We start from the raw sequence: 505557 nt of genomic DNA, 5'->3' as shown, positions 1-505557 counted from the left end.
ATGTTGCGCTTGGCTTCTCTATCTGTTCTTGACATCGGTTTATCTCTCTCATCATTATTTCTTGCGCAATCAAAGAAAAACGATTAAAATCGCGTATATCTGTCTTTTGCGCTATAAAGGAGCCATTTGAAGCATGTTTTACATTTGCAAATATCTTTCTTAAAGGATACCCATGGACTTCTAGAGGTACATTATGTTGCGCTTGAGCTTCTCTATCTGTTCTTGACATCGGTTTATCTCTCTCATCATTATTTCTTGCGCAATCAAAGAAAACGATTAAATCGCGTATATACTGTCATTTTGCGCTATAAAGGAGCCATTTGAAGCATGTTTTACATTTGCAATATCTTTCTTAAAAAGGATACCATGGACTTCTAAGAGGTATCATTATGTTGCGCTTGAGCTTCTCTATCTGTTCTTGACATCGGTTTATCTCTCTCTCTTATTTTTCTTGCGCAATCGAAGAAAACGATTAAATCGCGTATATACTGTCATTTTGCGCTATAAAAGGAGCCATTTGAAGCATGTTTTTACATTTGCAAATATCTTTCTTAAAAGGATACCATGGACTTCTAAGAGGTATCATTATGTTGCGCTTGAGCTTCTCTATCTGTTCTTGACATCGGTTTTATCTCTCTCATCATTATTTCTTGCGCAATCAAAAGAAAACGATTAAATCGCGTATATACTGTCATTTTGCGCTATAAAAGGAGCCATTTGAAGCATGTTTTACATTTGCAAATATCTTTCTTAAAAGGATACCATGGACTTCTAAGAGGTATCATTATGTTGCGCTTGAGCTTCTCTATCTGTTCTTGACATCGGTTTATCTCTCTCATCATTATTTCTTGCGCAATCAAAAGAAAACGATTAAATCGCGTATATACTGTCATTTTGCGCTATAAAAGGAGCCATTTGAAGCATGTTTTACATTTGCAAATATCTTTCTTAAAAAGAAACCATGGACTTCTAAGAGGTATCATTATGTTGCGCTTGAGCTTCTCTATCTGTTCTTGACATCGTTTTCTCTCTCATCATTATTTCTTGCGCATCGAAAGAAAACGATTAAATCGCGTATATACTGTCATTTTGCGCTATAAAGGAGCCATTTGAAGCATGTTTTACATTTGCAATATCTTTCTTAAAAAGAATACCATGGACTTCTAAGAGGTATCATTATGTTGCGCTTGAGCTTCTCTATCTGTTCTTGACATCGGTTTATCTCTCTCATCATTATTTCTTGCGCAATCAAAAGAAACGATTAAATCGCGTATATACTGTCATTTTGCGCTATAAAAGGAGCCATTTGAAGCATGTTTTACATTTGCAAATATCTTTCTTAAAAAGGATACCATGGACTTCTAAGAGGTATCATTATGTTGCGCTTGAGCTTCTCTATCTGTTCTTGACATCGGTTTATCTCTCTCATCATTATTTCTTGCGCAATCAAAAGAAACGATTAAATCGCGTATATACTGTCATTTTGCGCTATAAAAGGAGCCATTTGAAGCATGTTTTACATTTGCAAATATCTTTCTTAAAAAGGATACCATGGACTTCTAAGAGGTATCATTATGTTGCGCTTGAGCTTCTCTATCTGTTCTTGACATCGTTTATCTCTCTCATCATTATTTCTTGCGCAATCAAAAGAAAACGATTAAATCGCGTATATACTGTCATTTTGCGCTATAAAAGGAGCCTTTGAAGCATGTTTTACATTTGCAAATATCTTTCTTAAAAAGGATACCATGGACTTCTAAGAGGTATCATTATGTTGCGCTTGAGCTTCTCTATCTGTTCTTGACATCGGTTTATCTCTCTCATCATTATTTTCTTGCGCAATCAAAAGAAAACGATTAAATCGCGTATATACTGTCATTTTGCGTTGCGAAAGGAGCCCTTTGAAGCATGTTTTACATTTGCAAATATCTTTCTTAAAAAGGATACCATGGACTTCTAAGAGGTATCATTATGTTGCGCTTGAGCTTCTCTATCTGTTCTTGACATCGGTTTATCTCTCTCATCATTATTTCTTGCGCAATCAAAAGAAAACGATTAAATCGCGTATATACTGTCATTTTGCGCTATAAAAGGAGCCATTTGAAGCATGTTTTACATTTGCAAATATCTTTCTTAAAAAGGATACCATGGACTTCTAAGAGGTATCATTATGTTGCGCTTGAGCTTCTCTATCTGTTCTTGACATCGTTTTATCTCTCTCATCATTATTTCTTGCGCAATCAAAAGAAAACGATTAAATCGCGTATATACTGTCATTTTGCGCTATAAAAGGAGCCATTTGAAGCATGTTTTACATTTGCAAATATCTTTCTTAAAAAGGATACCATGGACTTCTAAGAGGTATCATTATGTTGCGCTTGAGCTTCTCTATCTGTTCTTGACATCGGTTTATCTCTCTCATCATTATTTCTTGCGCAATCAAAGAAAACGATTAAATCGCGTATATACTGTCATTTTGCGCTATAAAAGGAGCCATTTGAAGCATGTTAACATTTGGAATATTTTTTTAAGAGGAAAGGAGGATTTCTTGGGAGTTGAAGCAGGTTTGGTCTCACTTTTCAAATCGGTCTGGGCTTAAAAAGGATACCATGGACTTCTAAGGAGTATCATTATGTTGCGCTTGAGCTTCTCTATCTGTTCTTGACATCGGTTTATCTCTCTCATCATTATTTCTTGCGCAATCAAAGAAAACGATTAAATCGCGTATATACTGTCATTTTGCGCTTAAAAAGGAGCCATTTGAAGCATGTTTTACATTTGCAAATATCTTTCTTAAAAAGGATACCATGGACTTCTAGAGGTATCATTATGTTGCGCTTGAGCTTCTCTATCTGTTCTTGACATCGGTTTATCTCTCTCATCATTATTTCTTGCGCAATCGAAAGAAAAACGATTAAATCGCGTATATACTGTCATTTTGCGCTATAAAGAGCCATTTGAAGCATGTTTTACATTTGCAAATATCTTTCTTAAAAAGGTACCATGGACTTCTAAGAGGTATCATTATGTTTGCGCTTGAGCTTCTCTATCTGTTCTTGACATCGGTTTTCTCTCTCATCATTATTTCTTGCGCAATCAAAGAAAACGATTAAATCGCGTATATACTGTCATTTTGCGCTATAAAAGGAGCCATTTGAAGCATGTTTTACATTTGCAAATATCTTTCTTAAAAAGAAACCATGGACTTCTAAGAGGTATCATTATGTTGCGCTTGAAGCTTCTCTATCTGTTCTTGACATCGGTTTATCTCTCTCATCATTATTTCTTGCGCAATCAAAAGAAAACGATTAAATCGCGTATATACTGTCATTTTGCGCTATAAAAGGAGCCATTTGAAGCATGTTTTACATTTGCAAATATCTTTTCTTAAAAAGGATACCATGGACTTCTAAGAGGTATCATTATGTTGCGCTTGAGCTTCTCTATCTGTTCTTGACATCGGTTTATCTCTCTCATCATTATTTCTTGCGCAATCAAAGAAAACGATTAAATCGCGTATATACTGTCATTTTGCGCTATAAAGGAGCCATTTGAAGCATGTTTTACATTTGCAAATATCTTTCTTAAAAGGATACCATGGACTTCTAAGAGGTATCATTATGTTGCGCTTGAGCTTCTCTATCTGTTCTTGACATCGGTTTATCTCTCTCATCATTATTTCTTGCGCAATCAAAGAAAACGATTAAATCGCGTATATACTGTCATTTTGCGCTATAAAAGGAGCCATTTGAAGCATGTTTTACATTTGCAAATATCTTTCTTAAAAAGATACCATGGACTTCTAAGAGGTATCATTATGTTGCGCTTGAGCTTCTCTATCTGTTCTTGACATCGGTTTATCTCTCTCATCATTATTTCTTGCGCAATCAAAAGAAAACGATTAAATCGCGTATATACTGTCATTTTGCGCTATAAAAGGAGCCATTTGAAGCATGTTTTACATTTGCAAATATCTTTCTTAAAAGGATACCATGGACTTCTAAGAGGTATCATTATGTTGCGCTTGAGCTTCTCTATCTGTTCTTGACATCGGTTTATCTCTCTCATCATTATTTCTTGCGCAATCAAAGAAACGATTAAATCGCGTATATACTGTCATTTTGCGCTATAAAAGGAGCCATTTGAAGCATGTTTTACATTTGCAAATATCTTTCTTAAAAGGATACCATGGACTTCTAAGAGGTATCATTATGTTGCGCTTGAGCTTCTCTATCTGTTCTTGACATCGGTTTATCTCTCTCATCATTATTTCTTGCGCAATCAAAGAAAACGATTAAATCGCGTATATACTGTCATTTTGCGCTATAAAAGGAGCCATTTGAAGCATGTTTTACATTTGCAAATATCTTTCTTAAAAAGGATACCATGGACTTCTAAGAGGTATCATTATGTTGCGCTTGAGCTTCTCTATCTGTTCTTGACATCGGTTTATCTCTCTCATCATTATTTCTTGCGCAATCAAAAGAAAACGATTAAATCGCGTATATACTGTCATTTTGCGCTATAAAAGGAGCCATTTGAAGCATGTTTTACATTTGCAAATATCTTTCTTAAAAAGGATACCATGGACTTCTAAGAGGTATCATTATGTTGCGCTTGAGCTTCTCTATCTGTTCTTGACATCGGTTGATCTCTCTCATCATTATTTCTTGCGCAATCAAAAGAAAACGATTAAATCGCGTATATACTGTCATTTTGAGCTATAAAAGGAGCCATTTGAAGCATGTTTTACATTTGCAAATATCTTTCTTAAAAAGGATACCTGACTTCTAAGAGGTATCATTATGTTGCGCTTGAGCTTCTCTATCTGTTCTTGACATCGGTTTATCTCTCTCATCATTATTTCTTGCGCAATCGAAAGAAAACGATTAAATCGCGTATATACTGTCATTTTGCGCTATAAAAGGAGCCATTTGAAGCATGTTTTACATTTGCAAATATCTTTCTTAAAAAGGATACCATGGACTTCTAAGAGGTATCATTATGTTGCGCTTGAGCTTCTCTATCTGTTCTTGACATCGGTTTATCTCTCTCATCATTATTTCTTGCGCAATCAAAAGAACGATTAAATCGCGTATATACTGTCATTTTGCGCTATAAAAGGAGCCATTTGAAGCATGTTTTACATTTGCAAATATCTTTCTTAAAAAGGATACCATGGACTTCTAAGAGGTATCATTATGTTGCGCTTGAGCTTCTCTATCTGTTCTTGACATCGGTTTATCTCTCTCATCATTATTTCTTGCGCAATCAAAAGAAAACGATTAAATCGCGTATATACTGTCATTTTGCGCTATAAAAGGAGCCATTTGAAGCATGTTTTACATTTGCAAATATCTTTCTTAAAAAGGATACCATGGACTTCTAAGAGGTATCATTATGTTGCGCTTGAGCTTCTCTATCTGTTCTTGACATCGGTTGATCTCTCTCATCATTATTTCTTGCGCAATCAAAAGAAAAACGATTAAATCGCGTATATACTGTCATTTTGCGCTATAAAAGGAGCCATTTGAAGCATGTTTTACATTTGCAAATATCTTTCTTAAAAGAAAGCCATGGACTTCTAAGAGGTATCATTATGTTGCGCTTGAGCTTCTCTATCTGTTCTTGACATCGGTTTTATCTCTCTCATCATTATTTCTTGCGCAATCGAAAGAAAACGATTAAATCGCGTATATACTGTCATTTTGCGCTATAAAAGGAGCCATTTGAAGCATGTTTTACATTTGCAAATATCTTTCTTAAAAAGGATACCATGGACTTCTAAGAGGTATCATTATGTTGCGCTTGAGCTTCTCTATCTGTTCTTGACATCGGTTGATCTCTCTCATCATTATTTCTTGCGCAATCAAAAGAAAACGATTAAATCGCGTATATACTGTCATTTTGCGCTATAAAAGGAGCCATTTGAAGCATGTTTTACATTTGCAAATATCTTTCTTAAAAGGATACCATGGACTTCTAAGAGGTATCATTATGTTGCGCTTGAGCTTCTCTATCTGTTCTTGACATCGGTTTATCTCTCTCATCATTATTTCTTGCGCAATCAAAGAAAACGATTAAATCGCGTATATACTGTCATTTTGCGCTATAAAAGGAGCCATTTGAAGCATGTTTTACATTTGCAAATATCTTTCTTAAAAAGGATACCATGGACTTCTAAGAGGTATCATTATGTTGCGCTTGAGCTTCTCTATCTGTTCTTGACATCGGTTTATCTCTCTCATCATTATTTCTTGCGCAATCAAAAGAAAACGATTAAATCGCGTATATACTGTCATTTTGCGCTATAAAAGGAGCCATTTGAAGCATGTTTTACATTTGCAAATATCTTTCTTAAAAGGATACCATGGACTTCTAAGAGGTATCATTATGTTGCGCTTGAGCTTCTCTATCTGTTCTTGACATCGGTTTATCTCTCTCATCATTATTTCTTGCGCAATCAAAAGAAAACGATTAAATCGCGTATATACTGTCATTTTTGCGCTATAAAAGAGCCATTTGAAGCATGTTTTACATTTGCAAATATCTTTCTTAAAAAGGATACCATGGACTTCTAAGAGGTATCATTATGTTGCGCTTGAGCTTCTCTATCTGTTCTTGACATCGGTTTATCTCTCTCATCATTATTTCTTGCGCAATCAAAGAAAACGATTAAATCGCGTATATACTGTCATTTTGCGCTATAAAAGGAGCCATTTGAAGCATGTTTTACATTTGCAAATATCTTTCTTAAAAAGGATACCATGGACTTCTAAGAGGTATCATTATGTTGCGCTTGAGCTTCTCTATCTGTTCTTGACATCGTTTATCTCTCTCATCATTATTTCTTGCGCAATCAAAGAAAACGATTAAATCGCGTATATACTGTCATTTTGCGCTATAAAAGGAGCCATTTGAAGCATGTTTTACATTTGCAAATATCTTTCTTAAAAAGGATACCATGGACTTCTAAGAGGTATCATTATGTTGCGCTTGAGCTTCTCTATCTGTTCTTGACATCGGTTTCTCTCTCATCATTATTTCTTGCGCAATCAAAAGAAAACGATTAAATCGCGTATATACTGTCATTTTGCGCTATAAAAGGAGCCATTTGAAGCATGTTTTACATTTGCAAATATCTTTCTTAAAAAGGATACCATGGACTTCTAAGAGGTATCATTATGTTGCGCTTGAGCTTCTCTATCTGTTCTTGACATCGGTTTATCTCTCTCATCATTATTTCTTGCGCAATCAAAAGAAAACGATTAAATCGCGTATATACTGTCATTTTGCGCTATAAAAGGAGCCATTTGAAGCATGTTTTACATTTGCAAATATCTTTCTTAAAAAGGATACCATGGACTTCTAAGAGGTATCATTATGTTGCGCTTGAGCTTCTCTATCTGTTCTTGACATCGGTTTATCTCTCTCATCATTATTTCTTGCGCAATCAAAAGAAAACGATTAAATCGCGTATATACTGTCATTTTGCGCTATAAAAGGAGCCATTTGAAGCATGTTTTACATTTGCAAATATCTTTCTTAAAAAGGATACCATGGACTTCTAAGAGGTATCATTATGTTGCGCTTGAGCTTCTCTATCTGTTCTTGACATCGGTTTATCTCTCTCTCATCATTATTTCTTGCGCAATCAAAAGAAAACGATTAAATCGCGTATATACTGTCATTTTGCGCTATAAAAGGAGCCATTTGAAGCATGTTTTACATTTGCAAATATCTTTCTTAAAAAGGATACCATGGACTTCTAAGAGGTATCATTATGTTGCGCTTGAGCTTCTCTATCTGTTCTTGACATCGGTTTATCTCTCTCATCATTATTTCTTGCGCAATCAAAAAAAACGATTAAATCGCGTATATACTGTCATTTTGCGCTATAAAGGAGCCATTTGAAGCATGTTTTACATTTGCAAATATCTTTCTTAAAAAGGATACCATGGACTTCTAAGAGGTATCATTATGTTGCGCTTGAGCTTCTCTATCTGTTCTTGACATCGGTTTATCTCTCTCATCATTATTTCTTGCGCAATCAAAGAAAACGATTAAATCGCGTATATACTGTCATTTTGCGCTATAAAAGGAGCCATTTGAAGCATGTTTTACATTTGCAAATATCTTTCTTAAAAAGGATACCATGGACTTCTAAGAGGTATCATTATGTTGCGCTTGAGCTTCTCTATCTGTTCTTGACATCGGTTTATCTCTCTCATCATTATTTCTTGCGCAATCAAAGAAACGATTAAATCGCGTATAACTGTCATTTTGCGCTATAAAAGGAGCCATTTGAAGCATGTTTTACATTTGCAAATATCTTTCTTAAAAGGATACCATGGACTTCTAAGAGGTATCATTATGTTGCGCTTGAGCTTCTCTATCTGTTCTTGACATCGGTTATCTCTCTCATCATTATTTCTTGCGCAATCGAAAGAAACGATTAAATCGCGTATATACTGTCATTTTGCGCTATAAAAGGAGCCATTTGAAGCATGTTTTACATTTGCAAATATCTTTCTTAACAAGAAATCCTGGACTTCTAAGAGGTATCATTATGTTGCGCTTGAGCTTCTCTATCTGTTCTTGACATCGGTTTATCTCTCTCATCATTATTTCTTGCGCAATCAAAAGAAAACGATTAAATCGCGTATATACTGTCATTTTGCGCTATAAAAGGAGCCATTTGAAGCATGTTTTACATTTGCAAATATCTTTCTTAAAAAGGATACCATGGACTTCTAAGAGGTATCATTATGTTGCGCTTGAGCTTCTCTATCTGTTCTTGACATCGGTTTATCTCTCTCATCATTATTTCTTGCGCAATCGAAAGAAAACGATTAAATCGCGTATATACTGTCATTTTGCGCTATAAAAGGAGCCATTTGAAGCATGTTTTACATTTGCAAATATCTTTCTTAAAAAGGATACCATGGACTTCTAAGAGGTATCATTATGTTGCGCTTGAGCTTCTCTATCTGTTCTTGACATCGGTTTATCTCTCTCATCATTATTTCTTGCGCAATCAAAAGAAAACGATTAAATCGCGTATATACTGTCATTTTGCGCTATAAAAGGAGCCATTTGAAGCATGTTTTACATTTGCAAATATCTTTCTTAAAAAGAAAAAGCCATGGACTTCCTAAGAGGTATCATTATGTTGCGCTTGAAGCTTCTCTATCTGTTCTTGACATCGGTTTATCTCTCTCATCATTATTTCTTGCGCAATCAAAAGAAAACGATTAAATCGCGTATATACTGTCATTTTGCGCTATAAAAGGAGCCATTTGAAGCATGTTTTACATTTGCAAATATCTTTCTTAAAAAGGATACCATGGACTTCTAAGAGGTATCATTATGTTGCGCTTGAGCTTCTCTATCTGTTCTTGACATCGGTTTATCTCTCTCATCATTATTTCTTGCGCAATCAAAAGAAAACGATTAAATCGCGTATATACTGTCATTTTGCGCTATAAAAGGAGCCATTTGAAGCATGTTTTACATTTGCAAATATCTTTCTTAAAAAGGATACCATGGACTTCTAAGAGGTATCATTATGTTGCGCTTGAGCTTCTCTATCTGTTCTTGACATCGGTTTATCTCTCTCATCATTATTTCTTGCGCAATCAAAAGAAAACGATTAAATCGCGTATATACTGTCATTTTGCGCTATAAAAGGAGCCATTTGAAGCATGTTTTACATTTGCAAATATCTTGCAAATATCTTTCTTAAAAAGGATACCATGGACTTCTAAGAGGTATCATTATGTTGCGCTTGAGCTTCTCTATCTGTTCTTGACATCGGTTTATCTCTCTCATCATTATTTCTTGCGCAATCAAAAGAAAACGATTAAATCGCGTATATACTGTCATTTTGCGCTATAAAAGGAGCCATTTGAAGCATGTTTTACATTTGCAAATATCTTTCTTAAAAAGGATACCATGGACTTCTAAGAGGTATCATTATGATGCGCTTGAGCTTCTCTATCTGTTCTTGACATCGGTTTATCTCTCTCATCATTATTTCTTGCGCAATCAAAGAAAACGATTAAATCGCGTATATACTGTCATTTTGCGCTATAAAAGGAGCCATTTGAAGCATGTTTTACATTTGCAAATATCTTTCTTAAAAAGGATACCATGGACTTCTAAGAGGTATCATTATGTTGCGCTTGAGCTTCTCTATCTGTTCTTGACATCGGTTTATCTCTCTCATCATTATTTCTTGCGCAATCAAAAGAAAACGATTAAATCGCGTATATACTGTCATTTTGCGCTATAAAAGGAGCCATTTGAAGCATGTTTTACATTTGCAAATATCTTGCAAATATCTTTCTTAAAAAGGATACCATGGACTTCTAAGAGGTATCATTATGTTGCGCTTGAGCTTCTCTATCTGTTCTTGACATCGGTTTATCTCTCTCATCATTATTTCTTGCGCAATCAAAAGAAAACGATTAAATCGCGTATATACTGTCATTTTGCGCTATAAAAGGAGCCATTTGAAGCATGTTTTACATTTGCAAATATCTTTCTTAAAAAGAAAGCCATGGACTTCTAAGAGGTATCATTATGTTGCGCTTGAGCTTCTCTATCTGTTCTTGACATCGGTTTATCTCTCTCATCATTATTTCTTGCGCAATCGAAAGAAAACGATTAAATCGCGTATATACTGTCATTTTGCGCTATAAAAGGAGCCATTTGAAGCATGTTTTACATTTGCAAATATCTTTCTTAAAAAGGATACCATGGACTTCTAAGAGGTATCATTATGTTGCGCTTGAAGCTTCTCTATCTGTTCTTGACATCGGTTTATCTCTCTCATCATTATTTCTTGCGCAATCGAAAGAAACGATTAAATCGCGTATATACTGTCATTTTGCGCTATAAAAGGAGCCATTTGAAGCATGTTTTACATTTGCAAATATCTTTCTTAAAAAGGATACCATGGACTTCTAAGAGGTATCATTATGTTGCGCTTGAGCTTCTCTATCTGTTCTTGACATCGGTTTATCTCTCTCATCATTATTTCTTGCGCAATCGAAAGAAAACGATTAAATCGCGTATATACTGTCATTTTGCGCTATAAAAGGAGCCATTTGAAGCATGTTTTACATTTGCAAATATCTTTCTTAAAAAGAAAGCCATGGACTTCTAAGAGGTATCATTATGTTGCGCTTGAGCTTCTCTATCTGTTCTTGACATCGGTTTATCTCTCTCATCATTATTTCTTGCGCAATCAAAAGAAAACGATTAAATCGCGTATATACTGTCATTTTGCGCTATAAAAGGAGCCATTTGAAGCATGTTTTACATTTGCAAATATCTTTCTTAAAAAGGATACCATGGACTTCTAAGAGGTATCATTATGTTGCGCTTGAGCTTCTCTATCTGTTCTTGACATCGGTTTATCTCTCTCATCATTATTTCTTGCGCAATCGAAAGAAAACGATTAAATCGCGTATATACTGTCATTTTGCGCTATAAAAGGAGCCATTTGAAGCATGTTTTACATTTGCAAATATCTTTCTTAAAAAGGATACCATGGACTTCTAAGAGGTATCATTATGTTGCGCTTGAGCTTCTCTATCTGTTCTTGACATCGGTTTATCTCTCTCATCATTATTTGTTTGCGCAATCAAAAGAAAACGATTAAATCGCGTATATACTGTCATTTTGCGCTATAAAAGGAGCCATTTGAAGCATGTTTTACATTTGCAAATATCTTTCTTAAAAAGAAAAGCCACGGACTCCTAAGAGGTATCATTATGTTGCGCTTGAAACTTCTCTATCTGTTCTTGACATCGGTTTATCTCTCTCATCATTATTTCTTGCGCAATCAAAAGAAAACGATTAAATCGCGTATATACTGTCATTTTGCGCTATAAAAGGAGCCATTTGAAGCATGTTTTACATTTGCAAATATCTTTCTTAAAAAGGATACCATGGACTTCTAAGAGGTATCATTATGATGCGCTTGAGCTTCTCTATCTGTTCTTGACATCGGTTTATCTCTCTCATCATTATTTCTTGCGCAATCAAAAGAAAACGATTAAATCGCGTATATACTGTCATTTTGCGCTATAAAAGGAGCCATTTGAAGCATGTTTTACATTTGCAAATATCTTTCTTAAAAAGGATACCATGGACTTCTAAGAGGTATCATTATGTTGCGCTTGAGCTTCTCTATCTGTTCTTGACATCGGTTTATCTCTCTCATCATTATTTCTTGCGCAATCAAAGAAAACGATTAAATCGCGTATATACTGTCATTTTGCGCTATAAAAGGAGCCATTTGAAGCATGTTTTACATTTGCAAATATCTTTCTTAAAAAGGATACCATGGACTTCTAAGAGGTATCATTATGTTGCGCTTGAGCTTCTCTATCTGTTCTTGACATCGGTTTATCTCTCTCATCATTATTTCTTGCGCAATCAAAAGAAAACGATTAAATCGCGTATATACTGTCATTTTGCGCTATAAAAGGAGCCATTTGAAGCATGTTTTACATTTGCAAATATCTTTCTTAAAAAGGATACCATGGACTTCTAAGAGGTATCATTATGATGCGCTTGAGCTTCTCTATCTGTTCTTGACATCGGTTTATCTCTCTCATCATTATTGTTGCGCAATCAAAAGAAAACGATTAAATCGCGTATATACTGTCATTTTGCGCTATAAAAGGAGCCATTTGAAGCATGTTTTACATTTGCAAATATCTTTCTTAAAAAGGATACCATGGACTTCTAAGAGGTATCATTATGTTGCGCTTGAGCTTCTCTATCTGTTCTTGACATCGGTTTATCTCTCTCATCATTATTTCTTGCGCAATCAAAAGAAAACGATTAAATCGCGTATATACTGTCATTTTGCGCTATAAAAGGAGCCATTTGAAGCATGTTTTACATTTGCAAATATCTTTCTTAAAAAGAAAGCCATGGACTTCTAAGAGGTATCATTATGTTGCGCTTGAGCTTCTCTATCTGTTCTTGACATCGGTTTATCTCTCTCATCATTATTTCTTGCGCAATCGAAAGAAAACGATTAAATCGCGTATATACTGTCATTTTGCGCTATAAAAGGAGCCATTTGAAGCATGTTTTACATTTGCAAATATCTTTCTTAAAAAGAAAGCCATGGACTTCTAAGAGGTATCATTATGTTGCGCTTGAGCTTCTCTATCTGTTCTTGACATCGGTTTATCTCTCTCATCATTATTTCTTGCGCAATCGAAAGAAAACGATTAAATCGCGTATATACTGTCATTTTGCGCTATAAAAGGAGCCATTTGAAGCATGTTTTACATTTGCAAATATCTTTCTTAAAAAGAAAGCCATGGACTTCTAAGAGGTATCATTATGTTGCGCTTGAGCTTCTCTATCTGTTCTTGACATCGGTTTATCTCTCTCATCATTATTTGTTGCGCAATCAAAAGAAAACGATTAAATCGCGTATATACTGTCATTTTGCGCTATAAAAGGAGCCATTTGAAGCATGTTTTACATTTGCAAATATCTTTCTTAAAAAGGATACCATGGACTTCTAAGAGGTATCATTATGTTGCGCTTGAGCTTCTCTATCTGTTCTTGACATCGGTTTATCTCTCTCATCATTATTTCTTGCGCAATCAAAAGAAAACGATTAAATCGCGTATATACTGTCATTTTGCGCTATAAAAGGAGCCATTTGAAGCATGTTTTACATTTGCAAATATCTTTCTTAAAAAGGATACCATGGACTTCTAAGAGGTATCATTATGATGCGCTTGAGCTTCTCTATCTGTTCTTGACATCGGTTTATCTCTCTCATCATTATTTCTTGCGCAATCAAAAGAAAACGATTAAATCGCGTATATACTGTCATTTTGCGCTATAAAAGGAGCCATTTGAAGCATGTTTTACATTTGCAAATATCTTTCTTAAAAAGGATACCATGGACTTCTAAGAGGTATCATTATGTTGCGCTTGAGCTTCTCTATCTGTTCTTGACATCGGTTTATCTCTCTCATCATTATTTCTTGCGCAATCAAAAGAAAACGATTAAATCGCGTATATACTGTCATTTTGCGCTATAAAAGGAGCCATTTGAAGCATGTTTTACATTTGCAAATATCTTGCAAATATCTTTCTTAAAAAGATACCATGGACTTCTAAGAGGTATCATTATGTTGCGCTTGAGCTTCTCTATCTGTTCTTGACATCGGTTTATCTCTCTCATCATTATTTCTTGCGCAATCAAAAGAAAACGATTAAATCGCGTATATACTGTCATTTTGCGCTATAAAAGGAGCCATTTGAAGCATGTTTTACATTTGCAAATATCTTTCTTAAAAAGGATACCATGGACTTCTAAGAGGTATCATTATGTTGCGCTTGAAGCTTCTCTATCTGTTCTTGACATCGGTTTATCTCTCTCATCATTATTTCTTGCGCAATCGAAAGAAAACGATTAAATCGCGTATATACTGTCATTTTGCGCTATAAAAGGAGCCATTTGAAGCATGTTTTACATTTGCAAATATCTTTCTTAAAAAGAAAGCCATGGACTTCTAAGAGGTATCATTATGTTGCGCTTGAGCTTCTCTATCTGTTCTTGACATCGGTTTATCTCTCTCATCATTATTTCTTGCGCAATCAAAAGAAAACGATTAAATCGCGTATATACTGTCATTTTGCGCTATAAAAGGAGCCATTTGAAGCATGTTTTACATTTGCAAATATCTTTCTTAAAAAGGATACCATGGACTTCTAAGAGGTATCATTATGTTGCGCTTGAGCTTCTCTATCTGTTCTTGACATCGGTTTATCTCTCTCATCATTATTTCTTGCGCAATCAAAAGAAAACGATTAAATCGCGTATATACTGTCATTTTGCGCTATAAAAGGAGCCATTTGAAGCATGTTTTACATTTGCAAATATCTTTCTTAAAAAGGAAGCCATGGACTTCTAAGAGGTATCATTATGTTGCGCTTGAGCTTCTCTATCTGTTCTTGACATCGGTTTATCTCTCTCATCATTATTTCTTGCGCAATCAAAAGAAAACGATTAAATCGCGTATATACTGTCATTTTGCGCTATAAAAGGAGCCATTTGAAGCATGTTTTACATTTGCAAATATCTTTCTTAAAAAGGATACCATGGACTTCTAAGAGGTATCATTATGTTGCGCTTGAGCTTCTCTATCTGTTCTTGACATCGGTTTATCTCTCTCATCATTATTTCTTGCGCAATCAAAAGAAAACGATTAAATCGCGTATATACTGTCATTTTGCGCTATAAAAGGAGCCATTTGAAGCATGTTTTACATTTGCAAATATCTTTCTTAAAAAGAAAGCCATGGACTTCTAAGAGGTATCATTATGTTGCGCTTGAGCTTCTCTATCTGTTCTTGACATCGGTTTATCTCTCTCATCATTATTTCTTGCGCAATCGAAAGAAAACGATTAAATCGCGTATATACTGTCATTTTGCGCTATAAAAGGAGCCATTTGAAGCATGTTTTACATTTGCAAATATCTTTCTTAAAAAGAAAGCCATGGACTTCTAAGAGGTATCATTATGTTGCGCTTGAGCTTCTCTATCTGTTCTTGACATCGGTTTATCTCTCTCATCATTATTTCTTGCGCAATCGAAAGAAAACGATTAAATCGCGTATATACTGTCATTTTGCGCTATAAAAGGAGCCATTTGAAGCATGTTTTACATTTGCAAATATCTTTCTTAAAAAGAAAGCCATGGACTTCTAAGAGGTATCATTATGTTGCGCTTGAGCTTCTCTATCTGTTCTTGACATCGGTTTATCTCTCTCATCATTATTTCTTGCGCAATCAAAAGAAAACGATTAAATCGCGTATATACTGTCATTTTGCGCTATAAAAGGAGCCATTTGAAGCATGTTTTACATTTGCAAATATCTTTCTTAAAAAGAAAAAGCCACGGACTTCTAAGAGGTATCATTATGTTGCGCTTGAAGCTTCTCTATCTGTTCTTGACATCGGTTTATCTCTCTCATCATTATTTCTTGCGCAATCAAAAGAAAACGATTAAATCGCGTATATACTGTCATTTTGCGCTATAAAAGGAGCCATTTGAAGCATGTTTTACATTTGCAAATATCTTTCTTAAAAAGGATACCATGGACTTCTAAGAGGTATCATTATGTTGCGCTTGAGCTTCTCTATCTGTTCTTGACATCGGTTTATCTCTCTCATCATTATTTCTTGCGCAATCAAAAGAAAACGATTAAATCGCGTATATACTGTCATTTTGCGCTATAAAAGGAGCCATTTGAAGCATGTTTTACATTTGCAAATATCTTTCTTAAAAAGGATACCATGGACTTCTAAGAGGTATCATTATGTTGCGCTTGAGCTTCTCTATCTGTTCTTGACATCGGTTTATCTCTCTCATCATTATTTCTTGCGCAATCAAAAGAAAACGATTAAATCGCGTATATACTGTCATTTTGCGCTATAAAAGGAGCCATTTGAAGCATGTTTTACATTTGCAAATATCTTTCTTAAAAAGGATACCATGGACTTCTAAGAGGTATCATTATGTTGCGCTTGAGCTTCTCTATCTGTTCTTGACATCGGTTTATCTCTCTCATCATTATTTCTTGCGCAATCAAAAGAAAACGATTAAATCGCGTATATACTGTCATTTTGCGCTATAAAAGGAGCCATTTGAAGCATGTTTTACATTTGCAAATATCTTTCTTAAAAAGGATACCATGGACTTCTAAGAGGTATCATTATGTTGCGCTTGAGCTTCTCTATCTGTTCTTGACATCGGTTTATCTCTCTCATCATTATTTCTTGCGCAATCGAAAGAAAACGATTAAATCGCGTATATACTGTCATTTTGCGCTATAAAAGGAGCCATTTGAAGCATGTTTTACATTTGCAAATATCTTTCTTAAAAAGAAAGCCATGGACTTCTAAGAGGTATCATTATGTTGCGCTTGAGCTTCTCTATCTGTTCTTGACATCGGTTTATCTCTCTCATCATTATTTCTTGCGCAATCGAAAGAAAACGATTAAATCGCGTATATACTGTCATTTTGCGCTATAAAAGGAGCCATTTGAAGCATGTTTTACATTTGCAAATATCTTTCTTAAAAAGAAAGCCATGGACTTCTAAGAGGTATCATTATGTTGCGCTTGAGCTTCTCTATCTGTTCTTGACATCGGTTTATCTCTCTCATCATTATTTCTTGCGCAATCGAAAGAAAACGATTAAATCGCGTATATACTGTCATTTTGAGCTATAAAAGGAGCCATTTGAAGCATGTTTTACATTTGCAAATATCTTTCTTAAAAAGAAAGCCATGGACTTCTAAGAGGTATCATTATGTTGCGCTTGAGCTTCTCTATCTGTTCTTGACATCGGTTTATCTCTCTCATCATTATTTCTTGCGCAATCAAAGAAAACGATTAAATCGCGTATATACTGTCATTTTGCGCTATAAAAGGAGCCATTTGAAGCATGTTTTACATTTGCAAATATCTTTCTTAAAAGGATACCATGGACTTCTAAGAGGTATCATTATGTTGCGCTTGAGCTTCTCTATCTGTTCTTGACATCGGTTTATCTCTCTCATCATTATTTCTTGCGCAATCAAAAGAAAACGATTAAATCGCGTATATACTGTCATTTTGCGCTATAAAAGGAGCCATTTGAAGCATGTTTTACATTTGCAAATATCTTTCTTAAAAAGAAAGCCATGGACTTCTAAGAGGTATCATTATGTTGCGCTTGAGCTTCTCTATCTGTTCTTGACATCGGTTTATCTCTCTCATCATTATTTCTTGCGCAATCGAAAGAAAACGATTAAATCGTTTTCACTATTGCGCAAAAAATAGAGATGAGAAACATAAACCGATGACGCTAACTGGTAGAGAAGCTCGAGTGCAACATAATGATACCACTCACGAGACCTCAGCGTTCTTTTAAAGAAAGATATTTGCAAATGTGATGAAAAACTAACAAATACGCCTCAAATGGTTCTTTTAGTGCAATTGGACAGTTTATGCAAGGTTTTAGAGCTCTACACATCGTTTTAAACATTGCGCAAAATAATGATGATAATAACAATATTGATAATGATAATAATATTAATTAAAACGATAATTAATGAAGACATTAATGGAAGCAATTGAAAAAGAAATTTACTGGCACCAGTAAATTGATATCTGAATTAATGAATTACTGAAAATATTCTTGATATCAATTTAATAAATTGACAAAAGAGACATAGAGTTAATATTGAACTCATAACATGTTTTTGCACATACTTAAATTAATGAAAACGAAGCATTATTTTTCGACAGAATTTTACTAAGTTTAAACGTTTGTACATTATTGAGTTTAAAAAAAGCTGACCCATTTTCAGTGTATTCGGTCTTTCAATGAAATATTTATCAATGAACAATTTTCTGTCTGAACGAAAGGTAGGGCATACAAACAAATAATGAAACTCATCCCCAAGCGATTGCAAATTGCACAGCGTACATAGCCTTATTTCCCTTGGAGTATTTGAATATTTACCAGCTATAATCGGCAGGTAATGATTGCCTGAGCGAAAAAGACTTAATATTGTCCGATCTCTTTTAATGTGATCGATTAAGTATCTTTCTAAACATAAAGAATGTTTGAAGATTCGATAGTTAACACAATGCGAATTATCCAAGTAGACCAATACTGAGCATGAGAATCTCTCAATCGACGTTCCACAGTTTGTTTGACCCACTCATAGCTAGTATTTTCACATATTTCCCATAAATTAGACATCCTCATATTGTCCAGTCAGCTTGATTTTTTTAAGGTGCCTGATATATATTCTTCTCAAAGAGTAATTTTAAGATAATATACACCTTACCAGAAAATTTATCCTGTCCACTATGTACAATCCTACACCAGAAGTTTATCATTCTGCTTTCGATATATTTCTCAAGTTTAAGCCTCCCCCAATTCACCAAGTACCATACAATTTGCAGTTGTTTTGTTGACAGAAAGGGCTTGCTTACAAAATTTCATGTGGAAAATTTCAAGATCATGTAGCACTTCAAATCCCCATATCTCACTTCCATAGAGCAGAATAGGCAACACAAGTTGATTAAATAATTCCAAGAGGATATCAATAGGTAAGTGCAGTTGATAAGTTTTAGATAATAGACTATACATTGCTCGTCTAGCTTGATTAAGTTGCATAATTTGTGCTTTACGAAATTTGTTGTTGTAGTTAAAAGTAGTTCCAAGAATATAGGAATTTTTCAAACTTTACCACGAGAGAATACAACTTTGGTTTTAGCTGTGGTAACTTGAAGAAACGATTTTTTACAGTAATCAGATACTGCATCAAGAGCAAGCTGAAGATCACTGAAGATCACTTTATGCGCGCATAGCTTTCCTTTAAGCGCAACCTTAAAGTATAAATAGGCCGCGCGTATGTTATACTGGACCCCCAGCTGTTGTAGGTCAAATTCCCCGCATTGTGACGTCATTGTGATCCGTCTCGAGGGTTGAGGCCGCCTTTTTTCCCAACTGTAGCCTGTTGTTGTTCTGGATTAAAGCAGAGCAACAGGATTGGTGAGATTTGATGATCATAACATCGATGTATGGTATCACTAAATACAACAATATTGCATATTGAATTTGTCTCAAATGAACAACAACTAAAGTAATTAAAATACAACATTCCAAAACTTCAATTTGTCAAATAATACTTTTTTTTTTTTTTAATCCAATATCTAAAATATCACAAGAACCTTAACAAAAAAAATGATATGTAAACCAAACCCCTTGGGACCAAAGAATTACCTTCGAATCTTGTAGTGTAATACAAAAAAGTGAGAGCAGCAAATTAATGAGTGACATTTTATAACAGTATTCTATAAATACTGAGCTGATAAAAGTAGGGGCCTCGCAATTAGGGGCCTAGTTTGGATAGCTCCCATCCCCTTTGCACCAGGAACATACGATATAAAAATTAAAATTAAAATAATTTCCTACAATGTATAGCCATAATCCCTACCAACATTTTGGTCTGAAATCATATCTACACTTCATATCTATCAGAATAAGACATTTAAAAAATGAGAGTAACTAGGCATTTCGAAGAGATATTTATCCTTGATTCAAAGTGAACAACCTTTCCTGCAGGTGATTCTTACAAATTTAGGATAGAATCCAGCCATGGGTTTAAAGAAGAAGAAAATGTGCAATAACTACCACTAAGGAACTTTGGGGGGGGGGGGTGCTGCCCCACGCCCCCCCCCCCCCTCGAGATTTTTAAACCAAACCTACCTAAAGTTGGTGGAGTGTGGCAAATGTAGATTAAGGTTTTGCCAAAGGACATTAGTACTGCTGCTATACATGTAGGTTCTTTATTCAAAAGGTGATACCTTTCAGTCCCGCAGCGGCACCCAGGTGTTAAATAGGTACCGGTACGAAGGAATTCCTTAAAATGTTGGGGCGCCTTGAGGACCTTGCAAGGTCGATACGTGCGCTATATAAGAATCCAATATTATTATTACCTATACATGAATGTTGAAATCAATTATACTGTAGTCACGTTATATCCTGAAAAAATAGGGTGCATTGTCTGACACTACAGCTAAGAGAAATAACTCATTTGTCATAGGTACTCAACTTCCCATGTGGACAGTTTGCAAAATTAATTAATTCACAAATTGTTAAAGATTTTTAATTATTCAACAATTGTTTAAACCTTTTGTCCAGTCTGTTTCTGCAACATTTCTGCTTCCCTTCAGAGGGCTGGATTATTTCCCTTTAAAAGTTATTGAGGCTCTATGTCTATAATTTAACCACATTATACAGCATGTCCACACACAAAATTGTTTATCCCAAAACTCTATTAAAAAAACGTTGTATAGGTTTTACTACTGCGGTCATGAGATGGAAGCGGAACTGAGAGGTCAGGTCACGTTCTAGTTCGACCAGTTATACTAGTTACGTCCACACATAGCACATGCCGTGATTCTTAATCGAGTTCCAGTTCGAAACGATGCCCAGACTGGCGTTTCGTTATACAACATTTCGTTAGTAAGCGTACACACACACACACAACTACATCATATCGCGATAGTTATACAATGAATTTGTTGTGTGTGGACACGGGGTGAGACAAGCCACCCAACAGCTATAAATTACTAGAGGATTTAATCATTCTGATATCAGATAATATGAAAAAATGACGAGTGCTTGGGTTGTAATTTAGAAATACTACTGACATACTGACATACACCAATGTAGTAGGTAGTATCATGTGAATCTTGCTCCAGTGATCTATATGCTGTGATTTCATTCTTCTTAAGAAGAATTCTTGAATTTAGGTACATTCCTGCTCTTCACATTTCTCTAATTTTACAATACCAAATCATATTTAGAAAATCGTAAACTGTAATGCAGAACACCAAACGATGAGAGTAAAATTATCATATTTTTGCATTTTCAAACATAAACAGAAAAGAATGTAAATGTTAGTAGTACAGTATAATATCACCTTTTCGTTCTGTAATCGACTTTGTCAAAGTTAAATGGTTCTGTCTCGGTGACACCATCCTGTGAAAGCTCAAAATCACTGTCAGAGTCAATATCGTCATCAGTATCTTCATCATAATGACTGTCTTCATCAGTGAATTCATCAAGAATTGCTCTACATGAATGTTGATCTTTGTTGGTCTTTTCAACCTCAATCTCCTCTAGGAGCATCTTGGTAAAAGTTACATACTCTTCCATGCTGATCTTAGCCACCTTCTCTGTGAACCTTCTTTCGGAGCTATCAATGAGCCTTGACAAACTAGGATTCTTCATGGCAAAGTGCCCTCTGTTGTTGGGTGCAGCATACAGACCAAGCCTCTCCAGGATAAGATGCCTGCATCGTAGGTGATCAAGGGAGTATTTGAAGATCTTGGCTTGAGTCATGTCCGAGTTGTTCTGGATACCCATCCTGAAGTAGCTATACTGGAAACGAAGCTCTGGGGATAAATAAATGTAATTTGTAAATGAATATTGATTGATGTGTAGTTCAATTAAACAAGGGAAACGCTCTCGGCGGTCTCGACTGTATTACGCAATTCGATATGATGAAAAATTGAAGTTGGAACATTATTTATAGGCAGGGTGTCCCATTAGCAGGCCCCCCAAAATGAAATCCTCTGATAAAATCAGCACTTTGAAGTGAATATTGATTAAGAATCATGAGCAAATAACAAAAATTGATTCATTTATTTTCATATTAAAGGGACTTTGTAACATTGTTCAGATGAGAGATAGTGGTGCTAAGGTAGTGACTTCAATGCTAGATGTACAATTAAAGATAATCTGAAAATTTGAGCGAAAACTGACCATTATTCATGGTACAAATTGGGAAAAACTGATCCGATCGATTCCTTAATTCTCCCAACTATATTATTACAATTTAATTACATTTTAGGTGAATGGAAATCTCACAAATCAATAAAATGGCTCTACATTCCATTCCAGACATTTAAGTGTTGACAGATTTTTATGTCTTTTTTTCATGGAAAAACAGTTGGGGAAAATTCAAAAATGGTTGGGAGAATTTAGATTCAGAAGCGCTGCACATCGACGCCCGTTCGAAAACCTGTTGAACTTTGTTAAAAATCTTCATATTGCGCGAATTAATTTCGGATTTGGGGCATCGTAGCCAACTACGTTGCCCCAAATCCGAAATTAATTCGCGCAATAATCCATAATAATCTATACATACAAACATAATTTTACGTGTTTCATGGAATTTGAACAAACACTTTTGAAAATATTTAAAAAAATCAAAATCTTGATGTTGATCATACCACAAAAAAGTCTAAGTTTGTTGACCTAAAATGACCTTTGACCTTAACTTAGTGACCTGAATTCTACTCACATGATTGGGGATACTTGATTACCCTATAGTCCAATTTTCATTGACTAAGGACTACTTTCAAAATTATATAAAAAAATCAAAAACTTAAAGGTACTATGTCCCTTTTGCAGCCAACCTCAAATTCTGTAGAACTTTGCAGGAATTATGAATATGTCATGTATGTCCTATCTCTGAAATTTAAATGTTAGCAGTGTCCTCATATTCAAATTATGCAAGGAAACCCGTTTACTTGCTAGACTTCACTGTCAGACACTATTGAGTGACTGACTGGCTTTTTTTCTTCTTTGGTAATAACATACATGAAAAGAGTTGTAACGGGTACATGAGCACTTGTCTACATCAATAACCCACTTCTTGTGATGGCCAAGATTAAACTGATTGAATCTTCGCGCAGCATAAAACGTATGACCATTCGGTACAATTGTCTGAAAATCAAGACTATTACTTTTGGGCTCTATAGCCCTAAAGTCGATTCGACAACTATTAGTCGTTAATTTCCCACTTGAAGACATTTTCAAGCCCCACCTTTTTTAGGGAAGTTCTAAATTAGTATTAGGGGCTTTTCGTTTGTGTGGACGAGGACGGCGTTCACGTCCTCTAACGATGCAAATTGACGTCAGACACCCGTCCTGTCCACTACCTTATAACCCTTTTCGTTTTAAGTTGACACACGTTCTCTACACGATGACGTAATGGCCCCGGACGCGCTTATTCATTTTCTCCTTCTTTCACTTCTTATTTTGTTCTTCGTTTATTATTCTATTATACTCTCTCTATTTTTCTTATGATATTCTTTGTTTTTTCCTTCTTCCATCTTCTCTTCTATCTTTCCATTGTCTATTCTTTATCATTTTCTCTTTCTGTCTTTCCTAATGTTATTGTTGTTGTTATCATTCTATCATTTTTCTTTCTATCTTTCCTCGTATTATTCTTTGTTTCTTCCTTCTATCATCTTCTCTTAAGTTATTCTTTGTTTTTATCATTCTATCACTTTCTCTTTTTGTATTTACTTACGTTATTCTTTGATTTTTCCTTCTTTCACCTTCTCTTTCCTTATGTTATTCTTTGTTTTTTCCTTCTTTCACTTTCGCTTCAGTCTTTCCTTATGTTATTCTTTATTTTTTCCTTCTTTCACCTTCTCTTTCTGTCTTTCCTTATGTTATTCTTTGTTTTTTTCCTTCTTTCACCTTCTCTTTCTGTCTTTCCTTATGTTATTCTTTGTTTTTGCCTTCTTTCACTTTCTCTTCAGTCTTTCCTTATGTTATTCTTTGTTTTTTCCCTTCTTTCACCTTCTCTTTCTGTCTTTCCTTATGTTATTCTTTGTTTTTTTTCCTTCTTTCACCTTCTCTTTCTGTCTTTCCTTATGTTATTCTTTGTTTTTTTTCCTTCTTTCACCTTCTCTTTCTGTCTTTCCTTATGTTATTCTTTGTTTTTTCCTTCTTTCACCTTCTCTTTCTGTCTTTCCTTATGTTATTCTTTGTTTTTTTCTTCTTTCACTTTCTCTTCAGTCTTTCCTTATGTTATTCTTTGTTTTTTCCCTTCTTTCACCTTCTCTTTCTGTCTTTCCTTATGTTATTCTTTGTTTTTTCCTTCTTTCACCTTCTCTTTCTGTCTTTCCTTATGTTATTCTTTGGTTTTCCCTTCTTTCATCTTCTCTTTCTGTCTTTCCTTATGTTATTTTTCGTTTCTTCCTTCTTTCATCTTCTCTAATGTTATTCTTTGTTTTTCCTTCTGTCACCTTCTCTTTCTGTCTTTCCTTATGTTATTCTTTGTTTTTTCCTTCTTTCACCTTTTCTTTCTGTCTTTCCTTATGTTATTCTTTGTTTTTTCCTTCTATCATCTTCTCTTATGTTATTCTTTGTTTTTATCATTCTATCACACTTTTTTTTCTGTCTTTCCTTATGTTATTCTTTGTTTTTTAATCATTCTATCAATTTCTCTTTCTGTTTTTACTTTCTGATTTACGCTGCGATGTAGCAAGATGACGTCATTCTGACGACGGGTCACTAGTTTTCTGACGAACCTCAAATCATCGATGAACGGGTTCGCAAATGTGGCCTGACGACGCCAGACGACCCGACGCATGCGCAGATCGCGGAAATGACGTCACATATTAGACGTTGACTATGTCAACGTGACAACGAAAACCCCCTATTATCTTTCAAATACAGTTGGAATTTAACTTTTTCATTTTTTTTGGCCTGCAAATGGGACATAGTACCTTTAACCTTAGGTTCAGTTTTTGATGTTGACGCCGTCGCCGAGGTCACCGGAAAAGCGGCGCCTATTTTTTTTTTTTTTTTTTTTGCTACGCAGGTGAGACAAAAATTGTATTTTACTGCTATTAAAGTGTCATAAATTGTCACTAAAGTACCAAATTTTAGTGAAATCAATTGAGTTTTGAACAGTAATGTTTGAAATGTTGAGAATCAATAGAAAACTTTTTAGCCAGTTTTCAAATTAAATAACCCATAAAAAGAAACCAGTTCAAACCAAGTACAGGTTGGGTAATGTCACCCTGGAAGAAGTGCAACACCACCCCTACCTGAATTTAAAGGGACTCGGTTGGGCCACACATATTGACCAAACTTTATTAAATTACATGTACCGGTAGGCCCAAATAGAGTTCTATGCAGCTACATGTACAGTATATGGGACCCACAGCATAAGTCAGACCAGGACAAACTAGACATTCACAACGAGGGACTATGACAGGGAATCGAGTGTTACAAAGATGCTGGAAAATCTAAAATGGGAAACTTTGAAAGTCCGCAGAACCGAAGTCAGACTAGAAGGTGTACTTTTTGCATGAAAACGATTCACTGCCCAAAGTTTGAGATTGTTCTATAGAAACAATCCAGAAGGGAACCCAGTAGTTCTTGGAGGTGATTTTAATGTTATTAGAGACAAGAACTTAGTTTATTTTGGACAAGTTTCAAAGAAGCAATCAAAATTCAGTAGCAAATTAGAAGAATTCATGGATGAATTTAAATTAAGAGATGTATGGAGAAATAAAGATAAACAACAATATACATGTACATATAGACAAGGGAATCCATTTATGCAAAGCTGTTTGGATTATTTCATTATATCAGAGAATTTAGAACAGAAATGTGCCATTATTCCCTCCTTAGCACCTGACCATTCAGCTGTTAATTTGGTTCTGCATGATAAAACGTCTGGAAAATTTCAGGGTAAAAGAGGTTATTGGAAGTTCAATAATAGCTTGGTAAATGATAGAGACTATGTTTTAAAGATGAAGGAAGAAATACAGACTTTAAAGAACAAAATGTTATCTGAGATAAAAGACAAAGAGTATTATGGGACTATATCAAAATGGAAATACACAGGTTTACAACTAAATTTTCAAAGAAAATGGCAAGGGAAAGGAAGGAAAAAAATAGAAAAGTTAGAAAAAGAAATTGAAGACTTGAAAGAGAATTTACTATCAATCAATAATGTACGTTATAAAGATATCCTTGAACCATGGGTGTCGATCCGGGGGGGGGGGGATATATCCCCCCAATATGTCAGGTGGGGGGATGGCCTGTACAATCATCCCCCCCCCCCATATTTCACCATCACAACAACAAAAAATGAAGAGAAAAATTAATGATGAGAGCCAGATGAGAGTATTTAATGGTTAATTACTCGCAAGATGACCATCGATATACACATTTTGCTATCTCATTTTCTTAATACATTTAAATAGAAAACGAAGTAAATGAGACAACCGTATATGATACAAGAATAAATTGAATTCTCGCTCATACGGTTTCATCAGGAATTGATGGATTTATTCAAAATTCTGTGTGCCCATGCCTTGAGCCATAATGCATGGCCGTCCAGAGGATTTGTTTATGTTGGGGACCGGGGTAAAATGCAATAAATTATTGAAAATTTATTGCATTTTCTGTTTTTTAGTTTATTTATGGAAACTGCCCCCTACCCTAGCCCCCGCTGCATACCGCTCATGGTTCAGTGACAAAAACAATGGCCTCGTAACTGTGAGGCCCCAGGATCAAAACCGTGTCGATGTGCTATATTAGTGCCTTTTTGTGGGGCATTAATCCTCATTACTGTCATTTATGACTTGAGAGCGTAGGTCCCCTAGTTAATAAGCATAGTAGCATACACATGCTTTAGCAGTTCCGCAAAACACACATTGGCAAGTTATTATTCAATAAAATCTGAGAATGTATACTATTATCTATATCTATTATTTTAAAATAATTTTTAAAATAATTCCATAAATTGGGGTAAAACTAAAATATTCCACCTTTATGAGCGACAGTGTAGTTCAAACAAACTCGGCAGGCGGCAATTTAATGACACTTTACAATATTCCAAGAAAAGAAGTAGAAAAGATATATGTTCAACCAAGGATGTGTACCTTAAGTAGTAAACTGCGTGAATTTCAGTTCAAACTATTGCATAATATTTTATATACAAACCATCATTTACATAGATTGAGGTTCCATGAAAATGGGTTGTGCTCATTTTGCAACAATTTTGAAGAAACTTATCAACATGTATTCTTTGAATGAAATACAATAAAGGAAGTCTGGGGAAAATGTGGAGATAGACTTAATTTACCAATTCTAAAGAAATTATCCTGGAAAGAAATTCATATACATGTAGGAATAGATGACACTACTTTTAAAACAGAGCAATTATTGAACCACATTTTGATTTTGATTAAATATATGATTTTCCACAGTAGAGAGAAGGGAAACCCTCCAAAAGCAAAAGAAATAGAATATAGATTGTTGGAAAATAGAAATGAAGAGAAAAAACTTTCATTTGAAAGAGACACACTGTCGATTCATTTAAGGAAATGGGAAGCTTTGGAAAGTTTAGAATAAATGTTTTCAGTTTTTAATTTTTTCAATATACAACTTCCAGACCCTCCTCTCTTCTCTACTTTTTTTTTTTTTCTTCTTCTTCTTTTTCTTTTGTTTGTTTGTTCTATGTTGGTGTGTGTTTTGTATACTTTTGTACTTGTTATGTGTTTAAATGTTGTGTAGGGCAGGGGGGGGGTAGTAGGTGTTTTCTAGCTCTTTCTCTTTTTATATATACAGTATATATATAATTTAAGAGGAATACAGGTTAACAGAATATTGTGGAAAAGAAAAAATTTGAAATTTATAATCAAACTGGTCGAGAAAATAGTAAAAACTGTATTTGCGATTTTTTTTTTTTTTTTTTTTTTTTTGGGTGAAAATATATTTGTTTATGTGAATACTTTTCATCTGTAAATGTGTAACTTTTGTATGTAAATGTAAAAGTTTGTTGGCAAATTTTTTAAGACCTATGTTAAAATTATTTTGTATACAATGTTATAAATAGTGTTCAATTTTTCTTTATGAGAGAAATGAATAAAAACCTATGAAAACAAAAAAAATCATCTAATGTTACCTTCCGTGATGCACTAAATAAGTCCTTTGTTCTTATCACCCCACATATTTCTTCTTTCAAATCCATCATTTTATGCAGTGGTTTCCATATTCGTAACTCGGTTCCATTTGAATTGGACTGTAGTCGTGTGCCACAGTTGCTTCCTAAGGTTTTTCCATCAATTTCACAAAGCAGATAGCGTAGATTTACAGAAAATGATTGAATGTATTCCATGGAATCTATTTATTGATGAAGAGAGCATTGATAGGAAATAGTTAGAATGTCCAGAAGAAAGAGAAGAGCTTACAGGAAAGTAAAGAAAGCAAATAATCACATACTGTACATGTAAAGAGGATTTCCATAACAATGAAACACCTTGCTCTATTGTGTACACTACAAGACATTTAAATGCCATTACCAAATCATGCATGCCCAAGTCTTGCCAGTATCATTCTTTGAGTATTTAAATAGAGGAACAGCTGAAAGGTCTTTTATCTATTCACACATTGAAAAGTGATTGTTATAACTTTCACTGATTGAGCATATATTAAGATGCATGGTGGGAAATCAATTGTTCAGGCAATGATTATTCATCAGCTCATCATGTTTATGCATAAGTCACAAGAAATGTTGGTGAGGAGGGGATAAGTTGTACTAACTGTCCTAAAATTCTCTATCAACAGGTAAGGTATATATGGAGGAGACTGCACTTGGACTGGATGTGACGCCATGTTCACATGCAGGGCCAGATCATCAGTTGGGGGGAAAATGGGGTTAAAATTATGGGGTAAGTATATGCTGTATATCTGGCCCTGTTGTCACAGTTCCATGTTAGTAGTTTTCTGCTGGCATGGATCTCCCCTGATCCTCCCCTGATGGCAATTTTTGAATATGATAAATCAAAATATATCAAGGCTCTCGACATATCTTGAGCATTTCTCACTCTGTTTAACCATTATTTTTGTGCATTTGTTAGATGGGTATTTTTGAGACTTTGAGACGGTTTTAGTAATGTAGCGAGGAAAACATGCTGATGCGTGTTGACCTCTAGCGCGGTATACTTGCTGAGAGGCAGCACGATTTGAATTTTCAAAGTATTCTTTCTAACATCGGTAAGTTGAAACAAGGAAATGCTCTCGCCTGCATTATGCAATTCGATATGATGAAAAATTGAGGTTGGAACATTATTTATAGGCAGGGTGGCCCATTAGCAGGCCCCAAAAAATGAAATCCTCTGATAAAATCCTCTGATAAAATCAGCACTTTGAAGTGAATAATTGATTAAGAATCATGAACAAATAACAAAAATTGATTGACTAAGGACTTATGCTTTCAAAATTATATCAAAAATTCAAAAACGTAACCTAATTTTTTTTTTTTTTGACGCCGCCGTCACCGTCACTGGAAAAGCGGTGCCTATGTCTCGCTTTTTTCCACGCAGGCGAGACAAAAACTAGATGGTTGTTCGACTGCGCGCAGTCGAAAATGATGCCTCCGCCATAGAGCAATTTTTCAAATTCAAGTTTAATTGTAATCCATTAACAGCTTCACATAATATCATTATTACAAGCTATTTTTTATATACATGTATGACCCTTTGGTCTTTGATCTTATGACCCTAAAATCTAATCTGTTCGATGGCTCTGCAAGATACATACATGTCCCAAGATTGATAGTAATCCATTCTTCCAGTAATAGGAAGGCATTCATGAGCCTCATGACCCCAAAATCTACTCAGTTCATCCTCTGAATATAATCAGCATTTTGAAGTGAATATTGATTAAGAATCATGAACAAATAACAAAAATTGATTGACTAAGGATTTATGCTTTCAAAATTATATCAAAAATTCAAAAACTTAAAGGTATTACAAAGTGTTGGTAAAAATATTTAATTCATCTGAAACTCTTTGATGTTATAACAAGGAATATCTTTAACCAATCTTCCCTGCTGAAATACTTTTTTTTTTTTTAGTGAATTAAACAGTGATTAATAAATCAATTATTAGTTCCAAGCTGCCTGTATTTAAACCAGCTCATGTTGTTGTATACTAGCGCCATCTATTGTTGTAAATGGTTCATGGTATAATCGATAATGAAAATGTGTTACGTTCGCCCCGCTCGGCGCAAGCCGCATGGACAAAAGACAACTGCAATTTCGACACCGCGCTGACCCCGCTCAACAGCGGGAAAGCGTCTGCATTCGCATGGCTAAGGTCCATGGTCTCTTTTACAGCTCAATGGTACCAGCATCTGTGTGCGTTTGTGTGAGAGCAAGTACCGTTCACGATTGTATCGCACAAATCAAGGGAGTTGTAATCTCCTTGCAGAGTGAGTTTGACCATAAACCTATGGTTTGACGTACCCTTAAACCCTCCTTCGCAACCGTCTCAATCTAGTCTCAGCTTCGACTGATCAGTCTTTTTGATATACATTAACAAACACTTTCAAGTACGCCTACGGGATACATGAAGTCTTATCATTTTTTCCAACTATTATGTCCGTGAAATGCATTCAGAAAAGAATATCAGAAAGAAAGCAATTTGAAAATGAATGACCACATAATCGTTCAGATAAACATGAAAGAAATACAATAATACAGTATGTCTATCCAGATACCGCTCTCTCTCTCTCTGTCCCCCCCCCCCCCTCTCTCTCTCTCTCTCTCTCTCTTTCATACAGAAGTTTGTTGTAATGTTCATCATACCCTTGAAAGTTTCGAAAATAATCATTTTCACCACATGGACCCTCTCTCTCTCCGAAATACAGACCCAGGCTCTCTCTGTCACTCTCTCTCTCTCTTGTTCCCTCTTTCCCTTCCTCTCGCACCCTCTCGATCTCCCTCTCTTCGCCTGTGCTAACCTCTGCACTGAATGTTTGACTTGTTTTTATGATTATTATTTTCTTTCATCCTCATCTACATTATAACCCCATCAAAAAACTATGGTCCTATCACGTGAATGAAAACGTCTATCGTCTTTGTGATTATTATTATCTTTGTCATAAATTTATATCATCCTCATTTACATACACCCCAACAATGGTCCAGGGAATAATTTTCCTCAAATTTTTTGATTAGCAATTTCAGCTGATGGATAAATATTTCAAATGAAATTCTGTACATTTCTATGGAAGAAAACTGCTACACAAAAGATATTTTGTATAGCAGTCATGCAAAAATGCATAGCAAATTGCGATGCGATACCAGGAAAATTATTCCCTGATGGTCCTATCGCGTGAATGAGAACTTCTATCGTTTTTACGATTATTATTATCCTTGCCAAACATATATCATCATACTCATTTACATGAACCGCAACCAAAAAATATGGTCCTATCACGCGAATGAGAACTTCTATAGAAGTTGTCTTCATGATTATTATTATTCTTGTCATAAACTCCAACCAAAAACTACTATCCTATCGAGTGAATGAGAACTTCTCTTGCTTTTGTGATAATTATTATTTTTGTCATAATTATATCACCATCATTTACATAACCCCGACAAAAGAAATATGGTCCTATCACGCGAACGAGGACTTCTATCGTTTTTGTGATTATTATTATTGTTGTCATATATTTATATCACCCTCATTTACATAACCCCGACAAAAGAAATATGGTTCTATCACGCGAATAGGGACTTCTATCGTTTTTGTGATTATTATTATTCTTGTCATAAACTCCAACCAAAAACTACTATCCTATCGAGTGAATGAGAACTTCTCTCTCTCCCGGGAGTTGGTGCATGGTTATGAGACGGAGGCGAAGGATATAATTCAATTGTACGGAAAAGGAGAGATTAGCCCAAACACGTGTAGCAATTACTGACCTCTACCAGAGGTCATTTGGCTAAATAAACAAGCGTACCGTACCCGTAAACTTACAAAGGGATGATCTCAAAATAAGAATGTGCAGTATACACATGATCGACTGTTCGGGAAAACGTCAAGTCAACCTTATTATTGATTAATCTTTGTTTATAAGATTAAACGTATCTTCTTTATTTTTAATAAAGAAATGCAAAATAAACAATGTTACGTTCTGTCTATAAGTGATTACCCAAACTGTCCCTGTACAACGACTTTGGGGAGTATTTTGAGATCATCCCTAAAAAAAATGTGCTCGGAAATTCTTCGGGCCAATCCCGCCCAACGCACTTAGACTAATACACGTACACACGTAACATGTACTATACGTAGGCCTAAGTACATGCACTGGGATCAATGCCAGATCATTGCAGTTCATCACGACCACTTGACTTGACAAAAATACAGGCAATATGTGCGTTCGTTCACAGAGCTGGCGAACAACAATATTATCAAAGTCGAGCAATAACAAATGCATTTCACAGTTGAAAACACAGAAACGATTAAGAGAGGGATATGGAAAAATGAGTTGAAGAGAACAACACAGGATATTCCGGCCAGCGAAGGAAATACATAGATTAATGTACGTAAGTACAGTAAAGATGGCGGCGGTCTGATCGATTATAAAATTATATATTGCGATTACAGTGTACAGACAAGTGTTTTTTTTCTTCAAATTTAAGAGACAGTATAAAAATCTTACACTAAGGCAACTCGACTTTAAAATAATTATCTTCATGATTATATATATTGTTTAAGTCTGGTAATATGATTTGGTGTCAAAACATGTTAATTATTACACTTTGACAATAGTGCTATATATGTGTTATGCTGTTCAGATTACATGTAAATTTTTTAACTGAGAGGGAACTATACCAAATTTACCGGGAGTACCGGTAAATTTTTTTATTTTTTAAAATTTTAATTACTCCAAATCAAAAGCTTTTTAGAGCCCAATTTTTTTAGAGTTAGGTGTTCTAATACTATGCTTCACAATAGTAATGCAAATTTTAAATTTCATGATCCAATCCTGATGAAATATTCCGAAAACTTTGTATTACCTTTAACCTAACCTAACTAACTAGCCCGATCGCCGCGAAAATTTGCATACATGCCAAGTGAAGTGTATAGAATACTATGGTGATTTCGATTTTTTGAAAAATTCACTCATTTGCATATTTATGGTAATTTATGCAAATAGGGTCATAAAATTTTGCCCATAAATCAGACATTATTCATATTTAAGCATTCTTTCTCACTACATATATTTGTTAGACCATTTGGAATAATAATAAAACACAAAAAATTGAAAAACCAGGGTTATTCCTTATGTTATCTATTGTTTTGATAATTTCTTTGTTTTTTTAACTTATGTATTTTATTGTTTTTGTTGTTTTACTTCATTTCCAACTATAATTCAACTATTTTGACCCCAAAATAAACACCTAAACTATAAACAAGACCAAATAACCAATGTTTTATCTCTTTATTTGAAAAATGAGATTTCCATATGTTTTGTACACGAAACACAAAAAAGAGCGATTTTCGGGCTGACATGCAAAGACAAAAGGACACGTGACCTTGTAATGGTAGGTCCGATTTTCGAAAAATTTCTTTCAAAAGATGCGCAAGACTCAAAAGAAAAAAGTCACAAAATTTCAGTGCAAGATTATCTTGCGTTAAAAAATTATCACGAAAAATGTCGAGGGGCCCCCCCCCCCCCCTGGGCTAGATAGGGTTAAGTTTGGCAGGAATCCATTCATCGGTTCTTGAGATAACGCGTTCACGAGAACAGGACGTACAGACGGACGGACAACCCAAAAACATAATGCCTCCGGCTACTTCGTAATGGAGGCATAAAAAAACAATTATAAATAAATTTACAAGGCGATGCGCTAATGCCCTTTGGTAAGGAATAAATGCTCATTACCAGGTCCCTTGGAGAGGACCTAAAGCCATCAGCCGTCTGGTTGCTTACTTACAAGCATTTATGCTTCCTTAGCAGTCAGGTAAAATAAGCACCACCATTCCTTTAAATTCAAATTCACTGAACTTACTTTTTCCATTTTCCCACATTCAATATAAATTTAGTTTGGAACTCTATGCCTTTCTTCATTCTGTTGCAGATGGGGCTCGGTAACAGACAGTTTGTGCCATTTGTTAGATGTTCTTGCTGACAGAGAGGGGGAGGAGAAGGACAATGTGTAGTCTCATTAAATAAGTGGGCCTTTGCCTAAGCTGGTAATGCATATAAGATAGGTTTGGATTCAACTACATTGCAATGAAACCTGAGAATTTGTATATTGATATACATACCGATACTCTCCAGGTCTTCTTTCAGGATTGCTGGACTGTCAGATAATATGGTCAAGACTTCTGCTCTGGGGAATCTGCACTTCTCCATCAGCAACTTAACAACTGCATTCAACTGAGCACTACATATAGTCAGTATCTGTGGCCAATCTGCAATCAACTTCTGCAGTTGTCCTTCCACAAAGCCTAGCTTCCTCAGCTGCTTGACCCTGCTCTGTAGCTGCTGAAGTGATGCCTTCCACAGAGATGCATTTCCATCAAGGGCCTTCATCAACCGTCTCCAGTTCAATCCCAACAAGTGAAGGTGGTCGATGTTACTAAGTAGTTTGTCCATCTTCACAGACAGGATACCAGGATTAGCTACTAGCATTGCAAGAATGCTTCTACAATCACAATCCAGATGGACCAGCTTTTGAACAAGGGGTCTGAGATTCTGCACGGACAATACATATGTTTTTGAAGGTTCTGCTAAGTTCAGTACAGACCTAACTTGGCTGAGAAATGTTTCCAAGTCATCTTCAGTTTCTATCAAAGTAATAACTGCAGGTTCAGTGTCACTGTAGCTTGCACTGGTGCTACTGAAATGTGAGGCAAAAGGTGCTGGTTGTGCAATAGCCCGTCCACATTTTAGTTTCCCAACTTTGTGGAACATGGATAAAATTCTTCTGTCCATAAAAAGTGGATAACTTGTACTACATGTGGCAAACATCCTACTTTTTCTTAACACGCATGTGATCTCTAAAATATTATCAGCAGTGTGTAGTTTTCCCTTTGTAGAATGATGAAAGTGACTTGCAGAAACAGCTGTGCGGTAATTTGATGACCAAGAAGAGAGGACACATCTCTGCAGCTTCCCAAAGAAAGGCATCTGTCTTGAAAGGACACGCAAGGTCAAATAGCTACTGGCCATGATGGTTGTCTTACAATCTTCTAGCTCTCCCTGAATTAATAAAAGGAAAATGCAAAAAAATAGACATTAGGCTAATTCATTTGGGCTCCAGTCTTCTGCACATGATGTGAAACTAATAAACAAATTATTCTGGATAGTCAAGTATTATGATATATATAGTGAAATTCAAATGTATAATGGGTTTTGAATGTTTATATAAAGTAACAATGTGAAACAAATTGGCATTATACAACAATTAAAGTATTAACCTAATAATATAATAACAATGTAATATAGCTGCATAGTGCACACAGTATCAATAATCTCAGTGTGGATTATGACATGTTGCTTAAAATTTACACATGACTGATATCTACTTAAATGGTCCCTTAAAACATTTAAAGAAAAAACTTCCCTAATCTATGCTAAAATATCCCTTCTGCGCCTAGTACTGGTTAGTTTGGTAATACGCTATTCGCTATTCATAATACGAAATGAGGTTCGCTATTCATAATAGGAGTATAGGTTTGTTATTCATAATAGGAGTAGAGGTTCGCTATTCATAAAACGGAACGAGGGTTGCTATTCATAATAGGAGTAGAGGGTCGCTATTCATAATACGGAATAAGGGTTGCTATTCATAATAGGAATAGAGGGTCGCTATTCATAATACGAAATGAGGGTCGCTATTCATAACATGAAATGAGGGTCACTATTCATAATGAGGAATGAGGGTCTCTAAAATATTCATAAGGTTCATTACCTGTATTCATAAGGGTCACTATTCATGATAAGAGTATAGGTTCGCTATTCATAACAGGAGTATAGGTTTGTTATTCATAATAGGAGTAGAGGTTCGCTATTCATAAAACGGAATGAGGGTTGCTATTCATAATAGGAGTAGAGGGTCGCTATTCATAATACGGAATAAGGGTTGCTATTCATAATACGAAAATGAGGGTCGCTATTCATAATACGAAAATGAGGGTCGCTATTCATAATAGGAATAGAGGGTCGCTATTCATAATACGAAATGAGGGTCGCTATTCATAACATGAAATGAGGGTCACTATTCATAATGAGGAATGAGGGTCTCTATTCATAAGGTTCATTACCTGTATTCATAAGGGTCACTATTCATGATAAGAGTATAGGTTCGCTATTCATAACAGGAGTATAGGGTCGCTATTCATAATACGAGAAGAGGTTTGCTATTTATAATACAAAATGAGGGTCGCTATTCATGATACAAAATGAGGGTCGCTATTCATAACTAGAAATATCGCAATCTGTATTGCCGCTAAGGCTGCGACGGGTAGTCGAATGCTCGAGTACCCGCACGGTTGACAACTACTCGGGTACGATTTCTTGTACCCGAATATTCGGCCGCAAAAAAAAAAAATTAAAAAAAAAAAAAAAAAAAAAAAAAAAAATGTCCAGGCCCACGCTTACCCGTGCCAGGGAGAGCGGCGTCCGCTGGCATGGTACAGTCGGTAAAAATGTTTCCCAACTCAAGCACTGTCAAACTCACTTTTCAGAAACTGGGACCAAATGTCCAGATTTCTGTTTGGACTTGGAGGAAAATGGATTTTTCTGCAATCTTTGGTTTTTAAAACAGCATTGTTTACTGTTATTATTCTTATTAAATCGGCACCTTCAACTGCAACTCAAAGTAAAGTTGCATGCGTTTTCAGCGAGGGACCTGAGAAACTGCTGAGTGGTATGGTAGTGGCAAAAAAATCAAAAAAATCCAAAAATCCAAAAATTCAAAAAAAAATCAAAAAAATTCAAAAAAATTCAAAAAAATTATAAAAAAACATGGCGTCCGAATATTCGAGTATTCGCCTGTGAACCTGGGAGTGTACTTGGGTACCTCATTACACTGTTTTGCACAGCCCTAATTGCCGCACAATGCAAATGTATCCCCCGGCAGTGGCAGCGATTTTGTGTCATCCTTATGTTTGAAGGAGGGATAAAGATCCCCTCTCTCCCCTCCCTGAAACAAAAGGATGACGTAGAGATCGCTACTAGTGGCTCAGACTATTGTCAAGACTAGGAGCAGCATCACCAAAACAAAATGTGTGTAGATTAGAGTATAATGCATCTCTGTAGAAAATTTGAAAGAAATCTGTCAAGAAATGTGGCAGTTAGAGCGCACAAAAGACAGCCACCAAAATATGACCTTTGACCCTATAACAGAAGGAACACAGGTGGCAGCATCACCAAACACTAAAAAGGTGTAGATGATTGTACTAAGACACACCTCCATACAACATTTGAAAGAAATCCATCAAGAAATGTGGCAGTTAGAGCGCATTAAAGACATATTTGACCTTTGACCATATAAAAGACGGAACAATGAGGGCAGCTTCACCTAAAGTGTCGATTGGTAACAAGATACATTTCTAATTCTCTATACAAAATTTGAAAGAAATCCATCATGAAATATGATCTGCAGAGCGCAAACTAAACACCCACCTAAAAATATGAACTCTTGACCCTATACAAGACGGAAAACTGGGGGCAGCATCACCAAAAGTTGTAGATCTGTAGATTATACAAAGATATACCTTCACACAAAATTTGAAAGAAATTTGTTAAGGAATGATGCAGTTAGACCGCAAACTAGAGTGCCACAAAGACATCTATCAAAATATGACCTTTGACCCTGTAAAAGACGGAACAATAGAGGCAGCATCACCAAAATCTATATGCTTTTAGATTATACCAAGATACATCTTTGTTAAAAATTTGAACAAAATCCCTTCAAAAATGTGGCCTATAGAGCACACACAAACCATCCAAAAACTAGATGGAATTTTGACTGCGCGAAAATGTAATTGATAAATGATTATCATCTTTATGATAATGATGATCATGATCATGAGCGTGATCCTGATATCTAATTGAAAAAATGAGGAATGATTTAGATAGCATGTAGTCCCAGCTTCAACATAGTCAAAAATCAACTAAATCCAAGCAGAAATAACGGCGATATTGCTCGCAAAAGACAGGAATGTAGAATTCAGATTTGAAAAAAAGTCATCTTCCATTGGGTTTATTACATTATTTGCGAATCTACGTGTTTTAATAATCAAAGAAGATGGTACAGTGAAAGGTCAACAACAAAAAAATGAAGAAAACTAGATGGAATTTTGACTGCGCGCAGTCGAAAATGATGCCTCCGCCATAGAGCAATTTAAACAAGTTTGGAGTTTAAATCTCCAGTGGTTCTTGAGATATCATGATAACAATCTCAATGTATGGAATTTCATAAGTTGACCTCTGTGACCCTTGACCTTTGACCTACGTGCTCCAAAATCTAATCAGATTGTCTTCCTATGGTGATACACACTATCATTAAGTTTGAAGTTTAAATCTCCTGTGGTTCTTGAGATATTATGATATGGTGATACATACTATCATTAAGTTTGAAGTGAAAATTCTCCAGTGGTTCTTGAGATATCGCGATAACGATCTCAATGTATGGAATTTCATAAGTTGACCTCTGTGACCCTTGACCTTTGACCTACGTGCTCCAAAATCTAATCAGATTGTCTTCCTATGGTGATACACACTATCATTAAATTTGAAGTTTAAATCTCCAGTGGTTGTTGAGATATTATGATAACAATCTCAATGTATGGAATTTCATAAGTTGACCTCTGTGACCTGTGACCTTTGACCTACGTACTCCAAAATCTAATCAGATCGTCTTCCTATGGTAATAAATACTATTCCCGAGTCTTAATTTTAAATCTTAAATGGTTCTTGAGATATTGTGATAACGGTCAAACGGGACGGACGTACGGACGGACAACCCGAAAACATGATGCCTCCGGCACCACCTTCGGTGGCGGAGGCATAAAAAAAAGGCCTTTTAACCTATAGAAAACGGAACGCTGGGGGCAGCATCACCAAAAGTTATAGGTGTGTAGATTATACCAAGATACACCTCCATACAAAATTTAAAAGAAATCTGTCAAGAAATGTGGCAGTTAGAGCGCACACAAGAATAAAATATGGCCTTTTGCCCTATAGAAGACGGAACACTGGGGGCAGCATCACCAAAAGTCATAGGTGTTGAGATTATACCATGCTACACCTCCATACAAAATTTGAAAGAAATCCGTCAAGAAATGTGGCAGTTAGAGAGCACACAAGAATAAAATAATATGACGCGGCGGCGGCGTAACGCTGCTGAATCCAAAGTACCCCACCGACAAACTGCCGGGGGATACAATAAGAGTAGAGGGTCGCTACCGTATTTGCTGGCGATAAGGCCGCACCGCCGCATAGGCCGCACCCCAACTTTGACATTTCAAAGAGGAAAAAAAGAAAGAAAAAAAAGGAAAAAACAAAAAACAAACGGACAAGACAAAATAATCGTAATTTTTTTTTACAAACTGATACCAAATTATCCATATTCTTATAATTTACCGGAAGTTTAGCTAAAAAAGTGATCGCAGGCAGATTTGGTGTCCGATATATACCCCTACCACAATCTACGGTGTAATGTGAAACTGCATGAAATGGAAAATCAAAATGGCGACTTCGGATGGATGTTGGTGGCAGCTCCGTTAGACGGTCCCTTCCTTTACTTTTGCAATGCATTGGCACGATCTTAGATCAAGATCTATCGGCAAATGTTGTGTTAGGACGTTTATTTTCGTCTTCATGTCAACAATGCAAGATAAAATTGTCGGTAAGATGTTTGGAAATGTCCTGTACCATAGTGGTATTGTTATTTTAAGGTTTCTAGTCCCACACGTTCAAATTAGTGCTGGTTTTGACTTTCGTTTTTTTTTTTTTTAAATTTTTAATCTTTCGTCGTAAAGGCCGCACCCCGACTTTTTCATATTTTCTCTTCTAAAAATACTGCAGCCTTTACGCCGGCAAATACGGTATTTATAATAGGAGTAGAGATTCGCTATTCATAATAGTAGTAGAGGTTTGCTATTCAAAATAGGGTCACTACTCATAATACGAAAAGAGATTTCATATTCATAATAGGAGTAGAGGTTCGCTATTCATAATACAAAATAAGTGTCGCTATTCATAATACTAAAGGAAGGTGGCTATTCATAACAGGAATAGAGGGTCGCTGTTCAGTGTTCATAATAGGAGTAAAGGTTCGTTATTCATAATACAAAATGACGGTCGCTATTCATAATAGGAGTAGAGATTCGCTATTCATAATAAGAGTAGAGGTTCGCTATTCATAATATGAAATGAGGGTCGCTAGTACATCAGAGATGCCAACCCTATATGGCTGTCAGTAACATGATTTACCATATTTGTCTGTAACAAATGGGGGTCTTCCCGTAACGCAAGACACCGCAGCATAATAACGTACACAAACACCCAATCACTCTTACTGCATTTCGAACCTACCATTTTTAAGTCCAAAATAAAGATGTGCACAAAAACATAATACAAAATAAGTGTCGCTATTCATAATACTAAAGGAAGGTGGCTATTCATAACAGGAATAGAGGGTCGCTGTTCAGTGTTCATAATAGGAGTAAAGGTTCGTTATTCATAATACAAAATGACGGTCGCTATTCATAATAGGAGTAGAGATTCGCTATTCATAATAAGAGTAGAGGTTCGCTATTCATAATATGAAATGAGGGTCGCTAGTACATCAGAGATGCCAACCCTATATGGCTGTCAGTAACATGATTTACCATATTTGTCTGTAACAAATGGGGGTCTTCCCGTAACGCAAGACACCGCAGCATAATAACGTACACAAACACCCAATCACTCTTACTGCATTTCGAACCTACCATTTTTAAGTCCAAAATAAAGATGTGCACAAAAACATTTTTTTAAAATCTATTTCCAGTCAAACGATCTCCTCCTTGGGTACTTGCCCTTTTGAGTGAATCCATGATAATATTCAGGAAGAAAACACCTCGTTCAAGCGTCAAATAGCAAATTCGAATCCACAGTCAAATGGCAGAACTCGTATCCTACACACGCACACGTACACTCACCAGTACCACAGACACACCAGCCCAGGGCGCTAGGCCTGGCGGTTGTGAACAACAACACACTGTATACCGCACTTGCAATGCGCCCGCTGAATCACCTAAGTCTTCGCTACTGCACTATGAATGGGTATTGCGGGCACCGCGCGCACGATCATCTACCCCCATGCTCCCCCCAAAAGGCACGACTGCACGTAGCATATGTAGCGGCCGTGTTGTTTCTGAATTAAACAAGATGGCGGCGGACGGACCATGTGCGCGAAAGTGCCTATCCAGTGTAGTCAAACTCAGTGAGCTTATGAGTTTGTATATAATTGCGTGCGACATGCAGCGCTGTGTACGGAGGCTATGTATAAGGCGGCATTCGCTATAATGTACTTTTGTTTATCGTTTCCCCGTAACCGTTTGATTGTTTACCGTAACGCCGTAACAAGAGCATTACAACCGTAACAAATACGGCAAAATCGTAACGGTTGGCATCTCTGCAATGATAAAACTAATCTCCATGTTCACATATTTCACAGATAACAAGTCGATCTAGTCAAAACTGAGCACTTAAATTAGATTAATGACGCTGAAGGATAGAGTTACTTCATTTGTAAAACTATTAATAAATAAATCTATCATAGTAAAAGGGACTGAAAATCTCTTTTAATGTTTGAACCTTTTCCAAAGTCGTGGCCTATGAAAGAAACTAGGGCTGTGCACAACAGTGTAATGAGGTACCCGAGTACACTCCCAGGCTCACAGGCAAATATTCGAATATTCGGACGCCATGTTTTTTTATAATTTTTTTGAATTTTTTTGAATTTTTTTGAATTTTTTTGAATTTTTTGGATTTTTTTTGGATTTTTGGATTTTTGGATTTTTTCCCTTTTTTTTCTTTTTTTGCCACTACCATACCACTCGGCAGTTTCTCAGGTCCCTCGCTGAAAACGCATGCAACTTTACTTTGAGGTGCAGGTGAAGGCGCCGATTTAATAAGAATAATAACAGTAAACAATGCTGTTTTAAAAACCAAAGATGGCAGAAAAATCCATTTTCCTTCAAGTCCAAACAGAAATCTGGACATTTGGTCCCAGTTTCTGAAAGGTGAGTTTGACAGTGCTTGAGTTGGAAAACATTTTTACCGACGGTACCATGCCAGCGGACGCCGCTCTCCCTGGCACGGGTAAGCGTGGGCCTGGACATTTTTAAAATTTCAATTTTTTTTTTTTTTGCGGCTGAATATTCGGATACAAGATATCGTACCCGAGTAGTTGTCAACCGTGCGGGTACTCGAGCAATCGACTACCCATCGCAGCCTTAAAAGAAACTAATTTCTTGAAAAAATATCATTAACTCATCAATATTAATGGGCACCTGACCGATGAAAAAGATCAGAAAGCAAGTGATTTTTCAATTTCCGCGGAAACCAATGTGATAATGGATACAAGATTACATATACAAGATATGCGTCTCAATACACCGTAGCGCCAAGAGTGGATTCGCTACCATCTCAATGAAATATGTCAGTCTAAACGTATCCTAAAACAGTTCTTTATTAATAGAGATCGCTGTACTTTCACGTCTGGTGACTCTCAAGTAAGAGAAACATCAACAATTCCCTTGACAGTCACTAGAAATTTCTTTCTTTATGTTTCCTTGTTTGCTCTGTATCTAAAATTTCTCGATGAGCAACGAGTAAGAATTTCATTGGATTTTGTTTTACATCATCAGTGCATACATGTAGGTATGTAATCTGTTTAGAATTTAAAGCTTACTTGTTTCACAGGTAGTCCCTTCGTAGCCAACATCACATTCGCTCGCACTAAAGGTGTTCACTCCATCAATACAAGTTCCTGTACTTGCGCAAGAATCGGTAGTACAATCGTCGATATCTGCGAAAATCGAGTTCAAAAGACAAGGAGTCGTATTAAAACAATGATAAAACTAATCTCCATGTTCACATATTTATATGATTCCATGACATTTGCTCCGGCGACAATTGCTCCGCTGTAAATTTCATACACTAATCGAATGGCTAACTTCAACCCTGGATTCAACACTATACCCTACCCTAAACCTAACCCTAAACCTAACATAAAACCCTATTGAAACCCTAACCCTAACCCTACATCTTAGACGAAATAAAGCCCGGAGCAATTGTCGCAGGAGCAAATGTCGTGTCACCATTTATATTTATTTCACAGATAACAGGTCGATCTAGTCAAAACTGTGCACTTAAATTAGATTAATGACAATGAAGGAAAGAGTTACTTCATTTGTAAAACTATTAATAAATAAATCTATCGAAGTAAAAGGGACTGAAAATCTCTTTTAATGTTTGAATCTTTTCCAAAGTCGTGGCCTATGAAAGAAACTAATTACTTGAAAAATATCATTAACTCATTAATATTAATGGGCACCTGACCGATGAAAAAGATCAGAAAACAAGTGATTTTTCAATTTCTGCTGAAACCAATGTGATAATGGATGCGAGATGACATATACATGGTATGTGTCTTAATACACCTTAGCGCCAAGAGTGGATTCGCTACCATCTCAATGAAATATGTCAGTCTAAACGTATCCTAAAACAGTTCTTTTTTAATAGAGATCGCTGTACTTTCACGTCTGGTGACTCAAGAGAAACATCAACAATTCCCTTGACAGTCACTAGAAATTTCTTTATGTTTCCTTGTTTGCTCTGTATCTAAAATTTCTCAATGAGTAACGAGTAAGAATTTCATTGGAGTTTGTTTTACATCATCAGTGCATATATGTAGGTATGTGTTGACGCCGCCGTCGCCGTCACCGGAAAAGCGGCGCCTATGTCTCGCTTTTTGCCACGCAGGCGAGACAAAAATGAGGAATATCGTGTTAAAAAAAATCTAAAAGGAATTATTTAGCGTTCGGCCGTGACAAACGAAAACACGCGCAATTTTGTATTAAATGCTATTGATGATAATGGCGTACGTGCGTGTTTTGGAACCTGAAATTGACCGGACTGATATTGACCTTGATCATGATAAATATGAATGAGAAAAATCTTTCTGTTATGAAGATATGATCATGAGTTGATTTCCATGGCGCCTAGATTACGTTATCAGTCAAGGTCAAGGTTGTGCTCTTTCCATATGCCTATACACTGTACATATATGTGTGCCAAATTTCAAGGCATTTGATTGAGCCATTTTCAAGTTATCATGCACACAAAAAAGGGGTTAGAAATAAGAATAATTTTTTAATGAAAACGTAAGGTAGTCAGTATTATATACAGCCCACCTGATAAAGCAAGGTACACGCAACAGTAAAATTAATCGAAAATACACCAAACGCCTGGGAATACCAGGCTTGCGCGAATACTTAGCATAGACTACTCGGTCGGTGCTGCTAGGTTGGTGCACGTGGCTGTCTGTCTGTTGCTTGTTGCAAATTTTTGGATATTTATCGGATTTTCACAGGACTTTCCATACTTTCGACTCTGGTTTCGGATAGGAAATGAGTTGCTAAAGGTAAGCGAACATATTTTGGGCTCATTTTACACATAATTCTGCACCATAAATAACTTCACAAATCAAAGTAGATTTAAATCTCCCGCTGCACGCGGCGCGGACCATGAACTCCGACGACTCCTTACTTTCAACGCTATGGCAGATATTAATTCAGGCAACAAAGCCAAAGATTAAGGAACAGAACTAAAGGACGGATTCCAGACAGTCACGTCTGCAAGTGTTCGAAGGAAAAAAAGAAAGGTACGTGAAGGAAGTATCAATGTTGAGAACCTATCACTAAAAGAGGATTCGTCCTCAGATAACATGGAATCACAAAACTCAGGATTTCGTAACCAAAATCCAGTAATACTAATAGCAACTGACCAAGATCTAAAGCTTTTCATTACCCCTATTGACAGGGAAAATCCTTAAGAAACAGTAGCATGATAAAGATCGCAAAATCTATCCAAAACTGTATCGGCTCATCCCCAGAATTTATAAAGCCTACCCGGAACAGAATCCTCGTCAAATGCAAGGATACGAAACAACATAAGGCCAAAAAAAAAAAATTGTTTGATTGTCCTCGATTGCTTTTCTGGAGTAGGGGCGGGCGGGCGGATTTTTTTTCTGTTTTTTTTTAATTTTATTTTGTTAACTTCATTTTTTGTGTGTCTTTTTTTTTTTTTTTTTTTTTTTCCATAAAAAAAAAAATCATTGGGATTGTCAAGCATTTAAACAAACACAGTCTATAAAACACTTTAATATGGTAAAAGACTAGTTTAATGTACAATGAATATCAAGACCAACACAGAAAGTATTTTGGGCTTTGAAATACAGCACCTTTTAAATCTCCATTGTACTACTTATAGCTACTTGCGCCCTCTATGTAGCAAACAATGCCTCTTCGGTCCCTCATGATCCTCTTTATCTTATATTAACTGAGAGCTGATTTGATGAGATAACCACCTGTCCAGTGACCTTGAAGGGTGGTCTAATCCCTCCTGTAAACTAGTACAGATGGGCTTTTAAATGAGTTTAAGAATGCTCAGAACCTGATTTGAATGAACAGCATTTTGACATAGAAAAATGAAAATGGCAGTTTAATAAATACCTAATTGCGTACTGAAAAGACAAAACTGGCAACGGGACGCATTTTGATCCTTGCAAATGCATAAAATGGTGTGTTTGGCATTTAAGATTGCTCCCCCAAAACAATTAAATAAAAAAAATAAAAAAAATAAATAAAAAAAATTGAATTAAAAAATATATTAAAAAAAAAAAATGCAAGCGGCCCGAAAATGACGGGCGGCCCGAAAATGACGAGCGGGCGGTCGGGAACAACCAAATGATTTTTTTTTTTGGCCTAAGAAATTGTCTGATATACAAATCATTGATAACGTACCAGTGTAAGGTCAATTTGAAACTTGATTTGAAGAAAGGTGTCATATCAGATATACCGACCGAGATGTCAGAAAAAGAAATAGAAACAGAACTGAAGAGTCAAAAGGTAGTTAACATGAAAAGAATAGTAAGGAAAAAGGAAAGAGGGAAGAACCTCAAGATGGGAATGTACTTGTATATTTAGTTCCAACTCGGAGTGCAATTGTTTCATTTGAAGCTACAGTACTTCCCCAAGACATCATTCTTTGTTTCCAAAAAATAAAGGTCAAACCCTATATTACCTTCAAGCCCCAGGTGTTTTAAAGATAAACTTGAGTTCTGGTAATGCGATTGCATCGTGAAAGAAAAGGTGTGGAATGGGTCAGAAAAGTTGATCATATAGCATGTAAGTAATGGTGTGTAATGCAAGGTTCTGGAGTCATCAAAATCATCATAAATTTGGCAGAGTCTTGGTAAAGTAACAATCACTTACACAGAAAGATGTATATGGGACAACACACATGGTGTCGGGGCTAGTACTACCCTGATTTCCTTATCTTTCTATGCTCATTACTCAGCCAGTATACATTTTCTTCCCAAATTGTTTGGCACATGACATTTATTTGTAATCTTGAACATTCAGTATAAGTTTCGTTAGATTCTGTGAGAATTCATTTTCTTTTTTTACCAGAACTTTAAATGCCAAAGATATGGCCACACCATAGCCGTTTGCAAACAGAACTTATGTGGAGAGGAGCATAGTTTCGACGATTGCATAAAAAAGGACACTCCCAAATGTGTAAATTGTGGAGGCGAACATTCCGCTGCATATAATGGATGCGAACAAAGACAAAAAGCGCAAGAAGTACAAAAGATAAAAGTGCTGAATAATCTCAGCTATGCTCAAGCTGCTCGCCAATTGAAAGAAGAAAAAGATAATATGCAAGCTCCAATACCATTGGAGTGTAAACTAGCTCCTCCCCAACAACATCTAAACACCGCAAATAATCCTCAATCATCTGTTGATCTAGGTCTAAATACAGTAAAGCAAAACCACCCCACCCCCAAAGTCGATAACTCTCATTCGTTTCCGGATCACACCCCAAAGGCAGATCCTCCCTTGCCACAACGCCAAGATAGACAAACAAGCGAAAAGACAGGGCGACTATCTTCACAAATCAAGGAAAATTTTATAACTAAAGCAAATGAGGAATTGATAACCTTTTTTCTTCACCTAATGATCCAAATTATGAAAGATAAGTCAGAAGGAGAGGTGTTGTCTTTAATTAAGAAAGCTTAAGTTAAAATTTAGATAGTTTAAATTATGATTACCCAATCATAGAAACTGACATTGAAATGCAACAGATTATTTTATATTTTGACAACACATCCATAACCGGATAAGTTACTATAATCCATGTGAAGACATAATTATGAATAAACTAGATTTCTTGATAAAGCAAATAAAGAACAAACGTAGAATGTTAATATTGGGAGACTTTAACTCTCATAATGTTCAATGGGGCAGTAAAAATAGAGATAAAAATGGAAAAGTTATTGAGGAATATTTACTGAAACACAATTTAGTCTTCCTAAATGGTGGCTCGGGTACTCGCCTAAACCCAACTACTGGCGAAACCTCATGTTTAGACTTATCATTAGCAACTCCCGCTTTAGCCAGCTCCATTAGCTGGAAAGTGCTGTCAAACAAATTCGGAAGTGACCATTTTCCAATATATATTGAAATAAAAAAAAAAAAATCCTAAATCAGATTGTACGAAAGATGACCTAACTCTAAAACGGTCATTCACGAAGATAGATTGGCATGAATTCAATAAACTGTGCGATCAACGAATGGACACTGACTCGCTGCTAGACGCAGATGTCAAGACCTTTTACGGAAACTTCATGGAATCTCTAAATAATATCTTAAATGAATTACACACTGTACCCAAAAGAAATAAAAACAAGAATTCGAGATTCAACCCCGTCCCATGGTGGACAGAAAAATGCAAAATAAAGATTAAGGAACGGAACGAATACAAAAATAGGTTATTGAGAGTATGGAATGATGAAAATCTAAAATTATACAGGCAAAAGAAGGCCGAAGCCCAAAGGATTATTATTAGAGAGACAAAACGAAGGTTTTGGCTGGATTACACTTCAAAACTGAACAGGTTCACTTCAATCTCAGAACTATGGAATTTGATTTGTTGTCTGAAGGGTAATCCAAATAAAACTCATTCTAAGATATCAGCACTAAAAGTAGAATCTAAAGTAAGGCCAAAAAAAAAAAAAAAACATGTTTAGCGTTCTGTTTTTTCGAAAAATAGAAAGGAGGAGGCCCTTTATTTATTTTTTTTTCTTTCAAAAATGGCCGCTCAAAATGGCCGCTCAAAATGGCCGCTCGGTACATTTTCCCTGACAGTCGGGCTATTTTTCAAGATGGCCGCCGATATTTTTTTTTTTTTTTTTTAAAATCAGAAATAGATCCATTTTAGCAGTATTTTTGATGTTTTTTTTCTTTAAAAAAAAAATAATAATAATACAAACTAGACTTTAATTCGTCACTTAGACGAATTAGGTGATACGTATGATAATGGTTTAAATAACGAATAATGCAATACACGATATATTATTTTATAAAATGCTTTTCCCATTATGATCTATCTATATGTCAAGATTAAATTGTGTCCCCTTGATCACCATGGATCTAGGGAAGATAGATTGAGACAATATATGACCATTGACCCTGTACAGTAACCAGTTACACCTTTGACTCTAATTTACATCATGAAGAACACATTTTTACGATGTTATCTTATTTAAAGAAATGAAAATGTAATTGATAAATGATTATCATCTTTATGATAATGATGATCATGATCATGAGCGTGATCCTGATATCTAATTGAAAAAATGAGGAATGATTTAGATAGCATGTAGTCCCAAGCTTCAACATAGTCAAAAATCAACTAAATCCAAGCAGAAATAACGGCGATATTGCTCGCAAAAGACAGGAATGTAGAATTCAGATTTTCATCTTCCATTGGGTTTATTACATTATTTGCGAATCTACATGTTTTAATAATCAAAGAAGATGGTACAGTGAAAGGTCAACAACAAAAAAATGAAGAAAACTAGATGGAATTTTGACTGCGCGCAGTCGAAAATGATGCCTCCGCCATAGAGCAATTTAAACAAGTTTGGAGTTTAAATCTCCAGTGGTTCTTGAGATATCATGATAACAATCTCAATGTATGGAATTTCATAAGTTGACCTCTGTGACCCTTGACCTTTGACCTACGTGCTCCAAAATCTAATCAGATTGTCTTCCTATGGTGATACACACTATCATTAAGTTTGAAGTTTAAATCTCCTGTGGTTCTTGAGATATTATGATATGGTGATACATACTATCATTAAGTTTGAAGTGAAAATTCTCCAGTGGTTCTTGAGATATCGCGATAACGATCTCAATGTATGGAATTTCATAAGTTGACCTCTATGACCCTTGACCTTTGACCTACGTGCTCCAAAATCTAATCAGATTGTTTTCCTATAGTGATACACACTATCACTAAGTTTGAAGTTTAAATCTCCAGTGGTTCTTGAGATATCATGATAACAATCTCAATGTATGGAATTTCATAAGTTGACCTCTGTGACCCTTGACCTTTGACATACGTGCTCCAAAATCTAATCAGATCGTCTTCCTATGGTGATACATACTATCCTTAAGTTTGAAGTTTAAATCTCAAATGGTTCTTGAGATATCGCGCTAACAAACTCAATACAAGGAATTTCATAAGTTGACCTCTGTGACCTGTGACCTTTGACCTACGTACTCCAAAATCTAATCAGATCGTCTTCCTATGGTGATAAATACTATTCCCGAGTCTTAAGTTTAAATCTTAAATGGTTCTTGAGATATTGTGATAACGGTCAAACGGGACGGACGTACGGACGGACAACCCGAAAACATGATGCCTCCGGCACCACCTTCGGTGGCGGAGGCATAAAAATTGTTGGAGGGATTTCGAGCTTTGAAGTCAAGTGCGTTACCGATAAACCAAAACATTTCCCATGGCGATTACATGTAAACGGAAATGGAATTCTCAAATCCTACTTTGCAAGTGAAATATAAGCATGATCCCAGCATCTGATTGAAAAATAAAAATCACATTAGTGATAGCTGATTGTCCCAGTTACAACATACTCGAAGCTCAGCGAAAAAAAAATTTAAACAACGGGGATATTGCTCACGAAAGACAGGAATGTAGAATCCAGTTTTGAGAAAAAGTCATGTCCCATAGAGAATACACTCAAAATGTGAAAAATTTACATGCCTCATTTAATCGAAAAAATACGCCATGATGCCTTTGTCTAAATGACCAATTATGAAGACGGCGTTTGTAGAAAATTGACTCAGCTAGAACATATATAAATGTGGAAGAAAAACGATTAATATCTACAGAGATATACAATCAATTTTCCAAAAATATGCTGACGTCATAAAATGCAAATTTAAATTTTGAGTTTGGAGGTCATGACGTCATGAGTTAATTAAGGGTCGAATGAGACATGAAATCATATCTCCAACTCATATTCGTTCCAAATATGAAAGAATATAGGGAGTTTCTATCTATTCTGAAGAGTTACAATGAATTTTGTATAGGCATGTTTTTGCCCATGTATTGTGCGTAAAGATAACGCAGGCCCGCGCGCGCTGTCAATTTGGTCGGACGCTCCTTGCGTTATTAAAAGGTGAACAAGTTATCAAAATGTGCCAAATATGAAAACAGAGAAAATTTGGCGATTCTACGTTTGTCAATTGCTCCAAATGGCCTGAAACATATGCAAAAATATTTGGGATGATTTGGAGCATTTCAAATTTTTGCGCGCACGTAAACGCTCGGACAAACACGTACGCGCGCATTTGTGTACGTTTATTGACCCGAAATTGACCGGACGGATATTGATCTTAATCATGATAATTATGAATGAGAAATAACTTTCCGTTATGAAGATATGATCATAAGTTGATTTTCACAAAATGGCGCCTGGATGACGTTGAGTCCATGAAAAGTCACGCAGTTCGAAGTTAGACTAAGATCTATCATCATGGCAAGTTTCATGACAATGTCTTTAGCCATTCTTGAGATATCCTGCGAACAAAATTGAGGAAGAATAATAATAATTTCTTCTATACAGACACAAAATAAATACTAGACTTTAATTCGTCACTTAGACGAATTAGGTGATACGTATGCTCATGTGACGATATTAGAATGATGACCATGATTGAAAGTGGCACAGCGCCCCCTTCAGGTTTTCGATAGAGGATAAAACTGTTTACCTATACTAAACAAGCTCAAAACACTTCTTTTTATTAATATTACAAAATGTACATAGCGATTTATTTAGTTCTGATTTAATATAAAATATGAGTAAGATATTAATATTTTACCCATCCATAACCCATCCATTTGCCCAAACAATGTTGCAATAACTAAGAAACGGTAATATAAGTGTATTTTTTAACATAAGGAGAACAGATTGAGGCAAAGTATGGCGGAGTTTGGTGATGGCACCAGTATTCCTAGACCCTGTCTTATTAATATGAGATATGTGTTTTCCAGGATAAGTTTTCGTCAATAAGAATAGACAAGAACTTGGTATTGGCAACACGATTATCCAGTCATTACGTAACAAATCCTTTTTGAAAACATTAAGAGATACATCATTGATAATACAAGTGTTATAAATAGGAAACTGTTTTTGTGTTATTTGAAATATTGGGAAATTACCAAATATATCATTATAAAACAAACCAGAAGAATCATACAGATCAAAATTATTGTAAATATATTATCAATGAGGGATGTTGATCTGTCAGTCTTTCTCGAAGGCTTATATCAATTAAAGGAATAATTTTTGTTGAATGTATTGCGCTCAAGAACTTACATACAGCATTGCCAGAAAATTTTACGAGATCAATGTTAAAATTTTCCCATTATATAAACCTGTTTATGTTCAGTATAAGTTTTTTGTAAAACATTTTCAAAGACAGGGATTAAATCATTGATATTTGATTGAGGTTTCCTATATATGACACCTACATTAATATTCTTATGTCTCGGCAAGTTGCTTTCAATAAACAGTGATTCATAATTGTATGATGGGTATAATATAAATATATAATTTCGTATTTCATATTCAAAATTGTCAGCGACCAATAGACCAACACCTCCACCCTATCCTACTTGGCGATTAGAATGTATAAATGAATAACCAGACACATTGAATAATAGTTGCGTAATGTCATTAATCCAAGATTCAGAGAAATCTGTACATAAAGTACAGATGAAATTGGATATAGCATTACAATTTATGTTTAAACTACGGGAATTAAAATGTAAAATACTAAAATGAGAGTCAATGTTACTGAATTCAGTCGTAAAATCCTCATCAATATAATATTTACAGTTCAGAAACCTACTGAAATAAAACTCATCTTCTTTTTCGGATAAATAGTTCAAATCATTGATATCAGTATGAGTATCTGAAGTATTACTACCAAATATTGAATGACGTTCGTCATTATTCAAGTCATGAAAAGGAAATGAAGAATGATTACAAAGTGGGTTATTAATGTAGAAAAATGCTCATGTTCCCTATAACGCTCATTGTATGCATTCTAAGTCTAGAAAGTAAAAAGGTTTCCTTACATAAATTGAATACGAGGACACTGCTAACGTTTAAGTTTCACAATTAGGACATACGTGACATATTCATCATTTAAACATTCAACTGAAAATTGTTACATGATCTCATCATCTGATCAAAAAACTAAAAGCACCGTTTTTATAGCCCATGGTCTCAGCTATAACATACCCAAATTTGGGAGAAAACAGAGCACACATAAGATAGATAGTGCTCATACATGTAGGTGAATGCCATGTAGATTCATGATGTGAACGAAATTCACCTTCCATAGACATAACACGCAAATGACGAAAATTCTGACATGTGGCCTTTAATTGAATTTTGTACTATGATGACCTAATTAAAATGAAACTTAGTGAGAAGTGATCTTGTAGAGAATTGCCTTATTTACAACATATCGACATTTCAAAGAAAATCGATGAATATTGAGAGAAATACACTACATTTTCCATAAATATAATGACATCATAATATGCAACTTTGTATTTTGACTTCCAAGGCCATTATGATGACGTCAAGATGCATTTAATGGCCAAATGAGATATGAAATCATATCTCCAACTCATACTAGGCTTGAGTCGGTACGGTCGATCACACCGGGACCCGACCGTTGCCGTCGGGTCCCGGTTTCGTTTTTTGAGAACCGACGCTCCGAAAAAAATAATGAAATATGTAAGAAATTGCAGTTTTGCACACCACTAAAATCAATCCACCTTGAAACTTAAGTATTTAATTGTTACCAATCATATTCTAGCTCATCCTGAATCAATCCGAACTGCTGATATAAATATGGGTTGCAAAGCAGTTCGCCCAGTGGGGTTGTTGTCGCCAGCTGCTAGCTAGCTACTGTACTGGCCGGGTCTCTCGACAGAATTAATAAATCAGGTTGAAAGAAAAATTAATGTTTGAATAATAAAACGACTTTCTAAAAAGTACTTCTTTACAACATACCGATCGAATAATTTTTAAAAGACAAAGTAGATATTTTATCTTTGCTTTTGAACACCGCATGCTTCTTTTAAAAGCTGAAAATTACTTGGTAATCACAAGGAGTTTCGATACGGATAGCTGTTGCAAGGCAAGTTCAGACTAGTCTCGGAAAAATGCGCTGTGCTCCTCGTTAGCTGTAATGCGTGCCAGAACGAACCCAAACAAAGACGTGATCGTAACGAGAAAAAAATCATTAAAAACTACGAGAGCACAATTGGAAAGAGAACTACTCAAAATTATCGTAAGCAGATACATAACTTGGAGGAAGAATACAATAGTTGTCCAAGCAAAGCCACACAAATAGTGATATTTAAGGAGTTACTATAGGTACAATCATTATCGGAAGGGCCTGCTGCGATATATCCGAATTATACACGTGTTTGAATTGAACATGAGGCAAATACCGCCCTCTACGGTAAAAAGCAGTATAACACAGGATTCGAGTATTTGCAGCAGGCACCTTGCGATAAAAATGTACCCAGTTACTCCTTAATTATAACAATTTCTGTGGCAATTCTTGGGCGATTATTGAATTCTTTGTCCAAGTTATGTATCTGATTATGGTAATTTTGAGCAGTAGTTGTCTTTCCAATTGTGCTCTCGTAGTTTTTAATGATTTTTTTCTCGTTACGATCATGTCTTTGTTTGGGTTCGTTCTAGCACGCATTACAGCTAACGAGGAGCACTGCGCATTTTTCCGAGACTAGTCTGAACTTGCCTTGCAACAGCTATTCGTATCGAAACTTCTTGTGATTACCAAGTAATTTTCAGCTTTTAAAAAAAAGCATGCTATGTTTAAAATAAGAGATAAATATTTATTTTTGTCTTTTAAATATTATATGATCGGTATATTGTACAGAAGAATTTTTTAGAAAGCCGTTTTATTATTCTAACATTAATATTTTTTGACCAGATTTATTCAACCTACATAAATCAAAATGGCGGCTCGAATGTTGTCTTTCTATTTCTGCCCCAGTTTTTTTACTTTTAGAGGCACGATAATGGCACTAAACATCGCCAATCATGGACGAAAATAATGTCAAATGGAAGAATATACCGATCTCAGCCGAGGTATGCATGTGTTGATATATTTGATTGATAAAAAAGGTCACTTTTAAGGGACATACTGATGATATGCGCTTTTTATAGAGGCAAGTGACAAATCCTGCGAGCTGATTTCGGGACACCGGGTCCCGATCGGTGCAAGGCCGTCGGGACCCGGTTTATGAAAATACCGACATGACTCAGGCCTAACTCATACTCTATTTAAATATGAAAAAAACTTGACAGTCCTTATTCATCCCAATGGCATGTTTTTGCCCATATATGCTATGTAATACATGAGCTCGCGCGCACGGATATTTATCTTGAACGGACGCTCATTCCGTTATTAATAGTGATAAAGAGCTAAACATGGTATCAAATTTTCCAGAAAAATATGAGGAATATTCGGTCAAAAGCTTTTGTGGAGGAATTATTTTTCGTTCGGCCGTGACGAACGAAAACGTGCAAAAATGCGTGTTTTGCGTGATTTTTTATGAAATGCTTATAATGGCCTGAAACGTATGCAAAAAAAATTTGGGATGATTTAGAGCATTTTTAATTTTTGCGCGCGTAAACGCGCGGACAAACGCGTACGCGCGCATCTTTGCATGTTTATTGACCTGAAATTGACCTGACGGATATTGATCTTATTCATGATAAATATGAATGAAAAATTACTTTCCGTTATGAAGATATGATCATAAGTTGATTTTCACAAAATGGCGCCTGGATGACGTCACGATGATTTCGAGTCTTTGAAAAGTCACGCAGTTCTAAGTTAGACTAAGATCTATCATCATTAAAAGTTTCATGACAATGGCTTTATTCAATCTTGAGATATCCTGCGAACAAATTTGAGGAAGAATAATAAATTTTAAAAAAATAAATAAAAATCTTGACGAAATCAATAGTTGATACGTAGACTTCGTACGTATCACCTAAAAATAAAATTAAAAATTAAAAATTAAAATTTTCAACAAAAAGAACAAAAAACAAAAGGGAGGCGGCCCCCAAAAAGGAAGCGGGCGGGGACGCTAAACATGTATATTTTTTTTACATGGCCTAATTATAGATGATCAAGAAAAAGCTAACAAATTTGGAAAGCATTTTCTGAAGACCAGTAGTAAAACAAAAAAGGGAAATAAAGATTTGCTAGATGAATATAAATCTATTGATTATAAAGGAGAACATGATTCAGTTATCAATAAACCTTTTACCATGATGGAACTCGAAAAAGTACTTAATATAAAAAAAGACTTCAGCCCCTGGTGAAGATGGCTTGATATACTGTGTTTCAAAACCTTCCAACCAGGGCTAGGAAAACATTACTCTGTCTTTATAACAGAATATGGTCTTCTAGGACGATTCCGGAACAATGCAAACACGCAATGTTGATACCCATATTAAAACCAATTAAGGACTCCTCCCAACTAACATCCTACCGACCTATCTCATTATTACCTTGCTTTATCAAGATATTTGAAAGTATGGTAAAGGAGAGATTAGAATGGTTCATAACGAAAAACGAAATTTTGAGTAGTATACAACATGGTTTTAGAAAAAAGAGAAGCTCAGTAGATAACTTAGTACATTTAGAAAATGAAATTCAGAAATATCTATTTGTGGGTATGAAAACCATAGTCGTATTTAATGATCTGGCCAAAGCCTAGGATACTCACTGGACGACAGTAAGGATTAATTGTCAAGTTACATAGTAGGGCTGTGCTCAACAGTGTAATGAGGTACCCGAGTACACTCCCAGGCTCACAGGCGAATACTCGAATATTAGGACGCCATGTTTTTTTATAATTTTTTTGAATTATTTTTGAATTTTTTTGATTTTTTTTTAATTTTTTGATTTTTTGATTTTTTTTGATTTTTTTGCCACTACCATACCACTCGGCAGTTTCTCAGGTCCCTCGCTGAAAACGCATGCAACTTTACTTTGAGTTGCAGTATAAGAATAATAACAGTAAACAATGCTGTTTTAAAAACCAAAGATGGCAGAATAATCCATTTTCCTCCAAGTCCAAACAGAAATCTGGACATTTGGTCCCAGTTTCTGAAAGGTGAGTTTGACAGTGCTTGAGTTGGGAAACATTTTTACCGACGGTACCATGCCAGCGGACGCCGCTCTCCCTGGCACAGGTAAGCATGGGCCTGGACATTTTTTTTTTTTTTTTTTTTTTTTTTTTTGCGGCCGAATATTCGGGTACGAGAAATCGTACCCGAGTAGTTGTCAACCGTGCGGGTATTCGAGCATTCGACTACCCGTCACAGCCTTATTACGTAGAATTGGTCTCCAAGGAAACATTGACTTTTTTGAGAAACTACTTGTTGAACCGTACCTTTCAAGTGCAAATACATGTAGGTAATGCCAAATCGGCAATTACACATCCTGAAAACGGTTACCCCAGGGTAGCATTTTGAGCTCCCTCCTTTTTAATATAATGATAAGTGACATACCTTTGAGACCAGATATACATAGCTTGATTTATGCAGACGACATCGTAATTTGGGAATCGGGCCATGATGTAAAACAAAATATCCAGAACATACAACAATATCTAAACTCTTTGAACTCCTGGGTCAATCCATTTGGACTTATTATGTCGGTAGAGAAAATGACCCCTATCTTATTTTCAAACAGTTCAAATGATGATAACTACGAGTTATATAAGAGGTCAAAAGTTGACACCACATAAAGAGCACAAGTATCTCAGCGTCACATTTGACAAACGGATGACTTGGAGGCCACATTTATTAGATATTAGTGAAAGATGTAAAGGTAGAATTAATGTCATCAAAAGTCTAGCATACGCCAAGTGGTCTGGAGATGCTAAAGAACTAGTGATCATATATAAAGCATAAATACTATCAATTATCGACTATGGTTGCGAAGCATACAACTCGGCTACCACAAGCGCAAAAAAATATGTTGAACACAGTACCAATCGTTATTTGTTTGTGCAGGCACTCGGAAAGGTACATTCCTTAAAACGCTGCAAGTCGAACTAGGCGAAATGCCTTTTGATTTAAGGCGAGAAATGTTATCAATTAAACTAAGAAAAAGAATCGAGAGTATGCTCAAACACCCCCTGAACGAAGATGTGAAAGATTGTTGGCAATTTAATATTCTTGGAGGTACTAACTCTAGATTAGCCTTTGGACGTAGAACCAAGGATTGTGCATTAAAATTCAGTTACATGTACATACTAGAAGATCCAATGAAGTATTTTTTCAACACACCCTTTTGGAAAATGCTCTCTCCCCATGTGTCATCTGAGCTAAAAGAGGTAATAACGAAAACAGATATCTGTTTTGCCCAAAAACAAGCAGCCCTAGAAGTGATAAATTTGAAATGGAAAAATTATTTACACATATATACTAGTGCTGTAACATCACGGATATCTCCAATTCCGTTTAACCGCCAGTCAAAAAGTAAAAAAAAAAAAAAAAAAAAAAAAAAAAAATTATAAAAAAAAAAAAAAAAAAAATATTAAAAAAAAAAAAAAAAAAAAAAAAAAAAATCGGGAAAACGAAACCGTCCAATTGAAAACGGAATCCGCCATGGGCGGTCGGATACCGGACGGTTAAACGTTTGACTACAGCACTAATATATACAGATGGATCAAGATCGCCAGATAAAGACTCTGCTGCTGCTGCATTTTATGTACCTTATTATGATGTTTCTCAATCTAATTAAGACACTGGCTAATTACACATCTTCTTTATAGAGCAGAGATGGCCGCAATTATACTTGCCCTAACATGGTTATTACAACTCCCAGGACTCTAGACTGGGGCAGTCATCTTTTCTAATTCTTTGAGTTCACTCCAGGCCATACAATCTCGTAAAGACGAATTTTTCATTCTTGAAATTTTGACCATGTGTAGTCAACTAAAATACAAGGGCACCCAGGTCAATTTCGAATGGATTCCCAGTCACTGTGGTCTACAACACAATGATATAACAGATACTGTAAGTTTGCTAAAGCAGGACTAAATAAAAAAATATAGAAATCAACAATGCTCTTACCAGAGCAGAATCAAATTATGTTATAAAGAAATACTACATAGAGATATGGCAAAAAAGATGGAATGAAACATGATCCCCCCCCCCCCCTACGGGAAACGCAAACTCTACTATCAAAAATATTTGTATGTTACTTGAACGACAGATTATCATGAAACTATTCTTCATCGCCTAAGAATGGGGAACTTAGGTTTAAATGAAAATCTATTTGAGTTAAATCAACATGAGATCGGTCATTGCTCAAACTGAGCACGAAAAAGAAACCGTTAAACATTTTTTATGCAAATGCCCACTCTTTCTTATAGAAAGAACCATGCTTATAACAGAATCTGGCATAGAAAACAAAAAAGTAATCCCAATAACTCCTGAAATCAACAGACATTAATCACCAACAGGCTCTGGTCAACTTCGTAATTAGAACTAAAAGGGTACACCTATACCCCTACTAACCAATTGCACCGCACATAATTATTTGAGCCCAATATGTTTCGCTTTTTATAGTGAGTAATACATAATCTCTGTGGCATCAAAATAAAATGAAACGTTTCTCACATTATACTTTAGCACAAAATAGTTATCTAGAGTAATAGAAAGAATGAAACTTTTTCTAAATAGCTCCTGACCGCTGCGCTAGCATACTGCCTTTGTACGTAGGGGGCGACTGTGTATAGGGGGCGACTGTGTATAGGCACTCCAGCAAAGCATAGAGAGTCAAAGCCAATGCGTATTGACCTCTAGCACTGCATGCTTGCTGTGAGGCGGGTATTTTTAGACCCCATACACAAATACACACACCACACAATATTGCATAGACTGTACACAATCATGTCGATGCAGCTGTAAGCAAAGTTTGACACTAGACTTACAATTTGAATTTTTAAATTATTCTTTTTAACATCAGTAAGTTAAAAAAAATGTATTTTACTGCTATTTAGGTGTCATCAATTGTCACTAAAGTACCGATTTTTAGTGAAATCAGTTGAGTTTTGTACAGTGGTGTTTGAAATGTTGAGAATCAAAAGCACAGCTTATACTACACAGTCAGGATAGTGATGCTCCTATGTGTGTGTATAGGAGGCGACTCGACCACATAATTTGGGGACGACTACGTTAGGAGGCGACTGCGTATAGGAGGCGACTGCGTATAGGAGGCGACCTGACCAAACACCGTCACAACGCACCGTGTCCGAGCTGGTCCTTGGGCCTGGGTGTCCTAGAGTCTAGGCTATAGCCAATAAGCCTTCTAAGTTTTGCTCGCCAGCCACTGAATTCTTCAACATTAAACAAAATTTTAGCTTTTAAAAATCCAATTTATCCAAATCTAACTGTTAGAATAGACCTAGATCTAGACTCAAGTCTAGCCTAGATCTATATAAAAAAAAAAGTAAATCTAATTTTAAAGGAATAAAAATCCTAAGAGAAGAGGCGTAAATATTCACTTCTGAATGACAAACGCCTTTAAACTAAAACAACAACAACAAGAACTCGCATGAAAACGTAAACACAATACACCGCTACACCCGGCGAACCAATAATGTATTAAAAACAAAATGGCTGCCCACGCTTCAAAAATGTGACACGTGCGACGGAAAATTCCGTAAAATCACGAATTACCGCACAGCAATGAAATACACAACGAAAAATACAAGACAATATAGATCTAGACCTATATAGATCTAGAACGTAAAAATATAGCCACGCGCAAATTCGAAAGAAAATCGCAACGGCAATGAAGTAAAATTAGGTGGTGAGTTAGAACAGAATAGTCTAGGTCTACTGATTGATAGATATCTAGATCTAGATCTAGATCTAACTTGTTAGACCCTAGATCTATGTGAATGATGGCGGAGACAACCGTTTCACTAAATGAAATGAAATGGGTGAAATGAAGAGGGAAACACGAGACACTGACTAAACATAGACTAAACAAACCTTATATTATCTCTAGTCTACTGCCTACTGGTGCTTCAGCTAAGCTCAGCATAGCCATGATAGCTGTAACTTGTTAGGTGCTCAGCTCAACTCCCGGGTATGTGGAACTCCACCTGCTGTCGTCGATTGCACCTCTTTGGAACTTTTCAAGCAGAAGGCCAGGTGCAACACATCAAGCTCCGTTGAGCTTCAGACTGTTTTTTAGCTGCACATAGAATTCTTGTAGAGCCTTTTTACTTGCACTGTACACTCGGCACTTGACAAGCACAAGGCCAAGGTACCATAATACGCCAACAGCGGACTGTACTATACTGCAAGAAGAAGAGTACCGAGAGCAAAGAGAGTGGCTGTGTCATGCATGTCGTCAGCAGCAAAATTCTAGAATGAGGATCTAGAGACGGCCCGTGCGCGCGGGACGCGCATTTTTTACACAACTGTTTACCACTTCAGTCAAATATACTGTGCAAACGACTAAAGACAGAGTCTAGCATTCACTATGAATATGACTGACAGAGAAAGCGGACAAAATATACAGTTCCTCAGGTAGACAAAGGAACATCCCTTCACTGCTATTATGTACAAATGTTTAGAACAGGTGTCACATGCATATTCACCTTTTTACATAATAGCAGTGAAGGGATGTTCCTTTGTCTACCTGAGGAACTGTATATTTTGTCCGCTTTCTAATTACCCTTAGCAGTGTTCAGAAGCGGATCTAGAGGGGGGGGGGGGGGGGGGGGGGGGGGGCAACCCCCCCCCCCCCCCCCCCCCCAAAAAAAAAAAAAAAATCCGGGGACCATTTTTTTTAATTTTTTTTTTTTTTTAACTTGTAATTTTATTTTATTCTATTTCTATGTATTTATTTCATTTATTATTATTATTATTATTATTATTATTATTATTATTATTATTTCTTTTTGGGGGAGGGGGGGGGGTTGGGCGAACAAATGTCACAGAGTCCCTTGCCAGGCGCGGATCTACGGGGGGTTTAGGGGGTTTAAACCCCCCCTTGGGCGGCCCAAAAAAACAAACAAAAAAAAGGGGGAAAAAAAAGAAAAAAAAGAAAAGAAAAAAGAACGCACGCTGGAGAGAAACCCTTTCAAGTGCAAATATTGTGAGAAGATATTCAACTCATCTGGTAACTTAACCAAACACATGATAACTCTGGATATAACTGTGTATTTAACTGTTACTTGATTTAAAAAGACGTTATCATGCACTGCTTTTTATGGTCTCCATTGTGTTAATAGATGCCAGGAAAACATCACTTACGGGGTTCAAATAAACCACCCAAAAAAATCGGCTAGCCGCTTCGCGGCTCGTGGACGATGCTCCGCATCGTCATTATTTTGGTCAACCCCCCCCCCCCCCCCTTAGCAAAAAGCTAGATCCGCCCCTGGTGTTACACAGTACTGTACATACTCGTTATTTGTTTCGGGTTAAATCTATCCTCTCTTCTCTTTCATTATGTATTTCTGTGTACTCCTTCAATCTATCCTCTTCTCTTTTGTCATGTATTTCTTTAGTTTATCTTCAATCTAGTTTTTTTGTTTTTCCACAATCTATCCTCCAGTTCTCCTTCGTTATTATTTTATTTTTTTGTTCTCCTTCATTCTAACCTCTTCTCTTTTGTTTTATGTATTTCTTTGTTTCTCCTTCAATCTATCCTTTTCTCTTTCGTCATCTATTCCTTTGTTTAAAACTGATAGATTTCCTTTCTCCTTCTTTATGTATTTCCCTGTTTTTCCTTAGCCTATGATCCTCTTAGCTCTTCAACTATGTATTTCTATGTTCTCCCTTTGACTTATCCTCTTCTCTTTCCTTATGTATTTCCTTGTTTTTCCTTCTCCATATCCTCTCCACTATCCTTGTTTTTCCCTTCCCTGGGTGTACGTGCTTGTACATATTGCGCTGACGACTTAGACTCTTTCACCAGAGCACTTCTTGGAACTTTTTCGCCAAAATGGCTAAACAGTTGTGTAAAAGAAATATGCGCTACCCTGACATAGCATAATGAATAGAACACGGATCTATTCAATTCAGTATATGCTACGAATTCTATAACAGGGCACCAATGAATAGGGAAGCTTTGCTATTCGATTCTGTTTTCGATAGCTTGCACCTGCACTTGTTACGTAACAAACTACTCGGCTCTGGTCTTTCTGACATGGCATCAACAAAAAAAACCGACCCTCCCTTTATTCATCGAGCGATTAGTTTTACCAGAGGTAGTAGCCTAATAGCATTCCTGACATTGCCACAATGACCGCATTATTTGGATGTATTGTTCCTGAAGGTACTGATGAGCTTCTTTCTCCTCGTCTGGGCACTTTCAATATCCCCATAGGAGAAGAATAGACTGGGGCTGTAGTCTCACTAGGAAACAATTTAGGGACAGTTCAAAATAATGCTGGGAAATGAAATTCAAATGATACCGTTTTAAAAACCAGTAAGATATGGTTTTAGGACAAGAAGCAGGAGATAATTTATTGCTCGGCAGTCTTGACTGTATTTGAAACGGAGCATCCAATATACCTGATATCTAATAGTACACTGTCAATTAAAACAAATAACTAAATTTTTTTTTTAAAATGGACCTCTTTAACCAAGACTGTGGTTCTTTATTGTCGAGCACTATATGATAATAGGGACTTTTAGATTTGCACGTTGACAGCTTTGACTGCAACATGTGACGTCATTTTAAGGCACTGCGCGTGCGTCACGTCGTCTCAGTCGGCGATCGAGAATGCTTCAACCTTGATTTTCCTATAAATCTAGTACGGTACTAGTATATGCCGCGTGCGCATAAAATATACAGTTCCTCAGGTAGACAAAGGAATATCCCTTCCCTGCTATTATGTAGAATTGTGTAAAACAGGTGTCACATGCATTTTTATTTATTTATTTTTTATTTTTACATTTTTACATTTTACATTTTTACATTTTACATTTTACATTTTACATTTTACATTTTACATTTTACATTTTACATTTTTACATAATAGCAATAGGCCATTTTTCGAAGCGGCGAGCCGATTTTTTGGGGTGTTTATTCGAACCCCGTAAGTGATGTTTTCCTGGCATCTATTAACACAATGGAGACCATAAAAAGCAGTGCATGATAACGTCTTTTTAAATCAAGTAACAGTTAAATACACAGTTATATCCAGAGTTATCATGTGTTTGGTTAAGTTACCAGATGAGTTGAATATCTTCTCACAATATATGCACTTGAAAGGGTTTCTCTCCAGCGTGCGTTCTTTTTTCTTTCTTTTTTTTTTTTTTTTTTTAATGTGGGGATTTTGGGGATGAGAATCGGCAACGCTGGCCTAGCTTGTCACTTCGGCGGTGGCCCGTGTCCTCAAAAAAGCTGATGGGGGGGGGGGGGCAAGGGACTCTGTGACATTTGTTCGCCCAACCCCCCCCCCCCTCCCCCCAAAAAGAAATAATAATAATACTAATAATAATAATAATAATAATAATAATAATAATAAATGAAATAAATACATAGAAATAGAATAAAATAAAATTACAAGTTTTAAAAAAAAGATAAGATTTAAAAAAATGGTCCCCGGATTTTTTTTTTTTGGGGGGGGGGTTGCAACCCCCCCAACCCCCCCTCTAGATCCGCTTCTGAAACCTTGGTCTGAGCTCAAACCTTGCTTTGTGAATTCGGGCCTATGGCTTGACCTACCAAGCAACACTTAATATAATAGCTGCATTCTGACTATTGAAATACTATTATTCCTATCAGGTGAATGAAATAATTTGTATTGAGGCACTTCACAAAGACCTGTGCATTAAATTTGGTTACATTACGAAAATGGCCTATCTTTCTTTGTCTGTCATGTTCTTAGTGCTACTTCCTGCATGCATGTATATCGGCGAGTGCAATCTAAAAGATTTCTAATTGAAGTCAACATGGGCAGTTGAGTACGTTGACACAGTGGCGGATCCAGGGGGGGGGAGGCCAGGGCCCCACCCCCTCCCCCTTGAGAAAAAAATCATGTAAAATCATGTGATTTTTACCTTTTTAGGGGTTGGGCCCTCCCCCCCCCCCCTGACGCTCAAGGAGGGGGGGGTGCAAATATTAAAATTTTGGAGATCCCCCCAAAAAATCTGCTTACTACCTTACTAAAATGACAGACCTCCCCCCTCCCCCCCCCCCCCAAATACCGATGGACAAAATTTTCAAATTATTCGACACACACAAACAAAAATGCCCTCTTCCCCTCCCCCCCCCCCCCCCCCCCCGCTTATTCAGCGGCTGGCTGAGTCGTTGCGAAAAAAAATTCGCAGTATATATATATATATCTCAGCGGCCCCGGTGAAAAAATCGTTCCCAGGGCCCTGCATATAATTTATGACGCGTTTTTTCGCGTTGAATCTAAGATAATAATAAGACACAGACATGTTATTTTGGCATGTGACATATATGAGAGTAAAGAATAAGATCTCACCTTGAAAATGGTGTAGGTCATTATTTAATTAAAATGTCGAAACAGGGGCGGCCGAGCGACTTCCAAAGTGGGGGGGGCACCAACAAAAAAGGGCACTTTCTGGAAAAAAAAGGGCACCTACAGTGGGAAATCTCAAAGCGAAAATATACAATTTTTTAGACATTGGTATATACCCCTACATTGTGATTACATTATCAGGGATGATTTCAATATTTGTTTCTCTTCATACATCATACAAGATATCGCTTAAGCATCATACTTTACAGTTGGGTGTGATGTCTCAATATGCATTTACGAGCGAGCGAAGCAAGCGAGAAAAATTTTAGAGATCTGTGAGGTCGCAGTGCGAAAAATTACATCTTATAAAGAGGAAAAAAGCCAATCGTGATGGGGTTATAAGCACATTCTCATAACGGAAGACTGAAAAGACCTTTGATAAGTAACATAATTATATCATCTTTAAATGCGAGCGAGCGCAGCGAGTGAACTTTGGGGGAAATTGCTCTTAGTCGCTTTAAATAAGGGGCACGTTTAATGATTACATGAAAAGGGGACAATTATCGAAAGGGATATTAGACACTTATTAGAAAAGAAAAGGAGCACATGTCAAAGTACAAAGGATAATTATAAGAGGTGAGAATGAGGCATTTTTTCACCTGAAAAGAGGCACTCACCAGTGATGTAAAAGAGGCGTTTATGAAAATGGGAAAAAGTCATTTGTTGACGGAAAAGGGGCACCCATCAGATTTTGATAGGGGCATTTCTAAGAGGTGAAAAGTGGATAGGTCCCTTATCACTGGCGTACCTGAGGGGGGGGGGAAGGGGGGCAGAGTGCCCCCCCCCCCCTGACGGGCTCCAGGGGGGAAAAAAAGGAAAAGGGGGGAAGGAGAAAGAAAAAAAAAGGAGAAAATGAAAAAAAGGGGAAAGAAAAGAAAAGAAAGGCAAGGAAAGAAAAAGAAAAAAGGTAAAGGGGAGAGAAAAAAAAGAAAAAAAGAGAAAAAAGGAAAAGGAAAAAAAAGGAAGAAAAAGAGAAAAGGAAGAAAGAGGGGGGAAAAAAAGGAAAGAAAAAAAACTGGGGAAATTATTTATTAAAACACCATGGCCGTACGCACCGGGGGGGGGGGGGGCAGTTGACCCCAGATATTTTGAAAACGTACAGTTTTTTCCTGAAAATGTTAACAAAGCTCACAATTAGTGAAGGCCTATACAAAATCCTTCAATTCTACTTTTGAAAAATGCAAAAGTACCCTCTTGACCAGTTTGGTCGCTCGAACTCCCTTCACTCCTTTTGCTTTTGAGTTTCTTCAAAAACTTTTTATGCATCTTTCCCCCTCCCCCATCAGAAAAATATTCCGCATACGGCAAAGAAAAAGACAAATGAAAATAGGAAAATATAAGTGATATAACAAATTCGACACTCTTCGCTGGCGCGAGCTGCTTGCTATAGCCTATTTTGTATTAAATGTTTTCACTTGCTCGTCCCCCTGAAAAAAAGAAAAGGATTAGCATTGCCTAGAATACAATTGTGTCTGCTCCGACTGGCCCCGACCTGCAACCATGGCAACCATAACACCCAGTTTATGTACCAAATGTTACTAAAAGAGACTAATTCATTTTTTCTCGCTCGCTACGCTCGCTCGCGAATAAATGAAATAGACATTGCTTTGAAAACAATTGTGCCCACCCTTGACCTGCAACAATATCATCAAAAATGGCAGTGTTTTTTCGCCCTCTCGCCAAAAAGGAATTGATATCGTGTTAAACGCGATTGCGCCCATCCCGACCTGCACCAATAAAAACAAGTTTATGTATTAATTTCTATTAAAAGAGAATTGATTTTTTTTTGCATCGCTATGATCGCTCACCAAAATGGAATTGACATTCTTAACAAAATATCTACGCTCCCTTGCCTGCAACGAAAATCCCAGTAAATAAGTATCGAACGTTATTTTGAGAGATATTGTTTCCTCGCTCGCCAGAATTGATGAATTGATTGATTTTAGTTATTGATATTTGTTTTACCCTCTCTTGCTACGCTGTCTTTACAATTAACATCGCTAACAAGCATGCTCACCCCAACCTACAACAAATTACCAGTTGTTAATTATGTACCAGACGTTAATCAAAGAAAATTTGGCTTGCTCGCTAGCTACGCTTCCTCGCCAATATGGAATTAACATCACCTTAAACATGATTGTGTAAGCCCCGACCTGCAACAAAAAACCTGAAAATTATGCACCAACCATCATTAATTTTGTTTTGCCTGCCCACCAAAATGGGATTGACATTGGCTTAAACACGATTGTACCCACCCCGACCTGCAACAATGACACAAAGTTTATGTACCAATTCATTGAGGACAATTGTACCAAGTTTAATTGGCAATATTATTATTAAAAAAGAAGCGATTTTATATTCTTGCTCGCTACGCTCGCTCGCCAAAATGAAATTAACATCGCTGACGTGCCCGCCCTAACCTGCAACAACATTACTAGTTAATAATTATGTACCAAACATTATTCAAAGAAGTTTTGGTGTGCTCGCTCGCCAAAACGGAATTAACATCACCTTAGACATGATTGTGTAAGCCCTGACCTGCAACAAAAAAACCTGAAATTTATGAACCAATTATCATTTCAAAAATTTTGCTCGCTCGCTACGCTCGCTCGCCAAAATAGAAATAACACCGCTTTAAATAATCATGTCTTAGTTGACATGGATCAATGAAATCAAGTTTATGTACCATGTTCTCACCGTAGAGAAGTGATTTTTCGCTCGCTACCTCGTGGAATTATGTGCCCATCACTGACCTGCTACAATATCATTAAAAAGATAAATGTAGGGGGGTTGCCTGCCCGCCAAAATGGGATTGAAATTGTCTTACACACGATTGTGCCCGCGCCGACCTGCAACAATGAAACAAGTTTTATATAGCAATTCATTAAGAGAAAGGTGTATTTTCACTCGCTAGCTAAAATGGGTATAAAATCACCCTAAACACAATATTGTTCCCGCACCCGGCATGGGACAATTGGACCAAGTTTAAGTAGCAAATATTAAAAAAGAAGGGATTTTTTTCTTGCTCGCTACGCTCGCTTGCAAAAATGAAATTAACGTGGCTAACAAATGAATGTGCCCACTCCCGACTTGCAACAATACCGGTTAATATACCAAACGTTACTTAAATATATTTTTTTGCCCGCTCGCTCGCCAGAAGTGAAAATTAGCATCGCCTTTTTTGTTTTGTTTCGATCGCTTGCCCCCTCTGACGAAGTAACCCAGGTACGCCACTGTCCCTTATTAGAAAGGAAAAGGGCACTTATCATTATTAAAAGGGGAATTATCAGAGTTGAAAAGGGGCACTGACCAGATATGAAAAGGGGCACTTATGCAAATGTAAAAGGGGCACTTATAATAAAGGAAAATGTGCATTTGTTGAATGAAAAGGGGACACCGTTCAGATTTTTAAAAGGGGCAGTTATGAGAAGGGGAAGGAGCTCTTTCTTTTTAATGGGGGCACTTATCATAAGGAAAAGGGGCACTTATTAGAAAGGGAAAGGGGTAGTTATGAGAAGGGGAAGGAGCTCTCTCTTTTTAATGGGGGCACTTATCATAAGGAAAAGGGGCACTTATTAGAAAATAAGGGGGCACATGTTAAAATGAAAGGTGTGCTCATCCGAGTTTAAAAAAGGGGTATAGTTATTAAAAGGAGAAGGGGCATTTCTTACAAAGGAAAAAAGGGGAAGTTGTCAAAGTAAAAGGAGCACCTCTCAGTTTTGAATAGGGCAATTATCAGAGGTGAAGGGGGCACTTATTAAAAGTGAAAAGGGGCACTTCTCGTACCTGAAAAGAGGCACTTACTAGAGAATAAAAAGGGCACTTATTCAAGATAATTTCAAGATTTATGAGAATGGAACATGGACACTTATTGCAAAGGAAAATGGGAACATGTCGTAGGAAAATGGGCACGTGTCAAAAATAAAAAGGGTACTCGTCAGAGGTGAAAAGGGGGAAGGGGCACTTTTACTAAGTAATAGGGGCACTTGTCAAAGTAAAAGGGGCACTTCTTACAAAATAAAAGGGGCACTTTTCCTATGTAAAAAGGGGCACTTTTGGGGTATCTGAAAAAGTGGGGGGGGGGCACTGTGCCCCCCCCTGCCCCCCCCCCCCCCGGGAGGGCCGCCTCTGTGTCGAAAGATAGTTTAATAAAAATCCAAATCTATTAATCTCTCCGTTACCGTCAGCCGAAATGTGCAAATTTTTCTTTTTCCTTTTCGATTGTACGACTTAGAGACACTACAGGTAGTACATGCCCCATTCTTGATGGCTAGCCCCCCCCCCCCCCGGGAGGGCCGCCTCTGTGTCGAAAGATAGTTTAATAAAAATCCAAATCTATTAATCTCTCCGTTACCGTCAGCCGAAACGTGCAAATTTTTTTTTTTCCTTTTCGATTGTACGACTTAGAGACACTACAGGTAGTACATGCCCCATTCTTGATGGCTAGCCTCCTCCGTATTACGTTGGTCGCCAGTGCAGTTTCAACGAGCGGATTCTGTGTGTGCAGTTCAGTTCGACTTACGTTACGGCTCGATATATCCTGGATAGGTAAAAAAAAACCTTTTTATTCTGAACTACATGTATTTCAAGAAGTTTAATGCTATTTAGAGGCGACAGTATTAATTGTAGTCCTACTCCTAGGTCTAGTATTTTTTGACACGTACATGTAGACTATAGACCCTATCTAGATCTATAATCTAATACTAAGTAATAGTAGACCTCTACTACCACCAGTAGAGACTACTCTACTCTAGACCGAAAGCTTCAGTCTCTATAGGCCTACGCAGCTACGTCTTGCAAGATTTTTGGCTTAATTGCAGAATACCCTACCATATCGGTAGTCTTCATATATTAGCCATAGATATAGATTTTGATTTTATTATTTGCAATAACGGTGATACAGGTATTGAAGATTGTATAATGCAAGTGTTTGAATTCATTTGGTGGATGAAAAGTTGAATTCTACACCGTTTTGTGCGTCATTGCAGCGCTGAATTTGGTGTGTTTGTTGCTAATTTGTGACAAATTTAGATGGCTTTCCTGATGGTATTTCATGCAAAATGTCTGTTATATTAATAAGCACAGATTCTTGTCCTTACCTTTGTCTTGTTTAGTGTCTGTTATAGATATTTAATAGATGAATTACTTGAATTCTAAGCACATTTCAGTAATACAAAATGTCCAGCCCGTTCACAGTCCCACACACTTATTTGTTTGTACCCTGTGCCCTCTCTTATACTGCTAGTCTGCATTCACCGTGGTAGCAGTGACTACCTCTTCAGGAAATGTGTTCCAGTCGTTGATGACACGTTGGCTGAATGCATCCTGTCTAATCTTCGTTGAGCATCTTTGTTTTACGATCTTTAGACTGTTGCCTCTTGTGTTGCTAGTCAAGTGTTCAAAGAAGGTATCAACTGGGATGCATTCAAGTCCATGGATGATTTTGAAAACCTGAATCATGTCGCCTCGCCGTCTGCGATATTCGAGGGAGGGAAGGTTGAGCGCCCGAAGTCTCTCTATGTAAGGACGGTTGCGGATGTCATTAATCATTTTGGTAGCTCTCTTCTGCACCCTCTCTATGGTTTTGGAGTCTGTCTTGAAGCGAGGGTACCATATGGAATCTCCGTAATCTATGAGAGGTCTGACAAGGCCTTTGTACAGCTTTGGAATTGTGGACCTGTCTCTGCACTCAAAGCTGCGACGGATGCAGGAGAGTACTCCGTTGGCTTTCTTGACAGCATATGCCACATGGTTATGGAACTTTAGCTCGTCATCAATGAGGATGCCGAGATCTTTCTCCTCTGATGTAGCTTCAAGGACATCATCTCCAAGGGCATAGATGTGTTTGACGTTTCCTGGGCCTATGTGTAGTACTTTGCACTTTTGTGTGTTGAAGTGCATTTGCCATGTATTGCTCCATTCCATTAGTGCATCAAGGTCAGATTGGATTGAGCACAGATCATCTTTTGTGGATGCTTTGCCATACAGTTTAGTGTCGTCAGCATAGATCTTGACAGACCCTTGAAGTCCATCTGGTAGGTCATTGATGCACAAGACAAACATTGTTGGGCCGAGAACACTACCCTGCGGCACTCCGCTCCTTACTTTTGTCCAGTCAGATAATTTATCATTGACTCTAACTCTCTGGCATCTACCTTGGAGGAAGTCTGCTATCCATTCCTTAATTTGGCCACATATACCGTATGTCTCAAGTTTTGATAGAAGGCGAAGGTGAGGTACACTATCGAAAGCTTTCTTGAAGTCTAAGTATACCACATCAATAGGGGTTCCTTTATCCAGCATCTCAGTCCATGCCTCCATGACAGTCAGAAGCTGTGTCACACAAGAGCGTCCTGGAACAAAGCCATGCTGTTCATCACACAGTAGGTCATTTTCCATCAGGTGGGCAACTATCTCATCTCGAATGAGTGACTCCAGAATTTTGCATGGTACTGATGTCAAGCTGATTGGTCTGTAGTTCTTAACATCCATCTTACTGGCTTTTTTGTGGACAGGTACCACATGACTGACCTTCCATGCACTTGGTAGTTTGCCTTCCTTCAATGATGCATTGTAGATTATGGAGAGGGGCTCTGAAACTGAGGCGGCTGTTTCTTTTAGAACGCAAGGGTGAATGCCATCAGGTCCTCCACATTTGTACTTTGACAGGTGGACAAGCTTCTTATAAACATCATCTTCAGAGATTGAGATAGATGTCAATGTCTCTCCTTTGTGTCTTGGTGGGAGTTTTGGAATGTGCCCTTTATCCTCATCAGTGAATGTAGTGGCGAAAAAGGTGTTCAATGCATTCGCTTTTCCTTTATCAGTTGATATTCGTTCACCGTCCGGAGTTCTGAGTTCGCCTAGTCTGCAAGAGGTTTTGAGTTTGCTATTTGTATACCTCCAGAATGCCTTGGGATTTGATTTCACATTCATAGCCAGGTCTTTCTCAAAATTCCTACATAACTGCTTGGTCAGAGTTTGCAGCTGCTTGGCTAATCTCCTTGCTCTCATAATGTCCACAGGATGTTTGGTCCTCTGTGCCTCTTTCCAAGCTCGATGTTTCTGGCTTTGTTTCCTCAGTGCCTCTCTAGTCATCCATCTCTGTTTCTTTCTGCGGTGTTTGGGTTTTGACTTCGGTATGAACTTCTCCATTTTTTCAGTCAGGGTGACTAAAAAGAACTCCCAAGCATCCTCTACACTTTTATTCTCCAATTCAGATTCCCACTCGATTTGGTCTAGCTCTTTACACATATCATCATACTGCCCTCTGTAAAACTGGAGGTGAGGAGTTGGGGTGTGGGTGTCTGGTGTGTATACTTTAAGGCCAAAGAGGATTCCAATATGATCACTTCTTCCAATTCCAGGTACATAGTCTATGTGGTTGATCATGCCGTCCTAGGGTAGAGTGCCCAGTATTCGGTCACTTAAGAGGAAATCACTAATATTTTGAATTCTTACTTCTTTTATTTGGCAATCTACCCATCAAAAAGAAGAAAATTATTCCTCTAACAGGATTTTATAGTCACTTAAAATAAAGAATGATGATAAAAAAAATATTTTCAAAAGAAGACGGAGCATTTTTCTGCCCTGAATTTGGTCGCGCCGATTAGAATTCGGTCACGCCGTTTGTGCGTGGTGTCTTCGTTGCCAAGGAGCGAAGCGTATTTGCGCACTTTTTTCACACAATTGTGCGATAAAGCACTGATTGTCAGTCGTAGGGTAGAGTGCCCAGTATTCGGTCACTTAAGGGAAAATCACTAATATTTTGAATTCTTACCTCTTTTATTTGGCAATCTAGAGTAAGACCGCCAAACTTTGGATGTTGCCAAGCTTCGGACAAAAATTAAGTTTTTATTTTAGGCCTTACACGCATATCCCTATACAGTCTAGATCTATGTGCATTGCGCCACCATGTAAAATTGGTCAAAGTTTTTATTAACAAATCGAGCTTCAACCCTTGGCTTTATTTCTTGTGATCCTGAAGGTGATACTCAATAAATGAGGTGTCATATGAAAGAGCAGATTAATCTCCATAGGGTCTAGACCTATTTCTAGGGTGTCTGAACGATTTTTCAATTTTCAATATTGGGATCTTTTTTCACCATTTTTGTTTGATATTTGAATTAAAAATGTAATCAGAACAATACATTTCAAATTTCAAGTCTCACCGATGTTTCTATCAAAAGATACAGCCTAGTGCTGTAAGTCAGACGCTATGTTCATGTTCGATTCGGTTCGGCAGAGTTCGGCAATTTTTCACCCGAACTTGGTTCGGTTCGGGGTTCGGTAATATAATAGCATGCAGCGTTATAGCCACGGCAGTCGGCACTGGGCGGGCCCGACCAGCACGGAGGACTTCTGCAGACTGCCACCGACCAGGACGAATTTCACATTAAAAAACTGCTCTAAACGTAATTATTTGTGAAGAAAAATACTACTTACATTCGTATTTCCGTCTTGAATCATGATATATTTTCAATTTTAAAAGAATCATGTTTTCAATTTGTCAATAAATGATATTTTTTAAAGATATTCCGAGACGGTTGTTGTCTAATGTTAGAGTCATGAAAGCTGCCATCTTGAATACAGAATTCAGGCTCGTCAATAACTGTTTTTTGTAAGTTTTTATTTTCAATAGGAAAAATATAAAATCCATATTTTCCTGAATGAATAAATACCATACTATAATAAATATTTATTTCATTATTTATATTGTTAAATTTGTCCGATATTGTTACAATATTAATTTTTTGTTGAATGGGTTTGAGCTGAACTTGTTTTGATCATGCACATGTATTCTTGTTTATGGCTTGCGATCGCGACGTAGCGTGGTCAGGATTTGGGATTTAAATGGCGTCAGTGAAGTCGCGCCCACCACTGGATAGGCATTAATCACAAAGGCGGAAAATGGGGAAAAAGTAAATATAAAATGAGCAATCATGACATGAAAATTAGGTACAAAATGACAAGTTTATTAGCTTGCAAAAATGTTAACATTTTTCTGCCGAACATCCGAACCAGGCCTTTGCGTTCGGTTCGGTTTGGTTCGGAAGTGCCATGTTCGGCGAACTTCCGTTCAGTTCGGCGGTTCGGCTACAGCGACAAAAAAGACGTACACGCAGAGTTAGATCTATGTTGTTTTGCTAAATATGCAAGCGTAAATATGCAAGCTGTATCGCGCGATATGCAAGCGTATGCATAGCGTACGCATGTCATGTGCAACTTGCAGCTTGAGCCACGCTGTCTCCGTGACATGTGCCATTGACTAGTATGGCTAGCCGTTAGCACAATAACCCGGAAGTGAATACACGTTATAATCAATGGCAGTAGGGACTTTTTGATTCGCATGAAGACAATGGGGATTGCTATGATCGACGTCCTTTTAATGCACTGCCTTGAATGGACGTCACACGTATCAGTCCACGCAAATCTAAACGTCCCTAATATCGAGGAGACAACGTGCAAGTTGTCTACGCGATATTGCCATTGACTATAACGTGTATTCACTTCCGGGTTTATTGTGCGAACGGCTATCCATACTTTCATTCACTATACGCGCAGATGTTACGCGATGTAACTAGTGCTGTAGTCAAACGGTTAACCGTCCGGTATCCGACCGCCGATGGCGGATTCCGTTTTCAATTGGACGGTTTCGTTTTCCCGTTTTTTTTTTTTTTTTTTTTTTTTTTAAATAATTTTTTTTTTTTTTTAAATATTTTTTTTTATTTATTTATTTATTTTTTTAAAAGTTTCGATTTATGCCCCTCCACCTGGCACTATGCCTGGCAATGTCTCCCAGCTCAGTAATCGGTGTGATGACTTACCACTTGGAAACTAGAACAACACTCCAATTTGTCTGTCATCTTGGTTTGAAAGTAATCTTTGTAATAGATCTCAATATATATTCATCCAAGTTTAACACATGGTGTACCACAAGGTTCTATCCTAGGTCCTCTACTGTTTTTAATTTACTTTAATGATCTTACACATTATTCTAAACGACATTGTTACTATTATTTGTGACTAGTTCACAAGCACAAATCGGCGCCTTTAGTTAAATCACCTTCCTGCTTTTAAAAAATTTTTTTTTAATAAATCGTTTAACCGAAAACCGTCCGGTTTTGACAGGCGGTTAAACGGAATTGGAGATATCCGTGATGTTACAGCACTAGATGTAACCATGGTTTGGACTGAGCGGAGCTCATGCCTCCCTAATTAGCTGATCCGAAAAATGTGGAGAAGGGTATTTTCAAACTGTAATCAGTTGTGATCCCTGGGGGCTAGCGAAAAAATAAGCGCATAGATATATTCCTTAGGACTGGGACTACTTATCGATCGTCATATCTCAAAAGTGACAAACCTCGGAGTTAGCCAGGACACAATGTTTAAATTGCTGTTTTGACCAAGATATTAGGAATTTTAGATTGAGTGGACGAGAACACGACGAACGCCGACTGATCATGCGTGTCAACGTACTCAACTGACATATTGACTACAATTAGAAATCTTGGATTGCACTCGACGTTAAACATGCATGCAGGAAGTAACACTATGAACATGACGGACAAAAGAACATCCCTTCACTGCTATTATGTAAAAATGTGTAGAACAGGTGAATATGTATGTGACACCTGTTCTACACATTTTTACATAATAGCAGGGAAGGGATCGATGTCCCTTTGTCTACCTGAGGAACTGTATATTTTATGCGCACGCGGCATACTAGTACCGTACCAGATTTAGGAAAATCAAGGTTGACGCAATATCGATCGCCGACTGAAACGACGTGACACATGCCTTAACACATGCCTTAACATGACGTCACACGTTGCAGTCGAAGCTGTCGACGTGCAAATCTAAAAGTCCCTAATTACTCTCAACTACAACGTAGCAGAATTTGGGAGAAAAAATAGGCCATGAAAAACGGCGATATGGTCTGATGAACATCAACAAATATATAAAAAGCACAGTCAAATACAATGTATTGGTTGAAATCTTGAATTCTGACTTTGAAGGGCCAAATAATGAAGTTGATGGACTCATTAAAGGTAAAGACCAGTATTGGTAACGCCCCAATTTCAAAAAATGAAATGGAAGCTCTCATTACCATTCATGTGAAAGAATATGTTTTGACTAATACATGATGATAAAAAATTTGCCGGGAAACCGCCTACTAATTCATATATTTGGTAAATTTATCTCTCTCATGGTCGTGTGAGAGAGATAGGGTAGTCCCATATACATCTTTCTGTGTATAGTGCTTGTAACTTTACGAAGAATGGGCCAAATTTCTTATCATTTTGATGATTCCAGAACCTTGCAGATGCTAGATGCTAGATGATCAACCTTTTCTGATCGATTCCACAACGTTTCTTTCACAATGCAATCGCATGACCATTACTGGTCTTTACCTTTAAATTTCAAGAGCTATAATGAATTAAACATTAGCATATTTTTGACTATTTTTATATTTTCTGCAAAATTTGGGGCACGCAGATTTTTATCTTTAATGCACACATACGTACCGGTAATTTGAGTTTAAGAATGGACTGAAATTTGGGAAAGTTGGAAAGGGAAGTATCAGAACTCTGATCCATGCAAAAATAGGGAATTTTTACACATTCCATACATGAGCTGTGGCAATAACAAACTTGCGGGCATGCACGCGTCTGTGCGTAAAAATATTCACATGCAAAATGGCCTGAAACAGACTAATTGATGAGGAAGTAATTTGGATTAGTTTTAATTTGAGGCATGCGTATGCACACACATGATGCGTGCACTGGGATAGTGATGAGCCTCCATGTTAAGCCTTGCCTGAAGTTCTCGTGTACCAAATCTGGTTAATCATTTGGAGTTGTTGTAGACCCATGTTTGTTGATATAAAAGGTCTTTTAATGACTTTGAACTTGATGTCTAAGGAGAAGAGGTAAAACCTGCGAGTCCCCTTTTTTTTCTCCATAGTCATTCCAATTCGATCACAGCCCCATCTTACAGGGTTAGCTAGTTATGAAGATATGATTGATAATGGATGTTTTACAGGATGGGGCCTAGACACGGTAGTGTGATCACAGTTGTAAAAGACTTGCTATCTATTCCTGAACATTGAGAATTAATAATGAAAATCTGATGGTGATTGGACCTTGTGTTTTTAAGAAAAACTGGTGACATAAAACGTACAGGAAGAAATAATGAATAAAGATTCGGATGAAATCAAGAGGTGATCTGATCACCTAAAAACAAAAAAGTTCCATACGTACATGTACACACATGTTCTATTTGTAGAAACATCATCATGTAGGCAATGGGTTTTATGAAATCAAACTTTGTATGAAAGAATTTTTAAATATTTTTTAATGATTGGCCCCGGTCTTCTAAATTTCCATGCCAGGAAAATGGCAATTTTGGGAAATTAGTGAAAGTTTCTGATTATGCAGTAAAGTTGGGTTGAGTACTTTTAAGTCTGAAAATACTGTACGTGCTACTCCCAGAATATTTTTTAAAACTATAAAAAATTACACAAATAGGAGGATATCAAGACCAAATTACTGGAAAGAAATAATTTACTTGGATAAACAGTTACAGTTCCCCATTAAATTATTCATACCCATTATGAAATTTTATGATATTTGTGTTAATGGTAACTAAAGAATGAAAGGTGGACTGGTTGAATTACAGCCTTTGTTGAATACTTTTAGATGTGAGCTTGGATATGTCACATTCTCAAGAAACATAAATTGGGAAAAATTGTAAAGTTTGGTAAGGGTATGAATAATTTAGTTGTTAACTGTATCCCCCACAAAGCCACACAAGTAATGAAATGCAAACAAATTACTAGTGAAATGAACAGTGTTCAAAAGTTAAATTTGTATGATTTGATCCATGATTAATTGTTAGCAGTAGAGGGCAGCACAGCAGCTCAATTTACTGATCACATATGCATAGCTTATAAACACCTCCCAACTACATACATGTTCTGGCTCATTTCTACAACGTTCCTACTCTGTAGTAACTTGTCAAAGGTACATGTACATGTACATTGTAGTCAAATAGTATTTCCGTCTCATTTCTTGACACACTATCAAGTTGCTAGCGCAAGGAAAATATCTCTTGAGTCATACAATAATTTTGTTTTTTGGTCTCTTTCGTGGTATTACTTCTGTTAACGGTGTTAATGGTCCCTAGACGCGATTTAAAGTCTAGGTAACAACAATAATGTATTTGGAGTTCAAGATAACTGAGTCCTCCTAGAGTAGATCCCAGAAATGAATACATGTAGAAATAGTATACAAATGATGCATGCGCATGAGTTCATTATACGATCTATCCACACTCGAGTTGAGGCTGTGTGTATCTATTGCACGAAGCCGTTAGGCTGTATGTATCTATTGCACTCAGCCGTTAGATACACAGCATCAACGAGAGCCGATAGATCGTATAATAAACAAATGAAAACATGCATCATTTGTTTTATACAACAAAACTCCTAGACCCCTGTTACAGTGAGCAAAAGGCCTGACCTAGCACTGTAAACGCGCAAAAGGCCAAGTGCGAGGCCAAACTGGCCGCGCATTTGGCCCAGCTTTGGAGGAAGTCTCGGCCGCGGCCTGGTCCGGCCTTTTCTCACTGTTAACGCACTCAGGGCCAGGCCGCGGCCCAACTGTTACCCGGGAAGTGAAAGTTTGCCGTGTATAGGAAATTGGGGAAAGGATTCACTGCAAATCGCGCGCGACCGTTCCCTTGGCTGTGGCTGAGTAGGCCTGGCCAGGCCCTGGCCCTTTTCTCACTGTAAACGGGGTCCTCCATCCTTATTTGATGTAAAAAGAATTTATTCAAGATTGTTTTTTGACAGTATGACTAGGCTGACAAATAAATCTCAAGTTTTATAAGGCTTAATTTGGTGCGCACATATAGATATAGTAAGCGCACTTATCACTCACGTATAGTGCTGCACAAGAATAGGCCTATGCACACACATTATTAAGCGCTCTAACCACTATGCGCACTACCGTGCACTGAAAAAGCGTGCAATAGGACTGGAAATTATTGCACGCCGTTTCATGAAAAAACATGCAATAGGCTCAATAAATGAATCACACTTGATCGCGCATGACCAATCATTTGATTAGGATCTGGGAGTGAGTTGTATAATATAAACTAATATGTACATATGCAAATAACAAATATATATATTGTACATGTACATTTGGGCATGCCTGGTTGTTACTTCAAGGGAAATCCAACCTTGATAGCAAACTACTCTAGAGGAAAGCAGAAAACATAAGAAGGTGAGAAATTGTAATCACTATAGGTATGGGCTCATCAAATTGGCTAAATCTGTAATGTCTGTGTGATGTAGTGGTGGACACCTTTTCCATTTCTTACAACACACATTTTGTTTCTTATTTTTCTGGTGTAATAAAAATTAAGCATTACAAGGGTTGGATGGCCATTAACTTCACAACACTTCAAGTCCGTCATTATGTGTTGAAAACCCTCTTTTAATATGTATTTTCTAAATATATCCTACCCAACATTTGTAGTACTTGATCTATATTGTATGACTTGAATTATCTTCTTTCAAGCAATATTAAGCAAACTGAAATACCAAATATAAAATTACCATTTTTATTGTGTAACACTTTTAAAAATACATATAACTTTTAATGTATTAACCATTTTTATACATGTCCTCTGCCTGTTATTATTTATTAACTACAGAATGTGCAAATTGTTTTGCTAAAATATTAGAAAGGTGTAGATTCATTTTTATTTCATGAAAATGCCAAGGGCTCAAAATCAGTCAAAGTTACTTCAATTGGTTAAAAGGAAAACGGGAAAATTAAAAGGTCTATATTTACTTTTCAAAACGAGTATAACAAAAATAAATTGTCCCCTCTTATAGAGATAAAACTAATGTAAACCTGTCAAAAAAAATGTGTGTGTAACTGTGTACATTGTAGGTAGAATACACTTGTACATCAATTACATTTTCTTTATATAAATGTATGAAGATTTTTTATAGAATCCATATTGAGGTCGACTCTCACACTGAAGATGAATTTCTAGTCCTGTGAAATCCCCCAAACTTTGTGGAAACTTGATCTTCTTCTTTCGTATGAGGTAGCAATATCACATATCAGGTTATTTCTTGAAGCTGGGTAAGCCAGTTGACTTGTGCTTCATTTGGGCTTGACAGATCCGTCATCCCGTCAGGAGGTTTGAGAATAAGGCAGTTGTAGATGACATGGTCTGCCGTCTGCTCATCTGCAACACAAATGCATGCCGGTGATTCCCGAAGTCCTCAACGGTACATATTGGCGTTGAATCTTCCTACCCCAGTTCGCAGTCTATTGAGTGTTAGCCAGCCAGAGCTTTAGTGCCAGGGGGAACAGTGAACTGCTGTGGGCGAACCGTCCCTTCCAAGCTCTTTTCCCACTCTTTGATTACGCTCAAATCTGATCTGCTGAGGAAACTTGATAGACATTGCTTGGGGAAAAACCTATATGTCGTCATGATTGTAGTATTTCTTACCTAATTCTCAGATTGTTCTTGCATAAAAACTGATAAATACAGGCCAGTTCTTATAATACAAAGTATAGGAGTTCAGAGTTCTGTTTGTGTTATGTAAAATATGTGGTAGTGAGGCTAATTTCTGTGAGCAGTGTCAAGGGTCATGTAATGCTAGATGTGGCTCTCTATCTGCCTGCCATGCCACATTGTCAAGCTTTGTCAGATATATTGATGTTTGACATAAGTCAGAAATTGCAGACCCTGACAGTTATTAAAGAGAGCTGGATGCCCAGGTGCAACCCAGAACACATTAGCCACATTTTACACAAGTACATGTACATGTATCTTAGGGCGCGTTCATGCTTGATTTTGACGACCAGAATCAGGCATCTGTTACGCGTTTAGTTTAAAACACGGTTGCGTCTTAGCTCACTTTTGTAGAATCACCGAAAAACGGCGATCACGATCGCCGATCGTAAACTCACAAAAAGATGCGTTTACAATTTGTAAACGCGTTTAAATGGGGTCAACGCACTGACCTCTAGTGGGTCTACGTAGCATGCACAGTGAAGGTTTGCGAATCCAGCTGGAAGACCAATTAAGGCCACACACTGAGAATTGCCTGGGGGAGCCAGAGAAGTAAGCATGAACACTACATCGTGGAACTGCGATCACGATGAGCGTTTACGATGAGCGTTTCAGATCGCTCATTCTGCCTTCAAAATTTAAGCATGAACGCAGCCTAACCTTTTCAGGCTGCCATTTTCACAACTTTATTGTCAGTCTTTAAAATATGCCGGAGCTACAGTATGGAATCTATTACCCAATAACTTTCAAAATGCTCAGACTTTAGAAATTTTCAAATTATTGTACAAAAAAAAAAAAATCAAAATCAAAATCAAATTCATTGAAATGACCTCAACATCTAAGCTGAAACCTTTCATTTGCATATTCTTACATGACTATTTTATGTTGATATTGTTATATGTAGCCTTCATTTATATTTAGAATCATTTTTGTTAAGGCCTTGAATTATTATGCTACCATATTTTGTATTACAGTACTATGATGTATTATGTATTTTACTTTGTTATACTTTGTTATTTTTACTCCTTTTTATATGATGTTTTTAATACCAGGTCCAAGATGCAAAACAGATTTATTTCTGTGTACCTGTATAAATATGTATGAATAAATAAATAAATGAATAACAGTGTTTCTATAATTTAATTTCATGAAGATGAAGAAAACAAAAAAGATGATGAAGAAGGAGGAAAAAAGAGAAGATTGAGAAGGTGAAGAAGAAGAAGAGGAAGATGGAAGAAGGAGAAAAAGAAGCAGTATAAGGAGAAGAAGAACAAAAATAAGAAAAAGAATGAAAAGAAGAAGAAAGAGGGAGAAAATAGGAAGTGAGAAGAGGTAGAAAAAGAAGAAGGAAGGAGAAGGAGATTAAGTAAGAAATAGTTCTGCAGTTTAATTTACTCATAAGGCTGTGCAGGCATTTTAATTAGGTAGTCATGTACACGTCCAGGCATATGGTCGGATACATGTGTACACGGCCACCATGTTTTTTTTTTCTCCCGTTCCGCAGCAACATACCGTTAATCTCTGTGTATAAGACGCACCCCTTATTTTTATGCACAGTCAAGAAAAAAAAATACCTAGCCTTTTTGGGGGGTGATTTTACTCACACAAAGTTGTTAATATTGATTTTCGAGTCATCACAACACATCAGTTTCCCATGAAAAATTGGCTTCACTAGATACTTTTCCTTCTTTTTTAGCGAGTGTTGGATGGCTGCCATACTGCACAGCACTCGCTACGATAAATCATATTTACGCCAAGAGATGGCGCTGCTCAGACTTTTTTTTTTGTTGTTTTTTTGCCAGCTCCGTAGGCATCAAGCCAGGTCCGAGAACCCACGCTGGGAAGGACCTTTAAGGACCGTGTACATGTGTACTTGTGCAACATATGCGAAACCGAAGCATGAGGAGAACTTCAATCTGTTTCGTGAACGCTGACCATGTAGAGATTAAAGTTGCTGTCTACCGTTATTCAAGTCCATTCGTTTACATGCAGTTGTTCAAAGGGAGACATAGATGGCGTTCCCCTGTATTTGTCAGTTTACACCCCCTTTAATAACTGGGTGGACACAGTTTAGATCCGTAGTCACATTAATCTTGTGTCTTTATTTTAGTTATTTTTATTTTTATGTTTTGTTATCAACTTATCAAACAAGACTGTTTTCAGCTAAACAAGGAAATCAATTTTCTTGGAAATCACTGAATTCATGCAGTTTAGTTTGTTTGTCTAAACTTTCCTGTACTGTTGTTGTTGTAATGCATGCAGCCAGGTGAAGTAATGTACAACTCTATTCACACTTACAAATAAGAGCAATCAAAAGAGTATGATAAAAACTGTACTATAAGATTGGTAGAAGATTCCCTGCAATCTGATTGGTCAATTACCATGTAATTATTTTTACTGGATGCATGCGATATCGGCGATCGATACCACCAATATCCCTTTTTTAAAATAATTTTTAAAATAATTTTGTTTAATGATTTTTTTTTATAATTTTGTTTAATGAATTTTTAAAAATAATTTTGTTTAATGTTTTTTTTATAATTTTTTTTGGGGTGACAATTATTTGTTTTTTGTGTTTTTTAATAATCAGAATCTGTTTAAAAAAAAAAAAAATTCTATAATTTTTTAAAAATATTTTTTAAAAAGTTTACAGTTTCATGTGCACTGACAATTTTTTAATTGAAAAAAAAAATGTCATGATAAGTTAAAAATCATGCGTTCGGTAAAAAAAAATCATGCGGACGGTAATTACCGGACGCATGATTTTGCCATGCATCCGGTAAATCTGTAAAATAACAACATTATGTATTTTTGACCATTTTTGGGGCCCCATCTTATAAAACAGATGATGCACAGGTTTAATTCATGGGTCAGTGGAATTGTGTGCACGCGGTACCTTTGAATTTGGTCTAAAACCATTCAAAGGTACCTTGTGCACACAATCCCTGATCTTTCGGAGCTCTGCAGTTTATTGTATACCCCGGCAGTATGCCTGTGGGGTACTTTGGATTCAGCAACATTACGCTGCCGCGTCATATTCTTGTGTGCCCTCTAACTGCCACATTCCTTGATGGATTTCTTTCAAATTTTGTATGGGGGCGTATTGTGGTATAATCTCAACACTTTTGGTGATGCTGCCCCCAGTGTTCCGTCTTCTATAGGGTAAAAGGCCATATTTTTGTGGATGGTTTGTGTGCGCTCTATAGGCCACATTTCTCAAGTGATTTCGTTCAAATTTTAAACAAAGGTGTATCTTGGTATAATCTACAAGCCTATAGATTTTGGTGATGCTGCCTCTAGTGTTCCATCTTTTATAGGGTCAAAGGTCATATTCTGATAGGTGACTTGTGTGCACTCTAGTGTGCAGTCTGACTGCATAATTCCTTGACAGATTTCTTTCAAATTTTGTATGGAGGTGTATCTTGATATAATCTACACACCTATAACTTTTGGTGATTCTGCCCCCAGTGTTCCGTCTTCTATAGGTTAAAAGCCCATATTATTTGGGATGGCTTTTGTGTGCTCTACAGGTCATATTTCATGACTGATATTTTTAAAATTTTGTATAGAGAATTAAAAATATATCTTGGTACAATCTACACTTTGTGGCGATGCTGCCCTCTCATTGTTCCGTCTTTTACTTGGTCAAAGGTCATAAATGTATTTTATGCGCTCTAACTGCCACATTTCTTGGCGGATTTCTTTCAAATGTTGTAGTGTTTAGTGTTTGGTGATACTGCCACCTGTGTTCTGTCTGTTATAGGGTTAAAGGTCATATGTGAATCATGGCTTTTTTTCTGTGCGCTTTAACTGCCACATATCTTGACAGATTTCTTTCAAATTTTCTACAGATATGCATTACTGTATACTCTAATCTACACACATATTGTTTTGGTGATGCTGCTCCTAGTCTTGACAATAGTCTGAGCCAGAAGTACTAGCGATCTCTACATCATCCTTTTGTTTGAGGGAGGGGAGAGGGGATCTTTGTCCCTCCCTCCTTTGACACAAAATCGCTGCCACTGCCAGGGGATACATTCGCATTGGGCTGCAATATAGATTGCGATATTTCTAGTTATTATAAACAAATTTTCTCACTACATATGTATGTGTATCTTTTTCTTTTTATTCAATATCAGAGATACTCAGCTACATGTAGATCACTCTCAGCCCTCATGTATATATATAATTTGTTGTTCCTTTATAATATTGCACTTTAGACCACGTGTGCAATTTGAAACAAGTGTGGACTTCACTGTTCATGACCAGTGTCATGGGCTGCTTTTTAGCACACTCAGTCTTGTGGGTACTCTCGCAGGAGGGCTAGTATTGGAAGTGTGATAGAGTTGTTCATTATCTTGACTATTCAATCAAGGGTTTGAATCTCTGCCTATTGTCTTTAATTAACTCTTTCCATTTATCAACAGTTGTCATGCTTGACTTCAGTGTTGGATGGGTACATGTACCTGGAAGTATTTATTATAAGAAATGCACGGTGCATAAATGATTGTACCGGTAGTCAGAAAATAATGTAAATATTAACAAATAATATCTCATATTGTGTGGTTTAAAAACAAAAGCAAAATACTATACTTGAAGTTACATTTATTTTGCTTGTGAGCATGGTGTTTGTGTGACCAAAGTGTTGTTTCCTGCTACTATCCTTACCTTCAAAGAGGAAATGAAAGCAATTTTACTGAAGGATCTTTCCTTTTTTTAAACTGAGGGCTTTTAAAGATGTTTTGATTTATTTGAGGAAATGGGTGGTGTTAGAAGTTCAATCCTGTCCGAGATAAATGTACAGGCCTGAACAGGCGCGGATTCAGGATTTCTTGGGGGGGGGGGGCGTGGGGGGTAGTGAGCACTATTGTTTTCCCACTTTAGTTCACTTAAGTTTTATCCACATAAAAACATTAAACATATGATACATGATTTTATGTGATTATATTGTCAAAAGATTAATGCTGTCATGTTTAAAATATACAATAGGACACATAAATGTAATTAAACATTAAACATCAAAGTCATGAATACAAAGTACATGTACATGTAGATGCACCAGATTGTAAAATACAATGTTTGTTTGATAATAACACTGACAGGAGCAGAAGAAGGGGAATGCAGTTTTAAGAAAAGAAAATAAGGAGAGAAGAGTTTCTGAAGTGGTGAAAAATACATCCAAGTCATTTATTTTTAATCAAAGTTTAGTGGAATAATTTGTAACATCACACCTCCTTTGCGGAACCAAGTTCTTGCATAATATCAGTTTGAGGGTTACATCCTTTTTTGAGGAGAGTGAAATTCTGTACTTGAGCTCACACTTCTAATTTCCATACCAGTGCTTTCCATCCATACATTGGTGTTTTGTTTCAGTATTATGTTCTGGGATTTTATATGGTCAGACTAAGAGAACTCTCTTTTCTTCAAAAATGTGTTTCTTTATACAATATTGTTTTCTAGTATGTGTGCTCCTTTGCCATACAATGATTCTATATATACAATGGTTCTTATACGAGAATCGGAGTCCGGCTGTAGTCTGAACATTGTATCATACCAAAATTGACATTGGCCAGCTGTTCTCTCCAAAATGTATTTCTTTATATGATGTTGTTTTCTAGTGTGTATGATCCTTCGCCATACAATGATTCTTCATGTGTTCAAAGTAGAGTTTAGATCAGTCTTTTAATCTGAACAGGCTAATGGTAATAATTGCATACAGTTTATTTCAAAGTAGAGTTTAGATCAGTCTTTTAATCTGAAAAGGCTAATAGTAATACACTGTAGATGCATACAGTGTATTTCAAGGTAAAGTTTAGATTAGTCTTTTAATCTGAACAGGATAATAGTAAAAGATGCATACAGTGTATTTCAAGGTAGAGTTTAGTTTAGTCTTTTGATCTGAACAGGCTAATAGTAATATACTAGCAGGACCCGTGGAAAATCCACGGGATTCTAGGGGAGGGGGCCAAATAGATAGATAGATAGAGGCCTATGTGCTATCCAAAAAAAAAAATTAGATTATCTTTATATAGAGAATTTTTATAATATATGCTGTTTGACCATGAATGGCGCATCGTAAAACAAACTATGTCAGATAGGATCTCGATAATTACGATTTATTTGCATTATTATTGTTGTGATTTCAATGTAGTTTCATGAAAAGACTACATTATGCAGAGGCTTGGATTATGATTATGTTGGCATTGCATGTTCACAAAATGTGTATAATTATTTTCAAAGTAAAGATTTTACGCGAAAAATCGGATGGTTTGTGCACAAATTGACTCGACTGTGTGTGGGACTGTGAGCGTAGAATCCAGTGAAAGATTTTTTTTTTTCGGGGACTCGATCTATATCAAATTTTGGGAAAATTATTGGGGGCTACTTTTTTCAGTGTCACAAATAAGGTATTAAAAATATGCTCATCTGACCGTAATTAAATGCCTAAAACCCCTGAGCTTTCGGGGGTTCAGCCCTTTGTACCCGTGGACACCACGCCTGCACTCAAATCGCTTTGAGTTACCTGACCCCCCCCCCCCCCCATACTTTAAAAAATTGATTTGATGCAAGAACTGTATCATACTAAAAGTATTATCATGTTTTTAAACGACCATGACGACCGTCTGATTTTCTTGTGAAAACTTTACTTTGAAAAATGATTATCGAAATTCAGTATACAACTATACATGGCCAGAATAATCACAATCTAAGCCCAGGTTTCATACATCTATTCACGAAACTATATTGAAATCGGGGCAATAATAGCAATTTCAAAGTGTTGTTTAGACTCTCCTCACACCACGGACAGGCCTGGCTACTCCGGTCACCGCTCACACACTCAGGCGCTCCGACAGCACCGCCGACAGCAGCGCTCAGCTGCGGTGGCAATACACTGTGTGGACTCAGGCAGTTTGCAACTAACTGTCAGTCACGTGAAGGCGTACTATCACAGATCTATTTGCGCTATTCTTGTTGTGATTTCGATGTAGTTTTCATGAAAAGGCCAATAAAACAGAAGCTTGGACTATGATTATGTTGGCATAGATCACAGAATTTGTATAATTATTTTCAGAGTAAAGATTTTACGTGAAAATAGGTCCATGGTTTGCGCCAGTTGTAGCAATCGCCTCGACTCGAATCGACTGTACTGTGTACGTGTGCATGTGTTTGACCTGAGACAGCCTGTTATACACGTACACTATGGGCGCCCGGTCTACAAAGGATATCTTATTGTAAGATGCCTTACTCAGGGAACGTCGCACCCGTTGCAATTAGATTTGCTACACCCGTTGACGCGAGTTGATTCACCTCCATCGTGTGTCTCTTTGTCTCTCTTTGATTAGACATGCAGAGGGCGGGTGCACGCCTTGCCGACTCGCTCTCGCAGGTTCGTCGCCTACTTGCTACCCACGACGCCCGCCGTGCTCTCGTCCGCCCGTCCTCCCCGGCACCCCGAAACCGCGTTTAACGGCATGGACGTCGATCGCGGGGTCGAGGTGGCACGCGGGTTACGGGAGACAGGCCTCGTGGAATTGCGCCACCGTTCCCGCGCCACGGCGGAGGCGGGCGGGGTCGGGGAAAGACGTTTTTGAGGAACCGTTTTGTACCCGTTTGGACCCCCCGCGGCGATTTTGCGTATTAGTAATATAGATGCATACAGTGTATTTCGAGGTAGAGTTTAGATTAGTCTTTTAATCTGAACAGGCTAATAGTAATATATGCATACAGTGTATTTCAAGGTAGAGTTTAGATTAGTCTTTTAATCTGAACAGGCTAATAGTAATAGATGCATACAGTGTATTTCAAAGTAGAGTTTAGATTAGTCTACCTATCACAGACGCAATTCTAATTGTTTACCCGTTGCCAATAGAAACTGTATAAAGCTGTGGTCACAACCGGCCGTGCATCTAGCACTCGCTACGTCTGCTCTGTGACGGATTTCATACAAAATGCTTGGGTCTATAGCACTGTCTGCACATTTCTGGGGGAGGCACACAGAACAGTGAATAAAATACTTTGCAGGAGTTCTTTTAGGATTTGGCATTGTGTTCATAAGTGAGATTTATTTCACAGTGATATTTATGTATGTACCCCATTCTTTTTACAAGAGCTGATTTTTGATATACTGGGCCAAAATAAGAGCTCTCATTGTTGTTTTTGAATATAGCTTACCGCCGATCGGCACTGGGATACACTTTATCCACTATTCAAATATATACTCCCAACAATGAATAGCGATCTTGATATTCGAGTACAGTATCTAAAACTTCATGATGACACTGGTATTTAAAACATCAATAAAGTACTTTCTTTTTCTTTTGTCAATAAGTGCTTGGTGATGACATATTCAAGACATTATGCCTGCTAATTTTCCTTATATGAGCAGAAAAAAGATATCATCATGATGAACATGCTGAAAGATAATTACTCATGTGCCCTTGAATCAAGGTCATGATTTGCACAGCCGAATTTAACGCAACAAAATGGAGAAGTAGCCATGCTGTATTAATAATAATGTTTACGGAATAGCTTGCACCTCCACGTTTAATTTTTTTAGTAAAATGTTAGGAATAATCAAATCTTGTTGATGTGAAAAAGACTTAATTATCCCCTCGCCGTTCGTCCATCCTTCCGTTCATAAAAAATCTGGTTTCCAATCGATAACTTTAGTAATGTTTGACAGATTTTAATGAAATTTGATATGAAGGTACATGGTATCAAAACACAGCCTAAGTTTGATTCCGGAGTATGTAGTCACAGAGTCTAATTGAGGCTGAGCAATTCTTACATGCTTGTATTGCTGGATATGTTGATATCCTCTCCATACGATCTTTTTGGAAGAAAGATCAGATCGCAAAAGTCTTGATCAGTATAGTCGTTCAGACTATTCTATTGATAGGCCAACATAGATGCTGGTTTCGTCTTTGAAATTGAAAAGGCACACAACAATTTAAAGAACAAGAGCTAACCTCTGTAGACTTGTACAAGTGTAATGTACTAGAATTTAACATTTTGGTTGTTGGTACTCCAATTAACTATCAAATTTCTGTTTTTCCACGTAAAAATATTGACAATGTTTGTGCTATGATAAATTATTTACTGGATCAAAATGGTGACAGAGTTTTCACATTTTAACCCTTGCTAAGATTTTTAAAAGACGCATTTGTTACAAACAGAGATTATACCTTTGCTCGCGATTGCACCTATACTGTACGTGCATGCCGGTACATCTGTGAAATCTCGCCCTAAAGAAGTCATAGATACTCATATACATGTATGTATATGTAAACAAAAATGTATGGGCCCACTTTGTAAATTATAGGGGATCCGGGATCATTTGTGTACACAAAGGTATTAAAGATGGTCTGTTTCTCATAGTGAACGCCTTCACTTACCCAATGTGTACCAGTACATATATATGTCACATTTCCAACAAATTTATTCTACCGGTAAATGCTCAAGATTGCTAGTCAATGATGCATCTGGGGAGAAAGAAAAAAAAAATTAAAAGAAAAATAAGATTTGAAATACCACGGTCTAAAAAAAAAAAGATCTTCAAAAATAGATATCATATCATCTACAAGGAGAGTTTGTTGACTGTATGCCTTCATGCATGTGCTGTAATTTGTGTTTATAGTTTGTCACCACAAAGCACAGGCGTGGTGCAGTGGTGCAGTGGTGCAATTAGCGAGTGAATTTCACAACTTCAGCATTTTTGTATGATCTATGTATTTGATAATACATGTATATTCAAGCTGAAAATTACTATACATGTATGTATTGTACACATTATTTGGAATCATAAGTTTCCCCAAATCATGAACATAGATGTATCATTCACCACACTTATGCACAAAATCACTAGTTAATCACTGGAAAATGTGAGATGTGAGATCTTACTTTGGTTGCAAACTGATGATTTTTACTGCAAAATTGTCTCAGAATTCCTCTTTTTGGTGAAATTCACATTAAAATCGGTATCACAACTCAGTGAATTGTACATTTTTATTCAAATACCCGGTATTTATTTGAGCTGCATTTTCTGCAAAGAGTTGTGTCAGAAAAAAGAAAAAAATTGGTGCGACATTGTCATGGCTGCCTTGAACGTAAATACTATATAGCACAACATTTTCCCAACCATTGGAATCTACATACACGTGTGAGCTATACTGCTTCACGGCTTGGTGGATGCACAATCTCTAAATGGCTGATGACATCATAATACTATGTACAGATCGTTTATTTGGCATCACTGTACACAATGCGCTGCTCGAAATTTGTGCAAGATATGTGAACAAGGGTTCTAGGACACATACATGTACCCCCTGGACTTCCACCCCCCCCCCCCCCCCCCCCGGATAACCACCCTCTAGGACGACTATCTCCGGACAACTACCCCCCCAGACAACTACCCCCCCCCCTCCCCGGACAACTACCCCCTACGACAACCATCCTCTAGGACAACTATCCTAGGGGGTAGTTGTCCTTGGGGGGGTTGCACAGATTTTAATACACATGCACACTCCCATTCAATATGTCATTTTACTTGCACACACTGTTTGAATGTGTAAAACATACATTAACTCTTGAAGAACCTATATTTACACATATGTATATTACATGATGTGCATAATACAATAATGGCAGCATATTAATAATTGAGGTTGATTGTGTACACCCAATATACATGTACATACATGTATATGTGGGTAGATGTGTGGACAGTGTGGACAGACTACTACCAGCTGTTTGTATTATTCTAATACACACAGCAACATTAATATGTGTGTGTGTGCGCGCTCACTCCATGTCAGTGAGATAGGGTTGATATATTAGCTCCACTATCATGCCAGGTTCATGGTTAGACCTCACTATAGTTGTGTTCAGAGTAGGAAGCTATCCTTGCTGCTCTAGTCTCATGCAATCCTGGCACAGCACAACTTGTTGTGAATGTACTCCTGCTGACTACTGGTATGGCAGTTTGCTAAGCTGCATTGTCTGCAGTGTAGTGCTTGTTTACAATCATGTTCTTGGGTTATTTATCAGGAGAGGATCTGTGTCTTTGTTGTAGTAGAGTGAACATGTAAGTACAGTGTAAGCTACTCAGTGCTTTTTATGTCTAGGCACTAAGGCAGGTCATTTTGGTTTTTTGCCTGTAATGCTCTCACCTAGTTCTGAATGTGTGATTGTTTGCACAGTGTGTTTTCAATATAAAGGGACAGCTGTCTGTGTGTTATCTAATTATTGAGGCAATCATAAAGGAGATTAGAGAGTGGATGTTCATTATTGAATGTGGCGTATGAACTTGTTATTTCACTGAAGAATGGAAGGCCTGGTTTCAAGTCAGTCTCTGTTCTCTACTGTATAGGCTTATGCCAATAATAACTAACATGTTGTATCAAAATGTTCAAGATAAATTTGAGTTCTGGTAAAAAAAAAGAAAATGAATTCTCACAGAATCAAACAAAACTTACACTGAATGTTCAAGATTACAAATAAATGTCATGTGCCAAACAATTTTGGAAGAAAATGTATACTGGCTGAGTAATGAGCATAGAAAAATAAGGAAATCAAGGTAGCCCAACACCATTTGTGTAGTCCCATATACATTTTTCTGTGTACAGTGCCTGTTAGTTTACCAAGACTGGGCCAAATTTATTACGATTTTGCTGACTCCAGAACCTTGCAGTGCACACCAATACTTACATGCTACATGGATCAACTTTTTCTGATCCATTCCACACCTTTTCTTTCAAAATGCAATCGCATAATTACCAGAACTCACCTTTATCTTTAACTGCAACAATAAGAACTTCAACAAATAAGGCATGAAATGAAATTGCGAAATCACTTTCATGATGATGATTTTTGTTTATTACAAGCTGGGGTTAGGGAATTACTGTAATCTGTACAGATTGAAGAGGTTGCCATTTGGCTCTCCATAAATGGACGCACTAACTAGATATTCCAAGCATGCAGTTTGCCTAAGTCTGCATGGAAGAATAATGGATAGGAATATAGTGTACAGTGCTTCTAAACCATTTATCATGTGTGATGATTATGATACATTGATGATTTGTCTCGTAATTAACAGTTGAATGCATTTTTTTTTTTACTGCTAAAGCCAATGAAATTGATTCCTAGATTTTTTCCCTGCCCACTATCTATTTTTTGTTTCTATAGGATGGGCAAAAACAATAGCTTTATAAGAACAATACTTGCTAATAGCAGTTGAACCAATCTTGAAAAATATACACCCAATCAAAATCCTGCTCTTATTGTCAATATAGAACCCAAAAAACATGGAAGAGAAATATTTTCATGTTGCTTTAGGGAATTGGTCACCTAAATAAAGGAAATAGAAAGTGGTTTCTTTCCTACCTTGTCTTGTAGCAACACATGTTGAAACCGGTATCAATTAGTGAGCCACTTATTGTTGGGACTAATTATCTAGCAAGGTGAATTATAGGTAGTCTTTCAAATATTGCACAGTACCTGTAGAAAGAATATATATATTTACAAAGTAATGTTGCTTCTTTGTGGATGAAGTAAGGGAGAAGAAACTTGTAATCTCAATAAAGTTATAAGGCCTTAGAACCGAGTAGAGAATCGAGCGAAAAAATAAGACATGAATTATGATGAAGCTGAATTAGCCTCGGTGTCGACTCTCTCTAAAAGACGTGTGCTCTATAAGAACAGCTTAGGAGGAGTGATTAAAATAGGTGTGACAAGCAAGTGTAATATGCATGTATCTATACCAGTACATTAGGTGGTTGCACATCCCAACACATAGGGTGTGGAATGTGCTTGCCAGAGAAAGTATGTGTGGCACTCTAGTAATGTTACAGGTGTCACTATAGAAATGGGTGACTATTGAATAAAAGGCCAGACTTATAGCAAGGAAATTTTTTTAGGCAGTAGACTTCAATTTAGTAGAAAGAGCTCAGTGATTAAAGTATTTTTTCCCTGAAATAGAGTAAATCACTGCATAGCATCATGTACATCTACAGGGCTGTCAACCCTTCCGCATTTGGGGGGAGTCTCACGCCACCATGCTCATCCTCCCGCCGTCCCAATAACTTGTAGCGGGAGACTCCCGCCAGCACGCCTTTTCTCCCGCTCTCCCGCTTCGAGGTAGAATCTCCCGGCTTATTAAAAAACCTCCCGCCAAAACCCGGACGATAAAAAAATGTGCTCTTACACCCCCCCCCGCAGCGGCTGGCTGAGTCGTTGCGAAATCTTTGGCGCGATTTTTCAAATTTTAAAACACCGCCCCCCCCCCCCCCCTTGAAAAAATCTTGCGTACGCCACTACCATTCAGCAGAACAAAAATTTGCATATCACCTCCCTCGAAGCAGTTCCCCAAATTTGACAGCCCTGACATCTACTCATCGGTCAAAGCCAGTGGTAAAGAAAAGAAAGAAGGAGAAGGAAAAAGAGAAGTTTAAATTTAATCTAATGGTAAGGTAATCTCAAGTTCATGTTCATGTACATTTGACCCATTGTCACATTTGACCTACATGTAGGTGAGGCTAATGGGTACCTGGCAGGAATTAAGTCCATGAAATGCTTGAGCGCCATAATTGTAGCCATACTACATGTAAAGCCATGGTAATAATTATGGAGCGCCAGGAATGTCCAATATGACAGACAGTGCTATATATATACAAGAATCCACTATTATTATTTGACCCATAAATCAAATCACACATTTACATGTACATTACAAAATGTGATTATTTAAACATTGACATTTCAGGGTAATAATCGGGGCAGCGCCAGAAGCGTCACAACGTGACAGACATGTGCGCTATATAAAAAGCCACCATTATTATTATTATTATTATTATAACATTTTAACTGATTATAATTTGGTTAGGACTAAATGGCAATCTAAACTTTGTAGTGAGTTCATTTAATACGAAAGCAGAAAAAAGATACACAGAATGGCAAATGTTTGAACCAAATCGGACCAATAATAAGAAAGATACAAATATTTGAAATATACATCGCTAAAATTTCGCATTGGAAATTAGGTTAGTGGATTGTGATTTAGACAAGGACTCATGGACACCTCTCCCGTTTGCCATGTACAAAAACGTAATTAATTTTTTTTCTAAGCACCTTCTTCCTTTGTGCACTTCTCAAATATATATCATGAATAGCATCTGATGATTGGTTCTCCCAAAAGATAAAACACTTTTGAGTAATTTTGTGTGTTGTAAGAAGTTGGAAAGTTGTTTTGCAATACAAGGATCATAACTTCCACAAACAAATAAATTTCATTTTTTGTGTCTCCATTCATTCAAGTTTTTACCAGTCTGCTCCTCTGACTTTTCTGCTTTGTTTAAAGTAGCTGAGCGAAGGTTTCAAAAGGCTTTTAACCTTAATGATGTTGGTATCATTGCAAAGTTAATGTTACAATCTTTCTATTGGTTCATATTTAGTTTTCAAAAATTGTTACAGAATTGACTTATCTGCTATTAAAAGTGGTGAAATTACTACCCGATTATTCCGCCCTTGATTGGCCCTCTATTGTGACGTACGATTTGTGACGTATGAGGTTGGGCACATGAGCGCGAGCTCTCACACAACTCTCGCCTGCATGCATTATACGTATACAAACGCCACTCGAACGCTAAATATCTGATCAAAATGTCAGAGCTCGAAGAAGAGGTTTTACATGATTTAGAAATTTTTGAAGTTAATGAGCACAGCTCCACAACTAATGATAGTGATATTGACGATGATGATGATGGGGATGTAGGAGAGATGTAAGAAAGAGAACAATTTGGAGAAGACGGCGTCGATGCTGGTGCAGGTCAAGTGATAGCATATCAGCACGAGCTGGCTGAGCTGCCAGCTAGCTGCCGCTCAGCTCCCCCGGCCCCGCTCCACTGGCGATCGATCTGTCGTGCACCCTGTCACTGGGATGACTAGGCGAGACATTTTCTAATTTTTCGGGATGTGTAGGGCTTTTTGGCAAATTTCACGGTTAACAAAACAAAGACGATTAGATGTGAGATTATATTTGGCGAAAATCAATTACAAATATGCACCATTCATAAATAGAACTGCAGCTGCAGGACATCATAAAAATGCAAAGGGACGCTCGCGATTCACTCATCGTGGTCTCCGTATATCATCAACAGCAATCACTATCATGCCAAGGCCGCCAAGGCATGATGATCGAACAAATCCAAATACAAAACATCTCAGCAAATTGCACAGAACGGAAGGGTATTTGGACTAATCGAATTACAGGATTCACCCTTTGTATTATATTACATAAATTTGCTTAATATTATATGTAATAACATGATTTCTAAAGATTGTTATTCCACTTTCTGGTCAGGATATGAAGCATGCAAAGTCTGGATAATGTGTACGTATAGGCCTATGCAAAATACCGCACGCGAGCTGTACGAGAGGCGAGCTTGAGGCCTAGAATTGCGATCGTGCCCAACCAGTGACGTCATAATCGGCCTACTGCGTGAACAAAATATTCAAGCCAGGAATAGAAGTTCTGAAAAGGTTCTTGGAAAAAGCTTCTCACTGCGTTTCATTCATATTTACAAGACTTAGGAGCAGAATGGGTGTGTTCAAATTGGTCTACGCTATCTGGACATGTATAATTTGCCCATTTTTAGTGATTATGTGATATTTCTTCGCCAAGCTACTTTGATAGTAATTATTAAATAGGAAACCTCTCCCCAAAGGATAAGTGTAGGTAATCTGAAAGATGAGCATATTCCTAATATTCCTAACAAAAATGTGCAAGAGATATATAAATGAAGATATTCTTGGCATTATGTGATGCCTTTTAACCTGACATGTGGGCGCAGCAAAAGGCAAATATATGTAAAAACATAAAAAATTAGGGTTGGATGTCCCGTCTAGCGTGCTGAAAATTATCGTTAATACATTTACATGTACATGTACACGTACATGTATTCTTCTTTTGAAACATCGGAGCAAAGGAAGCATGTAGTACAGTGTAATCGGAAAGTTTCATTCTAATTTTTGTTTTGTTACCTGAAGTGATCTGTTGATTGTGATTTACAAAATACTGCATGGAAATTGGTCAACATTGGAATAATTATATAATATGGACTGGCCTTGAGGGAGATACCACATATATTTCCCAAACTAGACTCATATTGCCCCGAGTCAAAGACGAGGGCAATATAGGTCTTGTGAGGGCAATATGTGGTATCTCTCGAAAGTTAAGCCAGTCAATATTGTTATTATTATCCAAATCAGGCATCTACAGCAAATAAATACATGACAATCTCATAGAACTGAAACAACTTTGTCAAACCAGCACTGTGCATCCAGGCTGCTTGACAAAATTTTTGATACATTGCAAACAGTGTACCCAATTTGGTGTGATTATTACATCACAATAGAGTGCGTGAAGTGTGCAGGTTCTCGTATGCATAATAAGTGTGCATTGAGACACAATACGGCGCGGTCTTTATTTCCTGCTTTTTTAACACGTAAAGTCCTTAGGCTTTTTCATGAGATGGTAATATGGTCTCATATTTACTGATTATCTCTTTTAGGATTACAACAAGTGTAATATGATTTTGCAAAACCACTGCTCAGATGTCTGATACAGGTAATAATAGATTATAATAATAAATCTGGATTTATATTGCGCTTAAATACAGAATATCATCTCTAAGCGCTTTACCGATATGGGGGCATGCTACAAGAGTCCTATCTTGCACCCCGGGGCAACGTGTCCGACATGGCTGGTTGTAGCAACTACTCCGAAGATCAAGATTAATCTTGATCTAAGGAGACACGAAGGAACGAACGACCGATATTATTTGTACTCTTCTACCAAAGGAAAAAACAAAAAACCATGCATGTTTGCATGATATTTATTTTGTATGTAAAGTGTACTTGTACATGTACCGGTAAGTATGATGTCGCCTTACTTTTAATATGACTGATATTACTTGTCAACCACATTAGGGGATTACTGTTCACAAGGAACTATCAAACTAAACCATGATCCATCAACAACACTGGGGTTCACACAAGACCAAAACAACAATTATTCAATGTTTTAAGCTACAAGCCGGCTGCTGGCGAAACCTTAATTGCGTCCACACAACACATAACTTTGAATGAGGACATTCTGCTGCCCGTAGTTATTTAGCTAATACTTGTGGTTTTATAATTTCCAGTACTCGGTAAAGTACATGTTTCTTAACCACGAATGTGTCCGCAAGGACCCTGACTACAAGATAACTACGATCTATTAAAACGTAAAGTTAATGGACTGCCGTGTGAACCTAACATGTGTTTCACAGAAATGTCAGGCATTCATTGTTAAATGTGCTGGCAAAACTGGTCAAGCATTAGCATGAATTTCAAATTGCAAATATTGGTCAGAATTGACTGCATTTGGTTCAGTTTCCTGTGCATCATTGCTCTATTGTTTGCTTTACAATTTTATACATCTTTTTAAGTGGAAACAAATTAATTTGCAATCTTTTTTTTTAATTCAGGAGAAATGTCATTGTAACTCACACATGGGAATCATATACAACAAGGAGTCCTGCATGACATTAACATGAATAATTTTGGTTTGGTAATTAGTAATGTTGCAGTCATATTGTTTTGTATCTGGCGATTCCACAGTAACTGAATTACAAGTCAGATTTTTTTTTGCTCACCTACCAAAAGACGTTAAAAGATGGGAGCTGCTGCTACCTTGTTTTGCGTTCAACAATAAGGGATAGAGCAACGTTGATCTGGCGCTGCTCAGTGGCTGCCGGGCTCATGATCAATTGGGCAAAAAGAATTTCCGTTTCGGTTTAATACAATTTGCAGTGGACTTTAAAAAAAAGATTATTATTATAACAATCTGCAAAGGGAGGCGCGATGGTACAGTGGTAGAGCAGTGGTCTCGTTACCGGGGGGGTCCCAGGTTCGAAACCAAGTCGATGTGCCAGTGCCCTTTGGTTAGGCATTAATCCTCATTACCAAGTCCCTTGGAGAGGACTTAAAGCCGTCGGTCCCCTGGTTGCTTACTTACAAGCATACATTTGCTTTCTAAAAGCAGTCAGGTAAAACAAAACAAACAAACAAGCAAACAAATTTACTTATTCTTTCCCTTGAACTCTTTCATTCCAGAAATGTTTCACTTACATTAATTATATTGTGGTATATACATGTACATTGGTAACCGAATTACCAGAAAATGGTGGTGTTTTGATTGAAATCTTTGTCCACACAATATCTTCTGAAATTTTAAAAACAACTATTTAAGATTCATGTTTAATTCGCTTTTCTGTATATTCAACTGAACTGTGATAAAAAGAAATTTAAGCAAAATATGACAAATACAGTATGTTATAAATGTTTTTTTTCATAGGCACATCGGTAAAAGAATTATAGATATGTATAGTATGGAATTACATCCTATGAAATTGCAGGTTCTTTCATTATCCGTCAACTGGAATGTTAATTGTTTTTCTTATTAGCAATCTGAAGTGAAATAAATATAATGAAATGAGTACCATCACGCCTTAAAATTTGAATGGGTTCCTATGAATATATTTTTAAATGGGTAAGATGACAAAATATTATTTTTTTATTTTTTATTTTTTAAGTAGAAATGGGTAAGATGACAAAATATCAAAAACAGTTCCATTTATAAAAATCTTTCAATGTTGAAGATACTGCCAGATTATACTTTGTAAGAAATTCTAACAATGTGCAAGTTATTATTATTATCTCTTCCATACATTTCTTTTCTTTATCTGTAGTTCCTACTTTGATGGCGTGGATGTCACAGGATTTAGCCAAGATTGAACATGAAGATACATGTAGCCTCAGCCAAACATCCTTCTACTCGCTCAGATTTTATAGTTTGGGATGGAAATGTTTGGTAGAGTGTGTTCAGATGATGATACAGAAAATGAGAGTGATACAGACTGTGCAGTGATTCCTTGATCTAAACTTTAACTGCAGTGGAATTTTAAACTTTTAATGTGCAATATCATGATCCAAATAAAGGTTTGTCTGGTCGACACTCATCATTTTCAAATTTGGGATAAGCTTGATTGATGACACAGAAAGTGAGCATTAGACACATGGTCAACATGCTGCGCCTACCCTCTATCCGCAGTTCACGGGAATCTCCGGGCTTGCCTAACGGAATGGAGCCAGACATTGTGGAAGTCCGTACTTACATGTGCGGAAATCTGGTGCTCCCATGGCGTGAACGGCTCACTGTGGAGCAGGTATGCATAAAGGCAGCCAAGTTGTGTGGCATTCCCCGTCTAACAAGCAATCTCTTTGCACTCTATGATAAGACCAACAAGAAGTGGTTGTGCCCAAAGGCTCAAGTGTTTTCCAGGAGACAGAGAAAGTCAGAGCAGCTGGAGTACCGGGTGAGGTTTCATACGGCCACCATGTGTCCTTCAGGTGATGCACAGGGGTTCATGCTCTTGGAAGAGAATGTTGTCAACTATATGTTTTGCCAGTACAGAGAGAGTTTCCTGAATGACGAGTTCATGGGGCTAAGCACTGAGGAATCATTAGGTCTTATGGTACTGGACTTCATGCAACATGTCAAAGAGGACGGGACCTCGTTGACCAACCTGAACGGGAGATTGCGCTTTGGGCGCTTCTTGCCAAAGTCCCTAAATGAGGGGCTCTCATGGTGGGACAAGAGAAAGTTGAGACGAAAAGTACGGACTGCTCTCACAGATTTCCGCGATGATCCAAGAGAAACATTTGCTTTCAGAGTGATGTTTCTTGTGTCTCTTAGTGAAGAGATGAAACAAGAGTGGGGAACTGAACAATTTACGATGGCAAATGGAGATATCTATGAAGTCAGTGGAGTCAAAGGAGTCACTAAGAAGAAGCTAACATATGGGGTGAGTATGGCAGCTGGCATTGAAATTGAAAATATGGAAGAAAAAAAATATATATATATTTTCGCAGTGATAATTTTTTTTTTTTTTGTGTGTGTGTGTTTGTGTACCCATTCTCTCCTGATGAATCGTGCATATTCAACCATTGGTCGGATTTGGTCCATTACAAAATTTCTTCCTGTATGTAGGAACTCTTGATAAATGTATTAAAGATGTTAAAGGTAAAGACCAGTTATGGTCATGCGATTGTATTGTGAAAGAAACGTTGTGGAATCGATCAGAAAAGGTTGATCATCTAGCATCTAGCATCTGCAAGGTTCCGGAATCATCAAAATGATAAGAAATTTGGCCCATTCTTCGTAAAGTTACAAGCACTATACACAGAAAGATGTATATGGGTCTACCCTATATCTCTCACAGACCATGAGAGAAACAAATTTACCAAATATATGAATTAGTAGGCGGTTTCCCGGCAAATTTTTTATCATCATGTATTAGTCAAAACATATTCTTTGACATGATTGGTAATAAGAGCTTCCATTTCATTTTTTGAAATTGGGGCGTTTCCATTACTTGTCTTTACCTTTAAGATATTGTAAAATGTATGGTGAAAAGGAAATCTTCCCTTAATAGGAAAAATACAAATTTTTAAAAACTTTTGCATTGTCAAAATTCGTTTTTTTGTGCATCAGTTTTACCTGTCCCTGAATGTGTGGTGGAAGAATTAGAAAAACTATACATGTATTTTATGGAACGGAAAAAGGAATTTTTAAAAAAAAATCGTCATTGATTGCTCCGTATTCTAAAAGGGGTCTGAATATGATAGACATTCATTCAATGTTTAAGGCACTCAGAATAAAATTGTAGTAAGACTTTTTCATTGAAAATATTTTTGAATCACTTTACAAGAAAATATGGTGGACAATTTTTACTTTCTTGCAACTTTGACAAAAAAGATTGTTCAAAATTAAGACATCTACCTTCTTTATAACTTAGGTTATATGCATATTTTGACTTTAGAGAACTGTGTAACAATAATCAACTTTCCCAAGAAAGTAATATGAAACAATAGACAAATAAGAATAGCTGGTTTGTAAAAGACTTACCGGTATTTGATATTGGTATATGGTATACAGTATGTAGAAGATTTGTTTGATGCAAATGGAAAATTAATTGTTTTTGCCAAGTACTGTAGCAACAGATTGGTTTTGAGAATTATCTTCTGTGGTGCTCAGTCGTTTCTGCCATTCCACAGAGGTTGAAAGCTCAGTGTATTGAAAGTACAATGTAGGCATTTATCAAAATAGCTGGATACTTGTATTATATTTCGTAATAGACAAATTTATATACACCCATAGATGATCAATATGATAATAAAAGAAAACAAATATCAAAAGCCTACTTCAGAAACCTACTGGAGATCAAAATATGAAATAAATAAAGAAGATTGTGATTTTATATATGAATTACCTTTTAGAATTATTCCTGATACAAGAACTAGGTTATTCCAATATAAAATAAATACATGATGCTTACTGGTAAATGCAAAGCTGAAAAAATGAAAGTGATAGATGATGAAATGTGTTCTTTCTGTAAACAAGAGCCAGAAACGATTGAGCACCTGTTTGTAGAATGTTTATATACATGAGATTACTTGAACGAATTTTTAAGATGGTGGTATACAAGATTTAATAAAGAAAGGTTACAATTGACAGATGAGGAGATCTTGTTTGGAATACAAGACAAACAGCATGCTCTATTGAATCATTGTATTATCATTGCAAAGAAAACATTATATTTATGTAGATTTCTTGAGATACTCCCTTCTTTTAATTAATTTTTTTATCAAATTAAACCAAACATACCTTACAGTAAAATATATTTGTTATAAGGATATCCATGCATAGATTTCGCAAAAAATGGAATGTGCTAGAATTAGGATGATATAGTAACCTGTTCATGTTGTTTTTGTCTTTTTGTCTTTGTTTGGTTTTTATGCCTCCATTACGAACCCCCCCCCCCCCCAAACAAAAACAAAAAAATTTGCAGTGAGAAATAAGTAAAGAGGAGACAACAAAACAGGCACTGAAAATGTGTGCATTGTAATATGGAAAATTATCTGCTTTAAGCTAATTTGGTCCCTTGAGCGACGTCACAAATCTCGGCCATGTTCAGCTAGCTCTTCAAGTGCAGATGTGGGGCGGTATTTTACCGTTTTGAATGATAATAATTGTTACTTTGCATACATGTTTCCAAACTTTCCACCAAGGGAATTTTGATTGTTCGATCTAATTCTCCCTAATATGCAATGATACAAATTACATATTAAAAAATCAATGCACCTCTACTCTAAACTTGCTCACCCATCAACTATTAAACTGGTCTACTCTTTGAACCCAACTTTAAAATAGATTGAAAGTCCAACCTTAGATTGCTACTACATGATGTACAGTCAAACCAGTCTATAGCGACCGCCCAAGGGAAACACAAAAAGGGGTCTTTGTACAGGTTCCTTTAGTACATGTTTCAATGAGAAACCATTTTCAAGGGAAACAAAATATGTGGTCTTTATAGACAGGTAGTCACTAAAGCAGGTTTGACTGTACATGTATTTACCCCCTGATCAGATATGTGTAAAAATGCTGTGGGGCAGAGGGGGGGGGGGGGGGGGGGGGGGGGGGAAAACTCCACAGCACAGCAAGTTTGTATGTAAACAAATTTTTGCTGATTGCAAAAAAATGTCCTGTGTGAATGGGCTTTAAAACCTAATGGGAAACAATCCAGTAAAAAGAAGAAAAGTTGTGCTGTATTTATAGACCCGGCTATCGTTTGAACATTTATTGATCACCAACTGACCCTATCAATGACAAATCATCACTGAAAGAATAAAGGGACATCCAAATAATGTAATGGCATTCAGGTGAATACTCCAACCACCGAAGCAGAAGAAGAGGACATGGAGGAATTGTCTGAACAACATCAATAAGTTGTAGTTTCCACAGCACCTCAGGTACCTGGAATTGTTTGAAAGTATAGGCTTGGAGAGCCCAACAAAGCAGGAGAGAGATTACTTGTGCTGGACACAATCTGAATATTATATATGTAGCCAACACTAATTCTTATCAACACGGTGTTTTTTTGTTGTAGCACACTATCTTCATCACTTAGCACACCTTACTTCCCTTGTGAAAGTTGCTTGTTTACATCCTTTGCTTGTTTACCTTTCCATGATATAAGGGCTGTTTGTGAGTCATAGGAAAACAGCTTCTATTTTTGACCTGCCACTGTCTTGGTGCTTGGCATTCACTTATAGCTGCAAAGCTATTGTTAGACTAGGTCAGGGAAATGCCTGTGAAGGATATCCAATTATTGGGGGAGAAAAAACTTTTTATTTTGAGTGCTTGTACATGGATATCTTCTGTATTAAGTTAAAGGGAAGTACAACTTGATGATAAGTTTGGTGTAATGAACAGAATATAGGAGGAGAAGTTTTCTGAAAATTAGAGAAAAATGTATTGTGGAATTTATGAATTTTTAAAATCTAATGTTTTGCCAAATTGAGAACAAATTGGCGTTTGCATAATTACCCTGGTGAGTAGGTCTCCCTTTGTTCCATACTGAAATATAGGTTCAAATTTAGCCACGTTCATAGCCATAGTTCCTACATGTAGTTCTTAGCCCTTCATAGCCAAATCATGTGAACAAAATTACACTGAAATGTATCACACATAGATGCCAACCGGTATGATTTTATCGTATTAGGTACAATAAAAAAAAAGTGAAATACGATATCGCCTCTTGAAAATATGACTTTTCATCTTTAAAAAAAAACATATAAACCGCGGATTTGCATAGAAACATGTATACATGTAAGTACATGTACATGTAAATCCCTGCAACCCAAACAAAAACTTTGCTTTACAATTTCTCATTAAATGTTAATAAAAGAGTGAACATTTTACTTACCCGTTCTTACCAGCAAAACATTTGTCTGGCCGTTAGCCACGGGCCAGTAGTACTGTAGTGTCGAGTTTTCATCATTTCAGATTTTTTAGGATATTCAGTCTGTTTTTTTTGTGTCAAGAGGTTGGCATCTCTGTATCACATGTATTTAATGATTTTATTTTTGCAGTTTGAACATGGGCAACAATTTCTAAAACCATTGAAAAATTGGGTTACCTAACAATTTTTTTTAAGGGCTCCCCCTCACAAAAAGTCTTCTGGTTACATTTTTCACTTCTCAAAAATGCAATGCCAGATTTTAACCAAACTTGGTAGGGAGGATCCTTAGGTGAGGCCAAAGAGATACTTGGTGAGGCTGATCTTAATATGTTGAATAAAATATATACCCCTAGGGTGGGGGGGGGGGGCTGAGGGCAGTGCCCTTATAGTACCCCTGTGGCAGTTATTAGGTTATCTACTGTGTAGCATAAGATAACCTGTTGATTTCATCAGAATCTTTAGTATTATTTCTTTCTTACCTTTTTATGGTTGGGCTATCTTCTAAATAATAAACGCCAAAATCTACAAAAGTTTCTAGGATGATTCCCTATCTTCTGGAATAGTGGATCCCCTCTTTTGTATGTGATTGTCCCTGTGTAATGTCATAGGGTTCAATATTTTCTGAACGGATCAATTTCTGCATCAAACTTGGTATGCATAAAATTAAGGTATGTCATCCATTAGTTTGTAATACATGACTGCCTTAAACGTATGGCTATGTAACTATGTATGCATCAAAGTTTTAAAATGCTCCAATTGCTCAAAATTTGAAGTTTTCTACATGTTTCGGGTCATTTCAAGCATTTGATAATTTTGCATGTGCTGCTTCAATGAATGCTGAAAATGCGGGCAAACTTAAAAATGCTCGCATGTGTGAACCTTGAAAAATGTAAAAAATTGTTCCATTATCAGGGAATAATTTTCCTGGTATCGCATCGCAATTTGCTATGCATTTTTGCATGACTGCTATACAAAATATCTTTTGTGTAGCAGTTTTCTTCCATAGAAATGTACAGAATTTCATTTGAAATATTTATCCATCGGCTGAAATTGCTAATCAAAAAATTTGAAGAAAATTATTCCCTGATTATATCTCTTTGAAATGCCTGGTTACTCTCATTTTTGTGTCGCCTGCATAGCAAAAGTGAGACAAAGGCGCCGCTTATCGGGTGATGGCGGCGGCAACATCAAAAACTTAACCAATGTTAAGTTTTTGAATTTTTAATATAATTTTGACAGTATAAGTTCTTATTCAATGAATCTTGGACTAAAGGGTTATCAAGTATCTCCAATCAATCATGTGAGTAGAATTTCAGGTCACTAAGTGAAGGTCAAAGGTCATTTCTGGTCAACAAACTTAGTCTATGTTGTGGCATCAACACCAAAAACTTAACCAAAGGTTAAGTTTTTGAATTTTTATCATAGTTTTAAAAGTATCCTATTCCATGAAACTTGAACATAGGGGTTATCAAGTATCATCAATCATGTGATTAGTCTTTTTAGGTGACAAAGTCAAGGTCAAATGTCATTTCAGGTCTGCAGACTTAGACTTTGTTGTGGCATCAACATCAAGTTTTCGAATTTTTAGCATAATTTCAAATAATAATTTCTATGAAACTTGTACCCAAGGGCTATCAAGTATCACAAATCCAAGGTCAAATGTCATTTTAGCATTTTTAGGTCAGTAGACTTGGATTGTTTTCACAACTTAATATGAGAATTAATAAGTCAATAAATTAGTTCATATATTTCATTAAAGTTATCAATCTTGGTACAAATAATAGTAAATAATTCTTCTGATGATTCTTAGTCAATAGTCACTTCAAAATGCTGATTATTCAGAGGGTTTTCTTTTTTTAGGGCCTGCTAATGGGCCACCCTGCCTGTATATAATGTCCCAACCTCAATTTTTCATCATATCGAATTGTGTACTGCAGACGAGACCGCCAAGAGCGTTTCCCTTGTTTATTTCATGTTCTGATAGATCATGAACGTGCACCAAAATGTTAGTATGGATGCTGGCTAAACATTGTTCTTCTTTCGTGTCTATCATCTGAGTTCAAATGTTGTGCCAGGCTCTTGCACACTGAAGAGCCTACTCATTCGCTGCCACCAGGTCTTCCAGGCAGCATTGGTCATCTACATCGAGGAGTGGGCATGTCATGCATTATAATACTTCCAACATTTCTGAAATAAATTTGTCACAACCTTTTCTGACAAATGTTTTTATATCTTTATATGTTTTTAACTTTAGGATGAAGCTGTGCAGGACTCGTTTCCATTTCAAGATATCATTGACATTACCATCTACCCCTCTACTGCTGAGAGGGCACATACGTTGTTACAAATCAACCGCAGATCCACCCCTCCTTTGGTAAGTACCATTCATGGCTATGTGCATTCATTTCAGACATGTACCGTAAATCTCTGTGTATAAGGCGCACTTTTTGTTTTTTGTTTTGATTTATGGCGCTATGCCTGGCAATGTCTCCCAGCTCAGACTTAGACTATGTTGTGGCATCATTATCGAAAACTTAACCTCAGGTTAAGTTTTTGAATTCTTAATATAATTTTGAAAGTATAAGTTCTTATTCAATGAAACTTGCACTTAAGGGGTATCAAGTATTCCCAATCATGTGAGCAGAATTTCAGGTCACTAAATTAAGGTTAAAGGTCATTTCAGGTCAACAAACTTAGACTCTTTTGTGGCATCAACATCAAGATTTCGAAATGTTAGCATAATTTTAAAAGTGTTTGTTCAAATTCCATAAAACTTGTACACAAGGGTTATCAAGTATCACAAATCTTATGACGCAAATTCCAGGTCACAAAGTCAAGGTCAAAGGTCATTTTAGGTCAGTATGTGAGGATTAAAAATAAAAATAAAATTTGTTATTTCTTCATGTTCCATGAAAGTTATTAATCTTGGTACAAATTATAGTAAATAATGTTTCTGATGACTCTTGGTCAATATTCACTCCAAAATGCTGATTATATTTAGAGGATTTCATTGGGGGGAGGGGGGGGGGGGCTGCCTATGAATAATGTCCCAACCTCAATTTTTCATCATATTGAATTGCGTAATGCAGGCGAGACCGCCTAGAGCGTTTCCCTTGTTTACAGTTTTTACAGAACTGCATTCAACTTTGCTAATATTTTTGGAATTTTCTTAATTTCTCAATAATGAACACAAAAATTAGAGCCTCTTTTTATTTTTCATTATTGAGGCTTTATTTGACTGCTCCTTACTATTTCCACCTACATTACAACCTGTCTTTACTAAATTTTGTTTAACTGTTGACTTAAAAGTTTAATGTGTTTTCCAAACTTCAGAAAAGTTCATGTGATATGTGAAGAGGCTTTATCAGAAAATACATAGTACCTATCACTACTATCATAGAGACTGAGTAATTACGAATGAATGCTTGCTGGGTGATGCTTAGTTCAGAATCTGGCAGGTTCTTTATACCTCTTTATATTCCCTACACTTGATTCAAGCTGCCGAAGATGGCGTTATCAACAAACTCATAATTATAATAATAATAATAATAATTATGCTCACCAGCCCAGCCTAATAATTTTTCCACCGGGCATCTTAATTTAAGGATCACAACATCTTAGGCTGGCAGCAAGTAAGTAGGGGGAGGTCGCATTACGTTGGTGTGGTGAAGACCAACTTAAATGGGCCAGATTCGGGACTAGGTGATGCTTAGCCTTGTGGCTTTTGTTGTTGTTTGTTGTTGTTGTTTTTTTTTTTTTGGGGGGGGGGGGTTATTATTTCCTTGTTTTGTAAGCTGCATATACTTCGCTAATTCAAGATTCAAGATTTATTGAAACATGTCTTCGCAGCTGGATGGCTGGATTGTGGGAATGTTTCCTAGTAATATTAAACAAAAGACAAAATGTACAATATACAAAAGCAGAATTATAATATATGTATATAGACCTATACAGAATCAGGAAATATAAATTCAGTTGTAACTTTGGCAAATTTTGAGATAAAAGCTGGTTCCACCTTTCCTGTTTACTCTTTGAATATGTGTGTGCGGGTGTGTGTGAACACCTATGACTGGACATACTTCAGCAGCACAGTTAGGACAGAGTTACTTATACCGTTGGTACTACTGTCTGAGTGCACACAGAAGGAAGTAGCTTCAAATGTGTATCCACTTTGGACATACTTCCTCCTCTAAATTGGCATACAAAGGAATGGACCAATGTCCTTGGGTACCCTGGAGTTCCAGGGTTTGACTGTGTATTTGTTTTCCTCTCTGCATTGCTCCACCCATTTGTCTGCATGGCTCCACCCATTTGTACTGAACTGGCCCAGAATGAGCTCCACATACATTTGTATTCATAATAAATATTCAGGTGGCTGAGGTGGGCTGTTTATAATACAGAACACCTTATGTTTTTGTTAAAATTGCTTTCATTATGATTATTTATTTATTTCTATTTCTAACCACTTTTTTGTTAGCAAGATAACTTAAAAATAGCTTAATCAAATGCTTTGAAATTTGGCACACATACATATATGTACAAAACTGTATAGGCATATGGACAGAGCACAGTAAGGTTTTCAATCTTGACCTTGGCTGATGACGTCATCTAGGCGCCATTTTGTGAAATTTTCTGAAGATCAACTCTGATCATATCTTCAAAACCAAGTCATTTCTCATTCATATTTATCATGACCAATTTCAGGTCAAAAAACGTGCGCAAAATTTCAAAATGCTCAAAATCGTCTCAAATTCATTTGCATACGTTAAAGGCCATTTTGAGCATTTCATTAAAAAACGTGCATGTGTGCGCGTTTGTGCGCGTAACACCATTACATATCATAGAATCGCTTTTTTTTTTTCTCTCATGATATTTCCCATATTTTTTTGGACAATTTGATACCATGATTATATCTTTATGACCATTAATAACGAGATGAGCGTCCATTGAAGATAAATATCCATGTGTGCGAGCTCTTGTAATACATAGCATATACCGGTATTTTTAAAAAAAACATGCCTACCGTATTAGCCGGCGTAAAGGCCGCAGTATTTTTGGAAGAGAAAATATCAAAAAGTCGGGGTGCGGCCTTTACGGCGAAAGAGTAAAAAAAAAAATTTAAAAAACGAAAGTCAAAACCAGCACGAATTTGCACATATGGGACTACAAACGGTAAAATAACTATACCACTTTGGTACAGGACATTTCCACACATCTTACCGAAAATTTTATCTTGCATTGTTGACATGAAGACGAAAATAAACGTCCTAACACAACATTTGCCGATAGATCTTGATCTAAGTTTGTGCCAATGCATTGCAAAAGTAAAGGAAGGGACCGTTTAACGGAGCTGCCGCGAACATCCATCCAAAGTCGCCATTATGTTTTCCATTTCATGCAGTTTCGCATTACACCATACATTGTGGTAGGGGTATATATCGGACACCAAATCTGCCTGCGACCACTTTTTTAGCTAAACTTCCGGTAAATTATAAGAATATTGATGAATTTGGTATCAGTTTGTAAAAAAAAAAAAGTGTTTTTGAGAAAATTATTGTTTGTTTGTTTGTTTTGTCCGTTCGTTTTTTTTTCTCCTTTTGTTTTCTTCTTCTCTCTTTGAAATGTCAAAGTTGGGGTGCGGCCTATGCGGTGGTGCGGCCTTATCGCCGGCAAATATGGTATACAAAATCCATTATAGCTCTTTGGGATGCACAGGGATCCCTGATTTTTTCCATATTTGGATAGAGTATGAGTCGGAGATATGATTTTATGTCTCATTTGGCCATTAAGTGTATAGTGAGATCATCATAATGGCCTCGGAACTCAAAATACAAATTTGAATATTATGACATCAGCATATTTATGAAAAATTGATTGTATCTCTGTAAATATTAATCAATTTTCTTCCAAAATTCGATATGTTCAGCTTTTACAATTCTCTACAAGCTTTAATAGTCATCACCATTTTTCTCACCATTTTTCATTTTGATGACATCATCATAGTGAAAATTTCGATTAAAGGCCACATTTCAGAAGTTTCTTAATTTGCGTGTTATGCCTATGGAAGGTGAATTTCGTTCACATCATGAATCTACATGACATTTGTTTTTTTTACTAGTATCTCGCTTATTTTTGCTTTATTTTGTCTCAAATTATAGTTGGAACAGCCCACTTATACTTGTTCCAAACAAGTATTACAAATCTAGTTATATATTTTTTTTAATGTGAGTCTGTTGTCTGTATGTAGGCCTTGGTATTTTTAACATTGATTGAAGAGCCATTACAAGGCTTACTCACCACATGTACATAGAAAGTCTATACCGGTAAGTAGTTCCTGGGCAAACACTCAGTTACCTGGTGTTTTGGGGGAAAAGAGAGTGATGTACACTTGCCCTATTCATATTATGAAAATGTAGGCCAATATTTTTCTGATATTAAACAAATTATGTTCAGACTCATAGAGATAGCCTACATGTTAGGGCTAGGAATATCAACTATCTTTTTAATTTAGGTACCTGCCCGAAATTGATACAACAGAAAACATCTGTTAGATCTAGTACTGTTGTTACCATTAGTTCTAAATGTTCCTTTAAAGATGCTTAAATTTGACCACTTATAGCTGCCAAACATATACATGCATATATCTTACATGAAGCTATGTTCATCCATGCTTAGCAATGTTAAGTGCTATCCTCATGCCTCTCAAAGTCAAATATCGAGGCAAAAATAGAAAGAAAACTTGCAAGCCGCCATTTTGATCCATGCAGCATAAAAGAATCAGGCTACAAAACAAATCGCTGATAATATCAGAAAAATTAAACAGCTTTAAAAAAAAATTCTTCTTCACAATATATTGGTCGAATAGTTTTTACAAAAAATAGTGTCTATTATTCTTAATACCGTGTGCTTCTTTTAAAAGCTGATTAGTAATCACAACATGGTGCACCCGCACGCCTACTGTATTATCACAACAAGTTTCGATACTCATTGCTGTTGCAAGACAAATTTGGAATTGGTACACTTTATGGGCCTGGGCCTACTGCGAGGTACTTTCAAATGTACTGTTTATGTTGATCACTATGCTAGAATACACTCTGCTGCCCTCTATGGTAAAAAGTATAGCAGTGGATTCGAGCATAGTGATTAGCACAAACAATAGATGTGCTGCAGGCCCATTTCGATAGAATTGTAACCCGTAACTCCTAGAATATCACTAATTACAAGAAAACATGCAAAATAAGAGCATTCGTAGGCAAATACTTTTCCTGAAAACTGAAACTGATTACAGGTACACTCGAGAATGATTTGCTTCTCAGCTGATTTTCAATTCCATTCATCATTCGGTGACATACATGTACTTGCTCTTCACTAATATTGACATGTACACTACATGTTCATGTACATATATACACCTGTATGCTGGTAGTTTGGTTTACTTGACATCATATCATTGTGACAAGCAGGGTATCTTGTGACCCAGATGAAGTATACCATGCTACAATGAAGTATCAGAAAGTGTTGTCTTTTGATCAAGCACTATTATGTACACTAACATGCTGGCACATACACTCTTGATTTTGTTGCAGGCTTTGAATGTCTTCACTTTTAAGGGCAGGCTACTTTATCTAATAATAAGAGCACATGACTAAAGGGACTTCAATGCTCATCTTGATGTCTTGAATAACGAAACTGCAATCATAAGAGAAACTTGCTTGAAGTAATTTACAATTAGGCAGTATTTGGATTGAGCAAAATGTGAAGGAAATAAAAGAAAACGTGCTGGAATTAAATTATCAGCAGATGTGCATTGCATACCTGCCAACCCTTACAAATTTTTCCAGAATATTCTGTTTTTCTGGATTTTTAGGACCCCAAAATCAGGAATATTCTGTTTTTTCAAAATTTTGATTTTGTTTTTGTTTTTGTTTTTTCGTTTTTGTTGTTTTTGTTGTTGCTTAAGCCAAATTAAGCTTGTTTTATCATATGCCGCGATGTGAGAGTTCACGTATTGCGTGCGTTGAAGGGCTGCATGATTGAGCAGCGAATTTGTATTCGCTGTTTGGCACAGATTTACTGCGTATTGCCAGTTACACTGCCGCTGCATGTGCAAACGCCTGTTGAGGGTACAGATTTCTTATTTTCAAAGACATACCGTGCTAAAAATTCCTAATTTAATTTTCAAACGTTGGCAGATATGACATTGTATGTACACGCCAGGTTTGGCACGTTTAAAACACTGTTTTTAAAAGTGTTAAACAATGAGTTTTAAATCGCCTATTTTTTTAAACTTAAAAAACAAGATTTAAAACACACCTACATGTATAGACATGTGTGATGTGCGTTATAAAGTTATTAATTACTTGGTTTTGCATTTATTTTGGCATCATACACGATTCCACAGTTGTGTATTGAAATACCAGTTGAGTAAAATCTTTCTCCACCTTGTTTCTCTCCTCTTGGGTCTTCTGAATAGTTATCAGAGAGTTCTAGCTATAGACAGTATATGCTTTCATCGGCCCAAGAAGATAAAGCCCCAGAGACCGATATGTTGGTCTGAATCGCGTTGTGCACATCTTTCCTATAATTTGTGCTAAAGAGACATTGTCAAGTTTATGTATTAAATCTCAAAGTCTTCAAACCTTGTACCTATGATTTTCCCACATATACATGTGTGTATGACTGTATGTAAAAAAAAAAACATTTCTGCAATGTGAATATATTAAGAATTTTGATTTCATTATGTTTCATCATTTGTTCAAGATGATCCAAAAGGAATATTTATGACATAAAAGTTCCATAACAATTGTCTTACTCAGTGGCGTATCTATGGTGGTAGAGGGGGCATGTGCCCTTGGCAGCACTTGAAGGGTCACAATTTTTTTTATTTAAAAAAAAAGAAGCAAAAAGGGATTAAAGGAAGAAATCAAGATCCTAAATTAATTATATGAACTGTGGTTTAAGAAAGAAGTCGATCAAAAACTACATGTATTTCCCCTGCATGATTGTGTTCAAAATCTAACTCTACTGTCGATAACAGTCCAATTCCAAAGTTCCAATATTTGGGCAGCGAGGTTGCCAGATTGAATTCATTTTAATGAATGTTGTTTTTATTTTGTGCTCGCTCTCTTCCCTAGCTCATGAAATTTCTAAATAGGATGGTTGATATTCAACCACCATGCCTCAGTCCCCCTTGTGGGCTGGGTATGACTTAGCTAGCAGCTTGAATATGGGGATTCCGGGCATGACATATTTATCTGATGACGGAAATTATTGGTGGAGGTGTGAGTTGAGTGATTAAAAATCAAAGTCGAAATGCTAGAATTACCAAACTTTTCCTTGTGTATTTCAATGTTAATATTATGATTATTTTGCAAGGTAACAAATTATTGAATTTGTGAAACAGATAGCAGCTCGCCATTCGTTTAAACGATTTTACAGCACGAGTAGGGCTGGGTTTTTTTTCCCCCTGATGTTACATACATTATTACACACATACCGTATGTATGTACAACGTTCGGTCATTGTGTCTGGTACTGGACTAAGGGTTTAATTGAAGAAAAGAAAAGATAAATAGTCATATATTTCTAACCAGGCTGCTATTACAATAGTGCAGGGGCTTTGAGGGGCTCTTGGTATTCACTCATTATTATCTAAAACCCCGTCTTAACAGGAAAATAAAGTCACGGTGTCGTCCGGACGACATTTACCCCCTTCCTATTAAGACGCGTCAATCAGGGTAACAGCCGGACAATATCGAGGTGACATCAAGGTAAATCTCACCCTAGTCAGGCCAGGGTGATATCAAGGTGACGTCTGGACGTTGTCTGGATGACATCATGATAAACGGCCTATTAAGACGCGCGCGGAACTCTACTCGGGTAGATGACGTCATCGCCATGAAAAAATGTATACATGTACACAGCGCGCGCCAGCTGATCGCGATGAAACAGGTGCGGTTGTTATGGTAACCTACCCGGGTGAGGTTTTTGCGAAAGACCCCCCACTGTTTCTCTTCCACGTGTCGCGTGGTGAGATAAAAATAATTCTATTAAGACGGGGCTTAAGCTCTAGGGGTGAGTCTTATGGTGTGGTTTAATATATGATGTTGTTAAGCTCTAGGGGTGAGTCTTATGGTGTGGTTTAGTATATGATGTTGTGGATTTGTGGTACTTGTTTTTAACAGCCATGATATATGTCTCAAGAAATATACGATTGGTAAATTTATTTCTGATCTGTGTGTCTTGCGTTCACATTCATGTTTTGCTTTTTAGTTTCAAACTGTCTACCGAGAGATAGAAGGCATTACATTCAACTCTATGGAAACAAATATTGCCTTTTTACCTTTCAGCAGACGATACTATGATTTTGTTCCATTGGTTTCGAAACTATCAGTGAGCAGCTAGCAGTTTACTCATTGACCTAATTACTCATTCCCTGCTTTCTTGCTTCAAGTGGGCTACATGTACACTGTATATGTGCATTATCATACTGATTTGCTAAAAAAAAGTTTACTTTATATTTAAAAATGTCATGTTCACCTTAAACTTTAGAATTTCAACATTTTCTTAGTTATTTTTTGTTACACATACATACATACCCACACTATAGGACTTTTGTACAGGGAATATGTTGTTGACACTTACACTTTCTTGGGGGGAAAATGTGTATAGTCTATGACCCCTGTTACACATACGTCTGAAAGTGGACTGAGGCCGGCCCCGGAGTCGGCTCGACGTATGTGTAACACCAACTTTTTTCGAAAAGCCGGACTGAGGCCAGGTGGACTCAGTCCACCTCTTGATGTGGTTTGAGGCCGGCCTCAGTCCCGCAATCGGTATGTGTAACACCAAAGTGGACTCGGGGCCGGCTTATAAGCGGAAGTGACGTAACCTGTCATCATTATCAACATAATACATTGGGCGCGCTTGCCACCTTCTCTTATGTTATTCTTTGTTTTTATCATTCTATCACTCTCTCTTTATGTCTTTCCTTATGTTATTCTTTGTTTTTATCATTCTATCACTCCCTCTTTCTGTCTTTCCTTATGTTATTCTTTATTTCTTCCTTCTATAACCTTCTCTTTCTGTCTTTCCTTATGTTATTCTTTGTTTTTATCATTCTATCACTCCCTCTTTCTGTCTTTCCTTATGCTATTCTTTGTTTTTATCATTCTATCACTTTCTCTTTCTGTCTTTCCTTATGTGAAATGTTTTTATCATTCTATCCTTTTCTCTTTCTGTCTTTCCTTATGTTATTCTTTGTTTTTATCATTCTATCCTTTTCTCTTTCTGTCTTTCCTTATGTTATTCGTTGTTTTTATCATTCTATCGCTTTCTCTTTCTGTCTTTCCTTATGTTATTCTTTGTTTCTTCCTTCTATAACCTTCTCTTTCTGTCTTTCCTTATGTTATTCTTTGTTTTTATCATTCTATCACTCCCTCTTTCTGTCTTTCCTTATGTTATTCTTTGTTTTTATCATTCTATCACTTTTTCTTACTGTCTTTCCTTATGTGAAATGTTTTTATCATTCTATCCTTTTCTCTTTCTGTCTTTCCTTATGTTATTTTTTGTTTTTATCATTCTATCGCTTTCTCTTTCTGTCTTTCTTTGTTTCTTCCTTCTATAACCTTTTCTTTCAGTCTTTCCTTATGTTATTCTTTGTTTCTTCCTTCTATAACCTTCTCTTTCTGTCTTTCCTTATGTTATTCTTTGTTTCTTCCTTCTTTCATCTTCTCTTATGTTATTCTTTGTTTTTATCACACTTTCTCTTTCTGTCTTTCCTTATGTTATTCTTTGTTTCTTCCTTCTTTCATCTTCTCTTATGTTATTCTTTGTTTTTATCACACTTTCTCTTTCTGTCTTTCCTTATGTTATTCTTTGTTTCTTCCTTCTTTTCATCTTCTCTTATGTTATTCTTTGTTTTTATCATTCTATCACTCTCTTTTTCTGTCTTTCCTTATGTTATTCTTTGTTTTTATCATTCTATCACTTTTTCTTTCTGTCTTTCCTTAATGTTATTCTTTGTTTCTTCCTTCTTTCATCTTCACTTATGTTATTCATTGTTTTTATCATTATATCACTCTCTTTTTCTGTCTTTCCTTATGTTATTCTTTGTTTTTATCATTCTATCACTTTCTCTTTCCGTCTTTCCTTATGTTATTCTTTGTTTCTTCCTTCTATTACCTTCTCTTATGTTATTCTTTGTTTTTATTTTTCTGTCACTTTCTCTTTCTGTCTTTCCTTATGTTGTTCTTTGTTTCTTCCTTCTATTACCTTCTATTATGTTATTCTTTGTTTTTATCCTTCTATCACCTTCTCTTTCTGTCTTTCTGGAGTCCGCCCCAACATGAGCTCGTGAAAAGGCTACGTGAGGCCGGCCTATGTGTAGACTCAAAATTGCGGGCCCGAGATCATGTGTAACAGGGGTTTGATGATCTCGAGGCGGCTTCAAATTGCAGGTGTGAGGCCGCCTCCGGGGCCCGCTTTAAAAGCCGATGCATGTGTAACAGGGGTCTATGTCACATTGTATGCACTTTATTGTGAATTTCCTTGCGTAACAGGAAACTTTGTATGTGTGACAATTCTTTAATGACTTTGGGATTACCATTTCCAGTGGTAAAAATACTTCCAAGCATAGAGTGATGAACCCCCTTGAAAACTCCACAAGAGCTCTGTCTTTTAAAAATAGAAATGAGAGTAGGCCTTCATCCAAACTTGTTTATAAATGCAAGGGACTCTCACTGCAGAAGGATATTCAAACAGAGCTCCAATAAACTAAACATTTTAACTGAAAAATTGCCAATCTGCTCAGTAATTTCAGAAACTTTCTCTTTGGAAAACAATGAGTGTAATACTGGCTTTTGACAGTCCATTGGGCAGGCGTATATGTATGACGCTAGTTTGTTGTTTTGTGTGCACAATGTCACATAGCTTTCTGTTATGATGTATGTTATGCAACTAGAAATCTCCCACTCTGCATTCCTTTGTTTTTGATTTTGAGATGTTTTCTCTTTCGTCCATGACAAAACAATAGAGCGAGCTCTGAAACTTATCACTGGGGCAGACAGTTCAATTTAGAATGTGACAGCTTCACGCTGAGTATAACTTTCATTGCCAGTAGGTCGATCAACCCTAGAGGCGCTTACGGACAAGTCTTCACCATTTCACAACCTTTTTACAGATCGATGGGACATACATGTGTTGTACCTGTATCTTATACATGTAGATAAGGATTGCCTTGAGGCAGTCTGCACATGATATCCCGGCAGGCTCCAATTTTTGAATTTTTATGGCATCTTAACAGAAAAAATAGATAAAATGCAGAACGTTCCAGCTCTCCGACTTCACCTTAGAAACCCATCTTCCTTGTGCATGTTAGAAATCTATACCTGCAGCTTTTATGACAGTGTTTACAATTCTGGAAAAATATTGATTATTCCCACACACTGATTTCAGTTTATAAAATCAATTACTTGTCTGTTAAACATTGACGCAATTCCCCACATTTGTTATTATTTTTTACATTTACCGGTATTATTATTATATTGAGTATTCTACCCTCGGATTTCAGCTAAGGGGATGATTTCTCAGCTCAAATTGACCTGAGAGATGATATGCTATCCACAATATATTTTGAGGCGTGCCCCAAAGGAGAAGGTGCTCAGGAGAAAAACAGAAATTTGGTACAAATATGATATTTTGGTATATGACAAATAGGAGAGTTGTCCATGAATACGTCACAATCCACCGACCAAATTGTCAATTTGGTGATGCACATAGATTTAGTGATTTTGTATTTCAAACATTCACTTTCTTATTATTGGTCCGATTTATTTCAAACTTTCGCCATCCTGTTTCTCCCATTTTTCCCACTACCATACATATGAAATTATTAGAAAGGTTGGATTTGCCTTTAATGTTACAAAATTTCAATCTAGAATTTTGAACGCAATAGCTGAAATTCCAATGTTAAAAGGTCATAAAAACCCCAGTGGGTGTATAATAACCTGAGATCCCAGCAAGGTATGTGATTCCTTTGGGCTTGTGTCACACTGATGACTTCAAAGCTAAAAGGTCATATACCCACAAGGTACATCGGTAATGCAGGATTGTCAAGTCAGTCATAGGTGACTGAAAACAGTCATGGAAAATAGTGCATGGTAAAGGGTGACATGTCACAAGACTGACATTCTTAGTGCAAGGAGGTAACTATAACTGATTGCATGTCCCAAAGCCTGCATTGCAGGTCACAGCCAAGTTCTAGTATCTGGAATAAAGAATGAAATCATAAACTCTTAACCCAGTTTCAGTTTATAGACCTGTCTAAACCAATCAAGTTTGGAAAATATGATTTTTAATCCATTTTTTAGTTACCTGAAAATATGAATTGCGCAAAAATACATAAGTATTTCTCCATGTCTAAAATATTATAATCATATAATGACTTAAAACTTCTAGGTAAATGCCCACAAATATGATTTACATGTATATCATATTGAACTCGCAATGCTAAATGCTGCCTTCTCCTTTATAGCAGAGGTAATATAGTGTGATGAAAAATAAATTGTATTACTAGTAGATGCTACCATCAAGCAGATGATTATTTTGATGGGAAATGAGATGTCCGATGATGTAGTGTCATCATATATGTAAATCTCTCTTAGTTCCCATTGCTATGGTAATAATATGCATTTCAACCGATGATACATGAATGTACTCACAAACCAAATTAGGCTACATGTATTGGCCGAATGATACATACAATAAGACTATAACAGACACATGATTTGCAGTCTGAAACATGTACAGTAGATAGTGCATGGTGTGATTCAGAACTTCCATCTCACCTCCTCCCCTGCCCATGACAATCATGACTTTTTTTTTTGGGGGGGGGGGGTGGGCAAACCATCACCAAGCCTGTTGAATGCGGTATCATCTTGTATAAAATTGAATTCTATTTCACACATGGTAAAATGACGCTCTATAAAAGAGTAATCTTCAAAATCGTTCAACATTAGTTTATACATGGCAGCCATTTTTTTCTAGCCGCATATTTTCAAGGTACATGTATGATGTACAGTAGTCCACCTAGAAATTGTGCAGGGAGGTCCCCTGAACATGTTGATACCAAACAATATTTTACAACATTCCATGTCTCATAAACCCCAAAATTGGGATTTTGCCCCTTGGGTACATATCATTTTCATATTTACTGCCGAAGAAAATAGATTCCGGACTTTGTCCAAAACAAATAGCTACCCATTTGATCTGCACTTGAAATGATGCTACCTTAAGAGCAGCTGATAGTGCATCACATCTGCTATGCACATTCATTTCCTGGCTTGTGCACATGCCATGCCTCCTTGATGTACAACAAGCCCATGAAGATATCTTGATCAGCGTAGAGTAGCGTGATTCATGTTCATATTATGGAGAATCCTCTTCCAGTCAGGAATAAATACTAGTCTCAAAGCAGATCAAGAAGTGTGCATCAAATGCATTGAGATATGATGATAGCATTCAAATTACTGGTAGCTTTTGGTTCTGGACAATCACTCACAAAAAAAACCCAAAAAATTCGAGTCTGTTTAATAGGGGTTGCAAATTACTCTACTATAGTCAAAATATGAGCTTCAAATATTACTTGCATAAAGAGATATATAAAGAGATAAAATAGGGCCCGCACAGAACCCAAGTCTGACATAGGTTCTGTACATTGGGCTTTATGTTTATTCTTTATTTTTTTCATACTCCTTATACATGTTGTAAATCTGTAGCTAATATAATTTTGTTTAGAGGATGACTATATATATATATATATATATATATATATATGTGCTAGCCAAACTCAAAATATATTTTTAGGTGATTGGTAAGCCTACAGACTCTTCTACCCCTAATATGAAAAGGGTTCCATACAGGCATGTTTGTCTCTTAGATTTCACCTCCTTGATTTCTCTACTAAAAAGCCAATGAGTTATTCATGAATTGTTAGTGGTATAATTGCTTTCAAGATAAATACTTTGGGATTTCAGGTCCTAAATCTATGGCTACATTTTTCAAAACTACATTAGGGTAATTGACTTTAGTGTATAATTTTTTTTTTTTTTTTTTTTTTTTTTTTTTTGGGGGGGGGGGGGGGGGGCAGTCGGATCATTTGCTAGTTCAACCATAGTTCAAGGATTATAGTATGATCATCATGATGTAAGCTTGCCAATGCCATTTAGCCATAATGGGTAAAGATTGGGAGGATGTTCGGTAGAGAGGGAGGGAGAGAGAGTGAGGTAGGGAAAAATAATGGGAGACCAACAAAAAATGGGGACTTCAACATTGGAGGTCTTCTCCTCAAGGTTTGTTTAGTGGTCAATTTCTATCCAAATTGGGTATTAGAGAAAGGTTGTCCAGTGGTCAACTACATTATTCTCCAATTAGGGATCAGTGTCGCATGCACTCATCATATGCTTACAATGTTGGGCACTACAAGTTTAGTATTGATGCCTAAATTCGTTTGGATGCATACCAAAACTTTCATGGGGATACTGTAGAGCATATGATCTACTGGAACTCTGCCAATAATCTACATGTGTAGCAGATTAAAAGAAAAGTGTGTTTTTATGTTTTCAATCATTTGATACCACTGAAAAGATGTTGAAGTCACAATAAAAGCAATGACAAAGAATAATGTCATCATCGGGCATGGAATCCCATTCATGCATTAGGGCATCAATGCACAAAGTCGTTTTTTTAATGTAAACATTAAATTCCTGAATTTTCACTTCAATGAACAGCGTTGTATTGAATTTTGTCTCATGGATGGTTCTAACAGGCATCTACAGTGGAAAGACAAATTAAACCTGTCTAAATTTCATTTATCAAAAGCAAGTTTAGACCAGTCATTGGGCTTACATGTAACTGGATCTGAAGAATACTGGCCAAGGTGTCAAAATATTCATTTTTTGCCCCAAAAGCACATTTTTGAGGGGGGGGGGGGAATTGATTTTATGTTTTTACTATGTTTTGTAAAACAAAAATGGAACTGTTATCCACTACCGATATACATTATCGGTCAATAAAATTGAATATTGAGTTACTGTTTTATTCCCATTTGAATCATCGATTTACAGGTGTACAAATAATTGTATAAGACACTGTATTTCATTTACAGTAATTTTGCTCTAGCTTTTTACATGTAAAAATGACTGATGAAAGCCCCAAAAGCTCATTTTTGAGGGGGGGGGGGGAATTGATTTTATGTTTTTACTATGTTTTGTAAAACAAAAGGGAACTGTTATCCACTACCGGTATACATTATCGGTCAATAAAATTGAATATTGAGTTACTGTTTTATTCCCATTTGAATCATCGATTTACAGGTGTACAAATAATTGTATAAGACACTGTATTTCATTTACAGTAATTTTGCTCTAGCTTTTTACATGTAAAAATGACTGATGAAAGCCCACTTTTAGCCCCTAAAGCAATTTGTCAAATTTCTTTGATTGTGGTTGATATCAAGGGGAGCATAATATTGCCCAAATTTCATATTCCAAAGTGGAAAAATAGAGGAATCTAAGTTTGGGCAGTGATTACGATCCAAAGGCTAGAATTTTATCTCATAATGTATATTCTGTATTGTCAAATATGTCCATGGAAGATTCTGAGTTTTTTTAATATTCTGAAAGGGCTATAAGTGTACATGTTAATATAGATGTAGTTTTATGCATCATTTTGTCTTATTAAACAGAGGCTTTGACGTCATCATAATGCAATTTAAAGTAAGACTTTATATTTTTTAATAAATGATGTCATATTCTCAATTTTTCTTTTGACAGCATGATCAGCGTCTCTCTCGTTTCTTCTCCATTGTCTTCTAAATTTTAATATGCTTGAGCTGAGAGTTTGCACTACGAGAGGTGTTTCATTTAGACAATGGGATCATATAGTCAAATTTTAGAATATTTGCCTTAGAGCTATTTTGGCCCCTTTTTACCTTTGATCTAGAGTTGTGTTCTTAAATATTCTATGGAACAAACATTGATGTGCTACAGTACATGTACTTGTATATATTGTTATGACATGACAGTTTACATAATGGCACATACATGTATGACAGCACATCATTATAATTTTCAAATGAGTACATACCACCTATCCTTGTACAGTCAATATATTAGTATATATTATGAGTATAATCTTCACTTTTTGTTAACATAACTTTTTTTAAAGGTTTTTGAAAGCTAAAAGCTTTTTAGAGCTCAATCACTTATCCTCTTCCTCCGTTAGTTTTCTTTGTTTTGTTTTTAGCTACCGTGATAAAGCAGTTTTTCTGGATTCTCTATTAATTTGCCTCCAATGGATATGGTGGAGTTTCAAATCGATGCATTTAAAAATCTTCCATAGAGCAGAAAAAATTGGATATAATCAAAATCAGACTTACTCAGATCATGGCCAACCAGCCATCAAAGACAATTCAGTTTGGTTCAGGAGAATAATAAATTGTGAGACTTTCCCCACTTGAGTGGATGTTCTCAAGTCACCATGTAATATGCACATTACAGTACACAAAACTTGTAATGAGTAACACCAAACTTAGAGAGTGATTTCCGGTTGAATAATCTGTAGATACTAGATATTATAATTCTCCCTACATAATAATTTTAATATTGTATTCGTATCCTGGTCTATCTTTAACCATGCAATATTTCTCTTCATTTTTGTTTTTGCTACAGATTCTTGAGATGGAAAGTCGTGACGATGCAGAGTCCTTTGCTTGCCTTCTGGATGGCTACTACCGTCTTCTTGTAGATTACTATCATTACCTCAGTGAAACAATTGCACCGCCCTCTCTTGTCAGACTAGTCAAGAATAGATGCCATGGACCAATTCCGTATGTTCCTTTTACTACTTTATCAATTAATTGATTATTAATTAATTTATTTGCTTATTTATGTACTTGATTTTGTTAAGTTCATATTTATTTATCAACAATATTACTGCTAGTCCCTTGTGTTTCATTACATTTGGTTATTTTCAGTCTGCTTAAATAAGTTGTTGCCTATTCTTATCTTTAGTGCTTGTCTACACATGGTAATCTCTGAATGCTTTTGGTACCATATATGTGATTGGGTCCCAATAACAGATCATCTTGGGGGCGCAATAACAGATCATCTTGGGGGTTGTGCAAGTTACATATCATGTAGTATATTGACTTTACATGTTTGTAATGTGTGCTTCCATATTCAAAGGTTTGACAAAGAGTACTCATAGATTTTTAGTGTTTAGAGATGGTTTTATGACAGAACTTCTGACAGATACCCTATTGAAATTTAGTTTGAATACTGGTTTAAAAGTGCCAATTGACAACCTTTCGTAATGTCAAATATAAAGACAAATAATTCTTGAAATTGTTGTATTTATGATCATACATTTTCTTCAATGTAGGCTCTCCAAAGCAAAGCAAAAGATTGAAGAAACTGGTCGTCAAGAAGGTGTGTACCTAATCCGTCAGAACCCTGAGGATCATTACAGCTACTGTTTGACTGTCAGGATACATGCTAATCAAGAGCTTAAGAACTTCAAGATTAACTGTTATGAAGGTATGTTCATTACTGATCTTGATTTCATTTGATTTTGGTCAATTCTTGTTATCACAAATATATTAAAAACACCCGTATGTTAAAGTTCAGGCCCCATTTTAAATGCACCCTGGGATAGTTTGGTGACCAAGTTGCTTCTGAGCTATTTCACGCTGCTGCGCTATATATGCCAGGATTGATTGTGAGTGTGTGTGCACTTTATTTTCTGATGGTAATCATAGTGATTTATCACAATTTCCAAGCAATTTCAAGAGTGGATCATTACGAAAAAGATATGAAAATGTTGTTAAACATACTTAAGTAAGATATTTGGATGTGTGATGGGCAAGAGCAAGTAGAAGCATAGAATAATAACATCAACTTTTTTTGGTTGTGTTCGTTGGCAAGTGCGAAAACTTGTCTCATATACTATCGGATGGTAATGCAATAAAGGGTTTGTTGGCCTGTTGGACGAGCAACGGACATGCTACGTTTTGATGGGGTATTCTGAAGTAAAGGGCCCTCCATTGTTTCAATTTGGTCGTTGATATGGTTTGGACTCTTATCTTTTTCTTGTTTTTCATTGCTGCCTTCACAGAAATTTAGGAACCTAGAAATAGCATTCGGACACGGACGTACGTACATAACACATATGCATAATATGTGTACTGCGCTTGCGCCGCTGCCGTACACAGGAATTGTGGAAATCCTGGAAGTGGCTCAAAATTACATCCAAGAGGCCACATCCGGGCATTTGGGGCGTATTGGTGATAGCAAGAATTGCTGAGCTGAGTGAATTGACAAATGAGTAAAAGTTGAAAGATATGGTAACACAGATAGGAACATTCTTGAAATTGATTCCATTTGATTTCATTTACCAGCTGTAATGATTCAACAAATGAAAAGAAGCTGAGGAAATATGGTTTTGTACAAAACTATTTTATTTCTCTACTCTTTCTTTATTTGTAATCTGCATCTGCGTCCCTCTGTATGTCTCTCTCTTTCTTTCTCTCTCTCTCTCTCTCTCTCTCTCTCTCTCCTTTCTTCTTCTTTCATTCTTGCAATCCTTGTCTCTCTATCTCTGCTTGACACCACAAATCTTTTTTCAATGGCATGCTTCTTTTTTATATTTTGTGATATTGTCATGTTTAAGCAACGATTCTTCATCTGTAGAAGGGGAATAAAGGGAATTCCCTTTTCAAAATTTCAGTCTATGATATTTGAAGTGGAATCATCATCCATGAGGTACTTGTCAAGGGCTCTTGGTTTGAGATCAAAATTGATTTTAACATGTGTTTTCTCAATGGACCTCTTGCTTTGTTGTACATGTATACTGGTCTGATCATTAAATGTTGTAATGTTGGCCTACTGTACATACACATTATTTTACCATAATCCAATCAACACAACATCCATCCAATAACAGAGTTTAAAATGAACATTTCTGCCTTCAGTTTTAAACTTCATGTAACATACATGTATAAATCATGTAAGGAATTTAGAAAAAATAAATCTTGTTCCTATGAAAAAAATCCTTTTGTCTGGAAAAGATCTTCTTCCCATGCTCCTGTTACATTTGATTACCGGTAAGGTCATTTCCAAGTGTAGCAGAATGACATCTTTTTCTAGAGAAGTTTCAAATTTGAATACCGGGGGTAAAGAATATTATAGACATTTTGATAAAGATATTTTAATTAATGCAGAGCTGCCAACCAGTACAATTTTAACTTTTTTGGTACGACAGTATGATTTTTCCTCAATAAAATACAATTTTCAACAAACAAAAAACATGATTTCTTGAAAACTTGAATGTGCCTGTGTATTTTGTGTGTGCCATTTTTAATGGCAAATAGCCCATTCTCTCCTGCAAAGTATCCTACAGGCATCTCACATCGGCAATTTGGGGATGTTCATTGGTCCATTGAACACACCAGTCATGACAAACTCTTGCATATTCAACAAAATGTTTGTAAAATGTACTCATGCATAATTCTTCAAAATGTCAACGAACACAGTCTAACAAAAAGAAAGTACTTATTGATCAGTTTTTTTTATTGAAAATAGGATTTTTGTTCAGTTGGGATTGGCAGCTCTGTTAATGATATGTTATACATATATTAATTAAATATGAGGTTCATTGAAAATATTTGGGCATCCTATCGACCGTTCATCAAATTTATAACATATTGAATATTTTGTAGGTTTGTTTTTTGGGTCACTCTTAAAGGTAATACAAAGTTTTTGGTATGGGGTCATGAATTTGGTTCAAATGAACATATTGGAAGCATATGCGACCCTACAATATTCAGTGATTGTTGTCGCGGTTGAAATCGAGTCTAACATTTTGAAATTGTTGATAATAAACTCTGTATGTTGTATAGCTCCCTCTCAAGGTCAAGATATTAATTAAGCTATACAACAATGTTTCTTGACTAAAATCGACCTATTAGCTATTCCCGTTTGGAAATTATATATCACAACTACATATTCTGAGATTTTCACGGTCGCAGCTACCCGCATGTACATCCGTAGGCGCTATTTGAAATATATTAAAATTTACCGGGAGCACTGGTAAATTTGTATATTTTATTTTTCTCAAAAGCCGAAGTGTTTTAGGGGCTTAATTTTCTAGTGCTTATAATACATCCACAGGGTCATCCAAATATATCAAAATTGTAAAGAATCACTATCCACTAAATTTTCAAGATTTCCCAAAACTTTGTATTAGGCCTACTTTTAACAAAGCTATTTAAAATCTCATGAATTTGATGAATGTTTGATTGGAAAGTAACTCAACTGTTGTGAAAGTACAGTACCTGATATTCGTTATTTGATATGTTATATCTAGTATAATTTGTTATTTTTCATTAAAATGTCCACAACCTTATTTTTATCAAAATTGGAAATTCTCTGGAAATGAAATTCCATAATGCTTTGAATATCCTTGTAATGAAGACCCATCTGTATTGAATTTCTCAATTAATGTAAGTCCCTGAAAGGAGAACTAGTGAAAATGTAGCAGTTCAACAGTTTCAAGGCTGAAGATAGTGGAGATGAAAGAAATAGTTGATGCAGTGTTATCTAAGACTTTATGGTACTTTCAATCAGAAGAAAAATATGAGTAACAGACAACTGATATTCAAAGATCCTGATTGATTGAAACTAATCTTTCTGATGATACAGAATTATCAATCATGAATTGTATTCCACCAGTGGAAGTTTTGGAGTGATTTAGAGTGCGTTTATGCTCAATTTTGAAGGCAGAATGAGCGATTTGAAATGCTCATCGTAAATGCAGTTCCACGGTGTACTGTTTATGCTAACTTCTCTGGCTCCTCCAGGCATGATTCTGGCTCTGCAGCTGGATTCACAAACCTGCACTGCGCATGCTACGTTGACCCCATTTAAACGTGTTTACAAATGATTGTGCGTTTATGCTTCTCCAGAATCGCCGATCCAAAACGCACCTTGTTGTGAGTTAACGATCGGCGATTATGATCGCCGTTTTTCAGTGATTCTACAAAAATGAGAAAGGACTCAACCGTGTTTTGAACTAAACGGTAACAAATGCCTCATTCTGGCCTGAAAAAGTTGAGCATAAATGTACCCATATACATTGTATGCCCAAAATATCTTAAATTTCCTCAAGACACAATACCCATGTGACTGAAAGGCTGTCCATATCATTTTATTTTTGCCCCAAAATGACTGCCACTGTATAGAGTGACTTGACTAAAAATCAGTGAATTTGTTTCTTAACAAAGTAAGTGCATATTTAGTACTGTAGAAAGGGTTCAACCTAGTTAACTGTTGAATACATGGTGGTGCCAGGATATGTGTCAAATATATAAAGCAATTTTGTTTTGCTTTTTACATGTCCATTTACAATGTACATCTGTATAAGAGTTTCAGAGCTCCCATCCATTCTCACATGATGACATGAACATTTGTTTAATTATAAGACATGGAGACTTGATTGTCCTGTCAGAACACTGCAGTTCAGATTTTGTCAATAGGATGTTCATGACAGCTATAGCTGCATGTCATTCTGGCTCAATCCGGTTTTAAAAGCTGTATGAACGCACCTTTAGAAAAAGCACAATAGACTATGTTTTTTATGTCTTACAAGTTTGTTGACGACAGGAATGTAACATAATCATGTAGCAAAAAAAGATAAATGTACATTATCAGTTTTCCCTGACCAGGATGTGTCTTCAGTAATATGCAAAGATCAACAGGGGTCAGATGAAACTTGATTTATACTTCTTTTTTTCTTAATTAATTTGTTAGGCTGAATCAGGTAGACAGGAAATGTCAATATCTTTTACTTTCTCTTAAATGTGATTGAGTGGTTGTGGTCTTCTGAAGATCTGTAATCAATACACCAATCATGCCTCTGCTTTCATCCTCTATGCTGACTCCATCTTTGTGCTCAGTAATTCAAGCAGCATGTATACTCTAGTCCAAATTTGATTTTAAAGGCAGCGAGCGCTATCGATGTGAAGACATAGTGACAAGAAAGCTTATCCAAAGGTTTGTGGTAAGGGACTTTCTTGCAACTGGTCAACTCAACATGAGCTAATGAGGCTACTTACCTCATTTACTATACTGAAGCAGCATACATGTAGTTGAAATATGATAGAGAGCAGGCAAGTGAAGATAAATTCCCTTAAAGCTTTAATTAATGAAACATTTCTTGTATGTATGATGAAACAGTACAGAAGCGCCATACATGGCAAATTTAGGATACCTAAAGATGTCTTTGCTAAATATGCAGTTTATAACATGGGAATGATGTGGTTCAAAGTATGACATAGCTCAATTACAGCATTAGATTGCTGTTGTGGTTGATACACAGACATGGTACATGTAGGTATCTCAATACATTTAGGAGCTTTCACTCCATCCTGATTATACAGAAAATTGCTCTCTTTCCCCATTCAGACTACCAGAATTATATCACTATACATGTACATGAACATGGTATACACCTGTAGCTGTACAATACGTCATTACCTTTTCTCTAGTCTGAATGTCTCTTAAAGAAACACCATTTAATAAAACACTGCATAGCAACATGCATGTTTGAGCATCGTTTCAAATGAAAATTTGATAAAGAATCACATTCCCATTGTTGTCTCATATGAAAACTGTATACTGGGCAGGACTTTTCTTCAACTTGCACTGACTATTGGCCAGCTGTTTAATATCTATTGTGTACTCTCCTTTGGTTATACGATGATGGTTCTTTATACTTTTGTTAGTGCAAGTTTTGTATAAATGTCCTGTAGTCTGAACAGGTCCTCCATATCAGGAAGTGCCTGGTATTTTTGATTAACAAGAAAAGAATTTTGGATGGAAGTAAGTTTAAAACTCACTGGGACTGATTATCTTTTCTTGTCTTTAAAGATTTGCTGCGTGCGTTTAAACAAAATATTTTCTATAGGAATATCATTATTGAACATTATATATGTACTATTCAACTGTATTTCTTCCATGGCCCAGAAGGGGCCGTTAAAGAAATACAAAATCATTGTCATCGTCAAAAACAAACAAAAAACAACAACAAAAAAGGTACTTTCTCCAAGTTTGGGACTAATTATAAGGAGTATAGATTTATAGAGTGAAAGCACAATTCTGATTGTAGTAAATAACATTTTTAATGACAATTTAATACACAATATTACTGCTACTACTACTACTACCAGGTAATCATGATGATGATGATAATAACAACAATTATTGATAATAATGAAAATCCAAATAATAAAGATGATAAGAAAAAGAAAGAATAATGAAGGAGGAAGAAGAAAAAAAAGAGAAAGAAGACGAGAGGAAATGTGAGGATCCCTGAAAACAGGGAATTCCCTGTAGACAACAAGCTCTCTTGTTGTTGAGTACTGGATTAGGAACATGATTCGTCCTGCACAAATTGTTGATGCAAAGGGACATTTCGTTGCCTGAAAAAAGATCTATAGATTGTGCCATTAATGCTGGGGATTTTCTTGTTGTCCTGTTGCATCACCCAAATGCTAATGTGTTCCATTTCTTTGACTGACACAGGAGAAAGTTAGTCTTGGAACTAGGCAGTAATAATAGATATTGTCAGGAGTGTGGAGTAAGTAGACTATATCCCAGCTCACTGCCTCTCTCTCTTATTCTTCAAGAGGCACTAAAAGGTAGGACATGTAGTCTACATAATACAGACTCTGTTGGCTATACCTTTTTTTAAAGGCAAAACAAAAATCATTGAGCCTTTAAGTCAGGCTAAAGGGGGGGGGGGGTGTTGTATGGAAGATAGTGAAATGTTAGCACCCCCTCAATTTGGTTATAAAAGCAAGAACTGGCTTCAGGTGTTTCTTCTCCTCCGAATGAGACGCATCGTTTACATGGGAGAGGAAGCGCCAAATATGAAAGAAAAACAAGCGTGGACATCAAGCGCGTATTAAGTATCTCTCAAGTTTTGTCCGCAGGGATGGTATTGGCTTACAGGATCCAATCGAAGGCGCTCATCCGATACCTGCGACATCTCATGGATGTAAAGAAGACGATTCATCCTAGATCCCATGGGGATATCTTGATGACTTTAACGCTTTCTCTTACATCTTTAAATCACGAGATAGCTCTCCTTTTTGCCTGAGAACTGCTTCTTTCCCCTCACACCTAAGGGCAAGGATAGAGCCTCGGGTAAAAAAAATTCTTAATTAAAAATCCTGATGGGAGAAATATGATCTCTTTTCAAAATAACGTTTTTGTAAACAATTTTTCTTCTGTATTTGTATGTTCTGTAGGGGTGGAGGGGGGACAGTGTAGAAATTTGAAACTTGTTCACAAAGAGGCACTCTTCATATTTGTGGTAAAAAGTTAAGAATTCTTGGAGATTCTTTTTTTGGCTCAAAATATTTCCATAGCTAGTTTGCTTGTAGCTCCCCTATCTCTTTTTACTGCAAGATATAATGAAGATATTTGATTTTTTGTTGTTGTATTTTTCATAGCTTTTCTTACTAAACATAAAGAAACATAGTTGGTCAACCAGATATAATATTTTCTTGCCGATGGCAAAAAAGTATCAACTTAAAAATCATGAAGTAACTGAGTCTCCATGACATATCTAGTTTTAGCTCAATGCATATAATGATATAATGAAATATGTTTTTGTCTTTATGTTATCAGAAATATACACTTGTATTTCTGGTTTATTATGTACAAAGCAATAAATAGAAGTTCAAGATAAACACACTTTATTTCTCCGGTGATGTGTTTTCAGAAGCCTGAGATTTCCATATGTGGCCTGCTCATTCTGATCCAGAGAAATAATCCAGGTACTTGAGCTATTTCACTTCTGCATTTAGTAAACTACTAGCTCAAGCTACTATCCTAAGAACTGTATCTTGGTCTACTCTTGATTGTAAAATGCCCTGCTATTTGACAAAGTAGCAGGCTTATCCTCAAAGAGATGTCGCATGGACTTATTTGTGATCCCGCCATGCGTTCCTTGTATTTTTTAGCACACATTTGAAAAATTATGTTTTCAGTAGAAGGCATACTCTTGTGAGTTTAAATCATTTCATAACCACCTTTCTGAACTTTTCCAGGTACCTGCTTCTGTATAGTAATGCATTAGGCTGTAATCAATTATAATGCTAACACTAACGGAATAGCATCATTTTTAGCTCAAAATCCATGTGATGAAACAGCTCACAAGCATCAATTTTAAGCTAAAACTGATATGGTCTTATTTTTAAGATTAAAATCAATTTCAGTTGATGAAACGACCCCAAAGTGCTTGTGGCTCGGTGAGACAAGATATGTTCAAATTTTGTTCAGATTGCAGGTAAGGTTTCAGGTAACATGTATGTCAGAACTATTTCACTTAATGATGGCTGATGTTCTACTTCCCGCACCATTATTTTGTTAATATATATATTTTTTATTTTATTTTTATTTATTTTTTAATTAAAAAAAAAAAAAAATGGGGGGAGGGGGGAGTTGTACATCATTGGCACTGCCCTTATGGTTCCCAATCTTAGCAACGAAACAACATTCTCTATCCCTTACAATACCTTGGTTAGCTTGTAGGTCAGGTTTGGTTACTTTCTGGTCAACCGCCTCTGAAATGATAACTTATTCATGATTGTTTAGTTTTATTAGCTTTATAAGGCAAGGGAGTGAACTCATAAAACTTTCTGGTGTCTAAGCAAACCATACATTAAAAATCATCTGGATTTTTTCTTCTTGCTTTTACCGAAGTCATTATCAAAATTTTAAGCACAAAAAAGACATAAGACTTGATGCATGGCTGAACGTCAACGAAAAGGAGTTAAGTCTTTTGTCAACTCTGTTTGTTGCTACGACAGGCAGCCAGTGAAAACAAATTTGTTTAATCGAATTATGGAATTACAAGCATTACTTTAAACAAACTTTTTTATTCCTTTCTCATTTTTCCTGATTGAGGTGTCATATGAAAGGGCCGAAATTGAACTTTCTAGAAATATGATTTTTGTCTCGCCTGCGTAGAAAGAAGCGAGACATAGGCACCTGAGGTTCAGTTTTTGAAATGTTAGTATAATTTTGAAAGTACAAGTTCTTCTTCAATGAAACTTGGACCAAAGGGTTATCAAGTATTCCCAATCATGTGAGTAGAATTTCAGGTCACAAAGTCAAGGTCAAAGGTCATTTCAGGTCAACAGACTTGGACTATGTTGTGGCATCATCATCGAAAACTTAACAAAAGGTTACGATTTTGAATTTTTATCATAATTTTGAAAGTATACATTCCTATTCCATGAAACTTGAACATAGGGGTTATCAAGTATCACCAATCAGTCTTTTAGGTGACAAAGTCATGGTCAAATGTAATTTAAGGTCTGGAATCAAAGACCTTCTTGTTGTATCAACATCAAGATTTTGAATTGTTTGTTTGAAAAGTGTTTGTTCAAATTCCATGAAACTTGTACCCAAGGGTTATCAAGTATCACAAATCATATGATGCTAATTCCAGGTCACAATTTTTTAATTATTTTCTTCTTTTTTTTGAGGGGGGGGGGGGCCTGCTAATGGGCCACCCTGCCTATGAATAATGTTCCGACCTCAATTTTTCATCATATCGAATTGCGTAATGCAGGCGAGACCGCCAAGAGCATTTCCCTTGTTCTCTTTGAAATTCAGATACCGCCTGCCAAATGACTTTTTGGTACCCTCTCTTCAAATTGTTTTTAATCACTCGTGCATGAAATATGCATCATATGAGTTGCATCAAATGAAAGAGGAGGATCTAAGCCTCACCAATATGTGTCATTTATTGATTATAATTGTGAATATAGTTATGATAAAACATCAATACTACTCGGTTTCATTTTTTTATTGGACGCACTGTAGTGTGTCCACTGTCTTCTTTTGCCAAATGTAGATTATATGAGACTGATTGATAAACTGACTGATATATATGCTTTAAATCAGGAGAAAATTGTTTTCCTCCTCTACACGTACTCTAGAGAATAAAGTACCTCCGGTAGTAGTAATTTTCTCCATTAAGTATTGTGTGTCCAAGCTGTCGGGCTGAACTTCATAAGGTATGTTGCTGCCTAACTGGCACATATCTGCCTGTCATACTCAATAATAATGTAAACAAATGCCTCAGAATTACAGTCTTTCAAAAACAGAGCTGTAAATTACTGCTTAATCAATGCTAATGAAATGGTGAGATAGGACCAGCCTTGTGAAGAAAAATGACCAATTACCCTAGATTTGTCAAGACCTGAGGGAAACTAAATGCATTGTAAGATGCAATTCAGGGAATCTGGATGGAATCTATGCCTTGTGAAACTCTGTTTCAATGTAAGTGATATCTTAATGGAATGGTAATGCGGCCTGCCTGGCTGGAAACACTTTGTTCTGATGGGTGAGAAATGCAAGCAAAAAGAAGACAAATTTGGGCAAATTGCATGAGATAATCTGGGCATGGTAGGGCTGTGACTGATAAGCAAAAACAGATGAAACTGTGGGAGTATTATGTGTCTACTTTAATTGACACTGCCCTCTGTTTTTCACTGTTTTTCACACTACATTGAGTCATTTTATATTATGACAATTCGTCGCTGTTTTCACGAAGTGACGGTAGTGAAAAAAAATTGCATTCACTTTGCGTTACGATTTTCCTCACTACCGTCACTTCGTGAAAACAAGGACGAATTAAAGCTTATGAAGCTGTTTGTATGCCTTGGTCATTGAACCTACTATTAATAGAGTTTGAGAAAGTCAGAATGCTCAATTGTATGATAGAGAAAGACAAGGGCAGGGTAAATGGAAGCAGAGAAATGAAATAATGTGGATGAGAAAGTGGTACATATCTGAAACTTGATTTTGTTTTTTTATTGTTAAAATGTACATTAAAAAAAAGTCAAGTAAGTCAAATGAAATTAATCCTTAATTCCTACCTCCGTTCCCAAATATAATTAAGGGGAAAATTCAGTAACATTTTCTTCAATTTATGTGTACATATTCATATTACCACATGGCAGACTCTTTTATTTTGATCAGTTCAGAGTAGATCTTATTGAGTAGTGAAACTAAACTTGCATTATGAAGAATGATGTTTACCGTATTTGCCGGCGATAAGGCCGCAGTGCTGCATAGGCCGCACCCCCAACAATATGGTCGTAATTTTCTTGTAGAACACTCTTTTTTTTTTACAAACTGATACCAAATTCATCAATATTCTTATAAATTTACAAGAAGTTTACCTAAAAAATGATCGTAATTTAGCAGATCTTCATCAACTTTTAAGCTAGTACTGTATCGCACGCAGATTTGGTACCCTACAATACCCCTACCTCGATGTGCGGTGTAATCCGGAATCCAGTTGCGTTGCGCGGCAGCTAGCTCCGTAAGTAACGGCCTGCCTGTCCCTTTTTTTACTTTTTGGGGATACAATGTTACGGACTTAGATCTAGATCTATTGGCAGATTTTATTAGAAAAATAAGTTATGCCTTTTTTTTTTCGTCTTCATGTCAACTATGCAACATAAAATTGTCGGTAAGTTGTGTGGAGTTCTTCTAGAATTGTCCTGTACCGTTGTCTAGTCATGCTACCGTTCATAGTCCCTTATGTGCAAATGGACGTGATGTTTTGACCGCTGAATTTTGTTGTTGTAGCGTAAAGGCCGCACCCCGACTTTTGGATATTTTTTCTTCCAAAAACACTGCGGCCTTATCGCCGGCAAATACGGTACTTGTTCAGTCATACCTGTCTTAGCGACTACCTGTCTTAGAGGCTGTTCACACCGGCAGAGATAGCGCGCGCTAGACCGTGCTATCTCTGCGATGTGGAAGGTACAACGTCGTTTCGGTCCGCCCAACAGCGAGCCACGGCGAGCCAAAACGGCGTGCCACTGGAGCACCTCTTGGGGGTGGTCCACGAGAGAGAGCGCGGTCTAGCGCGCGCTAGAAAAAAGGGGGGTGCTACGATAGACCGCGCTATCTCATTGCGGTGTGAACAGCCTCTTAGTGACCACCTGTCTGTAACAACGACTACTTAAAATCCTCCTCATGAGATTTCATGTAGTTAAGAACCTGTATACAACGACTGCCGTGTAAGGACCAACAACAGCAGCGCTTGAGCAATTTTGTTTACAGCTAGGTGATCAGCGACACAGTGGCTTTCAAATAAATAAAATTATGTTAAATAATTTTGTATTTGATATTGACTAAAAACCGTACCACTCTTTGTTAATTTAATTTTTATACACCAAAAAAATAAACTTGTGTTGTTAGATTTATTGATCGATTCTCTGCCTTGTTTTCGCTCGACTGAGCCCTTATTAAAGCCACAAGAATTTTTGTGCACTGGCGGGTCTGCGAGAGGCCATGCGAGTGGCCAGAGCGATGTCAATCAATTATTCAAATTCGAAATGGCCGCCAATTATGCCAACCTGTCTACAATGGCTACACAATCGCATCTTGCAGTTCCCAAGATACTTTGTTGCTGCAGATCCTATCTATCAAAACAAAAATAACGCTAGGTGATCGAGCATTTGCTTGTGCAGCCCCAATACTCTGGAATAACTTACCATTTGAAGTTAGGAAATCACCATCTGTGAATATCTTTAAATCAAAACTGAAAGCACATCTTTTCAATTTACTGTAAATCTAAGCATATAAGGATCTCTTGTAGCGCAGTAGAATATATACTTAAAGGGGAAGTCCACCCTGAAATTAAGTTAGTTTTAATAGGAGTAGAAAAATGAGAGAAACAAGTCAGTGAAAGTTTGAGCAAATTCCGATTAAAAATAAGGAAGTTAGGATTTTTGAAGTTGTGATCAATCAAACACAAATTGGCAACTCTATGACGTATCATGCGAGCTCAACTTCCATTTGCTCAGTACTAAAAAAATCTAAAATTTTCATTTTCCCTCAAGAAAAATTTCAACCATACATGCACCCTAAATATAATAATTGCAAATATGTTTCTATACTCCCCCTGCAAGGAACAAATATATATTCCGTCATCAATAACGAAGAAAACATGATTTTATGGAATGTTATGCACAAAGCAAATGAAGGAGAGCTCGTATAATAAGTCACAGAGTTGCCAATTTGTATTTGATTGATCACAACTTCAATAATTCATAACTTTCTTATTTTCATTCAGAATTTGCTCAAACTTTCACTCACCTGATTTTCTTATTATTCTGCCTCTATCGAAACAAACTTATTTTGGGGGTGGACTTTCCCTTTAATGTAGAATAGTTTCTGCAGTCTATAAATTTATTACTACTATGATTATTACTATTTGTGTTTCCTTTGGATGGTTGCTATAGACAGGTTTGACAGTATTTGTGTTTCATTCTCATGACCTATTCATGCAAACTTGTGTGCACTTATTACTATGGCAACACAGGTCTAAGCAGTCAATCATTTCTTGTTTGCATCTCTATTATTTGACATACATGTATGAAGCTTAGGTTGCTAGGGTAAAAGGCTGTCCCGTGATATCATCAATGGAAAGCTGAATGAATGTAGAATGCACAAATATAGGAATATGAAATATTTTCTTTTTCATTATAGCACAAAAACAGTCATTTTCCACACCCTCCAAATTAACAGGGGTCAAACTTGCAGCAGCAATGACAACATAACGTGAGGACCCTATCAGCCGATGAGCCGTGCTTCATGCAAAGTCATTATGACTATGCGTGCATACGCCGCATACGATGATGTCATCAAGTCAATACCTAGCTTTTAGGTCGACAACCTCTGATTTTCTAGGCTTTATATTTCAAGTTTTCAGAGAGCTGTTACCATTCCAAATCTTTTCTTTATCTCATGAATACTTTTCCCATTTGAAGCTATAATAACAATAGGTCCATTTATACTCTACTGCACTTAAAGGACAAGTCCAATAAAAAAATAACTTACTTTCAATAAAAAGCAGAAAAATCAGAAAAACCAATCAAAAAAGTTTGAGCAAAATCGGGTAACTAATAAGAAAGTTATGAATTTTTGAAAAAGTATGTAAACCTTGGGAATTAATGGGATTAAACCATATAGAGCAATTGATAAATAGTGTGGACATGACGTCACAAACTGATAACCATCTTGGCAATTTGTGTTGGGATTCTCATTGTTCCATAATGTACTTTTTAAAAAATTCATAACTTTCTTATTAGTTATCCGATTTTGCTCAAACTTTTTTGATTGGTTTGTCTGATTTTTCTGCTTTTATTAAAAGTACAAAAGTTATTTTTAAGTGGACTTGTCCTTTAAATGTGTGGGTTTGCTTTATTGTTACACCTTAAATTTTTATTTTATAAGGGTGTCTCAATCTTTCTTGTTTATAATTATTATTATCATCCACTCTGTTTTCTTGTTGTTTAAATCCAAGCCTGTATTCATACTCTATTTTAAATTAACTGCAGCTCTTTTTGGGATTCTGCTGCTGCATTAAACGGTACCATCTGCATACCGAAGGTTGTTTATATTCTGACATCTAACCATAACACCATTGTGATCATTGATCGATTTCATGATCATTTCACTGTAAATTCTAAAAAGATCTGGCGACAACACACAACCTTATCTCACACCTCTCATTATTGGTAAGAACTGACTGATATATCTCCATCAATTCTGATAGCTGCAGATTGTCCCCAGTACTAGTTTAGCTGCAAGTCTTGTTCATCAATGTCTAATTGCATCTAATATTAAAAAGCTCTTCATGTTTAACACGATCAAAGGCTTTTGCATAGTCAATGAAACAGAAATACAGGTCTTTTGCATTTCAATGCTTCTTTCAGCCATCATTGATAGATTAGCTAAAAACTGTGTTTCATGTACCATTGTCAGTAACAAATCCAAAGTGTGTGTTGGAGATCTCGTCTTATTTTGCGTTTCATTCTTGCCATGAGGGCTCTTGAGCAGCAGCGGCTTTGCCATGTGCAGGACCTTCAATATTTCTCTTTAGTTAGGGGTTTTCACCTCTCTCTACGGAACAGATTTTCTACATATTCAGCCTATCTTTTTAATATTTATTACTTTGAGTGACTTTTTTTGTACCAACTAATTTGGTTTTTGTTAATTGTTAATTGATCCATTTGTCTTTTGTTTTATTGCATTTGTTTTATTTATTTCTTTATTCAAGTCGTATTTTTCTTCAGTGTTTTTTTAAATATTTTTCTTGTAAGATTTTGTAGTATTTCAAATTTATTCTTCATTGAAAAAGCAAACTTATTTTTTGACCTTTTTTTATTTCTTAATATGTCTGTTTAAAACTTTTGTTGTTTCTTTGACTTTTTCAATTTCGAATATATTGTAATTGTACAGGTATGTGGCCGCTGCCACAATCTGCGCTTGGCATTGATCTAGCAGACAGGATAGAGTTCCACAATCTACTTTGTACTAGAACATAATCAATTTAATTGCGAGCTATTTCTTCAGGACTTTTCCAATTACACCTTCTCCTTGGATGGTTTTGAAACCATGTGTTAGAAACTCATGCTCTCTGCATCATTCATATAACTCACCTACATGTATGTAGACCATACAGACTAACAACTGAGTCAACTGAGTCTGATGTTGGTTCATCAACCTGCACAATGCCAAAATCAATAGGCTTTCCATTGAGTTTAATTACAATTATTCTGTCTGACACTTTCCAGAAACTTTGATCACATCATATCACATATTCTACAAGCTGTAAGAAAAATAGTGAGAGGGCAATATGCATGGAATTTTGGAATACATACAATTTAGATATCCCTTTTATTAAATAATTGATATAGATCTCATATATCATAACTCCAAATTTTGAGTTAGCTGATGGCCATTACGCAGGCAGAATGGCTGACATGGAGAGAATGTTGAGCATTAATTCTGACAAATGACAATTGGGGATGAGTGGAGGTGAGCATACAACTATGCATACTGTGTGTTATAAAGATACAAAATAGTACAGTATGGCAGTATGCTTATGAATTGATGAAGATATCAAAACATACATTGCAGATATGGCACAAGCTTGGCTGTCAAGTGTATAACATTCTTTCTTTTTGTACAGGACAGTTTCTAAGCCAAGTTTGGTTCAGAAATAATAGTTAATTATTTTAGATAAAACAATATTTTCAAACAAGCAGTTTTCTGCATGCTCTTTGAGTATGGTAGTCTTATTTGCCCTCATTTTTCTTTTCGATGGGATGTTAATATGGCTGCATTTGTTGTTCTTCTTCAGATGATGATCAAGTAGGTCTTGACAATCAGCGTAGGTTCAACTGTCTGAGGTCTTTTGTGGAGTTCTACCGTAGCAGAGAAAATAGCTGGTGCTTGGAGGGACAACTAAGGAAAGGCGTTCCAATAGAACCCAAAGGTAAGACAGTGGAGAGATGGGAGGAAGTGTTCGTAAACTGAGAGCCAGAAAGCTGTAAAATCAACATAATAAACAGAGTTAACACCCTTCTAGCTCTCAACCAGAGACTGCAACACGAATGAAAGGTTTACCCATGGATCTGACCTGAAGACAACGTTTTGAAGTGATAGAGAGAAGAGAGGGAGGTTGTTGTTGTTTGATTGGGTTCAGTTAAATTTGACTACTTATGCCTACTTAGGGAGTGGAGAGTGAACACTGCAAAGTGCAGTATTCTAACAGAATCCATTGACTGGGGTGAAAAATACTGTATAAGCACTTTGGTCAGTTACGCTGTAACTGGTAAAGCACTTTATAAGAAACAGTTCTTCTCACTATTATTATAATAGACCATCAAGTCATAGATCTACTGGATGTTTGTACAAAAAAGTACATGTACCTCCTTTCTTAAGCAGTCAGGTAATCATTGAGCTGTTTGATCATAGATATGTGAACTACTCTCTTGCAGCTTGTTAAAAAAAAAGGTTTTGTTCCTCAACATCCTATGCTTTACATTCCACATCAGATCCAGCATTGCGTATCTTAGACCGATCAGCCTTGAATGTAGACCTGCCATCTCAACCTGAGACAGGTCCAATCCGCTGGATCCAGGAAAACAATCTCTCGTCCAGGACTAACTGGAGACATCTTGATGATGGTGACTTCACTGAGGTGTGGGCAGCAGATCTACGTAAGAAGGTTGGCAATAGGCCTCGCAAGATGAGGGTAGCTATCAAGTGCCCCAAGATGGATGCTCCACAGAGTGTTCAACAGGTAAGTGCCTCTTAAACCTTGTTCACATATGACAAAGTAAACCGTGCTGGTTATTGTTATGATCACATAAGTGCAGTATGCTTCACCTTTCTGTATCTTGTAGTCCAGAGCTTCAGTGAATATGTGTAGGACCAGACATCAGGAGTTGAAAGAAATTTACTCAATTGTAAAACCAATAGAGGCAACTACCGATCATGAAGTTGACATAGTTAGAATTCACATACCGTACATCTCTGTGTATAAGGCGCACTTTTTTCCTCAAAAGTTGGGGATGCGCCTTATACACAGGTACAGGATATTTTGGGTCCTCAAAATGCTCTGAAAAAAATAATGAAATATGTAAGGAATTGCAGTTTTGCACACCACTAAAATTAATCCACCTTAAAACTTAAGTATTTAATTTTTACCAATCATATTCTAGCTCATCCTGAATCAATCGAAAGTGCCGTTATAAATATGGGTTGCAAGTCACTTCGCCGTATGGGGTTGTTTTTGCCAGCACAGCTAGCTAGCTACAGTACTGGCCAGGTCTCTCGGCAGGATGAATAAATCAGGTTGAAAGAAACATTAATGTTCAAATAAAAAAACGGCTTTCTAAAAAATACTTCTTTACAACATACAGATGGTATAATTTTTAGAAGACAAAATAAATATTTTTCTCTTATTTTGAACACCACATGCTTCTTTTAAAAGCTGAAAATTACTTGGTAATCACAACAAGTTTCGATACTGAAAGCTGTTGCAAGGCAAGTTCAGACTAGTCACAGAAAGAATGCGCAGTGCACTTCATTAGCTGTAATGGTGCCAAAACGAACCCAACAAATATACGTTATCATCATTAAAAACTACGAGAGCACAAATGGAAAGACAACTACTCAAAATTACTGTAAGCAGATACATAACTTGGAGGAAGAATACAATAGTTGTCCAAGAAAAGTCACAGAAATAGTGATATTTAAGGAGTTACTATAGGTAAATATATTATCGGAAGGGGTCTGCTGCGATGTCCGTGCAAGATTACACGTGTTTAAATATATGATTGTAAGTGCATCACATTAGTCTTGAGTGATTAGGGGACATAATGCTAACCCTTGCCATGCACAAATAAAGCAATATACATGTCATTTGATTACCCCTGGAGTGGAATAGCTCATGCTCAATTTCTGACCTTATTTTCTGAATTTATTTACTGAATATCCTCTTGCGATGCACATGCATATCATAATTGAATGGATTCATGAATTTCTACTCATTCACTGTATACCATTGAATGTATACTGTATACCTATCCTCTTATCTACTTGACAGAAATTCAGTCAGTCTGTAGACCTGATGTCTTCATGGGTTCATAAGCATATCATCCGATTTGAGGGTATCGGTGCTGGCTATATGCTAGTCATGGAGTATGCATCGGAAGGACCATTGGATCATTATCTTCGTAGTCTGCTCGAGAATGAGAGAAAGAGACTTGGTCTTAATAGTCAGCTTCATGCTGCCTTTCAACTCATCGATGCCCTCGAATACTTGGTAACAAACTCATGTATTATTCACTTCTAAGCTGAAGTTACTTTTAAGTACAACCATTATGACAAGAATTATTAGTTTCTTCATTTCTTTTGTACATTGGGATTTTCTCCTTAACGCAGAATTTTGCTCTTTTAACATTTTTAGGGGCTTATTTCCCAAGGCTCCTTTTATTATCTGTTGTGAAAGTACAAAGATCTTTCATTTTAAAGTGTCAGGATGTCTGATTTTTGCTGTATATCGTATCAATCACCTGAAGATTTTGTTTTCGCTATAGGTAGAACATGAATAATCGACCTCTGAAAATTATACCCAGTATTCTGTAGGTAAAGAAAATCCATAAAGAGCTCTTAATAGATTTGCTTGTAATAGAAAAGTAAGTTTTACCCTGCTGTATACATTCAGCACATACTACGTGTGAAACAAGAATTTTTCACATTGAAGCCCGATGTGATTAATTTCTGCTAGAATTATAAGTACCGGTATGTATATGATTTGTGGTATTATGGAAGTGATAAATTGGGTTTGCATGTTTAGCTGCCTAGCATGCTCAAAACCAATGACACTTTGGAGACTTGTAAATGATGTGAAATTGAACTCATTTAGAGGAAGCACATTAAAGTTATTAAACTGTGAATGTATATGGAGACTACATGAATGTTTTGAACAATCTGACCTCGATTGAATTAATGAGTTCCTTTACATCTTCCAATACTTAGTTGAACTAGGTGAGAATATGTGCCTTCTCATAATGGTAGTCTTTACATATCAGACCTTTTCAAAGTGGTAGTCTGTACATATCAGACCTTTTCATAGTGTTGTCTGTAAATATCAGACCTTCTTATAGTGGTAGTCTGTACATGTATATCAGACCCAGTACAAGTCCTTCAATATTAAATAGGGAGGGGGGAGGCTGGTAGATATATGTTTTCATCACTTTGATGCTGATGTGTCAATATTTTAATTTACATTTTGGGGGGCATGTATCTTCACTCTGTATTCACTATGGGTAGAAAGCATAGATTGTCACACTGTTTGGGAGCCTATGTATGTGTGTTTGTGTGTACATAGCAACCCACTGTTTGTTCTAATATGTGACCAAAGCAGGTAAAAAGTAAACCAAGAGGTCAAACTATTATTTGTATTCATGGGGATAACATTTTAAACATAAACTAATCATTCATTGTAAAGCTTTATTGCCTAGCAATGAAATGCTACTAACTTACGCTTTTTCATGAATTTAGGAATCGAGGCGAATCGTCCATGGTAATGTGAGTGCTCACAACACTCTTGTGTTACGCCCTGCTCCTAACATGCACATCAAGTTAGCTGATCCCATGCTTGGTGTGTACTATCATAGTCTGGAGATGACCAGCCGACCTAAACTAGAAAGGTACGAAAAATACCTAAGAAATGTTGAAGTTAATCCATTTAAACATAACTAATATCCTTTATTCATACGTTACACGTTTTAGAAAAATTATTTTGAATGGAATAAAATTGAAATTGTTTGCCACGTAAATCCCTGAAAAGATGGTACATGTATATACACACACTATACATGACATGCAGTGAACATGTCTCTACTGACTATGCACTGGTTTTGAAATTTATTTTTTGTTTTCAACTGGTCAGAACCTCATTTCTTTGTAAAGTTTTCAACAAATTATCCTGTTGACTAGTGAAGTTTCTGATTATGGAAGGCTGGTTCCCGTTGGCAATGGGTAAAGAGAGATAAATTATGGACTTCCCTAAATCTCAGTGTGTAAGATGCACCCCTATTTTTAAGAGACGGCCGAGAAAAAAAGATGTACAACTAATTTTTTTTTTCTTAGCCATTTTTTTGTGATTTTACTCGCACAAAATTGCTTAATATTGATTTTCAAGTCATCACAACACATCAGTTTTCCATGAAAAATTAGCTTGATACTTCACCGTCTTCCTCGGTGAGTGTTGGATGGCCGCCATACTGCATAGCACTCGCTACGATAAATCATATTAACGCCAAGAGGATGGCACTGCTCAGTAATATTAAACTTCTTTTTTTGTTGTTTCCGACTCTGTAGGCAGCAAGCCAGGTCTGTGTTTGAAAACCCATGTGGGGCTGGACCTTCATTTAACTGCGAGGCGCAGTTGAAGGCACCGATTTGTGCTTGTGAACTTGTCACAAATAATAGTAACAATGTTGTTTTTAAAACTAAAGTCCAAACAGAAATCCGGACATAGTGTGGTTCTAGATTCCGAGTGGCGAGTCAAAAGCCCTTGTATAATTGAGCTGGCTGACATTGCCAGGTGGAGTGGCATGAATCAACACTTCCAAAAAAAAGCTTTTGCCTGTGTATAAGACGCTATCCCAACTTTTGAATTTTTCCAGCGGAAAAAGGGTGCGATTTATACATGGAGATTTACGGTATGTGTATAGTAATGGGTATCTTTAGTATGTCTTGTGGCAAAATACCTCAAGTGTTTGTGTGTTTAGAACATGATGTTATTATTTGCTTTGTTGACAGGGTGCGATGGACAGCCCCTGAGCTGTTAGCAACCAACTCTGAACCAACCCTAGCAGGTGATAAGTTCAGTTATGCTATCACTCTCTGGCAGATCATGTCACATGGAGCAATACCAGCTGAGAATCTAAGTGATGAAGTGGTGAGTACTTTATTCATTCTCATTCATTCATTTGTGAAATTCTTATTGAGTTTGGAACACTTTTGGATGCATGTGCTTATATAGGTGTTATCTGACCAGTACAGTAAGGGTTAAGGCAAAATCATATGTGACCCTAAATATCCACAGATGTTTTTATATGTATATATTTGTTTGTCAGGCTCTGTGCGTGAATACAGAATCACTCCAAATTGTAGGTGTTTGTTTACCTGTCTATCTGAAGTCTGGGCTCATCTCTGTTTTGTTTTTTCTTCTTAATGCTGCATTTTTATAAGTTATACTACGTAATACCATTTCGGGATTACGTTAAATGAGACCCCGTCAGTGCGCATGCGCTAATCAGCACTTCGTCAGTCGCGTGTTATTTTGAGCAAAAGGACACCTTTCTGGCTCCAGAAATCAGACATTATTATCCGCGCAATCCCCGAAATTCAAAGGTAAAAAACGTTATTAGTTTCATCCTTGACATATACTGGTAACTTTGAGACGATTATTTTTATAAATCACGCCCTTTTGAAGTGATATTTTAATGATAGAATTGTATTGTCTCAAATGGATAGCAGCACCGCTGCGTGTCCTCCGTCCGCGCATCCACCCTAGGCACCGTCTGGTGGCGCGGAAGCCAAGGGCGGAAAGAAAAAATTACCCAACTCCAGTGGCAAAGTCACAGCTGGCAAAGTCAGCAAGAGTGGGCCGGGGAAAGAAAAAAGTCAACAAAGTCGGACTCGGAGCCAAAGGCAATGAGCGAGACGGGAAATCAGAAAGTGAATTCGTTTTGCAATTGGCGGTCATTCAACATCAACTGTGATTCCTCGCAGTTTTCTTTCGTTTTTATACCATGTACGACTTTTTCGCAGTTCGCCACAGTTTGCGATTGAGTTTTTATTTTTACTCCTACTTCCTTGCTTTGGGAGTTTCTCCGTCATTTTTTGACTATAAAAGAGTAATTCTCACCGGTGGAGAACAGCATGAGTGCATGAGCATGAGTGCAGCAGGGGAGACATCGGCACAGCCAGACGTGCGCCATAGCTCCGGCCGCGGGCACGGGAGTAATGTAGCTGCCGTTGCTGGTACAGGTACACTGGAAGTGATCGAGCCACGAACATTTCGAAGCCTGTCGGCTCGATTCAAAGTTTTACTTCTAGCAAGAACTAACCCAAAAGGGGCTCAATCAAATCTGACAAAAGGAAATCTAAGGTGACAAAGTAATCACCACAGCCTCCAAAGGCAGTTTAACTCGATTTTGGGGATAGACTGGACAGACTCAATAAAAAAATAAAAAATAAAAAAACTTGAACTAACTGTCTTAAGCTCTCGTGGGCAAAATCATGGAAAGTCTCCCTCAGACCATGTACGATGTATCACGGCGCAGCCGGGTACTTTGCGCTCTTTTCAGAGCCTAGCTATTGACTTTATGGATACCTCAGACTTCGATGAACCTCTTGCCGGTCAAGCCTTAGTTGAAGGTTTATGATCATTGTGAGGATTTTTCTGAACATGAAATTAAAGGAGGTAGAAATAGAGCTAGTTGAACCTAAGCTCGCAGCTAAATTCGTTCAATCTAGTGAGATTGGGGAACCAGTTAATAACGATTTGGTCAGTTGGGCAACCTACTTTAATTAGTACTTAATCTCACACCAGTTGGAGGGGAGAACCCTAAAAGAGATTGAGGAAAATAAAATCCTGTACCAAAAGTAGACCTCATTTTGCAGAGGGTACAGCTCTCCCTCATTAGAGGGTTGGTGGCTTTCGTGCGTTCACTACTTCACTTGATGCGTCTGATGACGTTATCTCCATTTCACAGCAAGATGCTTTGGCTCTGTTGAGCAATGCCATTTTTAAACTTTAACTCCTTCGCAAGCATGTGATCAGAAGACATGAACGCTTGCTTCACGCACCTCTGCTAACCCACATCGATGGTTGGGAAACAGTTATTTGGTGATCGATTTTCAAAGTTAGTGAAAAATTTGCAGGAATATCTAAAGGGAACAGCAGGGGTGATGAGGCCGCAAAGTATGTTCAGCTCTAGTCAGCACAGCCTTCAAAATCACCCCTACACCAAATGTCAAGTCCAAGTACCATGATGCCGGATGGACGCTGTCCTCCAGACATCAATTTTCCAGCCGATCAAACCCCAAGGCTGGTAGTTCCAACAAGCCTTTTTAGGCAATCCAGCCCCATAAGGGGCAGACACTCCTCCAGAAGGACAGACATCAAAGCAGTGCCCCGCCTCGGCTGGGAGCAAAACGACAATTCTACAAGAAGAATTAGACAGCACCAGCCTTGAAGAGGTACATGTAGGTCAGATTCTCACTCTAAAATGTCAAGTTTTAACCTTGTTGGAGGTCGACTGAACCAATTCTATGATTATTGGTGCAATTTTACATCAGATCCTTTTAATTTGGCTGTGGTGCAAGGGTACAGACTTGAATTAGACCCACAGTTCATGCCGCCCAAAATATCTTAGCCTTATTTTCAATACAAGTCCAATGAAACAGTACAAGCTGCTTTTAGCAATGAAATTGCGAAGCTTTTTGGATAAGAATGTCATTTAAATGAGCACTCATGAAGAAGGCGATTTTATTTCAAACATTTTCACTCGCCCCAGGAAGAATGGTGGGCTTGGTCTGATTTTGAACCTCTCAGACCTTAACATAAACCTTCAGTATCACCATTTCAAGATGGATGATATTTATGTAGCTACTAGCTATTTCTCTTTTTTCTCCAAATTGTTACCTTGCTTCAGTCGACCTCCAAAATGCATATTATTCTGTCACCATTTTTCCAAGCCACACAAAAATATTTAAAGTTTGTGTGGAAAGGGCAACTGTTTCAGTTTTAGGCCTTACCTAATGGCCTTAGCACGGCCCCTAGACTGTTTTTCAAAAAAAAAAAAAAAAAATCATGCGAGTGGTTGAGGCGTTGCCCGCTGCTAATGCTACGGCTGTCACCGGCAGCTCACGCCCGTCTTTGTCTCACAGCTCCACCGGGGCTACCGGCGGGAAAGACTGCAACGGCCTCCGTTCGACCATGGGAATGACATACCGCCCACCGGGCTCATGGATTTTTTACGGTCCACCCGCGGATGCTACCGAAGCGGGCGCCGTCTCGGAGGAAGAGAATTTTGACACAGACATGCCTCAACCTGATAACTTTATTCCTCCCTTGATCGCTGCAAAATTTTGCAATGGTGTCGGATATCGGAGATCCTATTGAGGAGGTATAGCCCAATCTATTTCATATCTCATGACACCAATTGGAGGGGAAAGTTCTTGATGAAGTCTCTGCTAAATACCCAACTCCGAGCAATTGTCAGATTATAGAGGCACCAAAGGTGAATCCTGCGATATGGGACAATCTACCTCCGATGACAAAAAGCTGTGACTTGAAGTTACAGCGAGTTCAGAAATCACTCACTCATGGCATCAATGCATTTGCCCGCTCCGTTTCTACGGGCGGTATAACTGGTACACAGCAAGATGCTTTGGCGTTGATTTGCAGCGCTAACTTTGAACTGAACTGCCTACGAAAAGAGCTCATAAACCTGACTTGAATGCAAGGTTTATGCATCTGTGCAAACCTACTCTGCCAGCTACTAGACGTTTGTTCGGTGATGATCTTGGGAAGCAGGTGAAGGATCTCAAAGATCAGCAACTGGCAGCAGCTGGTGTGATGAGGGACAAATTCAAACACCGCTTTGCTTCGCATCCCTACCGGGGACGTGGCTACAATGCACTGGGGCTCACAGAGCCAATCCCACCGGTATAGCAGGCCAATGTCAGGATCGCAGGGTGGCCATTTTTTAGGGTACAGACAGAACAGGAGGGGCAGACTGCCTCCGTACACTCAGTCTCAGGCTCCGAACCAGCCACAAATGCAAGCGCCAGGTGCCCTGAGGGGTCCCACGGGCCAGCAGAGGAGGAAGTAGAACTCCCAAGACCAGGTCATGACAAGGTCATAAATAACACTCTAATCACATTTTTAGCAAAATAATATGACTAATGCTAGTACTAGTAGTAGTGTTCCCCAAGTGGGCGGTCGACTGAGATATTTTAGGAAAATTGGCAAGAGCTAACAACAGACCCTATTGTTATTAGGGCTGTCACGGAATACAAGATCGAGTTTGATGTAGAAAGAATTTAAAGACTTGCATGAATTAAAGGCTAAACGCTTTAAACAGGGCATCCGATCCCAGACGCTAAGCGCATTCAAGAAGAAATTACTAGCCTCCATCGTAAAGATGTTATTGAGCCCTGTGTACATGAAGAGGGTGAATTCATTTCTAATATTTTTACTACGCCAAAAAGAATGGAGGTGTACGTCTAATCCTCAATCTTTCAGAATTGAATAAATGCATGATGTATCAGCATTTTAAGATGGATAATATCCACACTGTGCTGGATCTTGTATCCCCTGACAATTTTCTAGCCTCAGTCGACCTCAGAGATGCATATTATACAGTACCGATCCACCAAGAGGATAGTAAATACCTCAAATTTATTGTCAATGGTCAATGTTGGCAATTTAAAGCACTGCCCAATGGTCTCAGTACAGCACCAAGGCTATTCACAAAATTACTAAAGCCAGTTTTTTCTAAGCTCAGACAAGCTGGTCACATTGTGGTAGGATATTTGGATGACACAATCCTCATTGTAGAAAATGAAGAAAAGCTCAAAGCAGCTGTTAAGGCTACCACTGACACCCTTGCACAACACGGGTTCATTTTTCACTCAATAATGTATACTATTGTGTTGAGCACTGGATCGGATGGCCTACTGAGCTTCAAAATCTCATTTAACGTAATCCCGAAATGGTATTACGTAGTATAATTGAAAGATTAAACGAGAACTCGTTTGAGATTTAATCTCAATTATTTATATAAGTAATAAAAATGAGGGTTTACATCCCTCCCTTACCCTCCCTAGTGCTTGGTATTGTTATTAATTACAGTTCTCGTTATCTTTCTGCTTGGTTCAGCAGGCACATCCTCGGCTATCTACGAATATTGCTGATTAGCGCATGCGCACTGACAGGGTCTCATTTAACATAAACCCTCATTTTTATTACTTATATAATTGAGATTAAATCTCAAACGAGTTCTTGTTTAATCTTTCAATTTGAGGGTACTTTAGAATATAAATCTACTCTAATAATATTTGATATTTCCAGAATATACAAAGGTCTAATCACTGATTTACCATAGGCATCCAAGGCTGAGAAGAGGCTGATAACAGTACAATATTTTAGCCTCTTTGCTACCCTTACATGTAGTAAATCATGTTTGAAATATACTTTTGTGAATTTAGGCCAAAGAAAGGCGTAATACTGATGAAGTGTGTTTATTTTGTGTTCAGGTAAGGGATAACTACAGGCATGGTGTACGCTTAGATGCACCTCCAGGCTGCCCTCAAGAACTACTGAAGATCATGGAAGCTTGTTGGTCTCATAATCCAAGGAATAGACCATCATGTAGAGGTGTACTCAGGGATGTCAATAGCTTTCTCAGTGAGTTTGGAACTTTATTTCATAAACAAGAACTGCTTAAATTCTTACTTGTTTTCTTTTGTGCAGCTTTTGCAATGTATAGACTTTATCTTCATGTACATTTCTACAATATATATATATTTTCTAAAATTCATACTGGATTTGATAAAGTGGCATATATAATGTGTGCATATATACTGCTGTAAAGTATTAAAGTAATAAAATGCAGAAAGTATGGTATGGATTAGAGGTTTCTGATAATTATTCCAATCATGGGTAATGTACAACTCTTGGAATAACTAATATTCCCCTTTTTTTATTGGGATCACATTTTGTCCGTTGTCAGTCTTCTGTAAGACACGGCTCAACCGTTATTATTTATTGGGCAATTCTTGACTGATTACCATCTCATTTGTTGCAGCATCATGCAGCGGGAAACCTGAGTTTGTTGATCCACCAGAAGTTGAGATGATTCCCACAGAGAGTGATGATGAAGATGATCATACTGATCTGGACAACGTTGATAATGAGAGAAGGGGTGAGAAACAGCACTCTTCTTCTTATTCACACCTCTATTTTTATGCCACCGTTACAAAGTAGCCGGAGGCATTATGTTTTCGGGTTGTCCGTCCCTACGTACGTACGTCCCGTTCTCGTGATCGCGTTATCTGAAGAACCGATGAATGGATTCCTGCCAAACTTTTGTCATGTATGTATCTTGCAGAGCTGATCAACTGAGTAGATTTTGGGGTCACAAGGTCAAAGGTCAAAGGTCACAGGGCTCATTATGTATGCAAAAACAGCTTGTGATCGCATTATCTGAAGAACCGATTGATGGATTCCTGCCAAACTTTGGTCATGTATGTATCTTGCAGAGCCAATGAATTGATTAGATTTTGGGGTCACGAGGTCAAAGGTCACAGGGCTCATAATGTATGCAAAAACAGCTCATGATCGCGTTATCTCAAGAACCGATTGATGGATTCCTGCCAAACTTAGGTCATGTATGTTACTTGCAGAGCCGATGAACTGATAAGATTTTGGGGTCACAAGGTCAAAGGTCACAGTGCACATTATGTATGCAAAAACAGCTCGTGATCGCGTTATCTCAAGAACCGATTGATGGATTCCTGCCAAACTTAGGTCATGTATGTTACTTGCAGAGCTGATGAACTGATTAGATTTTGGGGTCATGAGGTAAAGGTCAAGGTCATGCGGCTCATTATGTATGCAAAAATAGCTTGTGATCGTATTATCATTAGAACAGATTGATGGATTCCTGCCAAACTTAGATCATTTATGTACCTTGCAGAGCCAATGAACTGAGTAGATTCTTGGTTCATAAGAACAAAGGTCATGGGCTCATTATGTATGCAAAAATAGCTTGTGAACGCATTCTCATTAGAACTGACAGATGGATTACTATTTAACTCAGGACATCTTGCAGAGCCAATGAACTGAATAGATTTTAGGGTCATGAGGTCAAAGATCAAAGGGTCATATATGTGTATGAGAAATTGCTTGTAATCACGATATTCTGAGAACATGTTAATGGATTACAATTGAACTTGAATTTGAGAAATTTCTTCCGTTTCGGTTTGTAAAATTGCTCTATGACGGAGGCATCATTTTTGACTGCGCGCAGTCGAATTCCATCTAGTCTTGTCTTATTTTCTACCCCATTAAAGGTTTCATACAATTAGCCCATTGACTACTGGATTCCCATAGGCTTTAATACAGGAGCTACCTGGTTCCAAGAGGCAATAGCTTAAAGGAAACTTGCTCTGATCAAAACCACATATACAGCCAACGTTGAATATGACAAATAACCTTCGGAGTCCACGATGATAAAAAGTCCCAAATTTTCGTCATAGACTTACATGTGTTAATCCTCTGCATTAGTCAATGTTTTGAAATTGAACGATGTAATCATGCACCCCCGATCCCTGCTATGTGCACTGTTTACACCTGGGCCCCGTCTTACAAAGAGTTGATATCAATTGCACTTTATTTGGGATTGATATCAATCGCAACTATATATGTACATAAGAGATATATAGGAGATTGCTATCTTGCGATTTGATAAGAGCACTTGCGATTGATCCAATTGGCAAGGCCCTGGCCCTGGCCCTGGTATAAGCTCACTACCAAGCAGGCTCTGATATTGAATAGGGGAAAAATGAACGAAAACAAACTTAACAGAATAAACAGCCAATGTATTGGAAGAAATAAAACTTAAAAGAACACTGACTTGTAAATAAAGCAAGAAATACTTGATACTTTAAAATGCGCCCTTGTTTCACACCCATGGATATTGATAATTCGCAATTAATTGGGATAGGAGATTCCGAGTAGATCACCATCACATGCACCAAATAACTTGTTTATACACATTTTAAATAGGGAGAATGAATGGGATTTCATATACTAATGTAAGAAGCTCAACGTGTTATGATCCACACCTCTGGTGACCAATCAACAATTGAAATTCAGTATTACAGCAGTTATGAAAATAAATATCAGGTCAAATTCAAAGTTGTTTTTAAATTTCCTTCACACTTAGCTCCCATTCCCTGATAAACATTATTTTGTGGATTTCTTTGTTGGCTTCTGTTGTTTATTTTGATGAAAATTTAATTAAAATCATGAGTCAATTAAAGAAAATAATTCATAATATGAGTTTGAAGAAGGAGATCTGATCTACTATTACTAATCATCTGCAATGTGTCTTTTGTTACTGTGTAGACACTGTCTCACCTCCCAACGGCTCAGGTTTGGGTGAAGGAGGTGGATCAGGTCCTGGAGGATCAGGAGAGGGAGCTACAGGAGGAGCCTCCATCTTAGTGGAGATAGAATCAGTGCTCAACCCCACAGAGGAAGATGATATCCTTGATCCTGTGAGTTCCTTGCATTATCAGGCATTTTATTAGATTAAATATGTGAATTATAAATACTAAATATGTATCCTAGCAGGGTCATCCACCAGATACATACCCTGTGAAACATTGCTGTGTGGTCAGTACCTATGTAAATATAATTTAAGCAATGGTCACAATACCATGTGAGTCAAAAACTATCTATGGACAGTAAATCATACATCTTATGAAAGAGTGTTTTATCCCAACAGGAGACATTGTTTGCGAGAGTGCAAAAATCGACTTGCGCCAAAGTGATGCCTACAGTATGTATTTATGTTGGGATTAGCGGAGTGAGAGAATTGATTGAATGTAGCAAATGAAATGCACTGCATATGCATTTTACAAAAGAAAAGTCATACACACACACGCACACACATGTTCGTTGATAATTAATATTCGATATTTGATATGTGTGGCATGATTAATTTCGTTAGGGATGTTATTTGAATCTGCAAAGACTGAATTAATACCCAAATCCCAATTGTTTTATTCAAACATCACAAAGCAACTTTGGCGCAAGTCGATTTTTGCTCTTTCGCAAACAATGCCTTCTGTTCATCCAAGCGTGAATACATACCACACAAAAATGATACCAAATGATTTAGGATAAAACACTCTTTCATAAGATGTATAATAATTTACTGTTCATAGATGATTTTTAAAATAATCAGCAATTTTCTAGGTGTAAACTTTTTTTTTGGACTCACACTGTACTTCCAACTCTAATGCTAAACCTAACCTAAAATAATTGTCATCAAAGGTTTAATCCTATATTTTTAGCAAAGTAGTGCCCATAGCATTTGTCACCAGAGAAAACATGATTATGTTCTACTCATGTAGGCCTGTGTACAATGTACTTGGGTTCAGGTTTGATGCAAAACAAGTTTAAAAAATATGTGAGAATTTCATTATGAGGAATATAAAAATGAGCTCATTAAATCTCTTTGTAAAGCTCAAAAGTGCTGCACTTTGTTGCCTGGATTCCTTGGGTAATTTGTAAAATCTGAGAACAAAATATTAATGGTCTTTTGTGCAATATTCTTTGTTTAGCAACTGTGAATCACCAATATAAATTGACTTTTGCCATTTAAGAAATACTTATCGTTCAGATATCCAGGCTGACTGAAACACAAAATAATAAAAGTAAACCAATAGTCCTACAATCCTACATCAGATTTGAATTTTATTCATATTGTAGTGAATGTATGCCACAGTATGACAACATTATGATCTTTGCTATTTGACAGGATGAAGAGACCAAGTTCATTGGAGTTAATAGAATACCAGATGGTCAGCTCAAGAAGGAGGAAAGATTAGGATCAGTAAGTGCATTGCTTTCTTCATTATTGTACACCATTGTAATTTCCATTGTACATGTATGAGAGCTTGACATACATTTTAATCACAATTTACAGTAACATGATTTATTTACATAATTTATGTTCTAATCACATCACATACACATGTTAGTGACAATACAAACTGTGAATCATACATAAATTTTGGATTCCTATTGTTGTCTCCTTTTGAAGAAATTAAAAAAATCTAAAACAAGATATAACCTTGATCTTCATGGTTGGAATTAACAACAATAGGAACTAATCTATTTTAGAAGGACAGCCTTCACAATTTCGTTTTGTAATCATGCTCCTTCACAGCCAAAGAGGAAATCTCTAAATAGCTAAGAGGTTATAGCCTTGCAAAAAGATGAAATGATTTAAAAATTGAGGGAATCTAGCTATTGAAACTGAGGTTATGTGATAATATGTGTAATACTATGTACTGTGAAACACGTCTGTACATAATATAGGCCACCCGGTAGTGACAGTGAAACAGGTGATATTCCTAGTCAGGTTTGCAACACATATTTCTTCCCAGAGGGAGAAAGTATCAGTGACCGCTGTAGACAGTTGATTTTGTCATTCACATGGGCACAGGACTGGCTTGACTAAAGAAGTTCCCCTTTGAAATTATTATTCATCACTGTTATGAAAACTGGTTCGGAGTATATTGGTGTCAATGGTTTAAAGTCTTGTTGATAAATGGGAAAATAAAAAGACAATTAAAATATGCTTATTTCTGTGTACAGGGTCATTTTGGGATGGTGTTCCGCGGAGTGTTGATGCCTCGTCAGGGTATCCCTGCTGAGATTGTAGCTGTTAAGGTGATTAAGAATGATAGTCGATCAGATCAGTTCCAGCAAGAGATCAGAGCTATGTCTTATTGTGATCATAAGAACATTGTCAAGGTTCTTGGATACTGTGAAGGTAAGTCAATTAAAGGCCAATCAAACCCTCCTCCTTTGTATCAAAGCAGAAAAATAACAGAAACAGAATGACAAAAGCTTGAATTAAATCGGACCAATAAAGAGAGTGCTATGAATGTATGCAAATCTCAAATTGGCAATTTTGTCTGGAGAATGTGACCTAGTCACGGACAACTAAGGCGCCACGGATTTATTCAACTGGCATTCGGAATGCATGTAGAATGCTGCATTCAGAATCTATTGTTCTGTTAATCCGCATTCCAGAATGTCGCTAGAATGCGGTACTTAATGACTTAATGGGCACATTCTGGGTGCATTCTGGAATGCTCCATGAATAGGCCACGCAAACAAAGGCGAGATCGGCAGCGACTACCTTCTTGATATTGCGTGCCGGAATGGTTTCGATATAGAATGCACCATAAGAATTGATAGAAATCAACAGATATTTAATTGGTTTCGCTTCTGTCTCTCCCGAGTTCGGTTGCTCTTTGCATTTCTCGAGCGCAGGTGAAAATGGACTTACTTTTATTTCTTTATTTCTTTCCGACGGCTTAATTTTTGTCATAAACTCCGGTAACATCAGCGATATTCAAGTGTTTTCGCTTCTCTCTTTCTCTCACTTTTTATTTCTCAAGCGTCGGTGATATTTTAATTGATTTTCTTTCTTTTCTTCGGCTTATTAAAGATGGTGAAAAGAGTAGAAGAAAGATTGAGAAAGAATGAAGACAGATTTATTATGACATTCCCTCCACAAGTATGTCCTGAGTCGGCGCTCACAGAACAAAGGCGCGTAACAATGTCAAATATACGTGGTGTTTTGAAACGTTGGTGTTGATTGACATGATGCCTCATTAAAGATGGTAAAAAGAGTAGAATAAAGATTGAGAAAAAGTGAAGAAACTATTTTGCATGAAAATGCGGATGAATCTGAATGATCAAAATGAGAGGAAGAAAGAGGATGCAAAAGATGGTGGGTGTTGAAAGATTTATTTTTTTTTTAACCAGATTTTTTTTTTTTCTTCTTCCCCCTTTTATCCTGATTTTACTGATTTCCCCGTTATTTTCTCTAATCTTCCCTATTTTGTCCTATTTTTTCCCCAATTTTCTTACTCGAAAGGGTAATGTTGTTAAATGCCATTTTGCTCTGCGAATCCTCTTCTTTTTTTTTTACTCAAGGGGGGCGTGGTTGAGGGGAAAACAAAAAACCTATTTTTTTTTTAGTGCTCACTATCACCCCTGTATAAATGAGAAGTAAAAAGATTTCTTATTTCTTATTTCCAATCTAAATGGTCCGTATGCTCTAATAATTGAACGATGTTATCTCACGACACATGGCATGTGGACAACAACAAGACATGTGCGCAACAACGACATACAAATAATGACAGATTTATTATGACATTCGCGCCAAAACTGTACGTCGGCACTCTCAGAACAAAGGCGCGTAACAATGTCAAATAATCGCGTGTTTTAAACTTTGGTGTTGATTGACATGACGCCTCAATTTAGATAAGAAGGAGACAGTGTTGATTTGAGATAGAAATGGATTTATTATTATCGAGAGAGAGAGAGATTGCAGGTGTAAATTGGCTGTATGCCTATAACAATCCTAAAATGTTGGATTATTTTGTAATACACAAATGTTTTTGTCATCGGAAATAATTGCTCCTCACCATGGCATTGACCAGTCGCAACAACGACATTCAAATAATGACAGATTTATCATGAAATTCCCGCCACATGTCGGCGCTCTCAGAACGGAGGCGACGTAACAATCGTAAATATCGCGGTCTTACTTGGGTGTCGATTACATCATTTCCAAGATATAGTCATCAATCCAACTTTCATATCCCCACCAATCTTTCGTGGTCAGGGGAAGGAGGTGGGGGGGGGGGGTTCCTAGGGAACAGTCGTAATGGATGTCGATGTTAATACTGAATAATTATGATGTTCCCACTGAGTAAAATACGTCCTTTGCCTCCACCGTTAAATATTTCCCTTGCATTTATTGAACGTGTAGTGTAATTTACTCGACACCCAGTTGATTTGAACGAAAGCAAAAAAGGCAACAACAACAACAACAAGAGAGAGAGAAAGAGATTGATGATAGTTTGACCGAGTTTAAAGAATTTGAAAATACAAACAATTTATTTTATATAAATGTAATCTTTTTCGAGCAGGAAAATACTTGTATAAGAACTCGTTCGTAGCGTCAAAAATTCATTTTTACCAGTTAAGAAATAAAGCGACCGCAACATTTTATTTAAAAATGGAAACGTAATACCAAGATATTTTGTTTCTTCAATTAGGAGACAACGTGTTCCCGCTGTTATCAACTTCAAAAATCAAAAGTTGAGAGAACGAATGTTATACCTTGTTTAAAAAGATAAATAAAAATAGCTCTTACTCCTTCTAAAAATGCTCCGCGCTGTCAATATAAAATTATGCATATTCATATTCCAACACTATGTCGGCAGAAATTTGAAAAGACAAACAATTTATTTTATATAAATGTAATCTTTTTCGAGCGGGAAAATACTTGTATTAGAACTAGTTCGTAGCGTCAAACTTCATTTTACCGGGGAAGAAATAAAGCGGCCGCAACTTTTTTATGGGAAAATAGAAGCATAATACCAAGATATTTTTTTCCTTCGATTAGGAGACAACGTGTTTCCGCTGTTATCAACTTCAGAAAATCAGAAGTTGAGAGAACGAATGTTATACCCTGTTTAAAAAGATAAATAGAAATAGTTCTTACTCCTTCTAAAAGTGCGCCGCGCTGTCGGACATTATGAGGTATAGTCACTTTGGCAGGCATTTGAAATCACGCATATCTGTTTAATCGCCAGCATCTCGGGCATGCTTTTTAATCGCCCAATTCTCAAAAAGTCGATGCGATCTGCGCCTATTGTCCAGAGAACAAAGGGGCGAATGCCCCTTTGTTCTCTAGACGATAGGCGCAGATCGCATAGATTTTTTGAGAATGTGGCTTGAATGGGGGCATTCCGGATACATTCCAGAAAGATTAACAAGGGCATTCCGAATGCATTCCGAATGCATTCCGAATGCAAGTTGAATAAATCCGTGTTAGAGGGGGGGGGGGGGACCTTCAATATCCAAACAGCAATGTGAGCATGGCAAACTTAAATCTTGAAAATTGTCCACAATTTTTTTTTTTCATCAAGGATGTCTCTTCAAAATGCCTGTTTTTTAATTTCTTATACTGATAGATCATGTAGCATACATATAGCAGTATAGAAACAGCTATGCTTTGAATATTAAAGCAGTCCATATACACTGCACTGTATTTTGTATCCGCATTGCACAAAGAAACTTTTTACACATAAACCAATGGGGATCTCAGCAAAACTTATTTATCCAGGGCAACAGGCATCTTTAAAATAACTATTGACCGGTAGGCGGGCATACAGGCATTTAAAAACAAACTATGGACCGGTAGGTGGGTATGGCTAAAATCATGACTCCAATTTCGACCAATCAGATGACTAGATTTATTCAGCATACTAAAGAGGGGTATATAATATCTTTTAGAACAAGATAATGTTTAAGTTGTTATTTTTGTTAAAGATATTGTTCTTGTTCTTGTCATTGTCGGGAAGAGCATTTATGAGAACTGTAATAAAGATGTTAGATGTTCTTCACGTTTCATATTTCCCAGATATTCCTATCATTGATGTTCAGGTATATCACTTTTCAGACTTGATTTCAAGCCCTGTCATTTCCTTTCTTCATTACAGATTTGTTCATGCTGCATAGTTTTACAAAATATGGGGCTCCAACATGTGTTGGAATCTTGTCTGGTTTAGAATCAGCTGGTTGGCCCATGTTTTGATACATGTTGATGTTTGTTTTCTTTGCAGACAATTCCAATCGCCTTTCTCTTGTCATGGAGTACTTCCCCTTGGGATCTCTAGAGAAGTACCTCAGAGAAAAAAAGGACAGAGTTTCTCACAAAACACTCTACTTGTTTGGCCAGCAAATATGCCAGGTAAAATTGATCAGTAGTATACAAATAATACACAACAGTCACTATGAATATGACTGACAAAGAAAGCGGACAAAATATACAGTTCCTCGGGTAGACAAAGGAACATCCCTTCACTGCTATTATGTACAAATGTGTAGAACAGGTGTCGCATATTCACTTTTGTGTACCTGAGGAACTGTATATTTTGTTTGCTTTCTAATTTGTCCGCCATGTTCATAGTGAGTGAGGGCATTAGAAAGAATTGCCCACACAAGTTTACCTTGAATCAGTCTGTTTGGACTGTTTCGAAGGTATCGAGGGTTGGTAATTTTACTAATGCCCGAACAAAATGATGTTTGTTATTTGTTTTATAAGATGATACATGCATTTAATTTGTTTTATAACATGATTTTACTAATGACCGGTATTAATTTCAAATCTGGAAAGTGTGCTTTTACTAACACATGGGGTTGTGTTTATAGATGAAATTGAAAATGAAGAGCATAATATACCTGAAAAACGATTCTGGTAATAGATGGCTTTGAGGCAACACCTATATGAATCTTCAGATATTATGATAATATCTATATAAAAATGAAAATTTCTTTCCATGTCAGATGAACACATTGTTGAGTAAAGTCAATAAAGTAAAACATGTAATAAATAAACCATACAGAATAGAGTATAGAAATTTGAGGCTTAAAGTATGTCTCTGTTTATATTTAGGAATGTGGTTGAATTTTGAATGACAAAAACTTGTTGTGTTGTTATAGGGCATGAAATACCTACATGAGGAGAGGATGATGGTACATAGAGACCTTGCTGCTAGGAATGTCTTAGTCTCTAATGAGAATGAGGTCAAGATCACAGACTTTGGTCTGGCTCGTATCTTTGGGACAGAAAAAGATTACTACCGGGCTAAGGAAAGCAGTCAGAAGGTCCCTATCAAGTGGTAAGATCAATGTCTTTCATTCATATAGTGATCTTCTGTAGAAACAAATTTTGGAGGGGGGTTGGGTGTTGCTATTTATTTTGTTACGAGTACATACGTGTACTCTGGAGCATGCACTGTTTGTATAAAATTTCAATTTGAAATGACTGACAGTCAATACATGTCTCTGATGTGCCTTGAGGTATTTCAGAGGCAGAATATAATCTGATTCATGTTTTCATGTTCAGTAACAATGCCAACATCAATGACATCACTTGAATTGATTTGAATGGGATCTTAGATGGTAAATTATTATGAAAATATGAATTTCAATTTCTCTATTGTTGAAGTTTGTTTGTGCATTATGCAAATTATATTCATTACATTATTTTGGAAATGTGTCCATTTCTCTCACTGCCCTTGAACACATTAGATTGAAATGGATGCAAAGTTAAAGGGAACATATGAATCTTAATTTCTTTCTGACCTATCCTTATTTCCCTATTATTCAAATTGGTTTCACAATTTATGCATCTCGATGCATGTTTAGTAACGTTAAGAACATAATATGTGGGGCATTTGAATTATTGCAGTCGAGTACCTAGATGCTAAACTATGAAACATATTTTAATTCATGAATGATGTTAATTTGCATATTATGCAAATTATAAGTCATGAGATGAATCTGAAAATGTTGTCAATGAGTTTGCTGACCTTGAAAACATCACTAAAACCCTTTAGATTTAGTACCTAAATATTTGCTTATTATGCGAATTGAACTACTTTACTTTCCACTCATGGATCTGCGTTAAGTTTTAGTATGTTGTTTAGAGGATTATTTTTAAGATCGCCACAATGAAATGATTTCTTGTTGCTATTGTGAAAGGATTATTTATGATGATTCTTCTTCTAATGTGATTTCAGGTATGCACCTGAATGGCTGAGACATCAGAAATACCAGAAGGAGAGTGATGTGTGGAGTCTTGGTATTGTGCTCTGGGAGATGTTCTCATATGGTCAAGATCCAATGTAAGTCAAGCAGAGCACACTTCACACTCTCATTCACCACACTCCAGCCCCCCCCCCCCCCAGAGCACACTTCACGCTTCCATTCACCACTCCAGCCCCCCCCCCCCCCAAGAGCACACTTCACACTCCCATTCACCACTCCAGCCCCCCCCCCCGAGCACACTTCACACTCCCATTCACCACACTCCAGCCCCCCCCCCCCCCCCGAGCACACTTCACACTCCCATTCACCACTCCAGCCCCCCCCCCCAAGAGCACACTTCACACTCCCATTCACCACACTCCAGCCCCCCCCCCCCCCAGAGCACACTTCACACTCCCATTCATCACTCCAGCCCCCCCCCCCCCCCAGAGCACACTTCACACTCCCATTCACCACTCCAGCCCCCCCCCCCCCCAAGAGCACACTTCACACTCCCATTCACCACACTCCAGCCCCCCCCCCCCAGAGCACACTTCACACTCCCATTCATCACTCCAGCCCCCCCCCCCCCCCAGAGCACACTTCACACTCCCATTCACCACACTCCAGCCCCCCTCCCCCCAGAGCACACTTCACACTCTCATTCACCACACTCCAGCCCCCCCCCCCCCAGAGCACACTTCACACTCCCATTCACCACTCCAGCCCCCCCCCCCCCAAGAGCACACTTCACACTCCCATTCACCACACTCCAGCCCCCCCCCCCAAGAGCACACTTCACACTCTCATTCACCACACTCCAGCCCCCCCCCCCCAGAGCACACTTCACACTCCCATTCACCACTCCAGCCCCCCCCCCCCCCCAAGAGCACACTTCACACTCTCATTCACCACACTCCAGCCCCCCCCCCCCCCAGAGCACACTTCACACTCCCATTCACCACTCCAGCCCCCCCCCCCCAGAGCACACTTCACACTCCCATTCATCACTCCAGCCCCCCCCCCCCTCTCCAGAGCACACTTCACACTCCCATTCACCACACTCCAGCCCCCCCCCCCTAGAGCACACTTCACACTCCCATTCACCACTCCAGCCCCCCCCCCAAGAGCACACTTCACACTCCCATTCACCACTCCAGCCCCCCCCCCCAGAGCACACTTCACACTCCATTCACTACTCCAGCCCCCCCCCCCCCCAAGAGCACACTTCACACTCCCATTCACCACACTCCAGCCCCACCCCCCCCCCCCCACAGCACACTTCACACTCCCATTCACCACACTCCAGCCCCCCCCCCCCAGAGCACACTTCACACTCCCATTCACCACTCCAGCCCCCCCCCCCCCCAAGAGCACACTTCACACTCCCATTCACCACACTCCAGCCCCCCCCCCCCCAGAGCACACTTCACACTCCCATTCACCACTCCAGCCCCCCCCCCCCCAAGAGCACACTTCACACTCCCATTCACCACACTCCAGCCCCCCCCCCCCCCCCGAGCACACTTCACACTCCCATTCATCACTCCAGCCCCCCCCCCCCCAGAGCACACTTCACACTCCCATTCACCACATTCCAACCCCCCCCCCCCCCCCTTACACACATTTCAGTCATGTAACAATTTTGAGTTTTATTTTGTTTTGTTGTTGAGAAACAAGACAAACACTCTATGATGTCATGGGGGTCTGGTCTGATGGGAGACAAACATTCTATGATGTCATGGGGGTCTGGTGTGATGGGAGACAAACACTCTATGATGTCATGGGGGTCTGGTGTGATGGGAGACAAACACTCTATGATGTCATGGGGGTCTGGTGTGATGGGAGACAAACACTCTATGATGTCATGGGGGTCTGGTGTGATGGGAGACAAACACTCTATGATGTCATGGGGGTCTGGTGTGATGGGAGACAAACACTCTATGATGTCATGGGGGTCTGGTGTGATGGGAGACAAACACTCTATGATGTCATGGGGGTCTGGTGTGATGGGAGACAAACTTATCATATTTCTTTTTATTTACCAAAGGACATCATTTCCTAAGTCTGGTTTTTAAGTGATACAAGGGCTAACTTATGGCCCCTTTGACCACTAGAATCTCTGAAAATGCCTCTTTAACATGTATATGCACCTCCTTTCAAGAGTGTGCACTTTGTGGGCCGTGCCGAGGGGTTATAGCAGGATTTAACGTCCCCGAGAGCCTATCGAAACAACTATGCCTCAAATATTAAAGCAGTCAATGTATCTTTTCTATGCCATAAAAATAGTCAAAGAATACATGTGCGACTCACTTACCGATCATGGGGTCCTCACATTTAAAAACTATCATCAAACTGTGCTCCAGTGGAACAGGAAAATTTAGCTATCAAATCGCACTGCAATTATGATATCCGCGCTCAAGCTCGCACAAAGTAATATTTTACACGTAAACCAATGGGGATCGCAGCAAACTTTAACTATGCCCGCATTTTTGTGGGCATAGTTAAATTTTTGCGGGCATAGTTAAAAACACAACTTCACTTTCAACTAGTCTTAGAAAAGATTCTTAAAGTAAGGTATATAATATATAATGTTATTGTCTTGATTTTCATTTGTACAGCTACCAAGATTCCAAAGGGCGAAGAGTAGAGCATATTGAACTGTTAGATTTCTTTGAGAAAGGCATGCGCCTGACACATCCCCCATCCTGCCCAGCAGCCATTGAGACCATGATGAACGACTGCTGGGAGATGGATCCACTCAAAAGACCAAAGTTCCAATCCATGATTGTGAGGCTTGGGATCCTGGTACAGAACTCTGAGAGAGGCGAAATGGGATCCTCATCCTCCTCTTACGGTCTATAGCCATCGTTTGTATCCCTTATCCTCCTCTTACGGTCTATAGCCATCGTTGTTATCCCTCATCCTCCTCTTACGGTCTATAGCCATCGTTTGTATCCCTCATCCTCCCCTAATGGTCTATAGCCATCGTTTGTATCCCTCATCCTCCTCTTACGGTCTATAGCCATCGTTGTTATCCCAGCTCAACTCCTGTCGAGTTAGCCCAGCAGAAGGAAACAAACCAAAGTCATATGTCATGCTGCACTCTGAACTCTGTGAAGCGGGATGTCTTCATTCTACCAGTCCTACATATAACCATTGCAACAAAGCTTTTGGTGAATCAGCACAGGTGAAGGGTTTCAAGCAGACGATGACAAAAAGACAAACATTGTGAGCAGAAGTATTCTTTGCCTAAACAAAACACTCCATGTGCCAATAACAAGCATGAGCGACTGAAGAAAACAAAAGATACAAGGGCAATCCTGGGGTTCCATAAGGCCAGGTTTTGCTCAGTTTAGACCAAGACTAAACACTTACCTGTCAAGATGCTGTACTGTGTTACATAGCATCATTGTTGTCTCAATGAACTGTGTATCATACAATGCTAGACTGTGGAAACCAGCAAGGAAACCAGAAAGCCTGCAAGTCTGATACAGCTCTTATGCTATGGATAGAGTGTTACACCTTATGAACTATTGTGTCACCTCTAAATATGAGATGTTACACAAAAGAACCCATCATTGAAATAGCAATGACACTGACCATATTTATCAACCTTTCAGTCTATTCTAAGAGTGAGATATTAATGATCAATGATGTTTACCAGGACCTTCAGAAGCAACCACATTACATTGTTCTGTAACATTATGGTGATTATAAAAAAAATCCTTTGATTGCTACAATCCATGAGAAGTTGATGTGCATCATGTACTTGAATGATAGGCGATATTGGGTTGTCCTGGTAAAACGACAGTTAAGTTGTTTTTTTTAAATGAAGAGGCTATGTTTTGAGTCACTCAGTAGAGTGTTCTGTGAAACACAACTGAGTGAGTTCTTTTCTCAGACTTAAATATTTTGTGTACTCTTGATCATAGAGTGCATGTGGAGGGCCTACGATTTAACCATGAATATGGATACTAGCGACGGGTATGAAAATTGATTAGGAATTAATTAAAAGGAAGGAAAGCTTACTTATTCTATGTGCATATGAACCAAGTTTGATATTGTTTAGTTCAGAATTCCACTGACTTCAATGTGAACATACTCCCTAACACAACATCATAAGACAAGCTGGAAGGTTTAGATGTTAATCAACTATAAAGTAAGAGTGATCGGCTCGCACCACAACGTGTCACACTTCAAGGGATTGCCTTATCGCTGTATTTACGAGCAGGTTGACCTTCATGCTTATGCATTGGTTTTTATTGTGGTGTGTCTTTTTATATGTCAGCCTGCCATGTATTACCATTTTCCTTGGAGCAAGGGGTTTGGGAGTAGCATATCTAGTGCTAGTATATCCATGATTTAACTTGGGTGCTGCAAGTAGAGATAGATGGATTTACATATAATGTAACACACTTGTAACATCCCTTTGAATGAAAAAGCTGCATCGGGTAGTAACCAAAGACAAACCCTTCATCTGATAATCTTCTATACTTTCTGGTTCTCTTTTTTTTGGTATGCTTCAGTCCACTGAAGGTGGAGGTTTTCTGTCCGTCCATACATCCTGCTGTCTTGCTATCTAAAAAACCACTTGAGGTATGACCTTCAAAGATGGTGATAGTATTTACTCATCATAGGAAGATGATCTGAGTAGATTTAGGGGTAAATAGGTCAAAGTAAAAAGAATTGTTAAAGGTAATTTTCTGAAATACCAGGTTTTAGCCTCATTTTAAGAACCACTTCAATTCTGAACTTCACACCTGGTGATAGTGTTTATAAATCTGTATACATGCTGTTGTTTGAGAAGCTATACTGCAACTCTTCTTAGTCCAGGCATATAGTACACCATGGGTAGCTGTTTAATATATGAGAACAAGACAGATTACTAATGGATTTAGATTGTTTCAATGAAAGATATCATCATTTTTTGACAGGGAGCAGCTGACATAGTAGCCACACCATGTCTGATCATTATAGTTAAAAGTATTCACTGTATATGATGTGGCTATCTATCTATGTGATGGTAAGCAATGATGTACAGAGAGACCCTACAGTACACAGATAAACACCTAATCACTCCTATATAAAGAGAATTGTACATCATTATACAAAAGTAAGAAGAAAAAAAAAAAGTTAGCTCATCTAGGCAAAACAAAATATGATTTTATCATGATATCGATATTTTGCTTTGTATGCACAATTTAACTGTCCACTCAACAATATCATATCATCGACTTTAAATACCATAGGCAGGGATACTGTGCATCATATTGAAGTAAATAGATACATTGTTGCATTTGTCTTGAGACCAAGTGATTATGTAGTATTTCATGCAGTGTACCATTTCTTGTCAGAGTCTTGTGTAATTTCTTTCAGGAGTGCTTTTGATGAAATACATATGTTTTACATATTATGAAAGGAAGATATTTAGATCTACATGTATGTATTTTTCTATGTGAGATGTTATGTTTTATGTATGATCTTATCTGTAAAGGGAAGGTGAGTGTCACAAGGCTGTTATGTTGATGGCCTGGACAGATACTAAAGTCAAATTTGAATGCAAGGGGACCATAGCTGAACATTGAATGGTCAGAATTATTCTATTTTTGATTGCAGTGTGAAGGAATGGGTTTGATACGTTTCTTATTGATGTTTGAATTGTATAAATGACAGACAGGTGTTTGATCACATGTGAAGTTTGGCGCTCATATGGGATATTTGCAGATAGTTATTACCTACCGGTACACAATTTACTCTTCAAATGGGATATGTACTGTACATTGTTATTGCATACTCTCATAGTAAACCCTGTCAAGACATCCTTCTTCAGGAGTTGTTATAGAGCACCATTTCAAACAAACCTGAATGTCTTCATTTTCTCAAAAATGTAATTTGATTTACAGGTCTGATTGTCTGCAAGAGGTGGGAGGGGGGAGGGGGTAGCTCTATACTTCTTGTATATGTAGATATACAAATTATACATGTGTATATGTGTACCATAGCCCTCTTTTAAATGTACAGTATGTATGTTGCCACAGAATTGCAATATGTAATGGTATAGTACATGTGAAGTGTTTTTGTGATGTAATGTGTACATGCATAGTTTCTCCTGTTTCTATGCTATCGTGTCATTTCAAAACTGATTTACCTGTAAAACAGTTTATTGGTATTGGTTATGTTTACTAAGTGGCCTACTAACTGTGTGGCATGTATTTTTGTATGGTCTTTTCAATTTGAAATCAAGTAATCATCAAATGAACTAGTATATTGGAGCTTCATTTTTGTTGTCAATCGCATGAAGACAGTTCAGTAATCTTGTGAATACTGGCACTGTTTCCTAAATGTTCTCAATGCTTAACAGCAAAATCAGTATTATTTTCATGATTTAGGTTACAGTGCCCAAGTAGTGACAACATCCATGATGGCTCAATATACTGACTCATAATCATAATCTTTGAGAGCACATTCCAAAGGCTTTGACAGTTTACACTGTCATAGGCCTTTGTCAGGTCAATGTATCATGTATCATAAAAGAATATGAGTCAGACCAGAGCAAAAGATCAAGAATGTTGAAAGAAAGAGGGAAGTAGCACAGATATTTTTGCAAATCCAATGTATTTGTTCATTTTGTGTCCCATATCAAAGATACCAAGTTAATTAGTATCAGCGGTATCACTGAACCAAGCTCTAGTACAGCTGCTTTAGGAACTCATCCATTCATCTAATACATATATATTCATTAGTCATTCATTGATGTACGTGGTAATACATATTCTCATAGGAAAATTTGAAAAAGGAGTTGTAATGTTGATTTCTTTTTTAGCTCATGATTTAATAATGAAACAATGAAGTTAATGATTTATAGATAATCTGTTTAGTATGACATCCAGTAATCACCAACAAGCGATGTCAAATGCTACCACTTGCATAAAATTATGTAATACCTCATGACTATTTTCTTCTTTTCTTTAAGAAGAAAAAGTGATATGATCTTTAATACCGACTTTAATGTATGTTTCTTCAAATTTCCTATTTGTTTTGTCTTCCCAGAAAACTACACATGTTGACAGTGACTATATAGAGGAGATATTATAGTAAGGTATTGAATAGTAGTCTATTTGATTAAAGTATAGCACAATTGCAGGATTTAGGTTATTAATGAACCTGTTGATGGAGCCTCCTAATAGAGGAATGAAAGAACAATGCTGTCCTGTTAAAAAGATGTTAATCCTCTAATAGTTACTATATTCTTTTGATCCCTTGTGTGCTGAAGTTTCCTACTTTTCTTTCCCTCTTTTCTTGTATGAGACCAAGGAATCAGCCAGTACAGAATTTATTATTTTTCTATATTTTAGGTTATCATATTTTGCTTTGTTTTGAATGGGATATTATTGGCAATATCTCCTACTCTCCCATTATTTATTGCAAGCTCTCTTTCCAGAACCCCCCCCCCCCCCCCTTCCACAACAAATATCAAATATTTGATGGAAAGAAGCATTTATTGTTGTGTTGGGGTTTTTGTTTGGTGCGACCCTAAATACATGTCTATGTGATGATAATTTTTTTTTGATAATTCAAACAAATCATGGATGATAAATCTTCAATCAGGGCTCGAATTTGGCGGTGGCCCGGGGCCAATGGCCACCTGAAATGGCGTCGGGCCACCTGAAATCACCGACTAGGTGGCCCGGGTAGCCACCAAAAAAATTAAATAAAATTAAAAAAATAAAATTATTTTTTTTATTTTTTTTATTTTTTTAATTTTTTTTAATTTATCGATGTACTGGGGCCCAGAGGGTTCTAGACGACCTTTTAAACGCATGTAACAATGTCTAGAACCCTCTCAAAAAATCTTGTCCCTAATCAAACTCAGCTGATTTTTTTTTTTTTTTTTAACCACAAATTTGCCGATTTTTAAATATCCGGGCCACCTGAAATTCCATTTGGCCACCCAGATCTCCTGCTCAAGTGGCCCTGCTGGCCACCTCGACAAAAAGTTAAGGGCAAGCCCTGTCAATGCATTAATTGTGTGTCATGTGCATATCATGATGAAGTTAATTGGGATAAGTGATAATGAGATTTAGTGGACATCTATGTGTTGAGTGTCATAGAGTATTAGACTTACTGTAATTGATTGTGGTTGCATGTTCTGTATTAATGTTTTGTATTTGAAAAATATATACACCAATATGTGGCATATATATGTATGATAAAGTGCATTTCGCTCTGGCATTATGAGTGTCGTGTACACACAATATTTTTGTGCTTTTGTTGATCAAAGATGAAATATATTATTATGATTCTATCTCACATTGTGAAACCAAAATATAAATTGATATAACACTAAATCTCAGCATGTTTTTGTCCTATTTTTGTTTAATGTCTTGCTCATTATGATAATATATATATATATATATATATAGCATATGAGACTTCTCAGCAAAATAACAGTAAAATGACAAACAGATAGATAGATGAGAGAAAAACAGATCGACTCAAAGATAGATAGGGAGAGAAAAACAGATATACACAAGGATAGATAGAGAGAGAAAATGGATAGACACTAAGATAGATAGGGAGAGAAAAACAGATCGACACAAAGATAGATAAAGGAGAGAAAAACAGATATACACAAAGATAGATAGGGAGAGAAAAACAGATCGACACAGATAGATAGGGAGAGAAAAACAGATCGACACAAAGATAGATGGGGAGAGAAAGACAGATATACACAAAGATAGATAGGGAGAGAAAAACAGATATACACAAAGATAGATAGGGAGAGAAAAACAGATATACACAAAGATAGATAGGGAGAGAAAAACAGATATACACAAAGATAGATAGGGAGAGAAAAACAGATATACACAAAGATAGATGGGGAGAGAAAAACAGATATACACAAAGATAGATAGGGAGAGAAAAACAGATATACACAAAGATAGATAGGGAGAGAAAAACATATAGATAGATGAGAATAAAACAGACACAAAGATAGATGGCTGAGACAAAGGGTGGATGAGCATCTGCTTATTTGATTATCTATAGCTAGGAATATCCATACCTCCTTAGTCTTCACTATGTTGTAAAATTAGTTAATTTTTGTTTTGGTGATGTTATATAACATACACTGTATGTACTTTTAATGCCCTGCATTTTCCAGTAAAATGGAATTGTCCTGGGCTATTGTATCTTTCCTTTGTTGTGCAAGTTTGAACAATAAAGTGATGTTTAAAAAAAAAAAATGTCAAGAAATGAAAGTGCATCCTCCATAGCAACCGTCAAATCTAAAACTGTTAATGAGACCAAAAAATAATAAATTATACAATACTTTTGGGATGAGCCTACTGAGCTACTAGCACGAAGAGCCTGCTTTCATTTCACAAAGTTGTACCTCGAGAAATGGATATTCATGTATAACTACGTTTGAATGTACATACACCATTTTGAACTTCTTTGAAATCAATCGTAATAACATTCTTCCCTAATCCTATCTTAGACCTGGGTTTAAGAAAGCAGAGATACCAACTATGGAAGCGCACATACAAGTATGAGAACTTTAGGTTGTTCCTTTTGCTTAAGGGGGGGGGACCTAAAGTTAAACGTAATATGGCAGCCTGAGGCCGTTGTCATTTGTAGCAACACAAATTACTGACATTATGTACATGTCACCTACTTTTTATTTCATCTATTTTGAATTGATGATGAGAGAGATCCCACAAATACTATATTAGGCCTACCTATAATATTTTTCAAAATAGATGGCGCTAATCTATGAGACGCCGTTTGTAGAACAATTATATAGACAAATTATATGTTATATAATCATTAATAACCATTATTTACATATAATGCAAGTAAATGTACTTTTTTATTTTTATATAATTCTTAACACATTTTCATTAATTATAAATAATTACAAATCACACTTTCATTATTTATAAATAATTACTATTCTAAATTTCATTATTTATAAATAATTACAATTCCCATTTTCATTGTTTATAAATAATTGCAATTCACATTTACATTATTTATATATAATGAAAAGCATATTTCAAGCACATTTCCGTTGTATAATATATAATGAAAAGCGCTTCGTGGAAGAAAGCCAACCTCTACTCTTATGCACCGACACCTGAACCGACCAGATGACTGGCCCAATACATTTCCAGTGAGTATTACATGTCTGGTTTTGGTGTCTATTAAAGTAGATGCCCAAGTCTACTTCATTGGCGTCACGGACTTTTAGGACCTCGAAATGCATCATTTTGGGGTAACTTGTTGTGTTTTGTCAATTTTAACTTGTAAAAACGGGCATGGAACTAAATTTGCCAGGTTGTGCTTGGGGCTAGTGGAAACGATGTTTCCGGATGGAAGTGGTGGGCGTTGCCCGCTCGTAGTTTCAGCTGACCATTCGTGTTTTAATGGGTAAATTTTCTGTGCCATTACGGGGGTGAGTGCCGTGAAGGGCTGACAGGTTCGGTGGGGGGGGGGGGGGTTGCCTTGGGTAGGCCCATGGCCGGATGGCTGCGGTGAAGTATGGTATTTATATTTCCCGTGAGTGGATGTTATGTGATTATTTGTGGCTAGTTTTAATACTAGTGTTGTGAATATTCTGTTTTATGTATTTTAAAATGTTGGGTGTGATGGAACGTGGGACATATTCCAGAAATGACTGGGGGGGGTGGTTATATCCCCACTCCCCAGGCTGGGTTATGCTTTTCCATCCATATCCCTCCGAGCGTGAGTCTGGAGGAGAACGTGATTCAAAATTCGCGCACGTTCGCTGACGTGGCTTGCCCATCCAAATTCTCCGGAGGGGGTAAAAGGGAATTTCCCAATTCGCTCACGTGTTGTGACGTATCTGTTGTGTTACGTAAGAGAGGCAGGACTTTCTCGGAAACGGCGGAGGACATCTGAGTGAGCAGATTCGATTACTTTTGACTTGTTTCTTTACCTAGGCAGGTTGAAATATTTCTTTGCTCCGGCAAGTTTTGCAATTCGTAATTCCAAAGCTATTTCCAAGCGCACTTCGAGGGAGTTGTTCGTCGGTCGTAAGGTAGGAAACCTTTTGCTTTTGTTTTAAATCATTGTTTTTCTCCTTGTTAAGACCGATTTTGTCGGGTTTTTCCTTCATTTATTTTGGATGCTTAGTTGGACTGACTGGATACGTGGGTGAGTGCCCGTGTCGCTAGCAGTCACTTGTAGGCCACCTATTGTGGGTAGAGGGCTGCGTGACCAACTACTGTAATTAGTTTACAACGAGTTAAAGTAAAGAGGGAATAGGTCTTTGTAAGTATAAAACATTTTCATAATTAACGATAGCAAAAACGCTGAGATGATCACTGACATCATTTACAAGAATTCCAGTTTTTTTAAATATTATCCAGATTGTTTGTAAATATGTTATCAATTAGAATTGCTGAACTTTGTGTTATTCTAGTTGGGTATAAAATCAAGGGTGTGCAGGAATAAGTTACTAGTCTAGACCTAAAAGATCAATATTAAAATCACCAATAAGAAATCACTGTTTATTTTCTCGAGTTATTGCACTAAGAGTGTCTTCTAAGGCAGTGAAAAAAGTCTGATACACTTTGCCCAGGGGGTCTGTACACTGGCAACAATTATATTTTTTGTTTTAGAAAATATCTCAATAAAAATTGTTTCCATACACTGATTAAAAACATTCAAGTCCTTACGGTTTTCATGTTTTATATCCTTTTTTAGCAAACAACCTACACCACCTCCACGCTTATTTTGCCTACCATTTCCAATAAACCTATAATCAGGGATTTGAATTTCTTCATCACATGCTAACCAAGTTTCTGATAATGCAATACAAGAAAATGAGCAAGAAATACTGGCAAGAACACTATGGAAGGTATCTTTACTTCACCTTTACCCGAGATTCTGGAAGAATGCTGTGTTCTCAGCAGTCGGGCTTCCAGTTCAATTTCATTTTCTTCCTTCTCGTAGTTGGGTGTCTTCTAAATTGTTAAGTTTGTCTGGCTCAGTTCTGCGTCGGGTATTCTACTCATATGGGAGCAGAAACGCTTGTCCTAAAGATTTCTCTTTATACTTCTGCAATTAAAATGTACCATGGATAAAACACTTTTATTTTTCAAAATATCCTTTACGACATCATTATATTGGTTTGGTAGAACATAATCAGCATTATCAATTGAAGTATTATCTGATGTGTAGTATATATCCTGGGTACGGTATCTAGTTCTATGCATGTAGAACATTCATGCGTAAACGGAGTTGAGATTTGCCTTCGACAAGTAATACATAGATTTGGGTGAGGAGATTATACAGATTATAACAACATATAAAAAAATAAAAAAACAAATATGAGAAGATAAAAATCAGTAGACTGTACGTAAAGCAGTAATTGTTCATTAACATAACCATTCTTCCAGGATGTATATAATTCATCAATCAATCAGATAAGATTAGGTAATAATAATAATAGCTCGTTCTTATATAGCGCTTTTCAGGACCGGAGGCCCTCACAAAGCGCTTTACAGATATTATTACCCCGGTCATTGGATTCAGGCTTACCCGCACACAATGTATGCACATTCTCCACTCCCTGGGGAGCATTCCAGCCAGGCGTCATTTTTACATGCGCACACTTGCTAATCATGTTTATATTCAGAGAGATTTTAAGTCTTCCTCACCGTGAATCACTTTTGTCTCTTTGTTTTTTTCTCTCAACATTGCTATTATATGACCACCTATGCTCCAGGCTGACATGATCTTCTCGCTTTTGCTACTACCAGGTGATGAGATCCATATCTACAGTGTAATGGAGAAGGTAGGAGAAGGGGCCTTTGCCACCATCTACCTGGTTGCATGCCTGGATGCACTGGACATGACTGACCTGGATTGTGATTTCCGCAGAGTGGCCCTCAAGATCCAACACCCTCCATGCCCCAGGGAGATCAAAGAGCTACATGCTAGGCTTAGTAGACTACCCTCCCAGATTGATGTGGTGAGTTGTAAACCTAAAATTAAACTCTGAACCAACATGAGGTGCCAAAACATGGGCCGGTCGGTCATGGATTTCAAGATCTTTGGGTCGGTTGCAAAGGGCAATACAACATCTTTTTTTGTTTAGGCCCTAACGAAGTGATACTCATTATTTACTTCACAGATGAGGCCAAATGATTTTATTTTTTTCCTCAATTGTTTTCCAGAGTGAATTCCTTGTTTGTTTAATCATCAATTTACTGAATTTGGTTGCTTATCATCATGTAGGATTAGTTTTACATTGTATTCCTTGTTCTTCTACAAGGATTTGTTATTTGTATGATATTAGGATGGTATTGTGAATAATCGAAGAAGAAAAAAGGAAATTGGAAGCAGTTACTGTAAATCCGTCTTTATAGGAGTGCTTAATCACTTAATAATGACCTTTAATCTCTTACTCTGCAGCGTCAATCCATTATGACTGCTGAATGCGCACACATCTACCAAGACAAGAGCTGCATGGTGACTGAGTACAAATCAAAAGGCATCCTTCTAAACCTATTCAACAAAGTCAAGGCTGTTAATAAGAAAGATCTATCTCATTCTGAGGACTGGGTGATGTTCTTCGCTATTAAGATCCTGCAGGTTGTTGAGTACATGCATCGATGTAAGATCATCCATGGTGATGTCAAGCCTGACAACTTCCTTATCAACACAGAGTAAGTTGTTTTCTTCATTTTTTTGCATGTCTGACATCCTAAACTTCTTTAACTTCTTTCTCTCTGTCTGTCTATTCTTCTTGTTTTTTTCCATGTTTCTCTTTGCCTCTCTGTGTCTCACATTTTGTTTGACTGTCTATTTGTCTCATATTCTCTCATGTAAACACGATTCCTCTTCGCTCTCTGTTTTAAAGCTGGAATTACAGCCGATCCACATAATATCCTAGGTAGTACTGTGGATCCTCGCGCTCGACCTCCATAGGTATGACCTAGGCCAGTGCCGCCTCCCCGTCTTTAGTGACGCAGGATCCAAGGTCTAGCCAGGGAGGCTGGTCTCCGTATAGCAGCATGTACATTACGCTGATCCTTTAAAATACGTAGACAAATAGTATTATTGCGAATTATTGCGATTGGTATTAAAGGATGCTGATTGATTTTAAATAGCTCTTCTGTTTGCATGTAGACCTATTTATTGAATTTAAAAAAGACATTGTTTGAATTCTGAGCCTGGGGGGATAGCAGGAGTAGGCCTACATGTACCTTCGTTTTTGCCTGGTGTTATTTGTTAATGTTAATTAAACTTGATGGCGGCGATTTTTGTTTTTGGTCTCAGCTCAGGGGGGGGGGGGGGGGGGGGAGCGGGGTGCATTGTGGTTTTAAAGGTTTTGAGTGTTTTTTTTTCATCACACAGTCTTGTCTATCATCCATGACAAAATGTGGGGTGGGGGTGGGGGTGGGGGGGGCAGTCTTGACTCAACTTTTGCTAAAAAAATATGACGAAATGAACCAAAAAATGCTTTAAAAGATTTTTTTTCTAAATTTCTGGGGACGACCCCTCTAATATTTTATGGAGGTGCGTCCCCCTCTATCTGTCCTCCTGTATTGTTTTCCCTTTAAATAGGTTTATGGGAAGTTTAAGTGTTTAGCATTTTTATGCATTATGTTTTCGGGTTGTCCGTCCATCCCTCCGTACGTCCCGTTCTCGTGATCACGTTATCTCAAGATCCGATGGATGAATTCCTGCCAAACTTAAACCATATATGTATCTGGCAGAGCCAATGAGCTGATTAGATTTTGGGGTCAGGGGGTCAAAGGTCACAGTGCTTATTATGTATGCAAAATTAGCTCGTGATCATATTATCTCAAGATCCGATGGATGAATTCCTGCCAAACTTAAACCATGTATGTATCTGGCAGAGCCAATGAGCTGATTAGATTTTGGGGTCAGGGAGTCAAAGGTCACAGGGCTTATTATGTATGCAAAAATAGCTCGTGATCACGTTATCTCAAGATCCGATGCATGAATTCCTGCCAAACTTAAACCATGTATGTATTTAGCAGAGCCAATGAACTGATTTGATTTTGGGGTCGCAAGGTTGAAGGTCAAAGGTCACAGGGCTCATTATATATGCTAAAATAGTTTGTGATCACGTTATCTTAAGAATTGGTCGATGGATTCCTGCCAAACTTGGGTCATGTATGTATCTTGCAGAGCCAATGAACTGATTAGATTGTGGGGTCACAAGGTCAAAGGTCACAGGGCTTATTATGTTTGCACAAATAGCTTGTGATCGCATTTTCATGAGAACCAATAGACAGATTACTATCAAACTCAAGACATGTATATGAATCTTGCAGAGCCAATGAACTGATTATATTTTAGGGTCATCAGGTCAAAGGTCATGGGGCTCATTGTGTATGCCTATAAAAAGCTTGTGAATGCATTATCATTAAAACCAAAAACTTAAATTTTAAAAATTGCTTCCGTTTTGGTTTGTAAAATTGCTCTATGGCGGAGGCATCATTTTCAACTGCGTGCAGTCAAATATTCCATCTAGTTATATTTCATTTTATCCTTTCCCCTATTCCCTTAGCCTTTTGTTAAGGCATATCATAGGATTGGCAAGTCTAGAGTGTCGGCAATAGTATCAGTGTTATTAGGGTCCTACGTGCACTGTACGTCGCTCACTCATAGTACTCAAAGATAACGCTTGCTATTCAAAGTCCCTTTAGTCTGCTCTTATATTCTGCATCTGAAGTAAAGGCTAGGTTATTTTGGTGATCTCTCAAGGCAGGGAGAATTCTATCTGCCAATCAGTACGATTTAATCGTATTTCGTACAATTTGTAGAAGTACGACAGTATGATCTTCCTCAATATATATATTTTTTTTTTTTTTATTTTGTGTGGGTGTGCCAATGGCAAAATGCCCATACTGTCCTGTAGTATCCTACAAGCATCTCAGATTGGCAATTTGGGGATGTTCATTGGTTCATCAAACACACCAGTCATGACCAAATCATGCACATTCAACCAATGTTCCAAACAAAAAACCATTCCTGTTTGTAGGAGCTGTATGTAAGAGGCATTGATCCGTTTTTTATACAAAATACAGTTTTTGTCAGTAAAATACAACTTTTGGGATTAAAGAATACAGTTTTTAAACTCCAGATGTTGGCAGGTCAGCACCCCTCCCATCTCCCCTTCTTATTGTAATGTACCTTAAATAAATCATCATATAATCATTGAATCCTCACAAACACATAAATATATAACAATTCTATGTTGTATGAAATATACATTTTGGAAAATGTCTGATTTTCAACAAAAAAATGCTCTGTAATGTTATGAATGTTGTACAAATGATACATAAGGCTACTGTAGAGGCTATGATGACAAAAATTTACACAAACATATCACAATTATACAGGGGGAAATGGATTTTGCTTTGTTTGCACGTAAGATATTTTTGACATACCTGGGCCCTGTATTACAAAGAGTTGATATCAATCGCAACTTATTTGCCATTGATGTCAATCGCACCTATGTACATAAGAGATAGATGATTGCAAAACTTGCGATTGATTAAAGGAGTTGCGATTGATTTGGATCAATCGCAACTGTTGGTAAGACAGGGCCTAGGGGCTCTTTTCCATATACATGTAATTTGTTATATTCTTTTATCTCCCCTCTCAGACAATAACAGAGGATCGTCAATGCTAGCCAAAATTTTTGGTCAACCACATTCGGTATGGCTGTACCAGATCTCCCCTTCACGCCCATCAGCCCAGCTAGCGCATCAATCTTCCTCTTCCCTACTGCAAAGTCAAACACAGCATTAACACCCTCTCAGCGAAGGTGAGCTCATATTTTCATCCTATTATTTTTAGTTTAAGGGTGGTCTCACAAAGGGGTTCAACCTCCCCTTTTCACCCATCACATCGGCCCAACTCGCACATCAATCGTTCCCTACTGCAAAGTCCAACACAGCACTAACCCCCTCTTAGCAAAGGTGATTTCAGCTTCGCTTCTGTTCAATGTATCAGTTAGTGTGTTTATCATGTTTAACCACTAGATATGTACATATCGAACCTCACTATACGAACGTGGTTTGCGGGATGTCACGTTTATTGTGTCTCATTCAAAATAAAGGCCTTCAGGGTGCTACAAGAATTTTTTTCACCACTTGCCCTGTCGGGCAAGTGGGTTTTCAATTTACTTGCCCAAACAATATTTCCACTTGCCCAAAACTTTAAAGCGAAAAAGTAGTTCGCTTTCTTGGCTGGCGGTGCCTCCATGTTTACTAGCACAATCGAGAAAAAACAGCTGATCAACGCACGTGTGTGTCTGTGCAAGCCGCTGTCATTTGGAAACGTAGGCTAATTTTCAGCTGTTAATAATTTGGGTCAACTCTTCCATCAAGAAACGTCATGTAAATAATGGGTAATCAACTATTTTAAATAAAGTACGGACATTTTTATTTCATCATTCACTGCTATAAATATCATGCCAAAATTTGTAAATTCTTACTAAATAATAATATTGAAGATATTTTACGATAAATCTCGGATAAGTATGCGAAAACTAGACTAAACAACGTCGCTAAAACCATGAAAACAAAACAACAACGGCTTATATTCTGGGGGTCTCGATACTATTATCAAAATGACTCGCTCGGTCGGATCTTGAGACCGCAGTAATAAATTGAAAACGAGACAAAAACATTCATCTGATTTATTTGAGCAGCGAGTTTTAAATAATATGTTCACAATCATTAACAGTCATTATGAATAAATATCAAACATTTGACTTTTTGTACTTACTTGAAAATCCCTTTTGTTTATTCCATTCCGATTCGCACGTGTTCATTTCCCTAGAATAATGACGTCATATTTGGCGTGATTCAACCAATCGGCAATCAGAGAATAGCAAAGGCCTGTCGGTGCGGCCTGCAGAGCTAGAGAGAGAGAGCGCGAATAAGCTCGCAGCTGGTACGATCGCGCTAGCTGTCTCTAGCTAGCTCACGGCCGGCCGTGCGTGGAGGCGGAGCGGCATTCATGGCTTGAAGTGTCACTGTTGCATGCGCGCTGAGCTAGCTGAGCTGGCTAGCTGTCTGTGAAGTTTTTTCGAAATCGGAACGATCGCTTTTTTGCTTCTGGATTTTGACGACGGGTAAGAAGTTGACGGGTGAATGGTAGAGTTCTTGGACACTAGGAAATTACTGTAAAAGTATCACTTGCCCGAATCGGGCAAGTGATAATTTGATTTACTTGCCCGACGGCTCAATTTGGTTGCCCCGGGACGTCGGGCAAGCGGGTTTGTCGCGCCCTGGCCTTGCACAGCTGCTTTGCGCCGTTTGACCCGGGACGCAGACAGTTTCTCGGAGGTCAACTAGAACGCACGCTTTTTTATTGTTTAATATATCTTGAGAGTTATGAAATACATAGCACCACAGGAGTTTAACTATTCTGGATTCCCCCAAAATAGGTGTTCATTGCAATCATGGTTGTAAAAAATACTCAGCACGTTGGTATTTTTAAAGCAAATGAGAGTGATAAAGTGATTTGTAAATCAAAATATGTACAGGCCGGTATAAAGAAAGTATTTTAAATATTTTGACAGTCATGAAACACATATAGTACCACAAGAATTTTAATTGTTCTGGAATTCCATTTTTTGTTTAAAGTTTTAAATGAAATCATGGTTGTAGGCTTACAGCACGAGCTATTTCTATATTTACTCAACAAGGATTCAAATTTCATTTCAAAACACCTTAAAAAATCTGCCCGCCAAATATGCACTTTTGTCTCGCCTGCGTAGCAAAAAAGCGAGACATAGACGCCGCTTTTCCGGCGACAGCGGCGACGGCGGCTGTGTCAACATCAAAAACTTAACCTAAGGTTAAGTTTTTGAATTTTTGATATAATTTTGAAAGTATCAGTTCTTAGTCAATGAAACTTAGACTATAGGGTTATCAAGTATCCCTTATTATGTGAGTTGAATTTCAGGTCAAAGGTCATTTCAGGTCAACAGACTTAGACTATGTTGTGGCATCATTATCGGAAACTTAACCTAAGGTTAGGTTTTTGAATTTTTGATATAGTTTTGAAAGTATAAGTCCTTAGTCAATGAAACTTGCACTATAGGGTTATCAAGTATCCCTAATCATGTGAGTTGAATTTCAGGTCACAAAGTCAAGATTAAAGGTCATTTCAGGTCAACAAACTTAGACTTTTTTGTGGCATCAACATCAAGATTTTGAATTTTTAGCATATTTTCAAAAGTGTTTGTTCAACTTCCATGAAACTTGTATCCAATAGTTATCAAGTATCACAAGTCATATGACACAAATTCCAGGTCACCAGGTCAAAGGTTATTGTAGGTCAGTAGACTTGGATTATGTTTTCACAACTTAATATAAGAATAAATGAATAAATTTTTCTTATTTGTTCATGATTCTTAATCAATATTCACTTCAAAATGCTGATTATATTCAGAGGATTTCATTTTGGAGGGCCTGCTAATGGGTCACCCTGCCTATTAAGAAAGTTCCAACCTCAATTTCCTTGTCTAAAGATTAGACAGTGTTCTTGAACCTCCACCAAGTTGTTATAAAACGTATTCACCCTGAACGATAAATGACCAATCCAATATTCCCCTCTCCCTCCCCTTCCCCCCTCCCCCCTCCCCCCCCCCCCCCCCCCCCCCTCCCTCTCAACTCCAAATGTCCAATATGTATATCACGTAAAGTACGGAAATAACCGACTGGAAGAAGACTTGTCCGTTATGGAGTAACCATCTATCTTTCGATCAAATATCATTTTTTTTAAAGATTAGACAGTGTTCTTGAACCTCCACCAAGTTATCAGACGTATCTTCCCTGAGCATGAGAGGACCAAACCAAAATTCGTTTTAAAACGTATTAACCCTGAGCGCTAAAGGGCTAATCCCATATTCCCCACTCCCTCCCCCTTTCTTCCTCCCTCAACCCCGCCCCAACTCCAAATGTCCTGTACATGTATGTGAAACACATAGAGTACGGAAAATAACCGTCTACAAGAAGACTTGTCCGTATTGGAGGAACCATCTATCTTTCGATCAAATATCATTTTTTCTAAAGATTAGACAGTGTTCTTGAACCTCCACCAAGTCGTTTTAAAACGTATTAACCCTGAGCGCTAAAGGGCTTATCCCATATTCCCCACTCCCTCCCCCTTTCTTCCTCCCTCAACCCCGCCCCAACTCCAAATGTCCTGTATGTAAAACACATAGAGTACGGAAAATAACCGTCTACAAGAAGACTTGTCCGTATTGGAGGAACCATCTATCTTTCGATCAAATATCATTTTTTCTAAAGATTAGACAGTGTTCTTGAACCTCCACCAAGTTATGAGAAGTATCTTCCCTGAGCGCTAAAGGACCAATCCAATCTTCCCCTCTCCCTCCCCTTCCCACTTCCCCCCTCCCCCCTCCCCTCCTCTCCGCTCCAACTCCGAACGTCCAATATTAATTACACGTAAAGAACGGAAAATAACCGTCTGCAAGAAGACTTGTCTGTTATGGAGGAACCATCTATCTTTCGATCAAATATCATTTTTTCTAAAGATTAGACAGTGTTCTTGAACCTCCACCAAGTCGTTTTAAAACGTATTAACCCTGAGCGCTAAAGGACCAATCCCATATTCCCCACTCCCTCCCCCTTTCTTCCTCCCTCAACCCCGCCCCAACTCCAAATGTCCTGTATGTGAAACACATAGAGTACGGAAAATAACCGTCTACAAGAAGACTTGTCCGTATTGGAGGAACCATCTATCTTTCGATCAAATATCATTTTTTCTAAAGATTAGACAGTGTTCTTGAACCTCCACCAAGTCGTTTTAAAACGTATTAACCCTGAGCGCTAAAGGGCTTATCCCATATTCCCCACTCCCTCCCCCTTTCTTCCTCCCTCAACCCCGCCCCAACTCCAAATGTCCTGTATGTGGAACACATAGAGTACGGAAAATAACCGTCTACAAGAAGACTTGTCCGTTATGGAGGAACCATCTATCTTTCGATCAAATATCATTTTTTCTAAAGATTAGACAGTGTTCTTGAACCTCTACCAAGTTATGAGACGTATCTTCCCTGAGCATGAGAGGACCAGTCCAAAATTCCTGAATCCCTCCCCTTCCCCCCTTCCCCCCTTCCCCCCTTCCTAACTTCTTGTTTAGTGATTTTTTTGTCAAAATGGGACCCATCGTTTAGGGATTTTGTGTGTGAAAAATTAACACATTAGCGGCAAAACTTTGTATGCCGTAATTTGTGATTACCCCCCCCCCCTCCCAGGCTAATATGACCAGTGTCAGTATTAGTAAAACGGTCTGTGCGATTTTAAAATTTTCTTTGCCCCCCCCCCTCCCCATTGGAAAAAGAGTCCTTGATCCGAACATGCCAAGGCTCCTGTATCTATTTGGAATTGAACCCCTCCCCCCCCCCCTCTCCCCCCTTCCCCCATTGGAAAATACGGGATCCGAACATGACAAGGCTCCTGTATCTATTCGAAATTGAACCCCCCCCCCCCATCCCCCTCCCCATTGGAAAATCTGGATCCGAACATGCCAAGGCTCCTGTATCTATTTGGAATTGAATTGCTAATAATAGTCAAAAGTAATATAAAAATGTATATATATTACACTAAAAATTTGTATTAAAAATAAAAAAAAATTTAATTGCTTTAAAATATATAAATAGACTACTAAGATTAATTTAGACTACATTTATTACCAATATGGTTTAGCGAGCGCCCGTCCATAGTATGTACGCGTGCACGTTATCTTTGTATGAAATTTGAATTGTGTTTGCTTGACTCGATTATACGCTCTGTTTTACCACTTTGATTTCGTTATTCAATTGCAACACGACCAGCTGTACAAGTAAGAAGCCAGCTCGTTTTTCGCGGCGAGAGTGATGAGGGTAAGTTCTATTCATTTTATAGTTATAGTTCATTATAATTGACTATGTAAAGATTGCTACAAATTTTGTTTTCGTGCCATATATGTTGGTCGATCATGCCTTGCGAGTGCATGCAGAATTGAATGCGATATATGTGTGTCTCCACTACGCAGCGCACGGTAGGTGTACATCATGTTTTACCAAAAGCAACACAAAAAAAAATGTAACACTAAACTAAACCTCATATTTCTCAAAGAAACATTGAATATTAGGCAATCCAACGTATATCAAACTAAAGAAAAATTAATCCTCTACCAACATTTCAAAAGATTAAGTTATGATTTTTTGATGCATTCATGCTTTGGCATTGCTGGTCATAATCATTTCTATTTATAGGCCTAGACCCCAAACGTCAGGTCTTACAGTAACTTTATGGAGCTCCGCCGGCGCCTTTGGCATTGCTAAATTTTGAGTTTTTTTGCTCCTCGCAGCGTTTTGGGTGCTTTCTTTCTGTCATTATCCAGTTCCAATTTGTTTTGATACATTTTAGTTCAGTTTTTTAACCCTCAGTCACTTTAGTTTTGGCAAGAATTTAGTGTTCACTTTGCCAAGCGAACTTCCTTTTTTGAGTTCAGTCCCAGGCACATTTCTTTGTGTGTACCGGGGCTTTTTCACTGTTTGTGTTTACTCCAATGTTACAGGATTTCTTTGTGCATACCTCGTGTGTTATTGAAGTGTGTGTATACGTTGCGGCTCTTTTGTTTGAGCTTGCTGTGTGTTAATTTTCTTTTGTTGATGCTAAAGTAAGCGTTCTTCTCTTTCGTAGTTGTTTACTATGTTTGGATTGTTTTGTTCAAGGTTGTCGTGTGTTTATAAACGACACTGTTGGTTTGTTCGAGTTTGTCGTGTGTTTATAAACGACGCTTGTTTGTGATTGACGCTAGTTGCACGTCGATTTTTGTTCTTAGTAACTGTGGTTACTTTGTTTTATTGTTGTTGGTTTTCTTTCGTTCGAAAGTTTGTTTTGTCTCATTCACAGGTTTTCCCATGGACAAGGAGTCTGGTGTTGGAGTGGATTCACTCCCCCCAGTTACGGATGTTGTCAGCGCCTCACTAGCGAGTGGGTTTGGTGCGGCAGGAGGGGGGGTGGTAAGGGCATCTCAAGTACAGGCTTGAGGCAGGTGGCTCCCCGCACCGGGTATTTTTTGCCTGGTGTGTCGGGGGCTTTGCCCTATAGTAAGTTACCTGAAGGATACCGCGTTCGAGCCAGCCAGCTGACCGTCCGGGTCTTCGCTGGAGTTTCTCACAAAACTTTGCAGCTTCTCAGGAAGTATTGCAGCGTGAGGTCCCCGGTCACACTGATCATGAGGGTTTCGCTCAAGTTTCTATGGAAGCAGTGAAGCGAGTCGGCTCGGGTCAATCCGCCAATGGAGCTAAGCTTAAGAAAGCTAGCAGGGCGAAGTAGTCCCCTTCATCCCCCATTGCGACAGGTAAGAAGCGTCAGAAACGGACTAAGAAAGCTAAGAAATCGACGCCTGTGTCGTCTTTTTCGAGTTCTGCGCAGGCAGAGCTCAGGGCTCTTTTGGAGCAGATGTTCAGTCAGCTGGGCGCCCCAGCTGTATCGGCAGGTGAACAAATTTTGGCGTTGAATTTGTCACCCGGCACGTTTGCAGGTTTGGTTCCTTCTGTCCCCTGTTCCCTGGCTAGTAGTGTAGCAGAGCCTGTCTCTTTGTCTTCAGATTCAGATTCTTTTTCTGAATTTTCGAGTGCCGCTGTTCTGACGTCAGAATCTTTGCCTCGTACAGTCGGCGCTTGGTCAGACTTTGTTCATCCGTATGATTCGGTCACTCTGGATCGTCAGTGTGACTGGGACTCGGCCTCCGTTGTCTCTGAGAATTCGCAGCTGGCCTCAGGCCCGAGTCAAATTTCGAGTCTGGGCTCTGATGCGAGGGCTTTGTTAGAGAAGTATCTCCCTGAAACTTTTTCTCGCCCTAGTGTTGGTGGTAGTGTGCCGTCTTTGCTGTTTAAATAGCGTTCTTCTCCGGATTCTATTTCTCTTCCTGAGGAGTTTAGAGTCGAATTTGAGAGGATTTCAGTTGACCCGATCGGGGTGTTTCGATATGTAAGGTCGTAAGGTTCTGCTTTCTCTTTCATTTCGGAAGTTACTCGTAACTTTTTCAGCTCCAAGAAGCTTTCGCCTGATCTGGTTAATGTAGCGCTTAGGTTGGGGGTCATCCTCAAGACTAAGGCGTACAAGGAGCGGGATAAGCCGTTGGAGTTGATTTCGGGTATGACAGGAGTTTCTCTCCGTCTTTCGGCTTATCTTGGCTCTCTCTCGTCAGTCTCTTGGCAAGGGCTGGCGAGTTGGAAGTGTCGTCGGATGATTTGTTGATCCTTCAGAATGTCCTTTTGTTGCTTTCGGGACTGTTGTGGTAGTTCATTTCATGTACCTCTGTAGTGGTGACGTCTCAGCGCAGTCAGCTTGCGCTGTTGGAGCTGGGTGTGTTGGAGAGGGATATCCCTTCTTTGTGTGAGGGTATTTCCTCATCGAGGCAGTTCCTCTGTGGAGGTCAGTTCATTGCGATGTTGCAGAAGGAGTTTGATAGGCGCAAGCAGGCATCTCCGAGCGCAGCCTTTACCCAGGGGGTGGTCAGGACCTTCTAGGAGGTCTGCTGCGTCTGGTTCACGCCAGCGTGCTCCTTCTCAGGCACCTCGCCGTACTCCGTTTCAGGCTCCTTGTCGGCCTACAGGGCCTACTCGGACTCCCGTTTGTTTCCCAGCCTCGTTCGGGTCGTGGCAGGGGTTCAGCTAGAGGTGGGCCGAGGCCTTCGGTCAAGCCTTTCCCTCAAACCAAGCGGCCCTTTTGAAGGTTTGCCCCGAGCGCTTGTAGACCGGGTCGGCGATCGGCTCCAGGAGTTTCTTCCCTTTTGGGAAGCTATCTCCGAAGACACTTTTGTGCTCTCAGTCGTGCGAGAGGGTTCTACATAGAGTTGGTAGAGCCCGATTTGGGCGGCACCATTCAAGGTCGTCCGCCTTCGTTGTCCGTCCCTTACCAGCAACACATCTCAAGCGAGATTCTCATGTTGTTGGAGAAGGGCGCAATAGAGCGAGTTTCAGACCACCCTGGTCTGAGTCTCTCGCCGAGGTTCATTATTCCCAAGCGCTCTGGGAAGTTGAGGATGATGCTCGATATGGCAAGGTGAGATTTGACTAGAGCAGTGTACAACTCTCGGTTAGAGGCGTTCCACCAGTGGTGTGAGGTTCTTGGCGTGGTGCCCAGGATGGCGTCTCTGGGTGTCATAGCTGATTTTCTTATTTCATTATTTGACAAAGGTAGATCTCTGTCCACGTTGCGTGGGTATCGGTCAGCCATTGCTGCGATCCACGGGGGGTTCCCGGATGGTTCAGGGGTGTCAAACTCTTCTCGTCTGGCAATGTTGTTGCAGTCTTTTTTTTCTGGAGCGTCCACCCCAACAGAAGCTGGCTCCTCCTTGTGGTCTGCCCAAGGTTTTGGCTGCTTTATCTGAGCCACCTTTTGAGCCTCTGGGCATTGTCTCACAATAAAGACTTTGTTCTTGATTGCGATTGCGTCTGGGCAGAGGAGAGGAACTCTTCATGCCCTTTGTGTTTCTCCAGGCCACATCCGCTGGGAGAGGAAGGGTGTGAGGCTTATTCCCAAACCTTCCTTCATAGCAAAGAATCAAACTGTCTCATCTGGTCCGGTGGAGATCTAATTTCTTTGTCCTTTGTCCAGTTTCTCCTCTGTTGAGGAAGACAAGGTTTGGTGCCTGGTTCGGGCTCTTAAGTGGTACCTGGACAGGACTAAAGGTAACCGGACGGGTGAGCAGTTATTTCTTATTACACGTGAACCCTTCTCTCCGGCGTCGGAAGGAGTCCATCTCTAGATGGCTCATTGAGGCGGTTCAGGCCGCGTGAGAGCATGACTAAAGGGTATAGTGGGGTCTTGGGGTGGGGTATGCATATCTGTAACTTTTGTTTCGATTACTGCTTTGTCTGAAGGACTAAGCAATAATAGGTAGATACATAGATTTATATAGTAAATAATAAAATCAGTTCTGATTTAACTAATTATTATTATTGCTGTTATTATCATTATAATCATCATCATCATAGTCATCATTGGTGCTTATACCTGCATGTAAAAGGGACTTGGGGGGGGGGGAGGAGGGTATTGACATTGTTAATAAACAGGTAAACATGCATACTTCAAACCTGTTTAATTGCTGTAGTCCTCCCAAACCTCCCCTTTATGAAAATACATAGGTGCGTTTAAAATATTTGTTATCGATCATTCCAGCCCAAAAGAAGATGACAATCATGGCCAGTCCAAAAACAATCTATGCAGTCAGGAGAAAGACCAGGAAGGTAAGACAAAATAATGAGGACCAAACATGTAGGACCAAACATGTAGGACCAGTCCTGAAAGATAAGTTCAGGACCACAAAGAAAGAATGTATCCAAAATGGAAGAGGACCAAATCAATTCTTAGTCCAAGAAAATGTGACTAGAAAGATAGGTAAAGAATTAAATTACAATTCTCTTAAGAAGATCAAAAAGTTCTTAGACCATAAGAATTTGAATGAAATTCTAGTTCTAGATGAAAGTAAGAGGAGCAAGAAAGACTATTCAACTCAATTCAATTTTTTATTTCATAAAAAATCACATACAATATATATACATTGAGAAATGTACTCGGTCAGACCGCAGCCGGTGCGAAAACCCTCTATTTTATTAAGCACGTATGCAAGAATTTACGTGTCCTGCATAATGAGTAGTGCAAACGGTCTTTCCGATTGGCAGTTTTTATGCCTCCGCTACAAAGTCCGTCCGTCCGTACGTACCGTTCTCGTGATCGCGTTATCTCAAGAACCAATTGATGGATTCTCTCTAAACTTGGATCATGTATGTATCTTGCAGAGCCAATGAACTGATTAGATTTTGGGGTCACGAGGTCGAAGGTCAAAGGTCACAGGGCTCATTATGTATTCAAAAATAGCTTGTGATCGCAATATCTCAAGAACCGATCAATGGATTCCTGCCAAACTTGGGTCATATATGTATCTAACAGAGCCAATGAACTGATTAGATTTTGGGGTCACGAGGTCGGAGGTCAAAGGTCACAGGGCTCATTATGTATACAAAAATAGCTTGTGATCGCGTTATCTCAAGAACCGATAGATGGATTCGTGCCAAACTTGGGTCATGTATGTATCTAACAGAGCCAATGGACTGATTAGATTTTGGGGTCACGAGGTCGAAGGTCACAGGGCTCATTATGTCTACAAAAATAGCTCGTGATCGCGTTATCTCAAGAACCGGTCAATGGATTCCTGCCAAACTTGGGTCATGTATGTATCTAACAGAGCCAATGAACTGATTATATTTTGGGGTCACGAGGTCAAAGGTCACAGGGCTCATTATGTATGCACAAATAGCTTGTGATCGCATTATAATGAGAACCAATAGACAGATTACTATCAAACTCAAGACATGTATATATGTATCTTGCAGAGCCAATTAACTGATTAGATTTTAGGGTCATCAGGTCAAAGGTCATGGGGCTCATTATGTATGACTATAAATAGCTTGTGAATGCATTATTATTAAAACCGACAGATGGATTACAATCAAACTTGAATTTTAAAAATTGCTTCCGTTTTGGTTTGTAAAGTTGCTCTATGGCGTAGGCATCATTTTTGACTGCGCGCAGTCAAAATTCCATCTAGTTGCCTTTATAATTGTTCATTTCTCATGAAATTGGTCTTATTTTACAGATAAGACGTTGCACTTTCTGTAAGCTTATATAACAATCATGATAAATATATTTTGGGAACGGATATTTCACCAAGAAAATGGGTTTTTTTTATTTATGACAAATCTATCTTAAGAGTAGGGCTGATTTTCACATAGAAATAATTCTTGCGTCACGAAGATGTTATAATCAGCATAAAGCATAGATATTTTTCTTTTCAATGATATCAAAATTATTATATTTAATGCTGTACCAGAGTCAGGAACCAAGAAAAATCACGCAAATGTTTATGAATAATTAATAGAAGTAGTCAATTTTGCCGATGTGATAATAGAGAGTTCTGATTGGTCAAATACGTCAACTACATTACATATGTTTCGCTTTGGTTCATTAACATTCTGAATACCAGATTTTAGTAGGCATGTCTTGTGGCGTGCGCCGGTAATGCACGTGCGCGCAAGCAGTCATGGCAACAATCTAAGGACCCTGGATCAAATACGTCACCTGCCTTCCAGTTAATTAATATTTACAATATTTCTTTTTTAATTATTTTTCTTATTTTTTTCAACCAGTCGGTGGCGTGGCGGAGCTCCCTGGAGTTTAATAATCAGGTATGAAATCACACAATTTCGCGCCATCATAGAAAGAACAAATTGGTAATTTCCGTGTTTTTAGGGTCTTAATTACTATGATTATAAAGAGAACCTGATTTTGCATCAATTAGGTTTTGACATTATTTTGATCAGTGACTTTTCATCTTTTCAACGAATCTCAAAGTAAACAAATTAATTATGTACCAGAGTCAGGAACTAAAAGCAAAATTCCAGGTACAAATAGCTGTTGAAATGTTACAAAAATAATGACAATTAAAGTGGTGAAAAAAGATTGTTTCAAAATTGTGAAATATGGCAAGTTTCAAACTGAAGCTGAAAATCTCGAGAGTAATTACTGTTGCGTGCTGCCCTGTTGACTGAAGTTATCGACCACAAAAGCAGCTGCATGCAACCCCTTACAAATCTCACGGAAAATCTCATGAATTTCAGAACAGGTGAATGTAAGGATCACCAAAGAGACGCTGAATAAAAATCAGCGTACAGCCTTATTATCGCGCACGCTGCGGTCTGACTGTATTGGATCATTTGCACCCGATAAAGCTGATGGCTTGAGGGAAGTGGGTGGACCCATAACATAAATGACAAACGTGGAAACACAAAACATTAAAATTCACAATAAAACAAAATGTATAGATTAAACGAGAACTTACCTAAGTTTGAAGTTTGAGCTTCATTTTATGAAGTAACTGAGAGTCTAGGGATTATGTGAGATACGAGTTGCGCGTGGGCCAATCAGTCTTGAAAAAATAGTGAGGCCAGAGTGAGAACTTTATGATTAAACAGATATTTGTCCTTCACCTTATTCTGTAATACACCTAAATTTATTTCTCCAAGCAATGGGAGGGAGGGTAGGGCACATAATCCCTAGACTCTCCATTACTTCATAAAATGAAGCTCAAACTTCAAACTTAGGTAAGTTCTCGTTTAATCTATCGTATACATTTTATCTCGTAACTCCAAGTTACTGGATTCTGTGAGATATTGAAAGCCACTCTGGATTCACTAGAAACATACACTCGTATGAAACAAGATATCAAAGGTCAACAGGTTTATTATATACATGTACTTCTGCACAGATCGACATTTGTCACGAAGAAAAAACACATTTTCTTCTGGAAACGAACATTTCATCTAGAAAACTGCACCAGTGTATATAAACCCCGGCCCCCCCACTCAGAGGTCGAAATGACCGCATGCGTGTTGCCAAAATGTCCGGTAAAGGGGTACTTTTCGTGCGACAAAGTCCCGCCCGAGAATTGTAAAAAAAGGAGTGTATTTGACTTTTCACCCAGAGATTTCTTTAAAAAGGGGGTGTTTTTTCTTTTTTTCTCTCATCTCTTTGGACTCCTGAGAAATTATTCTGAATTTAGGGGGGTACATTGAGCATTTTTCCTGATTTAGGGGGGTCTCCAAGGCAGGAAAATCCCGCGAAATGCCTGCGAAAGGGGGGTTCAGAAATATTGGCAGTCCTCAGATAGGGGGTGCTTTCAAAAAGAGGGAACAAGCATATGCGTACCCTAAATAACATTGAGTAGGGGGGCCGGGATATATACAAAAAATAGTAAGATTAAATGAGAACTTACCGTTTGTAGTTTGATCTTGATTTTATGAATATTTAGGAGGAAGTTATTACATGAGATCCCGCCAAGCGCATGCGCAGTCAATATTCAAAGCTACAAATGTGGCTACTCTCAATAGTAAGGAACAGGGAACTTACACTTAAGTTTGAAGTTTGGGTGGGTGAGGAGGGCATGTAATAACTTCCTCCTAAATATTCATAAAATAAAGATCAAACTTCAAACGGTAAGTTCTCGTTTAATCTTACTATTTTATATCATATTTCGTCGTTCGAAATTACATGAGATTTTGAAGCATAGTAGCCACATTTGGAACAACCAACATGTACGGAAAAGTGAACACTGATTATGCAGATTGAATTGAATGCTTCTAATCAATGACTCACCATATTTGACAGTTATTGTAGTCTGTTCATACATGTGGCAAAACATTTCACATACAAGACGTCCATATATAAGACGTCATAATGTTGCAAAAACATTGTTCGTTTCTGTGTCTAGTTTATTCTAGCCATCTGGTTTCTTAATCCCAGTTCTATTAATTAGACAGCTGGTCTCTTAATGCCAGTTCTATTGAAAAGCCTTCTGATGCAGTTCTTAAAGCAGTGTGCTATCTTGTAAGACTGCCTGGGTAAAGTTTCTCTTGTTTTCAAAAGGTTTCTTGTAGAACTTCCTGAACGTTTTCTCTGAAGACCATCCTGCTCGGGCTAGGATCTGGTCCATTGGAAGTGCTGCCTTGGCAGCTGCTGAAGTTGATGCTGCCCGTGTTGAATGAGCCTTATAAACGTTTGTATCCACACCTGCTCTTAGCAAGCAGGTCTTGATCCAGCGAGATAAGGTTTGAGTTGTTACTCTATTATGAGGTCTGGTGTAACTTACAAAGAACGAGTTCTCATTCCCACGAAGTGGTCCTGTGCGCTGGACATAATGTTTCACATATTTTACAATACACAATCTTCTATCAGGTGGATATGCTTCCAATTTAAACTTAAAATTGGTATTTCCTGGTTTGCTTTGCTTCAAGTGTCCATCCAAATGAAAAACCACAAAGCCCCCTTTCAGGGTCATCTTGTTAGTCTTCAATATATGCAAGGTTTGCACTCTCTGTGCCGATACAAGAGCCATTAGCATACATACTTTGAGTGTTAAATCTCTGAGGTTTAAGGAGTTTACTGGAGACAATTTTCTTAGAAAATTGAGGACTGGACTAATATTCCATATTTCTGTATATCTAGGTAAGACAGGTCTGAGTTGAAAAACACCTCTCATCAGTCTGGTTATAAGTGGGTGAGTACTTATTGTCTGATTACTGTCAACGAGAATCAGAAAAGTGGATAAAGCACTACAAGCTGTATTGATCGCACTGTAGCTAAGGTTCCTGTCATGAAATAAACTACTAAGGAATTCTAGTACCCTTTCCACCTCGGCTTGGAGGTAACTCGTATTCCTGCTGTGGCAAAATCTTCGCCACTGTGTGATGTAAACTTGGTACTGCTTGCAGGTTGATGCTCTCCATGAAGCTGTAATGATATCCACTGTTCGTCTGCTTAGTCCCCGATTCTCAAAGTGTTGCCGCATAACCTGCAACATACATGTAAGAGGTCAATATTAGCATTAAGAGGGTGGGTGGTGTTTAACACAGGAAGGAGTAGCAAATCTTCTTGCCTCTGGATAAACAATGGCTCTCCTTCCATCATGCTAACCAACTGAGGGAACCACGCCTGAGTAGGCCAATTAGGGACCAGAAGTAACCCTCTAGCCTTATCCTCTCTGATTTTTTGCAAGCATTTGGGGATCATACAGAACGGTGGGAATGCATAGAATGCAAAAGGTTTCCAATCTAGCGTAAATGCGTCAACTGCAAAAGCCCCAGGGTCTGGGTGCCAAGTGACATATTTCTCTACTTGAGCATTTAGTCTTGAGGCGAACAGGTCTATTTCTGGTACACCAAAATGGGAAACTATTCTATCGAACACTTGTCTGTTTAGTTTCCATTCTGTTCGATCATTAAATTTCCTGGATCTTTCATCTGCTATAGTATTGAGCCGACCAGGTACATGGGCTGCGGAGACCCAAATATTTTGAGAAATGCACCACTGCCAAATTTCTCTCGATATCTTGTCACACATTGCGGACTTGCAACCTCCCATGTGATTTAAATAGGCCACTGCAGTGGTATTATCTATTCTTACCATCACATGAACGTTACGCTTATTCATGCAACAGGATTTTATCCCCAACCCAGCGGCTAGGGTTTCCAGGAAATTTATTGGTTCTTGCCCTTTCTGCCTCAAATTCATTCCAACGACCCCCTGTTTGCTTCTGGAGGTCAGTAGCTCCCCATCCAAGGCCACTGGCATCTGTGTGCAATTCTAAGTCAGGTTTTTTCCTAACAATTGGGGAGGAGGCCATAGAAACATTGTTCATCCACCACTTTAACTCCTCTTTTGCCTCAAGGGACAACTTCATCTTTCTGTCAAAATGACCCCTGTTTAGTCTGAGGGCTACAATTTTGTCCCTTTCCATTGATCTATAGTATAAGGGGCCATACTCAACCGCAGGGAAAGTTACTATGACCTTCCCAATCACTCGTGCTACCATTCGTATTGATGGGAGGTACGTGCCCATTAATTTCACGGCATAAATCTTTCACCTCTTGTGCCTTTGTTTGAGGCAATTTAACAATCATACTCTCAGTGTTAAGAATGAAGCCAAGAAAGGCTAGTTCACGTGTTGGGATAAGCACTGATTTTTTAGTGTGAATGAGGAATCCTAATTCTGAGAGGATCTTGGTTGTTGCACTCACACTCTCTTTAAGCTTTTCTTTTGTCTCACCAATAATTATGGTGTCGTCCAAATATCCTATGACTGTATGACCTGCTTGTCGCAGTTCGGCGAAGACTGGCTTCAGCAATTTTGTGAACAGTCTGGGGGCTGTGCTGAGCCCATTAGGTAAGGCTGCAAATTGCCAGCGCTCACCCTGCCACATGAACCTGAAGTATTTTCTACTATTTGGGTCTACTGGAATGGAGTAATAAGCATCTTGGAGGTCGATTGATGCAAGATAACAGTGCGGAGAAATCAAGTGCTTGGCAGTGTGGATGTTATCCATCTTAAAGTGTTGTACGTTCAGACTTTGATTAAGCTCTGATAAATCTAAGATCATACGAGTACCCCCATCTTTCTTGGGTCTCGTGAAGATGTTTGAGAGGAATTCTCCCTCTTCAAATGAGCAAGGTTCTATTACGTTTTTTGCTTGTAGAGCCAAGATTTCTTTAGTAATCTGATTTATTTCTAAAGGGCTCTTTTTGTAACCATAGAGGGGCTTATTTCTTGAGGGAACCCCTTTCGAATAATCAAATTCGATCTCATAGCCTCGCACTGCTGATAGCAGAAATAGATCTGACGTTAATTCACGCCATCTACGATAGAAATATATCAATCGACCTCCAACAGGCACATTTGAGATGCATTCTTGTTGTAATGTATATGAAGTAGAAGGAGCATTAATCTTAACATTCTCAAAATATTCATATGTGCTACTTACCTCTTTGGGTAATGGTGTAGCTATTTCCTCCTTGCTGCCTGTGGCCGCTGGAAGGATTGGGTCTGTTTTCCCATGCTCATCGTCTGGGTGTGAGGCGGAGCTCTGTATGGTCTGCCTCGTTGGGTTCGCTGGCCTAAAAAAGGCCTGTTGTAGTTCCCACTTGCGGGCCTGCTACTTGGAAAAGTTTGTGATGTGCCGGTGGCACGGTTCCATCCTTGTCTGCGGTATTGAAAAGTGCTGGACGCTTGCGTCCTGTAGGGATGGTACTGGGGGCGGGGTGTACGTTGTCCACGCACTACGCCAGATGCAGCTTTTTGTTGTTCTGTAAGATCTTTGACTCTCTTTGTTAAGTCATCACCAAATAGGTGCTGACTCACTGGTGTGGCAGGTTTGCATAGATGTGAGTACTTGGCATTTAAGTCTGGCTTAATCTGATCTTTGCGTAAGCAGTTGATTTCAAAGTTTGTGTTACACAGCAATGCCAATGCATCCTGTTGTGTCTCAGATAGGCTATCGGGGGACAGAGTTTGAATAAAAGCTGTGAGTCCCCTTGTCAAAGGCTTTTGGATTCTTTGCAGTTTCAAATCACAGCTTCTCGTGTGCAAGGATAGGTTTTCCCATATTGCTGCATTCACTTTGGGGCAACACAGTGGAGTACAATTGCTTGGAGGAGGGTATTTCCCTCCAGCTTCCTCCAACACATTTTCCTCTAGCTGGTGGGACATGAGGTACATGGCAGACTTTGCTAAATCATCGTGGATCACGCCACCTACCCCAGTGGGGATAGCAAATTTCTGAGCCAGGGCAGGAACTTTGTCCTCATTCTCCTAGTCTAAACCTGGTGCAACAGTTTCGTTGACATCACCCTCATCCATGCTGCCAATGTCATATGACGTAAGGCATTGGCCCATGTTTCCAGTGTCAATATGCTCAAAATCATCATCATCATGTTCAACTTCAAGAAATCTCACGTTCGTCGCAGCTGTACATGCTGTCGGTGGTGTATCCCCTGTGGGGCGGGTTGCAGATTGACAAGGCAAAAAATCCACCATTATCTCCATTAAGGATTCCAATTTGTCAAGTCTTCCTCGTAAATCCGTGAAGTCCTCCTTTTCTTCAGGCTTTTTGCCCTTCTTTTTAGGCCCAGAGTTCTTAGACTCATTCGGGGCAGGCTTTGCCAAGACACTTTTGCGTTTCGTATCGGAGGATTTCACTGCCGATGAGCGCTTTGGCTCAGGCTTCGTAGAGGGGCCCGCGGCGGTTTCGCCCGGTGAAGTTCCGGCTTTAGCCGTGCTCAGCGTTTCGCTGGTTTTCTGCTTGGTGCTGCCTGACGGAGACGCCATCGTGTACGTGGAAATCGGAACAAAACTTCGATTTTTTATATAAAAACAGCACAGATTCTCAAAAGTCTTCCAAAAACATGTAAAAAGGAGAGTTTCTCTCCCTAATGAAGTATTTTTTCGAAACCGCTGGTCCGAAAAAATGCCAAAAATTAGGTATTTTGACTGCTGAGGGAAAATTACTTTCCCGGTAAAAATCAATTGCGCGGCGAATTAACTGCGCATGCGCTTGGCGGGATCTCGTGTATTTCGAACGACGAAATATGATATAAAATACTTGTCATTGTCAACTGTATCAAAGATGGGCTCTCAGAAATTCTAGCCCGTTCCTGTAAACGTACCAAAAAGCATGCATGAAAAATGATGAGTTAAAAAAAAAAGCTTATCCACTTTGGCCTAACAGCAATATATCTGAGAACATGCCAGAATAATAGGAAAAATGTCACTTAACCATGCATGAGTTGCATAAAGACTGGCCCTAATTCGGACATCATGATTCTTATCTTTGGTCAATCAACGACTACCTGTACGTCCCAAAGTCAAGCTTCCAATACAGCCCTTTGGAAATTGTCAACATGTTTTTCTATAAGCGGCTTGTTATAGTACCGGTAAGTGCGAAAGGTGTTCTCCGATGACCAGCCGGCCATCAACATAATATCACAGATGGGCACATGTCTCGCTTCTGCTGCGGACGTTGAAGCTGCTCTTGTAGAATGAGGCTTGTATTTTGCAATGTCAATTCCTGAACGGGACAAACTCTCTTTTGCCCAACGGGCTATCGTGTCTTTTGATACTGCACGGTGAGGTCTCTTGTAACTTATGAAAAGCTGTTTCTCTTCTCCCGAAGCGATCCTGTCTTTGTCAAATACAGCCTTAAAGTCTGCACTACACACAATCGCTTGTCAAACAGGTACTCTTTCAAGCAGATCGTTACACCACAGTTTCCCGGACGACTCTGCTTCAACAAATCTGTTAAGTGAATCTTGCGCTGTCTTCTTGCAAGTCTAAGTTGTCTATTCTCAAGAGGTGAATCATTTGTACGCGCTGTGCTGATAACAAAAGTATGAGCATACAGAGTTTCAGAGTTAAATCTTGTAGTGAAATGTCAGCATCTCCCGGAATAGAGCGAATGTAGTCCAACACCTTAATTGCCAACATCCCAAATGTCGGAATACCGAGGTCTTGGTGGTTTGAGATTAAAAACTCCCTTCATGAACCTTGCCACCATTTGGTTGTCCTTCAATGATTGCCCTCCTTGAAAAAGAGCATAGCTATCGATAGCACATTTAGCTGTGTTTATAGCACTATATCCAATTCCACTCTCCATCAGGTTTGTTAAGAAATCTAAAACCTTACCGACATGCGTCTGCAATGGATCAGTCGACCGTCTGTGACAAAAGTGAATCCATCGCCTAATGTAGGAGATGTACTGTTTTCTGGTGTATTGCCTCCATGACGCCAATATGATGGGTCGAGCTGATTCCGGAATGCCTCTTGCCTGGAGTGATTCCATGATCTGCCAGCAAGCAAGAACAGTTTGTTGCATAGGGGGTGAATTTTCCCAATTTCTGTTTGGATTAATGTATGGTCACTCTGCGGCAAAACAGTAGGCACGTCAATTGATAATTGTAATAACCTCGGGAACAGTGATTGTGACGCCCGTTTTGGGACGATCAATATCCCTTCTGCCTTATCCTCCACAACTTTCTGGAGACACTTATTAATGATACAGAACGGGGGAAAAGCATAAAACTCAAGTCCCCCCCCCCCCTAATCTAGGGTGAATGCATTAATGACTTGTGCCCCTGGATCTGGTTGCCATGATACATAGTCTTGTAGCTGGGTATTTACCTAGATGCAAAGAGGTCAATCTTTGGATTACCCATCAAGTTACAAAACTTTAGGGTTTAACATCCACCATTCAGTTTCATCCCTGAAGTTTCTGGACCTTTTGTCTGTAATGACATTCTATACACCAGGCAAGTGGGCTGCTGTGGCCCATATATCCCTTTCTATACACCATTGCCATAATACATGATCAAGTTCATCACATTCCACAGATTTGATACCACCCATTGCATTAATGTAGCTGACTGCTGTGGTGTTATCTAGCCTCATGAGAACATGGATGCCACTTTTGCCGTTACAGAAGGCCTTCAGTGTAAAGAAGGCTGCAAGTAATTCTAGATAATTTATATTGTTCCCACTGGCGAGGGACTCTGAAGGTTTCCATCGCCCTCCACATTGGGCTTTACCATCCGTACCCCCCCCCCCCCCCCCCAGCCAGAACCACTAGCATCACTGCTCAACTCAACATCTGGTTTTCTTCTACCCAAATGTTTAATTGGTGACTAAATGTTCTCCACCCACCAATGTAATTCTTCCTTTGCTGTGTCTGTGAGTGTCAAATTGGCATCATAATTGCCCTTATGTGCTTTCAGGTTCAAGATTTTGTCTCTTTCAAGTGCTCTGTAGTGCAATTTTCCTTGCTCACAAGCAGGAAGAGTTGCTACAACTTTCCCGATAAAACAAGCCAGCTGTCTTACCGTAAATTGCCTTTTCTGAGCAATTTGCCCGCAAACTCTCTTATCTCAGCTACTTTCCTTTAATGTCGGTTTGACAGTCATTGTATCTGACTTTATATCAAAACCTAAGAAAACGAGTTGCTGGCTTAGTTCAAATTTGTATTTTTTAGGGTGAATAACAAACCCCAAATTTGTCAGTATTTCTGTTGTGTCATGCACTGCATGCACTACTTGGTCCTTAGACTCTGCTATGATAAGTATGTCATCAATGTAGGGAGATAATAACATGCCCCCTGCTCCTGAGCACGGTTGAAGGCACTTCAAGCACTTTCGTGAAAATCCTAGGCCCTGGTGAAAGCCTGTTAGGTAGCGCTCTGTATTGAAACAAATTTCCTTTCCACAGGAAATGCAAGAATTTTCTGCACCTGAGATCTATTGGGATAGAGTAGTATGCATCCTTTAAGTCAAGTGATGCCATGAAACATTCTTTGGTTAACAATTGGACCACAGTTTCAAACGTGTCCATTTTGAAGTGGTGGAAATCCAAGTGATTATTCAATTCTGACAAGTTGAGAATCATTCTCAATCTTCCGTCTTTTTTCTCCCTTGTGAAAATATTGGAAATAAACTCGCCATGTGGTCACATCTTTCAATTACCTCTTTGTCCAAAAGGTTTTGTATCTCTGTATCTACAGCCATCATTTCAGTAGGCCCGAGCTTGTAAGGGTGGGGTATGTATTTCTGTAGGGGTGGTGCCCCAATGAATTCCAATTTGTATCCCCTGACAATGTTCAAGATATTTCTATCAGAAGTTAGTTTTTCCCATTGGCTCAACCAAATTTATTTGGCCTCCTTGGAAAAGGTTACAATTCAGAGTGCTACTCAGTGAACAATCATTCCTCACCTCATCATCTGTCTTAATCAGTTTGGATTCTAGTGCAGGGGCCTGGACTGGGTGGCTGGTGCCTTGGAACCTCTCATGTACCATCCTCTTCCTCTGCCTATAAAAGAGGGCCCTGAAGGAGAGTTTTGATTTCCCCGGCCTCTCTCTCCCGGGATAGGTTGGCCTGATGAAGCTGCCTGAATATGGGCTATATCGCTGCTCCTTGAATTTCAGGGTCCCCATTTTGGTAACAGACACTGCCTTCTGTTGTTCCATCATGTCTTTGACAACCTTACCAAGATCCTCACCAAAAAGTTGCTGTGTTACTTCAGGGTGACACAATGGTTGATATCTCGGATTCAGTTCAGGCCTTATACTCTCCCTTCTGAGCATGTTCACCTCATAATTCGCATGTGCCAGTAATGGCAAGGCCTCTTCCTGTTCTGGGGAATACTTTTCTTTCATATGGTTCGTAACTGCTATTAGACCTTTAATTAGAGGCTTTTGGAGTTTTTGCAGTCTCAAGTCTCTTGATTTTGTTTTCGGAGGGATATTATCCCAAATCAAAGGGTTCACCTTGGGTACTACCAGTTTGGGGATGTTGTTCAGTGGAACATACTTGTCCATGCGAGTAGTCATGTTTTCCATGCCTAGCCGTTCTGATAGCATGATGTTTAGGCTGTCTACCAGCTCGTCATTTGCATCTGGCCCCAAAGGGGCTTGTGTCTGAAAACGGCCTGCAAAGCCCTTAGCCAATATAGGGCTAACAGTATCCCCTGCATGCCCTGTGGCCAAGTCTGTTTCTACTTCTACTACATGGTCAATTTTCTCAACTTGGTCTTGGGCACACGGAAGGGAAAAACTATTTCCATCATCCTCATGTCCGTAAGGGTATTCATAATCGGGTTCAAAGCTCCCATCATCGAGGGTCAATTCCTCCATATACTCATTATATGCTTGTTGTTGTACCACTTGGGCATCTCCAGATCTAACCTTTACAGCGTTATGTCTCCCAACTGTTCTATCACTGGACATTTTCTCACATTGATCAACATTAAATTCTGTTTCTCAAGTGCTTGTTCCAGATTTTGGAATCTCTGTTCATTTGACTTATTTACCTCTTTCGTGTCATTTGGCTTTGCATTTCCATGTTTCGTTTTACAAATCGAAACAGCCTTCTGTCAATCGGATTGTCTTCTGAGACTGAGAGTGAGATTCAATAACCTTATCTCTGGCACTCTCGCCCGACCTACTAGTATTTGTTAATTTGGGTATAACAAAACCGTCTCGCTTCTGAACATTGCTAGCCGTGCCAGCGAATAACACTCCCATTACCAGCCGTGCTGATATTCGGAGCATTCACTATCCTGCTTTCAGCGATTGAAGCCCGTACCGCCGTGCGGCCGGATGGCCTCCGGTGAGAACAACTCACCGCTCGCTGCCTGATTTGAGGCGCCTTCTCCTTGGCCCTCATCACTAACAAAATCAGCCATAACAGGCACTAACACAACTATCAAACTATAATAACCGGCTCAGAAGCTGGTGTTATTAATATTAATTTGAATACAGTTACACGTATCTCCTGTAGAGCGTGAAATTTCAAAGAATATGAAATTTTAACTGATAAAAAATGGCTGCCCGTGGTCAGCCAACACACGGACTAGGCACACTGATTGGCGCACGTGCAGCTCGTATCTCACAGAATCCTGTAACTTGGAGTAACGAGATAAAATGCAAGACGTATACAGGACATTACAAACTAAGACACAATTATAATACAGAACGTATAATTTGTATAGTAATTGTATGCATCAGGGAAGTCATTTATATATGGCCAGAAGACGCGTACCCTAAATAATACTGAGTGGAGGGGGGGGGGCGGCTCATCAGTCATAACTAATACATGTATATAGTCATTCGGGCATCTCATGTCATGAATTTGCAAATGATGCAAGTACATTTGTAGCGTGTACATGTATGCTACGTTCAACTCATAATTTTCGCTAGATTTGATTTGAGAGCATAATACAATTCTACAATGTGCTAATTTTTTATTTATTTTTCAGGGTATATTCGGCTGCGGGAAAGTCATCAACGTGGACTGTTCTAGTGAACATGCAGTCTTGATTTGTAAGACTAAACTGTCCAACACACTTCAAGGAAATTATGCAAGACATGGGTGAGAGTGTGAGAATTCATCTGTATGGGATCCCTATAGAGGAAAGCCTTTCAAAATTATGCCAGTTATGTCGACCAGCAAGTACATCCATGTTGCCTCGCCCTGCCACAATCGACCCTGTCACCTTTGTTCGGTCGGAAGGAATCTGAGAAAGTAATCTTTTTCAAGCAAAACTTTTAAATTTGCCGCACAGTTGTGACGTATACGCCTCTGTCTGTGTTGTGAGCAGCCTACGTCACAAAAAATGTCGCGTAATGCATTGTGAGGAGAACCAGCTCGATCATTCACTTGTTTTTTGCTCATTAAAGCCTTACTGCACTACTTGCAGCTACATGCTCCTTCTATATAGAAAACTTCCCCAATCGGTGCCTGTTGGTTCCCCATGGTCCTATATTTCTTATGTTATTTGAGAGCTGAGTTGATGTCACTATGAACATGACTGACAAAGTAAGCAGACAAAATATACAGTTCCTCAGGTAGACAAAGGAACATCCCTTCACTGCTATTATGTAAAAATTGTTTGTCAACCTGAGGAACTGTATATTTTGTCCGCTTTCTTTGTCCGTCATGTTCATAGTGTGAGCCACCTGTCATTGACCTCGCTGAGTGGTCTAATACCCTCTGGCCAAACTAGTACAGATGGCCTTTAAACAAAATTATTAAAAATAAGTCTGAGCACCATTTTCCAAAACCAAGTTATTTGGGGGCTGTATAGATTTATGACTATCTAATCGACTCAACTTTTCAGTGGAGTGGACTTGTACTTTAACACTTATTAAAGTAAGGCTGTGCATAACCGTGTAATGAGGTACTCGAGTACACTCCCAGGCTTAATTACAGTCGAATACTTGGACGCCATGGTTTTTGGGGTTGAATTTTTTTGATATTTTTATTTATTTACTTTTTTATATTTTTTATGTGAGCTTCTTTAAGTACCGGTATAGTAAAATTATACCTATGCCTTCACACATATAATTCATCAACAAAATTTTTTTAAGAATTCTTTATTAGACTATTTATTTTTGTCATGACATCTCATTAAAACTTGCCAGATAGCCTTGCTACTGGTATAATGTAGCACTTTATAGTCATCTGTTAGCTGTTCAATAATGGTTCACATTTATCTGCCAGTTGCACCAGTATTTATCAGCAAAAATATAAAAATGCTTGTTTTCGTGTTAGGAATATCTTTCATTCAGATTAGATTTACATTATAATAATTTGGTTTACACAACAAATAAATACATCTATATATGCCCTAAAATATGCCAGCGTTTGAGACTTTCCATCTATTTAGGTATTCATGTTCAGAGAGAAGGTTGAGTTCTGGGAAGAGGTGAAAATAATTTGTGAGCTTTATCATTGTATTATGCAAGTGTGGAAGAACATCAGATGAAAATGTTCCCTGAAAAGCATGGATCTTCAAATGCCTTAATATTCTAAACATGGCATGTAATGTAACAATAGAAATTGAGGTTCAATTTTTACGCAACATGTTCATGTAGTCCCATATTTACATCTTTCTGTGTACAGTGCTTGTAACTTTACCAAGACTGGGCCAAATTTCTTATCATTTTGATGATTCCAGAACCTTGCAGTACACACCAATACTTTTATATGCTAGATGATCAACCTGTCCTGATCGATTCCAAAAACGTTTCTTTCACAATGCAATCGCATGACCAGAACTTAACTTTATTGTTAAGCTGTTCAATATTGCCGGTTCACATATATCTACCAGTTTCACCAGTTTTAAATGACGTTGTTTATTGTGCTCTTCAAACAAAAGCTGATGGAAGACTGAAGAAGATTGTTTTCATGTTACATTTTTTTTTCTTCTATTAAATGTGAAAATATTGAGTTATTTACTCATCCGTTCACTTGCCGATGCCAAAAATGTTGCTAAAATGTATTCACTTAGGCTTTCATTGTGTGGTGAAACTAACTTGTGTTCAAGAAAATATATATTTGCTATAATTACTTTGTAAGTAAGAGTAGTAAAATTCCCACTTGCCTGGTTAAAATGTCATCTTTAGTAAGTTTCCTCTTTACCATCGGATGACTTAGTTATGTGACCTAGCTAAAATGGTCTAATTTTGTTCAAAATGTGAGATTCAGGATGTTGGTATTTCCTAATGAGGGTATCTTAAACCTTCTGCGTAATTTTGAGCGTCAGACTAAATATGATATTTTTTTTAATCAAATGAAAATGATAATTTTACAGCGTTTCAATAGACGCTGTTCTTTGTAGTGTCCCATTTTCTCCCTGACTTTGACTTTAAATCTGTTCAGCAATGTTCTAAATCTTGGGTGCTTGTTTTGAGAGGGTTTTCTTATTTGAAAAAATTATGACAAAATAATTTGTATATTTATGTCGTTGAGGAAAATGACCATTTGCGCACACGCAAGTACTATAGATAGTTCATAGGAAAAAACAATTTTGCCTTCGGCCCCGGGTTTATAGGGTTAAATTAGTAGATATTGGGACTTTTAATTGTGTCAGTAATTGGTGGCTAGTTTTGTTGGTAAACGGTGTCCTCTACACCCCCCCCCCCCCTCCCCCCACTAAAAAAGGTCTAGCGACGCCCCTGCACATGATAGCTTGCAAATCCATGAACCATATAATATACTAGTTTACTTTAGTAGGCCACTTTCGTAATGTAACCAAATTCATATTTTAGTGCCTCGGTACGAATTATTTCATTCACATTTTATGAATAATTGTATTTCAAAAGTCAAAATGCAAATTGCATATATTATGTGTTGTTTGATAGGGCAAGCAACCACTAATGTATGCAGTTCGAATTCTGACTATTGGAAATGTGTAATACAATAACAAGTGAATGAAATGATTCATCGGGCACCTCACATGAACGTTTGCATTCAATTTTGATTACATTGCAAAAAGTGACCTATTTGTTGATGCTTCTTCCACAACAGCTAACAAGTTCTGCTCTCGTCTGTTTTAGGAGCTATTTTGAAGTAAAACTGTAGATCAGATACATTTCTTTGTTTCGTTGATCCAACCAGGACAAGCTGTCTAGTCTTCACGATCAATGTGCCAGCTTGTTAATGTAATTAAATGTCATGCATAAGTCTACTTCATTGCGAAGTGCCTTGTTAAGGTCGCCATGATTGATTTCATTCGCCTGTGACGAACAATATTATTGTATTTCATTAGTCAGAATATAAATTGCATATACAGTAATTAGTATTGCCTGGGAGGACAAACATAATATATAGATCCAAATTCTACTAAAATTTAAACCTGACGTCGGGCTTAAGCTTTTGCTGAAAAAGGGTTTAAGAAAGTGATTTAGTCCGAGGTCTAAGATGTCCTTTTTAAAGAGAATCTTAAAAGTGGTTTGTTTTTAACTGAATAGACCGGCTTACTAACATATTCAGATTTTATGCATACTTTCAAACTAAGGTTGATCTTGACAACCCAAAAGCTTGCCCGAGACATAGCAACAAGTTATGTATGCAGACTGGATTCAGAATATTACAGTAATGTTCATTCATTAATAACAGGTTAATAGAATAAATCGTCACCCAGGAAAGAAACATCCATACATTTGAATATGTTATTAAGCCGGTCTATTGCCACATTTCATGTCTTTCATCTGATTGCATACATACCTATCAATTTACAATATATGTTATCCATAACTCACCAATGAAAATGTAAAATGTAATTTATTAATTTTTACAACCAGTATTCTCTGTCGAAATTGTACTTTTTACTTTATTTTCGATATGTCTGATATACACTCTCATCGATCCTCAGCATTATCTTATATATATATATATATATATATATATATATATATATCTCTCTCTATCTCCCGCTTTGTCTCTCTATCTCCCGCTTTGTCTCTCTTTGTCTCTCCCTTTCTCTCTCCCTTTCTCTCCCTGTCTTTCTCTATCTCACACTTTTCCTGGATCTCCTGTACTGTCTGCACTATTATCCTCCCATATATTACCTATCTTTTATATTTCCCTCTAGCCCTATGATGATTGTGGAATAGAATTAAGCAACTGTTAGCTGTTAAGCGAATTTTATGAATGTTATTAATTTGTATATATGTGTTCACTGATTTATATTAAAAATTCATTCACTGTGTAATATATCTTGATACGATTTGCGTTCTGGCATTTGGAGTACAAAGGTGATTGAAATGCTTAAACACCACAAACACCTGGGAAGGAAGCATCCGTTAATTTGACTACATTTAGTTGATAAACGACTGCACATAGTAGTACGTCAAACAATCAAGAAAATGGCAGGGCCCATGCAGGGCCCTGCATGAGAACGATTTTTTCACCGGGGGTGCGGAGATATATATACACGTATACACATGGGCGGATCTAGCTTTTTGCCAAGGGGGGAGTTTGACCCAATGATGATGCGGAGCATCGTCCACGAGCAGCGAGGCGATTTTTGTTGCTATTCTGAACCCCCGTATAGTGATGTTTTCCTGGCATCTATTCGTCCAAGAGCTGCGTAGCGGCGAGGCCCAAGGGGGGGGGGGGGTTAATCCCTCTAAACCCCCTCGTAGATACGCCCTTGATATATCTATATATCATTGCGTCTTATTGAAGAAGTTACAACTAATGGGTTTTAATAAGGCATGTTTAGATTGGTTCAGATCCTACTTATCTAATCGACACCAAGTAGTGCCCATTCATGATATTCGTTCCAAACTAATGCCTATAACATGCGGTGTTCCTCATGGAAGCATTTTAGGCCCAATTCTATTTTCAAGTTATATAAATGATATGTGTATTTGTATAAAAGACTTTAAACTATTATTGTACGCAGATGACAGCGTACTACTCTATTCAAATCCTGATCCTAAATATATTGAGGAAAAGCTCAGTGAACAGCTGTCTACGTGTGTCGATTGGATGACTGATAATAAGATTTCTTTACACTTGGGAAAAACAGAAAGCATTTTGTTTTGTTCTAAAAGTAGTTCTAAAAAGTCATTTGAATTCAAAGTGACACACAATAATCAAGTAATCAAGAGAAAAGAGTCTGTGACGTATTTAGGCATTGAGTTGGCTAGCGCAATTTCATTTTCATCTTTAGTAGAATCAGTTGTAAAAAAAGCAAATTCTTGTCTGAAATTTTTACATGTATCAAAGTTGTATGGATTTAAAAGCAAGACGTACACTCTGTTTTGCTCTTGTTCAATGTTTATTTGACTATTGTAACCCTGCATGGTATAGTAACATAAACAAGTCAGATCAAAAGAAGTTGAAGATTATACAGAACAAAATGGTGAGATTTATCAACTGTTCTGGTCCAAGAACTCATGTTGGCTACAGCGAACTTTCTAAAGCTGGTTTTCTTGAAGTCGACCAAAGATCAAACACAACTCGTATTGCATCACGTGCATAAAATATACTAGGTCGAATCATTATATTCGATCCAACTTCGATCTTGTTACTGACGTACATGATTATAATACAAGAAATAGACGATTCAACTTTAACTTATTAGAAAGAGTAGGTAGTATTGGAAATTCGTTTTATTACAATGCCATAAACATTGGAATTCCCTTCCCAATGGTGTAAAGGAAATAGAAAACTATGCTCATTTTAAGAGGAAATTAAAGGAATACCTAATACTTGACAGTCGGATAAGAGAAGTAAATGACATGTTATATGATTGAAATTTGTATTCTTCTGCCGGTTCATACTTTTTTATTTTGTATATACTTATGTTTTCGTACGTTATAGAAATTCTACAAATTCATCATTATTTTCCTCTTCTTCCTCCGCCTCTTTTTCTTCTTCTCCTCCTTCCTTTTCTTCTTCTCCTTCTTCCTTTTCTTCTTGTACTTATTATCATTTCTATCATCAGTTTAATGTTGTTATTATTATTATCTTGAATATGAATTCTTTTATTTTTCTTAGCTGTCTGTAAATAATTATTACTATTTTAAGTTATTAATTTTATACGTGTCTGTAAGGGACCCCACTGGAAATAAGCTCTCGAGCTTTCGTGGGTTATCCTGTTCAAGCTGACTTATTTTGATCTGTTATTATTGTATATTGTTGTATGTTGGAAGCTTGTCAAATAAAAATCAATCAATCAATCATATATATATAATTCCTTTCTTCTTCTTCTCCTTCTTTCTTTCTCTTTCTAAGTCATTATGTCAAGGTGCATTTTCCCGTCTGGTGCTAATATGTTCGTCTGAGCGACTGATCTTTGTGAAGATTAAATATTTTACAGAAGTTGTAGCAAGCTTACCTTCCCGCCCAATATCGTCTAACCATAATTTGCATGTATCAAAAATATCCCATTTATCCATGGTTTCCTTGGCAATTTAAGAAATTTAATTGTTCTACATCTATTAGCTTAATGTGATCACCACTTCACAATCACTAAAAGACAGGAACACAATGAATAAAACTTATCTGACCTTTATGAAATAGTACCAGCTTTAACATAGCTTCAACTTTATTACAGCAATTTCTCAATTCTCAAATGTTCAGAAAGATACATTTTACTTCAGCGATGTTTCAGTGTGTAGGTGTTTATCTTTCCATTCAAACAACACTGCATAATTTTTTATTTATAATTCAACAAAATGTTTAAGATGTTACGTCATAGATTGGTGCACAATATTTTGATTATTGGATGCAACTCTCCCATATCTTACTTTTGAGTTGATTTATTGGCTTGTTATTATCTTGTATTCTTGTAGGCATTTATTCATCTTCGAGCATTCATTTACAGACCAGCAATGATATGAAATGTGGTTTAGTTCTGGAGAAGAAATATTCATCTAGATGGAAGTAAGTTCATTATATCAACTTTTGGTCCCACTGCTAGGAATAAATTTCCACTGTACATTCCTTCATGCCCTTCAGTTGGATCTTATAAGAGAAAATCAAACACGTAATACAGTCTGTGTATTAATTTGAAACATGGTACGAGCAGAAAATATATATATATATACATGATATGAACTTTCACAAGGCTTTGCTCAAAAAGCAAGTATGTGTATTTGCCTATTTGGCGTCATGTTAAACGTGAATGATTACTATTGATGTTGCTCCTTGAATTTAAATCTTATTAATCTGTCTCTTTTTGTGTGACGAGGCGAAATTCTGTTTATGCCACTCTTTGCATTCATCGAAGAAATCGTCCTGAAGGTTTTAACAGTGAAAACTATGTACTGAAAAGTTAATGTCATTTGTGAGGAAGTATCAGTAAACATAATATTCATGACTTAGTAGCACCTGACATGTAGCTTCGGTTATGTCATTATATTCCTCACAATTAACCTTTTTTATTAATTAATACTGTTAACCTTCATGAAGATTTATACGATGAATACAAAAAGTTAATAAACAATTCTCTTCGAGGGATACATCTGATATGATTTTGCGAAAGAAAGTTTTTAAAAAAAGAAGAAAAGAAAGCGTCATTTGTGGCTGTCGGCTGTGTGACAATTTCGTACACGAAGCATAATGATATACATTAAATACATCAGACAAAAAAAATTCCAGCACCCCCGCTTCCCAGGCCCATGTGCCCATGTCTTGCTGAGAAACTGTACTTTATTTTTTATATATGCCTCTCTCGTACACATTGGTTAGAATCTTGTAGATTGATGGGCAAGAATATTGATTAATGCAATAGATCTCTCAGAAACCAAAGTTATTCTGTGGAGTTAGTTCTCCTTAACCGTAGCCTACTTTGAAAATGCGTACCGGCCTTGCCCCCTGACAGGGAGTGCGCTGCTATATGAGACCTACCTAGGGTATAAAAGCCTTCAAAAATGTAAAACGCATTTTGGCCATGCATTTTTACTCGTAATGCCCAAATAAACCCCGTATATGCCTATTTGAGCTCTAAATTCAATTTGAAATAGTTAAACCCAGACAAAAATATTCGGCATAGCAGTGGCGGATGCAGAGAGGGAGCCGAAACGGCCTTTCCCCCCCCCCCCTATTGGCGGCGCAAAAAAAAAGAGGAAGAAAGAAGAGAAAAGAAACGGAGAGAGAGAAGAAAAAGCCCCCCCCCCCCCCCCCCCTCCCTCCCAATCCGGGGTCGAAGGGACCGAATTCGTGTTCCCAAAATCTCCGGTAAAGGAGTACTTTTCACGCAACAAAGTCCGGCCCGTACTGACTTTACACACCGGAGATTGAGGGGTGATTTCAAAGAGATGGAACATACATGCGCGTACCCTAGATAACACTGAGTGGGGGGGGGGGGGGGGGGAGCCTCTTTAATAGTGAGAGATTTGAAAAGGTCACAATATTTTGGATGTCTTTTTAATAGAAGCTATATACTCAACAGTCAAATTTTAAATTAACGGTAAAGGGGCCTCTTCATTTGGCTTCAGCGCATACCAACTCGCTTGTGCTTGTATTTGAACTCATGTTGGTAGTAATCACAGGGGCGGCGATCCTGGACCCGATAGGGGACACGTCCCCCAGGAAATTTAGAAATAAAGCTAGAAAGATATATAGCGGGAAGAACGTACATATTGGGCTTAGGGATTTCCTAGAGTGCATAGGCTAATGTCAGCATTCAAAATTGCAAAATATCGCTTGGTCGTTATACGACCCCTCGCCCCATAACACAAAACTATGATATGACACTCCGCCCACGCTCCCGGGCGTGCTTTATCCATGGTTGGTGTAATATATATATTTTTTTCTTTTCCATTCCTCCGAACATAATTGTGTGCTACACAATCATGATTGTTTCATTTTCGCTTTAAAGCAGGCTCGTAGCCAGAGACGAGAATGGAACAACGAATCGTCTTCTTTCTCTAATAATTTCATTAAACTATGTGGTCAAAGCTTCCGCGCTTTGCGCGGGAGTGGGGGATTAAATTCAGAAAAGGAAAAAGGGTCGAGAATGGTACAACGAATCATCTTCTTTCTCTAATAATTCATTAAACTATTAAAGGTCAAAGCTTACGCGCTTTGCGCAGGAGGGGGGGGGGGACTGAATTCAGACACGAAATCAGAGTCGAGCATGATACAACAAATTGTCTTTTTTCTCTAATAATTAATGAAGGGTCAAAGCTTCCGCGCTTCGCACGAGAGGGGGGAAAGGAAACTGAATTCAGACAAGGAATAAGAGTCGAGAATGGTACAACAATTAAATCGTCTTCTTTTTCTAATAATTAATGACAGTTCAAAGCTTTCGCGCGTAATGGGGGACACATCGAGCTGCCCGAATATGAATTTTTTATATCTTTTCTCTTTTATCTTGGTGATAAATAACACTTTTACAAAATACATAATATGCTTAAATTTTTGCTCGCTCACAAGCCGGATTGTGAACCAGAAAATTACTTTTTCAAGTTTCCAGCCCCCCCCCCCCCCCCCCGATGAAAATGTCAAAAATTGTATAACTTAAACACCGGGATTGTTTATATCGAATAAGGGACGTGACGTGAGCCTACCCCCTTTCCTAATTGTGCCTGCTTGTAGGTACCGGTATGGTGATTCTAATATGACCTTGTCAGTATTGGTATGTTGAGTTGAAAAAACGGTCTGCGCACTTTTCAAATTTCCGGTCCCCTCCCCCCCCCCCCCCCTTATTGGAAAATCCCGTATCCGCGTCTGCATAGGACATGAAAGTAACGAACATGTTTTCAGCTTTGAAAATAATGTAGGTCATTATTTAGTGAGAATGTCACATGACAGTCTTAAAAGCCTTCAAAGTTGAAAACTTATTTGGGCCATTATTCTTTTATTCCAAATTCCATACACATCTACATTGCACAAACAACACGAAGTTCTCACCTGTAAGCGACATAATTATGATTATTTGTTAACTTATTTTCTACCCACCCAGTAAAATAAATTTGCAGGGATTAGGGTAGGAAAGTTTTCCACCTTATCAGCTTAGGGGGTTACAAACATCCGTTGTTTAGCTCTGCTGTTGATTTTCTCCATTATTATGTCCATGTATTTTTGTCATGCATTTTAATCTGAGAGGAAATTATCATGTAAAGCAGCATGACTTGAGATAGTCATAATGCCTACAATTTTGACATAATGTACTACCTTCATGATTATATATTATAAATATTGTATTCTTATATATTCGGATCACTTTATCTTACTATTTATTAAATGTCTTAAGATAACATGTGTTCCGTAGTGAAGTGGCTCTTTTTGTATATCTATATCGATGCTTCCTCTCTCTCTCTCTCTCTCTCTCTCTCTCTCTCTCTCTCTCTCTCTCTCTCTCTCTCTCTCTCTCTTGAATCTTAATGATACGCGGATAAGCCTTTCGATATGCCGCCGTTTCAGCCCTAATTTCAATCTGAAACAATAAGACCCGAACAAGAAGTTTCGACGTGTGACATTTAGGGTAAAGAGCAGGAATTCAGCTTCGAAATGGTGTAAATCATTATTTAGTTAAAATGTCATACAATAGTTTTAAAAGCCTTTAAATTATGTAAACCGCATTTTGTCCAGTTATACTCGTGATGCCCATAAACCCCGTATATGGCGGGTTGAGCTTTATAACTGATTGAATCTGAAACAGTAAGACCCAGATAATTTGCCTTGATATTTAAAATGATATGAGAGATACATAGTAATAACGCACCTTTGAAACCGTGTCAGTCATTTTTTAGTTAGATTTTCATACGATAGTTTTAAAAAGCCTTCGAAGTTGAAAACGCATTTTGTCAAATTATACTTACCGGTAAATGCCCAAAATAATAAACCCCGTTTTTAACGGTTTGAGCCCTAAATTCAATCTTCAACAGTAAGACCTACTGTACAAATATTGCTTCGGCATGTGACATTATATAAGAGTAAATAATAAGATCTCACCTTTAAAATGGTGTCGGTCATTATTTTGTTAAAATGTGATACGATAGTTTTGAGAGCTTTAACAGTTGAAAACTGTTGGGACTGAATTCAGACAAGAAATCAGAGTCGAGCATGATACAACAAATCGTCTTTTTTTCTCTAATAATTAATGAAAGGTCAAAGCTTCCGCGGGGGGGGGGGGGGGGGGGGGGGGGGGGAACTCAATTAAGACAAGGATTCTTTGGCGAGAATGGTACAACGCATCGTCTTCTTTCTCTAAGAATTTAATAAACTGGCCAAAACTTCCGCGCTTCGCACGAGAGGGGGAAAGGAAACTGAATTCAGACAAGGAATAAGAGTCGAGAATGGTACAACAAATCGTCTTCTTTTTCTAATAATTAATGAAAGTTCAAAGCTTTCGCGCGTAATGGGAGACACATCGAGCTGCCCGAATATGAATTTTTGATATCTTTTCTCGTTTTATCTTGGTGATAAATAACACTTTTACAAAATACATAATATGCTTAAATTTTTGCTCGCTCACAAGCCGGATTGTGAACCAGAATATTACTTTTTCGGGCAAGAGGCTTCAAACCCCCCCCCCCCCCCCCCGGGAAAAAAAAGAAGGACAAAAAAGGAAGGGAAAAAAAAGGAGGGAAAAAAAAGGAGGGAAAAAAGGAGGAAAAAAAAAAGAGAGAAAGAGAGAAGGAAAATAAGGGAAAGAGGAGAGAAAGGGAAAGAAAGAAGAGGAAGAAAAGGGGGAAGAAGTGATCGGGGGAGGCGAAAGAGCTTTGCCTCCCCCTTCCTCCCTCCCCCAATAAAAAAAAAATAAGAGAGGAGGAAGGAATAGAAAGAAGGGGTATCAGTTGCAATTTTTTCCGCCAACAAGTTGTGGATCGGGGTGGGGGTGGGGCAAAATGCCCTTGCCTCCCCCGCCCCGCTAAAAAAAAAGAGAAAGAAGGAAAAGGAAAAAAGAACGCTAAAAGGGACCGGAAAAAAAGGTGAAAAGAAGGGGAAATAGATCATTTGCAGTTAATCCCGCCAACAACGTGTGGAGAAGGGTGGGGGCCGAAATGACCTTGCCTCCCCCTTCCCCCCCCCCCCCCCCCCATCAAACCTTAACGAGAGAGAAGGAAGGGAAGGGAAAGAGGAGAGAAAGGGAAAGAAAAAAAGAGAAATAAGAAAGGTAGGGGAGATCAGTTGCGAATTTTTCCGCCAACAAAGTGTTGATCGTGGGGGGGGGGGGGGGGGGTTGGGGGCACTGGCGTATTGATCGGGGGGGGGGCTCGGGGAAATAAAATTTAAACGTGGTTTATTTCTAATTCCATAACGGTGGTTTACACATAATGCTGAAATGACATAATTTTCCGAGATTTGTCTTCATTCTTTAGTAAATTATACTTTGTATGCGTTTGTAAATTAACAGCCAGGCAAGAAATATGCTTCTTGAGATGCCTACATGTCAGGGCCCGCAGAACGGCGGGGATCGGGAGCCTCCAGCTCCCCCCCCCCCCCGCCCCAATTTTTTTTGGAAAAGCATTTTAAAGAGAAATAGAAAGAAAGAGAGCAAGAGAGAAAGAATAGTTAACTACCAGTGTAACAACAAAATAAGGTATCAAAAATTGCTCACCTGACCGTAATTTAACGCCTAAAACCCCTGTGCTTCCGGGGCTCTGCCCCCGGAATCCAACCAAGGGCCCTTGGGCAGGCCCCTTGATACTAATCTGACCGCAATTTAGTGCCTAAAACCCTTGATCTTCTGGGGGCTGCGCCTGCTGGACCTCACGCCAATCAGTGTCCTGCAAGTGTCACAAATACGGTATAAAAATATGTTCATCTGACCGTAATCAAAATGCCTGAAACCCCTGAGATTCAGGGGTTTCCTGAGATTCAGGGGTTTCCGCACCCTCGACCCCACCAGGGGCCCTGAGGCGGGCCCCTGAATGCTTATCTGACCGTAATTTGCCTTCAACCCATGAGTTTCCGGGAGCGGACAAAGTATCAAAAGATGTTCATCTGACCGCAGGCGCGTAGCCAGGGGGCAGTGGGGGCGTTCCCCCCCCCCCAAAAAAAAAAAAAAAAACGCCGGCCAAAAAGAGAGAGGAAAGAAAAGAAAGAGGACGTATAAAGAAAAAGGAGCAGACAAAAAATATTTTTGAAATTCAGACAAGGATTAAGAGTCAAAAACGGTACAACGAATCGTCTTGTTTCTCTAATAATTAGATTAAATGTCAACCCATCTCCTGCGCGAAGCGCGGAAGCTTTAACTGAATTTAGACAAGGATTAAGAGTCGAGGACGGTACAACGAATCGTCTTGTTTCTCTAATAATTAAATTAAATGTCAACCCATCTCCTGCGCGAAGCGCGGAAGCTTTAACTGAATTTACACAAGGATTAAGAGTCGAGGACGGTACAATGAATCGTCTTGTTTCTCTAATAATTAAATTAAATGTCAAAGCTTCCACGCTTCGCGCAGGAGATGGGGTAACTGAATTAGAGTCGAGAACGGTACAACGAATCGTCTTTTTCTCTAATGATTTAATGAAACGTAAAAACTTCCGAGCTTTGCGCGGGAGGGGGTGAATTTAGACGAGGATTAAGAGTCAAAAACGGTACAACGAATCGTCTTCTTTCTCTAATGATTTAATGAAACGTAAAAGCTTCCGCGCTTCGCGCGGGAGGGGGAAAACTGTATTCAGACGAGCTGGCGCGTACGCAGGGGGGAGGGGGGTTGAACCCCCCCTTCGGTTTTGTTTGTGTGTATCTTGGAGCAAACCCCCCCCTTTTGTGCTTTTTTGTTGTTGTTGTTAATAACAAAACAAAACAAAACAAAAAAATTATGTCAATGGGTGACCTTAAAAAGGTGACCTCACCCCCCCCCAACGGAACAAAATGTCAAATTTTCAAATTTCGAGACCTCCCCCCCCCCCCCCAAAAAAAAAAGTGTCCTCCTAACCCCTGCCTTGTCAGTATTGGTATGTTGAGTTGAAAAAACGGTCTGCGCATTTTTCAAATTTCCGGCCCCCTCACCCCTCACCCCTCACCCCCCCCCCCCCCCCCCCCCCCCCATTGGAAAATCGTGTATCCGCGTCTGCATAGGACATGAAAGTAACGAACATGCTTTCAGCTTTGAAAATGACGTAGGTCATTATTTAGTTAGAATGTCACATGACAGTCTTAAAAGCCTTCAAAGTTGAAAACTTATTTGGGCCATTATTCTTTTATTCCAAATTCCATACACATCTACATTGCACAAACAACACGAAGTTCTCACCTGTAAGCGACATAATTATGATTATTTGTTAACTTATTTTCTACCCACCCAGTAAAATAAATTTGCAGGGATTAGGGTAGGAAAGTTTTCCACCTTATCAGCTTAGGGGGTTACAAACATCCGTTGTTTAGCTCTGCTGTTGATTTTCTCCATTATTATGTCCATGTATTTTTGTCATGCATTTTAATCTGAGAGGAAATTATCATGTAAAGCAGCATGACTTGAGATAGTCATAATGCCTACAATCTTGACATAATGTACTACCTTCATGATTATATATTATAAATATTGTATTCTTATATATTCGGATCACTTTATCTTACTATTTATTAAATGTCTTAAGATATGTGTTCCGTAGTGAAGTGGAGGTTGACTCTTTTTGTATATCTATATCAATGCTTCCTCTCTCTCTCTCTCTCTCTCTTGAATCTTGAATCTTGATATGATACGCGGATAAGACTTTCGATATGCCGCCGTTTCAGCCCTAATGTCAATCTGAAACAATAAGACCCAAACAAGAAGTTTCGGCATGTGACATTTAGGGTAAAGAGCAGGAATTCAGCTTTGAAATAGTGTTAATTATTGATTGGTTAAAATGTCATACAATAGTTTTAAAAGCTTTTAAAGTATCTAAACCGCATTTTGTCCAGTTATACTCGTGATGCCCATAAACCCCGTATATGGCGGGTTGAGCTTTATAAATTGAATCTGAAACAGTAAGACCCAGATAATTTGCTTGGACTTGTAAAATTATATGAGAGATACATAGTAATAACGCACCTTTGAAACCGTGTCAGTCATTTTTTAGTTAGATTTTCATACGATAGTTTTAAAAGCCTTCGAAGTTGAAAACGCATTTTGTCAAATTATACTTACCGGTAAATGCCCAAAATAATAAACCCCGTTTTTAACGGTTTGAGCCCTAAATTCACTCTTCAACAGAAAGACCTACTGTACAAATATTGCTTCAGCAGGTGACATATATAAGAGTAAATAATAAGATCTCACCTTTAAAATGGTGTCGGTCATTATTTTGTTAAAATGTGATACGATAGTTTTGAGAGCTTTAAAAGTTGAAAACTGTTGGGACTGAATTCAGACAAGAAATCAGAGTCGAGCATGATACAACAAATCGTTTTTTTCCTCTGATAATTAATGAAAGGTGAAAGCTTCCGCGGGGGGGGGGGGGTGGGGGGAACTGAATTAAGACAAGGATTGGCGAGAATGGTACAACGAATCGTCTTCTTTCTCTAAGAATTTAATAAAATGGCCAAAACTTCCGCGCTTCGCACGAGAGGGGGAGGGGGGAAGGAAACTGAATTCAGACAAGGAATAAGAGTTGAGAATGGTACAACAAATCGTCTTCTTTTTCTAATAATTAATGAAAGTTAAAAAGCTTTCGCGCGTAATGGGGGACACATCGAGCTGCCCGAATATGAATTTTTGATATCTCTTCTCGTTTTATCTTGGTGATAAATAACACTTTTACAAAATACATAATATGCTTAAATTTTTGCTCGCTCACAAGCCGGATTGTGAACCAGAAAATTACTTTTTCGGGCAAGAGGCTTCACCCCCCCCCCCCCCTGGAAAAAAAAGAAGGACAAAAAAAGGAAGGGAAAAAAAAGGAGGGAAAAAAAAGGAGGGAAAAAAAGGAGGAAAAAAAGAGAGAAAGAGAGAAGGAAAATAAGGGAAAGAGGAGAGAAAGGGAAAGAAAGAAGAGGAAGAAAAGGGGAAGAAGTGATCGGGGGGGGGGCGAAAGAGCCTCGCCTCCCCCTCCCTCCCTCCCCCAATAACAAAAATAAGAGAGGAGGAAGGAAATAGAAAGAAGGGGGTATCAGTTGCAATTTTTCCGCCAACAAGTTGTGGATCGGGGAGGGGGTGGGCAAAATGCCCTTGCCTCCCCCGCCTTGCTAAAAAAAAGAGGGAAAGAAGGAGAAGGAAAAAAGAGCTAAAAGGGACCGGAAAAAAGTGAAAAGAAGGGGAAATAGATCATTTGCAGTTAATACCGCCAACAACGTGTGGAGAAGGGTGGGGGCCGAAATGACCTTGCCTCCCCCTCCCCCCCCCCCCCATCAAACCTTAAAGAGAGAAGGGAAGGGAAGGAAAGAGGAGAGAAAGGGAAAGAAAAAAAAAATAAGAAAGGTAGGGGAGATCAGTTGCGAATTTTTCGATCGGGGAGGGGGCTCGGGAAAAATAAAATTTAAACGTGGTTTATTTCTAATTCCTTAACGGTGGTTTACACATAATGCTGAAATGACATAATTTTCCGAGATTTTTCTTCATTCTTTAGTAAATTATACTTTGTATGCGTTTGTAAATTAACAGCCAGGCAAGAAATATGCTTCTTGAGATGCCTACATGTCAGGGCCCGCGGAACGGCGGGGATCGGGAGCCTCCAGCTCCCCCCCCCCCCCCCCCCCCCCCGCCCCAATTTTTTTTGAAAAGCATTTTAAAGAGAAATAGAAAGAAAGAGAGCAAGAGAGAAAGAATAGTAACTACGGTGTCACAACAAAATAAGGTATCAAAAATTGCTCATCTGACCGTAATTAAACGCCTAAAACCCCTGAGCTTCCGGGGGCTCTGCCCCTGGAACCCCACCAAGGGCCCTTGGGCAGGCCCCTTGATACTAATCTTACCGCAATTTAGTGCCTAAAACCCTTGATCTTCTGGGGGCTCCGCCTGCTGGACCTCACGCCAATCAGTGTCCTGCCAGTGTCACAAATAAAGTATAAAAATTTGTTCATATGACCGTAATCAAATGCCTTAACCCCTGAGCTTCCGGGGGCTCTGCCCCCTAGACCCCACTGAGCTTCTGGGGGCTCCGCCCGCTGGACCTCACGCCGATCAGTGTCCTGCCAGTGTCACAAATAAGGTATAAAAATATGTTTATCTGACCGTAATCAAAATGCCTGAAACCCCTGAGATTCAGGGGTTTCCTGAGATTCAGGGGTTTCCGCACCCTCGACCCCACCAGGGGCCTGAGGCGGGCCCCTGAATGATTATCTGACCGTAATTTGCCTTCAACCCATGAGTTTCCGGGAGCGGACAAAGTATCAAAAGATGTTCATCTGACCGCAGGCGCGTAGCCAGGGGGCAGTGGGGGCGCCCCCCCCCCCCCCCCAAAAAAAAAAAAAAAAAAAAAAAAAAAAAAAACGCCGGCCAAAAAGAGAGAGGAAAGAAAAGAAAGAGGACGTATAAAGAAAAAGGTGCAGACAAAAAATATTTTTGAAATTCAGACAAGGATTAAGAGTCAAAAACGGTACAACGAATCGTCTTTTTTCTCTAATGATTTAATGAAACGTAAAAGCTTCCGCGCTTTGCGCGGGTGGTGGAAAACTGTATTCAGACGAGGATTATTAATGATCGGATAAGCCTTTCGATATGCCGCCGTTTCAGCCCTAATTTCAATCTGAAACAATAAGACCCAAACAAGAAGTTTCGACGTGTGACATTTAGGGTAAAGAGCAGGAATTCGGCTTCGAAATGGTGTAAATCATTATTTAGTTAAAATGTCATACAATAGTTTTAAAAGCTTTTAAAGTATATAAACCGCATTTTTGTCCAGTTATACTCGTGATGCCCATAAACCCGTATAAGGCAACAGATTGAATCTGAAACAGTAAGACCCAGATAATTTGCTTCGACATGTAAACTTATATGAGAGATACATAGTAATATCGCACCTTTGAAACCGTGTAAGTCATTTTTTAGTTAGATTTTCATACGATAGTTTTAAAAGCCTTCGAAGTTGAAAACGCATTTTGTCACTATATACTTACCGGTAAATGCCCAAAATAATAATCCCCGTTTTTAACGGTTTGAGCCCTAAATTCACTCTTCAACAGTAAGACCTACTGTACAAATATTGCTTCGGCAGGTGACATATATAAGAGTAAATAATAAGATCTCACCTTTAAAATGGTGTCGGTCATTATTTTGTTAAAATGTGATACGATAGTTTTCGAGAGCCTTAAAAGTTGAAAACGGATTTGGGCCATTATTTTCTGTATAGTACGGACAAATCCCGTTGGTTTTAGCCCTAAATATGAAACCGTAAGGCCCAGACAAATAAATATTGCTTCGGCATGTGAAATCTTTGAGAGTGAAGAGTAGGACCTCATATTTAAAATGGTTTTAGTCATTATTTCAAACTATAGCTTTAGAAGCCATCAAAGTTAAAAACGTATTTTCTGTAGTGTGCTGTTAAACCTTCCGATATGCCGGTTTGAACCCCAAATTAAATCTAAACAGTAAGACTAAGACAATTTGCTTCGGCATGTTGCATAATGAGAGAAAAGCGTAAGATCACACCTTTACTATTGTGATGGTCATTATTTAGTTAAAATGTCAATAGATAGTTTTAAAAAGAACGTCAACCGAGACGTGCAAAATTGTCTGTTTCCTTTTCGATTGGACGTTTTGGAGACACTATAATGCCATTATCGGTGGCTAAGTACTACTACTAGCTTCCCCAGTCGCCAATTTCAATTTTGAGGTTCCACATCTGCATCAAGAAAGTGGTAACTTACTTGGTCTTAACTCTTAAACATCAAAGAATAATCCCGGAGGCCTTTTTGCGTGAAAGGTAAGGACTAAGGTGGTTGTGTGAGCGTTCTATTGACTGTATGATTGCGCAGGCCCTTGGCTTGGCCTACACGCAGAAATTCGTGTGTGGTTGAAGGGTGTCTGGTCAGATCGCCCCCTAACTCCAGGAAGCTCCAACACCGGCGCCGCCCCGCAGCGTCGGAGCTTCAGGTGACCCATCCTGGGGTTAGTAAAACAGCCGATTAGGCGATATTATCTTTAAATCTGCAAAGGGGGTCCTTACAATTTTGACTTTATAGGTTGCACGACTCCTCTGGGCATCACTCCAATCACTTGAATTTATAATTTGAAGAAGTCTTTGATTGGAAAAAAAGGGTTAGGGACAGGGTCTATTCTGAGTCCTACACCAACGATTCTTCCATGTTGCAGCGTCCATTCAAAATGGCGAAAAGAAGGTACACATGCGCAGTAGTGGCACATCAAATATGAATATTCATGCTATTATAGAGCGCTGATCGCTTCAAATTGCTGAATATGCACGACTCGAACTAGACAGCAATAACCATCTGATTTGGGTCATTTCTTTAATAAAACTGACATTTGTTGTCATTCCCCAATACAGATGGCAACCCAGAGATCTCGTACCGTGGGGATGGCCATAGAAAGTCTAGGCCTAGATCTATATGTGCATACTTTCGTCCACAACATTTTCTCCCCGATTTTCTTTATTTAGATCTAATTTCCTGATTTCTAAATCAGATGTAAATTAGGTCGGTATGTCATTTGTCCTAATTACAGTTATCAAAATTTGATAACTCAATATTAAATTGATAATTTACGGACTTACTTAGGCGCCACGGATTTATTCAACTGGCATTCGGAATGCATGTAGAATGCCCTATTCAGAATCTATTGTTCCGTTAATCCACATTCCAGAATGTACCTAGAATGTACCTAGAATGCGGTAATTAACGACTTAATTGGCGCATTCTGGGTGCATTCTGGATTGCTCCATGAATAGGCCATCCGAACAAAGGCGATATCGATCGGCAGCGACTACCTTCTTGATATTGCGTGCCGGAATAGTTTCGATATAGAATGAACCATAAGAATTGATAGAAATCAACAGATATTTAATTGGTTTCGCTTCTGTCTCTCCCGCGATCGGTCGCTCTTTGCATTTCTCGAGCGCAGGTGATAATGGACCATAGAGATATATACTTAATAACACATCTCTATGTAATGGACTTACTTTTATTTCTTTCCGACGGCTAACCGGTAACATCAGCGATATTTAATTGTTTTCGCTTGTAGCTCTCTTTCTCTCACTATTTATTTCTCAAGCGTCGGTGATATTGTAATTGATTTTCTTTCTTTTCTTCAGCTAATTAAAGATGGTGAAAAGAGTAGAAGAAAGATTGAGAAAGAATGAAGACAGATTTATTATGACATTCCTGCCAGACCGCCACAAATATGTTCTGAGTCGGCGCTCTCAGAACAAAGGCGCGTTACAGTGTCAAATATACGCGGTGTTTTGAAACGTTGGTGTTGATTGACATGATGCCTCATTAAAGATGGTAAAAAGAGTAGAAGAAAGATTGAGAAAGAATGAAGAAAATATTTTGCATGAAAATGCGGATGAATCTGAATGATCAAAATGAGAGGAAGAAAGAGGATGCAAAAGATGGTGGGTGTTGAAAGATCTGAGGACTAATGAAATGATACATTTAGATAAAAAGCGAGAGTGGATATTTGTGGTTACCATCTTATTTTTAAACTTTTTTTATTGGCAGGGATGGGGGGTCCGTTTTTTTTTTTTTTTTTTTTGGCCAGGGAGGAAGCGGCCTGGCCCCGTTGCCCCCCCCCCCCCTCCATGCGTCTGCGCCTGAAGGAAAGCACATATGTCGTTTCGAATAATCTTATTTCCAAACCGAGACGGACATTATTTTGTTTGTGGTCTGTGCTTATATGTTGTGTATAATTTGTTTGTTAAGCGCACACTATCCTACCTTACCCCCCCCCCCCCCAACCCCCCTTTTTTTTAAATCACCTACTTCATCAACCCTCTCTAATTTTTTAATTCCATCTCTTACAAATAATGATTTTTTTTTTTTTTTTTTTTTTGGACTTATATCATATTTCTTTACGGAATTTCATAAAGATTGTAGAGGGTGTGATTATTTATTCCAAAACAAATAAAGAGAAGGTCATATATAGATCAGTAGATAGTGGGGGGGGGGGGGAGATGAAAATTAAGTGAGCCGGAGGGGAATTGCAGAGAACGAGGGAAAGAAAGAGAAAGCAAGAGACTAATGTAGTCTTTTTTATATATATTAGAAAAACAAGATTTCTTATTTCTTATTTCCAATCTAAATGGTCCGCATGCTCTAATAATTGAACAATGTTATCTCACGCCACATGGCATGTGGACAACAACATGACATGTGCGCAACAACGACATACAAATAATGACAGATTTATTATGGCATTCCCGCCACAAATATGTCGGCGCTCTCAGAACAAAGGCGCGTAACAATGTCAAATATACGCGTGTTTTAAACTTTGGTGTTGATTGACATGACGCCTCATTTAGATAAGAAGGAGACAGTGTTTATTCGAGATTGAGATGGATTTATTATTATCGAGAGAGAGACTGGTATGCCTATAAACAATCCTAAAATGTTGGAATTTTTTGTAATACACAAATGTTTTTGTCATCGGAAATAATTGCTCCTCACCATGGCATTTGACCAGTCGCAACAAGGACATTCAAATAATGACAGATTTATTATGACATTCCCGCCACATGTCGGCGACCTCAAAACAATCGTAAATATCGCGGTCTGTTCGAACTTGGGTGTTGATTACAACATTTCCAAGATACAGTCATCAATCCAACTTTCATATCCCCACCAATCTTTCGTGGTCGGGGGAAGGAGGGGGGGGGGGGGGGGGGGGGGGGGGGGGAGGGGGGAGGGGGGAGGTGGGGGGAGCATCATCCATTGATATTTTGTTGGTTCCTATCTAGTGAACTTAAATTGACAGTCGTAATGGATAACACTAGAGGTCTGAACCGTGAAACTACGAGACGTCCGGTAATATGAATACAAGTGAATCTATATGGCACAGATAGCATTACATAATATCGGCCTTTAGAGTTATTGGACTGATCCCGCACCGTAATGTGCCCCTATAAAGAAATACGGGGTTCTCGAGCAGGGCCATTTGATAAGTCTGCGGGCACATACACTATATCTTGAAAGATATGAAAGATATATCTTGAAAGTTTTTTTCTATGCAGGGAGATGTGAGATTCCCCTGGTCTATAAATGGTTGTTTCGAGAGGTACAGTACATGACGTATTGCAGTCTCTTAAATCAGACTCTATGTTATGTATTACGACTGACAAGGGCTTTTGTCTGCGAGCTAATTTTGATCGAGGTAGAGTAGACAAGATAGAGAGAGATACGTGTATTGTAGGCCTGAGTGAGACACAATGGCCCGAATTCACAAAGCAAGGTTTGAGCTCAAACCTCCTTTTGTTTCGCTAAACCGCCTTGTTTGCAAATAACAAAAGGAGGTTTGGCGAAACAAAAGGAGGTTTGAGCTCAAACCTTGCTTTGTGAATTCGGGCCAATTTGTTTTGTTGTAAACTTTCAATAATATCGGTTGCGTGTCTTTCTTTCTACAACTGCAAAGTGATAACGTATTAAACCCAGTCTATTCAATTATAAGGCGCACTATTTATGCCCGAATCGGGAAACAACAGACCTGTTCAGCCTACGCGTTGGCTCCGGTGAATAGCCAAACAAAACCGGTTTTGCATCAGGGGTGGGTTATTGAATGGCTGTTTTCGCACCCCGCAATTATAAGGCCTTTGTTTTGTTATCTGTTCTTGTTTATCGGATCGTTTTTCAAACTTTCATGAATACGTTCCCCTGATTTTGTTTGCTTTCCTTTAAAGCAAATGGATTGCACATTTATTTTAATTAAGTACAATTTATAAATGCCAAGTCTCAGATGTTTCATATATTCCCATCAATCTTTCGGGGGAAGGGGGGGGGGGGGGGAGCATCGTCCATCGATATTTTTGGTTTCCTAGGGAACAGTCGTAATGGATAACACTAGGTTAAATATCCGTGTAACTACAATTTTCATATTCCCATCAATATTTCGGGGTCGGGGAAAGGGGGGGGGGGGGTAATTACGAGCATCGTCCATCGATATTTTTTGGTTTCCTAGTGAACTTTAATTGACAGTTGTAAGGCCTCCAAAAATCATTTAGTTGTCCTCGATTGCTTTTCTGGAGTAGGGGCGGGTGGGCGGAATTTTTTTCCTTCCCCATTAAAAAAAAAAAAAAAATCCATAAAAAAGTAAAATAATTGGGAAGTCAGGCATTTAAACAAAGTCTATAAAACATTTTAATATGGTAAAAGACTAGTTTCCCATGTGACGGAGCGATTTCGGTTACATCGCCAGTAATGGAAAATATGGCGGTGCTTTCTACTTTCATTGCTCATTGCGCATCATTCAGTCAATTTCGTGATATGTTTGTAAATATACAAATGAAAGTTCGGACTTTTTTATTTCTAAAAATATAAGTTTTGTTCCGTATCAGGACAATTACCCCCTGGGCAATCACCCCCCGGAAAATTACCCCCGGAAAACTACCCCCCAAGGACAATTACCCCCTGGAAATTTACCCCCCGGAGAAATACCCCCCGAGGACAATTACCCCCCAAGGACAATTACCCCCCGGAAAATTACCCCCCGGAGAATTACCCCCCGAGGACAATTACCCCCCAAGGACAATTACCCCCCGGAGAATTACCCCCGAGGACAACTACCCCCGAGGACAATTACCCCCGAGGACAATTACCCCCGAGGACAACTACCCCCGAGGACAATTACCACCCGAGGACAACTACCCCCCCGAGGACAATTACCCCCCCCCCCCCCTCGAAACACCATTACCGCGGCCCGAGGACAATCACACCCAGGGAATTTGTAACACTGTGACGTATAATGCGATCTCCTCTTCAAATTGCTATTTAGAGAAAATGTCATGAACTTTCATTTTCTTAGTTATTTATGACGGAATAGATTTGTTTCGTACAGGGGTTGTGTATAAATTATATTTATATTCGTAGCTCACATTCAAAGCCCTCGTACCCATCTGCCAAATCTTTTTGCTTGACGTACATGTATCCTCCTAGGAGGATATTTCACCCACCCCTCTCGCTCTGTATCCATTCCACCTTTGTGAAGTTTGACTTAATATGCCACGTGTATTGAATCAAATTCAATTGCCAGAAGACGCATGTATAAAATCGAATTCAATTGCCAGAAGACGCATGTATCAAATCAAAGTACGGAATTTACATTTCTTAGAAATTTAACAATACATTGCGCGCAGATGAGTGCGCGTTAATACAGCTAATCTCCCCAAAAATGGCCCAACAAAGAAATTAGGATGTAAGATATCATTATTTATGCATCCTCTGTAACTTTTCTAATCAGCTGATCGTATATTTGTCTTTGTATGTATAATGGGCCCTCATCCATGATCTATTCCAAAATTAAGGTTCTCTTCATGTTTATAAATGTAATGTAATATATATATATATATATTTCTGTTGTCATGGTGAACTAAAATATGTTTTCTTGTACTGTAATTTATTTTGAAATAAAAATTGCCTTCAAGTTAAATATATGGTATGTACGGTGCCATATTAAAAGAAAATAAGTATCCGCACTTGGGTACATTCATCTCAATGATTTTGTCATTCCAGAGCAGCGTTTTTTCAACTGGGGTGCCGCAAGAGAATATTAGTTACATGACAATTTTTTTTGGCAAACGTTGATTTTGTGAAAAACAAATATCAGAAACGGGTAGAGTATTTATTTTCATGAGAAAATAAAATGTAAACAAATAATAAAATGTCTTTCTTCCTTGCTCACTGACAATGTTTTGCGAATATATATCTTTTATTTCGACATCACATTGTTACCACACTCATCACAATTATAAACATGATGAATCAAGGCAACGAGAGGCGCGAATATCCTCATATTCGTGTATCAAGGTCATGACCGAATATTTCACTTTATATTCGTGTACATTCGGCGGTGAGGCGCCCGCATACCTTAAATCTGTGCTAGTGTGTTGATTACAACATTATGTTTTACCATTTTGAAAATGTCTTGTCCTTGTTTTTCTTGCTCGTTCACTAAATCAAGAAACAAATGTGCCCATACGTGTGTACATAGCACTTGACGAGTGCCAGAGTGATGCAAAATAAATAGTTTGTGAAGAATTTAAGATTGGGCGAAACTTTTCATTTCTTAAGAGGGCATCGTGTCGAACAAAAAGTTGAAATAACGCTGCACAAGAGAAATCCTTCGTAGAAAACAGCAACCACAGTGTTGTTGCATAGATTATAGTTGAAGAAAAATGTGTAGTAATGAGGAAGATCACGCGCAAGTATTTGAACGAATGTGGGTTCATGCACGGGATTTTATGGGCTCGTAGCCTTCACAGCATCTCTCAACGTGACAGATCGTCTTTTGCTATTGAATCCTGATTGTCCCCGGGGGGGGGGGGGGGTAATTGTCCTCGGGGGTAGTTGTCCTCGGGGGGGTAATTTTCCGGGGGGTAGTTTTCCGGGGGTAATTATCCTTGGGGGTAATTGTCCTCGGGGGGTAATTCTCCGGGGGGTAATTTTCCGGGGGGTAATTGTCCTTGGGGGGTAATTGTCCTCGGGGGTAATTCTCCGGGGGGTAATTTTCCGGGGGGTAATTGTCCTTAGGGGGTTATTGTCCTCGGGGGGTAATTCTCCGGGGGGTAATTCTCCGGGGGGTAATTGTCCTTGGGGGGTAGTTTTCCGGGGGGTAACTTTCCGGGGGGTGATTGCCCAGGGGGTTCATCAATACGAAAAATAAGGTCCATTATTTTTTTAGGGAAATTGCCGTCTTATTTTGCTGAAGCTTCTCGTCTTTCCTTCTCAATACACTCACAATACAAATTGCGTAAGATCGGTTGATACCTCCATTGTTAAATTGATTCATTCCCCCATTGTCAATGATTGTCGTCTGCTGAAGCTCGGCCGATTATCAACCGAGCCATAAATAATAGGCCTAAGCCTTCGTTTTACATGGGTTTTATAAAAAAAAAATTGTAACGATATTCTGACCAAAATCATGCCATGATCTACACGAAATGCCCTTTCTTTTAAATGTGCAAATCAAATATAGGACTATTTGGGAAATTAATTTTGAGATAAAAAACAAAAATAATATTTACTTTGAATACTTTTGACTTCGTTTCTCATAATTTGAAATATTAATTTTGCCATCTAAAAAAGGCCGTCGTGTGCCTTACCATATTACCATCTTACCACTATTGCCTAAATATATTTTATAAAATAAAATGACACACAAATCCCATTTATCAGGATAACCATTGAACAGCTAGACTTGTTTGGGTTATCCCCTCGTGAGAATTCAATTTATTTGTCTTCGTCTTCATCTGTGTTCTCGTTCAACCTATCTTGTCAATAAAACTTTGTTAATCCTCGTTTCATGATCAGTTCTGTAGATGGCATGTACATGTATACATGAAGTGATGATGATGGCGATGATGATGCTTACAATATTGTAATAGAATAGTAATGATAATAGAAATTAATTTCTTCATCTTGCAATCGCTTGTCTTTATTGCCAGAAAACTTGTTTTTTTTATGTTGCCTTGCTTTTGTTCCCTTTAACAATGGTAGCATCTTTGCCCAGGAAAAATCTCATATTCGTGGCTATACCTATTACTCAAACCTGCTCTTAAATGGCTACATGCCCTCGTAAAGGTAAATAAGTTAGAGTGGTTGTTTGTATTGTCATGTAGTTTGACCTACGTTTAGGCCTACATCCTCTTCTTTCAAAACGGTAATCTTCCAGAGTAGTTACTTCTTTACATTCGTTTGTTCCTCTTATTGTGGGATCCGGTCCAGGCAGCTGAGATAAGCGTTTCATAATAGAGGAGGTCCATACATGAATGATTCGCTAAATTGATCAAGTTGATAACATGAAAAGCGTATTGTCAGAGTTCCGACACTGGTAATTACAGGGGAGAAGAATTACCAAGTCAGGGGTGGTTTATTTAATGGCTATTTTCACACCCCGCAAAGGCTTCTGTTTTTGTTTATCGGATCGTTTTTCAAACTTTTATGAATGTTTCCCATGATTTTTTTGCTTTCCTTTACAAAGCGAATTTCCACCACAGGGTTGGATTGCCCATTTTTTTTAATTAAGTATAATTATGAATGCCAAGTCTCAGATGTTTCATATTCCCATCAATCTTTCGGGGGAAGGGGGGGGGGGGAGCATCGTCCATCGATATTTGTTGGTTTCCTAGGGAACAGTCGTAATGGATGTCGATGTTAATACTGAATAATTATGATGTTCCCACTGAGTAAAATACGTCCTTTGCCTCCACCGTTAAATATTTCCCTTGCATTTATTGAACGGGTAGTGTAATTTACTTGACACCCAGTTGATTTGAACGAAAGCAAAAAAGGCAACAACAACAACAACAAAAGAGAGAGAAAGAGATTGATGATAGTTTGACCGAGTTTGAAGAATTTGAAATAAAGCGGCCGCAACTTTTTTATGGGAAAATGGAAACGTACTACCAAGATATTTGTTTTCCTTCAATTAGGAGACAATTACGTGTTTCCGCTGTTATCAACTTCAGAAAATCAGAAGTTGAGAGAACGAATGTTATATCTTGTTTAAAAAGATAAATAAAAATAGCTCTTACTCCTTCTAAAAGTGCTCCGCGCTGTCAATATAAAATGATACGTATTCATATTCCAACACTATGCCGGCAGAAATTTGAAAAGACAAACAATTTATTTTATATAAATGTAATCTTTTTCGAGCGGGAAATTACTTGTATTAGAACTCGTTCGTAGCGTCAAAATTCATTTTACCGGGGAAGAAATAAAGCGGCCGCAACTTTTTTATTGGAAAATAGAAACTTAATACCAAGATATTTTTTTCCTTCAATTAGGAGACAACGTGTTTTCGCTGTTATCAACTTCAGAAAATCAGAAGTTGAGAGAAAGAATGTTATATCTTGTTTAAAAAGATAAATAAAAATAGCTCTTACTCCTTCTAAAAGTGCTCCGCGCTGTCAATATAAAATGATACTTATTCATTTTCCAACACTATGTCGGCAGAAATTTGAAAAGACAAACAATTTATTTTATATAAATGTAATGTTTTTCGAGCGGGAAAATACTTGTATTAGAACTCGTTCGTAGCGTCAAAATTCATTTTACCGGGGAAGAAATAATGCGGCCGCAACTTTTTTATGGGAAAATAGAAACGTAATACCAAGATATTTTGTTTCTTCAATTAGGAGACAACGTGTTTCCGCTGTTATCAACTTCAGAAAATCAGAAATTGAGAGAACGAATGTTATATCTTGTTTAAAAAGATAAATAAAAATAGCTCTTTTTCCTTCAAAAGGTGCTCCGCGCTTTAAAAAATGATACTTATTCATTTTCCAACACTATGTCGACAGAAATTTGAAAAGACAAACAATTTATTTTATATAAATGCAATCTTTTTTCGAGCAGGAAAATACTTGTTTTAAAACCAGCTTGTAGCGTCAAAATTCATTTTACCGGGGAAGAAATAAAGCGGCCGCAACTTTTTTATGGGAAAATAGAAACGTAATACCAAGATATTTTGTTTCTTCAATTAGGATACAACGTGTTTTCGCTGTTATCAACTTCAGAAAATCAGAAGTTGAGAGAACGAAAGTTATACCTTGTTTAAAAGATGAAAAAAAATAGCTCTTACTCCTACTTACTCCCGCGCTGTTTATATAAAATTATACTTATTCATATTCCAACACTATGTCGGCAGAAATTTGAAAAGGCAAACAATTTATTTTATATAAATGCAATCTTTTTTCGAGCAAGAAAATACTTGTATTAAAACCAGCTCGTAGCGTCAAAATTCATTTTAACGGTTAAGAAATAAAGCGATCGTAACTTTTTTTTTATTGGGAAATGGAAACGTAATTCCAAGATATTTTTCCCTTCAATTAGGAGACAACGTGTTTTCGCTGTTATCAACTTCAGAAAATCAGAAGTTGAGAGAACGAATGTTATACCCTGTTTAAAAAGATAATTAGAAATAGTTCTTACTCCTTCTAAAAGTGAGCCGCGCTGTCGAACCTTATGAGGTATAGTCGCATTTGAAATCACGCATCTCTGATTAATCGCCAGCGTCTCCGCCATGCTTTTTCATCGCCCAATCCTCAAAAGTCCATGCGTTTTGCGCCTTTTGTCTAGAGAACAAAGGGGCATTCCAGAATGCATTCCAGAATTCGTACGGAATGTGCGCATTCTGGAATGCCCCTTTGTTCTCTAGACAATAGGCGCAGGTCGCATCGATTTTTTGAGAATGTGGCTAGAATGTGCGCATTCTGGATACATTCCAGAAAGATTAACAAGTGCATTCCGAATGCATTCCGAATGCCAGTTGAATAAATCCGTGGCGCCTTATATGAATTATCCAATTTGTATCTCCGAACGTTCATGCACTCGGAACATAGGGCTATATGACCCGGCGGCCAAAATATTTCCGGGTCAACCTACCAAAACATAGCCAAATGGCCAATCAGAGCACTCGTTTCGTGGGAGTTTGTTGGTCAAGCTGGGCTTACTCGTACGTAGCTACGGTAGCTATTGGACGTTCGAAAAGAAAAAATGAATATTCATCAACTAACAACAAGACGGATAATGTTGACGACGAGACTTTCTCGGATTAATCATTAATTTAGGATCTAAATGAGCAAGCTATCGTAAGTCAAATAAGCTATATATATGTTATTTTTAATTTGTGTTATAATTGCAGCAGTTATGAGGATGTAAAGAGTGAAAATCTCGTTGCATATCTCATTCATCGCGGTCCGGTCGAACCGAACCATTTGTTCCGTACAGTGCCTCACAGAAAGAGGTCCCCAGACTTCAGTCTCTGTAATCGGAGGTCTAGTGGAGCCAGACGTAGTCTCAGTGGAAAAACCGACGATTAGAGAGACTGAAGCTTTCGGTCTAGACTCGAACATACAGAGCGGTGAATATAGCATTGACTCTCTGTGCTTTGCTGGACACTTTCTCAAACTCCTCGCCAGGGCTATCCCGCTTTCTCTCTCTCTCTTGATATTAATGTTCATTTTACGGTACTTTAATATTGTCAGCCAATTATAGTTGAATCTATTGTACCCTCTTCTTTTCTTGGTACTTTTTAATGCATTGCAATCCTCCTTTCTCTCTCATTCTAACTGCTCACTCTAGCTATCTCTCTCTCTCTGTCATTCTCACCTTGTCTTTGTTTCTCTCCCTCTCTTTCTAACTGCTCATTCTCTCTCTCTCTCTCTCTCTCTCTCTCTCTCTCTAACTGTGCTCTATATATTATTCGTTCTACTATCTCCTCTCTGTCATTCAATGTTTCTCTCTCTCACATCTACACACTACATCAAAAGGTTTATTTCCAGGGTGGGTGACTGTAAAAAGTGTTCCAGTATTTTTAATTAAATTAAATTCAACTAATCATCTGGGGGCCGTTTCTCGAAACCGTCATAACTACAAGATCAACGACATCTCGCCACTGTCGCGCAACTTGTCAGCTAAGTGTTTCACGAAGCCGTCTTTGCCAAGATGAGCGACAACTTCCGCGACAAGCGAGTTGTCACTGCTCCAAACCTGTCATATCTTTTTAATTGCTGTAAAGCTCCATCACAAGTCAGTTTGTTGCCATTCCATGGGCCGCGAAATGGACGATTAGTTTCACTATCATTTTGAGAAAAATATAGACGAGTTCGGTACGTAATTCTCTGGGATGCGAAATGCAAATATACAAAAGTGAGAATACAAATTATACAGAAACTTTAAAAAGCTGAATATAAACATTAAATCACAAATCATTAAACTATAACATATAAATAAGAGAGGTAAGAATGTTACACACCGTTTTCCATAGTCGATCCATAGTCTTTTCTTAGGATACCGTCATACCTTTGGGGCCTATGTGCATTATTATTCCCTCTCTAATTACTTCTTCTAAATTATATTTTCAATATCAAATCAATTATATAACAAGTATTTATGAGACTCTAGAATAAAAAATGGCTGAGAAAAGACATTTTGCCTAAAATTCCTCGTCACAATAAACAAAAAAGTACGTATTGATAAACTATCACATTACTTTATCCTTCAACTAACTTTTGATTCGACTGTCAAAAAAAAAACACTCACCGGTTTTTCTTCAATTTAAGAATCTTTACAGAAATATGCAAATCGTTTGATGATGTAAATATGATAATGACACTATTTGTTATTTATTTTAGGAAAATTTATATGTATATATTTCTTTTTGAACAATTTCAGCCCCAAAACTTGTTTTGGGTTATTCTTGATAAATCAAATGGATCGTGACAAAGACTATGTTCTTGAGCTGCTAGTATCGCGATATATCGATATCATGTCTGTCATGGCTTTGTGAAACGGTTTATCCGCTTCATGACATCTCCGTAGGTCGCCGACAAAGATATGACTGTCATGGAGTTGGTTTTGAGAAACGGCCCCCTGACATATAGACATCTGTCATAAAAGTTGTCTTCGGTTGTGGTAGTTTAGTATAGTTTTTATAACATAGATATATAGGCCTATACCAGGTAACCCGTGAAAGAATGTAGGAAATCAAGGTACTTCCGCATTTCTAGAAGAATATAGACTACTAGAGTAAACCGATGGTGAGAGTCTAAATAAAATTCAGAGGAACTAAAATAAAATGCAACTAAGTTAAACTTAAAGTAAATAATATCAATGTCTACTTGAAGTTTATTACATTATAAATATAAGAATATGATTACTTATTGTATTTGTATGCATAAACTTCATACTGTAGTTAGCATGACGTTAAATGGGGGTAAATCTATGATAAATATACAAATAATAACCTTTTCAAGTAAGACACTCGTTGTTAACTTAAGTTTAAGACGTTATCGTTACTGTCAAGTTCAAGTTACAATTATGAACTAATAAGATAATATTAATTATGATGACTAGACTAAACGTTACAAATTGAATCTACTCCAAAATATTACATAGCATGATTTTAGTATAGATTATTAGCAATTGAAATGATTAAGTGAGAGAGGCCTACTTAACAGTTAGCTAAAGTGCAACTTAAGTTCAATGGCAATGCCAATACATAATGTTACATAATTACACAGTACACACTGACAATCATGTCTAACCCCAGGGAGCTCGGAGTCGGCATCAGAGCCACCTGGAGTTCTGACATATCATGCTTTAAACAGGTGACATACTTATCACATAACTGACGCCTTCATGGCATTGGTACCACATTAAAATAGAAATATCAACAAAGATTTCAGTACAAATTTCCAGTTTGTACCTTATATAGACTATGACGAAAATGAGAAATTTTCACACTTGAAAGAAAGTTACGTATAACTTAAACTTAAGTGAAACGGACCTACTTAATCTTTTAAGAATGCTGAAAGAATTGTAACAAATAGAGGGTTTAGCTGAATATCATGATTTTGGTATCAGATCAAACAGAAATTCACAAGTTTTCTTCTTGCACCAATATCTTATAACATTGGGCGAATGGCAGCCAGCGATAGCCAATATTAAAGAAGGGCCCTTGTAGGCCCAATTTAGAAAAATGAGGCTGAGATCGGATGAACGTAATGCTTTTGTAGACCACATACAGGTTGGTTGGATGTCTTCCCCATTCTTTTCATATAACTTTCAGCACTGCACACAGCACCCATTTATAGTAATGATCTAAGCTTGTCAGCGTGTCATATTCACAGATTAGCAGAGTAGGAGAGAAAGAGACAAAGAACATCCTATGAAATGAACACAGCAAGAGGAGGGGAATCCCCTGGACCAGGAGGAGGGCGTGGAGGAGGAGGTGGAGCCAACGCTGGAGTGTCTGGAAGCGGGCGGAGACGCAAGAAGAAACCTAAAGGTGGAAAGGTAGGAATGATAATGAAATTCAAATTCAACTTTGCCAAAAGGAAAGAAAAGAAAAGATTACATAGAAGCAGCAAGTGTCATTCTCTGACTCTACTGTTTCCCTGTGTACATTTTTTCTTCCTTATACTGTTTTCACATCTGTTTTTTTTTGGGGGGGGGGGGGGGGCTAAGAGGGTTTTTTGCGCTGCAAGTTCCCGGGCTATCTTTCGTGTTCACACCTGGTTTTTCGAAAGTGAGTTAAGAGGGTTTTTAGCGCTGCAAGTTCCCAGGCTATTTTTCGTTTTCACATCTGGTTTTTCGAAAGTGAGTTAGCTCCGCAAGTTCCCGGGCTAAGCTGGCCCTGCTCCCGAGTAGGGTTAGCGCGGCAATTGCGGCACAAGCGGCGCTTTACCCCGCAATTGTTAGCTTTTAACCCTGGGTTAATTTACCAGGTGTGAAAACAAATCTTAGCCCAGTTCTTACCCCGGGCTAAGGATAGCCCAGGTTATCTGAACCAGGTGTGAAAACGGTAATTGTTATGTGTCTGTTTGTGTTTTGTTTGTACATGAAACCGAACCCTTTGGTTGCATTAAAGGAGTAATAATTACATGTATACCTTCGGCCATGTAATGAAACTGTAATATCTTATTCAAGAACTCTAGGTAGTGTTTGTAAATTCATATCGTCGCCTGGGTGGCAGAAGGGCGTTAGCGACTCGAAAACTAGTTTTTGAATTATTCGCATTTAAAGATTTGTTTTATATAAAAACTGCTTTCCGTCCCGAAAATTGGTTTAAAACATAAAAGACTAATAGAAATGTTGTAGTAGAACACGGCCACAATTTTTTTCTCGGAAATAAGTCAGTTTTATAAGAGTTTGAGGCGATTTAGTGCTTCTGCTTAAAGATTCATTATTGACCTGAAATTTGAGCTAACACCTTTCTGCCAGCCAGGTGACGATATAGTTCCTCTTTTTTTCAATTATGTCTTTCTATCTGTCTCAAATTAAACCTTTCATGCATTTTCACTGTTTCCATTATACACTTAATCTCTCCCGATCCTCTCTGTCTTTTTCTTTGCCTTACATGTATTATAGGATGGACCTCCATGTGAGAGAGGAAACAGTGAGGGTGGTGGCAGTCACAAACCTCCTCCTATGATCTTATCAAAGGCAGCTGGGCTTGACAATAAGGTACACATCTGTTCTGATATTTATGATTATATTTTCTTAATTTATTTCCTACCTTAATATTCATCAATGCATTATATGTCACCAGCTTGCTCCATGGCCGACTCACGTGTGAAACAAGCCAGAGTATAATTCACTATAATAATTTACTTTAGGCCTGAGTCATCACGGATTTGCCGAACCCGGGTTTGACTTGAAAATTTCGGGCGGGGACCGGGTACCCGAAATTTTCACCACTGCACCGACACTAAAAATTGTGTGCATGCAACGGCAGGAGTTAGACTAAGTTGCTGTTCTAATAATGCGACGGAAAAGACAGTTACTGCTTTCAAAACAATAAAATAATCCATTGAATTAAATTAAGATGCTTTAAAAAATAAATTGGTATCGTTTCAGTTGACCGTAGGTGTTTTTATTGCTCAAAATTGGGGCTGCAAGAAAGGAATTTCACTTTGTGCGTGGAACCTAGAGCGTTCAGAAACGGAAGTGGAAATATGACCCACTGAAGACTGAGCAAGTTAAGAAAGCCCCACACACAAGACTGATCAGACTATTACAATTAAATTGTAATACTAATAGGCATTAATTTAGTTGTCAAAATATGTCCACAAAATAATGGTTTACGACCCTTGATAATTTGATGAAGGAAAATAATTTAAAGACCTTGAAATAACATCGAAGTGCCTTTCGTTCGTTCTAAAAATGCGAGTGTAACGGCAAGCTGAAGTAGAGAAGTTACGAGTCAAGCTTGATATGCGTGTTTACATCCCTACACCGTCATCTGAGCTAATCGGAACATTAAGCAATAAACCAATTTAAAAACATCACGTAAGACTTTAAGGGACTCCAATTCAACAAAATTACCGTAAAATAATTATTTGCTTTGACAAATAATACTATAGATATTCATATTATCTTACAGAAATTATGATATTTCATGAGCTACGTACTCGATATCAAATTCAGCTAGCCATCATTTTGAAATGAGACGTAGTTGTCATGCAGTAGACTGTAGAGGGCGGTAATGCAGCAGAGAGAGGAAAAAAGCGCGGGCCTGAGATCACGTGGTATTCACGTGCCTATTACGTGATTTTTTTCCTCTCTGCGAGTCATAGATCAGTGGGTCATAGATCTATTTCCACTTCCGTTTCTGAACTCACTCGATCGGTACCTCGAAGCGTGATTCCTTTCTTGCAGCCTCAATTTTAGAGCGATAAAAACACCTACCGTCAACTGAAACAATATCCATTTATTTCTAAAGCATATTTATTTGATTATATTGAAATATAAGTTTGTGAATTGCATATTTTTAGTTCTATATTTCAAAATATCAGTGTGAAATGTAATTTTGAAAAACCCGAAACCCAAAAACCAAAAACCGGGTTTTAGCTCGACGGTCGGGGCCCGGGCGGGGACCTGTTTCGACTCAGGCCTAATTTACTTCGTATGATTTATTCACAGGCACACTCGTTGTCAATCCATATCATTCATCTCTAGACATGTGGGGTCTAAATAAATAATGGGTACCGGTATCCTTTCACTATATTTACATTTACCGTATATCCCTCATGGAAAATTTATTGTTCAAGTATTAGTCATTCATAATTCCACTAGAAGAAAATTCTTTTGCAGAGGAAAATATATTTTCCCTCCTGACTTGCCCCTTGTTTTCCTAATCATTTCTTCTGCCATGTATAGCGAGCAGCCAGTTCTTTGAATTCTGCCGAGTCGCTGAAAATTAGGTCACAATATAGAAATGTAGATAAAATGATCAGTCACAAGCATACATTTATGTTGGCCATTCAGATGTGTCCATATAAACGTGTTTGATTTGCATGGATCAACAGAATTTTTATGTACCATATTTTGCAAATGCAGGACATAGAGAAAACCACTGGGTCTGAACGCTCCAATCGACCAACCCGAGCTGTTTCTCCTGGGCCCCAGATTAAAATCAAAGTCAGGGACAGAGAGGACACCCCCTCCCAAAGCCAGACCCTTCCATCAAATGTTTCCACCGGTTCCCCTTCACATGGTACCCCTATCACACCTCGGGCAGTGCCAGCAACCAAGCTCAAACAGGGGAGTGAGGTGGAACCAAGGGGGCGGGGCAGTCCCTCCACTGGAAGGCTTTATTCACCAGGTCAGCGAGTGACAGGGGGGCAGATGCCTGGCATTTCTATTGAGGGTAAGTCAAGGGTGCATGTTTACAATTGATAATTTATGAAGAGAGTATTTAATTATGGGATAAAGCCTCCTAGGAATATTGAAAAAGAAATGGCAGGAATCCATTTTCACCCAAGTGCAATACAGTAAATATATAATTGATAAAATTCCTTTATAAAGCGTCTTCTCAAGAGATACAAAGTGCATTAACATATTTTACAAAAGATAATGCACGAATAATATTGAATACAAAGAAATGGAACAGTAAGGAGAAAGTGCTACCCATTGCATGGGGGATTCCTGTGTAATCTGGGTTCATTTGATCTGGTCTTATATGATAGAGATATCTCTATCATGAACAAAAAATAAAAAATGATAATGATGATAAGAATATCAAAAAAAAATAAACGATAAGAATAATGAATATATAAATAAATTGAATAAATAATAGTCTGACCCATTAGTATTGCTTGTAATTTTGTTGCTGTAGAAGGCCTCTGTAACTGTACTGCATGAGCCAAGACCTTTAAGGGTGTCCTCCTGTAATACCGTATGTTTTGATTAATTTTCCTTTTTTTGATCCTCTGAATAGTGCCCATCCACAAGAGATTAGCAGCACCAACAATGATGACCCAACCCATCAAACTGATTGACAATGCATTCCAATGGGTGGATGTGGGAAATGAGGTTAGCAGAAATCAAATAGGGATATAAATTGAAAAATGAGTATGTAGTCATGTTTCGTCATAGCTAGGTTGAGGGTAAGGGTTGAAATCGGGTGTTAATTTAGGCTAAGGGTCAGGGTTTAGGATTAGACATTGTATATTGTCAGGGGTTGAATTTAGGACTGTGTAGCTGTAGTTGTAGCTGGAGTGTGTGTTATACATACCATCCAAACAGTTATTTATATATCCTTCTAGAGATGAATGAATGGAATACTGTCAAACTAAGAGCTGCAACCCTGCAACATTCTTATTCAGTCATTTCATAGCATGAAACTTTGCTAATATGGATTACTTGTAATATGTGGTAAGTTTCATGCATGCAAATTTCTGGATTTGCAGTATAACAACGGCAAATTAAGAAAGCAAATGATAGAACTACGTATACAATTTGATGATGGATCTCAGGAGAAAGAAAGACGATGGTGGTGGTGGTGATGGTGATGATGATGGTTTTCAAAAACATGAGATATTGAGAAAGCAAGTTTTGGTAACGCATAATAATAATAATAATAATAATACAGCATTTATTATGCGCCATCGATCTAGTAAACTATAATTCTATATTATCTTGGTCCCATTTGAACATTTTGATGTGGGAGCACATGTGTCATATATTTACACTCAGAATTAGTGGTGAAAATTAGTAGTGAAAACTGTGAATATACCCCGGCCCCCCCACTCCGAGAACGGACGGACCCCATGCGTGTTGCTAAAATGTCCTTTTCGTAACAAAAGAAAAAGGTCGACCCGTATTGACTTTACACACCGGACTTTTGCTGAAAAGGGGGGGTGCTGAAAAAGGCTCGTATACAAAAGAAAAAGGTTGAGCCGTATTGACATTACACACCGGACTTTTGCTGAAAAGGGGGGGTCGGTTGGAACACGCATATGCGTACCCTAAATAACACTGAGTGGGGGGGGGCCGGGGAATATACATCCACAGTTTCTGTTTTACATTTTGCATGATCCGCCCTTATGTTATATGTAAACTGAATTAAATGTGTTTCAGCTTTAAAAAAAAAAATGATCCTTGTTTCTTATGTCCCTTAGTACCTTCTTGAACAGACTGATTTTCTAGTGATAGGTGTCCTTGGTGTACAGGGTAGCGGCAAGTCTACTCTGATGTCTCTATTGGCTGGTAGTAAACATACAGATCCTCACAGGTAAGCTATATATCAGAGCACATTTGTCATATACTTACACTCAGAATTAGTGTTGAAAATTGGGTGGTGGAAATTGGATGGTGCATTTTTAATGTAAAAATGTATAGAAAGTAAAAATAAAGATTCTGGAAAAAAATCAAGAGGTGATCTGCAGATCACCTAATAATTATTATTATTAATAACAACCACAATAATAAGTATACTTGTATCATGCCCGGCATCCATCATAGGGGATGCTTAAGGCACCCACAAGGTATTATTATTAACCTGGGTAAAGTCAAGCTGCCACAAGGGTCTCAAAACATTCAAGGAATGAATTCCTTCCAGGTACCCATGTGAGTGGAGAATGGCAGATGTAGAATAATGTCTTGCTGAAGGACCTTAGTTCAATAATAGCATTTTATCTATCACCCCTTCCTCAGTTCCTATGTGTTCAAGCCCCAGACTGCATTGAATGCAGAGCAGGCCTTGCATCAGACCAGTGGTATGGAGATGTTTATTACTGAAGAGCGTATCATCCTGCTAGATACCCAAGCAATCCTCAGCTCTTCAATCCTAGATCGTCTTCTGGGTCCTGACAAGCAGAACATGCCTCCAGAATACTCATCAGCTGACAACTATGCAGAGATGCAGGTTGGAAACTAGGCCTTACATTACATTCATTCTAAATCTCATATGCAAAGATTTTAGTCTAAGAATCTGGATTGCACTAGCATTCCTCCAATCTCACAAAGCTTCAGGATAAAAGTCCAAATCTATTATTATAATTGTGCTCTGTCCTCACCCTAAACATTGATTGCAAGTACACAGGATGATCATTTGTTTATCTGGAGGACACAGATCAATCTACTGCAGGATAAACAATGCAAAATGAATTATTGCCATGTTCTCTCGACATACGATGCCCATACGAGAGCTCAACATCAGCTTCAATCTTTCCTCTTTTTTTCAGTCCCTGTACATAGCAGCGTTTCTCCTGACTGTGTGCCATGTAGTGATGGTAGTTGAGGATTGGTTCAGCGATATCAACATCATAGAATTCATCAAAAGAGCTGAGATGCTCAAACCAGCAACCCCGCCCCCTCCAAGCAACCAATCAGAGAGCAGTAGTCTAGATGACCCAGAAGACTTTGTCCCTAATCTAGGTATTGATGCTTTTCAGATCTTAATCCAAGCACAACATTGATTTTTCTAGAGCTAAACTCGCCGTCTTCTTCTTTCCTCGTCTTCTTTCTTATTTTCATCCTTAAATTAGCAACCCTGGTATTTTCTCTTGTTACTTCATTTCTTTTCTTCTTTATTTAACATTTGTATATTAAAAGTTATTCCATTAGTCATATTGCTCACAGAAAATGCATTTATTTATTGTATGTCATTCATAAATGTTATGACTTGTAATAGTGGATGATTGGGATACCGGTACTACAGATGTTTCCTTTTATTATCAAGAAAGGAAAAACATTTCCTCACTTTTCTAAATGGGTTGACCCATTTTTTAGCAGATGAATTTTTCAATTTACAAGTCTGTCACTAGAATACATACAATGATTTTGAATGATATGAAACATGTATTGATAGTGAATGCTTTGAATGATATTGTAAAATTTATCTTTATCTTGACAGTATTTGTGCAGAATAAAGCCAGTCGTGAGAGTTTTCAACCCATCACTGTAAATGCGATTCAGCAGGCTATTCATTCTCTTATGATCACATCTAAACTCAAGTATACAGGTATGGTGTAATGGTCTGTCTTGAGCATAATCTTTATCACATGCGAGATGATTATGCTCATCTTCAAACAAGGTTGATAATATCATGTTTGATATATATTATGAACTAGGTATAAAAAGATGTACCTTTGACACTTTTAATTGATAATAACTTCAAACTTAAAGTAATATTCAAGATGAATTTAGCACCTTGTGAAGTGGAAGAGTGTGGAATTATTGTCAGCGAAAGCTATTCATTTCTAAGTACATATTCAATTTTTGACAAATCAACTCTGATATATGTGCATCAGTAATTGATTCAGAATGTGAGAAAAAATGCTTTTTATTATTTAAAAATATAATAAATTTATTGTTATAAACAAATGTTATTGTTTTAAAAAAAGACGTTTGTAGTAACACCAATGGCTAGTGTGGCAAACGTGAAATTACAGTATATTTTTTGCACTTTCAACCTAACAAAATGCAATTTCTCATGCATTAACCCATACTCAAATATGCATGGGAACAGGGGGGGGGGGGGCTGGCTGAAGTATGTCTCTTGTCTAAGCTACAGCACTTGCATACTTCAACAAGGATCATTAAAAGGTTTGAAGACTTTAAGACTTAAAATATATCACCACTACCACTACCACTACCACCACCACAGCTATCCTAATAATAAATATGATTATTAGACTGAAGTTATTACAAGAACATTATATATGTTCATGAGTGATCTATATCCATTATATATGTTCATGAGTGATCTATATCCATTATATATGTTCTGAGTGATCTATATCCATATTTGTTTTGTTTGTAGGTTGTTGTTCTCTTGCCAGGAGCTCTGTCATGCCCTGCCTGAGCTCCAAGACTCTTCCGCTAGACCTCAATCTATTCTTGCTTCCAAAATTCAACTCAGACAAGAACAAAGGAGCTGAGAAAGGTAAATATGTGGTTTCATCAAAGTAGATGAGGAGGAGGGGGGGGGGGGGAGGATGGGTGGGTGGGGTAGGGGAGGGGTCTCATTTGCAAAATGTTTCTAACTTACGATTGAGAAGTGAATCACCATCACATGGATCATCCCCTTTATCCAGGCTGCACTATGGGTTAATGTCTTAATGAGTTAACAGTGGGAGTTTCTCCTCATAAATGTTGATTTTTAAAAAGTGATTGTAAAAAGAGAAACATATGGGAAGTCTTCAGCAAATTGCTTTGCCAAAATATGTTAACGTTATAGAAATAAATCCCCATTGATACATTCACCAATTAAGAACTTAATACTCATAGGGCCTTTCACAGTTTTCTTGTAATTCTACTTTGTGGTACTGTTTTTACCCCCTAAAGATTTTTCTCGTTTGTTCTACATTTCCATCTTGTGTAAAATATAGTTCTGCCAAATGGTTAGGGAACTGGGAATAAAAACAGCTTTACATTTTGTTTTCCTTTTTGTATTCAAGAATCCAAGACATGTGTACTCCAGTTTGTGTGTGACCCTGGGTACGTGGGTCACCCCCGCCCTGAGCGGCTAGTAGCGGCGTTCAGGAATCAGATATATGCTGCTAGTCGACCTCTTCTTACCCATACATCACTCAATGAAAAGAACTGGTGAGTTAGAATAATAATAATAATAATACAGGTGTAATAGTAATAATACGCATTGTTTACCCATGGTTTCCTCATCAGTATTCATACTACTTCCCCTGAGGGCCCTGCAATACACCCTTTTACGGTTACAACAGTGTGCATGTGCAGACATGGGCCTCATTTTAATTTACGGGTAAACAAAGTTGTTTACCCGTATATTAAAATGGCGCCCATGTAAATATGATCTGAGCGCACAGCGCAGGCAGTGACGCAACAATGCATGCACATCTGAAAACATTGAGGACGAATGTTTACGCGCAAACTAAAATGGAGGCCTTGACCGTAAAAGGGTGTATTATATCTTTACCACGGCTTTATGAGAGCAGTTGGATGCAATTTAAGATCACAATGAAAATTAGTAGTATATTTTCATGCCACGTTATGTTAAAGAGATAGTCAAGTTTTTGTTTCAGACCGCAAATGCCTTCAAAGTGCATGGTTGTTGCTCTTATTCTTATTTATGACATTTCTAGTGCCCTTTCAGATCCTACAATTACACTGAAGGTCATTTTAGACCCTAAAATGTATGAAATTTAGCCAATAGGATCATACCAATTCAGCTCCACTTCAAACAAATATGGTGACTGTTAATGAGCTAAATATGTAATAACAATATGGGCCCGCTGATTGTGCGTATTATGAAAAATGAACATGAAAAAGCCAACAAAAAGCCAACATCGGCATTGGCTGGAATAAAACGTATAAGGCGTTTTCTCGTTTATTCAGCGTCTGGTCCAAATTATTGAACATTTGTGGGGCACCACAAATATTAGAAATTGTTATATTTATGGATATTTCAGCCGTCTCTGAACCGATTTGATCTAACAAAGAGTATTTTGTCATTAAATTGTATGTTCTTTTAAATTTGACTCTGTTTTAATTTGTGTAGCGCCCTCTGCAACAAAACTCAACTATCCCTTTAAAGATACTATGTCCCATTTGCAACGAACATCAAATTCTGTAAAACTTTGCAGGAATTATGAATATGATACGTATGTTCTATCTGTGTCCTTGAAAAGTTAGCATTGTCCTAATATTCAAATTATGCAAGGAAACCCGTTTACTTTCTACACTTAACTGTCAGACATTATTGGGTGACTGAATGGCTTTTTTTTCTTTCTCTGATAATAAAATACATAAACTGAGCTGTAAAGGGTACATGAGCATTCGTGTACATCAATAACCCAATTCTTGTAATGGCCAAAATTAAATTGATTGAATCTTTGTGCAGCACAAAATGTACAACAAGGGTTTGAAAATCAGACTATTAATTTAGTGATTGCAATCACTTACGTCAATTCGACAACTAATGGTTGTTATTTTCCCAATTTAAGACAATTTTAAGCCCTTTTGTTTTGAGGGAAGTTCTAAATTAGTTAGATCTTTCAAATGCCGTTGGAATTTAACCTTTTCATTTTTGGGGGCCTGCAAATGGGACATCACATAGTACCTTAAATCGAGTGACTAATATCGGTGTCCAATCTTTGGTTGCATTGTTGTATAGGTATCAGTATGCCAGCAGAACATGGGAAAGCATCAAGAAGTCTACTCTCATGTCTGAATACCATCGGCTTCTTACTTGAGGCAGGTTAACCCTCTGCGTACTGGACCTGGGTGGTTCATGTGAGAAGCCTCACGGAAAGGGAGAGTCCAGTAGTCAATGAAGATGCCTACTCATGAAGACACTTCTGCTGGTTGCAGCATCCCGATTCAACCAACTTTAAGGGAGCTGATCATGATGTGCAGTTCCTCACGTGGGGCCTTTTGTCTTCTTGCTACGATCATTTCCTCTAGAATAAGCCATTTCGTAAATACTATCTGCGCATGGGCAGATAAAGGTAATTTCTGATAAAATTGTAAAGCCCACCGAGATGAGTAAGTGCTCATGTTATGTAATCATTATTCATGTGTTGCACCTGGGGTACATTCTATGATACAACAGGGCGAACAAAAGTTTTTTCATGAAGCACATACATGACTTTGGCATTGATCAATCTAAAATACACTAAGTGGGACTTCTCCATGAGTAAAAGATCCTTGGATATTTGGGGTCATTTTACCAATGTGCTAACTACGAAATGGTCTATTGTGCCTGTGCAAAGACAGACAGAACAGTTGTTCTGCTAGGGTCGGTTCTCAGTTAAGAGGAACATAATGGTGTTCAGATATGAAGCTTAAAGATTAAAGATATGTTTGAATCACTCTACCAATCAGAATCAGATGGTAATGAGATCTGTGAGAGAGATTATCTTGATGTCAGGGGTCATGAAGCTTGCACGTTTGCATGTGAATAAACCAATCTGCCATTCTCAAGAGACAGCTCTCTTTATCCAAATATATCTGGAAGAAATTTTGAAACATAGGGATTTGGTGAGTGAAAGCTATACTTCAATTCGAACCAGATTAATCGGTCATGTTTGATACTCATGTTCGATGTGGGCTTTTGTTTGGATGTTAATCGGTCATGTTTGATACTCATGTTCAATGTGGGCTTTTGTTTGGATGTTAATCGGTCATGTTTGATACTAATGTTCAATGTGGACTTTTGTTTGGATGTTGATCTCATCTGATAAACATCCCCCCGTTGAAACCAGGGACAGGGTAGGAAGTATCTACCGTGTGAGTCAAAAAAAAGTTTACACCTAGACAATTGCTAATTATTTTAAAAATCATCTGTGAACAGTAAATTATTTTACATCTTATGAAAGAGTGTTTTATCCCAAATCATTTGGTACCATTTTTGTGTGGTACATGTATGTGTTCACGCTTGGATGAACACGAGGCATTTTTTGCGAGAGTGCAAAAATTGACTTGCGCCAAAGTTGCTTATGTGATGTTTGAATAAAACAATCTAGATTTGGGTATTAATTCGGTCTTTGCAGATCCAAATAACATCCCTAACAAAATTAATCATGCCACACATATCAAATATCGAATATCAAATATCAACGAACATTTGTGCGCGTGTGTGTCGGTGGTGTGACTTTGCCCTTTGCAAAAAGCATATGCAATGCATTTCATTTGATACATTTAATTCATTCTCTCACTCCATTAATCCCAACACAATACATACTGTACGCATCACTTTGGCGCAAGTTGATTTTTGCACTCTCGCAAACAATGCCTCGTGTTCATCCAAGCGTGAACACATACAACACAAAAATGGTACCAAATGATTTGGAATAAAACACTCTTTCATAAGATGTATACTAATTTACTGTTCATCGATGAATTTTAAAATAATTAGCAATTTTCTAGGTGTTAACTTTTTTTTGACTCACATGGTATAGTTCTCTTTCATACAAATCCACTGTAGCATTGTAGTTATTTGAAGTTAACTTGATCTGATTCATTCTAGATTTGGACTCAATTTACCAAATCTTTATTGCCGTAAGTGCAGAAATACTTACATGTATTACAGCAGCGCTTCTCCCAAACATATTTTTAATAGCAGTATTTTGTTTTTAAGTATCTGATCTTACAAGATACACTGTACGTGGAATTCAGCTATTATGTTACTCAAAGATTTATGTCTTTACAGAGTAAGTAGTGTAGTAGTAGCATTACATTATGATTAACACAAATATCTCTTTCTTGTGTCACAGTTTAATTTAATTTTTTTCAATGAATTTTTTGTATGGTGAGCCTCGAAAAATTTTAAAAATCAGAATTTTAAAAAAGGTTGAGAAGTGCTTCTCCCACAGCGTAGGGTTTGCTAAGAGTCAGAAGGGGCAATTTTCAAATCCTTTTACCACAGAGGCAACACCTTTCAGGTTTTCAAGAGACAATACATCTCCAAAGCATCTTCATGGTGAATGTGGTCGACTACTGTAAGTACATACATGTACATGTACAACATTTCTTTTGTAATTGGTCTTATGCACTATCTTGTGTAGAATTGCCTCCTCTTTTGAGCAACTCCATTTTAAAGATTTTTATTTGTATTTATGTGCTTATTTAAAGTTAGATTATTGGAAAATAAAATGTTGCCACCATCGAATCAGTCAAACAGCACAGTTTTCTTTAACAGTTCATAATTTGAAGTAACATGAATACTTTTGTATCCATGAAAAAAGATGGAAATTTATTTAATGATAAACTGTTAAAGGCTAATTGGGTAACATTAGCTCCCCCCCCCCATATCCATGAAGAAAGATGGAAATTTATTTAATGATAAACTGTTAAAGGCTTATTGGGTAACATTCGCTCCCTGCCCCCCCCCCCATATTAATAATAATAATAATAATAATCCGTTTTTTTATATAGCGCTCAATACACCGATCCAACGATGTACCTAAGCGCTTTACAGATATACTATTACCCCGGTCATCGGATTCAGGCTTACCCGCACACAATGTGTGCACATTTTCCACTCCCTGGGGAGCATTCCAGCCAGTCGCTATTTTACAGGCGCACACTTGCTCGTTCAACCACATGAACGTTCGCATCCTACCAGGTACCCATTTAACACCTGGGTGGAGAGTAGCAAGTGCAGGTAAATATCTTGCCAAAGGATATTAGTGCCGTGTCGGGATTCGAACCCTCGACCTTCGCATCTACAGTCAAGCGCCTTAAACTACTCGACCACGACACTCCCGATAATTTTCATTAAGAAAGGAAGAAAAATGGAATATATTTAATCATAAACTGTTAAAGGCATATTGGGTAACATTAGCTCCCTGCCCCCCCCCCCCCATATCCATGAAGAAAGATGGAAATTTATTTAATCATAAAGGCTTTCTTTTTTATTGGGTAACTTAATCGTCCCCCCCCCCCACCTCTCTCTCTCTCTTTATATTTCATTCTCTCTCTCTGTTCCTCTTTCCTATGATAATTCTAAGCTACAAAAGCATTTCACTTCTTGATTCTACCAGTGACATAACAACTAATGTGTTTGTATTTTGTTTTGTTAATAGAAGGAAGAAGTACCGGTATATTTACCAGTTCCCTTTTTGGTGGGAGGGGGAGGGCAATACTTGAAATTTATGCCAGACTGACCAGAACATTTTGTTAAATAAAACATTGTCAGCTTATGACTTGTATTACATTAACAAATTCTTCCATCTTATGTGTGATCTTTTCTAGACACTTTGCATTTTAGTTATGGTGAATAGTGTGTCATTAAGACTCATCAGAATTCATTTAAAGTGAATGCATTTCTACAACTTCATTTCAGATTTCAACTTAATTTATTCACATGATTCACAATTTACAACATCTAAAAATCAAACTAAATATCCGCAAAATATGAAAGCACAATATATATACAAGCAACAAATTTGTCTTTTAAAGTAATGATATTTCATTGACAATTTAAGTTCAATAAGTCATACACTGTAAATACAGGTCGTTTACAGTTTAAAACTGTTTACATCTTTTCTGTATTCCTCGAGCAGGAGGAAATCCCATACACACTGTAGCGTATCTCTATTTCAATGAATGAATATGTTGAATATGTAGAAAGGGAAGCAAGACTGTTCACTCAAAGGAATCAACTGAGAGAAAATAAATATTCATAGAGAGCATTTTTCTATTTGAGTTATCTACAGACCCTTGTACTGTAAATGAAGTAGGACAATTCACTGATATATAAGTTAACATTTCAAATAGAATCACTGCTCATATATTGTGTAGATAAGATCTGATTCAGTGATAACATGGGCCATAAAACGATACAGAGTTCAATTTATAGTACACCAGTGAATACATTTTGTTTAGATCCATTCTTGCATTACACTAATTCCAGGTATTTAAAATAATTTAGTGTTGATAACATACACAGGCACTTGTATGCATACATGTATGACCTGTGATAACAGGTTAGCAGACATTTGGCATGATTTGCATATTTAAATAATGATATAAAAGAAGGGGAAGTAGAACTTTCACTTTCTATTTGATGATAGAAGCACTAGAGATTTATGCAGGTATGGCATCATTAGGGCTTGGGTTGCCAGGCCTATCTTCCTCTGCAACCTTTGTGACTTGTGGCTTTAAAGAACAAAAATGAAAATGGGATATCAATGTTATAAGTTGAGAAAAAACCTGCATCAAACATTGCATTTGATTAACATCTTTGAGTGGAATGGTTACACAGAACATTTTGGTTTCATTTGTTAAAGATGGAAAATAGCTCCTGGAATTTTTCAAGAAAACAAGATTTTATTTCTCTTAAATAATTGCACTCAAACCAAGATAAAAAACTACAGTCAACTCTGCTTAACTCAAAGTCACACAAGTCAATTTTTCTGTAAGTCAATTTTTGTTCGTTTTTTGGACATCAGTCAAAGTACTTGATGTGATCATTCAACTAATGCAGAGTTAACTGTAATTCTACAATAATAAATATAATTATACCTAAACAAGATTTTGAAGTTTGAACATGCATAATTGCCTCCTATAACCTCTAAGAATTATTTGTTAAAGGTACTATGTCCCATTTGCAGGCCCAAAAAATGAAAAAGTTAAATTCCGACTGCATTTGAAAGATAATACTAATTTAGAACTTCCCTAAAAAAGGTGGGGCTTGAAAATGTCTTCAAGTGGGAAAATAATGACTATTAGTTGTCAAATCGACTTTAGGGCTATAGAGCCCAAAAGTAATAATCTTGATTTTCAGACAATTGTACCGAATGGTCGTACGTTTTATGCTGCGCAAAGATTCAATCAGTTTAATCTTGGCCATCACAAGAAGTGGGTGATTGATGTAGACAAATGCTCATGTACCCTTTACAACTCTTTTCATGTATGTTATTACCAAAGAAGAAAAAAAGCCAGTCAGTCACTCAATAGTGTCTGACAGTGAAGTCTAGCAAGTAAATGGGTTTCCTTGCATAATTTGAATATGAGGACACTGCTAACGTTTAAATTTCACAGATAGGACATACATGACATATTCATAATTCCTGCAAAGTTCTACAGCATTTGAGGTTGGCTGCAAAAGGGACATAGCACCTTTACGAATGCATTTCAAAATCCATAAGAGGGGATAAAGATTTTGACATTTTAAAACATACTTACAATACAAACTATTGATGAGAAAGTATTAAGTGGTTATAACAATACTGTAAAGAAACTTAATCAACACTCGGAATCCCGAGTGATTTTTCATTTATGCATGAATAAAAACAAAAATAAACAAATGTCAAAGAGACTTCCCTTCCCCGGATTATTACGGTCCTCTGTTTGTCTTTTTTTAATTAACCGAAACAATTAACAGCTGTCCGTACGATTGGTAGACTTGAAACTTGTCAAAATGTCTCAGTCTTTTTTCTCTCTCATCCATAGAACCACCCAATGATATAGCAGAACCTTGGCATATTAAAATGAACTTCTTGGGATCAAATAAACTTTTATACATACATTAAAGTCAAACCTCGTAATATCTCGGCTCAAACAAATATGAAGTAGTGGGACTGAAATGCTGTTAAAAAAAGGTAGTGTCATAAGGCTTTCATCGAAAGGATGCGGTCGGCGCGGTGCGGCGCGGTGTGGTGTGCTCAACGCACCCATTCGATAAAAGAGGGGGGGGGGGGCTTTTCTCGAAAGGGTGCGTTGAGAGCGGAGTACCGTTTTAACACACCCTTTCGATAAAAGCGGGGGGGCTTTTCTCGAAAGGGTGCGTCGACTAGTCTTTCGCATCAGTCGTTTAAAATGAGGATCTGGGACAGAAGGTAGTAGTTGCCAATTTAAGTATATCGAAAATGTATTAAATAAAATGGAATGGTCTTGATTACAGAGTGGTCTCTTTCGTTATTACTATGTTGATGGGGGAGACAGAGAGAAGGAAAAAAGGGAAAGGGAAAGGGAAGATAAAAGGAAAGAAAGAAGAATAAGAAGAAAAGAGGGAAACGGGGGGGGGGGGGGGGGGGGCGAAGGGCTCTTGCCTCCTCCTCATCCCCCCCCCCCGCCAAAAAATAAATAAGAGAGAGAGAGAAGGGAAAGGGAAAGAAAATATAAAAGGAAAGAAAGAAGAGGAAGAAGAATAAGAAGAAAAGAGGGAAACGGGGGCGAAGGGCTCTTGCCTCCTCCCCCCCCCCCCCGCCAAAAAATAAATAAGAGAGAGAGAGAGAGATTGGAAAGCGAAAGGGAAAGAGAAGATAAAAGGAAAGAAAGAAGAGGAAAAAGGAAAGAAGAAAAGAGGGAAACGGGGGCGAAGGGCTCTTGCCCTCCCCCCTCCCCCCGCCAAAAATAAATAAGAGAGAGAGAGAGAGAAGGGAGAGGGAAAGAAAATATAAAAGGAAAGAAAGAAGAGGAAGAAGAAGAAAAGAGGGAAACGGGGGAAGGGCGGAGGACTCTTGCCTCCCCCCCCCCCCCCCCCCCGCCAAAAAATAAATCAGAGAGAGAGAGAGAAGGGAAAGAAAATATAAAAGGAAAGAAAAAAGAGGAATAGGAAGGAAAGAGGGAAACGTGGGAAGGCGAAGGGCTCTTGCCTCCTCCCTCCCCATCCCCCTCCCGCCAAAAAAATAAATAAGAGAGAGAGAGAGAGAAGGGAGAGGGAAAGAAAATCTAAACGGAAAGAAAGAAGAGGAAAAAGAATAAGAAAAGAGGGAAACGGGGGCGAAGGGCTCTTGCCTCCTCCCTCCCCCCCCCCCCGCCAATTGAGAGAGAGAAGGAAAGGGAAAGAGAAGATAAAAGGAATGAAAGAAGAGGAAGAAGAATTTGTGTCCTGCCAGTGTCACAAATAGATCTATAAAAATATGCTCATCTCACCGTTATTTATTGCCCAAAACCCGTGAGCTTCCGGGGGGTTCACCCCCTTGACCCCACGCCAATTTGTGACCCCTGTGTCACAAATAAGGTATAAAATAATAATAATTTAATGTACAAAACTCCTGAGCTTCTGGGGGCTCCGCCCCCTGGACCCAACACCAAATTGTGTCCTGCCACTGTCACAAATAAGGTATAAAATTATGCTTATCCGACATTAATTTTGATGTTTAATACCCCTGAGCTTCTGAGAGCTCCGCCCTGTGAAAAAAACGTGTAAAAAAACACATTAATTTTACCGTTTTTGGAAGATAGGGCCCCCCCCCCCCCTCCCTGACGTTCAAGGGGGGGGGGGGTACGATTTTTCAAATTTTCGAGGGCCCCAAAAAAAGATTAGTGCTCTCTAGTAATTTTGCGACTACTCCGGAACCGCGGCAGATATAAAGTTTTTCTTTCATGACTTTTTTCTTTCGAGTCTTACGCATCTTTTGAAACATTTTTTTGTTGAAAATTGGACGTATAGTTGCGGAGTCACGTGAACTTTTGTTTTTGCATGTCAGCCCTAAAATCGCTCATTTTTGTGATTTATGTACCAAAAATATGGAAATACCATTTATTCTTTTAAAAAAAGAGAAAACATTGGTTATTTGGTCTTGTTTTCAAGTTAATGTGTTTGTTTTTGGGTCAAATTAGTTGAATTGTGGTTAGAAATGAAATAAAACAACAAAAACAATATAATACATAAATACAAATTATCAAAACAAGATAAACTGGCTCTTCCAACTTTGTTGTATTATTATTCGAACGAAAATATGTAGTGAAAAAAACGCTTGAATATGAATTATATATGATTTATGGGTAAAAATGTGAATTCTCTGACCTTGTTTGCATAAATTACCATAAATATGCAAATGAGTGAATTTTTCAAAAAATTGAAATTACCATAGTTTTTTATACACTTCACTTTACATGCATGCACATTTTCGCGGCGATCGGCTGTGAAACGGCTGAGATCTTAGGGGGGGGGACCCCCCCCCCACCCTCAAGTCTACTCCAATCACATTGAAAAAAAAGTATGACTTAAATCATCTCTCTCATCATTATACCGGTATAGTATTCATGTTTTTAATATTATTTATTATCCTTCCATTAAACAAGTTCATAGAGAAAATACTTATCTCTCTGCAACATTTAAAAAAAGAATCTTCATTAATATGTCTTAATTTGTATTGATAGCCTTGTGGTCGCCAACAGTGGCGTAGGTAGGGGCGTGTGGGGGTGCGACACCCGCCCCCCCACCTGTCAGGATATTGTCGGTAAAATTGCGCTGCCGTCGGGAAAAAAGAGAAAAGGGGGAGGGGAAAAAAGAGAGGGAAAGGAAAAAGAAAAAGAAAGAATGAGAAAAACGAAAAAGAGGGAGAATAGGAAAGAAAGGAAAAGAAAGAAAAAAAAGGAGGCAAGAGCCCTTTGCCCCCGTTTCCCTCTTTTCTTCTTCTTCCTCTTCTTTCTTTCCTTTTATCTTCTCTTTCCCTTTCCTTCTCTCTCTCTCTCTCTTATTTATTTTTTAGCAGGGGGGGGGGGGAGGAGGCAACAGCCCTTCGCCCCCGTTTCCCTCTTTTCTTCTTATTCTTCTTCCTCTTCTTTCTTTCCTTTTATATCCTCTTTCCCTTTCCCTTCTCTCTCTCTCTCTTATTTATTTTTTTGGCGAGGGGGGGGGGGAGGCAAGAGCCCTTCGCCCCCGTTTCATTCTACTTCCTCTTCTTTCTTTCCTTTTATCTTCTCTTTCCCTTTCCCTTCTCTCTCTTATTTATTTTTTGGCGGGGGGGGGGGGGGGGGAGGGAGGCGGCAAGAGCCCTTCGCTCCCGTTTCCCTCTTTTCTTATTCTTTTTCCTCTTCCTCTTCCTTCCCTCTCCCTCTCCCTTCCCTCTCCCTCTCTTATTTATTTTTTTGGCGGGAGGGGGGAGGCAAGAGCCCTTCGCCCCCGTTTCCCTCTTTTCTTTTTCTTCTTTCTCTTCTTTCTTTCCTTTTATCTTCTCTTTCCCTTTCCCTTTCCTTTCTCTCTCTATCTCTTATTTATTTTTTGGCGGGGGGTGGGGAGGGAGGAGGCAAGAGCCCTATGCCCTTCCCACGTTTCCCTCTTTCCTTCTTATTCCTCTTCTTTCTTTCCTTTTATATTTTCTTTCCCTTTCCCTTCTCTCTCTCCCTCTCTTATTTATTATTTGGCGGGAGGGGGGGGGGGGAGGTAAGAGCCTTTTGCCCTTCCCCCGTTTCCCTCTTTTCTTATTCTTTTTCCTCTTCTTTCTTTCCTTTTATATTTTCTTTCCCTTTCCCTTCTCTCTCTCTCTCTCTCTCTCTCATTTATTTTTCGCGGGAGGGGGAGGCAAGAGCCCTTCGCCCTTCCCACGTTTCCCTCTTTCCTTCTTATTCCTCTTCTTTCTTTCCTTTTATATTTTCTTTCCCTCTCCCTTCCCTCTCCCTCTCTTATTTATTTTTTGGTGGGAGGGGGGAGGAGGCAAGAGCCCTTTGCCCTTCCCCCGTTTCCCTCTTTCCTTCTTATTCCTCTTCTTTCTTTCCCTTTCCCTTCTCTCTCTCTTATTTATTTTTTTGGCGGGGGGGGGGGGGGGTAAGAGCCTTTCGCCCTTCCCCCGTTTCCCTCTTTCCTTCTTCCTCTTCTTTCTTTCCTTTTATATTTTCTTTCCCTTCTCTTTCTCTCTTATATATTTTTTGGCGGGGGGGGGGGGGGGGGGTGAGGAGGAGGCATTCTTCTTTCTTTCCTTTTATCTTCCCTTTCCCGTTCCCTTTCCCTTTTTTCCTTCTCTCTGTCTCCCCCATCAACATAGTAATAACGAAAGAGACCACTCTGTAATCAAGACGGCGTAAATATTCATAATTGAATGACACACGCCCTTAAAACTAAAACAACACACCACACCACACCGCGCCGCACCGCACCCTTTCAATGAAAGCCGTGTCATAAACAGGGCCCCATTGCACAAAACTTGCTATCAATGGTAACTACCATGAAAACCTTAATTTTGATTGGCTGTTGAGCCGTTACCATGGTAGTTGCCATTGATGGCAAAGTTACCATCAATGTTAAGTTTTATGCAACAGGACCCAGTCTTTTCTTTTCTTTCCTTCATTTTATTTACAAAAAATAGATTTCTATCATTTCTTTCTCCTCATGAGACTGATAGAGTGGTATAGATGACTCACCTTGGGTTCCATAGCTAGAGTCTTATCTGGTGATACAGCCTGTCTCATGTATTCATTGTGCTCTGCTCTTGTCTTCTGGATGTTATCTATAGCTGGATCACCTCTCGACATGTAAGTAGTGACATTACCTGGAATCTTCTTGGGCATTTCCCAGGTACCTACGAACCCACCCCAGGGGGAATCCTTAGACCGAGGGACGCCCTGCTTCAGGTGACCACGGTCATTGGCTATGATCTGGGTGAAGCCCTCGTACGATGATGGTCTCTGCAGGTAACACAACATAGAGGAACAAATAAAGATGCATGCAAGATTAAAATCTGCACAAACCCAATATTAAGACAACACCCAGTCACCTACTCTTCGACTCCACAACTTGTAATTCAGAGTTCTAAAAAGCTCTGTTTTGTTTTTTAAACTCTGACCAAACAGCTAAATGGTACTTTGAGAGCCTGAAAAGTCTCAAATATAAAGAATTGGAAATCATTGGACACTTTTTCTGGTAGCAAGGACCTACAGATATAGATCTCCAATAGTGTTGAAGAAATCAACTTTGCTTCACGAGGTATTAGTGTGGTACGGTATGTCACTGAGACAGCTCCCGTAGGATTTTTGTGCCAAAGTTGATTTTTTTTGCTGTTTTGGCTTCAAAATTGAAGGATGGTATTTACCGCCGGTAATTACCGCCACCGGTATTTACCGCCCAACCCTGCAAATAAGGTATCTAAATTTATTTATTTATTTATTTTATTTATATTTATTCGGTTTAAAAACATCAACACGTAAAGTTCAGGAACTCATAATGGTTGATTTACAATGAAATTGAATAGTGTAAACAAAATTGAACCAACAAATATACACTTAAGAAGAACATATTGTTTCACACACATGAAAATATGATTTCAATACAATATACAACGGCTGGCTAGATGTGGCTAGACCAAGGCGAGATATGACAAGGAAATCGAAAAGAAGATAAATGACAAAAGAGAGAGAGAGAGAGAGAGAGAGAGAAGAAGAAGAAGAGGTGAGAGAGAAAGAGAAGGACAAGAAAGGGAAGGGTAGAAAGAAAAAGAGAGAAGGTAGAGGGAAAGAGAGGGGGAGGGGAGATACGGAGGGGAAGTGAGGGAGAGAGAAGGAAGAGAGAGGAAGGTAGAAAGAGAGAGAAGAGAGACAGGGAGAGAGTGAGGTATAGAAAGAGAGAGAGCGAGAGACAGGAGAGAGGAGAGAGAGAAGAGAGAGCAAAGAGGGGAGAGAGAAGGGGATAGAAGAGAGAGAGAGGGAGAGAGAGGGAGAGAGAGGGAGGACAGAAAAAGAGAGACATGGAGAGGGAGAGAGAGAGAGAGAGAGAGAGAGAGATCTTTAAAAGGCAAAATAAGAAACAAGGTAGATAAACGTAGCATTAAAACATTAATACATTTCTTATACACATCTACACAGGAGAAGGCGCACCGGAGCGTTCAGAGGAGACAACAATGGATTGGCCTGCAACGCATCGTCGCGTCCGCTCCAAAGGCCATGGTGCGCCTGCACATGATGGTCAACATTTCAGCGTTTTCAAGAAATTTAGAATAGCTAGAATGTGCAGGCAATTTGGCAGTAAATAGCAAAATATAATCAATACCCTTTCCGACAATGTTGTGCAAAACATGTAAAGCTAATTGTTAAAGAGTTGACACCTCTATTAATTAATGGCAAAACCCGCATTTCTTCAATATTCTGGATCAGAAATATACAGCTATAATAAAGTATTGCAACTTGTAGTGATTCTAAAGAGTCACAACATGTGAAGCTAATTGCTAAGTTGACACCTCTATTAATGGAAAACCCGCATATCTTCAATTTAACAAATCAGAAAATATGGCTACAATAAAGTATTGCACCTTGTACATGTATCAGGTCTAAAGATTCACAACATGTGAAGCTGATTGTTCAGGAAAAGTTGACACCTCTATTAATGGGAAAACCTGCATATCTTCAATATTATGAATCATGTATCAGAAAATACAGCTTAAATGAAGTATTGCACGTTGTTTCAGATCTAAAGAGTACCGGCACATGAAATACAATTCAATTGTTTGGAATTCACATTAGGTTATTGAGAGTCTTAATGACTCGGGGTAAGAGGAGACTTTTTATAGCGTTGGGTACGACACATCGGTTCTAGAAACCCATCCTTCGATCTTAGGAGACGATAATTAGGTAGGGTGCTTCGGAGAGGTGGGAGCATTGAGCTGTGACTTAGCAAACTTCTCAAATAATTGTTTTCGACGGTGCTCAAGTGATATGATGTTAAGAAACTCGAGAGCATTTGAGTAGTCTGTGTAATTGCGGTAGCTAATGATAATTCTACACACACATTTTTGTATGCGCTCAATTTGGTTAGATTGCTGTACTGTGAGAGCTGGAGACCACACAGGGGAGGCATACTCCAGTATTGGCCTGATATACATCAGGTAGACCGATAGCAAGTCGCAGACGGGGGCCTTGTACTTGTTGAGTATACATAGCATATATAGTCGTTTAGCAGCTACACTGGTCATATGAGAAGTTTGCATGTCCCATTTCATGTTAGCTTGTACAATAACACCCAATAGTTTGAGAGTATCTACACATTCAAGAGTGCTTGCACCAAGGTAAAAGTTCGGAAATACAGTAGGTCTTTTCAGGAATGAAACATTCATTATCTTACATTTCTCAGGTTTAGGGGTCATGCAATTATCAGTAGACCAAGTAGAGAGATTGTTGATTACTGATTGGATGTTAGAAGGTTGGGAATGTTTCCTAACTTCTGCAATTGTGAGATCATCTACATATTTCCATCTTAGTTGTGTATCAGAGGCAGCATCAATATGCTTATCTGACCGTATTTAATGCCTAAAACCCGTGCAGCTTCCGAGGGCTTCGCCTTTTGACACCAAATACATGGTGATTAGAGGTTTAAGTTCAAAGTTATCTTTAAAACTCGATGTAACCACGCCAAACAGGTCCTACACTAATGCACGTACATGTACACTGTATATGCATATAGTTATTACGCATGTGGGCAAAAATGTTGTTTTTGTGGAAATCAGATCAATAACTTTGGATTGCTACAACTTTTTATTGAAACGATATATAAACCTCTCCCTTGCACAGGATATTGTCGTTGTACATAAGCAAATTCCTGGAAAGTTATGAACAAATGCAGTTCTCCAATTTTGATATATGGAAAATAACGTTTTTTGATCAAATTGAATTTTTCGAAAAAAATCACAAAAATCATGTTTTTTACTTAAATTTGCAATGTTCATTAATCCCAAATTCTTTGAAATTGGTATCAAAATGTAGATAATTTAACTCTCTTTCATATGACACCAAAATCATGGTGGTTCAAGGTTTCCTTAAAATATAACTTACACAATACTATTTTGTCGTCAAAAGGGACACTTTTTTGATGGGGGCGTTTTTTTTTATTCAACAGGCATGATAGAACTCTAATGTACATGTAGCCGGTGATGTGTTGTCAAAATTATAAGCTGGTACCTAATGACATTTTCCAATCATCAAAATCGTGAGATCCTTAGAAGTTCAAGGAGTTAGTAACAATTTTAAATTATTCATGGCTAAGCAGAAAAGATTTCAAATTGATCTCAATTGTAGTTCTGGAACTTCCTATTTGAAACACACAAAGACTAAAGCTGAGATTCAATCGAATCAAGTAGTTTCATAATGTTCCTTCGATTTTTGTACCGAATTACTTGTAATCGAGAGAGAAAATAAATTTGCATACATGTACCTAGACGAAACTATTTTTTGAGAAATGTTTATGTCATTCTAATCTTATCACAAAAGGAATTGTGCGAAGTATTGGTTGCTTACAATCATGCATACATGTGTTTTATTTAAGCAGTCAGGCAAAATAAACCATTAAACCTAATATGGCAATATTATATTGTATTCATGTTGATCGATGCACTAAACTTGTCTTGGGCATTGGCAAGATTATGACAAGCGGCTGGAAGGGGCGGGGTTGGGGTGAGGGGGGGGGGGGGGGGGGAGGTAACTGCCAATGCCCACATTTCCTGAAACATCCCAGAGTACAGGAGAAGTACTTATTAATTACACTCAGCACTCCAATCCCTTTGAACTTTCTGCACTACTAAATTTCTAATCACTTTTGTCCAGTTAATATACCGATATACTGGCAAAAATCAGAGGAATATCTACAATAAAGCACCTTTTTGGCTCAAAATTTATATTTCACACGCTACATGTACATCACTCATTAAAATTGATATCAGAATAAGGGTATTTTAATTATCCATCTTTTGACACCAAATACATGGTGATTAGAGGTTTAAGTTCAAAGTTATCTTTAAAACTCGATGTAACCACACCAAACAGGTCCTACACTAATGCACGTACATGTACATGTACACTGTATATGCATACAGTTATTACGCATGTGGGCAAAAACGTTGTTTTTGTGGAAATCAAATCAATAACTTTGGATTGCTACAACTTTTTATTGAAACGATATATAAACCTCTCCCTTGCACAGGATATTGTCGTTGTACATAAGCAAATCCCTGTAAAGTTATGAACAAATGCAATTCTCCAATTTTGATATATGGAAAATAACGTTTTTTGATCAAATTGAATTTTTCGAAAAAAATTACAAAAATCATGTTTTTTACTTAAATTTGCGATGTTCATTAATCCCAAATTCTTTGAAATTGGTATCAAAATGTAGATAATTTAACTCTCTTTCATATGACACCAAAATCATGGTGGTTCAAGGTTTCCTTAAAATATAACTTACACAATACTATTTTGTCGTCAAAAGGGACACTTTTTTGATGGGGGCGTTTTTTTTATTCAACAGGCATGATAAAACTCTAATGTACATGTAGACGGTGATGTGTTGTCAAAATTATAAGCTGGTACCTAATGACATTTTCCAATCATCAAAATCGTGAGATCCTTAGAAGTTCAAGGAGTTAGTAACGATTTTAAATTATTCATGGCTAAGCAGAAAAGATTTCAAATTGATCTCAATTGTAGTTCTGGAACTTCCTATTTGAAACACACAAAGACTAAAACTGAGATTCAATCGAATCAAGTAGTTTCATAATGTTCCTTCGATTTTTGTACCGAATTACTTGTAATCGAGAGAGAAAATAAATTTGCATACATGTATACCTAGACGAAACTATTTTTTGAGAAATGTTTATGTCATTCTAATCTTATCACAAAAGGAATTGTGCGAAGTATTGGTTGCTTACAATCATGCATACATGTGTTTTATTTAAGCAGTCAGGCAAAATAAACCATTAAACCTAATATGGCAATATTATATTGTATTCATGTTGATCGATGCACTAAACTTGTCTTGGGCATTGGCAAGATTATGACAAGCGGCTGGAAGGGGCGGGGTTGGGGTGAGGGGGGGGGGGGGAGGTAACTGCCAATGCCCACATTTCCTGAAACATCCCAGAGTACAGGAGAAGTACTTATTAATTACACTCAGCACTCCAATCCCTTTGAACTTTCTGCACTACTAAATTTCTAATCACTTTTGTCCAGTTAATATACCGATTTTCTGGCAAAAATCAGAGGAATATCTACAATAAAGCACCTTTTTGGCTCAAAATTTATATTTCACACACTACATGTACATCACTCATTAAAATTGATATCAGAATAAGGGTATTTTAATTATCCATCTTTTGACACCAAATACATGGTGAATCCCGACACGGCACTAATATCCTTTGGCAAGATATTAACCTGCACTTGCTACTCTCCACCCAGGTGTTAAATGGGTACCCGGTAGGATGCGACCGTCATTGTTGGTCAAACAGTTTTTGAGCGTCATGTAACGCCTGGCTGGAATGCTCCCCAGGGAGTGGAGATTGTGCACACATTGTGTGCGGGTAAGCACTGAATCCAATGACCGGGGTAATAATATATTTGTAAAGCGCTTAGAGACATTTGTATTTAGCGCTATATAAATTAAATTTATTATTTATTATTATTATTAGAGGTTTAAGTTCAAATTTATCTTTAAAACTCGATGTAACCACACCAAACAGGTCCTACACTAATGCACGTACATGTACACTGTATATGCATACAGTTATTACGCATGTGGGCAAAAATGTTGTTTTTGTGGAAATCAAATCAATAACTTTGGATTGCTACAACTTTTTATTGAAACGATATATAAACCTCTCCCTTGCACAGGATATTGTCGTTGTACATAAGCAAATCCCTGTACAGTTATGAACAAATGCAATTCTCCAATTTTGATATATGGAAAATAACGTTTTTTGATCAAATTGAATTTTTCGAAAAAAATTACAAAAATCATGTTTTTTACTTAAATTTGCGATGTTCATTAATCCCAAATTCTTTGAAATTGGTATCAAAATGTAGATAATTTAACTCTCTTTCATATGACACCAAACTCATGGTGGTTCAAGGTTTCCTTAAAATATAACTTACACAATACTATTTTGTCGTTGAAAGGGACACTTTTTTGGTGGGGGCGTTTTTTTAATTCAACAGGCATGATAAAACTCTAATGTAGACGGTGATGTGTTGTCAAAATTATAAGCTGGTACCTAATGACATTTTCCAATCATCAAATCGTGAGATCCTTAGAAGTTCAAGGAGTTAGTAATGATTTTAAATTATTCATGGCTAAGCAGAAAAGATTTCAAATTAATCTCAATTGTAGTTCTGGAACTTCCTATTTGAAACACACAAAGACTAAAACTGAGATTCAATCGAATCAAGTAGTTTCATAATGTTCCTTCGATTTTTGTACCGAATTACTTGTAATCGAGAGAAAAAATAAATTTGCATACCTAGCCAAAACTATTTTTTGAGAAAAGTTTATGTCATTCTAATCTTATCACAAAAGGAATTGTGCGGAGTATTGGTTGCTTACATGCATACATGTGTTTTATTTAAGTAGTCAGGCAAAATAAACCATTAAACCAAATATGGCGATATTATATTGTATTCATGTTGATCGATGCACTAACTTGTCCTGGGCATTGGCAAGATTATGACAAGCGGCTGGAAGGGGCAGAATGGGGGTGAGGGGGGGGGGGGGGAGGGGGAGGGGGAGGTAACTTATTAATTACACTCATCACTCCAAACCCTTTGAACTTTCTGCACTACTAAATTTCTAATCACTTTTGTCCAGTTAATATACCGACATACTGGCAAAAATCAGAGGAATATCTACAATAAAGCACCTTTTTGGCTCAAAATTTATATTTCACACACTACATCACTCATTAAAAATTGATATCAGAATAAGGGTATTTTAATTATCCATCTTTTGACACCAAATTTATGGTGATTAGAGGTTTATGCATACAGTTATTACGCATGTGGGCAAAAATATTGTTTTTGTGGAAATCAAATCAATAACTTTGGATTGCTACAACTTTTTATTGAAACGATATAAACCTCTCCCTTGCACAGGATATTGTCGTTGTACGTAAGCAAATTCCTGGAAAGTTACGAACAAATGCAATTCTCCAATTTTGATATATGGAAAATAATGTTTTTTGATCACATTACGAAAAGCTCTCGTTAAAACTATACCCCACCACTATAGCACAGCAGTCAATGTAATCTGGTGGGGTAGCACTACCCCAGATTCGTTTCTCTCGTTAAAACTTTGTAATCTGGTGGGGTAGCAATACCCCAGTTTCGTTTCTCTCGTTAAAACTTTGAGAGAGCTACTACTATTACACAGGCACCAATGGGAATCTGATGGGGTCTCACTACCCCACTTTCAATTCTCTCGTTAAAAACTTGGACAGAGCCTTGAGGCTCTGAGTGAGAGATTAAGATATTGGATTGCAGCTGGACTCTACATCATCTTACGTAATACTAGTGTAAACAAACTCTTACTGGGGTCTGCCTGAAAGGAAATGAGAAGTAGGAAATAAGTATTTTACTTGTTTTAAGATATTTTTATGTCCTAAAGTCACTAATAATTTAGATGAAGACCAAAATGAAAGTTCGAACGAAGCAAAATGACCCATAATTGGCGATATAACAACAATTTTAACTCTGGCAGCGAACCCCTGCATGTGTCTCTTTCTCCCTTCTCCCTTCCTTTCCCCTTGTATCATGCTTATCTCTCTCTCGCTATCACCTCATCAAGGTCTCGGTGGGGGTGGATTACAGCGCTAGTGTTTACTTAGGGCTTATCACAATCTCAGCTCTAGTACAAGTAGAAATGGTGAAAGTCAAATGGGGGTTTCAATTTTAAACGACGAGTTTTCGTCATGAAATTGAATTTTTCGAAAAAAATCACAATACTATTTTGATGTCAATAGGGACACTTTTTTGGTGGGGGCATCCCTTTGGCCACACCCACCACTTAGAACATGCCAGACGGTCATTTTTTTATGTGGAGCTATGCGATCTTTACATCTGTGCACATTAAAATTGGTTTTCTGCCCAGCTAGGTTGACCCTAACTGGCTCCAGGTCTAGGACCCTCCAGGAAATGACCCCATCATTTTTGGCCAATTGGGACCCTTTTGAAGCCAAAACAGCGAAGAAAAAAAATCAACTTTGGCACAAAAATCCTACGGGATTACATACCCTACCGCACTATATCCCTGAACATCAACTTCGTAACAGAATTTTGTAATCTAGTTATGACATACCATTTTGGTTGGAGTTATGAAATATACCGGTATATTACATGTATATGTACTATACATACATATAGCCACAACAATTAGAACATGCAGTAACAGTAATCTGAATTATCTCTCATATTATGATGGAGCAGTGCAATTGAAAATGTTGTTTTGGACGCTACATCTTCCATAAACAATGCAGACCCTCATTGAACCCGCTACGACAATACATTATTGAGATTGTTTCCATACTGGAAAGTGGAATACACTGAATAGTTACTCCAAGTGATCGTATAAAGTGAAAACTGACCACTATGACCATCGACCTTTGACCTAATTTCCCCACATTAAATCAGATTGTCTTCATGTGCCGATACCTACTACATGTACCATCAAATTTGAACATCAAGCTTCTCATGGTCTTTGATTATCACGATAATGAGGCTAATACCTGTAATTTTATAAATCTATCCCCAAAAGCTTACCCCCAAAGTTAATCAGTTTTCCTATCATTATACTCGCACAAGGATTTTAGTTCATATCCCAAGTGATCCTCAATGTATGGTGATGATGAGTTATTCTTATATTATATAATATGTAAGATATGATATTTTCTAAGGTTCCAGATGTTAAATTGTATACAAGAAACGAAACAAAATTTAACTTCTTTTAAAAACAAACTAAAACAAAATTACATATCAAAAAATTGAATTCACATGTAGGGCTCACCTCTTTATATGTTTGAGGGATTTGAGAGTTCTGAAGTCGTCTGCTGTCAAAGGCTTGCTTATACTGTGTTGGGATAAAAATAAAATAATTTAAAAATACAAAAGATACAATTCACAAAGATCTCTACAGAATAAAATTGTTGTTCCTTTTGTTTAAATTTGCAGATCTAGATCCAAATCCACCCAATGCAATCTTCTTACATACAGCAATGCACTGTAGGCGTTGTTAATATAGTACCACACCCCCCCCCCCCACTTCTTCTAATGATCGACAAGTTGATAGTGCTCTCATTTTGTGTAAAAGTATGTCATCATAGTAATTGTTCTCCTTTTTTCCATTCAATTTCAACGTATTAATATTATTAGAAACTACATGTATATAACACTGAACTCTGCAAATGTTTGTATCTACATGTACATGTATACCCGTCCCTAGCTGTCACCTGTTTGAAGAAATGAAGAAAAAAAAACATCATGCTATTAACACTATCTAGTCGGTTCATATGTACAGAAGAGATGTTCTTTACTTTACTCTTTAGTCTTGGAATAGAAGCACGCAGACCTTTAGCTTACATTTAAGTGCATGCATGCACAGTAGGTGCATCCGATCTCAGCAAATTGCAGATAGTTTATTATTCCTCAGCACTACACTGTACATCCTGACTTATGGATCCTGCTGAGTATCGTCGTAGAAGTAGAAGTAGAAGTATTAGGTATTGACATTGCCATTGAACCTAAGTTGTGCTAATTAGTAAGGCCGAGGCCAATGCCAAAATCTAACTTTTTAATTACTAATTTGTTTATAATAAAACAAAGATTAAAAGAAAGCATTTTCTTTCACTAAGACAACTCACCCATCTGCCGACTCCAGAAGTTCCATAAAATAGGAGATATCCAGCTCTTAAGTAGGCCCTTCCTTCTACGCATATCCGTATGTAAGAGCCTTGAAACAATCAATTTCATGTCCCCGAAATTACATTTAGAATTAGACAGGCCCGAGGGATAGGCGTGTCATTGCCCGGACAACAAGTTCAAAACTTTGCGCGAAAGTACATTCATCATCCTTGGATCGGTCGCACACACGAACCAGGCAAGCCGCAATACAGGCTGAAGTTGAAATCGAACCATCAATGTACGTACGACTACTAGATCTACTAGTAAAAAAAGAAGGAAAGAACTAGATCTAATACATTAATATTTACCTTAGATTGTTCTTCCAATATTGCAATGACTTGATTTCCTCATGAGTATTATGATTTCAGTTTACTGTAGTGTACAATCAACTAGAACGACGTGAGATTGACACATTGACACATTAATCCGGAATGATACTAGTCTATGTACATATGATATGCATATATTATCGCATCACATGCGTACTACTTGGATCTCTCACTCTCTCTAGCTATACGTAATACTAACTATGTATCATCCACTACATGTACATGTTGCAATCATGCCCAATCATGACCTTTCATCGACCCCTTTCATCCACTTTTCAATCGGAGTATAGACTGCATGCTCACGCAGACATTTTTTACTGAAATATCTTTTTTAACATTTCTCATGCATACTGCACAAGCTCGACACTCGTGTCTAGTGCTTTGAGAATAAGGTACTGCGTCTGAGACTAAGCAAGATTTGTCTGAGGCGTAATGTGACCGGAGCTCATACATATTCATATTATGATGTCGCAAGACCTCTATTTGGGGCTGGAACAATGACATCTCTGTTCACAGTTTTCCTTCTCAATTTGAGATGTCTGTAGCTATCGGCCTCAAACCAACGCAAGATTGACATACATGTAAACATCGTACTCTATCTACCTTTGAATGTGCAGTTTTTAAAAATCTGTATTTAAAAAGACTTTTTTCTTTTATTTTCTAGTTGTTAAAAGTGACATTTGTGCACATCTGATATGTTAAAGTAGATATTCATTGATTTAAAAAAACTAACTTTATGTTCATTATTGCAAGTTGAAACTTTGATTCGACAAGGTTATCAAAATTCAATGCTTGGAAATAATCGAAGTAATGATTATTATAAATTACAAAACGCTTAAATACAGCCCCGGCATAACACCTGAAGAGCTCTCCGAGCTCACCCGATATCATATGTAGTTGACCTAAAACTTGTAAAATGGCCATCTGTTAGCTTACCAGTTATAGTGATACATTAGTTGACATATTCGTGATCTTCTTTGAATTTCACCTTTAATCTCTATCAAAAGTTCTTTGACTTAAAACCGATTCCATATTTTTAGGCTATAACCTCTGCACCCTCTAGGACCCCTCTAGTTTCTCTTTTGACTTTTTGTGCGCGTTTTGTTCGTCTGCTACCACAATTATTGGATTCAAATAGACCTCTACGTCAAAATCTTCAAGATCGTCATCACATGGTGAAAGACCGTTACAGATCCGTGTTTAGACCTAGATCTAGATGTTGTGGAGTGTAAATTGTATTTTTGTTATAGATCTAGATCTAGATCTAGACCTAGATCTAGACTTTTTTTCTAGGCCTAGATCTAGAAGTCTATATGTTATTCAATAGACCCTAGATATTTTTATTTTGTTTATTAGATCTAACGTTAGATCTAAACTCCAGTCAAAACTCTTCTTCGGAGTATTTAGGAGGAAAATAATCCAAGATCCAAGATCTAGATCTAGAGACTGTTTTGTGTCAATTTTCTTGTTATTTTTGGAGTATTTTTCGGAAAAACGTTGATATTAGTATAGGCCTAGAGTCTACTCTAGACCTAGGCCTACACCTAGTAGCAGTGACATAAAAGTTACACCGAGTTGTATGTTGGTTATTGAGTCACCCAACCTTCTACGAGTAACTTTAATTAGACTTCTAGATCTAGATCTAGTGTACGACTCTAAGACTACGAGGCCGTGATGCAGTATGTGTGACTTCAGCTCACAGCAGTACGGTATCATCGTTTGCGGTATCATCACACCAACTAGACCGAAAGCTTCAGTCTCTATAATCGTCGGTTGTTCCACTGAGACTTCGTCTGGCTCCACTAGACCTCCGGTTATAGAGACTGAACGACTGCCTATGCCAGCCTGTGTTGAACTTATTCCGCTAGATTTTAGCCGCTAGGCCCCTCCCACAAACTTGCCACGGCCGTATTGTTATGCCCCCAAAATCCCCCAAAATGTCATTTTACCTCGTTCATTTCCAATTTTAAATTAGGCCTAGGCTATAATACATCGGTTCCACTTACTAACTTGATTGATATAATCCGTTTAATGGTCCCTTTTAAGGAAATTATCGGTCAAAATCGACATCCATGTTGAAAATCTTGCAAGCCGTGTTAAACTCTCGCTGCCGTCAATCTCATCCCTTCTAGTCTACGCCGAAGGCAAAATGATTATGAAGGAAAAACTGTGATAACGCCATTACGAACGTGTAGATGGCGCACAGTTTTTCCTTAATAATCATTTTGCCTTCGGCGTAGACTAGAAGGGATGAGATTGACGGCAGCGAGAGTTTAACACGGCTTGCAAGATTTTCAACATGGATGTCGATTTTGACCGATAATTTCCTTAAAAGGGACCATTAAACGGATTATATCAATCAAGTTAGTAAGTGGAACCGATGTATTATAGCCTAGGCCTAATTTAAAATTGGAAATGAACGAGGTAAAATGACATTTTGGGGATTTTGGGGGCATAACAATACGGCCGTGGCAAGTTTGTGGGAGGGGCCTAGCGGCTAAAATCTAGCGGAATAAGTTCAACACGGGCTGGCATAGGCGATCGTTCTGTCTCTATAACCGGAGGTCTAGTGGAGCCAGACGTAGCGGCTCTTACATGCCCTACTTTCACCGTACATTCATGTCTCCTGTATTTTTCCATCACGGTATTTATTTATATTCATTATTCGTACCACGCGTGTTCATTCCTCCAATCGAGCATCGTGGTTCCGCGCATCGTTCACCCGCGTATTTTCATCACCACGAGGTTTTCTTCACTCCCGCTTACACCTCGGTCGAGTCAACAACTCCTGCTTACATCTCAGTTGAGTCAACACGTTTCTGCATGATTTCTTCTCCGGGCTTGATTCTACTGTGCCTATCACTTCTATCGGCACATTATCTTCACTTTCCCTGCCGTGTTCATCGGGCTGCAGTTTTCCAGTGGAACAGTTAAATCTTGTTCCGACATATGGTGCTTGGTTATCCGCTGGGAGCTGCCAGTTTCTTCACCGGTAGTCCTTCACTCACATGAGCTCGACTCACCGCAGCTCATCTAAACATTCATCATCAAAGTTCGGCTCATCAATCGAGCGACTCACCGTCTCAGCACCACTACCGGCTTTGATGTCTGCATTTTCCACTTTGGCCTCCGACATCAAGCGACTCACTGTTTCGTCATCGAGTGCCACACATCTCTTCTCTTCTCTTCTACTCTCGCCCGAGAGCTCCATCTACATTCATCATCATCACGAGCGTCGGCGACGACATCGCGTTCTTCACGGTTCTTCAACCACGTCAACGAAGTCGCGTTTCCGCCATCAAGCCTCCGCGCACATCATCGCGTGAGCCCCTTCCTTCATTCTCACCTTTGATCATTCATATTTCTACATTGGTGACCCCGAGTTTACTTGGAAGCTTGGTTGTACGATTTTATTGTTCCCTGACTTTTTGGACTTAGCACTCTTTTTATAAAATGTATTCATTCTGGATTATGTATTGAATGTTTTTTATGCTCTTGCATTTATACGCGTTTATTCGATGCATACCATGTCAATCACTGTTCAATTTTTGGCAACTAAACAGCCGTTCGCATACCATGCTTGTTGTTTACATTTCTTTCAACATGCCATGCTTGTACATTTCCTAGGCTGTTGTAAATTACTGCATACACTATACAATACATGCACTTTTACATTTTTATCAGCCATTGATTCTTGTGACATTTTGTACTTTGCTCATTTATATCTTTTTCGCCTCTCATCTGTGTATTGCATACACAGCTTCAATTCTGGCAGGGGAGTAATGTAGCGGCTCTTACATGCCCTACTTTCACCGTACATTCATGTCTCCTGTATTTTTCCATCACGGTATTTATTTATATTCATTATTCGTACCACGCGTGTTCATTCCTCCAATCGAGCATCGTGGTTCCGCGCATCGTTCACCCGCGTATTTTCATCACCACGAGGTTTTCTTCACTCCCGCTTACACCTCGGTCGAGTCAACAACTCCTGCTTACATCTCAGTTGAGTCAACACGTTTCTGCATGATTTCTTCTCCGGGCTTGATTCTACTGTGCCTATCACTTCTATCGGCACATTATCTTCACTTTCCCTGCCGTGTTCATCGGGCTGCAGTTTTCCAGTGGAACAGTTAAATCTTGTTCCGACATATGGTGCTTGGTTATCCGCTGGGAGCTGCCAGTTTCTTCACCGGTAGTCCTTCACTCACATGAGCTCGACTCACCGCAGCTCATCTAAACATTCATCATCAAAGTTCGGCTCATCAATCGAGCGACTCACCGTCTCAGCACCACTACCGGCTTTGATGTCTGCATTTTCCACTTTGGCCTCCGACATCAAGCGACTCACTGTTTCGTCATCGAGTGCCACACATCTCTTCTCTTCTCTTCTACTCTCGCCCGAGAGCTCCATCTACATTCATCATCATCACGAGCGTCGGCGACGACATCGCGTTCTTCACGGTTCTTCAACCACGTCAACGAAGTCGCGTTTCCGCCATCAAGCCTCCGCGCACATCATCGCGTGAGCCCCTTCCTTCGTTCTCAACTCTCTTCATCTTCATTGGACTTTCGACTTCATTTCTACTATTGTCGTAAGCTCTATTTATGTACATCGCATTTATTCATGTTCATTATCATCATTGATCATTATGTAATCTCCGTGCAATATCTTCAATTCTCATTTATGCATTTTCACGTCGGGATCACCAATGTAAAAATTCTATGCTGACTAAAATGAGTACGAGCTAGACTTTTACTCACCACTGTCTTTTGTTGTGTAGAAACTTGAGAGTGATCCTATATATGTAGTATGAAGATGACAATGGCGATCGCGATGTGTGTTGATCAATATAAAATGTCGAGTGTAACACGTTGAAGAAGAATTGTAGAAATTGACACTCCTATTATGTTGGGGAACAGAGGGAGTGTTCGTAGTAAATGTCCCCGACGACTATATACAAAATACTAGACTGAAGACTGAAGAAGTGGAGTCTAGTTGTGGCAAGAGTTGGTAATATAAACGCTATCTAATAACCGGAGGCCTCGGCTAAAGTACGAGAAGCGGATCGCGTTCTTCTAAAGTTGTGGCGAAATGAAGTAACGCAAATATAAACACCTCGGGCTAGCACAAGCGTAAATCAAAATATGCTAGCCCAGGAAGAAAGTACACGAAAATAACCACTGGCGCGTTGTAAATAAACCGCGTATTCCAAGTGAAATAAGTGTCAGAATTGAAGTCACGAAATGTCGAGTCGCGAAAAGAAAACAAGCAGTTCGCTATTAACAGTTGTCGTGAAGAAATCACAGGCGTGTACTAGCGGAAATCCAACGGAAAATGCTACACTATGTCGCCGTAGCTGCTGGATGAAAAATCGCGAAGATCGCTATAAAAGTGAGTCAATCCAATACGTGATGATCTTACGAGATCATGCAGGCTAACTAACGAAAAACCCCAGCTCCGTGGCGAAAACGTGACCAGCGGAAGCTGTGATTGGTCAAATTACGAAAACAAACCATGGCGACGAGATATGTAAAGGCAGGTGCCAAAATGTGTCAAGAATGTGAAACATACGACATCGCAGGAAAACTGCATAAATTATCAGCGTAAATTTCTCAAAAGTTGTCGGCACAACAAGGCAATATCAAAACATTACATAAAGTTCGTTGACACTATAATGGAGCATAAATTCACTACAGTCTCAGTGGAACAACCGACGATTATAGAGACTGAAGCTTTCGGTCTACACACCAACACACTTTAGACCTAAGTTAGATCTATGTAGATCTAACGTTAGAACTTAGATCTAAACTCGGTTTAAAAAAAATAATATTTATTAGGTCTATATCCTATACTCTGTATTATAGATCTAAACTAGTTCTACCGATTTGACATTACCTGGTTTGCGCTAAAGTGAGATGACATAATGGAATGTTGCGTGTCACACGATATTAGAGAAAGAAACACAGCAGGAAAATTCTCTCAGCTCTTATGAGTAGTGTACGCGAGCGCTGTGATACTGACGAGTACTAGTAATATGGGCGAGCGAAGTAAACAATCCACACGTGCAATAATACGGCCTCACAATGGGACGGTTGCTATAACGACCACAGCTTACACCTCCCTGCTTGTACGTACGTAGTTCGGATCGGATAAAAGGTTACTACGACCGCGGCCTCTGGACGACAGGGGAACATCTCGGGAACATCTGCTCCCGATAATTTTTCAACCAAAAAATGTGATAATTCTTTTAAGTTAATCAAGTATCTTTCGTTGCAAGACGATATTCAACTACTCTAACGTACATTATTCCTTTATTTTCACAGAATTTTTCACGCGACAAAGTGTCACGAACGCAATGCGATCATGGGCGTCAATCCTGGGGGGGGGGGGGGGGGGGGGGGGGACGGGGGACACGTCCCCCCCCCCCCATGATTTGGTGTTAATCTTCTTTTTTTTCTTCTTTCTTTCTCTCTTTCTCTCTGTGTTGAGAAAAATCAAGCCAAATCAGGCGATCATATTTTATTAATAGAAGCGTCATTAATATTACATTCACATTACCGGAAGTTCAAAAATTGGTTTACGATGAAAATCCTTTCACCATCTGGAAAAAAATCAAGTTAAACCCTTGTATTTTCCAAAACTTATGGCTGATTGTTCAATAGAAACAACAAATTCATATATCTACCCCCCCCCCCACCTTGCATTCTTGTTCATGTTAGTTTGCATTCTTGTTCATGTTAGTTGAACTTAAGACGAACTTAAATTATGCCCCAAATCAAGCCATCTTTCCATCAATTTCAAAAAAAATCTTCAACTTCCGAGGGGGGCACACATCCCCTAGGTTCTACTATTTTATTTTTAATTTGGCAAAAAGTATGCACCAAATTGAGCCATCTATCCATCAATTAAAAAAAAAATCTTCAACTTGTGAGGGGGGCACATCCCCCTCAGACACCCCCTGCGTTCTACTGTTTTTCTTTTTAATTTGGCAAAAAGTACGCACCAAATCGAGCCATCTATCCATCAATTTAAAAAAAAATCTTCAACTTCTGAGGGGAGCACACATCCCCCCTCAGACATCCCCTGCGTTCTACTGTTTTTATTTTTAATTTGGCAAAAAGTATGCCCCAAATCCATCAATTTAAACAAAATCTTCAACTGTTGAGGGGGGCACATCCCCCCTCAGACACCCCTGCATTCTTGTTCATGTTAGTTGAACTAAAGACTGTTTTCTTTTTAATTTGCCAAAAAATATGCACCAAAGCGAACCATTTAAGCATCAATTTAAAAAAAAATCTTCAGACAGCCCCCCCCCCCTCCCCCTGCGTGGCGCGCCCATTCGCCACCCTAACAAAATAACCTGGCGCCGACCTGTCTGAACTTGTGTCCCCCCCCCCCCCCCCCCCCCCCACGGTCTAATTTGGATTGACGCCCATGAATGCGATCTTTTACAACGGTGATCGATTCTCAGCTTTTTTAATAGTTTTTTTTTTTTTTAAAGGAAACCTCACCCTAGAAATAACTTGAAGCCCCACTGTCCTACTTGTAGCTACTTGCTCCCTCTTTATAGAAAAATTCCCCAATCGGTGCCTGTTGGTTCCCCATGATCCTCTTTTTCTTATGTTAGTTGAGTGCTGAGTTAATGTGTTAATCGCTGTGTGGTCTAATCCCTTCTGGCCCAGTAGTATTGACGGTCTTTAACTTATTCTTGTAAATTTACTATATTCTTGTCCATCTACAAGATTCCCCACAAAAGTGTATGCAAGAATAATGTATACAGTTTCTCACCCAGGGGGGGGGGGGGGGGGGGGGGGGTGACAAGGCCAGTAGTTTTTGTATTGAATTACTGGTTGGTTTCATCAAACCTCTACTTGATTCAACGGATTCTGTAAGGGAATATCAGTTTAACAACTGATCCAAACTCTAATGTACCTGGAGATCAGATAAGAGCTTTCCCAGATGATTATATTATGTTCAACATAATTTATCAGTATCTTAGTTAGCGCTGTATCTTCCTCGGCCTCAAGTTTCCACGGTAAACATAATATAAGTGCCATGTATAGGGACTATCGTATTCTTACCTACCCATATTTTCTTTTCGCATCAACTTTTTCGGCATTTACAAGCGTTTTTTTAGGGTACGCGTATGCATGTTCCCTCTTTTTAAAAGCCCCCCCCCCCCCCCACCATCATCTCCTGTGTAAAAGTCAATGGCAGGCCGGACTTTTTTTGCACGAAAAGCACCTCTTTACTGGAGATTTGGGAACATGCATGTGGTCCCTCCAACCCTGGGGTCTGGAGGGGGGGGGGGGGCCTTTACCTTGAATCAGCAGTCAGTGAACTTTCAAATAAAGCAACTTGCTGGTTTAATGCGGAAACTATCTAGTAAATGATAATCGAACAGGAATACGTTTGATGAACCATTCTGGATGACATGAAAAATAATGATGGACCTGTTTGATTAATGCTGACAGTGAAACCTGTTTCAAGGTACTCGCTTATCATGGTTCAGTTCTCAGATAATCTCGAAATGACATCTGATTGTATAAAGAAAATGGGTCATTCATAAATTATAGTACGCTAAGTGTCACCGTAATTTCACTAAGTGGATATTTTTACAGTTAATATTGAATATGCTTTAATGTTAGTAGGCCTACACGAGTGCCAGACGTTACACTTCGTAAGATGTACTGTTCTCATGTGTAATTATGCCGTATATGCCGTAATCATAAGGACATCATGATGAGCAGAATCGCCAAATATTTTTCAATTAACCTTTTTGAGTGATTTAATTCTTGTAATCTTTTATTATTATTATTATTTTTTAATTTTTTTTTTTTTTTACTTGAGAAAGCTTTATCTTTTCTACAAGTGTGAAAGTATATTGCATTACTGCCTAAGAGAGATTACCATTATAAACATAAACAACTTTAAATATTTATATGTGCCTCGAGAAATTAATGATAAATTCCATAAAATAATTCAGATTTGTCATCTTTGGAAACATATCATCATCTGTAATTGGCTGCGTTGAAGATGCTAACCTTTAAAGACTTGTGCACACTTTATATAATCGAATTCTCAAATTATACATTATACATTAAGAGAAATTAATATTTTAGCAGATGGCCGTTCGGAGTTCTCATACAGATAAAATGTACAAAATGTACTTAGCAGGGGCGGCGATCCCGGGGGGACGGGGGGGGGGGGGACACGTCCCCCCCCCCTCCTCAATTTTTCAGGGGGGGGGACAATCCCCCCCTAAACAAATTGAAAAAGTGGGAAAAATAAATGTATGGCAAATACTGACTAAAGACTGCAACAAACTTCTAGGCTCTGGAGGGCCCAAGAGTGCAGCGTTTGGACAAATGAAAATGCAAAAATCTTCTCGCTCGGGAGCTACGCTCCCTCGCATAATATTCTTCAAAGTGTATATTCGAGAAAATTGAAGTGTGAAAAAAGTATATTGCTTGTTTTTATATATTGTTTTGCTAAGGAATGTAATTTGTTAATACAACAAAACTTCAAAAACCTGTGAGGAGGGTAGTCCCTTTCGTCACCTTCACCCCTCTCGTTCACTATGCTCCCTCGCCCTGGCGTAATGATGGGGGTGGGGCTTTGGGGTAGTTGCCCCCTAATAAAATTCAAACTTTTTTTAATTTCTAACTCGATACCAGTGATTTACAAATGTTGCTGAAATGGCATGGGTTTCTCTGAGCTTCCGGGTGATCTGCCGCCTGGACCCCACCAAATGCAGTCCTTTCTTCATTACCTTTCCACTTTGAAAGACACTTGCCTTTTATAAGGACTGAGTATTTAATTTGAATGTTAAATTACTTTGAAATTCTTTGTGTGATTACACTGCCTGAACCACACGCGGATCCAGGGGGGGGGGGGCGAGCGGCCTTGGCCTCCCTGGCCCAAAAAAGAAGGGGGGAAAAAGAGGGGAAAAAAGAGGGGGGGGGGAAATGGTGACCAGTAATTTAACTTTTCTATTTTTGCTCAAGGGCCGGCGCGATTTTCAAATTTTCTGGGTCAAGATAGAAAAAAAAAAATTAGTGCTCACTACCCCCCTAACGAACGAATGCCTGGCCTGAATGGCAGCGTGCTAAAATAACTGTACATAAACAAGCCTATAGTTTCAGACCATGTAGCATTGAAATACATGTACATAGTTCCGAACAGATTTTGATGTTTATTAATCTAGTATTAATACTAATAAAGTGTTAATGATCAGACCAATAGCTAAAAAGACTAGAATTATTCAAAATCATCAGAGCTACCTCATTTGTAATGCATTTTGCATCACCAGTTTCCAGGGGCGGCGATCCCGGGGGGGGGGGGGACACTTCCCCCCCTCAAATTTTTTAGGGGGGATTGTCCCCCCCCCTGAAAATTGAAAAAGTGGGAAAAAATAAATGTATAGCAAATACTGACTAAAGACTGCAACAAACTTCTAGGCTCTGGAGGGCCCAAGAGTGCAGCGTTTGGACAAATGAAAATGCAAAAATCTTCTCGCTCGGGAGCTACGAGCTACGAGCTACGAGCTACGCTCCCTCGCATAATATTCTTCAAAGTGTATATTCGAGAAAATTGAAGTGTGAAAAAAGTATATTACTTGTTTTTATATATTGTTTTGCTAAGGAATGTAATTTGTTAATACAACAAAACTTCAAAAACCTGTGAGGAGGGTAGTCCCTTTCGTCACCTTCACCCCTCTCGTTCACTATGCTCCCTCGCCCTGGCGTAATGATGGGGGTGGGGCTTTGGGGTAGTTGCCCCCTAATAAAATTCAAACTTTTTTTTAATTTCTAACTCGATACCAGTGATTTACAAATGTTGCTGAAATGGCATGGGTTTCTCTGAGCTTCCGGGTGATCTGCCGCCTGGACCCCACCAAATGCAGTCCTTTCTTCATTACCTTTCCACTTTGAAAGACACTTGCCTTTTATAAGGACTGAGTATTTAATTTGAATGTTAAATTACTTTGAAATTCTTTGTGTGATTACACTGCCTGAACCACACGCGGATCCAGGGGGGGGGGGGGGGGGCGAGCGGGCCTTGGCCTCCCTGGCCCAAAAAAGAAGGGGGAAAAAGAGGGGAAAAAAGAGGGGGGGGGGGGGGAAATGGTGACCAGTAATTTAACTTTTCTATTTTTGCTCAAGGGCCGGCGCGATTTTCAAATTTTCTGGGTCAAGATAGAAAAAAAAAAATTAGTGCTCACTACCCCCCTAACGAACGAATGCCTGGCCTGAATGGCAGCGTGCTAAAATAACTGTACATAAACAAGCCTATAGTTTCAGACCATGTAGCATTGAAATACATGTACATAGTTCCGAACAGATTTTGATGTTTATTAATCTAGTATTAATACTAATAAAGTGTTAATGATCAGACCAATAGCTAAAAAGACTAGAATTATTCAAAATCATCAGAGCTACCTCATTTGTAATGCATTTTGCATCACCAGTTTCCAGGGGCGGCGATCCCGGGGGGGGGGGGGGGGACACTTCCCCCCCTCAAATTTTTTAGGGGGGATTGTCCCCCCCCCCTGAAAATTGAAAAAGTGGGAAAAAATAAATGTATAGCAAATACTGACTAAAGACTGCAACAAACTTCTAGGCTCTGGAGGGCCCAAGAGTGCAGCGTTTGGACAAATGAAAATGCAAAAATCTTCTCGCTCGGGAGCTACGAGCTACGAGCTACGAGCTACGCTCCCTCGCATAATATTCTTCAAAGTGTATATTCGAGAAAATTGAAGTGTGAAAAAAGTATATTGCTTGTTTTTATATATTGTTTTGCTAAGGAATGTAATTTGTTAATACAACAAAACTTCAAAAACCTGTGAGGAGGGTAGTCCCTTTCGTCACCTTCACCCCTCTCGTTCACTATGTTCCCTCGCCCTGGCGTAATGATGGGGGTGGGGCTTTGGGGTAGTTGCCCCCTAATAAAATTCAAACTTTTTTTTAATTTCTAACTCGATACCAGTGATTTACAAATGTTGCTGAAATGGCATGGGTTTCCCTGAGCTTCCGGGTGATCTGCCGCCTGGACCCCACCAACGGCCCTAAGGCTGGCACCTGGTTGCTCATCTGACCGTGATTAAATGCCTAAAACTCTGAACTTCCGGGGGCTCTGCCCCCTGGACCCCACCAGGGGCTGTAACGAGGGCCCATGGATGCTCATCTGACCGTTATTAAATGCCTAAAACCCTTGACCTTCCGGGGGCTGCTCAGCTGACCGTTATTAAATGCCTAAAACCCCTGAGCTTCATGGGGCTACGCCCCTCGACCCCCGCCGGGGCCTTGTCCCTGGACCTCACGCCAATTGCTTTGCTCGCTTTGCTCTACCTGATCGAAAATACTTTAGCCCCCCCCCCCCCCCACATTTTGAAAAACGTCCCGCGGGGCCTGTACCATGTAAGAGTGGGGATGAGGATTTTTTTCTACCCCCCTCCCCAACCCCCAACCCCCATCTTTGCTCATTATAGGCCACTGCTCCCCCATCCCTCGCATTTCGTCCCCCCCGGTCATGAAAAGAAATCGCCGCCCCTGCCAGTTTCATTGAGTCTGCAATTTTTTTGTTGACTCGTTATTTCTCTGCTCATTCAGTATTTACGGTATCCCACTCTCTCTTGACTTTTTCGTTAGCCTTCCCCCTCTCCTCAATTAATACCTCAAAAAGGACCCTAAATACAACCTCAATGACAACATCACTGACATTCTCAATGACAGCCTCAAGGACAACATCACTGACATTCTCAATGGCAACCTCAGTGACATTCTCAAGGACAACCTCAATGACATTCTCAATGGCAACCTCAATGACATACACGATGACAACTTCAAAGGCATTCACAATGACGTTTACGATGACCTCAATGACATTCTCAATGACAACCTCAATGAAAACCTAAATGACAACCTCATTGAGATTCTCAATGACAACCTCAATGACATTCACAATGGCAAACTCAATGACATTCACAATGACAACCTCATCGACATTCTCAATGACAACCTCAATGACATTCACAATGGCAACCTCAATGACATTGAAGATGACTACCTATTAAGGTTTTCATCATCAATGACAATCTCAATGAAAACCTCAATGACATTCACAATGGCAACCTCAATGACATTCTCAATGGCAACCTCAATGACATTGTCAATGACATTGTCAATGACAACCTCAATGACATTCTCAATGACAAACTCAATGACATTCTCAATGGCAACCTCAATGACATTGTCAATGACATTGTCAATGACAACCTCAATGACATTCTCAATGACAAACTCAATGACATTCTCAATGGCAACCTCAATGACATTGTCAATGACAACCTCAATGACAAACTCAATGACATTCTCAATGGCAACCTCAATGACATTCTCAATGACGACCGGAAGCTAGGATGGTTTTTGTAAATCAATCACAAAACACAAAGTTATTATTTTTGCCAAGGCATTCAAAAGCTTTAATTTATATGGCACAAAAATAGGAAATAAATGAGTGAAATCAAGGAAAGTTACATAACAGATGAAAACATAAAAATCAATAAATTCCTATTATTCCAAACAAAAAAATTGTAACAGGGTTTCCTACAAACATGATACCATTTTATTATTGCAGTTCTACATCAGCAGATACAACATGGAACTTGTAATCTTGGTTCAATGAAGGTTCATATGCAAATACAAATGAGTGGATGAGAAAATATATATCATTTTCATAAATAAAGTGAAGTACTGTCATAAAAGATGTATCAGACTGCATCTCTAATGCCTCCACCTGTATGTATATTGGTTGATCAGTTGATAGTGTTCCTGTGATCTTTAACATCAGACCTCACATACCCCAATTCTTTTCATTTAATATTTTAGTAGTTTTTCATACTTGATCAGTTTGGTCAACATTCATTTAATCATTATCTTGATAAATTAAGTAATTTAGTAATTAGTAATTTTTCTGGGACTTTTCACACTTTCAAGATCCTGTGGTATGAATTTGGTGATCTGACCTCAAAGCTATAGCAAGTCTTTGCTTTTACAGTGCTTTAAACTGACAGTTCGATGATCTTTTGACCCATTTTAAATCGTGACCTGTGCCTTTAAGTGTGGATTTGGTGATCCTACCTAAATGATATAGAAACTCACTGCGTGTACGGAGCTTGTTAATTAAAGTTCATTGAACGTTTGACCTTGGTCAGATTTGACACATTTTCTAGATTGAACCTGCGCCTGAAAGAGATATACCTGTGTTATCAATTTTGTGATCCTACCTCTTGAAGGTTAAAGGGACAACAACAATGATGATGCCACCGTAAATGCATCTTCTCTCATTGGACATTGTCTTGCTTTGCTACGTAGTGAAGCCCCACGGCGTGTTAAGTACTCTGTCATAATCATGGCAATGTTTAATTTTCAATAAAATAACCACATTCGTATGGTAGAAATTAATCATCTTTGAGTTTCCTATATGCTAATAATTAATTGACTGATTGATTCAAATTTCCCCCATTTTGAAAAGAAATTCCATTAAAATATTGGGAACCATCATTTTCTTTTAGCATAAGATATGAAATAAACTGAACACAAGAATATCACCAGGTATGTGTGGCTGTGACAGAACTTGAAGTGAAGGTTGCTGCACTCATAATTTCATTAAAATTATAGTTTGTAATCACACACTTTTAGTAGTGAATCTGGAAGACCTACAGAGTGGTTTTGGGGTGATACATGTAGAACTGCCTATAGACAAATGAAATAAAGTAACCAAGCCAGTGCTAATATTAACTTGCAAGAACGTTTCCCCCTCTCTGTCTAACAATAAATACCTGTACATAAATCACAAGAAAACCTTTCTTCATGAAAATACAGACAAAATCATAATTATATCATATCGACCGACAAATGTTGGACAGATAAACAAACTCACGAACCATGTAATACAAAACCTAGACAACCAACAGTATACACTGTTTAATATCATCCTAATCTCAAGCCTTGGTTAGGATTCAAACAAAGGTTGATATCATTCAAATGGAACGCCAAGAAATATTTAGTCCACTGATTGGGTGTGTGGAAATCTTGATCATGGTTCATCATTTGAGTTAACTATAAAAAAAAAACTATAAAAAAACAGTTACCCAAATAAACAAGATTTTCTGGTAAATTTTAAACATTTTTTTTTTAACCCTGTGACATTTGACCTCTTACACCCAAAATCTAATCATATAATCCTTGCATAACTTTACATACTTGATCTAAGTTTAAATCTGCTCAATGTTTCTGAGCGGGAACAAAGGGCAGGACAGACAACTGGACAAATCAAAAACATAATGCCTTTGGCACCACATTTGATGACGGAGGCATAAATATCTTAAAAAACATATTTCTCTCAGTTACCAAGCACAATGAATACTAATTTAATATTTTCATGAAACGAAGTTAACAATTTGAAACATTATCTTTATGTCAATACAGATACATAATCACTCTTCTGAAAACAGATCAACATTGGAAAAAGCACAAGAAAATACAGGCGATAGTAATATATATATATATATTTATAGATGTATATATATATATATACATATAATCCTCCTTTTTAAGGTTTTCAAAGGGAAATGTACATTATCCTTTAACAAATATTTACACATTGATTACAATTCCCCACATGATTTGAGATGAGCCTTTGTAGAGAATCATTTACAATACACAACTGTACACAGGCAATCTCATTAATTTGGCAGCTTTGAGGGCATCATTTACAGGCTTTTTTAGTCTAAGAAAGCATTTTTTTACAGCTTTAGAATTCAAGACATCACACATGAATGTCTCTTTCTGTCTAATATAAGGGCTTTTATATATACTTGTCAACAGCATCTATAACGACTAATATTATGTACCTTTAATCTTACACTCTCATGTATATTGTTGTCATGCCATGTTTGTCTGGTAAACTATACTAACCAAAAATTCCTCTTCTTAAAACGACTGAACATACAAAAACAAAATCTTTCATGAATTTTGAACTTCCATCAAGAGTAGAGGGAAGATACATTGGTAAATGAGGGAACTGGAAGGTCAAGTATGCAATTTAATATTTAATAGTGTGATGAAGCACTTGTGTAAGAGACTTCTGAAATTTGTTCATTTGCAATTCACATATGATTTGAATACAATATTGCTAAAACTTAAATCTTAATTTTAGTTAAAGTTGATTTAATTTAACTGTGAGAAATGTCTAGCCTTCCAGGAAACAAAATGATTTGCTCGGATTCACCATTATGTCCAATAAATTTGAATAAACTCAGAGGTAAATTTGTAGGTCTCGAGGGTCAAAACTCAATTTTAACATGAGTTTACTCAAAACATCTTACTCAGTTATCTAAAAAAAAATAGTTTTGTGAATCAATTTTACTCAAGGTGTGAGGTTACTAAAATTGAGAAAGAAATAAAAATACATCAAACTATTTTCTATTTCCATTTGTTTTCTTTTTCTTACCTATGAGACATAATACAGATTTTCTTTCAAAATTCCATCAATCCAGTCAAAATGCAGCTCACATTGCCTGTGAGCTCCATCTAAATTGATGACACATATAAAAAAGATGAATTACACAAGAACTCAAATAAACTGGGCAAGCAATACAATAGAGGAAGTCAATGTCATATATATCAATCTGTACAAAATTACAGTCTATTTCATTTGCCATATAGAGAGACTCATTTGTGTGAGCCGAGTTTCACTTGAAATCATATGTAACATTAAACATAGCTGAAAAGACATGGAGCAGTATCCCTTTCATTCTTTGACCACTGGCAGATGAGTCTGATGGTTAACGTTCCCAAACATGGGTTCAAACACCCAACAGAGACAGAGAATATCCATGTACCCTTCATATGCAATACAAACAAGAAGGAGACCTTTGCTCCGAGGTTTCATTTCCATGGTGCCTTGATGATATGAAGAACTCATCCAGACTTGAAGGTGAATATATCCTTCACACATCCATTGCTCATCCGAGGTCTATTTTGGCAGGTTCATGAACCAGTCATCCTAAATCCATTTTCTCTCATTGGCAATTGGCAAGTTGCTATGATGCTCCAAAGATTCCAGTTTCAACATGAAGAAATGCTTCTCAATAAAGCTCAAAGAGTGAAAGATCTCATCACAGCGTCAGTCATTTAATAATTAAAATATATAACTCTTGCATTTTTGCAAACACATTTCAGTTTTAAAGCATGAGTCTTTAACGCGTTGCTGATGCGCACATCTTCCATGTTGTGGTCAAAAGTCTGTACCTTGGCTATGAGGATTAGGCTATGAGGGGAATCGTTCCTCCTCTTCGTGCGCAAACGCCATGGGATTCGCAGTAACCGTTAGACCAAGGTCGTTTGTGTCGCGAAGAAAGAGGTTATCATGAGAGGGTGGTGGTGCCCCCCGACGCTTGTTCTTGTTCATGCAATCCTGCTGTTGGCTTTCATTGCTGGATGGTGGGGGTGGTAAGCTTCGTTGTGAGGGGGCTTGTGGCTGCATGGACTGTTGTTGGTGGTAGTTGTAGGGGTCTGACATGGGTACCCTGTGCTGTTGTTGTTGTTGTTGGGGTGATGGCTGGGGGAATAGTGAGTTGGGGACGGTAGGACCTGAAATGAATAAAAACGTAAAAGATGATGCGTAATTTTCAAAGGAGTTGCATAAAGAATCTAATTGTTTGTCAAAGTCTGATATTTACCCTGCCATAGGACCAACTACCTACTTGCCGCCTTGTTGTGAATTAGGGTTCCAAACTAAAGATACAACAATCAGAAGATACTCTACTTATCTCCATTAACCATGCTCTTAACCTCCATAAATCGTGTACATACAGTTAATGAAGGGCAATTGTACGGCAATGTACACACATTTAATGTTATTGCATGAAAAAATATCTATGATGGATGAAATTGAAAAATAATGAAAATGGAGCACGTCTCACCTTTTCTGCTATTTGGTGTTGTTCTTCTTGATGCTTTTTTTGCTGAACCATTTCCCATGTGCTCTCCTGCATCGAGATCTCTCCCAACTAAAGTAGAAACAAAATATTGCACATTTTACTTCATTTATTGATCCATATTTAAAAAAGGACACAGAAATTAGGCATTCCTTGTATAACGATCAAAAATAAATATATAAATTATATAGTTGTATAACGATCAGAAATAAATATAAAAATGTTATAATTGTATAACGATCAAAAATAAATATAAAAATGATATCAATACAATAACTAAAATGCATACATCCTATAAACATATTTGTTCAACTATAGACAATAAAAGAAAAGAATTTGAATGAATGAATGAGCCCACCCAAGCATGAAAGTTCAAAACTTGATGATGCAGGTTGCGTGTTTATCATTGCATAATTAATAATGCACCTTGCAAATGTTCGGTACGGATGATTTACATCTTAATTAGGCATCGTGGTGCAGATACTTATGCTACCACACTCAAGTTCAAAATGAAAAATCTATGAAATTGATATGCAGGCCCCTTTTCTACAAAAATAATTCTTTTGAGCAGTCTTGCAATAGGTTAAATTCACAAGGATGAATTGGTAAAGTGTAGAATGTATAATTGGTGCACTTGATATATCCATTACATACTTGTGATGTCATAATATGAATGTTAACTTATTATAAAGGTGATACATTATGTATTACCCAATTAAATCAACAATAAACATCAACAAAAAGTCTTGATATCCTGTGTCAAATGCGATGAAATTACTGACTCACATGTTTGTATTTGTTTTTGTGTGATTTACACTTTAAATATACATGTTGTAACATAATCTGATCACTGATCACTTCCCTTCACTTGAAAATTCAATTTCAATTTAAAGCATATGTTTATGCACGATACAGACACTGGAATGGGAAATAGTGATATTGTGCATTGAATTATGCCTACCTTTTGCTGGTGGAGAACCAACGACTGGAATGCCTGCATTTTGAGCAGCAGCTGTGACTGCTGCAGCAAAGTCTGTCTCAGCACAGAATGATCCATCTGAACTACAGCTGGAGGCGCTGTTACGATTGCTTCCACCCGTACTGCTCCCATTCATTGATGCCCACGACGCCATCATTGACCCTAGGTGCAATCAAACACAGCAAACTAGCTATCAACTCAATTTCTTTCATTCATCTGGGTTCTTTATACAAAGAGGGTTTTATTTCTTTGTCATATTTTATTCCTTCTTGTTTTCATTTTTCCGCCTTGTCCTTTTCTTTCTCCATAGCCTCTCTCTCTCTCTCTCTCTCTCTTTCTCCTTTTAGCTCTTCATTCAAAATCTCTCTCAGTTTTCTCTTCTAGAAGAGATAACCCTTTTTGAGCTCTTGCTGTGAAGGTATGTGTCCCTGACTAATGTGCAAGTACATCTATTTGACAGATAGAGAGCATTTTAGTTGCAATCTAGGCTTAGTAAGGTTTTAGGAATATGGGCCCTTGTGACATTACTGACTTACCTGTACAATTACTAGATGTTTCTAAATCTGTTTCTAAATCATCTGGTATTAACTTTGAAGACTGGTCTGGCAAACCTGATGATGCGAACAAGAAAAAAAGTGCAAAAGAAAACATGTTTAGAACAACATTTATATTACAATATTGCAATAGTAAACATATTATATATAAATGAACATTACAGTATCTCCTTCAACAATGCCAGGTAGAAAGGTGGCTCACATTTCATTTGTTTTTCATCAGTTTCTTTTACACCAGGTGACATTTCATGCCACATTTTGTTCTCCGATAAAATATATTAGTTTTCTTTAATTAAGGGCTGCCTATTGTTAGAATCTTGTTTCAAAACTTCCATTTCATCCTGAAAACTGTGAATTTTTCAAAGTCTTTACCTTCCTCTTACCTATGTTATGTGCGTAATCACAATCATAAATTTGCAAAGGTGATTGTGCACATAACTTGGGTGTTAACAGAAGGAAGACACTTGGCAGACTTCACTCTTTGGAAAGCAAACTGGACCTTTAAAAATAAGATTCTAACAATAGAGTCTTAAATGAAAGAATACTAAAAACTTCTTTTGGAGAATGACCTGTGGCATGGCATTTCACCAGGTGAAAAAGGGAAGCTTAAGCCACCTTTCTGACATGCTCAAACCAATTCTTAGGTATACACAACGTCAATGCAAAATCTGTACTGTTGTCCCACAAGAAGTAATTTATCAGGGCCCGACCAGTTTTCAGCCATTGGCCCCTGATTTAAAGGAAAATCATGATGACTTAGCACTGATGAATAGTTTTCTTCTTAAGAATCCTTTGTTTTCCTAAAATCAACTATGATGCTATCATGGGTTTCTCTGATTTTTATCGTATTACATTAAGAGCAAAATATAAAAGCCCAAAATCTCCATGATGCAATCAATTTCAAGAAAGTTTAGAGGAAAGTAACCCAATTCTATTAGTCTACCCCACTGCCATTAAAGCGGACAATGGCTAAGATGATGTACCTGTGTCAGGAGCTATTCTTGGTAGCATAGGAGCTGCTTCTTCATTGTCTGACATGGCTTCACTCTGTGACATGAGATCATCATTAAACTCAAGAAGTTCTCTACCAAGCTGCTCATGCCTTGGATCATCAAACACCTGATGAGGGGCGAGAGGTTGCCCCCCTGCCATACCCCCTGCCATGACTGCTACAGGGTACATCTGTCCATTGATGAGCCCCATAGGTCGATGTATGGGTAGGGTAGTGGTGTGCTGCTGGGGCTCATCTCCCCTGGAGATCACTGGTAGGGTATGTGGAAGCCCATTGGACTGGGGATGAGGATGTGTGTAGGGATACTGAGGGTACTGGGGGTGTTGCCTCATGGGGAGAGCTGGGGCATGGTGGGGATGATGTCCTCCAATCATTGCTGGTTGAATAGGGACAAACGTTGGATGTGTATGGATGCCTTGGTGAGCACCTGGATGACCATTAGGATGACTGTTTGGATGACCATTACATGGAGGAGGTGATTTGATCTTGCCTAGAGAGTCTTGAGATGGTGTAGAGCCCATTGGGGGCTCTTCAGGAGGAGGGGGAAGAAACTCAGTCCAGTTGCATGCTGGGTATTTGCTACCAGTTCCTGTACGTGTCTTGACTTTTCTTCTGCTTCCTGTTGAGTGAGAGATATAATGATCATAGGAGAGTAAGCTCACCATGTTCTTTCAACAAACATTTCTATTTTCACAATGTGAACTTAACTTCTGAAAAAATAGTGCCATATAAATCCTCCTCCTTCTTCTCATTCTTCACCTTCTTCTCCTCCTACTTCTCCTTCTTTCTCTTCTTCTTCCTCTTCTCCTCCTCCTTATTATTATATCAATAATTATGTTCATTGAAAATACATGAAACCTCCACAAAACTGGATTTCGACTGTTTTAAATACCACTGACTAGACTAGACACTTTATACAACATCTAAGAAGAGAAACAGAGTGTTACAAACCTTGTGAACTTGCACCAGAATCACTTAGACCACTTTGACATTCAACACAGAGATGTGATCCCTCTAAAAACGAAAATAACAAAAAGAAGAAATGAGATGTGCCCATACAAAAATGAACATAAGAAAAGGGAGTAAATAGGTACTCCATTAAGATTGTCCAAAGAATAAACATCAAAACATGTATTCAGATAAAACAGAATATTTCATTCTGTTTTCTCACCTCTTTGTGGGGGTAATGGAGGTCCTCCATCCTCTCCTGGTCTTCCCTTCTTGCCTGACTTCTTACGCCCCTTATGCTGACCAGCACAGGAAGGTAAGGGATAGGTGATGGATCCTGAGGCCGAGCCTGAACTCGTATCGCTGCAGTTCTGCCTTTGAGCCATGTATTCTCGGATCTGTGACATTCAAAGTAGACATATAATACAAAGCATGATATAAAGCAAGAATCTAAATACAAGAAACAGAGTTACACAAGACAATGCCAGTTGATCTGGGCTCAGTTGAGAGCACTAGGTAGTGTGTCCATACTGATCTGGGCTCAGTTGAGAGCACACTAGGTAGTGTGTCCATACAGTACTCCAAACCAATATCAAATGCACAGTCAAAGTAGATGAAACCCCCTAGATAAAGTACATCAAATGTTATTTTATTTTTTGGTATGAAAAACCTCATAAAAATGAGTTAGCCTTGATAGGAGTGTCCATTATCACTTGTTTGAAGTACGATTCATTGTACTACAAAGTTTACAGATAAGCATTTCCAGATATCACTGAAATTTCATGCACTATTAACCAAAATTAAATTTCAAATAGAAAAGGCATGATTTTCTTTGTCAAAACATACATGGAGAGATGTGATACCAAAGTTTGCACAGTTTGATCTGCCAACAGCACTAAAAGACTAACCCATTGTTCAGTGTACGCTACTATCTCATGCAGGCTTAATACTTAGATACCATTAAGGGCTACATGTTACTGACTTAAGAGTTCAGCTGAACACATTAAACTGGTCGGGTAGGATATGGCGGTGAGAGGAGGAATGACTTACATTAGGAGGCAGTACGAGTGTGGTGGATGCATATGGTTCTGTCATATGAGGTGGTAGTGACTGGCAGTGTTCTTGGAGCATATGATTGCACTGATTAAGAGGCAGTGTGTGAGCCATGTGAGGGCATGAAGGACTCTCATCATCATCATCTGATTCATTGTCAACAACCGCATAAACAGGAACATTATTGCTGCAAACAAGGAGAAAGTGGCTTTTAGGATTCAAACACTTGATAATAATAATATATCACATATTACAAGGCGGTTTTGGAGATTTGGGTGTACGTTCATGTAAGCTGCGAACTGTTCATGACATATTTAATATATGTTGTATTCTTTAATTGTTCGCAGAGGTATGCCAAGCTCAATTTTTAATTTTTGACATGTTTGAAGTATGTGAAAAATTGATTTGTCCCAAGTTATGTTTCTTGAGAATGTGACCTAGCTATTAAAGCTCTAAAAGAATTCAACCAAGCAAGGCCTGAATTAAATCATTCCACCCCACCTTTCATTCTTGATTTATGAAAAACACAACCCCCCCCCCCCCAAAAAAAAAAAAAAAAAAAAAAAAAAAAAAAACACAAACAAACAAACAAAATAAAATCGAATTTACAAAGGTATGAATAATTACTGTACATTGTTTATTTCCAGAATATTGAGATTCCTATAGTAATTTAAACATTGTTTACTTTTAATAAATTTGTTTATAATTACCTGTTATAATGGTTGGTTTTATGTGTGCCGATGTCTCCTTTCTCGCCTTGATTTGCCTGCATTTGCTCTTTGGATTCTGTGCCAAAATAAAAAAAACAAATGAACAATAATTTCCCTATAATTCCAATCAATGAATATATCAATACAATTTTTTCAAAATTCTGGAGCATCTTTTATTTATACAGGACCTCCAATAATATGCTATGCTATGTATTTTTACACTTTATTGTAGAAAACAGAAAGTAATGATATTTTTGCACATGACAAACATGTGATAATTACATCACAATCCACTGACCAAATTGCTAATTTAGTGATCTCATTTTTCAAACTTTCATACCTCTTATTATTGGTCCAATTTAATTCAAACTTTCACCATTCTGTTAATATCTTATTTTTCACCTTCATACAAATGAACTTATTACAAAGGTCGGATTGCCCTTGAACTGGACAGATAGTATGGGAGTGTAAAATAAAACAATACCATGTCAATAATAATCAAAGCAAAGGTCTAATTTATGTTGAGGTAGTGAGTATCAAGCAGGTTAGTGCTGTCAATATTTCAGTTTGTGTTATGCAAGCCAATAAATACTTCAGGTTTTGATTTATATTGATGTTACTAGTAATATAGCACATGTAAAGTAGATGTAGAAGATAATGCTCTCACTAAGCACAAACCAAACTGTTATCATAGATATATGTTTTTTTTTGCTTGCAACAGCATGATAGGTATTAAATACAACACAAAAAGATTCTTATGTGAATTTAGAAAAGTATTTTATGCTGTAAATGAGTATTCTACTATTTTTTGGTAATCTAAGCTGGGCATGAGGTGCTGAGTGAAAGATTGAAATGGAATATGCAAGATAAAAGGAATGATACTATTTGATCTTGATTGTTTCTAATGAGTCTACTACTTCTTTGCTTCTATGGCTGATTCAGACACATTCTACAGTATTCCACTGAATAGTTGAAGAGAAAATGGACCAGGATTTTATTTTCTTCTCTTTTCATTTTTTTTTAACTCACTGTTAACAGTTAGAAAAGTCTGTCTTTTTGCTTGATGCCAAATTTGCCACAGTGGTTTATGGTTTTTGGCTTGTGAACATTTTCCATGTAAGTGCCCAAACACACACAGATGTAATACAGGACATTTCTTTGATCTATCACTTATTGGGATAACAATATTTCCAAACATGTTGGAGTATAGGTTACTGAATTATCAATAAGCGCACTTCATCATTCTCCATGCTTGTATAAACAGCAACAACCCTCAATGAGACAGCAAGTCAACCCATATTAGAAATAGAATCATAACACAACTTGGCATGCATTAGTATTTCAGATAACTTTAGCCTTTGTTAAAAGCTCAAAATATTGATTAGATTGAACAAATTTCTGCAGCTCATGAACATTTAAAAGAGACAAATAACAAAGAAAACATTCCACCATCAAACCCTTCCCTATTCTCAATGTTTTATGAATCTTTTACTTGTTGGCAAAATTCCCATCTTCAGCAACGGTGTTCAATTGGACTCATAGTCTGCCCTCTGGCTAATGTTTCAAACTGGCATTAGATTTAAAGGCACATACATCGAACTGCCAGTAAATTCAGTTTTGTGATCGGTGGAATGTTTTCTTTATAAAATGAGGACCAAGTATATATTTTTGAAGAGTAGGATAATTCAGAAAGTTGTCAATTTCATTAATAGAATTTTTCCCAACGAATTTGGAATTGAAAGGTATATCATTTTATGAGAGGCAGGAGGGTGTTAGCTCTATGTGATATTACTTGAGTTGATGGCCCATGAGCAAGTAATTACTTGTTCATATCCACTGCCCCCCCCCCCCCCCCCTCCCTGGAAATGAGGGAAGCTGATGGATATGAAATGTTGAAGGTTATTACCTGATAATAAACCTTTCATTATCCTTATACCAATTTTATTCAAACAATTGGCAATTTTGTTTTTTCCTGAGAAAACATACTTGGTCTTCATTTTGAGTACAGCAATGCCTTAATTCTTGTGTGTCAATTACCAACCATGTATGATGCAGACATTCTCAAAACTAAATTTAAGAAGGAATTATCTTTTAGTATCTGCTATTACTTGGTCGGTACAAACTGATCCAAAGATATTTGTAGGTAGTACAATGCCACTCTTAACTCACAATCCTTAAAAAAAAATAATCCAGATGAAGAGTTTCTATTGACTTGGGTATGAAACCGCTATGGCTGGTAGTTGACATACAAGAATGGAGGATCATAGAGAGGGATAGGATGAATGTTAGTAAGTATGTTAGCGCACCGTAAGCCTCTAGCAGCCAGTAAGCTGGGCTAGTAGTAACCCCGCTATGATGGGGTTGCAGGTACTGGTTCTTGCCCAGCACACTGCGCAGTGAGCCGTTAGGGTGGGCGGGAGCAAAGGTTGTCACTGCAGCCGTAGCAGAACCGTTACCATGGAGACTAGATGATTGGCACTCAGAAGAATTGTTGCTCCGCCAGGTCTGGTCTGGGGGCCAGCTGGGGTGACCGTTGCTGGCCGGTTGACCATCGTATTGGCTAGTCAGTGTGGTCCTAATTGAGAAGATGAATAAAATATAACTTTCAACATATATCTCAGAATGAAATGAATATTCATTGTAAACTGTTATCTCCCGGCCTTTCCCTTTTGGCACAAAAAATGGCATGTATCTGAAAAATTGTTTGAGTAAACATATACCGGTAGGTGTATTCATTGCCTCACTATTCTTTATGCATTGCTCTATAGAGATAACTCAACAGTTTAATGGCACTCTGCTTGTAAACATCAACAAAATATAAGTAAATGTAAGAACACAATTTCATGATAAGAGACATAATGTGTGCTGAATATGATAGTTGCCAACTCCTACTAAGACCATTATAAGAACTGATAGAATCACTTACATGTGAGTTGCTCCTTCAATTCCAAGTGGATCTACATGGTAAGAGAGAAAACAGAAAATTAAAAATGTAAACAACAATCTGAATGAAACAAATTCGTTCAAAGATTCCTGCAGTGCTAACATTACATCATAAATGAATGATTTTTGGGTTTTTGTACACGACACAAATACAATAATGGAGGAGAATACAATTCATTAATATATACTTTGGAAATTGGAAATTAAGAAAACTCCACTAATGTGAACATGTTATTATGACATGCATTGTCTACATCAATGTTGACGATGCATGTTCTTCTTTCTACTCACTTTTTGTAAGATTGGCAGCATGTTTCATCCTCCTACGCCTCAGAACGAAGGCAATGAGAACAAGGGCGATGATGAAGACAATGGTGGCGATGATGGCATAGACCCACGGCTTTGTAGCTTCACCATCAATGTTCTCAGGGTCACTAGGCGCTAGTCCTGCATCAACTGTAAATTGGCAACAATCAATATTGTAATGATATGGTATGAGTGTTAAACTATATGCATAATTATACATAGTGCCCTGTATAAAATAGTAATCATTTGATATACCTTGTATGACCTTTGAACTTAGCATGTGACTCGAGCATGTGACCCTTGAAAGCATCATAGCATGGAAGTTCCCCAAATGAATCGCTGACCGAAGTTTGATTAATGATTGCAAAGTTATGTGTCACAAGAGTTTTTTGCAGGTAAACTTTGAAATTTGTGACAGACAGTTGGACGAACGGACGGACGTCTGCATCATCGGTAGGTGAGACAATACATTTTGAAAAGGGTTCAGTCTAGGGAATTTTGCTGTCTTGGTTAATTAGTTGGTACTTACTTGGAATAGGTGAAGCTACCGTAACCAGGACGACTGGACTGGATGGACCTGCTCCAGCAGCAGTGAATGCTGCTACCTGAACCCAGTAGACCTTGCCTGCTTGTAGACCACCCACCCGACCTATGAAGGTAGTGTTGCCCTGGATGGTGCGGTTACGAGCATGGGAGGAGATGTTGCCCCGGCAGGAGATGTAGTAGCCCTCGATGTAACCTTGGACCAGGTCCCGACCTGGAGCATGCCACTGGACCAGGACTGCACTGGTCCCATTGCTACGAGCAATCACATTCCTTGGTGGTCCACGTGGTCCTGAGTATAATAAAATTCAATTTAAATGAGCTTTTACTGACAAGGGTATTCAACTTCATAAATATAGGCCTATAGACAAACGTCAATAGGCCTATATTTGTAAACCTATACAGCAATCCAAACTTATTTATGATACATGATGTGCAATGTGCACAAGGAACATTAAACTTTTGGTTCATTGAATGTTTATAGATTGACACTTTTGAACATATTCTTCTAAAGCAAATGAAATTTACCCCCTCTTCAACCTCATGTAAAAAATACATGTGTATGCTCTAGCTGCAATCAATTTTCTACCATTAATCAATTATTAATTAAAGCCTTGATTCAGAATGTTACTTAACACGAACCCTAGCTAATAGCTTAAGCTATAACTAAAACACAAAGTAAACTAAGCCCTAACTCTATTACTTTGACCATATATTACAACAAATGTTATATCAATGGTTTATATATCAGTAATACTCACTGTCAGCAGCAGTCCAAGTCTTAATCTGTTCTCCCTCCTGTCCACAGTAAAGTCCACTGAATGGCTGTACACTGATAGAGTACTCCTGCCATGAGGTCAGGCCATTCAATACAAAGGTTCTAGCAGGCCCGGTGATGGTTTCCACTGAGTAGTTAGAGGAGGAGGAGCTAGAGGTGCGGTATTTGATGTGAAACCCTTCTACGTATGCCGCTGCATGTCTCGCAATCTGTCAAACAAAACATAAAGGAATTGATATTTTCTCCTTTTTTTTCATCACATTACCTTATACATATCTAATTATAATATTTTATAATGTATCAGACTAGACAGTTTCTTTGACACTGTGTACATTACGTCTACCATTGTTATCTATCTGTTTGTATTTATTATTTGTATTTGAAACCCAACCTCAAGTTTTAGTTGCAATAAAGATATAATAACAATAATAATAATTGAATATTGAACAATGTGTTTAATAGCTACATGCAGGATCATGTTCTTCATTAAGAAATTCATGCCGCTTGAATATATGTTTTGCCCACTCTAGCAATATTAAGTTTTATAAGTCAGAATTTAACACTTCAACTCTAGAAAACTAATGTACAATATTTGTTCAAAGGCTTGGTGGCATATAGTGGGTGTACATTATGTATTCGTTCAGCTGGACATAGTACATGTACTAATATGAGCGAAGATGTAAATACACTTTACATAGATAAATAAATACAAAACTATAGTTTAATGCAACAAAACGTTAACTCATAGCCAGGGCAACGAGAAAGCAAACTGACCTCCCACTTGACTTGTAGGGCATTAGATCCAACGGTCTCAGTTCCCACGATATGAACGTCGCTGCCATCAAGTTTGTTCTGAAGGATTCGATTGTCTCCATGAACACAGAGTGGACCGGATCCTATACAGAGGTAAGAGAAGCAATGAAGATAATATTCAATGAAAATAAAATTGATTGCAATTCAGTTTTACATGTATGTTTACATATTGCATGTAACTTTGATCACTGATCTTCTAGATCCCTGTAAATCATATCTGAAAATGTTTGTTCATATGTTCGTTCGTTTGTTCATTTCATTTTCATAAAAAACACAGCAAAAGCAAATAAACATACAAGTCTATATACATACTCAGGCAGAGAATGTTCAGTTCATACGATAACTTCGAATGAAATAGGAGAACAAGGAAGAGCCAATCGTGGCCTTGTTTAAAAAAGTTCCCCTGAATATTATAATGTATCAAGTCTTCTATTTATAATTCTTCCCACCCCCTTCCTCCCCTCTCTGTCTTTCCTCTCCCTCTCACCTTCACTCATAGTTCTAGCAGCCACTGAGGGGGACTCCTGTCCTTTACTGTTGCAGATCTGTGGCCTGACAGACACTGTGTAGTCCATGCTAGGATCTAGTCCAGTCAGTATGGTAGAAAGCATCCCTACCACTGTCTGGAAGTGTGTGCGGCTAGCCCCATCTGAGAGCAGGTAACGCACCTGGTACCCATCTATCTGGTCCTCGTTTGCAGGGGTCTAATATCAAGCAAGAAATAGAATGAAACAGATTAGAACTCAATAAACCATTATGATTACACCAAGTTACATCAATCTACTACTAATATGATTCCAAGATTAAAGATTCTAGTCATGGGATGTCTTTTCATTGTTGATTGATCTGGAGAAAATCAGTGTCATAAAAAATACATTTAACTAATTATGAATTCACTTTGTTAATATCCAGAAGAAAGAATAGATTTTCATGAACCAAAACCAATAGGCAAAATATAGGAATACTTCACAGTTACAGCACAGATAGAAAAAATAATGCCTCCCTCGCATTGGTGGCTGGAGCATAAACACAGAAACTATATTCTTTTAAGAATCAGAAAGTATGGACAATCAGACATATGGACCATGATGCGCTGTTTATAATTAATCCCTACTTACATGGACTTCCCATGAGACTTTGATAGCAGTGGAACTAAGAGCAATGATTGTAGTGATCTCCACAGTGATGGACGATTGATCTGACAGGCATTCCCTGGAGGGTGGGGGATTCGCCGTCTCTTCTGAATGCGGGAAAAAACATATATAATAATATTACGTTTATAAAGCGCCTTTTCATAAGATACAAAGGGCATAAACCAGCAATATTTACAAACAAACAAAGAAAAATGACATTATCATACAGAGCTTACATTAATTACTAGTACAAACAAAGATGAATATAAAAACAAATCAGAAAAGATGTGTTTTCAGATGCTTCTTGAAAGATGTGAGAGTATGGCAATTCTTCAACACAGGGAGTAAGGAGTTTTCTTGCAACTTAAACATGAATGAAACTAACACACGTTTATATTGATAGAAAGGAAATCTGTGTTTGCTTTCACGTAGGAAATATCCACACATTAATGATAATAATAGTGAGTTCTTGTATAGTACTCATGTTGTGTCCTGGTGCTCTACAGACATCAAACATCACTGGTTGTAAGATGAGCATACCTGATGTTGAGATGCTTTCTGACATGGGACCAGGTGGGCCAATACCATTAGAGTTGATCGCCCTGACAACCACCAAGTGGGAGGATGAAGGGACCAGATGATTGATGTTGTATGTTTCTCCTTGGATACCGTTGCCAGCTACCACCCATCCTATCATTAAATCATCAAGTAGATAAGACAATCAGAACAAGGCTCACCTCAATCATTGACAACTACGCTCTATATTCAACTATTTAAAGTTAAAAATATGTGTTTTACATTTATATACAGTTTGTAGTAGTGGTGGTTATTTTACCTGACTGCTAAGAAAGCATAAATGCTTGTTAGTAAGCAACCAGAGGACTGATGGCTGTAGGTCCTCTCCGAGAGACCTGGTAATTAGGATTAATACCTTACCAAGGACACTAGTGCATCGCCTTGGTTTCGAACCCGGGTTACCAGATCACGAGACCACTGCTCTACCGACTGAGCTACGGCGCCTACATGTATTGTGCTGTTCATATTAAACTCAACTTCAGTATTACACCTATCCATATATATATGGATAGAAGACCAGAATAGAAGACCAGACACAAGTGGCTTCAAGGCGCATAAAAATAGATGATCATTACAAATAGGTCATCTTTGTAGAGAGTTGTATTTTTTTCTCTACCTCAAACAGACACTTTAATATATGTAGAACTGATCGCTAATCAAACCACACAATCTCACTGATTCTCACCTGTCACCCGCTCCGGGCTGAAGTACTCGACCTGATAACCTGTCACAGAGGGCGCTCTATTAGCTGCAGGAGCCGTCCAGCGTACCTGTATGGATGACCTGGTCACATTGACCCTAAGAGGCTGTGAGGGAGACCCTGGCAGCTCATTGATGCTGGGGGCAGTCTTTACAGGAATGCCTGAGGTCTCAGTTGATTCTGTGTTTGAAAGAGATCACAATGACATCATGCCAAATGTAAAAAAAAACATTTCTTAAGGAGTAAGACAAATAAATTGTAGGGAAAAAATAGGGGGGGGGGGGTTCATGTTTCTACACAAAACAATTTAATAGATAAACAAAATGAGTGTGACTGCATCTCTAATATACCTCTGCCTGTATGTTCATTGACTGATACCTTATGACCCAGTGACATTTGACCTCATCTGCCCAAAATATAATCAGTTCATCTTTATATGCCAGAATACAAACCTGATCAAAGTTTCGTCAAAATCCACTCAATTGTTCATGGCCCTTTTTATCGCGTTCACCAAGAGCGGAACAGATGGATGTTCATCCATCCATCCATCTGTTCCGCTCTTAGACAACCCAAAATATTAAAGTGGTAGTATGAATAACCTGCCCACAAAGTCCGCCTGTCTTAAGAGACCACTCATACTGTTTACATGGCCTTTACAGATACATGATTGACTGAAGAAGTCAAGAGATTTTAACAACGTTAAGGCTGATAACCATTCATATGGTATGTACCTTTACTAAATGTAACTTCAAGTATAAACACCCCATAACAGAAAATTCAAATGGATAATACAATGGCTTACAAGTATGACTATAAACTATGAACATACCTATAACAAGAAGCGTAGCTGACTGACTGGTCTCACCGCTGTTACTTGAAGCTAGACAGGAATATAATCCGCTATCATCCACCTGTACCCCTGTGATCTCCAGTGTGTTATCAGGGTACATCAGGCTAAACCTATTTAAACACAAAACCACACAAAATGCTATTTAAACACAGTCAAAGTATTATGATAATTTACACAAGCCTATTAACAAAATTTACTTATAAAATTGTTTAAGAAGATTGGCAATAGAATCTTTTAACGTATTTAGGACAAATTTTTTTGAATGGCTAAATTAATTACATGTTGTTTTTAATATTGGCAACAATAATTTATTCATTTTATTGCTACACTGTGTTAATGAAATGTAATGTCTCTTAAAGCAATATACATATATATATCAATACAATATTCACTGGATGTTCGGTTTTAAACGTTCAAGAGTAATATATAGCCTACTTGATGTCAAAGATTTGAAGGTAGGATTAACATTTATCACTTTCAATGCTAAGATGCTTTATTCACGTGTTCTGAAATGCATCAATTTCAAATCAAGCCATTCACAGATGACCAAGACAATTACCTTGGATTTGAGGTTGTCAGAGCGATTCCATCTTTTGTCCATTCAATCTGAGGGGATGGGTTGCCAGCAGAGCGACACATGAATGTAGCTGTAGAACCTACTACCAAGGTCTGATTGGCTGGACCATACTGGATGAGAGGGGGCGGAGCTAAAGACTCATCTGAGGTGTGCGGAGTGAATAAGAGAGAGAAAGAGAAAGATTTACATGGAGAGGCAAGCCAATACATGATCACTCAATATTCTGATTGAACTTTTCAGCAATAACTACCCTGTAGAAGGCATATTAAACAGACAAAGATCCATGTACTCTGGCTGCAATTGTTGCCTTCATAACATTAGCATTTAGAAATGAACTGTAGGTATGAGGGTAATCTTTATGGCCCATCTCTTTTCTATTCCAGCTATAAAAACACATTCTACTTAACATCAGTCATTGCATTTTACGATTACAGAAACCTTTCTTTGACCTCAGTGTTTGAATCATTTCAAATACAGCAATTCTTCAGGTATAATTACAGATCCATAGCTAAAGAAACCCCATGTTATTTTACAGTTGATATCTAAACATTGAAGTGACAGGAGAGCGTAAACTGAGATTGATGCCAACGTCCAAACAAAGATAAACAAAGAGCAGCGTAGTAGAGAGTGACACATATGCTTTTACAAAAAGTGAAACCATATATACAAGGAGGGCAAAGATTTTGCGGAGATAAAAGGACAGATATAAACACAAAATACAGAATAAAATTGATCAAAGTGAAAGCATAAAATGTTGTGTTGGTGTTGTTTGTGACACTTATTATTAAATCAGTTCATACAGTGTCATGAATATGTATGTGCACAACAGATGCCTTGTGCATATTGTAAATAATGGTGTAAGGATTTTCCTAATCATAGCATAATTGAACAAAGTGATATCTTTTTCATACTAAAAACATTTTGTTTATATCTTTCCAAAATTTCTTTAAATGGAAAATATAGCTTTTAATTAACACTCCAAGAAAACTTTAAATAACTATCAGATTGCAAGAATTTTAAATTGATTTCAATACTACACTCTTGTAACTTAACCAAGAAGGCTTTAAGCAAATTTTAACTTCATATAGTCTCCAATTGAAATCAAGAAAATACCAGTTAGCATTGTTCCTCATAGTTTTTTCTTTTCTTTCTCCCACACAAATAGACTTGTTATAGACCATTGAATGGACCATGGCATGGTCTGAAAGGGAGGGAATGTAGACCATGTGTGCTGGGGTGACAATTGTCTGCTTTGACAAGACCGTCATGAAACAGGAGATTTATGGATTCTCATTTTACAAGTGCAAGTTGCCAATAGGTCGCTTCATACAGGGTTATTTTTCTACTGTTCATAGAAAACCCAAAGAACTGTATCTTTGAATTGATCTTATATATGTATTGGATCACATGCCAAGATTTACACTACTTAGAGGAATTACATGTATGTGTTTGTTTTATTGTGGGAGCTTTAAGCATATCTTATTGAACAATGTCAAACTCTCAAACAAAAATAATATTTTGAAAATACACTGGTGGTATTTGATTTTACAAATCAGTTTGAGCTCCTAAATATATATACCAGGTAATATGTGCTGTGCATCTTGAAAAATACAGATACTGTAGGTTGGATTCATCCACTGAAGTCATTACATCCCCATAATGCCCTATTCAGATGTACATGAGCAAGTAATTCCATTTTCAAATATGAAGAGGTCTTCTCCAGATAGCATACCAGACCCTCCTAAGGTACCACGTAAGCGACAACGACAGAAGAAATTTGGTAGCGAGTGAGTCTAGATGGCGCATAGAGTCGGTAATGACAGGGGCTGGTGTTGAGTTTCATGAGAGGGCCATATAGCAAGGGATGAATAAATGCTTTTGAAATCTAATCCATGTCTGACAAGCTATCCACAAATTTGATTTTCTTTTTTTATTAATTCTTGCTCTAGAGTTGCTATAGGAGGTCAATTGGTTTGCTGCTGATATCCATTCCTGCTGGCTACATCCACATCTCTCACAAGTTTCTAAACCTTTAAAAAATATCTAAATCAAATCTTTTGCCTATCACATGGGAGTATAGCCCTTTATTGACAAATAATTATATCTATGAACAGGACACTATCTTTTTTAAATATAAACATCCTGCCATTATTGTTGTTTGGTCTAAAAACCAGTTTGTTTACTTCCCAATTGGTATTTTCCCATACGGTCTACACCCCAGACTGAGCCAATTTCTTATTATTTTGACGATTCCAAAACCTCACTGTAATATGTGCTTCATGATCAACTTATCCAATGCCCAGAACTCAACTCTAACTTTAAAAATGCAAAGCTTATATTTTCACCAAAGTTTGACAACCTACATGTACAAGTGCAATTGCCACCTCATACTACAACTGTAAATCTTCTAAATATATTAGCTTTTCAAAATGAAAAGCCAAATTCAATTTCCAGTTCCTTCCTGAAATGCTAGATTCAGTGAATTCTAACCATAAATTGCATAGACACTGGCATTTGGCCAAGCCTCTAGCAATTCTTTGAGCGAAGGTAATAAATCTCCAATCATTATACTGAACAAATCTTTTCCAGATTTTACATTACCGGTAGTTGATATAGAGGAGATGGTAGTGTACCCATGGTGAAGTACAGCGTACGAATAACAACCATACACTGCACAGTTTAGATCTTCAGACAAAATAAAATGGTGAAAGTGCTGAGAGTAATTTCATTGAAGCAACTCCATAAGACCATACATGTTTCTTTTACACAGCTTTCCGCTGATGTGTATGGCTTTGTACACCACATATGAATGTCATCTATTGCTGCAGTAGGAATGACCAATTTCATCTTAAATTGAATCCAACTGGTGGACGTTTGGAATATGATTGATGGTTTATCGTAATTAACTTCTTGTTTCCCTCACTGCCTAGGGAGCTAGTTCAACAAGGGACACTTTTGTTCAATTTCACTCGCATTCCCTCAGTGATGACCATATCAAAATATCTCTTATCCTATTTTTCTGCTTGAATACTGAAAACAAAGTCTGGATCCACACTCACTCAGTGATGCTAGCTTTACCTTTAACCCTTCATCCTCCATTCTCTAGCTCAAAAAGAATTGAAAATATTCTTGGATAAAAGCTTTTTTTTTCTTTATAAGTTTTCATGAGTTTTCCTCACAGTCTAGTCTAATACTCAGTACTGGTATACAATATATTTTAATTTTAATTATTTGGGAATATGTTATTGAACTTCTCGCTAAATGTAGTTGTGTTTTTACAGAATAATATGTATCAATCAAATGTATTTAACTCTATCAGTATGTATGTCACTTTTGGCAGGGATGAAACACTTGCATCTTGTACACTTTTCATATTAGGGGTAGAAGGGGTCATAAATTCGGACTTAGTCGGAACCCAAAAACTAATTTGAACGCTATCAGCGTCTCGTGATCTGGACTTGATGCAGACTTCTCAATCCGCTTTGAGACTAGGGTTAAGTTTGTATGTAGTCTGGACCATAAGTAGATTCTGTGTAGTATGAACGCTATCCGCACAACTCGATGCGGACCGGGTGTTTTTAATATACTACCATCACTTAATAGGTTGTATTTCTGTAATAAAACTTGTAATCAAACCTCTAATAAAGAAGTTGTGATGTGTTGATATGGTTTTAGCAATTGACAATCAGAGTAACCAAGAGAAAAGACTGCAGAAATCATGGAAACAAATGGGCACACCGTGTGTGATGTGGCCTAGTTGCTGTGAGAATGTACATACGGTAAGCAGGATTTGTGGTGCGGATTTATAGGTCTGGATTTGTCTGAATTCGATCTTGATTTTCGCCAGTGAATATGAAAAGGGTACTGCACAATGTGTTACATGTACCACAATGAGAGTCTAGACTAACACATATCCAATCAGAATTGGATAGTTTGATGTTATCTCTTTTCTCACCTTCCTCTCCACCTGTTCCACTCCCTATAGCCCGGCCGAAGGAGGACAGACAGATAGACGATCACCAGGAGGACAGTGAGTGAAGGCCATTAGATGGGAGGGTATGGTTATCATTGGTAGGAGCAATCATGGTGGTAGTAATAGCATCCCATTGTCATGGCAACCATGTGATATGATAGCAATATCCAATAGTCATGGCAACCATGCAGCACGGGACAGCATCCCATCGTTAAGATTGATGATGGAGTAACCATGGTAACCATGCGGAAGGATGGTGATGGTGAAGATGAGGATGGATGGAAATGATGATAAAAGATGGTGCATGCCAGTAGAAGGAAAGAAACAAGGGGTGAAATCAAGGATAGGAAAAACAAAAGAGAATAAGAGTATAGCAAGATTAGTAAACTTGAGCAAGCAAGTCAGAGAGTGAAAGTTAAATCAATGGATAATTCAGATTTAAAGTTAAAGTAATAGATAATAAAGATTTAAAATCATAACAAAGCATAACAGAACTTGAAGTACTTCCAAGAAAATAATAAAGGAAATTATGTTGGTAGCTTTGAAGATAAGTATTCTCCCTTTGAATGATATGTTCTACTTGTACCAATTGATTTGACTGATTTGGACATAGCAAAAAATATTTTATATTTATTCATTTTTTTCATCCACCTGATGAAAAAGTCATTGCTTTTTGAAGTCCTGCATTAAAAGAATACAACATGAAATTTCCAATGGCTTGTATTTACATCCCAATTTCTGAGATTTTATCAACAAGGAGTTTCGAGGAAAAGACGATTCTTCATCACGTGTTCTTGAGAAAGTAACAGATGCTTCAAAATAACTTCCATATCTAAATAAATACGGAGTTAAATGAACTTATAATGAAGAGGCTGTGTGTTTTAGTAAGTGATTCATGCAGATAATATATTGCAAGCACATTAAACCAAAGGAACAGATACAGAATAGAGAAGTAAAAGCGAGTAAGAATGATAGAAAAGGGTGTTTGTTGACTTGGGTTGTATGCTTACCAAGAACGCGTAGTACAGCCTTAGCCTCTGCCACTCCTGTTCCCCCAGTAGCATAGCAGATATATGTTCCTGCATCGTCCATCTGGACAGGGTTGATCTGAAGCTCACCCGATGCTGACACTTCAAAACGCCCTCTTTGTTGGTTTATGAAGAGAAGATTGTCCTATGAAACAAGATATATATTAAAATAGAGGTTACAGGGAAATCCCACCTTCAGAGCAAACTACTCTAAATGAAAGCACAAATATTAGAGAAGTAGACTGGTGAAAGTTTAAATGAAATCAGAACAAAATGAGAAAGTTGTAATAATTATAGGAGTGGGCTCTTCAAATTTGCTGAATTAGTAATGTCTTTGTGACGTAGTACTACACAACTTTCCCATTTGTTCCAACACACAAAATGACTTAAATTTTGAATTCTCAAAATAAGTATGACTCTGGAGGGTCTATTCTCTTTAGAGGAACTATAATGATATGCTAATCATAATATATTCACAGTAGTGTCCCAAGGGAGAAGGCACTTAGGAGAAAAACAGAAAATAATGATAATTTTGTATCAGACAATCGTGAGAGTATCTACAACTAAGTCACAATCCACTGTCCAAACTGCCAATTTGAGATTTGCATTAGTGATCTCATATTTAAATACTCATAACTTTCTTATTATTGGTTAGATTTATTTCAAACTTTCACCATTCTAAACTGTACATTTAGAAAGAGAGAGAAAATGGAGAATCATTCACTTATGGATACCCAGGCACCCGATTGATAGAAAGAAGAAACGTATCTAAGCACATCGGTTAATTAGCCTTTTCTTTTTATACTGACATGCTGCATGACTCCATGTTAACTATAGCAAACATCTACCTGTTCCTAGCTTGTACTGTTTCTTACTGTCCCATTTTCATTTCATTCCCAGAAGACTTTCCTCTAATTTGCACTTTATTTGGTTACCAGTGAAGCCATTATATGAGTGTGTTACCCCCATTTTCATTAACACTATATCAATCCCTCTTTTCCCGATAGCTACTGGAAGAAGCGTTCACATTGCCTAACATTCTTATTCTAGATCTGTGGTTCTGAGTGATTGGTTTGAATGTCTTAACCCCTTTCATGCTAGCAAGCTTACAAATATGACTCAATATCACTCCACATAATCACTCTCAAAAGAATACATGGTGTAACAACATGCATTACTCACATGAATAAAAATATGAATGAAAACTTAAGGAGACATTTTTCAATCACGGTTTCTTTGTTCATTGTTCTTCATATAAATAGTTTTCCAACATAACAAACTTTGCAACTCATGAGCCTAATTAGATTTCAAGAAAAAAGATATCTTTTTGTAAAATCTCAGTCCTGGTTATAGTCTTTATCAGTTGTAGTCAAAGTATGGCAATGGAGACCAATCTATGTTTGGGCATTATCTACCTTGTAACCCCCCTCTCCATTTTGAGTGAATACGTCCCCATTATTAGACTCCTTTCTGAATGAGTACATCTCTGAGCTAGATCTTAATAGCTTTCACCCTCTAGTCATCATCAGCTCACTCTATCTATTAGCTCTTGTTCAGCTTTCTCAACTCTTCTCTCACTCTTATCAAATGCATTGGCAAGATGAGCTCTTAACGGTCATCTCGGAAGGATTAGTACCTATCCTACTATTCTTTCCCCCCTTTTTATATTTGACATTGGTGCTGAACAAAAAAAATATCTAATGTACAGTCAACAACTGCATTATTCATACCCCTTGTAAATTTGGTGATTTTGTGTTGTTTTTTATAACTCAAGATTGAAATGTGGAATGGTTGAATAAGGGCCTTTGTTGAATAATGTTAGATGTAAGGTTTAATATCACATTCTCAAGAAACATAAATTGGAACAAACCAATATTAAACATATGATAGTAGTTGATTTGTATATTGAGTTAGTAAGAAAAACAACTTCCTGTTAAGTTTTATGAAAAGAAAACAAATTAAGACATATGCACGACAGGAAAGATCACTACTGAGTTTTGATGTAACCTTTATAGCAATATATTACACCATGTATTTGAACAAGTTTTAAAGAATTTATCAATGATTTCACCAAATAATTTGACATTGTCTTGAAACTGATAATATTTGTTGACGTTCTGTGTACATCAACACATCATCAATCCACCATGCTGTGTGTATCCACAACAAGAATCAAATAAGAAAAGGTCACTTCAAACAACCATGGAGATAACCTCCAGCCATCTTATTCCCATTGGTCGATAGTAACTGACCCATAATGCATTTGGGTTATCTCCCTGAAGGGTTGTGAAACCCTTTTCGTCAACTGTCTTCATCCCCTACCAATATTTTCGATTCACAATGCTATTTGTTTATCACATATTTTAGAAGAGATTTGAAGGTGTTTTGAATCTCTTGTAATTACTAGTTACAATTGTGATTTGAACCAAAGACTTGGAAACAATAAAACTAACCTATTTAAGTACAAGAAATTGTCAACATATATTTGTTTCTCTTTAATTTCTGAAGTATAAAAACATTTCAATATCCACCAATGTTTTGCTTGATTTTTAAGTTACACATACCTTGACATCTGAAGCAAGCTTTGATTACATGTATATTAACTTCAAATTAGTGTCTCCAAGATAAGATACCATGAACCAACATAAACATACAATGCACTGATATAACACACAGATATAAGATACAGAACATGCACAGATATAATATGCAGAATGATAGATGGAAACTGAGAGAAGTACAAAAAGTAAGAAAGCAAAAAACAAAGAGACATACCTCTGTGCCAGCTTTCTGCCAATGGATGGATGGGGGCGGGCTTCCTACAGCCTCACACTGAAAGCGAACCATTTCATTGACATGCACTGTCTTGTCACGAGGAGCACGGATGAAGTCAGGGACCGCTGTAAAAAAACAAAAAACAAAACATATATACAAATAAATTGGCCTACATGTATGATAAAAATTGTATTTCTTAAATCATCTTATAAAAGAGAACCCATCTTACCTAATAGATCAACATTTTAAATACATGATAGTGTTGATAATAAATTTATGTAATACAGTACAAATACATGTATGTTTAATATCTAATTAAAATCTATTTTTGATGTACCCGTACATAGTAATATATTACAGTGCATTTGATTTCATTTAGCAGATACCTAAATTCTATTCTTATAATTAAATGAGTTTCATAATTTTCATTTCTGTTTATAGATTTTCTTCTTCACAACCCTTCACCTTTGTATCAGACTACCGGTATGTGAAGTTGATTCATATCTTTTTTTTTTATTTGGAAGATTTCCCTACTGTACTACAAGTCCACAAAAGAAACATATTTCTTATCTTACTATATGGTGGCTTGCCTTTCAAACCTTTAACATTGATTACACATGTTTGATTTGGTAATATTGGGAAAGGAAGATGTTCTTCTCATAAATGAATCATCTGATAGCATGACCATACCCCTCTCTCTCGTCCCAAGTTATCAAGATAATTATCAAAGCTTATGCTCTAATTCACCACATGATGCAGTTCATCATCATGCTAATAAGAGAGTATTGGCTGAATGATGTAACAGCTAGCTCTGTGGTTGGTTCTAGTCACAGTGACTAGTCATACAAGCATCATTAGTCAACCTGTGAATTTCTTCATGTAATGATCTATGGTATACAGGAGAATCAGCTAAAGTGATAAATGTCCAGAGTGTTGGAATGTATATCCATCGTGTATTTATCTCTTAAGATGGATTACACAGTCTGTCTTCACACTAGCCAATAATAAGAGAACAAATACTAGATAAATTTATTGATTCCTCTCCTGTCAATATGTACAAATTAATCGTTAATATATTCATATTGAAGTAAATGATAAACCTGATGACAAGGATATCAATTATCATTTAGATTTTTGTTCACATTCAAAAGTGTTCAAATTTTCAATTGTAACATTATTTCCTGCACACACGCATCCCTGTACAGTTGGAGAACATTGATGAACAAAAGAATTATTGACCTGAAATAAGGTTTTTAAAGTCGAGTGCATTATCTCTCTAAAATTGAGGAAAATAACTCATTAATCTGATAGTTTACTATATCTATTTTTTCCATAGAATTAAAAGGTAATGCCCAGCATCATGACATTCAAATGCTCATCAATCTAAAACTATATATCATAGATATACTTTATAGATTGCACCACGCACATGTGCGTGATAGAAAAGCAACATAAATAGATGACATTAGTGTGCATAAACCCACATTCCCTTGTCAAATTTCAGATTGGTAAGAACATGGATGGAGGGAATCCCCCCCCCCCCCCTGTTTCTTGAGAAGACGAGGACGAGGATGATACAATTCCCTGAAACCTGGGTAGAAAGGAGGGAATCCAATCCCAAGCAAACCAAAATTGAATTAATCCTGACATGCTATACGCATTATCGTGAAGGGTGTAAGTAACAGAACCAAATTACGCCAGCCCAAACTCAATTATGACGCGTCAAGTTGACGCATGTACAACAAATTAATCTGCAGCTTGTCTGTACTGGGAGAGATAGGAGGGAGAGCAGAAGAGGTGAGCATCTTCACATTATGATGGATAACTCCACAGGATGGTTTTAATTTGAAAATACCTTCACATCAAACAGGGTTGCTCTGTAAGGTAGGTTCCTGCTAAATGAATTGCAATGTTCCTCAGGATCTATCTTCAGTGTTTGTCATCCAAAAACCAGTAAATCTACATTTCCAGATGTTCTTTGCTTATCAATGTTTCGTTTGTACAACTTACAGATTTGTTTATATCAACAGTCCACAATGCTGAAGAAGGAAAAATAATTTGTCAAATATTTTTCAAATTCAAGGAAAGGTCCGTCTCTCAGTGTCTTTCACCACTGATCCATTGATTTGTAGTTAGCCTTTCATTTAAAACCTTCATGATTTGGATCTTCAGATCAATTCTTTTTCATTATTCATACATTTTCAGGATAGTTTAGTTAGAAAGCTTGCAAGTTCAAGAAGAGATGCAAATTTAGCCTTCTGTAGTCCTTATTTTATTCTTGAATAAAAAATAAACAATCATCTTTGAATCAACGCTAAAAATCTACCTTTCTCTGAAGCAATAAATCTGAGATGAATGTCTAACCTCAGAAAAGAAATATTATCATTCTTCTTCTTTCTTTTACTATCATTTGATTTTTATTTATTCATCATTATCGTTGTTATTATTATTATTATTTATCATTTTATATTATATATATATACTTTTTTTTGTTGATTTTTTTTATTTTTGTTTTGTTGGGGGCGGGGGGGGGGGGGGGGGGGGGTAAATTTACACTCATAAATGTAATTCCGGGGGACGTTTCATGAAACCAACTTCATGACAGACAGTCATATCTTTGTCTGCGACCTATGGAGGATGTCAGGAAGTGGACAACCTGTTTCACAAAACCATGATAACTTGACAACTTCATGATAATGATACTATTGGCTAAGAAAGAGGCTTCATTACAACCCATCTGGGGGTTGTATCATGAAACCAACATCATGACAGTCTATCTTTGTCAGCCACCTACAGAGATGTTCACAAAATCATGATAGGCAACAGATTCATGATTTTGATACTATTGGCAAAACAACATTACCTTCGTTCAGATCCATCAGATATTATCCTGAATTGCTAAAAAGAGATTGAAGAGGCTTCATTTCACCCAAACTGCTTGAAAAATATAAATCTAAGAGAATGTTGGCACCCAATATACATTCCTCCAATATGAATGAAAACTTATGACATTTAAGACTTATAAAATTTAACAAACTCAAGGTTGCTTTTTGAGACCGAGCGTATCAAATCTGCAAGTTTTGCTGCCCATAGAGTAACTTAAAGTTGAATTGAAATGGCGTTCTAAACAGATATGACGGGTTACAACCAAAAAATTACTTTTTTTTTTACGAGGGCTCTTTTCAGATTTTCCCTTAAAAAAATAGCCCCCCTTAATTATTTTGCGGTGGCTATTTTGGAGCTCAGGGGGGCTTTTTTTTTTAAAGGTTGTATTTTTTTAAACACGGTTTTACCTAATTAAATTCCAAGCAAAGGCAAATATAGATACAATTGTAGTGTACATATGTCATGTAGAGTATTGCAGACATTCAGATACCCATGATTTATTCACTTTGTGTTAAACGTGTGGCTTTATGATTTACATATACATGTACCGGTAACTAAAACTTGTCAAAAGGAGTGTTTTGTTTAACTGTTCGTTTTTCATATCCTAAGAAAATATTATCACTGACACGCGGGCTAGGAATTAATTTTTTTATGGGGGCTACTTTTCCCCATTGCCTAAAAAAAACCAAGGGGCTACTTCCTTAAAGCCATATTGCAAGCTGTAACAATAAGTTGTGTTTTTCCTTAGCCATCATACTACTAGCAACCAAATTGGTAGGTAATATGTTATTTAGTCTTTTTTTCTGTCCCAAATTTAATTGTCATCATGGACAATGCAATCCCATTAAAAAAAAATGTAGACCAACTCCCTTTAAAATTGTGTTATTTAGACCATTTATAACCATTAAATGTGAGTAAATATTTTTACTGTTGTCCCACATACCGATGTAGGGTCTATTTGTTATGCCGAAACATGCAAAATCATGGCCTTATTTTTTTTTTATAGACTCTAATTCTAAAGGCCAAGCCAAAGCTAGTTTCATTTTGTAGACAGAAATTGATGTCATCATCACTCATGACAATTGGCCTGGCATCGATCGTATATAAATAATTTTATTTAATTAAACAGTTGTAAGAAAAATTCTGAGGAGTAGGAACATCCTTTATATATTTATTTACGTTTTTTTTTATAACAAAATTCAATTTCTGTGTACGAAACTTGCTTTATACCGATTTTACAGGAAAAAATCCGGCATTGATTTTGCACGTTTCGTTATTAAAAATATATCAGTATGTGGGACAACAGTAAAAATATACTCGCATTTAATGGTTTTAACTTATAAATAACACAATTTTAGACGAAATAACACAATTTTAGACGGAATAACATTTTTTTTAATGGGATTGCATTGTCCATGATAAAAATTAGGGCCAGAAAAAAGACTAAATAAACATATTACGTACCAATTTGGTCGCTAGCAGTTCAGCTCTCGTCACTCGCAAATACTTATTTGCTTCATACTAGGAGCGTGCGGGCGCGCGCTGGAGCTGAGCTAGTACGTTTCTGTGTATTGTGAAAGTGTGCGAACTGCGTATGCATTGATCATGCTGTGCACGAAACTACATCGGAGCCGGTGGCCTGTCCGGCCGCCGGGAGCTTAGGCGCAGGCAGGCGGATACCGCTGTAGATCTAGCTACAGTAGGTACGACCGCCGATCCGCTGCAACTCACAAAACTTTTAAAATGTTGATGGAAGTTTCTAGTTTTGGAGTTGGTAGTTGGAACGGAGATTTCACTCAGACACATCAATAAATTGGTTTATTAATTCATAGGGAATATTAATTTATGGCGGGGGCGATTTTTCAAGATATATTGATTTTTTTTCGCCCTCGTCTTGATTTTTACCGTGGCGATTTCAGAGGTTTAGGGGGCGAATCGCCCGTCGCCACCGTGTATTTTTGTCGTTGACGGGTTAGGAGTTGCAACAAGTCTCTTGTAAGGGAAGTTGTCGCTCATCTTGGCAAAGAGGGTTTTGTTAAACACCTAGCGAACAAGATGAACAACAGCGTCAAAATGTCGGTGATCTTGTATTTATGATGGTTTCATGAAACAACCCCCATGGTTCTACCTCACACTCAGTCTCTAAACATTGATTATAACAATATGATATATACCAAGAACAACAGTTTGAAGAGATCTGATCTTACCACTGACTCGCAATCTAGCTTTAGCATCACTTGTGCCCCAGATGTTTTCAGCTGTGCATATATAGACTCCATCATCTAACTCATCGGTATGCCGAATCCGTAAAGAATTATCAGGAAGCTGTTGCGTTCTGGAATTACAAATAACATGAAAAATAAAATATTGAAAGAGTTTCATCAGTATGCTTGTAATAATGAATAAAAAGCTCTTGTATCACATCTAAAAGGATGTCTACAGTTCAGACATCTTCCTCAGGCATGAATTGGCAGACTCTAGACGTCAAAACTGTTACAAGTAATGTTTCCTTTTGGATGTGATACAAGAACTTTCAAACCCAAAAATAAAATCATTTGGAGATGTTGTTGCCGTTACTGGCAGTAGCCATGTTGGATTTTGTGAATATAACAAATATTAAAAAATCTATAAGAAATCAAAGAATACAAGTACAACAGTGAAGCTTACAAGCATACATGGATCAAAATATAAAGTAAAGAATCTGGCAGTTTGGATTTGCAGAGAGAAGGAAGCTTTAACCCTTTCACAACTGTTGAGGAAAACATGAAAATAACCCTGACGCTCTGTATCCCCACAGCAATTATTCTAAGCAGTTTTTGTTGTTTTCAAATAGCATGGGGGGGGGGGGGGTAATTCAAGACAACAGTACCTTCCTATTATCTCTGAAGAAATTGCACAAAATAGGGTAGGATAGGCTTTATCTCCCAACAATCTGGCAAATATATGACAAGATCATAATCTTAAGTAGACTTGGAAATGTGAGCTATGGGCAGACAAGAGTCCCTAAAGCAGCAAGGAACAAATTGAGAGAGACATATGGCCCGTATCAGAACTGTCTTGGGGGATTTCTCCAACCAAATAGAGAAGATTTGAGCCAAGGGGGCAAGGTAGCTCAAGCATGTGGGAGCAACTATTCTCATATTGGAACACAGGTTGTTGAACTTTAACTATTCAACTAAAGCTACTTCTTGCTCATTTTTGAGGGTGGAAATTGAATACTTTGGGTCTTCATAGTTAGCCTTTACAATGATGTTATTGTTTTTCAAACATTAATGGAATGTTCTATTCAGCAAGAGAGGGAGGGGGGGGGGGTAGAATTGAACCATCTTGTAAAATGGAAATAGTGATAGCAAAAAGTGGAAAGCATACTATTAAATAAATAATTTTCTGATTTGAATCTCTGATAAAATATTTGCTCTGCTGAATTATTAGATACAAATCTAACTGCTAAATGTACATTAGATAACATTTTTCTTAAAGGGAAAGTTTGAGCAATATCTGATGAAAAATAGCAAAGTTATGAATTTTTGAAGTTGTCATCAAATTGGCAACACCGTGGTGTATCTTGCAAGCTCCTATCCAATTTCCTCAGTACAGAAAATGTCATAAATGTTCATTTTCTTAGTTATTGATGACAAAATAGATTTGTTTCATACAGGGGTTCTATAAAAACATATTTGCAATATTTCTTCATGCCTCTATTTATATGTCTAAATTGAGGAGCACATAAAGTTGCACAGAGCAGAATATACATCATATAATCATCTTCAACATCTCATATTTTCATCGTAGCCGGGCATTTACGCTCAAGGAAGCATGAAAATGTTATGACAGATACATATATCTCCTCCGAGAGAAGCTAACCCCCTTCTATCTTACTTAACTATTATCCATCAGTTTGGCAGAATTAATAACTGCATCTCAGCTTGGCAAAGCGGAATTCAGTCTGGCATTTGCACAATTATCATGTTGACTCTATCCTTGCAATGTTTCATGCAGACATTCAAATACTCTGGGAAGATTTTTACTTTCCAATCTGTTTCCATCAATCATTACTAACATATTACATTTTTCTGTATGTGTTTAAACTGACAGCTAATATCAAATGTCAAAATATTTGTAATAACTTTGTCGCTTTTGGCAAATTTAAGCTTTTATGACAATATTATATGAGGTCTTTTTGTAACCAACGAAGGAAATATGTCAGAGAAAAAATCTGAATCGCATGATAAGTAATGTTCATGATAATTTTGAGATGTAGTGGCTTCCATTCCATTACATTAACTTCTTATATTGCTTTTAAACCAATTCTTTTTTTGTTGTTGCACTTTCTAGGAATGAAATGGGTTAAAACATTTTGCATGTTTCTGACCTTCCATCTGGTAGCTCTCCGATCTCTCTACTCCATGAGACTGTAGGGGGCGGGTCGCCTTCTACTTCACATCTCAGGACCGCTGCCTCACCGGGTGCAGTGATTGTATCCTGGGGTGGGTTGATGAATGCTGGCTTCACTGTAAGTCAACAAAGATTCAAACAATTAGATCAAAGCAGAATTTTAATTTCATATCCAAATTTTATCTTCTTGTCACATGAAAGCTACATTAAAAGTTTAAATTGTACAAATAAATAAATATAAATAAATATAAATATAACTGTGATATGATGGAAATGCTAAGGAAGGAATATGAGGACATAATAATATTATATGATATAGATTTCTAAAGCCGTTAAAGGAAAATCTAATCTGAACAGACAACTACTCTAAAAGAAAGCAGTAAAAGCAGCTTTACACTTATGATGCACTCACAATGTATGTATACATGTGTCTATTTCTAGGTTCCTCAATTTTTGAAGAGGAAGATACTCCAAATTATATCGATAACCAGATTGACACAAAGGAAGGCTGTTCTTGAAACTTCAAGAAAATGACTGGCTTAACTCTAGAATACTCCACCAAAATGTAGTATATCCAACAAGCCAGCGCACCCTTTGTTGTAGTCCCGCCCGATTATATTTTAGACGAGATTAAACAGTTTTGCACTTGCCAACAAACACAACCAAAGAAAGTCAACATTATCATTTGTATGCTTCTTCTTGCTTTGCCCTTTACACATCCAAATTTCTTGTCTATAGCTATATTTTCCTATGTTTTTTTAAATGACCCACTTTTGAAATTGATTGAAAATCATGATAAATCACTATAATTACTGTGGGATAAATGCACACACACTTGATAAGCTTTCCATTCTGAATCTATCGAATTTGGTGCCAGAAATGAAATTGTGTAAGACTCTAAAAGAGAATATTGTGCATCACACTTGGCTAAACTGTTCACTATTTCTACACAATGTAAAATGCAGTAATAAAATACCTTGTACTGTAAGATAAGCATCCTTGCTGATCCTTTCTCCAGCAACATTCTGAGCCTTGCACTTGTATGTTCCTTCGTCATCTTTCCTCAGCTTCAAAGAGAAACAAAAGAAGAAAATAAGTCATTAATATACCTCAACGATTGAGACAGCCATCTTCATAAGACTTTGTTCAGATGGGACAAGTATCAATGCTGAACCAATATAACAATTAATACTACCGGTACTTTCTCTAATGAAGGATCTCTTAGGATCTCTAAAAACTTAAAATGACAAATGCAGTGTTGTTTTCAAATATTTGTTTGAATTTTGACCTTTTTGAGCTTTCCAGCGGTAAATCGCTCACAGCTCTTGTGTACATGTACCGGTACATATTTTTTCATGTACGTTTCAAAACTTAATCCTTTGTAAAAATGGAGCTGAAGTATCAATGTCAAGCAAATCTTTTTGAAAGCTAGGAACATGAAATAGGAAGACAGATGCATTATCAAGGCCAAATCAAAGACATCCTTTGGGTGATTCCTCCCTCTGTCTAGCTACTAAAAACACATCTTCCTTCTCACTTTCTCAGCTTAATTCGCTTGGGGATGTTTTTCCTCTTTCCTACATTCACTCATCGGCCTCCAATCTAGGTAAGAGGTCACTCATGGCACCAGAGTGCATTAGTCCGCTGGATCTTATTTTATTTACATGTATTCTTCTGTTACACATGAGTAAAGAAAGTTTGTTACATTGGTGTTTAACCCTAGTAGGTCCATGGTTTAACAGAGAGGGTACCTCCCCCCCCCCCCCCTTCAACAAAACAACCCATTCTTTTTCTAACAGTTCGAATGCAGATATACAAACCATTTCGTAATAGACTACATACACATGGGTAAAATGCTTGGAATCTCAACTTTTATGAAAGTACCTCATACCGATTGATATATCATATCATTAATTTGTAGATTTTCATTAAATATCTATAATATTCTCTTTTCAAAATAGAATTAACTCTGGAAATGTCATAACACTTGGAATGGAGCTCAACCTCATATTACATGAACATGTAACTGCTCTCCTGCTACATACATGCATCTGCTATGATAGAACCTCCATCTTAATACGGTGAGCCTCTTTAATGATCTAGCCAAGTCCCCATCATGGTCGTCTCATCCATTCTATCTAGATCTGAATGTGCTTAACGGCCTCGTCCAGTACATACTAGGGATGTAAGTTACCACAAGTATTTTCTCAGCCTAATTACAAGGATAGATCTACATATACATCATCTGCTGTGAGTTAGAAGAGCCTTAACAATATATTCCAGCTAACACTCTCCAAGCCCATTTACATAGTCCAAAAATCAATTTGAAAAAGCATACTTTTTTGGTTTTTTGGACTGTCATTTACACTACTGGAGAAACCCATTAAAACGCGTTGATGTTGACATTGAGTAGTGTGCATGCCAACTTCTACCTATCGTTTGATTGTGAGTCCTAAACCTCCTTCTGACCTTCTATTTGGACCTCTCCATCCTCTATCTTCATCCTCTCTTTATCTCAATGGAATCCGATTAATAACACGTGCAGGCTGTGAAACAGCCCCAATTCTGCTGATGCTTCCACGCCTGGTTACCTGTGATATATGTGATTTATCAAGCAGGTCATCAGACTCATCATCAGTGAGAGATGAAGATACTGCTGAGGTAGAGGTCGATCATTATATTAACCCGCATACCACAACCAATCTCTATTATTAGCTAAAAGGAATCTGCAATGTTCTGAAGTAGCAGGGATACCTATATATGAAATGTTTGTAGTTAAAGTTAAACTAGTCTCTTATCAATATGTTCTACCTGAATACATGTATCTAGCCCAGATGACCTAACCACTATCCCCATCTACACACACATACACCCCCATCATGGTTTGTCATAGGACTCTAGTAGTAGTACTTTGAAAGTGAAATCCTTTGATAATATTTAAATTTGCCCAAATACTGCAAACAGTTCAGCCTTTTCATGTCTTCTCCACTCAAATACAAATAGATCTAATTAAGCAATTAAACAATAGATTTTTCATACACAAGCAACATTTTAAGATGCCTTATACATTAAAAGATAATAAAATGTTTAGACACTAAGCAATGAAATTAGCAGTTGTCTTTCTCACAAATCTCATCAATGGCCAATGCAACAACCATTTTAATGTGTTCCGTTGAATCTATTTTCAACCAGCATGTAATGGAACCACATTTATCTAAAAGGTGCATGTAGGATGCATTGTATATTAGCATCCTATTGTGAAGTATTAGCTCCCACTGCTAATAGTGTTCAGACCATGGCATAAACAGCAAAAGTTTTATTTGCGCCCCCCATGCATAACAAATCTCAATCACAGCTGTGGCGAGGACGTACATGCTAGCTGTTGTCATCTACACGTCTCTCCCCACATTCTCATTTGAGCATACACTTGTTTCATCGTGTACTTCACACCGCCACAAGCTAGCTAGCTAGCTAGCTACGTAGGAGGACAGACAGAGCCGCCATCCCTTTAGCAGGGTCATCTCATCCTCCAGCTTAAAGACATTGGGCAGCATTTCATGCCAGGAATGATTTCAAGATACAGCATCAAAATCATTGAATTTACAGCATGCTCATAACTTCAAACTCACTGTTTCTAAACAAAATAGTGATTTTTCAAAAGTTTTTACTGCGATATATTCCATATTAACTAGTAATTTGAAAAATATTGCATACAAAAGTAGGCCTACAGGTATCGGTGGTGCTTCGATTGAGCCACTTCAAATAGTGTATCTAAGAAAGTGGCTGGAAAGTTGTGAAATTTGGTGCCTGAGAAGGATGCTAAGAATTTCATGGACGGAAAGAGTTTCTAATAATAAGGTATTTGCCATGCCAGGAACAAGACGAAAGCTTTTGAATAATATGAGAGGTTGACAGCTGAGCTTCTTGGGTCATGTTATTCGAAAGAATGGTTTGGAAAATCTTGCACTGACTGGAAGACTTGAGGGGAGGAGGAGCCGGGAGGAGGAGTAGGGGTAGAAGGAGGATTCTGTGGATGAGTATAGCTTAAGGAGTGGGATTTCTGAAAGTGGAATTGATCTCGGGGAGAATGAATTACTTCATAGAATATAGGACAGAGAGTTGTGGCATGCCATGGTCGCCAGGATATGGCACGTAAAGAAGAAGAAGTGCATCTTACCTCTTTGAGTAGCAGGTTCCCATCTTCTACTATCTTGACCCTATTGTTGTCCAGTATGATGGGTTGGTCATCTTTGAGCCAGGTTACCTCCGGAGTAGGGTAACCCCTGGGTGGGGTGCACTCAAGAACTGCTGAGTCTCCCGATATCAGCTGGTCACTCACTGGCTCTTCTCGGAAGTCCTCTCTAAGATCTATCAAAATCGAATCAAAATCAAGAAACAAATTAATAACAATCTAATATAAACCAACTAAACCACAGTGTCGTGTCTTTGTAACATCGGTGGCAACTGAAATATCTCACTGTTATAACTCTTTCATGTGAAATTCATGACATATGTAACTACATTGTATATGTACATCCATAAGTTAGATTTAGCAACCTAAATGCTCATGCAGACATGACAACAAATATATACAATTATACATATAAGTAAATGAATGGTATCTGCATGAAGTAACTTAGCTCTGTATTATGAGATGTGAAGCGTATGACATTTACATCTTTATAAATTAAAGAAAATAAATAGTTTACTCCAGCATATCTGAAGGAGGCATCAGTGATTGGGAAAAGAACAAATTACATCAATGTGTCGACAGCCTCTCGATGGGAATTTAAATAAGACTGAGTGATGCTCAATGCATTATAAAGACCATTACAAAGATTACCCATTACTTTGTATTGAGTGTAAAAGTGAAGATGAATGATCATCTAAACTTTGTAGTGTCGTTGGGGTAACTATGTGATCCTGAGTGCAAACGTTCAATACATAGTCTCCTGTGTATAGAGCAGCATCACAGATGAATTGCCTTACCATAGAACATCAGTAAAATAGCTGGGACTATAACCTATGGATCTGAACTGGATTCAATGAATTTATGATAACACCTTCATAACAGAACAAGATGCATTTCCATTTTTTTTCATTTGAGCTATAGGCTAGTCTAATATTATCATATGCGGTATGAGCATTCTAACCTACCACTCAAGATACACGGGGGAAGAAGGTGTTATTTGGAGAAATGTTATCCTAGAAGTTACGGGGCACGTTAAGTCATTCTCTGTTTTTATTTCATCTGATCGGTGCTCATGCGGTCTTTGTGCGGAATTAGAACTTCTTCTCGCCGGACTTACCAACTGATTTACAAAGTTGTAAATGCCCAGAGTCTTTGGCGTGACTAATAATCCTTGTGGGGCAATTATTTTGGACAGGTATTTACTAGTGATAATTGTCATAACGCAGGGCTCTCAATGTCGGAGATTGATGGTGTATTTAGTCTATGACAATTGGGTGCCTATACTGCTGAATAAATGAAACCTCTGGCTTTGTTTATACTGAAGTATTTCCTGAATGGGTAGTAAAATGGGAGCAGTGTCATAGATTTATGAAGAAAATAAACAAATTCAGAGCAGTGGATGGGGTAGGTGAAGCCACAATTCAGATAAAATGAAGATTTACAATAAACATTTAAGTATCAAAGATAAAAGGCTGTGGCTACATGTATATATGGAAGACTATAAGTGTCATGTACACCACAATGAAGGAGTAGGGAAGGAGAAGAGAAGAGAAAAGTAGAGAAGAAAGGGAGAGGGAGAGAGAGAGAGAGAGAGAGAGATAGAGGGGGGGGGGGAGAGGTTAAACCACAACTCTGATGAAATGAAGATGTATAAAAAGACTTATGGCAGGCTACAGTCTCAGCCATCAATAGAGAACTAGAGAGAGGAAGAGAGGGAAAGGAGAGAAAAGGAGACTGAGACAAAGAAACAGAAGGATCTACTGTTCAGTATCATAAAATCACATAAAGACTAATATATAGAGATGGAAACAAATGATCTAAGGAAAGAGAGTCGGAGAGATGATGGAATGGAAGCATTTAAAGACAAAAGTGGAAATGAATTAATGAAGACCAGATAGTACTACCTGTATATAAAAGGAATACCAGGTAACTGAAAATCATGAAAATGCATACGGGTAGACTATTCCTCATAAAATTCACATTTATATATTTCTAAATAGTAATTTCCATTTAAAGGTGTATTTTAGGTGTAGTCAATTTTTCATAAATCTGTTACGGAGCAACGCAAGAGAAATTCAATAACCAACTTTGATGACAAAATGTGATAAAAGACCACCAAAGCTGCCGTGACAAATCTATGACAAATCTCTAACTTACAGAAGTCTAAATTTTCAATTGAAAAGTAGCAACCCTGTGTTTGTATAAATCTGAGACCCAAATCCCCGAAAAGAGAACCAATTTGATGGATGTTCCTTCAGTTTTGATATGACTCTCAATTACTTCATCATCCTTCCCTCATCAAGGAAGGATTGAAGGCTAGCAATCCTGTCATGATCTTGCTTTTATCCAAACATCCTCTCTTTACCACCCTCTTTTACAAATTGCTACATTGATACATGTATTGGTGATCGGCCGAGGCTAGTCTGCTTTCACAGACCTTTTGGTGGTGTTCCTTGTGTGCAAGTATCAATGGAAAGTAAAGCTCTATATACTAAACTTACCATAAATGGAATTTGAGATTGTTTTCCTTTTTGTAATGTGACAGAGTAGGGCAACCCACCTTCCTAGAACAATGGACAACACAGAGAATCCTCTTTGAATTACACTATGTCTTATAGATTTGTGTTACCAATTCTAGCTTAACCAATGTAAACAAAATGAAACTTGAATGCTCATATACATCTAGACTCGGTCTATAGAATGATGCTGGGTCTAGAAGAGAAGACTAGGCATCACTCTCCATCAGACAGGTGTGTTGCAGGATACTATGATAACCCCTGTCTCTTGATTCCTCTCTTGATTCCTCTGCTGATTGCCAAGGATTTCACCAGTCCCAAAGTGAGTCAGACCAGAGAAAGAAAGCACCAGGTAAGGTTGAACAAATACAAGATCAAGAGAGCTAGGAATGTAGTGAGCCACACCTGTGATTATGAAACAACAAGGTGTAGAGATGTGACCCAGGAGAGTAAGAAAGTGGGAAGATGATGGGAGAGTGATGATGTCCTTCATACCGGTATCACAATGGTATCTCTGGAAGATGGGGAATGAAAGTACCCCTGTAGCCATGGACCTACTTCGTAGTAGGTCCATGCTATAACTAACCATTAAAAGTTCCTTCTCATGACAAGTACGGTAACTTACGGTATGAAACTTCTTAAACCCTCCTGATCTCAGCCCAAATCAAATATAAAGTTGAACTTTTGCCTGGAAACTAACTTCAACTAAATAATAAACTCTCTTCCACCTCCTTCAAGAATATTATCATCATCTAATAGCACATTATTTCATTTATGTCATCAAGCATATCACACGAACCTCATCCTCTGAATCTCAATCCTATGGGGAGATGTGTCGAGACAGAAATCTTTTCCAGACAACCCTTTCGGAAAATTGAAGCGCAGTGAGTGGTAAGGACCGGAGAGAGGGATGAATTCCAACACTTGCGTTCCCTTGAAAGATTGTCATTTTGTTAAAGATGAGTGGCAACACTAACTCACTGACTGCAGTTACAGTTTCATGAAACATGTGTTACTAGTGGGTTTCATTGTCTTACCCAAGAAGAAGTGATACTAACAATTAGGTTTTAAAAGGGAGACAACAAGAATAGGAAAGAAAAGGAGAACAAGAAAGTGAGTGACTGAGAGAGAGAAAGAAAGAGAGGGAGAGAGAGAGAGAGAGAGAGAAATAAAGAAGGGGATGGGAGACCATATTTTCTACAAATCCATGAAAGCAGAAAAGGGTGACTTATACCATACTGATACACCATCATCTGGTATTAAAGACAAACCTCAAGGTCAACATCAAAGACAAATTTCAATTCTCTTGACAGGTTAGGATCATGTACAAATCTCTTTCAACTGATTGGCTCTGACATGTTCATATCTAAGTAAGAAAGCAACCCATCAACAAACAGGAATTATTTTCAGTTCCTTTTCACACTGTTCTTGTTAAAAGAAGATCACTATACTAACCTTGCTCTATCTGAAGTTATACTATCTTATCTCTCTGTTAGGCCTGTACATACATCTGTTCCATTGTTCTGAAGCCTAGTTATATCAAAATCACACAAAATCACTCTTATACCTCCTCCATTTATTCTTTAAATGTCTACCCTGTCCTTGACTTCAAGATTCCTTACACATCAAATTGATTTCAGGCCCAAACCACAGTCAACTCTAACCACAGACCATTTGTAATAAATTGATTTATATAGTCTTACTTCAATCCTTGCTTGCATTCTCCTCTCCTCTCTTTACTCTAAGACTTGTGATGACCTATCAAAGTGAATAACTACATGCAACTATCATTTGAACTGGTTTTGAACGCAAGACCTTCAGGTAGGTAGCAAGCTTATTGATCTATCATGCCTTCTGTTCCTTGGCCCCTCCTCCTAATAGTAATACTTTGTGATGCCCTTCCATTCCTCTGCTATACCCATCTCCTCCCCGCATCCATTCCATCATCTCCGTCGGCCGGCCATCAACCCCAATCACCAACCTGGTTCTAAACATCCTCCCCCGGAAAGGCACCAATAAAAGCCCTCTCTGCCTCCATCAGGTAATACTCCCGTTGATAGGCGGGATCATCCCCATGGTATATTGGCATCAATTTCACTCCAGGAAATGTGGTGGGATTGGCAGAATATGAGCAAAATATGTCACGTTGGTTTGCCTCCTTGTTTTTCAACCTCTGTCGCATCCAATCCCATGTTTGCAGAGATAGGAAAGCAGAATAGATTAGATAGACCAGAACAACAACAGCGAGACAAAAGGAAGGAAGGAGATACATAGATTGAGAGAAATTTTCATTTGAGATATTAAAAGAGGGAATGAAAGTTAAACTTAATATCTAAATGATTATTGAGAAAAGAGAGTGAGAGATAGATTGAATAGATAACAGAGAGAGAAGAAGAAGCCCAAGACCAAGTTAGGAGTTGTATTGAAGAGATTAAAGAGAGTAAGAAAGAGAAGAGATATCAAGAACAATAAAAAGAAGATGCATTGTAAATATGAAAGAGAAAGGGCACAGGAGTAGCAGAAAGTAAAGTTAAAGAGAGCCACAGAAAACAGATCAAAGACAGATATATAATAAATAAGGAAAGGAAAGTGTGACAGATATTTGAGTTAGATCTAGCAGATGAAAAAGAATCAAGAAAGAGAGAAAGATGAAGAAGGCACTAGGGGTAAACCCATGACTTGTATTGACATGAGAGGAAATCAAATCAACCTGGTATCATGTTGAAGAGAAAGAAACTAGACAAGAGAGCTTGAATATGCCTAAATTGAATTTGAAAGGTGGGGCAAATGAATAGAGTGTTCTACAGACGCCATTTATTACCCGCTCATCGATTAGGAGAAACTTTTGCACGAGAGGTAGCAAAGATCAGGTATAAAAGCTTGTTGAAACATACTTGTGTTCCGTCGGTGTTCAAATGTCACAGACTCCAAGCAGATTTAGACATACTGGTAGCCCTAATAACTATCTGATTAGGAGGCCCCTACCCTACCTAGTATTTCAATTCACAACTCCCTGGTTATACAGGGATAGATGGTATGAAGTTAACATACTCTAAGAGTTATGAGAAATGCAGAGATGTTTACCTAAACAAATTGATCAAATAGTTTTATGGATAGTATGAGGAACATATCTGTGCATCTACAAATCAATCTCCTTCATGGAAGCCAAAGTGTAGTAGTATTCATTCTACTAGTCTTATAAAAAAAGAGCATGTAAAAAGAAGAAAAATACAAACACCTAGTATTGTAAACTAAGAGCAAGAAAGTATAATCAAAGTACATGGTTGTATGCTGAAGTTTGGATTAATCCAAATGACAAGTAATTGAAACAGAGCCTTGGCAAATTTTTTACTGTGCTCTTTGGAAAGGCATAACATCTTACAAATCCTACATCCTCTGCTAGTGACAAGGTTGGCAGAATATAGGGAGCTCTAGGAGATGTAGCATTCCCTTTTTTTACCAAACCCTATTGGACACCAATGTATGAACCCCACCCCTTTGTGCACATCTCTGACAAGGAGGACTGGAGTACCTGATCGTCCTTGCGATCCTTTCACATCCCTAATCCTGACCAACTCTCAAATGAGCAACAATGGATTCACCCAGAATACAATCCCTCACCTTCAACTGTCATTCTACATCACTGCACCAACACCAGGTTTGATGGGCCAGCTGTCCTATCCACATACAAGTTACCTACACGTTAAGCTTTGCTGCTTCCCAGTCAGAGCAGCTGCCAATTTAAAGCCCGTGTACCCCCACTTTGACACAGATGTATACATTTGTTTCTTCCAAAAAGCATTTGAGTGTGAGAATAATATATTAGTAAACATCTAGATTTTCTTTGTGATAATTGATCTCGTTGATTACTTTGTGAATGTAGCCTGGTCCTCATGTGTTCCCAAAATGAATCCTTTCTCATCTAGATCCCAGATAAAATGCTTCCCTAATTACCAATCAAGCATCCCTACTACTTTATCTGATTCACAGTAACTCCGGGAAGCTCCAACACCGGCGCCGCAGGCGTCGGAGCTTCGGGTGGTTTCCTTGGTTTCTCTTGGGGGCTAGTAAAACAGCCGATTGGGTGATATTATCGTTAAATCTGCAAAGGGAGTACTTACAATTTTTACATCATAGGGTGCACGACTCCTCAGGGCTCAACTCCAATCACTTGAATGTATAATTTGAAGAAGTCTTCGATGGGAAAAAAAGGTTAATTCGGGGTACTACACCAACGATTCTTCCATGTCGCAGCGTTGATTCAAAATAGCGATGAGAAGGTACGCATGCGCGGCAGTGGCGAAGAAAATATGAATATTCAGGCTATCGAGCGCCGATCGCTCGAAATCGCTGAATATGCACGACTCGAACAAACAGAGCCCTTCTCAACCTCGTGCATATTCAGCGATTTCGAGCGATCGGCGCTCGATAGCCTGAATATTCATATTTTCTTCGCCACTGCCGCGCATGCGTACCTTCTCATCGCTATTTTGAATCAACGCTGCGACATGGAAGAATCGTTGGTGTAGTACCCCGAATTAACCTTTTTTTCCCATCGAAGACTTCTTCAAATTATACATTCAAGTGATTGGAGTTGAGCCCTGAGGAGTCGTGCACCCTATGATGTAAAAATTGTAAGTACTCCCTTTGCAGATTTAACGATAATATCACCCAATCGGCTGTTTTACTAGCCCCCAAGAGAAACCAAGGAAACCACCCGAAGCTCCGACGCCTGCGGCGCCGGTGTTGGAGCTTCCCGGAGTTAGATTCACAGGGAAGATCACACTTGTTCCCAAAATTGTGATCCCTACTTTCACAAGTAACACCCCTCCCCCTCACCTGCAAGTAGCCTCACTCCTCCCACTTCTACCCTAGAACACCCCTCATAGAGAGAGAGAGTGCCCCCTTGTTCCACCTATCTCCCCCTCACCTGCAAGTAGCCTCACTCCTCCCACTTCTACCCCAGAACACCCCTCATAGAGAGAGAGAGTGCCCCTTGTTCCACCTATCTCTCCCTCACCTGCAAGTAGCCTCACTCCTCCCACTTCTACCCTAGAACACCTTTGTAGAGAGAGAGAGAGTGCCCCCTTGTTCCACCTATCTCCCCCTCACCTGCAAGTAGCCTCACTCCTCCCACTTCTACCCTAGAACACCCTTGTAGAGAGAGAGAGAGAGAGTGCCCCCTTGTTCCACCTATCTCCCCCTCACCTGCAAGTAACCTCACTCCTCCCACTTCTACCCCAGAACACCCCTCATAGAGAGAGAGAGTGCCCCCTTGTTCCACCTATCTCCCCCTCACCTGCAAGTAGCCTCACTCCTCCCACTTCTACCCTAGAACACCCTTGTAGAGAGAGAGAGAGAGAGTGCCCCTTGTTCCACCTATCTCCCCCTCACCTGCAAGTAGCCTCACTCCTCCCTGTTTCACCACCACACACCCCTCATAGAGAGAGAGAGTGCCCCCTTGTTCCACCTATCTCCCCCTCACCTGCAAGTACCCTCACTCCTCCCTGTTCCACCACCAAACACCCCTCATAGGGCGCGTTCATGCTTGATTTTGACGGCCAGAATCAGGCATCTGTTACGCGTTTAGTTTAAAACACGGTTGCGTCTTAGCTCACTTTTGTAGAATCACCGAAAAACGGCGATCACGATCGCCGATCGTAAACTCACAAAAAGATGCGTTTACAATTTGTAAACGCGTTTAAATGGGGTCAACGCACTGACCTTTAGTGGGTCTACGTAGCATGCACAGTGAAGGTTTGCGAATCCAGCTGGAAGACCAATTAAGGCCACACACTGAGAATTGCCTGGGGGAGCCAGAGAAGTAAGCATGAACACTACATCGTGGAACTGCGATCACGATGAGCGTTTACGATGAGCGTTTCAGATCGCTCATTCTGCCTTCAAAATTTAAGCATGAACGCAGCCATAGAGAGAGAGAGAGTGCCCCCTTGTTCCACCTACTAGTATCAGAGAGGGATCAAACCTGTCACTTTGCACACTCTCCTGATCCTAAACACCCACATACCAAGGAGGTATCAAGCGATTTAAAGTACAGTGTGCTTATGGGTGGGTGGGTAGCTGCAGCTAGGAGAGACGGCTACATGTTGTATCTACATCTTAACACAATATATATATATATATATATATATATATCATCTTCACAAAGTCTGTGTGACCTGTAGTGGTCAAATTGAAATTCCAAATGAATTTTTTACTTGATATCCTCAAAAATAACAACAATTCTTCAAAATAAGTATAATTTAATGCTAAATATATTACTCATTGCGGATATAGTATCAAAAAATAATATCGCTAGTGACATTCTTTTGATCCCTTGTTGACCATACATTGCGAGACAAACGAATGTCACTAGCGATATTATTTTAGATATGAATAATTTACTTTGGATTTTTTTTTTTAACATCGTTCGTTCGTGTCTCCTTAGATCAAGATAGTTATGTAAAGTTTCTTAATTAACATGAAAAGAGTTTATTGTTGAATAAAGGACATCTAAATGCAAGATTTGAACTTAAATTCCCACTAAACATAAAGTAGAAATTCATTATTAAAAGTAATTTTCTTTATTCTGCACAAAATTCTACTTGTTAAATCATTCATTGTCTAAATTTTGTACTTAAAATGTCAATATGTCTTCATGATATACTAGTTTTGAATTTGGATTGTCTAAAGTTCATTTTTTCCCCTTTTCAAATGCCACATCTGTCCCTTGAATAAGTACCTTGAATAAGTACTCTCTTAATATTAAAGCAAGGACGCTGTCCTGCAGAGGAATATAACAGCATTGTCTCATATAAACCTCAACTAGTTTAGTGAATTTAAACAAAAAATCATAATCGGGCAAAGAAAATTATAGCCTTCAGCCAACCATTAATTTTAAGAAAGCAGAACAGTTTATAGACATAACAAAATGACAAGTTATCTCCCTGGTGACTTGTTCTTTGTTTTTTTCTTATAAACAAGTAAAACGCCCCAAAAGATGCAATCTCGCTCAAATTGGCGAATTATTATTCACCTGAATGCTGCAAATTAGAGAACTCAATATTTTTATAAACAGCCCCCAACCCATTGGGTCTACATTCTATAAAAAAAATAACTAGGGGAAAAAACTAAGTTTGTGTCGCTGAGCATTTAGACATACACATGACAGTGGTGGGTGGGTGGGTGAGGGATGGCCTAAAACCAAGAAGAAGTAATTACTGAAAGCGCTGCGAGAGGAATGCATGGCCAGGAATTTTTGATGAGTTCTTTATTAGTTCTTACAGCATGCAATTAAGAAATGCCCCCAACGTAAATGATTTTTCACCCTTTTCTTAATTGATTGGCCTTTTGGCATTGTAAAGATGATGTGTTTGTCTCTCATGCATGATGGGGCTTTAAAGTCTCAATGTCTGTATATGATGAGGGAAGAGATAGAGGAGGAGAAAGAGGAAGAGATAGAGGAGGAGAAAGAGGAAGAGATAGAGGAAGAACAGAATGTGAACAAGTGAGAAAAAGAGAAAAATATCGAGGGGAAAAAAAGAGGGATGAAAGGAGAAAAACAAAAACAAAGTGAGAGTGGGAATCAAGAGATACAGAGAGAGAGAGAGTAAGAGAAAGAGGAAATACAACAGATCACAGCATAAGAAGCCAGAAAGGAACAAATTAGGATGATAAAAGTGTGCAGAAAAACCCAATACAAATGAAAGAAAAAGAGAAGAGAAAAAGAAAAAAAGAAAGAGAGAGAGAGAGAGAAAATAGATGAAAGAGACAGAAAAATGAAGAGTGAAGTGGAAAGATGAATAATCAATGATTTATTCCACTATCACTCTCTCTCTCCCTCTTTATATCCTCCCTCTCTCAAAACCAAAGCAAAACAAGATTAATGAGTTGTAATTATGATTCACGAACAGTATGATTCAATAAAATATGGTTGGAAACTTCCTCTCCTTTCTTTTCCATCCATTGTTTATCTTTATTTGGTAGTGTCTTTTCCCCTCTTCAATTCTTTATAATCTAATTGAATATGGAGCATCAATGGTCAGTCGGTCAAACCATGGAGATCTCTTCTTATATCTCTCCATGGTCAAACACTGTTGTCTCCTTATGATCTCTCTTTCTACCATGAACAAAAGAGTACTATTACGTCATTTATTTTTGGCATTCCATGTACCTCATTTACCTATTTTGTATGGCATGAGTTATAATTTATTTAGAAAAGTGCTGAATTATGTTTTATATATCTAAATCTTTGGATGTATTATGGTACATTATATTACTATATGCATTATGTCATGTTATTACAAAATGAAAAAAAGAATGTTTCTGCTGGATATAATTTTCCTTCTGTTTTGCTATAAACACTGCATTGTAAATTGATTTATACAGTATATATGTTTACAAACAGAATGTTGATTTGTTACATTACATTGTAAATTGATTTATATGATATATATGTTTCCAAACAGAATATTGATTTGTTACATTACATTGTAAATTGATTTATATGATATATGTTTCCAAACAGAATATTGATTTGTTACATTATATTGTAAATTGATTTATATTTTTAAAAACAGAACATTGATGTACATCAAAGAAGTTTAATAAATGCAATACAATACAATACACCTTTCTTTTTTGCCTTTGTGTGTATGTTTAAAGGCCTGTTAATGCATTTATTTTCTGCTTCTTCTCCTTTATCTCTAACCCTACCTCAGACAGTGCTCAGAGTTGACTTATTGGATTCCTTTTATGGTCACTGGTACCACTCTATGCATGCGTGGCAGTGATCTCCACTCTGTCTCTAGTTCAATTGCATTTTCATAGCTTTATTTCACCCCTTTCCTGTCTGCGCCTGTGTTATTCTTACTTTACCATTGCCGTGACGACACGATGTAGCTTGATCTATAGTCTTTGCTTTGGCACGACTTCCACAGGACTTGAACTGGGCTTCTACGCGTGTTCGCTTACATTGTGTGGAATACACTGGGTCTGACAGGCTTCAAGCAGTTTGGTACTGCTGATAGGTTTTAGTTTCAGAAAAACCATTGCATGTGACCTGAGAAGGAATCAGCATTCAATACAAAACACGGCTGATTTGGAGGGCAAGAAGATGCTGGAATGACAGAGCCAGAATAGATTCAAATCATTGGAGAGAGAGAGAGAGAGAGAGAGAGAGAGAGGGGAGAGAGAGGGAGAGAGGGAGAGAGGGAGAGAGAGAGAGAGAGAGAGAGAGAGAGAGAGAGAGAGAGGAGAGTGAGAGAGGGATTCAGCAAGTTGGGAAAGAAGTGACCAAGGACATACTGCGGACAGCTAATGGGACAATAACTTGTAAATGTTTATCCAAGAACTTCTTGCTTTTACATTAATCAAACATCCTTCTTGATCTAATAAAATGGTAATCAAAGAAGAATCAATATATTGAAGATGATATTTTGATGAAAGTAAATAATGCATGGGTGTGCATCACTTGAATTTTTCCTTGAGAAAAAAAAGTTGGAAAATACAGTCAAGAATCTTGTTTTTAGTCCAGGTTCCAAAATGTCAGCTCCACCTTCATGACATAACTGACAATCCCCCCACTTCCCCCCAAAACAGAAAATGTAGCTTTACATAGAAAATGTGTTTGCCATGATGCCACAAATATGCTCTCATTGAAATTTTGGGGAGAAAGAGAAAAACAAAAGCGTGGATGGCAGAAGGCACTTGACTTGTAAATAATTCTAGCCTCTTCTTCTCGAAAAGGTCAGATACTCAACTTGAAAAAAGCAAGATGATGCTTCATCAAAATCTATGAGAAATAAAGAAAAAGAAGGGAACTTTTGTGTATTCCCCAGTTCGGCTGTCATGCAAGGTAGTAAATATAACATGCAGGTCACATAACTTGTTACTTGTTGGCCTGTTATAAGTTTTAACCTTTTTTTTCCTTCTTTTATCTATCTTGGAATATATTCTTGTTTTCTTCAACTTTTCTTTCTTTGGTTACAATTCCCCAACGCTCTTGTTTCTCTTTGAATTGGTCTTTTTTCGGGGGGGGGGGGGGTGCTGTCTGTTATCTTCTGCTCCCCTCTCATCCTTCCTCCCTCACTCCCTTCATTTTTTTCACCTTCTCTTTGTCCCTTCCCAAACTTTTACTCCATATCTATCCATTCATGTTCCTCTTTACCACCATGCACTGAGTGTCTTCTTCATATTGTCTCACTTTTAGTTTCACCATGCAGTACCTTTTGCTCTCTACTATACCTTCTTACCTTCTGGTCTATCGATCCTTCTCACTTTCTCCACTTTACCCCTTTGCCCTCTACTTCACATGCAAGGTCTTTCACAGTCAGTAGCCACTTTCCATATTTACAACTCTCATCTTACAAAATCATAAAATCAATATCAAGCATTTTCTGAAAGAAACCTGCAGTCTTTTATACTTAAATGTGTTTTTCCCTCCTATCTTTCTCCCTTTGATTTTCAAACATATGTATTTTCCATTAAAAAATAATGAAGTAAATGAACCTACAAACCAATCAGGTTTCCTACCTGAGCAAGGCATTCATAATATTATCTATCCCTCCATTCCATTCAGAAACCCCCATCATGTCACTTTTTCCTTCTATCCATTCATTTGCTTTCTTCATTTATACCATTTGTTCTATCTGTCGGTCTGTCTGTCTATCTGTCTATCTATATTTCTATCAATCTATCAATTTAACTATCTATCTATCTATCTATCTATCCATTATCTATCTATGTATGTATCAATCTATCTATCTCTATATCTATCTATCTATATATCTATCTATCAATCTATATCTATCAATCTATCAATCTATCTATCTATCTATCTATGTATGTATCTATCAATCAATCAATCTATCTATCTATCTCAGCTACCTTCTCTACTTGGTTCTCTTCCATCCATCAGTCATATCAGTTGCACTCAAGAGGTTGTAGAGCGTCGACACGTGCTTCATATGAAGGGAGCCCGGAAGCTCTCTATTCATGGCTCCCCATCTAATGGCAAGAGAAACCCAAGACCCTCCTTCCATTTACACCTCCGATCACGCTCACACAAACCCTCAAACTTCTCTCCATTCACCATCTCACCACTCCTCTTACAAACTCAACAAGTGGGTGTTTACCGTCAGCATCACTAGGAATTCATTGTTCTAATTCAAGCTCATGTTGTTGATGTAACGGTTCAACTGATTATGTTCAAGACATTTTTAGCAATGTCCATTTAATCAGAGATGATTGCCAGTTTTAATGAATAAAAAAGGCTTGAAAACTTGCAATTTACTACCTTTTGAAGTTGCGTGACCTTAAGTTATCTTTTTTACTTCTTCATCATAATCCTCAACAAATATGATAACTGGGAGATGAATACTAACTCAAATTTTACAAGAGCTAAGGTTTCTCTTGATCGCACATTTTCTTGATGTAAAATGGTGCGAAGCTTGATATCAACCTACACCGATAGCATTGTTTTAAAATGTTCACTGCAAACCTCTCATCGGTAGGGAATCTTTGTTACATTCATCTCAAATTAAAAAAAAAAAATTAAAATCTGAAGAGATTGTTGGATGAAATAATAAGACCCAAAGATTGGATGTTTTAACCAAAGTAGTTGCCATGATTTGCCCCACAGTGTATTTTCTTTATGTTGTTAATATCACCCCATTTACTTCAATCATATTGATATACCAATCAGATTACCCAGGTTGTTGAGCTTTTTCATGTGAGTATATTTCTTATGGTAGCACATATAGTTCTGGAGTTGTTGTCTATACCATGAAATTTGTTGGTAGAGTTGCCCAAATGTAGATGAAAAAAGGGGAGAAAAGAAAGATAAGAAAGAACAGGTGAAAATAACAATAAGAAATTTGTCAAGAAATTAGAAATCTATATTTCAAGACAAGCCTTGTCATCTAAATAGAGAGAAGGCTAGTCTTGGCAGTTCTAGACTTACATGCTATTTCTAGGGTAGCATTAGCACTGTATGCTGTTCCTAATGAGTTGTGAGCCATGCATTGGTAGACCCCACCATCCTGTCCTCCTTGACGGTTCCCAACCACTTGAAGGAAGAAGAGAGAGCCAGAGTCTAGAACGGTGTGTCGGGTATCTCGGATCACCAGCGGCTGTCCATTCTTCAACCACTGAGGGAGACAAATACATACAGAAAGTGCACATTAATAATAAGGAAGGCAATTATACAAAATGTCAAATGAAAACAAATCTTAACAAAACAAGATAAACAGTAAAAAATAATAATATTCCAGCCGACCATTGACAACCTTTTTTTAAAGACTGCCAAAAACCTCTCTGCGGCAACAGGTTATAGCTCTAGTGTGAATTGGGCTCTAAACAGTTTAGTAACACAGGAAGAGGAAGACGAAAGGGATCTGTATATGATGACATAAATGGTACCCTGGGGTACCAAAAAAAATTCGGCCATTTTGTTGAATTATTATTTTTTTTTTTAAGGCTGTACCCTGGGTTACCAAAAAGTGGGAAATTATTTTTGTGTGATTTTTTCAACCTTCAATTGTGTCCAATGTTCTTGTAAAAAATCCTTTAAGTCCTGTATTTCTAAAATTCATTGTTGTTATGAGTAATTATTCTATTATTGATATCATTTCATGCTGTTATGATACACCCTGTATTATTATTGTGGTATAATTAAAATTATTAATTATAAATGAAAGTTCTATTTCGTGTTATGATGCTATCTGTGTACAGCAGTCATGATAATCTCATGTGTTGTGAATAAACAAATTTTCCAATTGAATAAGTTTGACAGTAACGCGCGCGTTAACTATGTCGATGATGCGATGTTTGTTTGTTGTTTTTTTTTCAAAAGAGTATACAGGTACGGTACGTACGTGCAATAACATCAAGTTCTAAAATAGCCGCGGGTCGGGACCGGACGCCGGAGCTAGCTAGCACTATAGTGTGCGATAGCCACCGTAGTGCGCTTGTGATCGTGAGCGAGCGCTATAGCGCGAGCAGTGCATGCATGCACACCATGCATAGTATACACCATAGAGATACCACGGAACTATGTACACGCACTCCATACATTGTACTCGAGTGGACGCGAGATGGCGCTACACAACGCGGTACCCCGGGGTAACGCGTGGTGCATCATATGCATATATGCTGAACAACTTATTTGTTTGTGAATACAGGAATATAGTGAGTGCTTTTGCCTATACATTTCACATTGTCATGTGCTCCTCATCGCTTCCTTGTTATTTTACAGAATAGTCTTTTCTTGTGTGTACTTTGTGTGAAAGCAATGAGTAAGGTAATTTTTCTATCTTTCATACTTTTATATTTTGACCTAACATTGCAGTATACTTTTAAAGGTTATGATACCTTCCTGGTTAAAATTTTTACTTTGTAATCATTGATTTTTTGGAATACCTGTCAAGTTTGTCTTTCTTCAGACAAATAGATACCCTACCTTTCTTTTTCCTGGTTTTGCTTAAAATCATCGACTCTTTGTGAGACCCTCTATCCTCATATCTTTCATCTGTTTCTATGCTCTGCCTGCAACAATACTATTGCACCCATTATGTTGTGTTTGTCTGCAAAATATCAGGACCCCTGCCACCATAATCAATATCTGTCGCAAGTTATCTAGCCAGCCGATAAGCTTGGCAACTTCAAATTACATAGCCATCACCTCGGCCCTGGTGGTTTGTGTCATTGACACCAGAGCAAAGGGGAAAGAGAGGAAACCTTTGATTTTTCTGGAGCATGGATCCTAAATTGATTTGGAGAGGAAGAAAACCATACTGTGCAACTGGTGTTGCCAATTTACAGCATAGAGGTTTCATGTGGGATAGACAGGCTGTAAACCATGAAAATCAAGTAAATACATGGCATATATTGGTTGAGTTGCTAGGATATATGAGGGCAATAAAGCTGTTTGGAGTCATATAGTAAACCCAATTATAGTGTCAGTGTACATGTGACTTTCAGACAGAATGTAATGCTAAATCTATGCTGATTATCTTGCATTCCATTTTCACTCATACGGTACAATTTTGTTCTCTTTTTTCTGATTGTCTATTCTCTTGTTCTTGTGTCTTGCACTAGTGGGGAAGGAAAAGATGAAGGTTTATAGAGGTTAAGTGCTCCTCATCACTCCTCTTGACATGGGAGATAACTACCAGCCAGTGGATGAAGGGAGGGAGGGAGGGTGGGAGGGAATAGATGCTGTGCTTCAGGAGGACAGATTTGTGCTACAAAATATTAAGTTTTGAGGTATTATGCACACTTTGCAAATGGCAACAGCAGTGATTCTGTATTTTTAGTAACATTTTCAAGCTGTTATTGTGTGGGTTGAAATGGAGGGCCACAGATTGCAGTGGTCATCCCATGGTCTAGGTGGAGGGATGAATAGAGGTAGAAAAGCAGAGAGAGAGAGAGAGAGAGAGAGAGAGAGAGAGAGAGAGAGAAGATGAGAGGAAAGGATGAGCGAGTGAGAGAGGGAGAGACTCAGAGAGAAAGAGAAAAAAGATGGACTGTGGGGGAGGGAGAGAAAATTGGCACTGACAGTGATTTAATAAAAAAGGGTCACAAAAGTAGGTTAAAGGAAGGCTAATCCATGTAAAGCATGAGCTATTTCTTCATCTGTGCTTCAATTGCTCTGCCATATTACAGAATCGTAAGGACAGCAAAATAAAGAGAGAGAGAGAGAGAGAGAGAGAGAAATGCTAACAGTTCTACACAAGATACATCTCAAAGAGCCAGAGGGAGTGAAAAAGAAAGTGTTAGAAGAGAAGAGAGACAAGTTGCAGTATGCAACAGTAGGAAGAATTAAAAAGTATATTTCATAGAAGAAGAAAGAGAAAGTGGCAGAAAACAGCAAAATAACAAAGAGGGGAGAAGCAAGAAACAAGAAAGAAAGAAGAGAGGGAGAAGGGACAGATAGAGTGAGATGGATAGAAAGAGAGTCTGTTTTTCTTCTCAAGGTGTCATCTCTCTACCCAGGGAGTAACTCCAGACATTCCTTTCTCAGCTAGCAATCCAACACAAAACTTTCAATATCATAATCTGGATTCTTTATGAACTATCCCCTTGTTGTACAGCCTCCCTACCCACAGTGTGTTCATTCATTGAGTTCCTCATCCCACCAATTCACAAGTGTAATCATTGATTTGTATCAATCATATTAATAGCAATTATATTAGTGGATTCATGATGATTTGATATTTCATTTGGCTTCTCATCCATTTGCTTTCCTACATCTTTGAATAAAAAAATTAGAAACATGTTGACTGTTGTCTAGAAGAACTTTCTTCTACTTCATGTTTCAAAATTAAGATTTCAACATGTAATATTTTTCAAATGCAGAATTTAAATCTTTAGTTAGTGCAGAATACATGTACATGATATTGTACTATGTTGACTGTTCAAATGAGGTAAAGGTGATGAAGTCTTGAATGTGATGTGAAGTTCGGTAAGCCTGGAACAAATTTTAAAAGTATAATTTTCTTCACAGATTAAAACAAAAAATAGAGAAAGAGAGAAAATATGAGAAGGCAGAAAAAAGATGCAGGGCGAGAGAGAGAGAGAGAGAGAGAGAGAGAGAGAGAGAGAGAGAGAGGGAGAGAGAGAGAAAGAGAGGGATGTATATTATATGTATTCTTTTAACTCGTTATTGAGTCATAGATTTGTATTGTTTTAATATACATATCACTCCATTGTTCATACCATTTTTCGATTTGTATTAAGAATGCCATGAATTGAATGAGTCAGTTTTGACCTCAAAACATCTATTGTTTATTATCGCCATATATTCAAGGTTAGTAAATACCAAGGAAATCTGGAAAGCTGAAGTTAAAACTCCTGATTTATGATTATCCCTGTCCATCCTATGTAAAGCCTAAAAACCCAATCATAGATTATGTTGTGTTTTTTGATAGCTGTGATCTCTGTTTTAATCCCCTATATCATAATCCACCATTGTACAAATGATTGATATGGATCATTTATATTATTCATTCAATCTAAATGTATAAAAAAAACTTAATAAGGAATAAAAATATTAGTTGTTTATCTTCTTACAACCTGCCTGGTGCATGAGAAAACCAACAAGCATCATACGTGTCAATGTCAAAGAAGCTAAAAAAAGGTAAATATCTAAGATTGCTACAAACCAAATTAACCTTTTACCCCGACTAGCTACATGCTTAGCACCCTTGAATCATGGCAATGATTAAGTGAAATAACTGAATATATTTCACATACATACACCAATAGTAAGAAAACAACAAACTTCTTCAGAGACGACTCCATTTTCTGAATTGCTCTCTAAATTCTGTCAAACAAGCTTCAAGACAAATGTACATAGGTACATGATTAAAAAAAGATTATATATTTCTTCAAGTGTATTGTGATCTGTATCAAGTATTTTTGAATTATTCTGTAGAGTATTTCTTGATTGTCTTACACACTTTAAGGGCAATCACACCTCTGAATTGTAGCCCTATTTGTATGCATCACTATTTTCAATCAATTACAGCTTTGTTTAGTTAACGTTTTGCTGCAATGTGGGATTGTGGGTGTTTAGCATTGCCCGAATTAGTGTCTGGGGGAATTTAGTTACTTGGCAAAACGAAATGCCTACAGGCGAGCTTTCCTTTTCATTTCCTTTCCCAAACGGCCGAAGCTGAATCAATTTTAAACAGATTTTTGTGCATGGTCTGTAAGTAACTGGATGAACAGATATAGTGCTGGTATATTTTCCCACTGGTCAAAATGCACTCTCCTGTTATTATGAACCAGCTTTTTGTCCTAACGGGGTTGCATTTTTGTACAGTTTTACAATGATAATGCAAGCATCAATAGTGAGGGAAACAGGTGAACTGTAATGTTTTAAGGGATATGTCTCGATTAGGAAACACTTACTCTAGAATGGTCACAATGTTTACAAGTGTGAATCGTATGTATGACATTCAATGGTTTTCACTTTGTTTATGTTCTTAAAACGGTCGCAATACTCCATCCTATTTTAACAGGATCAACAAAACTTTGAAGAGTCACAAGCAGTGAAGTTCAATACTGTATTGCATGTAATGCCTAGTGTCCCATATGTGAATATCTGAGTTAGTGTAACTGTAAATGAGATACTCACTGAAATAGTAGGTTCTGGTCTTCCTTCAGCCTTGCAGTTGAACGAGGCTGGGTCTCCTCTCGTCACAATCAAACTCTTGGGTTGTTCCGTTATCGTAGGGGCGGACTCTTCTGTACGTCTCCCTGGTGATACAACTGGAAAACAGAGAGAAAGAGAGAAATGATAACTTCAACAATCATGAAAAACACATAACATCAATCCAACTACACCATTAATCACAAGTAGACATGTATAATTTGGCCTATAGCTCTGCTTTACGACTATTTTATTCATACTGTTTCTGGAGTACAATTCCTCGTTCAAATACCTATAATTGCAGTGGTAAGGGCAACTCAGAACAGAACCCATTAATCATGAATACTAGTGATGAGAACGCATAATTTAATCCAGTTTATGATTTATGTCTGCTTTATGACAATTCTATTCACAAGGATGCAGGATTCCTCTCAGTCTTAGGGCTGCAAATTTGACATCAATGTTAAGCTAGGATTTCAGAGATCAATAAGCACAGAGAGGTACTTAGATGTGTCGAAGTACATCATCTTGAGGCTAAACAAAGATGCAGCCATCTGTCTACGTTCGTTCATATACCCTCATCAGGCACTCTCCTCTATCATAAATCAACCTTTTGTTTTACTCATTACACAGTTTATACAGACATTCAAAACCATCACTGCCTGATCTAAAACAGGCATTATTTTCTCCTCTTTAATCATCTCTGTAGTGCACGCATTGAACAGAGGCTCTTTGTAATGACAGTTGTAAGAGAACCTGCAACTGATGGTAAAGGTACAGCAACCAAAAAAGAACACTAATAAAAACAATGTACACTGTTGTCCATAATGTTTGAATGATTTTCTCTTAATGAAGTGATTGAGATAGTATGGATTATTATACTTGATAGATAAAGTTTGTATTTTTAAAGAACTTTATTGATCAATGCCTATGACTCTTTAGGTTGATCAATAATATTATGAGAAGATATAAAACTAAGACTTTTTTCTCATAGAGTTTATTATCTCACGCTCAAGTTTGTTTTCAGGCTAACAGAAATAAACCTATGGTGAAAGCAGCATCTATATGACTTGACTTTCTAATGGTTGTTTATTTCTTCTTGTCAGGAGGACGGAGTTCAAAGACTGTGATTTGTGATCTTTGTTGGAAGTACAATTCTCTGTTTTTATCAAACTTCGACCAGGGATGGAAATATGATGACAGTTATATGATGATGCAAAAAAAGAAAAGTATAGAACAATAAGGATCTTCTACCTTACACCCCAAACCACAAAAAACAAACAAACAATTAAAAAAATAAAAATATTTTAGCTTTCAGGTCCAAATAAACTACGGTACTTCATCTACAAGAATTATCACTGTATTTATTCAAATTGCTAGGCTTGTACTAATGAAGCATGGTGCACATCGCCCAAATTTTAATTTCAGGACCTCAATATTCATACATTTATGTAGTGGGCTCATGCCCTACACAATCCTTCTGTGAAAAATGTAAGTGCAGAGACCTGCCAATTGTCTACCATCATTTCCCATGCATTTCCGCTTGCTCATATCAAAAGAAAATTCATTGCCAACTGACAATAATGTTGGTCTCAAATGAAAGAAATTTAAGTAACTAGAATGATACCAACTGAACTTGTTTTTAAAGGATATTGTAATCAGATAATGTACAAAATCAGGCAAATAATATATGGATGATATTGATAACCTTATAAGTAGGTCTAGGCCTACAACAGTAATTATTACGTTCATTACAATTATCTCTTGAAGCTTTGGTTTCAACATAGAAAATGACAAAAGGTATCATGAAAAGAGCAACAAAATAAGATGGAATGTGATGCTACTTAAATCCAAATAAAATTCATCCCTTCTGGAAAAGTTGTTACATTAGGCATGCATGGGGAGTGACATGGCTCGACTTTGACGTAAATCAAATGTGCTTGCTACGTGGTCTGAAATTAATTAATTGCTATACCTTCCTTGTTTTAAGAACATGGGGATGATTAAACGAACCTACGTGCCAGCTGGCGTTGTGACAACACAGCTATGCTTGAATGTGAGCAACCATTACTAATCAGAATATGTTAAAACTCTTGGGGGGGGGGGGGGCTTACTTTGTATCCCTTTGTCTCCATGTTAGTATGCATGTATGTTAAATCACTTACATGTAGCTAGCACTAAAACATTAGACATCATGGGATCAATGTATACCTTTTTCACAGGAACTGGAATTTAATGTTTTCAGATGTCAAAATAGATAACAAAAAAGAGAACTATCACCAGTATGCTTTTAATTCACTTTGTCAAACATAAGAGACTTTTCTGAATTACATGCCCCATATCAAGAATTTCTTGCACCTTGCTTCTTCAACAAACATGTTTAGGCCTATCATATATCTTTAAGAGACTGTTTTTCTTATCAAATATTAATACATATATTCACTTCATATATTTTAAATATGCTATAACAGTAAACATAAAACAGACCATTTTCTTTTGATGTCCCTGCTGATACGGTCATGGATCAACAAGCTACGAAAGGCCATCTTCTCAATGTGTCTGTGGCTTCACACATTGTTTTCATTTCAAACTTAGGTAGTCCCACGTACTCCCAGTTGCTCTTGCAGATCTATGCCAACCGCTCGTGTCCTTGCTTAATTGGCAGATAATTACCTCAACAGATCACTGGACAGAGGAAAAAAATACCTCTGCCCCAGCGCCCGCCGCCTCAACTGGGCGCTCAACCAACGATGTGATATTGTCCAATCACGCGCAGCAATACATGCATGGCATGACAGGACTGATGAAGATTACCCAGTCACAGAGGTTGTTTGATGCCGTTATGAGACGAAGCGTTAAGTTATAGTCACAAGCAAAGGGGTGATTAACTGTGCTTAACCCATACAATACTAAGCCTGAGATATGTATTCAAATTATATACAAGGCAAACGCAATGCTCAGTTCAGGATGATGGTACTGACAGTTTACACTACAGCAATAATGCTAAAGTTGCAAAGACTTTATCTCTGGACAACGAGAGAACACTGCTTAAAGGTAATGCAAAGTTTTGGTATGGGGTCATGAATTTGGTTCAAATGAACATATTGGAAGCATATGCGATACTACAATATTCAGGGATCGTTGTCGCGGTTGAAATCGAGTCTAAAGTTATGAAATTTTAAATAATAAACTCATTATGTTGTATAGCTTCCTCTCAAGGTCAAGATATTAATTCAGCTATAAAACAATGTGTCTTGACTAGAATCGACCGATTGGCTAAATTATATATCACAACTACATATTCTGAGATTTTCATGGTCGCAGCTACCATTGGTTGGCCGTAGGTGTTATTTTAAATTTATGAAAATTTACCGGGAGCACCGGTAAATGTTTATACTCAATTTTTCTCAAAAGCAGAAGTGTTTTAGGGGCTTATATTTTTTAGTGCTTATAATACATTCACAGGGGCATCCAAATATATACAAATTGTAAAGAATCACTATCCACCATAGTTTCAAAATTTCCCAAAACTTTGTATTACCTTTAAGTATGCTGTAAATACTATATCACACTTTACTCTTATCCAGGAAGCCAATGTTATTAAGAAATAAATATATAAAAAAACATTCATTGACCTTTTGACCGTTAGCCTTTGGCAGATTTGACCTATTTTTAACCTTGACAAGCACCTTCAAAAAAGTTATTCTTAGTAAACCCAAGGAATTATTACACGCCTCCGGAAATAGTGACGCCTACATGTATGTCTCGCTCCGCTAAGTGCTATGCAGGTGAGACAAAAACTGTCTCCTATGTAGCACCAAAGAGAAGATAGACCAACAGTAATAACTGATCAATACAAAGAGTATGTCACATTGTCATGGCAGAATAGACCAATCAGGGACCTTGTTTCAGTGAGCAACCTAATGAAGTCTTGTGAGAGTAATTTTAATGACTCCGCCAAGGCTGGAAATAATTGAAAAGAGGTGGTGTGAAATTCCAAACCCTGAAACAAAGTAGATCATTGCATGGAACTACCGGTACATGTATTGTAACCTCCATTCATTTCCTATGTTGTGTCAATAATGTGTAATCCAATATAACACATCTGTATCTGTCTCCAGTCTGGCTATAAGAATGAAAGTATCCATTCAAATATAATTTTTAAAAAACTTTCTAGAATCAATACTTTTTCTTGTGAATAGCAACCTGGTCATCAATGGTTTTAGTGCTAACATTTTGCAAACCTAAAGAGCATAATTAGATTTCATACATGTATATGGAGTTCATATAATGCCTGCATTGAATAAAAAATATTTCAACCGAATGGACTTGGGAAGAGGCTAGGACGGAATGGGGCATGAGAGACAGAACAATCAGCTAGATTGTTTGTTTCCTCCAAGCAGATATCCAAATTTACCAAACCAAGGCCTCTGTAATAATAAGGCCTCTGTCACTACATCATGCCTTGTCTAAACTACATGTATGTGTACAATGTGTACATCAGGACATTGTCTCAAAAAATTGCTTCTAGTCCAAGTTTGTTGACATCATATTGAAAGTCTGAAAATTACATGTGGTAAACCTAAACATTGGTTTTATGATCAGGATGTCATGTCTCGAACCAGGATACCACTGATCAAGATCTATCTTGATACATGTACATGCTGTGTTCCTTGGATGTGTGAAGGAGCTTCAAAGCTCAGATCTTTCACTACTATTTTGTTTCTATCCATTTGAATTTTTAAATGAATATTTAATGACTACAATATGAATCTGACTATAGGCCTAGCTACCAGTTCATTCTTACTTGAAACTTCCCTCCCTTACCAACCCCCTCCATTCTAAGAAGATATTAGACCATAATGGTTTGAAACTCTGCTATGGCAGTAAAGTCCTCTGAGAAGGCATTATATATATTTGACAGTCTCAACTCAGGTACAGTAAATATGGCTAACCCAGTATAATAAATATATTGATCCTTGCAGGGCGCGACAAACCCGCTTGCCCGACGTCCCGGGGCAACCAAATTGAGCCGTCGGGCAAGTAAATCAAATTATCACTTGCCCGATTCGGGCAAGTGATACTTTTACAGTAATTTCCTAGTGTCCAAGAACTCTACCATTCACCCGTCAACTTCTTACCCGTCGTCAAAATCCAGAAGCAAAAAAGCGATCGTTCCGATTTCGAAAAAACTTCACAGACAGCTAGCCAGCTCAGCTAGCTCAGCGCGCATGCAACAGTGACACTTCAAGCCATGAATGCCGCTCCGCCTCCACGCACGGCCGGCCGTGAGCTAGCTAGAGACAGCTAGCGCGATCGTACCAGCTGCGAGCTTATTCGCGCTCTCTCTCTCTAGCTCTGCAGGCCGCACCGACAGGCCTTTGCTATTCTCTGATTGCCGATTGGTTGAATCACGCCAAATATGACGTCATTATTCTAGGGAAATGAACACGTGCGAATCGGAATGGAATAAACAACAGGGATTTTCTAGTAAGTACAAAAAGTCAAATGTTTGATATTTATTCATAATGACTGTTAATGATTGTGAACATATTATTTAAAACTCGCTGCTCATATAAATCAGATGAATGTTTTTGTCTCGTTTTCAATTTATTACTGCGGTCTCAAGATCCGACCGAGCGAGTCATTTTGATAATAGTATCGAGACCCCCAGAATATAAGCCGTTGTTGTTTTGTTTTCATGGTTTTAGCGACGTTGTTTAGTCTAGTTTTTGCATACTTATCCGAGATTTATCGTAAAATATCTTCAATATTATTATTTAGTAAGAATTTACAAATTTTGGCATGATATTTATAGCAGTGAATGATGAAATAAAAATGTCCGTACTTTATTTAAAATAGTTGATTACCCATTATTTACATGACGTTTCTTGATGGAAGAGTTGACCCAAATTATTAACAGCTGAAAATTAGCCTACGTTTCCAAATGACAGCGGCTTGCACAGACACACATGTGATGTTGCACCATGGTACATGTGGCTACCATTAATGACATGTTTGTATCATATTTTTTACAACAGGGTCATTATGCTTTTTTACATGACTGAATATTAAAAACTTAAACCTGCTTGAACCATTCTACCTTGCCGAGATTCATGTGAATCTGATTATTTATGGAGAATCAATAAAATGCATTTTTTAAACCTTCAACCATCCTTTGTTGACCATTTTCTTTGACATATTAGGTTATTATTCAGTACAGTTACACTGTACATGTATGTGCATTAATTTGCTATCTAAAACACTAACTTATCATTACGAGATAATAAATGCTTTAACCTCGAGTCCTTTTTCGCTTTAAAGTTTTGGGCAAGTGGAAATATTGTTTGGGCAAGTAAATTGAAAACCCACTTGCCCGACAGGGCAAGTGGTGAAAAAAATTCTTGTAGCACCCTGCCTTGAATGTGTGAGGAGTTTCTGGTAAAATAGCTGGCCCAGTAATATGAAAATGTAATATTTTTAGGATTAGTGCTGTAGTCAAACGTTTAACCGTCCGGTATCCGACCGCCCATGGCGGATTCCGTTTTCAATTGGACGGTTTCGTTTTCCCGTTTAAAAAAAAAAAAAAAAAAAAAAAAAAAAAAAAAAAAAAATTTTTTTTTTTTTTTTTTTTTTTTTTTAAGTTTCGATTTATGCCCACCGGTTTGCACTATGCCTGGCAATGTCCCCCAGCTCAGTAATCGGTGTGATGACTTACCACTTGGAAACTAGAACAACACTCCAATTTGTCTGTCATCTTGGTTTGAAAGTAATCTTTGTAATAGATCTCAATATATATTCATCCAAGTTTAACACATGGTGTACCACAAGGTTCTATCCTAGGTCCTCTACTGTTTTTAATTGACATTAATGATCTTACACATTATTCTAAAACGACATTGTTACTATTATTTGTGACTAGTTCACAAGCACGAATCGGCGCCTTCAGTTAAATCACCTCGCAGTCCTTCCCGCTTTTTCACACGGCCAAAAAAAACAAAAAAAAAAACGATTTTTTTTTTTTTTTTTTTTTTTTTTTTTTTTTTTTTTTTTTTATAAATCGTTTAACCGAAAACCGTCCGGTTTTGACTGGCGGTTAAACGGAATTGAAGATATCCGTGATGTTACAGCACTAATTCACCCTCATACATCTTTGCCTTACCCCATGTCTTTAGAATACAGTATATCTTGGATGGTCTACTGTTTATAAATATAAATACATTATTTGGGAATTGCTTGAATCTGCTCTCTTCCTTTATATCTTGACACTATTATGATGTACTATTCTTTGATTGTATGCTTGTCTTGTCCCTGCCAGCCAGCCCCTCTTGTCAGTCCTGAGAGAGAGAGTCCACCATTGACAGATGTGTAATCCTATGAAAGCAGGTGATCTCAGGTAACACACTCATACCTAATGAGATGCTTCTAGTCCTTCTATACATTGGCTAACATCGTAGGAATCGAGTAGAGTATAAAACCAAATCTAGTCAAATGATCATGAACATAAGGAATTTTGGCTTGTTCTATTAAAAATCATTATTACCAGTCCTTAAAGCAAATATTAATATTGCAAAGACTTTAGATTTGCTTGCAGAGTAAATGCAGCTTTTTTAAAAGTGTCTTTAACTGATAAAATTAAACAAATGAATATTTCTAGAAGTCAACTGCTGCTTCTGACAATCCTTGAATAACCTTTCACTTGCTTGTTTCTGCCCTTCATGGGACATTGTTGTATGCGTCCACGACCACATTTAGTCTTTTGGACCAACGAACAGGGCAGGGCTCTTACACGTTCCTCAGAGAGCACCTCAGCTCTCTCTGCTCACTTAACTACATTAGCCCTAAAAAGGGTCATGGCTACATCTCTATTTTGATAATTTCTTTAAAAGTGAATATAGGTCAATAATGAAATGCACTTTGAGGTTTATGTTTATCAATGGTTTGTGTTTGTCAGACCCCTTAACAACATTTTTTGTACTGGTCAGATAATTTAGGAGAATATTTTTTCTCTCTTTTTTAACATTGAAAATGTAAAAACAAATGAAAGTAATGAATGGTAAGAAGCATGGTAGTATGTGGTACTCTTCACCCAATGGTAAGAAGCATGGTAGTATGTGGTACTCTTCACCCAATGGTAAGAAGCATGGTAGTATGTGGTACTCTTCACCCAATGGTAAGAAGCATGGTAGTATGTGGTACTCTTCACCCAATGGTAAGAAGCATGGTAGTATGTGGTACTCTTCACCCAATGGTAAGAAGCATGGTAGTATGTGGTACTCTTCACCCAATCATAACTTGCTCTTAACCTATTACAGGTTTGGCCTTTTTTGATTAATCAACCAAATCTCTGTGTGAAAATTAATGTGCATTTGGAATACAAGCCAATAGTTTGCCCAAAGAGATACCAGCTTTGGTTTGACCAAAGAAGAAGAATAAAACCAAGAGACAAATCTAATTTGCATGTACCAGTACTATTGTAATTTGCTTGTGGGACATAATAACGACCCCTCTTAGCCCCCCCCCCCCCTAACTTCCCCAAAGCGATGCACTTGGCCTTCACGGTACATCCCGAAGAATAGGGGTGGAAAGCCAAGATTGTCAGACCCTAACCTTCTCCAAGGGATGTCCGCAGCCGAAGATTAACCTCTGACCCTAAAGGATCAGCCAATCAGATGTAAAGGATTTAGAAGGTAAGAGGAGGAGAGATATTGGCAAGGCCTTTACAGTGCAGAGATAAGTTAACTCCATCAACCCTGCTATTAATATGCCATGTAAAAAAACAATTTCATCTTGAGAATGGAGTACCAGCAAGGTTAATGGCTTCCAGGGCCATTGTTGATCTAGCAACTTGTTACAACTTTGTGATTTTTTGATACTTTCCATAGAGAGGAAATGAGTGAAACAAAGTATCAGGGGTGTGCCTGTAATGTTTCTAAAAGTTGTTGGAGTGGAGTTAGACTTGTATTCATATTTGAAAAGTTAAGAAAAGATATTTTAAGACCTGTACAATGTCTATAGTACCATTTACACCTTTAAGATCTGATTAACATCCGAATGAGACTTTACTTGTTTACCGGTTTGGTAAAATGACTAGGCATAATAAAATATTATCTGATGATTCTAAAGGGGAAAAAATGAAAGAGAATGAAAGAGAAGGAAAGAGAATGAAAGAGAAGGAAAGAGAATTGAAGAGAAGGAAATAGAATGGAAGAGAAGAGCCAGCTCAAGATGGGGGAAGTGATACAATTATCAAAATACTAAAAAGATACCTTTCTTAATCACATCTAAAACAAGAGTCCTAAAATTGATATCTTGTGAGAGCCAATATTGCGATCCTTCTATTTTGGGGCTGGAATTCCTCATTTTGTCCTGATTGTTCTCGAAAATCCACTCTCCACTGGGTACGAATGAAATATCAACAAGAACAAATTTCCCAAGATGGGAATATAAATTCCTTTTAACATTCCACTGAGAGTAGGCATGTGTACTTTATGGCGGATTTATGGGAAATATGTGTCTCCACTCTGAAGTTCAATTCTGCTACTTGTGTTCTTGCCTTGGGATGGGTTAGAGTAGGTCCATGGCCTGGTGAGCTAGAGGGGGAGGGTTCATTGGGTTTATGCATCTTACATCATTGAAGGGTGGAGAGTTGAAGACAAACCAACATTACAAAAAGAGAAATAGACCAAGGGAAAAAAGATTAAGAAAGAAAGGGGGAGAGAGGGGGAGAGAAAATAAGATGGAGAGAGTGGGATGCAGAGAGGGAGGGGAGGGGCATGAGAAAGTGAGGAAGAGAATAAAAGAGACAGAATATATAAGGAGAGGGGTGAGAGAAAGAGAGAGGGAGAAAATAAAACAGGGGAAGTGACCGAGGGGAGGAGACAGTGAAAGACAAAATAAAGGACACTGCAAAAATGGAGATAATGATAGAAAAATATGAGTACAATATTTTAATTACCTACTTTGACAGAAATTGTTATAATCTTAGTCTACTCTAGGTACATGAGATTTTGCAAAAGCTTCATAAAATATCTCTGGAGGTCTGAAACTCCTGAATTTATTTTTCAAAGTCCACCTTTAAACTTGACCTGTACACTAAGCCAAGGCTGAAATATGCGTTTGCCCTAAACCAAATAAACAGCATCATAAACACAAGTAAACACAGCATATCAGACTGACCTTCCTACACTGAACAGAACGACCTCTACTTTTATGATCAACTAGTTAAAAAAAGTGAGTTCATGGTTTTTCTCAGGGGCTACCATCTTCTTTGTCAAAAATTAATAGGATTATACTCTTGCCAGCTCAGTAAAATGATCAATTAACTAATAATCTGAACATAATACATCTTACAAATAAAGTGGTGCTTGATTAACCCTAATGAATCATTTCCTCTAAAGGCAAGTGACATAAAAATAGCAATTATTTGGAGTTAAAGGTCGAGAGCCAACATATTGCAATACATGTCCGTGTCTAAAAGTTATTTCAAATTCTCTACACATTTAAAAACACAAGTCTGACCATTATCAATTAATGGCAGCATTCCTAAAAAAAGACACCAATATATCTGAAGACGATACAAGATGCCTAGCATCAGAAGACTACTAATAAAACCAGAGAATGAGGAGTCTACTATTTCATGATCATAGAGCCTGACTAGTATAGGGTGTAAGCGATAGAAGAAGACCTCTCCTCTAATCAAAACTGAAACCCACCAAACAAGACGCACAGAAACACGCTATAAATCCCATCCAGGCATCCATACCAGAATGACATTCTCAATAACCCTGACAAATAGCATGTTCAGACTACACAAGTTTTATACAAAACTTGTTTAAAGAATCGTTGTATAAAGATCGATAGCAAGATAGGGTGTACAAACTGGACAACAATATCATAATAGAAACATTGATTAAAGAAACTATAGTTTGAAGAGGTCATTAAAGCTGGCCAATCATCAATGCATGCTTACAATAAGCCCCGCCCAGTTATACCCTTTTTTTTTTTACTAGACCGGGTCCCTGATTCTTTACAAAGTTTTCATTGTAAATAACCCTCAAATGTGTGTTTCGTTTTATGATGTTTCTTTATACAATGTTTAGACTAGAAGAAAGTTGACTACTTATCGTATTCTCGTATAGCTATACAATGAATCATGGTAGTCTGAACACAGGTAACAAAACGTAACAACCTGGTAGGGATAAGAGCTGGGATGATACAAAATGGCACCAGTAAATCTACCAGGAGTATAGAAACTCCTTGTCGGGAGTGGGTAAACAGGAAGACGGAGGATTAAGAAACAGAGTTGGGCAGGAGAGAGGAACATGGATGGGGCTTGGAGTCAATAACCAGAAGACAGAGATGACGCCATGTTCTGACCAGCTAGCCAGCCGTCTCGTCCTCGTCTGAGATTGCTACAGCAAGCCCAGAGCAGTTTGGTGATACTGAACTTGATAAATGAGACACCTTTCATTGGGGAGCCATAGAATGGGGGGGGGGGGAGATGTAGTAACAGGTAAATAGGGAGGGGGAGAGCGAGAGAGAGAGAGAGGGAGGGGAGAGAGAGGGAGGGGAGAGAGAGGGAGGGGAGAGAGAGAGGGAGGAGAGAGAGAGAGAGGGAGGGGATAGAGAGAGGGAGAGAGAGAGGGGGAGGGAGAGAGGGAGAGGAGAAGGAAGGGAGAGGGAGGGGAGAGGAAGAGGGAGGGGAGGGGAGGGGAGAGGGAGAGGGAGGGGAGGGGAGAGGGAGAGGGAGGGGAGAGGGAGAGAGAGAGAGAGAGAGAGAGAGAGAGAGAGAGAGAGAGAGAGAGAGGGGGGATAGGGATGGAGGAAGGGGAAGAAGAGGGAAGGAGGGAGAGTGAGGGGGAAGAGAGAATATGCAGACAGAGGAAAAGTGACCTAGTAGTTTGGCTGAAGTGACCTGATCTTAGTATCACAAGTTCATGGTTAGATGATGGTACCCTGTTTGTTTGACAATCAATGAACATCTATCATCAGCTCTGTTATTAATGACTGCAGAACATGTTTATTTTGCTTAGAAGGGTATGTTTGGGCTGTAAACCTCTACCACACCAGTCAGTCAACCAATGTTTGTTGGCTTGTGGTATTATATGGGTTCCAAAAAATAATATCATGAGATTAAACCATTTACCAGGTTCAAATCAATTTTAAAGAATTTTCATACACATTTTTGTCTCCCAGCAGAGGAAACAAAGACCTTTTTTGATAAAAGATCAGGCCTTCATGTATATCATGCAAATTTTTGTACAAAAAAAGGAAATGTATTGAAATTGATATTGTTACGAAAATAGATTTGAATGAAGAGTTATTAATCACATGGGGATTAAGTATGGACATTGGGATAAATGTCTTTCATCACCTCAAACAAGATTCAAGAGGATGACACACGTTCACTAGGGGAATCACTACAACGTCATCATCATTAGCAAATCAGCAACTCCACACCCTCAGACTAAACCTAACACCACAAAACTAAACACGGTGCCCAGCAGTCATGCACCTCACCATACAAAATGTAAGATAGTCCTGACAAATTGAGTTATAAAACCACTCTCTCTTTCCCACCCAAGTTTGCCCATCTGGCTATCGTCTCAATACAGTGACTAAGCCAAGACAGGAACTACTTCAACCAATGTCCCTATATTATATTACCTCCTCCTAAAACTCAACGAGACATAAACATATCTCTTTTCATAAATACTTGAGTCATTTTTATTAGGTCTCCTACGAGCTCACTTGGACATTCTATCGGTCTCTTTGGCTAACCGCCTTGCCTCTGACTTGCCTCTCTAACGATACCTATAAAACTGACATACACCTTCCTATGCCTTGACATTGACAAAATTTATGTCTGCAATATTAGAGCCGGGATAGATCTCAGTCTCCTTTGAGTAAACAAACAAAATCTTGTACTTGTTGGACCCCGCTTTATCTCCAAATCAATTAATAAATAATATGGAACGGGATAAAAATCAGAAAAACATGCCGAACCCACTGATATACTTCTCTTCTTTGCTTTTTGACAATAAAACTTCAACAAAATTGACTGCCAATGTCTTTTCAATAACAAAATTTGACCCTGTGGAATATGGACTACCGGTAGCTTCCTCTTCTAATCTAACGTCTCCCTGATGAACTTTGAGCCAAAATTCCCAAATTAATTTTCATTTTTTACTCATCAATTTAAATTCTGAAAATGAAGAAAGCCCTGAATTATTTCACCTCTCTATAACCCTTTCTTCTTACCTGGCAAATTGACATTTTCCTATCTATAGAAGTACATGACAGCGTTCATCAAAGGAGCTTTCTCTCAGTTAGTTTTCATGGAAATTAACTGAACACATAGATCCCAGAAAGGTCAATGCACTAACAACATAAAGAAAGATTGGCTAAAAGGCCAATCTTAAATTCTAAACGAAGATGAGAGGAAAGGGCACATTTCATATAATTATTTAGAGTACATGAGACACTAACAAAAAGAGAGACATGGAGAGATCTAAAATTGCTGTTTTTTCACAGGAGCTTTTTCTCAATCTGCTATTGTCACAATTTATCCTTGCAGAAATCTTTTATGCAGGCCTATTATATTTCTTTTTTTCTAATGACCTTTTAATTTCCTTCACCAATAAGATTTAAATCTAATAAAAAGAAACCTCTATACTTTGTCACAATGACAGACATCTACCATTTGATCTCACATTAAACCAGACAAGCAATTTGAATTCCCACATCACAAAATCAAACAAACAAATAAACAAAGAAAAAAGAGGAAAGATAACAACAGATGGAATAAGGACAAAAATAACCCACCATATATTCAATTTCACCTGATGCAAACAAATTTTCATTACAACCGAGAGAGAAAACACAGTAAATATTTTTCTACTTCCAAAAAATATATATAAGCATGGAGAAATATATACTGCAGTAGAGAACACAGCAGGGTAACCCAAATAAAGTCCACCGATTGTATTGAATTATGAGAGGCGCTCTGCTTGCTGGGTATGCATAAATAATATTAGATATATTCTACTTCTGGCTAGCTGCCTGGGCTCCATCAATCTGTAGTCTTCTCTTGGTTATTTTCATTCCCTTTCTCTCTTGGATCCTTTATTAAAAAAAATCTCAATTCATCTTGGTCATGCGTATGTTGGCCGCTAAATGAAATGAGAGAAAATTTATGGTATAGGCCATAGCATTTCATGTATGGGGAATAGGGTTAAGCTGATTTTCGGTTAGGTATGGTACTATAAGGAATTGTGTATATGAGATAAGCGTATTTATTATGAACAGGCAATATACCCCTCTATATTAATACCTTCCTTTATTTTGAATTGTGTGGTACATGTAGATACACAGTAGACCAAAACTTGGTTTACCTATTTCACAATTTGATGCATGGGTGCTTTGTTATGGGGTAAATGGAGACAAAAATGGCATCTGAAGTTTGCCTCTGCTAAATACATGTTTTTTCTATATGTATATTGAGAAAGGGTATCAGATATCAACTGCAAGTCATACATGTATATAACAAAATAAAAACAAAAACAACAGCTCAATGATGTCTACTGTATAAAAGAATCACTAAACCACTTTACCAAGAGGCGAGAACTGATAATTCTAAGTTATATTTGCAACAAAATATCATTGCTCACTGTATAGCCCTACAACAAATATCGTTCAATGTCATTATTATGTTGCTTGCTTATAATGAGCTTTGCAAGGAACTACATGATTACAGAACTGAATTTAAATGTTATTACTTGGAAAAACAACATATTTACACAGTATAACTAAGTCCCAATATATTTGAAATATGATTCACTACCATCACTAGATATTTAGAAGAGCGTACTTATGCACATACACCTTTCATCCTATCCCTACACGATACATTTCCTATGAAGAATACCTATATACCATGAATAGCAGGTCACCATGGCAACTGAAACCAGGCTCCATCTGTCACAAAAGGAACTAACCTTGCTCTTTAGAATCACATCTTTTCTCTCTCTTTCTAGCTTTCCTTATCATTTTGCCTTGCTGCTCCTTACCACTTTGCCTTCTCTCTTGGATGCTGCTCCCATGTATGTATGCTGCTCTACTCCCTACGGAGCATCCTCTATAAAACACATCAGACTGGGTTTGCAGGCAGGGCGGTCTCAAGAATATAATCCGATCTAAAGCTTACACTCAGATCCAACTATTATAAAAGGCCAGGAGGATAGCTGCTTTATAAGCATAATCCCTTATTTCTCCTCCTGTTTTCAACTATTTAATGCAACACAATTACTTAAACAGATCGTGCCCCTTGTAAGGTATATCCATTTCTACACAATCAATTTTCAGAGTTGTTTATCGTGGAATCTCCATGGATAGATGTAGCTTGATCACTTAGCATCATGATCAGATAATAAGACTTCTTTCAAAACCATTTGACTGCATTGCTTTGGAATTTATTCCAGCTCCAAATCCTCACATTCTCAATGATTTTGTTTTGATACTGTAACTTTCTTTTAAATCTCTCATTATTCATTAGGTCTACAATTTATTTCTCTACATTTTGGTTTACCTTGCTTTGAGCATACAACGTAGCCCTCCTCATTTACTCAATCAGATATGTTCTTTTTAAATTCAGTCTTTTTAAATGACAAATAACAGGAAGCAAAGTACAATATTATTCAGTGGTACCATGTATATTTGCAGCTATTGTATTGGTAGCATATCAGTTAAATAGTAGCCACATTTGTGGCTTTTTTATGGATAATTGGCAAATACAAACAGGGCTTCTCTTTCATTCATGATTTGCTTTTCCCCTTGCCTCACCATTATCAATTACATGTACCTATTTCTACTCTTTCACATAATTCTGAGAGAAAATACAAGTAAAAATGCATTTAGCCTATGCCTACATGTACATCAAGGTTTTATTTGGTCATGAAAAAGTAACATGTTCTTTATTGAGTAGTTTAATAGTCATGATGTCCTTCAATAAATGAATATCATAATGTCATTTAAGATGGTCAAATAAGGAGATGAAGAATTGAAGACATTCTTCCAAGCCGTTCAATGGAGGATTCCATGTCATCTCACCTTTGCAAAAGATCCAAAGAAAGAGATTGCTGCATTTAAAGTCTTTCTACAGAAAAAGATGAATTGACTGTTTGACTTTTGAAATGTTGGTTGATTTATAGATGTAGACTTGCTCTCTCAGGCTCAACACTACTATACATCTGGAGTCCGGTCAAGAATTCGCTGAGAAATGGTTTTGTTTTGATAGCTGGATTGTAGGTTCCAATACAATTCAAATACTGACATTGATAAATTAAAAGAAAATAAAAGGATTTGTGTCTGCAGTTATCATCTTTATTCTACAGAATATTTGCAGCTTTATGATCTACATACACACAGGTTCTGGAGAACAGGCTGGACTGTTACGTACCAATAAGATGTGAAACACAATTTGGTATGATTCTTTGCAATCCATTATTCTTTATACATCAGTAGGGTAACTAGGGTTACAAGATATATCAGTAATTTTACAGACTAAGATGTATAAAGCCCAAATTACCAACTATCGAGTATCATCTAGTCCAAATTTAATAAAGAATAATCATGTCACTTGGTGTTGAATATTGTTAAAGTAGTGACATTGTCACTAACAACATTCAACACCAACCCTGACTTTCAAATGAACTTTTGACAGTAACTGCTTCATGGACTTGTTCGCTGCAGTGCTGTATGAAAAACCCATCCCAAATCGTCATCGTGGTGCTACGATTATAATAAAACGGCAAGTGATAAGTGAGCTAGCAGGGCCATGTCGACATGTGTATGATTCCTTGTTAACGCATTCAACACCCATGCCCTACACAGGAAGCTATCTAGCAGGTACATTGGCTTCATGTCACTGTCACCAAAGAATCTTATTTCCTCATCACCAATGTCGATGATGAAGAGCAAACTGAAAACTCAGGGTTCCTCTTGGTTTGAAACGCAGCGATTTACCTTGTGGTGATGTTTGACTGCAGTATGGCAAAGTTCAGGATGAGCAACTACTTTTGAACTTTGAAGTTCACTCATAATCAACTTATTTCACCAGGGACATAGATTTCTCATAGGAGGTATAGCCTTGGTATCAAAATTGTAGAATAGGAAACTACTTGGTAAGATAAAGTACAGGGGGGGGGGGGGGGGCACATGCACAACAAAGAACCTTCTCTCCTTCAAATTTTCAGAATGGCGTGACAGTTTTGTTGATGCCCGATGGTCTCAAGACTCAAGTAAAATACCATACACAATTCATATAGGCCTGCGCGCATGGTGTAATGTGTATAACATGCAGTGTAAAGGCAGTGCTTGCCTCGTATCTTCCCCTCGAGTGAGAATGGTGCGATGGATGAGTAGGGGTCTGTTAGAGTCATTGAAGTGGATTGAGTGAAATCATGTAGCAAGGTCTCTCTAGTCCCAGCACTGTCACTGCCAATCTCATTTTCATCCCTCTTTTTCTAACCTGCCGCCTGTATCCTTGGGTTATCATACACCTCCTAAACATGAACTATTCTCTGCATCTCAGCAAGGTCCTAGACTTACGTCTACTAAATGAACAGAAAGGCAAAATGAAAATGTTGTAGAGGTCTACATATATATTTAATACTAAATTATAAAAGGGTATATTATTTAAATCATCACTTTTCTGCTGACATGTCACAAAAATTTAAGTCTGGAATGTATACCTATAACTTTTGTAGTTTTTAGTTTGAACTTTCCCAGCATGAAAGCCATCAGAAACATGGTCTAAATTGACATGTATGATGAAGCCTAAACTTTGAAGTTTACACGTTTACATTAAATACATATGCAACTGATATCAGCCTTTTAAGATGATCCTTATACCTTCATAAACTAGAAGTAGAAGTAAAAGTAATCTTCGATAGCTCATATCAAACTTCTGACCATAACAATTTCTCTTCACAATGATCTGGTACTAAGATAAGACCAGACATTGGAGTCTGAATGATGTCCGGCCAAGGCGGCCATACAATACTTTCTCAACCTCCACCGTGACATATTTCTTGCATGAGCTATCTCTCAACACTCTGTGCTTCTCAGTGGTATTATATTCTAGTTTTGCATGCCTTTCACATATGAGAGGAGAAACCTAAGCTGACTCTCTGCAACCCTCCGTGACCTACATCATTCTCTTTCTCCTCTATAGTTAGAATCCTCACAGGGACGTACGGATGGGAATCTATATCATCCAATGAATAGCATTGATTGTATGCCTACATGTAACAAGCATTGAGCATCATCTTGGCTGTAAATACTCCCTCTATGCAGTCTGGTTTTTTTTATAGTAAAACTGTCATGTACCACCTAGTTCTCCCCTTGTTTTAATCGTTACTTTTGATAGAAGATGTTAAAAAGAACCTATGGCCTGAACATCCTATACAATCCTAGATATAGAAGTAGAATATCAAACAAGTAGGCAATATAACAAAATGTAACAAAGTTAATGGATGTGTCCCTGTCATGTCTGAAAAGGATAGCTTGTGCAGAAATTGAAAGCTCTGGGAGGGGGAGCTGTTATTTGAGAGCTTTTTTCAAACTACCAACATTTCCCCCATCCAGCTAACAAATACAATTGGGATTCACAATCACTCCAAGGACATAAATAAACTCAAATCAGATACACAAGGAGGAGGAGGAGAGTAGGAGAAGGAGGAGGAGAAGGAGAAGGAGGAGGAGAAGAAAGAAGAGGAGGAGAAGGAAGAAGAGGAGGAGGAGGAGAAGGAAGAAGAGGAGGAGAAGGAAGAGAAGGAGAGAGAGAGAGAGGTGGAAGAGCAGAAGGAGAAAGAGGAGGAGGATGCAGAAGATGTTTACCAACCCTCTTGACAAGAATCCCATAACACACCCTCCCGTCTCCTATCATCACCCTACATCCCATGCAAGCCACTGGTATAAAATATTAGCAAGGGTCGATAACGATATCTTGATGAGAGTTGCGTCCCGGGCATTCTGGTAAGCCGATATCGTAATGAAACCTTCTCCGCGATATCCCAGCCCACGGTCATTACCGGTACGTTATCCCAGTTTGCCATGGGGCATTGTGGGATATCACCCTACGATCCTACCCAGCCTCCTATTCTCCTCCTTGTATTGTCTATGTTTTCTAGCTCATCTCATCTGGGTTTGTTCTGATTGTCTGTCTGGTTGTAGCTGCTAGGTTTCTACGGCGACAAGCTGAGGTGTCTGGAATCAATTACAGGATCGGTGTGAAACGGAACACAAGGTTAGGTCTCATTTGGGCAGGTAAAGACAGCCACACTTGGATCATGACTACATTGTTTATCATTCATAATATACAAGGCAAGATCTACATATAATGGCTGCCTTCATTTCTAGAACTTTCTAGAATGTCTTTCCCTATATGTCTTGATGTTAAAATTAAATGTAAAGGGTTGAGGATGCAACACATGGCAAGGGATAAACATCTAAATTGGCACAATCAAGTTCGAGCTGTTACATAATTTATGAGGCCCTTAGGTAAGTGTTGGGATTTTATTCCTGTTGCAACAAAAATTCCTTCATAAAGCCATATGAACTATAGAATCAAGGTGTGGGAGCACAAGAGTAGCTTAGGTATTTTACATCTTGAAAATGGCAGACTATGCCAGTCACTAGTGAGCTTTTACCTGCCTATTATTTCAAGATCTAAAGATCCTCAATGTATTTGACACACAACATCTATTTGATGCATGACCTGGGTAATGGGCATTCTTCATCACATTATTGTGATATATCAAATGAGGTCCTAGCAGCATTACATAACCTAATCTCTCGGATATAGGGTAAATATATAATTAAATGTGCAAAAACAGGGCGAGGTATGTGGTAGAACATTAATGCCCTGCCACCTATCAATCAACCTCATATCAAAATCAATGCGCTGGTTTGGATACACTGTAGACTAAAGGGGATAGCGTATTATTTCTCCAGGCATGCTGGAAAGCCAGACAGCTTGTCTGCTCGTTGTGTGTTAATCCAATACATTTTCATTCCGCTCTCATCCAAGGTAATTGTTTTATAGATTGTGAACTGTATGTACTTTAGATACTCTATTCTCCATTATGTTTATATCAATATATATGTGTAAAAATCAATTTAATGTACACTGTACATGTAACAGTAGTAGAAAGAGAAGTTAACATACTAAAAATAGAAATGTAATTAGATGTAAATGTATGCTGTAACACCTACCCCTGCAAAACATTAATAATAATAATAATAGTGGTAGAAGTACAAAGTAGAAGAAGAAGTAGAAGTAGATGTAGACATAGAAGAAGTAGACATAGAAATCCAGCTGTAGTGGTATGGTAGTACATGTTGCAGTAAAACTGAACTTACCAAAGCATGTTTGATCAAATAAACTGGTCATTATTAAAGCCACGGTCACAACTGATCATGCACCCCTCTGTTGCATGTCCAAGTTCAGTGTCACAATTAGTATTGACAGTGGCCTACCTTTAGTCCTATTAATCCCTAAACAAACTTTACAAATTATTTTGGACTTGAACATGAAATTACAAAACAACAAAGTTCTATCCCCATTCTCAATTTGCCCACTTCCCCTTCCAAATGGGCTCTCTCTTCCTTTCAAATTCTCATCTTTCCCTCCTCAAATACAACGCACCACATCAACAAACAACTTTCCTCAAACAGATTCTACAAATCAATCTAAATGCACTCATCCAAGGCCTGCCAATGAGGGCGCAACACAAATTATTGATCTGCCGGTAACGCAATCCCTGCAAATTACACCTCACACCATTATTCCCTGCTCCAGCATTGACCCATCTTGGCTTGCCTCACGATTCAACCGGTCCGAGCCCACTCTCTTGCTCTCATTCCGTCCTCCTCCTAAATGCTGCCATAATTACATTGGAAGCACATCAATATATTCATTGCCCTTTATCAGATTACGTGTATTACCGATACTTAACAGTTCTCTGACAGCTTAGATCCCGGCGCTGGTTTATTCACCTCCACTTATTCAACAATCAATAGACCACTCTGGAAGTGAGAAATTAGATTTTGAAATTGATATCTCTCCACCATAACTGATTTTTTTTTTCTGCCATAATGAACTATTGATGTGAGAGCGCATTGATAAAATGTCACCACAAATATATCAATTTCATTTGACTCTTTTTCTGCCTAGTATACAGAACAGATGCAGGAAAGGAAGCAGCAGTGCAAGCGGAATAGAAATACTCCTAAAATGTTAATAAGACGTGTATTAACAATGTGCATATTCATTTTTAATTACCATTTCTGAAAATAACTTCCTCATAATTAATGTGAATAATACCTCTATGGAGGATAAATCCAGATGTCATTTTATCCTGGGGGGTGTTTCACAAAGATCCTAAGTAGAACTTAACTCTAAGTTGGACTTAAAAATTATGGACAGCCATTGGAGTCTTAAAATGAAATATATTCAAAAGCAGAAATTCAAGTATTTTAGACTTTTTATAAATTCCACATCCAGAATTTGAAATCTCCTTGATGATAGAAAATATGAATGATTTGAATAAACAATTAATGCCTTTCAAAATAACTTTTACAAAATATTTTCAAAGATGCTAATGGCTTTCCATAATTTTTAAGTCCAACTTAGAGATAAGTTCAACTTAGGATCTTTGTGAAACACCCCCCTGATGTGCAGTTAAGTGCTATCCCCTAGTCTATTATAATATGGCAGGGTTCATAATCATCTTCCCAACACTCTCTCCATCTCTCTCCATCCCTCTCGTTCTCTTCATCTCTACCTTTCTCTCTATCAATACATCTATAACTTCCCACTCTACCGCTGGACTCCATTACAAGTTTCCTCCTCCATGCAATCTCTACTTTATATTCTCTCTTCAGAATCAGGCTAAGCTAGATGCACCATCTTCTCTTCTACTCAAAGGAAACCCTCAAAGTAGTGACTTCATATTAATTAGTTTACAGTGTAAGATAGAGAGGATAGAAGCCATGCATAAGGAGTTTGGTCTAATGCAGGGTAAACACTTTAAGGTTAGTGCTAATGAAGGCGGCTGACTAATTAACCTTCTGGAGGAACACTATGCCAAGATATTGTCTGCTAAAATGCCTCAGTGGTAAACTGCTGTTGCTGGTGCCTGGGCGTTAATGAGATGAGGACAGAGGGGCAGAGTGTAATTAAAATTGCATCAGATAATTCCTGCTACTTCAGAGGCGGGCAGAAAGAATGCATCGCTGTGAATTACGACTTGTAAAGAAGCAGAGAGGTGTTATTAAGCACTGACTAAAAGGCTTTTAGTCTAGTAAGATTTTCAATACCTCTTCATTGATGGGGATTAAATTAAGACTAATTTGCAGCTTAAAACCATTATGTAGGCGCAATCTTGCTGCTAGGTTTCAAACCCAAAAGGCATAGAAGTATATATTAATGCAACAGGCACATAATACCCTTATTGACCCTCTTCCCTCAAGCCTTATTTCTTGGAAATCCTCTTTTAAATCCTCTTTCAATGTACTCCCCAAGTGCAATTAGGATATCAGGTCTTAATAAGGAATTATTGCATCTGAGTAGAAAGGTGACACCTACTGACGACTAGTTCAAGCTGACTTACTTCATAACGCTAGCTCATACTTCTGATATATCAAGCCTTCTGATTGATGAACTGAAATAAGATGACAGAGTCATAAACTACTTTCTACTGTACATTTTTGAATCTATCTTGAAATATTGTAAAGAGAAACATAGCATATCCTTTGGCCATGAATCCCCATGTTGAGCCCTTTTGACTATCAATCTCCTATGAATACATATTGTATGTTATGCTATGGTAGTCATAGAGGAGTTACTCTGTTTCTTTTACAAGCACATGGTCTGACTTATTACATATATCATTCCCAGGGTTTGTCCTCTCTGGTCTCCTTATTGCTAGTGTATTGACTCTTGCAATGCTGCAGGGCTATTGGATTTTCCTGGGCAGAAATTTGCAAATCCTACCCAACCAAATATTGTTCTGATGCAAAAAACACATCTATAACAGGTCACTGGCATGAGATGGAGAGAGAGATAGAGGGAAGGGGGGGGGGGGGGGATGACAATATACAGGAATATAGCTATACATAAGGATTTCTAGCCCAAGGAGATAATATGTTTCTCTTTACAGTATTTTGAGATAGGTTAGAAAATGTACAAATAGATATGAGTTCATGTCTTTGTCAACTTGTTTAAGTTCATAAATCACAAACCTGGGGGGGGGGGGGACAAATAAGAGGTGATGCAATACAAATAATTAGTAGAAGAACAAATTTGTTCAACTTTAAAAGGAGATATAAAACAGATAATGATAAAAATACAAAATGAAAGGGGAGGACTGAGCTGTAATTCATCAATGTGGTATATACAGAGAAACTGACTGCCATGTAAAGGACAGAGAGACTCTGAGACAAATACAATTAAATCATGAATTCTATCTGTTGCCTGCTCATGAATTTATGATAAGATTCAATCAATGGAAATATATTGGATTGTGCAACCACTCACAGTATCCAGATAAATGAGAGAGAGAAAGGGAGACACAGACAGCAGAGAGAGAAGAAGAATGAGAAGGATAGGGAAAAGAGAAGAGAGACATGGACAAGATGGAAGAAAGAAAGAGAGAGAAAGGAAGGAAGGAAGGGAAGGGAACTAAGAGAAAAGGTCAAAGAAAGGGAAAGAGAAACAATAGGACTACATGGAGAGTGGTAACAGGGATATAGAGAACAATCAAAGGAGAGAGGGAGAGAGAAAGAGAGAGAGAGAGAGAGAGAGAGAGAGAGAGAGAGAGAAGAAGAAAAATCTGTAATCTATTATGATATCCTATTCATCATTACCTTCCCTTTCATGTCATTGATGAACATCATCTGAGTCAACTACATCTATGCTCACATGATGGACTTCAAGACAGTTAATTAAAATTGTGCTTAGATACTAAATGATCATGAAAGCGGTAGCTAAAGGGGTTTATAAAACTGGAGAATTGAGCAGAATGTTTCTCACTAACAAGACTTTGCTTGAAACTGATACTGTCAAATGTCAAACCAATAATGGTAGGAAGAAATCATGATGAAATAAATTAATATTTAAAAAGAATATAACAAAAATAATTTTTCCTAAATTGAAACCCTTCTACACTAGGGTCGTGCCTCACAGGAAAGTTTCCAACAAGTAGGCAACTTCTCTGTTCTTTCTATACTAATACATTTTCATTCCAGACAAATCGGATGGAAGAATGGAGCGAACAATCAAACAAATGCCAATTTGAAGATTAAAAGCTCACAGATCTTGGGAATTGATAAGCTGAAGAGTACAACATTTCACATACCGGTAAGCACAAAGGTGGAGGCAACCTTTCCATAGCAATGACTTTTCTCTTTATTTCCTTCATGGGAAAGAGTTACTATGACTGAATGCCCTTATATATGACAAACAAATAGATAACATGTATAGATGGGGATGGAAATCAGATAATATAAAATTAACAATGGTTGTCATGGCAATGTAACCTTGAGGATTCTGCCCCAAAATAATGGATAGAGAGAGAGAGAGAGGCGTGCTTAACCATGAAGATAGAAACCAGGTTTTCATTGATGCATATAATGCGGACAGGGCAAATTGAGGCATTATGTTTTTGAAAACGTTCATTTTCAAGCAAAAAAACATGACTGTTCTGAGTAGGGAGCAATTTTAGTGTAATATCTTTCTGCATGAGGGCACATTTTGTTTGATATGATCAGATAATTGTGTTTTAATATCTCTGCTTCTCTCTCTCTGTCTCTCTCTCTGTCTCTCTCCGACATGTAGTCTAAATGAAGTAAGATCTTGGAGGCATGCAAGGCTAGTTTACCAGGTTAACTCTGGTAAGAAACTATGGGAAATTATGGCCCTTGAAGAATGAACTTTGATTATCTGTTGCAAGGATGGAGTTACCAACACAGAAACACACAGACGAACAAATCGATGAACGGAAAGAAGTGAGAGTGAGAGAGAAAGAGAGAGTGAGAAAGAAAGAGAGAAAGAGAGAGAGAGAGAGAGAGAGAGAGAGAGAGAGAGAGAGAGAGAGAGAGAAGAGAGAAAAAGAGGGCCAGGGGTGGATAGACACACAGAGTTAGACAGACAAAAACATAAAGAGGTAGTTTCAAACCATGCTGTCTAATGAAGATGTGAATGTATCAAACACCATTCAATAATATTGGGCTCTTGTATGTCAATTCTTACCTAATCTCATACAAGACCGTACTTTCTTAAAGCTGCAGAGGTAAAATTGCACCAAACACTATATATATATATATATATATATATATATATATATATATATATATATATATATATATATTGTAGAATTTAATCGTCTACATGTCCATGTATGCATTCAATCATCATAACTTACTGTACACAAATTAAATCAGGAATTGTATGATCATTGCTTCCTAGATACAATTGGGCAGAGAGAAGATGACCATACCTGACCCATTACCTACATGTATGGATAATGCCTGTATGAAGCTAGCCCAGGGGAATGAGAGAGGGAGGTCAGTTATGAAATTGAATGCATTAAACACTGTGTGATTCACTTCGTTGTGCAACAGGAAACCAAAGTTTGGATCCACGGTTCCCACGTCACAAATCTTTTTCTCAAAATTAGTCTCTGTACCCTCTCCAGCCGACAGATAGAACACAGCCCATAGTAACAACACATTTTATTGACTGCACAGCCCTGTGTTTGCAGGCGATTGCGGCAACACTTCAAACGAACCACTGGGCGGAAATAATCTCGCTCTTTTGGTGTATCTCGTTCACGTAAATAAAAGTGTTAAAGAGAGGTACGCTTGAATTAAGCTATCACACTCATATAAGCAAATGTGTTCATGGTTGCCCCGATTCATGCAATTTCTAATAATTCATTAGGTAGGGAGAGGCGAGGCATTCAACGCAGGGAGGGGAACAGGATATTAAAAATCATAAATTTGTTAAATGGGAAGGATAGGTATATGATAATGGTACTCAGAGAGGAGGATAGGGGGAGGAGAGGGAGATATAGGGTGAAATGGTGTGTGAATTGGTGAATAAACATGTTAGGGTCATGAGGAGTGACAGAGTATCAATCTATTACCCCCCTCCCCATTATAGAGGGCGAGCACAAGCATGGATATGAGATGATATGAAATGTTTTTCGTTTCAACCAACAATCATTCTATTAAATTTTGTCTTATCTGCGAATGTTATGATTCAATCCATCATTGGTTTATGATACACTAAATGTAATTATATAAGAAATATTTGCCAAAGTGCATGTTCTCTTTTCCCAAGCAACACAATACAACGATCGCAGAACTTTCACAGAATGTTTCACTGCAGATGAAGGCCTAGACAGCATTACACAAACTAAACATTCTTCACAGAATAAAGCACTTTCACTTTATTTCAACTACACTTTTTGTGTGCCTCATATTTTTTCCCCCACTCTCTCTTTTTGAACAAATACACACACTTCTAGAATTGGCAGCTCTGAACCCCTCACTATAGATTTTCCTCCAGCAGTTTCATGCTAATCGAAATCCGATGTCGATAGTTTTAGTTCCACAACATTTAGGAGAGGGAGGAATTAACGACCTGTCAAGGACGAGACAATGTTTGATCATGTTTGACGGTGTATGTTCACAAGATGATAACATGGTGCAATCTCTTCACAAACACTCAAGGGAGAGGAGGAGGGAGGCTGTTTGATAAAAGTGAGAGAAGCACTGAGGCTAGCTTGTGATTGGAAAATATTGATTGGTCAATTAGGAGGGAGGCCGCAATTCACAGAATTGATGAAAACTTGATGAAAATAAGAGTGGGCAAAAGTCAATAGAGGGGCAAGAATATAACAGGTTGCAGTTGCAAAAGGTTGCAGTTGCAAAAGGGGGCAAGAGCTAGAAGCGTTAACTGAGAAATGGAATGGAAATAACAGGACAAGGGTATAACTTATGATTGTAAAGGTTGAACGAAATGAAGGTAAAAAAGAGAGATGAAAGGAAGGATGATATAGCTTATACCGTAAATAAAATTCAACAATAAAATTTAGACCTTTAGGAAGAGAAATGGGCAAAGTAGGAGATGAAAATCAGACATAAACAGAGAGGAGAAAAGATATTTTTTTTTTTTAAATAACATGGGCAAAGAGAAAGAGAGAAGTAGAAAGAAAATTAGACTGACTAGACAGACGGTATAATGGTTGCAAGCCATAGAGAAGAAATAGAGCAAATAAAAGAGATTGAAACCAATAGAATGGTTAGTAGATGAAATGTTATTCAAGTTGATGGGTAATAAATGGAGCAGTTAATGTGAAGTCAATAGAAAGTGATATCCTATATAAAGCTAATGGATGAAAGGGAAAGAAGATCACGAGGGAGAGAGAGAGAGAGAGAGAAAGAGAATGAAACGCAAAGAAAGAGTTGATTTGTATACAGTGTATTTAAAAAAATAACAACAAAGAAACATAGAAATACAATAGAATTGTTGAAAAGAACGGAAGAAGTTGGTCATCATTCAAGTTGACAACACCAGTTGTTAACCCTCCATTTTATATAACAATGATCTAAGAAGACCTGTAGCAAAAAGAATAGTTAAAAGGAATATTCAAATGACAAGATGGGTAAGTTTCAGGAAGTTTCTGAGACTGAACAAGCATGGAACCTTGGTCTCAAACAGCTTCATGAGGGGTGAAAATATATCTAAATGTTTTGCAAAGCTTCTAAAATGTCCAATAAGTGATTGTCAAGTATAGTGTTGTGTTATAGGTCTGTTCAACAAATGCTATTCTAATTGCAATACTTTAGTTTACAGAGACTTATAAAAAAAAAAAACTTTTCCCTTGTTTCCTTTTTCTGCAACAGGTGATAAAGAGTAAGTTGATTTGTATTTCAGTCCATTTCAACTATCTTTACTAGTACAAAAGAATCTGTATAAAAGGCAATAACTGTAAGAAATAGGCTGACCATGCCCTAATACACCTCCAAGCACCATCTTTGATGTTCCCTATTATCATCCTTGCTTGTATCAAATAGAGCATGAATTAATCTATGTTTTGATTTCCCTTCTCACAAGCTCTCCCACCCAAAAAGACAGTTTCATTCTAAAATCACATTGAATACTTCATAGGGATGTTGGGGCTAAACCTCTCATATGTATAGCACTATATATTTTAACTGTAATATAAATTTATTTGATTTAATACACTTCCCTGGATTGCATGAGTTCTGTAGTGGATAATAGGTGTTAATGTTAACCTTCATTTACTTCATGCTTCTCGTACATTTGTGGTGGTGAATTTATACAAACTAGCAGTGAGAAAAAAATATTTTCTTTTAATTAAATGTAAAGCAGAGTAAAATAGTTCTTGTAACTATGTAAGCTGATTTCACTCTCTCAAAGATACTTAAGGTCATGTGAGACGATTAGCCAGATATAATCTGGTTTCTCACATGGTATAGTTCCTTATTTAATCCCCTCCCCTTGCCCCACCCCGCCCCCGATAAACTACTATTTATTCCACCTATCCCTTAAAGCCAAAGCTAGGTTTCTTTTGTAGCGACACCGCCAAGTGCAGACGAGCAGGTTCAAATCAATATCCCAGATAAATCGCAGCAGGCTGATATTAGTCCCTGAGGGTGACAATCGCACTGACGCAGGTCTCCGTGCCGCACGTGATCTGTGATCGGGAGAAGACTCCCAATGAGTAGATACTAAGACACTGTTGTATATATGCTTATAATCTTCCATTACTTATTCATTTAGGTGCTTATTATTAAATTTGCATTATTTATTAAAGCATAAATGTGCTGATGGAAAGACTGCAAATTTGTAAGGAATGTAGCGACTGCTGAAATTCGCATAGCAAACTTCAAATTTATGTAAGGTACTTAAAGGTGTTTGTATCAAATCATAGGTACGAACATTTATTAAAAGGGAAAGAAATGATTTAATATGTTTAGAATTAAGAGGCAATTAGATAAATGCACAAAATGTACCTATTTACATTTCTAGAAATTTGGTGTTGAGGCTAAATTTGACAATAATGTGTCAAATGTGTTTATTTTTTTCAAGTTGAATTTAATGGTTGCTAGCATAGGAAAATGCCCAAAATGAAAATGGCAGTGCATTTTTTATTGAGGTTGATGTTACATTCTAATTACTATTCTCATGTCAGTTTTTAGACAATATTTAGATTATCTACGTACTGATTATTGTTACCCTATCATATATAACTATTAGGGCCTGTATGTTGGTAACATGTACGTTGCAAGCTTGTAAGAATGCAGGGTGCAGGCAGGAGATAGGGAATGACTGCTTACCTACCAGTCATTTATACATGAAGGAAAGGTTAATTGTAACATTATGGTTGGCTAGCATTTCATATGTGGGAGCAGACCATGAGGGTAAAAGGCAGGATAGAGAGAGAAAGAGAGAGAGAGAGAGAGGGAGAGAAAGAATTAAGACAGAGAGAAAGATATATACTGGCCTTACTGAGATAACATCCTTAATTTGTCACTTGAAATAAATACTAATTGTTTTAAAAGCAGTTAAGCTGAACATCATTCATAGCTTTTAAAAGAGAAAAGCAATTTTTTCTTTCTGATAGCTGGTTTCTCAAATACCATCAGCCCATGGAAGTTGAGATGAAGAAAGAGAAAGAGGGAGAATTAGCACGATGGACAAAGCGCGAGCAAAACGAGTGTGATACATCAGATACAGAGATATATATGGGAGAGATACATGAAGAAACGTGAGGTGCATTATTAGAGTAAAGGTTAGGAGTTAAAAGTACAAATGTCCCATATTGCCATATACTGTACATGTAGTCATGACATACCCTGAGGAGAAAAAACAACATGAGCACAGCATCATTCATCTTCTGTTGCTATGACAACAACCTAGCAACCTATTTAAACAGCATCTCTACAAACACTATTATAAATACCAAATATCGACACAAAAAGTAAGAGAATAGATTCCTTGCAGCCTTTCTTCCACTTCACCATTTTTCATTTTCTGTTAGAGCTACTTCTGTGTTTTCATTCTCCCATAACACAATTGTTAAAACTTGCAGAAATGTTAACTAAAATTTGGCTCAAAGGAAAACAAACGTGGTAAGTTTTCCAACCTTGTTACATCTATCCAAATTTCTTAACACAGCTCGTAGTATAGGATCTTTCAACTATTTTCATGTTATACTTATAATTTCACCCAATTAACCTGGAAAAATACTGAATAATTGATTAGCGATATATTTTTAGGTTTGCATGGCACAATCTCAATTCTGAGAAGTGTAAAAAGACCTTGCCAAAATGTTTTTTATAAACAAAATGTCTATCATTGATATCAGAATTAAGCTGGAAGATGGAAGATTTGGGCTTACATACATGTATTGATCTCCATAATACGATGGATGTCCGGAACTAATTCAGTACAGAGTATTATACAAAGTTATTAGTCTACATTCCTTAGATAGTCTTAGACCTTAACTTTGTTCAGATCGACAAACTAAATAACACAAGCATACAACAAGCTATCACTTTGAGCTGATGTAGGAGTGTCCTCTGTACCCAGTGCACTAATACTCCGATCTCTGCATCCTTTCATTGCACATTACTTCTAACCCAATGGATTGATTAAACATTTTAGATTCATCCCACAAGGCCATTGTTTGGCGGTTCTATACCATAATCACACACAAAAGATTGATATAATTATGATTAACCCAAGGGGATTCAGTGTGTGCCCACCCCTTTACAATCCTGTTTGTTTTCTGACCATTTTATGGTGCCGACAAAGGGCTCACAGAAGTAGTCCTAATGATTAGAGTAGCGCTCCTATCGTGATAACTTTGGATGAGCTAACTTGCTCCAATGATGCCTTTCTCCTTGCTCAATCCAAGCATGAAAGAGCCTTGCGGAGGATAATTCAGCTCAGAATGAAACCAAAGGAGAAAAGTTAAGACAGTAATCAAGTCATTACATGAATCATAATACATTCCTAGTTGTATGTCAACATGCATTAGCAGGTTTCTTGGTTATAATTGGGAGAATGAATTGGTGTGACAAGGTTGAAATTTAGTATGACACATGTAAAAACACTGTGAATACAGAAGAAAATTATAGTACTCTTCATTGTCATAACAAACTGAACAAAGAATGCAAAGTCAAGGTATTACATACAAGCATATCCCTCAAGAAGAATATCGATGTCTACATACTGAGCCGAGCAGGCCTAATCCTGACTTACGGTGAATCTTTAGGGAACAATTATTTCATTCATTTGTTGCAATATTCCAGTTTTCCTTTTGATATTATATAAATATCTGAGAAACATTAATGCACCAGCATTATGATCCATACATGTAGATATGTATTCTACCATGTAGAATGTAGGCCTGCATGATATAAGACCTTATTACTGTACTCATGTGCCGTGAAATGCACTACTTCATCATAAATAGGCTTTCTACCAGACTTTATCAATCAGTTTCTTTTCCCTTCCAATATGCATTTTCAAACTCAGTTTTACCTTCCTCCCATCTCCCTTTCCATCTTTTCTTCTTCTCATTTCCTTTCCAATCTTCCTACCGAAATATTAATGCTCATCAAATATCTCAATTCAATAAAGTAAACAAAGTAAACTAACTATCCTTGTGAAATACCTCTGAAAGTCTGACAGCAAAACTACTGGCCTACTTTCATGGATGATCGTGTTTAGATTTCATGCAATCCTGTCATTACATTTAGTTTTCCCGAATGATGGATTATGAGACAGCTATTACGTCAATGGGAGGAGCATCATTAGTATTCCACCATCTCTACAATGTGGTTAGCCAAATATATTATTTTGGCAAAGCATGTACTGTACTTCCAAGAAGCTCTCAGGTTTTTCAAATGTAATTTCTATTATTTCATTAGGCTAATCTCCAAGCTCACATTAGGCCCTATTTATCTTTAATTTATCTTCCAATGAAGATCCTGTTCTCTGCTTGAATGTACCACGATTGCAATTAATAATTTCTCGGAAACTAAAAGTGGAGATAACATGCTAAGTACAGCATGCCCTAGTCAAGGTTGAAACCATACATATTTTAATGTTTTAATGTTTTACTAGCATGGATGCTATCATGCTAGTACAATCTGTAGCATAGCCTATTGCTACAATGTAGGTCCCAATCTCATTCAGAGAAAACTATGGGAAAATGTAAGAAAATTAAGTATGGTTGAATGCAATGGAAAAAATATTCAGAAGATATATTGGTTTGCATACAGTGCGTGTTGCTATGTCGGGCAATCCATGGGTGAGTTTCAGGTATTCAAAAAATTGTTGTTTTAAAAGTATGCATAAATTTGAATAGGTTAGTAAACCGGTCTCTTACAATTATTTAAAAAATACTTTGTGTTTTGAGAGTGAGAAAGAAAACTCTGAATAAGAATTGACATTCAAGCATGTTCTTGATCTGAGGAGGAAACATCCGTCTCTGCTTGTTTCCCTCCCTCCCTGCCCTTTACTGCCTTTCCAATCACAGACATCACCTTTATCAATAGTCCCAATGTATTGTCTACAGAGCATGCAAGCCACATACTAATCAGTACAATGGTTTCCCTCCCTAAATGCATCCCAAATCCAACCTGTCATTGATGCACTCCAGCGACAACAAGGAATCGCTCCCGACGACAACATCCCAAAGAACTCTTGGTGCATCATAAGAAAGGAGATTATCCTTTGGTTTTTGGAGAAGGGTCGCAAGTGCCTAGGTGATAACACTAGATGGTGCTCCTTCTTACTCTAGTCTTAGCAAACAGACTTCATATTAATCATACCGGTAAAGAGTTCATACACTGCATACTATGTTAATCACTGTCTAATTTAGGTTTCCCTGTTATTGATACATATATATTAGCATCAACATAGATGTAGTCTCTTAGAACTAAAACAATATAAAACAATAAAATATAAATCTATTTGAGTGCCAAACCTTATGGTTTAAAGCAGACAATACAAGTATTGGGTTTGATTCAAATGCTTTTAAATATTTTTTCTTCTGTTTTGCATTTCTATTCTGACATTTCTGTTTTAAAAAAAAGAAAATTATAAAACATTCACTTTTGTAAAGATGATGAAGTTCTTACCTGTAATATGATGCGATGTCCAAAGTCAGTCATTAAAGGAAGCAATAAAAGAAAGAGACAACAAAAGAATACAGTTATAAACATGTATGCATATAAATACATGTACATCAATGTCAACAAGTCAATAACTGACTACAAGATTATATGAGCATACTTTGAATTGTGTTTGAATGCATTACCAGTGTTTTGGAATACAAATATAGATGTGTAGTGGCAGTAACTAGATTCTCATCGGGGTTTACACAAATTATAATGAGAGAGTTGATGTTATTTAATAACTGATATCTTTAATCAGACAGAGGTTCAACAAAGGTTCAATAAGGTGAAATTGCACTTTTTGCTGCTTTGTTTCAATTTCCTTGGATTATTCTTAATTTACCTTTAGTGAAATATCAAATACTATTTTTGAAAAATTAGAAAATAGAAGCTGAAAAGAGGGCATGGAGGGGATGGGAAACTAGAAATCAATTTTGACTTGGTACCTGGCAAGCTATGCATAGAGGACTAGCGCGCGGATGGAAGCAGACGTGTAGCATTTTGAGCTCTTCGGCCAACGCCCATTTATTACAACTATGTTCGGCTTTTAATCCTTTAACTGGATAAATACGTTACTCGACGCACAGCATTAACGATTTTGTGAGTTTCCAGTCATTTTGTGACTTATTGCGCATCAAAGAACGGATTTGTTTGCGCCTGAACCAGTTTGAACCAGCCATGATGACACGCACAAAAGCTACCACCAAGCCTAAGCCATCGGCTGCCATGTCGGGAGCCGAAGACTCGGGCGAGGAAATCGAGAGCGAGCCCCAGCCCACCCTTGGAGACCTTCACAACACCTTACTGGAGTTCAAGAATTTTATATCTGGTAAATTTGACAAACTATCGAATGAAGTTTCCGCCATCAATAACAGATTCGAGGAGCTTGAATCCAGCGTCAGCTTCAACTCGGCCAAGATCTTAGAAATTGAAAAAGAAAGGTTGCCTAAATTTAAAGACTCTGTACAGCAGACGATTAAATCCCTGGAAAACAAGGTCACCATGTTGGAAATTCACAACAGAAAATCCAACTTATTGTTCTATGGATTGCAACAGAATGAAGGTGAAAATGTCTACCAAGTTCTTAAAGGAGCATTCGTTTCATTGGGTCTTGACGACACGGTTGCATCTAGAATCGCAATAGCCAACGCCCATCGACTGCCACAACGCCAGTATGGAGCTCAAGCCGCCCGCCAGACACCCGTCCCACCCGTCCCAATAATAGCGAGATTTTGCTACATGCTCGACAGGAATAGCGTCTTGGCGGCTTTCGAAGAGCAACAGAGAAAGCGTACGAAGGCCCCAGCTGAGCCCGGCCACGCCCAATCGCGTTTGTCGGTAAGGACCGACCTCCCGCCCGCAATGAAAATTCGTCGCGGAATCCTAGCGAATGAAGCGTACAAGCTGCGAAAGGAACGGGGGCTAGCTACAAGAATTTTCGTCAAGGGAACGGAGGTCCATCTGCAATGGAAGGAAAAGGGCACGACTAAGTGGAATGATTTTGAAGAATAAGATCAACCAACATACCATGTAAGATGACTCATATTTCTATACGTTACTCTAGTAAATCTTATTCTACGAACAACTTGAATATGACACCACACAACGTGTACGTGTTTATCAAATTATACTCCTGGTTTTGCTACTCGCTTTACTAAAATAGTAATTCGTGCTACTCTGAATAAGATTTGTCAGATTTGCCTTTTGTTGCCAAACAAACATTTGTCTCATTTGAAGATTCAACCATGGCAGAATGTGAGTGAGTGATTTTTTTTCCTTTTTTTTTTCTTCTTCTTCTTCTTCTTCTGTTTTATAATGTAGGTCATTACGGCTGAATTCATTAATACTTGCTCATGACAGGAACTTGTCACATAATACATGTTAAACGTAATTCATAATTTGTTATACTTTTTTGTGAAAAATTAACAACATGCATGCAGTTCCTTCATCAATATTGCATGTTACTCTTTAAGTTTTACGTTTTATCAATCAACTCCCCATTATTTTGGAATGATCCTATTTTTTTAAATACAATTATAGACCTGTTTACTGCTTGCTTAAATTGTATGCATGCATGCATGCTTTCTTGACAGGGGTTGTTCCTAACAACCTGGAAGTTTGCCCAGGGTTTGCCCGACGTGGCAGCAGCTAAGGTATGCAAGCTAATTCCAAGCTAGATTCCAAGAATTGAGGTTTTGTTTGTTAGGTACAGGTTGATGTGGCTTGTTGCTCATACCGGGGGGGGGGGGGGGGGGGGGGGGAGGTACATCCATAAGTTGGTGGACCGACCTATTCACTGGGTCTTTATCTTTGTTAACTTTGAATTAATTCATGCATTGTTCTTTTCCTACTGAATTACGCATTTGTTAATGGAATTTCTTTCTCCTGTAGCTGGTCGCACTTTAATCACTTATTCCATGTCGACAATGGGGCTCTTTAACCTCCACGTGTTTCACATGATCATTTAAATTACACCATTCTATAGCTTGGTATGTATTATCCTTACTACTATTGTGAACTTATCAACAGTGTAACAACCTGAAAGTTTGCCCAGGGTTTGCCCGACGTGGCAGCAGCTAAGGTATGCAAGCTAATTCCAAGCTGGATTCCAAGAATTGAGGTTTTGTTTGTTAGGTACAGGTTGATGTGGTTTGTTGCTCGTACCGGGTCTTTATCTTTGTTAACTTTAAATTAATTCATGCATTGTTCTTCTCCTACTGAATTACGCATTTGTTAAAGGAATTTCCTTCTCCTGTAGCTGGTCGCACTTTAATCACTTATTTTATGTCGACAATGGGGCTCTTTAACCTCCGCGTGTTTCACACGATCATTTAAATTACATCATTCTATAGCTTGGTATGTATTATCCTTACTACTATCGTGAACTTATCAACAGTGTAACAACCTGAAAGTTTGCCCAGGGTTTGCCCGACGTGGCAGCAGCTAAGGTATGCAAGCTAATTCCAAGCTGGTTTCCAAGAATTGAGGTTTTGTTTGTTAGGTACAGGTTGATGTAGCTTGTTGCTCGTACCGGGGGGGGGGGGGGGTACATCCATAAGTTGGTGGACCGACCTATTCACTGGGTCTTTATCTTTGTTAACTTTGAATTAATTCATACATTGTTCTTCTCCTACTGAATTACGCATTTGTTAATGGAATTTCCTTCTCCTGTAGCTGGTTGCACTTTAATCACTTATTTTATGTCGACAATGGGGCTCTTTAACCTCCGCGTGTTTCACACGATCATTTAAATTACATCATTCTATAGCTTGGTATGTATTATCCTTACTACTATCGCATATGTTGTGAACTTATCAATAATGTAACATTTTGTTTAACTATGTTAAAATATACTCTTAACAAATATGACATTAAGTTCCTTAAGAATTACCTTAACAAAAGCGAACAAGCACTACTCGTTGCATTATTGACTGGTTGGTTACCGTAGTGAATGAAAGGAGTGATCTTTAATGTAAATTCATTTCAGTCCAGTGCTTAATCTGAATGAATATGCGCATCATTCCTCTCCTAATTGGGTTACTAAATTCACCCTCTACTTAAAAGGATACTGTATGTAAATACAATTCTCAGCTTTGAAGTTCTTGAATAAAGACACATACCATCTTTTGCTACTGGAATTACACGTTTGCTACTCGCATTATCTTTCCCTGTCGCATTGCCACTTGTATTGTCAAATGTTACACTTGAGTGTGCCTTCTTTTTGTCCAGTCAAACTAGTTAGCAATGAATACATCAATCATTCCTTGCACGCAGGTTTCGTTTGTTTCATTGCTTTTTTATTTTTTATCCTACCTCCCGCCGCAGAAAAGCGCCCTAATCGGTGGGAGAAGTCATATTATTATGAAATGGCATTTGACACTGGAAACACAGTTATAAAGTATTTTTTCAATTCACTAAGCCACTATTCATAATAGATTTGATTAGTGTAAGTTTTGTTTATTGGGCGTTGGCTGAGAGCCACTTATGCGCTTTTGCAATCGATTTTGTCATGATGGGTGTCGAAGTTTTGGTTAATGCTTTGAAGATTTGTATTTTGTATATGCACCAGCACCTGAACAATGTAATTCACACGCACGCACGTGCACATGCACTCATCAACATGAATATAACCTTTACCCCTTTGTTTGATGGAGACGATAGCTTCTAACTTACCTTTCCCCACATCATTAGATAATACATTTAATGATTCTGTAAATGAAAGTAAATATTATACACCGTTGGAATTTAATGATACATTTATAGATAATTTGAATAATATCTCCTTATTACACATTAATTCTAGAAGTTTAAATAGAAATTTTGAATATTTTGAAAATCTCCTTCAGTCTTTAAATAATTTTAATTTTTCTGTAATTGGAGTAAGTGAAACTTGGTTACATCATGACTCTCCCCAGTTATTTAATTTACCTAATTACACATTAATAAGGGCTGATCGTGAAGGAAGGAGAGGCGGCGGGGTAGCATTTTATATTGCTGATAATTTGAAATTTAGAGTCCGTCATGATATTAAATTTGAACAGACAGAAGTATTATTTATTGAAATTGATAATGATAAACTGAAAAATTGTGTTATTGGTTTGATTTATAGACCCCCTGACAGTAATTTTGATTTATTCTATAACAATTTTGAATCATGTCTTCATAAAATATCTGAGGAAAATAAACATGTTTATTTTCTGGGTGACTTTAATATAAATTTTCTTTCTTTACCCCATAATAGTAGAAAATCTGACAGGTTTATTAATTTGATGCGTTCATATGGATTTTGTTCATATATTAGTAAGCCCACTAGAATAAATGTACACTCCTCAACGCTTATTGATAATATTTTTTCTAATGCATTTACTAAAAAAATAACTGGAGGATTATTATGCTCAGAAGTTTCTGACCATTTACCTATTTTTGTAATATGTGAACATGAAATTTCCCAATTGAAACCACTTAATAGTATTATGTATCGAAAAGAAACCCCTCATAATATTGAATTATTAAAGCAGAATTTAGCTGTAGAGGAATGGGTGGACGTATATAATGTAAACGATGTAAATATTGCCTATGAAATTTTCAATAATAAATTACAAACTTATTATGATAGTAATATTCCTATAGCGAAAGTTAAACGTAAAAATAATAAACCAAATAACCCTTGGATAACGAAAGGTATACTAAAATCAATACAAACTAGAAATCGCATGTATAAAACATATATACGTAACAAAACTGATGTAAATTTAACAACTTATAAAAAATACCGTAATAAATTAACAAAATTAATTCGAATATCCCGGAAGCTACACTTTTCAAATAAATTAAAGAGGGCTAGTTGTAACACATATGCTACTTGGAAAATTATTAAAGAAATTATGGGGAAAAAAATAGACCCTTTACCAAAAGATGAGTTCACCTTAAATAATGTTATAATTGAGGATTCTAGTAATTATGCTAATTATTTTAATTCATTTTTCACCAATATTGGGCCTCAACTTGCAAGTAAAATTGATAGTCCTCCTAACATTCATTATACTGACTTTTTATCAGATCGAATCCAACAATCACTTTTTTTAAGTCCAACAAACCCTAATGAAATTATTACCGTTACTAAAGCATTAAGCATGTCCAAAGCTCAAGGTTGTGATAGAATTAGTACATCACTTTTAAAACAAATAATACATGTTATTGCAAGTCCACTTAGCCATATTATTAATCAGTCTTTTTTGCAAGGTGTTTTTCCAGATTTACTTAAGATAGCGAAGGTAATTCCGATCTTTAAAAAAGATGATTCGCATGAAATTAGTAATTATCGTCCAATATCTATTCTTCCTAGCATATCTAAAGTTTTAGAGAAAATTGTCTATAATAGGTTAATCAATTTTTTAAATACTCACCAAATATTAAATTTAAATCAATATGGTTTTAGGAAAAATCACTCCACTGACTTGGCCTTAGTTCAAATTTATGATAAGATTACTAATGCCATAGCAAATAAAGAACACGTAATTGGTATTTTTTTAGATCTCAGTAAAGCGTTTGATACGCTCGATCATAATATTTTACTCAAAAAACTCTCTTTTTATGGTATTCGGGGCCAAGTCCTCTCATATCTTAAGGATTATTTAACAAATAGAAAACAATATGTTAATTTTAACTGTCTTAATTCGGATTTACTTTCCGTTAATTGTGGCGTTCCCCAAGGCTCCATTTTAGGCCCACTGTTATTTCTTTTATACATAAATGATTTATCCAACACATCTTCTTTATTGTCATTTATTCTTTTTGCAGATGACACAAATATGTTTTGCTCTCATAAGAAATTAGAATCATTAGTGAATATTTTAAATTGTGAACTACACAAAGTTTCGAACTGGTTTAAGTGTAATAAGCTCTCATTAAACATAAGAAAAACACATTTTATGCACTTTAAACACTATAATTCTCATTTGACTAATTTCCGTATTAATATTAAAATTGATAATATGGCAATCGAACAAAAAAGGACATTAAAGTTTTTAGGAGTTTTTATTGACGAAAATTTAACATGGAATGATCACTTACATTATGTATCTATGTGTATATCCAGAAGTGTTGGAATAATAAATAAATTAAAATTTCTTTTGCCCCATACTACGTTATTTTTATTGTATAACACACTAGTACTTCCATATATAACATATTGTAATATTGTTTGGGCAAATTGTGGTGTAACCAAACTTAATTCAATTCTTTTATTACAAAAAAGGGCATTGCGTATTTGTACTGGATCTCTTTTTTTAGCCCATACAGACCCATTATTTCTTAAGTTAAAAACCTTAAAAGTCACTGACTTACATACTCTCCAAGTTGCAATTTTTATGTTCAAATACATGAATAAGCAACTGCCACCTTCATTCGATAATTTTTTTGTTCATAATAATACAATTCATTCTTATCCAACTCGTATTTCTGAGAATTTTCATTTAACTAACCCCAGATTGTTGATTACACATAAATCAATCAGACACCATGGCCCCGATTTATGGAACAATTTATCTCAACTAATTAAATCATGCTCGACCCTTTATTCTTTTAAAGCGACACTAAAACGTCACATTATATCCTCATACAAAATCGTTATTCATTAAACTTCGTCTCTTAATTCGAATATATTTTTAATTTATTAATTCTTAAAATACAATAGTATTGTATTATAAACATTACATACCAGAACCCTATTCGCACTTGCACATGCACTTTCACTGCACCCACTTGATCAATTTCGTGTGTACAACTATATTTTTTGAGAGTTTGCCGCTATTCTCTCGAGGCCGCCATCGATTTCAAGCTTACCGCTCATGATGGCGGTCTCCTGCATTTTCTGTAATTTATCTTTCTTTTTTTCTTTTTTTTCATTGAAATTATATTTGTGTTTGTATGCATCTTATTCAATGTACTTAAAAATGTATAATCATGTAAAATGAAGAAATATTTGTTACTTTATGTATATGATTATGTTTCATTTTGAAAATGCAGAAATAAAAATAAATAAACAAACAAACAAATACTATTTTTGAAAAATTAGAAAATAGAAGCTGAAAAGAGGGCATGGAGGGGATGGGAAACTAGAAATCAATTTTGACTTGGTACCTGGCAAGCTATGCATAGAGGACTCTCCATCAGCCCATATAATTCTCCCCAAATAAATTACACATCATACTACCATTCAAAATCAACCGTTCATGGCTCTGTATGCTGATTTCAATAGAACTTTTTACTAACAAATTTCAAATTATGCATGTTTCTCTTCTTAGCCCCGGGTTACTAGCAATTTCATTTATCTGCTATGAAAAAACAGAATAATGAAACCTCTATGGATGGAATCCATTATGCAACATTAGTTGTTTGTTGTTGCTATGTTGGGCAAGTCTCTGGAAAACTGTTAAGTTGTCAAGAGAAACATTTGATCAAAGAGTAGACGGGTGTATTGCATTATACCCTTGATATGACAGCAGTCAAGTGGTATGGATAGAAACACTAGAATACACACATCAGCTAAGCATCTTATTCCTCTCTCTCTCTCTCTCTTTCTCTCTCTGTCCCTCATTCTCTCTCTCTCTATCTCTTGTCCCATATCAAAGATGTAAATAGAATTCTTAAACGACAGCTCTGAAAAACAGTCCAAATTAGAGCTTCCTCCTAATCGTCACACTCTTACTCGTACTCTAGGCATTTGTTACAATTGAATCAGCAATGGTTGTATGAACACAGCAAGCAAAGATTCTTTCTGTGTGAACGCACCAAGCAAGGCTTCTTTCTTGATACATCAATCCCTATCATTTAGAATGTAATCAATGGTGCATTTGATCACCTCAACACTGTACCCCCCAAACACACCGAAAAGCATCCCTAGAGTATCATTACATCTCCTACAAGCCAGAATAACCAAGAGAGCAAGAGGAAGAGCTGGCCGGCCGGACACAACGACAGGCAAGTAAGATATCTGCGCAACCAGTGTAACCTAATCCAAACCGCCACTGCTGTTTGCTTTCTTTCTCGTTTGCGCAAACTCATTATCGGGGCTAGGCCGGTCGGGATGGAGGGGCGAGTTTGTTAACGGAAATTTGCGTTTCGTTTCAGACACAAGAGGCCAAACGATCCGTCAGGCACGAAGGCATCTTGCTCCGGTTAACAAAATAGATGTGGAGAATTGGGGGAAAAAAAGAAGTAAAAAACTCTGCAAAACAGTGATTGCATCAGAAATGAAAATGGGAGATGTACATGTAGATTTAACGTCTGAGCATATATTTTTGTAATTCAAAATATAAAAAGATTGAAATCCAAAGGGCAACATAGTTTTGATTGAAACGTCATCATAACATCGGGGTGAGGAGGTTTGCTGGGTGTTTGAGTAAGGACTCAACTCTTTCAGGGTGTGCAAATTTGCCTAAGAGATTTAGAATGTAGGGGTATGTCAAGTTCGTGTTTCAGTCATTATTTGGGTTCTTACAAGTCAGGGTTTGTTTGTGGGGAGGGTCAATTTCTATTTGATTGATTTGATTAGGTCTTTATAAAAGGAGCGGCTCAAATATGATGGTATAGGAGGTGGAGCAGTCACTGGGAACACAAACAAATTAATAAGTACCAATCAGCTGCCTAGCAAAACAAAATAACAAACTGGATTCTTTGTTTTGAATTACGATAACACCAACTTTATATTGTTGATTTGTTTGGTGTGTTTTCTTGGTGGGAGGGGAGGGGGGTGGCAACAAATTAAAAATCAAACATGTGAGACAGTCAAACTAAATATATTTCATTTTTCTCACAATTATGCTCAACTGTTGGAAAGTTAGGAGATGTTTAAAATTCAATTTTTTTTCTTAAAAAAGTATCTCTAAGTTAACACATATGAAAGAATGTATTCTTCACTTAAAATTTAGTACCTAAGCATTAAAGACTATCCTAAAAAGACTACCAGTAAAACAAGAAAGAAAACAATCAATTTATTTGATGTGTTTCGCTTGCCGAAGCCAAGGCATTCATTCCTCTAGTTTTTCTTTCAGATTCTACTTTTCGAATATATTTGCATCCTTGATTTCATCAAACAAAATGAAGCTACCAATATCTGAAACCACTTTCAGCCTCACTAAATTGCAATTTTGCCCATTATTGGTTCTTAAAACAGACAATCAATTCTTACCACAGATGTGCCGAAATAGAAATACTGTTGGGCAATCAACAGATAGATTAAGTATTTTGGAAGTTGAGTGAACGTCAGGGCATTACCCTCCAACTGTCGTCATCGACCACTTTTCATCAATAATTAATTACAAACTTCTACACATATCAAGAGACCATTAAACACATTGTGTTGGGATGTTGCTTCAACAAAATAACCAATCATCATCTTTCATTGAAAGCTTAGTGAGAGAAAAGCGGTTTATATTTAAGGAAGTCTGGCAATAAAGCATTTATTTGTTTATATGTTTGGTGGTGTACACAAAGTGGATATTTGTGTGGTGCACAAAGCATCCTGTTTACAGAATGGCAAAGGGGTATATTATGGGTAGTACAGTTCTACTGGTAGCAGCATGTTATGCAATACTGAATATGAATGTTGGTCATATACACTGTTTTACCTACATTGAGATGAATAATGATTTTCTTTCATTCTTTCCCCCTTATATTGATAGTTAGGTTCTGATCATGTTATCATTTATACAGTCTCTTCTCTCTAGATCAACAGTAAGGATAGCCCCCATGCACAACCCTAGTTTTTTAAATTACTTTTGTACATTTTCGTAGACACCGGTATATTACAAAATCTTCATAAAGTGCCATCGAATGACTGGCTATAGTTCTGACGTCTCTACCAATGTGAATAGGCTAATGAACAGTATTCATAGCAATCACTGCTCTTTAAAAAGTACATGCTTCCTAATATTTCTTTCTCTCTCTCTCTCTCTCTCTCTCTCTCTCTCTCTCTCTCTCTCTCAACTCGATCTCTCTCTTGTAATGTTATTACTTGTAATTAACCTACATTGTAAGTACATTATTTCCTGTTTCCCCGGAGTACTGGTATATGCTTCAGGACATGCATCCTTCTTCAATAAAACATCACAGAAATCAAATTCAAGAAAAGACTTGGGCTGTGATGCTAAAGCACTTTTATGGATTGGAAGTCATAAGTACAGTATCAGAACATAAATGAGCAACATGGCTGGAACAGAACGTCACTTTTTTGTTCTCAAATATCAAGTATCATGCATTTGGGGCAAAACTTTGTATAGTTTGCCACGTATGGCATATTGTAATTGGTGTAGGTTACACGATAACAAGACATGCATGCGTTCCATTCACCCCCTTGATGCATTGGGTACAAGAATCCAGGCAAAAAATATCGTGCTTTGGAGGCAAAACCAGTTGAGGGGGAAAAATCACAAAAGATGTTGGGGTCTGGGGCAAGAAAAATTACATATCGAGTTTCGTTAATCTTGGTTTTGTTGCAGTGTTTTTGTGGAGCGATCAGTAACAATTTGCTAGTAGCTGGGGTGAAATATAAGAATGAGTTAATGTCCCATTCTTTTGTACCAGCAACAGTTTGGTGCAAACTCTGCTAGCTCATCAAGGCTCTCAAGTCGCAAAGTATGCACAAAATAAAAGTACAAAGAGAAACATCAAACAGAGAAAGTGAGAAAGGGCGAAAGAGAGATAGAGAGAGAAAGAGAGAGAGAGAGAGAGAGAGAGAGAGAAAGAGAGAGAGAGAGAGAGAAAGAGAGAGAGAGAGAGAGAGAAAGAGAGAGAGAGAGAAAGAAGAAAATTAGAGGGATGAGATGAGGGGAGAATGGTGTGTGAGAAAATCCTGAGAAATTTAGGATATCATGTTGAGGGCTAACAGTGACCAGTGTAAAGAGTAATGATTCACTAATGAGTTTGAGAACGTGATTCAGAAGACATCTAGAAGTCCAGTATGCATGAAACCATAGACCACAGAACTTTGTCAAGTGTAATTGTATATCAGCTATCAGGGTTCTTGCACATTCTCCAATATCTGTTACCTTCATTCCTATACCTACCTTTAACAAATTGTTATGTTCATGTACCTCCTCCTAAATCAATCTCATACAAACAAATTCTCAGAAGGAGACAAAAAAGACGTCAAGTAAAAAGGAGAAAGAGACACATCTACAGGCACGCAGGCAAAAAAAAAAAAGGGTGACATTATATCAAGAGAAATACTCCAAGAGAGAGAGAGAGAGACATATAGCAAGTCAGTGATGAGCATTCGATACCCATCAAACATAGCCTCAATTCCACTCAAACCTTGAAGGCAATGTGGGATTAAAAATGCCATCCTTTTATCAATCAATCCCATTTCTGTACATTGAATATTCTTTCAACAAACTTTGCAACAGCCTAAAAACCTGTCAAATGCAAGCATCTTCAGCTCTGAAGCCAATCAACTGCCTGAAGATTACCCTTGTAATCTTGTTTAATACTACTGCATAAAGTTGTTGTGATTCCTGTAAAATGTTGTGATCCCAAATGAAAAGGACTTTTATAATAAAAACCAATCAACATGGAATTACTGCTCAGGGACTTAAACTAACCATTTTAATCTCGTCAAGACCACATACAGGTAGTGTAATGTGTTTTGGCACATCATGTACGAGGTAAAGGCGATACAATTTTGCACATAAACTGATGATGCAGTTTTTCTCGAAATACTTTACATTTACATATATGGGCTCCCGAGCACCCTTTGAAATGGATAGGTGTGGCCAAATTTAACCATTATACTAGTTATTCCTTTTTCTTTCATGTTTATCATTTGGAAAATCCCACTTTTCTATGATGAACATAATTTCATCTTACCCCACCCTCTCTTCTCTCTCTCTATCTAACCCCCCCCCCCCCTCCTGAACTTACGAAGGCTCACATCTATTAAAGGTAAAGACCAGTTATGGTCATGCGATTGCATTGTGAAAGAAACGTTGTGGAATCGATCAGAAAAGGTTGATCATCTAGCATCTAGCATCTGCAAGGTTCTGGAATCATCAAAATGATAAGAAATTTGGCCCATTCTTCGTAAAGTTACAAGCACTATACACAGAAAGATGTATATGGGACTACCCTATATCTCTCACAGACCATGAGAGAAACAAATTTACCAAATATATGAATTAGTAGGCGGTTTCCCGGCAAATTTTTTATCATCATGTATTAGTCAAAACATATTCTTTCACATGATTGGTAATGAGAGCTTCAATTTCATTTTTTGAAATTGGGGCGTTTCCAATACTGGTCTTTACCTTTAAACTAACGTAAGATATACCACTGTGCGAAACTAAATTAAGGGGCAAAGAAGAAGGGACAAAATGGGAAGAAAGTCAGTTTTCGGGAAGCCCATGGAAAAATTAGCATACAGCTGGACTAAGCTGGACCATGGACAAAGCCAAGGTGTGAACTAATAGTCTTGACCACAAACAACAATAACTTCACAAAGAACTTCATACTGAATAGCTTTGCACTCCCTAAAAGGGTCTGTACTTGGACCACCACAGCTAGTTGCACAGAAGGTCTAGACAATGGAAATGGGGGCACTTCTTTTGGCTGAGGCTTCTTTAATGGTATTGTGGTCTAGAGTAAATCTTGTTGAGTGAGAAATGATTGTCTGGACGCTCATTAAGACCTGATTAATTCAGATTGCAATTAGTCTGAGTTGGATTCAAGGGTAGTGGAGTAGGTGTTGACAAGGCATGTTGTCAATGTCAGGGGTCATGTTAATAAAGTCTGAATTGCATGCAAATACGGTGGAGAGCTAGCTTCCACTCAGTTTCTTATGGCAACTTTTCTCTGCACCAGATGGCACTACTTCTATTGGCCAAATAGAGCCAAATAGAGTTACTTCTGACTTCTCGTCCCCTTCTTTTCTTTTGTTCAACCTGCCTTAATTTTGTTTGTTATTGGATATTTTTGTTCTGCAATTAAATAAATAGAAATCTGAGGATATATTGCCCATGGGATGATTAAAAAAGAAGAGAATCTGCACTGTAAGTCTGTAGCTTTTACAGTGTAAATCAATGCTCGCTCTCAAAAACTCAAGAACATCAGTGAATAATTCCTGTTTTGGTCATATGTCTCTCCTTGCTTTTATGGTAACCCATTCAGTTGCAGGGCAAAATGGTACTGTGCACAACTCACCAATAAAGGCAATACGGTAAACAAAATTATCTAACGGCAACAGTTTTTCATGGGTTTTTCCAGAAGTGTAAAATGAGTTAAAAAAGTGATGGTTTTTCAATTATTTGGTTTGTTGCAATGTAAATGTAAATGGGCCAGATCAAGACCACATGTTATGTAAAGGACCACCTGGAACTGATTTCCCTTTCTTTTCTGACTTCCTCCTTTCTCTGCCTTATCTCAATACTTGTGATCCCATCATAACAACTGATAAGACCCAGTAGTCACAATCCCTCTACATTCTCTTCCTGTAATACTACCTTGTACCTGACACCACACCTCTCACTTTCACAGAATTCCATTGCACATTATCATGAGCTGCATTTACACAATTTTTCTCACATTCCTGTGTTCTACCAAGGTTCTACACAACTACATGTATAAACCCATATCGAAAACCAACCTGTGGAGTGTGTTTTTCACGCCAGCAGAAATTTCACAGATTTTTGCAGTGTATCTGCTTTTCTCAAATCATCAGTGAAGATTCTAGTTTTTGACAGGGGTACTTTTCAAGCTTGCTTGCATGAAAATAACACTCTTTAATTTGTTTTGCATTGAACTCTATGCAATTTTTTTTTTTGGGGGGGGGCTCTTTTATGACTTTCGGGGGCTCTTTTTTGCATTTCAGGGGCTAATTTGCCCCGAGCCCCCATGTATTTTTTTCAATGTTTTTTTTATCATGTGACTCTCTTTGCTTCTGTGATCGCATGCAGAGCAGTGACAAATGGCTTGTCCACAATTCACAAAAAAGGCATCATTAGCAAACACTGACAGTTTTTTAAAAATTGCAATTCATATGAATATTGTATAAATTTACTTGCAGTTGCACTGTACCAACTTGTGTATTTCATTCTGTGACTACCTGTCATGTTGTAAGATACTTTGATTGAACTGAAGTTCTTACAATCTTGCTCACTGATTGCTGACAGTACAAACAAGAATGATAAGACTGGCAGAGATACATGAGGGTCAATAGTCCATATCTTTCTAAACACTTCCATGTCCAAACATCAGTTGACAGATAATGATACACAACATATTATCGAGAGTAACATAACGACTCCTTGTGCTTGAAGCTCCTTCGTAACAAAAACAACTTCTTTTCTCTTTTATTTCTTCTAAACAGTTTTTTTATATTTTTTTAAAAATTAATTTATTCATCTAACTATTCTTGTTATTACTTTTTCACCCCCCCCCCTTTTGGAGGGGGGGGGGGGGGGGGTTGTTGTTCTATGTTTGCTATAATGTCTCTCTCCCACTCACTCCCATTATTAACTTGCCATAACTTCATTCATCTTCCCTACTTTGTGGACATGCAGACCCCCTTTCATGCTTGGATCCAATCAGTCCAGGCCGGTTTTTTACACTATTTGTTCGGCTAAACACTTTGTGCAGAAAAATCTACACCTTTACATATTCCAACCTGTTTCTATTTGCGCTGCAAACACCCGTCAACAAAGCCAGGGTGACAATGAATGAGAAATACATCAGACGAGAGAAAGGTGTTGCTAAGAGGGCAGCAGATACCCCTTGTAGATAAAGATAATCCCGACAAGGGCTGGGCAGCACCCCTTCATTTAAGACTATACTTTCATGTAATAAAGTGAAAGGGGTCCAATAGTATGTAGTAAATATATATCTGTAGAAAAATGATATACTTTGTTTGTACTCAATATGTATTGGGTTATAGTTACGAGACTGGTACCATATTTATACTGAGGACCTTTGTCTCGCCTTGAAAACTGCAATCATTAAAAGCTCACAGAGGTTTCTTGTTTGGAAAAATGCTATCTGAGATGGTCTAAAACAGAAAAAGAAAAGACTGTCTGAGGGAAAGGGTGCAAAAACAGAGAGACAGGGTCTCCAAGCAAGCAGGGTACAAAGACAGGCTTGAAAGGGGTGTGATGTATTGTTATATCTAGGTGTGACTATAGAACCAATGGGACAAAGGGTTCACTGATGGGGGTATGGATAGAAGCAGTAATTGTTTAGTTTCCTAATTAGAGGGTACACACCAAACCCTATTGATGCTCACTCTCTTTGCATACTCAATTAGGGTATAACTGCTATGGAGTAGTATAGGGTTGGGTACACTTAACATGGATGGCCTGAAACACCATCCTGGAACTGTCTAGTTTCTAGAAGGTTTTGCTCACTTGAGGGGGACAGAAAACCCACAGAAGTGTGTCAGGTACTCGGGTTATTTGAATTTTCATAAGATTTGTTTCACTTCAGTCAGTTCTTCTTCCAGTGGAAGTACAGTCCTGTGGGTAGAGTATTTTTGTACTGTTGTGCATTGCTGTGAACTACATGTATTGAGTTGTTTCACATATAAATGAACAATCATGGAAAAGAAGGAGAATAAGAGAACAAGAACTATCTGAGAAAATTCTGTCTAATAAATCATCAACATCATCGAACATGAATAACTTGCATTTAGTGTAGATGGTACATGCAGGTACATGATGTAACATACAGTACTGTCCCCTGTTGAGTTATGTGTGTTGTGGTGGTGGAATTAAATGCAACATTACGCCAGCTTGTACATTGTACATGTAGTTAAAATGAATGGTTGCCTGGCTTTGAGTTTGAAACTTTGAATAGACATTGTTTTCGTCCTGTGTGAAGAACCCTTAGCGTTGTACATGTACATGTAAGTAAAGTTGATGAGGATTATAATGAATCAATGATGATGATAAAAAACAATAACAATAAGATTTATATACCAAAAAGAAATACCCGGTAGATTCTGCAACTTCAACTCTGCATTTCTGACATGCTGATTTTCTACTCATTCCTAAATCTTTTAAAGGACAAGGTTTTTTTGGACACAGTTCTGAGAACGAGTGCTCAAGATTTCATCCGAGAAAGCCTGTCTGTATCCTATTGCAGTAACTGAACTTTTTGGTGTTCACTTCAACTAAAACCTGAAAGTAAAAAGAAATGCATTATTCAAAAGCTGCAATTCTAGCTATCTTCCTCTGCCCCTTTCTTTCTCCCCTAATCTCAAATGTCTTTTCTCTTTCTCCACAGTATTGGATTACTAAAAGCATTATGCATAAGATTAAACCACAGTAGTCTTCCATCAAGACTAACAATGCATATTAAACTCAGTAATCCAATGTGGTTTAGTTTCATTCCAATGCAATTTACATCCTAGATGAAGCTAATATGACCACAAAATTGCTATTAGTCTTTAATCATTAAGTAGTAGGCTTACATGCACACCACTGACAAATGTTAGTAACATACTCCACAAAATTACCGTACTACTGAGAGACAGAAGATGTGAATCCCTCAAACAAATTACATGAAGATAAGAATCCAGTTAGATAGATTGACTTTTACAAACCACAGAAAATAATAGAATTCTTATATTTTTATCATAACTGGGAAAAAATGTTATTAGTTTATCTATCAAGTAATCATACTGGTACATTGTAATTGTCTGTAAACCAGAGTACGCAATGCAACATTCAAAACTGCTATCTACAAGAGCAACAAATTATCAAAATAAATAATTTAAATGTCTATCTCATTTCAAAACAATTTTTATTTGAAATAAATGTTTTGAAAAGTCCATATCCCATTCTGATTGTTTCTGCAAAATCTCTTTTCCTGTATGACCATTTTACCATGCATTTCCATCTGAATTACATGTACACAACATTTTTAAAAGAGAGAGAGAGAGAAGAAAATCTTATCTTTCTAGAAAATTGGAGGACTGTTGTTTGTCTGACTTATTCTGACAACTATTGCGCAATAAATCAGTTTAACTGACTGAACGTTTTCCTTACACAAAGAGCTAAATAAATTTCAAGAAAAGCTATGTAAGTAGTTACCCACCATAAGACTTCATAAACCTGTTTGGAAAAACAAACCTCCTGCATTCAATATTCCTTTTCCACAAGGGATTACTGTCTCTCTTATAGTTTACTTTGTTCAAAAACTTTCTTTAACCAAATTATATTCTCAAGATCTCTAGGCAATTGGGCATTTTGCTGCTAATAAAAACATACATTCGCATCTGGATCATTTCAGAAAGACTCTTTAAAGTCAATGAAATGGAACAAATGGGCTGGCTTCGTGAATAAAGACCAGATAATTTGACACAATGTCCCTCCTTTTGGTATCACTACTGGAACGCCTACTCCATAACAAATGTCCAAATACGATTTCGGTAATCTTCAAGGGCCGAATATCTAAGGTGATTAAGCTCTTTGGAACATTTAGAGAGAAAGGGGAAAAGGGATGGCATAAAATTGACTCTATGTGATGAATAATGAGAGCATTACAAGCTGGTGTTCCAGACTGTGTTTTCTCCCTCTTTTATTCTTGGTAGATGAAAAGAGAAAGACTATATCCTTCACAGACTACACAATACTGGCTGAAATCCTACACAAGCTCTGTTATAAAGTCTGCGACCATTCTTGAGGGAGCACTTACGATTCCCTGTATGTCATTCCAGAGAGAGGAGGATTGAGAAGCACTTTCTTTTCAATTTCAATTAAGTGGAGGAATGTCCGAGACTTTATGTTCACCTTGAGAAGATTCAATCAACTTTGCCAGCAGCCAGGTCTTTTCTGTTTTCTTACAAATATTTTCAGCTCTCCCTACAAGTCCTGTAGAAACGTTCACAGAAATAACAAAATTTTGTTTCTCTATCATATTGTCATTACCTAAAATTATACCTTTCTATATACATGTTATTCTTCACTATCTAGCATTTTATGAGCCCTCATCTCATACACATACTTTAAAATCATTCCCTCTCTAAAGACGGTGCTGCTTTTGAAATAGATTAACAAATGTTTAATGAAGTACAAATTCCATCATTCATGATTTGTCCTCACATAAAACAAAATCACTTAAAAAACAACACCAACGTCATAGAAAGAAACTTCCGCATTATTTCATGCGGAAGGCTTAATTACACACAAAAATACACCATAAATAAACATATGATTGACTCCTGGGAAGATGACTCTTTATCTAGAGCAGATAATAACCATACACTCACCCTAATTGATAATGATTAAAATTCATATTTACATCTCATTCATATACATGTACATGTAAGTAGTAGACCCATCCCCATTCCATATCAAATCCACAAGGGAAAAACTGATAGTAGGTCTACATCTCATTAGAAAACAAATGGAAACTTGACTTGGGCTAATTAAAAACCTCTCCCAGCTTATCTATTCTAATTAAGAGCCTAAATTGGGGGGCTGAGATTGGAATCATGGAATGTTCCATTCCTGGCTTCTTGTACTTTCTTACATTGTAGGTTTATTCCTCTTCCCATCCTCTCCCCCTCTCTCTATCTCTCTCTCTCTCTCTTACTCTTCCCATCCTCACCCTTTGTCTGTATCATCCCTACCAATGTGACTTGCATTCCATCACACAATTACCAATCTTCTTGAGACAAATGCTAATCTAATCCTTTCCCCCTGCATGACTACTTACTGATTACATCTTTATAGTGATGTGTAAATGCACATATTAATGAGGCTGCACTTTTTTGAAAGTCACTTGTACAAAAAAAAAGTAAATCCTAACATACTGAATATGGATTGTAACAGGTGATGCATACACACAGGATTTATTTCTTCTTCTGATAAAGTAGGCCGACATTTTAGGCTGAACAGAAAAATAGAAACCGTATTTTAAATAGTACAACTCTAAAAGAAAGTACAGCAGTCAACTGTACTAAACTACTTTCCATATACATGTTTAACAAAAAACCACAAAATCAACCAATATAAACAAGAAAAAACAAATTGCAGCCTAGAGTAACTATAACTAAAACTTCTGCTCTGTAGAGTCTCTACGATCTTTAGCTTCTTGATGTTTTGCTGAGAATGCATCCCATGCTGGTCCAGCATATTCCACGATTGATCATAAATAAACTGTGAATAAAAGAGGTCTTAGAATATGAAAGTGTCCTTTAGGAAAAAAGAAAGGGATATAAAATTGGTGGAACTGATAAAGATGACATAGAATAGTACTGAAGTGACAGGCTACAGAAAATAGAAGTTCATTCAACTTCAGATTGTCCAAACTTTAATCAAGCCTAATTCTTTATTCAAAAAGTGTTGAATTTATCACATCAAATGGATACTCTATCTTTCAGTCACAAACACAGCAAGCCCAACATTACGGATATAAAGGTGGTAAATCCTGATGGACACAAGTATTGTGAAGTACGTACATGTAAGAACAGACATGACGTGAGAGACAATGACAGATCAAAGACCACCAGAGTTCATTCTTCCAAACTAACAATACCCCACCATCTTTCTACTTCAGAATTCAGACCTCTACCAAAGAGTAACTTCATTAGCTACCTCTCTCTCGTACTCAATGGTTTGTTGCTCATCACAGCGAGTGCTAATGCAGTGCATGGGGCGATGTGTGCAACTCATAGACCTAGCATGATAAAAGGAACCATGCTGTGAGGAAGTCTTTCTTCATTGGGAATAACTCCATCTCTTTTCTCTCATCCTGAGTGCGTACGTATGGTGATCTAGGATGCTATTGAACCAAGCGACTGACAACCCCTATACAACCCCAGCCCACCTACTGTGCTTCTTAGCTTGTTATATGCTCAAGAATTAAAACACTCCATTTACGATCTCACGCTTTCTTATACTTCTTCTCTCCACAATGCCTTCACCACAATCCAATCTAAATATTGCACCTTGGATACACAGTGAATATACCGGTCTTTTCATCAAGTTTTCATTGTAATAAGGTGGCAAACTTGGCGACATTTCCAGCACCACATACAGTGCATCGTCAAAGGCTCGTCTCCAGAACAAAACTCCTCTTTTCATGCATCACACCTCGCCCGTCAAATCATTTCCTCTTTTAAAAAGTTCACTTCAGTTCTTGAAGTAATGACAGCCAGCCAGCCAGGCTGTCTGACTGTGAGTCACAATGAAACCTACACAGAATCAACCTATTATCTTTCCATTTTCAGCACGTTACCTGGGCAAACCCAATTTGGTGGTATTAACAGTAATATTAACAGTGGTATTAAACTAGTATTTGTTATGTGATTCAAGCCAAAGCAACACAAGTAACATACATGTTTGTGTAAATTAGTTATACTTATTTGGTGTTGAACATGTACAATAATGATTTCTTCTACAGAAGTGAAGTGCATTTTTCACAATATCTCATACATATTCTTCCTTTGCCTTAAATCAAATATATTTTTCTTTACAATGTGTGGGGTTCCTTCAAGCAAAATAACTCCTAATTCCAAATAAAAACAAATATGCCATTTCCATTAAACTGGAATACTGGACCCTTTATACATGTACAGACACAAGACAATCTGCATTTGGAGGTTATATTCTAATCCTAATTTCACCAATTTCAAACACAGGGGGCTATGGCTTTGACATGTGTACTGCATTTCAACTAGGATGATAAAACATGGAAATTACTAGTCTCTTCTAACGCCGGCCGACCAGAAAAACAACATACAGTAATACGCATAATTCATAAACTTAGAAAGGCCGCCAAAAGCTGGGGGTAATTATACATGGTATGAGATGGAAACCAAAATGATCTTTTAAGTAAGCAACAATGTTGGAGCCTTTATTCCTCTATTCCTTTGATGGGGCGATGATTTGCACCCCTCCGATTGGAAGAGAGGGCCCCTAAGAGTGGATGGATCTACCAGTAATTCATTAAGGGGGAAAGTAGCATGAGAGATGAGTGAAGTATGATACCAGCCTGCCAAAGGGACGATGATCTCTTCAACACATTTTGGGCTCGCATGACACAGAGCGCGTTTATCTAGGCTTGCCACTAGATATGTACATATCGTACCCCACTATCGAACCCCACTATCATACCCCACTATACGATCGTGATTTGCGGGATGTCGCGTTTATCTACTCTTCACGATTCAAAATAAAGGCCTTGTGTCTGCCCAGCTGTTTTGACCCGGGAAGCAGACAGTTTCTCGGAGGTCAAATTCATACACATGCTTGTACGCAACACCTGTGTGGTCCTATTTGTATGTGACGTTCAAAACAGCTTTGCGTTTATCGACCTCTCAGAAACGTGATTCTGGCTGTATGTCACATACAAAACGCACCTTTTTGCGTCTTTTGATATGCCCATATCTAAAGACGTTTGAAAAAGGCTTTGCGTTTATCTACTTCTAAATTTGCCTGAAAGACGTTTGAGAAACCTGATTCTAGCCAAAAATTTCCTAGATAAACGCAACCACAGAGATCACTAGCCTCTCTCTATATATCTACACAGATAAAGAAGGCAAGCTATAAATACATATAGGCCTGCATGATTAACAGGACAAAGACAGGAGAGAGAGAGAGAGAGAGAGAGAGAGAGAGAGAGAGTAAAAAATAGTGTCAACGGTATTGAATTGTACCTGTAGACTATTTATATGAATCGTGGAAGGATGCAAACATGTTGTTGGAATTAACCCTTTACACACTGAGCCCAAGAAAACCTACACATAAAACTACCATGGTAACTAGAAATCAGTAAAATGGCTGAAAGTGTACTATTATCAAGCATATCGTCCATGCATTGGCATTGTAAAACAATCTCTAGTCTTTGATTCTGCCAATTAAATATCAATTTTTAATGAATGTAACCGAATACATTAAATCTAACTTGATGAATTTACCAACTTTCATCAATAAACATTCATACACAAATATCCTCCTGTTATAACCCTTTAGTGTGATGTACTGAAGTATGCTTGCTTCGGTTGGGATGAGTCCAGAAAAACAAGAAGCATTAACAACTGTATGTCTAAATTGAGACATCTTCTTGACAAGATGCTATACATTTAAACATCTAGCTCCACCAAAGAGCTTCATCTTCAGAAGCAAATGGGTCATTTGGGATCCCACAACAAGCTCATTTGGAGAGTCTGTATCAGGTTTTACGAGCTCTATTCTCTACCTCCCTGACTGACTCCAGGCAAATCCCTCCAGTCTTTTGAACTTGACAAGGGGTTAGACAATGGATCTCATCAGAAAGTACGAGTCAATCTAAATACAATACATGTATACCAATTCAGCTTCTATTAAATGTTAGGAAATTGAATCCAATTTGAAGACTTTTGCTTTACTTGCTCAGTACTTAGCTCTACTTTAGTCTAAAGTTAATGGGTAGTAGGAGGTTGAAAGGGCATATGTTTATCTTGATAATACAATATTATGCAACTTAATTGCCTTTTCTAGACCATACCAAATCTAAAAAATGCAATTTAAAATGTATGGTAGCTATATATGTATCACATTCAGATACAGTTTAATAATTAAGTGCATTTTGTTTTCATTCAAGTAGGTAAACTACTAATCTGGAAATATGCTTATAGTTTTTGTTTAGGGTAAACTAAAAATTACACTCTTTTTGTGCTTTTCTGTCTGTTCAAAAGTTAGAAAATCCCACCCAGTGATTTATGTTGTTGTTGATGTATTTATTTATACATAACTCATCCAATGATTAGACCATAGTTTGTTGAGTTGTGACCTTGTATACTAATGGAATACAGCGAAACAAAAATAAAAAGAGACAGTTATAGAGACAACAGGAAGAACAATCCACTTCCTAATTCATTTTCCAGGTCTTCTTGAAGGTGAAAGGGGATTAACATCACCAGATGGGGATTAAGATTATCCCAGGGGGCATTATATACCTATCATCAATGGGCTTTAAACCCCATTCTTTCAGAAACCACCAAGGAAAGGATGTGTCTAGTCTTATTTACATTATCACAGACATTACTTCCATATGAATATAGATACAGTACAATCTAGTGACTTTGTTTTTCATAAAACAATCTTTAAATTAATTGTGTATTTAGTTATTTCTCACCAATGCATATATAATCCCAACAACATGCATGTAGGAGTCTAGGCTTCACAACCAAAACAAATGATAAGCCTACAAAAAGTGCAAGAAATATTTGGGGAAAACACAAACACAAACCTATAAGTATTAGCAGTATGCTGCCAAATTCTTCCAGTCAAAAGACAAAGCAAAACAAAACACCAGAGTTATTTACACATGGAAAGCCTCTGGATAAAAAAAACAATACAAAAGGAAATAATAACTACAACCTCCAACCAAACTACATGTAACTTTGACAACTGAACTCCCATGTGAAAAAAAGGATGTTTACAGAACTTCATAAAGAATGACACTTGGAATGTGTCCATTTATTAGCAGGTATTACTCATACAGGGTTTGTAAAATGAGACTACTTTGGTGGATGTACTTTGCACAACACCAGTAAACACCAAGGGATTATAAACCTCCAAGAATTGCAGGCAACATCAAAGTAGGAAAAAACAAAGAGGGTGGTATGTAAGCAGAAAGTACTTTTCTCGCAGGAGATTAAAACCCTATCTCTCCTTATTACCATTAACATCAGGGATTAAAGTAAATAAATCCTGAAGGTTTTTATCTCGGGGTGATTAACATCTTGAGGTGGCTTAGTTAATTCTGTAACAGATGGTGAGGAAAGCCTCAAAATCAAACCACTTTCATCTCTCTGCATGTTATCTGTCAATCTTTTTTTCTCTATCTCTTTCTCCATCTTTCTCTCTCTCTCTCTCTCTCTATTTCTCTCTATCTCTCTCCATTTATATTATGATCCCCATCTCCCTGTTTATTCTCACTGTCTCTCTACCTGCATCTCCTGCCGCCAACGTCTTTGCTCTCTCTCTCTCTCTCTCTCTGTCTCTCTCTGTCTCTCTCTGTCTCTCTCTGTCTCTCTCTGTCTCTCTCTCTCTCTCTCTCTGTCTCTCTCTCTCTCTCTCTCTCTCTCGTAAAATCTTTCTTTACTTTTATGTCTCTTTGATGCACCTCTACCGACCCCCTCATCTTTCTTTCTCACCAATTTCAACTTTCTTATTTTCCGCAAGATCTGAAAGACATTCACCTAATGATGCTACCTAAAGACGTTCTAATACTGTTTTTATCCACAATGTTTTAGATTGAGCAGGACAAAATATATAAAACTAAAAGTTCTGATTCTTCCCAATTATTCATACTCTTTGTAAATTTGATGTCTTTTGTTTTCTTCGTAACTCAAGAATAAAAGGTGGACTGGAAGAATTCTCAAGAAACATAAGTCGGGACAAATCAATTTGTTCACATACAAACCTTGGTAAGACTGAGTATGAATAATTTAGTTGTTAACTACATGTATGTACTCCTACAGTATATCAATTCTCTTTATCCTCCTTTTATTATTTAGTTGGTACAGAGACCTGTCTATACTGATTCAAGTTTGTGATATAATAAACTAAAACTGGAAGTGAGTCTATCTCTGGTGTGTACTGGTTAATTGAGTTTACCCCCCCCCCCCCCCCTCCCTACTTGTCACAACAAAACATCTAGCAATATGGCCTGTTAGTGATGCTACTGGATTACAATAGGCACATTTAAGGGTCATAGAAGCAACACTTTCAGACCACCAAGATCAATACAAGTGAATGCTTGAGGGCTGGAAGGTACATGAACAATAGACCATCAAGCCTGCCTTTGGTCTTATTTGTGAAGAGCTACAAACGGGGCTTGGTCTGGGATCAAAGAGAGGATTGACAGAGACCGTTTCAAAGGAAAAGTGTTGATTTGTCTGAAAAATAGGAACCATTTCAGAAATAAACACAAAAACATGAAGAGTGCATGTTTCACTTTGAAAATGTAATGAGCTTCTCTTATCTGCTAAAATTCATGAGCAAATACTCTTTGCAAATAAGCGTACATCTAAAGGACACTATAAAATACCCCCAAACGAATATGTTTAAAAAATTGGTTGTACACCTACAAAACTATCTCACAACTCGGTGGCATACTTGGACATCAACATGTACACATACATATTTTTCCTGCCCCAAAACACATAAAACATAAAGCCTTAATTTATTAATGGAGTCTTAGACAAAATAGCTTGAACCCCACATTCTCCTTTACGTCTGTGTTTTTTTTAGAGAACATTTTAAAGTCTATTTACAAAGTTCCCATTAAAAAGATATATAAAAAATGTAGGTTTTCATCTCTTTCCAGTCCTATTGGAAACATACATGTACAGTGACCATGCATCAACAACAAATTTCCTTTGCCCACTTGATCTTGGGTTTACATGAACTTCAAAAATTATGCTTTGACAAATGTCATTGGTATTTATTTGACAGATTGTCTGGTCTGACCGAACGAGAGACTCAAGAAAATATATGAGTCTTCCCAAACTACACCAGGAAAGATGGCCTGAAATATAAATCATTTTCAGGAAACAGGACCTCGGAGAACAAGGGAGGATTCATAAAGGGTTCGGGAGTGAATTCAGTTAGAAATGCCCCATTTCACCAGGCAATATATCTTCCAGATTGCCTGCCTGCCTAATATATTCTCTTGCTTCAATTTAATATACATGTATATGTTTGCCTTGAATCATTTTGTAAAATGTCATTAAGGAAAAGCATAATACCATTTTGATACAAAAGAAAATATTGCTAATCAAAATTTTATAAAGTAAACTGATAATTTAATGTTAGCTGTTCATTTGAAAAGAAATTCAATTTTGACTCACCTTCAGTCTACACACAAGAAAACTATTTAACAATATGAGTGGCCTCTCATAAAAAAGAATTTAGACTGTTAATTTCAAATCAATATGATTAACCAGGCATAATCAGACAATGTTTGATAAGAACAATCATATTAAATTCAATTTTTGTGTATTTCCCATTTTATTTTCAGTCCAAACATTTTGAAAGTGTTATTTTCTCTAGTATAGACACTGTGAATTATAAATGTTGTGTTTCACCAACAAAATGTAATGCATTCGATTTGAAATTAACAGGCTTATATTAAATATGTATAACATCAAGTGAGTAAAGAGTCTTTACTAAAGAGTAAAGACAGTGCAAACTCTGTGTAATTGTGATTTTTAGTAATTTGTATCTTTCAAATACAGAATAGTAGTATTACTGAAGATATTTAAAACTAAGTGCCAGTTTTGGTAATCTCATTTAAGCAACCAAAATTAGACGTGGGATGATCGTTAAGCTTGTAATAAGAACCTATTGGATGATATCCACACGAATGCATTTAAAACTACTTTATCTTTCAAAGTCAATTGTCTCACAATATCATGCCAGTGATTGGACAATAATTCATGATTAATGCATCATCACGACAACAGTTTTCGTCTCTTTTTTCAGCCTTGACCTCAAATGGTACTCTGGAAAGATTTGAAAAACTGGTCCCCCCTTCCTGGAGCAAATTTAATTTAGGCCCTATATTAGGAATACGACTGTGTTGACAAGCTACATCTGTCACACCATACTCAAAAGTGATTTGTTTTGGGGAAATTAAATTTTGAAAGATACTTTAAGTGAGAAAACACATATTGTAACTGTGTATGCATACCTGAACGTGAGGGGGGGGGGGGGTGTGTGAGCAGACACACAAATGTCTAGTATAACTTGATTTTTGAAGAATGTACTTTGAAAATCTGATTGATGTCAATCTCATTATATGGTTACTTATATGTAATTAATTAGCCTCTGAAAACTTTTTGAAGAAGCATTGAAATTAGTTCCCTCACCAAAGAGATGTTAAAATAAAAATAAAACATCACTTACTAAAAGAGGATTTTAATTATAGCCACACTTAATTGGAGATTATTTAAAGACAAGTGTAAACTTGCTTTCACTCATAGATTGTTTCAAAAATTTAGTTACACAAATAAATGCATTACTAATACTAATTAACATAACAAATTATGTTAATTATAAACTTTATTCAATGGACAAATTTAAACTGAATCATTGACTCTGCTTCAAAAATGATTATTTTAGGGACAAAACTGATCAAAAAGCATTCAAAGTGGTACAAATACATTCTACTAATCATGATGTGAAGAATAACAAGAATAAGATTGAATTCTTACTCACCTATGAACTGTGCAATGATAATCCACTGAAGGAGAAATGATATTCCGAAAGCCATGACTCCAAAACGTGAGATGAATTACTCATCGATGTAAACAAATTATAATAACTCCACTAAGATGTTGATATGTGTAGAAAGTCACAAGAATATTCCACTCTGGCCATTTAATATACTCCGAAGTTAAATATTGAGTGTCCTCGGTCAGTGCTCAAAAGTCTGACATTTCTATATGACAAAATGTAGCTCCAACAATAACATGTCTAAAAATGTTTTCCACTTTCTGAAAACACTGGAGATTTCTTCCTGGCAAAGAGTAAAACAGAACCAAGTTTCACTTTGATGTTTGGTCGACTAAAAATGAGCGGTGAAATTGACAAGAATTCGGTAAGAGGAATTTGGTAGGGAAGAGAGAGCTTGGAGAGGCTCAAATCTATTGGTGTCAGAGAGTCTAGCGTTGCCGACGGTCTCTTATGACCCTGTCTCCCTCTCTAAATCAGACTGCCCGCCTGGCCGGTCACTTGGGGCTGGTTTGTATTCCTCTCTCTTTCTCTCACCCTGGTGATATAGTCTGGTCAACGTTAGCAGCTGATGGGTATTGACATGGTACAGCCTGCCTCAGCTAGCGGCTTGGGCCTCGCCAGGGGGAAGGCTAGCTAATGCAACCTGCAACTACTTGCTTTAAACAATACAAGTGGATGGTGTTCCAGAAGTGGTAGTACGGTAGTCAATTCCTTGAATCAGAAGTATATATTTTCTCTCTTTTTAATCTTGGCAGTAATAAATGGTTGCAAAACCATGTGAAGACAAATCAAATTGTTTCGCTGACTGCTGTCAAATCTTCAGTATCAAAAGTTAACTGAATTTAATATTCATGCCAGATTTGTAGATAATGCTATGTTTAACCTTCACAAAAGTAAATCAACTGGCATCTTCTTCATCAGTGATAATCATAAACCGATAAAATAAAATAAAACTGCACAGAAAATTCGACTCCTACATTTCCTTTTTCTATAATGCTTTGAAATATATGCAGAATTTATTCAAGAAAAGGTGAAGAGACTTTAATCTGTCTGCCGAAAATCCAACCGAAATTCAAAACAGATCTTCCGGTATGCTCAATGCTGAATTCCAGTCATAAGTGAAAGTGCAGAAAATCCTCCTGAGACGAAACTGCTGAATCGGATCAGAGCCTCAATATGAAACTTCTCTTGGGTTTTGTAATGGACAACTCCAATAAGTAACTCCAGCTATAAAAATCCAGGTAGTTTCTCATCAGGATGTAGAGTTGATCCACCCCAGAACTTCAGGCGTAGAGGGAACGATCAGAGGTGCTCTTTACCGCACAAATTGCAGCTAGCAAATGATTACAGAGAGTGCATCTTGCACAAGTTGCGCTTTTTTTCTTCCACTCCTCTGTCTCTTTCTCTCTCTCTCTCTCTTTCTCTCTCCCCTGCTTCACCATGAAACCAGCGAAGACCAACCCTCACAGAACACACTCATACAATTTACATGTGGAACTACACAGCCAATTACACTGCACACACATACATTAGCCCAGACTTACCAGGCATATGCACACACTATGTAGACACACAGGGATTAACTCCATTGGCTTAACACACAAATGGACTGACACACTGGGACTATGGTCTTCTCCACACAGACCTATATTGAAATCATTGGCATACAATCCCACTACAGCACTACACAGAAAGATCATTTTCTTGTTGTTATATTTGGTAATGTAAGAATCTTTTAAAACTAGAAATGTACCAAGTTAAGGTTGAAGTGTGAAAGCACAGCGATCTTTTGTTAAAATCAAATGTATGTCTCATTTATTAGACTATGCTCATTTCAGCACCTTCATCCTGACTAGCTGAAAAAGTATTGGCTTCTGAATATTCATGAGGGTTCATATCCACTGTCAAAAGGGGGTGACTAATTTGTAGGAAATCCCTGAGGGATGGCTTCATCTACTAAATGAGTTCAAACAGTTTTCTTAAAGGCAGTAAGTCCCTTATGCAGACTAGTGCAATTCCATGAAACTTGGAAATATAAAAAAATACATTCGTCAGCTATCATGTATGAAATTTTACAGTCATAGGTTATGAAATTTTTTTGTAAGAAATGAAAATCTACCACTGTTTAGTGTTTTCATATTGCTGAAGAGGGAGATATGCTCAAATCAACAGAAAATAATAACGGTCAAATAAATTTTGACTTACGTACAAATATTTTTCTAGTCTAGAAATCATGGGTCATCAAAGGCTTGCAGTTTTTTATATTTTTAATTACATTCCGTCATGGAACCAAATATTAATGGAAAAATGGAAATTATGAAGGTACATTCAATTTCATGCTGTACAAAACATTGTATTTCTTTTCACAGCACAAAATATAAAACATATCACTGATATTGGGCAGTTTCTACAATGTATTAATCCCTCACTCACAGATCTATGCTGGACACCTGCATAAAACAATAGTGGATCAGTCCTGAAACAACCTGTTCTCTAGTGACTGTGTGTGCTTGTCTTTAGGTGTATTCAGTACACACTAGTATGCAGTATGTTTCACATTATGTATACCATGTGTTGGGGTCCATTTGTACATCAACAATTGGAGAACCAAATTCACAGGAACATCAATTTTAATACCATATGTATCTTGTGACTATGCAGCTAAATTAATATTCTGAAGTATAACTACATTCTAAGAAATTCCTGTAATCTCTCCAGATACCAGCTTTGTAAACATGCTCATCAAATTCCAGAGGAAATTTCATTTGTGATGAAGTTATCTATTATCCTGACCTACTTCATGAGTTATCTTCCATGATTTATGCCCCCTGTAAATAGAATTGTACCCTTTTGACCTTATGTCCAGGTGGGCCATTTCTAGCTCAGCTCCCTAATGCTAGCTAGAATTATTGGACAGAAAATTCCCATCTTATAAAGACTTTTGAAAAATACTGTCAATGTACTCATGCTCTTATCAATATCAGTCCGGGATTCTTCAAAAGCAATTGTTCTTATGGCAGGATGATTAAAGAGGGAGGGGGGGGGGGGGGTCATGGATCAATTGAATGCCTCAACATCGGCCTGTCCAGAATGAGAACAAATGTGGACCTATAAGATACTACTTGCAATATTACTATTTACTATGTAGGCATGGATAACACCACATGCTTTGTTTCTGTACAATATTTAGTTTATATATAAGGTTATATATTTCTGTTGATCTAATAGCAATTTGCACTATTTTCATTGTACCATTTAATTTTCCTGGTCATACAGGAAATAAGAATTTATCATGAATTCAAAGTTAGTTAAACTAACAAGAGCATAAACTTGTTTCGAATGACTGACCATCTATGCATGTATTTACTCAGAAACAAACAATCTTTTGGTAAAATATTTACAGACAAGCAAATATCAGCTGAACAGCCTGAAAAGGTAAATATGAAGGCAGAGAAGAGTTATGCTGGACCTGATTTACTGTGCACTATTATAATAGAATCAAGCTAAATTAAATATTTAATATGATATGAATTTCTATATGTGTGTGCATTTCAATCACATAATATTGACTAAATTCTTTGTGACAGAATTTTATTATTGGATGATGGGCAGTGAGTAAGAATAGGAGATAGCCCAGTGAAATAGAATTAAATAGATACCAGCCGCACAATAGACCCTGGAGCGTCGTGTAAAGTAGCAAGCCTTCAGTTGAGGGAAGAACGCATTTTGGGCAATAATACTAGCCCTTAATTGCATACCGTCCTTTTACAAAAGCTTGAAAACAGTTTGTGTGGGTTTTGCGGAAAGGATAGTCATTATCATATTCAACTTTGACTATTGGTAACTGCTTGCCTTACGGGCGCAATTCTATTTTATGGTCTTTTTTCTCTCTTTCCATCAAAAATTAATTTCAGTGTTCACTTTACGACAACGAAACATGATGGCAGATGCAACTGTCATTTGTATAATCATATTAGGTTTTTGGCTGGGAGATATGGTTTGATAGTATCTTCATTCTGTGTCTATGTCTGGAGGGTGGATGGCTATGGGCAAGGAGATGGGTGATCAAATCTTAATCATCGATACGCAGGAGAGAGAGAGAGAGAGAGAGAGAAAGGTCTTTGTGTTTCAAACTACACTCAACAATAGCAAAGAAATTTTCTTGAGTAACAAAATAAAAACTGCTATGAATCGTGTCTCCTAGCTCGCAACCTTCCCTCGTCTGCATCAATAGATACTCTTTCTGTGTAATGGAACCGCATGTAAACAGAATTACCAACGAAAGCAAATACATGTTGTAAACTACAAGCACGTTGAGTGGAGGATATCAGTTCAAACCTTACCAGGAGATGGTAGGATCGAGAATGAAACCAGGTTACACCCTGCGGCCGAAAAGATATTGGTTCCCAGAAATTTTTATGTTATTCTTGTTATTTTTCTTATTCTGACTCCAAAAGCAAGACATATACCCCCAAAATCAAGGCATTCGCTTCCCTCTTTCTTTGAAGCCTTGACAATTCTTTCTTAACGGATGATTCAAACTCACAGACCTATTTTGGATCCAATGTCATAGGTACAGATCTCTTGGGTATACTGTTAGCTTCAAGAAGAGGTTTCTCTGACAATTGTTGTACAACTATTTGTGGCAAGAGAGTGCAAGAGAGCATTTGAATAGAGGAGGAACAAGCTAAAGTGGGTTTGATCATGATGTCTTGATTAGGAAGCCCTTAGGGAGATCAGAAATAAAATCATTATTCACCCGTCATATTTACAGCTTTATCATCCATCAATTTTCATGCCTTCTCTTTTAAGATCATGTAGAAAATGGGAGCCATTTGGGCAATGCGTGGGAACAAGTTGTGGCTTGTTTGTAAAGAAACATGAAAATAATTTGTTCTTGATCGTTCCTACCTTTTTATCCAGACAAAATCTTCTAATTTTGGTTGATGTATCGCCAAAGGGTATTAGCATTTCACTGGTCAATGTACTACCATACAGGTCAAATTAGTATCATGGATGAGCAAAGAAATGAAAATCTTTATCAACCAATCTGATTATGGTGTCTACATGCTTATTCATCACCACAAGCTCTAATTTCATCACATCAAACATTTTTATCCTCTAAAACTATTCTTCATTTACTGTAAGAGTACACCTAAACGAAATACCACTAGATTGATTCACTAAACACCAAATAGTTCATATTTTTATTACAAATATCTGAGTCCGGTGACCTTCCTTATAGCATAGGGCATTCACTTACTTCTGATCAAAGTTATAATAAATAATGTATAATATAGAAAACTCTGCTGGGTCTCTGAGAAATGCAGTTTGTATATAGCTCTACCAATAGATTCAATAGGATATTTTAAGGTGTGATCTTAACGTAAGGATTCCTTCCCGTGTTTAAGTCTCATGCAATTCACTTTTTTAATATTGATGTAAAAAAAAAAAAAGTACAAGCCATTATGATAAGGTAAAAAATAAATAAAATAGAGAATAACTCCCTCATATATACATACAGTAACCAAGATTACAAGTATATAATACAATACGTTCATAATGTTTTCTCTCTATCCTAAAGCGTAGGTATTGCCTCTATTCATACAGACTCTGTTTTCCTATTTTGAAATATACTTTGCTCCTAATTTGCAATACCTCAAATTAAGATTCACTGCACTTTCTGAAACAGAGTCAGGTAAGAGAGAACTCTAAATTATACAGGAAAAGAAAATAGTGTAATAGCAGACGAAAGTGGAAGGCTAGTGACTGCAGGTTCTACTTCAAGTGTATATTTGAGATCTACCCAAATACTCCACTTGTGCGCTGGAAATATTATAATTTCTTTTGTCCTCTGATCAAAAGAGAGAAAAACAGAGCTCAAGAATAGGATGAAAGGAAGGGGAGGAATTACTGAGCCTTGCTAAAGAGCAGGTCTCTCTATTGCAGCTCAAACTCTTCATGATGGTTGGAAGGTAAATGAGCACTGCCTGGAGCTCTTCAATTTGTAGCTAGTTTTGTTCTCTGCTTTCCATGCATCCTGCATCAACAAGGCAGTACAATGGCCACCGCACGCCCTCAATTCATCTCTACCTCCTTCTCTAGTCTTGTAAAGTTTCTTTCTCTCACTTCTTTTTTCGTTTGATCAAAAAACATAACCCGTCCTCCATCTTTTTCTTTCTGTAACCTCCCCCTGTTTGCTTTCATCCCTTCCAGCCATTTCTCCAATCCAATGTTATTTCAACAGCTTTACCTTCTTCGATGTTGAACCGTTCCCACTCCAATGCACATCAGGCCTGTTTTCATCAGCTCGAGTTTGCCAAATAACGCACTATTTTCAGACTCGGGATATTATCCAAGGCTCGAAATTATGTTTTCACCAGACCGTTACGCTCATCACAAACTAGCTGGGATGGGCGCAAATTAGCCTGTTATTTCCCAAATAGCGGGATATTTTGGAAACAAGACCAACATTTCTCGGGATATTCACTTGACCAAATACCCTGCTAATTGCAACTGCGGGTTGATGAGGACGCAAATTAACTGGTTAAATTGTGATCGGGATAGTTAAAAGAGCGGGTTATTTGGGAAACTCGAGCTGATGAAAACATGCCTACATTCTCTCGCAAGGTTCACCATTCTGTAAACCATTTCAGCAGGTTGTGCATGGAGCAGATCAGTTTGTAAAGTCAGGTGCATTATGGGAATGATTATTATTCACACAGATCAATTACTACCAGATGCATTTTTGTGTTCATTTACAACCAATCTATGAAAAATACTTTTCCTTTATTAAGTGATAACAAACATGATTTCATTAGTTGGCTTTGTGGAAATCGCCTTTCCATGCCATGTGTTAAAAGTCATTTCATTTAGTCCACAGCTAATTCTGCTGATTGAAAATGTTCATCATTTGGGGTTGCTCTTTCTTCAGCATGGTTGATTTATAATTGCAACTGTCAAACATGATGAGCATTCACAAAGATCTAATGGGGGAAAAGAATAATAGGAACAGGTATTTCTTTGTCAAAATAATTGAAATTTAGCATTTGTAACTGAATTATCAGCAAAGAGCCTGAATACAACTGGTCATAAAGTGTAATGGCTAATGTCTATGGACTGTTTTCACTATCCCCCCCCCCCCCCCCGCAAAAAAAGGCAAATTTTAGAAACTACAAATTGTGCGACTGAAAGCCATTTATAAAACATTCTTTCATATATGACATACCGGTAGTATTTGCTATAGTAACTACGGTAGTGATATATAATGTTCAACCATCTTCGCTAGGATACCAACCTGCTAGTAATTACAACATAAATTGACAACTCAAGGATGATTAGCAATGAAATGACTGCACATGATAACAAAGTTAAATTTAAACACTCCAACAACATAAATTAAATATTAAGGGTATTTTCTTGGCATTTATTAGTTTAAACTAAATCCCTGGCACTCAAATCACTATCCACCTTTGCAAGCTTGTGCTAAGCTTCTTTTCACTCTCGATCTAAAGTGCAGCTTTGCCTGCAGCTAAACATTCTGCACCAGGCGGAGTTTACGCTTATCCACAGAAATATGATTATTGATTTCCTTCAAAGCGCACTCACTTAAACAAACAACATAGAAATCCTCTGTAAAATACTGAAAGAATTCCATGTTTTTACTACAAATACCTAAGAGCTAAATCTCACACTTCATGAACACTACATAGGGAGGGTAAAATAGATTCAAAGATTTCTGCTTTGTTTCACATTTAGAGCATATAACCTATGTTGATCTTTTGCTTGATTTCTGTTTCTAAGAGTTCATTGCAAACCTGTTTTATCTGACAACTTCAGTTCAGCAATTTTATACACATACAAAGAGGGAGAAGAGGCTAGAAGAAAGATTCCCCAGCCCCCCCCCCCCCGGCAAAAACCAAACGAGAGCAGTAGCCTAACTTAAAACTCTGTATTGTTGAGAGTCACAAGGGCGTTAGCAAGTTAAATGTGAAATTACATGAGATAAAATCCTTGAGGCTCTAAAGCAGGAAAGAAACTCCAGCAGATCCAACCAAATTACTATATGCCCTTCCAATATAAAAGAAGAAATGAGAGGAAAAGCCATGGATTGGATGTAAGGTTGTGATGATAGGGCACATTAGCAACAAGAAACAAAAGTGACAATTGACTTTTCCTGTAATGTTGCATCTTTTGATAATTCCGGTGTTTTGTGAGCAGGAGGATGTAAGCTTTGAGCCCTTCCTTGGGTACTTTCTGGGGTTAGGATTTGGGCTTTGTTGTATCCCCAAGTCCTAGGCTATGGATTTACTTAATCTAGCGATGTGTTGAGACTAGTGCTGTAACATCACGGATATCTCCAATTCCGTTTAACCGCCAGTCAAAACCGGACGGTTTTCGGTTAAACGATTTAAAAAAAAAAAAAAAAAAAAAAAAAAAAAAAAAAAAAAAAAAAAAAAAAAAAAAAAAAAAAAAAAATCGTTTTTTTTTTTTTTTTTTTTTTTTACCCACTCTGTCGGCAACTTTCATTTAACTGCGAGGTACATTTAAAGGGGCCGATTTGTGCTTGTGAACTTGTCACAAATAATAGTAACAATGTTGTTTTTAGAAGAATGTGTAAGATCATTAATGTAAATTAAAAAACAGTAGAGGACCTAGGACAGAACCTTGTGTAAAAGTTGGATGAATTATTATTATAAACTACATATTGAGATGATGAGATCTATTACAAAGATTACTTTCAAACCAAGATGACAGACAAATTGGAGTGTTGTTCTAGTTTTGGAGTGGTGAGTCAACACACAGATTACTAAGCTGGGAGACATTGCCAGGCATAGCGCCAGGTGGAGGGGCATAAATCGAAACTTAAAAAAAAAAAAAAAAAAAAAAAAAAAAAAAATTATAAAAAAAAAAAAAAAAAAATATATAAAAAAAAAAAAAAAAAAAAAAAAATCGGGAAAACGAAACCGTCCAATTGAAAACGGAATCCGCCATGGGCGGTCGGATACCGGACTGTTAAACGTTTGACTACAGCACTAGTTGAGACATATAGTCTGGGTTACAGCCTCTCTGATTTATCTTCCATCCTCTTCCACATCTGTTTCCCTTTTTTTTCTTTCACTATTAACTTCAAAATATTTCCTCCCTACCTTATCTTCAACTCTTTCATTATGGAATATACAGCAGCATATTTGTTTGGGGTACTTTATTAACAAATGGTTGATATGTCTTGATCAAAGGCTGCATGGAACACTTTTTGAAATTGGCCATTCTCTGTGGGAAATTAGCTTTCGAGTACGGCTTTATTCCATCTAGTGTTGAAAAGTTCTAACTTTGCTCGGAGGGAAACAAGTCTCTCTGTTACAGGTGATTGAACATAAAGGCTAGGGTGGAGGAAATGTGTGATTAACTAAAGATTAAGTCTACATAATATTTCATGCAGTGATTACAACCTCTTAACAAAGCATGCATTGTCTGCCCCCCCCCCCCTGGGAAAAAAGGACAAAGAGGTGGGGCATTTTACAGATTTTTTACCCTTTAGCAGGCAATCCATGGCTGCACATGTTTTCATCATTGCCTTTTGATATATTGTTTGGCTATGTTTCTTTTTTAGTAGGCCAATATAAAATAGAATATTTGTGATATTAGATTTTAGCTTCTGAGATTGCTTTATCAGCAAAAAAGGAAAGTGAACAATTACATTTCCTATCAATGACCAATTCTGCAAAAATAAATCATACCTTAAAAGTTACACTAAGAAATCTTTGCCTTTATATATCCATAAAGGTGAATTGTATTCAGAATAAAAAGGCTCTGCACAATTGTTGAAAAACATAGACAATTGTCTGCCCATTAAACAAAACACATATAGAGAGATATTTATTAAAAGAATGGTTGGAAAAAATAATACATGAAAAAGGAAACAAGTGTTCAGGAAAATGAATGACAGGAGAAAAGGAAGAAATAGTAATTGTATGTCCCTCTTGACAAGCAAGCAAGAATTCATCAGTACAGGTGAGACCGAATAGTAGATATGAAGATAAGATTACATAGCTGCCATTTGACCTATCCTTCCTCGTAACCCTGTATCTAATAATGAAACCTGCTGACAGAGTGTGGGAAATTAAATGGGATGCTGCAGTCTTCATTATTCATGTTAAACTTCATATCTTATCCCTATTACTTCAAAGAGTATACAGAAGGGTTGTACAAGTATAGTGTAAAGAGCTCTTTGGTTATCACAATAATTGAGGTGGAAGAGAACATCTCGGCTTTGATTGTCCTGATGCAGATACCACTTTCTTTAACAATAGTATAGAGATGTAATTAATTTGTTTAAAGAAACAGAATATTTTCACCTGGTATAGGTCCTGTAAAACTGAAATTTGTATATTCTCCTTAGCTGGTTTCCCTAAATTCTTCAGCTTTGTAAAAGTTCTGATTTGTAAGAGACTATAATATCTCCCCCTCTCACTCTGTCTCTCTCTCTCTGTGTCTCTCTTACTCTCTCCCTCTCTCTCATCAAATATCTCTTCCAAATCTTCTTTTTCCTTCTCAATACAATTTCTGTTTTGTATGGAGAACTGTCACTTAGAAATAGAAACAAAGAGCACATTCCCTTCTAAATTGGTTTAAGATACTGAAACACACATTGATGATATACTATTCATCACATGCAAATAAGGCAGGTTGCCCTTATATCTTAATCATGATATGTTTTTGTAAGACCTTACCTGTTATTGTATCCATGATTGAGTGGAGGAGGGACACACAGCCGAGATCACAGGAAGGGCGATGAAGATGCACAGGAAATGGAAACAAGATAGAAAAAATGAAAATTGAATTAGTTCATGAATATTTATCCATTTCAAATTCTACACATTTACTTGCATACTCAAAACAAAAACAATGTTTCTTCCTACTAAAATAACAATATAATATGTTGAGACTCAGAGAAAAATTAACCATTATCCTTTCAAACAAATTACTGTCTGTTAGTGTTAGCACAATACCTGACAGCCTAAACTCTGAATACCACTGAATGGAGAAAATGACTGAACTAAGGTCTATCTTTCTCATACCATGCCAAATGTACCTTTCTGTTTTTGAAAGCATACACATATAAAGACATTGTATAAAGGGATGTATAATGTGTATGAATTTAAGATGATAACCAATATTCAGCATGAACTTATTGCAAAGAACTGTTGTGAGATATCTTGCTTCCTAATTAACAATTCATGATGGGGCATATTATAGTGTCCAACCTTGATAGCAAACTACTCTAGAGGAAAACAGACAAACCAGAGAAGTAGATTGGTAAAAGTTTGAATGAAATTGTCTGCAAAATTGTCTCAGTAGGTATCTTCTCTTCTTCTTCTTCTCTCTCTCCACTCTCTCTCTCCCCTCTCTCTCTCCCCCCCTCTCTCTCTCTCTCTCTACCCCCTCTCCATTCCCTAGTCATGTTATGTTATAAGCATGGCTGCCTGTCCCACTGTCTCCATCTCTTCAACGAGTCTTCCATTTTGTATTTGAAGTCTCTGTCGGGGCAACCCGAGATTAAAACGATATATCTCGGGGCTATGTCGGGGCGGTATGGCTCAAAGAGATTTGATTGCCAAATTTGTATTATTAATCTTCCTTATGCTGATACTCACAGTGGATGAGGAGGTGGGAAGAGAGAGGTAGTGATCAGTGGGGGTGGGCATGGGGGCGGGATTAGAGGGGATTTGGGCAAATTAGTGGGGGCTTTTCTTCTGGATTCCTTTGATATAAGTGATTGGTTGTGACATCTGATAGATGAAGACTTACAAGAAGGAAAGCATTATCAAACTCATCGTAACTAAGGCCCCTAATCATTATGTGAACATTTGTTTTTGAGTATGATACTCATGATAAATAGCAATATGATACTCATGATAACTTACTAATTATGTGAACTTATAGAGAAATGAGAGAGAGAGAGAGACAGATAAATCAAACAAAGTAAGGCAGAGGATGACAGAAAGAGAAATATCAGAAGACAGACGGATACAGACAAACATTATTTTGCAAAAGTTGAAATTCCAATATTGAGAAACAGAGGATGTACATGTATATGCATGTGTATTTAACATTTGAAGATCCATTTATCATGCTAAACAATGTGGATTGTTGTATGTTCTTTTTCAAGCTTAACCAGTAGTTCAAGGAGAACCATGATTCAATTTTTTTTTACATTACCTATACTTCAGTAGCAAATTGTAAAGTACAAACTTTGAGGAAAATATGCTTTGGCAAATACTTTATTTATTGAAAACATATGAATATATAAGGAGAAACCCAGGGAGAACAGGTTCATAAAAACAAACAAAAAAGTCAAGTAAACAGAATAAACAAAGACAAACCTAATACAGACAAAGACACAAGTGAGAGTACTATCACTGCTAGTGACACAAGAACAAATCTGAGTGAATGGCATTTTGAGTCTGAAAAAAATGGAAGTCCAGAGCATCCAGCCTACATTGACAAGACTAGAGTATGACAGGGTACATTCACACACACCAATTATTGAGATTTCATTTTTAAACCAAGAATAACCACAAAAATTATCAATAATCATGAAGATTCTGAACAACTTGAGATTCTATTAATAGTAGAGGTTGTGAATAGCAAAAACTTTTTCCTGTGCATGCGCTGTGTAACAAGGTGAATGGAAGTAAAATAAGAACATCCCATCCAACGAATCGAATGGGTGAGGAAGAAAAATTGCAATTCAAATTTGAGGTTTTCCTTTGGAGTGAATAGGCTTGATATCAACACTTGCACAGGCAAGAGGTGTGTGTTTCCAAACCTAATTATCCATCAACCTCAAATTCAGGATCTAATTTTCTTCAGTGTATTCTACACCTACATCTATGCGCTTGTAATGCAGACGTCTTTGACTGCAACTCAGTCCTAGGAATGATACATAGGAAACACAGAGCTGCAGGAGGGTGATTTGAAAGAGAAGATGTGGAATAGTAGCTGGATGATATAGTTGTGAGCTTTGCAGTGGTGCAGATGAGGCTAGTGTTCCGTAAACATTTACCATGTTGGCCTAATTTGGTATCTTTTCTTGTCAATTCTGTCATTCAGAAACATGCTCAACAAAACCCTTGTTGGTTGGGGTGATTCAGAACAGAACAGAATACAAGCATTATGCTTCTACCTTTCTATCTCTCTCTCTCTCTCTATCTCTCTCTCTCTCTCTCTCTCTCTCTCTCTCTTTCTATCTCTCTCTCTCTCTTTCATTCACTCACTAGGCCCGTTCCTACTGTATCTTCCACCATCAAAGCAAGCCACGTTTCTATGACTATTGAAGCATTGATAGAAACAGACTTTTTTCTTTGCCTTCAAGTTTCTCTTACATTTCAAGATAATGCAAACGTCAAAAGAACAAAATGATTCCAGCAAAACCAGGCCTTCTGTAGTGCAATTCTTTATCAAAGATAAAAGACATAGTCTGTATAAATGCTTGAATAGAATGCATGGAACCAAACAGGTTGTTGATGCCTGTCTAGTGCTCTGCAGATGATATAGCATTTGTGCAAAGTATAGAGGGCTTGGCTTAACCATAGACGTAATACATGGCTTAACCTGCCCCATCTCAAACATTTGTATAAGCAGTGAGAACATGCTTTTTGGGATTGTGTGAGACCACTTGTAGTGTTTGGAAATAAATGCCAACAAACTTGTTACAACAAGGCCATCTGAACAGTGGTCTCTTTGAATCGCTCTTCACATAAGTCAGGGAAACCTGTTTCTTGTCCAAGATTACCCCCCAATTTGAGACTCTTTAACATACTTTAATCAAAGGAAAACATGATGTCATTCTGCAGTCTAGTGGCCCCTAACTCAAAGCTGATTCCTATTCATAACATGTATTCACATTATAACAATCTCCTGAAAATCAAACTCCATGTAAACAGAGATTGATGTGCATGCGTACTGCAAAGGTAGTAATTTGAGTATTAATAAAAAGTGACACACATTAGTAAATAAGGAAGACACTCTGGAAATCTTCATGAAACGGTTGCTCTATGAACTCTCATGATCAAATTAACTGCACCTCCTACATCTAACACAGATTCCAAATTGTGAATGTACTAAAAACGAATCAGAGATTTTCCTTCAGTTTTTTTCCAAGTTATTGTGTAATGGCTCTGGTCACATATTAATTTATGGAATTATTTTGACTCTGTATACCCATTGTAGTGACCCTATGAAGTAGTGCTGCTGCAACATGAACCACAATTATAGGTTTGTAATGCAACAGATTTCCTGCACATGTAGCTGTGTGAAGCAGCAATCAAAATTCACAGTTAGGCTAAGATAAGAGGCAAAAAGAATCTACTCAGAACATAATTATGAATGGGAACTTATAGCATGGCATTGAACAGGAGCTCTGACACCGAAAGACAGTAAAGATGAGGAAAAAGAGAATGGGAAGAAACAAGAGAGAAAAAGAGAGAAAGGCAGAGAGTGATTAATACAGAGAGAGAGAGCGCAAGAGAGAAAGTGGGATGAAACAGAAAGAAAAGGGTTTAGAAAATGTGACGTTTAGGAAAACACTATCGACAGTGCATCATTGTGCATGAAGGCATGCTCCATGAAGCTTGCTAAAGAGCAAAGGGCATCCAGAAAGAGCAGATGAAGTCAAAGAAGGGGAAAAACACTACTACATAATAAAGTGAATATATTTTGATAGCAGCATAGCATGACTGAGAATGTCTCTTTACCTCTCCCATTCTTCTGATGGTCCGTATTGCCTGCTTCTATTTTTCTTTCCTCGTCGAGGACACCTGTAATTACTTCTCCTATAAACAGCCTCAAGAGACGCTCCCCTATGATGCTAGATGCAACACAAGAAGACCCACAGATATACAAATTGATGACTTTTCTTCAACACTTAATTTGTCGGGCAGTGCTACCCGACGACCGCGGTGGAGTCAAAGTGAGAAGGAAGAAGACCAACCCTGGGCAAAGTTTCCATAATTTTCATCTTGTGTTTTGTTTGTTTGTTTTTCATCATCTAGCTGAATGAATGAATGATTGTAGAGCTTTAATGACACAATCATTTTGCTTTTACCTTCATCCAGTCTTCTGAATGGGGTCAGGGTGGCTAGTACAGTGTGTCTCACAAAAAGAAGAACATCAGGCCCTCGTTGCATCATAATCTTTTAAGACCACACTCAATTTTCCTGCAAGTCATTAAATCTAGCAGGGAGGCTCCTTTGATTTGAAATAATAAATACAAATTCTAATGTGTATTTTTCTTCATCTCCTTCTAAAGCAGACTAACAATACACAATAACTTTAACATCATAGTATTACTAATACTATGATGGTGATGACTGATTATAAGGAAGACTTTCTCTGTTTTCAGTAATGTCTCGTCTTTACACAGTAAATTTCAAGCGATTGTCTTTTTAGAGATAGAAAATAAAAAATAACCACGTTGTTTTAAAGTTGAAAACAAACTCCTTCTTAGCCAATTATTTCTGACATTCATAAATAATTTTGTTTGAATAAAGAATTAATACAACTCAGAAAAAAGTGCTATAATATGACAATCGTCATGGAAATTGCCAGAGATTCAAGCTAGGCCTGCAGGTCAAGCAAACCAAGCCTGTTTTATTGTGACATACTATAGTCCTGCGTGCGGCAGGTGACATTTATATGAAAGTTATTTTATTCCGATGTCCGGAGGTTATCTCTCTATCTCTGTGTGATGTAAGCCCAAGGAAAGGGGGTAAAATTCATCTAAAGATGATCCTCTGAAATCATTGGGGTCATGAATAGGGAGCAGAGCAGCATTCAAAATGGGTAGGAACTCAGCACATATGGCAAATTATCACACAACCACAAAATATAACTTTATATTTGTCCACCCATGACGCTGATATGTAAACGGTCAAACCAGTAAGCAACACTTTCAACGCTCATTGATTAACAAAATAAAAACTTATTCAATCAGATCTAGTAATGAGAGTTAGCTGTTTCACAAGAGGCCCATTTACAAATCCCAAAACAATTGGAAAAACATACAAATTACTGTTGATGTTTGCTCGTATAATTTTCTTTTTTTTATCTAGACACGATTTGTAGAAACCCCAAGAGAAATGTTTCCCCTTCATTCATCAACAATGAGAAAATCATCTTAATAAACAATATATTTGTTTGTACATGCAACTACTAGTTTTAAGTTTTCAAAAATATTAAAGTAAAAATATGGAGCACGACAACAAATGCGAGATAGGAGAGAATTTGAGTCTTGATTGTGAAAGCTGATTGACCTATAACGTGCAGATGTCAGAACAATTATTCTTTTAATTGAATGAAAGACCCGAGTGTCAAATCAAGAATTTATCCAGCATTCCATTCCAGTGAGTATTACATTTCTAGAAACAACTTATTGACTAGAAACTGAGAGGGCATAATTTATTGGATGGGAAGTTATAAACTTGAACTATTTTCAGTGATGGGAGGGATGAATAAATAACCTAGCAGTATCAATAAGAAGAAGATGAAGGCTCTCAAGTTCATACAATCACTGTCTGAATCCTACACTATTTATTTATCTAAACAGGACTAAACTAGAATGTACACTCTTGCAAACCAGTGAGAAAGAATACATGCATAAATGTAGATAAGGGAGATAGGAAGAAAAAACTTTTTAAAAGATACCAATATTACAATCGGAATGTCATACACTTTACAAAACAGACACAACTATCTTCTCTAGTTGAGCCAAAGGGAAATATCCTTTGTAAAGTGATAACATCAAGATATTGCAAGGATAGACATGCAAGTTTATCACAGTTTTACTATTTCTGGGAGTTGTATCAATAATGCTATTTTGCAGAAGTAAAACCGATTACAGATTGAGGCAGAACGCTGCATCACTTAAGACCGTAACAAGGACTGATTTGTACTTGAAGTACTAATAAGTAGTAGAAGCAGTAAAGTGTTTTAACAGGTCTCTTCTAGTCTGAGTTCAGATCTACTGATTACAAGGAGTAAGAAAGGTGCTATTATGACCTTATATGGGCAAGGAAGAGCGGCGATGACAGTTTTATGGTTATAGTCATTGCTATCTTTCTCTGTATTGCCTTATCTCAGCCTGGCAACCAACATAATAATTTGGTGATGACATTCTAAACAAGAATGTCTTGTCTTATAGGAATCAATGTGAATTGTTTTTTTAAGTTGCTGAAAAGTCTCTCAAGTAATATTCAATATTAAATACCTTTATATGAAGTGGTTAAATGGTGGATAAATAATTTCTTTTTATTTGGTATGAGAAAACAGCAACACAGTAGCGTTTTCTTTTGCTTATGTACTTAGTCCACTTCTTTGTTTCTTCATAATAATAATAATAATAACAGTAGTATGTTTTTCAAAATTGTATTGCAAAATGAAATAAAAAACAAACAAAGCAAAAGACAGCCTTAAAACTGTTGTAGTTGTCTAGAAGTTATAATCCTTTGTCAATTTGGTTATTTTGCATTTGATTTGGGGGTATCTACCTGACACAATGGACACAATTTGCACAAAATCTTTAATATAAAATATGCAATTTTCAGCCAAATAATACTTGTTGCACTAACTGTAATGCCAACCAGTAGAAATGTCTACTTATTTGATCATAGGTCTATGGCATGAGATAGTTCGAATGACAATGTATCATCACTTTAAATGTTCAAAGGTTTTATGCAATGCTTAGCCTAGGGGTAGAATCTAATGTGTTCAATTAAGTAAGTGGAAGGAACTCTAGAAATAGAACATTAACTGAACATTAACTGATCAAATGCTCTAAGAGCTAGTGAACATCTGTCATGTTTTAGTGGGTACTGTCACAATTGAATCTATGTGGGGCTCAAAAGATACATGTATTCATTTTAACCCTCAAGCACAGAAAGTACTTTATTTAATAATTGCTGTAAAGAGACATGTCAATATATATGACTTACATGTGCATTAAGTTTGCACTTTTCTGTTCACAGCTTTATAATTAATAGTGTTTAATTGATCGGTACATTTGCAATTATAGTTTATCAGACGACGTTTGGCTAATCTAATTTGAGAGATGTAAATGGTAACGGGGTAATTATCTCATTACGCCACAGAGTTGATTCCAAAGGCTAGTTAATGTTGGAATGTATCATCAGAAAGGTTTTAAAGAGACGGAGGGTACAGGATGGTAGGTGTGAGGAGAGGGAGAGGGGGAGAAAATGGACAGAGAGAGAGAGAGAGAGGGGTGGAGAGAGGGGAGTGGAGAGAGAGGGACGGAGAGAAAATGGAAGAGGAAAGAGAAAAGGGGAAAGAGAAGAAGGGGATGGAAGGGAGGGGTAGGGAGAGAGAGGGATGGAGAGAGAAAGAGGGGAATATGTAGAGACACACTAGTTTACAGGGGTGATTTGTCCTACAACCAGTTCATCTATTACCCAATTATTCTACTCAATTTCATTGTACAGATAGCAAGCAAACAAGTAAAAATACAAATGCACATGGGCTGAAATATACAAAAGATACAGTAGTATAATACACTCTATGACGAGTTTCCCTTTGACAAGGCCTGTCACAAAGAAATAGAGCACAAATTGATCGACCCACATAAGAAATATCAAGTGTCACCCCTAGCCCTCCCTCTAATGCTTGACCCCTTAGGACAAAGGTACGGTACCCCCTCCCACCCCTTCACCCCCTTAAACACCAACCACCAATATCTCAAATATCATACATGTCCCCAAGACAGACCTATATGCATGGTTCTTTACTGACATCACACTTCCATTAAACCTCTAAAAAGTTGCTGAAAATACAAATAAATGTGTCATAATGGATTGGGGAGGATGACCCGTATCCAGACAATTTGACCTCTAGGCCTTCTCTGCCTCAACTTTCTACTCTTTTGCAACTTAACCTGTAGGAGAAAGCTGAAACACCCAGGCAATTAAGCACTCTGCATTGCCAGAAGAATATATTTTGTTTAATTTGTTCTCAAACAGAATGCCATTTGTACTTTGAATGCAGCTATAATGCAGGTGGCATAACACCTCGCTTCGTTTGGCTTCCAACTGTAACAAAGCATCGGTCAAAGAAAATAGTTTAATCCCCATTTTCTCTATTTTGATACTTTGCACTTAGTCCAGTTTCAGTCCATGATAAATGAATATGAGTGACCGCTCGATTGTGATTGGTCTACTTCGCACACAATGACTGTGTGTTAGCTCTTGACACATTTCTGCACAAGAGAAAGGAGAAAGATTCTTTTCTTTCAAATAATAGCCATTCATAAGGTGACCATAATGGGAGTGGTGATACCAATTGCTGTTATGGGGACAGCAAAAAAGTGGTGGTGAGGGAGAGAGAGAGAGAGGGAGAGAGGGAGGGAGGGAGAGACAGACGGACAGAAAGAGAGACAGACAGACAGACAGAGACAGGGACATATACAGAGAGAAAGAGAGAGAGAGAGGGAGAGGGAGAGATGGAGCGAGCGAGGGGGGGGGGGGGCGTGTTACATGAGTGACAGGCGGGGAAACTAAAAATAGGACAGACAAAAATGACACCATAAACAAAGCAGACATTGAACAGAAACCAAAACCAATATAGAACCACATGAACAGAGATAGAATACAATACAATACACATGAGGATATGATCAAGTTGAAGAATTTTGAAAGATATGGGCCTATCAAGCAGAGATATGTCAAGATACTTCAGTGAAACTTTGTATTTGACATGAAACGATACACCAAACACAAACAAAACCAACATGAGGCAGTGCTACATTCCAAATGTATGCCAACATCAAACTTGTACACAGGGGAGAGGTGTACGATTTCACTGATCCATTGTTGCCAAAACTGATTGTACAAATGCTAAGAATAAGCATTCAATGTAGACCTAATTGATCTGTACTTTTTGACCCAATACCAATTCTCTACTCAGCTTCACCACATCTTAGCCCTCAGTGGGCCTCACTTTCAATCAATTTTCTCCAAGATTTTCATACTTTCTGTGACTCAAGAACAAATATGTGTCTGTCCTGCTGCTACCACAGAAAATGGTTACCGGTACTTGCATGTGGGTTTTTTTTCCCCTGAATACTACACAATTTAAATTTAAATAAACATGCCAAAAGGAAGAGGTAATTTGCTGCTTTTCAAAGAACATTTCTATTGATAGAACTTAAGTATTTGTTTTCATCAGAGAACTTGTCAAAACAGATGGCTACACCCAACATTTTGGGGGACAAGTTACAATAACAGATTTTGTGTCATGTCAATAATGGGGCTTTTGTGAGAAATGGAATGAGAGGAAAACACCAATTTTGGAGGAATGTGTTCATCTGGAGAAGATAGACGTGACAAGCTTATATCAATTTAGGTTTTTTTTTACTTGACACTTCAAAGAAATCTAGGTCGGAATAGACTTCTACTTTCGTCTTTTGTTCAGGACAAGTGCTTTCCTGGGACTAGTTGAAATTATTTAACCAGAATTTAAAATCAACCTCAAGAATTTGACATGAAGATGAACATTGTAAGAAGAGGGATTTCTGGTTGGTTAATAATATCTGAAAAATATTGTTAGATGTATGATAGACACTTTCTTATAAAGATTGGTTAACAGCAGGAACAGGTGGAATTTATGTTTATCATTGACTCACCTGTACAGCAGACAGTGAAGGAGAAGTTGCCAATTTGATGGTGAGCGGAGCAAGAAAGAAAAAGGAAAGAAAAGACTAAGTTAGTTATCTATAAAACAATAGTCACAAGCAGAGTAATATGATGACAGATTAAAATGATATCATCATCCATACAAATATATTTCCTGACTCTTTTCTCAAAACCTAAAAGTCAAAAAAGCTATAGACTTGACCTTGAGAAAATATGCGAAGAAGCAGCGTCCTGTGAAATAGATTTGTTTAAGAGGGAAAACCACTGTTTTCTAGTGAAAATCAACTTGGCCTTGCATGTCTCTTTCCAGAGGTTTTCATCTTGGCTTTAGCAGAAATTTGTTCTTAAAAAATTCCTAAAAGTTATTACATTACATCCTCTTTTTTTTTTTTTTTTTTTTTTGGGGGGGGGGGGGGCGGGGGGGGGGGGGGGGGGGGGTTGTATTAATATTCTTTAGGAACGTAAACCATTACTTTTTTCTTAATTTTTATATCTTCCTTCCTCTCAACATTTATACTGGTTGCGTTTACAGTGCAAGCAAAATTTATCTCACATTCTAGTGTTTTGTCGGAAGTGACTAAGTAACTACAGTAAATGCAACAAAACCCCCTCCCCCCCAAAAAAAAACAACAACAAACAAACAAAACAAAAACAACCTCTGTAGTGTGGCTTTTTTTTAAATGCTGGCAGAAATGTCACTGATTTTTGCAGTGTTAATGATTCCACAAATTGTTCATGTGACTCTCCTTGCTTCCTTGCACACTACTCACAACAACTAAAAACATGGAACAAGCCAACACCTGATGGTGTTTTGGTTTCCAGTAGTGTAAATGACATTCAAAAATGCAGTGCTGGGTTTTCAAAATTGGCTGTCATTGAACCTACTTTAAATTTATCACATCAGTATCACTTTTGAGTCAACACATAGTTATGGCAAATATTTATAGAAGATATTTTTCTGAGGAGTCGGTCTAAAGTGGTGAACTTGACTGATAGCGCAAGGGTCACTGAACTAGTCTAACACTATAACTTTTTCCCCCATTATTTCTTGAAAGTCAAGCTTGATGTTGGTCTAATCCATGATATACATCAGCTTTGTTTTTAAATTTTGTTTTATACATCCAAGACATTCTTCTTGGCTTATCTCCTAATTTCTGTATTAAAAAAATAGCCACTCTGCATAGGCTATGAAAGACTGCGCATCTACAAATACAAAGTTTACCCCCTTTTCTTTAGGAAATTGCGTGAATACAACTGTGATCTCACAAAGATCCAGAGTTCAAAGATCAAAGTCATTCATTCTAATATAAAAGTATCAAAAATCCAGCGAGTTCACATGTAATTCCAAATAGCACATTTAATATTAGATTGATTATTCAGAATTTCAGTGTTTTGGGTATACAATGTCAAATATCAGCTAAATTCAATTGTCTTGGCTTCATAGCCATCCATCATGAATACTATCTTGGAGACTAACTCTACTTTATTATCTTTATCTAAACCACTAGACATATCAGTTGTGGCTACAAAAGTGGGATATTTCTCTTTCTTTGCGGTGTTTTTCTCAAAATGAGTCATATTTTCAGACCTAAGGACTTGTTTATCCACTCGTCTCGGCCAAGAGACGACCCAATTAATAAAAACACCAAGACCTAAACATACCATAAAAAAGAGTCACAACACTTCCATTTCAAAATGAATCTTACAAAGTGATGAACTTGAAAAGGGTATACACAAAGAGAATGGAGTGAGGGAAATGGCATTTCAGAAGGTAGGAGACAGATTATTAATAAGATTTGTGAAGTACAAAAATGAGATGGAAAGATGTGTAATGCAAGATACACAGCTGATTGAATAGGGTATGTCATCGGTAGAACATAAGGGATTAATTTAGGCTTGAGAGGGGGATTGGCTGGAGGGGGAATGAGGCAGTCATATTGGGGAGGGACTTTTTAATTTGGGGATGTCTCATATGCCCCTAGGAAAAATGGGATAGCCCATGATTCTTAAGGATGGGTTTGTTTAGTTTCTATCATGGAAGACACGATTGAGGGGGAGGGAGAGAGGGAGGGGGAAGGGCGGGACTGTATTCATTCAAATCTTGCAGACACCCTGCAGGTATCAAGAGACAAATGCAACTTGATTGATTCATCCAATTCCTTTGTTAGGGTTAAAAGAAAATGGTTTTGAGCTTGCAGATTGCAAAAGTATAAATCAATAAATATGAAACCTTTTTTCTCATTGCATATGATGGAAGGGAGGGCTTTGTTTATTGGTGCTGGTTTTTAAAAATTGACAGTACTTAAAAAAGAGAAGGAAATATTTGTTTGTAATGTTACAGTAATCATTACAAAATTACCTTTATATGAACAACTTATTCTCAAAAGCGCAAGGACTTTAAAACTGAAAGGGCAATGACCTTTCAAAACCCTAAGAAAATGAGACTGGAAGAGAGTGAGACAAAAGAAAGAAAGATAGGACTTAGTATACGACAGGGAGAAGATAGGACAACATATAGAGAGAACGACATGGCATAAATAGATAGAGAGAGAGAGAGCATGAGAGAGATAGAGGGAGAGGGAGAGAGAGAGGGAGAGGGAGAGAGGGAGAGAGGGAGAGAGGGGGGGTGGAAGAGGCGCACAAAATAATGAGAGAGACCAAAAGAAAAATAAACAGGAACAATAAATCACTATTTTAAGCAATATATATTGAATTCAAAACCTTCATAATTCATTAACAGTTACTCAATCTAATGTATGCACGTCAGTGCGATTACAAACAAATTATCCATCATCGTTACACAGCCAACATAAGCTGAAAGAAGTATCAAATAGAGAGAAAAATGAGAGGAAACGCCTAAGGCTACTACAATCTCAATAACCTATATTCTCACTCAATTTGTCAAATTGACAGTTTTGAAACCTATGGGGACTTGGAATGGGAAACATGACTGAAAATGCAACTTCATATTACATTTTTGCCCAATATTACTAGAGTCAATGTTCTGATCTTAAAAACATATTTATCAAATCCTTGATTGATCACTGACTATTCAAATATTTTCTATTTTGGGCAATTTAAGTAATCCACTCGAAAGATATAATGCACTGTTTTCAAAGTCAAGGGATCAATTCCATCATTGAAACAGGAAAGTATACTCTTTATAACATTGACCATGTCCATTATATCTATATGTAGTACTATTTATATATCTATTAATTCCACTGCAGCACATTCTACAATCATTATCTATAATCTGGATGTCTCTTTCACTTTATAATAACTTTCAATTATCTTTGTTCTTATCGATACCCCTCCTGCATACATGCCAAGATTATAAAAAAAAATACTATTAATGAGAATATATTATTTAGATTAAAAAGAATGCATTACAAACATTATATGAAGATTACATTGTAGAACCAAGCATTACTTTCTTTAATGTTATGGGCCTTTGTTGCTTATTCATTGGGTGGCACTGAATACCAATTACTCATATGAAGAATGTGTCAGGCTTTTAATTAAGGTTGCATCTGATTAATTTAATTTCCTTTCTTGAAATCACCTCGGGGTATGTCCATGGGGTGGATAACTATTGAGAGCATGTTGTTTTAATCTAAAACACCTAGGGATATACTGATGTGTCAAGATCATTATCTTCTCTTTGTGCTGTGAGAATAATAGGAAATGAAATCGGGCAGGAGTTTAGTTTTCATGCTAGATCGGAGTCTATTATTTGACTCACTATTGCCCCTCCCAAAACAAACAACAAAAATGTAGGTATTTAAATAATTTGTTTAAAGTATATATATATATATATATATATTAAGTATGGTATCTACATACAATATATAATGTAAACTCTGAAGATTGGGTAAAGAGTAATATATGTAATGAAAACCATGACAAATGAATGACTAGATTTAAACATATATGAAGAAAAGATATTCTTTGTATAATGTATTGTGGTATATCATTCAAAAGAAAAAGCAACTAATTGATTCTTAGGTCAACCTTCCTTTCCCAAGATATTTAATCTGCTGAGGGCCTGAAGACAATTATTTCATGTATCTTTACATTGGTTTAACCCCATCTTACAATGTTACATTGTAGTTTTCAACAAAATTGAACATAAAATCCCTCCCCTGCCCCCACTTGCAAAAACTAACAAACAAACATAGGAGAGAAAACAAGTAAACACAAATAATCAAATTCAAAAGAACAAACAAACAAACAAGTATATGAGAAAGACCAATCACTTGTTTGAATTCCACATACAGTACTTTTTCTATCATATCCATACTACAGATAAACCTGCTCTAGTGACCACCTGTATAGAAAGACAACCTGCCTATGAAGGCTGCTTGTCTTGTCTCTCTTGGGTGGTCTTTATAGACAGGTTTCACTGTAGAACATCAGTTCAAGGCTGAAGAACCTTATTTCACCTTTTGTTTGATAGAGAGCAAGGCCAGAAGCTAATCAAGAGGTGCCCGCCAATCCTGTGACCCCATTCAACTCCAATGCAAAGAAAGCATTTATATGATGCTAAATCAGAGACTGATCAGGCCTCTCTCTATCAGGTGCTGAGAGTCAACAGATGATAGAAGAGCATTACTTCCTTCAGAGGAGATAGAGCAAATAATGTTCAGAGTCTGGAGCACCTTCTTCCGCTGTTCCTCCTCGTATGGTGATGTTAGCTGGCCTATTTGTAGCTCAATTATTCCTTGAGAGTAAACTGTCCTACACTAGCAAAAACAGTTCTCCTAACTCTTTACATGCTACACAAATAATATCCCTGTGCCTCATTGTATCTATCATGGTTATCATGGGTTAGATATATGTCAAATGCTTCCAAGATTATTTCACCGTTTCCAGTATCGGTGTTGAAGTGTTTGTCATGGAGCTAATCAAGACTGGAAAGTGGTAATTTTGCCAAATGAGAAAGAGAGAGAGAGAGAGAGAGAGAGAGAGAGAGAGAGAGAGAGAGTGAGAGAGAGAGAGAGATAAGGAAAGGGGGAGTAGGGAGAGACAGGGAAGGGATTGAGAAAGAGAAAACGAGAGGTACATAAATGAATGTTTCTGACATAAAACAAACAAAAAAGATGCATGTGATGAAATAACCCCAGAATGTTGGGAAGAAAAACTTCAAGACAGTTGACACCTTAGGAAGAGACGGAGCACCCTAGCAACAGAACATGAAACTATTATCTACAGATCCATTCCAAGAAAAACAGAAGATGAAATATCAAGAAATGATTGAAGGGTAAGTATCTCCTTTTCCTTTTCCTCTTCGATCTGGACATTTTTCACCGATTGTGATTAGTATGTATCTCAGTGATATGTGCTCAAACGCACGCACGTGATCGCTTGGATCGCTTGTTTACGCGGTGGCGCCAGCGACATTGTAAGGTGATGCGTTTCACAAACCCATCAAGGAGGTACTTAGCACCATGGGCATGACTTGTTACACAGCCACCACCGATTATCAGCCCCCAGAAAAGAAAAATATGGTTAAGTGTATTTGCTGAGCAAATAAGAAGGGAAAACGATAGCTAGACATGACGGGGTATGGGATTTGTATATTAAAGATTACATGTGAATTGAGAAGAGCGTAATAATGGACATAATCGGAATTTGGGCATTTCGAGAGATACATATATATCTGCCTGAGATTTTTTCTTAATTTTAGTCACAAAGAACTATTGAGTCAAAATTTTGCACTGAATACGTATGTTGCCTCATTTTAATAGCAGCAGAAGTAGAAAAGACAATAATTATGATAATTATAAAAATATCATGTAATCAAAGTATTAGTTTGATGGAGACAAGGAAGACTATACTATCATTCTGTGCTTATTGAAGTACAACTTCACTTCTGCTGATATACCGTATGTAAAAAAAGAACATCCATAAAACCATGTACTTCAGGCCTTTTTTGCAAGTGTATAACTTTGTATGGTGTCCCTTTACTCATTGTTGAAATATTGTTAATGGTAATTATTTTGTGCATAAATGAATATTATTCATGGTGTTTGTTTTCTACATGGTGTATAAATAAATATCATTTAAAAAGAGAGTTACAGAAGGTAATGTCTTTGGATTTTCTAGGCTTGTAAACTACAATTACCTTCAAATTTCACACGTCTATGAACAACCAGTACAACATATTTCTGAATATAAAATCAATACTTGTTATATCCCTGAAAGACCTTACAAAATAAAAATAAATTCTTATTAACTTAAGCATTACACTAGCTCAATATCATACAAAATAAAGGCCTTTTCTATTTGAAACAAGAAAATCACAATTTTCTCATTTTAATATCTACTAACCTGGGTAATGACCTAACTAGCTTTCCTGATGAAAACATGTTTTCTACATCAAATAAATTGTACTTGTTAATACTCCTTATCAACCCATATGATCCTTTTGTCTGTACATTCATTATTAACACTTCTGATACCAGTATCATCAAATCACATAGGAAAGGATATGATATTGGCAATCAAAGGCTTAACGTGAATGCTTATTAACCATGCAGTCTTCCCATCAATTAGGAATTAGTGGTGGAAGTTGGAACATCACTCTGCTGGTCGGCCGGCTCATTATGCATGTACTGAGGTTTATTAACAACGCACTTTTACCATGTGACAGACTGTAATAAATGACCTTGAACTAATGAGAAGATAAAGACTAATATTGTTTTAATATGTTTAGCATCTCTAGCAGTGCATTGTATGGTTAAGGTGAAATGTTCCGGTCCATTTTTATCTCTTTAGTTTACCCGAACTTCAGGCTACACAACTGACTATCTGCAATCAACCTATGCTAAACAAAACCTTGTAAAAATAAGGTGATGTGAATTTAGTTTTTATTCAATTTACTTGAAATTTCATTACTTTCAAGAGAAATTTCACTTTTAACATCGAATTTCAAAAATCCATAACAGCTAGCATGTACAGATCTATACTTCATACATTATATAAGGTTAACTACTGGAAGATCTGTGTACCAGGTTTAAAATGTTTGTTGAGAACTATATGAAGACTTACAATATATAACACAATGTTTAGATAAAAAGAAGCTAAAATGCAATTTATTAAAAAACAGAAAGTTTTAATTAAAGAATAACAAATTAACAAGGGAGGATGTGACAGTGTAAAAAAAAGAAAAGATAATATAAAGGGGCAATCATGTGAGATAGAGAGAGAGAGAGAGAACACGAGAGATATAACGAACAGAAGAGAGATAGATGGAGGAGAAAAAAGATAGAGGGAGACAAAGAGAATGAGATGGAGACAGAGTAAAGGGGGAAAGGGATATAAAGAGAGGAGAGAAAGGGAGACACAGGGGAAGAATGATGGGAGAAAGAACACAAGGGAGATAACAAGAGAGAGAGAGAAAAAGACAGAAAGAAAGAGAGAGAGACAGAGATATACAGACAGACAGGTAGAGAAGAGAGAGAGAGAGAGACAGAGAGAGACAGAGAGAGAGAGAGAGGAAGCGGGAGAGAGTTGCATGTACGGTAAATCATAAAACAGTATGGTAAAGACAGAGTGAGTCAAGGAGAGGTGACATGACTATTATCCTAACTCAATCAGGACAAAAAGCTTTCTGGAATAGAAGATAGGATACAAACTGCTACACTCATCAACTTTCAAAGGATGCAATTTGGACGATGTTGAGAATGCATCTTTGATGGGAGTTTGCTGGTAGAACCATTGTTGGAGATGTTTTTAGGAAAGAGAAAAGAGTGATAGAGTTTAGGGGGATCTTTGCCTCGTGTTTGATACCTTTCAGGGTACATTAGTGACCATGTAGAGGGGAGGTTATCAAGACGCTAATGGCAAAAAAGGAAATGTCATTACTTGAAAGACATGCACAGGGAAGTGAAGAAGAGGAGAGGAGATCAAGGAGAGACAAAGCTAGAGAGAGATGGGGAGATACAACAGATCAACAAAGCTTTCACAGATTTCTTACTCTGGAAAGTTGAAGAGGAGAATATAGAGAGAGCACAAATGCATGAATCGATCAGCTTGATCCACAGGATAGCTGAGGAAAACAAAAGATTACCGTTGTGAAAAGAGTCAATCAAATAAGTGATACTATCAGCTCATAAAAAGAGATAAATATACAGAGATGTAACACAGAAGACAGTGCTTTCAAAGATGCTCAATTCATGTAATGAGTGTAGCCTACTCAGAGATAAGTCCACAAGTCCAGAGAGTATGTGAACAAAGGAAAGATATCAAATAAAACCATGTTCAACAATATCTATCGATAACATGTAAAAAGACATGAATAAGTGAAATTGCCCTACTTTCTAACATGTACTTCTGAAGACACCTCATAAAACAGTCATAAAACCAGAAACATTTCTTCTATCAGGTCATTGGGCCTTGACCCCAAACAGGAAGCGTTTACCAAACAAAGATCATGGACAGACAGACAGACAGACAACAAACAAACAATGGTTGCCTTATCTACTGTGTCTACCAGATACACCACTCCTAAAATGAGAGAGGATACCCCCATTTACACAGCCCAAAACCATAATATTTTTTTTTGCCTGTCATTTACACTACGAGAAAAATCCACAACAAACGTTGGTATTTGCTCATTCCCATTTTTGGTGAGTAGTGCACATGCCCAAATCGTTCCTGCTCTGCATGTGATCGCACAGCAGCGAGAAGAGTCACATGACCAAAAACCTATGTTTCGAGAGCGGGCATTTACACTACAAAAATCTGTGAAATTGCTGCCAGCATTAAAAAAAAACACTAGTCCAGAGGTGGATTTTTTTTAATTTCATTTTTTTTTTGTGTTTGCTGGTAGTTGCTTCTAAAGAAATGCCAGAATGTGAGAAAAATCAACATTTATTTGCAGTATAAATGCAGCTTATGTCACATTTCTGTTTACTTTCTGACTTCACCCTCATGACAAGGACCCCAAACTCTGTCTTTTTTCCACTCTCGGTCGCCCACTCATTTTCTTGTCTTGACAACATGTGGTAAAATAAACTTTCTTGATTTTGTGGAAAGCGAGCGAGAAAGAGTGGCGTCTGAGCTGAGATACATACACATGTCATTTGTCAGCTGGAAGAGATAATGATTAGAAATCAGACAGTTTACCCCAGGTTTAAAGGTGAAGTATTTAGTAACCACTGGTAACCATTAGCATATCAATTGTTTGAATAAGTGTTATCAGCATTAAACAAATCATCAGTGTATTCTCATGCAAGAAACAAAAATGAATCTTTTGTTGTTCATCAAATCATGGGAGGAAGAAATAGGCTATCGGTGTATGGATGGACTATATCTCTATTAAAATCTTGCATTTTCTTTTCCTTGAACTGTGTTTCTCAGTACAGAATGGAGGGAATCCTGAACAAAAGGAAAATTGTCAAAAGAGACAAGTTTAATTCTTTCCCTAATGGGCTTTATATTATATACAGGTTTGACAATTGTGTGGATGTATTTATTCATAAGCTTATAATCTTTGTTAAGCTCGACAGCTGACTTCCACACCTTAAAGCTCAATTATCATCATATCTCCCATCATAATAAATCCTCTACTTCCAATCAGTCGTCATGGCAATGTCAAAACCAGAAATCTGGATGCTGCATCCATGTGATGAAAACAACGTCAAGACGGATCATCACTTCCATACATCATTGGTCACCATTGGACCATCCAATACTAGCTACCAAGCTGCCTGCTAGAAGGTCGCTAGTGCCACTGGAACGTGTGGCATTGATGACCTTATAGCAGGCAACAACAAGATCTTTCTTCCTCGTTGAATCCAGAGTTTTATGAGAAAGAAATGAAGATTTATATCATGGGAAGTGGACAGTGAAAGTTGTTATGAGGAGGTCAGGAAAATATCCTGCACAAAATAAAGAGGAGCTTTTCATACTGAGCTGGGGAATGATTTGACCCAGTAAATGCTTGACCAGATGAAATTAAGAATGATGCTTATCCTCCTTGAGTTAGGGTATGCTGAAGGTCAAAGAGAACTATAGGATGGTCAGTGTCATTTGTAATGAGATGGTTTATAATGATAAAATAGAAGAGTGAGATCATTTTAGAGCTAATTAGCTTTGAGTAGATTTCATGGGTGATAAAATCATAGCAAAGGACAGCCAGTACAAATATCAAACAGTAGACAAAGAAAACCTGTTTCTATTTAATCTTATATCAATTTATGGTAAACAAGTGTTATGATATCTACAAAAATATAATCACACTTCATAATTTGATTTGAACAATTGTCATTGTTGATAATCATAATTACAAGTTATTCATCTATATACATCTTGACTATGTTTTACCTTCTAATTTTCCCTGATTCTATAAATAGCAGGATTGAATGACTAAAATAAATCACAGAGATTAATGGAAAACAAACATGTAAACTAATGAAGAAAACTTATCCACCTGAAAATATAATTTCCTGACTGCACACTTTTCAATCAATCATCGCTCTAATGACCGTGTCATTGTGTGCTTGAGACAAAAATCATATGAAACTTTTTGCAGTTGCTAGCATATTGAACTGTGAATTTCTGATGAGGCTGTCATCACGATTGATCTATTATCGTCTTCTCCTCGCTCTAAAAGCCAACGTCAGAGCCTCACAAAAAAAAAGTGAGAGAGATGTAAATTATTGGCAGCCATAAATGACATTAGTGTGAGACAAATGACGGTCATTCATTAAGGTAATGATATCAACATAGCAGGCTAAATAGCAACCTCCTTAAATGGCTAAATGAGACGAACACGTCCCATGCAAATGAAATGCCTTGTCATACAGTCACGCTTCCCCCACCGAGCTCTTGCGCTAAGAGCTCGCTAATCTATCGGAGGTGATATGCGACATTATCCTTCGCACGGATGTAATAAACCAGGAATCAACGCATCTTGTCACGGCGCGAGTGCTGCCCAATTGGTTACTAAAAAATTGGCCGGCGATTAATTTTTGTTTCCACTGACTTGTCATTCTCTTTTTCTCTCCCTCTTTCTTTCTCTCTACATCTTACTATAAACACCAATCATCCTCTTGGTACTCTCTCGTCTTTTCGTTGACTGCTAGCTCCCCTCTCTCTCTCTCTCTCTCTCTCTCTCTCTCACTCACTCCCCCTCTATTTTTCACCACTCTATTTTTTTGTCTCATGTCCTCTCTTTTTCTTATGTATCTTTCTCGATAGTGCATTCTCTTTCTCCCCCCCCCCCTCTCTCTCTCTCTCTCTCTCTCTCTCTCTTTCTTTCCTTATTTATCTTTGTTTTGTTATATCTCAAGGTGTTACACAACTAGCCAGGGCCTCTGAAGTAGGTTACCATAGTAACATGATGGGCCGGGATGCTATCCGGAGGACACTGATCAATCTGTGGTTGGAGCATGATTGATTACCATTGATTCTGATTTGATCAAAGACTGTGTTTTTGTAGTCCAGCCAAGGAAGGGCAATGGCATGCAATGGTATGTATCTTCTTCTCTCTGCATCCTGGCCTAAGCCTCTCACTGCCACAGGCAATTTAGATTTGTTAGTAAACAGACAAAACAAAACAAATTGTGTTGGGCACCTGTATGTGGCACTGGAGGGTAGCCTCTAGACAGTCTTATTACGATGGTATATACCCGCACAAACCAATGCATTAAGATATCCAATGAAGCACAATATCCAATAAGAAATGAAGTCAGATTCTTGAATTTAATAGATGGACAATTTCATGAAATATATCTCTTACAAAATTTCATATTTATTTATATCATTTACAAATCTGAGAGCAAAATCACTTGATCTGACCACTGAATATGTCTTTCTGATAGCACTATAAAAATGCTGACAGAATGATTTTTCATCAATTCATCCCTGGTTCCACGAACCAGTGAAATAGGATACAGAAATGCAATTCTTCTTTTTACCTGCAACTATGCTGAAAAGAAGCAATGTGAGATGATATTTGTAAAAACAAGGATGGAATTTGGCATGTCAGAAAGAGACAAGTTAGGAACAAAGAAAGATTAATTCTTTCCCAAGTCTGATTGATCACATGATCACATCAGAATTCACAGGGCTTGAATGTAAATTGCAAGCGGATATGGGACATTCTAAGAGCAAACCGCAGCACACCGGCCTATGGCGTTCAAATCGTCACCAACACGATGCTCAAAAGACCCCTCTAACCCAAAATCAATTAGTGACAACTTTTGGAAGGTGTTGAATTCATCAGCTTGTCCAAACTGTTGACGCAGGGCCATTAATTCTCGCCTTTTGTGTTGATTTTCAGAGGTTTTTGTGAGGATTTCATCGCCGGTTGCCCTGGAGAATGTTTCCTGATTGGCGTGGAATTCTGTTTCAGGCAATTGTTTTAATTTTCAGAATGCATTTCTTCCTCTTTTTAGCTTTTCCCTTTTTTTCTCGGTAGCTTTTAAAATGTTAGTTCTACATGGTTGGTCCCATCTCATGAGTAAACATGATTACTGTTGTTCATGTTCAGATTGGTTTGAATATGACTATATACATCCCCTGTGTCCTAGACTAAAGGTCTGTTCACACTAAGATCTTGATATTTGTATAAAGAAACTTCATATTAAAACAAACTTATTGTATAGCGCAACAAGAATACAGACTAGAGAAAAACATTGTATTATAAACAAACGTCATATAAAGAAACTAGTTTTGATCAGGTCAATTGAAATGACAGCTGGCCAATCATCAGTGCTCGTTTATGATCCGCTGCACCCAGTTATGTGTTTTTCATTAAAACAAATGATCAAACAAGTGTTTTACTATACAATATTTATTTACAGACTTTCAGACTATAATAAAAAGGTTACATACTTTATCAAAACAGGTAATTATGTATAGTAAAGCTATACAGTGAATTCTAGTAGTCTAAATGCGATGTAAGTGTAGTAGCTCCAATTACACTTTGATTCTACCCTTGACAGGTCATTGACTTACTAATTGCAAACAAGCTGAAAAGTATATATGATACACCATGATATAACATATGAAACAAGGATAACAATATAATGCTGCTTTTTTGTTGGCATTTTTCCCCCTTAAAATATCTGTATCAAAATTTAACAAAACTCGAAAGACAGATTTTCAGTTTTTAAAGCCAGTTAGGGAAACAAGTACACAATGCCCATCTACACATCCTGAACACCATTTTGTTTAAATCATTGATTTTTTTGAACTGCCATTTACACACAGGTGAGAAAATCCATCAATTTTTGCTTGCAGTGTAAATTCAGCTAATGTAATCAAATAAAAATCATTCGTCTTGTGACATACCTCAATACAAATTAGGATTGACTAGTGAGATACAATTATATGTAACAGATAAATAAAATAATCCTCATCAAAACACATTGAAATCGATTACATAATGAAAATGGCCCGAGATTCTTGGTAAAAGTTTGATATTCATATTTCTATGTTTTTCCTTCTTGTTAATTTTTTTCTATTCTGATTCCTCTCCATCTATCTCTTTTTCTATCTTTCACTTGCTTTCTTTTCCTATGCCATCTCTCTCTCTTTCATTCATATGTTATCCTTTCTTTCTATCTTTCTTTTACTGTCTCTCTCTCTCTCCCTCTCTCACTTTTGCTTGCTCTCTGATCTTTTCTTCTCTTCCGTCCACCCATATAGTTTCTCTGTCTTTCTCTTTCTCTCTCTCTCTCTCTCTTGCTCCCCCCTCTCTCTCTTGCCCCTCTCTCTCTCTCTCTCTCTCTCTCTGTCTCTCTCTCTCTCTCTCCTGCCCTCCCCCCTCTCTCTCTTCCTTCCTCCCCCTCTCTCTCGCTTTACCAATTTCTTCCCTAATTACAAGTGTTGTTCCTGGGCCATCAGGGCTGTCTGTTTTTCCACACTGTCCTGACCAGAGCGAGATGAATCTAGCTGTCGTTGTTAATAACCTCATCGTTCCATATGAATCTTCCTCCTCTCAGTGGGCGGCTACTGACCCCTCACAATTACAATCCTAGCCGACCAGCCATGCATTTAAATGTGAAGAATCTCTGCCGGTAATAGGACATGTTTTCCAGTTTGAGTAAAAATGGAAATTTTACTTGACAGTGTTTTTAACCACTGCTGCTGTAAACTTCTACTTTTCTGCTTACAAAAAAACAGAATTTATCATTTACAAGCTTTTTTGTTCATATATGTTTTTAACTTTACAAACAGATATTCATAATAAATTGTTGTTGTTCTAAAGTCTAAATCTCATATTCTAATGATTATGAATCAAAGAGGTAATAAGTGACATCAGGTTCATGTGAGTTTGGTCTCTCTGCTGACATCAATAAGTTGTGAAAATCTGGGGGGAAAGAAATTGTACAGGACAAGTAAAGATTTTTTGTCACTCTATACCTGAAATTATCTTGAATTTTATTATTTATAACAGCCTGCATCAAACAATTAAATCTAAAATTCACAATTTGGCACTTTACGGGAGGCAGTAAATTCTCCTACAAAATATCTTTGGAAAAAAAAATTATGAAATTACATTAATAAAACAAAAGCAAAACAAAGAATGAAGAACTTTTTACCCTTTTGCTACAATATATGAGATTGAGATCTTTCACTAGAAAGAAAGAGCAAGACATTGGCCCATTAGAACTTAGAATTTCCCATTTTCAAATGCCACCTTTTATTCCATAGTGCTAAAGAGGTAAGATTTGAGAGTTTTCCTCTGTAGGGTTGAGAGGAAATCGTGCCACTACTACCTCCATCTACGCCTCTTTACGATCGACTGCCATTTAATAATGTCCAATCAGAAATAGCCTGTTGAATCTTGATAGCGCTTCATTACCCAAACCAACACTTGGTGATAAAGCGCAATCTTCATTTAGCACTGGTCACGTTCCTGGGATCAGGTTAGTTCAGCAAATGAAGAAGAGAGGTGAAAATAACCTCAAGACTTCTTCATTTTCTTGAATGCTAAAAGACAATACAGGTCTCTCTTGAAGAGTATGTTAACGCAAATCTTGGGCTGAGAGAACATGGCTATAATTCATTCTGGATTGTTTATCCTGCAGTAAATTGATTGTTTGAATCATCTTCAATAAAAACACAACTCTCATTTGCACATAAGGCCCGTCTTCACTATCTCGAGATTGCTAAATATCCAGCTATTTGAATTATCCCGATCGCAAACTATCCAGCTAATTGCGTCTTCATTAGAACGAAGTAGCAAATTAGCTGGATAGTTGGTCGGGATAATATCCGAAGATATCTTGGGATAGTTTGCAAAATATCCCACTATTTGGCAAAACATCCAGCTATTTGTCCCGTGCGTCTTCACTAGACCGAATACACGCTAACGCTGAGCAAAATATCTCGAGCTTATTTCTCAAGGTCGAGTTTCAAGTTTCGAGGTCAAATCTCGAGATAGTGAAGACGCGATTTGTTACTTCGGGATTATTTCCCAAATAGCGGGCTATTTGGCAATCTCGAGATATTTGGCAATCTCGAGATGATGAAGATGCACCTAACGTGATCTGTGTTCAGCATGTGGTGTCGGACCTACTTACCTTGATTTCTTTATGTTTCTATGCTCATTTTTCAGCCCCTAAACATTTTCAACCAAAATCGTTTGGCACATGTCTTTTATTTGTAATCTTGAACATTCAGTGTTTAATATAGTTTTGTTGGATTCTGTGAGAATTTTCTTTCTATCATTTCCAGAACTGAACCCTGAAGCAAGAAGTTTGTTGATTTAACTAAGTAGAAAGAGACAGGTCTGGAGAATATATCTGTCATGCAAATATGCAAATAGGTTGTCTGGCCTCTTTAAGTATTTCCTTCATAACCAGCTGTCAAAAAAATAAGAAAACAGAATAAACCAGCCACAGCAAATATTTGTAATTAAAATCCAGATAAAATGAACATTAAAAGAGATTGAGATTGATTTACTACTAGTTTGTAATTACACATTTTTCTTGAGATTATTAATGTCTATAATTGTCACGTTACATTTTTGTATTAAGAGCACTACATTAATCATAAAAAGAGGCAAGTCCAAAGAAACCATATCCTTTTCCATACATTTCCAGGTATATAAAAAAATAATAGCTAAACAAGGACTTGAGGGATGTCAACATGGTATAATTGGCAGGAAAAAAAAGCTCCTAAACATGAAAAATATATAAAGTATATATGAGTATGAAGGAGAACAAAAATATCCATATCAAGTAATAATAAAGATCTTGAGAAAACAAGTCTGTTAGTCCTGCAAGTAAAAATATAAACTTCATAACAATAATATTTTGAGTCTGTGCATGGTAACAAAAGGGTTAAACCGCTATTCAGACAAATTGGCAACGATCAAAACAGACATTTCCAATTCAATCGACTTAATCGTATCATTCTGCTCAAAAGAGCAACGTGTATTTGGAGTGATAACGAATGAAGAGCTAAAGGAAGGAGAGATAAAGAGGAGGAGGATCTTTGGGATATATGCCAGGTTGGTTCTAAATCAAGAACTCTGCCATGCGAGAGAACAAAGACTGGCAGAATGGAGAGATTGCAATGATAAAGAAAAGGAGGGATTAAATTCAATAGAAAGTCATTTTCTAGACTCCCAACAAAACTAGAGAAATATAGAACACCTACGGGACTACTACTGAATACCAACGTGAACAGACGATGCACACGAGGGCTGATATGTATGTTGATTTTCAAAATATGCCTTAGGCCAAGTTTAAGGGGTTGGCATAATTAATTGTAGAGGTGGAAAGTTGCGTCTTTTGCCCTTTTGTTTGAAAAAATCAGGGTTACTGATTTTGGAGGCGATATGCATTGGTTATTCATGCATGCACCTCTACAGCTATTCAAGCAATTACAGGCAAGACCTTAGGTTCATAATAACATCCACAAATGAAATATCTGAACAATAAAAACTATTCAGAGATGGGGCACAAATAAACTCTAGTTAACACATTTCCATATTTTTCTCCCAACTTCTGAAATCAGTGAGAAAAAAATAAAAATAAAACAACAAATGCTGAATGTGATTTTTGCCATATCAAAGTGAATATGGAGGAGTAATTTTGATTTCCATTATCATCATCTCCTAACATTCATATGATAATTATCTTACATTATTTTGAAACCTGATAGGATGGCTTTTTTGGTATAATTGGGAAACAAATGAAAACAACTGATAATTGCTATGAAATTTGAACCTTTTGTTAAGTTTTTCAATCAATTTAGCATGAGTATGTTCTTGGGTCTACTGTTAAAGTTATAAAAAAAAAGGTAAGTGTCGGATATTGACCGCATGGAGCGATTTTTGGTTGAGCGTGTCGGACAAACACATCTTCACTCTGGTTGAAATCGCTGGCTGACCACAGAGATGAATTCCATTTCATTATAGAATCCCAGATTGATTATCTCTATCACCTTGGTAAGTTACTGGACTAGGACATAGTCTGGGAATGTATTCTGATCTCAACATTGCTTGCTAATGAAAGATGAATGATGAGGACCTTGTGTTTAACCATGCCTGTTAAATCAACTGCTTTACATAGACTACATGCACATTATAAAAATGCTTACGAAGGATGTGGCTCTGGACGTACCCTTGCATTTTATCAGGAAATTGAAGTTAAACTTTCTATTGAACTGTTGAACCTGATCATTGAATTAAATGGAAGGTTTTAACGTGATGGAGTTGCGTGTCTTTTTCTAGTGTAACCCCCATAAAAATGGCAGTTACTAAAATCATATTTTGTTATTTATTCTTTTCCTATGTCTATCTATATTTCTCTCTCTCTTTCTATCTCTCTCTCTTTCTCTCTCTCTCTCTCTCTCTCTTTGTATCCATTCATTTCATCTCATACTTCTAAGAAACAAACTCTGCTTTGTGCTCCTTATGCAGTTTAGTGCAATATAGGTTTGTTCTCACCCAGATTATTTTCTTCTCCCAGTTTAAGAACTCTTGCTGGTAGATAACTTATTTGCTAGAGCTTTGACCATCAATAACACTGGACACAGTGTTTGGGATTATATTGTCTCCCACAGAATTCGGTGCCCTTTCCCCTTTGTCTATTCCCTTTAATAGGACCCTCTTTACTTAAGTGGTGTTTGCAGGTAGATTGTGTCCCTTCAGGATGTTGCTACTGTTAATCTCTGTATTCAGGAGAAGTATAGTTTAAAGTGGTTGTACTAAGAAAAGGTGAGCTTTAAGACCATGCTGTAGAGAGCTGGCTTGGAGTATTGGGTTTGAGACAAAGGATGAGTCGTTTTAGTTAAGGATGCAAGCTTGGTCCTATCACATGATGTTAGGTAACCAATAAGAAGTCTAGTTGGAAGAAAGGGTAATGTGGGTCTGGACAGTTTAATAAAACTTTGAAACTTTAAGTTTCCAGCTCATTCTCTGCCCAGCTGCCATTGCTTCGAACACTGCCCTGTATATATTCAATCTCCATGTTGGAGCATGTGCTACTAAATATATCTGTAGCCTCTATCTGATTTTCTTCTTCAAAATATATATACAAAACGTATATATATCAACTTTACCTTCTTCAAGTTTCTCTAAGTTTTGAGAGAGTTTCCTGTACTATATTTGATTGGGCATTTCATCCAACTTCAACCTTTATGAGTTGCATGGTTATCATCCCAGTTCCTGATTTTATATTGCAAGCAAGTGTTGGCTCTTTTACTAGGTAAGAACACTATATTTTGCTATGTATGTTTTCATTACTCTGTTGTATGAAGTGTGTGTATATCATGATGATATCTATATTTTGCTTGTATGACTTGAGTGTAGTTTGAGACTGTAGCATACATTCTATAACTTTTAATTCAGATGTGTGTTATACAAGATTGATTCTTTCTGCTGATCAAACAATTCAGTTAAATGAGAAGAAAAGATTATTATGAGAGATTATTTTGCAGTTATTATACTGCATAGCATGCGAGCCCTAAAATAGCCCATGCTGAAAGATAATTGGCTTTTATTTAGGGTAATGGCAACTCGTGCTAGAAGGCATTGGACTCTCACTAAATTTGGTGGTTTGAGATACTTGGTTGTAGATAAGATTTACTAACCTTATCTACTGATGTACTGGTAATGTGTATTTGCTGTTCATTATGGTTATGCGCAGCGTGGAGCATTATTTTGCATATTCAATTGCTGGACTTTTCCATTAATTGTAAAAGTCAAATGTTATTTTGGCAAACTCTAAATCAAGCGATATGGTCAGGTCAATCAGATAGATCGAGCTATCTATCTGTGGCATCCCTATCGCATTCATTATAGCTCATAATGATATGAATGAAAACTCTACTGAACAGTTGGTGCACTATGCTATCTTCATTGCATGCAATTATTGTGATGTATACATATTTTATTTATATTTACTAACGTGGGATAAGTACTATTTTGAAAAGGATTGTATCATGTTAATCATGAATTAAACTAAGTTATAAGTATAACTGAGTAAATTAAGTTGACAGAATCACATTGATTCTTCCAAAGTTAATTAGATAAATCAAGAGGCAAACTCTCATTCTTTTCTTAATTTAATCTATTGAGGGACGAGCTTGTTATATATATATATATATATATATATATATCTTTCCCTCTGTTAAGGAATGTTTTATTAGAAGAGTTCTGTTTATTATGCTCTTTTACTAGGCGGATCTTTTACTAGGCGGATCTTTTACTAGGGTCTTTTAATTGATGAAATTCATCAAGCTTCAAGCTATCGTTCAACTTGTTCCTGTGTTCTGCGTGCTGCGACGTCCTCTTCAACGACACAGAGACGCCGGATATATTGATCAACCGCGTATCGCGAGCGAGTTCATGAACATTTAATAATTTGGTTACTTTAATATTTAGATAATAGTCGGTTTAGTTATAAGTTATAATACCTTATAATGTTATAGTTGTAAGTTGTGGAAGTTTTGTTTATTTCAATGTTTACTTGATTTGCAGTTGTTATTGACAACGAGCTAATAAAGGCATTGCCAGGTTATTTTGTTAAAACGTAACCTCAAGTGTAATTTCTTTATTTATGGACCTGGGAAATTGTGACATTCGGGTTACACTAGCAAAGCTCAACATTAGAATATGGCACTTATTTGACTCTATCAACTAACCTCTTACTTTCCTGGTGCACCTTGGAATAGAACAATTTTAGATAAACAGGACCATACAGATACCTAGCATTATTATTTTATTATTAAGCAAAATGTTATTGAAGGAACTCATGATGAGGTTTAGGTCTTCATATATGAAACAGAACTAAATAGCTGGAGATAGAAACAATGATCAATTATTTCAAATACAAAAAGTGAAATTTAAAAGCCTGGTAATACCCCTTTTCCCTATTTTCCATGTCAGGCATGCTTTACATGATATGGTAATTTTGACAGTAGAGAGGTGACCCATTGTGGATGTTCATATCTCATTAAGATTTGGGATGGGAGGGGGTGTGTGTGTGTGTGTGTGATGGATGTCATTTTGTTATACATCTTCTTAAAACTAATTATGATAGGGCATCTTATGATGCAGTATAAATTCTAATTGACAATTCCATTTTACAAGTTATTATTATTATTATTATTATTATGTCAAGTCAATATTGTCACTGTATATGATAGATTGCTTTTCATTTCCGCACTGAAGTGAGTAAAAGACAGAAAGAGGCTTCTTATCACCCACCCCCTCAGCCTGCCCCCTCAGCCCGTCCCTTCCAACTTTGCTTGGGAGAGTACAGAATAATGGACCAATCAAACAAAGATCTTTCAAACTTGACAACTTTATTAGTTCAGCTAGCCGCTGGTAGATAGATTTGGAATAAAACCAAAAGTATACTAAAACATAAGGCAAAGAACAAAGGATTGTAATTTTGGGGATTTCAGCTAAATCCCAATAAAGATGTGGCCTATTTGAGTGGCATAAAGGGGAGCATTATCACATGGGTTCAGTGAGAATCTAGCGCAATCAATTGAAACCAGGGTGGGTAATATGACGGATTCATGGGGAATCCTTTGCCAAATATCCTGCGGACCCAAACCTATTTACATTGCCCGTGCTTCAATTGGAAATCCAATACCCCCCTTACCCATTCTAGCCTGGGGTGTATGTTTCATGCAACAATACAACAAATTGAGACAAAAAACGGGCGGGGGACTGGATTCAAGCAAAATCATAGAAATTCAAGAGAAACGATTGAAAAACATTTGAATTTATGAAAATTCTGAGCTCTTCCCTCCCCCGTGATTAGATATGCGCCGGCGGGGAGGATTATGGGTATTGAATTGGGCCGCATGATGGAGGTCGTTCTGTGGGATTTTTCTCTGTTTTTCTCTGTTTTGAGAGAGGCAAGACAGAACAATGTTGTCAGTTTTGAGAGATCTATGCCCATAAGCATGGGCCCTCTAACCTACTCAAGAAAAGGAACAAAAGATTGAAGGAGGGATTGGACTTATCGTTTTAGAGATGGGATTGAATGATAGTCGAGTGGTGGGGGTCAGTCAGGTGGTAGTAGAGGGGGTGTGGAACAAGGGAAGAAAAACGAGAGAGGAGGAGGATGCTTACCTGGCGTTCAGACAACTGACATTCATTGTATAGCTATATACAAAAGTCTATAGCTATATGATAAGTACTTCCATTTTTTAACTATGAAGGCTGTATTAAAAATATATAATCATATGCCCCTTTCGCTATACTGTGATTCTTTATAATTAATTATATGATGTTCCTTTATAAATGTTTTTATATAGCTTTAACAAGATATCAGAGAGAGAGAGAGAGAGAGAGAGAGAGGGTGAGAGAAGGGGGATATCAAGGGTTTGTTTTTCTGCATGAAACAGGTTAAAAAAATAAGGGCCCCCATATGAAAATAGATGTACAGAAATGGTAAATACTAAATAGCTAAAAGAAGAAAGACAAACCTAGAAAAAAGAGGAATGTAGGCCAACAGTTTTTGAGTGTCATGTAACGCCTGGTTGGAATGCTCCCCAGGGAGTGGAGATTGTGCACACATTGTGTGCAGGCAAGCACTGAATCCAATGACCGGGGTAATAGTATATTTGTAAAGCGCTTAGAGACATTTGTATTAAGCGCTATATAAAAATTAAATATTATTATTATTTTTATTGATAGATCTTAAAGTTAACAATTCATTAAAACTTCTATGGCATCACATTCAAATGAGTGTAAAATGAACGGCAAGAGAAAATTCATACCTCAAACATGTAACCCTAGAGGAAACACCATCCATTCATACCTTTGTACCATAACATCCTATCCATGTAGTGATTATGTAGTATGGAGTCTGCTGATGGTCATTTCTCTGTCCATATGTCTCAGACCACACACATAGGTCAAGCAATGTAAGGTCATTCAGTAATGACCAGGCATATCTCATTACATTGATCAATGTTTTATCTCATCTTCCCTCACATATGTTCACTCAGCTGAGATCTAAAGGGTCCTATAACTCAGTGGTAATGTTCTTCTGGCTTCAGCAGGCAGTATGTTTTTCATCCGTTACTATTAAAACACATGTCTTTGTTCTTACATAATGTCTGTTTGGAGCAAGAAAGGCATTTAAATAAAAAGCAAATCCAAACTAATCAAATAGAAATCAGAGAAGCACGCTGGGAAGTCGATAGAATGAAATCCACCATAAGAAAGTTATGAATATTTAAAAGTTGTAATCACTTTAGGTATGGGGATTTTAAATTAGCCGAATCGGTAATGTCACTGTTACGTAGTGTTGTTCAGACAACCACTGAGATGATTTTTAAAAAGTAGTTGCAACTGTGTTTGTCAAATTATTAGAAAGTACCTACATGTTTTTGGTCAGTTTTGTAATAAGCTCCATTTCCTCCATATTTGTTATAGTTTTACAATGTGAAATAGATATCAGAATAATTAAGAAAATAATACATTCAGCTTCATTGTTTGTTGTGCATAAAGAGTCTTCAGATTTCTTTTAAGAAATACTGCAGGATTGTTTGTCCAAATTGTCCTTAAATCAGTTATGCTACCAATGCTCGTCTAGACACAGACACTGCAGGTGGATCAATTTCAGTTCAAGGACATTAGTAATGCTGGAAAATCTCTAAAAGCATGCAAATCTTTTCAGGGCAATAATTTCATGTCACTAAGGGAATATTTTATCAAAACAGGTTTTTTTTCTGAAGAGAGGCAGATTATGACATTAAACAATGACCATTATACACAGCAGCTATACCGTGGGTAAACCATTTGACCACTTCAAGGTCAGGCTATGTATGATGAGTTTGCATGAGGAACTGTTCCAAAAGTATGCAAAATGAAAGTTAGTATAACCAAGTTTTCATCTGAACTCTTTTCATCTAAATATAGGAATATATTATGGCATTTTGTGTACACGGAAGTTGCATGTTCATGTTTCAAACAAATCTGCATACAAAAGAAAAGATTAAAAAGATAACTATGATAAATATACAAACAAAAATCTATAACACAAGGAGAGTGTAGTAAACCAAATGATAAAATAAAGTTGAAATTAAGTGATATAAATCAAAGAAGGTTATAAGCTTGGGTGTAATTAAGGAGACAAATTAAGAAAAATGAACAGAAGCATCACAACATTCTTTTAAAAAACTGAAATGCACCAGAGGAAATCACAGGTTTTCTATTTGTGTTCTGCTTACTTGTGTGAAAACTGCCCACTCCAAGGAATCTTGTGAAACCAGGGTCTAGACCACTTGTTTCATTCAAACCTGAATGTGTGTCGAGCGAGGTCAGTCCTCCATTAACATCATGTTCTCTAACAGCCTTTTGACAAGCTTCTACTTACCTCTATAGGATTTGATGGATAAAACACACGTTACTATGACAACCTAACTTCATCAAGGTCGCTTTACAGTGGTGGAGGTAAGAAGGGAGGGGGGGGGGGGCCTTGCACGATAAGAAAAAATAACAGTAATTTTGTCATGATTATAATTTTTGTTTAAAAAACCAAGCTTGAAATAACACTGTAGGATAAAAGAGAGAAAAAAAATCTTAATATTAACTGAATTTTTCCATAAGTTTTGTTTACTCTATGATGTAGAAAAACAAACACCCAAAGCAATCATGAGGGAAGGAAAATGTGAGATAAAGATAGAGATTTGAAAACAATCAATGCACAAAAATTACATCATGGAAATCAATATGAATTTTAAATTTCCATTACCCTAGAAATTTACAGAGAATGTTAAATGGCATTGTACATGTGGTATGATGAGATACACAGGCATTATGCATTCAAACACTTGTTGCAGTATTCAGTTATAGAGAAGACATTGCCCTTGGTGGGAAGCTAAATTGATTTGTATGAAGAAAAATGGACTCAAACATAGTCCCATGTCTGACATAAAGGGGCAATAAATAAAATCTCAAAATGCATCAAGTGGCGGCATTTGAATCAAATGGCAATAAATCAATTGTGCATTTGACTCGTTTTGCAAACCAATTGGTGAAAAAGGCAATTCTGTAGCATCTAACAATTATGGAACAGCAATTCAACACTGGAAAACAACGCAATTATAGTCTGCTTGCATTTTAAAGGTTCTGTTTGACATTTTAGTATTCTCATTATATATGCCTTGCAAGTCTAAAGCTTTTATAACTTTGTGATATTTTCAATGAAATACAAAATAGGGAACCTCGCCTAGTCTACTTTGTCTCATAAATAATTTTGAACGTTTTATTTTGAAGGAAAGTTTAGTTAAAACTATTTGCTTTTTTTTTTAAATCTCGCATCCTGTTTATGCTTTCAGCTGATGTGGGGTCATTTCATTGAGATGTCAAACAGGGCATGTAAATATAATTTTCATTATAGAGTTCTTTTGATTAAACATTTCTGAAAAGCTGCAAGGTCTGTTTTTGTACTGTGACTGATACTATTTTAAGAATATTTTATGACCAATTCAATTCAATTATCAAACATTCAATTTATTTTCTTGATAGTGACAAAATTGTTACTCTACTTCTAAGCCAGCTTACTTGATGTAAAATACTATACCCACTTTTTATACTCCACACAGAACTTGCAGATTTAGTTTAAAAAAATATGTCTCTCTCTGACGACTGCCGATCGCTGAACAATATGGCCTAAGCTTCCAGGAAGAGAAAGCTGACATATTTCTGCCTAATTCAATCAAGTATGTCATCATAAATTTGTCTTCAATTGCAGTTCTTGCAGTAGCACAATTTCTGTGAGATCTTTGAAGGAAGCCGCTTCATGATGTTAGCTGACTGGCCCTGGAATCCAGGGGTATGTGTCGCTGGGTAGAATGAGAGTGGGATGATGATCATTGGCATCGGATTGAGAGATAGGATGGCCGTGGAGAGGGAGAAGAAGGGAATGGAGAGGGAGGGAGAGGGGAAGTAGGGAAGGAGAGAGAGAGAGACAGAGAGAGACAGAGGGAGAGAGAGAGAGAGAGATGGATAGGAAGATAGAGAGAGAGATGGAGAGAGAGAGAGAGATAGATAGAGAGAGAGAGAGAGAGAGAGAGAGAGAGAGAGAGAGAGAGAGAGAGAGAGAGTGGGAGGGGTGACCAAAAGAAATTGAGGAGGGATTCAATAAAACAAGAAAGACGGCAAAAGGAAGATTTTACCCATCTAATAGAGCCAATGTCAATGCAGCAAAGTGAATTTAAAGTAAGAAAGTATTTCGACCCATCGACCTCATATCCAACCATGTTATTATTTTCTTCTGTTTTTCAGCATCAACACCTTGCATGTCTCCATTCAAATAATTCAAAGGAATTTTGGTAAAATGAAAAAAATGGGTTTCTAAAGAGCAGAGTTTGAAAACCTCAACCTCTTGACGAAACCTGTATGGAACTATTAAGCAGTGTACGTCTACACTTGTCAACAACTAACATCAAATTATTCGCTCGGATGCATTCTTTCACAGGTCCCGGCTCCTAATTCATTTACAGCACAATACCAACTAGTGCCAATCTGACGCTTTCACTTGTGTTTTGGCGGAAGTGCAAAGAATGAGCAAATTGTCCCTTTTCACCCAAACACCCACTCTCTATATCCAAGCTATTCTTTACTCTGATGCAAAGAATGACCTCAATATTATGAAAATATACAATAATAGAAAAGGGTGAAATGAACCGCTATTTGTGGGTATACTTTGAGAGAAGGGATATTGAATATTTGACCTTTGAGAAAGTACAACTGTACTCTGTTAGAATAGCTATATGTGATTGTTTTTCTACATTAAAATTGCTTCGCAAATGCTGAATAAATAAAAAGACAACACAGTTAGTTGGGATTCTTAAGAATACTCTATGTCTGTCACATATATGTCATTGCTGGTTTTATGTTTAACAATCATGATCTCATTTCAATTTCCTAAAGGTCGTTTTGAGTATGAGATAATCCAACAAATGAAATATTAGAATCATATGTTTTGATGCCAACAAGTGAATAGTTTTATCAATTCTAAAATACTTTAGGTTTAAATCTTTTAAGTTAGTACTGTATCAAATCTTGTCTATGTCTGCCTCCAAATTTCTATCATTCTTTTCCCAATTATCTGGGGTTTAGAATATGAATGGCTCATACAACTTCAAATTAGTAACTTTAGCCATAAACATGACAATATACAAGCCAAATTAATTTGATGAACCTTTAATTTTGCCAAATTAATTTGGTGCACTCTATGGTACATGGTACATGTTGTGTATCATTTTTCCGGATGTATAGTTGCTAAGATGGATGTTGAAAGTATAAGAAAGTCATTGAAATATGATCTACGGCAATCTTAAAGAACTAGCCAAAATAAAACATCTGAAGTGAGGCAATATTAGACTTCTCTGACTAACTGCAAAAATCATGATACTTCAGCTGTCAAGTATACATATCTATATCTATAATGTTTTTACTTCTATGTACTGACATTGCATAATGCAACATATATCACAGATGAGAGCCCTGGGAGCAACATAAATCTAGCAAATTCATATCAAGTTTGAGACCAGAGAGAGTATCTAATATCCTGTGCTGTTAATAAATGCATTTTCTTTGCATGACAAGGAATAAAAGTAATAAAACGATATGCAGCGCAACATTTTGTCAATATCCAATCAATTTTGATGGCATGCTATGGATTGTAATGTTGTTTTCTTCACTATACTACCAGGTTATGACTGAGGCAGGGAAGAGAAGCAAGGCTGCCCCAGTTCAATGACTCTCTTGGGAATCAGGAAATAAAAGGAAATATCTCAGATTACCAGGTAGAGACTAATGGTTCTCTCAAGGCTTGAACTTCACCTCAGGCAACATTAATGGTTACCATGGCGATTAATAACTCAATTACTGGCATGAGATTTGCCTTGTTAATTTGTTCATATATACACACTGCAATCTGTTCGGGTAATATCCCATCATATCATATTGATATTCAAAGTTGTTCAACCTACTCAGACTAATGTGACATGACATCCTGACATTTGCTACTCATGTACAGATGGGAACATTGAAAATGTAATTTGTTACTAAATACTGATGAGATTTCATAATTTTCTTGAAATTTATTCAAATAATTAATTTTATATAAGCTAATCTCTCGAGGAATACATAAATGAACTAAAGTGACTCAGAGAGGAATTTTCAATACAATGCCCAATAATCATGAAATTTTGCAGTAAGTTTGTGGAAAGGAAAGGTTAATCTTTTAAAGTCTAATCATTTGCAAATTATTATCTGGTAAGAAGAGTGGCCCGTACAATTTTTTTTTACTAAAGCCAAAGGGCAGTAACTCTCTGTAATATGTTATTCTGAATCTTGAGAGGCAACAGTTTTTATGCACCACGTAGATGCATATTTTCAAAAATTATTTAATACTTTCAATATGACTCAAGGAATATATGCCTGCTAAAAGCCAGAATAGCATTAACCCAATTCTTAAACATAGTTAATATCCCTATAGCTCTCTACATAATATGTTCACACAAACAAATTAGTTTGAGAGTGTTCATGCAGTCATTTAGTGTAACACCTTGTTCATGGGCCTTTAATGATCAAAGAGAAAATACCTTTAGACCTTACATTGTGGGGCAGGAAAGTTTCAAAATCCCCCATAAAAGAGGCATTTGATTCGACCACAGAGAAAAACATCAATACAGATTGGACGAAATTTGAAACTATGCCTGTGGACTACACATAGGAAAGGGATTGTATATCGTTAGGTTTGTTCTTCAACATTTTGGTCGGTGAAATGGCGTTGTTCACACTGTATGTAAAGGTATGTGGCAACATACATTCATAACAACGTGTGAAGATAGGTCACAGTTTGCATATAGGTCACAAGTTTATAGGTCACATTTCTAAATGTCATAATTTCAAATATGGGTATTTGATATTATCGTTAATGGCTATTCAAATCTATCATTGCATATTTCATATTTCACAATTGAAAAGGAAAAAAAGAAAAGAAAAAAAAAGAAGAAAAAGATAGGTATGGCTGGATTGCCCTTGAAAGAACTACATGAGTCTTTTACAAATTTTTTTTATTTCTAGCTAGGCTTTCTTGTTTCATACTTTGAGCTTTCACATCAGATTGAAGCAGGTCAAGATCTTCATTGAATAATTAATTATTGTCCTCATCAATTTGTAAAAGGAGGACATTTTTTGTTCACATTTCACTATATAGCTTGTAAGTTGCCATCCTGAAAACTACCCAGTTTACAACTCAGAAACTACTCGATCTGTAGATGGGGTTGCGTTCAAAATCTGTAATTGTAATTTTGGCAGACTGCATGGAAAGATGTGCAATAAGAAAGGAGAGTTCAGATCAAGAGTTTGTCAAATGGACAGCCAGTGTGAATGGGGTAAGATGTATGATGAAGAGTTTGAGAGAGAGAGTGTGTGAGGCAGGCTGCCGGGTGCGCGCTGTTACCCCCCTTCGGCAAGAAAACAACACCATTCCTTTTGAAGGCAGAGTCTTTATTCCGGTAGAGCAGAGGGGTGGAAAGAAACGATCACTGCCTGTTTAAAGATTTCAAATCGAAGACGAGATGCTAGAAGATGGTGCCATTCATGCTGGCTATGTTGCGTTTGATTGGAAACTAAGTTAAAGATGGCAGAGGCATCACGAGGAAAAGGGTTTTCATAAAAACATGTTATTCAAGAGGTCTTTGTTGATTCTAAATTTGTGAGAAAGTTCTTTTTCCTCCTTCACCGAGGGCAACTGACTCATGTAATAACACTCATAGCCATATCTTTAGAAATTAATCTGATTTATTCCTTACACAAATGGTGTGTTCACTGCCAAAACGGTGTCAACTCTGTATTAAAGTATAAGAGTTAACACCCTACTCACATATGAAATTATATCTAGCAACTACATTCATGAACTGAATAGCATAGGCCTATGGTTGGACTTACCTGGGTTTATAAGATGATGATGTAACAAAAGATCCATTTTAGTCCATCAAAGCAGAATATGAAAGAAAATGTGAAAAGAGGGAGAGAGAGATATGTTATGTTAATATTCATGAATCAGATTGTATTATAACCAATATACATGGTTTTCATATTTTTGTAACGACAATGACACGATAATTATCTAAAACTGATCCTCAAAGATAACAAACAAACTGTCGGCTGCCAGCAAGAAGGCAGTCACTGCTTTTGTATTTACAATGGCAGTAATGGCCCCCTTGAGGGCAGAATCCCTCTCTTTTTAATGGTGTATGTACTCCAACCTTACCCCAATATAATATATTTCCATACTTCTCTTTTTCTGTCTCCCTCTCCTTCTTTCTTTCCCATGCTCAAACAATCTCCCTACCCTTGCACTTACTTTCTTTACTATCATCATTACCATTATCTTTATCATCATCACCATCATCATCATCATCATCATCACCATCATCATCACCATCATCATCACCATCATCATTATCACCATCATCATCATCACCATCATCATCATCATCATCATCACCATCATCATCATCATCATCACCATCATCATTATCACCATCATCATCATCACCATCATCATCATCACCATCATCATCATCATCGTCATCATCACCATCATCATCATCATCACCATCATCATTATCACCATCATCATCATCACCATCATCATCATCATCATCATCACCATCATCATCATCATCATCATCACCATCATCATCATCACCACCATCATCATTCTCATCATCATCATCATCATCATCATCATCATCATCGTCATCATCATCGTCATCACTATCATCATCATCTTCATCAATCTCCCTTTAGCCTACATGTTTGGAGCTGTCAACACACAGAGACTACCTCAAGGCTATCAAGTTCAAACACCTCCAAGATTCAAAGCATATCAAGCCCCCCTTCCTGTTGACTGTGGACAACTTAGACTGCAATACAAACTAAACTCTAGGTCATGCAAACAAGTTACAACCAGGTTGGAATTTTAAATAGCCGAACTGTGTCAACACTGTATCAGAAATTGACCCAAGCTTGGCTTATTGTTCAAGCTTTCTCAAATAGAGTTAGAGACGATTTCGTGTCAACGTATATTTCAGATTCGGGAATGGATAAGAAAGTAAGAAGATGGTGCAGTAGTAATACAAACTGCATGAAAGGTTATGAACACATTTCTTTCTAGCTTCAAATTTAATACCCTTAATTTACATTTCGTCGCTGTTTTCACGAAGTGACGGTAGTGAAAAAAAATTGCATTCACTTTGCGTGACGATTTTCTTCACTACCGTCACTTCGTGAAAACAAGGACGATTTTATCATTCACAAAAACAGAATTATTAAATTGGTGACATTTTGTTCAGTGGTGGATATTGTATCAAGAAGGGGAGAGGGAGCACAACAGATATTGTTAAACAATTCATTTCTCTTCCCCATCCACAGACATTTTGTGAGTTTGGAGGTCTGGCAGGATTCCCTATATCACACTGCAAGGAGAGATTTGAAGAAAAAGAAGTTTGGAAAATGCTCCCAACTTTAAACTTGAGGTGGAATTCCATAGTTTTTACCGAGACAGAAACCAAACTGCTTTCGCCCCTAATGGCGCAGAAAGTAGCACATTGGTTTCCGAACACTTTCTAAACTTGAAGTTCACATACATATCTCATGCACGGATCTCCGCACCCCTTCGGCATGGGTAAATAGTGGTCATGAGGGATTGGATATATCAGGATGTTTTTGTCCCTCTGGGTTAGACAGAACTATGTCTGGGACCCCCCTCTTGAGAAAATGGTTTTGACTTTTGACAAGACTGGCCACAGGCTCAATAACTTGAATTCTTTCTGATACTTTTTTGAGAAGCCAAATTTGTTTCTTCTCATAGCAGGGTTGTGGTAGTAGATCTTGATGGGTTTCAACATACTTAAGCTACTGATGAAGCTGAACCAGGCATCAAGTTTTCAGGTATTAGGATAAGCTTATATCATATACAACAATTTATTTAGACTTATCAAGAAAGAGAAGATAATGAGGGCACAAGAGAGTGATAAAAAAGTGACAAGTACAGATAAAGGCTTTGCACAATAATCAGAACAAAAATAAGATTTTTTACATCTGACAGGCAAAACAATATATAGAGCTACAATAATTAACTATCCTATAAGCCTATGTACTGGAGTAAAACCAGGTACTGGAAGGGTTTTGCTTCCCCCCATTCATTCATCGGAATTGAAATATAAAATCCATCAAAGTTTTAATAGAAAACTACATGATTATGAAATATGAATAAAACAATCAAATATAAACTCAAAACGAAGGGAGTGCTGGAAAAATAATAACACTTCTGGGTAGAGCTTGAAATGAATATTACTAGAATGAGAACAACCAAAATTACAACTAGATACCAAACAAATAATTTGAGAGGAACATAGAGGTTGCAGCAGTAGGATTGTAGACCTACAAACATTGCACATGTCAACCCGTCTTCTTTCAACCCATGTCATAGGCTCCAATGGACCAGTAGCCCAGAGAAATAAGTTCCAAAAACATCAAACATGTCACCATTTTTGGTAATCTGTTGCTGATGAGGGCACTGTTCATGTCACCATGAGCTAGACCCAAGGACACCTTCACGCTTTTGATCTCAAGTCCAAGTCTACTTTCTATCTTTAGATGGACAGAATGTGATAGGAAACGCTATGTCATAAGCTTGTTTCCTATCTTGTAGAGGTCATGTGCACATCCCAATAGTGCTTGTCTCACATAGTCCTATGTGTACAACAAATTATGACATCGCATTTCCTTTTGAAGACGATCAAAATCATGACCCTAGAGCTCACATTCCCTCAGAGAGTAAATGTCACCAATTGTCTAAGACCTACAAATAAAACTAAGATAGAATGGGCATTTTGACTGCAAGCATAAACCGAGAGTTTTTCACGCATCCGCACCTCCAGAAGTTTTTTCTTTTAAACTCCGGCTGAAACCGCCAGTTTTGGCGGTGTAAATGCATGCTCTCAAAACACTGGTAAATTATTCTGTTTTTTGCTCATTAGCTCTCCACACTTGTGTGTTATTGCAAGCAGAGCAATAACAAGTAACCAATGCACATTACTTAAATTCTTTTTAAAACTAAAACTGACAATTTTTACCGGTTTTCCTGAAAGCTTTTTCCATTTGTATGAAAGATGTTACAGAAAGTCAACAAAAAAATCAGTGATTATATTCAGTATCACCACTGATCATGCAGAGAATTCAAAATCATCCTTATTAATCGCTCTTAAACATACAGGATATTGAAATATAGACAAGTATTAACACTTTAACATCTAGAGTAGATGTGAAGGGATATCACAAGCCAACCTCATTCTATCCTAATTAATAACAAAGTATTGAGCCAAACCCCAAAATTGAGGTAAGATTGGCCTGAAAGGATTAAAAATGACCTTGTGAGTTATAGGGCACTGATGATAGGCTGTAAATAAAGGCAGTTGAACCATTGGCTATTCAATTCCATTTAATGGATTTATTTCTATGCTCAATAACAAGCAAAGTACGATTGTCAAAACAGATCGAAGAAGAAAGTCTGTATGGTGTCTTTCAGAGTTGGTGTAGACTGTTGGATTTCATTCATGATGGTTTAAAGGATGATCTACAGAGAGTAAAAAGGGTATTAACACATATACCTTTCAAAACACTAAATTAACTATGATTGAAATGAATACCAGTATCAATGATCAAAGTACCCATGGGCCCTTGAAAATACAAGCTTCTCAATTTAGGAGTCACTCCTGCATGCCTTTAAATAGCCTCTAACTTTTTCCTTTTTGAATTCATGGAATGTTTTTTTTAGTTGATGAATATATAATAGAAATGGAGTAAGTGTGGAATCTTTGACTATTTACAGCATAAGGGGGTTTATACTATGGCTCTTTAAAAGTTTGTCTCTGTAAACCTAAGAATGTCCGTCTTCTAGCCTTAAGCAACAGGTGTATGTTAATATGTAATAGAAAAACTAGTGGCAGCCTTGATGCAACTCTTCACAGCATTAGAAATTGACATTTTGGTTCAATGCAAGGCATCTGCTAGGCGCCTTTGAGTCCGTCTAGGTGACGGAGCTTTGACAATCGAGATTCCATTTTGAGTTTGGCAACATTTATTCATTTAAAAGAAGTTTTGGGTTACAGGAAGTTTCTCATATGATATATTATTGTATCACCTTCCTTTAAGTCGAAATGCATATCGATCGACTTGTTTCTCCATTCTTTAAAGCATTTTTTAAATATTTCAAACAAATTAAAAAAGAACACACACACACACACAAACGTATTAGTTTTTTAATTTAAAAAAAAGCCATGCTTAATAGTTTATGGTGGCATTCTTGTGAATAAACAAGACCACGGCTGCACTGATGATATGAACATAAAAAATTGAATCCTCCCGTGATAGGCAGAAGATGTGCTTTGTTCAGTGGCATTGATTACTCCAAAGATACAAACACATAATAGGTTAGATCGATGCAATCCACCTCCAAAATATGAGTAGATTTGAAGATTGACCTTCAAATCTTGTGCCTTGAGTCCTTTGTATCATAGTAAAGCCTCATCATATATACCCAGGAAATCAATGGATTCTGAGAGCGAGCTTTTAAAAAAAAAAATTATGATAAGATATATCGATGTTTGCTACATCTGCAATCTTTATACAACTATGAAAGAATTGTGACTACTCTGGAAATTAGACGGGTGGCATTAAAAAAAATATCATTGGTACCCTTGAAATTGAGAGATCTGTAAAAGAATATTTTTGAGTTTGGTATATCATTTGCTGACAGCTAGAGTGAATTTCTCTATTTAAAAGTACGGTTGAACTCTCTCCTGGCTCTCAGCATATACAATTATACAGATTTATGCTTCATGCAGTTTACGACTTTCACTGTTGTGAACTAAGATGGGTGGCAATTCATTTTACAGTTGTTATTTTGCAGTTCTGAGTACAGTTTTTCTCCACGTTTTGCATTTACACATTAGTTTGAATTCAAATATGCATTAAAGGTAATACAAAGTTTTGGTATGGGGCCATGAATTTGGTTCAATTGGAAGCATTTGCGACCTTCAATAGGCAGTGATCGTTGTCGCGGTTGAAATTGAGTCTAAAGTTATGAAATTGTAAATAATAAGCTCTTTATATTGTAAAGCTCCCTCTCAAGGTCAAGATATTAATTAAGCTATAAAACAATGTTTCTTGAATAAAATCGACCAATTAGCTATTCCCGTTTGGAAATTATATATCACAACTACATATTCTGAGATTTTCATGGTCGCAGCTACCATTGTATGGCCGTAGGCGCTATTTGAAATTTATCAAAATTTACCAGGAGCACCGGTAAATTTTTATTTTCAATTTTTCTCGAAAGCAGAAGTGTTTTAGGGACTAAATTTTCTAGTGCTGATACTACATCCACAGGGACATCCAAATATATCAAAATTGTAAAGAATCCCTATCCACCCAATTTTCAAAATTTCCCAAAACTTTGTATTACCTTTAAGTATTTTATTCAGGTTTCACGTTCAGATGTTCAGGTATTTCCTGCACTACTGCCTTTGCATGAAAACAGCGACAAAGTGTGGATGCATTCAAATCAAACAAAAAATATTGAAAGGAAAAATCTTCAAAATGTGCAACAGCTGGAAACAATTCTGTTCTTTTAGTTCTTTTCATTTATCAAAGACATCCTTGATAAAGGAAGAGAACTTTATTCTTTTTTTACAAATGCGTAACTTTGTTTTGTTTTATTTTGAGGGGGGGGGGGGATATGTAGTTTATATTTGTTCCCGGATCTGCAACAAACTAGTACACCAATGGTTCACCTACACGGTTCTAACTCTTTGCAAAGACACGCGATAAAAGAAAATGGACAAGAAAAGATGAGGGTCCGCTAGGGAAGGTTGAATAGTCGCTAGAGCAGGAGGAAAGTTAGCTCAGAGGGTGTGCTCAATAAAATCAAATTGATGTTTCCCTTCACCTCAACAATTCCTTTTAGATTGACAGAATGGCTTCCAGATCCGTCCAATCAAGGAAAGGTGTGATAACATTCCGTCGCAGCGCTGCAGACGCTACGGAAACAAAGAATGGTAAGAAGGAGAGGGCGAAGGAAAGACGAAGAAGAGGTGCAAGGAAAACACATACACGCATACACCTTGGCATGCTGGCCAGCGGCCAAGCAAAATAAAGCCCGTCGGCTGCCGTAATAAATTTGTGGAATTGGGATAATTGGTCGCTGGGGAGGCAGGATTGGGGACGTACACAGGAGAAAGTTTTTTTGGAGTTTGCGGCCTTTTTGCTCTCTCTTTCCCTCCCTCCCTTCCTCCTTTGCTCCACTCCTTCTCCTCTTCTTTCTTGTTTGTCTTCTGTTATCAGAGCAAAGCTTTACATTGAGGGCAAGTGTATCAAATGTCCTGTTGCCGTGGTTTTCAGAGATTCTGGGTCCTCTGGAGAGATGAGACAAGAAGTGGGAAGAGGAGAAGCAAGATGGAAAAGGAAAGTAAAACATCAGGGAGGTTACCTTATAGCGCTGTACTTTATTAAGGAGAGTGAGAGTGAGAAGGAACAAGGTTTATTCAAGAGAGTGATAGTGAGAAGGAACAAGTTTTATTAAAGAGAGTGATATTGAGAAGGAGCATGGGGTGGGAGAAGGAGAAGCAAGATGGAAAAGGAAAGTAAAACATCAGGGAGGTTACCTTATAGCGCTGTACTTTATTAAGGAGAGTGAGCGTGAGAAGGAACAAGGTTTATTCAAGAGAGTGCAAGTAAGAAGGAACAAGGTCTCTTAAAGAGAGTGATATTGAGAAGGAACAAGGGTTGGAGGAGGAGGATGAACATTGGGAGGAATGCAAGATGATGATGATGATGGTATAACAAGGAGAACCCACACTGTGTCATGATGATACTGTGATAGAGCACAAAGTTGAATGAAGAGCCAATGACATGAAAGAGGGGGCTATCATCTGTGGAGTGTCACTGCAAAAGACAAACAGTTATTCCGAGTAGTGTGAATCGGAATAGAGTTGTATCATAAGAATGTAATCAAACCTGTGACCGAGTATTAGGCTACACTTAGAAAGTAGCATCAAAGTAATTCTACTGTGAGTATAGTGGATTGTAATGATACTATGAATAGAAAATCTCCTTTTTCTACTGAAATCAGGAAATAACAACCATTTAAGCAAAGAGATCAAAATAATAATACTTTTATATACTCAGTTCACTTTTTAGATTTAGTATTCAGCATTCCAAAACGAGAGAGTAAGGTCATAGAACAATATTCTGCTTTTTAATATTTGCAATCTATGTGCAATTGATATGAACAATTAGGTAAGGCTTTTATGTAGAAACCATGGATTTTGAAACAAATCATGTCAGTCAGTATTATGGGTGCGAGGCTGAGACTGATTGAAGTAATTTGAAGTTTAAATCCCTCCCTCTGGCTTCATCCCTCTCAAACGAGGAGCATTCTGATACCTCAACGGAGAGAGGGAGGGAGAGAGAGAGAGTTAGACACACACACGCACAGAGACAGATAGAAAGATAACGAGAACAAGAGAGAGGGGGACAGACAGACAGAGAGAGAGAAAGAGGGGGAGAGAGAGAGAGAGAAAGAGACAGACAGACATAGACAGATAGAGAGAGACAGACAGACAGAAAGAGAAAGAGAGAGAGACAGAGAACAAGAGAGAGGGGATAGACACAGGGAGACGCATAGAAACAGAGAAAGAGAGAGATTGTAAAGATATTAATCCTTATCCAGGCAAAAAGCTTTGTTCACAATTTGACCAAAATCCATTATCTATACAATTATTGCTTAAAGTTTTACCTTTTCCTACAAACTCTATTATTTTTTAAATAAATGATACAACTATGATCACAATGTTGTCATTTCTCCTTTTACTTATGCTAAATTTATAAGAGAATTTTCATTTACAGTTTGAGATTATATTTTTTTAAAGGCAAAACGTGAGAATTCAGAAACAAAAACATTGGCCAGTTGAAGCCCCCATGAGAACAATAGTCTAATCAAACATAACAGCGAATATCCTCGAGTCATATTCTTTTTTATGCAAATATGCAGGAGAGGCGAGAGACAACAAAAAGCAGCCCCTAAAAATCAATTTTCTTTCTTGTTAAAGTTTTGCCTGGAGAAAATTGGAAGTAAATTGAATGATCTCCGGCAAGGCAAAAAGAGGATGGAAAAAATGCAAGGAAATGGGTTAACGATCGGCCGCACAATTTCCAGCACATGCACTTGTCAATTTATGTTATTATTTAATTTGCGCTTTTGTGGCCCAAGGCCTAAAACAGTCAAAGTTTTGACAAGAATTCTTAAAATTGTGCATACTATGCCTTTTCTATATAACAAAAGTTTGCCCTACAGGATGCAAGTAAGCCCAATGGGTATGGCCGGCCGGTATGCTGTGAATTTAGACATGTCAAGAATTATGATTTTCTGTTTTGGCTTCTGCTATTCATTTAGTTTGGAGAGATGCTTTGTGATTTTCAATCAATGATTTGTTACAGTGTGTGTTTAAGTTGTGTAAATTTAACTGACATTAGCAGAACCAGTTGCCCTGGTTACCATCAGTCCTTGCTATCGCTTTTCTTCCATAGCAACAGCAATTATATCACAATAAGTCGTCCATAGAAAATATACTGCTCTGGAATTGATGCCCACCAACCTCATGCAAGATGGCGCAGTATGAATATATGCTTGCAGGTTACTAAAATTACTTGCTCATTTTGATTAGAAATGAGAAAGTCGATAAATCATACAAATGCTGGAGGAAAAGTCCTATGTATGATAAAAGATACAAGTAGACACCATTCTAATTTGCAGTAGGTAGTATATATTAAGCATGAAAATAAGACTTTGTCTGATTAGGCTTGACATCATGCTAGAGCAAAAAGCAAATTGGCAACACCATGAAGAAGAAAAAAATGTAAATGTTAAATTGTAACTTTAACCAATGAAAACAGTGCCAACAAAAATCTTTGGAACAGAAAAATCAATTTGTTACAAGATCAAATAAAATGCTTTTCTTTCTTCCTTGATATACATGTAAGAAAATAACCTTGTGTCCAAAGAGGAGAAAGATAGGAGAGTGGCATCACCACAGTTTTACTTTCTGCAGAAAACCAAGAACCTCTTCTGTGTCAAAACCAAATGGCATGCTTGATGAGATATCACCATTAAAAGACACTCCATCCCTGTAGGATTGGACACTCAAGGAGTCAAATGACTGTGTCAAATGTGACACAACCATGTAATGGAATGACTAGGAGTGACCAATCCAACTTTGATTGACAATCATCCCTGCCTTATGAATATTCATAAAGATGTATCAAGCTACTTGAATCACTGATGGTGAGAGACCATAAAACGATCCACTCTGTCAAAAACTCAACTCATCTTCAAAACAATTACATGCATCTCAAGCCAGCCACAAGTAGTCACAAACACATTTAAAGCAACACACACAGGATAATCTAACTTGATGAATTTTGAGACTCATCTTGAATTCTTATAAAACCATGAAAACTAGACGTAACCAAAACCCTAAACCTAACCTAAGAGCCAATAATAATACAAGCCTTAATCCTACTTCTCTGGTGAAATAAAATCTGGAGAAATTTTTATTAGAATAATAAATATCTGAGCAAATGTCATCTATCATATCTTCTAGGGGATAAAGTCTGTGTCTAGCTCTCGATTAAGTCACATATTTAAAGCTTGAAACAGAAGAATATGCAATGTTTAGCTAAGAGATTCAGCGAAGCGTCGGTCATCATACTAATGACAAACAGAAAGCAGATAGAAACAGAGATAGAAATAGAAACAGAGAGAGAGAGAGAGAGAGAGAGAGAGAGAGAGAGAGAGAGAGAGAGGGAGGGAGGGAGAGAGAGAGAGAGAGAGAGAGAGAGAGAGAGAGAGAGAGAGAGAGAGAGAGAGAGAGAGTGGTGGAACATAGAAAGGTGCACATATTTAAAGCTTAAATAACATATTAAGAACTATTTGAAACTGAGGAATATACAATGTTTAGCCAAAAGATTCAGTGAAGCGTGGGTCATCATACTAATGACAAACAAAAAGCCCACAGAGACACACAGAGAGAGAGGGGGGTGGGGAGAAAGAAAGGGGTACAGGATGAGAGAGAGAGAGAGAGAGAGAGGGGGGGGGGGGGAGAGGGGGGGAGGGGGAGAGATAGGAAGGTGCAGATTAGAGTCACTACATAGAACACATGTGTGAGAGACAGATGTGGAGAGTGAGAGTGAGAGAGATGGTACGAGAGGTGTAGATTTGCCAGAGGGCTCTAAATGTTGGCCAATAAAACATTATGTCTTTCTGCTTCATGGCAGGGGAAAGCTGCAAAAACAAAGTCCACAGCCTTCCTAAACCTAGCAGGAAAACATGACAATCATTCTACAATCAAATACATTCATTGTCTTTGTTTTCTGTCCAATTTTAGTTCTGTTTGATTAGAGGCTTAATTGTGTATTCCTACCTATACATTCATCAATATCGACCCATTTCATAATAGATGACATTATAAATCTAATAACAAGTAAATCATTGTTTCTGATTTACTCACTCTCTCTTGCTTTGATGATTTTCTTTGTCTGTGAGGGCATGTGTATGTATGTATGTATCTCTCTCTTTCTCTCTTTATCTTCCCTTCTTTCTTTTATATGTTCTGCATTATATGGAATTATAGGAGGGTTTATACCGGTAATATTTTAAATGGTAAATAAAAATAATTCTATAAAAGAACTATTGACTAATCCTTCATTGTATGCAATGCCTTTCTACTTATAAGCTCAAGCGTCATTCATAAGTGATGTAGTAAACAGTCTTTACGATGCTTCATGTTGCTACAATGTATTACACTATTCACAAAAACAGTATAGACATACTTTCGCATAATCAACATTACTTGAGATTCTTCTCTTCTGCACAAATATCTCTCAACAAGAAAAACAATTATGTGAGATGAAAAACATGATATGACAAGGATAAAGATTATAACATCATTTGAAGAAATAAAAGTAATCTATTCAGAGAGAAGGTTTTTGATTAATGATAAAAGCATTCTCTAGTGTTGTAAATGTGTGCATCTAGATGCTTATTCAATTATTGTTGAAACGGTGAACAATGAGCTGCATGTAGTACCCAGAAGCACACAATGTTAACATGTGGAAAGTAAAGTTGTTCAAGTCAAAGAATATAAGGACTGCCTTGAACAGGTTAATGCGCTTCCACTCAATTTAGTGGATCCATTGCGGCCATGAAAAGAGTCGACAACCTGGCAAGAGGAGCGCCGCCAGTGCCTGCACTCGACGGAGGCAGGGCATATTTGGTGGCGCAATTGAAACCACCGCATCGCATCACCACTTTCCTTCCCTTCAAACTGGACAGAAGACGGTGAGAGAGAGAGGATGGGAGAGAGAGAGAGGAGGGAGAGAGAGAGAGGATGAGAGAGACGGGAGAAGCGTTCGATATCTTTTACGCAGTTTCACCCCGATTTTATTCCCCTTTCGGTGAAGACGGGGTACGATTTCCAGACTTGGCGTGAGCCTCGTAAGCACATTCCTGAAACTGAAGGAATTTACAATTTTTTCAGGGTTCTAAAGTTACACTTATATGCCAGACCGCAAACTCCTGTTGTATTTTACAATGCTTTATAGGTCCTGCAGAAGACAACTCATTTTACAGGGTTATTAATGCCTAAATCACTTATGGTCGCTGTCCCTCAAATCAATACTTTCCCTCGTGTGTCTGAGATTAAGCTATGTACAAGCATAACCATGATAATAATTACACACAGTTAAGGCAGGGAAGAAAATGTGGGAATATGTTAACTGGAAGATTAGCAGAATTACATGTATAATCATTCACAGAAATTCCACAAAGTATCTTTATAAGCAGGTGGTCTTTATACACAAGTTTCCTTATGTATAAGTTTCAGTGAACAGGGAAACAAACATGTTTTATATAAGCATTTATCTACAGTTGTGTTTCATTTATATTACTAACACTGGCTGTCAAAACATTACCTTACAAGCATAAATTTGATGAACATTATATAGTTTTCCCAATGCAGTAGAGAGACTTATTGTTTAACATTGCATCATGTTCCATTAGACACAGATTGTACAAAAAACTTCACAGAATTCCCCCAATCAGTAAGCAGAATTTACAAGACCCAATGCAAATGCAATGGTGCTCACAACATTATTACATCACAGATGCAACTCGCCACTAATCAACCGCAAAATATACAACATACAGCCGCTGCGGCGGATCGGAGCTTGCGCAAATCACAAACGAAGAATTAGAATTTCAGCCAGGAATTATCGAGCCGGTTAGTATCGCTCACAGTGTCACATTCTGGAGCACTAACCACATGAATAAAAAGGTGAATTTGGGAAACTTTGGAGGGTTGATACCTCGGAACAACGCTGTGTTAGATCAATATGGTGTCATATATGACATGTGATATGATTGCGTCGATGGCTGAAGATGATTTGAGTGAAGGGTCTGGTTACATTCCCCTAGGAGCTGACAGCGCCCTCGGGAGTCAACGAGGGAGACAGTGTGCCTGGGAGGGTGTGAGCTTCTGTCAGGAGACGCATAGGAAGAAGATTCGCCGCTCAACTGCGAAATTGCAGTGATTGGTGGCAAGGGGTTCCCGCCCGCCCGGTATAAACCCCATACCAACTTAACATATCTCTCCTGAGATTGAAACCTAGTGAAGAGGGCATTGTATGCTGATATCAGGCATCTTATTTTATTATGATCAGCTGCTCCGTTCTCACTCACAATTATAATACTTCAAAGTTTGCACATTCCCATATAATTCTTCATATTTTTCATCATTTCATCAAATATTGAATTTGGTTAACATTAAAAACAACAGCTTACTCAATAAGGTTTTAGCATACTAGGTGATTTTTCATAAAATAAATTGGATGTAGTTTTACTTAGCCTTATAGTGCAAACAGGCTTCTATTAAGGCATTGTATTATCATTAGCCCTCCTTGGTCTTCAATGGAAGTCTTTTTTACAATGACAGAAATTCAATACCCACTAGAATTCTACATTCAAAAGCTAACAAAAGAAACAATCAATTAATGCAAATTTATGTGCTATTTGAGTTTCAATATTTCACTATTTGTTAATCTTCATAAACTGGTTTGAATGGCTCTAGATCTATAAATTGACGAAAGGCTATACCAGCCATATATGTGAATTTGTGATCACATCTGTAAAATTGTGAATAATTTTCTACCTGCATGTGATGATTGTCTGTACAAAAACTATGTGTAACGCATTACATCTGTTTCACACAAGAAAACAGAACAAAATTTCATGATATTTTTAAATTCTTAAATCTCCATTTCTACTCACAATGCACATTCCAAAGGATGCTATCCACTATAAAACCCATATGGAATGATCCCACTCAAAGGCACTGATGCATACAGTTGTGTGTGAGGCATCCTTCAATTTGTACTAAGTTAACATCTAAAGTAGATAGCTGTCAGAGATATATTAGCAAAGCCATTCATTCACACGTTTTACTTGGTGCTAGGTCAGAACAATGACTGGTAGGCATGTTTTTCTTATTCTGGAGTAAACCATAGACACCCCACCCTCCCCCCTCTCTCTCACTCACTCTTCATCTCTGTCTCACACAATCTCTTGATAATTAGAAGGCACATGTACTCAGGTGCAGTATTAAGTAGTTCATTAGCTGCCTACAAGAAGGACATTAGTCCCATTGAAAATACATAGCTGTTACAGCATTCTTGTGGGCTTCTATACTAGTGTAATTCCCATTCATCACCTTTGCTATTTTTCCTTGCAAAAGGTCACAGTATAAATGTCAACTCTAATGCCCTTTCATCTCATTTGAACCCTTTTGTCATCCTCAAGAGAGAAAGCTAGTCAGCAAACTGGCTTCATGAAATAAGCACTGCTTGTTGACACTTTATTATCTCAGAGTCAGAAGGATGTTAACTCATATCAATAACACAGGGTTAATGAATGGTTAACATCCTTCTGTCTCTCAACAGATGATTGCATGTATCCCTGATATACATCACACAATTAAGCAGCCCCCTCCCCCACTTTCACCAAACCCATCTTCCCCTCTCTCTCTCTCTCTCTCTTTCTGGGTACGGTACATTTGGTGCAAACCAGATCGATTGAGCAGCCAATGTGGCGTGCTGAACCTCCTCCTAACCCCTAGGCAATCCTCTGGCACATTGATGTTCTATACTTGTTTAAACTCCCAACCTCTTTGTTTAACCCCATCAGATAAGAAGAACAACAATGCTCTAGCCAACAAAGTAGTCTTGTCTGCTTATATGCAGAAAGAGGGGGTTCTGTTTATGCTCCCACAACTTTGTTCAAGCCCTCAAAGAAAACTGAGCCCCAAACAGCATGAACAGTCAATTTATTTGACCCCACATACTTGTAGGGTATGTTGTGTTCAAGCTCTTAGCTGTTGGATTAGAGGAAGAGCAGTAAAATATTAATGTTAACATCATAGAATGATCCCTTTCTCCAAGAGGGGATTACGTTAAATAATCACCATCTTTGTTTAACCTAAATCCAACAACAAAAATGAGGTCTAGAGAATCACCATCTACGGTAGAACAACAATCATTGCAGATACTTTGACTCTGTTCCTCTTTCATTCTGCCAACTCTGCAAAGAAGACAAGCCCAGAGGAGTATCAACAGTGACTCTAACAAACATGACAGACCTGTATCCTCTAAAGAATTTGACCATAGGTCTAAGACCTAATCAGAAGATGTTTTAATGTAAATAGGGCGATGGCGTAACAGAGTTTGCTCATATTACAGACTATGTTCCTCAAGCAGTGAGACAGGAGTCTACAAAGTGACTTAGGTATAGTGTCTTTGCTGTGGATAGGGCAATTCGAGATTCTGATATTATTACTAATGGACAACATATTCAAAGCTTAGACAACAGTTAAAGAGCATGTCTCACATATGACCTAACAAAAAGGAACTAATTGAACTCTGCCTGGAACCTATGTATGCAAACTGCCTCTAAACAGTCCCTGACTAATCTCTGACTGATCTTGGATAAAACACATTGTGGGACCAACCTCAATCATAGACCTGACATAAACCTAAGATCTTCCTGAATGGCCCAAATTGTGTCCATTCACAAGCAGTTAGGAATCGGGCCAGAGTTAATTTGGTGGCATGACTGTGGTATTGATCAGGAGAGATATTATTGCCATCAAAGCACCAGTATGATGGGGTTTGATAACATTGTGCACCCCAGAGGTTTAAACCAACGTTCTAAACGTAGCATCGTGAGAGTCTTGGGTGTAAACAGGGTACTTGCATGACATCAAAGGCTTTCAGAAAGAAAGCAGGAAGCCCCTCCAAAAACAAAGCAAGACACATGAATCAATCGAAGAAGCGCTGGCGCTAAATGGTGTGTGAAGAACTAAAAAGCTCTGTAAAAGCTGTTCACCATATCACCACATCATGCTTGAGCACAATTGCTCTCGATCTCTATGTCCTTTCTCGTCTATTTCTGTCTCTGTTTGACTCTCATCTTTAACTCATGCCTAAGTCCCCTGCCTGGGTTAAAACATATGGCGACGACGCAGCGATCTGGAAATGGTTGTAAGATTAGCTAAACTGTTTGTGAGGTTCAGTGGTCAATCTGACTGCCTAGAATCAAAGCACCAGGGTTACAATCTACATAGTAGTAGCCCTTTGGCTGGAGGTGAATATTTTATTTTCTATTTAATATTTATTTGTGGTAGATACATTTTTAGAAGCAGGAATAGCTCATACAAAGTTTTATAAAGCAATCCAGATTTGCTAATTTGTGCAACATAAAGAGTGCAAGGTTTTGTTAAATTGAGATATTTGTAAAAGTTTCATTCAACAAGCTCAATTTCATAAAAGGGTATTTTTTCATTCCTTGAACGCACGTTATGCCCAAAAGTCAACCAATGTTGATGAGGCTACCCGGGATACACAAATTCATTATTTTGTTTCTCACAATCGTGAAAGAGTTTGTTACCCTTTAAAGTAACATGCATGGGGCTATCCGATTTCCTTGCAAAGGAGTTTTTCTCCTTAGAAAGGAATTAGCATGAACTGTCTTAATGTCTGGCCATCGCCACACACTGTTGAGACTGTTGACTTCTAGCGAATCAAATAAGAAACATCAAATCTACATCTTCCAAGAGTACAGTGTTTTCTTGAGCTAGTACAAGATGGGTAAAGAGCTGGACATTCTCAAGAATAGTAAGGTGGCATCTTCTAAGTAGAAAATGAACATGGCCACTAGGTTGAGCTTGATAAGAGCTAGAGACACTAGCTGTGAAAGGGTTAATGGCTGTATGTAAATGGAGCAGTACCAGGGGAGATATGCGGACCTGTTGCTGAATATGATCAAAGATTTTTTTTCCACCTCTTCACCTTCCTCTTCTTTTGTTTTGTAGATGATGTGCGGGCTGAGCATGAGGGCAGGGTACGGTCTCACTTTACGCTGGGAGATGGACAAACACTTGAGAAGAGAAATGCGCATCATTGCCCCTCCATCAGACGGACGGGAGAAGAAAATTGATTTGCCGGCGACGCTCGCTCGGGCCCCTTTTTGAAATAAGGTGGGATAAAAACAGGAACGTGCAAGAGAATGGCCCTCTGACGCTGCCACCAGCCTCACTGGGTCATGGGACGCCCTTTTTAATGACAGTTAAATGATTTTCCCAGTTGCAGCCTGGCATACCAATGACTCTCATACAGGATAAATTGGGACTAGCGATTGGGAGTCTGTTTTTAAGCATAAAATGAGAGGGACAGTATTGATCAAGGTGTTTTACTTTGTGCACACCTTTAGCGCCAGATTTCACGTACACCATTTGCTGGTGGAAAGGGGTTAAAACATGACAACAGCAATAAGGAATGCAAAATAGGGTTGTAGACTTCATCTGAAAAAGGTCAAAGGAGTTTTGTTCTATTCTCATGGGAAGTGAATCCTCAACAAAATAAAGACATAGAGAATGGGCTTAGAACGTGAAGACAAGATCAGTTTATTCCTTTTGTAAAAGAACCTTTTTGTTTTTCTTCTTCTTCATTTGAGGAAAACAAATCTTGTAAGCACAAGGTGAAATCAATACAAATCAAAGACTCTCCTCTCTCTTTGCTTCTTCACATCGTTACTGAAGAGGTGACAAAAAGGCAACAAGGATTTGAAATCATTGGAAAGAAAGCTCAGGAATTAAAGGGTTAAAATCAATAACACTGCATGCTTTTTGAGAAAAAAAAACTATCCCTAATGGATTACGGAGAGATAAAGGATTAAGAACAAGACTTCCAGTCAAATACAATATTGCTGAAGGGGTGAGGGGAGGGAAGATTGGTTACGTTTTAATCAGAGAGATTTTTTGTATCTGTTTACAGAGTAAATGAGTAAATGGTGGGCTCTTCAAATTGCAATTACTTTGAATTGAATCAGTTCAATAGTGTTTACAATGTATTGATACCATTTGGTGTCATAACATTACAACCCATGATGCTCTAAGGGTGAAAGAGATAAGGGCAGAGCAGCAATTTTAACTAAAGAACAAATCAAAGAGGCATGGACTTTAACCTATGAGATGCTTAGAGACAGAGTGAAAGATGATATTAGGACCATTTTGAACAGTCACTCCTACCTGTACAAGGAGATGAAGTCTCCTTACCTAGGCAAAGTGTCTTTGGATTAGAAGCAGTGAGCTAGGTCACCTTTCTGAAGGACTATCTTCCTCTGAGAGTCAAAGAATGATCCTGAGGTCTTCTTGACATACTTTCATCTTATCATGCATGTAAACTGACCAGAAGATTGACAGTCTTTGAATACAAATTCATCTTCAAATGGCAGAAGAGAGAAGGAAAAAAAAGAGAGAGAGAGATAGAGGGAGAGATAGATAGAGGGAGAGAGAGAGAGAGAGGGAGATAGAGAGAGAGAAAGAGAGAGGGGGGGGGGGTGGGGAATAGAGAGAGAGAAAGAAAAAAAGAGAGAGAAATAGCGAGTGAGAAAGAGAGAAAGATAGAGGGAAAGAAGGAGTGAGAGAAAGAGAGGGAGATGGAGAGAGGGAGTGCGAGGGAGGGAGATAGAGGGAGAGAGAGATAGAGGGAGATAGAGGGAGAGAGAGAGGGAGAGGGAGATAGAGAGAGAGAGAAAGGGAGAGAGAGAGAGAGAGAGAGAGAGGGGGGGGGGTGGTGGATAGAGAGAGAGAAAAAGAAAAAGAGAGAGAAATAGAGAGTGAGAAAGAGAGAAAGATAGAGGGAAAGAAGGAGTGAGAGAGAGAAAGAGAGGGAGGGAGAGGGAGGGAGAGGGAGGGAGAGGGAGGGAGATGGAGAGAGAGATATGAGGTAAATGAATTTCTTAAATGAAGAAAATGACAAAACAATAAGTGATAGATGGATCGATAGTGAGAGAGATGGAAAGAGGAAAGGCTGACAAGATGGACATTAAGTTGGGAGAGATGGGGTAGGGAGAATGGGATAAAACATTTGATAGAGAGATGGGGAAGGGAGAATGGGATAAAACATTTGATAGAGAGATGGGGAAGGGAGAATGGGATAAAACATTTGATAGAGAGATGGGGAAGGGAGAATGGGATAAAACATTTGATAGAGAGATGGGGAAGGGAGAATGGGATAAAACATTTGATAGAAGGGGAGGTGGTGGAGAAATAGGAGAGATGTGATAAGAGCTGGGATCGGTGGAAGAAACACAAATGGAAATAAAATGATATATATTATGATAAAGGCAATCCATACAGGTGAACTGAATGATTCATAGATGAGATGGGGATGATGACATCATCATCACCATCATCATCTTCATCCCTAACCCTGATCATCCCTCCCTCTAACAAACCCAAGGGGGCCACCAATTTCCCATCTACCTCTGCCATCATTTCCTCCTCACATCATCTCCCCTCTTCCGGAGTGATGAATGCAAGGAAGCGCCCCTGCCTCCAGGGATGCCCCCCCCCTCAGGCTCAATGAAGGGACCCCCTTTCTTTCCTTCATTACCTCCTATAATTAATTCCATTCCATATAAGTTTTGTATTCAACCATTGTTTACAAGTGCATTATATTCAATTTCATTGTAAACAATTGAAGTCAATACTAATCACTGATAACCCTTACAAATTGTGTAAAGTTTATCTATCATAGCCAAAACTGGGGTAGTTAAACCAACTACAGAATTTCAATTTAATGAATTGATACATAAATAATTAATACATAAAGGAGTATTACATGATAAATACTAGATCAACAAATTAAATCAATGATTTGATAAAAATCCACAAACACATAAAAATATACCTAAATGTTGACCATCGATTCAGTCCTGTATTCTTATAAGCACGAAAGGAAATTGATTGTAAATAAAAATTAAAAATTTACTATTCTAACAAGCTCAGATTTTCTTTACAGCATATTGGATGTGAATGCACTTTGATGTACACTGCAAAACTACCAAGAATGAAGTTCTATTCCTTTAAAACAAGCAAAACAACATGCCTCCTAAACAAGCCCTCTAAGTGAAGCCCACAGAGAATATCCTAGTCCCAAAACAATTACACGAAGGGCAAATGCTGGACTTGAAATCTCTTCTACTGTTTGCTCTTCAAAACCACCATCCGGTTGAATCATAAGGCATACTATGGACTCTCCGTTTCATCTTCCTGTTAAAGCTCTTTCAATCTTGCTGTTTTCAGGCCATGATTATGTCATTAATGCCAGCAAAAGCTTTAAAGTAGATATGAAAGTTCATTGTATTTTCCCCTTCTTCACTATTCAACAGAAAAAGTGATCTCTAGCAATGAAACTGTATTTTGTTATCACGACAGGCTAAGATATATTCTCAATTTGATCAACAAATGAAAGGAAAGTTGCACAAAAAAATGTTCGTAAAGACAAATATCAACATGAGTCAGCTTTGCTCAGTCAAGTATGAAATCTTGGCCTTGATTTTTATTTTTATTTTGAAAGAAAAAAGAGAAGTCTTACAAATTTTGAATAGTGTGATACTAGGTAAAAATACTTGAAAGAAATCTTGATATGTCAAGATTGGTTTAGTGCGCTGAAAACTTTATTTTTTATTTTTTATAGTTTGTTAATGAATCATTTAAAAATAAAACTAGCTGGTTATTATCTTCTAATTTCCATTTTGCAAAGAAATATCTATACAGAGTGTATATCTTACATTTTACCCTACCGTTGTAATACATATTGGATCACTTTGTACCAAAGATTTAACCAGTCCCTTTAAATCAGTGTAGCATGACTCATATTATCACTGATGATATTCAATACCAACACATTACACTTCCTACATCACTCCTACTCATTCCACATGCTCTAATAATTCACTACGCCAATTTTTATCCGCCACCATCTCGTAACGACTACGACCACGTTGCCTTTCTCAGCCAGGGCTCAACGGCAAAATGCGTAGCGTGATGAATAGACTCTGGGGACATTGACTACCACCACCATCGCCTCTGCGCTGCTACTGCCCTGTCGGACGGCGCTCCTCGTCTCGCATGCTTCAATGCGACCACGAGTGCGCAACCAAATTGTGAGTGACGGGCTAGTCCCCAGGAGGACTATGGTGTGCTTCATTGCCGGGAACGAAAATTATTTTAGGAGCTGGCTGTTAAAACAAAGCTATTAGATGATAGCTTGGCAAGTTGATCTTTTGCTACTCAACTACAAAAATGTGCTACTCTTTTGTTTTCTTTGGGAATCAATAGTCTTTAGAATAATACAGTTAGATACAATTGCACTATCCAATATTTCAAAATACACAGGATTTAAAGCAATAGATTATTGTAAATTGTGAAATCTGAAGGTTCCCTCAAATCAGGAAATATATTTGTAAATGTTTCATTTCTTTATTAGGTCCAATTTTGCTTTTATAGAATGAAATGTAGCAATGGGCAGGGTGTATTTTCATTTCAGTCTTTACTCATGTGTATTATCTCATTTTTAGAAATAAATGTATATTCATGAAACACAATGAAATACAATATACTCTTCCATAAAAGTCCTCTGTCTATCTAGGTTTACAATCTATGGTAGATGCTTTGTCATGTCCCGATGAGAGGTAATATGTGTTGGACAACCTTTCTCAAATGGCAAAAGAGCATGCTAACTTTTAATGTTTCCTAGGGTGGCCTTTATAGACAGATTCAAATGTAATAGAGAAGTGAATATAAGATCTAAATCAGTTCATACGACTACAATCAACAAGAACACAATCAACAAAGCGACAGAATAAGAGTAATGATAAAAAAGAGCTACCATCAAAGACAAGAAAATATTGATATTCAATGACTTGAGACCACAAGTTATTCACCACTCGCCACAACATCTACTGCATACATGCAACAGGTATACCACAGACTACAGGAATATCAATATGTGGGACTGCACTTTGATCCTGTCTCGTCTGTGAACCAAATGGGGAGTCGAGCCTGGAGAGGATTTTTCAGTGGTTTGGGCTAATTTCTAGAGTAAGTACGAGGAACTTGAGGGAATCCCTAATTCGACCTTAGTGGTAAATCAGGCAAGGTGCGACAGTAACAAAACAAAAGCCGCCTATCTCCTCGTCTTGTTTTATCAAATGTGTTAATGAGGACAATTATGCGTGGCATAGCAGGGTTCTTTTCGTCTCTCAGATACCAGGCTAAAGGTATTCCCCTTTATTTCTTCCTTTGAGTCATCACTGCTCTCTTAAGAAGTCAATGAAATGGAAGATGGAGCCAGCAAGGAGAGATACAATGTGGACAGAATGAAGGAGAAAGAGAAGTAGAGACAGAGGAATGAGAGAGTTAGATGGAGAGCGAAAGGAGGGGGGAGATATCGTCTAGAAATTTCATTAAAGGTCTTCCCCTTTGCTTTTGACTTTGAGTCATCTCTACTCCCTCAAATAGTAAATGAAGCAGAAGACGGAGTTAAAATAAGATCTGAGGAGAGAAAATGGGGAGATGATGGATGAGAGAGAGATATATCTATAATAATAATACGCTAAGGCTCCGCGGGGGGCGCGACGTCTCGGCGAGCCTTTGTATTCTATTGTTTTTTAATGAGATCGCCGACCCAAGTTGGTGCGGCTATCTCCTCCTGAACCCTCCCCTCGAGGTACCCGTGCCCGGTGCCATCGTCCGCGGGAGAGTCTACTCTGTGGAATTGGCTATACTCCGCCCGAGGTCCTCCTCCGTGTCGACGTCCAGGGCGAAAACAGACGCGACATGCATAATGCAGGATATGCGTGACGACAGAGATACCTCATGGATATTCAACATGACATCCGTAGACAAACGACCGATGACTATCCACTCACATTAAGTTGCGTATTAAATGCACGATGGACAGGGTCGGGATTACCCGAGTAAAGCATCTTTCTATAAGATATCCTTTGTAGTAGCGTTGCACAAGCAACAGAGATACACACGAAGCTTCCCGTCCACGTCCAAACTTAGAGACCTATTTCCATCATTATTGCCGCGATTTGTATATAGTTTTCGTGAATGGAGGTATGAAATCAAAGCTTATTTTGTGATTATGACGGTTAATGTATACTACATTTTGATTATCACTTTCTAAAGGAAAGTTTTCACAAGAAAACCATTGGACTGACAGTTGCAGTCGCAAGCTGCCTTCAGTCCTCACACACACAGTGCAGTGTAACACCGGCACCGCGCACCGCAGGCTTCCGAGGCCTGCGGCGTCGGTGTTCGAGCTTCATGGAGTTAGCTGGAGTGTGTGCGAGTTCGATCAGCTGAGCTGAGCTCGAGTCGAAGAGATTTGACACTTTGAAATTGTTATCTGTTGGTTTGCATCACGATTTCAATATAGTTTCGTGAATAGATTTACGAAACCTGAGCTTAGAATTAGTAAAAGTATTACTAATGTCTACGTTTTTAAACGACTGTCTGATTTTCTTGTGAAAATTTTACTTTGAAAAATGATTATCGAAATTCATGGTCAGAAATAATCACAATCTAGATCTATTAATTATGTTACAGTTCTTGCATCAAAGCAATGCATGAAAACTTAGTTATTGAACTAGAAAAATGTTGTTTTTTTAAATAGGCAATTAGACCTATGAAGTATTAAGCCTGAAACCTTCGCCTACTAAACAAATCTCAACAAAGTGTAGGCCTATCCTTTTATGAATTAATGAAAAAGTAGCCCCAGAAAAAAAGAGCCCCCGAAAGTTGAAAAAGTAGCCCCCGAAAATGTCCCAAAAATTTGAAATGGAGCCCCCGAAATGAAAACACTTAATTTTTTGCCTGCGCCCCCCCCCCCCCCTCTAGAATCCCGCGAATTTCCGCGGGTTTCAAGGGGCCATAAACCCCCGAAAGCTTGGGGGGTTTAGGCGTTTAGGGTCAGATGAGCATATTTTTAATACTTTATTTGTGACACTTGCGGGTGACTAATTGGCGTGGGGTCAATACGTAGAGTTGCGTAGTGTTGCGTACCAACTACGCTGGCCTACGTTACTATTATGCTGAGGGACGGAAAGAGGTACGCAAGATGAACGAAAACAATTCAACATGTTTAATTTTTTTCGCGTACTTTCGGCGTAGAAACTTGACGCAGAAAGTACGCCTTTTTACGCAACAGTACGCTACCCTACGCCAGATCGTCAAAGCAGTAAAAGCTTTCTACACAGTAAGCAACCATAAGCAAACCGTACGCCAGCCTACGCATAACCTACGCAGGGACTATTTTCCCATTAATATGCAGCCTAATTTCTGCGTAGTCGGAACGCCACACTACGGAACTCTACGCAGTTCCAGTGGCTTAAAGAATAACTACAGGTACAGTTGGATCGTTTTTTTTTTTTTTTTTTTATATATATAAGGCCAAATTAAAAAAAAAACATGTTTAGCGTCCTGTTTTTTTGAAAAATGGGAAGGAGGAGGCCCTTTTTTTTCAAAATGGCCGCTCCGTACATTTTTCTTTTTTAAAAACAGAAATACATTTTAGCAGTGCTTTTCATGTTTTTTTTCTTTCAAAAAAAAAAAAATAAATAAAATAAAAAATAATAAAAATAGGAGGCGGCCCCCAAAAAGGAAGCAGGCGGGGACGCTGTTTTTGTTTTCTTTCAACAAAAAAAATAAATAAATAAAAAAAAATAAACAATTACAAAAAAAAATTAAAAAATTTTAAAAAAATTTAAAAAATTTAAAAAATAAATAGGAGGCGGTCCCCAAAAAGGAAGCAGGCGGGGACGCTGTTTTTTTTCTTTCAAAAAAAAAAAAAAAAAAAAAAAAATCAAAAAAATTTCGAAAAAAAAAAAATAGGAGGCGGCCCCCAAAAAGGAATCGGGCGGGGACGCTCAACATGTATATTTTTTTAATGGCCTGAATGGCAAGCAAAGTTCTAGGTGGTTTTAATTTAGACAGTCTCTATATATCTATTTACACCCCCGCCCCCCTCTAGAATCCCGCGGATTTCCGCGGGTCCTGCTAGTATATATATATATAGAGAGAGAGAGAGAGAGAGAGGGGTGGGGAGGGGTGGGAGGTGATTAGAGAGAGGAAAGGTGTGTTATTTCCTGGCCTCCTGATTATTTCAAGCAGAAAATGAAGATGGACATTTGTTTTCCCTCGTTTTCCCCACAATTTTCATCTGAACGAGTTTCTGTCATGAAGATTTCATGTCACTTGAGAAGAATTCAATCAATATGAAATATCAATGATGATATCTGATTAATAATAAGTGTCTGTTTAGATGGACACATGTATTCAAGGTCAAGTGTGAACCAACTTTTCATGTAAAACAAATGCAAAAACATGATTATATTTATAGAATAATTCACAACTAATCATTATCATGTGATTGTACAAGTCCTTAAACTCACAATTCTATCAATTGTAAGTGCATACAACTGCTTTTGCCATGATTTTAATACAAAACTTTAACCACCTAACAAATTACTCATGAAATACTTCTGATTTCAGTCTACTTAGTTCACAACTAAACTCAAACTGAAAGGTTAAAGCTCTTGTTTTGTTAAGTCTTTCACTGCATAATAGAAACATGAGAAAGATTGCCAAAATTCAGTCACAGCATTTTCTTAGGTTTTTGTTAAAAATCGTTTTGCAGTATAATTTGTTGTCTCATTTTCTTCTTTCACACTGTGTCTTGATCACAGGTATGTGACAGTGGCAAATTATTATTACTTTATACTGCAAAAGCTTAAAGCAGCAATGTAGTACATTTTTATACAAACAATGACAAATGATACTGGATCTTTACTAGCATGATTAGGAAGTAACAGTATCTTTAAAAGACGTTTGAAATGATAAAGTGAAAGAATCGTCATTTCTTCTTGTGACATACCATGACACATCTTTCATCGTCTCTGATTTTGGCAATCGTTCACCCAAGCGTACTCAGTGCAATCATTGATACCGTAAACGTATCCTTGGCCTTCTAACTAGCATGCAAAGGGACGACCACATCACCCGGCCAAGACAACAACCCAATCGAATCTCTTCCCACCAATTCTTTTAATGAACCTAATCAGGCGTTACCCACTGCCCCACAATCCTCCACCCCCTTACTAACCAGGTTAATACAAGCAGAGAACAGAGTGAGATGGGGAATGAAAGATAGAGAGAGAGGGAGGAAGAGGGAGAGAGAGAGAGCTAGAGAGCTAGAGAAGAGGAGAGGGGGGGGGGGGGAGAGAAGAGTGGGGGGGGGTTTAAAGGAAAGGAAAAAAGAAAGAAATAGGCCAATATTCCATCCTCATTTCTTTGAAGAGAAGTCTGGATGTGGATTCTAGATGGACCTCACTCAATCCTTACATCATCTCACAAGCTCATGACTCACTTCCCTACTCCCTGGTTTATCATGTGACTGCTCTTCCTTTCTTCCGTCCTCTTTTAATCCATCGTGTGCACACCTCAACGACTATTTGGGCAAAAACAGAGAGAATTTGTGCGCATTCCTATTAATTGATTTTATCGAGTGGCGATCGGCGCCAAACGTCTCTTCTGACTCACACAATAGATCCGTCTCTGCATCTCTTCCCCGCATCTTTAACGGTTAGAGGGGATTTTATGCAAATTTTGACAGATTTTTGTCTACCTGGTTGCCAAGTTTATACCTGGAAGGTTTGACGGGGAAATCTATGACCTCAAAATCATAAGGGGAAGCCTGCAAATGATGAGGGTGAGAAGAGAAATAAAGCCACTTAACGCAGTCTACGATCTGCCTTATTTGCATATCTAAGTGTTGTGGTCGTCATTGGGATGTCCTTTTATCGCTGATAATTGAACGATTGGTAGAAGTATGTGTTAAGGCAGATGGAAGAATGAGAGGGTGTAATAGGATAGGTGGCACTCTACTTCTCATATGGTCTGACTCTGATCAGAGCTAACGATGTTAATACTACATTCACAGGTATGAGTGAAAAGTGGAACACAGCGGTGTCTGGACTTAGTAGCCCATGGGGTAGTTAGAAAGGCATTAGATCCATGTCAAAACATTCAAGGGAATGACCATATGACTTTAAGCACAGCACATTAGCTGGAATGCTCCTCAGGGAGTGGAGAATGTGCACTGTAATGTGCAGAATAGGAATTGAATCCAGTGACTGGGGCATCATAACAATGTAAGCGTTTTGGTCAGTTAAGCACTTTATAAGAAACAGTTATTATTGTTATTACATGGGCTTCATATTCATTCATTGTTTAACAAAAAAACATGCAGTTTTTATTGTGTGTGTTTTAATGAATATAATCCTCAAGCTTGATGTATCATGCAGTAATTTCAGAACTTCAATTTGATTATGTTTTAGATATTTTAAATACCTACTTTGAAATGTTCTGCTAGAATGTTGAATTGGAAATAAAGTTTTGAACTGAATTGAATTAGTACATATACAGGTAACAACTGAATTATTCTTGCCCCTTGTAATTTTTATGTTTTTCTCAACTAAAAAATGAAAAGTGGACTGGTTAAAGTAGGGCATTTGTTAAATAATTTTAGATGTAAGCATTGGTATTTCGTATTCTCAAGAAACATAAATAGGGACAAATCAATTTTTCACATACTTAAAAAATTACAAACTTGGTAAGGTATGAATAATTCAGTTGTTAACTATATGTGTAAATCCATTTGTTGTTAATGAATTCACTGCTTGTAGGAGAGAAGAATGTAAGTCTGTTTTGGAAGATTAGTGACAAATTAACATAGAATGGGTATGATATAAAATGTATGACTTTACATAGACACTAAACTAAATGCCATTAAGTAAAACAAGAAAGCATAATGACTACAAAGAAAGGGGAAGCAATGAAGAAATAAGCGAAGAGAGAGATGAAGAGAACCGAAAAGGAAAGACGCTATTCTTTCCCCTTAGGATAACATTCAATGGCATATAAGAAACAATTGCTTCAAAGAACACTTCACAAGACGGCATAGGGTCTCATTTTGTACAAATGTAGACAACAATGACTATAACGTCAAAGGAATATAAGTTACAAACAAGTTTGACAAAAGTAATCTTATAACATGAAGTAACAAAAACCAAATCAAAAGAAAACTGGGACAGTTCAGCAAATATATAGGAATATCTACAATATTCACTTACCTATTTTAATGATCATCAAGAAAGAATTTCCGAATGCAGGTAGGGAGAGAAAGTGAGAAAGATAAAATTAAGAATAATTAGTTTCATGAAATTTATATTTATAGTAATGCCCTGAAGAAAAAAATAATAACATGAATCAATAGAATAATTTAGAACTATATATATATACATTCATGGTCTTTTAGTTAGTCTTTTATCACAGAATAAATCTCCTGCATATGCATCCAATAGATAATTGAAGAGAATTCCCCCAAGCTACCTATTTCAAGAGTAAAGATGAGTTTTATTTGAAGAAAACAAAAATGTTGAACCGAAATTTGGTGTAGTTTGAACGGAGAAACAAAAGGTAGGGAGATGGAGAGGGAGAGGGATAGAACACATATTATGGGAATGAAAGGTGTACTGAGCATGAGGGAGAGAGAGAGAGAGAGAGAGAGAGAGAGAGAGAGGGGGGGGGGGAGTAAGTAGTAATTTGAATGTAGAAAAAGTGGATGAAAACAGACATAAATGGCATATATATATATAAAGAGAAAATCATCAACAAAAGACATACAGAAAAGGGAAAAAGAAAACAAGAAAGATAGACAGATAAAGACAGAAAGAAAGAGAGAGAGAGAGTATTGGGGTAAAGAAGAGGTATAGTTTATATGTCATCACTAATTAAAAACAATATCCATGACGAGAACTAAAGACATGTATTGTTTTAAGACCCCAGGCTCCTAAACATCTTGCATGTTTTCTTACAAGATCCTTCGGTCATGAAGTTTAATGAAGCATTTTGGAGAATATCTATTGAAATTTCATGTCCTATTTGAGCTTGTTTAATGTAAATTTTAGTTCCATGATGAGAATATTGTTTACATTTTCTTTCATATGCTAGCAATTCTCTTTACTTTATGATCTGTTTTTGTTTCCTTCCCCTTTCTCTATTCTCTTTCTAGTCTCTCTTCCCTTCAGCTAAAACTAATCACAATCTTTCTCTCTTCTATCTTTTTGATACTGCCAGACTGTTTCCCTCTTTGTCTGTCTGCTCGTCAACCTGTATCTTCTCTCGCTTGTCTCCCTCTTTTAAGTTCTAACCCCTCCACTCTCATTTTTCAATAAGTGAAACACACAACAAACTAGAGAGATAGGAAGTATTAAGGATGGATACTGCTTAAATGAAAGAGGGAGAAGTGATAGATGAGAGGAAGTAACTCATATTCTTTCTATCCTTCTCTACTCTACTCTCATCCTTATACTTTGTACCCATCTCATAATCATCTGTCATCCTGTATCTTTCTATCTTTCTATCTCTCTTTCTCCCTCTTTTTCTCTCTCTCTCACAATTATCTGTCAACCTGTATATTTTCTTCTTCCCATCTCTCTCTCTCCCCCTAGTTCTGTCTCTCTCTCTCACAATCATCTGTCAACCTGTATCTTTCCTTCTCTCTCTCTCTCTCTCTCTCTCTCTCTCTCCCCCTCCCAATCCCTAGTGACTTATTGAATAAAACAGCTTAGCACTAACAACATGATCATTACAAAGCGAGAAAGTACACACACCATGCACGACACACAGCGCCTGAGCTCCTCCCTTCCACGCTGGACAGACAATCTTAATCCAGGCATAAAGGTTACGCTTAAGGGCTGATTGGAGCCAACACCTAATGAAGCAGGTGGGACCAGTGGGAGTCTGCTGGGCCGATCAATTCCATCGGTAACTGGCCCAGATAAGCCCAAACTCTCGATAAATCAAGCCTCGAATGAAGGTGAGGGGAGGAGACGAGGGGAGCGGTGTTTAGCTGTAAAAATACAGGTGGGTCAAATTAGCACAGGTTTGGGAGAGGTAAGAGGCTGAAAATGAGAGCTTGTTTTGATCATCAGAGATGGGATGGTTTGTTTTGTCGCGCATCTATGCAAATTAGCTGATATAAGTGAGTCATCGGAGAGCTCTTTCCCACACCATCCTTACCCCATGCCCATGTTACCTGAGATGATTAGATTCAAACCTGTCAAGAAAGGTTATACACCGAGGGAATACAAGCCAAAAGACTGGATAATATCTACCAAATCAATGTATTGACTCATTAACTTGTGGAATGGATTTGTTCACATTATCTGAAGCATTCCTTCAGAACGGTGATTTTATGTGGGGTCAAGATCGAATAGCATCACACCAAAGGGGTTCAATATTGTCTCATGGATATTAGGATTTACAACATTCATGTTTATTGTGTGACAGACTTCTAAAGAACTTCTTGTTAAAAAAATACACTTGTACTTTCCCTAACCTATACATGGTTTTCCCATCTGCACAGGCATGTTTTTATCTGCCATTCATTAAGTTTATGTTTAAATACTCTTTGCAGGTGTTCTTCATTAGAAAGGCATTGTCCCACCTCTCCCTCACCTTCTATTTCAATTTCTAGCACATTCTTATGTATTCTACACTACCCCCCCCCCCCCCGTGGTTTCTCACATCATTTGATTATAACCTGTCATTCTTAGGAGTCCCTCTCTACCTAATCCTCAGACCACTGTGATATCATCTAATTCCATTATAGCATGTCATCTGTCAGATTCCCTCACATCCCCTACCACCTTGTCTTACCGCTCTTCTTCCAAGCCCCCCCCCTCCTCCGACCAACATTTGTCTATTATTTATTTTATGTCCACTTTTCATGCATCTGAAGCTCTTTAAGCCCTAACCTCTAAAACTCTTTCAAAGCCATTCTTAGAATAGTTATCATTTATTGATGAAAAATAACATTTACAGCTACATCGTCATACTAATTAACACCTATTGAAAACACTGTGTAATCATTGGGAGGAGAGACGGAAGGAGAGACAAGAGGGTCACAGTGATTAAGTTCCTCTCCCAGGCCCAGGTGACACATAAACAAAAACATGAATACTTAATAATAACAGATGTATACCTGTACATGTACTACCCAGATCCTCATTAATTACCCAACCCCAATCCCTCTCAGCTATCTATTACCCCTTCCAACCCCCTCCTCTTCTACAAAAACACATATTCCTAATTAGCTGTCACAAACCATGAATGCATCAAACTCTCCTTCCCAATCCAACTTCCCCACCTTCCCCCTTCTCCCTTCCTATATCCTCCATCCTAACCCCTTCCTCCCAATGCCTCATTATGTCTGTTTGGAACCAGAAGGGCATTAGCTCAAACCACTATACACAGAGTTAACACCCTTCTGCTTCTCAGCATTAGATATCTCATTCCTACCTGTCATAGATTGTCCTCCTTCCCAGCCCTTCAGGTACATACATATCCTCTGTTTGGAGCCAGAAGGGCACTAACTCTCACACTTACACACAGGGTGTTATAGTCCAGCCTCTGTACCGTTTTCGTTTAGCGCACCCAATCAGCTGATAAAATAACACACCCTCAACGTTGAAAGTAGACCTAGCCATTCCTCTAAATTAGTGCTGTAACATCACGGATATCTCCAATTCCGTTTAACCGCCAGTCAAAACCGGACGGTTTTCGGTTAAACGCTTTTAAAAAATTATTTAAAAAAAAAAAAAAAAAAAAAAAATAATTTTTTTTTTTTTTTTTTTTTTACCGACTCTGTCGGCAACTTTCATTTAACTGCGAGGTGCATTTAAAGGGGCCGATTTGTGCTTGTGAACTTGTCACAAATAATAGTAACAATGTTGTTTTTAGAAGAATGTGTAAGATCATTAATGTAAATTAAAAACAGTAGAGGACCTAGGACCGAACCTTGTGTAAAAGTTGGATGAATTATTATTATAAACTACATAATTATTGAGATGATGAGATCTATTACAAAGATTACTTTCAAACCAAGATGACAGACAAATTGGAGTGTTGTTCTAGTTTTGGAGTGGTGAGTCAACACACAGATTACTGAGCTGGGAGACATTGCCAGGCATAGTGCCAGGTGGAGGGGCATAAATCGAAACTTAAAAAAAAAAAAAAAAAAAAAAAAAAATTATTTAAAAAAAAAAAAAAAAAAAATAATAAAAAAAAAAAAAAAATCTGGAAAACGAAACCGTCCAATTGAAAACGGAATCCGCCATGGGCGGTCGGATACCGGACGGTTAAACGTTTGACTACAGCACTACTCTAAATCTGGGTCCTGAATACGGTCCAGACGAATCTGCCATTCTCCCCCGGAATTCCGGGGGAGATTAACTCCGCCCACAAAGCTATACACGTTCGATGTACGCTGATTGGACGAAAAACCTGACAATCACTTTGGCGCATTACGTAATGTTCCGCCGCCGTCACGAAGCTACTATTCTCATTATAAGGATTCCATACTTATTTTAAAAAATTAGGGTGGAGTGTTTATTACGTTAATGCATTTCAAATGTTTCTATAAATAAAAAATCCTCTGTTTGTTGAAAGAAATTAAAGTTTGAAGATTGTGGAGCAAAACATGAACTGACTATTGCAAATTGAAAACAAACTGAACTATAAATACTGACGTCCAGACGCCTGATATCGAGTTTACACAAACTGTGCTCTTCGGGTTGGCTTTATCGAGTTGGTTTTCTGAGATTTACATTTACATTTCATGATTTTTGGAACTGTTGTTATCATCGTTTGTTAACCATAATCTGTAAGAACGTCTGTGGATAATCATCATCGTTTTACGGAGGAGAAGATTGCCGAAGCTTTAAAATATGGAGCTATACGAAACTGGGACTGAATGACTCTCGAATCTAACATTTATTTATGTTTTATTTATTACAATGGATAAAACAGTGAAGGGTATTCCGATTCAGTTAAAAGAACTGCTTTCCAACGGAGCCCTCCCTCACCACATGATACAATCAAAATCAGTCAACATAAAAAAAAAAAAACATGAATGCATGAAAACATCAATACAATTCAATATATAAAAAAAAAAAACATTTGTACATTTTGATTAAACTATACATGGAGCGCACATGAGATGCACGGCGAGAACCCCCCCCCCCCCCCCCACAGTAGTCAGATTGTCGTGTTTTTTTAAAGCATGTTAGAGAAATGTTTACATTGTTTCTTGAAATTGTGATTTGCAATTCTGGACGGACAATGGCAATTTCCGGTGAATAAAAAGGATCAATTTTTTGTATTCTGCTTTAGGAAATGGTATTTGTCGAAGGTTTTGGGTGCATGGTATATATGGCGAGCATTATATACGATAGGTCGCATAACAGAAAATGGTAATCATATTACAATTAAAGTCACCAAAAACAATAGTGACAGAATTTGTGACAGAAAATACATCATTAATATTTTGTTATAGTATATTAAAGAAAATTGAAGAGTTGCATCACTGGATGGATCTATATCTACAAAATAGGACTGCTTTGGTGCCTTTTTACTTCTAAACACATCAGTTCAATCTTGTGACATTCAGTCCAAATCCGTTCTTCTTAAGTAAGATATATTTTCCTTTATGTGGCAAGCCACTCCTCCTCCAACTAACCGGCCTCTATGTTTAACCACACTTATCCAGGCACATAATTGATTTGATTCATACAATGTCATCGTTTAACTATGTTTCGGACTAACTGAACAAATCGTATGTTTTATTTTGTCAAAAAATACTGAACATCGTTTACCTAAGTTAAGCTTCTGATATTAACATGGGTAATTTCCATCCCTTTTCAATATGGAAATTTACCATTTCTTGTTTCTCCTACCCTTTACCTATATTTTGACCATATTTATCACAATTATTGTTTCCTGCATAATTATGTAGACATAGGCGCCGGAAGTGGGGGGGGGCAGGGGGGGGGCAGTTGCCCCCCCAGTCAAAAAAGTGGGGGGGCAAAACGCATTTTTGCCCCCCCAAAACGCCCCCCCCCCCTCCAAAAAAAAAAAAAAAAAGCAGTAAAGGAATAAACATGGTTTGTATTTTTAACCCAAAAGAACATAACAATAATAAAAACCTGAATTAAAGCACATATACCATTCCATTCAAAGAAAAGGAAAGTTCACAGGAATTAAATTTTTATAAACATTGCGCATGCTACCTATACGGTTTATAATAGCGATACGCGCATATCGTGGACATATTGTGCGAGAATGGGAAAACGTGTCTGTTTTTTTGGTTTTGTTATAGGGGTGAGAAGACATGAGCCCCTGAACGCTGGCGTACTAATGGGGGGGGGGGTATATCTATACGATACCAGTGATTTACACATGTTGATGTTATGACATGATTTTCCGGTATTTTTTCTCAATTTTTTTTAAAGTCATACCTTTTTATGCGTTTGTTGGAAAATAAGAAATTCCCAAATTACAGTCGGTCGAAAATACGCTTATTTAGAAGCCTTTATGACATGGTCTGCAAAGTGGCTGGGCTCGAGCCCCTCCCCCCTCACTTTTTGAAAAAGTATGTTAAAGAGAAAAAGAAAGAAAGACGGAGAGAAAAAATAAGTGACCTGCCAATGTCACAAATAAGGCATAAAAATCCTCATCTGACCGTAATTAAATGCCTAAAACCCCAGAGCTTACGGGTGCTCCGCCCCCGGACCCCACCAAGGGCCCTAAGGCGGGCCCCTGGATGCTCATCTGACCATTATTAAATACCTAAAACCCCTGAGCTTCCGGGGGCTCTGCCCCCTGGACCCCACCAAGGGCCCTATAAGGCGGGCCCCTGGATGCTCATCTGACCATTATTCAATACCTAAAACCCCTGAGCTTCCGGGGGCCCTGCCCCCTGGACCCCACCAAGTGCCCTAGGGCGGCCCCTGGTTGCTCATCTGACCGTAGTTAAATATTAAAACCTCTGAGCTTCTGGGGGCTCCCCCCCCCCCCCCTCTGGAACACGTCAATGGCCTTAAAGAGGCCCCTGGATGCTCATCTAACCGTAATTAAATACCTAAAATCCCTGAGCTTCCGGGGGCTCAGCCCCTTGACACCCTGCCGAGGCTGGACCCCACGCCAATTTACGCTCTACCTGATCGTTAATACTTTCCGCGGGACCTGCATGTAACGTGTAAGACTGGTGGTGATGCAGATTTTTCGTCTGCCCCCCCCCCCCCCTTCCGAACGTTTTTTCTCATTACGTCACTGCCCTCGGAAGGTGAGCCCCCTGGAATGTTTGCCCCCCCAATCCCAAACTGCTTCCGGCGCGCCTGTATGTAGATGACTCATCATTTTAATTTTGGATCGGCGTGCGCTCTGCAACTAAAAACGTTATAAAAACAACGAGACCTTACTTCGCGCACGGGGCTTTACAGCTGATTTATCAAAAACGCAATTAATAAAATAAAAAAATAATAATATCGTAATTTGCAAGGCAATATATCATACAACCAGTTTGGGAGCACTTTTTACTCACAATTTTGAGGATATCTGCTCTCAAAATGTAGATTTCCAGACCCTTATCGGTAAGTTGATAATTTTTCGGAACGGACACAAAATAATGACTGCAAAATTTACCGATCTTTTGTCAATATTTTCTCAATTTCGCACCCAATTCCAAAGAAAATTTCATCTCTGGTTAATTTATGTTCCTCTTTCCACTATAGGCCTATATATTAGATTTTCGAAATCTTACCGATTTTTGAGATAGCGAATTACTGAGGGCACACGCGAACTATGGTCACACGTCCATACCGGCCTGTAAGGATTTTTATCAAGGGGGTGTTTAGAAATTGGATGGCATCGTTAATGTGACCCCGCGAGGTAGCGAAGCAACCGAACAGGAAAGTGGTCGGAGGGGGTAATTCCATCCAACGTCGTGAATTTCGATATCCTTGCTTTAAAAAACCTGTGGTTTTCCTGCATTTCAAGTTTTCAAGTTTGTTTGTTGTTGCTCTCTCCACATTTTACAGTATAGAGACAGACATAATGAAATAGAAATCATATAGCTATCGTAATGGTATATAATCAAGTTACAAAGAAACTCAATTCACATGTCCGATTAAGTACGGGAGCCTATTCACATACAAGCTATGCTTTTTATTTAGGCTCCCCACATTTTACATTGTTCTACCTTGCCCGTTATATCTACATATTTTGAAATTTCGTACTTATTTTCCGTACATTATATTTGATTTGAAATCTTTAATTGTTTTTCTTCTTGTGTGAAATCTACTCTTATAAAATATACGCCTGTATAAAAATAAGAAATTGAAAGAATATAAACTGTTTTTCTGTAAAATGTGGAATAAATAAAACTTCAAGTAAAATGTGAGGAACCTATATTAAAAAATGGTGCTTGTGGATTATAGGTTCCTAATAAAAATAGACATTGTAGATTATAGGCGTAGGAAGCTTTCTTGAAGTTGGGGAAGGAGCGTTGACTCGGAAGCTCTCACCCTGAAATCACATCACCAGCGCGATGTGTGAAGTCCCTTTATGCTGGGGTCCAGGGGCCTTGGAAGCTCTGGGATCCTAGATTCTCTCCGGTGCAATATAAGCCTTATTTTAGTGCATTTTATGACATTTTTTCAGAGCAATTTACAACCAATTTATGAATTTAAAAATACCAAATGGAAATTGTAGACATTATATGGGGAGTATAGCCATGTGAGATTATATAGTTTTTGTTCTTCGAGATTTAACAGTTTCCTCTTACCGTGGACAAGTGCCTTGCGGAGCAACTTCCAAAGTAGGGGGGCACCAACAAAAAGGGTACTTTACGGAAAAAGGGCACCTACAAAGGGAAACCTCAAAGCACAAATATACAATTATTGCCATATTGTACCCCTACATTGTGATTAGATTATTAGGGATGATTTCATCGTTTGTTTCTCTCTTTAAATTGCCCAAGATACTGCTTAATCATCATACTTTGCAGTTGGGTGTGATGGTATGAACATGACTTTTTATTCGTGGAATTCTGTCACACTTAATGTGAACCCATTCCCCATACTTTGAACATACCGAAGAGCTTTTTGATTTCGTTTCACTGGCTTACTACAACAAACACATGGATACTTGATGCCCATATCGAAACATGCAAATCAACATTGATTAAATAAAGAACAATATTACACCATTAAGATAAATGATGAACATCTATCATTATCATTGTTATTACTATCATTACTTTTTTTTTAATCGTTTTTTGTTGTTGATGTCATTATTATCATTATTATTAATAATCCTATTATTATTCGCAATTTAGGTTTATTCCACCTTTTAATTGGAACATGAACTATGCTCTACGAACGTCAAAATAAACATGTCCAAGATAGATATGATTTACATATTCTTCCTTCTCCATCCGTCTCTTTCGTCCGGAGATATCTGTTCGTTCCTATTTTCACCACTTCCCACTCAATATATTGCCTCATAAAAGTCTAAGTGAATGAAACAAGGCAACACTTACAATACTGTTCACAGACTAGGTTTTCCGTTATAATATTAACATGAATAATGCTCTACAAAATAAGACTTATTTCTAAGCGCGAATGGTTTATTATTTTAAGTCGAAGAGATTTTTCAACCGGGCACAAACCTTTCAGATTTAATAACGAATATCATGAGGCTCAATATTTCAGTATCGCATACTCTCTTAAGTTCTAAATCCTTCTTCAGACTTAAACTGTTTTAAGTATTTAAAGCTTCATTTAATCGAATATACGGTTAAAAGTTTTAATGAAAGTAACTTTTGCAAATAAATCATTTTTGACTTAAAAAATTCTCATACAATCTGATTGATGTCACTTGCGCGCTCACAGCCAAAAGTAAATCGTATTGGACCATCCATTAGACTTTTTGCCGCTCTTTGCACTCTCTATAGATGGAAATAAAATAATAAGCCAAAAGAATTGGGAATAGGCCCACTCTTTTTCTTCTTAAACCACGAATATCTTTCGTCCACTGATGTTCGTTCTTATTTTCCCCTCCCGACCCCTAAAGTATTCCGACCCCCTGTTCAGATCATCATGTTCCCAAACAAGATTTCCCCTTTTCCCGTCCTTCGGAAAAAAAAAACACGTAAGAATGGTCCAAATTCCTAATACTAGCTCAATATACCCCAAAGAAAATATGAAAGTTTGCCCCGTATAACAAATACATATAAATAAAATTTGTCTGTGGCTCATCATTCCAACGAGTACGAGTCATGAACGAAAGAGAATTGTATAGAGACATATTTATGTGCCGTGTCAAATGCCTGAGCGTTTTTATGTTGAATTAAGTGACCTTCATATCATTATAATTGATAGTATCATTATTTCGTTAAACGAGGTACCTTAATAAAAGTCAAAATATATATAGGCCTATGATCATATAATATAATCAAAAATTATATAATAATTCTACCTTTATTCAACGGTTTACAAATCATTTCAACTTAATTGACAAATGCAGGAGACCACCATCTTAAATTTACTGCTGATTCATTCATGCAACGAGAGATAATGGCAGTGATTGCAAGTCAGAATATTATTGAATTCAGACAAGAATACAGTTTGCATGCATGTGAAGAGATCAGGGAGTTGGGCTCCCTGGTAGTAGGCCAAACACCAGTAAGTGGCTAAAACCATGGACTTCCACCCAATGTGTTTTCCACTGCATCGGGGCAGTGCGTGTAGAGTTTCAGCATGGTCCAAGGTTTCAGGCAGGGCTGACCTAATCCTAATACAAACAAAGCTGACGATGTTACTAATGCATATTCATTGGGGCATAAGCGAAGGCACTACGTCAGCATACATTAGCGCGAACTTTTGACCCCCGACACTGGCAGATTCGTCTGGACGTTCGTGTGGACGGAAATTTGGGGATTGCGCGATCAGTGGAGAGACCGCGATGTGTGTGGGGGATAAAAAGAACGAACGGACTGAATCTGGACTAAGGGTGTTACTGCCTTTTGGCTTCAAACAGGCAATGTGTCGCGCTTATCCACACACATAGGTATGGGCAAAAAAGTGGATGGAGTTTAGTATAAACAAAGCCCCCAAATGAGAAAGAAATAGAAAAGAAAGGTAAAACCAATCTGTCTACTGGAGTCATACAGACATATCTCTGTGTTAAGGAATGAGCTGAGTCCCTTCTGGCACTCAAAAGACTGAATTTATTGATTAGATTAGACCTGACTATGTGAGACCTGTCTTCCTTGTCTTAAGTGATGAGAGCACCTCCCTCTACATGCTTCATTTACTCACATCCTATTTTCACATCTACTCAATCCATTTTAAGATTAGGAGGGGTCGTGTCCGGGTCTGTTTACACTCTGTGGTTCCTCGTAAGCCTGTAAGATCCAATGATCATACTAACCAGCTTATAAAACGTTTTTCACACCTAAATTAGAACATCAATCATATTTGGGTGCATTCATGTTCTTTTGTGAACGTTACAGGAAACTAGTGAGAAAGAATGAATATTTTTGTTCGGATTAAAAAGCGCAAACACAACGCCTTCATATAACGATGATAATAACCACTGTTCTTAAAATAAGAGACTGAAATCGGGGTTGTACATTCACTTGTAATCTCACAAATATTGGGTTCATTTCCACTTTAAATTACAATATTATAAGTCTTTGATATTATTAAATGTAACAGTGCAAACACTGAATCATTTTCTTATGGTTGCATGACAAAAACAGTAGTGACTCTTAGCAAACCTTATTTATATAAATTTAGGGTTTTAGCTCCTATCATTTAAAACAGTTAACACCCTTCTCATTCCAAACATATGATTTATTTGTCATCATAATGAAAACTAAGTACCGGTAGAATAAAATCATTGAATTTACAACCTTTAATATGGTCATACATGTTACACTGAGTCATCAAGACTGATTTTCGTTCACTATTTGTAGAATCTTATATGAACATGCTCGAGTCTGCTCCACTTAGAGTCAAAACAGTGTTCACACCAGCAGTTATAGATGGCAGATGCGTTAAATGGAGGAACGCCTGACTGGAATATTTCATCTATGCCTCGGCGCCACTCTGTCTGTGACTGGCCGAAATGATCTTTATCCCAATGTGTCTAGAGCGCGGTGGGGGTCGTGAGTGATTATAATAAGAATTGTCATGATTAATGCATTCCTAGGAAAGAGAATGGCAAGTGAAAGAATGAAAGAATTTTAAGTTTACTGATAATCAAATCCATACATTTTTTAGCTTTAAAACCAAATCATTGAATTGGAAATCATTTCATTTCATTTCATTTCATTTATTCAACCAGTATAAAAAACAATTTACAATGAAAATACAATATACAATATACGATATAATATAATACAATATAATATAATGGTTAAGACCCATAAGAAGCAGAGACCTGCTTGTAATCGGGGCCCTGCAAACAAACAATAACAAGATAATGCACATAAACAATTTCAATTTCAATGATGCATTAACAGTAATCCCCATTGAATCGGTTTAATTATGAAAGATGTGTGTATGTTGTTGCAATGGCAGAGATGGTTGTGACAAGCTTTATGTCAGTGTTGAGGATGTTATCCATGCAAAGAAGGGAATTGTCTTTAAACCTGAAGTACTTTCAATCAACCCTTTTCACAACTTAAAGGTAAAGACCAGTTATGGTCATGCGATTGCATTGTGAAAGAAACGTTGTGGAATCGATCAGAAAAGGTTGATCATCTAGCATCTAGCATCTGCAAGGTTCTGGAATCATCAAAATGATAAGAAATTTTGCCCATTCTTCGTAAAGTTACAAGCACTATACACAGAAAGATGTATATGGGACTACTCTATATCTCTCACAGACCATGAGAGAAACAAATTTACCAAATATATGAATTAGTAGGCGGTTTCCCGGCAAATTTTTTATCATCATGTATTAGTCAAAACATATTCTTTCACATGATTGGTAATGAGAGCTTCCATTTCATTTTTTGAAATTAGGGCGTTTCCAATACTGGTCTTTACCTTTAAAATCAGGTATTGAAATTGCATGAGAGTTAATGTTTCTATAGAACCAATATTTATCACTATGCACATGGAGACGAAGCATTCATATATTTGAAATACTTAAGATCTTGTCCGTCACTCACAAGAAGAAAAAAGGTCTTTAGATTTCATTCTAGAAATGAATAAAAGAAGATACTGTCATGAATAAATCTTGAAACAGGGAAGTTCTGCAAGATTTGAGTAGTAGAACGTCAAAGAAGATGAGATATTCTAAGGAACATACCCTTAGCCAAACAGCCAGGCTTTTAATTGAGCAATTTCTCGCACCTCTCGCCACAATATTGGTCATTCGATACCGCAACCAGCCGATTGGGACCGGGAAATTTACATCCAAACGTCATTACAATGCATCCATCGACCTGCCCTTCCTATATCCCATGGTGCCATCCTTTCCCCCGCTTGTCTAGAAGGAAAACATCAACGCAAACGAGTTCAGAATCAACAGAAAACACAAAGCCATGTTTACTGTGGTTTGAAAATACACGTTTACCAATGGAAATCTACGCAGCAACCAGGCGCAATTTGACAGTCTCCCCCTAGAGGTTGTTTCCAATTAGGGAAATATTTGACGGCCGTTCTGCATTGGAGATAGCAATAGGATGAGGATTGGATAGTTTGGGAGGAGACAGACCGATAGAAATTCAGCAAATACAGTAAATGAAGCAGCCTAAGAATAGAATTGCAGGTGGCTCGTCTGTGCTTTTACTTGACAGAAAAAGAGACAAGAATAACAGACTTTATTTGATTTATTTGATGATAGTTGAGCTATGTATTCAATGAGGATACAGACTTGTTCATTTTGCATGGCGCGTAGTTTAGAGGTCTTATATTAACATATCCCACGATACACTTGTCAGGAGTTATAAAACTAAAATCACCTTGATAAATGGAATTGATGCTCATTTATTCCTCTTGATGAACATGCACAAGAATGCAACATAAATGTTAATACATACTTATGACACAATATTTGTTGGTCTTATTAAACAGACACAATAAGGAAATAAATATATATTCTAACAACATGACATCATTTTGAGAAAAAATGGCACATTTGGACAAATCTGGGAAACAGTAGAAATCAACATTTCACTTGAAAACAATGTCTCTACTTTCAGCCTGTGATCCTAAAAGGATTTTAAGCCTATCCCATTACTGATCTATTCCAAGATGAAATTGTTGACCATTTTAGATCCATTAAAGACTGTAAGAGCCTAGAAACAGAAAGGATAATATGTGAAGCTCTGTGATTCAAATTCTGTGAATTCTCTCTTCCTCCACATCAACAATGCAATTTATAGAGAAACATGGACAAATTAAGAGAAAAGTGAAGAAGGAAAATAAAGTCAAAGTAGAAGTGTAGAAGCCTGAGCACAGTCATTACTAGATGTAGACTAAGCCTTAGATGTAGCCTTAGAAGTAGAAGCGTAGAAGCACAATCATTAGTAGAAGTAATAGTAGAAGTAGACGTAGAAATAGAAGTAGAAGTAGAAGTAATAGTAGAAGTAGATGTAGAAATAGAAGTAGTAGTAGAAGTAAAAGTAGAAGTAGACGTAGAAATAGAAGTAGTAGTAGAAGTAAAAGTAGAAGTAGACGTAGAAATAGAAGTAGTAGTAGAAGTAAAAGTAGAAGTAGACGTAGAAATAGAAGTAGTAGTAGAAGTAAAAGTAGAAGTAGACGTAGAAATAGAAGTAGTAGTAGAAGTAATAGTAGAAGTAGACGTAGAAATAGAAGTAGTAGTAGAAGTAAAAGTAGAAGTAGACGTAGAAATAGAAGTAGTAGTAGAAGTAAAAGTAGAAGTAGCCTTAGACGTAGATGTAGATATAGAAGTAGAAGTGTAGAAGCACAAGCGCAAGCATTAGTAGAAGTAGTAGTAGTAGTAGACGTATAAATAGAGGTAGTAGTAGAAGTACAGGAAGACGTAGACATAGACTTAGGTGTAGACATAGAAGTAAAGTAGAAGTAGAAGTAGACACATACATAGAAGTAAAGTAGAAGTAGTAGTAGATGTAAAAGTAGAAGTAGAAGTAGAAGTAGAAGTAGAAGTAGTAGTAGATGTAAAAGTAGAAGTAGAAGTAGAAGTAGAAGTAGATGTAGAAGTAGAAGTAGAAGTAGTAGTAAAAGTAGAAGTAGAAGTAGAAGTAGTAGTAGAAGTAATAGTAGAAGTAGACGTAGAAATAGAAGTAGTAGTAGAAGTAATAGTAGAAGTAGACGTAGAAATAGAAGTAGTAGTAGAAGTAATAGTAAAAGTAGATGTAGAAATAGAAGTAGTAGTAGAAGTAAAAGTAGAAGTAGACGTAGAAATAGAAGTAGTAGTAGAAGTAAAAGTAGAAGTAGCCTTAGACGTAGATGTAGATATAGAAGTAGAAGTGTAGAAGCACAAGCGCAAGCATTAGTAGAAGTAGTAGTAGTAGTAGACGTATAAATAGAGGTAGTAGTAGAAGTACAGGAAGACGTAGACATAGACTTAGGTGTAGACATAGAAGTAAAGTAGAAGTAGAAGTAGACACATACATAGAGGTAAAGTAGAAGAAGTAGTAGATGTAAAAGTAGGAGTAGAAGTAGAAGTAGAAGTAGATGTAGATGTAGAAGTAGAAGTAGAAGTAGTAGTAAAAGTAGAGGTAGAAGTAGAGGTAAAAGTAGAAGTAGAAGTAGTAGTAGAAGTAGATGTAGAAGTAGAAGTAGAAGTAGAAGTAGTAGTAGAAGTAGAAGTAGAAGTAGAAGTAGAAGTAGATGTAGAAGTAGAAGTAGATGTAGATGTAGATGTAGAAGTAGAAGTAGATGTAGATGTAGAAGTAGAAGTAGAAGTAGATGTAGAAGTAGAAGTAGATGTAGAAGTAGAAGTAGAAGTAGATGTAGATGTAGAAGTAGAAGTAGACAGAGAAAATATATAAGGAAGTAGAAGTAGACGTAGACATAGACGTAGAAGCAGATGTAGATGTAGAATTAGCGCAAAAGTAAAGGTAAGATACAAGGGAGAATGTTTACTATATACACATACATGGACAGTATGTCTGTACTATACTTTATCTGTGAAACTCTCGGCCTGTGTGCGTTTTCTTCTTTTTCCTTACATGTAAAACTTTCCCCTTTTTTTCCTTCTCCTTCTTTTAAACCTTTCCTGATACATCCGCTGTCAATCTCACTTTGCTTTTAATACAAACACTTTAGGCTTAAATACTCATTTGCTCAAATTTCCTCCAAAAGAAAACAGAGAGAAATAGAGAGTGAAGCAGAGAGGGCGAGAGAAAGGGAGAAGCAGATAAATCTCTTCCAAAATCCATTAGCCTTGATTCTGAGTGGGAATTCAAGGGAAGAGCAAATTAAAACACAACTAAGGAACTGAGGTAAAAAGAAAACACTCTTTGAAAACATCCCAGGCTAAAATCCTGTGCCCTGCTTTAGGTTGTTGGGGAAATCAACATAGAGTGACAGATCATGAGAGAGAGAGAGAGAGAGAGAGAGAGAGAGAGAGAGAGAAATGAGAGAAAATGGGAGAGAGAGAGAGAGAGAGAGAGAGCGAGAGAAAAAGAAAGATATGGGGATAGACAGAGAGTAAATACAGAGAGGAAAAAGGAAAAAAAAAGCAATGATAGATAAAAGGAAGAGATTATAGTTGAATATCAAAACAGATTGCAAGAAAGGAAAGAAAATAAATGGAGAAGAAGAAAAAACGTATCTCCGTAATTTTTTATGAAAAGGAATGTATTCAAAAGCATTCAAAAATTCTATATACAATAAATGATCTCTATATCTCCCCATGTATCCTTCATGTTTTCAATCTTTAGATCATATATTCCCCCTTTGTTTTCATTTCTACACACCTGTCTTAAAGGTAACGACCAGTATTGGAAACACCCCAATTTCAAAAAATGAAATGGAAGCTCTCATTACCAATCATGTGAAAGAATATGTTTTGACTAATACATGATAATAAAAAAATTGCCGGGAAACCGCCTACTAATTCATATATTTGGTAAATTCGTTTCTCTCATGGTCTGTGAGAGATATAGGGTAGTCCCATATACATCTTTCTGTGTATATTGCTTGTAACTTTACGAAGAATGGGCCAAATTTCTTATCATTTTGATGATTCCAGAACCTTGCAGATGCTAGATGCTAGATGATCAACCTTTTCTGATCGATTCCACAACGTTTCTTTCACAATGCAATCGCATGACCATAACTGGTCTTTACCTTTAATGGCCACCTCTCGATAAAGGGCACTTGTCTATAGTGGCTATATTTTAATTTCTCTAACTAAAGAGATACTTGTTGAGGAACTGGAATATAAGGGCCACCTGTCTACAATGGCCACTTTTTCCTGTTTTCCTGGAGTGGCCTCAATAGACAGGTCTGACCGTTTCTTAGTATGCACTAATTAATGTTTGATTTATATGTAGTGGTAAAATAAAGCTTTCCTTCATTACCGACAATGAGTAATCCACGTGCAATAAAGATTGAATCAAAATAAAGGTAAGGATGACCTAGATATTGACCTAGACCTAGGTATGATATGATTATCTTATAATTCCTTGTAACTTAATTAAGAATTAAATAATGTTTTTTGTTATGCAAAGAAAAAATTACATGTACACTTGTATAATAACTTCTTAATACTTTGTAAAATGTTGTTTGTAATTGATTTATTGTATATAATTTGTATTTTTCTTGCTGAAAATGGAAACAAAGATTTGAATTTGATCTTGAACTTTGATATTGCAAGTGACCTCTTGCAATCCCATTACCTCTTCTTCATCTTCTTTTCGTTTGATTTTGTAATACATGACTGGACAGGGCAAATATGGATGAAACACTTGTTCTTGAATGTAATCCCCATTTACTCTGTTTTTTTTATGCTCTAAAATATTGATAATTTATGTATGAATCAATATAGAGTTGAATCAGAGGATGCCCTTCCCTTTAGCTACACCTTAAGCTATGTGTGGGACTAGTATTCAATCAATATACACTAATCCTTTATCACTCACCCCTTCTTCATTTCGATATACATTTTATCTCTCCCGTCTTCCTCTCTCTCCCTCTCTCTCTCTCTCTCTCTCTCTCTCTCTCTCCATGTCTCTTGTTCATACCCACCATTATTTGTAATTCTTCCTCCTCTTTTTAAATCATCACAACAGCATTTGATAAAAAAAATATTTAAAAAATATATTCTTTCATTACGAGGATACCAAATACTTTGTATATATGTTTATACATGTTCTCACCTATTCTTTGTTGCTGTTATGAGTTTATGTTCATGATTTTGTTATTATTTTATTTTGTTTAACTATTGTACCTTATTATGTTTAACTGGGCCTCATGGAAGACTACCATTATTGGTGATAATGAGTCAGCCTGTCTAAATATCAGAAATAAATAAATAAATAAATAAATACATAGAAATGGACAGTGTCATAGTTATAATTGTAAGTAAGAACATCAAGCATTATAAAAATGTGTTTGAGTTTTTGTTATTGCTGCATATATGTGCATATTCCATTGTGAAGTGGTCTGTATTTTAATTTGTGAAGTCTTTTTTTCTCCTTTGTAAAATTGATTAAAATAAATAAGTAGCAAACAAATCCCTTTATTTTCTGAAAGTGCACAACCACTTTAATGTTTATTAACTGATCAACAGAAAGTACAAGCAGTGAAAATTTAAAACAGTGCAATTATTTATTGATTGATATATGTACCCATTCTTCAGATACTGAAAATGCTTTCATCCAACGGGCATAAGAGACATAGTTATCACTTATCACCATCATCTTTTGTTCTTCGGGTCCATTAGAGAGTGTAGTCATGCACCATGCCATGGTAACCACCCCTCATGCCTAGTGCCTGGGGCTATAGAACTCTTCTTATCAGGCCTGTCCTCATCAGCTCCAGATTGCCAAATATCCCGCTATTTGAACTATCCCTTTCCCGATGCATCTTCATCAGGCCATAGTTGCAATTAGCGGGATATTTGATCGAGATAATCATTCCAAGATATCTAGGGCAAAATATCCCGCTATTTGTCCAGTGCGTCTTCACCAGCCCGAAGACTCCCACTATATAATAAAATATAATAAAATATAATAAAATATCACGAGCTAATTTCTCTAGCTCTAGTTTCAAGTTTAGAGGTCAAGTCTCGAGCTGATGAAGAAGCGATTTGTAACTTCAGGATTATTTCCCAAATCAGAAATAGCGGGCTATTTGGCAATCTCGACCTGATGAAGGCAGACCTAATGGTCCCTTTACTCATCCTAGACCTTCCCTATAGGCAACCCTCCAGCCCCTCACTTATCAGCCCAACCAAACACAGAAGGGGCGCAACCTCTCACGATCCAACGCGCTTCAAAAGAAGCCAGCAAGCCGATGCCGACTAACCAGGCAGGCTAACCAGGCAAGAACAATGCTTGCTGCTTGAGCAGAGTAGCCTCAGGAGAGGCGCGGAAGCCAGGGACATGTGGTCAATGAACGATTCCCTATGCGGTCATCGGCGGAGGATTCCCACATCCAGCCGCCTGGCCAAACATCTAAGCTACGGTCAAGTGGACGCAGACGAGGACTAGAAGAGAGGGCACGGAGGGATGCCAAAGACAATGATGGGAGTTGAAATTGATTGTTTTTGGTAGAGTTAGGATGATGACAATCGACAAGACAAGCATCAAGATATGCTAGGCTTAAGGCAGCTATGGCACTTGTTAAGACGTGAATTAATTATGACAGAATGGCTATAATGATGTTAAAAATAATGGTATTAATATGGCAGTATGATTAACACCATTAATAAACCCAAATGCCTTCCCTTGATAATTCCAAATAGTGCACTAAAACATTTCATTGATAAGTACCATCTCTTGAATTACACTCTGTAGATGTGTACTGATATATGTGCTATTTTATACCTACAGTGCATTATTTAAATAAAATTATTATTATAAAATCCAATGGGATATCACAAGAGTGTGGTCATAATAAAAACATATGCAAAGATGAAGGATGAAGACAATCATAAGAAAGAGATCCCCAGAGTAAATATAATGATTCCAGATTAAATCCTAATAAATAATTTAACTGCATATCAGCCTTCCATAAATTTTGCAAGCCTCAAAATAGGATCCAATGAAATTTGAGATCCAAACATGCTAATTCAAATCAATATTTGCCAATCAAAACTCTTCATGGAGGAAATAAAATGACTGATGCAATTCATCATCATGTGTCAAACAGCACATACCCTCTGGATTTAATAAATCTTATATTCCTACCCTAAGGGGAGATATAGGAGTAGCACCCCTTCGCATAACACTGGTTTATAATCCAGTTAGTAATCACATCATTTAAAGAGAAGAGATACTATTTATCCATCAATCAAGAAGACTGCTCTAAAGAAACTTGAACTAAAAGCCTGGATATGAAGGATGCAGTTTTTTTTTAAGTTCATAGTAATTTCACATAAACAAAACAAAATGAGGTTATTTATTTCCTTCATTTATTTGAGACCATTTTATCACAATGTAGGTCTTAAAACATATTTGTTTATTACTTCATCATATAATTAATTTTCCATCATTTTTATATGTTCTATCTTAATCCTATTCCTTTGCCTATGATGCAGATGCTTTTATATAATCTTTATTTTTCCAGACGTGCGCCTTTAGCATTTGCTTTCAAGAAGATCCGGCACTCAATTATATGTTCAATATAGTTTTAATCAAGATTAGCTTAAAACTGTTGTCTTTTTATGGTGATCATTAAGTTTCACTCACTTTGCAAATCGTCTGTGTTTAAAGAGACAGCTGGCATTTGGAGTAGTTAAATGTCGATTCCAATCGATGTAAATCTAGATCTCTACAAAAGTAATGATTTTGTGAATAAAGAATCCCTTTTGGCACAAGTTAGCTCCAGGGCTGAATAATTTGGCAAACATGTAATCTGAGTATTTGCCTTTTTGGAGCTGAACATGTCTGCACAGAAATATAACATAGATAAAAGATGCAGGAAATGGAGAGGAAATGTTAAGCCAAAGGATGTAACATGAAACTTTAACCTTTTTTAAACTCTAAAATTGTAAATTAGATACGTCTAAATTGGTCTCTCTCCCAATCCTGACTTGAACAGCTAGTGCTTAAAGCAACTCTAGGTTAACATTTTATGCCAAATGTTACTGATGAGAAAGTTGTTTCTATAATTTGTTTTCCCTGGAAAATGGAAATCTTAAAAGTTTGAAATGAATGTTTCATTAGATCTGAAGTCATATTGGTAGCACTGAATATTAAAATATGCACCCTCCTCTTTGGGAAAAGAGCTCATATTACAGCAACAATCATTAGCAGTGTCAGTTTCATCACCCCTCTCCTTTCAAATACATCAAGACATTCTTCTGAGCTAGTTGGTGATGAATATCATTTTGATTAAAAGTGCCACTGTTTTCACATCCCCTTATACAGGTTTGCTACATCCAGAATAGAGAAATAATATCAACACAACTAACTCTTACTCCTAATTGATTTTGCCCTAGAGAGAGAAAAACCTTCTGGCTGAGATATTGACAACTTATTGCATCCCTGTCAAACTTTCCAGTAATAGTTTATGACAGAGAAAAGGATAGAGTTAGGAGAGCTTGATTAATTGTTTTGGTAATTTCAGCCTTCTGGATATGTTACTCATAAAGCCTCTAGCACCTCCATGTGAAACAGTTGGACCCTTTCTCTCTCTCTCAGGATAACATCTCATCCTTCATTACAATCGGAACAAGAAAAGATGGTGCGCCTCAGGGTGAAAACCAGCAGAAAATATTCATGTTGTGATGGAACATTCTAAAGTTCTTCTAAAAGATTGTGTGATGCGTGTGTGTGAGCGTGATCAATATTTAGTGCGAGTAGATTGCAGCCTTCTGGCTAAGAATGTATCAGGAGCACACAGCAGATCATTACCCATCTCCCTCAGGGGATCCGTCCATGCTCATGGCTCTATTAATGCTTCAACATAATCTCTTCTTTATCATTGGCTCAGAGCCGTATTGATCAGCTCAAGAGACGGAGAACAGAGAAGCTCAGATTTATTGTCTAAGATATGAGATTGTGACCACGTCTTTGTCCTTTTCAAGGGTAGTGATGTGAGGATTTGGAGAGAATTAAACAATATCTTTCCTTAGACTCTATCTGAAAATAGCAAGATACATGCTAAAAGCCTTTTACTATTTATTTCCATCTACCCCTCCCCCATAAAATCTATCTGTAATTTTAAACATGACAACGTCCCCCTCCCCCTTCCCCCATATAAAGTTTGTGACATATTCCAATTTCCTTGTCACTATCATACTCATTGTTGCTAGCCTTGCCTTAAAATTAGTGTGCTAACATGAAGTACCAATTGTTCAATAAAAAAATCTCCACGTTTATTTCTTTCTTTCCTACAAAGTAAGACAGTAAACACATATTTGAACCACTAACTTTGAGGTCATTGTGCTTGTGTTATTTACTTCCTCATAAAGTTTTATAGCAATATGAGATTTCAACAACAACGTATAACTTCAGCCCATCAAACAATAAATATGAAATAGTTGATAAATATTTAATGCTTGTCTTGACTTATCATTCAACAGGTCATAAACACGGGAGTGTGAGAAAGGCGAGAGAACAGTTTGTCAAAAATCCATAAAAATATCATATTTCTGATTCCTGTAAAGACCTTTTGCCAGGATTCAACTGAGTTCTGATGTGTCATCAATAACAAGGTTTCTGAAGAAATGGACAACTGCATTTCTTAATGACACAAAGTAAAATATCAGGCTGTATGTACACATACAGGTTCATTTTAACATTCAAAGAAATCTAAAAGATAAGAAACTTTCTTTTGGATAACGTGGCAAACCTTAATTATTATCTACAATTTGTTATTGTTTACAAAATTTAATATTTGCATTTTATGTTTTTTTTAATGAGCCTTCAATATTCAATTCAATTCATGTTTATTTCCATATCTAATAATCTATTACATATCAATTGTGAAATGTGCCCCTTTTTCACCAAAGAGGTTGTAAGAGGTCTATTATATATCAACTTTAAAATATTATGCCCTTATTCCACCAAATAGGTCGTAAGTTCCCTCTCGTCAAATTGCTCACACCACATCTATCACCCAGGGTGAGAAAGGCTTATGACCCGAGACGTTAAGGTTCAACGATCATAAATGCATGGCATACCGCAATCCAAAACATATAAATGACAAATATTATAATCCGTTAGCACCGGTAGTAAATGTCAAATCCCTTAAATGACTGATACAGGAAACAGAACAAACTTCTTCTTCCTTTTCCCTTTCTCTTACTTAACTTTGTTTGAGAAGATTGACAAATGAGACTGCAAGGAAAGCCTGAAAGACAGATAAGAAGATATTTAAAAGATAGTGAGATACAGATGAGAAAGACATGATATGAGAACAGCATAGGGAAGAAAAGAACAAGACAGATCAAACAGAGAGAGAGAGAGAGAGAAAATAAGAATAATGAAAAAAGGGATAAATTGAAAAATAGGTGTATGTGGTTAGAAACAATGGGAAGAGATAGAGATTAAACGAAAATGGGGAAAAAAGTGAGAAACTGTGACAAAATGAAGTATTTCATGAGATGGAGAAAACGGACAAAGAAAGTGAAATAAGTTTGAAAGACAGACAGACCGACAGAGACAGAAAGAGATGATATGAAGAGAAACAGAGAACAGTTAAATACAAATAAAAGAGAGAGATCATAAAAATACAAAGACAAACATAAATAGAGAAGAAAAAATAAATATACAAAGACAAAAGTTGAAAAAAGAGAGAGAGACAGACAGACAGACAGGGAGGGAGGGAGAGAGAGAGAGAGAGAGAGAGAGAGAGAGAGAGAGAGAGACAGGGAGACCAAAACAGACTATGATGATGTCTGGAATTCAAAGCAAGTGATGGATTTGTGATGCTGGAATGCATCAAGCAAGCAGGGCGCCAAGAGAAATGAAATGACCCAAAGTGCAAAGTTTGTAAACTCTAGACCATGAACTTGTCAACAAAACAAGATTTGCAATAGGAAAAGACTTTTTCACTTCCAGCCCCCCCCCCCCCCCCCCCTCCTTATACCAATTGCTTTCTCATGCAGAAGTACATACAATAATTAAGTGACAGTGAGTGAATAATTGTCATTCTTTCTTTTTTCATGAATGATATATTACTTGTTCTTAGGTAAGCAAAGAACTACTTGTGATGTTTTGACATAGTTGTGTATAAAACTTTTGACAACTAATCATTTCTAAGCAATAAATGATTCTTTGAAGGAAAGCCTCTAATAACAAAAAGTTTCCCTCACCTCTTATATTTTTATTTCATGGTTATACTTTGAGAAAGTTGAATAATAATGAGTTTCTACAACATAAAATGGCATATAATATTTGATTCTTTTATTTTGGTATTACGATTGACAGGTCTTACCATCAAAATAATTCAAAAGATCAGCCAATAGGAAGGAAGTTTATCAAAGTAAAACATTTTCCCCTGAATCTAACCAAACAGGCTCTTTAACCTCTGGTAATGAATGGGATAAGTCCAAGATTTTTGGATGATTTTTTTTTTGTCGCTCAAAAAAAAAAAAAAAAAAAATTCCTTGTGAGGTAAAGTACTCAGTAGCGTCACACTTTTCTTATTTTCTTTATTATTTCTACTCTCTGTATCTTTGGTCACATGTATTTGAGATACAAAGTGCATTCATAGAATAAATCAAATAACCACAACTGGCCACATCATGATACAAACCATGTACTTTTAGTTAACCCCAGGAGTCCTATTATATTGGGTAAGTTCATTGGTCTAAAAGTGATAGGTTATTATTGTAGGTTCAATGTCGACTGATAAGGCAGATATCTAGTCAATATAAAGAATGATCTGAATGCTGCATACTTACTGGACCACAACTGGCCACATTATGAGACAAACCATGTACTTTTTTAAAACCCCAGGAGTCCTATTTACATCATATAAGTTCATTGGTCTAAAGGTGGTGGGTTGTTGTCACAGGTTTAATGTCAACTGATAAGGCAAATCTAGTCAATATAAATAATGATCTGAATGCTGCATACTTACTTTCCTTAAAATGATAAAACAATCTATTCTATCAATCTAATTCTAGATATTTTGTTGTATTTCTACATGAGCCTCTTCTTAAGATCAATAGTATTTATAAGCAAAGAAGAATGTGACTTTTTGAAAGAGGTATCTAAATGTATTACCCCCTACCCCAAATAATTTGAAATATCAATATACAGACTTTGTTATAAATTCATCTTTTGTATTTTTTTAAATATGTATACAAGATGCAAAAGTCAAAATAAATTCACAAAGAGATATGTACTAATTATACATTTCCAGAAGCAAAATGATTTTTTGAACAGGGTATTGGGTCATTATTGAGGACCTGGTTTTATAGGCTGGGATCCCTGAACTGAATTGAACTTGATATTGACTGCCTGGAAGGGGGGCAGCAAGACTTTCCCCTGAGGGGTGCAAATATGGACACAGAGAGGTGCTGAGAGATATACAGGATACCGGTGGAGGGGTGTGAAGATGCCCCCTCTGAGGTGCCCAAACCAAACAACTTGCAACAATGAATATAAAGAAGGAAATTCAAATGGGAGTCATACATCAAAAAGTTTCAAGAAAAGAATCCTTGTATTTAGAGATTTTGAACATTTACATATCCCAGCCTGCTACATCACTCACTACTTTTCCAAGCCATCTAGCAAAAGTAAGTTCCCCTTAAATATATTATTTGAGAGGATATTATAATAATAGATACCAAAAAGGAATTGCAAATACATTTATCTTTCTCATTAAATGATACCAATTTCAGTAAAATGTTAGGGGTCTATGAAATGACATGATATAGAGTTTAATCTAACATTTTCAAGTGACACAACTTGTAATTGACCATGTCCCCCCCCCCCCCCCCCACATCAAAAGTAGTATATCTTACACCCCAGCTTCCTTTCCGAAAACAGCCATGTTAGGAATGTAATAGATGACCCTTGTTTGAGTTGAGAGTCTTGATACTCCTTTCAGAGTGGAACCTGTCTATGAAGGGCACCAAAGACTGACAGTGGTCTTTCTACACAGGTACTACAACACAGACCTCTTTTGAGAAGGAAACAAGACTGGTAGCCACGAGGACAGGTTAGAGTGTATCTATAAAACCATTCTAGTGAAAGTGAAATGAGGCAACATATGATTATTAGTTTTATAGTTTAATATATATAGTTGATTCGTGGTTTTTATGCTGTCTTTCATGGAGAAAGAGCTGGTAATTGCATATTTGTTCTCATTCCAATAAGAAAGAATACTGTACATTGTCAGATGAACATTTGGAAGGTATTTGTGTAGACCTGTTATTATATGAACATGTCACTCAATGTATAGGCAAATGGTGCCAGGAATGCTTTGCAGAAGTTTTTGAGAAAACAAATCTGATTTTGGCTGTTATGAAGGATCTGTCACTGTCTGAGGCTGTCTAAAGAAGCGTCTTGGTTTGTGAGCGGGGAGGGTCGGGAGCGAGCAGGGTAAAGAGATGCAGGTGGGCCAATAAAGAGGTGTGAAAGGAGCATAAAAATATACCGAGGGGTGCACAGATGGGTACTGTCTGTCTGGTGTTGGGATAACTAGCCCCATGTTCAGACTACCTGAACAACATATAATTGTTTTATAATTATGATCACATTATTTGTCTTTTGCATCTTCTTGGTATTGAATGATATATATATATATATATATATATATATACATATTATGTAATTATGTATATTTATGTATATTTGTGTATAGTTATGTATTACATCAACTAATGAGGAGAGCCTTCTACAGAAACTGTGGTAATCCACAGGAATTAATTGATGTTTATTTTCTGTTATTTTCTTTATTAGTGTACGTCGCTTTCTTGTATTCATTTTATATGTTTCTTCATATGATGCCATTGACTAGTCTCTATGCCCCTTTTCACAATACAATGATTCTTTATACAACGTTTCTTTACACAGGTTTCATATGAATGTGATACGGTCTGAACAGACTAGAGATAGACCAATGAGGCAATGAATGATGGGAGATGAATGGTAAGAGATTTGGAATTTCATATTAGATAGGTATGAAAACAATTGAAGCATGGAGGTTATGAGAAAGACCCAAGAAAGGGGAAAAGTAAAGAAAAGAAGAAGGATAAAAACAGGTTAAAGAGATACAGAGAGTGGGCTAGATTAATTCCTTTTTACATTATCTAAGATTTTCTTAAAATGGGCTATCAGGGATAACTAAATTATGACCGTAAGTGCATGTCCATTGGTACAGAAGAGAATTTAGCTATGGTAATTCTAAAGCTTCATGAACAGTAGCAACACTCTAATATAGACGTTTCCAAAAATGGACATCACCTTCACTGAAAATGAACTGTAACTTCTCTATCAATAGCGCTGACACCTTCTAAAAACATTGATGAAATAATTGGAATCTTTGAAACAAAAATCATTCTCTCCTTTAGACATCCTGCATCTAAAATGCATCTTTTTCGTTCTTTGTACCTCCCCTAAAAATATAAAGATGGTAATACACATACGCCTTGTGAGAGAGAGTCGTAAGAAGAATGCGCACGGAGCGCGACAAGACAAATAGGACTAGTGTTGGAGTGTTTTTGCAAGCTGCGTGCAGTCGTCTGTCACTGTATCTGTTACTGACGCTTTCTTGACAGAGAGCAAGCCGGTACTAGGACAACAAACCTCTCTGATCCTGCACACCACCTTTAGACCTCAATTACAGCTTGGACCTATAAACATGTACCATGTTGAGTCACCGTGGATGTATACGGCATGGTCATACTCGTTAAAGATGGTGTCGTTGATATGCGCATGTTATGACATCGTCTTGACAAATCACGCTCATTTTCGTCAGTTTACAGCCAGAAGGGCATTAACTCTGTTCAAACAATGAGTTGATGAACACCATTCTGGTGCCAAACAGCTAATATATATGACATGGCTGCAAATACTTCAATTTCTTTTAAAATCAACTTTGCTGTATAAGAACAATATCCACTCAGATCTAATCAGGTAATTGTTGCCAGCTATTCTTACCAGTATTCCCTGTAAAGAGAATCCCAGATTGGTCGATCAAATTGGTACACACCTACTCAGAATATATGAAACGTTTCTTTGCAATTAAAGATTAGGTATCAGTGAATATACCTCTCTCTCTCTCAAAATCAACAAGTTATTTTGTTGCCTCATTAATCATTAATGTGGTATCTATACAAAATTTTACACAGATGTGTGTATGTGTAAATACTTTTATTAACATCTAATGTTCATAAGGCCTAAAAAAAAAAATTGATGACTTGGCGTAACCCGCCCGACCCTATTTTTATCGCCGACCCTACGCTTTTTTTTTTTTTTTTTTTTTTTAATTTTTTTTTTTTAATTTTTTTTTTTTTTTTTTTTTTTTTTTGATAAAGGATTCTGAAATACTGGAGACATTTTTTAACTGTTTGTTATTACAGAGCCATTCACAATTGTAAATATTTTCACAAGTTGTAATTGGCTACTCTTTTCAACCCTCATTCTTCAAGATTTTGGATACATGTTAACATGTTAACATGTTAACCTCTAGACAAGTTATAAAAATGCTAGTCAATACATTGTGAAAATACTAATATTTGTGAACAGCCCCTTCTAAACCTACATATTCACCTGTTTATCCTGTTGAAGACAGTGTCTGATATATCTCAGGCTGGGGTCTGTTGGAAACCTATTAATGCGGTCGTATGTTTGCATTTTATGTGCATGAGGGTGTATGTACATGTACATGTATGTATGCAGGGGGGGGGGGGCAGGTGTATGTATGCATCCCCCAGGTCCCAAGGTGATCAAGATTTCAACAATTTCTTGCTCACTTTGCTCACACAGTGTGTGTGTCCATATATGTGTGTGTGTGTGCGTGGAGTTATTTGAACATATTGTGGTCTACCCCTCTCATCAGATCATCCCCAAGGTCTGAGGACCTATCTACGCCACTGTATGTATGTATGTGTATGAATGGCTAATTTCATGTATGCAAATATAAGCAACAACAACAACCAAAAAAAAAAAAAAAAAAATCGCCCTACCTACCCTAATTTTCAGTGACCCGTTACGCCAAGTCATCAATTTTTTTTTTTAGGCCTAAGAGAGAAGAAGCATACCAATATATGACAGCCAAAGAATATTGATCAAATTAAGCGCCCCTCCCCCTTGGGAT

General features: G+C 37.4%; 7 protein-coding genes and 1 long non-coding RNA gene across 11 annotated transcripts; 4 read left to right on the top strand and 4 right to left on the bottom strand.

Moving 5' to 3' along the window:
* Positions 1-18274: 18274 nt before the first annotated feature.
* LOC115920893 (transcription termination factor 4, mitochondrial-like) lies at positions 18275-61029 on the bottom strand. Its single transcript, XM_030977624.1, has 4 exons — positions 60975-61029; positions 43152-43268; positions 34507-35443; positions 18275-22014 (listed from the first exon to the last, which is right to left on the bottom strand). Exons 2-4 carry the CDS (start codon positions 43182-43184, stop codon positions 21536-21538), a joined length of 1449 nt encoding a protein of 482 aa, XP_030833484.1. The 5' UTR covers positions 43185-43268; positions 60975-61029; the 3' UTR covers positions 18275-21535.
* Positions 61030-69932: 8903 nt separating this feature from the next.
* Positions 69933-170296, top strand: LOC590852 (tyrosine-protein kinase JAK2). 2 transcript variants are annotated; one of them, XM_030977622.1, is made up of 19 exons: positions 69933-70039; positions 99880-100995; positions 107249-107368; positions 123722-123879; positions 124434-124588; positions 140292-140426; positions 140989-141236; positions 142545-142763; positions 144005-144153; positions 145271-145409; positions 150782-150932; positions 151333-151449; positions 153657-153808; positions 155077-155151; positions 155919-156096; positions 159977-160104; positions 160857-161035; positions 161939-162043; positions 164567-170296. In XM_030977622.1, the coding sequence occupies exons 2-19, from the start codon at positions 100180-100182 to the stop codon at positions 164808-164810; spliced, it is 3468 nt and encodes a 1155-aa protein (XP_030833482.1). In that variant the 5' UTR covers positions 69933-70039; positions 99880-100179; the 3' UTR covers positions 164811-170296. The 2 variants fall into 2 exon arrangements, with proteins under 2 accessions (XP_030833482.1, XP_030833481.1); XM_030977621.1 differs by lacking the exon at positions 69933-70039 and adding an exon at positions 91607-92177.
* A 2579-nt stretch (positions 170297-172875) lies between these two features.
* On the top strand, positions 172876-202732 carry LOC100888693 (checkpoint serine/threonine-protein kinase bub1). Its single transcript, XM_030977620.1, has 7 exons — positions 172876-173010; positions 174703-174948; positions 175392-175645; positions 178621-178782; positions 183832-183879; positions 188177-188244; positions 202184-202732. Exons 2-4 carry the CDS (start codon positions 174709-174711, stop codon positions 178625-178627), a joined length of 501 nt encoding a protein of 166 aa, XP_030833480.1. The 5' UTR covers positions 172876-173010; positions 174703-174708; the 3' UTR covers positions 178628-178782; positions 183832-183879; positions 188177-188244; positions 202184-202732.
* LOC115920892 lies at positions 191817-195475 on the bottom strand. The gene is made up of 2 exons (XM_030977619.1): positions 195370-195475; positions 191817-193403 (listed from the first exon to the last, which is right to left on the bottom strand). The coding sequence occupies exon 2, from the start codon at positions 193398-193400 to the stop codon at positions 192420-192422; it is 981 nt and encodes a 326-aa protein (XP_030833479.1). The 5' UTR covers positions 193401-193403; positions 195370-195475; the 3' UTR covers positions 191817-192419.
* Positions 202733-220820: 18088 nt separating the features above from the next.
* LOC574891 (protein SMG9) lies at positions 220821-246276 on the top strand. The gene is made up of 12 exons (XM_011666772.2): positions 220821-220965; positions 234838-235003; positions 236078-236173; positions 238049-238358; positions 238929-239023; positions 240112-240224; positions 240647-240857; positions 241177-241369; positions 241848-241955; positions 242757-242879; positions 243394-243541; positions 245085-246276. Exons 2-12 carry the CDS (start codon positions 234881-234883, stop codon positions 245161-245163), a joined length of 1599 nt encoding a protein of 532 aa, XP_011665074.2. The 5' UTR covers positions 220821-220965; positions 234838-234880; the 3' UTR covers positions 245164-246276.
* A 2474-nt stretch (positions 246277-248750) lies between these two features.
* Positions 248751-272159, bottom strand: LOC574962 (protein Flattop homolog). The gene is made up of 4 exons (XM_030977617.1): positions 272012-272159; positions 264891-264953; positions 255506-255769; positions 248751-249571 (listed from the first exon to the last, which is right to left on the bottom strand). Exons 1-4 carry the CDS (start codon positions 272036-272038, stop codon positions 249500-249502), a joined length of 426 nt encoding a protein of 141 aa, XP_030833477.1. The 5' UTR covers positions 272039-272159; the 3' UTR covers positions 248751-249499.
* A 7413-nt stretch (positions 272160-279572) lies between these two features.
* LOC587995 (roundabout homolog 1) lies at positions 279573-337691 on the bottom strand. 3 transcript variants are annotated; one of them, XM_030977614.1, is made up of 30 exons: positions 337501-337691; positions 332323-332509; positions 317830-318020; positions 314629-314719; positions 313630-313768; positions 311465-311592; positions 306372-306496; positions 303579-303741; positions 302551-302574; positions 298578-298737; positions 297998-298128; positions 297154-297348; positions 296433-296582; positions 295878-295999; positions 295247-295463; positions 294721-294842; positions 293930-294155; positions 293155-293460; positions 292611-292775; positions 292303-292333; positions 291683-291951; positions 289377-289452; positions 288664-288853; positions 287837-288011; positions 287617-287679; positions 286637-287284; positions 285636-285710; positions 285082-285261; positions 284106-284192; positions 279573-283773 (listed from the first exon to the last, which is right to left on the bottom strand). In XM_030977614.1, exons 2-30 carry the CDS (start codon positions 332378-332380, stop codon positions 283451-283453), a joined length of 4830 nt encoding a protein of 1609 aa, XP_030833474.1. In that variant the 5' UTR covers positions 332381-332509; positions 337501-337691; the 3' UTR covers positions 279573-283450. The 3 variants fall into 3 exon arrangements, with proteins under 3 accessions (XP_030833474.1, XP_030833476.1, XP_030833475.1); XM_030977616.1 differs by having other exon boundaries at positions 291833-291951; positions 337501-337690; XM_030977615.1 differs by lacking the exon at positions 302551-302574 and having other exon boundaries at positions 337501-337690.
* Positions 337692-436946: 99255 nt separating this feature from the next.
* Positions 436947-439225, top strand: LOC105441402. The gene is made up of 2 exons (XR_972005.2): positions 436947-437895; positions 438870-439225. It is a non-coding gene; the product is annotated as an uncharacterized LOC105441402 (long non-coding RNA).
* Positions 439226-505557: the final 66332 nt, after the last annotated feature.

Source organism: Strongylocentrotus purpuratus, unplaced genomic scaffold, assembly GCF_000002235.5.
Source record: "Strongylocentrotus purpuratus isolate Spur 01 unplaced genomic scaffold, Spur_5.0 spur5_scaffold_1, whole genome shotgun sequence".
Taxonomy (NCBI): domain Eukaryota; kingdom Metazoa; phylum Echinodermata; class Echinoidea; order Camarodonta; family Strongylocentrotidae; genus Strongylocentrotus; species Strongylocentrotus purpuratus.
This window is presented reverse-complemented; position numbering and strand designations above follow the sequence as displayed.

Coding starts and splice junctions, on each gene's coding strand:
- LOC115920893 (XM_030977624.1), bottom strand. CDS start 43,184: ATGTTGGCTACGAAGGGACTACCTGTGAAACAA. Junction 35,444..43,151: donor AGGGACTACCTGTGAAACAA/GTAAGCTTTAAA, acceptor TTATTAATTCAG/GGAGAGCTAGAAGATTGTAA. Junction 22,015..34,506: donor AGAAGACCTGGAGAGTATCG/GTATGTATATCA, acceptor ATTTATCCCCAG/AGCTTCGTTTCCAGTATAGC.
- LOC590852 (XM_030977622.1), top strand. CDS start 100,180: ATGACACAGAAAGTGAGCATTAGACACATGGTCAACATGCTGCGCCTA. Junction 100,996..107,248: donor AGAAGAAGCTAACATATGGG/GTGAGTATGGCA, acceptor TTTTAACTTTAG/GATGAAGCTGTGCAGGACTC. Junction 150,933..151,332: donor GGATGTCAATAGCTTTCTCA/GTGAGTTTGGAA, acceptor CATTTGTTGCAG/CATCATGCAGCGGGAAACCT.
- LOC100888693 (XM_030977620.1), top strand. CDS start 174,709: ATGATCTTCTCGCTTTTGCTACTACCAGGTGATGAGATCCATATCTAC. Junction 174,949..175,391: donor TACCCTCCCAGATTGATGTG/GTGAGTTGTAAA, acceptor CTTACTCTGCAG/CGTCAATCCATTATGACTGC.
- LOC115920892 (XM_030977619.1), bottom strand. CDS start 193,400: ATGCGGCAACACTTTGAGAATCGGGGACTAAGCAGACGAACAGTGGAT.
- LOC574891 (XM_011666772.2), top strand. CDS start 234,881: ATGAACACAGCAAGAGGAGGGGAATCCCCTGGACCAGGAGGAGGGCGT. Junction 236,174..238,048: donor CAGCTGGGCTTGACAATAAG/GTACACATCTGT, acceptor TTGCAAATGCAG/GACATAGAGAAAACCACTGG. Junction 238,359..238,928: donor GCCTGGCATTTCTATTGAGG/GTAAGTCAAGGG, acceptor TCCTCTGAATAG/TGCCCATCCACAAGAGATTA.
- LOC574962 (XM_030977617.1), bottom strand. CDS start 272,038: ATGTCATCTCACTTTAGCGCAAACCAG. Junction 264,954..272,011: donor CTCACTTTAGCGCAAACCAG/GTAATGTCAAAT, acceptor ATCCCAACACAG/TATAAGCAAGCCTTTGACAG. Junction 249,572..255,505: donor CTCTAGCTATGGAACCCAAG/GTGAGTCATCTA, acceptor TGTTCTTTAAAG/CCACAAGTCACAAAGGTTGC.
- LOC587995 (XM_030977614.1), bottom strand. CDS start 332,380: ATGGCTCACAACTCATTAGGAACAGCATACAGTGCTAATGCTACCCTA. Junction 298,129..298,577: donor CTGACAACCTCAAATCCAAG/GTAATTGTCTTG, acceptor GTGTTTAAATAG/GTTTAGCCTGATGTACCCTG. Junction 287,285..287,616: donor TTCTGGTGCAAGTTCACAAG/GTTTGTAACACT, acceptor CTCACTCAACAG/GAAGCAGAAGAAAAGTCAAG.